The sequence below is a fragment of the Hetaerina americana genome, unplaced genomic scaffold (assembly GCF_022747635.1).
Source record: "Hetaerina americana unplaced genomic scaffold, ioHetAmer1.1.p SCAF_7, whole genome shotgun sequence".
Lineage (NCBI taxonomy): Eukaryota > Metazoa > Arthropoda > Insecta > Odonata > Calopterygidae > Hetaerina > Hetaerina americana.
This window is the reverse complement of record NW_027287316.1, coordinates 21,692,274-22,268,989: the sequence shown is the minus strand read 5'-3', so window position 1 is coordinate 22,268,989 and position 576,716 is coordinate 21,692,274. Positions and strand designations below refer to the sequence as shown.

Sequence of the window (576,716 nt, the reverse complement as noted above, 5' to 3'; positions counted from 1 at the left end):
TCTCTCTCCTTCACCGCCCCTCGGCCCCCTTTTCCCTTCCCCCCACCCCGTCCTCCCCTTGAGCAACCGCCAGCCGCAAGAGGAAATCCACGAGCCATCTTCCTCGCGGAGCGAATCACGGACCTCCGAACGGGGAAAGTCGCGTACTTCCCCGAGGCGGGTGCTTCCTGCTTATCTTGGCTGCGCGCATGGGCGGCTGCGGGAGGGTAAAGGGGGGAGAGAAGGATAGCGACAAGTTATTTCATGTGCGCTCATTCGCCATCCCCTCCCCCCCCCTCGCCCTTCATCGCGAGCGGGGGAGGGCCGCCGACCGTGAGTGTTCGTCCTTTTTCGCGCGTTCGCAAAAGAAAAAGAATCGCCCAAGGTGAAGCTACTTCCCACTCATCCCTACCTTCCCCCTCCCTCTCTCTCTCTCTCCAATCCTTCCTCGTCGATGCGTGGGGACGCGCTAAACGCTGACGACTTCCTTGACCTCATCTTCTCATTCGGTTACGAAAGTAAGTTTTTTAATGCATGCCTACGGCATGAGGTGACAGTAGCCAGAAGGGTAAATCACTTTCCGTGTGCTCGCCTTGTCTGATGAACTGCTGCGTGATTGGAAAGTGCTGCTTTGTGTACCTCTATCGTGGAAATCCATTGGTCCGCATTGTTAAATATTAACTGTTTTCATTTCTGCCCCATATCTTTGGAATCGTGATCTTTATTTGCGATAACTGTCTCAAGCCCATGGACGAGAGGACAGCGCACAAGTTTTCCCTCAGGCGCTGAATTATGCTACCACGTCTGAAGTTCACTTTTTATTCGTATCTTTCTTACATCTACATTTACATAATACCCCGCGAGTCGCCGCAAGGGCGTGTGGCGTGGGTGGTGTTAGGTCACCACTCGTAAAAGAGAACAAAACCACATGCAAAATCAACACATTCATGCAAACCTAAACCCATAGTAGCGTATACATTCATGTAAGCACTCTTTCAACTTACACGCATGGAAATACATGTACTATCAACGAACAAACAATTGCGTTTACTCGTCTGTTTTCCCCTATACAGTCCGGAAAACTGAAATTTTAAACAAATGTTTATTTCACTATGAACATTACCGTCATATAATGCAATTTCCTTTCGGCCAACTAGTTTCGTTTTTGGGGTAGAATTTTCAAGTGCAATCGGCGAAAGATTCCGGGGCTCCTTAATTATTTTTCGGATACACGTTGATTTTCTCGCAAAGCCGATGCATTTTGTTATTTTTGAGTTTTTACGATTGACTTAATTCTTCATGGCCTATTAGACTCTTGATGGTGCGGTTTATTTTTGGGATTTTCTCACGAATACCACACTCAGTCTTAGATTAGCAGTGACGAAGGATAGTTAGTAATTAGATAAGGTGTGTATCCATGGGTTTCTTTCATTTAAAAATTTGAAATAAGTCTAATCATCGGAAACATGGAAACTTACGTAAATAACTTCCTTTCTAGGTCCATTATTTATCTCGAGGCATATTCATTCAGTGTTCATTGACAGTCGTGAGAGAGACAGAGAGGCATGGTAACTCAAAAATCTAAATCGCTCCATCCAGGTGGGTAGTCGTGTTTTTGGTGATTTTCTGCGTCCTGTCTTACAACAACAGAGAAAGATGAGGAGACCCTATGATCGTAACAGAAAATATTCGGAGATGAACGCCACAGTAACAGGAAATTGCTCAGAAGGAACTTATTTTTCATGAAAATATATGAAAGGTCGACCTTTTTTTCGCTACGATGGATAAAAATAATATGAATTTTCGATTTTCGTTTCTTAGTTCTGGTTGATGGTCACGGTTTTGGCGATTAAATAATGGTCACCTACAGACGCGTAATAGAAAATTGCCAGCTGTTTTTCATATTTTCAATGAGTCCTCTGTATTTCCGATTACCTGATTAGGTTTTGGGAACATTTTATTAGACGCTCATACGGAAATCTACTATTTTTGAGCAAGTTGAGCCTACGGAAGCAGAAGGAATCGGAATTCGGTAAATTGAACTCTTTGCGAGACTTAGAGAGGGATGTTGTCTAATTAGCCCTGTTATCGCTTTTCTCCTTGCTCTGCCCTGTTATTATTTCAATAAAATCCGAACATAAATGCTTTATAAACGCGGAAGAATACCTACATCAGCTTCAAGAATATCAAATAAAATTTGCAGAATAATGATCACCCGTCAACTGCTTTCAATCTAAAGGCAGACAATGCGTCAGAGGGAGAAACGAAATCATTTTGGTACAGCAAAGAATGCTCATAGAAGTAACTTTTGAGAATATGCCAAAAATGCCTAATGATTACATTTTTCCCTCCCGCTTGTACGTGGCTGCGTGGTTATGAAAACTCTCGTCGTACGAATCCTAATGACTCTGGGGGTTACTACCCTACAATTGACATATATTTCGAGAAATTATAATATTTGCACCGACTTTACAAACTGATGCACTTATAAGAATAGCAGCAAGTCCAAGAAGGTCAAAATACAAAACACAGCTGTAGATTCATAATTCCTAGAACCTACATTCTAATATGCTATGCAATTTGATAAATACTTTTTGATGATGCGAAGCGATAAATAATATATAATTCTAATGTCGATGCGCATGAATTAATTTTAATGAGGGCTTAACGTGGCATTTTAGGAAAAGGAGATTGTCCAATTCTATAGCCTGATACGTTACCGCCCGATACGCTAACGAATGCCGTTTCCGGGATTCGAATCCGTCCTCAAATATATGCAGTATGTTGTTGTTTTTTGTGTTGAGGTTGACACACGTGAGCCTAAATAACGAACGATCCTTTTCGAGAGGTATGAAGAATTCTCATCTCAATTTCAAACTAAGCAGTCATTAAATTGATTATCGAGGACGGACAACAGAAGACCATTCTTTTGGGCACAATGCTTTCCAGAGGCATGTGCGCAGAGCGTAATATTTTGCTGCCGTGAATGTCTTATTTCAGGAATTTACAGATTTCTTTGGTTGACTCTTCGCAAAAATCATTATTTTTTTTAAACAAATCACCCTAAGAAAAGGAATTTAATATACGTAAGATGATAAGAATATAATTCTTTGCCGCGTATTTTGTTAGCCGCCATCAACTGGTCCCCATTTTCGCGCGTTCTTCGGTCGGAGGGGCACGCATGAGAATTTCATAACCATCCTCGGATGGAGTCAATCCGAGTTGCTAGGGGCTCCAGGGGTGGCGGAAGAAAGGAAGACCACCTCGTTGTCGTTGTACCGCCGTTTGTGTCAAACGCAGGCGGGGAATCGGATGGAGAAATGTCGCCTCCGTGAGGATATCGTCTCATTTCATTTGTCATTGAACTGAGCGGGAGGATGTTCACTCCGTCGCTCCACGCCGATGCGAATCACTGCGGTTTGTTTTCTCGCGCGCCGAGTGAGGAAGGAGAAAAACCCGGCGCAAGGTTTCACGAAATGCGCCATTGGCTTCGCGCGGTCCGGTGTCCTTGCGAAGGACGGACGGTTCCGTGCACGGGCGGTCGGTCTGGAGTGAGCCAATGCCGAGCTTCCGAGTGCCCTTGCAGTCCGGCCGGGGGACTCTGAGGGAGTGGCCCGGGGGTGAGCCGCGAGGGCCAGACCCGGGGGGGATATGCCTCGCCGCGGAGAGCAGCCTTCCCGGACCCAGCCAACCTACGGACAGGCCAAATTTTAAGACGCAGTTGAGTTCTTTTGAGGTCGAAGATAGTCTTCGTATTCTCAAAGGCTTGTTGCATAGGCTGAGGATCCTTCTGCCATCTGCTAACGACTCTCACAGGACTTCCGTGGGAAAGACGAGAAGAGCCGTTATGGGAAAGTCACCGTTTTCTTTCCTTGTGCTGTCATCAATGTTTCGGCCCCATTTATGGTGTCCTAGTCAAGGAATAACAATAAACATTATTTTACGGTACCAAATCAAGGAAATAGGCCAATTTCGAACTAATGTATCTACTCAAAGACTTATTCTCTTGACTTTCTGAATGCTCTTTTTCCTCAGGGGAAAGAGATGATGCGATGGCTAATACGTATTTATTCACTTTCCACCCCAAGAGTCCGGGTTCGAATCCAAGAAGGGTCGAATATTTTTCAGCGGTATCACGATCCCTACTTGGGGTGCTTCGTGGAGAGCACCTAAAGTGGAACCAGCCGTCCGTCGGATGGGACCTTTGGCGCCTTTCGTAAAAAGTAGGCTAATGCCGACGCCGGGTTTCTCTCCGCCCTTCTTTTACTCCTTGAACATCTTTCCCCAGTCGAATTTCTCCCTATACCTAATGGTGTCCATAACCCTAGCTGTCAGTCGCCCCCCCATATAACTACTAGTATCATTGTTCTGCTGTCATTTTACTCATTAGGTTGCTTAGTTATTCAGGTTTTTCTACGCTAGTTTTTGGGAGAGGTTTTAGCGTGTGTAGACAGTGATTTATCAGCGAATTTAATGAAATTTGAGGTCAATTTAAGAGGAAATTTACGTCATTTTTCATCCGGTGGTTTTTGGTTATATTAAGTTTATTTTTAATAGTTCCTTTTACTCAATTGAAAGCAAAAGTTAGGCTTTAATTTAAAAATTCTTTAGATAAAACCAAATGTATCTCGATGGAGTCGACTTATAAATCAAGGCGTTTACGTTTGTGGCCTACAATACCAACACTCAGATATGAGATGCAAAAGTCATAATTAATGAACGCATTGTAAACTTGATTACATGGATTTTGAATTCACAGTTACCATATTTGTGAAAGTAAGAGAGACCTCCGCATGCTAGAGCTTTGGCCACCCTTTATTGTAATCCTTGTGGCAACCCTTTAATGTAAAATCCTATGACTGAATCATAACTGCCAAAACTTCCAGGTACGTTCTCTACATTGAAGTTACGCTTCACTGTAAATTTTCCAGGATTACTTTTCGAATTTCAACTTTTGAGGTCTGCAGAGGAGCTAGCCGAAGTTCAATATGGTGTCACTAAAACGTACATAATTGCGTGATACGTGTAGATTTTTAGGGGATTCCCATGAAGGGAATGTTTACCATCACCCTTTGGCCAACTGCCTCAGAGTTGATATGTTATCCTTCTCTGCAGCCATTATCTCGAAAAAGAATAAGGTCAACTTCTCAACAACTAAGGTCAACGAAAAAGAATATGGTCAATGTTTCCATCAAAACATAGCCCCCCTTGTGATACTCGATGGGACCCTCTGATATCTATTATGCACGTAGATTTGCGTCTTGACGTTGCGATTTGCGTAGATTGACGTATTTTTTTTCTGCGCTTAATATGCTATTTCTACTATCTGACCTAATGGTGTGGTTTGGACAGAGAACCCCCAATTCATTCATATCATGTATCAACATTGACTTATAATGAGCTCGATGAAAGTTTCTAGAAAATATTACATTCCTCTCTTTAGCTAATCGTCATGTAATCGATAGGTTTAGATTGGTGCGATATGCATTGCGAAGTGACGCGAATGACGTTAGCGACTTGAATTGTTTTCATATTCAATCAAGTTACGCCATCAGAACTCATGCAGCGGTCTTGCAGACCTTAATGAACCCAGAGTTCGCTCGCTCTAGGCGACTCTGAATTTCGTCATTTGGGACCTTACTTTCCTCGCTTCATAAAAGACTCGGACTCGGTCTGACGCGTGAAAATGTTTTGTAAGTAAATTCACGTAATTTCCATGCCCTTTTTATGCACTCCATATAATTATTCATATTGATAAACAATTTCCGATTCTTTCATTAAAGACAATGAGGAAGACGGCATAAATTATAGAAGCATTTAACCACCAAAAACCATTTCAAGTGCCATGAAGAGCATTCCACAGAGTGGTCTGTGCTCCTGTTTTCACTGCTCATTGAGTTTGCGCGTCGTGGCAATGAGTTTGAGGCTCCTCGATGCCCGCAGGCCTCTCGAATGGACTGCTGAGGAGGTCAGCATGCAAGAATATTCGCTCGCCATATTCTTCATCTACATCTATTTAATACCCCGTAAGCCATCGCAAGGGCGTGTGGCGGGGGGTGTTAGGACACCGCCCGTAATTTAGAAAGAAAAGAAAAAAAACCGCATGCAAAAGCCACAAATTCATACATCAACAAAAAAAACTTGGCATACATTCATTCAAGAACACTTACACCCCACAAACATGCAAACACTCAAAATACCAACTAATATACACACGCGCCTACAAATATACATAATATTTTTTCAATGTTTAATTTTGTGCCGACTGGTTAATTCAGTGTTTTTTATATTCCTAGAGTGACTTCGGTTTCTTTCTATTATGATTTCTGATTGTTCGGGGAAAGAATGAGTATTTGTATCTATCTGTACTGGCATCTATCTCCCTTAGACTTTCTTGGACTTGGTATTCTTAGACTTGCTTGGTGCAAATCGTTGCATTTGAATGTTTGTATGTCAAGCACATTCGATGGGTCAGGAAATTCACAACGAATCAATACATCGAGAGCTGCAGCAAGCACAGGCGAAACGTGGAGAAATAGAGAATATGTTTAAAAGAAAAGTATGCATGAATAGCAGCAAGCTATTCGTGAATTGGGTCGGAGGAGATATAATTATGTTCGAATTTCTCATTTGCGTAACCCTGGGTGCATGCAAACCCCATGCACAGATATGCCTCGTAGCATAGTCCAGCTCCGCTGAATGTACACTTAACTCTTTCGCTGCTAATCCTCTCTCTCTGTGTTACGCTATCAAACTTTGAACTTCTATTAAAATTATTTCATGTTAAAATAATGAAATTGAAAAATAAACAACTCTGCTTTCCCACATAGAACTTTTTTATTTACGACCTAGGTTTCGTTATGTTACATCTTCAGTCACGCCAGAAACTGTTCTATTTTTTTTTTAAGATGCAGAAACTTTTTTATTTTATTTTTGTAGTTACCTGAATATGCTGTACCATAACAACACCTAGGTCGTAAAAAATAATTTTCTGTGTGGAAAAGCCAAGTTGTTTATTTTTCAATTTCAATGTGAAGATTTTCCACCAAGTCACGCCTGAAACTGTTTTATTTGTTAAAATACATATGAATATTTTTAATTAAATAAACAGTGGATTTATATTAATTTTAATTGGCAAATATTTTTATTTTTTAGGATATTTCATTATTTCGGGAATAATAAAGTTAACGGTGACACAATACCCTCAATGTTCGACGCATGTGAGGAGTAATTTTCCGAGGAGTGAGATTAATAATGCTTAATGCTGGGATAGCGCAAGACCCAGGTCATGGAAGCAAGTATCGATGCGTCCTCGTCTTTAGAAAAAACTCATGTAAATTTATACAATTATTTATTGAAATTAATTAATCATTGAAAATTTTAGCTTTTGTTGTGTTTTGTAGTCTTTTGTGTTGCATGTTCATGTGGTGATGGAGTTTCGCCTTCTTGCTTGTTGTGCCCTGGCTCGCGCGTTGTTGGATGGCTTTCGCGCTGCATCTTGGGGTGCAGTTATTTGTTGGTTTATTATATATGTGTTTTCATGAGTGTTGGATGAAGGGATTTTTGCATAAGTGTGTGCGCCGCTGTGGGTGTAGTTATCCATGTTGTTGTTTTTGCATGTGGTATTGTTCCTCTTTACAGGTGGTGACATAACACCCCCCCACCACACGCCTTTGCAGCGGCTTGCATGGTATTATGTAAATGTAGATGTTGTGATATCAAACTGGTTTTACGTGCATTATAGCTATGATTACAAACCACCAATATGCACTCGAGTTCAAGAATTGTAGGGAGCATTTTCGAGTTTTTTGCGATTAAAAAATGAAATTACGAACATAGTAAAAACTTTAAGTCATTGAAATTCAAATTTATGAAATATTTTGAATTTGAGTTATTTTAATTTACATAATTTAAGCATTTTATTCCAACACAAATAATATTTGCAAAATGCATAATTTAAAAATGAGAATTTCCCCAAATTCATTGAAAATGAGACCTTTTGGACGCAGCCAACTTCAAGGTGAACGGCATGAAGGCTATCCCCACAGATATGATAACTGCTAGTTGCCTTTTCGTCAAGATTTCTAGTTTAACAAGTTTTATAGCAAATGGCCTAACGTTTCTGCTCTATTCGCTGTATTTTATTCATTTCCGATATAATTACACATCGGATTCCTCAGATCGAGGGTCGACATTTTTATTATAGTATCGATGGCGTAAGAGTTGAACGCTGGATGCCCACCGATATGTCGACAGCATCAACCAAGGAAAACCTCACCGAGTTCATAAATGGCCTTGCTGCCATATTCTCCCGTCACGTGTTCAGTGAAAAACAAACAAATCATCGTAAGGCACGACTTCTCAAAAGGATAATGCGGCAGGAGTTTCCCAATATCCCGATGAAGCAAAAATTTCAATGAATACAAGTACATGTCTCGAAGATCAAAAAAAAATTACAATTTTACCGTAAATTTTTAGCTCTGATCCATTGAACCGAATTCAAAATATTCCGAGGCTGCTCGCGACGATCCGGCGATCCAGAATTCGCCTGCGCAGTGCGGAGAAGAACCAGAGACCCCTCAAGTCTGTTTTTCATTTCACGGCATTTCCCCGTCGCTCTCCGTCTCCGCGCGACCTCCTAACGGAAAATCCAGAGGCGAGTGGTTCCTTGCGGTTTATTGCGCTCCTTCGCTCGAGCGCGGGCGGGAGCGCGGGAAGGGAACGTGTGGAGGAAGGTGAAAGGGGGGGGGAGTGAGGGGGTGGCGGAAAAATCTCTCGCCCACGTAGAACGGCACAGCGTTGCATAGGCGCTCGGGTTGCCCTGCGGGCCAAGGAGGGGAGGAGGCTATTGGGGGCGGTTGAGGGTAGCCATGGAATGAGGCCGACAGTGGATTCTGTGTCACCGGTTAGGTCATGGGATTATCCGCAGGGAAAGAAAGAGAAAGGACTTGAATGTTTAGGCTGGCTCTTCTCGATGAAGAAAGTTACGCGTGGAGAGGTACCAGAAACGAAAGTCTTAGGAGGCGGGTCCGCGTGAACTCAAAAACCTTTAAGATACGTACCATTGGATCCATTTAAGAGTGCCATATTTCGTGGAGTTTTTTTATTTTTCTATGCAGTATTGAAATTCAACTCGGGATGAGGTTCATAGCAACGTTGAGTATCCGCTAAGCTTACTCAATGCGCCACAAGTCTTCGGTGCCTCTCAATGAACACGGCCCCAGGTAGTGAATGGTGGAAAGTAGGACAGTTCCTAACGACTGACATTGTTTTTCGTAATACCGAAAGTTTGCCCCAGTTTGAATACGTAGGTGAACTTTTGCCTGAAACTTTCACTTCAAATTGAAAGAGTAAAAAAAAAACACGAGCATTCTGCGAGCACTCTGCATTCATTGTAGCCACCAAATACCAGTGCAGCACGAATGCACTGCAGAAACAAACGCAAATTTCCTATCATTCCTTTTTCTACTTTCCATCCTGTTGAATATTACTCAATTCAGGAAAACAATCCTAATACAAATGAAAAGTATTTAAAAAACTGAGTTTGAGGAATAAGTGTTTACAACAGGAATCCATTAACATACTTAGTTTTTTCTACTCTACAGTGGCTCAAATCTTTAACAACTATGAGTAACATACTACTTTTAAAGGATAATTATTTGTTTAAAATTATCTATGACCGCTTTTAAGGGCCTCTAAAGGTGTGACCATGTTGTCCGTAATATATCGCATGATTTGAAACCTCATAAACCTTTCCTTATCGTATCTTAGTTATTTAGTTATTTTATTACGCTGTAAGCCACCGCTAGGGTGTGTGGCAGGGGGTGAATACACACCAGAGTAATTTTGACCGGAATATGACCCTGACAAGGTCAGACAATGTTATTCTGATCCCTTATCGTTCGTGGAAAAAATGTCATCTTAAATCTATCTGTTCTACACTTAATCTCTCTAATTTCATTCACATGAATGAAATGAATTACATTCCTACCGTAGTAGGAGAGATCGTGTGAATTAAATTAGAGAGATTATGTGATGAACAGATAGATTTAAGATAATTATTATCGGGGTAATAATATATTTTAACATCACATAACATCACTGCTTAAGAGACCTCCTTCCAATCCATGCAAGAGCTTCAATCTGTAATTTAACCTTTGCTCCGTGAGTGATCCTCCCAGCCTACCAGCTCTAATATTTTGGATACCCTACTAAGTTTATCATAACGTTTTACAAATCTAGCTCCTCTACGCTGCACGCGATACAATTCGGCAATCAGGACAACTTCATAAGGATTCCATTGATCTCACATGGAGTATATTCCGTGGATTATCTCTCATCCTAAATGGTATAAAGGATTGAATCATGTGTATGAAATGACGATGTTCTTGACTCACAGAGCTCATTTTCCACAATTATTCCAGTATGAGATGAGCTGAAAGTGGACATTCGTCAAAGTTTCCTCATGTGGATGAAAATTAAATGCTCTCTTAAGGCCACGTTTCCAATGACTCCTCAAACAGAAGGGTAAATTTAACCTCCGGTTAAGGTGGCCGAAACTCAATACTTCAACCGCTAGTTAAGTTCAAAACCGAGAGCTAAACTGCTCAACAAATAACAGACGATGTCAGGTCAGTTACAATGCTCACATTGTCTAATAAGCATCCTTTTTTAGTTCATTTTACTGGATTTGTTGGTAATCTCCACATTAGGTTAACGTTAACATTAGCTAGCGATTGGATTTAATGAGGCATTATAAAACCGGGCCTTAAGAGTTAGCCGGCAATGGAATTCGTTCTTAAGGGAACGCTGACAGAAATAGGGTGGATGGGATTTGTTGTTGTAAGAAACCCAGATATATGACATGTGCAAGTGTGCACCTATACGCACCATATGACTGTTTGTCATTACTCAATTAGTTGAGCAACTGACTCAAACGATCCTCATCACTGCCACGTGGGGAGGATGTATCGGCCGTATTTGTTTACACATTAATTCGGGCCGCGCTGCACAAGAGAAGATAACGGAGCGGAGTCTGGGCCCTATTAACCTACATTGTTTCGTGTCAGCTCAAGTTTCGTTCATTTAGCTTCGTCACTGTGCCCTACAGTTTTGTTTTGGATGTGTTGTAAAGCATTTCATCCGCAACCGTAACAGATGAGGCCACGCCTGATAACTCTATTTAGTTTTTGCCCCCGAGACATATTCATCAGAACTAAAGTAATATTCCAGGTGTTATTCGAGATATCAATGAAACATAAGAGTTGCGTCAACGAAGGTGACTTTTGCATTTGCAAATAAAGCCTCAGCCTTTATAGTACATCCTATGCTAAAACTTGTTTGTTTGACGCGGCCAAATACAAGAGAGTACTCCAATAGACGAGGAAACAACTTTTAGATTAGTGCTTGATTTATCATGCGCTCCCATACCCATATTGAGTGTGTCTATTTAAATTTTCTGGCTTTCCTCACGAACCGAGTTTTCAATAATGCCAATTAGTTTGCCTGTTTGTCATAAAAATCGTCATAACAGGATCAAATTTTGATTTCTCTGACCAACTCCTTATTTGATCGTTGTCGAGTTGTCAATTAATGAAGTTAATATACACGTCCTTACAGTGTCACGACGCTATTGGAAGAATTAGGATGGGAGCCACTAGTTGACTGTAGGCAAATACAGGTTGAATTTACTGCTTAAATTGGAGACAGATTACATATCTGAGGATGTTAAATACATATTACAGGCCCCCACTTATTATGTTAGATCGGGTCACCAGCGTAAAATCAAGGAGACTTATCGTAGATTGGATAGATTTAAAATACCGATTTTCCCCTAGAACAATTAGAATTCGTCAAAGATATGACAGCAATCGCGTAGGAGACAATTGCCATTGGTTGTGTATATATTTGTCCATATCCTGTATGTTTTTCCTGCATGTTATTCCTTATATTTCAATTTCGCCCAAATAAAGACCACTATCTATCTATCTATATTCAATAGACCCATATTCGTAACAGTTTTACAAAATGATTTGAATGTAGTTTTCCTCTTATTGAATAATGTTGCATGAAAGTACTTCCTTACGTGTGATTTGAAGTTTTCGTGTGCATGATCAAATTAATATGTGTGTGGAGGTAACATGATTACGATTGTGTATGTATGGATGCTAATGACCTAACACCCACCGCCACACGCCCTTGCGGCGGCTTGCGGGGTAGTGTGTAGATGTAGATGAAGTAGTTCAGAAAAGCCCAGTCAAAATGAATAGGTAAACGTATAAAAAAAATGACATTGCGGTTATTAATGGTGTCCTAGGAAGTTCTGGTACCCTAGAAATCACACAGCTCCTTTAGTACCCTGCAGCCACCGCTAGGGTGTCTGGCAGGGGGTGAATACACGCCAGACTACTTTTGACCCGAATATGACCCTACCGCGGTCGGAAAATGGTATCGCACGGAAAAATAAAATGTGGATCGCTCTACAATTTCGCACGGGAGAAGCTGAGGGCGCCTTGAAACGTGTCCTCGGGAATCGAACCCGGATCCTCCAGTCAGTAGTCCATCGCTTTACCCACTGGACTACCCCGTCCATTACTTATTGGAATGTCACACATTTTCATGCAAAACTAGGAATCTGTCCAATGAATTCTTTATTCCCTTGACCCTTACACTTCTCTTCTCTGCGACTTTCATGCGCATGTCAGGCTGAAATTTTCTCAGCGAAGTGCGATTTTCCTTCCAAGAATATAATAAAAAACTCATTCAGTTTTTTTCACTTTTTCTCGTAAATGTTTTTTCTACTTAATATTTTATTAATGAACAGTATTGTGAATCAATCTGCAGAAAGAAATATCTGGACAAATGTAGCAATACGTTGATCTAACAATGGTATATCAATAGTCAACATTCAGAATCCTAAATTCTCGATGTTAAAATTTATCTCATATTAGTTTAAGTTTTCAATTATAAAGGATAATAATTTTGGTTGAAGATGGTGGTAGTTTCGTCGTAGTTTCATTGTTTTAAATTGGGAAGAAATGGCTCATGCCAAATATTTATTTTTCCCAATTCTTTTTAATCAGAGATGTAGGGGGTCACTTCGCTGTGTTTCAGTGTTTCTTAAGAAATAATGTCCTCATTACGGCGCTCCCCCCCCCTTTAGCAGCAGGCTGCCGTTGCGTCGCGAAGAACCCCGCAATCGATGCCGCCACAAAGTCTATGAACTTGGACTACTCTTTCTTCAATTTATTTTTCCTCTTCAAATAAATTTGCACTTCCTAAGCAATGGCCGTAGTATTCTGATGATTTCTGCCTTGGGAGCAAATATACCTGTCAAGTACGAGCAGTTTATTGTAGCAAATATATATCTGTCAGTAGCAGGTTCATTGACAACAAAACTCATTCGAGGATGGTTCCCTTTTGGCGAGTCTTTATTTTTATTTTATTTATTTATATACCTTGCAAGTCACCACAAGGCTGCGTGGCAGAGGGTGAATACACACCAGAATAATTTTGACCAGAATATGACTCTACCGCGGTCGAACAATGTTATTGTGATACCCTATCGTTCTTGGAAAAAATACATCTTAGATCTATCTTTTCTACACTTAACCTCTCTAATTTTATTGACACGATCTCTCCTACGGTGGCACGCTCGTGGTAATAATACATTTTCAACATCATTGCTGAATAGACCTCCTTCAACTCATGCAAAGCTTCAATCTGTAATTTAACCTTCGCTCCGTGAGTTTAACCTTCGCTCCGATTCCCTGCCTAGCTACTCTAATATTTTGGATACGCTACTGCGTTTATCATAACGTTTTGCAAATTTAGCTGCACGTGATCCAATGCGGCAATTAATCCAAATTCGCGAGGATCATATATAATAGCAGCATATTCTAAATGAGGCCTAACCAGCGGCAAATAACATTTCTCTTTGACCTTTTCATCACATTTACGAATGTCTTCGTGCATCTTTAAACGATAAATTCTTTGTTTTAAAATTTTAACACCTTCTGAAAACATAAGACGACACGGAGCGTTGAGGTGGGGGGGGGTAATAATCTATGTCTCCACATCCCCCTTCTGCCAGACATGTAGCGATCCGCCTTACATATCACTTATACTCGTATCTTAATCCCGCGGGAATATTCCACACATCAACGGCATTCCATTCCGTATTGCGATTGACACGCTCGATGGGTGTTTCCCAGAGAAAACCCCGTTTCACATTCGTCGGCCGGAGTAAAAAGAGACTTAATGGCATCGTATCCTCCATCCAATCCCTCAGTGCTGAGAATAGGTCATTCCGAGGGAGATGACGCAGGGACTGTGCTACGCACTCGCGTGACCATCTCATCAAATAGGGGCTAATTAGTGGGTGAGGAATCTCACCAACGCTTGCGAAATCCATTACTTCCAATATGTACAACGACTACATTATTACTTAACAGCTAAGAATCCGGTCAGAGGACTAATTGAAATTCTCCTTTCTGGAGTGTCCCTTCTTCGTCGTTAAAATAATAGAAATCCAGCACTCCAGCCGATTAACACCTTACTTCTCTCGAGTTCTACTGGAGCCATTCACGCTTCTGCGCACAGTGCCTGATGATAACCAAATGGTGCACTGTCGTCTTCATTGACAACCTCCCCCCCTCTTATCAAATTCGCCTCCGCCTCCCTTACGCCAATGCCTAAAATGCTCAGCCTTCTTCCTAGTTTTCTCCTTTCTTCATATAATTCTCCCTCTATGGTCGCTTTTAGCTCGTTGCTTAAATTAAATAAATTGGTGGTATTATGAGGGTAAGTGATAATCTCTCAATAAAATGAATTGTTTTTATCGGTAATCCACTGGTCAAGGTTGGATTTGGAGGGAAACACAATAAAAACTCATAACCGTGTAATGACGCGTGTTCTTGCTTTTAATAAGAAAAAACACAAGAGCACATCCTATTCTACAACAAAACCCCTCTTCATATCCGTATACTTTCTTCCTCCCTTCATTCCGTCTAAGACTCCTGTTCTATTCCTGCCCCTTCCTCGTTTGCTTAACATTCCCTCCTACATATATAGCCTTCAACATCCTACTGCCAATCAATATGCTTTTCGACTATACTGTATTTCCTGTTTCCTTATGAGTTCTCCCGATAATCCCCTCTACTCCCCCACAATGCCCAGCACCTCCTCGCTTGTTTTCCTTTCTGTCCACTTTACCTTTTCCATCCTTCTCCAAACCGACGTTTCAATAACCTCCTATCTACGTCTATCCTACTGCTTCAATGACCACGTTTCCGCGCCGTATATAATACGCTCCATATCAAAGTTTTTACGAGTCTTTTCTTAAGATCCTTACTCAAAGTCCCTGTCATCAACTCCCTCCTCCTTGTGAAAGCCTCTTTGCATAACTTAATTCTTCTCCCTATGTCCCTACTTCTTATACCAATTTGGTCCAGAACACTTTCGAGATAGTCAAGTTCTTCCAACTGCTAAAGGTTTTGACCACTTACTTTAACCTTTACCTTAGCCTTCCTCTTTCTGAAAAACCTTAAAACCGTTGTTAGGCATATGAACTTTCGAGGAAATTGAGCATTAACTATAACAAACAACTTCCCATCGCGTCTGTTATTAAATAAGCATACAGTTACACTGGGAATTGCAAGGTAAAACACACCTCGACACCAAATTCCAAAATCAATTGCGTTATGGGTGATATTTCGTACATTGCCCGATTTGAGAGGACTCACATTGCCATTTTTTCATAAATCATTATATATGTACATAATTCCAACTTTGTATCATACTACCTGTCACAAATAAAAGTATCCCCGCCGCAACGAAAAACAAGCGGGTAAAATTCGTGGGTATATAGAACGCAGGTATATAATTGAGGAGGTGGAGGCACTTTCCGAATCGGCGGAGAGCACATTCCGTCTCGAAAACTCATTTGCACGTCTTGGAACCTGGTGACCGTCACCCACGTCCCTCTGAATGTGATTAGGATGATCGCAACTTTGTGATCCTTCCGTCTGATGTCATGGTGACGAGTGTCTTAATTTCGGCTCCCGATTCCGATTTCCGGATGCTTAAATATGCGCATAAATAAGGACCTGGCGGACACCATATCGATAAGACATAAGCAGGCCCAACGTCCGATACAACAGGGGTAGCGAGTGGTCCATGGAAAGCCCGCATCCAACCTCTGTTTCTTTTAGCGGTTGCGACTTCAGCGATAAAAGTTTGCAGCAGTGTCCTTGAGGCGTTTTCCAACGACTGACATCCTGCCTCTCACTGGAGAGATACTTTCTTTCTTTTCCCAGCATTTGACACCTATCCCGGGGAATTCCTTGACTCTGCTATCGCATTAGTCTGTTTTCCGTTGACTGTTAGACTCCTGGCAAGCTGAGAGGCCCTTTTCCAAGCAAACCGAGATCCGCCCCTTAGCTTGCTTCCTTCATTGCTTTGTTCCGGGCGTTGAAGATTCCCGGTGAGGACGCGAGACAAACATCCGACCTCTAACGAAGAAATTTACGGTTTTCCCTACCGCGGTTTGATATCAGTGCTTCGCGTCCTTAGATGCATCACAGAATCTTATTCCGTCATTGTAGGATGCGTCGTCAGGGTTGTATATCCTCCCAAGTCGGAAAGATGATTCAAGCAATAAGTTGCCAGTAAGTAAACACAACACTTAAAATAATTACAAGAGCAAATTATAATAAGCATGAGCGAATTTTTGCTGCCAACATCTTTCAATTTCTTATACAAAAGTAAATTATAAGTCATCCGCGGATTCATTTCTGTCTTAGGATACTAAAGAAAGATTCCCTCTAGCATGGGTACGAGTATATCCATAATTCACAAGTCTAACATTTCAGAAGACATTTTATTACCATGGCCGTCATCACCCATTTTCAGTCCATCAATTGATGTAGTCAAGTGGCTTCGCTCACCCAGCGTCGATCTTTAAATATTCGGAGATCCCTTTAGAAGTGTTCTTCATTTTCCTTGTGGAGATAATGGAGCAGGAGTTTCTCTGTTTCTCCAAAAAGTTCCACAAATTCTCGCGACGTAATAAAATCCACAAGACGCACTTCGCTCCGCTGTACTCCTTCGCATTCGTCTCTCAGCAATCGCATAAGGTGCAAACGCTATCTTGTCATTTGCTCCTCAGTTTCTTCATCCAAATAAATCCGAACGAATACTTACGCTACGAAAAATATTTTGTGCCACCTCTTCTGTAATATTTTCCCCTCTATTTGCATGGGCGAATGCAACACCATCATTTTCATTAGTATCCACAACCACCGTTATTCCAAAAACATCTCCCATGTTCTCAATCATCTCATTCCTAAACATACCACCTCTTATTGTCAGCCATTTGGTAGCTGATTCACAGCCATTGCAATAAGTCCTCCCATAATCAGCAGACAGCATTGAGTGGAGAAACAAGGAGTTGGCACCCATTTGGTATCATAGGACTTTCGTCTTAGTTGCTCGGGAATCAGTTTGCGGACGCCCCTCACGCACCCGCCCCTTGAAACGTCACCCCTTGGGTGGATGTCATTGATGAAGATTTTCAGCCCGTGTCAAATGCGCAACGGACGGTCTCTCCCTATGGCGATCTCGTTATTCACTTATCTGAACGCCTTCCCTCACATGCCCTCTCTACCAAAACATAACCTCAAGTGACCTCTGATCCACTATAAGGTCAGCAAAGCCGTATCAATGGTGGAATATGCCATTTAAATGACATCGAAAACAAATCCAGACGAGATGCCACGACTCAGGTACAAGGGCCAATCTCCAGACTTAACTATGTCATCAATATATTTGCGCTGTCTTCAATTATTACTAGTTAGCTTACAATAACATTTCCTATATTCCACAAAATTACGATATATAAGCCTGATTTTGTACTCTCAATAAAGGTTTATCAACGAGCAAGGTTATCGAACAGATGGCCTAGGTTAAGAAAAGCCCACAAACACGGAATTCGAACCCTCGTGCTCCAGATGAACAGGCAAGGACTCTCTATCCCGCTACTACCGAGGCCGGCATTGTTTTTTATTGGAGGCATGAATTTCCATATCTTGGTCATGGCTAAGATGCACCACATCTGATTGCGCCAATTATGCGCGCCAAAAACAATTACGACATGAACGTGAAATAAGTAACACAATGTACTCGTCGTCCACTATTAGTCGCCTTGTGGGTAGCCGCGATTGGCTATGGGAACGTTCTGCATTCATGAATTGCACGTACATTGTGGCCTACGGTAAGAAGTACTGTACTTTATCCTTACTTATTCAGACCAATATTTGGGTTTCATTGTATGATGTGAGTCGTCCCATTTCTCTGATTAATATGGGATAGGGTATATCACGGATCACGATCAGCTGAAAACAGCAAATAATTAATGATGAACATATACCTGTATTCATACCATTTTGCAAAATGTACACTCAACAGGCCTATCGTAAAAATGTGCAAATTCGAAATTGTGGAACACAAGTACCTACTTGGAGGAAAAAAACATGTATTGGGATGTAGGTGTAGTTTCTAATTGTACGGTAACATGGCAGTGAAGGAAGGTTAACAAATGAACGCGTGCTCTTCCCGAAACAAACTAAACTACAGCGAGAGATGTAAACGGATTTCAGCGAATGTTTCAAATGGATAAGACTGCATTTTGATATCAGTAATGGCTGACGTCATGGAATCCAATCTGAACAGGAGTCATCGACTTTCCCCTGACATTGAATATTGAGAAGGGGAGAGGTGGACCCGATGGAACCCTTAGGGTCAGTTTCTCAAAGCTACAGGTCGATTTAAAATTCCTCTGAAAGCAGTGCTAAAGTTAATGCCAAATTCTCGAATTCGAATTGGTTCTGGGGAAATGTGGCCAAATGACCAGTGGCCTGACTGAAGGCGATCACATTACACCAGGAATGCTGCATCAAGAGTAATTTTTTTCCAATAAGTTAGTTGCCGGTAAATATGTAAAATGATTCAAATCCTGGAGATAATGTTAACCACTGATTAGTGCACTACGGTATCGAAGTGCGAAAAACTTCCCCATCCATGCAAGACTACTACACTACTACACTGCTACTAGTGACAAGAACAACAACAAAATAACGGTTGGATGAAATAATGGCAACATTCCATTGCAGCTTAAAATGGAAACATGTGCTTCCCCCCTTGTGCGGTCGTTTGCAAGTTGCTCTTATCTCTAATCGTTCATTGGGAAAATGACATCTTAATCAATTCAATGGTATCAGATTCAACCTTGTGAAATCGCATCTTGAGGAATTGGAAAAATTTTTGTAGATTTCACCAACTTTCACTAATTTGTAGGTGATACCTACCAATATTTTTTTCATATCCCTCGTGAGATTTTAAATCTGTCGGTTGTACACTTGATCTCTATAATCTTATTTCCATAGTCTCTCCTACCGCAGTACGTTGGGCTAATAACACATTTTCAACATCATCACCGCGGACACTTGCTTCCAATTCACGCTGAAGAAAAACATCGTAAGTCTACCTCCATTCTGTTAGTATTGCCCTGCCTGGACCCTCTAATAATCTTGATACGACACTTATTTTTTATCAAAAAAACGTTTTACAAATTTTAATCCTCTAAGCTGAACGCGATCTAATTAAGCAATTAAACCAACTTCATGAGGATCATATAAACTTATAAATTAGACCTAACGAGCAAAAGATAGCATTGATTTTGAACCATCTCATCACAGTTCCACAATACTCTTCTCGTGAATTATTCTTTTTTCCTAGCTTACCAGCACGTTCTCGTATACAAATGTTCCACCCAGGAGAGTTCGTGAGTGAGGATAAAGCCTAAGCATTTGATCTATTTAAGGCGGGGGGTATCCGGGCACCACCCATAATAAAGAAAGAAAAAAACCGCATGCAAAAGCTACAAATGTATACTATCCACAAACAATACATGGTACACATTCATGCAAGAACACTTGAACCCCACACACATGCAAACACTCCAACTACGAACTGACCAACACATGAACCTACAAATATACCTAATATCTTTGCAATGTTTAATTTTGTTTTTACTCGTTTGCGAAAATCACAAGGACATGTAAACTGACTCGAAGAACGGCACCCCTGAACACACACTGAGGAGGAGGCCGGTGCCTTCTCTTATACCCGTACGCACGGCCCCTGGCTCTGCCCGTCGAGGGTGGGACTATTTTAATGTGGATAGCCGAGGAGGAAGTCACCGACCGTGAGTTTCGACTTTTCACACTATCACACGTTCATGTCGTGATAAGCTCATTTGCCGGGCCCCATGGGAAATTTCCCGGCTGCAAGATGCGCAGTTCCATCCAACTTGCAAGTATTGAGTGCAGAAACAGAATGCGTGCAATGATGTGGAAACTCATTGGTTACTCATTGATTAGAGCAGCCCTGACTCTAACCTCTTCAATGCGAGGGGCCACTTCCTTTTTCCACCCTGATTAGGAGTTCTGAATGCTGACATTATTCGCTATAATCAGCACTCTTAAGCATTCTAAGCATCCCTAAAAATTACCTTACGGAACAATTTGTGCCGATGTTTGATTTCTCCTCTTCTGATGTCGCAAGCATCACGGCTCATCTTAATATATAGTAGGTCGCACTTGTCTCTCCCCAAATTTGAATTAATATTTTGAATCGCCTACTTCACTACTGTTCTGTATCTCACGTCTAAGCGTGGCATGTACGTATTTTCGCCATCTCGGCCATGCGGTTAAGATTCGGGTGTTGGCCGCTCGGTGTCACACGCCCTCACCCCCTTCGATCTCCCTCTCCATACTCGTCCGATGATTTCATCCCTCTTTCGTGCCTGACGCAGTGCACGTAGAGCCTTTAAAGTCAGTGCTGCCGGAGCCGATATTTGAGTAAAGAGGGGAGTGATGGAATTACGTAGTGTAAGAAAGAATGGGATAAGCCGGGTAAAGTGGTTTATCAACTCCTCTGACCGACGCATTACTGAGCTCGAAGTGCTCTCCACACGCACACACACACACACACACACACACTTCCTAGAGTATGGTCCGATTTTTATCATAATTATTACATTGTTTCCATACTTCCGTTTCAATGTAATTTGTATAAACTACAACTATCCAGGCAAACTGTTTTTACATGCATTCTATTTACACAATTTCCCCTCTGGATAGGTTGTATATAAGGATTTTAAAGGAAAAAAAAGACTGAGATTTTAAAATAATTATAAGAAAAGAAAAAATAAATAGAAAAATTTTCGATTTTTAATTTTATTTATTTATTTAGTCCAAAAAACAGTATCACGCCAATTACATTGGACACAAAATAAAGAAAAACAAATGAATACATTCAACAGATTTAGGCGAGATGTTGTCGAAGTTCGTCATTATGAGAAAAACAAATTTAAACATTTCCATAAGTCTATTTGGTAACCCACTAAGCGTTTCGGTTGACAGACCATCATCAGGTACAAGACAAGACATAGATGGTTTTGTACCTGTTGATGGTTCCGCGAACCGAAACGCGTAGTACGTTACCAATAAAATCGTGGAAAGGTGCCTTTTTTTCACAAAATGATATCAATATAAACTTAAGGGAAAACAGGTAACATCACCACACAAAAAATAAAAATAAATCAATAAGTTAAATAGAAACATGGTGAATGGAACAAGCTTCATAACTGGAGAGTGGATCGATTCCTTTCCGTCAAATGTTAGTAGTTTTAAGAACAAGAGTAAGGCTGATATTGGACAAAGAGCTGGGTGATAAATATTAGAGTTACTGTTTGCGATAATGATTTGTAAGTTATTTGGACGGCATGAGGAGTTGTTCTGTGACAAAGAGTGAAGTGTTTGGTGCGTGATTATGGACGGGGCGTGATTTTGGGTAGAGCTCGATTTCGGACGGAGCGTTCGTTGTTTGCATGGTGTGATTCTGGACAATTTGTGATGGTATTGGCTTCATATTTCCATTGATTATCTTAGTATCTTACTTCATTTTGATTTTTGATTTCTGTTTTTCATTTTATTGTTTAAAGTTTGTCTGTGTTACCAGAGATTTGTGCTCCGTCTGACTATCTATCTGCACATGCATTTTAATGATAATAACGAAAGATTCCAGTGTATGTTATGTCTAGTTACTATGAATAATACTGTAAACTATTCAGTAATCTCTTCCATTTCTCCCCATCCTTTGCCTCAGTCGAATTCTGTCTGCTCTTTTCTGCTCATGAGGTTCCATTTATATTCAATATTCTAAGACTCTTCGATCCCATCTCTGATGATAGTATGTCTGAGCAAGGGCAAGGCTAACTGATGTTCAACAATGCATGAGCAAAATTTAAGTTGCCTATATTTACAAAAGGAGAAATAATATAGTGACCATTCATTTACCGATTAATTAGAAAATTATGTCCATTTACGCGTATAAATATTATTTCTATAAACTCACTGCTTTAGCATTTATTTGGGATGGTTTCAGCATTAATCAAGGACAAGGTTAACTTTCAGAAAAAAATACCATCTTTGTAAGGATGTCTCTTTAGCAGTGATGTTGAAAATGTACCATTACCCCCATCTTCTACATCTACATCTACATCAATACCCTGCGAGCCACCAAAATGGTTTGTGGCAGGGGGTGCAGCGCCAGGAGGAAAGGGTAAGGGATGAAGGGGTTAGAGTTTTTGAAATGGATGGGGAAAGGTGGGAGGAACCTGCAAAAAATATATATATTTTCTCGTATAACCATGCGCAGTCCCTACCTTATAGGTTAATACTTATTGTGTCGAGCTAACTCCTTAGAGATTTCGATTAAAAGCACTCTGGTCTCTTATTGTTCTTGGAAAAATGACCATTTAAACCTGTCAGTCTTGCAGTCTATCCCTCTAATCTTACTATATATTCGTGATCCCTTCGCCCGTAATACGTAGGGGTTCGTATTATGTTCTTGATGTCAATGAAAATGGAAAATGACCCACCTTTAAATGTTTTTAATAAGTTTGTATATTGTTGTTTCTATATTGTTTAATCTTACTACGGTAGGAGAGATCATATCAATAAAATTAGAGAGATGAAATGTAAAGCAGATGGATTTAAGATGTCATTTTTTCCACGAACGATGAGGGATCAGAGTAACCTTGTCCGACCGCGGTAGGGTCATAATCGGGTCAAAATTAGTCTGGTGAGCATTCACCCCCGGCCACACACCCTGACGGTGGTTTGCATGGTACTCATATGCTGTCTCTTTGGTGATTTAACCCTTATCCAATCTCTCAACATTACCAAACCAGTGTAGCACACATCATTTTTGCCTGTGTACAATAGTTATATCTAGTTCATATTTTTTCGTTGAATACTCATTTTTCAACCGATTTCATAGTTTCTGATCCTTATCCAGCCCTCAAGGTCTTCGTCCTGGGGTGTCAGTATATACAGGGTTCGTCCGGAAAATAAGTGTACTGAGCTCAGGAAAAAAAATTTATTGCACTTTTACATATCTTAAGCTAATATTCCTCAAAATAGGACCCTTGTGAGTCGATACACTTGTTCCAGCGGCGTTCCCATTCCTGGAACGCTCCCGCGAAGGCATCATCGGGAACCTCTCGAAGACTCGTCGTCGACCTCTTCTATGCCCTCCACGAACATCTTGTGCCACCGAAAGATCATGTTTCTGGACATGGCTTACTCCCCGTAAGCCTGGTTAATCATACCGACAGTTTCGGTAGACGATTTCCCAAGCTTTACCGCAAATTTGATGGAATAACGCTGCTCCAAAAACTTCGGCATCGCGTTCCGTGACGTGGGTCGAGCGTGGAGGTTCGCGTTAACAGAGCTCCTCACTACACCACAGCTCAGAGCCGACTGCCTTATTCAGCGTCGCTTGCCAACATACCCCCCTCCAATCGCAGCCCGTCAGAACGGTGCTGGGCGCGCCTGGAGTGGCGCGCCCAGCTCAGGAGTCAGTACACTTATTTTCCGGACGAACCCTGTACCTCGGAGTGGTAGGGCACGAGCAACTTCCTAACAGCTATAAAGGTATTTCTTCCAAAAAGGACACCTTCTGTTTTGTAGAATGGAAGTGAGTCTGGAACATTACTAGGCATTGGTTTCGCATGTGATACCCTGGAGAAAATCATGTGCCAAAACTGAAAGGTATAAGAGTGGCGTAACTCTCAGTTGAGTGAGGCATGGACATTGCAAAGGCTCATTCATGACTCACAAATGTCAATTCAATGCCTGTTAGTCATTTCGTAAATATATAATTTCGTTAATAAACAAACCTCTCTTGTTCACCGCTAGGATCAACTTGAAATATTCTTGCGTATACTTCGTGTATTAAGCAGACAGCTTCGTTTCTTTGGTCATTCGCTCGGTTGCTTCTTTGAGATTTTCCTCTCTGCTACACTGAGAACCTTGAAGAGTATTTATCGCCCGAGGCGAAGGCTTGCCTTTTGGCCGGCATTCCGGTCGGGCTTGCTCCTGACTTTTCACAATCATTTCCGTACGTATCTTCAACGGCAATGAGACCAGCGGTTGGGCCCTTCGTCTGGCCCTTCGTCCCACGCCAAACATTCGTTAATTCATCCAGATGGCCTTAAGGTTGCGTCTGCTGGATTAACATTATTTTCTTAGCGTTTTGAAATAAAACCACGAAGGTAGAAATAAACGAAGTAACATTTTCTGAACGGATTTAGGAAAATATTGAAATTGCGAGCAATTTCATTGCTGGGTCACGCTCGTCTTTCCTTCGTCTTCGGTGCCCTGAGTGGGAGCCAAATATTTTTTTTTGCTGATGACAATTTTTAAAAGCAAATTTCACACGTGGGTGGGTGGAGGGGTGGAGGTAATAAACAAGAGTATTAATTCTCTTATGTACAAGTTTATTAGTTCTCGTAGCTGTACCTAATTTGGGGAAATACTGATTTCGATTCAAATAAAAGTATTCAACATTTCAATCTGATAGTCAGAGAGCATACATGTTACATGTTTACACGTAACACCAATATTTTTAGATGGTATTCAAAAATACTTGCTCAACAAATGTTTATTGAGTAATTTACTTATTAATTAGGTTATATTGGCTAATTTTAATCTCATATGACTTGTCATATCGATCATACTTACTCTAATATACTCATATTTGACCTGGGCATTCTCAGCTCCACAAAAGCTGTATAATTTTTCGGGTGCCGGATTTTCCTGGGACGCCATAGTTGGGCGACACTGGCCTTAGTATTAGGTGAGCTCTACCCTCACCTACCAAAACCAACCTTCGAGCTGATAGCTGTCCTGTGTGTGTGCGTGTGTCACAAAATTCTTACGGATAGAGATATCGGAAAAAGAGATAGGAACACACAAAAAGGACATGCAAGGCTGGCGGGAGAGGTCGATTGGCGCAGACCTAATGCAGCAAAAAGTTTCCATGGCCAGGTCTTAAAACCTTCGACTTGCCGTACGGATGGTCTACAAATTAAGCTATCGAGTAAACGTAATCACCGCTGAAATACGCGGGGTTTAATGCAACCAAGTGCCCCGATTCATTGGCCAAGAGATGGCGCTCGGGAGCTGTTCAACTACCACCAAAGAAGCGGACGAGCACAAAAGTGGACGGACGGTGACAGTTTCTATCTCCCTTATATTATCTCGGTGGTCGTACTTACCAATATAATTTGCTGCCATAATTATTCCCTCGTTATCGCAAGAAAACTCACGTTTCCTGTACTATTCCAAACGTTTACGAGGTAAGTCGTGCTAGCTGTTCCAAGTCCTCTCATGGTGATTCTAGGGTCTTCCAACCTAAATCTTTAAAATTAATATTCATAAAACACAAATTTGTATCAATATTTCAGCAATAAGTCTGCCAAATCTAAGAAAAGTGAACTTGGTGACTTTTCAAATCTTGGACTCGGTCTCGTCAAATTTGCTTAATAGACTATCGGCTTGACTGGCATCATTTAATAATCGGCGATCACAGCTAGTAGTCGCTTCAGCAACAATTTCGGAGAACGTGAGCAGTTTCAATGATGAGAGACGACTTTGTTTATCATGTACAATAGTAAATTTAAATACAAAAGACATTTGGCATACAATCTTCATTATGTACAATTGTAGTAGTATAAATTGAGAGAAGTACAAATTGAAAATAATTCAAAAGATATAAAAAATTGAATAAACTCCCTCTGGTCGTTCTAATCCAGTCAAATTCTAGCATGACAGTAGGCGACACATCAACAGAGAAAAATATTACAAAATATTGCAAGTAATACTACTATATATTTTGTCAAATCCTATTCCAAAGCAATAGTCCCTTCCATGTAACAACTAATCTCTTATTTTCTTTTTCACTTAAGTTTTTGACTCTAATGCCTTAAATCCTTAGGTGGTTCATTGAAGCTAAGCGGTGCAGTTGCCTTCAATTTTCTAAAACCTTAATTTGTACAATATTTGTTTGTTGTTAAATTCATATTATACTTTAATTCCTGTTTTTGTACGACTTGCATTTTATGTTTTTCATTAAAATAGTTATGGAATGTAAATCCTATCACAGCTTTGGGAACTGAGTTCATTATGGATGTACTTGGAGGTATTGTATTTACAAAAACTGTTCTCCATCCGAGTAGGACATCAAGTATCACTGTGAGAGAAGGCTGGTGTGATAATTTTTTTTTAATCTCGCGGATGAGTACCGCTCTTTCCCTTAGCTGCCCACAGATTGCGTGTCGTCATGTGCAACCGTTTCCTGGAACATACCACTCGCCATAAATGACTTTATATCTGGAAACGGGGAAGTCCTTAGCCATTAGTGTCATTTGCTTTCCTCATTATAATGCGGTAAGTTTCTCCTGCATCAGTTGGAGAGGACAGTTCAAAATACTTAAATCAAGACTTGTTTATGATAAAAAAACCTTATAAAACACAGAAATCTCTAGAATATTTTAGTACTCCTTACATACTCATAAACGGCTAATCAGAGAGAGAGACATGACTGTCTCTATAGATTACGAATGTTGGGCCTCTGTATCCATTTCCACGAGAAGACTTATTTTTCACAACCTAGTTACAACATAGTATTGCTCTCTTTAGCAAATTGGGATCTTTTTGAAAAGGGATATCAATTTTATTTTTGTACATATTTATCAGTGGTTAAAAATGACTTTGTAGCATTAATTAGTAGTCATGGAAAATGTATTGCATTCTTGCATGTCGTATCGGGAATGATATTCGTGGAACAGGCGTATAATCTTGAAAGCAAGGAAACGTGAAATCAAACATTTGGAAGAATCAAATAAAATTCCATTGAGCACAATGCCTCAGCATTACAGTAGTACAACGGTCAGCTTTATTTTAAGTAAAAGTAAAGCAACTCAAATTTTACGATTTCTGTATAGAAATATCTTTCTTTCTAAAGCGAAGAATGGATTCTATTATTATTTACTTCAAGTCACAATGCCTGAAATCGTTGATATACTTACAGGCTTTTCTTTGAAAATACAGCAGAGGACGTTTCAGCATTGAAAAATATGTCGCGCATATAGATAAATTGTTAAATTTTTCTTAGTTGTTTTTTCATTCCACATTTAGATGGAATTTCTGAAACCACATGCTTCGACAGTCAACGGTGCCCGGGATGTTTGACGTGCGAATTTGATGAGAATGTTTACAATATGCTCATGCAGAGTTTAAAGTGTGTGCAAATTTCTTCAATAAATTACTAAAAAAAATTATTGCATTAATTTTGGAACGCACCCTGTACCTGTATACCCATCGTAAGAAGACGTGCACATTGAACGCATGGTAACAATTATTTTCTCAATATGCCGCTTGTTAAACCGGTTATTCTATTGTTCTCGAGGTGCGCTTAGTTTGAGATCTTTACTTATGCTCTTTTTCTCCCCCGGTGTTCTTCCGCTGTCGTATTTTAATCGGATTTTATGAGTAAAAAAAGGTATTCCTGTCTTTTAATTCCTCTTTATTACCACCTTGTATAATAATAAGTTTTATCTTAAGAGAGGATCGCCTATTTCCGTCTTCCAATACGCATCACGATGGGTTAATGTCTTCCATAAAGCAACATGAGGACATTAAATTAAAAAGAGTGAGTATTACTTTCAAAGGTCTGTCGAGGTTACCAAAAGTCATTTCTTTGGCATTAAATACCGGTAAATCCCATACATCAATTAACGTAACCTGCGATTGCGAACCTGGATTAATTGTGGCTTCCTTTTAGATATTGTCGCACGAATAAATAGTATTTCTTTTCTAATGGGTAAGAAGTACTCCGAATGTTTGAAATTTATTCCGGTTTGCTCAGGTACACTGTATTTTAAACATCACCAGGTACGTTGCAACAACTGTCGTCATTTAGAAAAAACACTTACAGTGTTTTATTCTTAGACTCTCTATCATGAAATTTAGCTCCTTGAAATTATATTTTCATTTTAAATCCCAGAAAAACATTTCCCTCGAGTAGAGTTCTCCGGCGTAGCGTTTCCAATAGTCGTAAGAACGTCACCGATCTTTCCTTTTGTGGTACTCAATAAAATTTCTTTTAACTTGTACAGGTTCAGGGTTATTAGTTACATCTTTAGAGAATGTTAACCGAAATTTTTCAGTCATCTCAAAACTTAATCCCGTTATGAACAGTTCAAAAAACTATTGAAAAGGTTTCATGCCACTTTGCATGACCTTTGAATCGGCTCAATGGATCCACGTAAGAGAATGATTTCCAATCAAGGGATATACTGCACTTGAGGGAACGTTTTAAACGTCCATCTTAAATATTAATCAAACTTTTGTGTAGATATCATTAAATCACTCGTTTCCCCTTTGTTCCACAATGTCTTGGCTAGACTGGACCTGAACTTAAATCAGAGAAAGTTTACTAATTCATGGTTTTTTTACTTACTGTTTCATATATATGTTGTCTCTCTTGGTTGAAACACATGCGGGGAATATGTGGACAAGCTAAAAAAAGAATAGGATTTATTAGAAGAATACTTGGTAAATTTGATGAAAAGGTCAAAGAGAAATGTTATCTGTCGCTTGCTAGATCTCATTTATAATATGCTGCGAGTATATGGGATCCTCACTAAATTGGCTTGATTGCCGCATTGGACTGCGTGCATCGTAGAGGAGCTAGATTTGTAAAACGTGGTCATGATAAACTTAGTAGCGTATTCCAAATATTAGAGGAGCTAGGCTGGAAATCACTCACGGAGCGAAGGTTAAATTACTGATTGATGCTCTTGCATAAATTGGAAGGAGGTCTCTTAAGCAGTGATGTATTATTGATGTATTATTGATGTATTATTACCCCTATGGTTCTACGGTAGGATATATCATGTCAATAAAATTAGAGAGAGTAAGCGTAGAACAGATAGATTTAAGGAGTCATTTTTTCCACCAACGATAGGGGGTAATAATAGCATAGTTAGACCGCGGTAGGGTCATGTTCGTGTCAAAATTATTCTGTTATGTATTCACCCTTTGTCAGACATCCTAGTGGTGACTTGCAGGGTATATAAATAAAACATATATTATTGCTTCACCTCGTATATTATTCCTACTGCTTCGTCGATTATAGTCTTGCGTTCAAAGTTTTTAGTATATATTCTCATGAAGTAGGCTTAACTTTGGAACTAGATCGAGTTCAACGAATAGCAGCTAGGTTTGTGAAAAGCTTTAATGAATATGGTAGCAGTGTTACGACACTATTGAAAGAATAAGGGCAGGGGTCACTTATTGACCGTAGACTTAAAAAAAGGTTCAACTTACTGCGTAAAGTTGAGGCAGGTTACTTATCTGAGGCTGTTAAGGATATATTACAGGCCCCTACTTACATGGTAAATTAGATTACCAGCGTAAAATAAGGGAGATAAATAATAGAACGGATAGATTTAAAATGTCGTGTTTTCCACGTACCATTAGAGATCAAAACAGATATGGCCGCAATCGCGTAGGATATAACAAAATTCATAGAATTAGTAGTGTATATATTCGTAGTTATCCTGCATGTCTGTCTTTTAATTTATTTAATAGACCCATCTTTTTAATAGTTCTACAGCATTATTTGAATGTACGTATCCTGTTATTAAATATTTTTGCATGTAAGCACTCACTTTCTTTCGTGTGATTAAAAATTATCAAGTGCATGAACAAACTAAGGTTAGCGCAGAGGTAACAAGACTTGATTTTGCATATGGTTTAATTCTAGTTTAAGGCTTTACCCCCCGTCACACACCCTCGCGGCGGTTTTTGGAGTGTTGTGTAGATGTAGAGATGTAGATGCATACCATTTGCACATAATTTCCCTATGAGAGCGTATTTTATATGACGAATTTTACGTTTGTTGGAATGGTGCATGGTAAGATCGGAATCCCTCGAGTGATAGTTGTTTTCTTAACCATCTTTTGATAATTTTATTCTCGTTTTTCCCTTCTTCATTCGACAAATATGCAAATTTTATTATCTTAATATTTCCCTCAGTCCGGTAATATAGCTCACGTGGTGACGTTTATTATTTGGGTGGTAGTTGTAGACTGGGAAGTGCGGCTACCGTTTCCGTGTCTCTCCCAATCCGTCGCCTGGGCACTTCCGGTGGCAGAGAGGGAAATTCTACCGCCCAGCCTCAAAATTGAAAGCTCAAACACGGTGCACAAGGTTGAGGAAACGGTGCGTATTTTAAACACTGGACAGTTGTTCTCTCCAAAAAGTTTATCATTCGTTCTCAGATTTGGGACAACTCCCATCAGGAAGCCCACCAATAAGCACTGGAAGCTATACTAGTAAATGGTTGTATGTTGTAAATGGTTGTATGTAGTATACTAGTAAACCGTTGAGGTTACATAAGCTGTGCAGTCCGATATCACAATTAGGTAAGTTCAAAGGTCATGACATCCCTGTCCAACTGGACGATAGTAGCAGGCAAATAGATCTACAGCAGCTTGCTTATTGTTCTAGTGCACTCCTGGTACGCGGTCTTGGAGAAAGAAGGAATAATGTTCAGAGGAGTCGGCAAATAGGCCTACATCTTCAGCCCAGTTTGTCCTTGGTCGGTCGAAAAATTCCGATTGCTCTTTCGCCACGTAATCGTGTCTCAACACTCGAAACGTTTTCCACCAATCAAACCGTTAATTCGCCTTGCACACAGTTTCAAGGGTGCATCTGTCTGGTTACGTCAATAGCTGATAAGTGACCTTTTCTACAAAATTAGCGTAAAAAAATCTCTATAGCGTCCCTTCTCTCTTCTTTTTCTACATCGCATTGCAATTACTCACTCAAGGTGTGCTCACCTGTAGTTCCAGCGAGGATGGACTTCAATGCTTCGGTCACTTTTTTTATTTTTTTAATTTATATATACCCTCCAAGCCACCGCCAGGGGTGTGTGGCAGGGGGGCACTTCAACATAGGCTAGCAAATTTAGAAAAAAAAACCCTTCTTCTTGAACTTGCCCATGAAGAAAATGCCGCAGAAAGCAATGTAAAAATATTTTTTATTCTTCAATAGAAAAACTTTCAACCAAAATTCATATTGCACTCAATCATAAATTCATAAATCTGGCGATTTTAAGTTCAAATGTATTAAAAGATTAAATATAAAAAATATCCACATTAAAAGATTTAAAATGTCTTTTTTTTAATAGAAAGGCCAATATTTGAATGTGGCTTAAAGATAATATTGATAGCACGGCATTGAACATACTATTTAAGGCTGATTCTGTTATGAGTTATCAAAACATGAAAATAAGTTGTTTTGAAAACCGCCAATTTGAAAAATGGCCGTTTGTTGGCTGTTTTGTTGGACTTTCACAAAATGTCCCAACTTAAAATCTTTCCAAAAAGGCCAACATATCCACCCATTTCATCAAAATATTAGAGGTCAAGAATCTACTCGAGACCGAAAATGTGTGTCGCCGCCGCTTAGCATTCGCCTTGTCACCAAGTCTTCACGTACATATAGTATGTGTGGGTGGCTTAGTCACTGCTGGTTTCGCATACTTCCTCCCTCCCTTCATTTCGTCCAACATCCATATCCTATTCTTGCCCCTTCCTCATTTGCTCAACGATCTCCTCTCTAACGGAGTCTTCAACATCCCATCACCAATCAAAATGCACTGAGCCCATCTTTCCTGCTTCCTTTGGATTTCTCCCAATAATCCTCCCGTAACATGGCTAGCATTTCCTCGTTTGTTTTCCTCTTGGTCCATTTAAACTCTTCCATCCTTCCCCACAACAGCACTTCAAAAGCGTCCAAACAATGCCTTTCATCCTGCTTCAATAACGCTGGTAGAGAGATTACCAAGAGAAATAGGTAGGCTAAAATTTTTGACGCTGCTGCGCAGGGATGAGGATCACGGTGACTGAGGCGCTTCATCCTGAGGACGATGGGTGACTTAGCCATGAAAACGTTATTCTTCAAAGCAATCAGATGTAAAACCCGAGAATTACTAGTATCGCAATAATAAATCGCGCATATTTGGTCTCATAAACTGTTGTTTTTATTTATTTATTTCAGCACCCTGCAAGCCACCACTAGGGTGTGTCGCAGGGGATGAATACACAACCAGACTAATTATGACCCGAATGTGATGCTAACGTGGTCGGACAGTTTCATATATTTATTTTATTTATTTATATATACCCTGCAAGTCCAGGGTGTCCAGCAGGGGGAGAATACGCATCAGAATAATTTTACCCGAACATAACCCTACCGCGGTCGAACGATGTTATTATGATCCCCTATCGTTCGTGGAAAATATCACATCTTAAATCTATCTGTTCTACACTTAATCTCTTTAATTTTTGTAGCATGATATCTCCTATTGTTTTATTATGGGGGCAATAATACATTTGCAACATCACTGCAAAAGAGACACCCTTGCAATTTATGCAAGAGCTTCTATCTGTAATTTAGCCTTCGCTCCTTGAGTGATTCCGAGCCTGACTGCTCTAATGTTTTGGATACGCTACTAACTTTATCATAACAAGGTTTTACAAATTTAGCTTCTCTTCGCGGCCCGCGATTCGATTCGGATATCAATCCAACTTCGTGTGGATCCCATATACTTACAGCATTTTCTAAATGAGGCCTAACCAACGAAAGATAACATTTCTCGTTGACTATTTCATCAGATTTACCAAGCACTCTTCACATAAATCCTAATTTTTTTTAGCTTGTCCACATATATATGTCCCCGTATGTGTTTCGTCCTGGGAAAATCGTAAGGGAGGCTAACGCCTAGGTATTTATTTGAGTCTACTCATTCCATTTCGGTGTTCCCAATGCAGTAGGTATTTGGGGTGGGAATTGCTCTTCTTCCAAAAATGTATAACTATTCACATTTTATTCTGATCCCTCATCGTCCGTGGAAAAAATTACATCTTAAATCTTCACTGAAGATGCCATTTGTTCGAAACTTCATATCTCTAATTTTGTTGACATGAGATCTCCTACCGTACGATGGGGGTAATAATACATTTTCGAAATCATTGCTAAAGAGACGTCCTTCCAATGTATGCACGATATTTAATCAGTAATTTAACCTTCGCTCCGAGAGTGATTCCCAGCTTTAGAACTGATCGAAGGGCCCCGCCCCCTCCAACGGCTCCATGCTAGACTTGAACAATTCCACGGGAAGAGGTGTTGGTGAGGGAAGTGTGAATGAGTCGAGGCCGGGGCCGCGACACAAAAAAAACGAAAATCGAGATCTTGAAACTCGACGGTAAATTTTTATTGAAATGGCACACACGCAGCGTACGTCTTGTGAGAAATGTCCAAGTGGCGACGCATAGGCGTGAAACATGGGTCGCTAAGTTTCCATGTCTCGAGTTCATTCACACTTTTCCTTCATCCAAAGCGAGACGACGCGACTGGAGGCGGCCCCGGTTCCCCATTCGCTTCACCTCCTCTCCCCCCGGACTACCCTCAGCGCCCTTCCGCTCCTCGACGCAAGACAGACGCGCCAAAGCCACCACCCCATCCCTCCCGCGCGCCCACCCCGCCGACTCAACCCTTCCATTCCGTTTGCAACCCCACTCTATCCCCTCCCAATATCCTCCTCCCCTCATCACCAAAGCTCCACGGCATCTTTCCAATGTCCTTTAAAACCCTATGCTCTTTAATAATGCCTACTTTTCCTGTGCATTTTATGTTCATAAAAGCTCGTATTTATAATGATAGCCTCTAATATATATCATATATTATATATAACATTGTCGGACCACGGTAGGGTCATATTCTGGTCAAAATTAGTCAGGTGTGTATTCACCCCCTGCCACACACCCTAGAGGTGGCTTGCATTATACTAACAATTAATAAAAATCTTATTTCATGGAGGGTGGACGTCGACGAGCGAGTAGCCAATGAAAGTCATTTCCTCTTCCTCCTCACTTTCTAACTAACAGGTAGTGTAGCAGGGGGAGAATAATTTTACCCGAATATCACCCTATCGTGGTCGAACAATGTTATTATGATTCCCTATCGTTCGTGGAAAATATGACATCTTAAATCTATCTGTTCTACACTCAATATCTTTAATTTTAGTAGCATGGTCTCTCCTACCGTAGTGCGATGGGGCTAATAATACATTTTCAACATCACTGCTAAAGAAACGCTCTTCTAATTTATGCAAAAGATTTAATGTGTATTTTAACCTTCGCTCAGAGAGGGATTCCCAGCCCAGCTCCTCTAACAATTTGGATATACCTCAAAAATAGTTTTCATGTCATTACTCAGTAGTAGAAGGATTATATTACACAATACCAAGCTAGTAGATAGGTATATTTTAAATGCTTATATCGTGCATAAGTGCGATTTAATTTCGGGAATGATCCTTTTTATTGCGTACGTTAGTTTATTTCGACCGTTGTGCACCAGCCATATGAAACCATCTACGAAGGGCACGGTCACAATTTAGTGAAATCACCAGTCCTGGACCTGAAAAATCGTGTTTGTACCATTGGTTAAGCGTGGAAGGGGTACACACTTTCAATCGGTAAATATTTTAAATATAACTAGAACCCACTGTCTATTCGGCACATACTTCCACTTCAGCTTCGTTTAAAACACAGGATTGTTGTCGAAAAAGGAAGTTCGCTTAAAAAAATTTGATTGCAGATTTGACGCAAATAAGCCAAAAGGAAAAAGTCGGCAAAACTGCGTAAAAATCGGGGGCATCATTCATGCGAAACGATGGCCGGCCGATGCCTTTGAATACGAGCTAATTTTCTTGCAGCCTAGGAACAAAGTTAACCGAGTCCGGCAAAGATTTTCGAGGCGTTTGAATGGACTAGGCTATGCAACAATTTCAGAGCGTAAAAATCATTCGCCTTGACTGGGACTCGAACCCAGCGCTCCGTTAAAAGTTACTGTTGCGGCATCTCCCGCAGTTTCTTTGGAATTTGGACTAGGCTAGTTCACTGGTTTAACAATTGATGGCATCCTGATGACGACGTTTCACTTGCTCTACTGCAGTGTCTCCTCAGGCCAGACTAGTGTGGAAATTCCATGGTGTGCTAAAGTGTCGCTTTATATTTTGAATTTCGTTGTTCCCCTTCCTTCCATCTATGTTCGTTCGTTCCTTTCGTCCGTTTCTCTGATGTCAGGTTTCTAGTAATTGTGATATTTGTGAATCAAAGCGTGGTAAACAGTAAGAGGGGATAGAGGGGAAGGGATACGAAGTGGGAGTTGAGCAGATTTCGGGCGGCGGTGGGTCGTAGGGTCTTCTGGGTTAGAGTGGCAAAGATTTATGGGAACAGTACAAAAAGGACGTATTTATTTTTTCGTTCATTTCGAGAAGGTGCTCGACGGAATGATGGTTAGAATTAAGGAATATATTACAGTCGATAAGAGTGGGTCGGAGGGATAGCGAACTTATATGAAGCCTGTATATACACGTATCACAGATTATTCAATTGGCTATGGTGAATTAAGGGTAGGAATGGGCATTTTTGAAAGAGGGATGGGACAGGGCTTTCCATTGTCCTTTTCAACGTTTAGGGGTTCCAATCATTGCTTAGCGAATAAAAAAATCAGAGCAGTAATTATACGATGTATATTAATCCAACCAAAAAAACATTTATGAGATTTTGGAGAAAGAGGAAGGCTAAGTAACATTAAAATTGGACATTAGCTGGAGCCGATAGAAGAGTAAATCTATTTTTTAAGTTTTCGACTAAGGTGGTCAGAGTGGTGTGAACAGGAGAAAAAAGAGAGTTACAAGTACGCAAGGCAAGGAAGTTTTCACAAAGAAGAGGGAACTGATGACACGAACGACGTCGAGGAAGGATGCTAAGAGGAGACCCTTGCATAGGGCGTGGTTTTGTATGGTGAAGAAACATGTCCCTTTGCGCAAAACGATTGGCGGAGACTGGGCTGAGTGAGACGTGGGTGTGGAGGAGGTAGGAAAACGTAAAATTGGCTGAAAGGAAAACAAACGAAAGACTTATAAGCATGGTGAGTGTATGGTCAAGAATGGAATAGACAAAATGGCCGGAGAGGGAAAGAATCGAACCATAGTGGGAGAGGAGATCCGATTGTTTGAAGAAATCCAAAGAGGCAGGAAAGATGGATGCAGAGAATTTGTATTGGAGATGGAATGTTGAATCCTTTGAAATGCTGGGGTACGTTAGGTAAGTGAGGCAGAGGAAGGAAAAGAGCGCGCACTTAGGACAACGCGTAGGGAGGCAGAATGTCCAAGTATATATTTGAGCGGCATTAACGAATGGTTATTTATAATTTACGGTTTCTGGTTATTTCCTGGGAAGTGAGGCGTAGTGGTAGAGGGTCTGTGTCCATCCCAAACATACCATAAACGGCATACAACCAATTAATAATCAATATTTCTTGATCGATATTTGCTCATCGTTCAGAAACCCACAGTTACTTCATATTTTTTGTTTCATCTATGCAATATTTCTGAGCGTAAATGGAACATCTTTATACTTACGAGGGTTGAGATTTTTCCAAATTCTGGGTAAGCCTTGTTGTTTCGTTAAGCCATTTTGCGTGGTTTTCTAAAAATTTTTAATTAAAAATTAAAGTTTGCGTGGTGTATTAAAATCCATTAAATAAAAGAGGAAATTAAAGTATTTCTTCTAATTCCTTATGCGTATGAAAATTCACTCTTTAAACATTTTGTAATCCACTAAGGTGACCGAAGTGAAAACCAACAAACATTCTCTTTGCCAGATTTGTTTTTATTTTAAATCCAATGTTTCGTGGATTCACATTTAAATTGTTGATAGCTTTTCGCAGACAATTATTACATGCGTGCCAATAGAATCCCAAGCATAAATTACATATGAGTGACTTCATTTTGAATTAATGCTATGGTCTAAGCCTTCACAATTCATCTCGTGTGAATTATTCCCTCATTATCAAAATCATAATACAGGTAACACAGTGAACGTTTATCTAATTTTTGGAGCAAAGAAAATTACTCTGTTCCCTAAACAAAGCAATCTACCGCTATCATTCTCCCATCCACTTTCCCCGCTGGTTGATTACTTCTTCCTACAGGGCATTTCACCGTTGCGTCAATCTGGTTTTGTAACCTCTGACATCAACACTTCTGCCAATCTTGCACATGGGCTCCCAAGCCTCGCTATGCTATATCTGCGTCACTCAGCTTGACATGACCCTGGGCACCAGAACGACTTTTATTTCGGGTAAAATGAATTCAATGGTTCAATTCGCTAAAATCCTGCATAATTCATGCCAGGAATATCGGATTGAAATTCAAATATTGGATCGAAATTCTTGCGAATGCCAATTTGGTTTTTCAATTTTCAGTAGAACATTGACTTGATGAAGTGAATCTCATTTATTTTGCCCAATAGTGATCTGTAGGATACGGGATAATTTATCTAATGATGAACTTGGTGGACTCACATCCTCCGATGGATTGCAAACACAAGCCGCTAAATCCACATTTCTACTCAACTACGTAAAACAATACTGTTTTTATTTTACTTTCTTATTAAATTTTCCCGCGAATAAAATTAAACCAATGGTGGTCTCAGCAGACCCTTCAAAAGTTAGTGACACCCAAGTACTTGTCTAGCTCCAACATAGTTAATTGGTCCTATTTACTTTGTATGAATTAAGGAACGGGAAGGGTGTACGGGAAGTAGGACAGCCTAGTCGTGACCTATGATGTTATAGGTTGGCATTTTTTTAATCAATATAGCTGGTTGTGAATAGAACCCTGCCAAAAATCATAAGGTCAGACGTTTTCCGCCTAAGTTAGCTCTTCAAAATTTAGATCTTGGAAAACCAAGGGCTCAATAATTTAATTGTGTATTTGGTGCTAATCCCAAAACAGCCTTTTTGCCCTTTAAATTGGATCTTGAAAATTAAACAAAAGAAGACACAACTTCAAACACCGAAGACTTCCATATGGAAGAAAGGATGGTCAGTTGCGTCGAAACTTTGTGTTTGGTGATATCCGTGATTAAAATTCCGGCATATACACGTATGCCTAAAAGTAAAACTTTTGAAACAACTGAGCACAATTTATTAGGAAAAACTTTAATTATAACCAAGGGACACTAAATATATATTCATATAAAAAAATCCATAAACACAGTAATCAACCCGAAGGTCGGTTTAGTAGGTGATGGCAGAGATCACCCAGTACTAAGCTATACGGCGTGTGAAAATTCACACATTAGGGGGGCCAGGTTATGGTTCCCCAGGAAGACCTGGTACCCGAATATCACTTTAGCTTGGGTGGAGCTGCAGGTGCCCAGAGTGCCTTACCCGGGATTCGAACCCAGGACCCTCTGGTCAGGAGCCCAACACTCTACCCACTGGACTACCACGACCCACTTATTCATATATAATAATTGAATTTATTTAATATGAATTTATTTAGTAGCTGTGTCCATCCAAAAACCTACCTTAACCGGTAGATTACCTGATAATAATAAATAATAATAATTGAATATTCACATAGAATAATTGAATATTAATATGGAATAATTGTATTAAAACAACAGATTTAAAACAAATTCAATGAGAAGAGCAATTTATTTTTTTACGCTAGAAAAAAGCATTGGATAAGTTTAAGTAATAAAATGTACTTTGCCTCCATTTCAAGTAAATTATTCACAATCATATAATTTTTCCATAACCCCTATAAAAAGCCTCATTCTGTCAAGAAAGTCACTATATAAATTACAATTTTATTTCTTTCTTTTTTCAAATCGGGATTTCCTAAACATTATTATCAAATTATAATGCATAATAAATATTATTAAGCTTCCACAGCTTTAAATAATTCCAAGATTAATGCATCAATAGAATGGCTGTTCATATGCGTAAGTGTCACTGCGTTTAGAAGGATCAATGAAGTTCTCTTCACAGTATTTCGCCAAATCAGCGAGAAGCAGCTGCTTCCTGCGCAGTTCATCTTCGAGATCGTTCAACTCTCTTCTGCGCGATACCTTAATATGTCTAAAATATCTACTGATCTTATACAATTCCTGCATTCCCTTATCAATTAATCCTAAAATGAACTCTTTTCCGCATTCGAGTGTACCCAGTCTCTTCAAGTGTGCAGTGGCAGTTCTTGTAACGTCTATTGATCTCTGCTTTTCTTCCCTTGCTTGTTGAAGTTCCATCGTTGCCATTTCACACGACAAACTTGCCTTTTGGTGATTCTTTTGAGTGCGATTCAAATCTAGCCTAATATTCTCTCTCATTGAGGCCAGTTTCTGGTAGAACTCAAAATTAAATTCAGCCTGAAGTTTCTCTTTTGCAAATTGAGTTATTTCTCGAACATTTCTAGACTAAATAGAGAAGAATTCACAACTTATAATTAATGTCAACAGATATTAAATAATAAATTTAGAAGAGGTGAACATTTTGAAAATAATCTGTGATACCCCATAATGCTTTTCTTATGAGTGTTAATTTTTGATGGTGGATATAAATATCATGAAATACAACGTCCACTCATAAATTTCTTACTGAAGAGAATGATAAATTGTAGTTCAGTGAAGAAAATTGTCAAAGCCAAAACAACGGGTGGTAGTACCCATATATTGGCCATATGAGGAGCATTTGCAACGTCATAGTCATTTGAGATACAAAACCTCCGTCGATTGGTCTCGTCTCATGTCTTGATTTGCATCGGAGGAAATGTGTTCCTGTTGGGCTGCTTCAGCCTTTCCCTGTTTGCCAATGATGAGGATAACATTCACCACAGCATGCCTTTCGTCCTGTGCCATTACCGGACTATTGAATTCCTACCTTTGATCAGGGCCACATTGTAATGACTGAATACTCATTTTGCGCTTATCTGAGATTTCGAAAGGGAAAAATGAAAACCTTAATTGGTTCATTCAATGATCCTAACCTGTAATAGGGCGAAGCTTTAGCTCACGGCAGCACAAAATTCAAGCTCTGCTTGTCACAAGAATGGAATTAGGCAAATTGATGAAATCTTTATTACTTCATCACTAAATTTAAAGCATCAACTATTACAATGAGTAAATGAAAATAAATATTCTACTTCTCGTGTGGTTCTTCTTCCTATTAACTATCTCCCCACCCTTTCCTCCTCTCATATATATTCTCCCCCAAGGATCGTTTATCGACGTAACTGGTCTTAATGCCAGATATTTCTTTATCACAACGTTCACTTTAATTTTATGACCGAAGTGATAATCCTTTTACCCATTAATTTTATTACTCTTCTTTTCGACATCTATAGCCTAAAGGTTTGAAACTTTGCGCGTTGACTATAAACCAAATACGTCAAATGCGTGCAGCATGGGTCGCTTCTTTGTTTTAAACATTTCTGAAAGATGCACCCAATAGAATCACGACAGACACACCAAAATTTATACTTAACTTTTCAATTTGGTAATATTTCTGCTACGCATACTGTTGCATGCCATAGGACTGCACTAACACGTAAAAATATGAGTGGTTAAAGTACAGAGGGTAATTTATATGCGGAAAAAGAGTTTCAATGGGCTAAGGACCTTGAGTTCGTATCCAGATGTCGCATGAAAAATTTTATGCATTGTTCTGGTTCTTTCCGCCTTGCATTTCTTGCCCGATTATAAGATTATCATTATTCACAATGATTTTGATGCTTCAATCTTATACAGACTTTTACCCTATGCATATTCTTATTGTATCTGATACGTTTTCATGTGTTTGCAAAAACATTTAAGGCGAATTGTGTACTGATTAAATAAGGGCAAGAGCCCTTGAAAATTCTAGAGGACGGCCTTCTCAGCTTAGGTTAATTATTGAATAATAAAATTGATGTATAACTACATCCGGTGGAAAGTGCTTGCGTCATGGGAGAAACTTACGATAATTTTTCTTCTCTCAGATGTCTCCGAAGTCTCCGAGTCAACAAACGAGGCGGTGCTCCACGCACATAATTTAACAACCGGAGCATCACGGAGTTTGAAAGGATCATCATAAGGTTAATTATTACGATTAGCAGTGGTCAACCAGGTTTCAGTAAGTAAACTCCCGGCGCTACACACTCCTATGTTTCTAAACCCCGACTAACATGACACAGAATTCCCTAAAACCCTATCTACATATTCTTATTTAGTTTTGCATACTTTCTACCCCCTTAAATATCGCCCAAAATGTTAATTCTTTACCTCCCTCTGCCTCGCTCCCTCCCCCAATCAATATCAATCACATTCCTCAGCATCCCGTTGCATCTCCGTATTTCCTCCATCCTTGTACCCTGCCTTCTTCCACACACCACCAGCGGCCTTACCATACCTTGAGCATTCTGTACTCATTCCATGCGTATATCATGATTTTTCAGAGTAGTTGTGTTTATGAGATAATGTCCATGCAAAGATCGAAGCTCAGATTTGGTCCAGAATGTGCTCATGCACTGAACACTTTGAAGAACTACCACGTAGACAAACGAAACGTTACTTAGTAGTAAATTGAGATTATAGAATCCTACTGTCGAGGTCAACAGAATATTTCAAGTGATGATTGAGTATTTTCGGATTTCTATATCTGTTTAAACCTTACATTTGGAAATAATTGAGTAGCAGAGTAGTGGCCCAGATGGATAAGCACACTTTACCGGAAGATCTCGGGTTCGAATCCTGAATGGTTCGTTTTCTTTTGTGACTCTAGGAGCCGGGTTGCCCTGTCGTTCCTATTCCCCACCCCGTGCCCCACGAATGATTTTGATCCGCGGAAACCCCCCACTCTTCCTTTTCGCTATCATCTGGATACACAGCAGCTCAATTCCCGCACGGAAGACTGTTTTCCTCGCAAATGCGGTTTCGTCGTAGCGAGTGTATCGTATTTCATGCGCACCCTTCCTTGTTATTGACCGATTAATTATCACTCGCCCGCTGATAATATTTCCTCAGCACAGGATTTCCTCCTTTACGAGGAAAACAAGCCAATGGTGTATTTTTATGGGTATGCTAACCCGCGACTTCTTTTATCTAGAAAAAAAATGCATATCATCGGGCTCGAATGCCATAAAATGGAACATAAGGCTGCGTAGAAGAGATGGTTTTCAAAAAAATCTTTCATATCCTTTTCCTTATCAGCATGAATGAGTTACGAAACATGATACACGCTCTCCCATTTCATCTGAATGGAAATTTTTCTGGTGCAATCACGACATCTACAATGCAATACAAGCAATCACAACACGAACGCCCTTATTGGAGAGGTTAGGTGAATACCCACAGCGTCATTTGAATTCACTCTGGCATGAAGGCCATTTGAATAGGAGCTTACAGTTATTTGCCACTGACTTGCATCCTGTTGCTGTTTAAATAGACCATGAACATGCATGCTGAAATTGATAACTAATTAAAGAAATCTATGTCCATTTAAGCCCCTTCATGCCAACAGGTGAACTCGCAGGTCCACAAAATCAAGTCTATTTCAGATGATGGACGAATCGGGGACACCACTTGTCAGTACAAACACCATGTCTGTCTGCTTTAGCTAAGAGGAAGTCTTGGAGATCAGTCGTAGCGAACGAGCCTTCGCCTGCGCCCAAGCAACCAGGGGTACGCAAGACAGATGCGAAATAGTGGGAATGGGGGGATTCTAGTGATAGGTAGCAGTAACGTCAGACGTGTGATGGTCCCATTACGGGAGAGGGCAGACCATGAGGGCGTGAGCCTGCGCCTGACGGTTTGGTGCATTCCTTGTGGCGTCGTTCCCTTGATGACAAAGGCGGCTGGAGCGGCGGCCGCTGGCACTAAGTGTTCCAGGCTGCGGGTTGTGGCTCATGTTGGCGTCAAAGATTCCGTGGACCGTGGATCTGAAGAGACTGCATTCGTTCATGAAATTGTTCTCGGAAGTGAAGCGGGTGGGTGGTGTCGAGGGGGTTGATGTGACGCTCTCGATCTGCAGCCTTGTCCCGAGGATTGATCGAGGATCTCTGGTATGGAGGCATGTGGAAGGCATCAATCAGAGGTTGCGTGCTTTCTGCAGAGATAATAGGGCGTCCTTCGTCGACTTTCAGCCGGCGATCCAATCGTGTAGGAACCCCCTGAACCGTTCTGGTGTTCACTACACGTCTGAGGCCGCCAGGTGTGTACCGGGTAGGATTTTTGAGCACTGAAGGGCTATTTTAGATTAAAGTGCAGCTCAGCGTGTAGGTTGAATAGTGGAGTGGGTCTAAAATGTCTTTTTGCCAAAATATTTAGCTTTAAATGAAGTGATGATCAGTGCTAGCAATATTTCATTTAACTCGAATCAAATAGCATCAGGCGGAAAATTTAGTAAGGGATAAGTATTCTATTTATGCAGTGAAATCTCCAACTATATAATCGGTGGAGATTTCAATGTTCTATCTATTGATTGGAACACATGTGGTTTTAAATATGCGTGTGAAGACAAAGATATCTGCGACTAGCTATAGAATTCCTCTTCGTGGAACTCTTAGTACAACTTGTCTTCTCACCATTTAGGGGCGATGATATTCCTCATTGGTTAGCAGCGAACATTTCCGAAAAAGTCTTAACTAGAGAAACTATAAAAGGAATTAGTGACCTCAGGGCAGTACATGCGAAGTTTTCGCTTGATGGGACCCGAAATAGAAAGCCTACAGGAAAAATGTGTTTGTTGATAGAAGGGCAATAGAATGGCCTAAATGCGGGCTACAGAGGCAATTAGCATATTTTAAGAAAGATAGTAATCACTGAAATACCGAGGCTTCGTGGAATTACTTCCTTGAGATCACGTATTCAACAGTTAAAAAGTTCATTCCCAGTACAAATATGAAAGATAACTGAACCTATATGGTACAACGTGGATGTTAGGAAAGCAAGACGACGTCAAACGCTTTGTCATGCCACTATGCGCTCAAAAAGACTGCAATTTATGGGTTACATGGTGTCTAATCTGTATTTTGTCACACAATTGCATAAAAGATACGCCTGAGTGGGAATTCAATCAATTCATCGTTTTTTCTGACGCCCCGTTCTGACAACACTGACATCATAATTAATCCTGTCATCAAATCGCCAGGTTTTTATGAATATTCACCGATAAAAGTTAGGCATGAGGAATATTCTTGATATGTCCCTGTCATTAGTTGTGAATTATGTTAGTAATAATTTTTAATGAATAGCTTAGGGCGACAAAATAATAAAGACATTTTATAAAGATATTCAGGTTCGCACTAGATAATATTTTGTATTATAACCCCCATCGTACTAATGTAGGACAGATTATGTTAATAAAATTAGAGAGATAAAGTGTAAAACATAGATTTATGATGACGAACGATAAGGGATCAGAATAACATTGTCCGACCGCGGTGGGGTCATATTCCGGTTAAAATTAATCTGGTGTGCATTAACCCCCTGCCACACACCCTAGAGGTGGCTTTCAGGGTACTAAAATAACTATTTCTTTCAAGCCTTAGGCAATGGAGCAGCCCTCACAAATTGCATGAAAGCTAAAGAAAATACATTACAACTGTTCCTTACTAAATTAGTCAAAAGCTAGTTTTACATGTACTTTACATGGATAATTTTTAATAGAGAATGTCAGTATCAGTTCTATGAGGTGTTGGCATTTCTTTCACAGAAATCAAAATAGATCGAAGTTCCTTGGAACTAATAAAATTCTCTTCCAACGTCTCTTCCTCGCCTTGTGAGCGAATGTGTGACACGCGCTTATAGGGAATTAGAAGGTGGGAGTGAGGAAAGTTCGCACGCAAAGCACGCAGAAAACTAACCGTGGCATTTTGATCTTCTGCTGAGTATCAATTTATTGCTAATGGGCATTGGTCTGCTCAGTGAGTGATTGCCATGGCATTTAATCCATTCCACCAATTGTGATGATGACCTATGGTTCCGCGCGAAGCCTTGCGGTGGAGGGGAGACCACTAACCCCCTCATCAGCTACCATTGAACCGAAGATAAAAATCCCATCTCCGATTTGCAACAAAAAATTGTGTTTGGTTTAATCACGCCAGCTATACGCCGCGTACTATGTTATGACATTTATATATTCGTTTTATACGTCATGGGCCAAAGCGTTTCATCCTGATAACGACTTAGACAACACGCTTGAATAGGCGTGATAATTAATGGAACATGACCTCTTCAAACTTCCGAAGAAGAGAACGCTCATGTATTAAATCTCAAGGGAAAATAAATTACGAAAGGACGAATGATACGTCCTCTGGGAAAAGCCCAATCGTATCCACGCCGCTATTCGCAGATGTATTTTCTTTCATCACTTCGTTCAAAAAGGACGAATCAACTTACGGCTGGACGTTACCGATTTTAGGCAGTAGACAGTTTAGAAATGTTTAAAACTCGAAGTAATATTTCACTTAGAGATTTTCTCTGATGACCTAGTAACCGTACGATGCGTTGTAAACAATGCCGAACTTTAGAACCACTGAGAAATCCAATTATAATTTTAATGATAACTTGTAATTAGACTGCTTTAACATATTTCATTTATCATTGGGCATTATCACAGTGTCTTGTTTTTCGATTTTAGATCTAAAGGCATCTGTACATAGGAAACATTGGTTTGGTGATGTCGGCTAATGAAAGAAATTGGTAGGTACCACCTGCTTTCCGTTACAGCGGTGAGTTGATTTCATTACATTGCAACCAGTGTTTGTTGGCATGCCCAAGTCATCTGCAAGGGATGTGCTCATTTATATTTTTGCTTCTAAATATCACATCAATTTTGAACTTCGTGTTTCTCTGCAGAATCTCTCGGGCATATGAACAGTTCTCAGGCAAACCTAAATAGTCTGCCATTTCTGTTAATAATAACATCTAAACCTTTCATTGCTGTATGTTTTCTTTCAAAGTTATCAATTTCATCCAACCAATCATCATCAAATTTAACTGAGGGATGTTCTGGATCAGTGACCCCATCTGATTTAATGAATAAATTCCTCTTTAGAGTTTCATGAATCTGTACTGGAAACATTGTATATTCCCCTCCTAAAACTCTTCATTGAAAGTGTCAATTGCTATTGACGCAAAAAATTTTCTTTAATGAGGTTGAGGCATTAATTGAATGGAATATAGTTGGCGTAGTCTCAGTCATAATTTCTACTCTAATATTAGTGGTAGACATATTAACACTTATAATAATACTTTCTCCGTCTTCTTGGAAATCGTCTTACTTCACCTTTTCCAAAACAAAATCTTATTTATGCGTACCTACCTCTTAAGAAATTAAGTCTGCATGTAATCTTTTTATTACCACAGTTCGCAATGGAGTACTCTACCATAAAAAACGTCGATTTAAATTTGCTCCATTAAAACCATGCGCATTATTATTTACGGTATATGAGAGGCATAAATTGACGTAGTTTAGCAACACTTTGGTTTTGGTTCTAAAATGGGAAGGATATGAATATTTACTCACATCATTTAAGCATTCGACACTTGATTTAGACAATTAAACTAAGACTGTTAACATTATCTTCCCAGCAGTACGCAGTAGGCTTCGAAGATAAAGAATTCTCTTCTCCGGACCTTGATCCATTTTCCTTCTTCGTTTGTCTTTCGAGGTGTAAACAAAAACCTTTTCCGGTACGGTAATTGATGCCCTAGTGAAACAGGGTATTATACAGGACTTAAGAGGTTTATAAAAGCAGCCAAAATCCACGCTGATCTGATAAAAAGTAAATTTACCCTGGTTTGCCGCCCCAAAAATGAGATATGTAAAAGTATTTCCGTAAAAGAAGCTATTAGAAGTTTTCCTCACGTGGTGTCAAGGAAAACTTTTCTGCATTGGTAATCATTTGCCGAATTTAAAAAATGTCGCAAAATATCATCACCTTATTCAAAGCATAGGCGCAGACATAATTATTGGGACAGAGCGCTGGATATCCACTGATATTGCCAAAGGTGAAATTCTTCCAAAATCCTTTCCCGATTACAGAAATGACAGATCAAATAGAATCACGGGGGCGGTGTCTTTATTGCAGTTAAAAGTTCTTGCGTCAGCAGGGCAGACGTAATTCCAGGTAATGGTTTGGAAAGCATTTGATGCTGAATTAAAAGTCCTGAATCCAAAAGAATGTATACATGCGCATTTTACAGTCCACCGGACGACAAAGAAAATTCAACACTAGAACTAGATCAGAAAATCGAAAATTTCTTGTTCCAATAAATTGATCTCGATGTTATCATCGGCGTATACATCAATGTCCCATCTATTGATTGGAACACATATAGTTTTTTAAAACGGAGGCAAAGACAAAAAATGCGAATCGCTTTGAATTACTTTACGATTAACTCTTTGCATTAACTTGTCATTTAACTAAGTAGGGGCGGTAATATTCTTGATTTGTTAGCAACAAGCATGCCCGCCAAAGTCTTAACTATAGAAACTATAAAAGGAATTAGTGATCAAAGGGGATTAAATGCTAAGTTTTCGCTACGTGGGTTCCGAAAAAAGAAGCCTAAAAGAAAAATTTACTTGTTTAAAGACGTAGTAGTAGTTTTGAGGGGAGGCGACCGACAACTGAGGTCATTTGCGCCACAGGGGATGGACAGGAAATGATGAAGGGTGGAGAGAAACCCGGTGTCGGCATTAGCCTACTCTTAACGAAAGGCGCCAAGGGGTCCGCAGTTTAACGTCCCATCCGACGGACGGCGTACTCACTCAAAGTGCCCTCCATATAACACCTCAAGTAGGGATCGAGATACCTCTGAAAAATATTCAACATCGTTGGGATTTGAACCCGCGCCCTCTGGGTGGGAAGCCAGTAAGTTAGCCCCCGCACCATCTCGATCCCCTTGTGTAAAGAAGGGGGATATAATGATATAAAATGTGTGCTACAGGGTCAATTTACAAATTGTAAGAAAGATATTAATCACAGAAATATTGAGAATACCTGGAATCACTTTCTTGATATCACGAACTCAGCAGTCAACAAGTTCATCGGAGTAAATTTATGAAAAGATAACACGGAACTTATATGGTTCAACGCGGATGTTAGAAAGTCATTACGACATCAAAGGCTATTCCACACCAAGATGAAAAATATTAGGGATGAATTCTCTGGTGACAAAAAGAATGAGATCACTTGTGATTGTAAGATATCCAGGGCGAATGCCAAGAATGAGTTTCGCATAGCATGGAGTGAATTCAAACGGAACATTTTAGCGGAAAATTTGAAAGAGAATCCGAAATCATTTTGGTCGTATGTCAGAATCGTTCGGGGAAATAAGTGAATTCACTCAAAAATGATAAAGGCGAAAGAGTAGCCAGCGGTTTTGAAAACGTTATCTAACTAAATTCCTGTTTTCAAAGTGTCTTCATCAATGTCTCACCGAATGACTCCGATAGCTTACCAAATCCCAAAAGGCCAACCGAATCCCAAAATTTAAATCTCAGGAATAGAACGATTGCTGGAAATTTAAAAGCATTTCACCGTATCTAGAAATCATATTTAAGAAGTCGCTGGTAGAGAACAAGGCTCCCAGAGATTGGAAAACAGCTTACTTTACACCAATATATAAAAACGGAGGCAAAGAGAAACGGAGTAATTCCAGACCTATTTCCCTCACATCCATTTCGTGCAAAATTATGGAACATTTATGTAGTTGCTAGTTCGATCGTGAGACACCTCGATAGTCAGGAGTTATTAATGAAAAATCAGCACGGTTTCCAAAAAGGTAGATCCTGCTAGACACGACTTGCGCTTTTTGATCATGATATTCATACTTCGGGAGAGAGAAATTTTTTAGCGGATGCAGCTTTTTTCATTTTTAGAAACCCTTCGACAAGGCACCTCATGGTGAACTACTCCCAAATCTAGAAGCATGCATGGTACGATCAAAAATTAGTAGGACTGAATTTCTTTGGAGCGAACGGAGCGGTGGAGGGGGGTTGGACCACCTGTGCGTGGTAGTGGGGAGCCTTCCTAAGAGACCTAAATTTTTTCCAGTCGCCTGCGGGAAAGCGGAGATTAACAAGATCGATTTCCGTGAACCTCTATTAAGAAGTGCCGTCGCGATCCATGATGGAGAAAATTTTCGAGCAGCGCTACGCCAGCTGCGTTAAACTCGGGAAAACCGCGCGGAGACCCTCGAAATGATTAAGGACACCTACGGGGATGCTGTCATGAGCCGCTCAGCAGTGTTCGAGTGTCATAAGCTGTTCCGGGAACCGCGCCGCGTCGGTCTCCCGTCAACTTCAAAGATTGATGAAAATGTGGAGAAAGTAAAGGCGCTTCTGAACTCCGACCGGCGTATAAACATTTATCTGATTGTTGATGAGTTAGGGATTTCTTATGGTAGCGTCGGAAAAATTATTACCCAGGATTGGGCCATGGGAGAGGTGTGCGCCAAGTTTGTGCCAAGAGTCCTGACTGATGAACAAGAAGTAAAACGTGTGCAAATTTCCCAGGAAATCATAAACTGTGCCTCAACCCCCCCTCCCCCCCTTTTCAGTCCAGACCTGGCACCGCTGGGCTTTACTCGGCTCAAGCGGGAACTCAAGGGAAACCGATACAGCTCCGTAGAAGACGTCCAAGGGGCCGTGGCGGCATCTCTGAAGGGAATCCTGGAAAGTGAGTTCCAGAAGGCATACGCGCAGTGGAAATCACGTTATACGCATTGTGTCGAAGCACAAGGGTGCTATTCCCAGGACTATTAAGGTTTTGTACCGATTAGTTCATTAAAAAATTTGAATTTTATTCAGTAATACTACTTTTTGATTTTACCTTGTATGGCATAGATAAAAATTTCCGGGGCTGGATTAAAGACTTTTTGACTGGACTGGCACAAAGATTAGTCATAAATGGAGTTCGCTCAGATGCAGTAGAAGTTACTTCAGGTGTTCCCCAGGGAAGTATTATCGGACCTCTTTTATTTTTACTGTACTTTAAAGTCATTGACTCCGTAGTGAATAGTAAGATACGTTTATTTGCCGGAGATGCAGTGGACACAGTAGCTTTGTCAGATGACCTTAATGCTAAACAACGCTCGTGCGACACTTGGCATTTAGAATTAAACTTAAAAGAGTGCGTAGTGATGAATATTTGGAAAAAGAGTAATTCTCTCCAGAATGCCTACTACATCGGGAGCATCGAAATGGAAAGTGTGCAATCGATTAAATACTCAGCCGTTACTCTCACTCACGACCTCTCCTGGCTGAGACAAGTACGAGTCATTTGTGGTGTATATATAAATATGTGGAGAAGCTAAAAAAATTAGGATTAATTAGAAGAGTACTGGGTAAATGTAATGAAAAGGTAAAAGAGAAATGTTATCTGTCGCTGGTTAGGCCTCATTTAGAATATGCTTCCACTTTATGGGATCCTCACGAAGTTGGATTAATTGCCGACCGAATTGGACCGCGTGTAGTGTAGAGGAGCCAGATTTTTAAAACGTTATCATACTAAACTTAGCAATGTATGCAAAATATTAGAGTAGCTATGCTGGGAATCACTCACGGAGCGAAGGTTAAATTACAAATGGAACCTTTTGTAAAAATTGGAAGGACGTCTCTTTAGCAGTGATGTTGAAAATTATCCCCATCGCAGAGTGGTAGCAGGGATCATGTCAAGAAAATTAGAGAGATCAAGTGTATAAGAGATATATTTAAGATGTAATTTTTCCACGAACGATAAGGGATCAGAATAACATTGTCCAACCGCGGCAGGGTCATATTCGGGTAAAAATTAATCTTGTGTGTATTCATACCCTGCCACACACTATTAGCTTGCCGGGGCTAAAATATCGAAACACTTGTCCTTATATTGGCAGCGATATCGTGCCGTGACGTCATCCCATGTATACCCGACGACTTTGTGATTTGACACTGCCAAGAATTTAAAACTTTAGATTAACAATATCTCTAAAGGGACAACGTTGTCATTGAACAAAATTATTGCATGCAATTTTTCCTAATTTTCTTTACATTCAAACGTTTTAAAAATCAGTGAACGTTCGTCATTGTTTGAACGGGTCGCGCACTGCGTAACTGGAGGCTTGCAGTGATGACGTAGGGATGACGTTATTCGAATGCCGTGACGTCATCACCACGGCCCGTGGGCAAACAGGGATTAAGTTCGTAGAAATATAATATTCGCTTGATCAGAGTGAAAACCACTCATTTTTTATAATTTCACGAAGGAGAGCCAACACAAATTTTAACCGCCGATGGTTTTCATTGTAGCCCTCATCGATTTTCATTTAAATTGTCCTCGAAGACTAATTATTTTAATCACTCTCTCGGAAAGATTTAAGAGTTCTTCTGATTTTCGTCCTGATTTTTATACCAACCATTGAATGAACCAAACCACTGATAATTTCCATGTAATTTGGCAATGTTAAATCTTTCATCTATAGGTGAAAAACTAGAAGAATGCATTGGAAGGGAAGAAATGTTGGGAAAGAACGTATTGGAGAGGCTTTTCGATGCACAAAAATCGTTTAGAAAAAAAAGAGCATGTATCCTGATATGTATCTACATACGTATAAAATGTAACCAGTCAAAACATACATGATGTGCATTACTATGCACCCGCATGGTGAGTTTTCCAGGATGGGCTGTATCGCACTTCAAGACCGGCTCAACAAAATGAGTTCATAAATTATAAGTCACTCCGTTTCCTCGAGGGAAATTATCGGAAGCATTTAAGTTAATATATTATCATTTACTTAATAAGCGACCAAGTTTGGATTCCCACCAAGAGGTCCCGGGTTCAAATCCCGGCGGTGTTGAATATTTTTCAGAGGTATCTCGACCCCTACTTGAGGTGCTTTGTGGAGGATACTTTGAGTGAGTACGCCGTCCGTCAGATGGGACGTTAAACTGCGGACCCCTTGGCGCCTTTCGTAAAGAGTAGGCTAATGCCGACGGCGGGTGTCTCTCCACCCTTCATCCTTTCCTGTCCATCCCTTATGGCGCAAATGACCTCAGCTGTCGGTCGCCTCCCCTAAATACTACTACTACCAGCGAACAAGTGTTTTCGCACTGCAAAATTGAAAAGGCGAAATCTTTTCACCCGGGCGTTTCAACATTAACCACTGCGAATTCCGATTGGTTTATCCGAATCGAAATTTTGGCAGGGTCGCGTCACACGAGGGAGAGAGAGAGGGCGAGGCCAAGCACAAAGCGTCATTTCGCGACCGAATTCCCGATAAACCCCTCCTTACGCCGTGCCCCTCCCCCCACTCGTCTGCATCGGCGTATTAATTTCCTTTTGACGGACTCCTGGATTGCCCTCCCCGACCTCGTCCCACCCGTCCCGGCGTCTGAACTGAACCTCTCTGACCTTTCTTCATTAGCCCCGGTGTATGTGTGGTGTCGAAGTTGATTCACGGCGCCAGCGGGAGAGGGTACCCGCCCCGTCGAGTTCTCTCGCCGATCTCGGCGCTACGATAGCCCAGGGAAGCGGAGTATGTCCTGCCTACGTCCTCTCCTCCTCGGAGGCGCACCCTCCCGCCGCCTTCGTCCTCGAGGACATCACCTGCCACTCACCCACCCGACCTTCCACTGCGCAGCTCCAAAACGCGGATTATCCACAGGAGCAGGGTGCATGGGTAAAAACTCCACCCCCCCTCCCTCACCCCCAAGGGCACTCAGTGCACGGCTGGGGAGTGGAATGGAGGAGTTTGGAGTTTTTATTTTTCCAGGACGACGTCTGGAAGAAGCTAGGGTGGGTGGGGGGGTCCTTGAAAGCCGAGGCGCAGGTCAATGCTTCCTTGGCCACCCGCCCTCGCCTCCCCAAACAGCACCGCCCCCTCCCACGCCCCGCACCTGCCCCCTCCCCCGCCTCCGAACCCTTCTCACCTGCTCCTCCTCCCATTCCAAACGCCCTTTCCCCCCGCGAACGGCGCTGAACGCAGGAAGCGATGACCCGGCTCAAGGGCTGGACGGGGAAGGGAAGGGAGGGGGCAATCGCTGGTCGACGCTCCCCCGGATAGCAGACGCCGCCACCGGGTGCCCGCCGGCCAAATATGCGAGAGCCGCCGAACTGCGACGCTCTCAAACCCCCGCCCGCCCCCCTCGGCCCCTCCCCCTACGCCCCTTCCGGAAAAAAAACCCTATTTTGAGATTCCCCTCCGCTCCGAGCGCGCGCGCGCGCACCACGCACACTCACACACACGCACGCGACGGATGTTCACTTCCCGCCTTTCGAAGGATAAGATGGTGGCGGGGTGGCAGGCGAGGAGAGGGTGTTGCTCCTCCCCCCCTCCTCCTTCCTTCCTGTCCTCCTCGCCTGCCCACCAATCTACCTTCCTACCCACGCCCTCTTCATGAGGGCGCTGCGGCAGACGAAGCTGACGTCACACCCGCCGCTTACGTCACAAGGGGCGGGCCGGTGGGGTTTGGGAGGGAGCTAATTCTGGCATTCGGTCCGTCGCGAAATGTTCCCGCGCCATTTATTTGTGCGCGTACAAGGGCGGGGATGACAATGTGCGGAGGATTCCGCCGGAGTGATTAAAACAATGCACCTGCGACGTTCATTTAATCGGGACCGCTTGCCTTAACAGCCCGCCGTGGGATTCGCAAGCAGTGTCGGATCCGCGCGGGTGGAAGGAACCGTCTGTCTGCTCAGGCAGCACTCAGACATGATTCACCCGAGCAGAAGAACAGCGGGTCGCTTTGTGCTCCGTCGACGACGATAATGAAAATTCGCCGGGAACTAAATGCATACGTTTGACAGTACCCTCGTCAGTAATGTTTGATTTTTTCAAGTTTTTATATTGATTACAATCCATAGAAGGGTTGTTTTACATTCACAGTCATTTAATTTTAAAATGGCATTATTCAAATGAAAACAGACAAAGAAATATTTATAGAAATGAGCTCTTACGGCTAGTAATATATAATAAATTTGAAACTCCAATAGCCTAAAGGCTATTGGAGTTTCAAATTTATTATACGAGGGTCATCCGGAAAGTAGTACCCGTTCGTGCCGCATGAAGTGCTGACGACGCGAGTAGCCGCTGGACGAGGTCAGATAGCTTCAGTGGCTTGTCTGCCTTCTCTGAGCCAAGTTGCGTGACGCTAGCATTGCCTGTGTTGTTTCTGTGATTGTTTACAATGTTTAAAAAAATTGAGAACGCCGCCAGTTGTGAAGTGAGGGCAGTGATTAAATTCCTCAATGCAAGAAACGTTCGCCCATGTGATATTCATCGCCAATTAAAGGAGGTGTATGGAGACAATGTAATGGACGAGTCGTCTGTTCGGCGGTGGTGTCGCAACTTCAACATGGGGAGGGGGAACACACACGACGATGAGCGTTCGGGTAGACCGTCTGTCATTACAGACCAACTGGTGAGCTCAGTTGACGAATTCGTGAGGAACGATCGGCGCGTCACAATTGATGACATCTGTGAGCATTTTCCCAATGTTTCTCGAACAATTGTTCATGAAATTGTTAAACACCATCTGCATTATGCAAAAATTTGTGCAAGATGGGTCCCTCGCGTATCTCAATGAGCTGGCGGCGAAGGACTATGCAGCAGGAATACAGAAACTTGTCACACGTTATGACAAATGCCTTAATTTGCTTGGAGATTATGTTGAGAAGTAGTTTAAAGTATCCTCTTTCAAATAAAATTTTTTATGTTTGTTAATATTTACTTTTGTGTCTTTATTTCACGAACGGGTACTACTTTCCGGATGACCCTCGTATAAAGAAATATTTGTTGAGTAAAGAGAGGGTTATTTTTTTATTTACTCTAATGGGAGGAAACAAACTGAATAAGGTGACGAAAAATTGATTTATTTCGGCATTGTTAAATGATTTGGAGGATGGGAAATAGAGATACTAAATTCAATTTTTTTTCATTTCACCATTTGAGACAAATAATTATGAAAAATTTAATATCCACTTCGTTCAAGCATCTTCCGATGAGCTAAGTATGTTTGCTTGCTCGAAAATATAGTATATGCTTTATCCATGGAATTAATAATTGACACTTGATATTTTAGTGCCCTACAAATCCCAGTAATGACAATATTAGTAAAAAGGAACATCGAATATAAATAGGATGCTCGTGTGTTCTTTGTCAATTTTAAGAAGGAATATATGTTAAGAGTAGCATGGGAAGGGCTGGTACTGGGATTAAAAGCGGGAGGCGTGATGAATGAGTCAGTAAGTTTAGCAGATGATCAAGCAAAGGTTAGTCAGCCATCCAAGGGATTCCAACCATTAGCGAGTGCTTTACAGAGACCATGGGAGCAGAATGAGACGAAGATCAATCAGAAGATACGTTAATAAGCAGACCGAACAGAGTTATTCGCAACAGAGAGACAGCGGTGATAAAACGCTAGATTTTTGCAACATGATGTAATACTCACAAAAAAATGTATTAAAGATTGAAAAACAACAAATGAAGATTTTTAAAGTTAGGCATAGAGTTAGAATTAGCACAGCTTCTCGGGGAGAGGACTACGGATCAATTGATAGCATTCTAAATGTGGGCAAAGGGATGGGATCAGCGGGGGAAATATTAACAGAGGCCACAGGATGCTTAGAGGAAACTAACTATACAAACGGTTTAAACGAAAACAATGAGGAAGCAATCGGTTACATGAGGGATGATGAGGAAGCTGAAAGGGGATGGAGGAACGAAAACACGGAAGAATATTGAACAGGGCATCAACAAAGAAGCCCATGCTAGTTTTAATGGGGCGTAGGGGACGTGGATGACAAGGCAAAAAAATGGAGAAGGGATAATACGCGTAAATACAGTGTCAGGGGAAACTAATCGAAATTTGTGGACGCGAATGTGGAAATATATTTAGCAAATGAGAGAAATGGTGAAACGAGACCAATTCTCAGGGAAGGCATGGTAAGCTATGAGTGGAACCAAGAGGGAGGGATTGAAGGGAATGGACGCGCAGGGCATACGTACGCGTGCATACACCAGATGGAATACAATATTGACACGAATAATAGTTAAGTAAATAAATCCATGTATACAAAATAAACAAAAGAGTAAGACAAGGATGCAACCTCTCGCCAGCAATATTCAACGCATACCTGGAAGAGGTAATGTACATATTGTTGTGAATTACAGCTATTAGTGTCGATTTGTTTTGCTCCAGAAAGCTGTAGATTGAAGTAACTCGCGGTATTAAAAAGATTGAGGCTCGAATTTTGATTAAGTTCCTTCATATAATAGGTTAGAACATAATAATTTTCATACTGACCATATGTCCCTCACAGACGATCCATGAAGTGGAAGACCGCGACTCGTGGACGATGGGGCCGCAGTGGAAAAAGTGGACAATTCCTAGACTCTTTTTAGATCGAACAGCAATCATCCAAATGATCCTGAATGAGACTGATCTTAGCTATGGCAGTGCGTGAAAAATTATTCATGAAGAACTGCACATGTCAAAAGTGTCAGCACGCTGAGTTCCACGACTACTCACTCAAGCAAACACGATCCGACCTGTAAAGAGATATGTTGAATCTTCTGGAGCACACCGGAGAGGATCTTTTTGGTCGCCTGGTGACAATGGATGAATCTTGGATCTACGTAACAATATGATCCAGAGACGAAAGAGATGAACAATTAGTTGAAGCACAGCGACCCTACCCCTCCCCCAAGAAGGTCAAGGTGCAGAAGTCTGCACGGAAGGTTCGAGCTGTCTGTTTTTTGGTACTCTTGGAGTTTTCCAAACAGACTACCTGGAGAAGGGTCAGTCCATCACTGGTGTCAATTACTGCACGCTTCCGAACAAATTGGGTGATGCTCTGAAAAAGAAACGGCGCAGTGTGATAACCAAAGGTATCAGTCTTGTTGTTGATAATGCACCTGCTCACTCATCTGGAGGTGCGGTTGAGGAATCCAAGGGATGTGGCCTAAAATGTTACCACATCCACCTCATTCTCCCAATCTCGCCCCAAAAGACTTTTTCTTATTCCCAGAACTCGAAAAGACCACTGCGGCGTCCGAGATTTGATAACATTAAGACGTCATTCAAGAGGTGGAAAGATGGTTTTCGACGCAATCTGCTGAGTTCTACGACTCCGAGCCAATTGGGACCGACTTCGAAAGGTCAAGAAACCCTGACAGAAATGTACAAATCTCTATGGTGACTATGCAGAGAAGTCTCAAGAGTGAAAAATAAAAATTAAGTTTCTATCTTAATGATTTTTTATTTATAATTAAAACTTTACGATATCTCCTCGTATCTTGACATGGAGCCGTGAACTACTAATGCGAATTTTTCTTTCCTATTTTATTGATTGTTGTTTTAGAGTTTTATTGAGAGTAATTTTGTTCTGTGTTCGACTTAGAAGTAATAATCGATTGACATGAGTATTCCTTGTGAAGCACCCAACGTTTTCACCAGTAGATACGAGAAGAACTGTTACCATTCATTCTCCTGAGGAGATTCTTCCTAGCTAACATCCAAATTATAACTTTGTCATAAAATGAAATTGAATCTTTTTCTGCCGTTCTGATCGAGGATCAACATTAACTTGATGAAGTTTTGTTTTAAATGTGTTTCTTATGAAAGTTGCAATTCTTTAACATAACCTAACATTTCTACTTTTAAAAGAAGGCTTATATTTGCTGTTAAAAAAACAAAATAAAATTCCTACTTTTTAGAACTGCACGTATGTTCTCTTGAAAACATCAAAATAAAAAATTAAGTCAATTAATGTTTTAAAGCTGGAATATAGGTATGAATATCTAAAGTCATTTTATTTTAAAATGTGTGATTTTTTTAGAAGTACACCGGACTAATTGTTATTTGATACCCGATTCCAATCTATCCATTATTAATTGATCATTATATTCAGTTAATTTAAAACTGTTTATTTATTTGAATGTGTTCAATCTGTTTACTGTTTCCTAGAATAGATTACTGACATACACAGGCCTGAGTTGTTTGCGTCTACGCAGGAATGAATCCCATGGAAGAACTTAGAGCTTCGAGCAATGATGCAATGACGAAATACAATGATGAAATTTGTTACGAGAAGTTTCTGTCAAACTAATTTGAAATACGTTTTGAAAATTCTCAACTTCAATTTTCCATGCTACATACAGAGGATTATCATTCCCAAGATTTAAATGATGGACAATACAGAGATTTTGAGTCCTGGCAACTACGGGGCTCGGCCCAATCGGCCGTGTGTCGTGCCTGACAGCGGGGGAGGCAAGGCTTCCGCAGTCGTCATTTCACGAAACCCTTGCATGGGAAAGAGGGACCTGATGTAGAGTAGGATGTTGTGTTTTGCTAGGGGTCACAAATTATTTAATTAGTAGTTATGTCCATCCAAAAACTTACCTTAACCGGTAGATTACCTAATAAATATATTACAGAGGACTCGGCGCCGAGATCACCGGGACTTAATCTGACAATTATTAAAAAGTATGACTGAATATTAATTTTTGCATCAAGGGAGAATGAAATTTTTTTTGGAGTTACTGGACGGAAAGGTCATTTAATTTGCGACCATTGCTGGAATCCCAAGAGTACAAAGGGCATAATTCAAATGCTGATTTCCTCGCTCCTCGGTTAACTGAACACGTTGCGGCTTCTGAACGTTAAATGTTCTATATTACGTAATGCCCCCGTCAGCCAAAATTGATGGCAACACATCCTTTGCAACATGTGCAGGCATTTTAGAACATGCATTCCATCTCCGTTGCTCAAACGATAATGCAAAGTGAAGCGCCATCAAATCTTTTGGAAAGTCACCGCGCAGTTACTTTACGCGCCTTTGACTCTGAAGTCTGCTATTTCCGAACTCCAAATTCTTGTCGAAACATGTGAGAGGAGGAATCTGTCCGGTATTTTACTTCTAATATCAAACTGCTTATGCCTCATAACATTCTTGATCAGCATGCGTCATATTTAACTGGGATTCTTCGGCGAAACAACCCATTAATTCATTTGCGAAATGCGACAGAAGTGGTAGAAGCATTAATGATGTAGCGTCCAGAGTCGGCAACAATTTTCAATGTTGACAGAAAATGTCGAAACATTCCAAATCTCAAGTTTCTTTACTAGGGTTTTCTTCTCCCTTAAGAGATCTCATCGAATGCCATCTCGAATCCATACGTAACTACCGGTGGGCCTTAGTTGATGCCGATGTTGGAAGAAGACACTTTGCTTTTTCTCATAGAATCTTTTTATTACGATCTAAGTTTCCTTACAGCGAGACATCTTCAGGACCTGAAAATGTTAATAGGTCTTAATAAAAAAATCTATGTGGAAAAACAAAGTGTTTTATTTCATCGTGAAGGATTTCCATCATGTTATGCCTGAAATTGTGTCATTTATTTAATAGTTGATGCCCCCGAAAATAGAGGTAAGAGACGCATTTCATTCTCTGGAGGCACTGAGGGAGGTTTTGATCAAAGACCACTAGATGTGAGATGTCACTAATATTTTACCATACTAACAAGGTATTTGGTGAATAATGGAAAAACAATGGTTTACTTTCGCTATTTCGTAATGGTGAAGACTGTGGGATAAGTTTAGGAATACCCTGAAGGCAAGGGAGCCTCTTGAAGAAGCTTTGTTGATGTCTATTCCGAGTGGAAATGTGAATAATTTTGAGGAAGGGATCACCGCCAAATACATGTATGCAGAGGTGAGAACTCTTTTGTTGCTTACTTAACCTAAGTAAATCTAGAAAATAAGTGTGCTTATATTATATAGCTTTCTTAGGAGAGCTGCGCTCAAGTGTGAATTTAAAATGAATGTACCTACGGTCGTGAAGCAGCGGAAAACGAAATAGCCGAGACCATTTATTTGAATCCTTGTAAACCCTGGATTGATTCACAGTCTAAAACATCCGAGTGATTGAGTGATTTCCCGTTAACGTAAATCCTTCCTGTTTCGTTTTGTAATTTCTGTGTGATTGACGGGTCAATGATATAAGAGAAATCCTTGTAAACCCCAAAAGTGTGAGGGTGTGTGATACGCAAAGGCCCCTGTTTCCGAGCACATCACGTGCGTACATCCGTTTTATAATTTTGTATTCATCTGTATGATTGACGGGTCACTAGCATAGGAGGAATCCTTGTAAACCCTGAACGAGTGAGTACGGGGATCGGAATGTTGTGGTGGCTGACGTAGAAGCTTCCCACCGATAGGGCCCGGGTACAAATACTGGAAACAGCAAATATTTTTCAGCGGTATCCTGGGGTGCTTGGGGGGAGCACTTTGAGTGAGTACCACAAGTAAGTCAGTGGGACCGGATAATATCTCAATTGACATTCTTAAACTGGGTGGTACCGCAATAGCTTTGTACCTGAGTCATCCATTCCAAGTAACTTTAAATAATGATGCCTTGCCCAATGATTGGAAAAAAGCAAATATTACACTACATTTTCAAATGAGGCGAGCGTATTAGCAGGAGTTCCACAAGGTAGTGTTCTAGGGCCATTACTCTTCCTAATTTACGTAAACGATCTACCAAACAATTTACATTCCCAAATAAGACTCTTTGCTGATGACTGCATTATATACAGACGGATAGAACATGTAAATGACCACGTAATATTACAAAATGACATCGATCGCCTTGGTGACTGGGTTACAAATAATAATATGGGCATTGATATAAGTAAAAGTAAGCATATAAAATTTTCAAATAAAAAGAATGCAGAAAAGGAAATTTACACCCTCTTTGGAGAAAGAATCCCATGTACTAGTCAATGCAAATATTTAGGCATTTATTTAACTAGGAAACTTGGGTGGGGAGTCGAAGTGGATAATTTGACACGGAAGGCATTTAAAGTATTGCATTGGGTGATGAGAAATTTAAAAGGAAGTAGCGTAGCCATAAAAAGAAAAAGCATATAAGGTACTGGTTATCCCTATCCTAGAATACTCCTCCATAGTATGGGATCCATATGAGGTGGGACATATTAAAAAGATAGAAAAAGTTCAAAGAAAGGCAGCAAGATATGTCCTCGGAAGGTACAAAAGAACAGATAGTGTCACGGATATGTTAGATGTACTGAAATGGGAGAGTTTGAAAAATAGAAGAAAAGGAGTAGGTTAGGCGCGATGTATAGAATTGTTAAAAAGGACGAAGCGTGGGAAGATTTATGGCAAGGGATAGAAAAGCCTAGCTTTCAGGGAAAAAACGACCATAGCTTCAAAATAAAAATAAGGACTCAAAAAACGAATAAGAAAAAATACTCTTTTTTTAAATAGAACTATAATTGATTGGAACCAGCTGCCTGGAGGTTTTTTGAGCCCTTTCCATCCAATTTTAGAAGTTTTAAGTTGAAATGTAAAGCTGCCACTGGGTAATAAACTTCATTGTAGTTATGAGAATATTGTTTGTATGTGATTTGGAAGTTTGTTTGTATGTGATGTGGAAGTGTGATTGTATGTAAAAATATTTTGTCTCTTACCTGTTTTTATGTGTTCCTATGTAATTTTCGTTGTAAGAGTTATCTTTGACCTAACTTGACCGTTGCCACCAGGAAATTCGCCTCATTGCAACGTAATTGTGTAAATAAAAAAACTAAGACGAGTGAGTGCGATTCACAAAGGTCTAATACACCGGAGAGATTGAGTGACTGAGAACGTGAACTTGGGCCACTCTTTTTTATTTTTTGATTTTTTATTTTAATTTGTTTGTAATTCCCCCTTTTTTCGGACCCCCGCTTTATACGATACAGTTTCGGGGGCCCAAAGGGTAATTTGTCATAGCTAAAAGGAGAGGGCTCTGGCGCATGGGACAAACTTGCAAGTAGTCATCCCCGTGTCGTCACCCCGCTTCCTCTGGGGTGACGACTCGAGAGAAGGACGACACAGTACACCGAATATTTTTATTGACCGTTTCAATAACATTGTTGATTTAACGTTCGCCTGTTGATAATGGTTAGGAATAATATATCGAGCAATGCGAGTGGAGGTGATGCTTCATGTTCCTTTGGTTATTATTACCACATAATACGCGTGAGTTAACATGATGAATATCTTTTATTTACTTTTATTTGATACAGTCTCCCTATTTCGAGTTAATTTCCTGAATAGAAAACGGCGCTGAGGACACCGTTCCTTTATCCGATAGCCGTTGTACCGAAGTAGATGTTTTCTGTTCACCATTATTGGAATAAGGAACGAAAATTGCAGGTTGGTTGGGAATTTCACGTCAATATCTCAAAGAGCGAGAGGGGACTTGTGAAAAAACTTCGCAAAAAATCGTTATACTCGAATTTTGACAACTACTGCATCGACCAAAAATTCAAAAGAAAAAAATCTAAATCGTTGCCCATCCATAGATCCTTTTTTATGTATCGATTGAATCAATAAGCCCTAGTCCAGGGTCAGTTCAGGTAAGGTTCACATTACACAGTAATTCTGCAGTCAAGAAAACTACGGGATATTATACTCCGAGTTTTTTGTGACGGATGGGGAGAGCTCATGAGAGGCGTTCCCCTTCCAACGCCTTTTTACATTCCCTCCTTTTGACGATTCTCCCCTCTTTCGCCACATCTCGAGCAGAGTGCGTGGAGAGGCGGCCCGGCAGGGGGAGGGATAAAGGGGCCGAGGGGAGGGGGAAAGAGATCCCCAAGGTCAGTGCAGTGAGTGAAGTATTTTTGGATAACTTAACATTTCTTCAGATATGAGATTCAATTGATGTGTTGGAAATGGGGAAGACTCTTGTTTCTTCGTCCATCCCCTCTGGAAACCTGAAGGAGTGCGAGGTCTTTTCGCCTATGGCAACTGGTTGAAATCCGTAAATTGAAGAATTTTTCTTTTCTGCTAGTAACTCCTTGATTCTTTCGTTCTATTGCAAACGATAATTGTTGGTTCTTTCAAATTACTATTCCCATCTTGGGTACTTCATATTTTTAAGAGATGGGTGAGCATACTTCCGCTGCATATACCGTTATGGGAAAAAATAATACATTCGATGCTCTGAAGACGAAGAAAAAAATTAAAATTTATCATAAAAACAAGCAAAAAACGTACGTATATGAAATCTTCTCAGGAAGATTTCAAATTTCTTCTTACAATTTGCGTATTGGGTTTCAATGACAGGAGAAGAGTTAAAACTTTTACACTTATTATGTTTTTTTCTGTACTTTTCACGTAAAAATAGAGGATAGATTTAAATAATATAAATTATAAAAACGTGTGTCATAGAAACCTGTACATTTCTGCGACGTGAGAGTGAATTGCGTTTTTGCTTACTTGTGTTTACTGCATGGAAATGGATGGAACGTGTAAGTACATAAAAGTACAAGTACCTATAAATCATGTAACATCTACAGAACAAAATCATCATTCAGCAATCATTCAAGTGTGTGGTCGTGCATTCTGAAGACTCCGATAAATATATGAGACATGGTTTAATTCGCATAGATTGTACAAAATTATTTTTACCTCAACCTTACTGCACGGGATGAAAGTAATCTTCATTGAAATAACACATTGATGTGTAAGTTGAAGTGATAGACTTGTGTGTCCTGGAATAGGAGTAGAATTTTTTTCTACTTATACTTGCAGTTAGCATATTACCAGCAAATTCTCTCCGACTTTCATATTTTATAGGTCTTCAACTGTCGTGGAATGGTCATTATAGTTTCTATTTTGGTGATTTATGTCCGAGAGGGTGAATAAATGTCATTTTTCGTTGTCGTACTCTTCTAAATCCCAAATTTACCATTGCAAGGAATCAGGGAACTGACAAATATAATAGACAACTCCATGAGAAAATCGTGATTTTAGGGAGAAATCGCATTACAAACCTGATGAGAGACAAGCCATGAAAAGACTATAGAACTAAGAAAAGGCTACTCCCGTTCGATACTAGATACACACTCGTCCGAATTTCCTTCGTTTATATATCCCGCCTAGATTAAAATCGCCGACAAGTCGGCTTCGAAACACTTCATAAGCCCTCACCACTCATTCCTAGTAGTAACGGAGCCGAGTGACATGTGAAGATTTCAATGATCCTATATCCTGCCAAATCTATGTTCGCGAAAGTTTGGCCAATGTGCGAATATCGTAGATAAAACTTCGAAAACGTCCTTTGAACGCAATGAGCAGAAATAGCTCATCGCATTAGTATCTCGAGGGAAGATTTCTGAATGCCGCTACTCAAAACCTCATTTGAATGATGCTATGGAAGATGAAGGTCTTCAAGATATTGCATTTGTCCATGGGGATATGACTTTGGAAATTTACTATATTTCCATTTTGATAACTCCGGCAAAAAAGATGTGTCAGAGGGAGTCAATGTCTTTGTTGGGTGTCGTATAAATAAATAATCAAGCACATCATCTGGCTGTTGGTTCGTTTCATATCGAAGTGTACTGTTATGTTTCCCTCTCGCAGGTGTAAACAGTGGACAGACGTAAATGCTGCCCTGATTTATATCCTGGTCCTCACCCTTATTCCTAATTTAGCATGTGCACTAATATATTCTAACTAGTGCCGATGAAGGGTTCTTACGCTGGTAGCAAATGACCACTCCTCGCGGCAATGACTACCTATTCTCTTTCTCATTTGAGAAAATTTGAATTCCTTGAATCCTACGAAACACTTGGCATGTGTGACCCAACCTGAAGCCATTGTCATCGCTCCCACAATCACATCAATATGACTCTTCATATTGAGTAGATCCAGGCGTGATGTGGTGGAAGTCGGACATACTAATAACTAATCGTAGCACTTTTCCACTGGATACAATTTATTTTACGACGGGGTTTCGATGTATTACCTGATGTAGTACCTGATGATGATGTAATGCAACGAAACCCGGTCGTAAAATAAAGTTTATCAAATGGAGAAGTGCTACGATCAGTTATTCATCATGACTCATCATATATCTGTTATATCAATTTTATTCGGCAATCTATTGTTACAGGTAGATTTTGGATGGACACAAACAAACACCCTAAAAAATATTAAACCGTTCTTCCATAGCGAAAACAGTCTACTTTCTCTTAATTCCATTCCACAGTCCTCTTCTTTCCCTACCCCATACATTATTTCCCAGCGTTTCCCATCTATGTCTTCAACAACTTGTCGCCTTTCAAATGCTCTAAATTCACCTTTCCTACCTCCTATCGATTTCGCCTAGCGTTCCTATCTTTCCTCCACCTTGCCTCGTAACTCCTCGTTTGTTTCCCTTTCCATCCACCTTCCTTTTATCATCTTTCTCCACTCCCATATCTCAAAGGCTTCCAAACGACGCTTATCATCTTGCTTCAATGACCATGTTTCCGCGCCACACAAAACCACTCTTCATATCAAGGTTTCCACCAACCTTTTCGTAACATCCTAACTGAACTGCCCTAATATCAGCTCCCTCCTTGAGGAACCTTCTTTGTCCGAGTTATTTCTTTTCCTTCATGCCCCAACTTCTAAATTGCTTCCCATGCAATACCCTCCGCATATTGAAAAGGACAGATGATAATGGGCATCTCTGTTTGAGAGCCCCTTCCTTACACTGCACATTCCGACTCTCCATCCGCCACACGGACCTAGACAGTCTGAGTCTGGTTGTGTAAAGTCTCATATCCTTCCAATCTAGTCCCATCTCATGTAATACAGTCATTTATTTGAACCTTTTCATCCTATGAAACGCATTTTCGTAATCTACAAAACAGCCAAATATAACCTGATTTTATTCCATGTTCCTCTCTATTAGCATTATATAGTACTTCTCCATAGTATACCTCTCTATTAGTATTATAGAAGTTCCTCTCTATTAGTATATATTACGACTATGACATTTTCCTTTATTTGTTCTTTTACGAGGCTGTAGAACTCAAGCATCCTAGATCTCTCTGTCAGTGACCTCATTACTGCAATGGCTTCTCCCCCTCCTGAACCCAAACTGATCATTTTCTAAGTAATTATTTGCCCTGTTCTCCATCCTCTTTTTGAAGATACAACTTACCACATTAGCTCCGTGCACAATCAAACTCATTGTTCGATTGTCCTCACGTATAGGCGCAGCTACCTTTCGTTCTTTTGGGATGGATGGGAACTAATCCTGATCTGACGAAATCTTTCGACTTAATCCCATATTAATAAATGTTACGAATTGCCCCATTAACATCCTTCCTTTCTGGCTTTCCTAAACCTTCATGTAGTTCCGCAGGAAAGTTGTCTACCCACACGGCCTTATTTTATTTCAGTAATTCTGCGGGGATGTTATCTATCTCCCATGTCTTATATTTATTATTTATTTCAAATTCCGCAATGATCTTACCCTCTCGTAACAAGCATGCTTAGACTTAAGCATTTTGATCTACATCACCTCCTCTTTAAGTGTCTAAACTTCCTTGACTAATAACCTTACCATATAGATCCTCGATGTTTTCTTTCCACATCTCTTGAATCTATCCTGGTAATTAATTATTTCACTGACCTATATTTAATACTGTGCACGTATTTTCCCTTGCCACTCCCTGAAAATGCTTTCATCTCCTTGTACAGTGCGTCCATTTAATCCGTCCTCAATAAACTCTCCATGCACTTGCACTTCTTCCTCCACCGCGCTTCCTTCACCCTTATTTTCCTGCCTCAATTTGTTACTCAAAACTTTGTTCTTCCATAACTCTGTGTTCATATTCTTCCATTTCTCTCTCTAGTCTATCTTCCTCCTAATCAACTCGTCTGTAATCCAGTTTCCTTTTTCTTATATTTCTTCTACTTCACCCGTTTTCCTGTCCGTGCTCATCAATTTTTCCACTGTCTCCCAGTACTCCTGGTTAATGCTTCTTTAATCAGTTTTATAATTCGCTTTGTCTGTTTTATCCTTTTAAAGCAAGCATTACACCTAATCAGCTCTTAGCTCTAGCCTAAATTCGCGTCAGCTCCCGGGAAACTGTGCGAATTAGGTACGCGATTCCTAAATCTGCGCCTTGCTATAATGTAATCTAACTGATATCACTTGAGTCCCTGAACGTTTTCCACCCATACGAATGAATAATGTGATGTTTAAACCACGTGTTTGGTATGAGCCTGACTCCTGCAGAACTCTATTGCCTCCTCCCAGTGACCCTGCGTTTACCCTACCGCATTCCAATCTCCCATGCCTATCAAATGATTCCTTCCAGGAACACCCGCCCTTATTTCCTGTTATTGATCATATACCCAACCTATGTCTCCCGAACTATGATTTCATGCTGGCCTGTGGACTTGAAAAATGAACATGTTCGTTGGTTCAGTTTATACTTCCACTTATCATATTCAATCATTCACCTGCTTTTTGTTTATTACGGTTTTCCCTACCTTTTTCTTTGTTTACATTGCCACTTAATACTAGCTCTCTCGCCCTCTGCTGTATATTAGTCTATATAGCTAACGCTTCAATAATCCCCGCTATACTTCCATCTCACCTCACACACATCCCTAAAATACCTGTTTCCACTCTCCATCTCCCGCGCTCAATTTTCTAATTTCCCTGTTCTCAACATGCCCGTCTCATCATTCTATGTCCCTGTTCTAAGTGGTTCATTCCTCTGATTTATCTTCTCTGTTGCTGCCGCCGATTTCGTTTTTGCAAGGATTTCATGTTAATACTACAGCAGAAGCCTTGCTTCTCCCACTGCCTGGCACTACACGCGGCACAGTGAGCCAAATCCCGGATAATTAATTGAGTTGGTTTCAAGTTGCTTTCCTCAGCAGTTTTTTATACGTGACACTATCACTCAAATGGCCGCCCTATTGTGGCCAGACGCCATAAACAGCCACCTCACTGAGTAACAAATTCTGCGATAACTACATTTCGCCTGGCTTCTACTTTTGAAACTAAAGTGAATGGGTGGCCCTATCGGGAGACATTATCAACCCTCCCGTCAGCATAGCTCTAGGCATTATCATATCGCACCAGCACTTCCACCATGTCAAGTTTGTGGTCCTTGGGGAGGGCTATGGCAAACTACGCAAGGAAAAAAATCACTTGTCAAATGTGTGGAGGAAGGACAATCCACCATTAACATAGAGATCATGCAAAGAAAGAAAAACCTACCTATCCCTAATTTATAATTCCAGGGCATTAAGGATATCACTGTAAACAAAATAAGTAAAAATAAATATCAACTCCTTGAAAAGAGTTTATAGGTGTCAGCATAGATAATTCCAATAGCTACACTAAAAAGAAAGAAAGAAAACAGGCAGAAGGAACAGATTAAGCATATACTACTTTATGATGGTATTCATTTACGATTTTATGTGTGTCGCAACTATTTCTTTCCCTTAATATTATCGGAAAAGTTGCATATTCAACCTGTCCGCTTGAAGAATCAACTCTTACCTTGAAGTTACGCTCTCTTTTTACTTGGTATTATGGAGTTTTGTATGCATGCTGTACATTTCGAGAAAAATAGTGCCTAAAATTTACTTTAGTCATTAAGTTATTTTGAATTTTGAGTGGACCCCACTTTAAATCCTGCTCTAAATTTTTGACTCGCACTGCGGTCTGTCTTCACTGCCTCTCACAGAATTCGATAGCCATGGTATCGAGTGGTGTGGAGACCGCGCGCGGGGCGTTGTAATCTGCGAGGTCGGCGCTGCTCGGCGGCCGCGGTGGTCGAGGCCCCGAGCACGTGGCAGGAGGGCGGACAGAGGCCGCGAGTGGCCCGCAGTGAGCCTCTGGCGGAGGCCTTCCGGTGCGCGCCACCCTTCGGTTGCGTGGGGATGGGCACCCGTCGCCGACACAGGGAGACCTCCACCCCGACGCTCCCCCCCCCCACGGGAAGAAGGCAGAGCGGAAGTGGGAGTCGGGGGCTTGGAGAGGAGGACGGGGGGCGCTTAGCAACAACGACCGGCTTCGAGGAGGTAGACACCCGCTGGTCACGATGACCCGATAAGCACTTTTGTATCCATTCCCATATATCCCATTGGCGAGGGAAACCGCCATGTTGCCTGCATTACGGCATCGACAATGGCAAACTACGTTAGCGTGTATCAATATGCATCCCATTTTTTTCTGCCACGATCCGGGTGAATCACATAGAGTGAGGTGACGCGGAGAATCGTTAAAATATGAATGTCGCTTATTTGAAAACGTTGAAGGTTGCATCTAAGTACTAATTTGGGAACATCGTGAGCGTCAGGCATTGCGACCCGACACGGAATGCAGTAGGTGTTGGGACGTCAATTTCGCTCAAAGATGGGGTTAAAAGCCATTCTGCAATAGGTTTTTCTGTTGAAATGTTGAGAGGTATTTAGGAAATGTCCCCCATGTGCTCGCGTTAACATGAATGAGATGTGTTTATGCGTGCCCAGAAGAAAGGCAAAGTTATTACAAAATCAAAGCGTGAAACCATTTTCACCATTTTACAAGGGCAGTACGTATATTCTTCCGACACATTTCCTGCTCTTTCGCTTTTATCAGCCTAAAGGCAGTTTTATATCCTATTTCTTCTTAATAATTCCATCATTATTAGAAGAATTTAAAATTCGACAAATTCCTCGAAATTCGTTCGCCTCTTCGCGACTGGGACGGAGTCCATCTTGATATCTCCAAAGCACTGAGGAAAAAAACACAGGCGCGCATAGGATTAAATTTCTATCAAAAGATTGCATTTTTAAAAACGATAAAATGTTGCAATATTGCTATTTTTTAATAACTAAATAATCTGAAAACTTACTTTGAATTTATCTGCTATAGTTATTAACGGGAGGCAAGTTCCAATAATATTGGATATTTCCTTGATTCACTTGATAGAGGAAATGAAATGACTTAATCAATACATAAAGACAGCTTAGGTTCAGAACGATAGCACACATTCGTAATGTAGAAAAACAATCACTTTTGTGGAACATTAGTCCTATTTTAATAGGGTCAGTAGCGAGATTAGGTGGACTGGGGCCGACGGCTTCTGGAGAGATTGCTAGAGGGTGACATGATCAGGAGACGACTAGAAGATTTGCAGGAGGGGTCATCATATTCCAATAGGAATGGGCAAGAAGAGCCAGAGAGTCCAAGGCAATGATTCAGATGATAGAGGGAGAACCTTATGACAGAGTGCTGGTTCGGGTGTGCATACCAACGGCCAGGCCTTCAGAAGAGGAAACCAAGAAATGTAAACAGCAACTCGAAGAGGTTCTTGGAGCAATAAAAAGGAAGAACTAAATCGCTATCGGAGACCGGAGCGCCGTGGTCGAAGAGGGCCGGGAGGAAAGGAGGGTACAATAGGACAGTTCAAATTGGTAAAACGATTCGAATCGGGAGAAAAAAAGGATAGAATTCTGTGAGGAGAGAAACATGGCGGTGGGACACTCCCTCTTTGAACAACACCAGAGAAGAAGGTAGGCATGGACGGTAGGCCGGGAGACCAGGCAAGACACGCTACCAAATTAACTGACTAAATCCTTGTCAGAACGAGACACAAGGACAAAGTTAAGCAATATTAAAACTACCCCGGCGCAGATATAAACAACGATCACAACATGGTGTTAATAGACAGCCAACCGCGATTCAAGATGATGAAGAAAAAGATTCAAGAAGATGACGCAGGAACGCAAATGGAACACAAAGATACTGAAAGAAAAGCAAACAAGAGGATAAATAGTTCACCGCAAACGTCGGCAGTAACATAGAAGAAATAAATAACACTAACATAGAAGGACGATGGAAAGAAATAAATAATTTAATGACTGAAGTAGTAGATGAGCATAGATGAGTGTGTAGGCGAAATGTAAGCAGCCATGGATAACAGCTCAAATAATATAACTCAAGCGAGACAAAAAGAAAATAGAATGATCCAAGGAATGAAATTGAGAAAATTCTTTATAAGAAGCTGCGGAACAGAGTCATACGAGAGTACAAGAAGGCCAAGGAAGAGTGAATAGAAATCTGCAGTGGGGAAATACAAAGAAGGGAAATTTATGAGCTGGTGAATTCGGAGAAAGAAAACAGAAGTTCCACAACATTCGAGCCACTAATGGGAAGACACTAATAGAAGATGGAGGCATTGGGAAAATTCTTGGAAGGAATACGTTGAAGTACTCTACCAAAGGTCCAAATCACTTGAAGGAGATTTAATTTTAAAAAATCTTGATGGTAAACAATGATATGGTCTCGGACAAGCACTGAGAAGCACATTAGACAGACCCGTGAAAGAGCTGAAGTAGAGCAAGGCGCCAGGAGTTGACAAAATAAACGGAGAAGTAGTCAATGCACTCGGAGTCAAAGAGAAGAATGCCCTCTTTGGAATACTGGAGAATTTGGCAGGACTAGAAAATATTCTACTTAGAAGAGGGAAAGAAAAGTACAACACCAAAGCATTAAGGCCTAAAAATAAGGTCAAGTAGCGGATGTAATTTACAATTCAGGTTTACCAACGGAGCCCAACAGCAGTGGTAGGAGTAATAGAAATATAACGAACAAAATATAGACGGTTGAGAACGCAGTCAATCTGAGAAAAATATATTGATGACAAATAGCACTAGAATACACAACATATAAAATAAATTATTTAGAAGTAAATTATCTTCGGCTGCGGGATATTGTCCGTAGAAGTATCAGTGGAAAGGACATCAGTGTAAAGTATAGTAGAAAGAATGCTAATGGGGATAGGGATGATGGGGTGGCTAACGCACTGGCTTTCCATCCGGAGGTTCCAGGTTCGAATCCCGGAGGCGGCAGATATTTTACAGTGGTATCCCGGTCCTTACTTGAGGTCCTTCGTGGAGAGCACTATGAGTGAGTGCGTCGTCCGTTGGATGGGACGTTCAGCTGCGTACCCTTTGGCGCCTTTCGTTAAGAGAAGGCTAATATCGACACCGCGTTTCTCTCCACCCTTCCTCCTTTCCCATCCATACCTATTGGCGCCCATCCTCCACTAAAACTGTTGCTACTACTACTATTAAAGAATACCAGTGGAAATAACAATGAATAGTGGTGAAGGTTAGAGAAAATAAAATAGTGAAACGATGGAGTAACAAAGAAAGCACTTCAAAGAGTGAGTGAAGAAAGATGCTGAAGAAAAGCAATCCCGGAAGATTCGGGGAACTAACTGGATACCGACTGAGGCAGAATGGTTTAGGAGTACTGTATTGAAGGAAACATTTAATAGAATGAGACCTCCAGCGGAAGACCAAGTGTGGATAGCAAGACGTAGACTATAGTAGAAGACTTATGCTCAAGGAACTACAGAGGAATGAAGAGATAGGCAGCAGGGGAGAGGTCTTGAGAAACCTGCAACAAACCACTCCTAGGATCGATAGCACGTAATCATGATGACAGTTAAATATTATTTGACATGGCACCAACAATTGATTCCTAAGATCAAATATTAAGGCACGTAGATAAATCTTAGCCCTATGAACTGCATGGTTGAACATGATTGCCGTATGAGTAGTAGCACTACGGCATGTAAATTAGGAACAAAACCAATTACAAGTAGACAAGTTCCATTTTCTAAACCCATACATTTACTATTAATGCCAATTCTATTTGATGCAGCAAAACTACTAATTTATTACTCTTCATAGTTACGTGGCATGCATTGCAAAGATGCTTCATTTGATAGTAAAGGCATTTGCGTAGAAGCAATAACAAAACACTTGGAATCGGGCCAGCAATTTTAACTAATGCAATATTCACTTTTCCATTTCGGGTGTGGAGATACGAAACGGCAACGACAGTTTTTCACTGAAGGGTATACGTGGTCTCAAGATTACGTGAGGATCCACGAAGAATTTCAACAAGTGGTGTGAAAGAGTCAATTACTCATTTGACCAATCGCTGATATTTTTCCCAGGCGTAACTTATTAAAGCCACAATTTATTCCCATAAAATGTCGTGGATATAACTATGACCCTTTTTTTGTTAAAAAAACTGCGGAATTGAATGCCATTCTCGCATCGAACGAAGACCATTAATAATTGATGCGCTCGGCAGAAAAAATTACTCATAGTACGCATATAGCGTGGGTAATTAGTTTTGCCGCGCTTGGGAAGCACGTGTCTTACACTTCCCACTGCTAAGGCAATAAATATCTCCTACAGCCTTGGCCGCCTCGCGTGCTTCCAGCGCAATTCCGCACTTGAACCCTTTCAGGGGTGTCATTATTATTTCTTCGAGTGCGTGTGTAAGATTACCCGATATGAGCGACACATTCATCATTATCTATCATCGTACGGCACGCGCGCTGCATCCACGAGATTGTCAAGAATCTAGTGAGTACTCATCGCATGTGCGCATATAGTTCAGCTGGGGGGTGACATTAAAATCTCTTTCGATGTGGTGACAACATGTAAGAATATTTCATGAAACTTGAGGTATTTTCCAATGGCCCCTGAAGATACCTTGGAGCGGATTGGATACGCAGTAGTAATAGCTATAAGAACATCAAGAGTGCAAATTATTATTGTTCTGATATTTTAGATAGTATTTGCTAAATATTTGCAATTTTGCCGAAAAATATTGTTTTTTACTTTTCATTAGGTTGAGCTTCCTGCTTGAGAATCATAAATAAACCTAGATGCGTGTATTCTATTTTTATTTCCCTTGGAATCTTAATATTAGGTCTATATTTTACTGTGTATGGTATCTAATTTTAAATTTTCCGTTCACTTTCTAAATTCCCACTGGGGGTCTTAATTGTTCCTTTAAATTTAATGTCAGTTGGTAAGGACTTGTACTAGTCACTTATAATAAATCCTTATCACACTTAGTAACACCATATTTACTAATGAAGGAATTGCATAATCAATTAGTGTATGGGCAATTTTCTTATGATACGCGTATTAGGAAATTCAGGTGTGGGGAGCGTACCTAAGCACCGAGAAATTCAGAGGGTTGTGGCATTTAGGTATGTTACTGAAAAAACGCTACATGGGATGTGTTTCCTAGGCTTTCGTACCGCGATGAATTTACTTTCCATCGGGGCTAACCCATGATTTCGACCTGTGGTACTGCAAGGACATAGGAGCAGATACCTAAAATGCTCTAGGTTTAGGTACCGAAGCACTTGTGCATAGAATTCCTACTCTTGTTACTCTTACCCTGCGATCGTAACCTCCATTTCTGGCCTCAATCCCACCAGGGCGGTATGTTTACTAGGTAATACATCCATTGCCATCAATTTTCAAGTTTGTTAAATATAATAATATATCTTAAAGGAGAACAATTATAGCTTCGAGTGCGCGTGTAAGATTCACTTAGCATGCATTCATAATTATCTATCTTAGTACTCCACGCGCGCTCTATCCTCGAGATTGCGAAGACTTAAATTTGCGTTTATGCAATAAATAATATGAGTCTGCGAATGCGGACTCAAGTGAGTACTCCTCGCGTGTGTCCAATGTTCAACTGAGATGCTTAAATAAAATAACGAAATTGTTTACCGCCGGCGAAAACTTCTTCCTAATATTCTGATAAGGCAAAAAAGGTGGAAACGTTGGAGACCATTTCATGAGATTTGCGTTCCAGTTCAATGGCTCTAGACTGTAGCTCTGGGCGAGGTGGAGACGCAGGAGTCGTAGCTGTAAGATGTGACCTAAGTTTAAGGTAAGCCGCCATCACGGTTGGGGAGTAGATTGGAAGTACGCTGGACTTACAAATGTATGATTGACGGAGATAATTTGGGTTAATAACCCCCTCCGTGGTTATTAACCCAAGCCTGACGAAAGTTGCCATGGGGTCGGCAGATGAACGCACTTTACGAAAGACGAGGTACTACACACAACCCCACGATTAGAACCGGGATTGTTGGCGAGAGATCTCAGCACACTTAGCCAAACACCAATGTCATCCATGGGCTAATCAAAATTTGATTTGATAAAGCTAAACAATCAAAATCACAATTACTTATTCAATTGTTCCCAGCCCAACTTTGCGGAAGTTCATGTTCATTAAATGAAGAACACAATGTGTCTTTCCCCTGTTCTTTATTTCCGTACTACTACGTACGTCACAAGTACTTCTTTCCAAGTGGGTTACCAGTTGTCGGTTCAGTCTCATATTTCGAACCACGTGGCCTTCTGTGTTTAGGCTATGGGCTTCTGTTGTCTCAGATCCGAGTATTTCAGTTCTGCATACGTTTACATCGTTCCCTGCAAAGCCTATACGAGGGAATTTGTTAGGGGGTGTTAAGTCACCACCCATAGAGTGATTATTGATTAATAGTTTTTGGAAGCTTCCAAGCAAGTTTCTTAGCGTGCTTTGAGGAAGGATTTCACTTCTGGGAATAGGAAATAGTCTGCTTTTGCCAATTCGAAGCTGTAAGAAGGTTTGGGAACCGTCGCGTCATGTTTCAGAAGGTTTTCACAAGCAAACACTCGACTCTGCTTTTGGTCGTCAGTCAAGACCTTCGGGACGAGTTAAGCGCAGATTTTTCACATCGCCAAATTTTCAATGATAATGGCGTGCACTGTCATGTTATCAATGTCAATACGATCTGCATTCATGCGTACACTTAACCGACGGTCTGAATTCAGCACTTCACGCACACGTTGTCGTCCATTCTTGACGTCGTCGGCCGTCCAGCGCGGGGCTCTTCTTCCAAACTCTGTCGGCCATCTTTGAAGAGCTTGCCACTTAAAAACTGCAGGTTGTGACACGCTTTCATCCTTGAACACTTGGCAAATCATGTCCAATGTCTCCGAACCAGATTTTCCTAGTTCAACACAAAATGTGATGATGTACCGCTGTTCAATCGTCCGCTACATTTTGCGCTTGCACAGAGTCACTGAACAGGGGTCCAACGAACGAACGCTCGCAGGCGATTGGCGCTCGAAGCGCCTGGAAGGCCAGACCCCCCCAACACCGAGCCTGCGCGCTGCGACGTACATTACAGTCAGGGAAAGAGTGCTATCGATACTTCAACACGTACACAACTTGTATACGTGTTGAATAAATGAATATCTAATAAGAGCTTCAGGTGTAAACTCAGGGAAGGGAGGAGAGGTGGGAGGACGGGGGGAGTGGGAGTTGGGCCTTGAGATGTATTCCGGGCGCAGATTCGCGTCGAATCGTTGCGTCTCTTTGTCCAGGATCTGCGGGGGACGGGGAGGGGGGAGGGGGGGAGGGCGGAGGGAGAGGGCCGACGGGGAGAGCGGAGAAGTGCCGAGCAGAGATCTCTGAGATGTGCGGGACATTGGCACAGGTCAAGAACTCGTCGATCTAAGGTCGCTCGAATTATTTTTTTGGGCTATGCTAGGAAGGGTAGAGGTCGGTTGGTGTGGGAAGGGGCGGCGTGGAGGGAAGAGGAGGAACGGAGGGGGGGCAGGAGCCGATTATAATGAGTGCTTTGGTGAAGAGAGACTCATCTCCCCTCGGAATGGACAAGGATCCAGGGCGTTTCAGTCCCGTGAATCAATGCGTACCCACAAAAGGGATCCAGAGGAACTACAATCAGCGCTTGCATAGCCTGCGGGGTCTGGCGAGGTGTGACAAGTCGATATTGTGTCAGTGGAAACCTTTCTCTCCCAAATGATTGGGCAATCCAGGCGCCTCATCGTTTATGATGACCCCCATATCCGCCCAATCACTCGTCGTTATTACGTTGGTTCTACCTATCTAGCTCTAATTTAGCGTGTTCCGGCTGCACAGTGTAGTCTCAATTGGGCAATTTCCGAACATGCATTTGAAGTGTGTATTCGAATCTGTTTGGAGCAGTTAAAATGATGAAATGGCTGAAAAAGGCACTCCGAATTTTTAAAATCATAATTAATCCTTAGTTAATCACCGCGTTCATCATGTTTTTTATAAACAATTAATCCACATTGGTTTACATCATTATGGAACTCCATCTACAACATTTTAAGATAACGATATGTTTTCAGAGGTAATTGATGGCATGTAATTAGACTAAATGCCATTATTTTCACGTCAATTTTTGTTGAAGTTGTTCACTCGATTTCAATATCCATCTGCTTAAATGAAATTACCACGCCGATAATTCGTTTTTTACCCCGTTCTTTTAGTTAATGCCAAGCGCACGGGGAAAGACTATAATTAAAATCTCCTTTGATCTGAGTAATCGAGTAAATTCAGTCAGTGCACAGACAGACAGTGTTCATCTACGAACGTCGCGTTTCCCAAAGTTCCCGCGCACTATGAAAATATGCACTGTTATGCAATTTACAGTTTATTTTCAAAGATCGGTGTGGTGTACGGCAATAGGAGACGTGTTCCATGCTTCAGCCCGCGGAGTTCCCTCTCGCCCTCTGAGCAAACCTCCGTCTTCTTTCCCCTCCTCTCTTTTCTCATGGCAACCGAAACATAATTGGAGATTGAAGAGGTAATACCAAACTGCATGGCATATTTCTCTGCTTACCGTTCAAGGGACCAACCAACCTTCGACCACACCCGCTTTGGTGACGCATAGCGTTGGGCGTTGGCAAAGGAGTGAATTTCTGAAAGGAAAATGATCACGGTGGATATTAAATCCGGCATTTTGGTATTCACACCTCTCTAGAGAAATCCTCTTTCTTTTATTTGATTTGTTCCCATGAATTAATCGTAAATCAATCGGAAGGGATGTATCAATGTGCCCGATCGTCAATCCCACGAACCCCGAGAGATTCCTAGATAGTTCGACGGAGAAAAATGATTCCCCAAAGGTTCCGTCGGGAGTGGCTGTAATTCGGTACGGGAGTCGTTTGAGATCGCGGTGAGGACGTACAATTCGAAATGAAATGACAGAAGAGAATATTTTCTACGGAACTTTAACAAAATACATACAATGAAAGTACTATATACAATTTTTTTTTCTAGCCTATTTCGTATTCTTCCGGTTCCGACCCACTCTCCACTTTCTAACGGTGAAAAATATCAAGATTTTGGAAATGCATTCATTAAAATTTTTTTTCTTTTTCTCCCTTCCAAATTCTAATAGTCAAATAGGCATCCGATCCCGATGGATTTTTTATTATTTTCCTTCCCTGCGACTATGCACGTGGAAGGTTTGTAAGAATTGCTCCCTCAATATTATGAATGCAGAGAATTCTTCAACTGCCATCATTTCCAACGGAGGAATGCAATATTCATATCGCACGGCCCAAATTTCAATTGATGCACACCACATCTGAATGCGCGTTTGACCGGCGCTCGCGGATATTTCACCCTGGATTGGACGCGCGGAATTAAAAATAAGATATTAACACAGTAATCAATCAACCGTAACGAAGGTCTGTCTGGTAGATCATGGTTGAGTTCACCCAGTACTAAGCCCGACGGCGCGCGTGAAATTCACACATCAGGGTAGGCGGGCCAGTTTCTTTCGCTGTGCCGCCTGTGGTTTCCCAGGAAGATCTGGTACCCCCACACTTCACATAGCTTGGGTGAAACTGAGGGTGTCGAGGGATGGGAATGGGAAGTCCGGGAATCGAACCCGGACCCTCCGACCAATAGACCTGCGTTCTACCAAGGCAATACATCTTTCCGTGGGGTACTTTCAAACTCTCCGGGAGGTTAAACGCTTTGCGTACGGTATTTCTGGGCGGTCTAACACATCGTTTTGTTAAATTCCGCGGAACAGAAAACATGGTGGGTCGCCGTTGCGCCCCGCCATTCTCGTCGGCACGCGAGCGACTCCCTTAACCGTCCGCTGTATTCATCGTAGGGGGCGGGGCCGGGAGAGAATCGATCCGGGCTCTGAGCAATCGATTCAGTTAAGTTTCGGAAATCGGTTGCAAAGAATTGACGTCGGGCCGCGGCGTCGGGAGGGGAGGGCCGGAGGGAGGGGATAGGCCTTCGCCGTCAGAGGGGAGAGGGGTCAAAGTGGGAAGGGGGCTTGGAGGCGAGGCGGAGAGGGGGAGAGGAGGCGAGCGGCGCGGTAGCGGTGTGCCGAGCGCGGGGCGCTCTCAGCATCCGGCATCGACCCAGTTAGCGTCGCTCGCAGCCAGCCGCGTGTGTGGAGGGAGCTTTCATTGCCAAAGAGAATTTCGACCGGCGTCCTTGCCTTACGGGAAGGAGTGGAAACGGGGGGGGGGGGGGTTGAGGGGGGACGGCAGCGAAGAAGGGCCGTCGCGTCGTCGGCGGGTAACGGTGAGAGAGGAGGAGAAGGAGAATGTTTTCACGGGGAGCGAGGCGAAGGGGAGGGTGTCCGCGTGTGTCCGTGGCGTGGTGCAGGCACGAAGGGCGCGGCGGGGTACCCACGTGTGTGTAGATGGGGGGAGGGTGCGGGAGGGGTGGGTGGGCGAGGCGGGAAACGCACGGATTGCCGCTCGCGATTCCACGCACGCGTAAAGGAAAATAAAAAGCAAGCGCATCTCCTCACTTGTGAAATGGATGCGTCGTCGAAGATTTTTAGTTCATCCACCCCCCCCCCCACCATCTACCCCAACCATCTCCCCCCTGCACAAACCTATTGCGTATGTGCCCCAATACAGAAAAAATATAACGTTGCAAAATCCAGCAGCCCTGGTGTTCGCTGCTCGCTACGTCTCTGCATTCAATGAACGGTGACGACTGCACGAAGGTGAAAAATGCACGGCGTGGTGCTATGGCCGTCCTCGCGCGGCTTTCGTTTTCGAGTGAGGAAATGCGTGGACTGGGCCGGGATCCATCGAACCAAGACCCTTCATTCCCATAGTCGCCACCCGCACTTCACGGATAGCGAAGGACATACAACAGTCGCTTGAGCGATCCAGTCGACAAGATAAAATGCTCATAGTAACAATAGGGAGACTCTACTGCTCAAGCATCCATTCCTTCATCTCCGTTCCCATGAATGCGGGCGCCTTGGCTTTTGCTCGTCTTCACGTAACTCGCGCTTCGGAACTTAATTTTTGCGCGTCAATATTCGAGTGTACGTGCCAGGTCGATCGTGTCGCCATATGATAATTTCTTCACGTTCACCGTATGCTTCCAACCCGCGGGCCTCCTGCATCAGCCTCGCGTCCTCGTGGTGGCTTGCAGGGGTTAGTGGCAGGAGGTAGGGTTGCTGGGTGGGTTTACATGGCTGTCCCCCTCCTACATATGCTTGCCTTGAAATGTAACCACATGGAGGAGTGATCAGCCTTCAATTCAATCCCTTGAATAACTCATTCTGAAGATGCGGAGCTGCATGTCAGTTACCAAAAGTCTTATGAAAATAACCATAATTCTAATATACTATAATAAATCACATTTCACGTGCAATGCAGATGCATTAAGGGCCGATGAAGAGACATCATCGCTAGAGTATTATGTCTGAAGAAACCATTGATTGCATCTCATCTAAGTCAATACTAACATTAGTAGGAGAGAGAGATGTAAATAAAATTAGAAAGATCAAATGCAGAACAGATAGATTTAAGATGTCATTTTTTCCACGAACGATAGGGGAACAGAATAACATTGTCCGACCGCGGTAGGATCATATTCGTGTCAAAACTAATCTGGTGTGTGATATGGGATCGTAGATTTTCGCGGCGTTCAAATGAAAGACTCTACATTCTCGGGATGTCACCGCGTAGGTTGTTTTTCTGTCAGAAAAACAACCTACGCGGTGACATCCCGAGAATGGAGTATTTAATCTGGTGTGTATTCACCCCCTGCCACACTGCCTAGCCGTGGCTTGCAGGGTACTAAAATAAATAAAAAATATTACAAAATGACTCGGCCGAATCGAAGTGGAGAATTAATGCACTGTACGCACAATGTATTTAATGAATTGTGGTCAATATCAAATGTGGGATACCATAGACAAAATGGGATATGGTCAATCACATACGACGCGCTCACGTAATAGTGATTTAATTATAGCTTGAAATTTCTCCAGCCATTTTATTACAATTCGTATACTGAAAAAATACTTAGAATAATTATGTATGCATCACTTGATAAGCCTAACAGTCGAAATGAGTACCAATTCGTCTTTCCCTAATGAAACATTTTGAAGATATAAATGCAAATATAAATTAGTATTCTGAAAGAATACCTAGTTGGTTAATCATAGAACAATGATAGGAAAAATGTTCGAACATTATATAATCACGATTACGTGGACGCATCGTACGTGCCGGACAATATCCCAAATTGATACTGATCATGGTATTAAATATAGATACTTGTACATTTATAATCCTGATCGATTCAACTTGGTCGTTTTGCCCTGATTTAAATGGAATACAATCTGTGGTTTGTTTCATGACATCCAAATACCTATCGTGGATTCAAAATCGAGCTGGAACCTAAAATTCTCCACGATAACCTTACTTTACGATACATTTTACTATTTATAGATATCGACCCAGAAATTGCCAATTCTTACTTCAGTGAAAATTTGATTTGACTATCATTATGAAAATAGCGAATGAATTACTATTCCTTTAGTTTTGATGCGCTTTTCTGCGAGAGTATATTAGTCTTCTTAGGAAAAGAAGCAAATTCATACCATCAAAAGCAGTGCTTTTTCTCTTTGCATGAATTTATCAGCCGCTAAATACGCGTTGGCGATATGAGGGTGAATGTTACCGAAATTGTGTGCTTTGGAGACTAATGCCATGAGTCTCAGAACTTAGCGCAGTGGCTCTGTAGATAATTAAACCACCTAGGTTTATTGCTAACTATTATTCGTTGGCCCTTGGACAGTCAGTCGCCTGCCTCGCCGTGTGCTCGTCCAGTTCGCACTGTTTCTCCACCTAGCCTCCAGCTGTCAGCCTTGGGGGGTGCCTCCCCTCACTCTGTGGCACTCAAGGTTTCTTGATGTAACTGTGTCACTCACACACAATTGAATGCAACCTAAAATGAGTTAGCTTGATGTTGGCTGCAATCGTCGGTGAACTATCTAATGATGGCGTTTCTAGGTATGAAAATGCGTGTTTGGCACATTCATATTATCTTGGTCTTTCAACTGCTCCGATGGCATGGTCGAGATTTTATTATTTACTAACATTCTTCTGCTATTGCAATAGATTGCAACCCTGGAGCTCAGTCAACAAAATGAAACGAAAAAAACTTTCAATAAAATCAAAATCAATTCATTAAGAAATATATCAGGGAAATATTAAAGAAAAGTGACTAAAATTATATCAATGGTAATATTGCAGAGTTGTACCTTTGTTTCATATACACCACAATTAAATATTTATATTCCGTTTTACGAGTCTGGGAATTTTTTAAACAGTTCTGATTGCCACTCACTATAATTTAATTAGAACATTAATTGATTTTAATTAAATGATAATTTAATCTTATATGGTAACATCCCTTCTCCTTACCCTTTGTAAGCAGTGAACTTTTTATTTGGACGATTTCGAAGTAGCCTGAAGAATGATTTAGAAAAATGTACCACGGTGGTATTACCATAAGATTTAGATTGGCCGACTATGTAGAGATCATGCCACCATTATGTGTGCTGGAATGAATAGCTGGCTAGCTCTTCATACCTCGCCGCTCTGTTCAATTAGGTCATATAATTAAGTGATTAGAGCACTTCCGGATACCCTAATGAATACTTGTAATTCATGGCGATGGATTTTTCAGCATCAGGCGTAGTAGTGCTTTTTTGAGACCTAAAAAAACAATGCAGTTCTGTAAGAAACTCATTATCCACGTTGCCAAACCTGAACCCATCATATAATCCTGGTTCGTGTTTGATTATCCAATCGTAAAGTTGTATTGTGTAAGAGGCTTTCACTCGTTGTACTTCACCAATCTTTAGTTAGATTGATGGTGAAATAACACCTGTGGAAACGATCCACTTCCATTTCAGTCGAATTTTGTCGTTCAATACGGGGAGCTGCACTGAAATTTTAACTCCAGAAACTCAACTCGAAATCGCGATTATTCGCAAAATTTAATTCCAAATATTTCCCTCATCCTCCTTTCTCTTCACTCCTAGCCGCTTGTCCTGTTCCCCAAATGAGAAGAAACACCTCCATGGGAAGCGTTTATCCACATCGAAAGGATGCTTAGGCGAATTGAACTTGTTTTAAATTGCAGCGGCCGTCGTTAGAGTCAAAACAATGAGATTTGTACCACATGTACATTCCACAAAAAGCTAGCAAAATAACATAACTTTTAATTTTGCCACGGGAAATCATGCTAATTAAAAATAAATATGATAGTTCTTTATTGAACAGCCGTCATATGTCTACGACTAAATCATTCGTAAAAGTAAAAGGGCTTATATACGCATGAATTACATTTAACTTGGTGAATACTAAACGATTACCAAACTAGTCGTTACTATGTCACAAGGAAGAACACGTCACTGGTCTTGGGGTTGAATAAGAATTTGCTTCACGCATTTAGTTAATGGAACTGCGCAGTTTATGCGCCAACATACTCACCAAAGAAATTAATTTATACTGCGCATATCTATACATTGGTGCCTTCAACCATGCTTACGTTATTCTGGCGAATATGCGAGAAATATAGTATATACATACGTATGAGCGGAATGTACGCTAACGCCTCGTTTAAAAACATTACAACGCAAACGGCAACCGCAAAATCTTTTTGATGGACCTTTCCGGAATGGACCATCGTTGGCATGCAGGATGGCAAGGGTGGCAGGAGGAGCCTTGAGTGAAGAGTGTCCGACGCACCACGGGGAGGCGGAGGGATGGGGTGGAAAGGCCGCGAGGGGGGGAGGTTTGTTTATGGATGAAAGTGGCGAAAGTTTTTTTTGGGAAAGGTCAGAGGAGGCGAGCTGAGAAACGTTCGCAGAGGAAATGCGGAGGCGATGGCGTGGCGAAGGCGAAATGGGGTCACGACTGTGCAGCGCGGGGGGGGGGGGAGGGGGGGGGAGGAGCCGTTTGCGGAAGCGTGGCATTTCGGAGGGAGGCGATTGGATGCAGTGCGCCGGACACGGCTGGGAAAGAATCTCGGTGGGATCTCGCGGAGGAGGGCTCAGCAGGCTCCCGGGTGCATTGCAAGGAATTGGAGCAACCGATCCGTCCAATATTCTTGGCGTTGCTGTTATTCGGCTTCAAGCAGGTGCTGCCTCGGTGATTCTCCTGTAATCCGAGTGGCGGCATATTGTCGCCCCGTGGTCGACAAATAATTTCATCTTCAGACGTATGTTTCAGAAATACTTACGTACCTGTTTGTGCACGACTCGACAGTTGCATAACGAAAACTATTCCCTTCTCGTTGTGGCTTATCTAGCATTAATTTTCGCCGACGCCGCCGACGAGAAAGTGGAGTAATCTTACCTTAATTTGGGCCACCAGCGGGTCCTCTTCATTTTCAACTATATCCAATATTAATGAAATTAAGAATACAAAGTAACTTTCCACTGTTCTTTATTAGCGTACGACCGGTTTCAACGCTCAAGCGTCATCATCAGGTACATCAGGTCACTCAGGTACTACCTGATGATGACGCTTGAGCGTTGAAACCGGTCGTACGCTAATAAAGAACAGTGGAAAGTTACTTTGTATTCTTAATTTCATTAACATGAATTTCCACAAGGTTGAGCCAGAAACAATTGAATATATCCAATATTGTTAATTCGGTAAAAATGGTCACATGAAGGGGCGATATATAAAAGAATTCATCACTTGATGCAAAAGCGACTCGGGTACGGCACTGCCAAGTGGACGGAAGCACTTAGACCTTTGACGTGCAAATAGGCCAGAGTACCTCTGTATATTTGGTTGATCATTTAATTAGGGATATTTTCCGGGACAAATATTGATAAAAATTTGAAAAATGGGCCCGTTTAGGTGAGTTGAAAACTTAAGTGATGAAAAATATTTTCCGCCACTTTTCAACACTGATCAGTAACTATGGGTCGCCAGCTTCCACCCACAGACTGACTTTTTTTCCATTGCCAGGGTGGGAGAGCTCGGTAGTAGGACATAGGAGTGTACGCGAGTGAATTTTTCGAGGAAGGAATCGTTGTCCTCGACATACGAGGGTGGTCTCAGAAGTACCCGACCCAAATACAAATATTTTGGGAAAAAATGTATTTATTTTTCAACATTATCTGCTTTCTGCTCTATACACTTTTCCCAGCGACGTTCAATAAGTTCGATACCCTTTTTATAATAAGATCTATCTTGCTCCTCAAAATAGCCAGTAACTGCCGACATCACTTCATCACGCTTGGAAAATCTTTGACCACCGAGCCATTTTTCAAGTTTGCGAACAGAAAATAATCCCAGGGGGCTAAATCTGGCGAATAGCGTGCATGAGGTAGTAATTCAAACGTTAATTCATGAATTTTGGCCATTGCAATAACGAATTTGTGAACTGGTGCATTGTCTTGATGAAACAACTCTTTTTTCTTAGCAAAATGCGGCCGCTTTTGCTTGATTTCTTTGCCCAAACGTTGCAATAAGCTCGCATAATAATCGCCATTTTCCTTTTTCAAGATACTCAATGAAAATTATCCCACGCGCATCCCAAAAAACCGACGCCATGACCTTTCCTGCATATGAAACGGTCTTCGCCTTCTTTGGAGACGGTTCTCCCATTTGAATCCATTGTTTTGATTGTTCTTTTTTCTCGGGTGTGAAGTAATGGACCCATGTTTCATCCAGGGTTATGAAAGTGCACAAAAATTCTGCTCAGTTGCTGTGAAACTTTGCTAAACACTCAATAGAAACATCTACACTGCACTGGTTTTGCTCGAGTGGGAGCAAACGCGGCACACGCCTAATGCCCAAATTTTCAGTTAATATGCGATGCACAACACTTCTTGATATGCCTAATATGTCTGCTAGCTCGCTAAATCACTTTCAGTCGACGATCATCCAGTATCACTTTGTGGATTTTCTTCACCGTTTCTGGAGTCGTCACCTCATTTGGTCGACCAATGCGATGCTCGTCTTGATAGCTCGTGTGGCCTCGTTTCAACTCTGCTACCCAATATTTTACTATTTTAAACGAAGGAGTAGACTCACCCAGAGTAGAATCGAGTTCAGCTTTTATATTGGTTTGCTCGGAGTCCTTTCAAATGAAAGAATTGTGTCACATAACGATGACCAATTTTCTCCATTGTTTACAAATTCACTGAAAACGCTCACTATTGATGGCTGCCAAACAAATACTAAACAACGTGGCGTCTTCAAACTTGAAACATATGGTTAATAGATTGCGTACTTTCTAATACAGTGATATTTTTTAAAAAACCACCGCCATATTTAGGTCAGGCCGGGAACTTATGGGACCACCCTTTTAGCGTGGGAGTAGCATTTAGATAGGATTATCTCCTCCCTGTAAGGTCGTTACGCAAAATCAATCAATTTCCCTCCGATATCAACACCAACTCTCGAATACCCCCGCCCCCACGGAGATGCCTGTTTCGTGGTGACATTCATCACGAAGTACGACGTTTTAGTCATGACATGACTGGGTGTTATGGGTGCAACGTACAAGAATTTATGACCCGACTGGTGCCAGGCTCTCCTATCAGTAAAATAACTTTTGAATCAATGTATATCAAGTGGAGGAATTGAGGAATACACATTGCACGGTGCCATTGAGTGACGCATTCAATCTGTCGTTAAGGCCAATGATAGGGGTTTCCAGACAGATTTTGCGGACGCATTGCATCAATATATAGTATACCGATACAGATTCAGCACAGCTTCCGCAATACCCACTGAATATGTATCTAAGTTGTACATGTAAATATCCATTTCCACGTTGTTTGGTTATAAGGATTGAAGCCGTCCAGAGCTATATTTTTGGTTGACAAGCAGCTGTTTTTTTCAGTATTCATTTAAAATGGCTGCTGGGACTTTTGAATATGTACTAATTCAGCAGATTGTACGAGGCGCGAGGCCACAGCTCGTAGAGGCGGAATGTCAAGCGGAAGCATTCCTCCACGATCGGATAGTCATCGAGCCGTCACTCATATGATGAAAAAATATTGCGTTAATAGTCCGTCGAGCCCTATGATAAAATAAGTAATTTTTCAAGTTCATCAATGATCATATGATAAGTATTTCCAGCATCAGCAGGCCTTCCCATCCCGTCCCTTCTGCGAATGCTGCGGAAGGTTATGGCCACCCGGCCACGAGTGTTAAGGACCAAAACTCAATAGTTGAGGGAGAGACAATAGAGTATTTCTCCAAAATTTCAGCATGATTGAGATAAAAACTTGATATGCATTTCAAAGTTTTCAAGGAAAAATAAAATCGTGTTTAATTAATTAGATTGCATTTTACACAATGATAGTTTGAATAATTGAAAATAATTATAAATTTTATTCAAGTGTTGTTCTTTTGCATATCGTACTTTGGAATCAGATTGTTTGAATATTGCATCGTTTGTGATAATGGAGTTATGAGGCGTCATTGACAAAATTTTCAATACGTTTTGAAATTTCTAAAGTTGTTTTCTTATTATTTCATGCTACTCGAGTCTTCAACTGGGTATCAAAATTTTTAGAAAGCTTGAAATATATCGGATTGTGCAGCCAGATCGTTTTTTGAGTTACTCCTACACATTTAACAACTCCAGAGTGTAAAAATCATTCGCCTTGACCGGGATTCGAACCCGGATCCTTCGATGTCCGGCCGAGTGCTTTCCTTGATAGCTTAATTGGCTAATGCACTCGGCCGGACATCGAGGGATCCGGGTTCGAATCTCGGTCAAGGCGAATGATTTTTACACTCTGAAATTGTTGCATTGAAATGCATATTAGCGGATGACTCCGTTAAAAGTTACTGTTGCAGCATCCCCCGTAGTTTCTAGCAATTACTCCTATATATTTCCCGTTTACTATTCTCCTTGACTTGACGCATAACCTTTGTTTTATTAATATTGATTTTCATCCCATACCTGTCGTACTGAATTTCCAATTCACTAAGCAATGCTTGCAGCCCCTTGGCTGACTGACAAATTAAAGCTTGGTCATCAGCAAACCTAACTGATTTTACGAATTCCCCGCCCACGTTCATTCCTACCTCCAGTTCTTCCCATGCCTCTTTGATCATTTCCTCTGCATGCAGGTTGAACAGCAACGGTGATAATGGGCAACCCTGCCTTACACCTCTTCCCAACACTGCCCAACCGGACTCCCCGTTCCCCACTCATACCTGAGCAGTCTGATGCATGTACAGGTTGCGGATTAGCCTCCTTTCCCTCCAATCTATTCCTATTTTCTGCAGAATACTCATTAATTTTTACCAATTCACTCTGTCAAACGCCTTTTCGAAATCTACGAAACAGGCAAATACCTCCTGGTTGTGTTCTATATTCCTCTCGATTAATAATCTCATTGCTGCAATGGCATCACGCGTACCTCTCCCCTTCCTAAACCCAAACTGACCATCCCCTAACTAATCATATTCCTTACTCTCTTTCATTTTGTTCATGATCTTGAGAACAACTTTAGCTGCGTGGGATATCAAACTTATGGCTCTTTCGTCCTCATATGGTGTCGCCTGCAGCATTTTCGGAATAGGAATGGCTGTCCTATTTTAGCTCGTCACGATTTTTCTACTGTTTCTGAATCTTTTATAATCTTCCCAAAAAGTAGGATTTCAGAAGGTCATCAAAATATATATTGGCGATGACTTCATCGTCCGACGTGAATCATACGGTATCCAGGTGAATCAAAAAGGCCAAACCAGCTGCCGCATCGGCCATACGATTCCGTCTATCCTCCATTGAGAGCCAATCCTTGAGAAACCTTTGCTGAGATTTTTGTACACCCGATTTTTCGTGCAAAATTGAAAACACCGTACGTACCGTTAAATATTCCTGTGACCTCAACTATTTCTCAAGCTTTGATTTGTCGATCGCTTTAAACCATATCGTGGAATTTGAGAACCATTTCGGAGGAAGTCAATTCCATTGGAGGTCTCAAACGATGTTTATCATTTGTGGATGTACAGCCTACTAGTAGTTTAAAAACTCACGCAGACGATTGTAAACAGATGCAAACGCAGGAGCACGAACTTCATCCATCTCGGCTTTGATCTCTTTTTTTCAGCTATCAAGCCTTTTCAATAGAAGTGTTTAATCACCCCAAGGAACTCATTTAGGTTTCATTTTTTAAACAAAATAATTTTTTTGTTTCTATCGACCTTGAAAACGAAACGTGATGGATAAAGCTGAAATTTCAACAGCAGTCTAGTGAAAGATGAGGCTTACTGAAAGCAAACCTTTCCCGATGGTACGAGGGCCATCGCTTGGATTTTCTAAGCAATTATCATACCACTCACGTGTTACCCTGAAGGGTAATATTAAAGGCTAGGTATAAATGGTTTTAGCCAAACGCTGAGGTTCATCTGAGGGCCAAAATTTAACGTGTCTATAAACGAATGACAAAAGTTATTTGAACTTTTTACTACATGTATTTCTTTACCTGGCAAAATTTTATCAATGGGGACGTTTGATATTGAGTCACTTTTACTCTGCCGAGAAGAGTGGTTAGGTCCCACGTCGAAGGAACTATTAGGGGCAAAATTATTTATTCAATGATGCGGGAGCGAATATCAAGGAAACGACCCAATTGGCTTCGGAGTCATCTATTTCAAAGGAACGCACTCATACGAATCGTAATTTGCCTTGACCGATGGAAAAAACATTTTTTTTCAAATTCAGAATCGATGAAAATACCGAAATTAACTGCATGTTTCCGCAAAGTTGAATATTAAACGTCAAGTAGGGAAGAAGAATTTCCTCCCTGTCGATGAGGTGGAGGAGGCGCTAGGGGCCGACATAAAATCACTCTAGGCCACAACTAGATGAGGAGACAACTCAAGGGAATTCATCTCCAATGAAGCCGTCAAAGGAAAATCGTCCGAGAATGGGACTAGAACTGGCTGGCTGGAACTGGAGTCATTTGAATGGGTTTAAAGAAACCCAATAAATTTCAATTCGGTCGAATAGACTAAGACGAACTAACACTGAAGCCAAACAATGGCCTTTCTTGGAATGCCTTGTGAAATTGCTTCGACATTTCCAAGATTTTATGAAGCTGTTGTCCGACAAACTTTACTTTGCAACAAAGTTGTCAGCCACTTTTTGAAATGTCTGCTCGGATAATTTAACTGTGGTTTTGAATATCAAGGCTCGATAAACGCCAACAGAGAACAAATAAAAAATTTCCCGCTTTCTTAATCATAATGGAATTTCGAACGCATATCAGAATCGTAATTAATGGACGTCATATTATATAATTCATCTTTACGTCACAAGACTTTATGGCCATACAATACGACATCTCGAACTTTATTGATTGGGTTGACAGACATATTTTCTCCAATGATAAAAAGGGAAATTTCGTATTATCCCCGGCAAAGACTTCGAGAATGGTTCACTGCGGCAGGGAATAGACCAATTCTAACAGCTTCCCTCAGGTCGTTTTCATGGCGCGTATCGCAACTTACCAAAGAAGACGAATGACGACGAGATAAGTGGAATCAAAGAAAGATCATAGGTATCTTTGTATATATCCATTGCATTGGTATCAATATGAGCTAAGTGCATTCCATATTATTTCTCCTTGTTTTTATGGAGCACGATATTTACGTTATGATACTTCTTATAATCAATTCATGGATTTGAAAAGTATATGCATTTTGCGTTCAGTCCAGTTTTTTCATGGCTTGTTGTCATAAATCCAATACTACCGTATGGCGGCAATATCGATGTTTGTAAGCATCCCAAGATGCAACAAAGTTTGGAGCTATATTTCGAAATCACTCTTCTAATCTATCAGTTTTTTTCGCTGGCTATAGTTCTGCATACTGAGGAGCACAAAATTATTTTAGTAGTCCCCCTAATTGATATCGGATAACTGAGTCTTGAGTCATGAACAAGGGGGATGTAATTACCTAAGGGAGAGAAATCTTAACAAGACGGAGGACCAGCATATCTGCATATACACACATCCAAATATTTTACACAATATTGATTTTCGCTTCTTTAACCGCAACATTTCTGGTTGAAAATGGGAAATTATAACCTTATTGCGGGAGTCCAAGGGTTCTTAAGCAACGGTTTAGTTGTATAACCGACAGTAATTCGACCGACATTGCAGTGTAGATCCTTCTAAAACCCAGACAGTCGGTATTAACGTGATGACGGTCGGAGGGAAATTGAAATTTTAGATTTAGAGGTAAGATTAAAAGGTACATTGAAAGTTAGAAGTCGAACATTCCATGTTGCTACTTTCAATAGTAACCATTTCGCCATTATTTCGTCTTCTGTCACGATGCACGCCTGCGCCGGTGAGGGCGTGGCTCTAAGGGTCGGTATCGCTGCGATGTAGGGTACCGTGACTGAGCTTCGGGTTAAGGTTGACGGGAAGGTTGCTCTTCCGCGGGAGGGCCTCACTCTGGGTGGAGTTGCGAAAACTCGTCGCGTCAATGGGGCCGCCCAGATTCGTCCGAATTTAACATGCGTCGGAGTGATCGAGATGCCACCCGGAGTCCAATCCTTTGGCAGGGGAGAGGTGCCGTCCCGGAAGCCGGAGGATTGGAATGTTGTCTCGCGAAGTAGCGGGGGAAAGTTAACGCTGCGGAGAGGGATGGGAGATGCGAAGGCAAACCTCATCCCCGTCTTCAACAGGTATCAGGCGCTATCGGAGGATAGCCCAGCGGTATCTGCAGCCCCTACCTCCGCCCCTGTGAGAGCACCACGCAGAAGAACCCATCAGAGTGGAAAGTGGGGGATTCTAGTGAGAGGCAGCAGTAATGTCAGACGTGTGATGGTCCCATTACGGGAGAGGGCAGACTATGAGGGCGTGAGCCAGCGCCTGGCGGCCTGGTGCATTCCTTGTGGCGGCGTTCCCTTGATGACAAAGGCGGTTAGAGCGGCGGCCGCTGGCACTAAGTGTTCCAGGCTGCGGGTTGTGGCTCATTTTGGCGTCAAAGATGCCGTGGACCGTGGATCTGAAAAGACTGCATTCGTTCATGAAATTGTTCTCGGAAGTGAAACGTGTGGGTGGTGTCGAGGGGGTAGATGTGACGCTCTCGATCTGCAGCCTTGTCCCGAGGATTGATCGAGGATCTCTGGTATGGAGGCGAGTGGATTGCATCAATCAGAGGTTGCGTGCTTTCTGCAGAGATAATGGGGCGTCTTTCGTCGACATTCAGCCGGCGATCCAATCGTGTAGGAACGCCCTGAACCGTTCTGGTGTTCATTACACGTCTGAGGCCACCAGGTGTGCAGCGGGTAGGATACTCGGGTAGGTATTCGAGCACTGCAGGGCTTTTTCAGATTAAAATGTAGGTCAGCGTGTAGACCAAATAATGGGTCTCTGAAGTCTTCTTTGCCAAATTATGTAGCTTTAAATGAAGAGAGATTCAGTGCTAGCAATAGTTCCTTTAACAAGAATCGGATAGCATCGGACGGAATATTTTATAAAGGATTCAATATTAAAAAGAAGACGATCCTCGTACAGTTTCAAAAAACCGTAATGTCAAGGAAGCATTATTTGTATTGGTAGTTAATTGCCGGAGTTTAAAAAACAAAGTCGTAGTATATCATCATCTTATTCAAAGCGCAGGCGCAGATATAATTATTGGGAGAGAAAGCTGGTTAACCACTGTTATTGCCGACGGTGAAATTTTCCCCAAATCCTTTTCCAGTTACAGAAATGACAGAAAAAATAAAATGGGGGGCGGAGTCTTTTTTGCAGTTGAACGTTCATGCGTCAGCAGGGCTGAGGTAATTCCGGGTTTGGAAAGCGTTTGGTGCTCAATTAAAAGTCTTCAATCCAAAAGAATTTATAAATGCGCGTTTTACAGATCGCCAGTCGACAAAGACAATTCAATACCAGAATTAGATCAGCAAATCAAAGGTTATCCCAACACAATGATTATTCGGCGATCACACGGCGTTATAATCGGTGGAGATTGCAATGCCCCATCTATAGACTGGAGAACATCAAGTTTTAAAACGGGAGGTAAAGAAAAAATATCTACTAATCTTTATGGAATTCTTTTAGGTTAAACTCATAGCATCAACTTGTCCTTTCACCAGCAAGGGGGATAATATTCTTAATTTTTTAGCGATGAATATTCCCAAAAAAGTCTTAACTATAGAAACTATAAAAAGGATTGGCGACCACAGGGCAGTAAATGCTAGTTTTCGCTTCATGGGGTCCGAAATTAGAATCCAAAAGTAAAATTTACTTGTTTAAAGAAGGGGACTACAATAGTCTAAAGTGCGTATTACAGAATCATTTTGCTAGTTTTAAGAAAGATAGTAATCACTGAAATACTGAGGATAAGTGGAATCACTTCCTTGAAATCACGCGCTCAGCAGTCAAAAAGTTCATTCCCAGTAAATTTTTAAAGATTGCACGGAACCTATATGGTACAACGCGGATGTCAGTAAGGTATTGCGACGTCAAATACTACGTCATGCCAAGATGAAAAATATTAGGGATGAATTCTCTAGCGACAAAAAGAATGAGATCCCTTGTGATCATAAGATATCCTGGGCGAATGCCAAGAATATATTTCGGAAAGCGTTAAGTGAATTCAAAAGGAAAAGGTTAGTGGAAAATTTGAAAGAGAATCCGACATCATTTTGGTCTTATTGCAGAGTCGTTCAGGGAAGTAAGTCACCTGTCGATTCACTCAAAATTGATAAAAGCGAAAGAGTAACCAGCAGTTTGGAAAAGGCTAATTTATTAATTCCTTCTTTCAAAGCGTCTTCACTAATTTCTAAAAGAAAACCTCCGATAGCTTACAAAATCGTGCCGGTCAACCGATGCCCACAATTGAAATCTCATGTGATGGAATAGAATTTTTGCTGAAAAATATTAAGCCTGATAAATCCTCCGGGCCCGATAAAATACCCGCTCGTATATTTATGGATCTAGAGTCGCTGGTAGATCACAAGGTTCCCGAGAGTGGAAAACGGCTAACGTAACACAAATATTTAAAAACGGAGACAAGGAGGAAACGAGCAGTTTCAAATCTATTCCCCTAACATCCATTTCGTGCAAGGTTATGGAACCATATGGTTCTAGTTTGATCATGAGACACCAAGATAATCAGAAGTTATTAATGAAAAATTAGCACGGTTTCCGAAAAGGTAGATCCTGCGAGATACAACTTGCGCTTTTTGTTCATGATATTCGTATTTTAGGAAAGAGAGTGTACAATAGGACGTGGTTTTTCTAGATTTTAAGAAAGGCTTCGACAAAGTACCACACAGTACTCGCATAGCTAGAAGCATATGGAATAGATAAAAATATCCGGTGTTGGAATAAATACTTCTTGAATTTTCGGGTTCAAAGACTAGTGATATATGGAGTTAGCTCAAATGCAGTAGAAGTTACTCTAGGTGTTCCTCAGGGAAGTGTCATCGAACCTCTTTTGTTCCCACGTTACCTTAACGACACTGACTCCGTAGTCACAAGTAAGATATGTTTATTTGCGGATAATACCGTGTTTTACTGTAATATCTGTGATCCTGAGGACACGGCAGCTTTATCAGATGACCTTAATGCTATACAACGCTGGTGTGACACTTGGAGGGACCTATTTCCCTCACATCCATTTCGTACAAGGGTATGGAACATATATTTGCTAGTTCGATCGTGGGACACCTCGATTATCAGGAGTTATTAATGAAAAATCAACATGGTTTCCGAAAAACAGACCCTGCGAGACACAACTTGCGTTTTTAATATTTTTACTTCAGAAGAGAGCAATGTTCGAGTGGACGGAATTTTCCTAGATTTCAAGAAAGCCTTTGACAAAATAGCGCATAGTTAACTACTCGTAAAGCTAGAACAATAAATACAATTACCCTTAAAAACGTGCGTGGTCTAAAATTTTTGGGAAAAGGGCAATTCCTTCCGAACGTCTACTGCATTAGTAACACCGAAATGGAATATGTAGACCAAATTAAACATCCACGCGTTACCTCACTAACGATTACTTCTGGGTGAAACACAGGAGGGGAATATGTGGACATGCTAACAAAAAATTGGGATTAATTAGAAGAGTACTAGGTAAATGTGATGAAAAAGTCAATAAAAAGTCAGAGAAATATTGTTGCTGGTTAGCCCTCATTCAGAATATGCTGCAAGTATATGAGATCCTCACGAAGTTGGATTAATATCCGAATTAGATCCCGTGCGTCGTAGAGGAGCTAGGCGAAATATTAGAGCAGCTAGGCTGGGTGTCACTCACGGAGCGAAGGTTAAATTACAGATTGAAGCTCTTGAATGAATTGGAATGGAGTCTCTTTAGCAGTGATGATGAAAATGTATTATAACCCCTATCGTACTACGGTAGGAGAGATTATGTCAGTAAAGTTAGAGATAGTAAGCATAGAACAGATAGATTTAGGACGTAATTTATTTCACGAACCATATGGGATCACAATAACATTGCTCGACCGCGGAAGTGTCATGCTCGGGTAAAAATTAGTCTGATGTGTATTCGTTCTTTGACACTTACCCTAGCAGTGGCTTGAATTGTATATATAAATAAATAAATTATCTGGTTTTCTGATTGGTCTGTCAGGAAAATGAGACATAGAAGTCTTGCGAAGACGATAATACGTGTTAAATGGAATATTATTTTGATACATTGCCATAACCGTTTTTGAAAGGTTGGGTACTAACAATAATGGGAAAGATAAAATGGAAGGAAATCAAAACAAACAAAGCTTGAGGGTTGGGGGGGGGGGGAGAGAGAGAGAGAATAGTAGTGCGAAATCGAAAGGAGGCAGGACATGCGTAGTGTTTTGACTGGGAATGGAATTCTGGAGGCTGTTAAAGTGGGGAAAGAACTTTAGGCTAACGGAGTAGGGGGAGGAAAATGATAAGCATGTCGAAAGGAAGGAAGGGATATAGAATAATAGGGAGGTGTTATTTTTCGTCTTGTTAGAACAGGCTATGGAATGTGGCATGCGTCCGTTGAAAACCCACCTTCAACGGTGGACTTCCTTAAAAAAATGGAAAGCTTATTATCAACCACTTCATTCGATTTAAAAAAATGTCAAATTATATTGTTAATTAGTTTAAAGAAAGCTCAGTATATTTTAATCCAAGGTATTTTTATAAAAATTGTATTTGGCGACGTAATACTATCGGCAAAAAACGTGATGAGGTGTTCTTTTCAAATGCAAGCTTAGCATAAATATTTCTCAGGATAACACATTCCGATTTCTCTACTTTAGAAATTCCTTCTTCAACCGCGCAACTGTAAGGTTTTAAAGGCATCACAATTATATTTCAATGTAGAAAGACTAAGATCACTCTTTTACTCCCCTTCCCGCAGGATGTTGTAAAGTTCCCATAGCATTCGAAAATATTTTTACCCCATTTCTCTCTCACATCTGGCATGATTTTCCGAAGCGTTCGTAGGAATAAAATGCCAGCCTCGGTAACGTATGCAAATCACCGTGGGCACAAGATTGCTCCTACTATTATGATTTTTATCATAAATTACGATAAAGTGAATACAATTATTTAAAATTTCTTGAAACTACTTTAACCGTAATAAACGGATGTAGCGCAGTACCCTGGTCCACGTCACACAAAATTAAACCATTTTAAACGGGAAACGTAAGCTTAAGGAATGCAATGAAATACATTTTCAGACACTCAGATCATTTTGACGGTATTTTTTTCGCGTAAAAAAGATTTACGAACTTGAAATGTTTATTTTTTAGATTTCATTTTACTTTTGAAATGTGTAACTATTGTGCATTAACCATATTTTTTCTCATTATTTTTTTTTTTGCTTTTGATTCCATGCGAAAACAATTGGCACGCGACCCAGATTTTGTTCACGAAGAATTTGGAAGGATTTCAACGGTTATGAAAAAAATTCAGTTGTGAGAATGATTGATTTTCTTTAATGTAATTAGGTATTTGAACAACTCCATGAAGGGAGAGCGAATCCCAATAGTCGTCCATTTCCCTTTCTCCTAATGATCATACCCCATGAAATATTTTACGTATATTAATGCAGAAGCATGTGTACAATCCAAGTGTATGTCCTGTTCTGAGTTGCTCAAAGCGATCCTACCTATTTGATGGTTTTAGTCTTGTTCCAATTTTCTATTATGTAAAAGCTACATTGCTATACATTTTTATATATCTAATTCGATCCCCCATTCCTACAGCACACCGATAAACATGACAGCATACCTTTTAAAACTCTATAAAAACCTCAAGTGGAGCCCGCCAACTGCTGTTGTCTATATTTCTCTGTAAATCACTGTATCATTTGAAAATTCTCTTAGGTTGCAGAATTTGGGGTAATTAGGCCATTAATTTATATCAAGTAGAGCAGAGGCGCGATACGACTTCCCTCTGACACTCCTGCACTTATTTGCCGCTGAGGAAATCATTCCATTGACAAATTATTTTTGCTTACTATTAGATAAAAAGTCCCCAATTCAACTGTTCACTTTCTCGTCAATGCTATAATATCTTTGCTTGCGCATCAGTTTATCGTGGGAGACCTTACCGAAGGCGCTCTTGAAATCTAAATATACAGCATCCACGAGGGTATTACATTCCCTCGATTCCCGGCCATCATGAATAAAAAGACCAAGTGTGTGTCGCACGGTCTGCTTTTCCTTAAATCCTTGCTGTTTCCGGCAAAATGTGTTTTTATTCACGAGAGAGGCCGTTACTGTATTGCTAACAATTGTGTTCTAGGATTTTGCTAGAAATCAACGTTGAAGAAAACAGTCCATAATTACTAGGATCTTCTTTATCGACGCCTTGGTGTTTATTTGGGTTGGACTTCCTGTCTCAAGGTACTGAACCGTCTATCCAATCCTAATTAACTTTTTTAGTAAGATGCTATGACTTCAGCAAGTGCCTTTAAGTATTCTAGAGTGGATTCCTTCCAGTCCTGGGGACTTGTTAATGTGTAAATTTTAGGAGCTGTTTTTCTATTATTTCCTGGAATAATTATGCACCGCTAATGGTCTCTTCAAGTGTGTCGGGGTCTTCGTTTTGTCTGCAGCAATATTTTTGCTGTGGATTTTATGTAAGAAATCCATTAAGATATTGACCATGTTCAGCTGTGTCCAACAATTTCGCATTTTTTGCCTTTAAAATTTGAGTAAAATTTTTCTTAGTCACCCTAACGCTGCTCTTTTTCCTTGGTATCACCTTGGTAACTTATTCCCACGCTTGCTTTTCCATTACGCAAAAACCTTCCATGTCTTGCCGCTTCTAATATGAAAGAACAAATGTATTCTCAGGCAGATCTGCGAGTTTCCAATCAGAATATTTCCTTATTTTTTTTCAGTTTCTTCCAAATCCCCATCCGAAGTCTCATGTGAAACAAACGCCGCTTGCGAATTTAGAGAAGGTAGAACTAGAATTTAATGTCACGAGTTTTTCTCCTGTCCATCCGTGTGATTCCGAGCCGTCTCGCGTACCTAAGGTCGCATTAAATTTTTTTTTTCGGATTCATGCGAGTATTTTATTCCTCGCTGAAGTTTCTCAGGTTTAGAGAGATTTTTCTCGGTTTATTTCCCCAATTTGAATTAATATTTCATGGGATAATTTATGAATCCCCCACAAATATATATTCAATCTGGCATCTGAGGAGGACTTTCATCTCTCACATTTGTCTTCGTCAAATTTCCCTGCTATCGTATGATAAACGAGTTCCTTGAGATTTTGATATCGAATTAAGATGCCAAATACGCCTCTTTCCTCGTGTTATCTCCCATGCGAATGGGAGATACGTGCATGTACTTTAGAGGGGCAGAAATGCTTTTTTGGACGCATACGAGGGTATGATAGCGGGCCTCCACACGTGTGCTTCTTTTTTCAGAGAAGCAGCATTAAAAAAAAATATTCTAGTTTATTTTTTGAGTTGGCATCGTCCACGTGTGTCAACGCGTAACTGTACAGGTTTCATTGTGCTTCTCTGACAGACGTCGTAAACTATTTACACATAATTGTAACTCGAGCCGTCCATTAACTATCCTTTGTTTGCATTCGCAAGAGCAAGTCGCGAAATGCATCTGAAGAGAAAAGTGAATCACGGGACGGAGCTCTTTTATGGGCAAAAATGTGTATCCGCGAAGAGAGATAGAGAGGGGTGGGGAGCTCCGGTTCTGCCCCCCCCCCCCACTCCAATGGCGAGCGGCTATTGTTCACGGAGGAATGCGAAGGCTGCGGCGAAGGCGAGACGGGGGCGGGAGAGGCGAGCGGGGGCTCCTGAGAAGATTCTTCAACTCCAACCAAGGTCGTCGTGGTCGCTTTTGGAGTCGGTCGACAGCCCCGCCGGCGTCCCGTCGTCGGCAGGGCATAAACCGAGCGGGCAGAGAGAGAGAGAGAGGTGTGCGACCCCTCCGCTGAACGCCGTCCCCTCCCCGCGCTCCCCCTGGAATTCCATCCAACCTCCGCCTTTTCGATTCCGCCCTTCGCGTCGCAAGTGCTCCTTGCCCAGGAACTTAGGCGGACGGCGCTGCCCTCTACGCAACAAGCTGGGATGCGGTGGCGTTAAGGTGGCGAACCTAGCGTGGCTGGCGGACCGCCGCTTCTCGTATATAGCGGGGACGAGTCCACGCTGGAATCACGAGGCGCGTGGGAACGATGCTGGGTTGGGGGGGGGGGGGGGGCTGGCATTCGCGAGAGCTTTAACCTGTTTATAAATGCTGTTTTAGTCCCTTGCTCCCAAGAGATTTATTCATCCTCTTTGTTGTGTCTGTCATATTTTTAGAATGGCATGGAGTGATGTCATGGAAATGATATCACTCATCTACATCTACTTAATACCCCGCAAGCCACCGCAAAGGCGTGCGGCGGGGGGTGTTAGGACACCACCCGCAATTTAGAAAATAAAAAAAAACCGCATGCAATAACCACAAAATCATCGAACCATCAAATGATAACGAACAGATTTGGTCGTATATGCTTCTCGATTTACATTTTTTCCTATTTCTCAGCGCCATTTCCAATCAAATGGACGCACCATAATAGTGAGAGCTGCGTGTTAAGGGTTTAAATGCTCTTATTTCAACAAGTACCATGTGAGGCTGCAGGCTCCCACGAGGACGTGTGGCGGGGGGTGCTAGTGCCTACCGGAAGAACCTTCACTAAAGAAAGCACAATACGCATTATCTTTTCCCAGACATATATAACCAGGCGGTTAAAAACTTTCCTGAATAACCTGATCTGTACTCGTTCGAACCCGTCAAGCATGAATTGAATTACTTGAGGCACATAAAATTTCAAATCCCTGTTACTATCACAGCGTACATTTGCTGGTAACACTCACCGTATTCAAATCAAACATGTTCCCTCTAATTAAGAATGACACAATGTTATTCATATGATTTAATTGGCTTAATTAAAGTTGAAAGCATGATAGGTAAAGACAATCGGGGTCCGCAGATACTAAGAAGTGAATTCGAGAGAGCCGTGGCAGACCTGATAAACAAGGCACCAGGAATTGACAAAAGAAACGGAGAAAGAACCAAAGCACTCGGAGTCAAAGCGAAGAATGCCCTCCCTCTATGGAATAATCCAAGATAGTTCTACGGAAGCGGAAAGATACCAGAAGACTTCGAGAAAAATATGGTAATTGCAATACCGAAGAAATCAAAAATAGAAAAATGCGAAGAACACAGAACATTGAGCCTGGCGACTCAAGCATCAAAAATCCTTAGTCGGATAATTAGCCGAAGAATAGAAGGAAGGATAGAAGGGAAACCTCTCGGAAAACCAATTCGGATTCAGCAAAAACCAAGGAGCAAGAGAGGCAATTCTCAGCTAAGGAGTACGGGCCGAAAAAATTAGACACGTAAATAAGCCATTAGATGTGGCATTCGTGGACTTGGAGAAGGCCTTCGACAACGTCGAATGGAATAAGATGCTCAAGATACTAGAAGGGCTTGGATTAAACTACAACGACAGAAGAATTATCCATAACCTCTACAAGAATCAGGTTACAACAATGCAAACGGAAAATGGAACAAAAATAGACGCCAAAATAAACAAAAAGGTATGGCAAGGATGCAACCTCTCGCCAGCAATATTCAACGTATACCTGGGAGAGGCAATAAAAGAAACAATAATTGGGCATCAAAGGAGTAACCTTCGCTCCGTGAGTAATTCCCAGCCTGGTTGCTCTAATATTTTGGATACGCTGCTAAGTTTATCATAATTACGTTTTGCCAATCTAGCTCCTCTACGCTGCACGCGATCCAATTCGGCAATCAATCCAACTTCGTGAGGATCCCACATACTTGTAGCATATTCTAAATGAGGCCTAACCAGCGACAGATAACATTTCTCTTTGACTTTTTCATCACATTTACTTAGTACTCTTCTAATAAATCCTGAATTTTTGTTAGCTAACCCATTAAACATTTGTTAGTTACCCAATTGATGACAGGTCATCGGGCGTGCCCGTTTGCCCATTCGTGAGCTTCCCACGCTCTGCGCCGAAGATTGTGTGCGTGCACCATCGCGCCTCCGCTCTTCCCCGGTGCACTCACTGGTGCACTCGGAGGAGAGCCTGCGAACAATTCCATGTGGAATCCCGTTGGCGCGATCCAGAGGAAGCGTAGGGGAGGAAGTGGCGGCGCATGGCGAGGTGAATGGACGGGTTCCTGTGGAGGGGGGCGCGGAGTAGGGTGGGCGTCGGGGAGAGGGGAGGGAGGAGGGACGTTGGGAGAGTCACGGTGGAAGGAAGGTCGGCGGTGGAATGTGCAAGGATGAGGAGGACAGATGAAGGAGTGAAAATGGAGGTGAATGAACGGCACGAGGATGATTGGGGGGGGGGGGGGTGGCGGGAAGCAGTTGGGTCGAACGGATGAGCGGCGTGGACGCGACGTGAAAAAATCGCCCCCCCCCCCCTCCACACCCTCGCCCTTCTCCATTGCTCCTCCCCAACCCGGGTGCCGCTGGGGAAAGGGAAAGGTGGAGGGAAGCCTAACGCAGATGCGCAATAACTGTGATCCACCGGGGTGGACGGACGGTGCTCGCCCCTGACACGGCTCATGCGGACCGCTAAGCGGAACGCCATCCAGACAGACGCCTTTTGTTTCCAAATTGGCCAAATAGTGAACTGTTGATGCTTCGGCGATCGAACTGCGTGTTCTCCCGAAAAATATCAATCTCAGATTTCTTCCGACCGACTGGATGGAAATTTTCCCTACGCGCACCCCCGCAAGGCGTCGTAAGGACGTGTGGTAGGGGGTGGTAAATCACGAGCCATTCTAAATATAATCTTTCTACTCCCTTAATGCACCTGGCACCCCGCGATCCTCCAAAAACCGCGTGGCAAGGGGGCGACTGAACATCAGTCATGCAACATGCCTACACATATTACGAGTATTGTATAAATTACAGATTCATAAGTGATGCGGTGGAACTGTTCCATCATAACAGAGTTACAAGCATAATTACGAGTATTACATGGTCAGCATTACATTCCTATGCCTACAGAGAGAGGACACCGCTGTAGGCAGCGGAGGCGTACGTTCCCCCAATAGAGAGAGTCGAGGGATGGAAGAAGCTTGAAAACAAACAAAGCAGGGCAATATTACGGGAAGAATCAACCCCAGCCGTACTTACCTATAAAGGGGCAAAGGATATGGTGATGAGCTCATCCCTTACCTTTCCCAAAGTGCGAGTCACAGGACTAACATCGGAAGAGATTCCACGGTAGACCTGTCTGAGTTAGTGAGTTTTGCAAGGGTTAAGGCGATTACGAATACCCAAGCAAGTGAGTGATTGGTGGGCCACTGGCGCAGAGGGAAACCACTCGCAAGCCCTGGTTGTGTGAGTTCCTGCGACAAACAAGGATCAATGCTATTTAGTACACCCGGGCTAGAGGTGGGCCGCTGGCGCAGGGAGATATCTCTCTCAAGCCCTGTCTGGGTGAGTGCTTGATAAGGGCGAGGGTCAATACTATCTAGTACACCTTAGCTAGAGTGTTTTTGTTATCATATTTTGGTTGAAACGTTTTCTGTTCTAACCCCCCCCCCATATCATTTTATTTTATTTGAATTATTCATTAATTTTTAATTTATTTTTCCCCTCTATTTCCCTCGCCATATCCTTTGCCCATTTGTAAGAGTACTGATGGGGTTGATTCTACCCATAATATTCATACGGCCGTAGTTACCGTTCGCTTGATACAAAGCAGGGCAAGTAATACTGTAACGAGAATTACATTCTTTAATGGGAGCCCCATGCGGGAAGGTTTTTTGACAACAAAACACACGAGATTGGCGATGGAGCATGCATTTGAGTAAATCTAATTATTATCAGGACGCTGTTGGTGATAAGTGGGATTTTAGCTATCTACAGGGTTCGTCCGGAAAATAAGTGTACTGAACTAAGGAAAAAAAATGTATTACACTTTTACATATCTTAAGCTAATATTCCTCAAAATAGTACCCTTGTGAGTCGATACACTTGTTCCAGCGGCGTTCCCATTCCTGGAACGCTCCCGCGAAGGCATCATCGGGAACCTCTCGAAGACTCGTCGTCGACCTCTTCTCTGCCCTCCACGAACATCTTGTGCCACCGAAAGATCATGTTTCTGGACATGGCTGACTCCCCGTAAGCCTGGTTAATCATACCGACAGTTTCGGTAGACGATTTCCCAAGCTTTACCGCAAATTTGATGGAATAACGCTGCTCCAAAAACTTCGGCATCGCGTTCCGTGACGTGGGTCGAAGCGTGGAGGTTCGCGTTAACAGAGCTCCTCACTACACCACAGCTCAGAGCCGACTGCCTTTTTCAGCGTCGCTTGCCAACATACCCCCCTCCAATCGCAGCCCGTCAGAGCGGTGCTGGGCGCGCCTGGAGCGGCGCGCCCAGCCCAGGAGTCAGTACACTTATTTTCCGGACGAACCCTGTATATCCCAATAGTTACTATCCCGTATTGTCCGTGGGAAGATTGAGTCCTCGAGTCTGCTAGTTCTGGCATCTATTTCCCGAATTTAATATTCATGTTCAAATCGAACAATTTATGTTGGAGTGCGAATAATTTGCGAGCCCTCGGGGTTGAAACATGGGGCTTTGAATTTATTTAGTAGGTTTAAACTAGCATTGTGTCGTCTTTCTTCTAATGATTCCGAAGCATCTCTGTGGCGCTTGTCGCTCTATCATAACAGTTTTTCACAAAACGGGCTGCCCTGCGTTGAATATTATGTATCTGTGCAAACAAAACAGCAAGCAGACGTAATAGCGTTTTTGCGGGAATGTTAGCACACTGGTGTTATTGCATAAATAAAAAACTATGAGTAAAATTTAGAGCCAAAATTCCAGGAGAAAGTTCCCGCTCCTCATCAGGGGAAGAAGACATAATCTTCCCTAGATGACAGCCACCTAAGCCCCTCCAAATGATCACCGTCCTTCACTGACAACAAATTATGCCCGTTTTCTGTTTAAATACCCATTTTTCAATTAATACGTGCACATCTTGAACTGTGTATAGGCATAAGGAAAAGGGATAGAAACACACATAAAAGACAGAGGGTTGGTGAGGAAGGTTGAAGGATGCAGATCATAAGCGTAAAAAGATTTCGTTGGCGGGGACCTCGAACCACGGATCTTCGATTTACCGGGTCAATGCTCGAATCAATTAAGCTATCGAGGTGCTACGTGATGGGGTATATGGCTGATCTGCTGGAAGGAGGGCTCGGGTTCGATTCTATGAACTATAAACACTCAAATCAACCCAAAAGTCGGTTTGAAGGTAGGCGTGTGAAATTCACGCATCACGGTAAGGGGGCAAGATCTTTTTCAGGTACCTCCTATGATTCCGCCCATTACTTTTTCTAACCTTCCTCATTTGCTTAACATCCTTCCTTGAATTGCAAATCTTCAACATTCCATCCCCAATCTAAATATTCTGCATCCTTCTTTTCTGCCTCATTTGGATTTTCCTCGCTCCTCACCCGTCACGCCTACTACTACTTCGTTCGTTTTATTCTGCCAATTACCTTCCTTATCACTCTCCACACCCACATTTCAAAAATCTCCAATGTACTCCTATAATTTTGCTTCAACAACCATGTATCTGAACCAGAAATAACCACGCACCATATCAATGCTTTGACGACCCTTTTCTAAAAAATCCTTCCTCAACGTCTTTTTTGCCTTCACCTTTCTCGAAAAACCTACAACTTCCGTTTAATCAATAATGTTTATCCACCTATGTCAATCAAATGGATTTTCTATTGCGCTTGGCAATGATTGTTTACCCGTAGCTGACTGGCTAACTAAAACCCGAAAGAAGTATAAATTTCTTTGTGATGAAGTACGTAAATGTTTAAGCAGCGCACACGATAACAACACGAAAATAACTTTTTTACGAGGGTCGCTACGAAAGTTTTGAGAGAGATTACTCGTATGTTACAGACTGAGTGGCATGTCCATGTGATAATAGAGATTCCCCTTCTTGCTTTTCATTTCTAATTTCCTCGTTATTGGATAGATTTTTACCAAATCTGTACGTGCATGTGTATGTTGGTTGATGATATATGTGTGAATTTGCATGCGTGTGAGTTAAAAAGGGTTTTGCATGAATATATATATATATATATATATATATATATATATATATATATATATATATATATATATATATATATATATATATATATTCATGCAAAACCCTATATATATATATATATAGAGCTAAACGCACGCTTATGTGGGTGTAGATTTGCATGAATATGTTGGTTTTGCATGAGATTTTATGATCTTTTACTGATGATGACCTAACACCCCCCGCAACACGCCCCTACGTCGGCTTGCAGGGTATAATTTAGATGTACGAGGGTCATCCGGAAAGTAGTACCCGTTCGTGAAATAAAGACACAAAAGTAAATATTAACAAACATAAAAAATTTTATTTGAAAGAGGATACTTTAAACTACTTCTCAACATAATCTCCAAGCAAATTAAGGCATTTGTCATAACGTGTGACAAGTTTCTGTATTCCTGCTGCATAGTCCTTCGCCGCCAGCTCATTGAGATACGCGAGGGACCCATCTTGCACAAATTTTTGCATAATGCAGATGGTGTTTAACAATTTCATGAACAATTGTTCGAGAAACATTGGGAAAATGCTCACAGATGTCATCAATTGTGACGCGCCGATCGTTCCTCACGAATTCGTCAACTGAGCTCACCAGTTGGTCTGTGATGACAGACGGTCTCTCCGAACGCTCATCGTCGTGTGTGTTCCCCCTCCCCATGTTGAAGTTGCGACACCACCGCCGAACAGACGACTCGTCCATTACATTGTCTCCATACACCTCCTTTAATTGGCGATGAATATCACATGGGCGAACGTTTCTTGCATTGAGGAATTTAATCACTGCCCTCACTTCACAACTGGCGGCGTTCTCAATTTTTTTAAACATTGTAAACAATCACAGAAACAACACAGGCAATGCTAGCGTCACGCAACTTGGCTCAGAGAAGGCAGACAAGCCACTGAAGCTATCTGACCTCGTCCAGCGGCTACTCGCGTCGTCAGCACTTCATGCGGCACGAACGGGTACTACTTTCCGGATGACCCTCGTATATGAGATGAGATTACGAATGAATGCAGGAAGTGGTATGAATACGTATGTGACTGGGGAAATTTTTGTCCGGTCGTGGGAGCTTGGGGCTGCTGAACGGTGGGCCCAAAGATTTAGGTTTTGATTCTGGGTGACGCCTCTGGCCACCCTCAGCTTCACCCGAGCTGTGTGATTCGTCGGATCTTTAGGAAAGATCTTCCTATGAATCCATGGGTGTTTCAGGGAAAGGAACTGGTCCCCCTTATTACCATGTCAATGTTGGATAATACTGGCCCTAAAAGAAATAATATTATGTGAGTTCTACCCTCGACCTATCAACCATAAACTATATCTGCTCCATTACTGTTGCGTGATAAATAATTCCGCCAATAATTTGCGCGTTGACGTTGCCCTTTCTTCGATAAAATAAGTGAAAAAGACCCTCTTGAGAGAGCACTGCTTGAGGGACATCACCCAGAATAGGTAGGTGGTAATTCATCTACAATTTATCCCCAGGACACGCATGATTTTTCTGCATGGAAACCAATCGTTCGCGATGCCACGTTTTCCGAGTGTAGGTTCACTTCCCAGTGGGTAAGAAATCATGGAGAAAACGTTCTCACGGAGGTGACGACTTCCAAGGAAATTCCCGTGCATTGGAATTTAGGGTGCGCGACTGATTCGCATTCTGTCACGTGCCGCCGTGGATGCCGAAGGTGCCGCGTCACTCTCCGTCCCGTCCACCTCCCCCTCCCCGCCCGTGCCTTGCGTGAGCCCCCGGGCGCGGCGAGGGGTGAGCAGGGCGACGGAGCGAGAGCTCATTTTGTGCTAGGTGAGTCAGCGCACGCGGCTCCGGGATTGCGGAGATTTGGAATAAAAGAGGAAGAGGAACGAAAAAGGGATCGAGAGGGTGCGGTGGATAACGTACTGGCTTCCCACCAAGAGGCTCCGGGCTCGAATCCCAGGTGCGGCAGATATTTTCCAGTGGTATCCCGATCCCTACTTGAGGTGCTTTGTGGAGAGCACTTTGAGTAAGTACACTGTCCATCGGATGGGAGGTTAAGCTGCGGACCTCTTGGTGTCTTTGGTTTAGTGTAGGCTAAGGCGAGGCCGGGTTTCTCTCTACCCTTCATCCATACCCGTCCATCGCCAATGGCACAAATGACCACAACTGTCGGTCGCCTCCCCTAAAAAACTACTACTACTAGGAGCAAAAAGTAAAGCGTGCAATCGAAGTGATGTCAATAAGCATCAATGAACAGGTGAAATACCTAGATTCAAAGAAACTACAAGAGATTCCGCGAAAGTAACTTTCACCGCAGTCATTTTAATCACGATGCAACAGTTTCAAGGCGTAAAAGAAATCATTCACCTAGACTGGGGATCGAGCTCTGATCCTTCGATATCCGACCGAGTGCTTTGACCGAATAGGCTGCCGAGGCTTTTTCAAAAGGACGTCGAGGGATCCGGGTTCGAATTCCGGTCAAGCCGAATGATTTTTCTAACACTTTTAAATCGTTGCATTGGAATACTACGGCGCTACTCGGACATCAAACCAAGCATCAGAGGATTATGCGGGTCAGCCAAAAATACCCTGTCTTTCACATCTACGTAATACACCGCAAGCCACCGCGGGAGCGTGCAGCGGGGGGTGTTAGGTCACCACCCGTAAAATAGAATAGAACCACATGCAAAACAAAATGATGTAACCTTTACACTAATATTAGTTTGATCATGCACTCGATAAATTTCAATCACACGAAAGAAAGTACTTACATGCAACAATATTCAATAGCAGGATACGTATATTCAAATCATGCTGTAGAACTGTTAAAAAGATAAGTCTATTAAATAAATTAAATAAAATGCAGGATATAGACAAATATTTATACATATATAAATAACCATACACACAGTAATCAACCCGAAGGTCGGTTTGGTAGGTGATGGTAGTTCACCCAGTACTAAGCCCGACGGCGTGTGAAATTCACACATCAGGGTAGGGGGGAAAGGTCCTTTCCCTATGCCCGAAAAATCGCATGGCTTGGGTGTTTATGTGTGAACTATTACCTCACCCGCCTTATCTCTAACTGCTATCGTTGATCTCCCTTTCTTACTTCCCGATAAAAATTTAACTTTGCTGTACAGCGCACCGATTTCACCCTTCCTCTGCAGACTTTCCATATCCTCGCACTGCGTCTTCCACCAGGCTTCTTTTGCTTTATTTGTTGCCCGCATCAATTTATTGTTCAATTCTTTGTACTTCATTTTGCCCAATTCTGTATTTACATTCTTCCATTTTCGCCGCTCATCCATCTTTGTAATCATCTCATCCGTGATCCATGGTTTCCTAGTCCTTTTAGTGTTAACGGTTCCAATAGTGTCTTTTGCGGCTTTAGACAACCCTTTCTTAATGCTTTCCCATTTTTCTTCGATAGTACTTAGCTCTTTACCATCCTCCATGATTTCCTCTACCGCCTGTTTGTATTCCTTCCTTTTAAAACTATTTAATGCTTCTACATTCCATTTTCTGACTCGCCGACCCTACTTTATCTTTTTGAAATGGACACTAGATTTCATAACAACTAAATTGTGGTCAGAGTCCGCATCCGCTCCTGGGAAATTGTGCGAATTTATCACACTGTTCCTAAACCTGTGTCTAACCAGGATATAATCTAGCTGATACCTTTCTGAGTCACCTGGCATTTTCCATGTATACCTGCGTCTTTTGTGGTGTCTAAACCAAGTGCTGGTGATGACTAGCCCGTCTCCTGCAAAACTCTACTGCTTTCTCCCCGCGGTCATTCCTCATGCCTAATCCGTAGTCCCCGACCTCGTCACCATCTCTTCCTTCGCCTACCGTCGCATTCCAATCCCCCATAACTATCAAATGTTTCCCTGCAGGAACACACGCGATTATGTCCTCTAACTGATCGTATATCCTATCGACCTCTTCTTCCTTATGGTTGCTCGGATGCATGTATACCTGAATAATAACTAAGTTCGTCGGTTCTGCTTTTATCTCTACTAGTAGTATTCTATCCATTACCTGCTCTATGTTGACAACGCTTCTTCCTAACCCTTCATTTAATACTATGGCAACCCCTCGTTGGCTCTCGTCCCCGCCGCTGTATATTATTCTGTACTTATCACTCCAGTAATCCCCGCTATCTTTCCATCTCACCTCGCATAGACCTAAAATATCTATATTTCCCCTTTCCATCTCTCGCTTAATATTATCTAATTTCCCTGTCCTCATCATTGTCCTAACATTCCACGTTCCTATTCTAACTAATTTGGTCTTCTTCTCCTGCGTCTCCTGTCCTGCTGCTCCTGGTTTTCCCTTGCAAGGGTTTCGTGGGATGACGACCGCGGAGGCCTTGCCTCCCCCGCTGCCGGGCACGACACACGGCCAATTGGGCTGAGCTCCGTATTTGCCAGGACTCAAAATCTCTGTATTGTCCATCATTTGAATCATGGGAATGATGATTGAGTTGGTTTCCCGTTGCCTTCCTCAATAGTGTTTTTAACGTGACACCATCAATTACTGGCCGCCCCACTGGGGTCAGACGCCATTGCAGCCGCCTCACTGAGGAACAGACGCTGCGTGGACTACCTTTCGTCTGGCTCCTAACCTTGGACCTATCTGGCATGGGTGACCCTACCAGGAGCAATAATTATTACTCCCGGCAGCACAGCTCTAGGGGTCATCGGAACGCACAAGCCCTTCCACCACGTCAAGGTTGTAGTCCGAGGAGGGGGTGTATATATATATATATATATATATATATATATATATATATATATATATATATATGCTTTCGTAGACGTAACACGGAAGTGCCGAATAGTACAATACACAGCAACACACAATATAGAAACACAAAAAAAGAAGACTCACACGTATTTTCTTGATATTTCGACGGAAACAATCCGTCTTCCTCTGAAGATATAAAAGTAATGATTTAATAGATTAAAGATGTTAGATTAAAAGTAATTACTTTTATATCTTCAGAGGAAGACGGATTGTTTCCGTCGAAATATCAAGAAAATACGTGTGAGTCTTCTTTTTTTGTGTTTCTATATTGTGTATATATATATATATATATATATATATATATATATAATTTTATCTACCGGTTAAGGTAGGTTTTTGGATGGACACAGCTTCCAAACAAATATTTTGTGGCCCCTAACAAAACATACATGTAAAATCCAGCATCCTACCCTAAATCAGGTCCCTCTTCATCTCTGAGTATTTCCTTCCTCGCCGAGGTTTACAACAACTGACGCCCTGCCGCGTCTACAGCTTGGAGAGCACTAAGACCGATTTCGCGGCAAAGCATGGCGTTCCCTCCACCGACTCCAAATAGTTCGATCCCACTCCAACCAGTGGTAGCGACGCGGGATATTCAAAAGCATTACTTTTGGAACGCCCCTTGTCGGTAACCTGTTCCACCTTCTCTAGTGTATGACATCCATTTCTAACGCTTAAATTCGCCTTCCTTTTTCTAAAAACTTAATAATTTCTGTTTTTATTTGGACTAAATCTTATCCAGCACCTATCGAACATATTTTGTAATGCGCTCAGCAATGCTTGTAACATCTTTGCTGACTGACCAACTAGGGCTTGATCATTCGCTAATGACTTACACTTATATTTTATGAATCCCCGGGCGAAATTGATTCTAACCTCCAGCATTCGCATTCTTCTTCTGCCATCTCATCCCTGCATACGTTGATGAGCGCTGGTGGTAATGAACAAACCTGCCGTTCCATCCAGCCATTCTATTAACTTTTTATAGTATATTTTATTATTTCTACCCAATTTGCCCCATCAAAAGACTCCTCAAAGTATTCGACACAAGAGCACATTCTGATTTTGCTCCTTTGCTCCTTTCTGCTAGTGACAGCATTACTGCTATGATATCGTGTTTGCATCTCCCCTTCCTGAAATCAAATACGGTGCCCGAAGTTTTCATTTACTCTCCTCTCCGTCCTCTTTCTGATGATCCACTGTACCGCATTTGCTGCGAGGGAAATCAAACTTATTTTTCGATGGTCTTAATATTCGGCTGATTTTTCCCTTTCATGGAATCTGAACTAAGACCAATCGGACGAAATATTTACCGGTGAAATTCCTTTCCTTCATAAATGCTACAAATCCACCCAACAAAACTTTTCCTTCCGCGTTTTCCCTGACCAATAAGTAAAGTTTTGAGAACATTTTCAAACCCCACGACTCATTTTATTTCAGTTCCCGTAGCATCCTTTCGATCTCGCAGTCAAGCATGCCTGGACACAAGATCTCCCCATCTGTCTTATTTATTTATCCCAATCTTCATTTCTTATCTAAGCTTTCTTGGCATATATTTTTAGCGTATAAATCTTCTATCTATTCGTTTCGTCCCTTTTGTATCTTTCCTGGTTCAATTGACAATATTCCTCTTCTTACTTCATGATCATGCTTTCGCCTTTCTGTATGGCGCACCAATTACTCCAATCCTTCTAAACACTCCATGCCCTCGCACTGAGTCTCCCACCATGTTTATTTCGCCCCATTGTTTTCGAGCCTCAATTTAGTTGCTTATTTGCATTTCCTTCTGCCTAGCTCTTTGTTTACATTCCACCATATACTTATCTCGTTCATTTTCCTTATCACTCGTCTGTTATCCACGTCTCCCCGTTCTTTTCCGATTAGCTGTTCATATAATTTCGTTCGCGAATTTTGATAACCTTTTTTTATATCTCCAACCTTTCCCCTGCGGTACCATTCTCCCTGTCCTTCACACATACTCTCTTTACTTGATTCTCTCCACTGTGGGCAATGTTTCCACATTCCATATCCTCATCCATTATCACTGTTTTACACTTATGAATCGGTCGTTAAAATTAATGACTATTATGTAATGATCGGAATCCTCATCCGCTCCAGGGAAACTGTACGCTGTTGATTAAGCTGTTCCTTAAGTTCGCCCCACAATTTTCTAGCAACTGAAAAAAGCGAGAATTAATGAACAGCCCTAGAAATAAGACAAATAGTATGAAAAGTGGTGAAAATAGTGGAAGAAGTGAATGAAAATGAGTGGTGGAAGAAAACAGAAATAATTGAAGTTAAAGTGCTGGAGTGAATTTTGCGAATCCTGTCAAAGCGGGTATTATTTTTGGCCGAAAGAGGCATCTGCTACCGAGAAACGTTTCCATGGGGTCGATGGAAACCAGGGTAACGTGTACATGTGATTCATTCGTCGGTAATGCGAGTCAAGCCACGGCCCAGGCACATATGATATCGCTTTGCCGAATCTACGGCCGCATTATTGCGGTCGAAGGCGACAATCGCCCCCGCCAGGGCTGCCGAATCTCCCCGCCCCCTTGACCACAACTTCGCATCCCCCCCTGTAACTGGTAGCACACACAATCCTACAAGAAAGGATAATGATTTTTACACCCTCTGCCACGCGCCCTTGAGCACAGCTCGGTTGGTTGCGCGGAGGGTGGGGTCCGGGGGAGCGGCGCGGAGGGAGGGAGGAAGGAAGGGGAAGAAGATGAGGGGGGTAGAGGGGGAGCGGCTCCCGTTTCAGGGGAGGGGCAAGGTAGACCAGTCACGAACGGCTCTTGGAATGCTAAGAATGCGACGGGTAATAATTGGGTTTGTGACCGAGCCGTACCAGAGAAGGAGCGGTATTGGAGAAAAACGCGGCGAATTAACTGGCAGGTTCGCGTCTTGAGCCTTGCCACGGCCACACGAAATTGAAGGTTCACTCCGTCAGAGTTGTGTATGATTGTAGCAGTCGCAGTAATCCTTGCTCCGGGCTAATTTCCGGCGCTGTTTCCACAAGGAGCTTCGACGGGTGACCACGGCCGGAGTCTGTCGGCCATTTCGCGAAGGAGGGTGATGGTAACGAACGGAAATTTTCGGCTTGTCATCATCTACGTTCTGCCGACACGAACATAAAAATCACCCAGGCCTGTCGAAGATAAAATCTTGAGGAGTTTGAACAATCCGGTGGTCATACTATTCTAGCTAAGCATATTGATGCCAAATACTTATTAAACAAATGCATTGGTTAAACTTCGCTGGTTAGGACTCGTTTAGAATATGCTGCAAGTAATTGGGATCCTCACGAAGTTGGATTGGTTGCCGAATATGATCGTGTGCAGCGTAGAGAAGCCAGATTTGTAAAACGCTGTTGTGATAAACTTTGTGGCGTATCCAAAATATTAGCGGATCTCGGCTGGGAATCACTAACGGAGCGAAGGTTAAATTACAGGTTGACTCTCTTGCATAAATTGGAAGGAGGTCTCTTTAGCAGTGATGTTGAAAATTTATTATTACCCCCATCGTATTACGATAGGAGAGATCATGCCAGTAAAATTAGAGAGATTAAGTGTAGAAAAGATAGATTTAAGATGTCAATTTTTCCACGAACGATACGGGATTATGATAATATTGTTCGATCGCGGTAGTGTCATGTTTATTGTACGTCAAAATTATTCTGGTGTGTCTTCACCCCCACCCACACACCCTAGCGGTGACTTGCAGGGTGCTAAACTAATAAATAAATATAAATAAATAAAATATAAATAAATAAAAATACATCGCTATCACTTTTACCTTTCATTGGGATGTATATGTTTTTAATACTGTTGGTCTCAAGTTCAGCCTTCGGAGTGTATTTTTTTACTGTGGCTCTTTGATGCCAGTTGTATTTTAGTCGCAGGTCATGCTCATCGCGTTATGCATGCGGCTTATTGTCACCGATGGAATGGATTTAGATGCCTGTCTTGCATTCGCGTCCGTCCCGGAGATTGCATTGCAGCGAGCTATAATCCGAGCAGCCATCCGTCACCGTTTTCTTGCGAGAGCATCGGGTTTTGGGGGGTGGGGAGCGGAATTGATGCATCCAGTCGCCTATGGCAGGTATGAAGCATTTTGCACTCCCTCCTCTCGACACGGACGCCCGTCACTCGAACCGGCGACCTTGTCGTTGGGGAGCCGGCCATCACTCTGCCCACTTGGCAAGGACACCGTGGCTCGACGGCGGCCCGAGGGGAGGGGGCTACGGGTATGGGGGAGCGACGTGGCACAGAGTGGGGCGGGAAGGCCGCCCGCGTGGCCGGACCCCCTTTGCCACCTCCGCAGAGCACTGTTTTTAGGCAGAGAAGGCGACGGCAAGCAACGCCCACGAGTCAGTCGCGCCCCCTGCCAATGTTCCTGTGGGAGGCTGGAAGCGGTAACGGGCGGGCGCCCCGAACCAATTCCCACCGAAATGTGCGCCAATTTACGCGTCCACTTAATTTCCTTCTTGCCGTTTTCAACGTCGCTCCGGATTCATTTCAATTCCTCCGAAGGCAACTTTTTTTCACTCTTTTCCCTGATCTCAGTGAGCTCATGTCGTCTGGAAATGCGCCCGAGTTACTCTTTAGTTAGTCAAAGCGAACTCTCTCAAATTTGCGATAAAATTAAATAATGTTCTCCGTTTTTCGTAAATTGTGTTCATTTCAAGTGAAAGTTTTCTCCAGGCATGGGATATCTCCTACCAGTGGGTTTCTTGGGAAAAGGAAATTAAATGATTCCCACAGTTTTGAATCACTTGACCACAACTACCGAGTGAGTTCGAGCAACATTTTGTTTCGATGTTTGCACATCCGGTGTGACATAATGCATTGCAACGCACACTAGAGTATTATTGACTTACCCCAGGGCATTAACAGCATTCTAGGTGTCGACGTGAATGAATCTCCCGTTCCACTGCTGGAAATTCCGCGGAGTCCTTGAGACTCGAGTCGCTCACCGGATTCGATCCGGCCGAGTGTGGCGGCGACTCCGCGTCGATGCCCTGCCGGGGAGGGTTGTAATCACAGTTGTCTGATGCAGTGCGAATACGCTGTCAAGAACACAGAAATTTTGGAAAAAAATTTTCAAAAGTAGTCTAATCGTGTTCTTTTATTATTATTATTAATTTTTATGCAATTTAAATTACTTCTTTTTATTTATTTACTGTTATGTATTTTTAACACATTTATTTAATTTATTTTTTAATATTTATATTATTATCATTTTTTCCGTTCATCTTCATCTAAATTTATATGTTTACAAATACAGACATAGAGGAGTTCGATTTGTAAAAAGTTGCTATGATAAACTTAGTAGCGTATCCAAAATATTAGAGTAGATAGGCTGGGAATCACTCACGGAGCAAAGATTAAATTATAGATTGAAGCTCTGGAATAAATCGGAAGGACGTCTCGTTTGCAGTGATGTTGAAAATGAATTACTACCCCCATCGTACTACGGTAGTGTCAGTAAAATCATATTATTAAAATTAGAGAGATTAAGTTTAGAACAGATCAATTTAAGATGTTTTTTTCCACGAACGATAGGGGATCATAATAACATTGTCCGACAGTGATAGTGTCATATCCGGGTCAAAATTAGTCTGGTGTGTCTTCACCCTCTGCCACACACCCTAGCGGTGACTTGCAGGGTACACAAATAAAAAAAGTGATTTGTTTTGGAAGGTGTCCAATTTAGAGCGGACTGTCGTCGTAAATGCGAAGATTTCGCCCGCCGGGGAGGATTTAAAACCGAACGGTTTTGAACACTGTCCCTTACGCCACGTTTGCAAACTGTCGAGCTCCCTCCGACCGCAACTTTTGACCTTTCCGAGCGGATCTGAGTGTAAGAGAGTGGGAAGGACGTAGATTTCAATGCGAATTCTTTCTCCGCGGAAGGATTGAGGCTGAGGGCGGTAGCGGATCCGGGTGAGATCGGTGGGGCGTATCGTTTAATTTACCTGAGCCTGTCAACTCGCATCAAACCTCCCCATCGAGTATCCCTGTTTATATTCGAACGGTTGGGGAGGCTTAACTACCCTTCACGGTCACCTATCGGGTGCCGAGGAACGCGTGTGCATTACCCGAAATAACATCGACAATTGTATAACAATGTCACGCGAGCGCGTGCATTGGTTGGCAAGGTTTCCTCTAGCTAGTTCAACTGAGTGGTCAGGCGCAGGACTCTGCCCCCCCACCCCACTGGGACGCCCGTCGAGTGATTCAGCGGAACGTAGGGGAGGAAGGTATGTGGTTCCGTTCGGCAGCTGCCTTGCCTTGCTTGCCGTGGAGACAAAACAAGGGAAAAGAAAAGAGATAACGCAATCCTTTCCATTACCGGGAGCAGCACCAAAAGGAAGCCGTGCACCCTTTCCGAAGACACTAAGTGCGCTTGCTGAAAATTGGAAGGAGATTCAATTTCCTGCGGCATGTGTCACGTACATTCGTTTTTCTTCGTTCCACCGGGATTTCCCCCCCCCCTCTAACCCCCATCATCTCTGCTGAGTGGGAGGCATAGGTGGCATTGACGGGTATTGAAAAAAAAACCGTAAAGCATTTTGTGTCTGGAAAGAAATTTCGATTTAATTTTGTTTTTTTGTTCTCATTTCCTTCCGTGTGCCTCGCAGATTCATGGATGCACGCGTTGGATTTATTTTGGGAAAAAATGAGAGCGAATTCATTAAATTAAAGTGTGCAAGCGCTAAGATCAAAGTTCATTGGCGATGAAAGAGAAGTGGTTTAAATTACGTGGTAACAACAGCTCATCAACCCCATTTTAATGTGTTCTGAATGAATTATGATGGTAATAAATAAATGATTTTAACGAGTTAAAAGGGGAAAACACCTAATGTTTAAACGGATAGAGATGTGTAGTTTTTTGTCAATTATTCCGTCACCCCTTAAGTTCTCGAAATTAATTCGAACAATTATTTTCAAAGGTAATCTACCGGTTAAGGTAGGTTTTTGGATGGACACAACTACCAAACCAACATTTTATTACTCCTAACAAAATACAAAATCCATCATCCTACTCTATATCATGTCCCTCTTCATCTCTGAGTACTTCCTTCGTCCCTTCATCCCGTCCAACATCGCTATCCTTTTCCTTCCCTTTCCTCGTTTGCCTAACATTCTCCCCTCTATTACAATCTTCAACATCCCACTGCCGGTCAATACCCCATTCATCCATTGTTCCTGCCTCCATAGTAAATTCGAACAATATAGGCCAAAAAGTAATGAATGATGTCATTTACTTTAAGTGTAAGATTTTGAGCTCAAACGCAACAAGATTATTTGGTTGGCGTGCGCCCCCCCCCCCCTCCTCAATGGTGTATAGTGTTGATACCCCTTAGGAAAGATCTGAGAGGTCTGAACACATAAAGATGTCCTTGTCCTTCAGCCTTCCTGATTGTGATCCCTCGTAAGCGAATATTGTTCCTATATCTGCCGCACTCTCAGATTTTTTCAAAATAATTTTGAGCGTCTCTTTGAAAAAAATCGTTATTTGCGCAGAGTCCCCACTGTAGACCGGTGATAGAATACCACACATCTATGACTATGGATCACAAATTTAACTTTTGAATGAGTTTAGAAATTGCGCATTATACTGACGCAAGGAACTAGATAATAATTTTCCCGCTTGGATTTCCTGCTGCAGACTACTGCTACAGGCATCATACGCAACCAAATTACATCCATTTGAAAATGATTGCTTTGGAAATATAAGGAAGCAGTTCTACTTTTAGCAGTTAGGGGGATAGTTTTTCATGATAAACATTCGCGCCGTTACATTTTCATCTTTTGAAATATTGTTTGAACAACGCGGCGTAACTACAAATTCAGTGGATTCGGTCTGAAGAAATGGCTGTTTACGCAAAACCTACCAGGCAGAGAATTTGAGCTTTCCATTGGAAAACTTTTCGGTGAAAGAGCTAATAATGGCTTGTTGCAGTTAGCTATTTTCCCTCCCGCTCCATTATATTTGAAGCAATGGATATAACTGTACCTTTTTTTATTTTCTGACGCATGGCATTATCCAGAATGAGAAGGTTGGAAAGCCGGGAAATCATTCCCTAGCCGCATCCGAACACACGAGCAGTCTTTGGAGTGACTTGGGTGGGTCTTTCTCGGGCGTTCTCCGCCACCGTTTTCATATTGACACATCCATTTTTTTGATTCTACCCAATTAACCTTTTCGCACTGAAAATCTCCTATGATCTCCTTCTCTCCCAGTCAGCAATAAAATATGAGATCTATTATTATTATTGTTATTATAAGGTAATCTCCCTTTTAAGGTAGGTTTTTGGATGGATACAACTACCAAATTAATATTTTGTGACTACTAACAAAACACAATCCAGCAACCCAATCTACATCAGGTCCCTCTTCATCTCTGAGTACTTCCTTCCTCCCTTCATCCCGTCCAACATCCTATCCTGTTCCTTCCCCTTCCTCGTTTGACTAATATTCTCCCCTCAATTACAGTCTTCAACATCCCGCTGCCGGTCAACACCCCCTTCAGCCACTTTTCCTGCCTCCATAGGATTGCTCCCAACAAACCCCTCTCTTCGCCCACCATCCCAAGTACTTCCTCGTTTGTTCTCATCTCTGTCCATTTCACCTTCTCCATTCTTCTCTACACCCACATTTCAAAAGCCTCCATCTAATTCTATCCTCCTGCTTCAGTGGCCACGTTTCCGCGCCGTACATAACTGCGCTCCATGTCATAATTTTTACGAGTCTTTTCTTAATATCCTTACTCAACGTCACTGTCATCAACTCCCTCCTCCTTGTGAAAGCCTCTTTGCCTAGCGCAATTCTTCTCCTTACATCCCTACTACTTTGACCGTGTTGGTCCAAAACACTACCAGGATACGTTAACTGTTCTACCTGCTCTAGTTTTCACCCTCCTATTTTAATGTTTAGCTGAGCCTTTTTCTTTCTGGAAAATCGCATAATCTTGGTTTTATTAATATTGATTATCATCCCATTTCTGTCGCAATGATTTTCCAATTCACTCAGCAATGCTTGCAACCCATATATATGTACATATATATATATATATATATATATATATATAATACTTTTGTGAAAGTCTCACGGACGTGAATAATAATATGTAAAAGTTAGCACTAGTGGACAAAGACAAAAATACAGAAACACACAAAAAAGAAAAGAAACCCACTTGGTTTCAAATCTTCGGTGGTTCAAGCCACCTTTCACACAACACAACAGAAAAGCGCAGTAGGACAGCTCTGTCCTTCTCTTCCTTGAGAAAGGTGGGTTTGACCACCGAAAATTTGTATCCGACTGAGCTTCTTTTCTTTTTTGTGTGTGTCCGTATTTTTGTCTTTGTCCACTAGTGCTAACTTTTACATATTATTATTCACGTCCGTGAGACTTTCACAAAAGTATAATGTATATAAATTTTTTTTGGCATATTGTTTAACCTTCGTCAACTCTTCGATAAGAAATTATTTAGTCGATTTGTGCCATAGACCCCACTGCTCGCACTCCAGATTGATCCACATTGATGGAAATGTTCTCATAGGTACGGTAACATTTCGTTCGGTCTACTTTTAATCTAATGGAATATCCTGTCATCTTTTGTGTTTGACCTTTTCCTTAACTCACTTACTATCCTCTACCTTGGCACCGAGAACGCATCTGCTTGCGTTGCTTTCTTAGCTCACTATTCTTACGTCATCAGCGGAGATGTGAGTTTCCACGCAAAATATTTTTGCATTCGTCTTAGCTTCCTCTTCCCAATTTGAAGATGAGTAACTTTTCAGTTTACCGCATGTCTCGCACTCGCGCAAACGTTATTTCCCGACTGAATCTTCCCATCCCCTTCGTCACGCTGAGATTGATTTTTTTCCACAGTTATACTTCATCTCCTTTACTCTCTCCGTATTGTCTGCAGTCTTCAAAATGTTTAACATTTTTAATTCTTCATCATGATGTGCGCCCCAACTTGCTTCTATTTTTCATAAATATTGGGAGTACTCTTCTCCAGAAGGCATAAATCATGAGGCGAAAGGCAAAATAATGGTGGAAGTGACAAAGATTTAGCAGCACCGAGGGCGAATTGGAAATTTTACATGTTTGTTTCTACAACATGCCACAATAAAGCCAAAAACTCACACTAGCCTAATCAACACGAAGGTTGGCCCTAAGCCCTCCCTCTGCGGCGTGTGAAATTCACTCATCAGGGTAAGGTAAGGGGGGGGGGGGCAGTTACTTTCCCTGTGCTGATTATGGATTCCCAGGAATATCTGGTATCCGAAAAATCACATAGCTTGGATGGAGCTGAGAGTTCCTAGCGGCACCACCTGGAATCGAACCAAGGGCCTTCGATCAGTAGCTCAGCACTCTACCCACTGGTTAGCCACGTCCTCAATTCCACAAAAACCGCCCCAAGAACGTGTGGCCGAGGGATGTTGACACATCATTATTTTATGTATAAATGTTCACCTCTACATATAAATATAACTATATTACACAAAACGCAAAAGAATCTTAAACGTACCATAAAAATGTAATCGTTCATTGATCGTTATCTTTCCTGGAAAGAGACCTTTGAAAATAAATAGATTAATCATTGCGGTTTATATCCAGCCTGTTTCCGCGATACTTCCTACAGATTCTGTCTGTGTGTAGCCATTGTGTTTGCACATTAATGTTTAAGCATAATTTTTGCACACGTAATGACGACCGAAGGATGACAAGTATATTATTATTCAACCATTTTTTAACAGTGTATGTCAAGAATAAAAAGGATTTTAAGCCAATAAGCAGTTATGTGCCACTTGAATAGAGATATTGCCATTGTTTGTTTATGCCGATCCGTTCATCTCCACGATCAGATATCGTCATAGGAGATAGGGGAAAAAATAGTGGCTTTGGTGTGACGTAAACATAGTCGTCGCCAATACAAACCTGTATTGCAGTCGCTATGAACCAAATGAAACCAGCTAGAGCGTGAGTGGTCGGGGGCAAATAGTTCAGGCAACGGGAGAGAGAGCTTGTTTGGCAATATTTGCGACAAGTTTCTCCTTAGCAACGGCCTTGCAAAGCGCGATCGAAGATGGAGGGTACGGTGAAAGTAGCAACGCGGCCCCGAAGCCGACGTCAAAGGCCAGCTAAGCGCGTGTTGTGGTGATCGCTTTCTTAATCCTGTATGCGGAACTCTCAACAAAAAAAAACATGCGTAGCTCCGGGCGGAGAGTCAATCGGCTGTTGGTAGTCAAATCTCAACCTCCGACACCGAGCGAGTTTTTGCATTAACTCCGCAGTCGTACTTCTTTAATTTAATCGAGTTTCGGGGTTTCTCTGTTTGTGTTGATACCACTCCATTGAGGTCGTCTGGTGACGCACCAATCCCAGAATGCGTCATGGCAACCTGAGGACCGTCGAATTACAGTATCCGTTATGGCCGGCGTGACGCAACGCACGGGAGACCTCGGCTACGCTTCTTTGATTTAGTCGCCGTTGCCTCGGCGTTACCGCGCCGGCACCTTCTTTAAAGGGCTTGATTTTCACGAGCTGCCGCCCATCTGAGTGTGGATTTCCGTGATGCCGCTTCTCGCAAAAGAGGGAAACCCAGTACCTCCCCTCGGGCTCCTTCCTTCTCGGCCAATAGCGACTTCAATCGCTGTGCAATAACGGTTGGAAAGCAGTGAGTGTCGTCACCCTCGGTATTCGTGTTCAGCGAGGAAATAAATGACGTGTACCACATCCCCAGGATAACCTTTAACAAACACATTTTATTCCGAAGTGATAGCAAATCTATGAGTTTAGGGGAGTTAAAATATAAAATAAATGTATGACTGACGAAGAAATTGAACATGATTTGGTGATGGAAGGAAGTACTCGAGAAGTTCACGCTACTTTTGAGGGTCAGGAACACAAAAGGAGTAAAGTAGGAAGAATTTACAAGGCAGGGCATTTTGTGGTACGGTGTTGGGGCAAATAGCAATAAAAATTTGAAAGAAAACTGAAAACTGTGGAAATGGACCTTTTTGGATATGCATCTGTGACCGGACGAAAATGGACGGAGCGCGAAATGAAGACATTTAAGAGCAAATGGAAGTGACTATAAACACGCAAGATACTTAACATGGGAGGAAATTGAATAGGAATGACTATAAAATTTGTTGTCTCCGGAGTTACTTTATGGAATTTGCATAGCATATTGAAATTAAATGAAATTATTGACTTTGTAATTCCACACACTTAATTAAAAACACAACCCAGGTTTCGACGTTGAACGAAAAACTTTGTAACCTAGGCCTTGTTTTTATATTAAGTATGTGGAATTACAAAGTCAATGATTTCATTTCAATATGGTATGACTATAATAGAAAAAAAAATTAGGTGAACTAGTGAAAATGAAATTGCTCTCCCCACACTTATTACGACATTAAAATAGCGAACTTACGAATGTGTATTCGATACAGTATCTAGACATCACACTTACCCATGATCTATCAAGGGGTAGGCATATTACACGGATATGCAAACGGAGTAACCGAAAATTGGGATTCGTCAAGAGTGCGACGGGTTAATTTGAGGAAAATGCGAGGGAATCTCGTTTGTTAGACCTCACCTGGAATATGCAGCCAGTTCCTGTGATCGTCATGACACAGGTTCAATAAAAGAGTTAGATCGTTTGCAGCGTAGGACAGCAAGATGGCGTCAAAGGATTTTATGACCCAGAGCAGTGTTAAAAATTTTCAAAAGATTTGGGGAGGTATCCCCTCAGAACCCAAAGATTAATTTGTAGGCTGACTATCTTAAGTAAATTTCAGACCAATCAGATTTTTGAAGATGTATGTTGGAGAATATTTAAAAAATCCCAATTTTTTTTATGGAAGACATCATTCATTCAAGATTCAAAAAGACTGTGAAACGGATAGTGGTAAAATGTCTTTTTTTTTCGAAAACAATTACAGACAGTAACAGCTGCTACTCATGTCAACGATAGAAAAAACATATTTATACTGGGTGCGGAGACATAACTTCCTATTTTGAGAGCGTGTTGCGTTTGAAAAAAGGAAATTACGTGGCCACATATAAACCATAAACACAGTAATCAACCCGAAGGTCGGTTTAGTAGGTGATGGTAGAGAATACCCAGTACTAAGCCCTATACGGCGTGTGAAAATTCACACGTAAGGGTAGGGGGGCCAGTTCCTTCCCCTGTGCCGGTTATGGTTTCCCAGGAAGACCTGGTACCCGAAAAATCACATATCTTGAGTGGAGCTGCAGGTGCCCAGAGTGCCTTGCTGGCCACATATAAATATATATATATATAAATAAATATATATATATATATCTATTTATATATTGTTAGGAGTCACAAAATATTTATTTAGTAGCTGTGTCCATCCAAAAACCTGCTTTCACCGGTAGATTACCTTTAAATATATATATATATATATATATATATATATATATATATATATATATATATATATATATATATATATATATATATATATATATATATATGCATATATATCAAGATATCACTAGCGAACAAAAGCAAAAGCACAGAAACACACAGATATGTATATATATATATATATATATATATATATATATATATATATATATATATATATATATATATGTATATATATATACATACATATATATATATATATATATATATACATATATATATATATATATATATGTATATATATACATATATATATATATATATATATATATATATATATATATATATATATATATATATATGTATATATGTATATATATATACATATATATATCTTGATATATAGTGATATCTTGATATATATATATATATATACTACCTTGATCAAAAAGTTCCCGGAATAACCACCGTGTGGCGCTCCCATCGTTCCGATTTGAGTTCTGTTTTTTTTGTTAAATTGGTACATCTGTTGTTGATATTCCCTTTTAAATCTTAGTGTCATAACTTGACATTTGCAAAAGTTACGTAGCCAAGAGTACATCTATCTCTGTGTGTGTTGGCGATTTTTTACAATTGCAGAAATGGATTTAAATTTGCAACAACGAACTTGTATTAAACTTTGCGTAAAAAACGGATTTAGTGGCGCACGGACGTTGGAAATGTTGGAAAAGTGTTTCGGCAACGATTCTCTAAAAAAAACGGTCGTTTACCAGTGGCACGAGCGGTTCAGAAGTGGTCGTGAGTCAATCGAAGATGATGAACGCAGTGGCAGACCATCGACATCGAAAGTCGGTGAAAAAATTGATAAAGTAAAAGAAATGTTGGTCAATAACCGCAAATTAACCATCAGAGAAATAGCGGAGGACTTGAACATTGCCTATGGATCCGCCCAAGACATTGTGGTTAATGATTTGGGTTTCCGTCGTGTAGCAGCAAAGTACCTCAATTTCATGCAAAAAAGAGACCGTGTTGACGTCGCAAAAGACATGATTTGCGAGGCTGAATCCGATCCCACATTCATCAAAAGGATCATTACTGGAGACGAGACGTGGGTTTATGAGTACGACACGCAATCCAGACATCAGGCAAGTGAATGGCGTTCACCAAATGAGCCGAGACCAAAAAAACCACGTCGTTTTCAGTCAAAAAAGAAGGCAATGCTGACGGTTTTCATGGATTACAACGGTGTAGTGCATCATGAATTTTTGCCAGAAGGCCAGACAGTAAACAAAGAGTATTATTTGGGCGTTGTGAGACGTTTGCGTGAAGCAATTCGCCGAAAGAGACCAGAAATGTGGGCAGAAAACTCGTGGATTTTGCACCATGATAACGCACCGTCGCACAGTGCTATCATTATTCGTAATTTTTTGACGAAAAATGCAACAAATACCATCCAACAGCCACCGAATTCACCTGATTTGGCTCCCTGTGACTTCTTTCTGTTCAATCGAGTTAAAAAACCATTACGGGGAACGCGTTTTAGCAGCCGAGAGGAAGTAATGGAAAAATCGCAGGAAGCACTGATGGACATACCGAAAACCGAATATAAAAAATGTTTCGAGGATTGGATCAAGCGCTGGCATAAGTGTGTTGCAGTCGATGGGGATTACTTTGAAGGGGACAATATAGATTTAGATGAATAAACTTGTATTTTTAATTTTCTGAATAAATTCCGGGAAATTTTTGATCAAGGTAGTATATCAAGATATCACTAGCGAACAAAAGCAAAAGCACAGAAACACAAAGAAAAGAAACTCACTCGTATTCCGAATTTTCGGTGGCACTACAACCTTTCTCATGGGAGATAAGGAAGCTCCCTTCAGTTATTTTTTCCTGAAGATGACGGCTGCGCCGCCTAAACGTCAAAACTAGAGATACGAGTGTCCTTTCTCTGTGTTTATGTGTATAAATGTTGTAATCAAAGTTTTAAAAATTTGTGTCGTTGCTGAAGAGTGTTCATTTTCAAAGATATGTGAGTTTACCTGTGTGTGTTCAGGTAGGAATGTGTGTGTTTAGGTAGGCATATGCGAATATATTTTAGCGTTATGAATATGCATGTATGCATCTGTTTATGTATGTGTGTATATAGCAATACTTTTAGGGGAGGCGACCAACAGCTGAAGCCATTTGTGTCATTAGGGATAGGCAGGAAAGGATAAAGGGAGGCGAGAAACCCGACGTTGGCATTAGCCTACTTTTAACGAAAGGCCACAAGGGGTCCGAAGCTATCTGTTCTTGCGATGATGTGGATACACCCCCTGCCACACACCTTTCCGGTGGCTTGAATAGAATTATGTAGATGAAGTTTAGATGGATGAGGGAGCGATGGCTGTGGAAGATATGGCAATGAAGTCCGACGTAGAAATCCTACTCGTCAAACTAAAGCTTCTGAACTCAATGCACATTCCTTTAATTGGATGAATTAGTCACAAATGTGATCAACTTAAAGATTGGATTCCCCAGGAAACTTTTATTTAATTTACTTATATTAATTTTATTTATTTTATAATAACTTCCCCATGGACTAGTTCCTTGACGTGATGAAAGGGCTTGTGCGTTCTGATGATCCCTAAGAACGGAGCTGGCGAGAGCATTGATTATTGCTCCTGGTAAGGTCGCCCATACCAGATAGGCCAAGGGGTTGGAGCCAGACGAAAGGTCCGTGCAGCATCCCTCAGTGAGGCAGTTACAAAAGAAGTGCGACTTTGCACGTCAATAATCCTTCGGAGTTGTTACCACCATCGGCATAGTTTTTGCAAGATCAGAGAAATATCGATTAAAATTGGTCGAAAAAACTTATGAATACCGTTAGTCTTATGCTAAAATTCGAAATGGAAGAGTTAGACTGATGAATATTGAAAAGAAACAACACTGACAAGTTCAACATCGCCGATTTCTCCTCTTTAAAGACATTTTAGAGAGCCGGTTTCACCCGTTTGCAAAATTGCGTCCATAGCTTAATAGCTTCGAAACAACATATGGGCTGAATTCTTAATCAGAACGAAAACTTACGGTCCCCATCAGGAAGAGCATTACGTACCATGATTTCTCGACTTTCGCAAAAATATAAGATCTCACGATCCAAACCACACTTATGTGTAAACCATAATAGAATTCAATGCTACGTGCATTATCGCCATCTCAAACTTAGTTACATTTCAAATTCCAATGGACGCACAGAAACATATGAGCGTAATACCGTAGACCATGGTACGGAGACTCATACCATGGCCTAAAGAGCATGCTAAAGAATGAATTTGTTAGTTTTAAGAAAGATAGAAACCACCGAAATACTGAGGATACGTGGAATCACTTCCTCGAGATCAGGCGCTCAGCGGTCAACCAGTTCATTCCTAGTAAATTGAAAAAAATAACTCGGAATCTAGAGGTTACAAAGCGGATGTTAGAAGGGCGTTACGACGTTAAAGGCTGAGTCACGCCAAAATGAAAAATATTAGGGATGATATCTCTAGTGACAAAAAGAATAACCAAATCGTGCCGGTCAACCGATGCCCACAGTTGAAATTTCATATGAAATATAGAATGTTCGCTGAAAAATATTAAACCTTGATGAAGTTTTCTCAGGTGTTCCACCGGGTCAGGGGTTCCATGTTGGCCGACGTTTCGATGCCCGACTAGCGCATCGTCCTCAGGGAATCATCCCTAAGGACGATGCACGAGTAGGGCATCGAAACGTCGGCCAACATGGAACCCCTGACCCGGTGGAACACCCGAGAAAACTTCATCAAGCATATACGCCGGGAAAGCACCAGATCTTACTTTAATATTAAACCTAATAAATTCTCCGATCCCGATGAAATACCCGCTCATATATGTAAGGATTTAGCTTCGAAAATAGCGCCATATCTAGAAATAATATGTAAGAAGTCGCTGGTAGATCACAAGGTTCCCAGAGATTGGAAAACGGCTAATGTAACCCCAATATGTAAAAACAATGGCAAGGAGGAAGCGAGCAATCACAGACCAATTTCCCTAATATCCTTCGCGTGCAAGGTTATGGAATATATAGTTTCTACTTCGATCGAGAGAAACCTCGATAATCAGGAGTTATTAATGAAAAATTAGCACGATTTCCGAAAAGGTAGATGCTGCGACACACAACTTGCGCTTTTAGTTCATGATATTCTTATTTCGAGGGAGAGCAATGTACAAGAGGACGTGGTTTTTCTAGATTTAAAGAAGGCCACTGACAAACTACCCCATAGTACTCGTAAACTGCTCGCAAAGCTAGTGGGTTGGATTAAAAACGTTTTGAATGGTCGGGTTCAAAGAGTAGTGATAGGTGGAGTTGGCTCAAATGCAGTAGACGTTACTCCAGGCGTTCCCCAGGGAGGTGTCATCGGACATCATTTATTCCCACTTTACGTTATTGACACTGACTCCGTTGTCACTAGTAAGATACGCCTATTTGCCAACGATGTATCACGGTTTACCGTGATATCCGTGATGCTGAAGAGTCAGCAGCTTTGTCAGATGACCTTAATACTATACAACGCGGCTGCGACACGTGGAAATTAGAATTAAACTTAAAAAAGTGCGTAGTGATAAAATTTTAGAAAAAGAACACCGCCCTTCCGAACACCTACTGCATTGGGAACACCGATATGTAGTGTGTAGACTAGGCCTTACTACCTAGGCATGCCTACTTACCTAGGCATTAATTACCTTCACCTAGTCTACACGCTAGAATATGTAGACAAGCTAACAAAAAATTAGGATTTATTAAAAGAGTAATTGGTAAATGTGATGGAAATATCAAAGAGAAATGCTGATGATGATATGATTCCAATTAAACTAAAAAGTTGGTTGATGAAATTGTAGTTCGTTCCTGAGGTCTACGGCGCACACTAGGCATGAGAATCATTACCCACATTGGTCTTATTTGGCGATGTTTTTATTATAACTCTGATGAACCAAAATTGTGGGTGGCGGTAGTCCAGGGTGTTGGACTACTGACCAGAGGGCCCGTGTTCGATTCCAGGGCAAACCTCTCTTAGCATCTGCAACTCCACCCACGCTATGTGATTTTTTTGGGTACCAGATATTCCTGGTAAACCATATGCGGCACAGCGAAAAGCACTGGCCCCCTACTCTGATGTGTGAATTTCTTACGCCGTCGGGGTTAGTCCTAGGGGAACTCTATCATCACCTACCAAACCGACCTTCTGGATGATTACTGTGTTTTTGGTACCTAAATTGCTCTTCAAATATTAATTCAAATTTACTTTAATTTCTACACGGTAGAAAAGCGAGTAGTTTCATAGTTCTGACATCTTTTATGAGAGTTTAAATATTTTTAAATGTACTACAACCACGACTTCATGGAAGGGCTTGTGCGTTCCGTTGACCCCTAGAGCTGTGCTGGCGGGAGTAATGATAATTGCATCGTTTTACAAATCTAGCCTCTCTACGCGGCACGCGATAATATTCGGATATTAATCCAACTTCGTGAGGATACTTACAGCATTTTCTAAATGAGGCCTAACCAACGAAAGATAGCCGGGTTCGATACCCGGGCACGCCCTTGGGAACCTTCAGCTGCGCCCAAGATTTTTCGGGCGCGGGTTCTACCCACAGACAGCAGAGGTTAAGGACTATCCCCCTATCCGGATGTGGGAATTTAGTACGCTGCAGGGTGAACTTTCCCATCGTCTACCAAACCGACATTCGGGTTGATTACTGTTTATGTTTTAATAACATAAATAAAACAGTTTATGGCGTCACTTGGTGGAAATTGTTGCATTGAAATGCACATTAGCGGATGACTCCGTTAAAAGTTACTGTTGCGGCATCTCCCGCAGTTTCTTTGGAAATTCTTCATATTGAACATAAAGTTAAACCACTCGGCTTTTCCACATAAAAAATGTGGAAAAGCCACGTGGTTTAATTTTAAGTTCAATTATCATAATTATTTTGTTATTACATTCACCACAAAACCTGTTAATATTGTATCGGCCTTGTCAAAATATATAGAAAGATCAGTAAAATTATATGACTCAGTTTTACGCTTGCATTTTCTTGCGATATAGATTGGTAGAAGCCTGACTATATACGAGGGTCATCCGGAAAGTAGTACCCGTTCGTGAAATAAAGACACAAAAGTAAATATTAACAAACATAAAAAATTTTATTTGAAAGAGGATACTTTAAACTACTTCTCAACATAATCTCCAAGCAAATTAAGGCATTTGTCATAACGTGTGACAAGTTTCTGTATTCCTGCTGCATAGTCCTTCGCCGCCAGCTCATTGAGATACGCGAGGGACCCATCTTGCACAAATTTTTGCATAATGCAGATGGTGTTTAACAATTTCATGAACAATTGTTCGAGAAACATTGGGAAAATGCTCACAGATGTCATCAATTGTGACGCGCCGATCGTTCCTCACGAATTCGTCAACTGAGCTCACCAGTTGGTCTGTGATGACAGACGGTCTCTCCGAACGCTCATCGTCGTGTGTGTTCCCCCTCCCCATGTTGAAGTTGCGACACCACCGCCGAACAGACGACTCGTCCATTACATTGTCTCCATACACCTCCTTTAATTGGCGATGAATATCACATGGGCGAACGTTTCTTGCATTGAGGAATTTAATCACTGCCCTCACTTCACAACTGGCGGCGTTCTCAATTTTTTTAAACATTGTAAACAATCACAGAAACAACACAGGCAATGCTAGCGTCACGCAACTTGGCTCAGAGAAGGCAGACAAGCCACTGAAGCTATCTGACCTCGTCCAGCGGCTACTCGCGTCGTCAGCACTTCATGCGGCACGAACGGGTACTACTTTCCGGATGACCCTCGTAGCATCTATATTAGGCGCATATATGATCAGGCAATTTCTTAAGCGGTATAAATGAAAAACAAACGTTCGTTTCCCTGATTTCCCATGGCAACAGCCGACACAGCCCTCCCTATATGGATGGCGAACCATGCTGAATTACAGAGGAGGTAGGCATCCAATGGACAATGCCAGAATACTAGGGCTAGGTAACTAATAAAATTTCACGTACCAAATTAGGTAGATTAACAAATAGGGTGCATTCCGAAAGTAATTCAATTATTTTTTTAAGTAATTTATTGAACAGATTTGCACAAACACTTAAACTTCTTCAAAGTGGGCCTCTACAAATTTTTTTCAGTGACTCTGTCACGACCGGTACGCACCCTGGAAGGCGTCTTCGGGGTCCTCTCGCAAGGTCTTCGTCACAGCTGATTGGATGCCATCTTTGGACAAAAAACGCGTCCCTTTCAGGGCTACCTTAATCCGAGGGAACAAAAAAAGTCTGCTGGGACGACGTCAGGGCTATAGGGGGGCTGGGGCAGCGCTGGCACCTGGTGTTTGGCCAGGAACCTGCAGGTTCGTAGCGCGTTGTCGTGATGGAGTTGCCAGGTAGCGGAGATGTTTCTTCTCGTCCTGATGACTCTTTTGCGGAGCCTTCCAGCACATCCACGTAGAGGGCAGCGTCAACTGTCTGTTGTTGAGGAATAAACTCCTTATGGACCACTCCTTTACCGTCGAAAAAGACAATAAGCATTGTTTTCAATTTTGATTTGCTCATTCATGCCTTTTTGTGCTGTTCGTCGTGAGCCTCTTCCCGACCCTCCTTAAAGGCCTTTAACCACCTCGAAAGTTATGAGGAGGACAGAGCAGAGTTTCCGTAAACGTCAAGAATCATTTTGTTAGTCCCCTCAAGAGATTTTTTCAGGTTAGCACTTAAAAACTTAATCGCGTAACGTTGCTCGATTGTCGATTCCATTTTTTTCGTGACACGGTCGTCGGGAAAAGGTTTACAACAACTGACTTCTGCCGCTTTCACTACTTGGGGGGCCCTAAGTTCGGTTTCACGGCAAACCTTGGCGTCCCCCTCAACTATCATCCCACTCCGACCAATAGGAGCGGCGCGGGAAATTCAATTGTATTACTTACGGAACGCACCTTCTTCTTACAGTACTTCCTAAAATAACCGTCATGACATTAGCTATAAAGAAACATGAAATTATTGCCTGGTAAAAAATAAATCGGGCTTCGTTATTTGAAAATAGCGCCAATTATTATCATATATCGGCTTCATAAATACTATACCTCGATGTACCGATACATCAGGCAAAATATACCAGCATATACCCTCCACCTCATAGGCAACCCACAGTCTCGTTGAATACGTGACATAGACGAGATAAGCCATGAGACAGTTACACCCTCCCCCATTTACATTATTCTCCCCTTCCCACCACGCTCTCAGCACCACTTGCATTGTGTTTACACGGCGTGTCTAGACGCACAAGTGTGGTATCTATGGCGCTAGGGAAATGCAAACAAAGGGCTCGATCCTTCCGTATCAGTGCAGAATAGCTTTTAGGGCGTCGCGGCCTTTGGCCCAACGGGATTAACTCGCTAATCCTTCGGAGATGTATCGGAAGAGGAAGATGGAGGCGGTGTTTCCTGAAGTCGTTCAGGTTTTGATGCAAGAGAGAGCAGAAGGGAGACTTTAGGCAATTCGTTGAGGATTCATAACGAGTTAAAGAATAACTGACCCCCAGTGCCAGCGGGTTCGGGTACAAGGTAAGAAATAAAATATATGGAAGACAGAGTTTTATTTTGCCATAAACGGACTCATTAACAAAGGTCATTCCACTTAAAACTCTTCTAACGATCTCCACCGGACCTAAACAATTCCAAAGCACGTCTGCGAAGATAACGCACAGCTACTGTAAAGTGGACAGTGTATGCAGATGGTCAGTCCGCTCTACTGTAAAAGGGAGGGATGTTGACGCACTTGAGTTTCGGCAAATAGAACGAAAGGATATCGCAATTGACGTGGTTGAAGTGCTGATACGAGCGCTTAATCATACCTAGAGACTTACTTATATACCACGTACCCCAGGCGAAATCGATGCTGGCTCATTTCATGATAAATCTTAAAGTACTGATGACTCAGAAGTCACACAGGGACCTAAAAGAAGACGGGGTACCACGAGAGAAGGAGAGTATCTCGGTCAATTGACTGTCGACGCGAAGGTAGAGGATTAAAGACTTTTTGAATGGTCGGGTACTAAGAGTAGCCATAGATGAAGTTAGGTCAAACGCAATAGAAGTTACTTCAGGTGTTCCCCAGGGAAGTGTTATCGGGCCTCTTTTATTCCTCCTTTCTGCAAACGACATTGACCCCGTTGTCTCTAGTAAGATACGTGTATTTGCTGACTATGCAATAATTTACTGTGGTATACATAATCCTGAGGACACTCAATTAAATACTTCGGCTTTATCTTCACTCAAGATCTCTCCTGAGTGAAACACATACGGGAAATATGTGAACAAGCTAACAAAAAATTGGAATTTACTAGAGGAGTACTGAATAAATGTGATGAATAGGTCAAAGAAAAATGTTATCTTTCGTTGGTTAGGACTCATTTAGAATATGCTGCAAGTATATGGGATCCTCATGAAATTGGATCAATTGCCAAATTAGAATGCACGCAGCGTAGAGGAGCTAAATTTGCAAAACGTTGCCATGATAAACTTTGTTGCGTATCAAAAATAGTAGAGCAGCTAGGCTGGGAATCACTCACGGAGCGAAGGTTGAATTGCAGATTGAAGCTCTTGCATAAATTGGAAGGAGGTCTCTTCAGCAGTGATGTTGAAAATGTATTATTACCCCTATCGTACTATGGTAGGAGGGATCATGTCATTAAAATTAGAGAGATCAAGTGTAGAACAGATAGATTCAAGATGTATTTTTTCACGAACGAAATGGATAAGAATACCATAGTCCGAACGCGGTAGGATAATATTTGGGTAAAAATTAGGCTGGTGTGTAATCACCCCCTGCCACACACCCCTGCAGGTGGCTTGCAGGTTACTAAAAAAAAATAAAAACGAAATAAATGATCACCATTGCTGTTTAACTTATATGTGCTTTAAATGATTGAAGAGGTAAGGGAAGAAATGGAGATGTTGGGGTCTGTTTTCTTAGGAGAAACAAAATATTTATTTGGCACTTGTGTCCTTCCAAATAATAAGAAAGAAAAATTACTCTAAAAAGAGTGAAAAGTGGACTAATACGGCGGTATTAATACGATGGCGAGAAGCATTCCTCGCGGGAAAAGCGGGTGGAGAAGGGAGGAGGCGGTGTCCTCGCGAGACGGAGCTATTTGAAGGTCGCCGACTCCAGGACAGCGGCGGCGGCGGCGGCTTTGGGGGAACACGGCGGTGACGACCGGGAGGGAGGGTGGGTGGGTAAGAGTGGGAGGGGGCGGAGAATGCGAAGGAGTGGTGGTTGGCGTGGCGCACGAGGAAGTGAGTGGATGGGGGAGAGGGGAGGGGAAGACGGAGGCGAGACATCAGGGATCACCGACCCCTGCTGCGGCGCCTTCAAATCGATTCATACGCACTCTTTTCCTATCGCTTACTCGGACCGATGGATTGGCGTTCCTTGGAAGGAGGTGGACGCGGAAGCCGACCCTCGTCCCCAAGGGATCCGGCACACGCCTTCTGGACGGGTTACCCCGGCCGGCACCCTTCGCGGTGTTCCGAAACAATCGTCTCGACGGCGCTGACCAAAATATAAAGAGCGGAAGGCGGGAAACTCATCCCTTCACTTCGTATCCTTCACTACGCTTGCGACACTGGGTGTGGCGGCATAAAGGACGCTACACATGACGTCAAGCACGCTCGAAAATTCGGCAACCGACCGTCACGTTCGTCCGCCACCAAGTCGTCGTGCCAAGACTGGTGACCCTCGGAAAACAGCTCATGTCTTGACGCCGCTGGCTTTATATTTACAGCGAACTGCGTAAAACGCGCATTTACAAATGACGCATATTCAGGAGAAACAGGATGTGAAAGTACAGCGTATGTACTGCCACGATGAGCCAGTGACTCGAGGTCCCGGGTTCGATTCCCGGGCAGGCCTCTCTGGGCAACAACAGTTTCACCTGAGCTGTGCGATTTTTCGGTTACCAGTTTTTCCTGGGAAACCATAGGAATGGTAAGGAAAGTATCTGCCCCTCCCTCCCTTCCCTAATGTGTGAATTTCACACGTCGGGCTACTACTGGGGGAACTATATCATCACCTACCAAACCGATATTAGGTTTGATTATTGTATTTATGGTTTTAAAAAAATTATCCTTTTAATCTACTTATTAAAAATTTGTGCATTCACAAAATACAATAAAAATGATAAGCCATGCTTTCTACGATTATTTGTTTCGTATTTCCATGAACGAACGAAACCTTTATCAAAATTTCATAAACCTCAGATCGACCTTCGGATTGATAACTGTGTTCATTCGAAAGAAAATACAGTGTTGCTTCATTTTTTATAGCAGTAAATCAAATATTTACTGCCCCCGTCAAAATGAGGTATGCTGAAATGGCTCATCGAACAACAGATGATAAATAATGGGAAAAATGACAGTATAAATGATATTTAACATATTTTTTATATTCATCTTGATTTTTCTCAAGATATTTTTTCGGTTCACCTATATCTTTGTAGGATCCCTATGTAATTCGCGCCCTGCCCACTTCGGAGGCACGCAGCGTTCCTGAGAGGAATACCGAGACTTCATTTTTATTTTATACATTTTAGTACCCTGCAAGCCACCACGAGGGTGTTTGGTAGGGAAGTGAAATATGCACCGAAATATCATATAGCTTGGGTGGAGCTGCAGGTGCACAGAGAGGCTTGCCCGACGGCTCAAATATATTAAAACGCTCATGGAAATATTAATACACTAATACTCATAAACGCAGAGAAAGGATACTCAAATAACTAGTTGACTTTTCGACGGTCGTGACGGCGATATATCTATGAATATGAGTATAAATGGTTTAATCAAGGTATGTACATGAAAATAATTATATTTATATATAAACATACAAATATTAGTACATATATGTTTTTACATAAATATAATTACATGTTATATATTATTACATTATTAATACATATATAATTATATATGCTTATATTTAAATATAAGTATATAATTTGCTTTGGTTAATCTCAGAAACCTCACATCCATAACTTTTCCACATTTTACGAAGGAGAGCTTGTTGAGTTGTTAATCGTCAAAGTGAAAAATTGTAGCCTCCAATCGACATTTCAACTTCCATCAAAGATTGATTAGTTATTGAATGAATGCCTAGAAAAGAAGTAGAGCTCTTCCATATACATATACAGGACCATTTACTTGTACTATTACTAAATAGGGTAAAAAATGCCGTACTACTGTGATGCACAGGTTCTACTATGGAGAGCTAGCTGTAAACACGGTCAAGGGCTATGTCGCGCGAATTTCTCATATTCTTGTAACATTCACTACGACTCAACATAAAGAAGTACAAACACACGCATGGCAGCGCCGTATATATTCATGCATATATATGTATATGTATATATATATACACAAAAATATACATATTTTATATATATATGTATATACAAATATATATATATATATATATATATATATATATATGGATTATACGGAAACACTCACACGAGCAGTATAATAATGGGACGGCACAACAGAACACAAATAAAATAGTAACATTTAAAAGGACACTCACACGGTAAAATGTTTGAGCTTTCGGCCTTCTTCAAGCAGGACTGAAAATATGCTGGAGAGGGGAAAGGTGTATGGACGGGGAAGGGAGGTGTGGTGCAGGGAATGCTGGGAGGGAAATTTAAGATGGCGGTTAAGGGTGGGAATTTTGAAAGATCGGAAAACTAATACATACGCGGATTCTCGAGTTCTCACCTCTATATTGGTGGCTGAATCGGGCAGGGATTCTAGTATGCTAAGAGCAAACCACTGGTCGAATGAAAGGTTGTGGGAATTGGCGTGAGAAGGGATAGGAAGAGAACAGAGTGAGACAGAATTGCAGGAGTACCGGTGATTGTTCATTCGAATGGATAAGGGGGTAATGCATTCGCCTATGTAAAAGGAAGTGCAATGTTTGCATGGCAAATGATAAATAATGTTTTTTGAGAGGCAATTAGCGTGTGAACGAGGTGAGGGGGCAATGATGGGATATATATATATATATATATATATATACATATATATATATATATATATATATATATATATATATATATATATATGTATATTTATATATATATAATCCATTTATATGTATATTTATATATATATAATCCATGTATATGTATATTTATATATTTGACCACTACTTTATAATATTATAAATATGGATAACTCCTTTTGTCAGTAATGTATGACTTGTTCTTATCTACGCGCGTATTGTTTCTGCATAAGAAGTCAAATATGAGGTTTACATAATTTTGTACGCGGAATGCTGAAGAAATATGAAGGGCACCGTCACATTTCTTCGACACTCCGCGGAAGACGTTTTGGATACATACCCCAGTAGGTAGATAATGTTCTTTCTGATAAAGGCGGATTACTTTTACCCTTAGAAATTGGTGCATTTGTAATGCGTATTAGAGGATGGCTCCGTTAAAGTTACCCTCTCGTCATCTCCCGCAGTACTGTAAATTTGTCTATAGAATGTAATTTTGGCATTGAAAAATATTTTGCAAAAGACTTAAAAGTTGATTAAGATGCTTCGCTAAAATTCATCTTATGTCTTCTGAGTTCATCAGAAGTTCCTATGTGATTTTTCACAAATAGACTCACGCCTACAAAAGGTGCATACCTAAGAAATGCTTTCGCGAATGTGACTCTTTTTATATGTGTTTGGAGCATTACTAAAAGGCCAATGAATGATTTCCGACCTACATTACAATGAACACGTATATTATCGCCCATCCACGTTCAATCCGTATTATAAACCTTGCAAACAAATTGGCGAGATAAAAGTCTTGTCTTTATTGATATAAGGGGAATGTCGAGAGAGAGAGAGAGAGAAGACATTTACAGGAAGTGACCAATCATTGCCTCTTTGAACTGCGGGGATGGGGAACTTCCTTCGACCAGATGATTCATGTGTCTTTCTCCAGGGCTGCCAACCGAAGACGACGGAAGAAGCTGCATTATTCTTCATTGGATCATGTCTCACTGTGATATTTCACGAATGACGTCACACCGCACTAGAGCCATAAAGTTGAGTTTAGCCTAATTACAAGGGCTGTCAAAGGACCAACCTTCGGAGAAAAGATGTTTTCTTAATGAAAATCTCCTATTTCTGGAATATGCCCTTTAGAGGGCAAGCGGAGAAGTCCGAAGAAAGGAATATCAAAATGGATATTGTGCTTGGGGAAATGATACCGGTATTTAATACGTTATATCGAGGAGTAAGTTTTTCAAATGACCTTGAACGGAATGTGTATGTGCAGATAATGACAAATATGGCTCATAAAACGCTAAAATTTTATCTTGCGCTCTTTGTACACATGCAGTAAAAAAACCAAATAAAGGGAACTATCTAGCCATAGTGAGGCCTATATTGGAGTAGGGTTCAATTTTATGGGACTTTCATGACAATCAATTAGAGGAAATAATTGAAAGGGTCCAAAGGACAGCAGCTCGCTTCGTTTTAGGTGGATTCTAGAGGGAAGATAGCGGAGATGACATAATTAGGTAATGGCGATGGGACAGATTGAAGAAGAGATAAATAATTTGGAGGTTAGGGAAAATGTTTGGTTTGTATTTGGGGAAATAAGGAATGGGGACACGTCCAACACAAGCTGGATGTTACAAAGGACGAGGAGAACATAAATATTAGAGCGGTTAGCCTGGGAATCACTCACGGAGCGAAGGTTAATTTACAGATTGAAGCTCTTGCATCAATTGGAAGGAGACCTCTGGAGCTGTGATGTTGAAAATGTATTATTACCCCCATCTTACTGCGGTAGGAGAGATCATGTTAGTAACATTAGGGAGATTAAGTGGTTAGCAGATAGATTTAAGATGTCATTTTTTCCGTGAACGATGAGGGATCATAATAACCATAAAATAAAATTAACATGAAATAATTGTTCGACCGCGGTAGGGTCATGTTCTGGTAAAATTAGTCTGATGTATATTTATCCCCTGCCACACACCCTGGCAGTGTCTTGCAGGGTGTGTGGCATATATGTATGTGTGTGTATGTATGTGTGGATATATGTATATAAATGAAAAAATAAATATGAACTAAATTGCCTCACTCATAGGAGGGACACAAATATGCACTTCTTCCTCAATAGGGTGTTAGCGATTGGAATAAATTACCTTGGGATACTTCTTCAACCTTTTCCTGTAAACTTCAAGAAGAGAATGGCCAAATACCTGGACGAAATTACTTTTTCTTTCTCATGCTTTGATTAAGTTGCCTTATTTCTATGTATTAATTGGTTTAACTGTATCTTACCACCTGGCTGATTGTAAAATTGCCTTGTAATAATAATAATAAATAAATTATCCATCTAGTGTTCTAAATTCAGGTTGAACTCTTTCATCTACGTTGCGTTCTTTATCGCAAATAGTAGTGCCACCTAATCCCGTTGGTACCACCTTCTCCTAAAATTTTCCCTTTTTCATACGATTTGGTATATGTTTTGACAGTTTGGGCTTTGGGGTGGGTCATCTAATTTGCGCATCAATATTACAAATATAATAATAGAGCCTTAATGCCTGATTAGCGTTAACGTTATTCTCTGTTTGATGCCATTTAGGAAAACACTAAATCATTTTTCATTGGGGAAACATTTAAATTTATCACCAGATATCACAGATAGATTAAAGATGCCATATTTTCCACAAACGATAAGGGATCAAAATAAAATTGCCGGACTGCGGTAGGGTCATACTCGGGTCAAAATTAGCCTGGTGTGTGGTCTACCCTACAAGTCATACACCCTAGCGGTGGCTTTCTGCGTACTAAAATATAAGAAATAAATAATAAGAAAATAATGAATACATATAGGACGAAAAATATCATTTATTTTTGGAAAGCTGCCGATCTCGGAATGGTTTTCAATATATTACCCGTGATGTTTTTATTCTGAAAATCATTCGATACATCTGTGAGGAGTGACAAAAATCTGTAAGCCCAGTCCACGTTGTAGGTGATGCATATGTCAGCCGCGAATATTGAATACTCTTGATTAGGTGTACTCTCCTAAAATTTTTAATCATTTGGAAACGGAAGGTGCAAGTTACTCTAACGGAAAGTAGGTCCACTCAATTCAATTAAAACAATTCAGCTGATTAGAAATTTAGTTAAAACATCATCTGCCTCTATTCCATTCATCGCCGGTTTCAGTAGTCAATGCGTTTTTGGTTTGGCGTCGATACAATAATATATATTTTTGATTGAAACTATTAATACATCATTTATTTACATCGGATCAAAAATCAAACGAATAATGTAATTTTTTTAGATCCAGTCATTAAGGAGTAAAAATGTGAACAATAGTTTCTAGTGGTCGATAATGCTAATAAAGATATACTGTTGTACATTGCTTTCACCTTACTCTCTTCTAGCTTCACAGATAGAGATTACATCGCGTTTCCTGACGTCAAAGGGCAAATCTGAATTAATAGGGACTTCTCCGCCGATGTCTGAGCAGTTTTCACGTTCAATGAGCCCACACTTCCATACACAGAGGCGTGCTGGAAGGCGCCAGCCCGATTCCAGTTGTAGTCAATGTCGAAGGAAGGGTAATACGACTGGCATTAATGGGCGCGCGGCCTTGAATTGCAACTATCGTGGATAAACTCTGCGTGGGAAAGCTCTTCAGTGTTCATTAAGAAATAAGAGAGGGAGAGAATGGAGTTCGTGTATCCAATAGAACCAGAAGGAATATTGAACCCCAAATGACCGGCTGATCCGCGTTATACGCGAGAAATAACATTTGGGAGCCCCGCTCCCATCGTTCACACGGCCTCTCAGAAGGATAACGCGGAAAAACTCTGCTTCTTCCCCACGATCTATGGTTTATTCACAATTCAGTGCGCCCGTGTGGAAACGCCATTATTATTCTGCTTACTGAAGATAGGGATCGAATGGATCAATGACGGATCCCCTTAGGAAAGTGACGCAATCGATTTAAAAAAAACTTCCGGAAATTTGTGATTTAAGTATTCTCTCTGACAGCTGGAAAGCAAATCACGAGAGTCGATGAAAAGCAAACTTCAACTGTTCGACTCTACGCTTGGTTTTTATGCATTCGTGTACTTCGACCGGGGGGAGGGGGGGGGGTATGGGGCCGGTCACTTTTATCGCGCATACTACGCAGCGGAAGAAGGTTGAACGTCTCCCAACGCCGTCTCCTCGCAACCTAATTTGTAGAAGGGGGGACCGAAAGCGAGAAGAAAACAAAACAGCGTCATTGTGAGAAAGGGGTTAAAGAACAAAGTATTGTGGGTCATTCCCAGTCAAAATAAAAGCGTTGAGCGAGCGCTTCGACTAATAGATTCGATCGGGGAAATCTAAACCGAATCGATGACCTCTTTGAGATTTCCTTCGTCTCATGAGTCGCGACGAAAGGAGTTGGCTACTTCCTCCTACGGAAAAACTTCCATTCGAGTTGTTTTTGAAAAATCGAAATCTTGTATCTCGTGCCTTATTGATGATTCCTTTTTCACATTCTCGCGTGATGTAATAATTGATTTTGTTTTCGGGCGATGATACGTTGACTCAACTTTATCGTATCCTATACCAGGGTGAATGTTTTTTTCCTTTTTGTTTGTTTGCCTTTGGATGCATAACAAGTGATCACCTCGATTTTTTTCAGTGAATCTCGATCATGAAACATGGAGACTAGATAGATAGACACTTGCACAATTTCTATCGCGGATGCGTATCCAAGTTGACATCGAAAATGAATTCATCGATTATGCACGAAGTTTGGGAACGAATATTTTCTGCGGAATTCTCACAGCGTTGACTTTGAGTGTAGATTGTTATTGACCCCTTACATTGGCTCACCCCGAATTTGCATTTAATCTTTTGGTTTCATCATATTCACCGTGGGTATATTATTAATAGTAGGTATTAAACCGGTTAAGGTAGGTTTTGTATGGATACAATACCCAATTAAATATTTCGTTTCACACCAACAAAAAAGGAACCAACATCCTACCCTACACCAGGCCCATCTTCATCTTTGTATACTTCCTCCCTTCATCCTATCCCAACATTCCTATTTTGCACCTTCCTTGCTTCCCTAAAATTTTCCCCTCTATCAATGTCTTCAACATCCCACTGATGATCAATATGCTTTTCACCCATTATTCCTGCCTCCTTATGATTTCTTCCAGCAATCCCCTCTTTTCCTTCAACACACACAGCACTTCAGCATTTATTTTCCCCTCTGTCTGTCCACTACATCTACTCCATCCTTCTCCGCACCCACTTTTCAAAAACCTCCATTCTACGCCTATCCTCCTTCAGTGACTATGTTTCCGCGCCGTACGTAAATACTGTCCCTGCCAACGTTTTTACGAGCCTATACTTAGCATCCTTACTCAATGTCCCGGTCATCAACTCCCTCCTCCATTGTGAACGCTTCTTTTCCAAGTACAATTATGCTTCTTAGGTCCCAACTAGTTTGACCATTTTGGTACAAATAGTACTTTCGAGATACGTAATCTGTTCCTCCTGTTTAAGTTTTCGTCCTATCTTAATGTTTAGCTTAGCCATTTTCTTTCTGGAACTTCGTTTACCTTTATTTTATTTATATTGATTCTCATCCTATATCTATTACACTGAATGTCCAATTCACTCATAAATGCTTTCATCCCCTTGGCTCACTGACTATCTAGTGGTCATCAGCAAACCTAAATGATTTTACGAATTGCCCCCCGACTTTCATTCCGAACTCCAGTTCTTAGAAATGCTTTCCTGTTGGAACGCACGCGATTATGTTCTCTAACTGATCGTATATTCTATCGACTTCTTCCTCCTTATGATTGCTTAGAGGCTTATGTGTATCTAAACAGTGACCAAGTACGTTGGTTCTGCTTTTACCTCTCGAACTGGTAATATCCTATTCTCTGCTTGCTCTATGTCAACTATGCTTCTTCCTGCCTTTTTATTCAATATTATGGCAACCCCTCGCTGACTTCCGTCTCCTCCGCTGCATATTATTTATAACTATCACTCCAGTAATCCCTAGGATATTATCCAATGCTAAAAATTTTGAGCTGAATGAATATACGTCTAGAATTTGTTGGATCATTATGTACACGTACACGTAAGTACCCGCAAAACTCCAGGCTTCTGAATGGTCCCTCCTCTACTTTGCTTGTCGTAAGTAAGTCAAATTCAGTCACTTCCACTCCTCTGAGCTATTCCATCCTCGTTTATGAATAATGGTTTTTTGACTGCATCAGTAGCCAGTAATTGTTACTAAGAAACCATACGAATTATTGTTCTGTTGTCGTCAGAAGACATCAATATAATATTAATATTAGATAATTTAGCAGTAAAGTTAGCGTTATCGTATGAAAAACATTTTATTATTGCCATTATTGATTACAGAAGTACCCATTTTAAATATATCAAAATCGCCCTTGTGATCGCTGACATTTCTGGAGGCCAGACTTGGATTATTCTTCATTTGATGCATACATCCAGATTTTAAGGCCATACTTCTCAGTCCTGCTAAAAACAGAACCTCATTTCATGTTCTGAACACGTTTACTAAGGCAGAAGGAGAAGGGAAAATGGCTTCGGAACTCACCCGGAGGACATGCAGGTCAGCTAGGGCACTGGACATGTGTATTTATTTACTGCGCATCTAGCTTTCCGCGACGCTTGCTCGGAGGAATTTGGTAGTCAAACATAATGATTAAGTCAGAAAACTGTTTATCAAAGCGAAGTCGATCACATGCATTGAGAATGGTACACTTCTTTCGCAGAGACCCATCTCGAACCTTCGTTGTCTCCACCTCTTCCCCGTGACATTTGTCTTCGGCCTTTTCACTCCCATCTCAGGACTAAGTCCCCCGATATATGAGAATTTATGGATACTTTGGGTCAAATAACCTTGGGAACCAGGTTGGTGCGGTGGCTATGAGGTACTGGCCGCACCCCTCTCTGAGGACCCGTGTTCAAATCCCAGAGGTAGCGGAATATTTTAGATGCATCCCTATCCCTACTTGAAGTGCTATGTGGAGAACACTTCTCTACATCTACATCTACTTAATACCCCGCAAACCGCCGCAAGGGCGTGTGGCAGGGGGTGTTAGGACAGCACCCGTAATTTAGAAAATAAAAAAAAACCGCATGCTAGAACCACAAATTCATACATCCACAAAAAACATGGCATACATTCATGCAAGAACACTTACACCCCACACACATGCAAACACTCAAACTACATCTTACATACACTTGAACCTGAAAGTAAATTGTCTTCACTTCAAGCGGAGTATGCCGTCCGTCGGATAGGACGTTGAACTGTGTGACCCCTTGGCTACTATTGAAAAGAGTACGAGTGAATTTCAGTCCGTGTCCATCTAAAACCTACCTTAAACTGCAGGCCATTAATAATGCTACGAAAATTCCATAAAGAACACACATCGCACTCGGTGGAAACGTAAACACGAACATATACACGTGACCATGGTGTTGGTCGGCCGGCACGTTGCCCGCAGAAATAAATGACTGCGTAATATGGAAAGAGAATGGGCATATATGGGTTGACTGAGCATTGAGCAACCATTGGTGGAGATTTTAGTTGAGCATTCGGTGGGAAATAATGCACCGTAGTTTGCATCATCTGGATTCAGAATGAGGGCAAAAGGAGAGGTATTTTTTCTTCAGAGGCTTAGATTTACTGGTAAATGCATAAATCTGAGCTGTGGGAAAAAGATAGTCACTCAGGGATCCGTCGCACTTGGAAGCAGAGAGTATGTGCTCCAACCATTTAGGTTTTCTTCTGGTTTCATTGAGCAGCCCGTTACCATTTATGATGCTGTTTAGCATGTTATTCATATTCCGTAAACACTTAAACACTTTTAATTCAGCGTAACAAGTCCGCCTACTCAATTGAGCCCAGGGAGCGTCTCCTTATGACCGAAAGGCGCTTCAGATATAGTTCCTGTAGTTCATGCACAAGTGCTTCAGCGTTTAAAAGTCACCTTCAACACCCGCGAGTACTTTCGCGGAAGCAACTCCGTAGGATAAGGCTTGAAACTATTGATCAAGTTTTTGATCAAATTTTCAAGCTATTGAATTTAAAGGTTTTGTTTTGAATTCATTTACCATTTGTGAAATTCCAATTGGTTGTGGAGCTGAACGATGAAACATTAGCCAAAGAGCAATTAAAAATTAAACGGGAAAAAAAGTTAACTTCATTAAAAGACCTAATCCAGATGGCGTGCTATCATTTGACCATGTCCACCTACATTGTTTTAACGAGACATATGCATACATGTACATGTACATCCTGTACATATGCATATTTCATCATTTGTCATAATATAACGGTTTGTAATTACGAAAACAAATTAAATCACATAAAATAATAATCATTGCATGCATGACTGGAAAAGTGTATGATTTTCCATTTCGCAAAATTAACTTACTATGCGTGAGCCATAAATTCTAAATGAATTGGAGCGCGTCTAATATTATCAGATTATCGTTTGAGTTTCTATATATATGACCTGAAATGGAGTTCTACAACATATTTTATGAAACAAATTGAGCAGTTTCAGGCGTGATGTGATGGAATTCGAACATAATGAAGATTTTTTTTTAAATAAGACTAATTTTTTTTAAATTAGATTTTATTGAGTGATATCATTTTAATGGACCAAGGAGTGCGTGAATCCGTTGCAGCAGTCCGGGTAACGGCGGGTGACATCATTTTGCACATTTAGCACGGTTTACGAATTAAGCAGGATTAGCAAAGGGATGACCCCTCATGTTCCATTTGCACGATGAAAAATAATTTTAAAAATATTGTTAATATTAACCTCAGGTATCCATTCAAATGAGATTCTGGGTAGTTTAAATTTGCAAGGGTGATTTGATACAGATTTGTGGCTGACGATGCCGCATGTCAGTGAAGTTTGTTGCACCTTAAATTAAAGTATTTGGAAAAGTTCGAAAGATTTAAACATAGATATTAAATCATTCCACAATGTTAGGCCTTTAATCGTACAGTAAATCTCAAGGGATTTTCTCATTCTGCATAATATTTTTTCAAGATTTTCAAATGATTTTAAACCCCTCCAATTATGAGCAAATTTCCGCGCTGACATAGTTGACGCAAACGTCTTTGCAAAACTCAGACTAAAGACATGGTATAAGTAGGTGGAATACGCGATTTTTAATCATTTTTTGTTTGCTGTAAATGCTTAATCATGTTTCACTTGTTATAAATGATTGCGAGAATCTCCACTTGGAATGGAAGAGAGGTCTGTGGTAGGGAAACCACAGTGGTCAACATGCAATTACCGTTTCGGCTCTGCCAAATTTTATATATTTTCAAGAGGTAGTTATCTCCAAATTGCAACTCATGCTTCTTGTATTTTTAGGGTGACACTAAGACTTGTAATTAATGCTATTTCACCAATCAGCGGTTAGTTCTAATGTGTTGACCTAACACCCCCTGCCACACGCCCTCATAGTGTCTTGCAGGTTGACTCGAATGTAGATGCACGACGGGAGCTTGCATTACACGGGGAATATCATGAGTAGAGGTGGCACAGTTACGTTGTTCAACCATTTAACCATATTGGAGTAATTATTATTGTTTTATTATTATTATTTTATATTATTATCATTATCATTTTCCTTATATTATTAGTATTACCATCATTATTATTATTACTAAAACGCACATGTGCAGATAGACAATGTCGGGTTGCACTCAAGTCCCAAGTATTACAATCAAACTTGTCTTGGAAAAATAAAATGGCATCTCAAATCCAATCAATATCACAAAAGATAATAAATAAAATCAGTGAAAAAAATACACTTAAAGGAAACTTCCAAGCACCAATCTTTAACACAAAAAAAGAAAGTCCCCATCTCAGCAACATCATTCACCCATTCAACGGGAAAAAATCAAATCTAAGCCGTTACATAAAATTTTACACATCAATCAAATTATTATATAAATTGTTTACATCTATTCTTAAAATAAATTATCGTGTTAGGAAAGGGCTCGAATAGTTTTGCAGGCAAACTGTTCCAATCAACAACTGTTTTATAAATAAATAAAAATTTTTTTTATTTGTCCGGCACTTTACTTTAATTTTGTGATCATTCCTCCCTATTAAATTTTGATTTCCTACCTCTTTCCTTAGTTCTGCCCAAGCTTTATCTCCCTTCAGAATGTGGAACATTCCATAAAGTCTGCTTATTTTTCTTCTACTTTGAAAAGGTTCCCAGCCCAGGGTTTTTTAACATTTCAGTCACACTCTCCCTCCTCCTATGCTTCCCCAGTACATATCTTGCAGTCTTTCTTTGTACCTTCTCCAATTTTGTAATGAAATGTCCTTCTTCGTGCGGGTACCATACAAGTGATGAGTTCTCTAAAACTGGTCTTGCCAGGGTCTTATACGCCTCTTACGTCCATATTGACACATTCAGGCCATTCAAGTCGATTCACACGCAGGAAATCTCACTAAAAAGGACTTGAAATGCGTCACGGGGGTCTCATGTACTCATTCGTCCAACAATTTCTATTCCCGTTCGTGGATCTTATAATATTCAAATAAATACGAACGTACTGAATCCTTGAGTTGAGTTGAGAATCAGCGTCCGTTATTTTCAGAAGAGGCGTGATAATTTGAACTCAACAATTTCCCCTCTCACTCATGCTGTATCTTAATTTCCATGCTCTTCGATAGTCCGTGTTATTCACGACTCTTTGATGGCAGGATTTCAATTATCAGTCTCACCTCATTATATTTTCGGCATCTACAATGTATAATCCCTGCGGCCACTTCATTGCTCCTTTAACCCACCTTCCTACACACATATTTGTCGTATTCGAAAACTTCTTTAAGGCTCACATTATTTCATTTATCCTCTGCTTCCATTCTATTTTTGTTTACTCCCAAGTACAACCGACGAATCACCGGAAGGGTTGACTTAAGTGTTTAAAGGCTTTCCATTCGTAAAACTGCTTTTTCGAATAAATTGCAGGTCGCGTCGCTCTGGAAGGTCTCTCCATCTCACAGCAACTCATCTTGTTCCATTCACCTGTTGTTTCATGACCGTCAAATAAAATAGCCTTGTGAAGCATTCAGTCCTATTTTTTTGATGGAAAACCTATTCCTTTCAAACGTGCAAGGTGGAACGGAGGAATTTTTCCCCACGAGTGGCTGATGTCTGTACACTTTAATGCAGTCTCCTTCGCATAACTTCAAAAAGTCTGTGATCTGTGCATCGTTCGGTCAGTTTTTGAAGATTTAGTCATCTACGTAAATCAAATAGGTTATTCCCATAGGCATTGTCAGGGAAAAATTATGTCACATTTCATGCCAACAACATATGCAAACGATTTCACGATCATGCATGTCGTGAGAATTTTGGTTGAATTTAATCGCATAGAAAATGTGTCTCAACGATTCTTAATTAATGATATTTGGGCAGAAGGAAATATCGAATCTAAATGCAATCACGTGCCCATCCGTGGAATGGAAGTGATGTTTACATGTTGAATCAATTAGTTCCAGGGTTAGTCTCAGTATAGGAACTCAAATTAACCGCTCGTGCGCATTTGCTGAGCCAACGAAAGAAAACTAGACTCTCCTTCCTCACGAGAAAGAGAGAGAAAGTTGATTGACGGAGTGCGCGGGGCGGCGCGAATTTAGGATTGCAGAAAGAGGATTTTCGCCGCGGCGGGTGTCGAGTCCAAGAAACGTTTCACGATCTCACGAGCTCCAATCCGGAAGGCCGGTAAATATGACGTTTCTAGTTAAATCCCCCATCTACGATTCGGGCCATGGGTGCAGACCGACTCGCGTAAACGCCATTTCGTTTAAACCCAAGCTTTTATTCATATTTAAAACGATCGGTTCAATCCTGCAAGTTAGAAACGACTATAAGATGGGCATATAGTTTAGGTATGGGCAAATATAGGTATTGTATTTTCCCCCTCGTCTTACTTTCATTTAGGTAAATGTTAAAGGAAATTAAACGGACTGAATTCCGCCGTGTTAACCCTCTAAACGTCTCTCAAGTGAGATATCGCTGCTTGGGAATCTTTCTTCATCCGATCGTGGTACTCTTAACTACACGTATGGAAATACAAGAATATCCGTGGTAATACCCTAATATTTTCTCCAAATATGTTTATTCGCCTTTTATGACATAAATTATTAGACCCTGAAAGCAAATAAACCAAGAAACTACTTCCCTTAATGGATTCCCTGGAACTTTCTCAGCGATAAATACTCAGTTGGTAGGAAAATTTCGCATCGAAACTGAGCGGTTTGACTGTGAGTGGAATATACTTGATACATTGCAAAACTTAAACAAATGTCTCAAATTTAATTGTTGTCGTGATTAGGGTTTCATTGGTTGATGCGTGTTCATTAACTCATGCGCAAATCGTATGAGATTAAAAATTGAGGTGGTTTCCAGTTGCCTTCCTCAATAGTGTTTTTAACGTGGCACCATCGCAAGCCGCCGCAAGGGCGTGTGGCGCGGGGTGTTAGGACACCACCCGTAATGAAGAAAGAAAAAAAAGCCGCATGCAAAAGCCAAAAATTTATACTATCCACAAACAAAACATGGTATACATTCATGCAAGAACACTTACACACCACACACATACAAAAACTCAAACTACCAACTATCATACACATGCACCTGAAAGTATACCTAACATCTTTGCAATGTTTAATTTTGTTCCGAATTGTAAATTCAATGTTTTTAATATTTCTAAAGTGCCTTCGCTTTATTACTTGAATGCTTACTTTCACAGGAAAATGCATTACACTAAGTGACAATGCCACTACGTGATAGCAAAACGAACAGCTATTTTCTGTTCAAATTGAAAATAAATTTTTTATTCTCAATTTCAATATGAAGATTTTCCACCAAGTCACGCCAGAAACTGTGTTATTCAGCTATTTTCTATTTTAAAGCCTATGGCGGCGGAAGCATATTGATCGGCAGTGAGATGTTGAAGACAGTGATAGAGGGGAAAATGTTAGGCAAATGAGGAAAGGGTAGGAATAGGATAGGGATGTTGGATGGGTTGAAGGAAGTTCACAGAGATGAAGAGGGACTCCATGTAGATTAGGTTGCTGGAATGTTTTGTCAGGAAATATTTATTTGGTAGTTGTGTCCAGCCAAAGCTACCTCAACCGGTAGGTTACCTAAATAATTGTTAAAAGTTGATGGCTTTGTAATATATTTTTATGAGACAATCAGTGCTTATACAAATGTTGAAAGTTACTGATGTAAATAAAATTCCTATGCTTTTAAAATCAATCTTCCTCGTCAGGTTTTTATTAATTTTAAAACGCCCTTTACAACGCGGGCAAATATAATTTTCAGAGTGGATGGGGAGGTTCGTCTTCGTTCGAAAGAATATAAAATAATGAACATTCAAACAACTTATTTTTGAACGACCACAGAAGACCACCCAGGCCACCAGTCGGTTCCGCAAGACACGGGCGGCATGGCAGAGGGTAGGGAGCGACACTAACACAGACTATACTACGATAGGAGAAACTACGTCTACAGCAACTGCCTGTCGACAGTGACATCTCGAGAGAGAAGGCCGAAAATCCCTTTCCCTCCTCCACGCTCTTTAACGTTGCTAGAATTCGATCCCTTGGCCACGTGGTCGGCGGGGAGGCTCGCCGACCCTTCCCCTGCCAAGGCCACCGAACCTTGCATCGGCCCCACGTGGCAGCATTCTTACAACGGTTGCGCGCTCTTTTCCTCGGCGCATTCGCGTCGCCGCTGGATGAATCATTCGCCGGAAATCAGTGCATTGCCTGGCACTTATGTTTAAAACATCCCAAGTGTTCGCTCCGATACAAAAATATAAACAATGCGAAGCCCTACCTGCTGATACTTATTTGTCGATGAACATACTGAGTGAAATAATCATTCACTTGCTATTTAATTTCAATTTAATTTTTTTAGAAATGTCAAAGGAGCCAGTCGGATCAGGCAATCCAACATAGCTCAGGGTTAAAAAAAAACGAAAAAATAATACGAAAAAGGCTCAAAATTATGCATCGCTGTGAGGCATACAGAAACCTAATGCCCCCTCCCGCCAGTTTTGCATTTATTGAGAATTGTCTAACAGTAAAATTTAAATAACGATTAAAATTAATTTTTATCCAGTCTCTACATGAATCTTTTCGGTCAAGAGTATTAGCTGCACCCTGAGAGTCGCGAGGAGTGCAATGGAATGCCGTGCGCGGCTGCTAATCCCACGCCGCTTGAAAACTGCGTCGGGCATCCAAATAAGGAGGTGAGGTGTGTCACAGGCGAAACGGAGGGAATGGCGCGTGAGTGGGACATGCCGAGTAGTGCTGCCGCGTCAGCTTCGGGTGCACGGGCAGAAAATCATAGCCTCCGATATGTCCTTCCCCAAAGCCACTCTCCCTCCAAAACGTCGCCTTACCCTGGAAGAGTTTCTCCCCCCACTCCCCCGGCCCTCTACCCGAATTCTCTCATTCCCCGCCGCCAGGCACGACACGAGAGGGAAGCATGGTCTTCTATGCCCATTCATGGCGACCGACAACCACGCCTTGGGGAGTTTGTCGGAGTAGCGAGCACACAAGGGAAGTCCCTCCTTCCCTCCTCAATGCTGCTACTCTCCTAGCCTCACTCCAGGGTTTCAAACCCCCCCCCCTTCTATTCCCCATTCCTTCCCCCATTTCGTTTCAGACAGCAGAGGAAACACCACTCTCCCACCCCTGCGTACACAAGAAATTCGACCGGGTCGTAGGAAAGGAATCTGTGAAGCCTTTCTTGGGGAATTGAGCTAAGGAGAGGGGAGTGAGGTTAGGAGGAAGAGGAAGGAAGGCAAGCTGCTTGCTCGGTCGGCGGCTGGTTGGCCAGAGTAGGCGGGAAAAAAAGCGTCGGCGGCGGCGGGAAGCAGGAGGCGGGAAAGATGATGGCGGGGAAAGGTCGGCGCGGCTGCGGTGCTGGCATCTCGGCTCCAGAGCCAGACTCGCTCACGAGACTCTGATTCATCGCGGCGAGGCGAGGGAGAGGGGCGGGGGCTCTGGGAAGAATGCCCGCCCGCCCGCATTCGACTGGTTCACATTTTCTGATTCACATCCGCGAAGGGACCAAGTGGGAGATGGTTGAAAGAACACACAATTTCTGGCGATTACACACGAGCGTCGGGCGGATTAACTCGTATTTTTTCGAGCACACACTCCATTTATATTAATTTCCGTATCCTTAGTGTCCGCCGCATGATGAAATTTGGGATCCCTTACTATTATCACCCTGGGAACCGTTATAAAGCTTTGCTTAATTTTCTCATTGTGTCCAACTCATTTGCAAATCGATATCATTGCTCGACTCTGTGATTCCACCCCCCTCCAGGGTATTTTCTATGAGCATCTCAATTCTTAATATTGAATCTTGCACGTGTCAAGTGCAGATATTAATTCATCCAGTAAGGATTAAGTGCCGCAATCGAAATCATGTTTTCTACTTCTCTGCATACTAGTATATCGATGAGAAAATGTAAACTTTTGTCACAGTTCGGCGTGCAAAATGGCACCACACCATTGAGTTAGAATTCCCCAAACTCCTTCACAACTTACCTGAGCATAATTATTAATTTGATAAATTAATGATAATTATATGGTTAATAAGATGCGATGGTTGATGATGGTCAATTTGATCATCTGAGTTCATACAAAGTAGATTAAATAATTCTTACTGGACTTGGGTTCGCCGCAAGAAAGGTTCTAAGGGTCCCTATTAATATTAGTGCATTTCAAAAAAATGAACTCCATAAGTGATATCAAATAATTTTCATCCTCCTGTGATCAATACCCATTCATTTTATATACCATTTATTTTGGTACCCTAGGGTGTAACGCAGAGGGTAAACGCACACCAGACTAATTTTTACCCGAATATGACCCTACCTCGGTCGGACTATGTTATTGTGATCCCCTATCGTTCGTGGGAAAAAATGACATCTTAAATCTATCTGTTTTACACTTTTTATATCTAATTTTATTGGCATGATCTCTATAACTACAGGTACGATGGGGGTAATAATAAATTTTCAACATCACTGCTAAAGAGACTCCCAATTAATGCAAGAGATTCAATCTGTCATTTAACCTTCTCCCCATGACTGATTCCCAGCTTAGCTGCTCTAATATTTTGGATACGCTTCTAAGTTTAACACAAGAATTTTTTACAAATCTAGCTCCTCTGCGCTGCACGCGATCCCATTCGGCAATTATTCCAACTTAGTGAGGATCCCAATTACTTGCAGCATATTCTAAAATAGGCCTAACCAACAATAAATAACATTTCTCTTTGAACTTTTCATCATATTTACCTAGTACTCTTCAAATAAATCCAAATTTTTTGACAGCTCGTCCAGATACTCCCCGTAGTTTTTCACCCAGGAGAGGTCGTGAGTGAGGGTAACGCCTAGGTATTTAATTTAATACACTCATTTAATTTCGGCGTTCCCAATGCAGTAGGCGTTCGGGAGGGAAATATTCTTTTTCCAAAAATTTATCATTACGTACTTTTCTAAGTTTAATTCTAATTATGCTTCTAGCTTTGCGAGTAATTAACTATGGAGTATTTTGTCAAAGGTTTTCTTAAAATCTAGAAAAATCGCGTCCACTTGAATATTGCTCTCTACCGAAATAAGAATATCATGAACTAAAAGCGCAAGTTGTCTCTCGCAGGATCTACCCTTTCGGAAACCGTGCTGATTTTTCATTAATAACTTTTGATTATCGAGTTGTCTCACGATCGAACTAGCAACTATATGTCCATAACCTTGTACGAAATGCATGTGAGGGAAATAGGTCTTCAATTAGTCGGTTCCTCCTTGTCTCCGTTTTTAAATATTGGTGTTACATTAGCCATTTTCCAATCTCTGGGAACTTTGTGATCTACCAGCGACTTCTTAAATATGATTGCAATATACGATGCAATGTCCGATGATAGATCCTTAAATATACGAACTATCAATGGGCCCGGAGAATTGATTAGGCTTAGTATTATTCACAAACGTTCTATTCCATTATATGAGATTTCGATTTAAATTTATGGCAGTTATTAAGAATAGAGGTAGAAAACAAATCTTAACAGGTCAAATAAAAGAAATTTCAGTCAAGATTAATTAGCCTCATAATGTCATTAGTGCAGCTACAATTAGGCTTCTTAGATCTTCGGAGAGAAATTTTGAGCAAAGGAATGCCAGTCAGCCAAGGAGTTGCAAGCATTGCTGCGTGAATTGGAAATTCAGTGTGACAGGTATGGGATGATAATCAATATTAATAAAACCAAGGTCATGCGATTTTCCAGAAAGAAAAAGGCTAAGCTTAACATTAAAATAGGAGGGAGAAAACTAGAGCAGGTAGAACATTTTACGTATCCCGGAAGTGTTTTGGACCAACACGGTCAAAGTAGTAAGGACGTAAGGAGAAGAATTGCACTAGGCAAAGAGGCTTTCACAAGGAGGAGGGAGTTGATGACGGGGACTTTGAGTAAGGATGTTAAGAAAAGACTCGTAAAAACTTTGATATGGAGCGTAGCTATGTACGGCGCGGAAACGTGGTCATTGAAGCAGGAGAATAGACGTAGACTGGAGGCTTTTGAAATGTGGGTGTGGAGAAGAATGGAGAAGGTGAAATGGACAGAGAAGAAAACAAATGAGGAAGTACTTGGTATGGTGGGTGAAGAGAGGGGTTTGTTGGGAGAAATCCTATGGAGGCAGGAAAAATGGATGAAGGACCTATTGACTGGCAGTGGGATGCTGAAAACTGAATTGGAGTGGAGAATGTTGGGCAAACAAGGAGAGGGCAGGAACAGGATAGGGATGTTGGCCGGAATGAAGGGAGGAAGGAAGTATAGTACAGAGATAAAATAGGACTTGATGTAGAGTAGGCTGCTGGATGGTGTTTGGTAAAATATTTATTTGGTAGTTGTGTCTATCCGAAACCTACGTTAACCGGTGGAGTACTCAATAATAATAATGTATTTTTAAACATTTATATTTATATATGTCTTGAAAAATTCAAGAAATCGTCCCGACCGGCATATTAACCATTATTTTTGATGTTCTTCTAAGTATAACATCCACGCAGAGATGAGAAGTGGTTGCTTTTTTTTAGTTTTGAAAACTGAAGTACAATTTTAAGCGTACTGCACGACAACTATATGCTCACCTTCCGTCGCAAGTTATGAAGTTCAAGTTACTTCCCTTTCGCATAGCTGGACATTGAGGTGAATGGTACGAGGTGAGAACGAGGAAACATAAAATCCTTTACGGACTATCCCACTTTTATTTTTTCCTTGAATACGTTATTCAAAGGTTTTGTGCAAGTTTCCGCAGGGGAACAAAGAGCGTGCCCTTGCTCGCGAGAGGGCAAAATTCAGCAAGTCCATGTGCACACAGAATCTTATTAGGACTACTCTATTTAAGTGTGGATTTGAATATTTTTAAATTAGTTTTAGCATGATGGAATAAAAACAACGATCGTTTTCAATGGTAATTAGGAAAGCTTTCTTATGGAAGGAAATATGCGATAAGGAGACAATAGCTGGTTTCTAGAGATATTTTTTGTAAAATTCTTAAGTAATGCGAAAAGTCGCTTGCTATATACGCTCTCACTTTCCCTCTCTCTCTCTCTCACACACACACACTGACTCATGTCTTTATGATAGCAAGTCCACTTCTGTACGATATTTCATCATGAGTACAACAAAATCACCGCTGGTCTGTGTGATTTGTATGTCTGTAACCGAATCGGATCCCGATACAATATTTGTCGTCGAAAGCATTTTGTTATCGTATTAATTTGCTTTGCGATTTCCGTTGAAGGAACAGGAAAGATGTAGAGACCTACAGAGACATTATTATTTTTCTAATTTCTGGTATTTGCCATCTCCATTGCATAGCCAATTTTAAAATATTAACTGGAGATTTATTAAGAGAAGTCTGATGTGCAATTAAGGAATTTAATAAAATATCATTTCGGAATCTGATGTATGAAAAAAAATCATTAGTTTTTTATGGGAAAAAACATTACTCTTAGTCTTTTACTTGAACTATAATCCAAATACTCTTTATAATTTCTGCAAACTCTTACCCCCTTATTATTTTCAAAACCCTGAATAATATTAACAAAATAATGTTTCATTCCTTCACATAATGTTAATAGATACGTTTAAATAAACCATTCATTGTTTATTTTATACACATGTAAGTAAAATAAAATCTTCCGAGTAGATGTTGCAAATCATTTAAGATTTTGGAAGCAGGGAATATCGCTCATAGTCCGGGGAGTGATTCAATAAAGTAGTCCTAAAGATCATAAGGATTGGCAATTTTGGTCCCAAAATAAATAAGTATATTGATTTATACACATACGAAAAAACTTGCTTGGAACAAACGCACCATCCATGTCGATACCATAAAAGGCAGCAACATTGAAAAGGCATGCCCCGCGAAGGTGATATTCCGGACGCATTTACCTTTTTCTGTTTATAACAAATTTTAAGGATACACTCTAAATTTATCTAAGTCTATTAAGAGATTAATGCTCATGCTCGAGAAACTTCGTTTCACATGGAATGCACGTAAACAGTAAGCAACCCTTCACATTTTCAACTCACCGAAAAGAGCAATTTCCTTTTTTTCCGGCTTTACAATATTTCCCAATAAACTTTTGGCAAGGTATATTTCATGCATGGCAAGACCGAAGGACTCCCATCACCCATAAAACAATTTCGTTTCATAAATTTGATCCTCTTAAAATTTTACCTCTGGGGTGTCATTTCTCGCTGACATGCCATCCATCCCCGACTCTCCCCTTCGAAACAGGGCCAGGCTTCAATTCATTTTGGAAATAGCACTTAAGAAAGACATAGATAGGGGTAGCGGTGGAGTTTACGTATTTCTGATGTTGCAAGGACGTGCAAGATGCAATGCAAAGACGTGGAGAGTTCACAAGAGAATGGAGAAATAGCTGCGCTGTACAAAGGTGTGAAAGAACAACCAGGAAGTAAAAAGAGGAAAACCGCGATCAGAAACACACATACGCTAGGAATATAAATAATTGAACGAAGTATTATTTCAGGGAGATGAAAAGAATCCATTGAGGATCTATATGGCATGGATATTATGCCCAGGATGTATAGACAGAGAAAATATGAGATACGCAGCCTTAGTTGGGCATATATGTGATCCCACGTGTAATCACACATTATCATACTTGTAATTGCAATGCTGTGAAGCAAGCATGAATATATCAAGCTGCATCTACATAATACGAAAGGCGTGTGGCAGGGGTGTAATTGCATGAGCTTTTCAATACCAATATCCAATTATACACAATTATATATTTGTAGATGTACACATACATTCGTGGATGTACGCATGAGAAAGTATATGCATAAAAATAAAAATATATTTATATTTTATGTATATATATATATATATATATATATATATATATATATATATATATATACATACATATATGCATACGAGGTCTATCCAATAAATACACGAACTGGTGCAATCTGGTGGCCATGACGCGGACTATAGCCTATAACGTTGGACTACTGACCGAAGGGGACCGGGTTCGATTCCCGGGCAAGTCAATGGGCACATGCAGCTCCACCCGAGCTGTGTGATTTTTTGGGTGCCAGATCTTCCTGGGAAACCATAACCGGCACAGGGAAAGGAACTGGCCCCCCTACCCTGATTTGTGAATTTCACACCCCGTCGCGCTTAGTACTGAGTGAACTAACACACTGGGTGAAGCATCACTTTGTTTTGAGTATGAATACTCCGAATGTAAATAAGCCATTCCTTTCATCAAACGCAGAATACGTATAGCCGTGTGTTTAAGTAGCATAAATGAGAAAGCTGAATCAGTATCTAGTCTCACAGACACTGCTTCATCAGAAGGAATATGCTACAGACCTTATATTGCATTTTCAAAGAAGCGCATGCGTGCCTACGTTGAAATATTTCAATTCCTGAGCAACGCAAAAGTTCCTTTCCCTCTTGTGTCTTCCCGCTCGTCAGGAGCGCTTTCTCTCTCTCTCCGTGCTACGCTCGTCCCAGTAGTGCGCCAAGTCATCACAAGATTCCAGCCACTAGCTTATTGTTTGTCTGCTGCCCTCTACTTGATCCCATATTTTATCGACGAGCATTTCTTCCAGCAAATGTCGGACACCTCGATGTCCCATCAGCACCGAGTGCCCCTCTTGCAGACGTATGCCTCTGCAGAAAATGTGAAATGCACGATTCAGTGCATTAAAAGGAACAGCAGCAGTCTGCACATGGCCATGAACCCATTTGTTCCGGGCAGATGATACAAGATCTCCTTTCTTGACTTCTGGCTCCATTTCATTATTTGGCCGCAGCAGTTTTTTCTTCCCTATTGAATTCGCCTCACTCTCTCTAAACAAATCCATCTGCCATTTTGTCGATGTCCCAACATAGTTCCGATGCAGTCCCATCATCTTTCGGAGAGTCCTTCAGCTCCCGGCTCTGGCTGAAACTGAAGGCTAACGTTTCTGTTTTGCCTTCGTAATTAAAAGTAGACCCCATGGTGGATGGAATGGTGATTCCCTTACAGGGCGTAGCAGGTAGATCTGACCAAAATGAGCTTCTTCTACGTACGTTCATTGCTCGCTTCAATATCTCAAAGCTGGCATTAATTATTATCAAAGGCCAGTTGATAGTATACCGAAGTGCAGCAGAATGTAGACAATGAAAATCGCTTCGTGAATGTACGACAGTCCGATAGTATTATGTACATCTACATAATACACCGCAAGCCGCCGCAGGGGCGTGTGGCGGGAGGTGTTCGGTCACCACCAGGAAAATATGATAAAACCACATGCAAAGCTAACGAATTCATTCAAACCTACATTCACAGAGGCGTGTATATTCATCTAAAAACCTATTTGACTTACACGCATGGGATTTTGGTGGAGTGCGGGGTTTCCAGGTGCATCAGGAAATAGAGAAATACGTGCATATGTAGAATGCCTTGTGACCTACCACCCCCTAAATAAATGTGCATCTATAAATTAGATTTGACCACATCCTCCCCATGAGTAAGTGTATACTAAATGTATTATTACCCCCATCGTACTACGGTCGGAGAGATCTTGTCAGTAAAATTAAAGAGACTAAGTGTAGAACTGATAGATTTAAGATATTATTTTTTCCATGAACGATAAGGGATCATATTAACATTGTTCGACCGCGGTAGGATCATGTTCCGGTTCTGGTGTTTATTCGCCCCCTGCCACACACCCTAGCGGTGGATTGCAGGGTATTTTAATAAATAAATAAATAAATTACATCGAAACACTAATTACTTTTACTCAAATGCGTGCCCTTTAACTAACCTCGTGTGTTTTGTTGTGAAAACCGGTTCCGCATGAGACTGCCATTAAACTTCCCTGGGACTCCCCCTGCCACACACCCTGGCGGTGGCTTGCAGGGTATATATATTATTATTATTATTAGGTAATCTACCGGTTAAGGTAGGTTTTTGGATGGGCACAGGTAATAAATAAATTAATATTTTGTGACTCCTAACAAAACAAAACACAAAATCTAGCAACCTACTTTTAACCAAGTCCCTCTTCATCTCTCAGTACTCTCTTCCTCCCTTTATCCCGTCCAACATCCCTATCCTGTTCCTGCCCCGTCCTCGTTTGCCTAACATTCTCCCCTCAATTACAGTCTTCAACATCCCACTGCCGGTCAATACCCCCTTCATCCACTTTTCCTGCCTTATACAAATACATTATTATTATTGAGTACTCCACCGGTTAACGTAGGTTTCGGATGGACACAACTACCAAATAAATATTTTACCAAACACCATCCAGCAGCCTACTCTACATCAAGTCCTATTTTATCTCTGTACTATACTTCCTTCCTCCCTTCATTCCGGCCAACATCCCTATCCTGTTCCTGCCCTCTCCTTGTTTGCCCAACATTCTCCACTCCAATTCAGTTTTCAGCATCCCACTGCCAGTCAATAGGTCCTTCATCCATTTTTCCTGCCTCCATAGGATTTCTCCCAACAAACCCCTCTCTTCACCCACCATACCAAGTACTTCCTCATTTGTTTTCTTCTCTGTCCATTTCACCTTCTCCATTCTTCTCCACACCCACATTTCAAAAGCCTCCAGTCTACGTCTATCCTCCTGTTTCAATGACCACGTTTCCGCGCCGTACGCTCCATATCAAAGTTTTTACGATTGTTTTCTTAACATATATATTGTACAAATATTGTATATATATTGTATTGCAATATATGGTATTGTAATATATTGTATTGTAATATATGGTATTGTAATATATGGTATGTAAATATATATTGTATAAATAATAAAATGAGAAGCAATAAAAAATAATGATCACCCTCGGGGAAAACATCGTAACGAGAACATATTTAATCGTGGAAACTTGTTTGCCATTATTATCCGTTGCGATCACTCACGACTGGCGAAATTTTAAAATACGTGAAATCATGTAAATTAGTGAGTGATATCTCACGCTTTACAGTTAGTCAAGTGGGCGAGCAACGGGCATTGGAGGGAGCTTGAATGAGTGAGTGAGTTCAGAGGCGCGTGACGCAATGAATAAGAGCTTCAAAACGCTTAACACGAATGATGAACCTCAAGTGCAGGGATGGGGTGGGTTGTGGGGGGTGGGGTGGGGCGCGGGCACTGCATCGCACGCCCTCGTGCACCCTCCATCCGGCAGCAGCGGCGGCAGTTGCGCGTGTCAAGGCCACGCCAACGCTCTCCCAAGCCAGCGTATTTCTATCTCCTTACTCGTGGCAGCAATTTGAAGACCTAGAGATTTTGAGTGGGGGAGTAAGCACGGAGTGCGTGGCTGAGAGAGCGGGCACCTTATCAGAAGCTCTGCACATTCTTTGTGGTTTGCAAAATTCTTGGCGATGGCACAACCGCGACGACGTGCCTGCGCGTGGACCGCACTAAAACCTAACCGTCTTGAGGGGGATGGGATGTGGCAGAATTCCAATACCGGCCGGTGTCTATGCTGCTAGCCTTCATTCCTCTACGTACACACTTTTTCTCGGGCACTAGGGACTCGGACGCCATTGGGTCATTGTGCTTGGTGTGTTGTTGGTGCTTTCGGAGTTCTTGGTGCATTGAATGAATGACGTAAGAGCGTTCAAATGTTTGGCGTTCAAATTACGGTTCTGTTGTAGGAAAGCTTACAGTTATTATTTTAAAACATTCATCACCCTCGTTTGAAACGACACCTATGCGAGCGTTTCCGTAGCTTAATGACACACACACTTCTGCCGTGGGGTTTCTAAAGATTATATTTGCACTCAAATATCTGGAAACGGATATCTTATAACAAGAAACTGCGAGAGGTTCCGCGACAGTATCTTTTAACGGAGTCATCCGCTAATATGCGCATTACAATGCAACAATTTCCGTGTGTAAAAATCATTCACCTTGACCGGGATGCCTCCGCAAAATTACTTTTAAATTAGAAGGCCTCGATAGCATAACTGGGTAGAGCCCGCGGCCGGACATTGAGAGATCCGAGTTCGAATCCCGGTCAAGGCGAATGTTTTTTTCACTCTGAAAATTTTGTGTGTTTTAAAAGGGATGTCGTTTAATAAATTATTTCAATTTAAAAATATGTCTGTGATGTTCGTCTTGATAGCTTTACGAGCGTATTTTTTACTGAAAACTTGAGTCTAATAATCTTTTGAGGATTCTTTCTTTTCCTTTCTCTTTATCCCTGGGTAAATATTCTACTGGGATTCCTATTTGACGAATAGCGATCCGATTTCGGTAAACCCGTTCTTGTGAACAGACTTTCGGTTGAGGATCAGTGATGGTATTCGAAATTAATTGAGAGTAGCGGATATATTCAGTGTGATAAATGGTGCCTCGTTGTGTGCATACATTTCCACGTGGAAACTCTTTGTGCAGTTCCTTGGAATAATCAGACAAGTTTGCCAAAATTAGGGTCACAAGTGTCGTGAACTCAAAATAGCCCCCGGCTACCAATACTTCCACGTGAGTTGGAGAGTCTCTTTCTTTTAACTTCGTTCAGCCTTTGTCGGTAGACTGCCTAGAATAATGGCCACACGCTGTTCGATGCTAATTCAGAAATACCCATTTGTAGGTTAAAGAAAACGGCTGATTTTGTTCACTTTTCCAAATATCTGTACTCATCCCTGGGAGAGGAATATACCGGCTCAATATTTTTTTGCATTATCACCAAAGATATTAGTTCGTTATATCACCATGCAGGCAGAAATATCATCATTTTACGTATCATTACGTAAGCTCTTTTCCAGTGCAATGGCCCTTTGAAATTGCTGGAAGAAATCTTTGTTAATTTAGGACCCGTTTCGAAATCTTAGGTCGATAGCTCACATATGTGGGAAGCTCACATCCTTCTGGAAGACATCTAAATCCACACGGTACCCTGCAAGTGCGTGTTGTGTAGTGCATATCCTTGCCCTAAGGTGTGTGGCAGAGGGTGGTAATTTAATACCAAACATTTTGACTTTTAAAATCAACTTTTTCTCATTGATAACTCCCAATAAATATGTTAAAAAGTCAAATAATGCAGACAATGATAACTAGGTAAATGCATTTTCTAAAATATCTAAGTGTGGACTTCTTCTCTAAGCATAAGAGGCGAGCTGCATATAAAAAGTATAAACAATGAACACAAGTTAGATGAAACAATGGCAATATTTTGGATACTTAGAATTTAAAAAAAATTTATCCTCTGGCGCAATCGCTTACAGCTATCCTGATCCATTATCATTCGCAGAAAAAATAAAATCTTAAATATTTATTATCTACACTTAATACGTGTATCTTTGATCTTATTATCGTGATCTCTCCTACCTTATTACGATAATTTATTGCATTTTAGCAGCATCATTGAAGAGACCCCCTTCAAGTTTATGTAAGAGGTTGAATCTGTAATATAACCTTTGCTCCGTGAGTGATTGCCTACATAGTTCCTCTGATAATCAAAACACGCTCCTTAGTTTATCTCAACAAAGTCATACAAATCTAGCTCCATCTAGTACCTCCTCCCTACACGCGAGCTGATTCGGCAATCCATCTAATTTCATGAGGATCCCCTATGTCATAGCAGTATATGCATGAAGCCTGACCAGCGAAATATAGAATTGCTCTTAACCGTCTCGACACGTTTCCCCAATACCTTTCTAATAAATCATAATTTGTTAAAAGCTAGCTTGTTCACCCAGGAGGGTTCTTAGGGAAGCTCATGATTCCTACGAGCAAATTGCGGAGAACCTACGCAATGCAAGCATGGCTAAAGGGAAAGTTTACATTACAATTATGAGGTAATTAAGTTACTCATTGAGCATAATATATTTATGCTGGCAAAGATTATTTATCATCTTACATACGGTGAAGTATATCAACTAATTTACACTATTCTATTTACTCAATTCTTAATCAAACGATTAATAGTTATCGTTTCGAAGTGACATAGTTTCTCAGGGCATCGATGCATTTGATGTTCCATACTAGTCCTGGCCGCTGATAACTTTCCCTCACCACATATGGACCACACTGACTCATCATTGAGGCATGCGACAGAGAGCAATCGAACCCATGCACGTCTTTCGTGCGCGCGAGCACATGAGTCACGTCAGAGAGGAAATCATGCCGGTCGGAAATCCAAATTTAACCTCGGATTCACGCTTAGGGGTGAATGAATCATAGAAACGTATACAATCGTGCTTAAGTGGAGAAGACCCAATGTTAATTATATTCTCCTAAAATTTCGAGTGGGTCGAGTTTTCGAAACCCCTGGTTTATATTTAGAGGCTAAGGAGCCGGCGAGGCCTCTTACAGCGGTATGAGTGCTTCGAAGAATGAATCTGAACTGGCGACTGGTGCTGCGTAAGTTAACACGTTTTCATAACATTGCTGTAATTGAGTTAAGTCAGTGAAAGGTTATCTTGGTGATAGGCCTAATGTCGGCTGGTGTTCTTATCTGCCACGCGCCCTCTTCACGGCTAGCAGGGTATGATGTGGCGGGCAGTATCAGCATCGTGTTCTCCGGAAGGAGTGAAGAAGTACACACTCCTGCCGGGATCGGAGTGCGTTAGTCTCCCTGCTATCAGGTGACGACGACGCTCCATTGGGAGATGAAGTGCTTTCTTTCAGGTGCGCAGTATGTTTCAACTCGTTTTGTTTAAAGAGCCAACAGATAGCCTCGAGGATGGAGGCCAATTCCTCCAGCTTAGAGATCGCATTTAATCAATCATAGGGTTGTCTTCCCTTGTCTCTGTCACACCATTCATTCATTTAAAAACTCAGGGATCTTTGTTCGGAACAGTCGTCCTCGCTTGGGCTATAAAACATGAGGAACAGTTCCGCTCAAGACGATCACATCATCAAATGTTGAAAACATCTCTTGAGACTTCTTAGATGCCCAACGATGCTCAAGAGCGGTGGCACGGTCACTAACCAAGTAAGGTCTTGCATATGAAGGAGAGACACCACTTTCACCCTTTCTAAAACTCTTGTTTCACCACTTGCATATGTTGAGTATTCCACGACGAACGGGAATTTTAATGACGCCGAACCTTCACATTAGCTTCCAGTCATAATGAACCTCCAAAAAATAGGTTTTAGCGCTGAGATTAATAGGTGCCGTTGGCAGTAAATACATTTCCAATTTTCGATGGCAGGGAGTGGCATCCAGCTTAAATCTCATGACAGCTTCCCGAAGAGAATTAAACCTCCGAAGTAGCAATTGGGAAAAAAGTTATTAGTTGCCAGAAATTCTTTTTTACTATTCCCGTCATGTAAAGTTCAGGCTTTGTGGCTCGAAGACTGAGCAATTTGATGGAAATAGTTTTTTCAGAAAGTTATTGAGCAAAGTTATATGTATCGTTCTTTGAACTACGGAATTAAGGGTTGACTAATGGTAACTAGGATGGCTTTGGAGGCGAAGAACCGACGAGTTTGAACTCGGATTTTGACTTTCGGATAATTTTTAAAGAATTCATCCGTTTTCTCTTTCACGCTAAACGTCAAACGAATTAATTTTGCTGGCTACCATCCAAACACTAGCGATTTTTTTATTGATGTTCTCCTTCACACACCCCCTATTGTTTGCGAGGGGTTCATTGATAATTCCTCAGGATTTTTTCATTTAACAGCTGTTGAAATTTGGCCATCCAATTGTCCTGTGTTGTCTTTCACTTATGATACTACTTCTTTGCCTGAAGCTACCACTTGATTCAGTTGACGACTGACCACATGAAAAGTGTAACGTTGACGAGGTAATCCAGCCTTCCCCCACATCGCCAGCATCACTTTGGTGAACAAAACAGTTACAGGTTTAACTTTGTGGAATTCCTTCATTATGAGGGTAAAAAGAGACTTAACATTTCCACCAAAAGGATTTCATATTTCACGACCATGGTTTCGATGCTGCGATGGTGCCCGACCATGGTTACTGGCTCAAATTTGTGAAAGTTTAAATTAATCAAGTGATCATTAAATGAAAAACATAATGTAACACTCCACCGTTCTTAGAAATAGCGGCGGGAGAAAACAAACACATTGAGTTCTACATTTAATAAGGGGGTGTTTGTCTACAATGGTTTGACCTTTATTAAGGGACGGTCGAGGATCATCACTTGGCCTTGGTGGGGGTAGAGTTGGTGCGGAAAGTTATTAAAAATGTTGATGTGCGTTACCTGATGATGATGAGCAGCATCAAAACCATGGTCGTGAAATATTAAATCCTTTTGGTGGAAATGTTAAGTTTCTTTTTACCCTCATCACTTTGGTGGACCAGGACAGAGGACGAGGAAGGGGAGCAGCAGGAGAGGAGGAACGAGGACCAGTTGAAGGCGGTCAATGGATCGTCCGTCGCTTCTGTGGAGTGCTGACGTCAGTGAGGTCCACGAGGCACGGGGCCAACGTCAATGAGCCCATGAGCCAGCATCTCGTCGTCTCCTCGCAATCCTCCTCCTTTCTCCGCGGGGCGGCCTGGACCAGGCGGGCCGCGAATGCAAACGCGGCAGGGAGAGGAAAAGAGAGAAACTCGCGTTCCGCTTGCATTTATTTCTTTCGGATGAAAGAGGCCACGATACTTTTTTCTCTTTCCGTTGGTGCGATGCGCTACAGGCTGTCGAAAGGAAGTTACCAATATATTTTCCCTGTTCCAGCAGAGGACGGTATAATCACTCGTCAGCACTCCCTACCGGGGGTCGAAACTAGCCGAGACAAGGCCATGCTTTCGAGTGAACAAATGATGGGGCAGACTAGTTGCAAACATTCCTTATGAACCGCCTATAATGGGGCACAGTTCCAAGTGACACCCTAAGAGATGCTGGTGACCGCTGGTAGAAAATTTCCCTTGGTCCTTCGATGCGAGGTCTAAATATTTCACTTTGGATCTCATTATTTGGCACTTCTTAGGTTTAAATTTAACTCATGCCTTTCTCAGTCGAAACAAAACATCTATTAGCCTTTCAATGTGCTCTCTACAATACCTTCCAAAAATAATTGCGCCATCTTGGTGCACCAAACGGCAATCCCATTGAGTAACCACAAGCACAAGGCTCAGTAACCTATGGAAAGTACTAGCCCCGTTGCATATTCCGAAACTCGGCATTTGTATTTGGTTGAGTCCGTCACTTGCCGTAAAGACTCTCTTTTCCCGATCCCTTTATTCTACCTCACACTGCCAGTATCCTGACGTCATGACCTATGGCGGAGAAAGGTGTAAGAGAGTGATGGTGAATGGAGGAAGTCGTCCGAGCGAGGGCGCGGGTAAGCGTCTTTGCGAATCACAGAATTACGATGCCTATAGAATGCGCAGAAAATCGCGTCAATCCGTTTGCTTTCAAACAAACATGATCCGCGAACTCCAAGGAGATGATGATTCCTCGATGATATCGTCCCTACGTCCATGGGGCCTCGTTGCACTTCTTCCCGTTTGTGCATAGGCGATCTCCTAGGCGGTTGCTGAATGGTGGGACGCATCACTTGTCGTTAATTGGTGTTTGAAAATATTCGTGCGCCCTTATTCGAAGGATCCACAAGAGCATGCATTGGGAACTAATCTAACGCCTTTTCAAGTTCGGCCTTTTCCAAATCACCGATTGCGGCACAGACTAAATCAAAGAACGAGAATGCAACGTGTAAGTGAGCGATCTCTAAACTAAAAGCCGGATTGTTGGATTACTCCACTTTTTCCCCATTGTGTCCCCAAAAGTGAGGCACGCTCACTTTTGCGTCTTTATAAAGAGTCACAGTCACTGCCGATGGGTTAATGAAACGCATAGGCATCGCGGAACCCTTCACATTATGGGGATTGCGTGCAGGAAACATGCCATACTGCTTTGAAATGTTCGTATTCGAGCTGTTACCCCTAATTTTCCTTCGAGCCCCGCATCCGCGGTCATTAGGTACTCCGCTAATATTTCGTGACAAGGAAGTAGAATGCCGTTCTCTTTCAAACTCACAGCGCTTTAACAATAACGTTTTTCCTCACTTGACAAGAACGGCATAGAGTTTCCGCAAGGGAAATTGCAATTTCGAGAAAAATTACCATCAAACGGATGTGGTTGCAGTAAATCTGCACCCTGGAGACATACATACATTGGTTAGGCGTCACCACCCGCAGCAGCGTTTCCTCGCAAGAATGCAAACACCCCCTTCCATTGTTTCGGAGTTCTGTCCCGACGCGGCCTCCACTTTGCCTTCGGAGTCGCTCTCTCGGCTCTCCACGCCGACTTCTCGCGGTCCCGCGCTATAAGGGGGGTCGCTCCCCTCCGCCAAGGTGAGAGCCTCCAAACTGAGGAATCGGAGATATTGTTGGTTTGTTGGTTCTTTGTGTACGGGAGCAGTATATTAATTATTTTGGAGTTGGATGTCTGAGACTAAGAATGTTACATGGGGTACTGAGATGGAATGAGTGAAAGTGAAAGAAGAATTGAGACTTGAATTAAAAGAGAATACAGTTTCGTCTTAAAGAGTTAAATATAATAAGCCCTATTTAATAAATCTAACGAGCCCAGAGGAGATACATGAAATTTTGGCTTTGGAGGAAAGTACGTTGGTATTTCCTAGGTGGCCCATGGAGAGATACGAGCGCTATATGGAGAGAGGTAGATGGAGAGATTGGAGACATTTTATACTTGGTACGGCCCTTTTACCATGGCCATGGCGGTCCCTTTTACCTTGAGGAAAAATTCGAAATTTGAAGGTGAAGGATTTTTTCGGTTGTGCGTATTCTGCCAGGCGGATGAGGAAGTCGGTAGAGGGAGCATGTGCTGGGTGGGGCGTTGGGTGAGGTAATAGCGGAGAGAGATTCTGGGCCTTCTACGTGGGGAATCGTGGAGTATGGAGGAAATCGATGGTGGCCACGTGTAAATTTGTATTAATAGGTATTGGGTCGCAGTGCAAGAGGCAGAGTAAGTGATGGGAATCGGTCGGATAGTCAATCGGTGCGGAGATTCATTGGGTAAGGGAGCTGGAAACAATAGGGCGTCCGGGATTTCGTGGCTCATTGACAAGCCCACAAAAGGTTGTGGTGAAAATAGAGTTTTCAGAATTAGGTGAATTCGGACGTGGGACATGTGCTTGGGCCACGGGGACGATTTCAATGCTGGTTATTTTTTCTGGATAACTGAGTTTGATGAGGGAATGGTGCAGGTTGTGAATGTAATTCAAGAGGGGAGGGGAGAAATGTTGCGAAATGCGGTGTTCGCGGATGGAGAGGTAGAAACCATTGGAACGTTTTGTGTGAGATGGGTGGCAACTGTTGACGTGTGAGAGTATTGTCGGTTGGTTTAATGAGGACGGATGTGTTGAAGTAATTTTTTCTCAGGTGGACATCGACGTCTAGGAAGGTCATGTTGGGGTCAGATAGAGAAGAGTCAAGTGATTCTGAATATGAGGATTTGAAGGATGAGATGAAGGAAGAAAAGCGTTCCGTGCCGTGAGGGCGGAGAAGGAAGACATACCTCACAAATTCCACCATCAGAAAGAATGGGGGAATTTAAGGGGAAGACGCTATAAGTGTGACCTCAGGGCTACGACCCTTTTTAAAAAAAATATGACAGCTCAGGCTCACGCTGGGTACTTAGAACATACTGTATATTTACTTTAAAATCACTTTGATGGTCACATGTTAAAAGTTGTTGTGCAAAGTTACTCATATTGATTGCTCTTGCGCTTTTAATAGCAGTAAAAGTCCCTTGGCTCTAATGTCAAAATTCCTTCAGATTTGTTCTACGGCACAGTTTTTCACATTTTTCATTCATAAACTCCAGTTCTCACCAATTCATTCATCTAATATTTACATTTCACGAAGATATCTTTAAAATTGACGGTGCTTTATAAGAGATATTTAAATCATTAGTGAATATACAAGTGCGTACTTTTTAATTTGAGGGAAAGTGATAAGGGAGGATATGGTAGAGGAAGGGGAGAGGGAAAACAATTCAGTAAAAATCTATCAAACAACGTGAAAATTTGTATACATTCTACAGGAAGACTGAATTCAAAACGAGGATTAATTTGCCTAATGAATTAGTTATTTAGAAACGAAAAAAGGGAACAAAAATGAACCAAAAGTTCGACAGGCCTCCAAGGATAATAAAACAACGGGCCCACACCATAAATACCTGGAGAAACACTGAAAAATATAGGCCATATGGCAAAAGAACGATTTTTCAAAATAATTAATGAATGATATGGAAAAGGAAAGGTGCCTGAATTTTTAGTAATACTAAAACAGCTACACTCCCCAAGAAAGGTAACACAACAGACTAGTCCAATTGTACAACAATTTCCATTCTTTCACAAACTTCAAAAATTCTTGTGAACATAATGAAATACAGAGTAAAAGTAAAAAAATCGAACAAAATTTAACATATGTTAAATTTGGATTTCGGAAAGGAAGATGAGCCAAAGAAGCAATATTAGCACTACGATAGATTTTAGGGAGGAGGATAGAGATAAATAGAAACACATTTGTAGCCTTTATAGATTTATAAAAGACATTTGGCTGGAGACTACTATTCCAAATATTGACGAAAAACGAACAAGATTGGAAAGATAGAAGAATGATTTTAAATTGGTATAAAAAACAGAAAACCAAAATTGATGTAAATAGATGTGGGAAAATAGAAAAGGATAAAAAGAGGCGTGAGGCACGGTGGCCTCGACGAATAAGTTAAATTCGTAGTTAACTGGGACGTTGAGGAAGGATATTAAGAAAAGACTCGTAAGAACTTTGATATGGAGCGTAGCTATGTACGGCGCGGAAACATGGTCATTGAAGCAGGAGGATAGACGTAGATTGGAGGCTTTTGAAATGTGGGTTTGGAGAATAATGGAGAAGGTGAAATGGACAGAGAAGAAAACAAATGAGGAAGTACTCGGTTTGGTGGGCGAAGAGAGGGTTTTGTTGGGAGAAATCCTGTGGAGGCAGGAAAAATGGATGGAGGGCGTATTGACCGGCAGTGGGGTGTTGAAGACTGTAAGAGAGGGGAGAATGTTAGGCAAACGAGGAAAGGGAAGGAACAGGATAGGGATGTTGGACGGGATGAAGGGAGGAAAGAAGTCCTCAGAGATGATGAGGGACCTGATGTAGAGTAGTTGCTGGATTGTGTTTTGTTTTGTTAGGAGTCACAAAATAATTATTTGGTAGTTGTTCCCATCCAAAAACCTACCTTAACCGGTAGATTACCTAACCTACCTAGCTATTTAATTTATTTGTCGGTAACTATTTAATTAATTCGTCGGGAAAGCAATTACATAAATGAAATAATGGATCAAAGGCATCAAAGTGAATGGAGGAAGAATCCACAGTATCCACTTTGCTGATCATATAGCAATTGTTGCAGACTCTGAAAAGCACATGGATAAGATTCTTAAAATACTATCCGGAGACCTAGAAGATTTGAAATTGAAAAAGAACAGGAAGAATACTGAGATAATGGTAATAGAAAAGAGAAAATAAATTGTCCAGACTAACGTAAAAATAGACAAAACTACCTTGGATCAGGTTGAAAATGTTAGCTACCTGCTGGTATTATTAACAAAAATAATACATGTGAGGCTGAGATTAAGAGAAGAATAGCTTTCACCAAAGAAGCGTTTCAAAAAATGAAGAATTTACTAATTAATAACCATAAAAGCATAGACATCAGAAAAAAGTTCATCGAGACGTTCGTTTGGAGTCAATTGTTACGTGGATATGAGACATGAACAATCAGGAAAGCGGAGAGAAAAAAGCTTGCAGCAATGGAAATGTGGACTTGGAGGAAACTAACAAAAGCAAGCTGGGCAGAAAGAAAAAGTAATGCAAAAAGTGTTATCAGAAGTAAAATGAAATAAATTTCTATTAAGGGCAAAGGAGAGCAACATTAATCGGAGATTTACTATGGCATAACCAATTCCTTCAGATCATATTTGAAGTAAAAGTCTTAGGGAAGAAACCAAGAGGCCGTCCAGAGCTGCTTTCTTCAAGCACATGGAGAATGAGATGGACTTCAGATCATATGCTAGCCTGAAGAAAGCAGCAGTGAATGTAGACGCGTGGCTATTGCGACAAGGCACTCACTGCCTTAAGTGCTTGGTGACGACTTAATCAAGTTATATTTCAAAAGCGTCACATTTAATAGCCCAGAGAATCAAACAGTAAAAAGGAATAATGTCAAAAGTCATGATTCTATTTGTCATAAATGTATTTTCGAATCAATCTATAGACATTTCTGCCAGCCTAAACCCTCAAGTATGTTGTTAAAAAGAGTGATTCTAGAGGAAACAGTTTTGCTCAAAATACGTTAAATAAGATAGACTTCATAAATAATCCTACCAGGAAACACGGCTGTGTTCAGCAGATCAATCGATAGCTTCACCGTTCCCTTTAGTAGGACATTCGGGAACAAATCAGCAGTGTCAAATGATACCGGTCTTATTTTTGGGGGTACAATCCTGTCTTTGACGCTATCTATAAGTTTGAGTGATTTTTTGGTATCATGTCTTGGTTTAAAGGTAATGTATTGTGCCGCAAGTCTACTCAAAGCATCGCAGCGAAGCTGTTGGAGCCCCCACACTGGAGTCGACCGGCCCGATAGGGGAACCGGGTTCGTGTATTTTAATGAGCTCATACAACTTCGGGGGCATTCGATCAAAGGAAAAGTTACTTTTGTGATAAAAGCTCCTTGGACACACGCTGTACATCTCTTACAGCATGGTGAAATATTAAGCTATTTATCTAGTTTACTAAATTACATTCGTGACACACATGAAAAGGCTGGCGAGCTGCTGCACAATAAGTAACATGAGGAGAAAATTATTAAAACAGAAGAAATGAAAAGATCGCTTCACACGGGATTGAAGGATTCGCCGCTCCGCCATTGGAAATGTCACTACCAATCGACTTCCACTTTGACGAATACGTTCGGACCGTGGAAAACTTTGAATCTCCGTGTGTCTCCTGTGTTTAAGAACCGATAGAATCGACGCTCTCGGACACAGCCCAAGCCAGGTGTTTACCTGTTTGTGTACGGTAAAAATAAATATTTCTTTCGTCGCATTCAGATGTGGCTAAATGTAACAGCTGGATTTTAATTTCCAGCATATGGCATTAAATTTTTTTTTAAACAAGTCGTAATCGTTACTCCTCCAACGATCATTTTATCTCTGCCTATTGCTAGTTTTAAAGGGTAAGGTTCTTGGGATTGAGGGAGGTAGAGTGGAGTGATTAAGCTCTCTCCCTCCTCTTTCTAATGAGGAGGAGTATACCGGTGCGAAGGGCGTCCGTCTTCACGGGAGGAGCGAGAGGAACACGTGGGTGAGGCTATTCGCTCTCCGAGTCTCAGGTGCAGGGCCCAAGGTGCTCTTATCACATTGCACCTGTCCCATCCCATACCCCAACTCGTCTTCAATGATTCCCAAACATCTGGAGAGCTTCTGCTTAGGAATCCTCCTCCTTATATTTTGGAGTGAGGCAGTCTAGACGAGGGGCTGGACAACCTTTCGGCGCCTGGAGACAGGTTTATTCCTTTTCACACAGAGCAAGTTTTTTTTTAAATAAAAATCTCTAGAACGATTGTGAATATATTGCTCCTTAACGGTTTACTGTTTCAGCGTTTTTTCAGTGGTATTTTGAAAGTTCAAAAAAGTGATTTTTTTCTCTAATCTGTTTTGGTTAAAATTGTTCGATAAAAATTTTTATCCTCATTCCAATGGTGTTCATTAAAATGTATGAACATCATTTATGCTACGCTTTGATTTTAGTGATTAATCCGATTCTCTCCGAAAATAAATTAAATGTAGACTTATAGTAAGAATAAGCATGTTCTCTCTGTCATGGAATTGTATAGTTACAATTCAATGTGCACACAAGCGAATTATTTCTTTTGCGGGAACCGCAATGGGTTACCTTCCGTTTACCAGGTGAATTCATCAAAGGCAAACGTTCAACTGAATTCTAATTCCTCCGATATGAAGGCAACAAAGTTTCAATTATCTATTTGCCGATATTACGCATTTTTTTCCTTCTCTGAACGGCGATTCATGGAGATTTTTATGGATATCTTCATAAACACTTTCTTTCAAAAAAGTTATAGATCATAGAAACTTCAATTGACGGTAGATTAGTTTCACCAGTGATTATAATTATAATGTTGCTACGTTTGTTGCCGAGAGTAGGCATTTGGTCGTCGAGCTTGAGCAGAATATCTATATTGGAATCCGGGGGTCTGTAAAATGAGCACACGACTAGGCTTCTGCCATTGTAGTCATTTATGTTGCTCCAAACGCTTTCTATGTCATTTTTGTCGCATTCATATCGTTGGCTACTGAGACGTTATTTAACTTATCTCAGTAGAGAAATAATTTTCTCTTTCAATGAACTGGTATTCACATATAACTAGTCCCTCAGCGCCAAGCTCTCCACGGGGCCAGCCAAGCGCTGAAATTGGGTCACTATCGACCTCCACTGACCTAAATTCACGACATGGAAATGGCGCCCAAGGAGCCCGGAGCGTGGGGGTTGCAACGATATGTCAAGTACATGTCATGTGCATAAAATTTTCTATGGCGGTAGTGTTCAGTTCACCCTATCTAATGACTAAGATTATGCAAGTTCTTATAGAGTTAGTTTTGATAGAAGTCCGGATGGGAAATCCAAAATTTTATGCACTATCCGATGATAGTGGCGAATTTCTGACAATAATTTTGGATCAATAGTACAGAAATACCATACATGACCAGAATGTCATTCTTACCAGAAAACTGACATCGTATAGGGTGATTTTGTAAGAATTGTAATAGTATTAAGATAATAGCACCTACCCGCCTTTGTTTTAATGATAACAATTAATATGTTATGAGGAAAAAAACAGCCAAAATTACATTTTTTAAAAATTGGTGCCCTAGAACTCGCTCTAAATAAGTTTAGCGAACATTTCAGGCATTAATAAGAAACTGAGATTGCTTGAAATCTACGCATGTGTATATTCACACGGTGTCTATCTACGAGCTACGGATTAATGCGTGTTAAATTATTTTTTCATCAATGGTTATTGATACATGAACTTAGGCGACACACTGATTCGTGCAGGTTGGTTCTGGCACGGCTCCTCACATCGACGCGAAGCCAGGGCGTGCGGCTATGCGCAATTCGAGTTCCCTGTCGACTGAAGAGGCGAATCAACGTTAACACACCACGGATTTACGGAGATTTGATAATCAAAACAATGAATTCCGCTCAAACAACATCGTCCGAGCCGTGGAAAGAATATTTAGATCGTGACGTCAATGTGACATGCAGCTACGCGAAATTCTCCTCTCGCACCACTAAGGGACTTAAGTCTCATACGCACTATGAGCACGAAAATGCTTCTACATTAACACAATTGTTCCCCTATGTACTTTTAATCATAAAATTACTATTGGTTCATTTATTATCTTACATCTTATTTGATATTTTAACATCCTGCAAGCTACGGCTGGGGTGTGTGGCAGGAGGTGAATACACACCAGATTAGTTTTGACACGAATATGACCCTACCGCGATCGGACAATGTTATTCTGATCCCCTATCGTTCGTGGGAAAAATGAAATCTTAAATCTATCTGTTTTACACTTATTTTCTAATTTTATTGGCATGATCTCTCCTACCGTAGTACGATGGGGGTAATAACACATTTTCGACATCACTACTAAATAGACGTCCTTCCAATTCATGCAAGAGATTTAATATGTAATTTAACCTCCGCTCCGCGAGGGACTCCCAGCCTAGCTGCCCCAATATTTTGGATACGCTACTTAGTTTATCATAACAACGTTTTGAAAATCTAACTCCTCCACACTGCACGCGATCCAATTCGGCAATCAATCCAACTTCGTTGGGATCCCGTATACTTGGGGTATATTCTAAATGAGGCCTTACCAGCATAAGATAACATTTCTCTTTGACTTTTTCATCACATTTGCCCAGTACTCTTCTAATATCTCCTAATTTTTTGTTAGCTTGTTCACATATTCCCCGTATGTGTTTCACCCAGGAAAGGCCGTGATTAAGGATAACGCTTAGGTATTTAATTGAGCCTATACATTCCATTTCGATGTTAACGATGCAGTAGGCGTTCGGGAGGGAATCCTCTTTTTCCAAAAATTCACCACAACGCACACTTTAAGTTCAATTGTAATTGCGAAGTGTCGCACCAGCGTTGTAGAGCACTAAAGTCATCTCATAAAGCTGCCTTTCCTCAGGATCACGGATATCACAGCCAACCACTTTATCGTCGGCAAATAAACGTATCTTACTAGTGATTATTGAGTTTTAAAAATTTTATAAGGAAGATTCTGTGCGATTACTTGGAGGATGACCCAAAGGCATTCATAACACGTTTAACAAATCTAGCTCCTCTTCGCTGCACGCCATCCAATTGGCAATCAATTCAACTTCCTATGTATCCCATACACTAGCAGAATATTACCAATGAGGCCTAACCAGCCAAAGATAACATTTTTCTTTGACCTTTTCATCACATTTACCCAGTACTCTTCCATTATATCCTATTTTTTTCTTAACTTCGCAAGGAGGAGGGAGGATGTCGAACACTTAGACCAACTCATTATTCCAACGTGGATATAACTATGATCGACACGCAGCGCCAGTGCCAGTGCCATCATTAAATAAATTATAGCTGTCGGTAACCCACTTCCTCTTTTTCACGATTCCCGTGGCTGGTTATACAATCCATAGCCCTTCACATTGTGTCAGTATCATCATGCATTTTACCATTCCCACCTGGTGTTTGCACCCCTTGCCACACACCTTTTTGATGGCAAGGTATTTGCGTCGGTGGTGGCCGAGTATTTGCCGATACCTGAGTTGGGCCGAGTAGTCAAAAAATAAGTCTTGTGAAAATGAAGACAATGTATAAACTTGATAGCGTTTATTTAATGATTCATATAAATTGGAAATTAATGTTCTATAATTTACGGCCTCATTTACATCGAAAACAAGAACTACCTCATTGCATAATAGCGAAAGGTAGGTCCGCAAAGGTAGAAGGATGAGTAATATTTTTCGCAAGTCAAACCACTGGGGAGAGGGGCAGATTTACGCGCACTGCTGTTTAACCAAATAGGTCTGCACTTGAAACTGTTAGTTGTGGTTATTTTAATTCCATGCAGTTTTTATATTTTATACCTTTAGCTTTAGGATGATAAAATAGCTAAACATTTCACTGCTTGGTTGCGCTGATTATTCGGTGGAAGACTGTTGACAACTACACTGTTCTCGTATACAGCAAAATATCTGTAGCATAGATCTCTCGGATCTTACATGAATAATCCGATACACCATTATTAATATCGGTAATCTACCGGTTGGGCTAGGTTTTGACGAAACGGTAGCTTGAGTTTCTTCTTTTTTGTCCCTTATTCTCTTCTTTTTCGTATCACAAAATACTCTTTCATTGGGAGAAATTTCCATTTATTTTGAACAAAGTTTTCGACCAACATGTTTTTAAATATGCACGTTTTTGGAAGTTTTTGATGAATATTTTGTTCCCTTCTCCTCCCTCATTCTCCCTTATCCTTTACCCAATCCCCCGGGGTGCTTGCAACCGCTGCCACACACCTTTTTTGTGTTATTTTGTGTCTGGGTGTATTCACCGGGTAGATCGCGGGGAATTTATGTAGACGAAGAACGGTGCAGCGACAATCCCCATAATGTCTGTTTTAACACAGTTTAAAAAGGCCATGAATTAATGCTTAAGAATTGAGAAATCATATGGATGCGACTTAGGTAAAAATGTCAACATTATTTTTTACGGATGTTTCTCTCTCAATAACGATAAAGAAAACGTTGAAAATTATGAAGAAAACGGATCATTCTCTTATTGCTAAAATTCTGGCATCTCCTCTCAAGTGATTTCACGTCATTACTTATTCTCGTTTTGTAGCATTGATAAAAAAATTTCAATTAAAACAATAAACCCTGTATAAGAGAAACGCAGCAATTCCACAGTTAATATTTATTGACGAAGTTGGTTTCGTCACTTTTTGGTATCATCTGGTGGCGACGACATGGTCGTCAATAAATATTAACTGAAGAATTGCGGTGATTCTCTTATCTATGTAGTGAAACTTTTCCACCGAGTAACGGCGAAAACAGCGTCATGCAATAATAAGAGTTCTTAAAATACACACAACGTTGTGGAAGATCTGTATATTGCGTGGCGCCTACTATCGCTGGCGTAACCTCTTTTCGTAATAGGTTTGATTTTTTTGTTGAATTCATGCGCCAGCGAAATATGATACACTATCAAAGTTTACATACATTATCAATATAAAGGCTTGTGTCACATGGCAGGAAGTCACTCCTTCAGTTATTATCTGGAATCATTCAATATTTTCCGAAGTTCTTTTATCAGAAGCGGACTTTCCTGAATGAAAGAGATAGGCGCGGAGTTTGTGCTATTTGCTCATTCTGGAAGTGACGCAAACACGTTTACTTCTGAGAAAGAAGCTTAAGCGTTAACTCCACAGAAATGGGCTATCGTAACTGTTTTATCAATGTTAATATCTTCGCGAGAAATTCGCAAGAAAACGCTCAGAACCTTTTTAGAAAGTGATTGCGCGCCATCAATAGGTTCTAATGAAACCGAGAGTAACTCGCTCGAAATGTTGATCATGAAGAAGGTTATGTCAAAGCTACTTTGAAATTGAAAACCTATGGATGAAAATGAAACCACGTCATCTTTGAATTATTGGGTTACAAAATCAAGATATTCCTCCTCTAATAATTGCTTCGGTGATCGTTGTTGCCAATAAATGTTTTACTTAAGTTTGTTCAACTATCTCTCTTCTTAGCTCAGAAGACGCCTCGTCAGTGTGTGGTGGAGGACATTGTGTCATCAGCCATTAGAGCAATTTCATGCTTCATTTTGACATGCCAAAGGTTGCCTCGTCTAAACAATTTCCTTAGAATTCTGCTCCCAAAAAACTTTTTTTTTTTATATTTGACTACCCTGTAAGCCACCGCTAGGGTGTGTGGCAGGGTACTTTGTGCCTTGAAATCTCTAAAATCTGTGAAGCTTCTCATATTCCTCTCACACATCCCTCAGCAAAAATTGTAACAACGGGCCTCATTGGTCAATGGGAAACGTTTTCATTTTGCAGCTCCGTTTTCAAAAAATTTTCGTTTAAATGAGAACCTGACGTGCTTACTCTTTGGCCAGTTCCTCATTCTGTTCACAATATCTTCGAGTCAACTCGTGACTATGGCCGCGTAATCTTATCGGCCACGGATAGCAGCAGCTCAAGTACGGGAGCACGTGGAGTCAAGAAGAAAACAAAAGAATCTAAGGAATAAAGCCGAGGAAACACTTAACGCCGAATTGCGGAGTACAATCATGCGAAATTTCAAGAAGAATGGAAAGAAAGTTTCAACAAGGTGCATTTGTATGTTAGTTGATAATATATGTATTTGCATGGGTGTTGAAAAAAATGACATCTTAAATCTCTCTAATTTTGTGGACTAGTACGTTGGGGTAATAATACATTTTCAGCATCACAGCTAAAGAGACGCCCTTCCAATTTATGCAAGCGCTTTAAGCATCACATGGATATATTAGGAAAGGAAAAAGGAACACAAACGAGCATAAAACAGAGGTCTTTTATATTTGTTCCTATCCCTTTTGCTTATTTCTATATCCATGGGAATGAATACATGTATATGTTCGCCATTTGTCGGGTTTTCATGTTTGAATTTATATATATGTATATATATATATGATATATATGTATATATATACACATGTACGTAGGAAACGTAAAATGAAGATAGTTTGAGCTTTCGGCCTTTTCATAGACAGTCTAGTCTGACCTGAAGAAGTCCTAAGAGGAAGGCCGTAAGGTTAAACGATCTTCAATGTGAGTGTCCTTTTACGTATGTGTTTGTGAGTGTGTGCTATTTTTTATCTCGATTTCAGCGCTCGTCAACCTTTGGCATTTGGATTCGGGGAGAGCAGCCTCGGCATCCATCGATCCGTGATTGGAAGAGCAAGTGCAATGCATCAGATTTTGTGCGCGCGTGGATGGGATGGTCGCTGGCTCGGTGCACCTCGGTGCAGGGAATCTGAGTCGGGGGGGAAAGGAAGGGGTCGGCCCAGGGCATCCAATATGCTTTCATCTCATCCCCTTCCTCCTCTCCCACTCCCCCCTCCCCGCCGTCCTCGCTGCACCTCAGTGTATTGGTATGGGGGGGGGTCGGGAGCAGGTGCGCCTTGCAGCCGCCCTCAGTGGGCTCCACGAGGCGAGGCGAGGCAGAGCCGTGGGTGCGTGCGTGACCCGAGTCGGGGGCGGCCATCCCTCCTCCAAGGGTAGAGAGGGGGTTGAGGGCCAGGTGCAGCGGCCGGCGACTCGCCGACCTGCCCGTCATCATCCCGCAGCCGGGCTTCCAACACCCCGTCTTCAAAGGGAAGGAAGGGGGGGGGGCGAACGGGGGTTCACATCTTGGCGGGTGGCGCGCGCGTGGCCGCCTTCTCACCCCACCGGTGAGATCCACGTGCTGCTCGCCCTCCCCCGCACGATCGGCATCTTCCAAGGAGGCGAAGGGCGGGGGTTTGGCGGCCATAGGGGGAGTCCCTCTTTTCTTTGGGGGTTGTGCTTCAAGTCTGTGAGAATCCCCGGCCAAGTGTCAGTCTCCGGGGTCGCATCTCCGTGCTAGTTTTATTGGGAATGGAAGGAGAAAAAAGTTCGCGCGTTTCCCTTCGATGGTCTACTCAGGGCCTCCAGACATAGAAGGGGTGGGGGTGCGCGAGGGTACCGAGGAGTCAGCCACTCGTCCCCTCGGCTCGCTTTTCTTTCCCCACGAGGGGGGGGTGTTGGGGAAGGGGACGGTCACGCAGTGAGCACGCGCCATGCACAATCGCCGCGTGCCCCTGGCCCGGAGCGTCTTTCAAGATGCTCGTCTTCCATTTGCTGCACTCCTTGAGATATTACATCACTTGGGACCGAAGAGAGAAGGGATGGGGTTTCCGTCAAAAGACAGGTGCTCGCTCGACATCTGCTCCCCGCTTGAGTCATTGCTGCTGCCGACCCCGCCGTGGTTTTGTATGCGCCTCCGCAGATGCTTCCCCGACTCCTCTTTTTATATTTTTTTTATATTCGGACAGCACTCACCACAGGACACCTTCGAATTTCATGCCGACCTATCTTCCTTCACAAAATCACGTGTTTATGCTGGAGATGTTCTCCTTCCTGCTTCTCCGTATCGATCTTACGCATGCTCAAGTGATTCGTCATATACTCGTAGACGAGATTTATTATTATCGGAATTTAAACTCATACAGCTGTTTAAAAGTTGTGCATTTAAATTGTAAAGTAATAATTTCACTTAAAAAAATCCCCGAAAGTCGGCTTGGTAGGTGATGGTAGAGTTCACCCAGTACTAAGGCCGACGGCGTGGGAAATTCATACAACAGGGTAGCGGGCCCAGTTCCTTTCCCTGTGTCGGTTATGATTTCCCAGTAAGATCTGGTACCCGAAAAATCATATTGCTTGGGTGGAGCTGCAGGTGCCTAGATAGGCTTGCCCGGGAATCAAACCAAGGCCCTCCGGTCAGTAGTCCAACGCTCTACTCCACGACCCGCAATTTAACTTATATGGTTCGTAATTCAGGATTGTGATGATGGCAAGCTACGTAGCATGTTATCATGATTAGCATGGTGTTGCATGGTTCTTTGTTAGAGTGCTGTCACCAAAAATTGACGTGGCTCATCTAGTTGAGTCTCTACCACTTTTAAACTAGGTATGCTTTTTAACCTCGCTTTCCGTAAGCTAGGATAGTTTCTTGTGGTACTTTTCCAGGTATTCGTTGGGATAGATATTTCAGGAACGATATTTCACGGGTAAATCCCTAAACATGAGGTTCCTTTTGTTCCAAAATTGTGCATTTTTTGCACTCACGTTAGTGAGCTATAGTTTCTTTTCTCAGGTTTATTACTCATTTTAGCATTATACACGTATATGGCAAGGAAAGGGAGTGATCCCACAGCCCTGGTGCAGGATTTTCACACGCCGTCGGGCTTAGTATTGGGTGAACTCTACCGCCACCTGCCATACACACCTTGGAGTCCATTACTATTATGAAGGTGCTTTTTTTATAAATATATGATGTTAAAATTTTGATATAATAAATCAATTGGAGGTTAAACGACATTTACTTTAGCATTTGATCACATGGACACATAAAATAGACAGTTCCGTGATCTCTAAACGTTTTACAATTTGCTCTCACAAAAATTCGGTTCCACCATATAACTAGACTAGACTAAAAATACCCCAACTGGAATCCTGGAATTAGTCTACGATATTTTCTTTCCCTCGAAAACGGCCCTCAGAACCAGCGCTGTCCCGCTTAGCTCTTTTAGTATCATCTGAGATTCTCTACATAATTGAAAAAAAGGAGTCATATTGGTCTAATACGAAAGGAAGAAAGGCCTTTGTATCCTTTAGCTCATCTGCACAGATCGTCTGCTAAACCACAAACGCACCTGGCATTTGCTATTCTACGTCGTTCGATGCTTCCTTAGTGGCATACATGATCATCACGGTCGCTCTGAAGGGTAGAATCCTCTTAGTCACTGCTCTGTAGATGGATGCAGTCACACAAGCCCAGTGAAGTGGTGAGATAAGATTAATAAATGTACGAAATTGGTATCAACATTCACGGCCTATCACCATTCACCTGGTCACGGCCCGGCCGATTAAGGGTGGTCTGGCTGAGTGTAGGGCTGACCACACATCACTTAAACATTCTGACTCAAAAAATGAACATAGATGAAGCCAGACAGAACGGCCCATCCTCAAATGGGGGCCCAATTAAAATCGGCAGTTGCCAAACAAATATAATATCTACATAGGGGTCAGGCATGCAATGGATGGAGGCCCAACGGGGATATCTGCTATCATGCCATTTCGCACGTGAGTGAGGCGAGGATGCACTCATTGTGGTGTGGGTTGCATCCTCGACACGCGAACCTCTCGCAACGAAACCTGAGAGATTGCGCCAACCACCTGCGAAAGAAATAAAATCCCCACCAAACGCAGAGGTGCACACCACCGGTCAAATCACCGCCTACAGTGACACCAGCAACGCCACCTGCTGAGAACAACCCTGCGCGTGCAGTGGCGAGTCGTAATGACCACCAGCCGGCCGACTCCAACTTAGAACCGTGGCTGACGAGCACAATAAACTACGATGAGACACAACTCAGGCAGAGAGCTCTCTACCACACACTTTCTCTGTAAGATAGCCAAATATCCCGTATGAATGGCCTTGTTGTTGTCGTCAAAGTGAGATGGTTTGCTCATTGAGCACAGGAAATGTATTGTTAGCCCTTTTCCAATCTCTAGGAACATTGTAATCTACTAACGACTTCTTAAATATGATTTCTAGATACGGTGCAATATCGGAAGTCAGATTCGGAAATATAAGACTTGGTATTTGATCGGGCCCGGAGGATGTATCAGGATATCAATATTTTTCAGCAAAAGTTCTACATTATTCCATGATATGACATATCAATTTTGGGCATCAGTTGACCGGCACGAATTCGTAAGCTATTGTAGGCATTCGGTGAGACATTGGTGAACTCGCTTTGAAAGAATGTTTAGTGAGTTAGCCTTTTCCTAACTGCTGGTTACTCTTTCGCCTTTTTCATTTTTGAGTGAATTAACAGTTGATTTATTTCCTTTATTGTATGTCATTATAATTACAGGTATTATGTATTATTAGTTATTTCTGTTATTTTGTGTTTTGTGCGGTTTTAAATAATTATTCTGACAATATTTTAGTTTATCAACGCTGGTTTTACCTCTTAAACGTTTTGGCTGTTGGCTGAAAATTTTGGTAATGGTGCACATTTCCGCTACCTACCTGTATCTCGCAACGCGAACTGAGTCGCTAAAGAAAAGTAACCTGCGTACCCAAAATTTGAAAAATCTTTTATGTAACGTAGTTAATAAATCACTTTACCTAGCCTTCACTTCTTTCATGTGAATGAAAAGTGAAAAAAATTATAAGTATATTTTATAGAAAAATTTTATGCATTGTGGTATGTTGAAGACTGTATCAGAGGGGAGAATGTTAGGCAAACGAGAAAGGGAAGGAACAGGATAGGGATGTTGGATGGGATGACGTGAGGAAGGAAGTACTCAGAGATGAAGAGGGACCTCATGTAGAGTAGGTTAGTGGATTTTGTTTTTTATGAGTCTTAAAATATTTATTTGGTAGTTATGCCCATCTAAAAATTTACCTTAACCGGTAATAATAATACCTAATAATAATAATAATATAATATTTAAAATATAATTTCATATTTTATATAAATTACTTTTAAATAGTGTAAATTTGTTCTGAAATATTCATCTCCACTGCTCGGTGGCTGTGAATTACTATTTACCCAGCCTATTTGTTAGTCATCGAGGTCAATTTTATGGAAATATTAATGAATGTATGCCGATTTAATATAGATTTTCTTTTTTGAAGGTGTTTTGGTAAGAATGCTTTATTTTTTATAAAAAGAAAGTAAAGATATTTTTATTCGTGCGCCCAAGTTAAGACGGTTTAGGAATCACTATTAAGAATGCATGGAACATTATGAAAGTAATCCGCATGATTTTATTGTGACGCGACTATCCATGGCAGCCCAGTAAAGCCGGCCGAGAAATGTGATGAGGGGTCTGCCCTTCCAACGCAGCCGGTGCATTTTAAGGTCGCAGTCCGGAAGGGCACAAGGCGTTCAAGAAGGGCCGGGAGGAGGTTGCCGACGAACCCCGATTGAGACGCCCAACAACGGCCTGAACCGACGAAAACGTGAATCGTGCGCGCGAAGTTTTGCGTTCCGACTGTCGATTGAGCATCCAGCAAATTGCTGACACCCTATACATGTCCATATTTGCGGTACATGGGATCTGGAAATGCGCAAGGTCTTCGCGAAGTTTGTGCCGAAAGTGTCGCCACACGTCCTTCACCGTTACTACGAGCGACTTTTTCTTGTTTCCCCAACTGAAGAGAGAGCTGAAAGGAAAGCATTGGGAGACCGAGGAAAACATCCAAAAGCATGTTACAACCTTCCTGAGAGACATTACCGTGGTGCCTTCAGGGTGATTTCAGGGCGAGAATTTCATGGTACCTTCTAGGTGTGGCAGACACGTCCCCGCAACAGTATTTTGAAGAATTTTAAGCATTTGTACAAGTACGATCAATAAATCTATTTTTCCAGAGAAATAAATAAAATCATCCGTTTCATTTTAATAATGGACCATGTATTATTTGCCTTGGTAAATGGTATATTATTGTGCCCATTAATTGAGCGTTATCTGCATGAAGTGCTAATTTATAAGTTATAGCGGCATAAAGTAAAAAATCATTCACGAATATATTAAACGGTATTCGGCGCATTATAGATCCTTACCCGCCCATACATTTGGAAAGAATCTTTTGGAACATTTTGGTTGTGCATGGAAGGATATTCTGAATAATGCATGAGAATGTAAAAATTAGGATGAAAGAAATTGAGAATGCATCTGGTAAAATGCATCGACCGAGGAGTGTGACTCCGTTTGGTATCGAGTAGCATCGCCGCGCTCTGAAAACCTTGGCGCGGAGTGGCACGCAGTGACGGAATTTTGGTTGCTCCGGACACCGGATACCGTCTTCAAAAGCATCTTGTCACGCAGTTCTGCTTGGCCAAGATGCCTACCCACTTGGTGCAACCCGCTACATATGCGTCACTCTATCAATGATGGATAGAAGGCGATCGCGAGAAAAACAATTCATGAGGATCTCAGCACAAGCACGGTTGCTAGTTATTGGTCCACGAAGCGCATAAGTACCGAAACCAATTCATGAAACTAGATAACACGAAATATAGGAAAGACCCGTTCCATCTCGTCAACTTTCCAATGTTTAGACATTCCTCTTCCGTTATGGTAAACTAGAAACAGTATTAAGCATGAAAATATTTTTCATTGTTTCAGAAAATGAATTCGCACAAAAAATTACGGAGAATACGAAAATAAATGTTTGGCGAAAGAATTGCCAATCCATTGGCTTCCCAACAAATAATTCTCCCAAAACCTATTTCTGCCCAAACCTCGATAGATATTATTCATCAGTAAAATAATAAGGATGAAACTGGAAACATAATGAATTCTTTTTCAATCGCTAAAACCACAAGACGAATAAATGAGGTGAGATCACTGGTTTACTAGAATATCACATCACAAATAGATATTTTTTAAGTGCGAGATGATATTTGGAACAATACCTCGGTTAACTCAGTTGTCTTACAGAGATAACCGAGGAATGTCCAGCACCATTGTCCAACACAAATTTTGGTAATCACGAAAGATTTGAGTTGGTCCACTACAATTTTGTTTTTTAGGATCCTATTGCACAATAAATGCTGTTTTCGCGGCAACCCACGGGAGGCAATCCAAGCCACAATAAGGAGCGTAAAACTAGGACTAAATAAATATTACGACCTTCATAAAGCATGAAGAGAGCGGTTCAGTCACATCTTCGCATACAAGCTGCCGGGAGAGTGTGCGGCAGAGGGTATTATATATACCATCAACCGAAAGACCAATTTGTGTTTATTTGCGAAAATGCACACTAATTTTCATTGCATTATATCTGATTATATTTTAAATATTCCTTCTAAATGTATTTCACAACACCTTCGGCTCTGTTCTTTTGGTGGCCCACGTGTATATTCAGATGAACTGCAGAACGTTAACGGTCGTAATAGATGGTGTATCATCGGACTCAGTGAGCGTGTGGTGTAACATCGGGTGTCTCACAAGGAAGTGTCATCAGCCCGCTATTGTTCCTTTTATACATTAATGACGGCGAGTCTCAGCTCTCCAGTAAACTTTGTCCATTTGCTGAGTGATGCACACGTAAATATCCAGTCATAGAGATAGAGTATCATTAGCTAATGACCTAAATGCAATGCAAAAGTGGTGCGAGACATGGGAGCAGGAATTTAATTTAAATAAATGTGTTTCGACACATTTTTTTAAGAAGAGCATTAGACCCGAAAACACAATACAAGGATCCAACATAAAACACGTGGAAACGGAAAAATTGTTTAGTGTAACACAAACTAAGGATAAATCCTGAGGAAAACACATTCGTGAAATTTGCAGAAGAGCGAAACGTACGATATATGCTATACCAATGCTCATTATTTTCGCCTGTGATCACATCTATTTTTATATCTAATCGTGCGAAGAAAGAAGTATCTTTTAAATCTCTCCGTTCTACACTCTATCTCCATGGAATTTACTTTTACTCAATTACTTCTGCAAGAAATTGTGGAAAAGTGAGGTTTTTCGGAAATAGAAATTTCAGATTGCAATGAAGTTCATTTTTTCAGGGACAATTAACCATGGTTTTATTGTGGACGTGAATCGTGCCAGGGAGAAAACTATATCTGAATATGTCATTTCTGTCTATTATGAGACTATACATAAGCATTTACTTACACGTTTTACTGCCTCCTCATCATAAACTTTCCCACGTGGATGAGTGGCATGAAAACTACAATGGCTGTGATAATACAACAGTAAAATATGGAAAATAAGGAGGGTTTACGGAGTAATTTACGAGGAACTACATCCCTCACCAGGGATCACTCCTCTCACACAAGTATCCAGCAAAACCACACCCAGTAGTTGCTTAAGGTGATTTAAATTACGCGCCAGTGACAACCAAAGATAGCCCTAATGATGCCTCACCAAGGTGTTCCCGAACACAGGATTTAAATCCCCGTAAATCACTCTACAATTTACCTTTCTTTTCCACGTTTAGTTTTAATATTATTATGACCATTGGGGTTTATTACCTATTTATTAATTCATTTAAGGCCGCGGAACTCTAAAAATAATATAGTGATAACCCATATTGACTTTTTTTAGTTTAATTATTATCCCATGAAACAATCTTATCTTTTCAACTCACAGACAATGAGTACGGAATTAGCTTACGTAGATTAATCTTTGGGTAGTATTTAGAGTTCTTTATACTAGTAGCTCGTCTGACCTGCGGAGAGAAATACGAGTATGGCACACTTAGATACCGTAGTGAATGTAGCTGTTGTAAAAAATATTTCCATTACTTGAATTATATAACATATTTTTCCGCAATTTACCTTTAGCTTTGATGTTGCATGCCAGGTGTAGAATGCCATTTCCTACCACATACCTAGCGGTGGCGGGCAGACTAGAGGTTACATGTACAATTATGTCATCCCTATCATTTTTACCGGATCCTCGAAACTCCGATACGATATAGTACATCTACATCTACTTAAATGACCCGCAAGCCGCCGCAAAGGCGTGTGACGGGGGGTGTTAGGGCACCACCCGTAGTTAAGAAAAGAAATAAACCGCATGCAAAGGCCACAAATTTATACGGTCCACCAAAAAAACATGGTATGCATTCATGCTAAACCTTAGTAGAGCCGGTTGGCATGTTAGCTTGGGATTATGTGACACGATGAAATCCGAATGATCGCATAAAATACTCAATTTTTAATATTTTACCGGAAGCTTCAACTATGCACTGAGATGCTGTTTCGTCGCCGTGGGGAAGCCCCGGTCTTAGTTTCCGTTGCCTTGCGAATCGTTTGTATGACTCGGGCGTCCCATCTCCCGACCCGACGGGGTCCGACGCCCCCGGAGCCCCAACACGCCCGCCGCCGGATAGCAACCGGAGCTCCAGAAGGGGCGGCTGCCGAGTCGCTGTGCATTGGGACACCTCCCGCCCCCTTCCTGCACCCCCTCCCCTACCACTTGCACGCACTATTATTGGGCGCGCCTTTAGAGCGCTTGCACCTTTCACGGCCCAAGCCTTTCAAAGTCCCCCAGCGGTCCCTCATCCTTGTTGCGCTCTGACCTGTTCCCCCGCCACCAGATCGTAAGGTTTCGAGCCTTTCAAAATTTCAATAAGCTTTTCGGGTAAAACTAACCCTCGGCCGGGTTCGACTCTAAATAAACAAGGCAACCCTCCGGAACGTCCGCTTTTGCATGTGAAAATTGGCAATTCCATACTGCATGGCGTAAGTATTAATTTTTAATGTTAAAACTTGCGTTTCCGTTGAGGACGAAAACATTTGTGGAGATCGCGAGGCTTGCCGAAGCTTAAGAAACTTGTTGGTGCCCATGCAGTTTGGGACATACATTCTGAATGTGAACGCATCTGGTTAATGCATCTCCAAACATTGACGAAAATTTTAAACGGTTCATTTTAATATTACAATTAAAAGACGATCCTGTATAATTTGAAAGTAAGAATGCAAATACGTGCATTCCTACGACTCCTATTAGAAATTCCCTGTTATATATAGCGTAAATGACGTATCTTTCTCGAATCCATATCATACTTGGCTGAATTTAAAAAAGTATTCTAAAACCAACGTAATATTATTTCTTCTGTTAAAGTACGGATAAATTGTTCGAAATCAAAATATGATGAAAATTTGACTGAAATATTTTTTCTTATTTATCTAAAGCTCGATTAAATGTACAACTTTTTCAATTGACCTCTCTCTCCGTACAACTACCGAAAGCTGATTAATCTGACGAATTGATTTGCAATACGCGAATCACGCTTCAACGTACCGCAAGTATTTGAATGCGTACCTGGTAGGAGCCCTTTTAAATTTGGTTTCAATCGGCTGTATAATGCATTTTAGAGGGCGTATTTATTAATAATGGCGTAATTTCTTGTGAATAGAGAAGGAAAATGAGACGGATATCGACAGCAACGACAGACGTATGCTAAAGGGTGACTTTTGGGGATTGGAAATTAGAAAAGTTAAATCGACTCAAATGCACATTTGGTTTAGACCAACTAGGATAGGAACTGTGTTAAGGATACGTCCACCATTGGATTATGCGCTTTGAATGGGAGCTCGATATTGCATCTGCATTCGTTTAATACTTGGATTCTCAGGCCCTCCAGGTGTCTGCCATCGTCGAACTTTAATTTTGTCGGAAATATTCTGCTCTCGGAGCGCAATGCTGTTGAGTTGGTTGACGGCAACCGGTTGGTTTTGCCCCGATTGGACAACAAAGACTTCGGCACCGAAGGCACTGGAACTGGGGGAGAGGATATCTTTTGTTCAAGCAAAGGACGAATATACGCTCGAGAGGTAGGGGGTGGATTTGCAAGGCCCTGGGTCACCTGAAACTTGGTCTAGCTACCTGAACAGACAATGAGGGCCCGTGGAACCCCAAGTCACCCTCTGGATCTGCACTTCATAGGAATTGCCCACAGCTCTTCAAGCCGATATGGGAACGGGAAGAGTAACTCCAACTGTAGGAGTGGTAACTGGAGAGTTGCTCCAATGGAAGTTAAAACTACCGTTGATATTTTTCGCTCCCCTACATAACACAGGATTAAAAATTAGCTCGCATTTGATCAACTGCCATACTGATATTATACTAGTGTACATCTACATAATACCCCGCAAGCCGCCGCAAGGGTGTGTGGCGGGGGCTGTTAGATTACCAACCGTAAAAAGGAACAATACCACATGCAAAACAACAATATGGAAAATTACACCCACAGCAGCGCACACACTCATGCAAAAGTGTATGCGTACTGCTAATGGTTACACCTACATTTACATAAATACCCCGCGATCCACCATAAAGATGTGTGGCAGGGGACACAAGCGCCAGGTGTGAAGGGCAACGGTTAAGGGAGAGGAAGGGTGTTTAAAGGGAAAAAGCATTCACCCAAAATCCCTGAAAAGGCGCGCACGGTGGTGAAAAGCCGTATGCATGGCAGCGGAAAACTTAGTTTTAAACAATTGTTCATTTTACCCACTATGGAAGTTCTCGGGTATATGAAATTAAATACAGCATCCTTGTATTGGGGGATAAAAAGGAAATTCGTATGACCTTCATTTGTAGGTCTTCATTTTTACGACACACCGGCACCATACCAAGACGGGTCATGCAGAACTGGAAAACAAGAAGGGGAAAATTCTATCCACCCATGGCCATGCAATTTATGGTCCCCCACCCATAACGCCAATATGCATAGGTTAATAAATAAATATAAGCGCAAGTATATGTTAATACATATTCTTATTATTTGGTGGGTGAGGAGAAGGGTTTGTTTGGAGAAAACCTAAGGAGGCAGGAAAAATGGATGAATGGCGTATTGATCGGCAGTGGGATATTGAAGACTGTAATAGAGGGGAGAATGTTGGGCAAACGAGGAAAGGGAAGGAACAGGATAGGGATGTTGGACGGGATGAAGGGAGGACGGAAGAACACAGAGATGAGGGGCTTGATGAAGAGTAGGTTGTTCGATTGTGTTTTATCAGGAGTCACAAAATATTTATTTGGTAGTTGAGCCAATGCAAAACCTACCTTAACCGGTATATTACTTAATAATATATTAATAAGTATATATTGAGTACTACTTTTTCTCCTGAGGAAGACAGTGCTAAATTCCGTCCAAATTATTGAGAAATAACATGTGAGTTTTCTTTGTTCTTATATTGTTTGTTGCTGTCCAAGTTTTTTATTCAACACTTCCGTGTTACTTCGACGAAATCATATGTTTATGTGTGTGTGTGTATACTAGTATATATATATAATAGAAAGATCCAAGCACAGTAATCAACCCGAAGGTCGGTTTGATTGGTGGTGGTTCACCCAGTTCTAATACCGACGGCGTGTGAAATTCACACATCAGGGTTGGGGAGCCAGTTCCCTGTGCCGGTTATGCTTTCCAAGGAAGATCTGGAAATGTTCTCCTCCCTGCTTCTCCATATCGATCTTACGCATCCTCAAGTGATTCGTCATATACTCGTAGACGAGATTTATTCTTAATGGAATTTAAAGTCATACAGCTGTTTAAAAGTTGTGCGTTTTACTTTTAAAGTAATAATTTTACTTATAAATACAGTTAACAACCCGAGATTTAGGTTGATATGTGATGGTGGAGCTCACCCAGTACTAATCCAACGGCGTGTGAAATCCACGTATCAGAGTAGGGGGGCCAGATCCTTCCCCGATAACTATGTATGTCAGCGTAATTTCCAAAACCTAGGATCAATTGTCATAACTCGCCCTTTTCCCATTTTTATAGAGGCAAAGAGACAATGAATGCCTTTTGCTTTCATTCTCTCGAGCTGCACTGATTGTGCTTTGCAGCCATTGCCCATTGAAGCAACAACTTTGTCCTTTAATAGACGGGCGGATGCTGATCGTGGGAGCACGCATAGTTCTGTGAACACGGGGGTGTCTGTGTCAGCGTTGCTACCCTGGAAACCGCTTGTTGCTTACCTGGATTTTTCAAAGGAGCGGAAGGGGATGTACCCCTTCGAGGGCTAACCCAAGATTTCTTTATGCTCCTCTGCCCTCCACCTCCTCTCACTGCAGCCTCGAAACCTCCAAGCCTGACTGTCATCCGGAAATGGAACACTCGGCCATATTGACATAAAATGGTCCGAAGGTGTAGGAGGCAGGGCAGTGAAACATTAGACTGCCATTCTTTCGCAATGGCAACAAAAACGTTACAGTATTAAATCTTAAGGGTACATTTCCACGTAAAATTCTGTCCAACATACCAATAAAATAACTTCGACGATTAAAGGTGAAAGGAGTCGAAATTTCATCTTTTTGACGGCACGTTCATTAAAATATTTTCAAATATTTACTTTAATATTAATACTGCTAGGCCTCTAGTCGGGAATGGCTTTGATTGGAAACACATACCTTATGTATCCCACAAAACTATAAAAAACCTTATTTTTTACGTTTTGAAAGAGAAATATAACATTTCAGTGCATACGGTTGAGAATAAACGGCACCATTAGTTCAATGAGAATATTTATATGCTGCGAAATTGTTAAAATATAACGTCATGGTCACATTTTCATGGTTTGTATTAATTTTTTGATCCCTTACTTATCTCTTCTGGAGGCCAAATCAAATTAACGAGTTATACCGCAGAGTGAACTTGGTTTTGTTGAATAAAATTGATTTATCGAAACATGTTCTACTCCAACTACGGAGCATCGGAGCTACTTGTACATCCAATGAAATTCATCGCATGAAATATATTCCAGAGCAATATTGATTCAAACTGCCCACTATTATCAGTGACAGCCAATGCATTTCTATTTCCGTTTCCTCTGCGGACGGCAAACATGCGCCAAATAAATTTCCCTTAAAGGGAGGACATAGAGTTTTACATATACTCCGCAATGCGCAACCTTGGGAATCTTTACTGAGTGAACGGTTTCAAGTTGTATTTTGTGGAAGTTATCCATCACGGAAAACATAAGAAATGTCTTCTATCTGAACTCCGCGAAATATTTTTTTTAATACACATATGATTGTTACGAATAATGTATTTATTGAACCCATGCCGTGAAATTCACGAAATAATCGCATGTTCAGGTACCTGTACTCCTAATGCCCTCCGTGAGCGGATTATTGTTCCTTTCTTCAGGCATTATTGTCCAAGCAGGGTCGCGATCACGTGACGTGAAAAGCGCACGTGGCTGAACAGGACTTGACTATCCTGTGGGTTCCTGAGACTTAGAAACAGAAACATTGGAATCTCAATTTAATGCAATGATTTAAAGTCCCAAACTCAGTTTAGTCACGATACCACAACGCCTGTCTTAAATGCTTCCGGTAAGGTAGGAATCATGGCTCCTTTCCAATTCAAGGCCCAGTTTTCTAATGCCCCGTTAAATCCAGTCTTTATTTAATGCGAACGTTAACTTAACGTGGAGATTACAAACAAATCCAATTTCATAAAAAAATTAGAATGCTCATCAAAATTAGAATGCTCATCAAAATTAGAATGCTCAATTTGAACAATATAACTGGTGTAACATCGTGTGTCAGTTACTGAGCTCTTTAACGGGCGCTTTTGAACTTACCTTGCGGATATAATACTGAGTTTTGCTTTCAAAGATAGGTTAAATTCAACCTTCAGTTTATCGAGCCGGAATAAAACCTGGCCTAAGAAATGATGATGCTCTACAAAGGGATTAGAATTTGTGGTCTTTGGCCTTTACATCGGAATATTAACACTGATGACAATGGGGACGATTACAAACACCGAAGCCCTAGGTGGCGAAAAATCCACCCTGGCGGGAATCGAACCCGTGAGCCATAGATTAACAGACGAGGGCGTTACCCCGACGCCACCGATGCCGGAGTGAGACCTGGAGAACTGAGCGTTTCGAAATGGGACAGAAGGTCGATGGGAAAAGCAAATTACGATGCGGGCGAATGTAAGCAGTGAAATGACACCCTGAGGTATATGGGTCGTTCAATAAGTACTTACGGAAAGACTATTTTAAAAAATTATTTTGGGTAGATTTTTTTTATTTTTCAATACAATCTCCTTTTAGCTCGATGCACATTTCCCAACGTTTCTCCAAATTTTTCCAACCTCACAAAAAGTAGGATTTCAGGAGGGCCTCAAAATAGGCGTCTGTGCTGACGATTGCTTCCTCGTTCGACGTGAATGGTTTTACGCCGATCCATTTTCCAAGTTTGGGAATAAAAAATGGTCACTGGGGTCCAAATCTAGAGTATACGGTGGTCGTTGTACTAACTTGAACTTTAATTCCATAATTTTCGCCATCGAAACAGCATGTGTGTACCCCTGAATTGTCTTAATGGAGGAGTATTTTTTTTCTTTACCAAATGACGACTTTTTCTTGATTTATTCGCTCATCCGGGGTAATGACGACGCATTACGTACTCTCAATTTATCGTTTGTCCTTTTTACAAATAAAATAGGCTAATGAATCCGCGTGAATTTCCAAAAAACCGTGGCCGACACTTTACCGGCCGCTCTCACCGTCTTCGCCTTCTTCGAAGCCGAATGGTCTTTACCCCACTGTTTGAACTTTTCCATAGCTTCGTCCAGACACGTCATTTGGTAGCCTAAATCGCTTAATTTAGGGAGTACGCCATTTTGAAGGGTGTCCAAACTTGTTAGGCAGAGAGAGGGCGCAAATTTAGGCAAATTTTTGCCCGAATCCTAAATCCGCCATATTGTACCCGATAATTCCAAGTGCTAGAAGCGAGACAACTAGCAGAAGAATAATGCGGGACTGCATTGTATGTATTGATCACTATAAAATTGGTTTTTTCTTCGAGAGAGTTGTTGAGACTTTTGGAGAAGTTCAATCATGTAAACCTCTTTGTTTCGAACGCGCGTACCTATTACTCTCTTAGGTGCTCCCCCTTTTACTGTTGTCGAATAGTGCGCGGGGAAAACGAATACTTGAATCTCTCCGTTCGATGGTCTAATTCACTTATGTTACGACAATTGTCGACCCTGCCAGTGAAATTAGGGGGCCCAATTACTTCTTCAATGTTGGATGCAAAACCGCGCGCCTTATATTTTTGTAATAAGTTTAATCTAGGCCCGAGTCTTCGCTTATCTAAAGGCTTCCACCTCAGATTCTTTATCAAGTGTGTGACGCTTTTTGTTCTTTTGAGCGAATTTTTCAAGAACCTAGCGGCCTTTTTCTGTACCCTATTCAATTCTGTAATTATTTTTTTTACACTCGCCGCGTACTCTATGTGATGTCTTACTAAAGAAGAGAAGCACGCCTTCTTCACTTTTTCATCGCTACACCTACTAACTTTGACGTTTGACTAATGTCAGCTTTTTTAGCGCCCCTCTGCAAATAGTGCACACAGAGGGAATCTGTATGTTTTTGTTTATGTTTAGAGGGAATCTGGAATCTCTGCGAATCCGAAATGCTAAGCTGTGGCTTTATTAATTATTATAAATTAAACGTTGCGTAGTCATAAGGCATATTCGTAGGAGCATGTGTATGAAATTTGATAATATATGTTTTTTCATGTGTGTTAGTTGTAAAGAAATGTTTACGATTTTTTGCGAGTGGATTGGCATGAATTTGTGGATTCTGCATGCGGTTTTATTCTTAAATGCGGGTGGTGACCTAACACCCTCTGCCACACGACCTTGTAGTAGCTTGCGGGGTACTGTGTGGATGAAGATGTACATGCAAGAAGATTCTCATTTTTAGACACGTCGAAAGGACGAAATGAAGGGGAAGGGTGGGGATGTGGGCCACTAATGATCGATTTTCCCACGTCCATACAGTACAGAGGGACATTTTGGGGACACTGATACTTTTGATACTGGTTGTCTTTGAGATAATATATTGGGGTTCGGTGAAAGAAGGGACTATTAAGTTTCAATATCGACCCAATGAAGTCTTTAAATAAAATACTTCAAATGGCAGGAGATCTAGTTTCGTCCCAGGAGATACCGAAGGAGTTCATAAAGGCTTGGAAGGCTGAACTCCGCTATGGTCATGATGCACGTACACATATCCACTTCTAAAGATCCCAGCCACAGATGCCTTGTGGAACTTAATCTCTAAAACACCCCGCTTCTTTTACAAGTAGATTACAAAACAAAATACTTCAGAATTCATTGATGCTGAGTAGTCATTAATCCTTTTTCTTTGTGATTCACGTCCCTATGAATATACCACGGAATTGAAGAAGGGTATATTGTAGTGTGAAGTATCAGACTGTGTCTTGTATGGCGAGACTCGGAAGTGTGGCAGTGTCCAGTATCTTTCCATCAAAAATCTATCTTAAACGGCAGACTATCAAATAATCATTATTATTAATAAGTAATCAATCGGTTAAGATAGGCTTTTGGATGGACACGACTACCAAATAAATATTTTGTGACTCCTAACAAAACACAAAATCCAGCAACCTAATCTACATCAGGTCCCTCACCATCTCTGTGTACTTTCTTCCTCCCTTCATCCCGTCCAACATCCCTATCCTGTTCCTTCCCCTTCCTCGTTTGACTAATATTCTCCCCTCAATTACAGTCTTCAACATCCCGCTGCCGGTCAACACCCCCTTCAGCCACTTTCCCTGCCTCCATAGGATTTCTCCCAACAAACCCCTCTCTTCGCCCACCATACCAAGTACTTCCTCATTTGTTTTCTTCTCTGTCCATTTCACCTTCTCCATTCTTCTCCACACCCACATTTCAAAAGCCTCCAATTTACGTCTATCCTCCTACCTCGGAGACCCTTGAACTCATTAAACAGGCTAATGGAGATGATGCCTTAAGCCGCACAAGAGTTTTTGAGTGGCACAAAAAGTTTAAAGAATGCCAAGAGCTCGTCGAAGACGAGCACCGCGTCGGACGCCCGACGACCGCTCGAACCGATGCTCAGGTGGCCGAAGTGGAAATTTTGACTCTGACAGGCGTTTAACCATCGCCCTTATCAGTGAGAAAACCGGCCTTTCAGTCGGAGCTGTCCACACCATTGTAACAGAGGATCTTGCGATGAGGAAAGTTCGCGCGAAGCTTGTGCCGAAAGTCTTGAGCCAGGAACAAAAACTGTCGCGGGTGGAAATTTCAAAAGAAATTTTGGACTGCGTCCAGGAAGATAAAGATTTTCTCGACAAAGTTATTACCTCAAAGGATAGCTCAAAAGGAGCTCAAAGGATATGGGTCCGACTCCGTCGAGGCGGTTCAAGTGGCGACGACAAAGGCTCTCAACAGTATTCCAGAAACCGACTTCCAGCGGGCTTTTGACGAGTGGCAGACGCACCGAACTAAGTGTATCGATGCAGGAGGAATGTATTTTGAATATTATTAAGTAATTTTAATGATAACAGCAACATACAAAAATTCAAAATTTATATGATTTATATTCCCATCGCTACTTTTGAATACCTACAGTACCGCAAGGATAGAATTATCTCCTGAAAGGTGCATTGTGTTCTCTAAATTAATGCCATTGGTTCCAAATTTTACCATAATTTGAACTTCCCTTGTAGGAAATCGATAAATGAAATAAACTTTTTTCTGATGTATCAGTAAACCCACCTCCTAAGTCATTTTCTAGATCCGTTCATGCATACGCCCACCGGTGAGAGAAAAACCGTGCACTCTCGCAAGTATCGCAATTTCGAGCCGGTTGGCATCTGCGGTGCGTGCCTCCTCGATGCCCATGAGTGAGCCCCGCTCGAGCCCCGCCAGGTGCAACAGTTCTTCGAGAGAAGGCAATCCTCGCCGCCCACCTGTCCCCTCTCAGTCAGAGCGGACCACGGGCGAAGTTTAATCGCCCTCTGGAGCGTCGTTGGCGGGCGTAAGACGCGATGACTATTGAAGCGTCTGCAGGATCGTGGGCTTTTCGTGGGGCGTTGACGCGGAAGGGAGTGGGGCATTGAAATAATTGAGGAGGCTTGAGGGGCTAACTCGCACCCAGCAAAGGGGCGGTCAATGCTCCTGAAATCAGGGGCTGCGTAGTTCTTGGCGATGAGTAATGCGACGCGAATGCTAAACATTTTATTAGTTTCGCCCGGAGACGGAATGGATATAATATTAGACGAATTTAAAATAGAAATGGTGAAATCGGTGATTCAAAATACACTTGATTGCATTTATGAACAGGATTCATTTCTCTGAATCGGGAGAACTATTTATGTTCATGGTGCTCACGATCCATTAAACCCCTGGGACAAATGATGTAATTTTGCCGGCATGATTGGTCTAGAATATAAATCATAAACATATATGCGATAACCAACAAACCAAATGTTATACCATTTTTGAGGAAGAGGAAGACTAAGCGAAATATTAAAGTAGGAATTCATAACATAGAAGCGGTGCAAGAATTGAATTCCTCCCTAAAATCCCAGCTCCTCCCCCAGCATACTTAGCATTTCCGCGTTTGTTTTCCTCTCCGTCCATTACATTTTCTCCATCCGTCTCCACGCCCACCGCTCCAAGGTCCCAAATCTACGCCTATTATCCTGCTCCAATAAAAATTTTTCCAATTCATACACAAAAATTCTCCATATCAAAGTGGTAGCGAACATTTTGTTAGCATCTTTAATCCAACGCTCTGTCATTAATTCCCTCTTCCTTGCGAAAGATACTGTAATCATTTGGGTCTAAAATACTTCCGAGATATTTAAACTGTTCCACCTTAAGTTTATGAATATTTATGCACACATACACACGCAATACATAATTTTCTAATACATTCCAATTTTTATTTGCTTGCCCGAAGATTTTACCGATATTTGTGCCCAAAGTTAAGTCATTAGTTATAGTAACACCAAAGTACCTGTATTTCATCGTATCAACTACTTCTAGGTCAACTCCAACCATTTTTTTAACAAATACCGTTGATATTTTAAAGAAATTTACCACCGAACATTTATTATGGTTTATTGACACTCCCCATTCTGAACATCATTTCGAAATGCAATCTAAATCCTGCGCTAGAATAAAACGATCCTCATCCCCAGATATCTCCCGATAAATCACCGTGTCATCCGCGAACATCCTAATCTTACTTTTCACTTATCGGTTCAAATCGTTAACTAAAATCAAGGAAAGAAACGGCCCGATTACACTTCCCTGAGGTACCCCCGCCGTTGCTCGAACGCTGTCGGAAGTAGCGCCATCAAGGACTACCCTCTGTTGCCGCTCTGAAAGAAAGTCTTCAACCCAATATATTGCGCTCTTGTTTATAGCTGCAAACATTAATTTATGAATTAGTTTTCCCCGGGTAACCTTATCAAATGCCTTTTGAAAATTCAAAACGCTCGCATCAACTTGCCTGCCGAATCCGATAGAAGTAAGGTGTGTGTCAATGATACAAATTTCGTTTCGCATTTGCGGGTTTTTCTGAATCGGGACTTTTCACTCTGTGAGGGATTTGTTAAATATTTCGCCCTTCCGTAAATAGTGCGCATATGTTTTTCCCAAGTAAGATCTGATGCAATGGTGGCCCCTAAGTATTTTACTTCATCCGCGAAGCTCATCTGAATACCTCGGAGTTGAATATGGCTGCGTAGATTTTCGCGGCGGTGGCTTGAAGAATTCTGCATGTCCGGGTTTTCACCGCGTTGTTGTTTGAAGCCGACAACAGTTTCGCCGAAGTTTCATCCGGCGTCTTCAGGTCTTCGACCATCCGGCGAGCCATCTTCGACCTGAAGACGCCGGATGAAACTTCGGCGAAACTGTTGTCGGCTTCAAACAACAACGCGGTGAAAACCCGGACATGCAGAATTCTTCCTCGGAGTTGAAGGTTGAAGTTCGTAAAGTTTGGTCGACGTTTCATCCGGCGTCTTCGACCTGAAGACGCCGGATGAAACTTCGGCGAAACTGTTGTCGGCTTCAAACAACAACGCGGTGAAAACCCGGACATGCAGAATTCTTCCTCGGAGTTGAAGTTTGAAGTTCGTAAAGTTTGGTCGTGTTTTCTATTTTTTAAGAAATGCATGACGGTGTAGTTTTTTGGTATGTGGTTACAGCCCACACTCAGCACACCGGTTTGAATATTGTTAAAGTCAGTTTTAGTGATAATTGCGTCATTCGCTTTTCCTGTAGGCCACAGTGCCATCGGCAAATATGATAGTCTTAAGCTCCTTTTTATTTTACAGGTGACATCAATAATTTATAGAGGAAATAGAAGTGGCCCTATGACGTTACCCCGTCGGACCTCGGATGCTACTTTTTTAAAATTAGAGTTAGACCCATTTACATAATATCCCCCAAGCCGCTGCAAGGGCGTGTGGTGGTGAGTGTTAGGTCACCATCCGTAAAAGAGGATACAACCGCATACGAAATCAATATATTTATTCTAACATACACACATAGTGGCATATACATTCATGTAAAAACGTTATTAACGTACACGTATGCATATACGTATACTATTAATAAACAAACACATACCTTGGAATGTTGTAAAAATGTATCCAATAACGTACAAACATGAAAGGAGGCGAAATACCACTAACACATGGACATGCAACATACAATGGTCTCCGCCTCCAAGGACATACGATATCTCATACCCCACCTCCAGGTAGGGTATGAGATATGTCCAGGTATGTCCAGATACCTCCAGGTAGGGTATGAGACACAAGGCTGCAGACAGCGGGAGGGTCCCCACCACAGAGAGAGACGAGGGATGGAAGGGGAAACTGAGAGTAATGCTTACTCTGTTTTGTTTGTTTTTAAGTCACTCAAACGAGGTACATTCTTTACTAGCATGCATACGGTCATGCGGGAAGGGTTGGGACAATAAAACACACAAGGCACTACAGTAGGAGAGATCATGTCATCTATTATCAACTTTTATTTGCGGTCTGTAAGGAAGTCCCGAATTCAGTTCATAATTTTGTCATTTGTTCTGTATCATTATTTTAGATATTTTAGTACCCTGCAAGCCACGGCAAGGGTGTGTGGCAGGGGGTCAATACAGACCAGACTACTTTTGACCCGAATCCCTACCGCGTTCGGACAATGTTATCCTGATCACTTATTATTTGTGGAAAAAATGATATGTTAAATCTATCTGTTCTATCTCTTTCATTTTATTGACATGATCTCTCCTACTGTTGTACGATGGGGGTAACAATACACGTTCAATATCACTGCTCTCATAAGGAGGAGGGAATAGATGACAGGGACGTTGGGTAAGGATGCTAAGAAAAGGCTCATTAAAACTTTGATGTGGAGCTTAGTTGTGTATGGTGCGGAAGCATAGTCATTGAAGCAGGATGATAGGCGTAGATTGGAGGCTCTTGAAATGTAAGTGTGGAGAAGGATTGAGAAGGTGAAATGGACGGAAAGGAAAACAAACGAGTGGATGCTGGGTTGGTGGGGGAGGATTGTTGAGAGAGATCATGTCGCGTGGGCATAGTAGAGTTGGGTTCGTGGAATCAAAGAGTGGCTTTCATTGCTATACATTTATTGGACTTACTACACAAGGAGCCCGGCCCGGAAGGAAAGAGGAAGCGTAGAGACAACGGCAGGTTCGGCCTCCGCAAGAGAGTTCCACAACCTTTAGTGTCTCCGGGGAGGGAGCAGCGTAGAGTCAGCAGCAGGTTCGGCCTCCGCAAGAGAGTTCCACAACCTTTAATGTCGCCAGTCACTGCCCTGCTTTGCTTGGGGCGCTCGGGGTTTATATATGAATTCCCGGGTACAAAGACCGAGCGCCGAACTCCGTATCATTAGCGGTAGGGGAGAGAGCAGGTTAACCTCGGTAGTGGGTGACTGTGTCCAGCCACCGTTCGCCAAATTTGCTATCGCGAATTCGGCGAAAAGGACACTAGCTCGCATGAGTCCTTCTAGATGTCCGAGCATCATGTCCCCGCGACATTGTGTATTGAGACTGCCATCCACTTGGCTTTTCCGAAACATCAGAACTAGCATCATGTCCCCGCGACAATCATAATGAGCGAGGAAATATGGATGGAAGGCATTGGGATGTTGAAGACTATGATGGATGGGAGAATGTGAAGCAAACGAGGAAAGCTTAGGAATAAAATAGGGCTGTTGGACGGGATAAAAGGAGGAAGGAAGTATACGGAGATGAATAGGGACTTGTTGTAGAGTAAGATGATGGCTTGAGTTTTGCTAAGAGGGACAAGAGAATTATTTGATTGTTTATTGTCCATCGAAAACCTATCTAAATCGGTAGGATACCTATAAAATCAATACATACACACGCACATACACGCCATATACCTATTAGGTAGTGTGGATGTTCCACCGACGTAGATCCCACCAACTCTACTTTCACCCATTCAAGCTGTTTTTCTCCTATTTTAAAAATTTATATATGACCTCTTGACGGATTTGTTTACAAATGAAACTGCCTGACTCCTCGAAAGTTTAGCGAAGGAAAGTAAAAAAAAATTGGGCGTTTATAAATTTACAATTAAAATAAGAGCATGGGTTCCCGGGAAGATAACGTTTTCGGGTGCAAATATGCTTGAAGTGGAAAATAAAAATTGAAATTACCTCAAATGGGAGCAATAATATTCTTCGCTAATTAGCGACAAACCTAACAGATATTGTCATAAATATGGAAAGTGTAGAAGGTGCCATTAAGGTATCTCGATCCCTACTTGAGGTGCTTTGTGGAGGGCACTTTGAGAGAGTACGCCGTCCGTCGGATGGGACGTTAAACTGCGGACCCCTTGGCGCCTTTCGTAAAGAGTAGGCTAATGCCGACGCCGGGTTTCTCTCCACCCTTCATCCTTTCCTGTCCATCTCCTATGGCGCAAATGACCTTAGCTGTCGGTCGCCTCCCCTCAAAACTACTACTACTAGGTGCCATTAATGAACTTAAAGTAATTGGCCTATATAGATTAGTAAACCTTCCCTAACTTTGGTCAGGAATGCAAAGCCATAAACGAAAAATTTGGATAAAAAACGGGGATTATTATTGATTTAAATACATACTATAGATCTCAGTCGTTTAAACTAAGTAATTTAGCTAACACTGAAATGCTGAGGATATGTGGAATCATATCCTCGACATTACGCGCTTACGATCAACGTGTTAACTCCAACTAAATTTGTGAAGAAGAGTACGGAACTTAGATTACATTTTGGCTCTCTCCCAAGGATGTATTGGGGAAATAAGTCTACTGTTAGCATCCCTTAATGGTAGGATGGACCTTTCGAGGTCCTGCCGAGTTCTGGTCACCCCTCTAATATTTAAGAAGTGTCCATATTTAGAGCCGGGAGTTAATTTATTCCCGACCGAAGGAGAAACATGGCTTAAGCAACAGTGAATCCGTCAGCACAGAAATCACGTGCAAATGTTAAGTTACGTGAATGTTTATTTATTTGAAACTGTTGGTAAATACACGCGATCCGGTATGCTACGAATCGAAAGGTATATTTTGGATATCATCTACATCTACACGATACCCCGCAAGCCACCGTGAGTACATTCCACGCGGGGGGTGGCAAACAATAAAAACAATACAAATAAGAAAAAAACCAACAAAACAAAAACTAGACGCAAAACAAACAAAAAACATTATATCGCACACTCACAAACAAATTCTTACAAAATTTATTTTAACTTTTACACGAAGAAGTACATATGCAAGCAACTAATATAGTACGCAAGGATATGCGCCTATGAATGCACTAGGTGTCTAAGCGGCGTTTAATTCGTCCTCGCTGGTTAGCATTCATCTCTATTTCTTACCATTATGATTCCTGATTGTCCGGGATACGAATATTTATGTTTGAAAGAACGTATATTTATGTTTGTCTGAACTGGAATCTATCTCCCTTATCTTATCTTTGTGGTCTGACCTACCTAAATAGTGTGGGGCCATAATAATTCCCTTGGTGATATTGCTAAAATCGTTTGTTCCGAACCATCTCACGCGGATCCCAGCCTAATTCACCCTACCATACTCGTCTTTTTATTATACTCGTGACAGTTTTCGACGGATCTGGTGGATTTTCTCTGGAATTTATCTAACGCTTTTTGCCAAAATTTCTTTCAAGGATCCCAACATACTTACAGCATATTACGAATGAGGCCTAACTACGGTGAAATAATACCTCTCTCTTACTGTCTCATCACAGTTACCCACCACTCTTTTCATAAAGGTGTTTCTTTACGGTGGATTCGCATATTATCATGGTATGTGCTTCCAATGAATGGCGTGGTGTTATGCCTAATCCCAAAATATTGAACTTGATCTGCCGTAGTCAAAGCTGAACCCTCTATTGTATACTTAATGTCCTGCTAATCACTTATTTTGCTTCAAAATTTCAACACTGCGCATTTGCATGTGTTCAGTTCTAATTCCCATTCCTTGTACCAATTCGATATTTTGTCTAAATCGCTAGAGAGTAGCCCACAATCTGCGGGTGTCCTTATATCCCATTATACCACCTTGTCGTTAGCAATAATCTAAGGTTGCTACTAACGCGTGAGCTTAAGTCATCACTGTACGCGTGTATTAGGAATCGAAGCGACCCTATTACACTTCCATGGGGGACGCCCGAAGTTACATTTATTTCTGGTGTGCAGAACTCATCGATGACTACTATTTGTTATTAGGTATTTCGTCTGAACCCTCGGCATTCCTGAATTTGATACTATGGAGCTGATTTTCTCTTCCCTTTTCGGAGACTGTAATGTCACTCGTGTGCTCTCTGAATCTGGAAAAATCAATTAAAATATTTTTCACGTTATTCGTTACAGTTTCGCCATGTTCCCCCTCCCAAGATTGTACAGTTGGTCGTCTGGTAAGTATTTCTTCTACATAAGACCAGATGTTATTCTGAAGATATTCCCATGGTACGTCAATTTTTAAGGAGTCTAAGGCTTTTTGAATGATGCCGTTTTGTTTTAATATAACATTATTTTAGTTTCCGCTCATATTCATAAAAATTACGTTATTACTCTTTAATTCTTTCAAAAATTCTGAATGCAACCTCCTTTGCCTTTTCAAGAACGCTCTGCCCCCTCCGTTGTTCCATCTAGGGTCCTTAATTCCACATTTAAGATTGAAAAGAACGTATATCTTCATTTCTTCTCTTAAACAAGTAAGATTTTAGAAAAACCTCCAAAACTTCTAAGTCGGCGGTCTTTTTCTCTTCAATCGTTGTTAATCGTTTAAATGTTTTGTCGAAGTCCGTTAAAAATTAATTAATGAATAAGTATCCTATACCCATTTCTTTGTTGACTTTCGTGAACGGAGTTTTTATCCCAACATTAATAGTTTTATGATCGCTGATGCTGTCCATTGTTTCAATATTTCTGATATTCTCGGGCTTAGGCGCCGCAAAAATAAATAAGTATGCAGCGAACTCATGTTGCTGATCAACTACACAGTCTAAAGAGTGCTTTTTCAATATATGGAGGAATTCTTCTTGGTTTTTGGCAGATATTTCTGCGCATTACGAGGCCGAATAATTGACGGTAGGTTAATATCACCAGCGATTATAATTATGCTGTTGCTACGCTTGTTGCCGAGAGTGGATATTTGTTCGTCGAGCTTATGTAGAATATTTACATTGGAATCTGGGGGTTGGTTATATGAGCACCTCTGTCGTCGTAGTCCTTAGGTTACACCAATCGCTTTCTACGTCATTTATAACGTTGGCTACTGAAGCGTGAATTTACAGCAATGAACATTCCCCCAAGTCTATTAGGCCTGTCCTTTCTGTAGCTCGTGATAACTTTTGGAAACACCTCGCTGTGTGCTATATCTTCCGTGAGCCAACTCTCCTTTCAAACTACTAAGCCTGCCTTTGCAGTAAAAATCATATTTTCAATATGCAATCTTTAGTTTCTAATGCTACGGCAATTTAATGCTATAATTTTTATTTGGTCTATCACCCTTTTTTTGAATGTGTTCTAGATATTCACAAAGTCATTTCACGAAGATTCATCGCAAAAATTGACACTGCTTTTGCATTCACTCGCATTAAAACTATTAAATAACATACTATGACACTCATTGAAGTCTTTTTTCAAAAGCGTATATCTCAGCGAAAGGTATTTATTGAAAGCTCTATACACTGTCCACCACGCTTAACTCTTTGCGTGTGTCCGTTTACCCCACGCGCTACCTTCTGCGATGCTTTCATTGTATAATGTATCTCCGAGCGATTGAGAGGGACTCAAACACGAGAAAGTCCGTGAAATCCAATCTAATTCAACCAAAAATTTCCCAATCTATAATGTAACCCTTTTATTTGGTTCCAAATCGTTCTACCAGGGGTCAACTAGTGGAATAACACAAATATTTAAATTTACAGAAGCTTTAAGTTATCCAAGTTCATTGAGTTTTATTAACAAAAATAACACGACATTTAATATTACGCACTCTTGTTTAAATGTAACGTTTTAAACAATGAGCTATTAAGTTCTCGTCCCATAACCAGTAAATTTTCAATTGTTCTTCAGACGCCATCAACCTCGGAAGAAAGCCTATGTCAAGAGAGCGTTTGGAAATCAGAAATGCAATTTTTATATGAAAGGGTACAGGAATTCAAATATTTACGGTTGGAATGATGTCATCGAGTTGTCTGTCTCCTTATCTTCTACAAATCTCTCTCGCTATTTCTCATGACCCACCGCTTACGTCGCTCTTACGAACAACATGTTTTCGCCATTCAAAGGCAAGCCTATGACTAAGTTTTCGCCGTCATTTGTTGGGCCACAGAGGGGAGGATGCGTGGACGTTTCGTAATCCCTCCACATCCCATCGTGCGGGAGAAAACTGATCACACGTGCTGACGAATTCCTTTTGTTGGAAAACTAGGCATTCCGAACATCGAGGCATACATTGGCTCAGGAACAGCAACTACTGTTGCTGCTTCCGAGGGAATGTATTCCTCCATCTTTTCCTTCGGGTGTGGCCGACCGAATTTTATACTTTCACTCGACCCCAATATACTTTCTCAGCGAAGATAAAACAACGCGCCGGGCTCGAAATGCAAACAATAACAGGACATTAAAAGTCAGTCAAAGGATCACGAGACACGGTCAGGTTAGGTAATCCTTCCACATTCAACACGAACAATGCTCTTGTTTTCATTTCGTCCAATTCTGTGATATTTGTTTTACATTTTCACGGCAACAACTTTTCCATTCCTGGTTATGCCTAAAAGTGAAAATGTGGTCGAATATATAATGGTGGAGAGCACGGAAATGATTTTGCTCTCGCATGTGGGCTAGTGTCGGAGAGAAAACTCATAAGGTATGAAAACAACGAAAGACCGGGGGGGACGGTGAAAGACCGTGTTGATCGAAGAAAGTCTTGTTTGACACCCACTGTAGTTTGAAGTTTAGCGACAAATCATTGGTGCTGCATGCGGGAGTCATTCATGGGTTTTACTGCTTACCGACTGCTGAGCGAATCACGATCTTCTTTGGACTTCGCGGGAAGAGTCATGAGTCACTCCAATGGCGGTGCCGTGGAGACCACTCACTCTTATCAGTGATGCCTTTGCCTCCGCCAAGTTGCATGCGTCAAAAAATCCATACCCAAAACGATTTCCCAAATCATCCTTCGGAGGAAATTGTGGAAATATGCATTTACCGCCTTGCTACGAAACAAAATAATATCTGCGAAACATTAGTTATTCAAAGAAACCATCAAGTCCCTACAAAGAAGACAGCGCGTAGTTAAGAAAACGATGCTACATAATTTGTCATTTATTAAAAATCGAGGAAAAAGAATATGATTGACCTTAGGTAGAGGGTCGATTACGTGTCTCGTAAATCAAATCACCCGCCTCAACGCAACGCCTGAGCTAACAGCTCCAATTCAATTACACGATGCAACACTCAGATTTAGGGAGTGTTGCAGTGCCGCTAACATAGCCCTGGTGCGGCATTAGGGAGTGGTTGGCGAATAGAACGAAACTTAGAGATGAAGTCAAATAAGGAACTTAATTAACATTAAGACAGACCCCTGTCACATGGCCTCAATACACTGTCAGTGTTTGGGCGATGGCCTCAGGAACCCTCTTACCCAGAAAGGTGCTTCACTCGATTGGTCCATCGTTGCGTTGCGACCAGATGAGAGGCCGCCGCGGGGTTTGGGGAGGGATCAGGAGTCCGGTTGAGGGGATGGCGGGAATCCTACGAAGGGATCAACCAGGAATAGGTCGTGCGCCCCGCGAAATGGTCTCCGGGAAGGATCGGCGCTCTGCTTAAGTTAGAATGGGAGGGAAGAGTTTCCGAAAACTTTCCAAGCGAAGACGCTTATATGCGTGCTCGTACCATGATCGTCTGGAAAGCGGAACACTTTCTCGCCTGTTGCAGCGCGAATAGCCGCCGCTCAATCTCGCCTTCAGCTGTTTGTCTGCTCACCGTGCGTGAAGTTTCTCAACGCTGTTATTTTGTTGTTTCTGTTTATCAATACTTCAGAAAATTGGAAACTTGTGATGGTAGGCCTGTGACCCGATTTCTCGTACGTAAGATTCGCCGTGAATTAATGGAAGTTTACGGAGACAACATTACTGAAAAGTCGTACTTTCGGCGCTGGGACATCTTTTCAGAGGGAGAGAATGTCCACGATGACGATCCCGCTCTCCTCCACAACAATTCCACATCTAATACAGCTGGGAGAAACCAGCAGGTTATCCAAACAATCAGGCGGAAAATTTCAGCCAACCACGCAATAGTCCTGACTTGTCTCCTTCAGATTTTCGTATGCTAAGAAAAATGAAGGACATTTTGGCAGGAACGAAATTTCGAGTGATGAAGAACTCAAACAAGGGAGGACCACTTCTATCAATGTACAGGCGGCTGAGGAATGTGAGGCCGGAATACAAAAACTCTTAACATGTTATGACAACTGCACACATTGCATGATGACTACATAGAGAAGTCATTCAAGGCTTTTATTTAACGTACAAATCGGTTTCTATTTTCCGGGCGACCCTCGCGTAAGTTGCGTGCGCCGTCGGTCGGTCCTGATGACCCGCCCACGTGGCTCGAGCCTGGGGGCAGGGGTGTGTGTGCGTCTCGGGACGGAAGCGAGTCGCCTCGAGGGTCTTAGGCCTGGGTGAATCATCTATCCTGACAAAAGGATCGCCGTGGCAACTACGACCACGGTCGACTAAAGAGAGGAACAAAACATAACACCACCCACTCCCTGATTTGCTATGACTTCATAAGCGGCACCAAACCACTGATAAGCGCTGTCATAGCAATGAAAAATTTCGATTTCCAATTTAAATGCAGTTGAATTCAGTTCAACCGGTTCGTGAAAAAGAGGAATAACGGTGAAACTTGCCATTGAAAAACAATGGACCAAGTTTGGCATGAATAATTATGTTATCAGGTTAGATGCATAGATGTTGAATATGGATAATACAGGCGTGTCAAATCGAAATTTCAGCAAAATGGTACTGTTTTTTCGACTTCACACGCCGAATTGAAAATTTGGAAAACGAATCTCGACGTTTAGCAGCAATCACTCTTCTAATATATAGATATTCCATGCATCGGTAAATGCAAAACGTCCTGTCTTACGTCATTCTAAAAATGGAAGTTAATAGTTACCAGATCAATCGCATGATCTTTCGATCGACTTCACGAAACGAGATTTGGTTAAATAAACCAAAAATGTGTTGGGTCAAGGTTTTGTGGAAGAAAACAAATTCTCTTGGATGTATTTAAGTAACATTTAATGAGTCTCATTTTGAGAATTATCACACACATGGTTTAAATCACTTCATCAGAATACACCAGGCAGATCAACTGTATTTATATTGGAAAAATCAAACTGCAACAACTAATGCGAGTCTTCACTGCAATTTTTAATTTTTATAAAAAAATACAACTCCAGTCTTCAGCTGAATATGTACAGATTATGGACACCATCTATAATGACCAGAGACACGGAGATACCGGCCCCTAAATACTCTAGCCATACACGAGTTGCATTGAATGTGCCCAGGAGCCTTATCTCAGGCTACCACCAACAAAAATAAGTTAAAGAAACTATAATCACAATACAAAATGACAGGAACTTAAGTTATCGTTCACATGCAGGAATTACGACAGACACTGATGAGAAAGGTGGCCTAAATTGACATACAAAAGGGAGACAACATTTCACATATTTCCCCTTCAATAATGCAAGGTAGCCATAGTGGTAGAGCACCCCAGTCTTGGTATATTGTGCATAATTGGTGCTTCAAATTTCCCACTGATATTAGGAAATGGTCACAATAATACTACTATCCATGTCATGTAAACAGCAACACTGACAAATATACAAGTTGCAATCATGTGCCTTCCACACCAAAGCAGTTCAAAAGAAATTAATAAATAAAACAGTTGAGAAATAACTTTGGAAATGTACAACAGCTGACATGGCTCAGTATACCATAGATTAAAGGGCAAATGTTATCCATTACTTCCCCAGCTATCACAACTATTCCCCGTCCCAATAACATTTAACAATGCCATACAAGACACTGATTGGCTTCTACACATGCTGTGGTATTCAGTACACATTGCAGTTAATTTTAAATTGCAAATGTACCAAGATGAGAATCAAATAAGATTGTACACATATCAACATAAACCAGGATAATGACAAGAACATGAACAGATATATAACTTTTAGAAACAAACATTCATATGGTGAAGGTCAAAACATAAGTCCCAAATCCCACTGTCCAATATGTACTTCACCAAAATGAACAAATTCATGTTTAATATGCTGCTAAGTGCCACCAACTGCAATGGGCAACTGTTTACAATCAGCTTCAAAATGCATGCCAAAATCGAGAACTAAAAACATAGATGTATGTCATTTTAGGCCCCTTAATGCTTCCAAGTGAACTCGCAGGTCCACATAATCAAGTCTATCCCAGATGGTGGACGACTCTGGACCACCACTTGTCAGTACAAACAATGTCTGTCTGCTTTAACTAAGAGTAAGTCTTGGAGATCAGTCGTAGCAAACGTGCCTTCGCCTTGTGCCCAAGCAACCATGGGGACGCAAAGACAGATGGCAAAGCTCTAGCACTCCTCAGCTTCTCAATGCTGCATTCCTCCAGTCCGTTTCCAACAGGGCAAGGGCACAGGCAGAGGACAAGGTCCAGCCTCGTCTCCCTTTACCTCTCTTCCGGCTACTTCCAAATAAATAACACGCATACACACTTTACACACTTGCATACACTTGTGTCCCAGTCAACACCCCGGGTCGCGGTGGGGAGTGCACAGGGCTTCGGAAGTGTCTTCCCATGTCACGACCATCGTGAATACTGATACCCGCCGTCCCTGAGATATCCTCTCTCAGCGGACAGAAGGTGAGCCGGGTGCCGGGCATCGCCATGCGGCAGCCGCGGTTCCACCCTACTCGGGGCGATACGGAGGAGAGACGCCGTGGGCGCTGACACGGCGCGGCAGAAATCATAAGTTCTCCCTCAGCGACGAGGAAGCGTGGTCGCGGGCGAAGGGGGTTGCCCGGCGGGAGACCATGGGGCTGCAGGACGACGAGGAGGACACTGAGGAGGAGGAGGATGATGTGGACGACGAGGGTTTGGGAGAGGCGAGGGGCAAGTCGTGGGGGGCGGAAGGTGCGTGGGGCATGGCGGGGGAGGCGGACGGTTCGGAGGCCTCTTCGGGCAGCTCGCAGGTGAGCCACGGGTGGCAGAGGATCTCGTCCAGGGTGGGCCGGTCGCCAGGGCGTATCGACAGGCACCTCCTTATCAGGTCTCTGCATTCTGCAATAAACGGTGGGCTCGTGAGTGATTGATTTGATGCCTAGGTTTGCACAATTGGAGTTTATTTGTGTCAAACGATAATTCTAGACTAATAGAAATTCGTTTACGGCTCACCTGGGGATAACCTGGTGCGGAAATGAATCTCAGCTCGGACTATCTCACGGTCCTCTTCAAATGGTATGTCACCACACACCATCCCGTACAGTAAAACACCCAGGGACCAAACTGCCGCGCTCCTTCCGTCGTATCTACTGTAACTTATCCACTCGGGAGGGGCATAAACACGAGTCCCTGTGGAAGAAGAGAAACAATGTGTTTATTAAAAAACATTACATAATAACAAAACAAACTTAAGTATTTTATCTGGCAAAATGCACAACATAAACATGATAAATATGAACTGAACCGATGATTTAAGAATTACAACTATGACATTGGGCACTGAAGGCAGTGTCTCGTTCCCGGCAGCGGTGAAAGGAACATGTCCGTGGTCGTAATTGCACGAAATCCTTTCGAAACCGAGGATAAACCATTGGAAAAGAAGACCCAGAATATGATCGAAACTGTTATGATTGGCAAACGTAATATAAGTACGATGATGATGAGACCCGCACAACCTGTTTCTTATGTTTGATAGACCTATCAATTATCAATGCCCTATCAATTATATAAAAAATGCAAATATAAAACAACGTTAAGGGCACACAAGTACAGTATCGCTATATTTCAGCCAAGCTATTACGGCGACGGGAGAGATGACTGCATTGAATTTATTGTGTTGTTTATTGAACTAAAATATCAACACAACAATAAATTATCACTCCTCTAAACATTATCCATTTACTCTGAAATAGTAAAGATCATATGAAGTGCCACTGTGGACCAGAAAGCATTTGCAAGACACGGGGCACACCAAATCCCAGTCACAGAGCTTAATCAATTTCCTCTCTAGGATGGCATATTTGAATAGAGAAAACTTCCCAAAAAAAATGGGGCTGCTGAAACTATCTCAGCAATCACGAAGTAAATAAGTGAACTCCTTCGTAGCCATGAATACGCTCATCTTACGGCGTGATGACCGTCCACGTGTCAAGGTGGCGTTCCGTGCTTCGTCACAATTAATGCACTTACTTAACTCGTTGGTGCAGCTATACGGAGCTGGGTACCATTTTCTTATATCTGAAGCTCTAATGCACTCCGGCGTCCTGGTCCAATAACAAACAATGATTGAATTTTGTTATCCCTACATTAAAAATTTAAGGGAACTGCTAAATCAAAATTAGATTTTGAACTTTAGAAAATCGCGGAAAAAAGTTCCGTTCCTGCTTACACTACCGACTCTCACGAGGTGATTCCCGTTTACAAAATTCAAACTAGCACAATTTGGCTGTAATATTACATGAATTAAGTCTTCTAATTCGGCGCGGCGCTTGTTCACGTGTCAACTCTTAGGTTTGCGTATCAATTGCATTTTCGCATTTCAGTTTTCACAACCTATCAACGGCGATAACGGCCAACAGAAACTTTTTATTTTTATCATATTTGGCCACTATTTTAAAAGTGTTCGGCCCCGTTGTGCGGCATTGGGATATTAAGGGAGCGGCTTAAGGGGGGCTATTCGGCGTCAGTACGTCTCTTCCAAGTCCCAAAGATCGATCGGAAGTTGGAAGGAAGAGGTTTTACTTTACTCGCTCGAGTCTGAGGCATCCGCCGCTTCAGGAGGGGAATGGAGGGGAAGAAACTGGGGTGAAGTGTGTGTGCAAGGGATGCCTTGCCGCGGTGGTGTTAGTGAAGGTGCAAGAGGAGAGGGGTGGTTGGAAGTGGGGGGGGGGGGGGAGACGGTCGTCTCACGAGCGGAAAACGGGTCACGCAGACCCCTCATGTCAGACATCCCCTTTCGCCAAGCCCCGAGCTCGCCGATCAATAATATCCCGCCCGCGCGTCTAGCCGTCTGGCCCCACTCCTAGACTCACCCCCCACCCTCCCACACCGTGGCACATGATGTGCCGTGGCATCCACAACTTGGGACAGAAGCAGGGAAGGGTTAGTTCTGCGCGCATTCATTTGTCACATAAACCGCCTAGCACGACATAACAACAATCCAGCCATTAGCCAACCACAACAAAACGTAAAAACAAACTCACCGTCAAAATCTGTATAGAGGCCGTCTCTCAGGAACGTGCCGGAGCCAAAGTCAATCAGCTTCAGGGAGTTTGTCTTCAGATCCACCAAAATGTTTTCGTCCTGACACAACAAATGGCAAAATTAGATTAAAACATGCTCCGAACGGATATATGTCCATTGCAAATACCAATTCATGTTTCCCTCTGCAAACTAGAGCACTCAAGTTTACAGGGCAAGTAAATCAGTCAAAATATTTACCTTAATATCCCTGTGGATGACTCCAGCCTTGTGGCACTGCGTAACAGTCTCCACAACTTGGGTGAAGAAGGCGCGGGCCACGCTCTCTTGCAATGTTCCCTTCTCAGTAATGAAATCAAAGAGATCCTTCACAGATTCTGGTCTTTCCATGACGATAATGGAAGAGTTCTGGCGCTCGTAGTAATCCAACAGCTTGATTACTCCCGGTATATGGGCCACCTTCCGTAACAGGCAAACCTCCATGGGCACAAGCTGATTTCCGACCTTAATGGAAAAGTCTCAGTGAATCACCATTCCCAATAACATTCAGGTGGAATCTAAACAACGAAAGGGTGATGGAAAGCCTCCTTACCACTGTCCAATCAGACACCTTGTACTTGTTCACCTTCTTGATGGCGACCTGAAAAAAGAAATAATAAACCGTCAATAAATTTCCCAAAAAATACAAAAATGTGACCTAATTTCGAAGACTAGCTCAACGAAATTGCATGAATTACACATAGCATTAAATACAAACTAATGTTTTTCTCAGATGCCTGTGGACATTGCATGTTAAACTGAAGCAGTCTGGTCGAACACTATCACTAGTTTCCTAACGGAAACATTAGTAATTTATGCATACATATCTTGAAACTACGATCAATATTATACGCGTTTAATGAATTAAAAATAAAACAGCACCGTCTCCACTGTTTCTTAATATTCAGCTGTCAACTCTCACTCCCTTAGGAGTAAATTAGCTAATGGCATATTTCCTTCCCGAATGAATTGCAACCTATCAACGTTCAGGGAGATTTGAACGGATGAATACAAAACCGAATGGGCGCCGGAATATCACAACTTAATCGATTCAGTTACCTGACCCATTGGGATTCCGTCTAAACGATACCTTTGACTCCGCTGCTTAAAAAGCTACTGAAAATTCCATTGATCTGATTAAAATTGAACTTCCCATGAAGTGCAGACAGTGCAACAAAGATAAATTTCTAGTTTGTCCATCAAAGTTTGCTATCTAAGGGAGTGATTGTGAAAATTCAGAACATTATAATCGGAAATTATTGTAAACAGCGTTGAGGCAGATTGCAGACTCGAATTGGTTGCTTTCAACACAGCCCATGAATAACCGCGCAAAAATGCACTTCATGAAGGGGTGGCCCAACGGTGGTCACATTTCGAGCTTCCGGTAATAGTCAATCGTAACACCAATCACCAGTAGATCATGCACGTCAGTCAAAAAATGACCATAATACTGTAATTTTTACGTAAAATATCATTACACGTACAAATAAATTCTAGGCAAATACTTAGGACATCACGTTGCAATGAACACAACGGCAACACCATTAGCACAAAATCAATCTATTGAAATAACATGGCGTACAGAGAGAAAAACCATAAATGTATCTTAAACTTACCGAAAGTCCATCTCTTTGTCGTATCCCAGCATAAACAATACCGTAGCCTCCTTTACCAAGGACATTGCCCTCACGGTACGCGCACTCGAAAGGTTCACGGTGCTGAGGCATGGCTGAAATGAAAAAAACAACTTCAGGAAATGGTTTTCTAGTCACATACTCATGTTCATAACCCATAATGCATCACTAATGTAGTCGCTGCTCAAATCGTCTGCAACCATGGATCACTTGAACACGCGCGATGCAGTGGAAACTCGCCTAATATTTCTCTATCCCGATGAATGTCGCGCCATGGGGTTATTTCTATCGATAATTCGATTCTACTGGGGACCTTCCTGTGTAGTATTTTTAAAGGAGCCGTGGAATAGTAGGCTCATCAATCATTGTAACAGCTGATTTCTTTAAAAACACTACGGAAGTTTTAACCGGATGTTGACAACCGGTTTTTAACTTCAGTGTTTCGCCTTAGTCCATGGCGGAACCGCGTACTTTCGCTGTCCCAGCCGACAATCCTACTAAGGTGGGGTCCATCAGCACTAGAAGCCCACAGTAGATGTACTCAATTTCTAAGACGGTCCACTCCTGGCTGAAGGAAACCTCCGCATTCACGAACGGTTGCCCTTCGCCTCATTATTGTACGCTATCTCACCACTCCCCCACTTGAATATCCCTCCGCTTGGCGGGCTTAAGTCACCTCGGCCAGCCGACAGGTATAGGCATTAAATAATATATTTCATCGTGATAATAATCTCATATATGCTAATAATGCATACCTAATTATATTACAGATGTGAAAAATCATCGTGCTCTGATTTAGTGAGGATATTCTCATTATATATGAGGTACTATTTTCTTTGCATGCGGAAGGAGACTTAGTACATTTACTAGGCGTAGTGGATTCGTCAAATGTTTTGATGAGAATTCTCATACTAGTCCCGCCAAAACGTGGTAAAGGAGTGGTCACATTTCTAGCACATGTTCTCATGTCTAGAGCAATTTTGAACCTTAAATGAATGTAACTCAACAGAGTTAACGACTGATTAGCTTGGTTTTGATTGACTAACGTCACCCGTAACCATAAAGGCATGCATTTAAAAAAACTTCATGGCGAAGTATACACAATGACAGACAATAATAATATCAAATTGTGGATGCAAATATTACGGTATGTCAAACTAAAAGATAAGATATCGGAGACTCGAGAAAAATAGATACAAGTAGTCGTTTTTCCCAAGACAATCGGGAAGCATGACTACAAGGAACTTCAAAAAGAGTTAACAGATTTGATGCACTAGTCAGGGCAGGATATATCAGCAGAGACATAAGGTACGTTCGTAGTGGCACGTGTATTTTCCGTACATTGAAAATTTTTCGGCAGTGGGAATTAAATCAAGTTTTCGCTTTGAAACATATGCCACCGTGGGCGTAGAATTGTATGAATTTGTATGTTTGGCATTAGTATTATTCTTTCTTACGGGTGGTGACATAACGCCACACGCCCTCTCCACAGCCATACAATAACCGCAGGCCGTCGCAAAGACGTGTGTCATTAGGTGTTAGTTCACCAGCCATTCCATACATATTCCCTCAATTTCCTCATGCACCTGGCACCTCACGAACCGAACGACCATGGTGGAGGGCGACCAAAAACAAGAAGTGCAACTAGCATACATATATTACGAGTATGAGATAGTTTTACGTTGCTATTCCTAAGCCTACAAGAGGACAAGAAACACTATTTCAAGAGGGCAGTTACATATTCAATCCAGACACAATATAAGTAACCATTCTACGAATTGTGGACCGACAATTCACAAATACAATACTCTATGTACGTTCGCCTACGCCCCACTTAACACAAGGACGCACGGCGAGGGGGCGTTAGGACGCCAGCCTTTTTGCCAGTGTTTTCAGGGCATTTAATCTGGTTATCCCAACTTTAAAAAGCGCGTACCTAATTTTTCTCTACTGTATCCCTGCTTATGCTGCTGTCGCGTCAATTATAGTCCCGAGTCTTCCCATATCTGAAGGCTTTAACTCTAGTTACTGTTTCTAATGTGTGATTTGCTTTGTGTCCTTTCATTCAAGTTGTTCACGAACCTCGCGGGCTTTATTGTCACAATAAGCTCGCCTCTTTGGGCAACCAATGACCGTAGGCACTATTTAATTCGTAAATATTGAGCACTTGAACACGAATTGTCACTAACACCTCCTAAACCGTTCAGTACAAACAAGCGCGATGGAGTGGAAACTCACCTAATCTTTCTTTATCCTGTTGAAAGTTGCCACTGGGGTTATTTCTATCAATGAGGCTAGGCACCTTCCTCCGTAACATTTTAACAGGAGCCGTCGAGATGCACAAACAACACTGTAACAACTGATCACAATATTTAACACAACTGAACAGTTCCAACCATAAGATGACTGGCGGTAACGCTGCGTCTCCTTATATATACAGCACTCTCTCGCCCCTCTTCCATTGGAATATCCCTCCGCTTGGCGGGTTAACGTCACATCGAACAACCGTCAAATATTTGCATTAAATAACGCCTTTCTTCGTTATAGTAACCTTTATTAGACTAATAACTCATATAAAATTATAATATTCACGATAAAACTCATCATCCTCTGACTTAGTAAGGACATGCTTATATTACGTTAGGTACTATTTTCTTTGAATGCGGAAGATGATTCATTGTACATTTACTGGGAGAAGTGGATACACCAAATGTTTTGATAAGAAAAATCATTTCTGTCCCGCCAAAACGAACCAATGAGGAGTTACTACAGCAAGGAAACGGGATAAAAAAAATACTCTGGGAATTTTGAGCCGCGAATGAAACTAGAATCTACTTCGTAACGTTCACAACAAAGTTTCTGATAAAAATTTATGAATTCGGAAAAAATTATAAAGAACGCTACTGCCAAATAAAAATTGTTTGTATGTGTACTAGCTAAAATAAGAAATTCACAACATTATCTATTATCTCGAAGAAAAGTTTGGGGATTAATTTTCAAAATTTTCCACATACCGCAAGCATGGTAAATATTTACAAATTAATAAAGTTTATAGAGGTTCTGTAGACGAAAATATGCATATGACTAAGGATTTCGTTCCTCTCAATAAATCCTCCTCTCGGCATTGGGCGCAAATGTTGTCGCAATCTCCAACAACTTGCGTTTTATTCGCCACTGGTACATTATATAGGGAAGCAACCATTTGGCCTACGCTGGAAAATCCCCTTCAAGCAGACGTACTGAAAGAGCCGTTGAGCTCTATTGCGACATCTGTGGAGGAGTCTTGGAACTATATGGAATCACCAAATGTGTATTGTATTTCAATGATGATAGCATTCAAGTCAGGATATTTTAGTTCGGCTCTATGCAGGAAATAACTATCTATACAAATGGAATTACCTAGTCTTCGCCGTAAACTGCAGTGGAAGTTAGACCTCATTTTAATTATGCCGCAAGTATTTGTGATCCTTGGTAGAAAATTTGGCAAAAAGATTTAAATAAAATCCAGAGAAAATCCGCCAGATTCGTTAAAAATTGTTATGATAAGAACACGAGCGTGATAGGTCTCTGAGGGGATTTAGGCTGGGAGCCACTTGAAAAAGGAAGAGAACAAGCAAGAATAAGACTTTTAGAAAGGTTCAGAACAAACGAGTTTTACGATGACACTAAAGGAATTATAATGGCCCCGCACTACTTTGATAGAGTAGACAGCAAAGATAAAATAAGGGAGATAGATTCCAGTACGGATAGATTCAAATACTCATTCTTTCCCCGAACAATCAGAAATCATAATAGTAAGAAACCGAAGTCACTTTAGAAATATTAAAAACATTTAACGTACAAGTCGGGACAAAATTGAATATTGCAAAGATATCAGATGTATTTGTAGGTGCGTGTGTACCATGTTTTGTTTGCGGATAGTGTACATTTGTGACTTTTGCATGCGGTTTTTTCTTCTTTCTTAATTACGGGTGGTGTCCTAACTCCCCCCGCCACGCATCTTTGCGGTGGCTTGCGGGATATTAAGTAGATGTAGATTTGGAAGTCACTTATTTCCATCTACATAAATAATTTTTTTCTGGCCCAGGAAATTAAAGCTAAACTTATAAGGACACTCACTATCTCTTAAAGTGTCAGGAGAGGTGTAGTGGCGACTTATTAGGGAGAGGAACATTAGTGTGAAAGGTAATTTACTTTATTGTGATAGAGAATTTTTTCTCTGAATTTAAAAGTTCCACGATCTTCAAATATCGGGGATTAAATAATTCACCTGAAAGAATTTTTTTTTATATCCTCCCACTACATTTCTATTGTGATTCCTCAAATCTCTTAAGATTTGATTTGACGCACACCAATTCTAACCCACAAAAGAATACGACATCACTGAGAAATTGATAAAATATTCACAATGAAAAACCGAAAAGGTTTGACGTGTACCATGTTTTGTTTGTGAAATGTATAAATTTGTGGCTTTTGCATGGGTTTTTTCTTAATTACGGGTGCTGCCCTAGAGTTCGAGGACTATTAGTTATTAGGACCATTAGTTAATCATCAAACATCAATTAGTTTATACGAAGAGAATGAATGAACTCCTCCCATATTTCCGCAGCCAGGAATGGAAGAACTCCATCCATATTTCCAATATCTATGACTGGCAAACAATACCCCACAACACGCATGGGGCATATGGTGTTTTGCGGGGGTATTGCGTATAACTTAGTTTGAACATCACCCATTCACGTAGCATGTAATAGGTTCGCCGTTTCCCGTCGTTACCCTGTATTTCTCCTAAATACATCTACATGAATTACTTGTTGGAGCAAAATGACTTTAGATCATCCTCATGATGTTCGCGTTGAGTTTTACTTTTGCACATGTGTAGGGAAATTTGCAAGATGTTCTTTGTTCCACCATGGTATTCTTTTAGTTTTTGTTTACATGCATTCATGAAAAATACGTCAATACTTTTTTAACGCATTTTAAATTCTGAATACAGCCTTCTTGCTTCATGAACGTCGCTCTAACTTCTTCGTTGAACCACCGAGGTCCCTGATATCTTCGCGACTTCTATGCCCGTATACATGAAAAACATTGAACTAATGGACGGAATCAGTGACCATAAGGCTATTTTTGTAGAGTTAAAAACTAAGTTCGTCAAAATAAACAAAGAAAAGCGTAAAATATACCTATGCACAAGGCAAATTTTAACGGACTACGAGAATATTTAAAAATAGAATCACCAGAATACAAGACAAAAACACTGACAACCAATACGGAGAATACTTGGAAATATTTCTTCTATATTTTACGCGAAGGAATGAAGACGTACATCCCATCCAAACTTAAATGCGACAGTAAGGAACCGAGATGGTACAACGGGGAGGTAAGATCGGCATTGAGAAGGCAAAGAAAGCTACAGACAAATTTCAAAAAGAGTTTAAAAAGTAACGATATAGTTTATGTGAATACATCCAAAAAACTAAAAGATTGTAGTAGTAGGCCGAAAAATATTATGCGCACAGCACTACACTCTTTTAAATCTAAAATGCTTAGCAAATATCTTGAGGATAATCCAAAGTCATTCTGGCCCTATGGTAGGGAAATACAGGGTAACGTCAAAAACGTCCAACTGAACATTCTTTGAAGACAGAAAACGGCGAACTGATTACAGATAGCGTGAAAAAGGCAATATGATGGACAATTTTTCCCAGAGCGTCTACAAAAAAAACACAAACGAACCAAACGATCCTCCACATCCGCCCGAGGAACACATGAGCGATTTAACACTGACCAAGCAGGGAATAGCACATCTGCTCCGCAGCATCAAAGAAAACAAAGCACGAGGTCCGGAAGAAATACCTGCTAGAATATTCAAGGAATTAGCTGAAGATATTGCCCCGTTTTTAGGCATTGTTTTTCTCAAATCGATACAAGAGGGCTAGGTACCTAGCGACTGGATACTAGCCTTATCTTCAGGGGCGGCGATAGGGATAAACAAACCAATTACCGACCCATTTGTTTAACATTGAGCTTTTGTAAAATATTAGAACACATTATCATCAGTAACATTATGAGATTTCTTGATAGTAGGTGGATATAATGGCACAAACAGCACGGATTTAGAAAGGTCAGACCTTGGTAAACACAATTCGGTCGTTTCATTCACTATATACCTGTACCTATAGGTGATATAGAGAAACGTATATAGTGATATGGAGAAATAGAAGGGCATGTGGCGGGGGGGGGTGTTAGGTCACCACCCGTAAAAGGGAACGAAGCTACATGCGATATCAACACATCCGTGCAATCCTATACTCATAGTGCCATATACATTCATGCAAAAACCCTTTCAACCAACACGCATGCAAATACATATACTATCAATTGACGAACAAGTTCGCCTTGCGGTTTTAATTGCCATGAATTATTGGGTTTCGCATGCGGTTTTATTCTGACAATGGGCGATGAGCTAACACCCTCCGCCACACGCCCTTGCGGCGGATTGCGGGGTACTACGTTTATAGATGTAGAAGTCGTCCCTCACAAGTAGTTCCCGCGCGCATTCCTTCGCTTTGTACGGAAGATCACATCCTACCACGTGGGCCACGCAGGAATTCCCATCGTCTAGCCACAGCCCCTAAGTTTACGCTGGGGTCTAGCTGGGAAGGGGGCTGCCACTTGGCGAGCCACCGAAACCGTGAGAAGAGGGGCCGCGCAGGGAGCAGAACTCGCAAATGGCCGCCTCGAAGCAAGGTCGGATTTTGGCGGGAAAAGCGAAGACACGTGGCGGCAGGTGGGACGGATGTAGACGCCTACGGACGAAGAAGCGTGAGAGATAGCGACGGCGAAGCATGCGAGTGGAAAGTAACCCAGGGCTTAGGAGGGGATTCTCTCCCTTCTCCCCCCGCGGACCCCTTGTCCGCGTTCCAGCCGAGCCCCAGGAAGCGCCCCTCGGAGCTGGAAAGGCTAGAGGGGAGGCCGCATTCCTCACCGGCGGCCACTTCCTCCGGGCAAGGAGAGGGATTCTTTCCGAGCATACCCCCCGATCAACCTTCCATCCGGTCACCGCCCGCTCGCGGCCCTACCTCAGCTACCCCCCCAGCAGCAGCCGGAGCCAACGGGCCCGTCAAACCCTTCCCGCGTACCACGACTTCTCCCCCTTTCGCCCGCGAAGCGACGCGACGTCTCGTTGGAGTTCCTCCAAAAATGAGGGAATGACGGGGGGGGGGGTCGTGGGTGGGGTAATGGAAGGGGAAGGCATGTGTCAGCTAGCTCTCCCCTCGAGTGATTAACAAAAGAAGGAAAAGAGATGCGTGCCTGATCTCTTCGCATTCCTCCTCTCTTGGAGAACGAGGCGGGATGCTGGACGGGTAGAGAGAGAGGCATTTGTGGAGAGGGGAGTTGCGGCGGAAGAGGCGGATGACTCGAATGCCGAGGACGATGACACGGCCGTCGGCGGCGGCTGGCCGAGGGAGGGCCGGGCGATGCCGCTGCAAGGGACCGACCGCTCTAGATACGAAAAACCCAAGGACAGGTGAAGGCCGGTTGAAATTCTTTCGCAAGGAAGAGGGGGGGGGGGTTGAAGGGTGGGAAGCGAGTCTCGATTTCCTGCAGATGGAATGGATATTTTGTTTGACTTTGAATCGATTTTTTGCTCGTGTGGTGATGCTTAGGCCTTTATTTGTGCAAGCAATGATTATCTACATCTACATAATACCCCGCAAGAGCGTGTGGCGGGGGGTGTTAGGTCACCAACCTTCAAGGGAACAAAACCACATACAAAAACAGCAGCATAACCACAATCTGTTCTAAATTTATGTCTCTCGTTTTACGGACATGATATCTTCTACCGGGAGAACCCCAGTAATTGCAGACCCATATCTCCCACTTCTACTTGTTGCAAAATTTTAGAGAACATAACTGTCAGTGCAACAATGAGATACCTTGATAACATTAACTTTTTATGTAACAATCAACACGGATTCAGGAAAACCCGCTCATGCGAGACCCAATTAGGATTCATCTACATCTACATAATACTCCGCAAGCCGCCGCAAGAGCGTGTGGCCGCGGATGTTAGGCCACCACCCGTAAAAAAGAACAATACCACATACAAAAACAGCAGCATGAATAACTACACCCACAGCATCCCTCACACTCATGCAAAAATCCCTTCATCCAACACTCATGCAAACACATATACCATAAACCAAAAAACAACTGCAACCCAGGATACAGCACCAAAACCATCCAACAACACGCAAGCCCGGACACAACAAGCAAGAAGGCGACACTCCACTACCACATGAACGAACATGCAACACAAAACGCTCTCTACCCCCCCCCCCCAAGGAGACTGTGAAAGGCAGGGAATGCGACCCAACGTTGCAGTTAGGAGGCGGGCCCCCCTGCGGAGAGGGAAAAGGGATTGATGGGGAGACTTAAAAACAGATGAACAGAACACTAATGAGGTCATTCGGAAAGAATCGGTATTGACAACAAAACACACGAAGTTAGTGAAAGAGCATGCAATTGAGTGCAACTAATTATTCCATGGACGCCGAGGGTGGCAAGTGGAATTTTTGCTATCTATAACCCTGCAGTTGCTATCCCGTATTGTCCGTGGGAAGAAGGAGTCCTTGAGTCGGCTAGTTCTGGCATCTATTTCCCGAATTTTATATGCATGATCCAAGCGACCAATGTATGTAGGAGTACGAATAATTTGCGAGACCTCGGTGCTGAAACATGCGGATCTAAATTTATTTAATAATTTCAATCTTGCATTGAATCGTCCCTCTTCTAATGATTCTCACCCCAACTTCATATGTATTTCAGTGACGTTTTTCGTTTTATCGTAACAGTAGTTAACGAAACCGGCTGCCCGACGGTGAACCTTCTTAATTTCCCGAATGAGGCCTTTTTCACTCGGATCCCATACGCTACATGCATATTCTAAATGAGGCCTTTTGTCGACAATGCGTCTAATAAATCCCAATTTTTTATATGCTTGGCCGCAGACTTTACGTATATGAGTCCCCCAAGTTGTCTTTTGTGAATGTAACACTTAGGTATTTTACCGCATCAGCTACTTCGAGGTCAACTCCAGCTAATTGGTAAACAAATCCCGTCGATCTTTTAAAGAAATTTACCACCGAACATTAATTATAATCTAATGAAAATCCCCTGCTAGAACACCATTTAGCAATTCAATCTAAATCCTGTGCAAGAATTAAACGATCCTCATCCCCAGATATCTCGTCGTCGATATGGTGACGATATAGTTACACCCATGTATCGGTCGACCGGCACGATTTCGTAAGCTATCGGGGGTTTTCTGTGAAGTATTAGGGAAGACGTTTGTAGAAAGGAATTTAAGAAGTTAGCATTTTCCAAACTGCTGGTTACGATTTCGCATTTAGCATTTTTGAGTGAATTGGCAGTTGACTCGTTTCCCAGAACTTCTCTGACATATGACCAAAATGCTTGTTGATTCTCTTTCAAATTATCCGCTATACTTTTCCTATTGAATTCACTTAACGCTTTCCGAAATTCATTCTTGGCATCCGCCCTAGATACCTTGTAATGATAAATGATCTCATTCTTTTTGTCGCTAGAGATATCATACCTAATATTTTTCATCTTGGCAAGACATAGCCTTTAACGTCGCAATGCCCTTCTAAGATCCGCGTTAGAACATCTAGGCCTCCTGTTATACTTTATAAATTAACTGGGAATGAACTAGTTGACTGCTGAGTCCGTGATCACAATGAATTGATTCCACGTATCCTCAGTGTTTCAGTGATTACTATATTTCTTAAAACTTGCAAATTGATTCTGTAACACGCACTTTAGGTCATTGTAGTCCCCGTCTTCAACAAATCAAGAATGTTATCGGCCCTAGGTGGTGAAATGACAAGTTGATGCAAGGAGTTCAACGTAAAAGGATTTAGTAGTGATTTGCAGATATCTTTGTCTTTACATCCGTTTTAAAATTATATGTGCTCCATTCAATAGATTGGTATTTACCTGTACGTGTTTGGATTGGTATATCAATACATTGATATATACGCCGATGATAACATCGCGATCAATTTATTGGGATAAGAAATTTTTAATATGCTGATCTAATCCTGGTATTGAATTTTCTTTGTCGACTGGCGGTCTGTAAAACGCGCAACATACAACATACATTCTTTTGAATTGAGGACTTTTAATTTAGCCCCAAACGCTTTCCAAACCATTACTCGGAATTACCTAAGCCCTGCTGACGCAAGAACGTTTAACTGCAATAAATTAAGTCAAGAAAGGTGGTATCTCGGGTTGAAGAATTTGCTGCTTCGAGTTAATCCACTCTCAGACGGTGGCTAAATGTCTGGGCTCCGAGACTTATGCACTACATCTACATACATATGTTCATGATATTCTTATTTCGGGAGAGAGCAATGATCCAGTGGACGCCGTTTTTCTATATTTTAAGAAACCCTTCGACAAAGTACCTCATAGTAGACTACTCACACACCTAGAAGCATCTGCATCTATTTAATACCCCACAAGCCGCCGCAAGGGCGTGTGGCGAGGGATGTTAGGGCACCACGCGAAATGAAGAAAAAAACCGCACGCAAAAGTCCCAAATTTATACAATCCACAAACAAAACATGACATATACACTCATGCCAAACTCTTATACCCCACACACATGCTAACACACAAAATACCAACTTACATTTACATCCACTTATTAATATACTTGATGTCTTTGCAATGTTTAATTTTGTTCCGACACGTAAATTAAATGTTGGGTAATGTTTCTAAAATGACTTCGGTTTCCGATTATTAAGATTAAGATCTTCGGATGCACATATGTTCTACAGGAGCATTGACAGGCAGATTTTTGCATGAGTGTGTGCGCTGCTGTGGGTGTAATTTTCCATGTTGTTTTTATGCATTTGGTATTGTTCCTTTTTACGGGTGGTGACCTAACACCCCCCGCCACACGCCCTTGCGGCGGCTTGCGGGGTATTATGTAGAGGTATGTATACGCCACTGCGGGTGTAGGTTTCGACATCGACATTAAAACCTCGCGATTCACCAAAAAGGTGCGCGGCAGGGGGTGCAAGCCACAGGTGGGAAGGGTGAGTGATAAGGGAGGATATGGGAGAGGACGGGACAAATATTCTTCAAAGAACTATCAAATAATGTGCAAACTTGTATACATACACGCTGGAGGAAGACCCAATTCAAAATAAAGGTCTTGGTGGGTTTCCCTTATCAGGAAAATGAAAATTCCTCCGGGTGGAAAAAAAATCCGAACTATTGGTTGGATATCTAGGTGCACAAAAACGGCGAGTTCGAAAACAAATAAATACAAAAGCATTAGATCTACAGGTTACTGTCTACTATAAAACACCAACCATTCGGCCCGGGGACGCGTGACAGGAAAGGATGCGACCGTTTTACTGTCGATCCTCATCAAAGTGAAATACATTGAAACTTTAATTTCTGAGTGAAACATGTGCTGCCATCTGCGTTCAAAAAAGAGAATTGTTTTCCGAAACAGTTTTATCTTCCGATCTCAAATGCTTCCAGGAAAGTATATCCAAAACGGGCCCAGGAACTATCACTTTCGGACTTTAGAACTCTCTACTTGGTACCGTCTTGGCGTGATATTTCCCCAAAAAATCAAATTAATTAATTTTCAGTTTTCCATATTATTTCATTAGGATTATTATAGAATAGGAATATTATAAATTACAGAAACATATGTACCAGGAAGAGAAAGGCTAAGTTAAACGTTAAAAAAGGAGTATATAAACTAAAGCCGGTTGAACAATTGGGGAGGAGAGCGTTTTATGTTGCATGTTCATGTGATGATGGAGTTTCACCTTTTTTACTTTTCATGTTCTGGCTTGCGTTGGTGGATGGATTTCATGCTGCATCCTGGGGTGCAATTGTTTGTTCAATGAAATGTGTACGCCACTGAGGATGTAGTTTTGCATGTATGTGTTGATCTTGCATGTGGTTTTGTTTCTTTTTACGGGTGGTGACTGGTGACCTAACACCCCCCGCCACACGCCCTTACGGTGGCTTGCGGGGTATTAAGTAGATATAGATGTATCTTGGAAAAAGTTTGGACCAAAATGATCGAAGTAGAAGGGATATAAGGAGAAGAATTGCGTTAGGCAAAGAGTCTTTCACAAGGAGGAGAGAACTGTTGAGAGGGACATTGAGTAAGGATGTTAAGGAAAGGCTCGCTAAAACTTTGATATGGAGTGTAGTTAAAAATTGAGCGGAAACATGGCCACTGAAGCAGGATGATAGGCGTAGATTGGAGGCTTTTGAAATGTGGACTCGGAGAAGAATTGAGAAGGTGAAGTGGACAGAGAAGAAAGTTAACGAAGAGGTATGGTGGGCGAGGAGAGGGGATTGCTGTGAGAAATCATAAGGAGGCAGGAAAAATGGATGAAGGGCGTACTGATCAGCCGTGGGATATTGAAGTCTGTGATAGAGGGGAGAAGGTTAGGCAAACGAGGAAAGGTGAGGAATAGCATAAGGGTGATTGACGGGATGAAGAAAGTATACGGAGATGAAGACGGACTTCGTTGTAGGGTTAGATGTTGGGTATTGTTTTTTTTGGAGAACGACAAGAGAATTATTTGGTCGTTGTGTCCATTCGACACCTACCTTAAGCGATAAGTTTCTGCCGAGAGTGATAATAATATTCATGTATGTTTCTTGCGATATGAAATCAAGTGTCGACACATTATTTTCAAAATAATACGATTACTACGCGAGAAGAAGCAGCCATTATGTCAGAATTGTCAATTATGTCTAACTATTAGACACATGCTGATGAAATGCCTAAAATATGAAGCACATAAATTCAAAATATTTGGAAATTCATCCATGTCTTATGTCATCATAAGCATCGAGTCAACTTTGTCTCGGTAAGCAAATCTTTTATTATTACATTATAACCTTTTCCATTGTAAAATATTTTAGATACAGTATATATATATATATATATATATATATATATATATATATATATATATATATATTTTTTTTTTTTTTTTAAAGGTAATCTACCGGTTAAGGTAGGTTTTTCGATGGACACAACTACCAAACAAATATTTTGTGGCTACTAACAAAACACAACCCTAAATTCTACTCTACACCAGGTCCCTCTTCATCTCTGAGTACTTTCTTCCGCCCTTCATCCCGTCCAACATCCCTATCCTGTTCCTTCCCTTTCCTCTTTTGCCCAACATTCTACCCTCTATCACAGTCTTCAACATCCCACTGCCGGTCAACACCCCCTTCATCCACTTTTCCTGCCTCCATAGGATTGCTCCCAACAAACCCCTCTCTTCGCCCACCATACCAAGTACTTCCTCATTTGTTTTCTTCTCTGTCCATTTCACCTTCTCCATTCTTCTCCACACCCACATTTCAAAAGCCTCCAGTCTACGTCTATCCTCCTGCTTCAATGACCACGTTTCCGCGCCGTACATAGCTACGCTCCATATCAAAGTTTTTACGAGTCTTTTCTTAACATCCTTACTCAAAGACCCCGTCATCAACTCCCTCCTCCTCGTGAAAGCCTCTTTGCCTAGCGCAATTCTTCTCCTTACGTCCCTACTACTTTGACCGTGTTGGTCCAAAACACTACCGAGATACGTAAACTGTTCTACCTGCTCTAGTTTTTGCCCTCCTATTTTAATGTTAAGCTTGCCCTTTTTCTTTCTAGAAAATCGCATAACCTTTGTTTTATTAATGTTGATTCTCATCCCATACCTGTCGCACTGAATTTCCAATTGACTCAGCAATGCCTGCAGCCCCTTGGCTGACTGACAAACTAAAGCTTGGTCATCAGCAAACCTAACTGATTTTACGAATTCCCCGCCCACTTTCATTCCTACCTCTAGTTCTTCCCATGCCTCTTTGATCATTTCCTCTGCATACAGGTTGAACAGCAACGGTGATAATGGGCAACCCTGCCTCACACCCCTTCCTAACACTGCCCATCCTGACTCCCCGTTTCCCACCCGCACCCGAGCAGTCTGAGACTTGTACAGGTTGCGGATTAGCCTCCTTTCCCTCCAATCTATTCCTATTTTCTGCAGAATACTCATTAGTTTTTCCCAATTCACTCTATCAAACGCTTTTTCGAAATCTACGAAACAGGCAAATACCTCCTGGTTGTGTTCTATATTCCTCTCGATTAATAATCTCATTACTGCAATGGCATCACGCGTACCTCTCCCCTTCCTAAACCCAAACTGATCATCCCCTAAGTAACCATTTGCCCTACTCTCTATCCTTTTGTTTATGATCCTGAGAACAACTTTAGCTGCGTGGGATATCAAACTAATGAATAATTCTTAGTAAATCAACGGTCGGTGTACCTTGAATTATTTAGCCCTACCTATCGCTAAAGATTGAAATAGTAAAATATATAGCATGGGTAAAGTGGCTATTTTGTGTTATGTAAGTTAGGACTTAACAGCACAATTTTGTGTAGGGCGATGTCCCATGAGAACCTACTGTAGCACTTAAAGACAACTGCTAATAATCCATAATTTAAGAGAAAAATTAAAATGGCAAAAAACAAAATGGGAAAACAACAAAAAAGGATAAGGATAATTCAATGAGCTTGGAAATATAATTGAAGCGAATTGGGAAGGAAAAGTTCCTCAAGGGAGACACGAGGAATAAAACGTAGACAAAATAGAGAAGGAGTTATGAAAGAAATTGCTAGCATAGGAATGTGACGAATGAATGTAAGCAGTCCTTCAGCATTTGCACTTGCATTGATGTGTTGATTTAGCATATGGTTTTGTTTTCTTCTACAGGTAGTGACCGAACACCCCCCGCCACTTGCCCTTGCGGCGGCTTGCGGGGTATTATGTAGATATAGATGTACCCTCACTGATGACCTCTCCTGGGTGAAACACATCCGAGGAATATGTGGACAAGCTAACGAAATATTACGATTTTGTTGAAGAGTATTGGGTAAATGTGATGAAAAGGTAAAACAGAAATGTTTTCTTTCGCTTGCTGGGCCTCATTTAGAATATGCTACAAGTATACATAATTCTTATGAATTTGGAATAATTTTCGAAATTGGATCGCGTGCTTCGAGCTTTGAGAGTAGTTTACTATGAGGTACTTTGTGGAAGTATGTCTTAAAATCTAGAAAAACCGCGTCCACCGGAACATTTCTCTATCCCAAAAATACAATATCATGGACAAAAAACGCATTTTTATGTAGATGTGGTGCAAAAGCAACGGAACCCAGACATTTGGTCACCGTCTGAGGGCGGAATAACTCGAAGCAGCAAATTCTTCAAACCGAGACAGCACCTTTCTGGACTCAATTTGCCATGCGGTGAACACGCTAGGGTCATTGCACTGCTCGCCGTGCGAGCATTATGCATTTCGGTCCCTCGGAGAGAACCCTAAGCCGGGTATCTTAATCTTCCATGAGTCAAAAATTTACATCTACACCATACCCCGCAAGTCATCGCAAGGATTTGTGGCAGGGAGTGGTAGATCAACAGCCATTCTACATACACTCCCTCTATTTCTTCACCTACTCCCCTCCTGGATAAAGGGGACACGGCGAGGGACGTTAGGACGCCAGATTTGAATTTACACATATTGTGTATTTACAGATGTAATGTTTTTGGGAATTTAATCTTGTAAACCCCTATTTTCAACTATAACTAACTATTATTTTCTTAGGTGTTCCCCTTTTATTGTAGTCGCGAATAGTGCTCGGGAAAAACGAATACTTGAATCTATACTTGAAGCCACACGCCCTTGCGGCGGCTTGCGGGGTATTAAGTAGTTGTAAATGTAGATGTATCCGTTCGACAGTCTCTATAATTTTGTTGCCACTGTCGGCCCTGCCAATGTAATTAAGGGGCCTAATTATATCTCCAATGTTGAATGCAAAACCAAACGCTTTATATCTTTGGAATTAGTTTAATCTGGCCCTTAGTATTCGCATACCTAAAGGTTCCAACCCCCAATTCTGTATTAAATGTGTGACGCTTTGTGCCCTTTGGTACGAGTTTTTCACGAACCTAGCGGCCTTTCTCTGTGCCCTATTCAATTCTGTAATTAATGTCTTTTTAAAAGGATCTCAAACGCTCGCCCCGCACTCAATGTGAGGCCTTACTAATGATAAATAGCGCGTTTCATTCACCTTTCCGTCGCTACACCTTCCAACTCAACGTTTGACGAATACGAATGCTTCTTTAGCGCTCCTCCGCAAATCGTGCGTACATAATGGCGACCCCCAAGTATTTTACATCATCCACGACGCTCATCCGAACACCTGAATGTGTGAGTTTGTAAGGTTTCGTTGTGTTTTCTATTGTTTAAGGAATGCCAGACGGTATATTTTTTCGTATTTAATTCCAGCCCCCATTTTTCACATAATTTTTGAATTTTGTTTAAGTTAGTTTAGAGTGATTCACGATCTCCGTTATTCGCTATTTCCCTGCAGAATAAAGTGTCGTCGGAAAATAGTCTTATGCTGCTTTTTTTTCTGGTGATATCATTAATGTATATAAGATAGGTTAACCTCTAGTAGTGGTCCCATGACGCTCCCCTGTGGGACGCCGGATGTTACCTTCACATAATTAGAGCTTGAGCCATCTATCACTACCCTATGTTTGCAGTCAGTAAGGAAATCCCGAATTTAGTTTATTACTTTGTAATTTATTCCATACTATTGCAACTTGCGAATCAATTTAGCGTGCGGGACTTTATCAAAGGTGTTTTTTTTTAATCCAAGAATATCGCATCTTCTTGTTTCTCTCTCTCCCCCCCGATTTTAGAACGCCGTGTATAAAGAGTCTCAACTGAGTTTCACATGATCTCTCCTTTCTGAATCCGTGCTGTCTGTTGGATAATAGGCCGTGAGTGACGAGGAATGTAATTAAGTTATGTTACTAAGAATAATGTGTTCCATGTCATTGCAGGATAAGGAGGTTAAGGTTATTAGTCGGTAATTACCGGGGTCTTGTTTATTTCCACTTTTAAAATGAGGTGTGATTTTGGGTATTTTCCAATTCAGGGGAAGAACACCTTTTGAAATCGATTTGTTCAATATATATTAAAAAACGGCGCAATTGCAGTGGCGAGCTCTTTCAGTACCCTTGCGGTTATATCCTCTAATCCCGGGGTTTTATTACTTTTAATGTGTAGGCGTTGTTTCGTGATTCCTTTGCGCGTAATTTTAATGTCATCCATCTTTGCAATAGGTGTGATGTGGCTTCACTGGGTATCTCTCAGTCATTAGTGCACACGCGTTGAAATACTATTTTAAACAGTTATATTAACAATCATAAAAATATTTAAAACATTCGCTTTTTGGGAGCTGTCTGTATGTATATTACCATTGCTGTCTTTGAGTGACTTCAGCGGTTGGAAGTTTAGTATCGTCCACCGTCCGAATGGTTAAGGGTCTAATTCTAAAAGTAATTGCATGGAATATTTTGAAATTCAATAAGGAACTTTGCATCACTTCCTTTGTTTTCCTGCAATATGTCAAATATTTTTTCGTACACTATCAGAACTCGTTCGTTGGCCGTTTATCAAAATTTTATTTGTATTGTGCATTTTCTTTGTCGTCTTAAAACCCTTCTAACCTCACTGTTGTGCTATCGTGGTTCGTTGCTATAATTTTTTCTTTGGCAGGGATATATATGTCTCAATACCATGTCTAATTAATTCCAAGAAATGGTTCCATTTAGCCTCAGTCCCAGCGTTGTGCGTTTTCGTATTGTATAATTGTAGGCTTTTTCTGAGATATGCGGCAAAATCGTCTCTTTAGCAGTGATGTTGAAAATGTTGTAATACTTCCATCGTACGACGGCAGGAGAGATAATATTAGCAAAACTAGAGAGATAAACTGTAGAACAGATAGATTTACGATGTCATTTTTTCTACAAACAATAGGGGATCATAATACCAAGATTAGACCGCACTAGGGTCATATTCGGGTAAAATTAATCTGGTGTGTATTCACCCCCTGCCACACACCCTGGCGGTGGCTTGCAGGTTACATATAATTGAAATAAATACATAATTAAAATGTTGATTTTTCATGCGATTTTATCCTCATTTACGGGTGGTGACCTAACACGCCCCGTTACACGCCCTTGTTGCGGCTTGCGGTGTTTTATGTAGATGTAGAACGCTTTGAATGCGCCTTTATCAATAGCAGCCGGCGACGCCGTGAAACCTGATCGTGGAAGAACACAATGGAAAAAAAGTCTGAACAGAGCAAACATCAAGACACTCGACTCCTCGAAACTATTTCGATCATAGAGTGCCCGCGGGTCATCTTCCTCTACGTGAGCCACGCGTCTGACGCCACCACATTTTTTATCTAGGATTCAGACTCAAAAACACCATCTCTTTCATAATTGATGAATACCCAAATCATTAAAGACATTCAACATGTTGTATTGGTATTTCAACGTGTGGTTATGTTTTTCCATGAAATACTCGCGAAGGCTGCAAGACGAGAAAACGAGGAATTCGTAGAGGTCGAGAGTGAAGCGATGGTGTGGGGCCGGAGGGGCGCACGGAGAAGAGGGGCGAGCGTCGACGACCTTCAGTGGCCGCGTTGCCAACTTAAGCTTTCTCCTGACGAGCGGTTTTCCCCGGCCTTCCGTCACAAATGACTCGGCATTATTGCGACCCATTGATTACTCACACAGCGGTGTGGTCCTCATCCCCAAAGTTATTTTGCACATACTTTTTTAACAGCCCCCCCCGCATATAACATGATAACTTGATGGCATAAAAATATAACGTGATAACATTACAATATCCGACGACTCCCTGCAAGCGTTTTTTTCTCTTGGGTAAAATCCGTCAGAGCAGAAGCGTGCGCACCTCACCGCAGTCTTGAAGAGGGCGAAATAATACGGAAAGATGCGAGAATAATAAGAGGAGGAAATGGAGTGTAAAAATATCCATTCGAAAATGTTAGGGGGAATGCGGGGGCGAGGTGTTGATATTGGTGCGGCCGGGGGAAGTGGGAGGGGGTGGTGTTTCTCCGGTTCGACATAGCTCGAAGTTACCAGACACCGCGGCATTGCAGGCGCGGGCAACGACATTAAATTTCGATGACGGGCCGTCTTCCCCCTCCCTTCACAATCCTTCCCCCCCTCTCCTTCCCAACTATCGAGCGACATCTATTGGCGACGATTCATCGCTCTTCGTCGCGCCTTACCCGGCGTTTGCGACCATTGGACGCGGTACTTTTAATCTCGATTTAAAGCACCTCTTCGGCAGTTAAATATTTTTGAGAAGTCGGGGTTATTTTCTCACGGCCAAGGATAGCAGGGGACATTGTCCGCGGCGAGCCGCCGGCGTGGAAAAATCTGGCCAAGGGGTGAGGCACGGGGGGAGTGCGCAGCGAATAGAGTGCGGCGGGGATGTTGTAGAGGCAAGGGGAGCTGGACGGCAAGGCGGTCCGGGGGTTGTTTCAGGGCCGGGGGGGCGGAGACGGAACCGGGAGGAGCGAGGGGCGGGGGGGAGAAGGTTGGCGGGAAACTCGCAGCGGCGTGGCGCGAGAGAGGAGCGTGTGTAATGGCCGGTCGAGCGGGAGAAAGGGAATAGGGAGGCTTTCGCAGCGGTCGTCGTGGTGTGTGCTTCGGCGTGGGGAACTATGGGCGGCAAAAGCGTACGCGGCCGCGCGCGCGCCAATCGATTTTGTTTACGTCCACACTGCTGAATGAGAAGTTTTATTTGAAATTTTCGGGAGGGGAAGAGGAGAGAGTTAGGTGATTCGTATGAATACTATCTTCGCCATTGCGTCTCCCTGACTTTCCGGGTTTTTGTTTTACTAGCGGGAAAGGGGATATGTTGTTAAACCCTGGCCGTCAAGGTCGCGCGGTCAAAAAATATAAAGATATAAATAAATTTCTATTATATATGTATATGTGTGTGTATATGTGTGTGTATATGTGTGTGTATATGTGTGTGTATATGTGTGTGTATATGTGTGTGTATATGTGTGTGTATATGTGTGTGTATATGTGTGTGTATATGTGTGTGTATATGTGTATATATATATATATATATATATATATATATATATATATATATATATATATATATATATATATATATATATATATATATGTGCGTGGGTCGCGGTAGTCAAGTGGGTAGAGCGTTGGACTGCTGACCGGAGGGTCCCGGGTTCGATTCCCGGGCAAGGCACTCTGGGCACCTACAGCTCCACCCAAGCTGAAGTGATTTTTTCGGGTACCAGGTCTTCCTGGGGAACCATAACCGGCACAGGGAAAGGAACTGGCCCTCCTACCCTGATGTGTGAATTTACACACGCCGTATAGAGCTTAGTACTGGGTGAACTCTACCATCACCTACTAAACCGACCTTCGGGTTGATTACTGTGTTTATGGTTTATGGTTTATATATATATATATATATATATATATATATATATATATATATATATATATATTTATATATTTATATATATATATATATATTTATATATATATATATATATGTATAATTGTGAGTGTCCTTTCTTTGTGTCTCTATATTCTAAAAATCTACATCTGTGTTTTTATATATTTGTGCGTCGCCGAAGAGCTTTCCATTTCGAAGATATTATATATATATATATATATATATATATATATTTATATATATATATATATATATATATATATATATATTTATGTGTGTGTGTTTTTACGTTATAGAAGTGGTCCGTTATTATTGCATACACATAAGCCTAGTAAGGTGACCAATAACAATGAGTGATAGAGTTAGCTCAATTGCAGTAGCAGTTACTTCGGGTATTCCCCAGAGAAGTGTCATGGAACCTCTTTTATTCCTACTTTACGTTAACGACATTGACTCCGTAGTCACCAGTAAGATACTTTCATTTACCGACGAGGGCGATCGAGATGGTGCGGGGGCTAACGTACTGGCTTCCCACACTGAGGGCGCGGGTTCAAATCCCAGCGGTGTTGAATATTTTTCAGAGGTATCTCGATCCCTACTTGAGGTGCTTTGTGGAGGGCACTTTGAGTGAGTACGCCGTCCGTCGGATGGGACGTTAAGCTGCGGACCCCTTGGCGCCTTTCGTAAAGAGTACGCGAACGCCGACGCCGGGTTTCTCTCCACCCTTCATCCTTTCCTGTCCATCCCCTATGGCGCAAATGACTTCAGCTGTCGGTCGCCTCCCCTAAAAACTACTACTACTATTTGCCGACGATGGAATGGTTTACCGTGATATTCGTGATCCTTAGGACACAGCAGCTTTATCAAATGACCTTAATGCCATACAATGCTGGAGCGACACATGGCAATTAGAATTAAACTTAAAAAAAGTTCGTGGTGATACATTTTTGGAAGAAGATCAATTCCCTCCCGAACGCCTGTTGCTCCGGTATCACCGAAATTAAATGTGTGGACTCAATTCCCTATGCGTTTTCCTCACTCACTAACTCTCCTGGGTGAAACACACACGGAGGATAAGTGGACAAGCTAACAAGGAATTGGGATTAATTAGAAGAGTACTGGGTAAATGTGATGAAAAGGTCAATACGAAATGTTATCCTACGCTGGTTAGGCCTCATTCAGAATATGCTGCCAGTGTATGGGATCCTCGCAAAGTGGGATTGTTAGATTTATTGCGGATTTGTATCGAGTGCAACGTAGAGGAGCTACATTTGCAAAACTTTGCTATGATAAACTTAGTAGCGTATCCAAAATATAAGAGCAAATAGGCCGGGTATCACTCACGGAGTGAAGATTAAATGACAGATTGAAACTCTTGAATAAATTGGAATGATGTCTCATGTTCGGGTAAAAATTAGTATGATGTGTGTTCACCCCCTGCCACACACTCTAGCGGTTGTTTTCATAGTTCATAAATAAATTTCTAGCAGGTATAATAAATAAATTTGACATGCGGTGAACCCGCTAGGGTCATCAACAAGCGAGCGTTATGCATTTTGGGCCCTCAGATAGAACGGCCGACCAAGTCGAACTGGTCAACCGATTCCGAAAATTGAAATCTCATATAATGAAATAGAACGTTTGCTGAAAAATATTTAAAAAATAAGTGCTGCGAGCCGGATGAAATACGCGCACGTATGGCTCGTTGGCTTAAGGATCTAGCTTTGGAAATTGCGTCGTATCTAGAAATAATATTTAAGAAGTCGCTGGTAGATCACAAGGTTCCAAGAGATTGGAAAGCGGCCAACGGAACACCAATATTTAAAGACGGAGACAGGAAGGAGCCGAGCAATCACGGACCTATCTCCCTCACATCCGTTTCGATCAAGGTTATGGTACATACGTAGATTTGCCATTTCGATCGTGAGAAACCTCGATAGTCAGGCGTTATTAGTGAAAAATCAGCACGGTTTCCAAAAAGGTAGATCCTGTGAGAGAAAACTTGCGCTCTTTGTCCATGGGATTCTTATTTCGGGAGAGAGCAATGTTCCAGTGGACGCGTTTTTTCCAGACTTTAAGAAAGCCTTAGTAGCGTATGGCATAGATAAATACATCCGGGGTTGGATTAAAGACCTTTTGAATGGTCGGGAGCAAAGAATAGTGATAGATGGAGATAGCACAAATGCAGTAGAAGTTACTATAGGTTTTTCCCCTGAAAAGTGCCATCGGGCCTCTTTTATTCCTGCTCTACGCCAACGACATTAACCCCGTAGTCAAGATTTACGTACTTTTATCTTCCGAAGTGGTTTACCGTGATATGCGTGATCCTGAGGACACAGCAGCTATATCAAATGACCTTAATGCTATTCAATGCTGGTACGACACATGGCAATTAGAATTAAACATAAAAAAAGTTCGCGGTGATACATTTTTGGAAAAATGGACTCAATCCCCTATGCGTTATCCTCATTCACAAACTCTCCCGGGTGAAACACATACGTAGAATATGTGAACAAGCTTAAAAAAAACAAGATTCATTGGAAGAATTCTGAGCCAATGTGATGAAAAGGTCAATAGGAAATGTTATCCTACGCTGGTTAGGCCTCATTTAAAATATGCTGCAAGTATATGGGATCCTCAAGAAGTTGGATTCATTGTGGAATAGGATCGCGTGCAGCGTAGAGGAGCTAGGTTTGAAAATATTGCTATGATCAACCTGGTAGCGTATCCAAAATATTAGAGCAGCTGAGCTGGGAATCACTCGCGGAGCGAAGTTTCAATTACAAATTGAAGCTCTTGAATCTACATCTACTAAATTCCCCGCAAGCCGCCGCAAGGGCGTGGGGTGGGGGTGTTAGGACACCGCCCGTAATTTAGGAAAGAAAAAAAACAGCATGCAAAAACCACAAATTCATGCATCCACGAAAAACATGGCATACATTCTTGCAAGAACATTTACACCCCACACACATGCAAACACTCAAACTACCAACTAACATACACATGAACCTACAAGTATACCTAACATCTACATCTACATAATACCCCGCAGCCGCCGCAAGGGCGTGTGGCGGGGGGTGTTAGGTCACCAACCGTAAAAAGGAAAAATACCACATGCAAAAAAAACAACACGGAAAATTACACCCACAGCAGCGCACACACACTCATGCATGTATCTATCTGTGCTGGAATCTATCTCCCTTAGTTTATCTTTGTGGTCTGATCTACCTAAGTAGTGTGGGGCCATTATAATTCCTTCAGTGTCATAGTTAAACTCGTATGTTCTGAACCTTTCTAAAAGTCTAAGCCTCGCTTGTTCACTCCGTTCTTCAAGTGGTTCCCAGCCTATATCCCCGAAGGGATCTGTCACACTTGTGTTCTTATCATAACAATTTTTAACGAATCCAATGGATTTTTTCTGGACTTTATCTAATTCTTTTTGCCAAATTTTCTCCCAAGGATCCCAAATACTTGCAGCATATTCCAAATGAGGTCTAACTAGGGCCAAATAACACCTCTCTTTAACTTTTTCATTACATTTACCCACCACCCGTGTTATGAAGCCGAGATATTCGCGGATGACACGGTGATCTATCGGGAGATATCTGGGGATGAGGATCGTTTTATTCTAGCGCAGGATTTAGATTGCATTACTAAATGGTGTTCTAACTGGGGATTGACTCTAAATTATAATAAATGTTCAGTGGTAAATTTCTTTAAAAGATCAACGGGATTTGCTTACAAATTAGCTGGAGGTGACCTAGCAGTAGTTGATACGGTAAAATACCTAGGTGTCACATTCACAAAAGACTTAACTTGGGGGACTCACATACGTAAAGTCTGCGGTCAAGCATATAAAAAATTGGGATTCATTAGACGCATTGTCGGCAAAAGTGACTCGAAGGTCAAGGAACGTTGTTACCACGCTCTTGTAAGGCCTCATTTAGAATACGCATGCAGCGTGTGGGATCCGAGTGAAAAAGGTCTCATTCGGGAAATTGAGAAGGTTCAACGCCGGGCAGCCCGTTTTGTAAAACATTCTTACGATAAAACGCAAAGCGTCACCGAAATGCTCATGGATTTGGGGTGGGAATCATTGGCAGAGAGACGATTCAATGCAAGATTGAAATTATTAAATGAATTCACATCTGCATGTTTCACCACCGAGGTCTCGCAAATTATTCGTACTCCTACATACATTAGTCGCTTGGATCATGCATATAAAATTCGGGAAATAGATGCCAGAACTAGCCGACTCAAGGACTCCTTCTTCCCACGGACAATACGGGATAGCAACTGCAGGGTTATAGATAGCAAAAATTCCACTTGCCACCCTCAGCGTCTAAAAAAATAATTAGTTGTATTTAAATGAATGCTCTTCCACTAACCTTATGTGTTTTGCTATAATAACCCATTCTTTCCGAATGACCTCATTCGTGTTCTGCTTAAGTTTAATGGTCGCCGGCTGAACGCTCTGGAGGAGTTGGAAATTTGGGAATCCCTTTAGTCCGGTAATCTTGAGGTGGTCAACGATATCCTTTATCTCTCGCATTCCCCTCTCCCTAAATTCTTGAATACCTTCCCACACCACCCCCTCCCCCACCAAGGCAGTGACAGGAACCGACCCTCCGTTATTGAGGGTCAACCGTTGCAAACAACATCCCCCTTTGTACCTTCTGCATCCAATAGTTCTCCCTCACCTTCCCTTCACCCACCAATGATTGCTACACTACCACCCCTCTCCCTAACTTCCCCTACCTGGCTTCTGGCTATATAAGTTGGAAAAATTTTGTTGTATTGTACCTGATGATAATGCGCAGCATCGAAACCATGGTCGTGTTGTATTAAAAGTGTGTGTAGCTTTTAAGATTTCAGTCTATCCACGAACGATAATGGATTACAATAACATAGTCCGACCGCATTAGGGTCATGCTCGCGTTAAAATTAGTCTGGTGTGTACACACCCCCTGCCACACAGCCTAGCATTGGCTTAATTAAATAAAAATGATTGAAAATACACATTTCGGGGCGTCAGGATGCGAGACTTGGAGAGTATTTTTATGGAATTAATCTTGTATACCCCTGTGGTCCACAGCACATACCTATTATTTTCTTAGGTGTTCACCCTCTTATTGTTGCCGGGAATGGTGATTGGGAAAAACGAATATTTGAATCTATAAGTTTTCCATTCTGTCTAATCATATGATATTTGTTCGCCCTGCTAATGTAATTAGGGGGCCTAATTACATCTCCAATGTCGGAATAAGAAACCACACGATTTATATCGTTGTAATAAGTTTAATTTAGCCCTGAGTCACCTTCGAGTGTTTGTAAGCTAGTAAAGTTTGGTCGTGTTTTCTATTGATTAAGAAATGCATGACGGTACATTTCTTCGTATTTGATTCCAAGGCCCATTCTTCAACCCTGTTTTAAATTTTTTTAAGTAAGTTTTTGGTGATTCACGAACTGCGTCATTCACCATTTCCCGGTAGATTATAGTGTCGTCGGCAATGAACCATATTGAACTTTTTATTTTACATCTACATAATACCCCGCAAGCCGCCGCAAGGGCGTGTGGCGGGGGGTGTTAGGTCACCATTTTACAGGTGATTTCATGTCCCTCCGATGGACTTCAACTTTGAAGTGGTTGAAAATGAGGCTTCTGCGTTGCGATGACCCCTAGAGCAGTGCTGGCGGCATCAATGATAATTGTTCCTGGTTTGGTCACCCATGCCCTATAGGTCGAAGGTTAGGAGCCAGACCAAAGGTAGTTTACGAAACGTCTGTTCGTCAGTGAGGCGGCTTCAAAGACGACTGACCCCAGTGGGGCGTCCATTGAGTGATGGTGTCTACATCAACATCTACATGAATACCCTGCGAGCCACCAAAAATGTGTATGGCATGGGGTGCAGCACAAGGAGTAAAGGGTAAGGGATGAGGGGGTTAGGGTTTTTCAAATGGATGGGGAAAAGTGGGGGGAACCAGCAAAAAAATATATAAATATACTCGTATAACCATGCGCAGTCCCTACCTTGTAGGTTAATACTTATTGTGTCGAGCTAACTCCTGGGGAATTTCGATTACAAGCATTCTGGTCTCTTATTTTTCTTGGAAAAAATGACCATTTAAACCTGTCAGTCTTGTAGTCTATATCTCTAATCTTATATCCGTGATCCTTCCGCCCGTAATACGTTGGGGTTCGTATTATGTCCTTGATTTCATCGGAAAAGGACCCATCTTTAAATAATTTTAATACTTTTAATCTATATTGTAAACACCGCTGTGTAAGGAAATCCTACCCTAAAGTTTCTGGCAAAGTAGTTACGCTACTGCGTTGGTCAAAACAATGTTTGACTAATATAGCCCCGCTCCGCTGAACTCGATCTAATCCCGAAATCAAATTTATCTCTTGAGGATCCCATATGCTGGCAGCATACTCTAGGTGGGGCCTGACTAGGGCAAGAAAACATTGTTCCTTTACGTTCTCGTCGCATTTACCCAGCACTCTATTTAAAAATTCCAACTTTTTATTAGCACGACCGCATATTTCTCGTATATGATTTCCCCAGGACAGATCGTGAGTAATTGTTACACCCAAGTATTTAAAGGAATCTACCCTCGCGATTTCTGTTTGTTTCACTTTGTAACTAAATGGGAGGGAATGACTCTTTTCCCAAAAATGTATTACTACACATTTCTCCAAGTTTAATTCCAATTGCCATGTATCGTACCAAGTCTGAATTGCATGTTAGGTGGTTAGCTAAAGCGACTGACGCGACTCGTTAGCTAACGTGTCACGTTAAAAACACTATTGAGTAAGGCTACGGGAGACCACCTCTATTATCATTCCCAAGGATTTTATGATGGTCGGTTTTGAGAATATGAGGATAGAATATTACCATTAGACATAAAAGCAGAACCGAAGAACTTGGTCATTGTTCAGGTATACGAGTACATAAGCAATGATAAGGCGAAAGAAGTAGATAGGATATACACTCAGTTTGATCACATAATTGCGTGTGTTCCTGCAGGGAAACATTTGATAGTGATGGGGGATTGGAATGCGACGATAGGCGACGGAAGAGATGGTGATGAGCTAGGAACCTACGGTTTACGTACGTGGAATGACCAAGGGGAGAAAACAATTGTGTTCTGTAGAAGACAAGGGCTAGTTATCACCAACATTCACCACAAAAGGCTTAGGTAAACATGGAAAATGCCAGGTGACTCAGAAAGGCATCAGTTAGATTATATTATAGTTAGACACAGGCTTAGGACCTGCGTGTTTAATGCGGACATATTCCCGTGAGCGGATGCAGACTCTGACCACAATGTAGTTCTACTTCTACTTCTACTTAATACCCCGCAAGCCGCCGCAAGGGCGTGTGGCGGGGGGTGCTAGGACACCACCCGTAATTTAGAAAAGAAAAAGAAAAAAAACCGCATGCAATAACGACAAAATCATATATATATATAAAAAACATGGCATACATTCATGCATGAACACTTACACCCCACACACATGCAAACACTCAAACTACCAACTAACATACACATGCACCTGAAAGTATACCTAACATCTCTATAGTGTTTAATTTTGTTCCGACTTGTAAATTCAACGTTTTTAATATTTCTAAAGTGACTTCGGTTTCTTGCTATTATGATTTCTGATTGCTCGGGGAAAGAATGAGTATTTGTACCTATCTGTCTTGGAATCTATCTCCCTTAGTTTATCTTTGTGGTCTGATCTACCTAAGTAGTGTGGGGCCATTATAATTCCTTCAGTGTCATAGTTAAACTCGTTTGTTCTGAACCTTTCTAAAAGTCTAAGCCTCGCTTGTTCTCTCCGCACTTCAAGTGGTTCCCAGCCTAAATCCCCTAAGAGACCTGTCACACTTGTGTTTTTATCTTAACAATTTTTAACGAATCTAGCGGATTTTCTCTGGACTTTATCTAATTCTTTTTGCCAGATTTTCTCCCACGGATCCCAAATACTTGCGGCATATTCCAAATGAGGTCTAACTAGAGCAAAATAACACCTCTCTTTAACTTTTTCATTATTCAGTAGTTGTTATGAAGTGTAGCGTCCGTTTCAAAACGATAAGGCAGGGGTGGCGAGTTAGGAAATGGAATGTAGAAGCATTAAATGGACTGATAAGGAAGGAGTACCCACAGGCGGCAGAGGAATCAATGGCGGATGGTAAAGAGCTGAATACAATCGAAGAAAAATGGGAATATACCAAGAAAGCATAAACGAAAGCCGAAAAAGAAACTACAGGAACCGTTAATGGGAAAAAACTTTCATTCCTTCGTCCAGTTTTACCCATGCTTCTATAATCATTTCCTCCACATGCAAGTTAAACAGCATTGGTGATAAAGGACAACCCTGCCTTACACCTCTTCCTAACACTGTCCATCCTGACTCTCCGTTCCCCACTCGCACTTGAGCATTCCGAGACATGTACAGGGTGCGGATTAGCCTCCTTTCCCTCCAATCTATTCCTATTTTCTGTAATATACTCATTAGTTCTTCCCAATTAACTCTATCAAACGCTTTTTCGAAATCTACGAAACAGGAAAATACGTCCTTATTGTATTCTATATTCCTCTCGATCAATAATCTCATTACTGCAATGGCATCACGCGTGCCAGTCCCCTTCCTAAACCCAAACTGATCATCCCCTAAGTAAACATTTGCCCCACTCTCTATCCTTTTGTTTATGATCCTGAGAACAGCTTAACTGCGTGGGATATCAAACTTATATATATATATATATATATATATATATATATATATATATATATATATATATATATATATATATATATAAGGAGAGTGTTTGTTTGTATGTATGTAATTTGTTTACTTTTTTGCTGTCATAGAAACAGCATTTTTCCAAATATGCCAGCAGGATACTTTTGCAAGAACACTATTGTATTCAGAATTGCCGAGATATTATACGTGGAATACATCAAGGAAAGTCTTTTGTAGAAGAAAAATGGGCAACTTTGATCCTGAGAATAATATTTATTCATGTGGCGCATTGGGCCGAGTCTACACAGTCCATCCTAACAACGCCGAATGTTATTTTTTAAGAATGTTTCTACATACCATTAGAGGACCTCGCTCATTTGCAGAATTAAGAACGGTAAACGGAGAAATATGTGAGACATTCAGAGAAGCTTGCCAGAATTTAGGGATGCTAGAAGGAGATCAACACTGGGATGACTCATTGCGAGAGGCCAGTTTGATTTCTCTTCCAGGACAAATCCGAATTTTGTTTGCCATCATAATAACCTCCTGTAATCCATCTAACCCAAAAACAATATGGGAAAAATATAAAGAATCAGCGAGTGAGGATATACTGGCTAAAGTTCGAAGTGAAAATCCTACATTGGATATTACGTTAAACTCCGACATTTTTAATAAAACTTTGATTATTTTGGAGGAAAAGTGTATCACCATGGTTAACAAGACTTTAGTGGAACTCGGTCTTTTTGCACCTGTACAAGATCAACAGGGTGTATTTTATCCAGATTATATACGTGAAACTAGCTACAATGTCTTAGACTTAGAAGCATACATCGCGGATAAAAAGCCACTTCTTAATGAAGATCAGAAATTCGCGTACGAAACAATAATGGATCAAGTAGATAAACAAGAAGGAGGTATCATTTTTCTTGATGCTGCTGGTGGCACGGGAAAAACATTTTTAATTAATTTAGTTCTCGCTGAAATCAGGGTTCATGGAGAAATTGCTCTAGCCGTTGCATCTTCAGGTATTGCAGCGACATTAATGGAAGGAGAAAGAACAGCCCACTCTGCCCTTAAGTTGCCACTTAATATTTCCCGACAAGAAAATCCCACATGTCATATAAATAAAACAAGCGGCCAGGCACAAGTTCTTATAGAATGTAAATTGATAGTATGGGATGAGTGTACGATGGCTCATAAAAAATCTCTTGAGGCCCTCAACGCAACACTTCAAGATCTTAGAGGAAACTGCAGTTTAATGGGAGGAGCTCTGGTACTCCTGTGTGGAGACTTCCGTCAAACTCTGCCTGTCATTCCAAAATCGACTCCAGCCGATGAAATTTATGCATGTTTAAAACATTCTGTTTTATGGAATCATGTCCAAGAAATTAGCCTTAAACAAAACATGCGAATCCTCTTAAGAGATGGGAATGCTCAAAATTTTGCAAATAAACTTTTGGAGATTGGAGAAGATAGATTAGTTATTGAAGCATCTGGTATGATAAAATTGTCATCAGATTTATGTGTAAGATTTATGTGTATCGGTGAAAACTGTCCGCGATATGATACAAGCAGTCTATCCTAACGTTAATCAAAATTATAAAAATTTAGAATGGTTGCGAGAAAGAGCCATTCTTGCTCCTAAGAACGATGATGTTAATGAAATTGACAAGGAGATACTAGCCATGCCGCCAGGAGACGTGATTGAATATAAATCCGTTGATACCGCAGTGGATGCTGACGAAGCCGTCAATTATCCAACGGAATTCCTAAATTCACTTGATCCAGCTGGATTGCCACAACATCGCCTTATACTTAAAGTAGAATCTCCAATCATTTTATTGCGAAATTTAGATCCACCAAAACTCTGCAATGGGACACGATTGTGTGTGACAAAATTAATGAAAAATATAATCCAGGCAGTCATTTTAACTGGAAAAGGAAAAGGTGAAATAATTTTTATTCCACGGATACCTCTAAACCCAACTGATCTTCCCTTCAACTTTAAAAGATTACAGTTTCCAGTCCGGCTAGCTTTTTCAATTACCATTAATAAATCACAGGGACAGTCTTTAAAGTTTTGTGGTGTTGATCTAAGATCGCCATGTTTTAGCCACGGGCAACTTTATGTTGCTTGCTCCAGAGTAGGTTCGCCAAAAAATTTATATATTCTTTCTCCTGGATATGAAACAAAAAATGTAGTTTATAAACAGGTGTTAAATAAAAAAGATTCTTAAATTTGTATGAAGTAGTGTATTATTGTACTTTATAATTTGTTGTTTTTATTTATGTAGTATATTTATATTATTGTTTCTCCCTAACCCGTGCAAAGCCGGGTATTCAGCTAGTATATATATATAATACCTTATAGTCTCCTCGGGGGGTAGTGTTTTGTGGTGCATGTTCATGTGGTATTTGAGTTTCACATTCTTGCTTGTTGTGTCCTGGCTTGCGTGTTGTTGGATGGCTTCGTGTTGCATCCTGGGGTGCAGTTATTTGTTGATTTATAGCATATGTGTTTGCATGAGTATTGGATGAAGGGATTTTTGTATGAGTGTGTGCGCTACTGTGGGTGTAATTTTCCATGTTGTTGTTTTGCATGTGGTATTGTTCCTTTTTATGGTTGGTGACCTAACACCCACCGCCACACGCCCTTGCGGCGGCTTGCGGGGCATTAAGTATATATATATATATATATATATAAAGTATATATACTATATATATATATATATATATATATATATATATATATATATATATATATATTTTTTTTTTTTTAAGGTATTCTACCGGTTAAGGTAGGTTTTATATATAAATATATATATATATATATATATATATATATTTTATATATATATTATATATATATATATTATATATATATATATATATATATATATATATATATATATATATATATATATATATATATATATATATATATATATATATATATAGGGTCGCGGAAGTCCAGTGGGTAGAGCTTTGGACTGCTGACCGGAGGGTCCCGGGTTCGATTCCCGGGCAAGGTACTCTGGGCACCTGCAGCTCCACCCAAGCTTAAGTGATTTTTCGGGTACCAGGTCCTCCTGGGAGACCATAACCGGCACAGGGAAAGGAACTGGCCCCCCTACCCTGATGTGTGAATTTCACACGCCGTCGGGCTTAGTACTGGGTGATCTCTACCATCACCTACTAAACCGACCTTCGGGTTGATTACTGTGTTTATGGTTATATATATTTATATATATACCAAGCTTTAGTTTGTCAGTCAGCCAAGGGGTTGCAAGCATTGCTGAGTGAATTGGAAATTCAGTGCGACAGGTATGGGATGAAAATCAATTTTAATAAAACAAAAGCTATGCGATGTTATAAAAAGAAAAAGGCTAAGCTAAACATTAAAATAGGAGGGCAAAAACTAGAGCAGGTAGAACAGTTTCCGTATCTCGGTAGTGTTTTGGACCAACACGGTCAAAGTAGTAGGGACGTAAGGAGAAGAATTGCGTTAGGCAAAGAGGCTTTCACAAGGAGGAGGGAGTTGATGACAGGGGTGTTGAGTAAGGATGTTAAGAAAATACTCGTAAAAACTTTGATATGGAGCGTAGTTCTGGGCGGCGCGGAAACGTGGTCATTGAAGCTGGAGGATAGACGAAGACTGGAGGCTTTTGAAATGTGGGTGTGGAGAAGAATGGAGAAGGTGAAATGGACAGAGAAGAAAACAAACGAGGAAGTACTTGGTATGTTGGGCGAAGACAGGGGTTTGTTGGGAGAAATCCTATGGAGGCAGGAAAAGTGGATGATGGGTGTATTGGCCGGCAGTGGGATGTTGAAGACTGTGATAGAGGGTAGACTGTTGGGCAAAAGAGGAAAGGGAAGGAACAGGATAGGGATGTTGGACGGGATGAAGGGAGGAAGAAAGTACTCAGAGATGAAGAGGGATCTGTTGTAGAGTAGGACGTTGTTTTTTTCCTGGGGGTCACAAATTGATGAAATAGTAATTTTGTCCATCCAAAAACCTAACTTAACCGGTAGATTACCTAATAATAATAATAAATAATATATATTATATATATATACATATATATATGCCCAATGAACACATGTAGAAATATAACTTCCTCGCTTCAGCTTTCAGGATAATTTCTTGAGGTACGATGTAGGAAAAGATTATGGTTTAGCCCCCGTGGCACCCATTGAGAAATCCCTATTTGACACAAGCCATCCAATTCCCAGGCAAATTTCATTCATTGAATTCCATGACCAAGGGTTTAGAGTAAGTGCCCCAATACTACCTTCTATTAGCCCCACCCCTGTAGCGGGCCCAAGGCGTCGATGTGCGCGCGGAAGAGAGAACTCTCCGCGAAAGATATGGATTGGTATGAAGGCATCGCCTTCTCAATCCGCGCCCCACTTACACTTTGCCCCCCTTGAACCCCTCACTCGCTCTCCAGTCCCCTCTCTTCGCCTTACCCTGCAGGCCCGCGGGCGGTTCAGTAGATCGCTTGCTGGGCAGTGGTAAGAGGGAACGGCTCCCTCGCCACATCCGCAGCCACCCCGCACCTGACGGCGAGCCCCCCAGACCACGCACCATGACCAACTCGACGCTGGGCACCGCACCGAGGATGAGGACCTCGATGGCATCCTGGATTTTGAGGCGGCCACGCCTCTACCTACAGGATGCCATCCGCTCCACCCCGCCTGACGGAGCTGGCCCACACGCCGCATGCCGCCACTACCAGCATCCCCACCAACCGCCTCCTCCACCCCACCCCAACCCCCCATGGCAGACGCCGGCGTTTCGCGAGAGCACGCCCAGACGAGTCGTATCGATCCGTTTCCCCGGTGGAGGCCCTACATTCCCCACGACTACTCCGTATCCAGCCCGGCCCGACGATGGCCACTACGCTCGCCGCCTCCTCCCCTTCCTCCCCCCACACCCGCGGGCTCGTGCAACCCCGGAACACTCACCCATTCCGTCCAACCTACTTGACCCCAAGCTCCAATACCCACGGTTCTGTTTCGGGCGTGACGTATTGTTGGACTCTTCTCTCTTGTACGCCTAGTAGCGAGCGTACTCCGTGCTTTCCCGTGAACTCCTCTCTCGCGGGGTGAAAATAAGCACAAGGCCGGTCGCGCTGGACGACTTGGTTCCGCGGAGGCAAACGGAAAGGGTACGCGCCAAATGTACGTCTGCGTGGTACACCTGCGAGTCACTGTCCAACTTCTGATGACTCTGCACCAGGCAATCAACACAAAAATCAAGGGAATCATTAAAGTAGGTGTTTTAGGGGAGGCGACCGACAGTTAAGGTCATTTGAGTCATTAGGAATGGACAGAGAAGAATGAGGGGTGGAGGGAAACCCGACATGGCATTAGCCCACTATTAACGAAAGGTGCCAAGGGGATCACAGTTAAATGTCTAATCTGACGGACCAACGGCGTGCTTACTCTGAGTGCTCTCCTCAAAGCATCTCAAGTAGGGATCGGGTTACCACTGAAAAATATCTGCCGTCTCCGGGATTCGAACCAGGGCCCTTCTGTCAATTCGGGTGTTCCACAGGGAAGTGTTATCGGAACTCTTTTATTTGTAATTTACGTCAACAATAATGACTTCGTAGCCACTAGTAAGATACGTTTATTTGCCGACGATGCAGTGGTTTATCGAGACATCCGTGATCAAGAGGGTACAGCAGCTTTATCAGATGACCTTAATGCTGTACAACGCTGTTGCGACACTTGGCAATAAGAATTAAACATAGAAAAGTGCATTGTGATACATTTTTGGAAAAAGAGCAATTAACTTCCGAACGCCTATTGCATCGGGTCTGGTGTGAATTGAGCCCCTGCCACATACCCTAGTGGTGGATTGCAGGGTACATAAATAAAATATAAAAAAAAAATGCCATATTTTCCTAGCACCAATAGGAATCAAAATAGATATGATCACAGGCGCGGAGGGGATAATTAGTATGGTAGTGTATGTATCTAATCGATATTCTGCTTATTTTACTTAATAGATCTATATTTTTAACCGTTCCTCTGGTTGATTTAAATACATATAACCTTTTACTTAATATTGTTGCATTTAAGTGCCTTCTTTCTTGCGATTAACTTTATTATATTGCATGATCAAACTAATATTTGTGTAAATGCATGCATGAATTTTAATAGACCCATTTTTCTAACATTGTTCCAGCTTAGTTATAATAATGACCCGTTGCTGAATGTATTTACTTGTAAGTAGCTTCTTGCGTGGTGACTAACTTCGTTCGATTTCATGGTTGAACTAATATCCATGTAGACGTCGATGTAATGATTAAATATGCATGACCAGTGGCCTAACACTCCCCGCAACACGCCCATGCGACGGCTTGCGGGGTATCCTGTGGATGTAGATGGACACTACTTACGTATTTGAACGATTCCAAGCGGGCTTGACAGCAAGTTGATCCTTGGAAAAATTTCCATTGCAAAGGTTATCATTTGTTGCTGTTCTTAGTCTGCAAGCAGTTTACCTTCATTTTATAATGTAGTTTATGGTTCATTGAAAATAATTCTATCAGAATATAATACTAATGAAAATATACGAGCGATAAGATTGCGTGCGAGGTTTGGCATCCCTGCCACAGGGAATTTAAAGGAACACAAAAGTGGAGCGTATCATTTACAACAGCCACTATCTTAGCGGAAGAATCGGAAATAGAACAAATGAATGTTCCCTGATGAACAACTGTATTAAAATTTGACCAAACGCACAAAAATATTCAAAGTTCCAAAAATTATAATCAAAATCAGTCTTCCTAGATTACCTCAGTATGGCTATTAATTTAATGAATCACTTCATGGTACTATATATATATATATATATATATATATATATATATATATATATATATATATATATATATATATATATATATATATATATATATATGTATATATATATATATATGTATGTATGTAATATATATGTATATATATATATGACGTGGTGGAAGGGCTTGTGCGTTCCGATGACCCCTAGAGCTGTGCTGGCGGGAGTAATAAAAATTGCTCCTGGTAGGGTCACCCATGCCAGATAGGTCGAAGGTTAGGAGCCAGACGAAAGGTAGTCCACGCAGCGTCTGTTCCTCAGGCGGCTGCAATGGCGTCTGACCCCAGTGGGGCGGCCAGTAAGTGATGGTGTCACGTTCAAAACACTATTGAGGAAGGCAACGGGAAACCACCTCAATTATCATTCCCTAGAAAAATATGATGGACAATAGAGATATTTTGAGTCCTGGCAACCACGGGGCTCGGCCCAATCGGCCGTGTGTCGTGCCCGGCAGCGGGGGAGGCAAGGATTCCGCGGTCGTCATCCCACGAAACCCTTGCAAGGGAAAACCAGCAGCAGCAGGACAGAAGACGCAGGAGAAGAGGACCACATTAGTTAGAATAGGAACGTGGAATGTTAGGACAATGATGAGGACAGGGAAATTGGAGAATGTTAAGCGAGAGATGGAAAGGGGAAATATAGATATTTTAGGTCTATGCGAGGTGAGATGGAAAGATAGCGGGGATTACTGGAGTGATAAGTATAGAATAATATACAGCGGTGGGGACGAGAGTCAACGAGGGGTTGCCATAGTATTAAATGAAGAGGTAGGAAGAAGCGTAGTCAACATAGAGCAGGTAACGGATAGAATAATACTAGTGGAAATATAAGCAGAACCGACGAAATTAGTTATTATTCAGGTATACATGCCACCGGGCAACCATAAGAAAGAAGAGGTCGATAGGATATACGATCAGTTAGAGGACATGATCGCGTGTGTTCTTGCAGGGAAACATTTGATAGTGATGGGGGATTGGAATGCGACGGTAGGCGAAGGAAGAGATGGTGATGAGGTGGGGGACTACGGTTTAGGCACGAGGAATGACCGCGGGGAGAAAGCAGTTGAGTTCTGCAGGAGACAGGGGTTAGTCATCACCAACACTTGGTTTAGACACCACAAAAGACGCAGGTATGCATGGAAAATGCCAGGTGACTCAGGAAGATATCAGCTAGATTATATCCTGGTTAGACACAGGTTTAGGAACAGTGTGATAAATTCCCACAGCTTCCCGGGAGCGGATGAGGACTCAGACCACAATTTAGTTGTTATGAAATGTAGCGTACGTTTCAAAAAGATAAGGCAGGGGCGACTAGTTAGAAAATGGAATGTAGAAGCATTAAATGGGTTGAAAAGGAAGGAATACAAACAGGCGGTAGAGAAAATCTTGGAGGACGGTAAAGAGCTAAGTACTATCGGAGAAAAATGGGAATGTATCAAAAAAGGATTGTCTAAAGCCGCAAAAGACACTATTGGAAACGTTAACGCTAAAAGGACTAGGAAACCATGGACCACGGATGAGATGATTACAAAGATGGATGAGCGGCGAATATGGAAGAATATAAATACAGAATTAGGCAAAATGAAGTACAAAGAATTGAACAATAAATTGAGGCGGGCTACAAATAAAGCAAAGGAAGCATGGTGGAAGACGCAGTGCGAGGATATGGAAAGTCTGCAGAGGAAGGGTGAAATCGGTACGCTGTACAGCAAAGTTAAATCGTTATCGGGAAGTAAGAAAGGAAGAGCTATGCTAACAGTTAGAGATAAGGCGGGTAAGGTAATAGTTGACGCAGGAAAGATCCAAGAGAGATGGAAGGAGTATATAGAAGAACTGTATAGTAAAGAACTCAGACCAACAAAGTTAGACATTGAAAAAGAAAATGACGTAGAGGAAGACAGCTTAGGTCCAGGCATACTAGACAATGAGATAGAAAGGGCATTAAAGGAGATGAAACTAAATAAGGCCGTGGGGGTAGATAACATTCCCGTGGAACTTTTAAAATGCTTCGGAAAATGTGGGAGGAAGAGGCTATATGGGCTGATCCGTAGCATTTATGAGGAGGGAATCTGGCCGGAAGACTTTGTGAGATCAATTTTAGTTCCTATTCCGAAAAAGGTAAAGGCCACGTCATGTGAGGACTATAGGACAATTAGTTTGATATCCCACGCAGCTAAAGTTGTTCTCAGGATCATAAACAAAAGGATAGAGAGTAGGGCAAATGATTACTTAGGGGATGATCAGTTTGGGTTTAGGAAGGGGAGAGGTACGCGTGATGCCATTGCAGTATTGAGATTATTAATCGAGAGGAATATTGAGCACAACCAGGAGGTATTTGCCTGTTTCGTAGATTTCGAAAAAGCGTTTGATAGAGTGAATTGGGAAAAACTAATGAGTATATTGCAGAAGATAGGAATAGATTGGAGGGAAAGGAGGCTAATCCGCAACCTGTACATGTCTCAGACTGCTCGGGTGCGGGTGGGAAACGGGGAGTCAGGATGGGCAGTGTTAGGAAGGGGTGTAAGGCAGGGTTGCCCATTATCACCGTTGCTGTTCAACCTGTACGCAGAGGAAATGATCAAAGAGGCATGGGAAGAACTGGAGGTAGGAATGAAAGTGGGCGGGGAATTCGTAAAATCAGTTAGGTTTGCTGATGACCAAGCTTTAGTTGGTCAGTCAGCCAAGGGGCTGCAGGCATTGCTGAGTCAATTGGAAATTCAGTGCGACAGGTATGGGATGAGAATCAATATTAATAAAACAAAGGTTATGCGATTTTCTAGAAAGAAAAAGGCCAAGCTTAACATTAAAATGGGAGGGCAAACACTAGAGCAGGTAGAACAGTTTACGTATCTCGGTAGTGTTTTGGACCAACACGGTCAAAGTAGTAGGGACGTAAGGAGAAGAATTGCGCTAGGCAAAGAGGCTTTCACAAGGAGGAGGGAGTTGATGACAGGGACTTTGAGTAAGGATGTTAAGAAAAGACTCGTAAAAACTTTGATATGGAGCGTAGCTATGTACGGTGCGGAAACGTGGTCATTGAAGCAGGAGGATAGACGTAGATTGGAGGCTTTTGAAATGTGGGTGTGGAGAAGAATATAGAAGGTGAAATGGACAGAGAAGAAAACAAATGAGGAAGTACTTGGTATGGTGGGCGAAGAGAGGGGTTTGTTGGGAGCAATCCTATGGAGGCAGGAAAACTGGATGAAGGGGGTGTTGACCGGCAGTGGGATGTTGAAGACTGTGATAGAGGGTAGAATGTTGGGTAAAAGAGGAAAGGGAAGGAACAGGATAGGGATGTTGGACGGGATGAAGGGAGGAAGAAAGTACTCAGAGATGAAGAGGGACCTGATATAGAGTAGGATGATGGATTTTGTGTTTTGTTAGGAGTAATAAAATATTTGTTTGGTAGTTGTATCCATCCAAAAACCTACCTTAACCGGTAGATTAACTTAAAAAAAATATATATATATATGTATATATATATATGTATATATATATATATATATATATATATATATATATATATGTATATATATTATTTATTTTTTTTAAGTTAATCTACCGGTTAAGGTAGGTCCCTGGATGGACACAACCACCAAACAAACCTATCAGGTACCTCTTCATCTCTGAGTACTTTCTAATAATATCTAAAGAGCCCCCGTCACATATTTGGAAAAGCTTGAAGTACCTTGGTGTCGGAAAAACTAAAAATCAACACTCCCTACCTGCTGACATTTCTCCAGACGACCTAAACCGTTTATTCACAACCCCACCGACGGAAATCGACTTTAATGCAAAAAATGAATACATATACAGTTTGCAAAATTCTGAACCAACTCCAGTTTCTGCTGGAAGCTCATTCAAAATTTCTCCCGTCACACAAGTGGAAGTCCTCCAGGCCCTCAAAAAAATCAAGTCCTCCTCAGATGGAGCTGACGGAATTTCAGCTATTCTCATACAAAAGTTACTTCCCATTGTACTTCCTGTTTTAACTCATATCTTTAATTGGTCTATTTTAACTGAAACATATCCCTCCCTCTGGAAACGTGCCCTCGTCCGTCCCATCCCCAAAAAATCCACACCCACTAACATTGCTGAATACAGACCAATCAGCATCTTGCCTCCTTTATCAAAAGCATTCGAGAGACTCATTCACGAACAAATTTCAAAGTTTCTGAATGAAAATAACTTACTTGATCCTCTACAATCTGGCTTTCGGTCCTCTCACAGCACAGCTACCGCTCTCATTAAAATAACAGATGACATCCGACTATCCATGGATCGCAAAGAGGTGACAATAATGACTCTCCTAGACTTTACCAAAGCCTTCGACTCTATTGACAAAGATATTCTCTTAGCAAAACTTCAAAACCTGAATTTTTCTTCCTCGTCTTTACTGTGGATTCGCTCATACCTAAGTAACCGATTTCAAAGTGTCACTACACCTAATTCATCCTCTAACTGGCTTCAAATATACAGGGGTGTTCCTCAAGGATCCATTCTTGGACCTTTGCTTTTTTCCCTGTATATAAACGATATTAGTAAATGCATTTTAAATTGCAATCATCACCTTTATGCCGATGATTTACAAATATATCACCATTCCCGCCTTCAAGACCTACCTACAATTATAAACGAAATTAATGCAGATCTGGCTGCTTTGTCACTATGGGGAATAAAACATTTATTGAAAATAAACCCAATCAAAAGTCAGTCCATCATAATTGGATACCATCATAAAATACATTCTAAAATAAGTATTGATAAACTACCACCACTAAAATTGCAAGGATCTATCATACCATACCTAAGGACAGTAAACAATTTAGGCTTAACCATAAATGAAACATTATCTTGGACTGATCATGCAATTGCTATCTGCAGAAAAATTAACTCATCCCTGCATTCACTGAAAAGGTTAAAGCACATTGCTCCCCCCTCCTTAAAGATGCTTCTTGTGTCCACTCTTCTCATACCCCACTTTGATTACTGTGATGTAGTATACCAAGACCTTTCAGGCGAACTAAAAACCAAACTCCAGAAGACCCATAATTCCTGTGTGCGGTTCATATGTGATCTTAGGAAGTACGATCATATTTCCGACTCATTTAATAGAATATCCTGGTTAAAGCTAGAAGGCCGCAGGCATTTACATATTCTTTCATTTCTCTACGGAATACTTTCAAAGCACACACCTAAATATCTATACAAAAACTTCCTCTTCATCAACTCAATCGACAACAGAAATACCAGGGGTAATAATAAACTTCTTGTCCCACACCATCGCACGGAAATCTATCACAAATCTTTTCATGTTACAGCATGCCGTCTGTGGAACTCTCTCCCAGATGACATAAAAAACTCTTCATCAACAACAACATTTAGAAGAGCACTTCACAAGTTCATTTTCCTCAGGTACTTAACTTAACCAGTATCCCTCCGTCATTCCACTCAGCTGTTATACAGATCACTGTGTCTACTTTGTTTTTTACCCTGCTTTTTGTTTTGTCATCTCAAGCGGTAGGAGTTTGCATAATTATTTTTAGAAATATCACGCTTCTCATTACTCCGCATGTGTTGTCAATGTATTTAATTTCTCCAATTCAATTTCAGTAACTTAATAATATGTATACTCTGTAAAAATGATTGTTACAATGTACATGTATCTTTCCTCTAATTAATGGGGTTTCCGCAGGTTTTCCACACCCCCCTTCTCTTCGTGGGTGTTTTTCCTGCGTGGGTTTTTACTAGTTGAACAATGCCACGCTCTCCCTAGCTTTTCCCACAAACCTCATTCTTTGCTTAGACTTTCCTCATTTTATTGTACTCTATCTTCACTGTCATTTAATTTGAGTATTTGAAGGAGTATTCTTAATTTATATATGTATATGTATGTATGTATGGGTGTGTATGTGCGTACTTATGTATGTATTTATGCATGTGTATGAATGCATGTATGTATGTTTTATGTGTGTATATGTATGTGTGTGTGGATATGTATGTATATGTGTATGTATGTGTATGCATATAGGTATATATGTGTGTGTATGTGTATGTATGTGTATGTGTGTGTCTATATATATGTATATACTTTTTTCTTTTCGATGTGCAAATTTGGATTAATGAATTTATGTCTATCTCTATGTGTTTATGTTTAGATTTGAATGTAACTGTAAGTTTAAATGGCTAATATAATATGTATATGACGATGGGTTAAATGGAAGAAGGGACCATTTGGTCTCAATTTCGCCCAAATAAAGACCACTATCTATCTATCTATCTATCTATCTATCTATCTACTTTCTTCCTCCCTTCATCCCGTCCAACATCCCTATCCTGTTCCTTCCCTTTCCTCTTTTGCCCAACATTCTACCCTCTATCACAGTCTTCAACATCCCACTGCCGGTCAACACCCCCTTCATCCACTTTTCCTGCCTCCAAAGGATTGCTCCCAACAAACCCCTCTCTTCGCCCACCATACCAAGTACTTCCTCATTTTTTTTCTTCTCTGTCCATTTCACCTTCTCCATTCTTCTCCACACCCACATTTCAAAAGCCTCCAATCTACGTCTATCCTCCTGCTTCAATGACCACGTTTCCGCACCGTACATAGCTACGCTCCATATCAAAGTTTTTACGAGTCTTTTCTTAACATCCTTACTCAAAGTCCCTGTCATCAACTCCCTCCTCCTTGTGAAAGCCTCTTTGCCTAGCGCAATTCTTCGCCTTACGTCCCTACTACTTTGACCGTTTTGGTCCAAAACACTACCGAGATACGTAAACTGTTCTACCTGCTCTAGTTTTTGCCCTCCTATTTTAATGTTAAGCTTGGCCTTTTTCTTTCTAGAAAATCGCATAACCTTTGTTTTACTAATATTGATTCTCATCCCATACCTGTCGCACTGAATTTCCAATTGACTCAGCAATGCTTGCAGCCCCTTGGCTAACTGACAAACTAAAGCTTGGTCATCAGCAAACCTGACTGATTTTACGAATTCCCCGCCCACTTTCATTCCTGCCTCGAATTCTTCCCATGGCTCTTTGATATATATATATATATATATATATATATATATATATATATATATATATATATATATATATATATATATATAAGAGCTAAGAACTATCAAAGAAAAATGGGAAAGTTTCAAGAAAGGGTTGCCTAAAGCCGCAAAAGACACTATTGGAACCGTTAACACTAAAAGGACTAGGAAACCACGGATCACGGATGAGATGATTACAAAGATGGATGATTGGCGAAAATGGAAGAATGTAAATACAGAATTAGGCAAAATGAATTACAAAGAATCAAACAATAAATTGAGGCGGGCAACAAATAAAGCAAAAGAAGCATGGTGGAAGACGCATTGCGAGGATATGGAAAGTCTGCAGAGGAAGGGTGAAATCGGTGCGCTGCACAGCAAAGTTAAATCTTTATCGGGAAGTAAGAAAGGGAGATCAACGATAGCAGATATAAGACGGGTAAGGTAATAGTTGACGCAGGATATATCCAAGAGAGATGGAAGGAATATATATAAGAACTGTATAGTAAGGAGCTTAGACCAACAAAGTTAGACATAGAAAAGGAACATGACGTAGAGGAAGATCCAGAGAAGAGGTCCAGGCATACTAGACAATGAGATAGAAAGCGCATTAAGGGAGATGAAACTAAATAAGGCCGCGGGGGTGGATAACATTCCCGCGGAACTATTAAAATGTTTAGGAACACGTGCGAGGAAGAGGCTATATGGGCTGATTCGTAGTATTTATGAGGAAGGTATCTGGCCGGAAGACTTTGTGAGATCAGTTTTAGTTCCTATTCCGAAAAAGGTAAAGGCTGCATCTTGTGAGGGCTACAGGATGATAAGTTTGATATCCCACGCAGCTAAAGTGGTTCTCAGGATCATAAACAAAAGGATAGAGAGTAGGGCAAATGATTACTTAGGGGATGATCAGTTTGGGTTTAGGAAGGGGAGAGGCACGCGTGATGCCATTGCAGTAATGAGATTATTAATCGAGTGGAATATAGAACACAACCAGGAGGTATTTGCCTGTTTCGTAGATTTCGAAAAAGCGTTTGATAGAGTGAATAGGGAAAAACTAATGAGTATACCTGTATTGCAGAAAATAGGAATAGATTGGTGGGAAAGGAGGCTGATCCGAGACCTGTACATGTTTCAGACTCCTCAGGTTCGAGTGGGGAACGGGGAGTCCGGTTGGGTAGTGTTAGGTAGAGGTGTAAGGCAGGGTTGCCCATTATCACCGTTGCTGTTCAACCTGTATACAGAGGAAATGATTAAAGAGGCATTGGAAGAACTGGAGGTAGGAATGAAGGTGGGCGGGGAATTCGTAAAATCAGTTAGGTTTGCTGATGACCAAGCTTTAGTTTGTCAGTCAGCCAAGGGGTTGCAAGCATTGCTGAGGGAATTTGAAATTCAGTGCGACAGGTATGTAATGAGAATCAATATTAATAAAATAAAGGTTATGCGATTTTCTAGAAAGAGATAGCCTAAGCAAAGCATTTAAATAGAGCAGGTAGAACAGTTTACGTATCTCGGAAGTGTTTTGGACCAACACGGTCAAAGTAGTAGGGACGTAAGGAGAAGAATTGCGCTAGGCAAGGAGGCTTTTCCAAGGAGGAGGGAGTTGATGACGGGGACGTTGAGTAAGGATGTTAAGAAAAGACTCGTAAAAACTTTGATAGGGAGCGTAGCTATGTACGGTGCGGAAACGTGGTCATTGAAGCAGGAGGATAGACGTTAACTGGAGGCTTTTAAAATGTGTGTGTGGAGAAGTATGGAGAAGGTGAAATGGACCGAGAAGAAAACAAATGAGGAAGTACTTGGTATGGTGGGCGAAGAGAGGGGTTTGTTGGGAGAAATCCTATGGAGGCAGGAAAAGTGGCTAAAGGGGGTATTGACCGGCAGCGGGATGTTGAAGACTGTAATTGAGGGGAGAATGTTCAGACAAACACCGGTAATAAATGAATAGTCAAAAATTGTGAATAAAAAAGAAGTCATTAAGTATTTATAAAATTGATCTGCACTCGAGAGGATTTAACTCCCGAAAACATTGATGATCGTCTTCACTGAAATACGTGCATAAATCAGTTCTTATCCAGTTACGAAAGACTTCCCTCGATGGTTGTTTCAACTGCTTCCTTCTTCTTGCTTGTATGATACAGAAATTCCATGTTAGAATTTTGGAATATCTCAGCTGTGTGATTTTTCACGTTCTAGGTCTTCCAGGGGCACCACAGGTGGCTGAAAGCATAAGAGACTGGCCTGTCCACCCATCCAGATGCTGGAATGTTACGCTCCTAGGACTTGAAACAAAGTGTAGGTAACCTCTACCCTTACCTATCAAATTAATGTTTGAGTTAATTACTAGGACAGTTTGAATTTTTTAATGATGTCTTGTATCCAACAGAAATGACATTGAGGTTTCATAGCCTGCGTTGCTCATTTAAACACGGTTGAATGAAGTGAGAACGACAATGATATGGGCGAACATGATTAAGAATAGAACCAATTCGATTAATGAATATTAATTTTACCCGCAGCAAAAATTCTCAGGAGAACTGAAAAGAAGGGGAGAATGAACATCAGCCACTTGGTGGTTGGTACGATACCCCACCACCATGCAAAGACAGATAATTCACAACTAGAAAACTAAGAGGGGCACATTCAAATAAGCCATGGCCATGTTAACTTAAGCCCCCCACCTCTGACGCCGCAGGTAGAGAAACAAGTGTGACAGATCTCGTAAGGGATTTAGGGAAATGGCCCCACACTACTTGGGTAGATCAGACCACAAAGATAAACTAAGGGAGATAGATTCCAAGACAGATAGGTACAAATACTCATTCTTTCCCCGAACAATCAGTAATCATAATAGCAAGAAACCGAAGTCACTTTAGAAATATTAAAAACGTTGAATTTACAAGTCGGAACAAAATTAAACACTATAGAGATGTTAGGTATACTTTCAGGTGCATGTGTATGTTAGTTGGTAGTTTGAGTGTTTGCATGTGTGTGGGGTGTAAGTGTTCATGCATGAATGTATGCCATGTTTTTTTTATATATGATTTTGTCGTTATTGCATGCGGTTTTTTTTTCTTTTCTAAATTATGGGTGGTGTCCTAGCACCCCCCGCCACACGCCCTTGCGGCGGCTTGCGGGGTATTAAGTAGATGTAGATGTAGATGTAGGCTGGGAACCACATGAAGTGCGGAGAGAACAAGCGAGGCTTAGACTTTTAGAAAGGTTCAGAACAAACGAGTTTAACTATGACACTGAAGAAATTATAATGGCCCCACACTACTTAGGTAGATCAGACCACAAAGATAAACTAAGGGAGATAGATTCCAGGACAGATAGGTACAAATACTCATTCTTTCCCCGAACAATCTGAAATCATAATAGCAAAAAACCGAAGTACTTTAGAAATATTGAAAACATTGAATTTAAAAGTCGGAGCAAAGTTAAACACTGCAAAGCTGTTAGGTATACCTTCAGGTGCATGTGTATGTAAGATGTAGTTTGAGTGTTAGCATGTGTGTGGGGTGTAAGTGTTCATGCACGAATGTATGCCATGTTTTTTTTGTGGATGTATGATTTTGTGGTTTTTGCATGCGGTTTTTTATCTTTTCTAAATTATGGGTGGTGTCCTAACACCCCCCGCCACACGCCCTTGCGGCGGCTTGCGGGGTATTAAGTAGATGTAGATGTAGAGAAACTGCGGCTTGTGGCTGTTTGGAGCGGGCCGCGCGAGGCCAGACCACGCGGGGTGGGGGTCGGAGGGCGGGAGCTTGAAAGTGAGTTTAGTGAGTGTTTTCACGTGTACTCCGTTGGATGTATTTCAGCTCTATACATTAATTCGGGTATAGATTTGCCAACAAATTTTAAATTTTATATTTTCAAATCAAATGAGATAAAGTAATGTTCCTGTAAAAATCAATTACACAAGAAATAAGAAGTATAACTTTTGCTTGCGAGCTTGATAGTTCGGGTAATCATTCTGTTACAGTACTGTTTTAAATAATTTAAAATATGAAAGGAGCGTGGTATGCTCAGAAATACCTGTCTTTTCCCTTGCTCACCCTTTCCCTTACTCACAGAAATACCTGTCTTTTCCCTTGCTTTATTTTTGTCCCTTCCTCACGGGACAAAAATAAAGTTAAATGGGAGAGAGATTGTCTTCTGCCAGGATTACACTAAGGAATGTTGATACTTATTATTGCGTTACTTTTACAAGCTTCTCTGTTTACTCCCTCACGGGTTTGGTTTTGAAAGAATTCTTCATCTGCTGGACATCGAGGAAGTTCTTCATAATCAGCGAAAAGTTAGCGAACGAAAGAATATCCCAACGTTTCTAAACACAATTTAAAATACGTCCCTTGGGAGATAAAATCTTCAGATGAAAACATACTTGAAATGTACTCATTATAATTTCATTCTTGAGTGGGTGAGACAGCGAGGCAGGAAATGTGAAGAAATTTCAGCTGTCAGTTCAGATTATTATTTCATTGTAGTGAAACTAGTCGACAATAATAAATTATTTCCTGTGGAAACGCAGTCTTTGATTCTTTTTTAGTGATTTTTGGAAGGCATTTTATCCGTCTCTTTATCCTTAAAAGAAAAACAATTAGGATTTGACTACATCGCTCCGTCAACGAAAAACCGCTCTATGCACAGAATCGTAAGACCGCCTCCACGAGCCGCTAAATACAGGTAAGATAACCTGTATAGTATATGTACACCACCAAAAGCAACTCTCTGTTGCTTAGAGGAATGTAGAAGAAGAAAATGTTGTTATTTAGGCGGGTTTTATTTTTGAAAGTGTAAATCTTCATCATCAAACACTAAAGGCAGTGCCTTGTCGCAATTGTCGCGGTGCCTTTCTATTCACTGCTGCTTCCTTCTGGCTAGCATTTGATCTGAAGTCCATCTCATACTTCATGTTCTCGAGGGAAGCAGCTCTGGACGTCCTCTTAGTTTCTTCTCTACAACATTTCCTTCAAATATTTTCTTAAGGAATTTGTTACGCCTTGGTAAATGTCGGGTTATTTTTGCTCTTCTTTGTCATATTGTTCTTAAGAGCGATCTCTTTTCTTTCACACTTCTCTAACACTTTTCATTACTTTTTCTTTCTACCCAGCTTGTTTTTGTGAGTTTCCTTTTAGCCCACGTTTCCATTGCCTCGAGTTTTTTTCTCTCCACTTTTCCTGATTGTCCATGTCTCACATCAATATACAATACACTCCACACGCAAGTTTTGATGAACTGATTTTTTGGTGTCTATGCTTTTATGGTTATTAATTAGTAAATTCTTAGAGTTTTGAAACGCTTGTGTAACCAAGCCTATCCTCCTCTAAATCTCAGCCTCACATGTATTTTCGTTGTTAATGATACTCCGCAGCTAGCAAAAATTCTCAACCTGATCCAAGGTACTGTTGTCTATTTTGATGTCAGTTTGGACAATGTATTTTCTTTTTTCTGTTGCCATTATCTTGGTTTTCTTATTGTTTATATTCAATTTCACATCTCCAAGCCAATAATCCTCTGGATAGTATTTTGAGTAACTTATTCATGTACTTTTCAGGGTATGCAATTATTGGTATGCCATCAGCTAAGCTTCTCTTCGATTGTGTAAATCAGGAATCACAATGCTAAGAAATCGAAGTCATAATAGCTATAGTAAAGACAATCGAATCACTAGCGAATACCATTTTAAAAGCTGCGTAGACATCTGGTACATTCTTAGGTGCATGTGAGTATGCATTAGTAGTAATAATAGTGGCTAGGTATTTGCACGTGTGTAAGTTTAAATTGGTTTTGCATAATATATTCGTATGTGTGGGTAAAATGCATTAATGCAATGAAAATAAAAATATTTCTTCAGATCAGTGATATTTCTCATCCCGAAAAAGGGGAAAGGCATGTGTGTTCTGCCAGGATATGAAAATTAGGAAGTGTCAAATTGGTACGCTTTGCAGAAAGGTGAAAGAAATTTCAGGAAGTAAGAAGAGAAAATCTAAGCAAAAAAATCAAAAATGAATCAGGAATATTATACATTGAACCAGGAAATTTACAATGGAGATGGAAGAATGATACTTCCAGCACTGTGAAAGTACTGTGTATTTTGGGGTGGTGACCATGAGTCGCATGTCTATATGATGGTAGAATTTTCCCTTCTTACTTTTCAATTCTAATCTGCTACGTTATCAGATAAATTTTTAATATTTTTGTATGTGCATGTTCATTTGTATTTTAAGTTAATAGCATAATAATTTGCATGCGTATAAGGTCATTGGATTGATTAATACGACTCTGTGGGTGTAGGCTTACATAAATTTGTTGGCATGTGGTTTTGTTCTATTTTTGCCGAATTGCCTTAGTTGGAAAATAAAATCGGAAACCCCAGAAGAAGGGTATCTTTTTCTCTAGAAGGAGGCCGTCAAGTGTTTTAGGAAAATATTGGGAAATATAATAAATATAATATATAATAAATATAATATATAATAAATATAATATATAATAAATATAATATATAATAAATATAATATATAATAAATATAATATATAATAAATATAATATATAATAAATATAATATATAATAAATATAATATATAATAAATATAATATATAATAAATGGGAAAATATTAATTATTACGAAAACTCACATTGGTGGAATTGAAACTATATGGAAATATTTATTAGGTTCAATTAGACACTGAATAAATAATTTATTCCTAGAAAACAAAACACGAAAGCAAAAGACCACAATGGAACAACGGTGAGGTTAGAAGAGCTTTAAGGATACAGAGGAAGTTGTATTCGAAACACAAATACACTTAAAACCGGTGTAGGGGTACCTTTTGAAAAGTCACTGGTAAAATATTTTTTGTATGGTTGGTGTAGAGGTGGAAATGTCCGTCCTCTTCATTCTCTCTTGCTCGAATTTGTTTGCTGAGGGTATACTATTTGAAGATTCGGTGAGTCGCCGAAATTTGGGAGTCCCCGTCATTGGTCGTCGACGTTGGGGTCCGCCTTAGTTTTGTAAGAAAACTTCCCAAGCGCTCTCTCATCGCTGAGTCACGCGGCTAATAGGTCGTCTGACCGCTAATGCGCGTCTGACGCACGCTGGCCACCAGTATAACCCTCCCGGAGGAGGGGAAGAGCGGGTCCCTGATGAGCCTACGGCCGCTGGACAGGGTCATGGTGTGTGTATAATAGGTTGGTCAAGAGGGACAGAATGAAAAAACGAAGAATCGTTTTTCCTCCGATGACAGGGACCACAGGATTCGAGCCAAAATAAATTTCTCTAATCTACAGCTACATAATAACCCGAATTCCACTGCAGGGGCGTGTGGCGGGGGGTGTTAGGACACCTCCCGTAATTTAGAAAGAAGAAAAAAAACCGCATGCAAAAGCCACAACTTCATATATCCACAAAAAAACATGGCATGCATTCATGCAAGAACACTTACACCCCACACACATGCAAGCACTCAAACTACATCTAACATCTCAAACTACCAACTAACATACACATGCACGTAAAAGTATACCTAACATCTTTGCAATCTCTAATTTTTTTCCGACTTATAAATTCAATGTTTTCAATATTTCTGAAGGGACTTCGGTTTCTTACTATTATGATTTCTGATTGTTCGGGGAAAGAATGAGTATTTGTATCTATCTATACTGGAATCTATCTCCTTTATTTTATCTTTGTGGTCTGATCTACCTAAGTAGTGTGGGGCCATTATTGTTCCTTTAGTGTCATCGTTAAACTCGTTTGTTCTGAACCTTGAAAGGGTAGATTTTGCGAGACCCAACTGACACTTTTCGTTCATGATATTTTGGTCCCGGGAGAAGATGGAAAAACATAGAATCGATTTCGGCTTAAAATATTTTTTCATCGAATATAAAAAGTTATCATCATACATCTACATCTACCATATACTCAGTGATCTACATGTGGTAGAGGATGTACGTATCAATGCCAAGCAGTAGAGTAAGCGATATCTAAAATCTATTTGAGGAATTTTGGAGTTTTTCCTGGGGGGGGGGGAAGGAATGTTATGCATAAATATCCATTTATTCATAAATGTAAATACGTATATAGATACACTACACTCACAAATCTACATGTATATTTACGTCATTTGAGTAAAGTAGAAAATTTTTCTTGTAATAATAATGAAGAATGGGGATATGGTATGGTATGGTGCAGAGCATATTTCTACTCATGGGGCCGGGATTCGATTCTCGAGCACACCTCTCCGTACACATTCAGCTTCACTTGAACCGAATGTGACAGGCCTTTTAGGGGAATTAAGCTGGGTGCCACTTGAGAGACGAAGAGAACAAGCGAGACTCAGACTCATCTACATCTACAGGTACATAATACATACATAATACATAACCTGTACATAATACCCCGCAAGCCGCCGCAAGGGCGTGTGGCGGGGAAAGATAGACTTTTAGAAAGGTTCAGAACAAAAGCGTTTAACAATGACAAAAAAGGAATTATTATGGCCCCACACTACTTAGGATGGTAAAATGACAAAGATAACTTAAGGGAGAGAGATTCCAGTACAAATAGTTGCAACTATTCGTTCTTTCCCTGGACAAAGGAATCGTAATAGTAAGGCATCAGAGTCATAGGGTATGTTAGTTGATAGTATATGTATTTACTTGCGTGTAAGTAGTAAGATGTAAGTAGTAAGATGTAACTTAAAAAGGTTTTTACATGAATATTGCATTCGCCTCTTTGGGCGTGAATTGGCATGAACTTGTTCGTTTGTCATGTGATTTAATTCTCTTTCAGCGGGTGGTAACTTAACACCCCCCGCCACACGCCCTTCGTAGCGGCTTGCTGGGTATTATGTGGATATATAGCTGATGTTCGGCCATTTTTAGGTACAATTACATTTGTTTCTTTTCATTGCATGGGCGAATATATTTTTGAAAAGAGGGGCTTACCAAAGATTTACAGACACATATATTTAAGAGGAAAATGGAAGGACATTTAATACATGGCTATATGAAATGGACGGTTCTATTTTATACTTCTCACAGGCTGGTTTTTTTCCGAGAGATGGATACGCGTGCGTGAAAATATAAGAGGAGAGAGCTTAGAGGAAGAGAACCTCGAAAATGATTTGGTGCGCTAATAATGTCAGCCCCGCCGGATGGACCCTAATCAGATTCCCACATCTGCAAGGGCGTCCGCTCCCCGCCCCCGAATCAAAATGCACCCAAAGGTGGGGGGGGGGGCAATGGCGCGCATCCGCCCACTCGGGAGGATGCCCCAGAACGGTTGCCGCGCTCTCCGCACCCACAGCCCCTCTCCCGGCCCGCTTGCCTTTTCCTCCTCCTATATTTCCCGCCCTGCCATCCCCCCCATCCCCGCACAAACCCCCTGCCACAAACGACGCCACCCCCACACCCCGTTTGCCTACTCCATGAAGACGCACATTACCGTTCTCTCGGGATAACGTAGCCACGCCCCTCGTCACTACCGATTGGCCTCGCCTTTGCCTGCGTCATACCTACGTCATTCCTGCCTACGTCTGTGTCGGCGTCTATGTGGTCTGCGTCGCTGGGATGTGGTGGACGTCCGCCGTCTGCGGAGGCGGCGTCTGCAGGGGTGTGGGCGGCCGCCTACTGCGGTGATTGACTTTTTTTCGGTGGTGCAGTCCGGGCGAGGGGACTGGGGGTGCCTGCGGCGTCTCCCCCGCGGGGCGTGGATTGAGTGGGCGAAGGAAACGCATTCGGGGAATTGATGGCGTGGGGATCGAGGGGATATTTTCTTGAGAAGGCAGCATCCAGATGTGACATGGGACTGGGAGGGAAATGGCTCTCGACCTTTTCCCATGGAACAGCCGTGGGAGGGACGATATATGGAAGTCTTCTCAGCCCTGCGAATATGATTCTCTTTTATTTTCCGGAATGAAAATGAGATTATAATTTCCAATGTGTCTAAGATCATGAGAAATCGAATTACTTGTGATAAAAAAATTTATTGAAAACGGGTTTGGTAAGTTATAATTTTTTTGGCATTGCCTTGCCTAACTTAACTGTCGCATTAGCATATTGAAAATCGTCAATGATTTACTGATTGGCATGGTTTCACTTGGTTTAATACAAATTCAGAGGACTGCAGGAGATGCGGCGACAGTACCATTTACGGAATCATCCGCTAATTTGCATTGAAATGCAACAATTTTAGTGTAAAAATCATTCGCCCGGAGAATGGGGTTTAATACACTTATCTAATCATTTGAAATACATTCCGAAACTATCTAAGATTATTTAGAATGAGTTTTCTAACTAATTGAATATTAAAGACTTAAAAGACTGGAGTCCTAACAACCCCCGCTACACCCCCATATGGCGGTCGCCGGGGAATCCTGTAGACCCTCTGCAAAACATGGCATTTATTTTACAGGAGGATAGATAGAATTAGTGACAGCGTAAAGTCCACCCACGCACGCCCAACAAGGAAGTAAGCCTAATAGTCACATTGCTGTCCACGCGTGTGAGCGAAAAATGGCACAGGAAAACACGACATTTTGCGTCCAGTTAATGCATTGAAAAGGCGAAAGGGCAAGAGAGAAAACGAAGGAAATTTAATTCCGGCTGGCATTTAAAAAGAGAATGGATTGAACTACAGCGGCCTAATTACTAGCATCTGTGACACATAAATTATGTGATTTTTGGTACGGATGCAAAAAAAACTGCAAACTAATTACTCCCTCTCCTTCCTGTAAATTCCAGTAAGAATGGTTTTTAATTTGCCTTGCCTTGTTTCACAGTTTAGTCATCCGAATGCTGAACCATTTCAAACTGCATATTCCTGCAGAGGAAAAGGTCGATAGACTCGCTACATACCAAACGTATCGATACTAAGGATTGAACATGCTACGTTGGGGCCCCTTACAAATTACATCAAATTGATGCGGAAGACATAGTTCCCTTGAGCAAACTTATAAAGCATTGTTATCTTTTGTGTGTTTTTATTTCCTCTCTGCCGTCACGATTTCCTGATTCATGGAATACGGAAATCAACCCTCAACATTTTTGGTATATCTACATGCATGGGTAAAAGCATCATCCCTTATCGTCATGAAATACATAGAATCCCTCTATTTACTTTATATACAGTTACATGTCAAAAAGGGAGAAGAGATTTGATAAATAAACTCCCTTCTCTGGTTATCCCGAGGCTGTATTGGATAGAAATGCTGCCGGTTTACGTTTCCACACGCTCCCGGAAAATAGAACGTTCCTACACGACGCACGTAATTCAAATTGAGGACAGATGAGATTCCGCGCCGACACAGGAAGAAAGAGACTAATGTTTCATCTATTTTATATGTTTAAAAAGGACCCAGGTAAAGGTGCAATATCATTCAAATTTGGAGCGTCGTAGCGTAGGGCTCACGCTTACGTAGGGACGACTATTTATATTAATGTATTATCTACATCTACATCTACATAATACCCCGCAAGCCGCCGCAAGGGCGTGTGGCGGGGGGTGTTAGGTCACCAACCGTAAAAAGGAAAAATACCACATGCAAAAAAACAACACGGAAAATTACACCCACAGCAGCGCACACACTCATGCAAAAATCCCTTCATCCAATACTCATGCAAACACATAAACCGCAAAACAACTAAAAAACTGCACCCCATGATGCAGCACGAAAGACATCCTACAACACGGAAGCCAGGACACAACAAGCAAGAAATTGAAATATCACTACCACATGAAAATGCACCACGAAACACTCTACCCCCAAAGAGTCTCTAAATGGCAGGGAATGCGACCCAACGTTGCAGGTAGCAGGAATTTGCCCCCGCGGAGAGGGACGAGGGATTGAAAGGGGAACTTAAAAACAGATGAACAGAACATGAATGAAGTCATTCGGAAAGAATGGGTTATTATAGCAAAACACATAAGGTTAGTGGAAGAGCATGCATTTAAGTAGAACTAATTATTTTTTAGACGCCGAGGGTGGCAAGTGGAATTTTTGCTATCTATAACCCTGCAGTTGCTATCCCGTATTGTCCGTGGGAAGAAGGAGTCCTTGAGTCGGCTAGTTCTGGCATCTATTTCCCGAATTTTATATGCATGATCCAAGCGACCAATGTATGTAGGAGTACGAATAATTTGCGAGACCTCGGTGCTGAAACATGCGGATCTAAATTTATTTAATAATTTCAATCTTGCATTGAATCGTCTCTCAGCCAATGATTCCCACCCCAAATCCATGAGCATTTCGGTGACGCTTTGCGTTTTATCGTAGGAATGTTTTACAAAACAACTAAGGCTGCCCGGCGTTGAACCTTCTCAATTTCCCGAATGAGACCTTTTTCACTCGGATCCCACACGCTGCATGCGTATTCTAAATGAGGCCTTACAAGAGCGTGGTAACAACGTTCCTTGACCTTCGAGTCACTTTTGCCGACAATGCGTCTAATGAATCCCAATTTTTTATATGCTTGACCGCAGACTTTACGTATGTGAGTCCCCCAAGTTAAGTCTTTTGTGAATGTGACACCTAGGTATTTTACCGTATCAACTACTGCTAGGTCACCTCCAGCTAATTTGTAAGCAAATTCCGTTGATCTTTTAAAGAAATTTACCACCGAACATTTATTATAATTTAGAGTCAATCCCCAGTTCGAACACCATTTAGTAATGCACTCTAAATCCTGCTCTAGAATAAAACGATCCTCTTCCCCAGATATCTCCCGATAGATCACCGTGTCATCCGCGAACATCCTAATTTTACTTTTCACTATTATATATATATAATATATAAATTATTATAAATTATAATATATTAATTATTATAAATATATATATATATATATATATATTTATTTATATATATATATATATATATATTTAGTTTACATATCTCGGAAGCGTTTTGGACCAACACGGTCAAAGTAGTAGGGACGTAAGGAGAAGAATTGCGTTAGGCAAAGAGGCTTTTACAAGGAGAAGGAAGTTGATGAGAGGGACGTTGAGTAAGGATGTTAAGAAAAGACTCGTAAAAACTTTGATATGGAGCGTAGTTCTGGGCGGCGCGGAAACGTTGTCATTGAAGCAGGAAGATAGACGTAGACTGGAGTCTTTTGAAATGTGGGTGTGGAGAAGAATGGAGAAGGTGAAATGGACAGAGAAGGAAACAAATGAGGAAGTACCAGGTATGGTGGGCGAGGACAGGGGATTGTTGGGAGAAATCCAAATTGGCAGGAAAATTGGATGAAAGCAATTTGATCGGTAGTTGGCTGTTTAATACTGTGATAGAGGAGAGAATGTTAGGCAGACGAGGAAGGGGAAGGAACAGGATAGGGATGTTGGATGGAATGAAGGGAGGAAGGAAGTACTCAGAGATGAAGAGGGACCTGATATAGAGTAGGATGCTGGATTTTGTGTTTTGTTAGGAGTCACACAATATTTATTTGAGAGCTGTGTCCATCCAAAAACCTACCTTAACTGGTAGATTACCTAATAATAATAATATATATACTAACACGCACGCATTCATAGATGAAACGCCGAGCACCGACCGCACAAATTCCTGTTTCCACAACATTGAAACATAGACAAATGAAGACTTTTTCACAAGTTTCAAAGGTCATATGCCGTCGGTGCTCGCTCCTCCCCGTCGATAACCAAGCGGGGGCGTAGGCCGGGCGGGATTCCAGGGCACTCGGCCCCAAATCTCTGCAGAGACGTTGGCGTGGGCGGGGTAGTGCGTGATTAGGTCATAGGTCACTGGAATTCCTGGAATCGATCGCGTTGGCGTCGCTCGGGGAAGAGAGGAGGGAGGATGGGACAGGGGGTTTGGTGGGGAAGTTAACAATTGGAATTACTCAAGTTAATCTAGGACGTCAATGAGTGGAGTGCTGGGGGCGAAGAAGCGAGTCTACGCGGGGTGTGCACGAGCAGCGGGGGTGGGGGTAGCTAGATGGGGGTTAAGTCATGAATCCACAGGACCGCCGTGAGCCGCCCACGTGCAAGGAAGCGATACCATACTCCCATTGAGTGTCGAACGGCGCTTGAATGCCCCACGAATGATTGTTTCCCCCGTGTTCCGCATGAAAGGGGTCAATCAATTGCGACGTCACCCTCCCGGGTCTGGGATAGGGGTTAAGGGGGGGGGGAGGCGGATGTAGGTGGGTCACGTGGGGTTGGAGCGGGACGCACGCTACACCCGAGGAACGTGGCGATCAATGGAGAAGGAAGTTTGATTTCCAGGGCGACCCCTTAGAAATGCGCTTGCTCGCCCCAAAATTACAATTTTTTTCCCCGGATCTTCAAGCATCTCTCTTTTTACTTTTGTGGAGGAGGCGGGTGGGAGAGGGAGGGGAGGGGAAAGTCGTCGCCTGTGTTCGGGCGCGGACCATATGCTGCAGCTCCCTCTTGGAATTCTTGACGTTAAATTTAAATAAAACTGCATTCGGTATTTATTTAATCAAATGTCGAGGAAATACGAACGCGGACGAATTCTGAAAGAGCACTGCAATCACCCCGTTTCCTGGGTGTCGTCGTTGACGAAGGGGGATTATGGATGCGAATTCATGTATCCTTTACCGTGTTCAAACTCGAAGTCCTTATGGAGATGTGCTATGAACTTCAATAATCACCCACTTGCATCGAAATGGAATTGCATCGACAGTTTTGCGATATTCAATTTTCTTAGCACGACCTTCCTTCGACTAAAGTCCTCCTCAATGCATTACAGGTAGTGTGTTTTATTATTTTTTAACCCTCCGATTCAGTGGTCCCTATTTATACCGCCGTCACCTGGGCGGGGGGACCTGGGGGAAGTCCATTAGTAGGGTGGATGGAACAAAGAGTACGGATCCGTGGCGTGGGAGTATGCTGACATCGCTTGCTCTCGATAAATACAGTTTACTGGGTTGTAGTAGTGCTGTCTGGCCTCGGCCCTCGAGAGCGCTGAGATCGGGACCTCAGCGCCCTCTTTCCCCTGCGGACTTGGTCGAGATGTACGAATCCTAAGAGATGCCCTTTAAACATTAATGCGTCAACGAATCGATCCCCGATTTGAGATACCCCCTGCCACATACTTTTTTGGTGGCTCGCAAAGTGTTTATGTAGTTGCAGGTATAAGTCTGTATTTCGGGTCGTTTTAAGCTGAATTAAAAATTGAAGGATAGTCTTTAGACTCAAGAGAGGTGGTTAGGTTAATGCTAAGTATTTAATTGAGTCTCTCTCTCCATCTTCCTGTATTTTGTATGTAGTATACGTTTGAGAGGGAACTAAACCTATTCCATTGAGGCGTGTGGCGGGGGGTGTTACGTCACCACTCGTAAAAGAGAATTAAACCACATGCAAAACCAACAAATTCATGCCAATCTACACCCACAGAGGCGAATGCGATACCCATGCAAAAACCTTTTTAATTTACACGCATGCAAATACATATGCTATCAACTTTCATACACATGCACCTACGAATATATCTTGCGTCTACGCAGCGTTTAATCTTGTCCTGAATTGCAAATCGAATGTCTGATTCCGGCGTCTCGTCCCCCCCCCTCCCGCCAGCTCCGGCCCCTCAGAGTCACCTCAGTCACCTGGGTCGATAAGGAAGATCGGCTCCAATGGGGAGTAATACGCGCGCTGTTCGGAGTCGTTCACATATGACGTCACACTGCCGTCACTCATTTCAAATCCTGCTTCCCCAATCGCCTCGATCCACTACACACACGAGCGGACCCGAACTTCCAAATGACGTCACACTGCCGTCACCATTTTCAAAGCCCGCTTCTCCAATCGTCCGGATCCGCCACACACACGAGAGGGCTCCCAACTTCCAAATGACGTCACGCTGCCGTCACCCATTTCTCTACCCACGCAAGAATATTTCAGGACCCCTTTGCTTCAGCGTTTCGTCGCGTACTATCCATGATTATAGTAGCTGCGCCCCACGTCACTTTCCTTACCGATGGCTTACAGGGTGTCATGCAGATGTAGATATCAAAGTTTCCCCAATTGATTTTCGTCTACATCTACTACTCACTACCGCAAGGGCGTGCGGCGGGGGTTGGGATATTAGGTCATCACCGTTGAACAGAATGCAACCACATGCATAGCAAGCAAAACAAACCAATTTCGATACACAGAGTCGTAAATACAAGGCTTGTATAAAAGATATCGGGAAAAACTTTCGGAAAAATTGATTTAGTTCAGATATTGCTGCAATACTCGCAATATGCATGCACACAAATACACAGTAAGCACCCAAATTTCTAATCCGCTTATGGAAAAATACTAATAGATGGGAATGGGACGAATAGATGGGACGACATTGGGAATAGATGGAAAGAATACATTGAAGTACTCTATCAAGCTCCCAAACCACTTGAAGATGGCTTAATTAAAGATGAAAGCATGATAGGTAAAGGCGATCGGGGTCCGCAGATATCAGAAAGCGATTTCGAGAGAGCCGTGGCAGACCTGAGAAACAACAAGGTAGCAGGAGTTGACAAAATAAACAGAGAAAAAACCAAGGCACTCGGGGTCAAAGTGAAAGCGATTCTTCTATGGAATAATCAATGATAGCTACGACAGCGGTAAGATACCAGAATACTTCGAGAAAAGTATAATGGTTGCAATACCAAAGAAACCCAAAACAGATGAAGAACACAGACCATCGAGCCTGGTGACTCAAGTACCAAAAATCCTTACTCGGGTAATTAGCTGACGAGTAGAAGGAAGGGTAGAAGAAAATCACGCGAAAAACCAATTCGGATTCAGGAAAACCGAGGAGCAAGGGGGGCAATTCTCAGCTTGAGAGTCCTGGCCGAAAAAATGAGCCACGTAAACAAGCATTCACAGAAATTAAAGATCCAATTGCACTCAATTCGTACTTCTCAATAATTGTCCTTCCCATCATATCATATTGCTCCCCCATTTGGTCCACCTGATCCCCAACTAATCTTAAATCCCTCGATTGCATCTCTCACTTCTTTGCCAAAATAGTCAAACACCAAGTCCCACATTTCCGCAATATGTCCTCAAATGCTGTTCTGTCTTCTTTATCCATTTCTAGTCCCCAAAGCTGCAGACTTAAAGCTGATTTAAAACTCCTCCACAACACCCTAAACTCGGCTACAGATGGCCCTGAACTGCTATCTTTCTTCAACTTCAGGATACCAACCCGATCCACCTGCACCCACTCCCTACTCCATCTGCCTATTCCTAGAATATCTCTCACCAAGCGCTCGAGTGTTATCGAGGCGAAATAACACCAAAGCTTGAGTGTTATTTCGCCTCTCCTCCCTTCTAAATTCACTCCCTCACACTGTCGACCCCTTTAACTTATCATGCAACAACTTCACCACCCAAGCTTTATCCCACCTTTCAGTAAATTAAAATTTTACCCGGTCCATGCTTGGTCCTCGTTGTTATTGTTATGCTGTTATGGTATTTTGTCCTCTTTCATGTTTGTTATATTTTTCACTGTAAAATGGCGCTACTGCTGTATGTGAATAATGTTTTAAAATAAATAAATATGTGAAATTCGTTGACTTGGAGAAGGCCTTCGACAACGTCGAATGGAACAAGATGTTGAAAATACTAGAAGCGCTTAGATAGGACTGAAACGAAAGAAGAATTATCCATAACCTCTATAGGAATCAGATTAGAACAATGCAAACGTAAAATGTAAGAAAAGTAGCAGTCAAAATAAACAAAGGAATAAGACAAGGATGCAACCTCTCGCGAGCAATATGCAACGTATACCTGGAAGAGGCAATAAAAGAATAAAACACGAGAATTGGGTATCAAAGGAGTTAAGGTAAATGGAGAAGAAATCAACATGCTCCGGTTTGCAGATGACATCGCAGTGGTGACGGAAACGCGAGAGGACCTGTAAGCAACTGCTAGGATCAAGTACTGGGGGAGTATAATATGAACATCAACAAGACGCCCACAAAAAAAGCCCCCAAAATTTCAGAGTTTAAGAGGACGCCTCGATGGCTTAACTGGCGCTTAACTGGCTAAAGCATTCGACCGGACATTGAAGGTTCCGGGTTCGGATCCCGGTCAAATCGAATAATTTTTAACACTCTGAAATCGTTGCATTGATCAACAAGATGAAAACTAAAATCCTTGTGTGCGGAAGAGAGAAGCTGGATGCAGATATCGTCATTCGAGGGGTGAAACTAGAGCAAGTGGAAACCTTCATCTAACTGGGCAGCAGCATAACGTGGAATGGAAGAAGTTCGACCAACATAAAGCGGATAATAGCCAAATTTAAGATCGCATTCATGAAGAATAGGCGATTTTGTAGGGGGAAAAAGGCTAAGCTAAACATTAAAATGGGAGGGTAAAAACTAGAGCAGGTAGAACAGTTTACGTATCTCGGAACTGTTTTGGACCAACACGTTCAAAGTAGTAGGGACGTAAGGAGAAGAATTGCGCTAGGCAAAGAGGCTTTCACAAGGAGGAGGGAGTTGATGAGAGGGACGTTGAGTAAGGGTATTAAGAAAAGACTCGTAAAAACTTTGATATGGAGCGTAGTTCTGGGCGGCACGGAAACGTGGTCATTGAAGCAGGAAGATAGACGTAGACTGGAGGCTTTGTAAATGTGGGTGTGGAGAAGAATGGAGAAGGTGAAATGGACAGAGAAGAAAACAAATGAGGAAGTACTTGGTATGGTGGACGAAGAGAGGGGTTTGTTGGGAGAAATCCTATGGAGGCAGGAAAAGTGGATGAAGGGGGTGTTGACCGGCAGTGGGATGTTGAAGACTTTGATAGAGGAGAGAATGTTAGGCAAACGAGGAAAGGGCAGGAATAGGATAGGGATATTGGACGGGATGAAGGGAGGACGGAAGAACACAGAGATGAGGAGGGATGTGGGATTGTGTTTTGTTAGGAGATACTTATTTGGTGGTAATGTCCATCCAAACTACCTAAATCGGTAAATTACCTAAAAAGAATTGCATACATGTGGAGTTTTCATTTAAATTAGTACAGTTTTTTGTAAAAGTCCTTTTATATATAATGCAATCATTCCCATTCTTTTTTTAATTCCATGGGGTTTAATTTATGGGGAAAAATACTTTATGCATCCCCAGTTATCATTTTGCACTCTACTTTATTTTCCAACCGGTCTTTTTTTATTTAAAGGTATATTTATTATCCTAGACTTGTTTTATCTATTGCTAAGCGTGTTGGTGTTAATCTTCTATCCTTAAGATAACATTTGCACATTCGTACTTTCGTGATATCTTAAATCTATTTGAGGAGTTCTGGAGAGTTGATTTCTGGCGGGGGTGGGGGGATTTTCTGCATTTTTCTGCTTTTTATGCATACATATCCGTATATGCATAAATTTAAATACGTATATAGAGACATTACACCCACAAGTATACATTTCTAATTACGTCATTTGAGTAAAGTAGAAAATTTTGCTTTTTTATAAAAAGGAAGAATGGATATATGGTAGTATAGAGGTAGAGTGTATTACTACTGATCGGGGGCCTGGGTTCCATTCACGGGCATCTCTCTGCCCCCCCCCCCCCCCCAGCTTCACTTGAATGGAGTATGACAGGGCTTTTAGGGAAATCAGGCTGGAAGCCGCTTGAGATGCGAAGACTCTGGAGGCTTAAGACTTTTAGAAAGGGTCAGATAAATTCTTTCTTGGTTTTCTTGATTTTTTACGATTTCAACCACGGAGTGAAAAATTAAGTTTAGGATATTCAATTGTTCCCGGCTCAACCTTGTGGAAATTCATTTTAATTAAATTAAGAATACAAATTATCTTTCCACTGTCCTTGCAATAAAGGACAGTGGAAAGATACTTTGTATTCTTAATTTAATTAAGATTAGGATGTTCGCGGATGACGAGGGGCAGAGACTATGAGTTGCATATCCATGTGATAATGGAATTTCCCCCTATTGCTTTTCAATTTTGCATGACCTGTCTTGTCATAGTGGAGGCCTGTCATTTAAATGGCCATGAATCTTTTTTATTACCTCTTTTCGTTTTTAAAATTACTAATTTATTAGGTAAATCTGACAATGTTTTGAATTTCGTCTTCCTCGGGTATGTATTAAAATTTGCACGTTATTTCATTGATTTTTTCCATATGTTTTCCCTTTCCTCTCCCATATCACACACCCCTCACATACCCTTCCCACCTGGTGCTTGCACCCCCTGCCACACATCTTTTTGGTGGATCGCGGGATATTTAGGTCGATGTCAAAGATACGACGATTTTTCTCACCTAGAGCTACATCTACACATTACTCCGCAAGCCGTGGCAAGGACGTGTGGCAGGGGGTGGTAGATCACCAGCCATTCTTCACATATACGATATTGCCTTTATTTCCTCATGCACCAGGCTCTCCGCGAACCACCAAAAACAGCGTGAAGCGGGGTGACCGAGCACCAATCATACAACATGCTTACACATATTGCGAATATACATGGTTAGCAGCTATTCCTATGCCTAAACAAAGAGGACACGAAAAAACATTGCAAGAGAGCGGGCACACATTTTATTCAGACACTTATTACCGGTTAGTATTCTATGCATTCCGGAGGAACAATTCACGGATACAATAGACTTAACAAACATTCACCTACACTCCATCCGGCACATGGGTGCACGGCCGGAGGCATCAGGACGCCAGACTTGGAGAAAGTTTTGTGGGAGTTGATCTTGCATGCCAGTATTTTCGACAGCGCGTACCTACGAGGGTCATCCGGAAAGTAGTACCCGTTAGTGAAATAAAGACACAAAAGTAAATATCAACAAACATAAAAAATTTTATTTGAAAGAGGATACTTTAAACTACTTCTCAACATAATCTCCAAGCAAATTAAGGCATTTGTCATAACGTGTGACAAGTTTCTGTATTCCTGCTGCATAGTCCTTCGCCGCCAGCTCATTGAGATACGCGAGGGACCCATCTTGCACAAATTTTTGCATAATGCAGATGGTGTTTAACAATTTCATGAACAATTGTTCGAGAAACATTGGGAAAATGCTCACAGATGTCATCAATTGTGACGCGCCGATCGTTCCTCACGAATTCGTCAACTGAGCTCACCAGTTGGTCTGTAATGACAGACGGTCTCCCCGAACGCTCATCGTCGTGTGTGTTCCCCCTCCCCATGTTGAAGTTGCGACACCACCGCCGAACAGACGACTCGTCCATTACATTGTCTCCATACACCTCCTTTAATTGGCGATGAATATCACATGGGCGAACGTTTCTTGCATTGAGGAATTTAATCACTGCCCTCACTTCACAACTGGCGGCGTTCTCAATTTTTTTAAACATTGTAAACAATCACAGAAACAACACAGGCAATGCTAGCGTCACGCAACTTGGCTCAGAGAAGGCAGACAAGCCACTGAAGCTATCTGACCTCGTCCAGCGGCTACTCGCGTCGTCAGCACTTCATGCGGCACGAACGGGTACTACTTTCCGGATGACCCTCGTATTATTTTCTTAGGCGTTCCCCTTTTATTGTTGTCACGAATAGTGCGCGGGAAAAACGAATACTTGAACCTATCAATTCGACAGTCTCTCAAATGTTGGTATAATTGTCGGCCCTGTCAATGTAATTAAGGGGCCTAAATATATATCTCCGATGTCGGATGCGAAGCCACACGTTTCATATCGTTGCAATAAGTTTAATCTAACTCTAAGTCTTCGCAAATCTAAAGGTTCCTACCCCAGATTCTGTATTAAATGTGTGACGCTTTGAGTCCTTTGGTAGGAGTTTTTCACGAACCTAGCAGCTTTTCTCTATACCCTATTCAATTCTGCAATTAATGTTTTTTTGAAAAGGATCCCAAACACTCGCCGCATACTCAATGTTAGGCCTTACTTAAGATAAATAACACGTTTACTTCACTTTTTCGTCACTACACCTTCCGACACGTTTGACCATGCCAGCTTTTTTAGCGCTCCTCCACGAATCATACGTAATGTTCTCCCCAAGAAAGATCCGATGCTCTGGTGACCCGCAAGTATTTTACATCATCCACGACGCTCATCCGAACGCCTCCAAGTGTTTAAGTTGGTGAAGTTTGATCGTGTATTCTATTGTTTGATAAATACATGAAGGTAAATTTTTTCGTATTTAATTGAACCCTCCATTCTTCACACCCTTTTTGAATGTCGTTTAAGTCAGTTTTTATTGATCCACGATTTGTATCTTCCGCTATTTCCTGTAAAACACAGTGTCACCGGCAAAGAGTCTTATGCTGCTTTTTATTTGGTTCATGTTATCATTAATGTGTATAAGAAATAGTAGTGGTTCTATGACGCTACCTTGTGGGACGTAAGATGTTACTTACACATAATTAGAGCTTGAGCCATCTATCACTACCTTTTGTTTGCGGTCAGTAAGGAAATCCCGAATCTAGTTTATTACGTTGTCATTTATTCTGTACCATTACAATTTGTGAATTAATTTAGCATGTGGAACATTATCAAAGGCCTTTTTAAAATCCAAGAATATCGCATTTACGTGTTTCATTCGTACCCCCTATTGTGGAACGTCGTGTATAAAAAGTCCCTTCTGCGTTTCACATGTTCTCTGCTTCCTGAATCCGTGTTGTCTGTTGGATAAAAGGTTGTAAGTGACGAGGAATGTCATTAGGTTGCGTTACTAAGAATAATATGTTCCCAGGAAATCAAAGGAGATGGAGGTTAAGGTTATTGGCTGGTAATCAAAGGCACGAAGTGCTCTAGGCTGCAGGTCGTGGCCCATGTGGGCACCAACGACGTCACGGACCGTGGATCCGAGGAGGTCCTCCGTTCCCTTAGGGAACTGAGCTCCGAGGTGAAGCGCGTCCAGGGCGTCGAGGGGGTTCGGCTGGGACTAACGGTCTGCAGTATCGTTCCGAGGGAGGATCGCGGGTCTCTGGTTTGGAGCCGAGTGGAAGGCATAAACCAGAGACTATCGAGATTCTGCTCGGACATGGGAGCCTCCTTCGTCGACCTGAGGCCAACCCTCCGATCTTGCAGGACTCCCCTTAACCGATCTGGGGCCAATTACACGGCTGAAGCGGCGAGTAAGGTAGCGGATAGGATACTCGACCACTGTAGGCCTTTTTTAGGATAGAGGGCAGGTCACTTAGTGGGTCGGTAACATCTGGGAATAGCGCGTATAATATTATTAATAAAAATACAAAAGTCACCGACAACACTGGCATTGATTTAGAAAGACATGTGACACGCACTTCCCCACAAAGGCGTCCTAAATTACAGTCAGTCACAAATAAGGACATTTTTTTTAAGGTAATCTACCGGTTAAGGTAGGTTTTTGGATGGACACAACTACCAAACAAATATTTTATTACTCCTAACAAAACACAAAATCCATCATCCTACTCTATATCAGGTCCCTCTTCATCTCTGAGTACTTTCTTCCTCCCTTCATCCCGTCCAACATCCCTATCCTGTTCCTTCCCTTTCCTCTTTTGCCCAACATTCTACCCTCTATCACAGTCTTCAACATCCCACTGCCGGTCAATACCCCCTTCATCCACTTTTCCTGCCTCCACAGGATTTCTCCCAACAAACCCCTCTCTTCTCCCACCATACCAAGTACTTCCTCATTTGTTTTCTTCTCTGTCCATTTCACCTTCTCCATTCTTCTCCACACCCACATTTCAAAAGCCTCCAATCTACGTCTATCCTCCTGCTTCAATGACCACGTTTCCGCACCGTACATAGCTACGCTCCATATCAAAGTTTTTACGAGTCTTTTCATAAGGACATTATTCAAAATAAATATAATTTAATTATACTTGTTATAAATTGCAGAAGCCTCAGGAACAAATCAGCGAATCTAGAACACATAATCCGAACTCATTCCGCTGATATAGTATTAGGCACAGGGAGTTGGCTGTGCAATGACATCAACGACCAAGAAATTTTCCCAATAGATTTCAAAGTTTACCGACACGATAGGGATACAAGACCCGGAGGAGGGGTTTTCGTGGCAGTTAAAAGTCATTTTGAAAGCAGGAAATTTTCATTTGAAAATAATAACATAGAAAGTGTTTGGTGCACCTTAATACGGACCAATCAACCCAACATAAATTTATGCTCTTTCTACAGACCTCCAGACTCAGATTGGAAACCACTTCATACCCTCAACGATCAAATTTACAATTTTACACGTAAATATAATAACAGCATAAACATAATTGGTGGCGACTTTAACCTCACTAGTATAGATTGGGACATCAATATCGTTAAATCTGGGACCCGCGATCGCGAATCTTGCAATTCCATGATTAAATTGGTTCAAAGAAACTCCCTCCATCAAGCAGTACGCATGCCCACCCGTGGAAAGAACATATTGGATCTATTTCTTACAAACACGCCTGAACGTATTATTAGTGTATCAACTGATGAGGGCTTGAGTGACCATAAAGCAGTTAATGTCCACTTCGACATTGAAATAAAAAAGATTGTTAAACCAAAAAGAAAAATTTATAATTACCATATAGCAGACTTTGAAACTTTTGCCAATCAATTAAACTCTTCACTACCCGAGTTCAAAACCCGCTTAAGACATGTGAACGTGGAAGAAACTTGGACAGAATTTGTCAATATCATGCAAAAAGGAATCGTAGATTTCATACCTATAAAATACGTTAAAGGAAATCGCGACCCCAGGTTGTACAATAAAGACGTTAGAAAAGCCCTTCGAAAGCAGACAATGCTACACTCTAGGGTAAAGAGGGCAGGCGTGAACACACCATCACCTGAGAATAAACAATTATGGGACACATATCGATCCTCTAAAATTGAAACCAAAACACAATTACGTAGCGCTTTACTGGACTTTAAACGCAAAGTACTTTGCGAGCACTTCGACAGTGACCCCAAAGCTTTCTGGTCATATGTTAGGGAAGTAAATGGGAGTAAACAAACCGTGGCTTGCTTAAGGGATTGTAGCAATATAATTCGTACAGACGGTGAGGGTAAAGCTAACATCCTAAATTCATTCTTCCAAAGCGTTTTCTCGAATGATGTTGCCACCGCATATCTCCAAGAAACAATAGATACTCCACCCATGGAAAAAATAGCAGTGGACCAACAAGGAATTCCAAAATTGCTTAACGAGATTAAACCCAACAAATCCCCGGGTCCCGAAAATATACCAGCTAGGGTGATAAAACGTTTAGCTCCAAACATTGCCCCGTACCTTGAATTTATATTTAACAAATCCCTCACAGAGTGCAAAGTACCTAAGATTTGGAAAACCGCGCAAATAACGCCTATTTTTAAAAGTGGTGACAGGGAGGATCCCAGTAATTACAGACCTATATCTCTCACATCTATCTGCTGCAAAATCTTAGAGCACATAATTGTCAGTTCAATAATGAGACACCTTGACAATATTAACTTTTTAAGTGACAATCAACAGGGATTCAGGAAAACCCGCTCCTGCGAAACCCAGTTAGGATTATTTACACATGATTTACTTGTATCTGATGAGAGAGGTAGGCAAGTGGATGCGATCTTCTTAGATTTTTAAAAGGCATTTGATAAGGTTCCATATGGTAAACTCATTCATAAATTAATGGTCGCGGGTATAAACAAGGGCGCCATAAGTTGGGTTAAAGATTTTCTTTCAGAGCGGGAACAGAGGGTAGTTCTTGATGGCGCTAGTTCCGACAGCGTTCGAGTCACGTCGGGTGTACCTCAGTGAAGTGTAATCGGGCCGTTGCTTTTCTTGATTTTTGTTAACGATTTGAACCGCGAAGTGAAAAGTAAAATTAGGATGTTCGCGGATGACACGGTGATCTATCGGGAGATATCTGGGGATGAGGATCGTTTTATTCTAGCGCAGGATTTAGAGTGCATTACTAAATGGTGTTTTAACTGGGGATTGACACTAAATTATAATAAATGTTCGGTGGTAAATTTCTTTAAAAGATCAACGGGATTTGCTTACAAATTAGCTGGAGGTGACCTTGCTGTAGTTGATGCGGTAAAATACCTAGGTGTCACATTCACAACAGACTTAACTTGGGGGACTCTCATACGTAAAGTCTGCGGTCAAGCATATAAAAAATTGGGATTCATTAGACGCATTGTCGGCAAAAGTGACTCGAAGGTCAAGGAACGTTGTTACCACGCTCTTGTAAGGCCTCATTTAGAATACGCATGCAGCGTGTGGGATCCGAGTGAAAAAGGTCTCATTCGGGAAATTGAGAAGGTTCAACGCCGGGCAGCCCGTTTTGTAAAACATTCCTACGATAAAACGCAAAGCGTCACCGAAATGCTCATGGATTTGGGGTGGGAGTCATTGGCAGAGAGACGATTCAATGCAAGATTGAAATTATTAAATAAATTTAGATCCGCATGTTTCAGCACCGAGGTCTCGCAAATCATTCGTACTCCTACATACATTGGTCGCTTGGATCATGCATATAAAATTCGGGAAATAGATGCCAGAAATAGCCGACTCAAGGACTCCTTCTTCCCACGGACAATACGGGATAGCAACTGCAGGGTTATAGATAGCAAAAATTCCACTTGCCACCCTCAGCGTCTAAAAAATAATTAGTTGTATTTAAATGCATGCTCTTCCACTAACCTTATGTGTTTTGTTATAATAACTCATTCTTTCCGAATGACCTCATTCGTGCTCTTTTCATCTGTTTTTAAGTTTCCCTTTCAGTCCCTCGTCCCTCTCCGCGGTGGGAAATTCCTGCTACCTGCAACGTTGGGTCGCATTCCCTGCCTTTTACAGACTCTTTGGGGGGTAGAGTGTTTTGTGGTGCATTTCCATGTGGTAGTGATGTTTAACATTCTTGCTTGTTGTGTCCTGGCTTGCGTATTGTAGGATGGCTTTCGTGCTGCATCCTGGGGTGCAGTTTTTAGTTGTTTTGCGGTATGTGTTTGCATGAGTGTTGGATGAAGGGATTTTTGCATGAGTGTGTGCGCTGCTGTGGGTGTAATTTTCCGTGTTGTTCTTTTGCATGTGGTATTTTTCCTTTTTTCGGTTGGTGACCTAACACCCCCCGCCACACGCCCTTGCGGCGGCTTGCGGGGTATTATGTAGATGTAGATGTAATTACCGGGGTCTTGTTTATTTCCGCTTTTATAAATCGGTGTGCTTTTGGCTATTTTCCAATCCAGGGGAAGAAAACCTTTTGAAATCGATTTTTTAAATATAAATTAAAAAACGGCGCAATTACGGTCGCGAGCTCTTTCAGTACCCTTACGGGTATATCCTCTGGTCGCGGGTTTTTATTACTTTCGGTGTGTGGGCGTTGTTTCGTGTTCCCTTTGTGCGTAATTCTAATGTAATACATCTTTGCGATAGATGTGACGCGGCCTTCACTGGGTATCTTTCAGTCATTAGCGAACACTCTTTGAAAGAAATTATTTAATACATTCGCTTTTCGGGCGCTGTCCGTATGTAATATCACCATTGCTACCTTTGACGGACTCTATGGTTGGACGTTTTCCCTGCAATTCCCCAGCATAGGGTCAGAATACTTTAGGGTCATTCTCCAAGTAATCGCACAGAACCTTTCATCTGCATCTACATAATACCCCGCGAATCGCCGCAAGGGTCCGTGACCAGGTTTGCTACGTCACCACCCGTAAAAGAGAACAAAACCACATGTAAAATAAACACATTTATGCACACCTACTCCCACTGTGGCGTAAACATTCATGCAACACTTTCAACTTTCACGCATGTAAATACATATACTATCAACTAACAAACAATTGCACCAAAAATGCAGTAAAAATTCATCTAATAACGTGTAAGCTAGAATTTGAAAAGAAAGAAGGCGAAATTCCACTACCACATGGTCGTGCAACACACAATGGTTTCCGCCCCAAGGACACAGGTCGGGAATGTGACACAACTCTGCAGGTAGCGGGAGGTTTCCCCACCCCCACAGAGAGAGATGAGGCATATAAGGGGGAACTTAAAAACAAACAACCAGAGTAAGCAAAACCTTTCTTTCAAAATGTATTGGGGCGCTTTGCATTATTATTTTTACTTCCCTACGATGGGTTCAATATTTTTGTCGTGCACTTTCAGAATTCGTTCGTTGGCCGTTTTTCGAAGTTTTATTTGTATTTCGAGTGCATTTCCTTTGCCGTCTAAAACCCTTCTAACCTCACTGTTGTACCATCGTGGTTCCATACTATAGATTTTCTTTGGAAGGGATAGTTCTCTATACCGTGTCTAATTAATTCCAAGTAATGGTCCCATGTAGCCTCAGTCCCAGTGTAGTGCGTTTACGTAATGTGTAATGGTAGGCTTTTTCTAAGATACGCGGCAAAATCCTTGAAGTTACGTTTCTCGTCTGGGTTAACGGCATTGTTTACCGAAAAACATAATTCTATTGCAATTGCTAAGTGATCACTTATTCCTTCCGTCACATAAGAATTTAGGACAATTTGGGGATAGTTTATTAAGCAAAGATCTAGAATGTTGTTGCCCCTGGTTGGTGTTCTTATTATTTGCCTAATTGTGTTGGTGGTGAGCATATTAAGGGTAGCATCGCATGGATCGCGGTTTCTCGCAGCGGAATTAACGCAGTACTTATCCCAGTCTATTGAAGGAGGAGTCAATTCACCCCAACTTTAATATCGCTTGTCGTGCTCTTGCAAATAAATTGTGTTATTCGATTATTTAAAGCCTCTATCGTATCCGAAGTACGCCACGCACCGCAGATCCGAGGAAATTCTGCGTTCTTTCGAGAAACTGAATTCGGTGGTGAAGCGGTTCGGGGCGGAGTTTTAAGTCCCTGTAAATTTAAGCATTTGCTCAACTGTCCCGCGATTTGACCGTGGTGGCATGGTTTGGAGTCAAATTGAAGGGGTTAATAATAGATTATACACTTATGTCGGGGAATTGGAGTGGACTTCATAGAATTGCGGCCTGTCTTGAGAGTAAGCCAGAATTTACTTAATAAGCGTCTTTTACAGAAATATTGCGACAAGAATCACGGCATATGTAATGAAATATTAGACTTAACACTTGAGCATGAGCAGGTAATTATACCTCTTAGAGTAGATAACATAAGAAAAGGAAAATACAATTAATTGATTAAGAATATACCTATTTCCGTAGGGACAATAAGCTGCCAAAGTTTGAAAAACAAAGTATCCAAATTTTACCATGTGATTAGAAGTTCCGAAGCCGATAAAATTATAGGAACTGAGAGCTACAGAATATATACTATACAGAACGATGGCCACAGAATAGCTCCTATCTTGTAAATAATATTTGATAAATCCCTAATTGATCGCGCAGTGCCCAAAGACTATAAATATCCATGAAATATCTCGATTCTCAGAATTCACCTTCGTAAAACCAACACAAATTCCGAAAGGTCAGATCTTGCGAGACTAAACTCGCACTTTTCATTGATGATATTTTGGTTTCGGGAGAAAATAACGTTCAGGTCGATGCTGTATTTCTGAATTTTAAAAAGGCATTCAGCAAAGTCCCGCATAAGAAGATGCTCCAAAAGCTAGGAAGCTACGAGATTGATACATGTATGATAGACTTGATTAATAACTTTTTAACAGGGCGTGAGCAAAGGATCGTAATAGACGGAGCATCATCGGACACAGTAAGCGTAACATCGGGCGTGCCACAAGAAAGTGTTATCGGTCCACTATTGTTATTTTACCCATGAATGACATCGGGTGTCAGGTTTCTTGTCAACTTCGTCTATTTGCTGACAATGCCGTGTTCCCAGTCATGAAGATTAAGTATCATTAGCTAACGACCTGAATGTAATTCAAAAGTGGTGCGAGGCATGGCAGCTAAAATGAAATTTGAAATGTAATATGCAACTGGGTTTTGAACAGTTATATCGTTCGCCAAATCTTGGCAAAAGAAGTCGCCGTTTCACTACGTAAGCCCACAAAGTAATACAACCAACAAAAATGAAAAAGCGCCAATTGTAGGATAAGTATTGAATGGATACTAATATTAACTTATAAATATAAAACATTTAGCGAGATAAGTAAACATTAATGTAAATGAACTACACACGACACAAAGCATACCTTAAAACAATTACTGGCAAGGATTAATGACCGAAAAATTTCCCTGGGGTAAAATGCCATGTAAATAGATAAAAGGTTTGAAATTATTGAAATGTTATACTATCTGATCTAATAGTTAAAGCAAAATATAAAAAAGGGATAATCTACTGAGTTAAATATTACCCGATGAGAGAAAATGAATACGAAACTAGTACAAAAAATCGCCCAAGCTTCCAAATTAAAAGACAGAAATGGAAAACTTTAATAAAAGATTGCCGCATGAATGCAGGTGTGAACTCTAGATTACGCAAAAATCATTATGTGGTGTTGTAACCACACACATGTTTCCACAAGCTATCTCAAATATCAAAATATTTACATTTGGACGTAATCTGTTAATTTCTTATTCTTAGCTACATAGATGGCCGTACTACTGCGTAGTGTTCAAACTCAAGGTGGCTTATCTTTAAGCTCCTAACATTTAGGCGCCTAAATCCATGTCCCTAATTCCTAACGAGTCTGGACGCAGCTTAAGATCTGGGTCTGTCGGTGTTTTGGGGTGAAAAGGAATGCTGACGGGTTAGGACTTCCGCCGCGGGCAGTGGGCGGAGGGAAGTCACACGTGGTCGACGCGGAGCATTTGACATTGAAAGAGAGAGAGCAGAGTCCGTGGGCGAAATTGCATCCCCCTCTTCACCCCCCCCCCGGCGATCTGTGACGGGGCGAGTGTGCCCGAGCTTGCGTTCGTGGATGCAGGAAGGGAATTCGATATTAGCGCGCGGCATCATGGGAAAGATGCTCTAAATGTCAAAGGCAGCTACTGCTGCTCGGTGGTTACTTCTAGCAGAAAAGGGAGAGAAGAAAGACTGGGGCTGAGGATGCTTGGAAATTCCACGATTTACATTTTCAGTTTTTCCGAAAATGTAATCGTGGAATTTTCGGTCGATCCGTCGAAGCGGGTCACGCGGCGACCTCAAGGGGTCTTAAATGATTTCTTGTCTCCGCGTGATTGCTCTAGAAATCTCTCCTAATGAGCCGTGCTAAAGGAATGGAGATTGCTGACAGAAATCAATAAGAGCATCTCCAGCTATTCATTTATATCATTAGACTCTCAATCTAACCTCGCCCGTGGTCTTGGTGAAGTTAAAATATTTTTCGACGACATTAATAACTTAAACTCACACGTTACTAGCAATCTTAGACTATTTACTGACGATACGGTGGTATACAGGGAAATAATGTCCCCATCAGATTTCGAGCTACTTACTAGAAACTTTGGCGCAATATCGGATCGGTGCAAAGAATGAGGATTGGTACTAGGCAACACATACATAGGCAAATGCGCTGTTTTGAAAGTTTGGAGCACAGGAAGTGACGAGCAGAACATAAATTATGAAATAGAGGGGGTTCGTCTCATCTCATTTGTATAAAAAAACCATAAAAACAGTGATCAACCCGAAGGTCGGTTTGGTGATGGTAGAGTTCACCCAGTACTAAGCCCTAAACGGCGTGTGAAATTCACACATCAGGGTAGGGGGGCCAGTTCCTTTCCTTGTGCCGGTTATGGTTTCCCAGGAAGACCTGGTACTCGAAAAATCACATACAGGTAGCTTGGGTGGAGCTGCAGGTGCCCAGAATCGAACTCAGGACCCTCCGGTCAGTAGTCCAACGCTCTACCTCCTGGACTACCGCGAACCTCTCCGTTATATAATACCACGCAAAGCCGCTGCTGGGGGTGTGGCAGGGGAAGTTAGGTCACCTCCCGGAAAAGAGAATAAAACCACCTGCAAAACCAACAAATACATGCAAACTGCACAGGACGTATCTATTCATGCAAAAACCTCTTTAAGCTACTCACATGCAAATACATATACTATCAACTAACATACACATTCCACCTGCAATTGTAGTAAAAAAGTATCGAATAACGTGGCTTAGGTATCGGCCCGGCAAGTCGAAAGATCCATGATTCAGATCCCGCTCAAGGAAATATTTTTCCACTAGTGATCTACTCGATTCCACCTTTGCCACCTCTCCTGTGTTTGCCTTTATTGGGTTCCTATCTCTTTTCCTTATGTCTGTATCTATTTGAATGAGAATTTGTTTGCTATTTGGTCGCAGGTTTTTGTTTGAAAAAATGTATATTTTTCTTCAATAAATAAACAAGGTGTGATCAAGAAAAGACCGGACTAATTTTATTCTGTGCTAACCGTTCAACGGATCGAAACGAGACACAGTGCGCCATCTAGCGACACATCTGACGACTAAAACGAGATGTGTTATGTTTGTTTACGTCGAGTCATTACCCAACAGCAGCGGTACGTGCCTTCACCTGTTCGTCGCCGCGTGCAACGGCATCACTGAAGAATCTAGAGGAACAGCGTGTGTGCCTTAAATTTTATTTCAAACTTGGAAAAAGTGCTACGGAGGCATTTGGAATGATTCAGCAAGCCTTTGCTAATGATGCTATGAGTCGAGTTTAAATCGGGCAGAACCTCGATAGATTAAAATTCGGGAACCAGCCACTTCGACGAACCGCAACCATGTCAAGTTGGTGAACCATTTGGTGCGGGAAAATCGCCGTTAACTATTAGGGAGACAGCCGAGGAATCGAATATTAGTTTTGGATCCTGTCACACCATTTTGACAGACATTTTGGGCATGACGCGCGTCGCATCAAAATTCGTCCCGCGGGTGCTGACTGATGAGCAGAGACAAAAATGTGTGGACATTTGTCAGGAACTCCTGGATTGAGCCAATGCCGACCCAGAGTTTCTTAAAACCATCTTAACCGGTGACGAAACCTGGGTTTAAGGTTCTGATGTTGACACAAAGGCCCAATCTACTCAGTGGAAAGGTCCTCATTCTCCGCGACCAAAGAAAGCTTGCATGTCCCGGTCCAATGTGAAGCTCATGCTGGGGTGTTTCTTCGATTGGCAAGGGCTGATTCATTGCGAATACGCCCCTCAAGGTCAAACCGCCAACAATGATTTCTACTTAAAGGTTATGAAGAGGCTGAGGGTCGCAGAGAGCCGAAAGAGGCCGGACAAGTGGAGAAACAGTGCATTGCGTTTCCACCACGGTAACGCGCCGGCTCACACGGCGCTGATCGTGACAGAGTTTTTGCCAGAACCGGAACTTCCGTGATCCCGCAGCCTCCCTACTCTCCAGACGTGGTTCCATCAGACCTTTTTTTGTTTTCGAAGTTAAAATCAACTTTGAAAGGGCGCCGATTCCGACGCCAATGATAAATACTCCTGGTAGGGTAACACATCCCAGATAGTTCGGAGGTTAGGAGCCAGACCAAAGGTAGTTCACACGGCATTTGTTTCTCAGTGAGGTGGCTGCAAAGGCATCTGACCCCAGCAGTGCAGCCAGAGAGTAATGGTGTCACGTCAAAAACTCTATTGAAGAAGGCATAGGAAACCACCTCAAATTATTGCCAAGATTTTTATGGTGGACAGTGTAGAGGAAATCTGTCCTGGTGACCATAGGACTCGGCCCAATCGGCTTTTGTTTTGCCTGGCATTTGGGAGAGGCAAGGCGGTCGTTATCTCATGAACCGGTAACAAATAAGCCATAACATGAACAAAGTAATACCGACAGCAGCGTAAAATAAATATTATCGAAAAATAATTTTTAAATAAAATCTATAAAAAATTTCCATTTCTATTTTAGTGAAATATTAAACATTTCCTTCTTTCATTTGATTAATTCCTGTTTCCAGAAAATTTTCACAAAATTTTGAGAATTCTCAGTCCATAACATATTCTTCATGCTTCACCACAATACAGAGGAATAATACTACTAATTTTAATTTACAATTAATTGCGGTTTTGAGTTTGGTTTAAACACTATGCCTAAAAATTGGGTTAATTACACAAAATATAAAGCAATAGAATTTACAAAAAAAGGCTCCACTCATTTGGAAAACAGCAAACAGACATAGAATGGGTGGCACAACCCTCAGGGATAATGTAAATTGTCCATTTAAAATAGTCTCCATTCAAATAGATATGTGTAGCCAGCCTCGACTTAATTCAACATTCTTTGTCTTGCTCATATTTGTAAAATTAAGCCTCTATGATGGTAGTTTTACAATGAATGACCATAAAGGGTCTGTTGATTCTTTGCAGGGCTTGATATTTTGATACAAACTGGGAAATCCTTAGCAATATGCTGTGCTTGAATGAATGGCAACCTTTTCACAATGCCAGGAATCTACTGATAGAAATAATCCTATCTTGTGAATAAGTCTAGTACTTGCTGTTAAGCCCACCAGTGATTGGAAATATTTTCCCTAGCTTTGTTCAGTATAATATGCATTATTTATTTTCCATTTTACTAGAAAGAAGACATGTACATGAACAGCAACCTTGTCGCAATATATCTGGCATATCCTCAAGTCATAATGTTGAAAAGATTATTTTTTTGAATAATATAATATGAAAGTTGCTTATCTTAATGAAATGCTTTAGAATATTCAAGCCTATTGCTAAATAGTTATTTTATTTGGATATCCAACTCTATGATTACAAGAAAGATCTCAAAAACAAATCTCCCAATGCTCACCCTATTACCATCACTGTTGCCACCAGGCCCAATTGTATCCATTACAATGTAATTATTAATGGCTTAAAATGTTAGGTATGGTGCACCTTTAATGTAAATGATGTAGTCATTTGTTTTTATGTGCCATGGTGCAAAATTGAATGGGCTACCATTAAGAATAGACAAATCTTCACCTCTATTTTTATTTAGCAATTTTTTCAATAGCATCTTGAATACTAATTCTGGTGTATTATCACATCGAATGATGATACATTGCATTAGACCAGTCAGTGTTTGCAATTGGCCAGTGTATCGCTATAATTATGGAATGAATGTTAACCTTAATTATGCATTCTGTATATGATGGCAATAAATCTTAATAAGACTCTTGAGAGAGTGCATACTAAATGAAAACCTAAATGACTTGTGTAAAAATCATGACTTTTTAGGCTTAAAAAAATCACAAGGAATAAAGGAAAATTCAATAAATGGAAAGAAGCCATAGATGTATATTTATTATAGATTCAAAATCAAGAGATTTCATGCCTGTATTTCATTATCTATTTATTTTTGGATGCTTTGTCAAAATACTTTGTGACTGCTGGAGAATTGATGAATGAGTATATGGTAGACAAAGGTTCTAAAGAGTATCTCAGTTCTGCAATAGCTATGGCAGAATATGCAGATGAGCAATGGATTCTGATTTCAAAATATATTGACTCAACGTCATTTTCCAAAAAGGTTTCAGATGCCAGGCAGATGATCTCTGACTACAAGGGTACTAATATCATCGGATAAGAAACGGTCATTAGCTATATTGCCAAGACAGGCTAAAATAGATGAGAGGGAGCGAAAGCAATGTGAAGCAGACAAAGCTCCTTATTTGGAGATTGCACTAAATTATTACACAAGGTATTTAAAATTTACCCCTGACATTGACATAACCTTCGTGTTTACTTTGTATCTTTATTCTTAGAGATTGGTTCAGCAGATGAACTTATATCAGAAGAGGTGGAAAGTATCCAATCTTATAAATTACTAAATGTTGTTCCACAACTATTGCCAAGAATAGTAGAGTCAATAGGTAATTGCTCCACAATCCTGAAAAGTATTACCATTCTTTTAGCAATCTTTTTGACAGTTACTCAGTGATATTTTCAAATTTTATTCCATTCCATTCCACCCCTAAGTTGCAGGAAAATGTGCCATTAGTCATCCCCACCCTGGGCTGCCAAATATACTGGCACATGCATACTCATTAAAAGACCTTGATTGGGCAAAAGGCAGTAATGCCTTTGTGACAAAAATTTAGCTTGGTGCCATGCTGAAGCCCTGGCGATGCTTGGACATTGAGTCATGAAGACAAATTCTGAAAATGCCAAGGTAATTCTACATGTAATTAATTAAAACATACATGAATCAAAGGTAGATTTAAAAATAAATTGATTTATTTTAACTGATTTTTGTGACATTAATATGTTTGCAACAAGAGATACACAGGGGGATTTGGAAAGAAGACTGGTACTGATTTTGTTATTGTTGTAAATTTCTCTAAGAATTACCTTTGGGGACCACATGCAATGAAATAGGTTGTGCACACAGAGAGTTTCATCTCCCCTATGATGGGACATTTTGGGGATGCATGTATGATATGGACTTTTTGTAATAAGAGGGAGTTCAGGCAATTAAATAAAATAGGAGAGTCATGAAACCATGGCAAGAGTTTATTCAAGGAATCAGGTTCATTATAAAAGAAATATTTTAAAAGAATTGAAAAATCATTTAAAAGGAAGCAGTTCTATGATATCTTACCTGAGGCAGACAACATGTGCCGTGATTTTCATTCCATTTGGAAGAATGTAGGGTAATTTAGGTCCAAAAAGTGTTTTCTGATGTAAAAATAGCCTGCATATGCTCTAGCTCATTATTGTTATATCTAATAATCCATTTTAAGAAAACCAGATAGCTGTATAAAAATGATAGCTGAGTTAAGGAACATACCAAGTTTGACCAAGCATGTGAAGGAACAATCTTAATATCTATCTGTCATATTTTAAATTACATTTAAATCAATGTGGTAAATGTTAAATTTTTAATTGATTTAGTGCACTAGACTGAATTTTCATCACAGCATAAACATTGGGTTAATGTATAATTGAAATTATTTCATATGTATTAAGATAACGCTAGAGATGATAACAAATTTTTCAGCATTCATATTTTCAACTTAGTTGGATCTTATTACAAATAAAAATTTGTATTCTAATTTAAAAGTACACAAGTAACTATATCATTGATATCAAGTCTTGAAGAGCAATGACTATTTCTTTCCTCGAACAAATCATTCTGAAATTTCAAATTGGTATTAAAACACATTGAAGTTTTATGTGTGATCTCCTTTTACCCTTATGCTCATATCATGTCACCGGAAGGCATACATTAAATGATAATTTGAGTCTATTACATGCTTATTCACTCTAGGAAACATTGTCTACTCATTAAGACAAAACTGTAGAAAATAAATTTGAAAATGGACATTGTATAAATAATTCAGTTCTTTTAGATGCCCTGTAAATTAAACTCCAAGCATATTGTCAAGCAAATAGCATTAAATGTCTGAATTGCATTATCCAAATTTTTATTTTATTAACTACATTAACTATACTCATTTGAAGCATGTGTGTGCATGTGGATAGTGTACATTTGTGCTAGTTTGCAATTCAATGTTTGTGTTTTTGTTATGAATATTTTCATGTGCATAAAGAGGTTTGGAATACACTTCTGTTGTTCTCTCAGTCTATTTTTCATTTTCAATATTCCTTTGAATTTATTTTTTCTTTAAACAGTATAGCTAAATCATTGTGTTGGTGATGGATGGTCCATCATGGGGATTCAATGAAGGACCCAGTTTCCACCATGTAGGAACATTTTCTACTGTGCACAAATGCCTATAAATTGCACTTTTGCACTATGCATTGTGCTTTTGGCAATCCTTTCCATGCACATTCTATAGCAAACAGAATGTCTCCCCTCCAAAATTAGGTTGTATATGCAATTCTCAAATCTTGTTAAGAGTCAATCAGATTTCCATTAAGTACTCTCTCCACTATTTCTTCAGATTTGTGGTGTTCTTATTTTTATAGTATCTTCCTTGTGGAGGAGAATGGTTATCTATCCCCTAATCATCAAATGAGGTCCACTCCTTTGAAGACATATTTCCTCAATTTCATAGAGCCCCAGTATTACCTCCAGATATCTCTGCTATATTCTAATATTATTGTGGAATATATGGCCTTTTTTGGGTTTTACAGTGTTGACAATTATGTAGAAGGATATTATTATCTCAGGAATGGCTGCCATTAGTGAGTGTTTAAATTATACTAGTGGATTGCTGCACTATCACTGGCTGCTTTCCTAAATCATCCCAGCGAATATCCCAAAAATCGAATTTGGTCCTCCTTGCTCCTTCTGCTCCTGTATAGGTCCTCAATGGTATTTTCCAAATGTTGGTAGTTCTGGTTCTGTTGAATACATTGAAGAGGAGAGTTGCCACTTTGGTGGTTAGTATTTCAGAGAAACAGGAGTGAAAGGCAAAGCATCCAGAGTGAGTAAAAATGGATAAATTGTTTCTTTCACAATAATTATTGGACGATCTTCCTTCTTCATGATATGTCTTTTGTTGCCTTGCATTTTCTCATTTTGCTGTAATGGTAACATTGGGAACTCTATATATGTTGGAGAAAACAACCTGCAGAGGCAAAGGTTTTTGTTCTTTCCTTCTCTCTTAAACCTCAAGTGTGTTATTTTAGCTGTGATTCTCTGAGCTAACAGCTGTCTACTTAATGTCTTTGGTGTTTGATGTTTTTGGCATCAAAAACTTAATTGATAACATTTCTCACATGCACCTTCTCCCTAGTGGTATTATGGTATTTTTCCATTCAGAGAAACAATATTTTAGTATTCAAATTCCCCTCTTCCTTGATAACATAGCCATATTATAGAGGAATAAATCTTTGCATGGACAGAACATATTTCCAATGTAACCAAATATACTAACAAATATAAGGTACAGTGATGGACAATCCCTCATTATGCTTTGTTGCCAATATTTTACTTTACTATTTGGAAATGAATATTGGTAAATGTCTGATAATTTTTCCTAAAATTCATTTGGTTTGTAATTGACATTTTTGCCATTTATGGCATAAGGAAGTTGACATTCAGGAAGTCATTGAAAAGTTAAATAACATACACTAATCAAATTAATTCATCTACATAGTTGAACATGACCAGACATTGGCATTTCTAGACAAACTAGCCTTAAGAAACAGCAAAACAGTCAACTCTGACATTTATAGGATACAAGCGCTCACCAAAAACCAACTCACACAGCCCATATCTACAAAAGATAACAGAATTCAATTCTTTAATAAACTGTACGCTCAAAGTCCCTCTCAGAGAAATATAATGAAACAAAAAATTCATATTGAACACAGAGCTATGCTAAATGGATATGAACCTAAAATTATATATAAATTGGTCATTAAGTGATGGTGTCACGTTAAAACACCATTGAGGAAGGCAGCGGGAAACCACCTCAATTATCATTCCCAAGAAAAATATGATGGACAATAGAGATATTTTGAGTCCTGGCAACCACGGGGCTCGGCCCAATCGGCCGTGTGTCGTGCCCGGCAGCGGGGGAGGCAAGGCTTCCGCGGTCGTCATCCCACGAAACCCTTGCAAGGGAAAACCAGCAGCAGCAGGACAGAAGATGCAGGAGAAGAGGACCACATTAGTTAGAATAGGAACGTGGAATGTTAGGACAATGATGAGGACAGGGAAATTAGAGAATGTTAAGCGAGAGATGGAAAGGGGAAATATAGATATTTTAGGTCTATGCGAGGTGAGATGGAAAGATAGCGGGGATTACTGCAGTGATAAATAAGTATAGTATAATATACAGCGGTGGAGACGAGAGCCATAGTATTAAATGAAGAGGTAGGAAGAAGCGTAGTCAACATAGAGCAGGTATTGGATAGAATACTACTAGTAGAGATAAAAACCGACGAACTTGGTTATTATTCAGGTATACATGCCACCGAGTAACCATAAAGAAAAAGAGGTCGATAGGATATACAGGGTCGCACCCAAAAGTGGTAGGACTGATTTTTTTCAAGAATTTTATTGACGATATACTTACAACGACTTAATAATCTTCAAAGTATGCTCCTAGAGCTACTACACACTTAGTATAACGTTGTTCCCATTCCCCGTACGCCCGCTGGAAATTTTCTTTGGGGATACCGTTGATGATCCTCGTCGAAGCCTCTTGAACGGCCTTTATCGAGTCAAAACATCGTCCCTTTATCTGTCTTTTCATCAGAGGGAAGAAGAAGAAGTCCGGTGGTGCCAGATCGGGAGAATAGGGAGGGTGCGGCAACGTGGAAACGCCGTATTTGGCCAGGAGCTGTCTGACAACAAGTGCGCCATGGCAGAATTTTTGGCACCATCTTGGCGCACACCTTGCGCATGGCCAAATCCTGTGAAATAATGCGTTGGACGTTGGATGCAGACAGACCCAACTGGTCTGCAATTTCTTCACTGGTTAAGCGTCGGTCTGTGTTCAGCAGTGTCCTCACTCTGTCCACATTCGTGTCGGTTCTTGCCGTCGACGGCCGTCGGGAGCGATGGTCGTCTTCAACGAGCTCCCTACCCTCTTTAAACAACTTGTGCCACTCAAATACTGTGGAACGGCTTAAGGCAGTGTCCCCATAAGCCTGCTTGATCATATCGAGGGTCTCAGTTGCCGTCTTCCCGAGTTTCGCACAAAACTTCACGGAATAACGTTGCTCTAAATTCAGATGCATTTTGTTTTTCGACGCGGACAAAAACTTTGCTTCGCTAAAAACGGTGTCCTCACTCAACGACAGCCCGCAGGCGACAGAGAATGGTGTCGGTCTGTTGCTAAGAGCCCCCTCCACCTTAACCTGCCATGCAGACCCCCCTCCACGGCTCCGTTCGCGCCAGAGAAAATCAGTCCTACCACTTTTGGGTACAACCCTGTACGACCAGTTAGAGGACATAATTGCGTGTGTTCCTGCAGGGAAACATTTGATAGTGATGGGGGATTGGAATGCGACAGTAGGCGAAGGAAGAGATGGTGATGAGGTGGGGGACTACGGTTTAGGCACGAGGAATGACCGCGGGGAGAAAGCAGTTGAGTTCTGCAGGAGACAGGGCTTAGTCATCACCAACACTTGGTTTAGACACCACAAAAGATGCAGGTATACATGGAAAATGCCAGGTGACTCAGAAAGGTATCAGCTAGATTATATCCTGGTTAGACACAGATTTAGGAACAGTGTGATAAATTCCCACAGCTTCCCGGGAGCGGATGCGGACTCTGACCACAATTTAGTTGTTATGAAATGTAGTGTCCGTTTCAAAAAGAAAAGGCAGGGGTGGCGGGTTAGAAAATGGAATGTAGAAGCATTAAATGGTTTGAAAAGAAAGGAATACAAACAGGTGGTAGAGGAAATCATGGAGAATGATAAAGAGCTAAGAATTATCGAAGAAAAGTGGGAAAGGATCAAGAAAGGGTTGTCTAAAGCCACAAAAGACACTTTTGGAACCGTTATCGCTAAAATGACTAGGAAAAAATGGATCACGGATGAGATGATTACAAAGATGGATGAGCGGCGAAATTGGAAGAATGTAAATACAGAATTAGGCAAAATGAAGCAGGCAACAAATAAAGCAAAAGAAGCATGGTAGAAGACGCAGTGCGAGGATATGGAAAGTCTGCAGAGAAAGGGTGAAATCAGTGCGCCGTACAGCAAAGTTAAATCTTTATCGGGAAGTAAGAAAAGGAGATCAACGATTGCAGTTAGAGATAACACGGGTAAGGCAACAGTTGATGCAGGAAATATCCAAGAGAGATGGAAAGAATATGTAGAAGAACTGTATACTAAAGAGCTTAGACCAACAAAGCTAGACATTGAAAAGGAACCTGACGTAGAGGAAGACAGCTTAGGTCCAGGCAGACTAGGCAATGAGATAGAAAGGGCATTAATGGAGATGAAACTAAATAAGGCCATGGGGGTGGATAACATTCCCATGGATCTCTTAAAATGCTTAGGAAAATGTGGGAGAAAGAGGCTATATGGGCTGATCCATAGTATTTATGAGGAGGGAATCTGGCTGGAAGACTTTGTGAGATCAGTTTTAGTTCCTATTCCAAAAAAGGTAAAGGCCACATCATGTGAGGACTATAGGACAATTAGTTTGATATCCCACGCAGCTAAAGTTGTTCTCAGAATCATAAACAAAAGGATAGAGAGTAGGGAAAATGATTACTTAGGGGATGATCAGTTTGGGTTTAGGAAGGGGAGAGGTACGCGTGATGCCATTGCAGTAATGAGATTATTAATCGAAAGGAATATAGAACACAACCAGGAGTATTTGCCTGTTTCGTAGATTTCGAAAAAGCGTTTGATAGAGTGAATTGGGAAAAACTAATGAGTATATTGAAGAAAATGGGAATAGATTGGAGGGAAAGGAGGCTAATCCACAACCTTTACATGTCTCAGACTGCTCAGGTGCAGGTTGGGAACGGGGAGTTCGGATGGGCAGTGTTAGGAAGAGGTATGAGGCAGGGTTGCCCATTATCACCGCTGCTGTTCAACCTGAATGCAGAGGAAATGATTAAAGAGGCATGGGAAGAACTGGAGGTAGGAATGATGGTGGGTGGGGAATTCGTAAAATCAGTTAGGTTTGCTGATGACCAAGCTTTAGTTTGTCAGTCAGCCAAGGGGCTGCAAGCATCTCTATAGAAGCAAGCAAGCAAGCAAGCAAGCACCTCTACAGAAGACTCTCCATAAAATACCGGAATGCGTCATTGAACATCTTCTTCAACAGCCGCTGTATCTCCCTTGGAGTTTTCCCGAAGTACATCAACCTTCAGTGTAAGAAAACCCAATCCTCGGCAGGAAAGTTCGCTATAGGAGTAGCCAAGAAAGCCTGGCTTAAAAGGGAGTTACACGAATGGTATGTTAAACGAGACGCTATATCCCATTATCTACTACTTTTATACGTGGAATTGTCCCATAAACTTCATTGGATCGAGTGGCTATACTTTGATAATGAGGTCCGTCAGAAGTGCAGTGAGATTTCCTTTCAAAAAAGAGCGAAAATGAACCGTAAGCTTGATTTACTACGGAGAAATAAGGAGTCCAGTTCAAAATCAACAAGTTCTAAGTGTGACCATAAGTTTGGGCCTCGAATCGTTAACCTTTCCGGACATTCCTTTTCTAATAGTGAGATTTCTTTGCTAGAAAAAGGCCTTAAGTACGTACCTAAAATTCCAATTTCTGTTAAAAACATTAAAAACCTGGCTGTTGACCTTGAAGTTGCCCTTCAGAAAGAAAATATCGCGGTTAAACAAGTTGTTTCCCAGGAGCTCCTTAAATTCTCAAAACTTGGAGTAAAAAAGATGAAGTATTCTACCGAGTACGAGGCCTTAAAGTCCATTAAACATTCAGTGACAGAGAAAAATTTGATCATCCAGAAAGCAGACAAAGGGAGCGCAGTGGTTGTATTAGAACGAAATACCTACATCACGAAATGCGAAGACTTCATCAGGGACAATAACATTGAAGTACTTCGTTCAGACCCAACCCCCAAGTTTCAACAAGAAATTAAGAAAGTGATTAAATCTTGTAACACGTTATTCAAAAGTTGTGAAATGTTGAAACTAGTGCAAATGAATCCCTCAGCACCACGGTTTTTCGGGCTACCTAAAGTTCATAAAAATGGGATTCCGATCAGGCCTGTAGTATCAAATATGTCAGCTCCCAACCACATACTAGCGAAAAGGCTTAATGTACTCTTCAGGGAGGTTTCCAAATTTTCCACGGAATATGGTGTAGTGAATTCCTTGGACCTTGTGAACAAACTTATGAAAAAGGTCATCCCGAAAAAGTGCATGCTTGTTTCCTTTGATGTACGCAACCTTTTCACCAACGTGCCACCCATGGAAGCGGTGAACCTTGCCGAAGACATCCTCATCCGGAAATCCATCCCAGTTCCAGTTATAAGTGAACTTTGTGCATTACTTAAGACGTGTGTTTCCCAAAATTATTTCATTTTTAATGGTACCTATTTCCAACAACCCAATGGTTTAGCCATGGGCTCGCCCTTGTCCCCACTCCTGGCCGATATGTATATGGACAATTTTGAAAAAGTTTTGTTCTCCTCAGCCTACCCTCTCATTAATAATGTATTTTGTTGGTTAAGATATGTAGACGATGTCTTCTGTGTGTGGACAGGTTCTGATAGGCAACTAGATCAGTTTCTAGCACATCTAAATTCTATCAATTCTAATGTACAATTCACGTGTGAAAAAGAGGAAAAAGGTTCCCTGAATTTCCTCGACCTATCCATTTCTAAAGACAAAGATGGGTTACAGTATTCCATTTTTAGGAAAGAAATGTATACAGACCAATTAATTAATTCCTCTTCAAGGCATTGCTTCACCCAAAAGCTTTCGGCATTTCATGCAATGATCCACCGTTTGACCGCTATCCCTATGTCAAAATTCAATGTAAATAAGGAACTTAATGTAATTAAAACGTTAGCAGTAAACAATGGGTATTCAGAAGATCTAATAAATAAACTTTACCGGAATAAACTTACAAAAATAGCCTTAAGCCACATTTACAACCCCGAACATGTAAAAGATCCCACTGCCAAATGGCGGAGAATACTATATCTTGGGACTATTTCTCAAAAAGTAATTAAAAGTTTACCTAAAGAAAAAATTAAATGTGCCTTTTACAGTCGTTCATGCCTTAAGAACCTGATCTCTCACACTAAAGACAAAGTCCCCGAAAACGAGAGGAGTGGAGTGTATGAGTTAAAGTGCTCGGATTGTAGCACAAAGTATATTGGACAAACAGGACGGAAATTTAAAGAAAGGATTAAAGAACACCAAACATGTGTAAAAAATAAGAACATAACATCCCTCTTTGCAAAACACCTCATCGAAAGTGATCACAAAAGTGACTTTGTGACAAAAATTATTCATTTTGAAGAAAAAGGTCAAAGGCTCGATGCTTTGGAGCAGTTAGAAATTTTGAAATGTGTCCGTTGGAAAGATGATCTTGCCAACGAAATTTTGTATCCCTCCCACTCCCCACTCCTAGACCTACCACTCTTCTAAATCAAAAATGTAATTCTCTTTTCTTCCCAGCTACATTGTAACCTTTTTACCCCTCCGACCTCCCTCTCTGACCAACCCCCCCCTCCTATGATCAGAAGGTATATATAGCCAGCGTGCTTCTATGAGGACCACCTGATGATGACGTTCAACGTCGAAACCTGGGTCGTGTGTTTTTAAATAAAGTGTGTGGAATTACAAAGTCAATTATTTCATTACATTTCAATATGTTATGCAAATTCCACAAAGTTACGCCTGAGACAACAAATTGCTTAGTGAATTGGAAATTCAGTGCAACAGGTATGGGATGAGAATCAACATTAATAAAACAAAGGTTATGCGATTTTCTAGAAAGAAATGGGCTAAGCTTAACATTACAATAGACGGGCAAAAACTAGAGCAGGTAGAACAGTTTACGTATCTCGGTAGTGTTTGAACCAACACGGTCAAAGTAGTAGTGATGTAAGGAGAAGAATTGCGCTAGGCAAAGAGGCCTTCACTAGGAGGAGGGAATTGATGACAGGGACGGAGAGTAAGGATATTAAGAAAAGACTGGTAAAAACTTTGATATGGAGCGATGCTATGTACGGTGCGGAAACGTGGTCATCTAAGCAAGAGGATAGACGTAGACTGGAGGCTTTTGAAATGTGGGTGTGGAGAAAATGGAGAAGGTAAAATGGACAGAGAAGAAAACAAGCGAAGAAGTACTTCATATGGTGGGCGAAGAGAGGGGTTTGCTGGGAGCAATCCTATGGAGGCAGGAAAGGTGGCTGAAGGGGGTATTGTCCAGCAGCGGGATGTTGAAGACTGTAATTGAGGAAGGAATGTTAGGCAAACGAGGACAGGGAAGGAACAGGATAGGGATCTTGGATGGGATGAAGGGGGGAAGAAAGCACTCAGAGCTGAAGAGGGACCTGATGTAGAGTGGGATGTTGAGTTTTGCTAGCGGCGACAAATTATTTAATTAGTAATTACGTCCATCCAAAAACCTACCTTAACCGGTAGATTACATAATTATAATAAAATTGGTCATTAACCAAAATAAATAATTGCAAATAAATGTATGGCACGAACACCATTGAACAATAACCTCAAAGAAAAATTTCTTTCCATTCTCTGAATCCATACTCACTAGAGGGATCTACAACTTCTTCAATCAAGTGGACACTAATTAAGTTTCAGAAATCCAAACACCAAATGAAACTTACTAGCTAATCCAAAATATAAAACACCCTAAAATAAAAATCGTGAATTCATTTGGTGAAGTGCAGCACATGTTACACATCATATATTAAACAGACATAGTGTAATGCCAATACCAGGTTCAAGGAACAATTGGCACAGTATGATAAAGGTTATTTTGAAACATTGCCCATTGCAAATTACATTTATGAGACTCCCTACCCTGTTCCTCTCCAAGGTATCTGTGTCTCCAATTAGGTACACTCAAAATTTCAAACTGGGCACCACCGAGAGCTGGTGCATACTTTTGGACAGAGACAAAATTATGAATAATGAAACAGGAAACATCAAAAGTCCAATATTTATCTTAGCCCCATGTTTAATATTCCCCACGGGCAATATAATACAATAAAGAACAAATCCCTTCCACTTCTCCTCCCATTGATACCTCTCCTCCTCCTTCTGATGCCAATGATGGTCACCTAGTTGACTGAACTATCAGTGTAGAGTTCTTAAAAAATAAAATTGGCTAAAGGCTTGACACCTGATGCACTCACAGCTAATAGTTCACATCCTCTTTATTTCAAACTAATGCATGTTATCACTCCAAAGGGACAAAGGAAATTAGAAACAAACCATTCATTGTACTAAATTGTCTTCAAGTAGATTTCCTCTAATTTCTCACCCTTATAAAACTTCATTCAATTTGAATCACCTCTCTTGAGTTTCTTTTGGTAATTTGTCATGCTCCATATCTTATCCCTGTGCCCCTATGCAATTATTCCTTCATTTTCTCTTCATATTCAGTGACTTCCACAGCCAACATGGAAATTCTGATTGAAGCTTCCTATCAGAGCTACAATGGCTATCCTCATATAGAGGGAATGAAAAAATATAGGAGAAACCGAGGCATTTTTCACCTTTTTGTGTAAATTCACTGATTGTATGCTGTGGACTCATTCCTTGAGAGAGGTTGTACTTTAAAAAGTCATTAAATTTGCCTAATCCCAGTTTCTATGTATTTTTTGTGGTATGCTGCTGAGCTGGTTTCAACCCAAAAATTGTGTGCCTGTGAGTTTCCCTATTTGAAAGTCTTAGATGACTTTTCATTTCAGAGAGGTTCATAGACCGCTGCATGTTATCACATTGTACATGGTCATGGTATTGGAGATATCACAGCAATTTCAATGAGTGCAAAATATTCAAAATTTAGGCAGTTTTCTTACTCAGGGTCTCTCATCATTGAGTTTTTTATCATATCCACAAACTACTCACCATCCCTAATGTCACTTTTTCTGCCTCATCCGCAGTCCACCCACCTCTGAAAATATGTATAAAGCTCCCAGGTACAATTTCAGGATTAAACCATTATCTCACGCAGTCGTAAGTTGATAGTTTGCTTACAAGCTGTTTCCTCAGTATTTTTTACTATTCAAAATTGTGGACATCTCCTTCAGATAATTGATACAGCTAATAATTTAAGCCAGAACAATTCTCCAGAATCCCGCAAGGTGTATCCTTCCTCTTTTGTTGACTTATATTCCTGGTGAATAGAAAACAGATGAACTTTAAGAGTAGACGATACTTTTCTCATATGCAAGACTGCCAGGGATTGCATTCCACGAATTACTGCTTGTAAAATGAATTGTAAAAGTATTAACTTTTAACACAATAAGGAAACTGATAGCTATGATTTTATTTTTGAATAGAAATATCCATGGATGAGAATGTTTTGCAGACTATTTTGAGAGATCTCACTCAGGTACAAGTGCCCACTGTAGAGCTGGTCATATCACCAACTAGAGAGTATAATAGTATCATAATTAAATTAATGGGAAATCAATAAAGTAGAATAAAATCTAATGCAAGACTAACAAAAGCATGCCAATTCACACCCACATAGATGCATATATTCATGCAAAACTTATTTTTCTAACACACATGTAAATCAATGAACTAGCAACTAACATATACTTGAACATGCGCCCACGGATGTACCAAATATCTACCCAGCGTTTCATATTGTCCTCACATTTAATTCAAATGTCATTACTATTATTATAATGGCTTTGACTTCTTGCTATTATGATTCCTGATTGTCCGAGGAAAGAATGAATATTTGTATATATTTTAACTGGGTCTATCTCCCATGTTTTGTCTTTGTAATATAAACTGCCCATATAGTGTGGGGCCATAACAATTCCTGTTGTGCATTGATGAGTATATTGGAAGGTTAAGGACGTCTAATCCGCCAAATCTACATCACTCAGACTGCTCGGGTGAGTGTCATAGATGGAGAGATGGGATGGACAGTGTTAAGTTACATGTAAGAGATCAAATCCATATATCTTGAGAATGAATCTGACTGGCTATTATTTTATTTTATCAATATAAAATCTCTTCGGGGTAGGCTGGAAGCAGAGAGATCTCAATAACTTCAGTCTTCTTAAATTGAGGTTAGCTCAAATTGTGTCTTTGAATTACTTAGATACCTTTATTTTATTACATAATGGTAAAAGTGGTAAAAACATTACTGGGTAAGCTTTAATTAAAGTATAATAATTCATTTCGGTTCCCTATTTTGTGTTTTGAAATATACTTTACTTTCCTTTTCAAGATCACTTCACATAATAATTATTTTGTGACAATTCTTAAATAATTATTCCTCAGGACTTTGATTGTCGTTTATTTCTCTCATTTGTCAAATCCGTTCTCTTTGGAAGCCTTATCAGTGCACGTGGTGACATTTCAGGCTCCCATCACGTGATAAGAAATTCAATTTTCAATAATAAGGTTTATATGTAGAAGGGAGAGACTCCGGATTTTAGATATGCTTAGGTGAAGAATGGCCAGTAAAGGACGGGAACCACTCGCAGGTAAGGTAAGTTAATATCGGGGATTACACAACCCAATCCTCATAATTTAAAACACGTGAAAATGAAATATTCAATCTTTCCAACCGCTGAAAATCTGAAATCTCCTAGAATGTAAATGGATATGGCAAAAAATACACATCAAAGCTTCAATAAGCAAACGTGCGAAAGTATTGATATCAGTTGGGCCATGGTAAGAAGAGTGTAGGCGATCACATTCAACGGTCACGCGAGTCTGATTGAAAACTCTCGTTAGCCGAACCCAAGATGACATGCTACGATGTTGGTGGGGAAATAAGGAATTTGGATGCAATGTAAGACAAATTGGAAGAAACGACTGCGCAACGGACGATAGTGGGTACATTAAAAGAATTTTTCCGCTGAATTCCGCAATCGTTCCTTTTCCCGTGAAAATGCTAACATTAACGCGACAACAAAATCTTGACGCACATAAAAAAAGATAAGACCAACGATTTCGAAGAACCGAGATAAAGAATGTCTGGAAAGATAAATTAGCTTATGATATCTCCTTTATCCTACACTGAAGGAGGTTACCCGATAAAAAAGAAAAGGTAAACAAGATATTTGCGGAGTCGTCTTATAATAGACCTATCCGTTCGAAAAAAACTCCGAAACTTTATTTTTTTTTTAAATTTCCAAATCGGTTGAGTGCTATGATCGAAAACATTTCTTCGTAAAAGGATCATATTATTTTTTCGACTTAGAGAATTGAGAGTACCCTATCAAATTAAATACCCTACCTACCCTATTAAATACGCATTAACACAAAATAAATTATCTATGTATCATATTATTCAGAAAATAAATTATCAATCAACAATGATGTTCACAAATACACCAAACACACCAACACATCAAACAAATCTTCAGCAATCGAAAGGTTACAATGGCCACCGTGTTTTGGGACCAAAAGTTGCGTTACTTGTTCAATTCATGAAACCGGGGAGAACGATCGATTAATGCAGCTGTTTATTGTGAAACGTTACGACATTTGCAGGGAGCCAGTCAAAACAAAAGAAGAGACATGCTGACTTCTGGAATTGATCTGAAATCTATAACATGATCTGACTCTGATCTATGACAACGCCCGTCCTCACAGTGCTGGTGCGGCCCAACGGTTATCGACCATTTTCAATGGGACATTTCCGATCACCTGCCGTTCACTCCCGACCTAGCGCCGAGTGACTTCCACTTTTTCCCTGAGCTGATGAAGTGCCTCGGAGGACTGCGCTTTCAAACCACCGAGGAACTTCAGCACAACGCCAAGACACATATAAATTCATCGGCGGTAACATGCTATGAAGAGGGTATTGTAAAACTTGTCCGCAGGTACGACAAATGGCCCTGACCATTCACTAAGATAGAGTAGTATTAGCTAACGAGGTAAATGCAATCAAAAAGTGGTGGGAGCACCCATATAGGATTGAGTTTGAAAAAAATGCATTTTGTTCAATTTTTGGAGGATGACTATTTCACCCGAAAACACACAAAACAGAGAACCAGCACAACAGACGTAGAATCGGTTAAATACTTGGGTGTAACGATAACTAAGGTTATGCGCTATGAAAAACACATTCGTGAAATTTGTGGAATTGCAAATACAAAGTTAGGATGCATAAAAAGGACGCATGGGAATTGTAATTAGAGGGTCAAGGAGCTTTGTTATTTCACGTTACTTTGACCCCACCTTGAGTATGCTGAAGGCGAATGGGATCCCCATGAGGTAGGCTTAGTTTTGGAACTAGATTGAGCAGCCAGGTTTGTGTAAAGTTTCTATAAACAAGGTAGCAGTGTTACGACAGTATTGGAAGATGGGAGCCACTAGCTGACTTTAGGCTTAAATACAGGATAAATTTACTGTGCAAATTTTAGGCAGGTTACTTATCTGAGGATTTTAAAGACATACAGGGTCGCACCCAAAAGTGGTAGGACTGATTTTTTTACAAGAATTTTATTGACGATATACTTACATCGACTTAATAATCTTCAAAGTATGCTCCTTGAGCTGGTACACACTTAGTATAACGTTGCTCCCATTCCCCGTAGGCCCGCTGGAAATTTTCTTTGGGGATGCCGTTGATGACCCTCGTCGAAGCCTCTTGAACGGCCTTTATCGAGTCAAAACGTCGTCCCTTGAGCTGTCTTTTCATCAGGGGGAAGAAGAAGTCCGGTAGTGCCAGATCGGGAGAATAGGGCGGGTGCGGCAACGTGGCAACGCCGTAGTTGGCCAGGAGATGTCTGACGACGAGCGCGCCATGGCACGGCGCATTGTCATGATGAAGCACCCAGCAGTTTGCGATGGCCGGTCGGACTCTTTTCAAACGTTCTCGGAGGCGGGTGAGCACCTGCACGTAAAAGTTCACATTCACAGTCTCCCCTGGTGGTCTGTGTTCAGCAATGTCCTCACTCTGTCCACATTCGTGTCGGTTCTTGCCGTCGACGGCCGTCCGGAGCGATGGTCGTCTTCAACGAGCTCCCTACCCTCTTTAAACAACTTGTGCCACTCAAATACTGTGGAACGGCTTAAGGCAGTGTCCCCATAAGCCTGCTTGATCATATCGAGGGTCTCAGTTTCCGTCTTCCCGAGTTTCGCACAAAACTTCACGGAATAACGTTGCTCTAAATTCAGATGCATTTTGTTTTTCGACGCGGACAAAAAACTTGCTTCACTAAAAACGGTGTCCTCACTCAACGACAGCCCGCAGGCGACTGAGATTGGTGTTGGTCTGTTGATAAGAGCCCCCTCCACCTTGCCCTGCCACGCAGACCCCCCATCCACCGCTCCGTTCGCGCCAGAGAAAATCAGTCCTACCACTTTTGGGTGCGACCCTATATTACAGGCCCAGACAAACTATTGTATATCAGATTACCAACGTAAAATCAGGGAGATTTATTTTAGAACGGATAGGTTTAAAATGTCATTTTTTCCTCGTACGATTAGAGATCAAAATATATACGACCGCAGGTGTGAAGGAGAAAATTATAATTGATAGTGTATATATTTTGTCGATACCATGCATGTTATTTTTTAAATATTTCTACGGAATCATTTGAATATACGCATCTCGTTGTTGAATACTGTTGCATAAAAGCACTTTCTTTTGCATGATTCGTATGATCAAATTAATATTTGTGAAAAGGGGAAAGGGGACAACCGAACACCAATCATTCAACAGACCTACATATATTTCGAGAATTACATGGTTAGCAGCTATCCCTATGTCTACACAAAGAGGACAAGAAAACACATCAAAAGGGGACAGGCGCAGATGCAATTAAAACACATATTACCGGATAGTATTCTACACATTCCGGACGGATATTTCATCTCATGATAGGATCCGAACATTGTCATCATATTCGTGTCCATCCGGTGTTATTCCTCTTTCCTATTACTGATGTTCTGGGGATAAATAATTGGATTATTTTTCCGTTTTTTTGCTCAATAATGTTTTTAATTTGACGCCATCAGTCAATTGCCCGCCCCACATGGGTCAGACGCCATTGCATCCGCCTCACTGAGGAAACTACGTTGTTTGGGCTAACTTTCGTCAGGCTCCAAATCTTCGACCTATCTGACAAATGTGAGCTTACTAGGAACAATTACGTGTATCATGGCTTCCACTGGTACAGCTCTAGCGGTTACCTGAACTCACAAGCTGGCTGTATTCCACCTTATCTAGTTTTCATTCAACCTGGGGAGTGATAAATATGGTTGGAAAACAATCGCTGGTCAAATAAATATGGGGATGAAAGTAAATGAGTGAAATATCAACTAGTGCTGGGATGTAGATGACTGAGATAAGAGTGAATATTGCTGTCATGCGAAAAAGAAGATAGCAAGTCTTTGCATGATCTGAAAACAGGGTAGTGAGTATTCTGTAAATTAAAAAAAAGTGCGTATTAGTAGGTAACAATAGATTTTAGATAGGATGAGTCGGCATAAAAAGCCAATATAAAAATTAATTAATATTCAACATACGCCCAAAAAGCTTGTACTCGTACAAGGTATGATCAAAAAAGAGAGGACTGATTTTATAACTTGTTAATTTCGACGGATACAGCTTGATCGAACTTGTCGCCCTTCAAGTACATGCCTTGGCTGACGAAACACCTTTGCCAACGTTTCTTCCAGCTCTAGAACCCTGCCTGGTAAACCACCTCAGGGATCTTCTTCAGGTCCGCCGTACAATTAATTTTAATGTCCGCAATACAGTAGAGTCGAATCGGCGCCCTTTCAGAGTTGATTTTAACTTCGGAAACAAAAAAAGGTCTGATGGAGCCACGTCTGGAGAGTAGGGAGGCTGCGGGATCACGGAAGTTCCGGTTCTCGCAAAAACTCTGTCACGATCAGCGCCGTGTGAGCCGGCGCGTTACCGTGGTGGAAACGCAATGCACTGTTTCTCCACTTGTCCGGCCTCTTTCGGCTCTCTGCGACCCTCAGCCTCTTCATAACCTTTAAGTAGAAATCTTTGTTGGCGGTTTGACCTTGAGGGGCGTATTCGTAATGAATCAGCCCTTGCCAATCGAAGAAACACACCATAATGAGCTTCACATTGGACCGGGACATGCGAGCTTTCTTTGGTCGCGGAGAATGAGGACCTTTCCACTGAGTAGATTGGGCCTTTGTGTCAACATCAGAACCTTAAACCCAGGTTTCGTCACCGGTTACGATGGTTTTAAGAAACTCTGGGCCGGCATTGGCTCGGCCCAGGAGTTCCTGACAAATGTCCACACGTATTTGTCTCTGTTCATCAGTCAGCACCCGCGGGACGAATTTTGATGCGACGCGCGTCATGCCCAAAATGTCTGTCAAAATTGTGTGACAGGATCCAAAACTAATGTTCGATTCCTCGGCTCTCTCCTTAACAGTTAACGGCGATTTTCCGCCCCAAATGGTTCACCAATTTGATATGGTAGCGGTTCGTCGAAGTGGAAGGCCGCCCCTTTCGCGAATCTTAATCTGTCGAGGTTCTGCTCGATTTAAAACGACTGTACCACTCAAAACACTGGCCTCGACTCATAGCATCAGTAGCAAATGCTTGCTGAATCATTCCAAATGTCTCCGTAGCACTTTTGCCATGTTTGAAACAAAATTTCACGCACCCACGCTGTTACTCTAGGTCCTTCATTGCTGCCGTTGCACGCGGCGACGAACAGGTTAAAACACGTACCGCTGCTGTTGCGTAACGACTCGACGTAAACAAACGTAACAACTCTCGTTTTAGTCGTCAGATATGCTACTAGATGGCGCACTGTGTCTCGTTTCGATCCGTTGAACTGTTTGCGCAGAGTAAAATTAGTCCGGTCTTTTTTTCATCACACCTTGTATTTTACAGTCTACATTCCCTCTGACAGTGATGGAGAATTATTGATTACGAGTACGACTTTTAATTTTCACATTTTAGGGAACGAGGTTACCTGAAATTCAGGGAGCATTTCACCCGTCTTATTTATACTCTTTCGAGGACAAGATGAGAGTAGGGGAAGAGATAAGGGAATTGGAGGATGGGTATGAAAGTCAAGAGTAATGGGAGAAGAGGGTCTGATTGATAAAAGATACATTTTAATCTCTTGGAAGTTTGGAGAGGCACATAGTTGGATTCATAAGGGTGATAGTTGATCTCAGTTCACCACTGTCAGTCTTCCAGGTGAGAAGGAAGTAGCAGACGTCCATACTCATTGAACACGACACGGAGGACGTCACAACGTCTCCTAGAACTGCCCAGGTAAATTAACCTGTCTTGGACGGACATTGATGCAGAAATATAATTTTCTAGCAGACTCCGAAACTGCGTCTTATATTCGTGTTTTGATTTTTTGAGCGGGTGCTAAATTTGATTTTTCCATCGACCTATGTTGCCTTTTGCTGTCGTAACTGGCCATTATTGAACGGAAATATGTAATTAAGCTTATTCTTCCTACCATATTTGATGAATTTTAAATAATAAAATTTAATTCACAGTTTTATCTCCAAAGGAAAAGCCCTGAATCTCAGTAAGCTATCTTCCATGCAATTTATTGGGACTATATGAGTTAAATGTTGCTATATGGTCAAAAACATTAGATAAGGCAGGAATGTCATTCACTTATAATAGAATTACCTATGATGTCATTTGGTTTAGGAGGGAAAAAATGCTGTATTACTTTCCTATCCCCATAGGTGTCCTTGAGAGAAAGATGAAGGCACATTCGATCAGCTGCCTCCTCGGCATCTTCGTCGTCCTGTCCGTCGAAGTCATCCAGGGAAGAGGATATGTCGTCGTAGAAAGCCGTGCTGGTAATTACCTCCAATAGATATGAAAATTGCACCACAACGTCCTCCGGGTTTAAAATAACTACCTCCTTTAATATTAATGCTTAGAAAACTCTTTTTCTCATCAAGTAAAAAAACGTCATAATCGTACAGATAATTTAATTACTACTCGAATGAAACATTAACGGTAAAATACAAAAAACCTGTATCAAACAACGAGCAAACAAACTTTAGTACATTAGTTACAACATTTTTATTCAGAACAAAAGCCCCATTATTACCTCTTGGTAGGTGATAATAGAGTTCCCGAACACCCAGTACAAAGCCCGACGGCGTGTGAAATTCAAACATCAGGGTTCCTTTTCATGTGCCCGTTATGGTTTCCCAGGAAGATCTGGTACCCGAAAAATCACATAGCTTTGGTGGAGCTGCAGGTGCCCAGAGACTTGCCCGGAAATCGAACCCGGGCCCCTCCGGTCAGCAGTCCAACGCTCTACCCCTGGCTTACCGCGACCCACCCAACATAAGTGGGTGTCGGAAATAAAAAAATAGCAATTTTGTGATTCCACTGAAAATTGACCTGAAGATGACGTTGAACGTCGAAACCCGGGTCGTATCGCAACAAATTTTCAGTGGAATCATAAAGTTATAATTTTTTCATTTCCAATTTTCAGTGGAATTTCAAAAAAAATTACTATTTTTTTCATTTCCAATGTAAATCGATTTCATAAAGTTACGCGGGAAACCATCAAAAATATGTATGTGTGTATGTACTGGCTGGTACTGGACTGTGAACTGGCCCTCCAACCCTGATTGTGAATTTCGGGCTTAGTACGGGGTGAACCCTTCCATCACCTACCAAACCGAAATTCAGGTTGATCACTGTGTTTATGGCATTTTTTTATTATTTATCTCGTATATCATATACGATATACTTCCCGATAGTGATTTTACCTTGCTGTCTAGCGCACTATTTTCACCCGTCCTCTGCAAACTTCCCATATCCTCGCTCGGCGACTTCCACCATGCTATTTTGCTTTATTTTTTGCCCGTGTCAAATAATTATTTAACTCTTTGTGCTTCCTTTGGACTCGGTCCAACCGGCCGTGTGTCTTGCCCAGCAGTGGGAGATGCCAGACCTCCACGGTCCACATCTCGCGAAACCGTTGCAAAAGAAAAATGATAGCAGCAGGACAAAAGGCGTAGAAGAAGAAGACCAATTTAGTTAGAATAGGAACTTGTATTGTTATGACATGAAATGTAGAGATTACTAAGCGAGAGATGAAAGTAAAAATTCCAATAATATAGATCTATGCGAGGTGAGATGGAAGGATAGTGGGGTTTACTGGAGGGATATTTATAGAATAATATACAACGGCGTGGACTAAAGCCAACGAAAGGTTACCATGATATTGAATAAAGAGGTAGGAAGAAGCGAAATCAAAAAAGAACAAGCAACGGATAGAATATTACTAGTAGAGATAAAAGCAGAACCGTCGAACTTGGTCATTGTTCAGGTACACATTCCACCGAGCAACCATAAGGAAGAAGAGGTCGATAGGATATACGATCAGTTAGAGGACATAATCGCGTGTGTTGCTGCAGGAAAATATTTGATAGCGATGGGTGATTGGAATGCGACGGTAGACGAAGGGAGAGATGGTGATGGGGTGGGGGACTACGGTTTAGGCACGAGGAATGACTGCGGGGAGAAAGCAGTTGAGTTCTGCAGAAGACAGGGGTTAGTCATCACCAACACTTGGTTTAGACACCACAAAAGACGCAGGTATACATGGAAAACTACAGGTGACTCAGGAAGATAACAGCTAGATTATATCCTTGTTAGGCACAGGTTTAGGAACCGTGTGATAAATTCGTACAGCTTCCCGGGAGCGGATGCGGACTCAGACCACAATTTAGTTGTTATGAAATGTAGCGTCCGTTTCAAAAAGATAGCGGGTTAGAAAATGGAACGTAGAAGCATTGAAAAGGAAGGAATACAAACAGGTGGTAGAGGAAATCATGGAGGATGGTAAAGGGCTTAGTACTATCGAAGAAAAATGGGAAAGTATCAAGAAAGGACTGTCTAAACCCGCAAAAGACACTATTGGAATAGTTAACGCGAAAAGGACTAGGAAACCATGGATCACGGATGAGATGATTACAAAGGTGGATGAGAGAATAAAATGGAAGAATGTAAGGTTAAATCACAAACGGGAAGCAAGAAGAAAAGATCTATGCTAACAGTTAGCGATGAGTCGGGTAAGATATTAGTTGAAATAGAAAAGATCCAAGAGAGATGGAAGTAATGCATAGAAGAACTGTATGGTAAAGAATTGAGGCCAACAAGGTGAGATATAGACAGTGAACAGAACGTAGAGGAAGATAGTATATCTCCAGGCTTACTCGACGATGAGATAGAAAGGGCATCAAGGGAGATGAAATAAAGAAGGCCGTGGGGATAGACAGCATTCCTGCGAAACTACTGACATCTTTAGGAAAATGTGGGATGAAGAGCCTATATGGCCGGAAGGCATTGTTAGATCGGTGTTAGTAATTTTTATTCCGAAAATAGGGAAGGCTATATCGTGTGAGGAATACAGAACAATAAGTTTCATATCCCACGCAGCTTAAGTTGTTCTCAGGATCATAAACAAAAGGATAGAGAGTAGGGCAAATGATTACTTAGGGGATGATCAGTTTGGGTTCAGGAAGGGGAGAGGTACGCGTGATGCCATTGCAGTAATGAGATCACTAATTGAAAGGAATATAGAATACAACTAGGATGTAATTGCCTGTTTCGTAGATTTAGAAAAGCTATTTAATATATTGCAGAAAGAAGGCATAGATTAGAGGGAAAAGAGGCTAATCCGCAACCTGTACATGTCTCAGACTGCTCAGGTGCAAGTGAGGGACGGGGAGTCGGGATGGGCAATATTAAGAAGATGTGTAAGGCAAGGTTGCCCATTATCACCGTTATTGTTAAATGTATTTGTGGAGGAAATGATTAAAGAGGTATGGGAAGAACTGGAGGTAGGAATGAAAGTGGGCGGGGAATTCATAAAATCAATTAGGTTTGCTAATGACCAAGCTCTAGTTTATCAGCCAGCCAAGGGGTTGCAAGCATTGCTGGGTGAATTGGAGCCTCATTGCAATAGATATGGGATGAGAATCAATATTAATAAATCAAAGTTTATGCGATTTTCTAGAAAGAAAAAGGCTAAACTAAACGTTAAAAAATCCGGGCAAAAACTAGAGCAGGTAGAACAGTTTACGGATCTCGGAAGTGTTTTGGACGAACACGGTCAAAGTAGTAGGGACGTAAGGAGAAGAATTGCGCTAGGCAAAGAGGCTTTCACAAGGAGGAGGGAGTTGATGACAGGGACGTTGAGTAAGGACGTTAAGAAAAGACTCGTAAAAACTTTAATTTGGAGCCTAGCTATGTACGGCGCGGAAACGTGGTCATTTAAGTAGAGGATAGACGTAGACTGGAGGCTTTTGAAATGTGGGTGTGTAGAAGAATGGAGAAGGTGAAATGGACAGAGAAGAAAACAAATGAGGAAGTACTAGGTATGGTGGGCGAAGAGAGGGGTTTGCTGGGAGAAATCCTATGGAGGCAGGAAAAGTGGATGAAGAGGTTATTGACCGGCAGTGGGATGTTGAAGACTGTAATTGAGGGGAGAATATTGGGCAAACGAGGAAAGGGTAGGAGCAGGATAGGGATGTTGGACGGGATGAAGGGAGGAAGAAAGTACTCAGAGCTGAAGAGGGACCTGATGTAGAGTAGTATGTTGTGTTTTGCTAGGGCTCACAAATTATTTAATTAGTAATTATGTCCATCCAAAAACCTAACTTAACCGGCAGATTACCTAATAATAATTATAATAATATACACTTGGACTTGGACAGCCACAAACATTATAAGAACATATAAAAAGAACACTCACACGTTATTTTTTAATGATTTCAAAGGAATTTAGCTCCGTTTTCCTCAGAAGAAAATTCAGAAGCACTCCTGATGATATGTGCCCTTTTTAAAATATTGAAAGCTGACGGAGGCTGGAAAGAACTGAACGAGAGTGTAAATAAGCCATGTTATCTCGGCAGGAATGATCACCCGCTTAAAATCAAATACATGCCTCAAAAGACAAACACCGCCAAGTTTTCGTTCCTAAATATGGGAATCAAAGAGTGGAACCAGCTGCCTGATGAGCTCTTTAAGCCCTTACCCAAAAGCACTAAATCATTTAGGCGTGAATGTAAAAGGTATATATGATGGGATTGTTCAATGCAATACGGCAGAAGGTGTATGGCTGTATCACAATGTATTGTTTTTTCTTATTTTTTTATTTTGTAAGTCTACTATATGACTAAATGACACTATGATATGTTTTAAAACTGACTACTGCATAGTTTATAGCTCTTGTTATATCATGTCATTGCCACCTGGCTTATCGCCTAACAGCAATGTATCCTAAATAAAAAAATATGTGGAAGTAACATTCACCCTTAATATGTATGCGCATGTTCTGAGATCGTTTCATTCATCCAGTGTATTTCGAGAAGCGGAAATAAGGAGACGTGTTCTCGTGCATGTCAACGCGAGTTAAACAGCGTGCTGTTATCGAATTTTTAACTACTGAAAAAATGACTCCTCCTGAGATTCATCGTCGTTTATAGGGTGTTAATGAAGACGCTGCTGTTGATAGGTCTATTGTAAATCGATAGGTAGTAAACGTTCGTGGTTGCGAGCCTGGAAAAGCCATAATATTTGATTAAACAGGCAGCAGCCCTCTTTTGACTGTGTTTTGAGATGTCCACCTAGTTTATCTGACCGATTTTCTGGAACGAGGAAACAATTAGGATCTTCTCAGTATAAACAGACTCTAAAATACCTCCAAGGTCGAGTTTGTCGTGTTAAAGGCAGCCTTGCGCCAATAATGTTGCCACATGAAAACCCTCGTCCACACAACTCGCGCGCTACAAGAGAGGCTCTGCGAAACTGTAATTTTAACCGAATCCACACCCTCCTTATTCCATCGAAATGCAACTATTTTTCCTCAATTCAAGAAACACTTCAAGGGTAATCATTAAACATCGGCCGATAAGTTGAAGGCAACTGTAAAGTCCTGGATTTGAGAAAAGTCGGAATAGGTTTTGAAGAACCTTTGGGTTGCAATTGATAAAGTCATAAATGTTTTTGTGAAATTATGCAGTTTTTAAAAATGGCTTTGATACAATCACTGTCAGATAAGTGTTAAAAACTTACTTGATATCAATATAAATGTTTTTATTGTTAGAAGCCTATCCTCCGATTTCCGCGAGTGCGAAGGCAATGGTAAATGCAACACCGATCTTCAAACTGTATGCGAACCTTATCCCAAGACGTGCAAATGTGATCAATGGTATACCAACAAAGATGGAACCTGTGTTCAGCGTGAGTTCCCATTAGAAGAAAATATTTCTGACCACAAAATGAGATGATTTAGCAATTTGTATATCAATACTGGGATATATATATATATATATATATATATATATATATATATATATATATATATATATATATATATATATATATATCGCTTATTTAACGAAAAATAGTACACAAACACTTTTCACGCTCAAAAATGCGTAAAATAACGAACTAATGAATAAATTTATGACTGATATAGTATTTTCGTCCGATATAGTTTTCATCATTGTTTATGACTTATGACTCTATGTATTTTAACCCAAATTAAATTTACCATTTTCCTTTATTTTGTTCTCGATTGGGTTATTTAGGATTTGAATCTAAAGAAACTTGAGCAACAATTGATACAGTAATAAATGTTTTTAAGAAAAATCAAATTTTTTTAAAATGGCTTTGATACCTTCACAGATGAATGACTGTAAAAAATTAACCTCATATCATTATTATTTTTTATTTTTAGAAACCTATCCTCCGGATTCCCCGTGCGACAGCAATGGTAAATGTAGCGCCGATCTTCACACGGTCTGTGATTCGACTACAAATACGTGCAAATGTGATAAATGGTTTACCAACAAAGATGGAACCTGCGTTAAGGGTGAGTTCCCAATAAAAGAAAATATATCTCACCCCAAAAATACGTATTTAGCAATTTGCATATCAATGCCGGGATTGATATATATCAGTTTTTGAATTAAAAATTATAAACTAAACTTCGTTGTGTTCATAGTAGGTCAGAGTAGCGCATGATATTGTAAAATTAATGAAGTAAAATACTTAAAATACATCACTTATTAATAACAAATTATTAGCTAGGCTTTATAACTTTCAAAAATATGTAAAATAGTGTGTAATAGAATAAACCTACGGCATATGTAGTAATTTCGTCCAAATAAATTTATTTTTTTCGTATTTGCATAAAAAATATTTATTAATTTGTTTGTCTCCCCGCTGGTACCAATTGTCATTGAAATCACAATTATTTTTTTATTGATAGTTATATATAAAAATGAATATTGTTGAAAATTTGGTTTACAACGATACATTAATTAATGTTGTATTAAAATGTACAGTTTTGATCCGAACATAGTTGAATGAGTGTTAAAAATGAATTTAAATCATTGCAAATTTTTTTATTTTTAGAAACCTATCCTCCGGATTCCCCGTGCGACGGCAATGGTAAATGTAGCGCCGATCTTCACACGGTCTGCGATTCGACTTCAAAGACGTGCAAATGTGATAAATGGTTTACCAACAAAGATGGAACCTGCATTCAGGGTGAGTTCCCAATAAATGAAAGTATTTCTGACCCCGAAAAAATGCGATTTAGCAATTTGCATATCAATACGTGGATAGATATATAACACATGTTTAACGAAAGATGATATACTAACATTGTTCACGGTTAAAAACGTGTAAATTATTGAAAATATTTCTGTATCCAAATTAGGTAATTTAGCAAAATGCATATCAATACCGGGAGAGATATATTATAACTTTTATTCAACGAAAAATTATGAACTAAGATTCATAGCATTCAAAAATGTGTAAAATATTAAACTAATGAGTGAACTTATGACTGATATAGTATTTTTCCGCAAATTTAATTTTTCAATTTTCCTATTTAACTGAATAATATTCTGGGTAATAGAGGGGAGAATGTTAGGCAAACGAGGAAAGGGCAGGATCAGGATAGGGATGTTGTACGGGATGAAGGGAGGAAGGAAGTACTCAGAGATGAAGAGGAACCTGATGTAAAGTTAGTTGCTGGATTGCGTTTTTTTTGTTAGGAGTCACAAAATATTTATTTGGTAGTTATGTCTATCCAAAAACCTATCTTAAACGGTAGATTACCTTATAATAACCCAATGTTAACAACTCATTTTTTTAGGAGGCAATCAGTAAAAAAACTATTGAATTATTCTACAACGAAGTCGTCAATATTTATTGAATAAATGCAAACCATTAAGTGCGCTTACTATTTAGATTAATTAAAAAACAATATTTTACGAGTTACTTTTGAAAACTACGTTAAGTATTATTACCGCTAGTTTTGAATACGAAAAACTGAATCGCGTAGGGTCACCATATTTACTCAATAAGGAAAAGGGACAATGCTTTCAATACATCAATACATCAATACTGGGATATATATATATATATATATATATATATATATATATATATATATATATATATATATATATATATATATATATATATATATATCGCTTATTTAACGAAAAATAGTACACAAACACTTTTCACGCTCAAAAATGCGTAAAATAACGAACTAATGAATAAATTTATGACTGATATAGTATTTTCGTCCGATATAGTTTTCATCATTGTTTATGACTTATGACTCTATGTATTTTAACCCAAATTAAATTTACCATTTTCCTTTATTTTGTTCTCGATTGGGTTATTTAGGATTTGAATCTAAAGAAACTTGAGCAACAATTGATACAGTAATAAATGTTTTTAAGAAAAATCAAATTTTTTTAAAATGGCTTTGATACCTTCACAGATGAATGACTGTAAAAAATTAACCTCATATCATTATTATTTTTTATTTTTAGAAACCTATCCTCCGGATTCCCCGTGCGACAGCAATGGTAAATGTAGCGCCGATCTTCACACGGTCTGTGATTCGACTACAAATACGTGCAAATGTGATAAATGGTTTACCAACAAAGATGGAACCTGCGTTAAGGGTGAGTTCCCAATAAAAGAAAATATATCTCACCCCAAAAATACGTATTTAGCAATTTGCATATCAATGCCGGGATTGATATATATCAGTTTTTGAATTAAAAATTATAAACTAAACTTCGTTGTGTTCATAGTAGGTCAGAGTAGCGCATGATATTGTAAAATTAATGAAGTAAAATACTTAAAATACATCACTTATTAATAACAAATTATTAGCTAGGCTTTATAACTTTCAAAAATATGTAAAATAGTGTGTAATAGAATAAACCTACGGCATATGTAGTAATTTCGTCCAAATAAATTTATTTTTTTCGTATTTGCATAAAAAATATTTATTAATTTGTTTGTCTCCCCGCTGGTACCAATTGTCATTGAAATCACAATTATTTTTTTATTGATAGTTATATATAAAAATGAATATTGTTGAAAATTTGGTTTACAACGATACATTAATTAATGTTGTATTAAAATGTACAGTTTTGATCCGAACATAGTTGAATGAGTGTTAAAAATGAATTTAAATCATTGCAAATTTTTTTATTTTTAGAAACCTATCCTCCGGATTCCCCGTGCGACGGCAATGGTAAATGTAGCGCCGATCTTCACACGGTCTGCGATTCGACTTCAAAGACGTGCAAATGTGATAAATGGTTTACCAACAAAGATGGAACCTGCATTCAGGGTGAGTTCCCAATAAATGAAAGTATTTCTGACCCCGAAAAAATGCGATTTAGCAATTTGCATATCAATACGTGGATAGATATATAACACATGTTTAACGAAAGATGATATACTAACATTGTTCACGGTTAAAAACGTGTAAATTATTGAAAATATTTCTGTATCCAAATTAGGTAATTTAGCAAAATGCATATCAATACCGGGAGAGATATATTATAACTTTTATTCAACGAAAAATTATGAACTAAGATTCATAGCATTCAAAAATGTGTAAAATATTAAACTAATGAGTGAACTTATGACTGATATAGTATTTTTCCGCAAATTTAATTTTTCAATTTTCCTATTTAACTGAATAATATTCTGGGTAATAGAGGGGAGAATGTTAGGCAAACGAGGAAAGGGCAGGATCAGGATAGGGATGTTGTACGGGATGAAGGGAGGAAGGAAGTACTCAGAGATGAAGAGGAACCTGATGTAAAGTTAGTTGCTGGATTGCGTTTTTTTTGTTAGGAGTCACAAAATATTTATTTGGTAGTTATGTCTATCCAAAAACCTATCTTAAACGGTAGATTACCTTATAATAACCCAATGTTAACAACTCATTTTTTTAGGAGGCAATCAGTAAAAAAACTATTGAATTATTCTACAACGAAGTCGTCAATATTTATTGAATAAATGCAAACCATTAAGTGCGCTTACTATTTAGATTAATTAAAAAACAATATTTTACGAGTTACTTTTGAAAACTACGTTAAGTATTATTACCGCTAGTTTTGAATACGAAAAACTGAATCGCGTAGGGTCACCATATTTACTCAATAAGGAAAAGGGACAATGCTTTCAATACATCAATACATCAATACTGGGATATATATATATATATATATATATATATATATATATATATATATATATATATATATATATATATATATCGCTTATTTAACGAAAAATAGTACACAAACACTTTTCACGCTCAAAAATGCGTAAAATAACGAACTAATGAATAAATTTATGACTGATATAGTATTTTCGTCCGATATAGTTTTCATCATTGTTTATGACTTATGACTCTATGTATTTTAACCCAAATTAAATTTACCATTTTCCTTTATTTTGTTCTCGATTGGGTTATTTAGGATTTGAATCTAAAGAAACTTGAGCAACAATTGATACAGTAATAAATGTTTTTAAGAAAAATCAAATTTTTTTAAAATGGCTTTGATACCTTCACAGATGAATGACTGTAAAAAATTAACCTCATATCATTATTATTTTTTATTTTTAGAAACCTATCCTCCGGATTCCCCGTGCGACAGCAATGGTAAATGTAGCGCCGATCTTCACACGGTCTGTGATTCGACTACAAATACGTGCAAATGTGATAAATGGTTTACCAACAAAGATGGAACCTGCGTTAAGGGTGAGTTCCCAATAAAAGAAAATATATCTCACCCCAAAAATACGTATTTAGCAATTTGCATATCAATGCCGGGATTGATATATATCAGTTTTTGAATTAAAAATTATAAACTAAACTTCGTTGTGTTCATAGTAGGTCAGAGTAGCGCATGATATTGTAAAATTAATGAAGTAAAATACTTAAAATACATCACTTATTAATAACAAATTATTAGCTAGGCTTTATAACTGTCAAAAAGATGTAAAATAGTGTGTAATAGAATAAACCTACGGCATATGTAGTAATTTCGTCCAAATAAATTTATTTTTTTCGTATTTGCATAAAAAATATTTATTAATTTGTTTGTCTCCCCGCTGGTACCAATTGTCATTGAAATCACAATTATTTTTTTATTGATAGTTATATATAAAAATGAATATTGTTGAAAATTTGGTTTACAACGATACATTAATTAATGTTGTATTAAAATGTACAGTTTTGATCCGAACATAGTTGAATGAGTGTTAAAAATGAATTTAAATCATTGCAAATTTTTTTATTTTTAGAAACCTATCCTCCGGATTCCCCGTGCGACGGCAATGGTAAATGTAGCGCCGATCTTCACACGGTCTGCGATTCGACTTCAAAGACGTGCAAATGTGATAAATGGTTTACCAACAAAGATGGAACCTGCATTCAGGGTGAGTTCCCAATAAATGAAAGTATTTCTGACCCCGAAAAAATGCGATTTAGCAATTTGCATATCATTACGTGGATAGATATATAACACATGTTTAACGAAAGATGATATACTAACATTGTTCACGGTTAAAAACGTGTAAATTATTGAAAATATTTCTGTATCCAAATTAGGTAATTTAGCAAAATGCATATCAATACCGGGAGAGATATATTATAACTTTTATTCAACGAAAAATTATGAACTAAGATTCATAGCATTCAAAAATGTGTAAAATATTAAACTAATGAGTGAACTTATGACTGATATAGTATTTTTCCGCAAATTTAATTTTTCAATTTTCCTATTTAACTGAATAATATTCTGGGTAATAGAGGGGAGAATGTTAGGCAAACGAGGAAAGGGCAGGATCAGGATAGGGATGTTGTACGGGATGAAGGGAGGAAGGAAGTACTCAGAGATGAAGAGGAACCTGATGTAAAGTTAGTTGCTGGATTGCGTTTTTTTTGTTAGGAGTCACAAAATATTTATTTGGTAGTTATGTCTATCCAAAAACCTATCTTAAACGGTAGATTACCTTATAATAACCCAATGTTAACAACTCATTTTTTTAGGAGGCAATCAGTAAAAAAACTATTGAATTATTCTACAACGAAGTCGTCAATATTTATTGAATAAATGCAAACCATTAAGTGCGCTTACTATTTAGATTAATTAAAAAACAATATTTTACGAGTTACTTTTGAAAACTACGTTAAGTATTATTACCGCTAGTTTTGAATACGAAAAACTGAATCGCGTAGGGTCACCATATTTACTCAATAAGGAAAAGGGACAATGCTTTCAAAAGTACTTCATCTTCAGAAGTACATTGTAAACTCCATTAGGCTGAAAAAACATTTACACAAATCAGGAAAAATGTGGATATAAAGGCGTTTTTCAATGAAGAGAACGTCTTATTGATGTGACTCCAAAATAAAAATACTATTATTCAGTTTTGGCGTCCATGGAAATGCTAAGCATTTTGCATCCTATCGGAAAAATAAGTCTTAATTATCTTCTTCTGATCCCTTGTTGCATTCGTCCGTTTATTACTATTACAATGAATAGAGAATACATAATTTACCTATAAATTCCTTTCCATTAATGCATGTAAAGAACAGGTTAAAATACAAAATATTTTTTAATGATGTGATTAGATATATCGCTCTCATAAGCTTTGATAATGTTAGAAACAATTACTAAATGAAAAAATCTTTGCCAATCTGGCTCAAATTGAGTATGTTAGACAAACTCTTGCAAAAGATTGTGCTTCAGGTACTTTTCAAGTATAAAACTTAAATTTATCGTTGTTGCACAGAATATTCAGAACATTCCATTCCTAATCAATGCATAATTTCATACCATTATTTCTTTTATTTTTATTAATACCTTTAACTAGCCTTAGTGTTGTTAAAAATTTACTATAAGCATTAAAATTCACCTATCCATTCGTCTACCTAAAGGTATGTCGAAAGCAACTATTGGTTGCATTCGATTAATTATTTGACGATATTTTTTACAAACTATATTCAAATACCATTCAACAGATACCTTTCTTAGTCACTTAGCATTTTCCATGGATACCTACGTCTTTTGTGGTTCCCAAGCCAATTGTTAGTGATGGTAACTCCGTGTCTCGGAGAGAACTTAATGCTTTTTCCCACGGTCATTCATCTACATGTGTTTCCCTTCTCTTTCTCTCATTTCATATTCTTTAATTTTTCTGTTATCAGCCTAGTCCTAACATTACAAGTCCCTATTCTAACTCATTCGGTCTTCTTCTTCTGGGTCTTCCGTGCTTTTGTTATCGGTTTCGTATTTCAATGATTTCGTGAAATGAAGACCGCGGAATCCTTGCCTCTCCCACTGCCGGGCACGATATATGGCCGATTGAGACGAGTCCGTAGTTGCCAGGACTCTTATTCCTCTTTACTGTTCATTACATAATTTACTTTGAGGTAGAATCGATTCCTTTGGGTAAATGTTTATGACAAAGTGAAATTGATTGAAATCCGTACAATATTATGTATTGTTCAAAAATATAATGAATTTCACAATCTTTTATACAGATATAGATGACTTGGAGATAGAAATTTATTGGTTGGTTATATTTTTTTATTTCTAGTTTCTGGCCCTCCCGGATCCCCGTGCTCCAGCGAAGGCACATGCGACAATGCAATGCATACGGAGTGCGACTCATCGACAAATACTTGCAAATGTGCCGATTGGTACATAGCTGAGGAAGATAGTTGCGTCCAATGTGAGTTTTCATCAAATGAAATTAAATGGCAATAAAAACATGCTAAGTGAAGCGTATTTGACATGAATATTGGGGTTGACATTGATAACAAATGTGCCAGTGCAGAACAACTATGATACAATGGAATACTTCCAAATATTTGGCGTCAAATTGACTAAGCCTAAATGACAAACATTCTACTTTCTCATTCATTAATACCTACGTATTTGGGGAAATAATTGGATACATTAAATCGAATACATTTGAAATAACTGGTCCACATATCATAAACTTTGAAAAAATATTAGCACGGATTCTATACTGCCGTATCAATGATATTCATGTTTACAGTACTGAAAAGCTTCGCAAACGTCAAACTGAAAAATGAAATATATTACATTTAGCCAATTTTACATCCTCTCTCCTGTTAATTAAAATTTAAATAAAAACATTACCACATTAATGCATAGACATTGATACCAGTTCTAGTGTTTTATATTTCTTGTTTGTTTAATGTAAATTAATGCTGTTATCCCACCCTGGACTACAACCTTGACGTGGTGGAAGGGCTTGTGCGTTCCGACGACCCCTAGAGCTGTGCTGGCGGGAGTAATGATAAGTGCTCCTGGTATGGTCACCCATTCCCGATAGGTCGAAGATTAGGAGCCAAACGAAAGGTAATACACGCAGCGTCTGTTCCTCAGTGAAGCGGCCGCAAAGGCGTCTGACCCCAGTGGGGTTGCTATTGAGTGTTGGCATCACATTAAAAACACTATTCAGGAAGGCAACGGGAGACAACCTAAACATTATTGCCAAGACATTTATTATGGACAGTATAGTGAATATAAGTCCTGTCAACTGTGGGACTCAGCCCAATCGGCTGTGTCGTGACCGGGAGCGGAAGAGGCAAGGCTTCCGCGGTCGTCTTCTCACGAAATCCTTGCGAAGGGAAAGCGACTGTAGCAGCAAAGAATATGACCGAATAATTTCGAATGGGAACTTGGAATGTAAGAACGATGTTCATGACAGGATAATTAGAGAATATAAGGTGAGAGATTGAGAAGGGAGATAGAGAAGTTTTAGGTTTGTGTGAAAGTAATGGAAGGAAATCGATAATTACTGGAGTGATAGAAAGAGAGTAATATTCAGTGGAGGGAAGGAGATCCATCGAATGGTGGCGATTAATTTAAAGAAAAGGGTAGGAACAAGCGTACTAAACAGAGCAAGCTAGTGGCAAGCAAGACTAACGAATTTTGTAGTGACAGGGATCCCCAACTAACTGTGAAGTAAAATAAAAGTGGACCGAGGAAACCATTGGTCAAATGGGTCCAAAAATTAAAAAAAAATAGTAGTCACTACAAAAAAAAGCGATGCGACACTGCTAGATCAGAAGACCGATAGATTTATGTTGGCAGAAGTAAAAGCGGAACCAACGAACTTCGTCATTGTTCAGGTATACACGCTACCAAACAATCATAAGAAGGCAGAAATCGATAGGGTACACGATCAGTTGGAGGACATCATGGCGTACGTTCCTGCAGGGAAACATTTGATAGTGATGGGGGATTGGAATGCGACGGCAGGCGATGGAAGAGATGTTGATGAGGTGGGGGACTATGGTTTTGGTACGAGGAATGACCGCGGAGAGAAAGAAATGGAGACAGGAGACAGGGGTTAAACATAACAAGCATGGAGGTTTAGAGAGGTATCAATTTGAATTTATTATGATTAGGCGCATATTTAGGAACAGCGTCATAAATTCATACAGTTTCCCAGGACCGCATGCGGTCTCGGATCACAACGTCGTAGTTAAAAAGATTAAACGGGAAATACGGTTTAGAAAATAGAATATGGAAGTATTAACAGGAACGACAAAAAAGGATTATAAGCAGGCTTTAGAGAAAATTATGGATGAGGACAGGGAGCTGGGTACTAAAGAGGAAAAAATCTGAAAATTCAAACAGGGATATCGAAAGCCGCAGTAGAACTATAGGAACTGCAAATAGGAAAAGGACAATGAATTCGTGGATTTCGGACGAGATGAGAACGAACGAAAGGAGGGAGATAGACGGGAGAAGGAAATGGAAGAATGTAAGGACAGAGTTAGGAGGAAGTATCAAGATCTACATAATGAAATGAACCGGTTAATATTTTCTAAAACAGCGTGGTAGAAGACGCAGATGGAGTATCTGGAAAGTTTTGAGATGAAGACTGACATTGGAGAGCTATACGTAAAGGTTAAAACCCTGTCAAGAGTTAAGACGGCAAAATATTTGCAAACAATCATAGATTAGGCAAGAAAAATATTATTTGAAACAGAATCGATCCAAGATTGATAAAAGGAACTTAGGGTGGAACTGTATGGTGAATAACTTAGGCCAACGAGATTAAACATGCATGAAGAGGAAGTAGAAAGAGAACATGACGATAATAGCTTAGGCCCAGGCTGACTTGATGGAAAAATAAAAAAGGCATTACGGAAACTGAATTCAAATTAGCCCTTGGGTGTGGACGAAAATCTAGCGTAACTACTGAACGTTTAGGGAAATGTGGAAGGAAGAATTTTTACGGTATAAGGATGGAATTTGGCCGGTAGACTTCGTCAGATCAGTGCTAGTTCCTAAACCAAAAACAAGGAATGGCAGCCATATTTGAGTACTACCGACAATAAATTCAGCCGAGCACACAGTAATGAGATCTCTAAGAGAGAGGAACATAGAATGCAATCAGGATTTATATGTCTTTTCCGTAGATCGTCGTTGGAGTTTACATACTAGAGCAAGTGGAAACGTTTACCAAAGTTGGAAGTGTTCTGGACCAAAATGGTCAAAGTAGTAGGTACGGGTATAAGTTGAAAAATTTCGTCAGGCAGAGAAGCTTTTACAAGGAGGAGGATATTGAGGAGAGGGAATGATGATGTTGAAAAAAGGCTCATCAATTGAGCATGATTTTGAATAGTGGGGAAAATTGATCATTGAAGCTGGATGATATGCGTAGATTGAGGGCCTTCGAAATGCGGGTAAAGGTGAAAAGAATAATTTGGCCTGAAAAGGAAACAAATGTTTTATTTTTTTTATTTTAGATTTACGTTGCAATTAGGCGATTTTCCTGGTGGCAATGGTCAAGTTTGGTCGAAGATAACTCTTACAACGAAAATTACATACATACACGCACTATCAAAACACATAAGAGACAAAATATTCTTCCATACAATAACACTTCCACATCGCATACAAACAAACTACCACATCACATACAAAAAGCCGTCCACAACACATACAAACAATATTTTAATAACTACAATGAAGTTTATTACCCAGTGGCCGCTATACATTTATACTTAAAACTTCTAAAACTGGATGGAAAGGGCTCAAACAAACCTCCAGGCAGCTGGTTCCAATCAATTATAGTTCTATTTAAAAAAGAGTATTTTTTCTCATTTGTTTTTTGCATCCTTATTTTTATTTTGAAACTATGGTCGTTTTTTCCCTTAAAGTTAGGCTTTTCTATCCCTTGCTATAAATCTTCCCACACTTCGTCCTTTTTAACAATTCTATACATCGCGCCTAACCTACTCCTTTTTCTTCTATTTTTCAAACTCTCCCATTTCAGTACATCTAACATTTCTGTGACACTATCTGTTCTTTTGTACCTTCCGAGGACATATCTTGCTGCCTTTATTTGAACTTTTTCTCTCTTTTTAATATGTCCCACCTCATATGGATCCCATACTATGGAGGAGTATTCTAGGATAGGGATAACTAGTACCTTATATGCTTTTTCTTTTTGTGGCTACGCTACTTCCTTTTAAATTTCTCATTACCCAACGCAATACTTTAAATGCCTTCCATGTTAAATTATCTACTTGGACTCCCCACCCAAGATCCCTAGTGAAATAAATGCCTAAATATTTGCATTGACTGGTACATGGGATTCTTTCTCCAGAGAGGGTGTAAATGAGGAAGTGCTAGGCATAGTGGGGATTGGAGAGGATTGTTGGGATAAATCATTAGGAGAAAGAAAAAATGGATGCATAGCATACCAAGTTTCCCATATTTTGGTACTATGTATTTATTTTGCCTTTTGAACTAGTCCTGGTATTTTTATAAACTTACATTTATTGTTTTTATTGGTAATTTACTGGTAAGGTGGACACAAACTACTCAATTCTCTTGTCTCGCCTAACAAAACACAATTCAACATCCTATTATACAGCAAGGCCCAATTCATCCCTATATACTACCTTCCTCCCTTCATTTTGTCTAACATTCCTATCCTCTTCCTGACCTTCCCTCCTTAACCTAACAATGTCCCCTAATTCAAAGTCTTCAAAATCCACTGCCGATCAATATGCTTTTCATCCATTTTTCCTGCCTCCTTATGATTTCTCACAATAATCCTTTCTCTCCCCTAACTGGTAGATAACTCATAATAAGAAAATACCTCAACAGTATTATCCAATCAATACAATACATTATTCAGAGGGTTTTTAATGGAAACATTTGATTAGGGACTTGAACATATCACTGCCAATCAATACGCCCTTCATCCACTTTTCCTGCCTCCATAGGATTGCTCCCAACAAACCCCTCTCTTCGCCCACCATATTAAATACTTCCTCATTTGTTTTCTCTTGGTCCATTTCACCTCCATTCTTCTCCACACAAACATTTCAAAAGCCTCCAGTCTACGTCCATCCTCCTGTTTCAATGGCCACGTTTCCGCGCCGTGCATAGCTACGCTTCATATCAAAGTTTTTACGAGTCTTTTCTTAACATCGTTACTCAACGTCCCCATCATCAACTCCCTCCTCCTTGTGAAAGCCTCTTTTCCTAGCACAATTCATCTCCTTACGTCCTTACTACTTTGACCGTGTTGGTCCAAAACACTACCGAGATACGTAAACTGTTCTACCTGCTCAAGTTTTTGCCCTCCTATTTTAATGTTAAGCTTGGCCTTTTTCTTTCTGGAAAATTGCATGATCTTTGTTTTATTTATATTGATTCTCATCCATATATCTGTCGCAATGTATTTCCAATTCACTCAGCAATGCCTACAACCCCTTGGCTGACTGACAAACTAAAGCTTGGTCACCAGCAAACCTAACTGATTTTACGAATTCCCCACCGACTTTCACTCCTACCTCCAGGTCTTCCCATGCCTCTTTAATCATTTCCTCCACATATAGGTTGAACAGCAACGGTGATAATGGGCAATCCTGCCTTACATCTTTTCCTAACACTGCCCATCCGGACTCCCCGTTCCCCACTCGCACCTGAGCAGTCTGAGACATGTACAGGTGCGGATTAGCCTCCTTTCCCTCCAATCTATTCCTATTTTCTGCAATATATTCATAAGTTTTTCCCAATTCACTCTATCAAAGCTTTTCAAAATCTACAAAACAGGCAAATTCTTCCTGATTGTATTATATATTCCTCTTGATTAGTAATCACATTAATGCAATGGCATCACACGTACCTCTCCCCTTCCTAAACCCAAACTGATCATCCCCTAAGTAATCGTTGGCCCCACTTTCTATCCTTTTGTTAATGATCCTGAGAACAACTTTGGCTGCGTGGGATATAAAACTTATTGTCCTGTAGTCCTCACATGATGTAGCCTTTACCTTTTTCAAAATAGGAAATGACACTGATCTCAGTCTTCCGGCCAGATTCCCTCCTCATAGACACTACGAAACAATCCATATAGCCTATTCCTCCCATATTTTCCTAAACCTTTCAGTAGTTCCGCTGGAATGTTATCCACCCCCACGGCCTTATTTAGATTCATCTCTCTTACTGCCCTTCCTACCTTATCCTCGAGTATGCCTGGACCTAAGGTTTTTCGAAATCTACGAAACAGGCAAATACTTCCTACTGGTCTAAGTTCTTTGCTATACAGTTCTTCTATATATTCCTTCCATCTCTCTTGGATCTTTCCTGTGACAACTATTTTCTTACCCGCCTTATCTCTAACTGCTATCGTTGATCTCCCTTTCTTACTTCCGGATAAAGATATAACTTTGCTATACAGCGCACCAATTTCACCCGCCCTCTGCAAACTTTTCATATCCTCACACTGGGTCTTCCACCATGCTTGCCTTGCTTTATTTGTTGCCCGCTTCAATTTATTGTTTAACTCTTTGTACTTCATTTTGCCTAACTCTGTGTTAACATTCTTCCATTTTCTCCTCTCAACCATCCTTGTAATCATCTCATCCGTGATCCATGGTTTCCTAGTCCTTTTCGCGTTAATGGTTCCAATTGTGTGTGTTGCATCTTTAGATAACTCTTTCTTGATACATTCCCAATTTTCTTCGATGGCACGGAGGTCTTTACCATTGTCCATGATTTCCTCAACAGTCTGTTGGTACTCCTTCCTTTTCAATCCATTAAATGCTTCTACGTTCCATTTCCTAACCCGCCACCCCTGCCTTATCTTTTTGAAATGGACGCTACATTTCATAGCAACTAAATTGTGGTCAGAGTCCGCATCCACTCCCAGGAAGCTGTGGGAATTTATCACACTTTTCCTAAACCTGTTTCTAACCAGAATATAATCTAGCTCATACCTTTCTGAGTCACCTGAGATTTTCCATGTTTACCTGCGCCTTTTGTGGTGTCCAAACCAAGTGTTGGTGATGACTAACCCCTGTCTCCTGCAGAACTCAACTGCTTTCTCCCCACGGTAATTCCTCGTACCTAAACTGTAGTCCCCGACCTCGTCACCATCTCTTCCTTCGCCTACCGTCGCATTCCAATCCCCCATCACTATCAAATGTTTCCCTGCAGGAACACACGCGATTATGTCCTCTAACTGGTTGTATATCAATCAACCCCTTCTTCTTTATGGTTACTTGGTGGCACATATACCTGAATAATAACCAAGTTCGTCGGTTCTGCTTTTATCTCCACTAGTAGTATTCTATCCGTTACCTGCTCTATGTTGACTACGCTTCTTTCTCCCTCTTCATTTAATACTATGGCAACCCCTCATTGGCTCTCGTCCCCACCGCTGTATATTATTCTATACTTATCACTCCAGTAATCCCCGCTATCTTTCCATCTCACCTCGCATAGACCTAAAATATCTATTTTTCCCCTTTCCATCTCTCTCTTAACATTCTCCAATTTCCCTGTCCTCATTATTGTCCTAATATTCCACGTTCCTATTCTAACTAATGTGGTCTTCTTCTTCTTCGTCTTCCGTCCTGGTGCTGCTGGTTTTCCCTTGCAAGGGTTTCGTGTGATGACGACCGCGGAAGCCTTGCCTCCCCCGCTGCCGGGCACGACACACGGCCGATTGGGCCGAGATCTGTAGTTGCCAGGACTCATATTCCCTATATTGTCCACCCTTATATTCTTGGAAATAATAATTGAGGTGGTTTCCCGTTGCCTTCCTCAATAGTGTTTTTAACGTGACACCATCACTCACTGGCCGCCCCACTGGGGTCAGACGCCATTGCAGCCGCCTCACTGAGGAACAGACGCTGCGTGGACTACCTTTTGTCTGACTCCTAACCTTCGACCTATCTGGCATGGGTGACCCTACCAGGAGTAATTAATATTATTCCCGCCACCACAACTTTAGGGATCATCAGAACGCACAAGCCCTTCCACCACGTCGAGGTAATAGTCCATGGGAGGGAATTGACATATTGCATGATAAAAGATATTGCTGAATAAGCTGAGCTTTTATGTTACAGCAATTTCTGCATATTTGGCTTCCATGCTTCACCATCAGATTTCTCCCAACAGATTTCTTTTGTGCACCTAATTGCATGGCATAAAAATTACATTTAAAAGACTAAAAATAATTCAGATTCATTTTACAATATATTTATTAACCATTTAGAAATGAATGTAACCTATATTATCAACTCAATATCAAGAAATAATTTGCACGATTCACCGAGAGAATGTGGTAAATTTGAGGGAGGGCAGTAACATTGCAGCCAATGGCAAAAATTCATAGATGTAGCCTGGCGTTCTTGAACGCATATTAATAAATATAAAAGTGAAAACTTTTATTTTTAATTTGCTATTCCCTGGCTATCCTAAATGAATTATGAATTTGGTTTCTACCTAAATTCTGTTATTTTCAATTTTCTAGTCCCTGGTTTCCCAGGGTCTGACTGCTCAACTGATAACAAATGCAGCGAAGGCCTACACACAGAATGTGATGACACAACGAAAAAGTGCAGATGTACTCATGAATATTACTACAATGGAATCTCATGTGTTGAAAGTGAGTCACCAAAATAATGAGTTTAATTCCTAAGAAGGTTTTTCACAATTTCTGCAAATGTAATATAAGTGCTCCATGTATTCCAGCCAGCATCAAGAGATATCATCTAACCTTAGGATCCAATCCATTTTAAAAAATTTTTAAGATACAAGTTTCTACATTACTAAGGAGAGTATCTATTCTAATATTCCAGGACTATACATGTTTTACGTTAATTAAAGCTTAAAAAGAAATCATATGTTGGTATAAAGTTAATCTCATATCCATTCATTTGGTAGTCATTAGAATGACCAATTATACTAACAATCAATGGCAATATTAAGAATAGATCTCATTACTTCATTTCCATGTATCCATACCATATTCACCTTCATCATTTATCTCATTTTCTCCTTTTTCTCCAAGCTGATGTCATGGAAGCCCTCAAGTTGATTGTATCCTCACTTAGCAATGGGGATATTCGGGCCCGGAGAAATAACCTATCACTACCTAAGTCCTCCCTTATATTTCTTTCACAGCATTGGATAAGGCATGTGTCATCAAGTCCCACCCCTTTGTCAACCCACTTGGATTCATCAGAATTCTTCATTTTATTTCCATAAAACCCACGCCATCCTCCGCCAAAAGGTCCTAAAAAGTGGAAAACTTCTACATATGACTCCATTAAAAGTCACTGTTGAGGCGTCTCCCACAGTTTCTTTGGAATTTATGCTGATGACTTTTCTCCAACATTTTGAGTATGAGAACCTTCCTATGCATTGAAAATCTATTTCCATCTTTTTCATCGTAGATTAAATTAATATATTTAATTTCCATCATGAATTGGTCATCCTAAATTTAATATTAACATTTTTACATTGACTAATGAATTATATAAGTCATAATTTTAAGCATTGTCTGTGTTTCTAGGAAAACAAATCAACCACAATTATTAGGCTGACTTGTAGGGGTTGGTACCTGATTACATGACCCAAAAATTATATTTAAGAAAATAGGCTCTTTAATAATAAATAATCATGCTCTTTTCCACAACATATCCATTGACCATTACCAACAGTAAGACAACAAATATCTTCAACTAAAACTTAAGAAAATTAATTTTGAAAGATTCATGGGCACAATTAGGTAAATTTTTAGGGAATGAAGTATCATCACTACCAATTGTGAAAAGTAATAAATGTTAACTAGAATTGAGCCAGAATTATTTGGCTTACCTTAGAGATCTTCATGATATAATAATATCTAAACACATATTTTTAATGAACTAGTCCCTGGTTACCCTGGGTCTGACTGCTCAACTGATGGCAAATGCAGCCAAGACCTACACACTGAATGTGACGACACAACGAAAAAGTGCAGATGTTCTGATGAATATTACTACAATGGAGACTCTTGTGTTGAAAGTTAGTTTGTTTTTAATTTATACATGATTTCGTATTACATATTTAATTATATATGCTTTACATTTATTTTATACGCCGAACAGAAGCATTTAGCTGGTGCATCAAAATTTTCATTGCCGAATTTGATAACCAATTCTGTTTGAATAATGCTACCAATAATTGAAGCAAAATTCCCTTTTGAGATGGTAAACTCATCTTGTTGTATTTTTCATTATCATAATTGATTTGTTTTGTTTAGGTGAAATTCAGAACCTGTTCTGCCTTCTTGTAAAAGACAACAGACGTATTTGTTCACCATGCATGACTGAAACTTTTTCTTTTGTATATTTTTCCCTTCAATGTTATTTTCTCCATTCCAATCCATACCAGCTAATTGAAAACCTACCATGTACTCTTATTCTCATGCGGCAATGATGTAGTTCCCAAGTTATAGGAAACTGGAATCTATGCATTATATTTCTCAATGGTCTTATCTTTACAGATCTAAATTATATTCTCATCATTAATACAGACTAGCTTGTATTAGTTAACTTACCCAAAAAAGTACTACATTTCATATTTCAAATACGAACCCCATTATTTGCAAAAAAACACTTTTTAAAAAGCTTCTCTGTTCTACTTCTTTTAATGCATTACTTCTAATCAATATGGCTATTATATCATCCCTATGTAAATTATGTAAACATTAAATTGGTTAGCTTTTATTGGAATTCTACTAGTTAAGAGACGTTGTTTTGGATATAGACTATCGAACGATCCAATGATATATTCATTGCCTCCACTATCATAATATTAATTTTTATGTTAGAGTAGCCACTGATTTTATTTTCATAAATCAAAAAAGACAAAGAGATAATAAAACATTCTTATGGTGTTCAGAGATAAATAATTTTGGGAGATTCATAAAGAGTTGTAGATAATTTTTGGGGTGGAGGCATTATGTTTGTCAATTCTAGAAAATAAAAAAAATCGAGTCAGCCTTGAATCAATCTCAGACGATTAAATAAAACACAATAACAATATGCCAAAATTTCATCACTACCTTAATACCATTATTTTCAATTTTCTAGTCCCTGGTTTCCCAGGATTTGACTGCTCAACCGATAACAAATGCAGTGAAATTCAACACACAGAATGTGATGGTACAACCAAAAAGTGCAGATGTGTTGATGAATATTACTACAATGGAAACTTATGTGTGCAAAGTGAGTTATGAAAATTTCAAATTCTAAGAAAGTTTTGCACATGTTGAACACATGTAACATAAATGATCCATGTATTCCTGCGTGATTCACCTGCATCAAGAGATACCATTACAATTTAGGAGCTAATCCTAATATAAAATTTTCCAAGATGCAAGTTTCCACATAACCAAGGAGAGCATCATTCTTGATCTTCCAGGACTAATAATCTTGTATGTTAATTTAAGCATAAACCCAAAGCAATTGCTGAAATAGACTTAATCACATTATTTGTGCATGTGGGAGACATTAGCATGACCAAGCTCCCTTGCCGTCTCCTATATCTTACATTTACACCATAACATGAGGTGAGTGTTACTAACTGCCAACTCTTTGTAAACCAATTAGGAACTATCAAATTTTTTCATTTTATATCCATAAAACTGTATAATATAGCCTTCCTATTTCTTGAAAATCTCAACACCTAAGTTTTTACCATTACCCATCTCATATTTATCATACCATAATTAATATTAGTCATTATCTTAACCATTGTCTGTATCAGTAATTAACACATGATCATTACAAATATAAGACTAGCTTCAAGAGTTCACCACCTAATTAAATGACATAAAAGTGATTCTTAAAAAAATATAAATGATTCTTACTCATATTAAAATAATTATTTTATATGTTTCAATGAGAGAATGAAATATGCTTTGTGGAAGGACGACAAATCATTCTGCCAATTGCCAAGAAAAATTCTGTAAATAATAATTTTTTTCATTGCCCAGAATTAAATTAGAACTATATGACTTATTTTTTGGTAGGATGATTAACATCATACGACAAACCTTTAGCTAAGCTTTTAATTTTATTTTTTATATTTCAGTCCCTGGTTTCCCTGGAACCAACTGCATAACCAAATGCAGTGAAAGTCTGAACACAGTATGTGACAACACGACCAAAAAATGCAGATGTGTTGATGGATATTACTATGATGGAATGTTATGTGTGGAAAGTGAGTTTATAATTGAAATATATACTCTAGTAATACAGTAAATAGCGAGTAAACATAGATCAACTGAATGATAGATTATTATTAGAAGAAATAAAAGTCAAGCCAACGAATTATGCTGTCCTTTTCTGCATGCCAGCAATCAATCAAAGGGATGAAGATGTTGACAGGACTTACAATTAATAGAAGAAAATGATGGGAAGGGGACCTGGAAAGAAACCTTGGAGAGTGATGTGGGATTGGAAGGCAATGGTAGGAACATGAAGGAACTGATGGTAGTAAGGAGATACCAGTGGGAAGAAAGCAATAGACTTCCCCAGGGAACAGGGATGTTCAGGGATTAAGGAATAAATATGTTACAATTTATAATGAATGAGCAAAGATTTAGGGATAATATGATTCATACCCACATGCTTGTATAATTATGAATACACTTATGCTTAAGTATTAAATGTATTTGAACAATAACTGATGTGGGAAAATAGTTGGGCTAGAAAAGCATGGTAGAAGACCAATTGTGAGGATATTAAATACAAAGTATGGATTCAGAAGCTAAAGCAGGTGGAACAGTTTACATATCTTGGAAGCATCTAAGACCAAAATGGGGGCATAAGAAAAAAATTGCATCAAGCAAAGAGGCTTTCACAAGGGGTAGTGCCTTGATGAGAGAGATGCGTAAGAAAAGACTTTAAAACTTTGATATTAAGAATGGTTTTTGATAGAGTGGAAAAAGGTTGTTAAAAGAAAATTGTAGTAGTTAGGAGACCTTAGAAGAGGTGGGTTGAAGAATGTGAGAAAGGCTGACTGAAATCAGGAGAAAGATAAACAAATGAGGAAATGCTAGGCATGGTGGGGAAGGAAAGGGAGTTGTTGGGAGAAGTCCAAAAGAGGCAGGAAGGATGTATGCACAACAATTTGATTGGCAATGGAATGTTGAAAACTGTAATAGAGGGAAGGTCGCTGGGGAAACGAGGAAAGGGAGAGAATGTGATATGCATGTCGGATGGAAAAATGAGAGGAAAGAAGTATGTAGAGTTGAAGAAGGATGTATTGTAGTGTCTGATGTCAAACTGTGTTTAGTCAGGAGAGGCTGAAAATGCATGCAAATACTCATTAGCATTGTATAGTCTGAGTCTATTCAAAACTTAACATTACAGGTAGGGTTCTACCAATAATAATAAGTTGTTTGCTATGTCATATATCAATATACATACCATAATTAATTTATTCATTGATCAGAAGCAGTCAGGTGGGAAAAGGCAATCACCTCTTGCTTTGTAGATAAAATGCATTCCACTCCTGAAACTCCTGCACCCAAGTGCCTGCATACTTTTAATTTCTCAAATTAAATTGACAAATCTGAAAAATGATTATTTTAATCTGTCACTAGTCAGAATTATAATCACATGCATGAAATAAATTTCATTAAGTAAATAAAAGTTCCCCTACCATGGGGAACCTACCACAACTTTGATGAGGTGGAAGGTCCTGTGCATTTTGATGACACCTAAAACTCTCCTGGCAGGAAGAATGATAACTGCTCAAGAAAGGGGTTGCTCATTCCAAATAGTGCAAACTACCTTTCATCAGGCTCCTAAACTTTTACTTATCCCTCTGGGAGGCGGCTAGAAAGGCATCTGACCACATTGAGAGATGGTGTCACGTTGAAACACTATTGAGGAATGTAATTAATTAATTATTTTTTTTTAATTTTGATTTAATACTCGTACATAGGGGACACCCTGTGGTTTTTCCCCTTTTTTCATAACAGTTTTTTTTTTCAAATGTCTCTTTGTGCTTAAGTTTTCCTGTTGTCATCTCCCTCCTTGAACTCCCTCCAGTCACCGCCATCCGCTGCCTATCTCCAAACACCGCACTCCCTCAAATCACGGCCCTCCGCTGTCTCCCTCCGGTCTCCGCCCTCCGCCGTCTCCCACTGCTGCCGCCCGCCTGTCGCCGCCCTCCGCTGCCTCCCTCCATTCACTGCCATCCGCTGTCTCCCTCCGGTCTCCACCCTCCGCCGCCGCCCGCCAGGTTTATTGGCTGGCCTGACGATCTCGGCTAGCTCCTTGTGCTTGCAGTGTCTCAGACAGAACAAAATGAGTTTGTTCCACAAGTCGCTTGCCTCTGTCATCTCCAGCTGTAGCCTTACCCTCCATGCTTCGTATATTACACACTCGCTCACTCGGTGTTTGTGTCCTCTTTTAGGCACTCAGCACACAAGCCTGATTCAGCGATCCCTATTTTACTTTTATAACCCTCACACTCCCCGTGACCACTTAGGATTTGTCCGGTATTTTTCGTATACTGCAGTTTAACTGCTTTCCTCGCATTTAGATTTGGAAAGAGTTCGTAGGTGTGGCGGCCTTTATCCGAGCTCACCCATTCCTCATTCCATCTCTCTTCAGAAATGTTTCTGAGAAGTTTCTTTAGTTTCGCAAGCGAGGTGCAATCTTCTGAGGTAATTCTTTGTCCATAATACACAGTCTCACCGGTTGTTTTATAGTCGTCCCTTGCCCGTTTTTCCCCAACAATGTACTTCAGGGGCGGTTCCCCTGCAATAACCGACAGGGCTTCAGTGCTAACGGTGGAGTAGCAGTTTGTGAGGGCTAGCAAGCACGCCCTCTGCGCCTCCTGCAGTTTTCTTTGAACTCTACTGTTTTCGGCCCTGTGGCCCCACACCCTGCTACCATACGTGATTACTGGTTTAACCACACCATTATACACACGACGGAGCGACTGGCTACCAAACATAGTCCTGACATGTCGCCGTATCGCATGGAAGATCTTTTTTACTTTTATTGCCGTGTGGTGGGCGTGAGCCGTGAATGTTAACTTCTCGTCCAAGTATACTCCTAAGTATTTAAAGTAAGGACTTCTTTTAATTTGTTTACCGTCCATCCTGATCGTTGGATTCCTGGCCAGGGCACTCCGGAAGACCACGTATTCTGTTTTCTCCTTGGAAAGAGTCAATTTGTTGGCTCTCGCCCACTCTTCCACGAGTGTCATCGAGGCCAAAGCCTTGCATTCTAACTCCCTTCTGGTGTCTCCACCCACAAGTACTGCCGCATCATCAGCGTACGCCACAATGTCGCATCCGTCTGGAAATGTCTTTCTCAACAGAGAGTTTATAATTAGGTTCCAGACCAGTGGGCCCAGGACTGAGCCCTGGGGACATCCTTTGGTTGACACTTTTCGAACAGCCGTGGTGTTCGTCTGGTAATGCACCGTTCTGTCTTTAAAATAGCTTTTTATTACACGAATTAAATATTTCGGTACCTGTAAGTGTTTCAGTTCTTCTATTGCTGCCGGCCACCAAACTGAATCAAAGGCACCTTTTATATCAATGAAGATACCCACCACATATTTTGAATCATTGTTTACTATAAAATTTTAACTTCCAGGATCGCATCCTCTGCCCCTCTCCCTCTCCTAAACCCAAACTGTCGATCATGGTAGAGGTTATCTACTGCACTTTCTAGTCTATTTTTGAGCATGCGCTCCAGGACCTTGCCAAACTCAGGTAATAAGGTTATGGGGCGAAAAGACCTATGGTCAGATATATCTCTGTCCTTACTTTTAAGTATGGCCTTAAGTAAGCCGATTTTCCATAGCTTAGGAAAGTATCCAAAGAAGAGACAGTCGTTACAGATGCAGATCACTGTTTATGATATCCGACATTTTTTGGATCACAATTCCCGGAATACCATCATCACCCGGCGATTTGTTCCTACCGATTTGGTCGATTGCTACATCCACTTCGCTTAGGGAGAAAGGTTCGATGTACTCAGCAGTACATTCTTCCTCCGACCGCCTCCTTACTACGTGTTGTGCTTCATTGTCCTCCTCGTCGTCATCCGGTAGAAGTGTGTTTAGCATATTTTGCATATGCGTTCGAAGGACTGTTGTGGTTCCACAATCGGTGATGTTTGTTCCAAGGATCACGGGTGTTTTAAGTTTTTCTGAAAATAAGCGGTAAACAAAGCCCCAGCAATTTCCCCCAAGGTTTTCTTGGGAAAATCTGTCCCAGCTGGCCCGTTTAGCTGCAATTATCTCGTATTTATATGTGTTTAGTTTTGCCCTAAATCTCCTTCGGTGAATCTCCCTCTCGTCCTGTCTACTGCGGTCCACCCGCTTTTTAAGGACCCTTAGTTCCTTTTTCATTTTATTTAGGGTCTCATTCCACCACGGAGTCTTGCGTACGTTCCTCTTCATGACTGGAATGCTGCTCTTGATTGCCTTCCTCATACACTTGGTAAGTTCATTTACTCGTTCTTCCAGAGCCTCCTCCCCGGGGATCCAGGGAGATCCGTTCTCAGCTTCTGTTTTGTTTTTGGCATACTCGGAGCAGCATTTCTCCCAGTTTGCTCGTTTAAGAGCAAACCTCGGGGCTAATTCTTTTGTTTTAATTGGTGCGAATATGTCAAACGTTATAAGCTGGTGGTCACTGTTAATTAACCCCTCGTGAACCCGCCAGTTTCTTGCATCTCGGAGGGCGCAGTTGCTGACAATAGACAAGTCGATGTTAGAACTCCCCCTGGGTCCCATGAAGGTCGATGGCTGTCCCGGTTCATTTAGAATGTAGATATCTTGATTTAGGACTAAGTTTTCTATTTCTTTCGGAGCAGCATTTCTCCCAGTTTGCTCGTTTAAGAGCAAACCTCGGGGCTAATTCTTTTGTTTTAATTGGTGCGAATATGTCAAACGTTATAAGCTGGTGGTCACTGTTAATTAACCCCTCGTGAACCCGCCAGTTTCTTGCATCTCGGAGGGCGCAGTTGCTGACAATGGACAAGTCGATGTTAGAACTCCCCCTGGGTCCCATGAAGGTCGATGGCTGTCCCGGTTCATTTAGAATGTAGAGATCTTGATTTAGGACTAAGTTTTCTATTTCTTTCCCACGATCGTCTGTAGCTTTACTAAACCATAGGTAATTTTTAGCATTTGCGTCAACTCCTATTACTATTTTCCTATTCTTAAACGTATCCACTATGGCTGAGATCTGATCGATATACTCCGAGATTTCTTCGTTGGGAGGAAAGTACGCACTAATTACGATCAGGGATTTTCCCCCAGTACATATTTCGGCTACTACTACATGTTCTGTAGTCAGTGACGATATTTCGATAATGTCTAAATCTTGGTTATATACAATTATGGCCGCATATGGTCTATTCCGTTTTGGAGCTGGTAAAATTCTAGTCTGCAGTCCTTGGCCTGGAATTTTCCATAGATCGTTTCTGCCTGGACGGAAACAGTATGGTTCTTGAACCAGTAATAGATCTAGGCCTTTTTCCTCGGAAATGACTCGAACGTCGTCCGTAGCAATCTTGGCATACTGTAAATTGATTTGTCCCGTTTTGATTTCCTTCCTTGATTCTTTATCCATAATCAATTCGTCTTTCGTAGGTTGATAGTTTCCGTTTGTAGGTTGGGCAGTTCGGGTCATCAGCCTGGTGGTTGCAGTTTTCTTCTTTGCTCTGCACGCAATTCACGCATTTCGGTTCCCCCTCATGCTTACAATCCCGATGGCTATGTTCGCCTGCGCAGATGCTACAAGTTTCTTCTTTTCTGCAATCCTTGGACAGATGTCCATGGCCCTGGCACTTGAAACACCGAGTGATACGTACATAATCGCTAACCCGGTAACTTTCGAAGTCGACGTATACCCTGCCGCTGTTATAAAGTACCCTTCTAGCGTCTGCGTCCACCTCCACAACCCAGTTCCGCCTTGGGGAGTCTTTCTTACCAAATGGGAAAACTGCCCTGACCTCGCATCCCTCTGGAAGCCCATTCTGCGATTTTATTGCCTCAATTAACTCCGCATCGCGAACCGAACTACGCACACCAGATATGCACATTCTTGGCTTCCGTTTTTCCGGTACTTTGAGAACCAGTTTGGTTTTCTTAAAGTCCTCCGATTGCTCTATTTTCTTGGCCAGGTCGGGCGAATTAGACTCAATACACACGCCTTTGTTTGCAATTCGCACGAGTCTGTCAACCTTTATTCCCAGCTTTCTGGGATGCACGAATTTGGTCAGTGTGTTCTTGGTATCGTCACTGGTTTCCTCTGTGGAGTCCTCTCCGGGATAGATGAGTACAGAGAAAGTTTTAGCGGGATGAAGCGGGGCCGGAGCACAAGATTCCGATTGAACCACTTTGGCGTAGGACCTCTGTGTGGGTGCTGCTTCGGGGAAGGCGGACCTTAAGCTTTCCTTTACTGTTGCCGATAATTCCCCTTTAATTTCATTGATAACTTCATCCCGGATGCGTAATTCCGTGTACGCACGCTCTACACGTGAAAAGATATTTTTTAGATCTTTTAGTTCATCTAGTATCTTTTTCGCTTTTTTCGAGTTAAGTTTTTCCGAGTCTAGGTTTTTTATTATACTCATAAATGTCGCGTCGAACGCGTCACTGTATTCCGTTTTTCCCCCTTCCTTTGCCATTGCTATCTAAGTCAGTGACATGGGGACGATGTAAAATAAGGACAACACGCAGCGGCCAGAAGGCCTGGGACGCCGGGCAGAAGGCCAATGTTTACCTGGATAACGTTCCGAATATCCTTACGGTATAGTCCACGCACGGAGGACACTAGCCCCAGCGAGCGGGGACGGCCGCGGCTAGGGCGACGGCAAAAGCCGGTTGTTGCCACGTGGCGATCAGTGAGTTTTCACTTAATTCTTTTAATCACTTCTAATGCCAATATTTCCACACGAACAGTACCGTGAGCATAGAAAAAGGATAACGTAATTACAGTAATCGCCAAACCTGGAGAAAACCTTGCAGTTCCGGAGATTCCGGCACTTCCTGTTTCAACCACGTGTCGAAACTCGGTCGACTTTCTTCGATACTCTTCAAATTTTACAAAATAACTGAATTCACAACAACATGTTGCATTTTCAATCCTGGAGCGCTAACACAAAAACTCTCGGAGTTATCAACGGAAAAACGGTTTTAGGGGGGATTTTTTTTCTCCGCCATTTTGTCACACAGGGGGTTCAAACTTGGGTGGGATGGGCTCCAGGGGTACACTAGCACATCCACTTTTTTTTGGGAATTGTTCCTCAAACCACTTCGCCAAAATCACAGTTTGCTAATTTCACAAAATCACGCCACTCGCCGTTCACCGGTGATTCAGCACGAGAGCCGCCGGCCAGGACGCCGGGAGACGCCGGGCAAAAGCAGCGATACCATTGAGGAATGTAAAGGGAAACCACCACATTTATTATTCCCTAGACTATTATGATGGACAGTATGAGGAATATCAGTCTTAGCAACTATGGGACTCAGCCAAATTGACCATGGCCAAATCGGCCAAGTTGTTCCTGGCAGCGGGAGAGGCAAGGATTCCACAGTCGTCATTTCATGAAACCCTTGCAAAGGAAAACAGACTGAAGAAGAAGACTGAGTTAGTTATAACAGGAACTTGGAATGTTTGGACAATTTTGAAGACAGGTAAATTAGAATATATAAAGTGAGAGATGGAAAGAGGAAGCATAGACAATTTAGGTCTATGCAAGGTGAGATGGAAGGATAACAGGGTTTCCTGGAGTGATAGTGATAGAGTAATTTACAATGAAGGAGATGAGAGACAACAAGGGGTTGCAATAATATTAAATAAATAAAAAATCACTTAGTTTAGACACCATAAAAGGTATATAATTACATGGAAAATACCAGGTGAATCAGAAAAGTATCAGTGAGATAATATTATGATTAGACATAGCATTAGGAACTGCATGATTAATACACAGTTTCCCGGGAACAGATGCGGACTCTGACCAAAATTTAGTGCTGATAAAGTGTAGTGTCCATTTCAAAAAGATAAGGCAGGGAAAGTGGGTTAGGAAATGGAATGTAGAAGCATTAACTGGATAGACAAGGAAGTTGTATCAACAAGATGTAGAAATAATAATAAATGCTGGTAAAGAGATGAGTAGTATTGAAGAAAAATGAGAATGTATCAAGAAAGGGATATCAAAAGCTGCAAAAGAAACTATAGAAACCGTTAACTCAAAAAGGCCTAGGAAACCATGGATCACGGATGTGACGATTACAAAGATGGATGAGAGAAGAAAAAGGAAGAATATAAACATAGAGTTCAAAAAGGCAAAAGGCGTTCATAGAGGCAAAAGGAGATATAAAAAGTTAAATAATAAATTGAGTCTGGCAACAAATAAGGCAAAAGAACCATGGTGGAAGACATAGTATGAGGATATGGAAAATTTCCAGAGAAAGAGTGTAATTGGTTTGCTATACAAGAAGATTAAAATACTTTCAGGAAGTAAAATGGGAAGATCTGTGCTCACAGTTGGAGATGACTTGGGCCAGATAATAGTTGGCACAGAAAAGCTCCAAGAGAGATGGAAGGTATATATAGAAGAACTGTATGGTAAAGAGCTTAGGCCAAGAAGTTTAGATGTAGAAAGAGAACATGGCATAGATGAAGATAGCTTAGATCCAGGCATACTCAACGAAGAGATAGAAAGAGCATTAAGAGAGTTGAAATCTAATGAGGCCGTGGAGGTGGACAACATTCCTACAGGACTTCTGAAATGTTTAGAAAAATGTAGGAGAAAGAGTCTAAATGGACTGATTTGTTTTATCTGTGAGGAAGGAATCTGGTTGGAAGACTTCGTGAAATCAGTGTTAGTTCCTATTCAAAATAAGGTAAAGGCTACATCATGCGAGGACAGTATAAAATAAGTTTGGTTTCCCCACACATTTAAAGTGGTTCTCAGGATCATCAACCAAAGAATGCAGAGCACGAAAAATGATAACTTAGGGGATGATCAGTTTGGGATCAGGAAGGGGAGGGGCATGCATGATGCCTATGCAGTAATGAGGGCACTAATAAAGAGGAACATGGAATACAATCAGGATATATTTGCCTATTTCATGGATTTCAAAATGTATTTGAGTGAGTGCATTGGGACAAGCTAAAGTATATACTTGTATTGCAGAAATAGGAATAAATTCAAAATATATAAGACTAATCTGCAACCTGTATATGTCTCAGACTACTCAGATGTGTGTGGGTGATGGAAAGTCCAGATGGACAGCATTAGGAAGAAGCATATCAGTTATCACCTGTGCTCTTAAATGTATAAGTGAATGAAATAAATAAAGACACATGGAAAGAACTGGAGATAGGAGTGAAAGTTGGTTGGGAATCCATGACATAAATTAGGTTTACTGATGATCAAGCTTTATTTTTTATGTCAGTGAAAGGAGTTCAAGCATTGCTGAGTACATTGGAAGTTCACTAGATATGGGATGAGAATAAATGTAAATAAATTAAAGATTATGCAATATTCCGGAGAGAGAAAGACTAAGTTAAACATTGAAATGGGAGAGAAAACACTAGAACAGGTGAAACAGTTTATGTTATTCGAAAGTGTATCGGACTAAAATAGTCAAAGTAGCAGGGGCATAAAGAGAAGAATTGCATGAGGCAAATAAGCTTTCACCAGGAGGAGAGAATTAATGACAGGGGTGTTGAGTAAGGATGTTAAGAAATGGCTCGTTAAAACTTTGACATGGAGCTCAGTCATTTAAGGTATAGAAAATTAGTCATTGAAGCAGGATGAAAGGCATTCATTGGAGGCTTTTGAGATGCTTGCTGTTTGAGTGTGGGAAAGGTTGGCCAATGTGAAATGGACAGAAAGAAAACCAAATAAGAAAGTGCTGGGTTTGCTGAGGGAGAAGCAATTCTTGGTAAAAATCCAAAGGAGACAGGAAAAAGTTTTGGGAAGCATATTGATTGACAGTGGGATGTTGAAGACTGATAGAGGCAAGCAAGGAAGGGGCAGGAATAGCATAGGGATGTTGGGCAGAATGAAGGGAGGAAAGAAGTATATGAAGGCTTATACAGAGAAGAATGTTGGGTTGTGTTGTGTTAAGAGAAGCAAGAAAGTTAATTGTTCATTTGCGTCCATCCAAAACCTGCCTTGACCAATAAATTACTTATAAATAAAATAATAAGTTATTCTAAAGACATTACCTCAATGCTAATTATATTTGAAATTTCTAGATCCTGGGATGCCTGGATCTGACTGCTCAACCGATGAAAAATGCAGCGAAGAATTACACACAGTTTGTGATTCTATGTCCAAAACATGCAAATGTACCCATGGATATATCTATTATGAAAACAAATGTGTGCTAAGTGAGTTTTTAAAATTAAAATTATTATCATCATCATAAATCTGTACATTGAGTATGTCATAAAACTGTGTTTCACAATCCTTCCTGTGCCTTCTGCAGTAGTTTCAAAAATATAAATTTACAAACTATATTCAGATTAACATCAGCGATTATTCAACAGATTTTGCACAGATTTATATTTACTCCAACTTAAAAAGAGTATCGTACTCTTTTACATCAGGAATTTCACACTCTTTTTAATTAATTATATATTTTATTACACTATGACCTGATGGAAGGGCTTCTGTGTTTTGGTGACCACTAGAGATGTACTGAGATGGGGCAATGCTATTTTATCTCATCAGTTCCCTTCCCATACTTCATGAATCTTCTATTCCTCAGTAAGGCAGCCAAAAAGGCATCTGACCCTAGAGTGGTGGTCATTGGAGTGAATGTGTCACATAAAAATATTATTGAGGAGGGCAATGAGAAACCAGGGCAATTATTTGCTGCAAGCATAGAGATGAGTAATGATGCTAAGGAAAGACTTATTTGAACAGAAGGTATGGAGTATAGTTTTGGATGGTGTGGAAAAATGATTGTTGAAACATAAATTGGCATAGATAGGAGGCTTTAGAAATAGTGGATTAAAGAATGATCAAAAGGCTGACTGAAACCAGCAGGAAAGAGAACATATGAGGAAGTCCTAGGCATGGTGGGAGTGGAGGGGGGATTGTTGGGAGAAATTATAAGGTGGCAGGAAAGATGATTGCAGAACTTTTGAATTGGGAATGGCATGTCAAAGACTGTAATAGAGGGGAAAACATTGGTTAAACAATGCGAGGAGGCAGGGCATATGCTGTATTGGAGAGGGGCTTAAGGTAGTCTGGTTACATATGGATGTTAGGTCTGGTAATGTGGGGGAGGCAAGGGAATTATCATTGCACCATTTTGTGGACTGTATTAATCCAAAACCAACTCTAATGTAATAGCTGGTTACCATTAATAATGATAATATTTTATTATATATGCAACTCTGATGATTACAAAGATGGATGAGCGGCGAAAATGGAAGAATAAAAATACAGAATTAGGCAAAATGAAGTACAAGGAATTGAATAATAAATTGAGGCGGGCAACAAATAAGGCAAAAGACGCATGGTGGAAGACGCAGTGCGAGGATATGGAAAGTCTCCAGAGGAAGGGTGAAATCGGTGCGCTGTACAGCAAAGTTAAATCGTTATCGGGAAGTAAGAAAGGAAGAGCTATGCTAACAGTTAGAGATAAGGCAGGTAAGGTAATAGTTGACGCAGGAAAGATCCAAGAGAGATGGAAGGAGTATATAGAAGAACTGTATAGTAAAGAACTCAGACCAACAAAGTTAGACATTGAAAAAGAATATGACGTAGAGGAAGACAGCTTAGGTTTAGGCATACTAGACAATGAGATAGAAAGGGCATTAAGGGAGATGAAACTAAATAAGGCCCCTAAGTAACAAATGATTACTTAGGGGATGATCAGTTTGGGTTTAGGAAGGGGAGAGGTACGTGTGATGCCATTGCAGTAATGAGATTATTAATCGAGAGGAATATAGAACACAACCAGGAACACAACCTTCTTTGCCTGTTTCGTAGATTTCGAAAAAGCGTTTGATAGAGTGAATTGGGAAAAACTAATGAGTATATTGCAGAAAATAGGAATAGATTGGAGGGAAAGGAGGCTAATCCGCAACCTGTACATGTCTCAGACTGCCCAGGTGCGGGTGGGAAACGGGGAGTCAGGATGGGCAGTGTTAGGAAGGGGTGTAAGGCAGGGTTGCCCATTATCACCGTTGCTGTTCAACCTGTATGCAGAGGAAATGATCAAAGAGGCATGGGAAGAACTAGAGGTAGGAATGAAAGTGGGCGGGGAATTCGTAAAATCAGTTAGGTTTGCTGATGACCAAGCTTTAGTTTGTCAGTCAGCCAAGGGGCTGCAAGCATTGCTGAGTGAATTGGAAATTCAGTGCGACAGGTATGGGATGAGAATCAACATTATGAAAACAAAGGTTATGCGATTTTCTAGAAAGAAAAAGGGCAAGCTTAACATTAAAATAGGAGGGCAAAAACTAGAGCAGGTAGAACAGTTTACGTATCTCGGTAGTGTTTTGGACCAACACGGTCAAAGTAGTAGGGACGTAAGGAAAGGAATTGCGCTAGGCAAAGAGGCTTTCACAAGGAGGAGGGAGTTGATGACGGGGACTTTGAGTAAGGATGTTAAGAAAAGACTCGTAAAAACTTTGATATGGAGTGTAGCTATGTACGGCGCGGAAACGTGGTCATTGAAGCAGGAGGATAGACGTAGATTGGAGGCTTTTGAAATGTGGGTGTGGAGAAGAATGGAGAAGGTGAAATGGACAGAGAAGAAAACAAATGAGGAAGTACTTGGTATGGTGGGCGAAGAGAGGGGTTTGTTGGGAGCAATCATATGGAGGCAGGAAAAGTGGATGAAGGGGGTGTTGACCGGCAGTGGGATGTTGAAGACTGTGATAGAGGGTAGAATGTTGGGCAAAAGAGGAAAGGGAAGGAACAGGATAGGGATGTTGGACGGGATGAAGGGCGGAAGAAAGTACTCAGAGATGAAGAGGGACCTGGTGTAGAGTAGAATTTAGGGTTGTGTTTTGTTAGTAGTCACAAAATATTTGTTTGGTAATTGTGTCCATCGAAAAACCTACCTTAACCGGTAGATTACCTTAAAAAAAAAAAAAATGCAACTCTGATATTTTCATATCCATATAAAGCAGTTCTGTAAGTGTATTTCATCATATTGGTCTGTCTGTGCAACATATTCCTATTACTTATCTAATGAAAAATTATACCTGAATACACTCGCTAAAACTAGACCTATTATGATTGAATATATCAGTTAATACAATAGCAAATTTCACAATGATCAAAATTTGCTCTGGAATCTTTCTCGTAAAGAAAAACTCTAATTAACAGTTAATAATATCTTTCCTATATACATTAATGTAATAAATGATAATGCATTCCATGGCAAAAGAAACAGGTAATTAAGTACAAGGTTTATTCAAAGAACATTATACATACATACACACACACACACACACACACACACACACACACACACACACATACATATATATATATATATATATATATATATATATATATATATATATATATATATATATATATATATATATATATATATATATATATATAATGATTATGCATCACCCCAAGAACTATATGAGTGCTAAATATTCTGCCAAAGATGTAAAATATATTATAATACTAGGCCTGTCCCATAAATTCATGAACTGAGGCCATAGAAACTTTATTTTGTCAATATGATGCCTTTGAAGTCCATACCTGCATTTCATAAACCCCTAATCTTTGCCTATCATCCTCCTTCATTGACCATGTTTCCATACGTAACTATCCTCCATATCAAAGTTTTAACAATTCCTTTCTGGACATTCTTACTCAACATCACTGTCAAACTCAATCCTGGTGTAAGCTTCTTTGCCTAATGCTTTTCTTCTCCTTAAACCACTACTACTTTGACCATTTTGGTCCAATACACTAATGAGATACGTAAACTGTTCCACCTGCCCTAGTTTTTGCCCTGAAAGAGTTTCTGACCCAAATACATACAGTCAGCCCTTAACTTCATGTGGCAATCTTGATCAACCTCCCTCAACACACTTCCTAAAGAGCTGAATTGTTCCACCTGTTCTCGTATACATGTATTCAAACATGAATGATTGTCATAGTCTTTTCGATTCTCGATAGTCTTATTAGCTTTCTTATGAGTAATCATTAACCGATACTTATTACACTGACTCTGCCACATGCTGAGTAATAATTGTTACTCTTTGGCTGGCTGTTTTATAAACACTTGATCATCCACAAATTTAGCTGGGTTGAAGAGTCCTATACCAACTCACATAAACATAAAACAATATTGCATAAAACAAAAAAATTCAGATTCACTTCCTCAGTGTCTTAATCAATCATAAAATACATGCTAAGAATAATTCAAAATAAACAAAAATAATTTGCCTGGATTCATAATGAGTATTAGATAAATTTTAGGGTGGAATGCATTCATGTTGTCAATAGCAAAAAATAATAAATGCAAGCTATAAGCCAGAATAATGCAATTAGGCTGAAAAAATTTCACTATAAAAAAATTAAAGTTTCTCTAAAATATTTGACAAAATATTGTTCTTTTAATTTTTTAGGTGCTGATTTTCCAAATCTGACTCCTCGACTAATTGCAAATGCAGCTAAAGTCTACTCACGGAAGGCAACATCTTTACTAAAACGAGCAAACTTGCAGATGGATAAATACCATTCTAACCTGCATAAAAATTGAGTTATCAATATTACAATTTTAGATGTAAGCAACATTCAGTACATGCTATTTTTTTCATGGTTTTCCTACTGTACTTCTGCAGTAATAAATAATTAATCATTGTCTGAACTATTCCGTTCCAACCAATTTTCTGCAATGTTAACTCTTCCTAAACTTCAGAGGAGTATCAATCTCTTTAAGTCCAGGACTTTATGCACAGTAATTAACTAATTACACATTTAATTGAGCATGCATGCTATTTCATTAAACCTTCAATCAAAATTGTCCTTAGGAATTTCAGGAAAATTACATAAATTCTATACCAGTATATCAATCTTTCAGAACCTCAGTCACTCCCTCTTTGAAGTTCTCCAAGCACAAGTCTTTGTTCCTTCCCCTTGCTTGATTAAGACTTCTTCTTCTGTCTTTCTTATATTTTGTTCATATTATCTTCATTCTTTGTCATCCCAAAAATCCTAATCTTAGGTTATTCTTTTGTAAAAATGACAGTTTCGGAGCCATTGAAAACTATGCCCTGTTAGAATTTTTACTGGACTTTTTTTACACCATTATGTAAGGTCAGTGTCACCAACTTATGGCTTTTTGTGTTTCCTTAACTAATGGAATTCCTTATTTTTTTCCCTATTTTCTCTGCCCAGCCTCCTCCAAAACACTTTCTAAAAAGCTCCATTTATTATAGACCTCTTCTGGCCTAGTCACAAACACAGGTATGTACTTTACTACTTCTATTACTGGTGTATTAGATTGTATTGACCCTCGCCGGTCTCAAGCACTCACACACACACACAGCTTTTGAGACTGTCAATAAAATAAAAGCAAATTAATCATGCACTCTCTATTTTGGATATACTATCAGACACACACAGAGGACTTACGAGAGATTTCTCCCTACACCAGCAGCCCACCAATCACATGTGATTAAATAAATAAACCACGCACTCTTTAGCTTGGATATACTAAATAGTATTGACGGACAAGAGTCAATGCTATCCAGTACACCTCAGCTACAGTGTATTTTGTCATTGTACATTGGTTAATCGTTTTTCAGGTTTAACTTTGTGGAATTCCTTCATGATGAGGGTAAAAAAGAAACTTCTGCTTCTGCTGCGCATCATCGAAACCATGGTCGTGAAATATTAAATCTTTATTGTGAAAGTGTAAAGTTTCTTTTTTACCCTCATCAATACAGTTTATGATAATGAGTTCGAAATACTATAATTTCTCTGAGAAGTATCCTTTGCATTTCATCACTTTGACATGCGAGGGTAGAAATGACCTCTATATAAGATAAAAATATCCGGGGTAAGGGGACCGGTTCATTTCCCCACCCAGAATTCAGCTTCACACAAAGTTCTGATTACCAATTATTCAACCAATTATTCAAGTGACATAAGTGAGAAATAAAAATGAAGGCACTCTTACTCTAATGTGGCGATACAGAGCCAGGCCAAGCTGAGAGCGAGGTGGTAACCCACGCAGCCAAATAAAGTGAGAGAGAGACAATGTTAATAACAAAGATGAGAGACAGTTAATGTGGCCAAATTGAACCACTTTAGCTGCAGCGTGTAGAGCATATGCAAACTTCATTTGTTCTTTGCAATCTAAGCAAAACAAGAAGCAGATAGAGAAGTAGTGAAATTTTAATTAATGGAAACTTTAATTGCTACAATAGCTCTTGATATCATAAAAAATCAATAACTAAAGTGAACATTTGCAACATATTTGTTCACATTGGTGCATTAATGCAGATGATGTAACCAGGTTCTACCACAGAAGTTCCAAATATTTTGTATTCATTTGGTATTAATTACTTGTAATGACCTGCATATAAGACTTTTCTTCTCCCAAAGGCTTTCTCCCATTTCAAGACAATTCAAGGCATAAAATATCCCCAGTCCCCATTATTTGATGTGATTATAACCAATGAAGTTGCCCTGGAGAGAATTAAAGTTGATAATGAGTCAGCTAGAGCTTGACAGTTTAACATGGTCTTTCTAACAACAAAAATCCATTATAAAAAACTGGATGCATCATTATACTCAATGAAAAATATAAATTATGAAAATAATTAAATACACATAGAGCTAGTTTGTCAAAGTATGGTATAAAAATGGAACTCTCAGTAAATATATTTATTATATAATTTGCATGCTCCAACTTTGATACCAAGTCATTCCAATTTGAAATTTAAAAAATGAGAAGTAGTTGGCATGATGAAAACATCTACATTGGACTTATTCAAGGCCTGTAAAACACAGTCATTGCAAATGTGAAAAAATAATGAACCCCAAATATTAAATTAATTTCAAATAAAATATCTCCATAAACACACCCGAAGAAAGAAATGAAATGATACTCTATTTACAACAAAAATCAAATAGCATCATCACTATAAATTTAGACAGGTAGTCAATGGGACATCCATAACGTTTCATAAGTATTAATAAAAATTCCCCAAAACCCCCCTTCTTGCCAATCTCTTGTATTCACTGTATATCCTACATTGTCAAAGATTGTGCATCTGGTTAAAATTAATGTGAACCATGGGCTTTGCTTTTAATTATTTATTCGTTAGCCAATAATGGACCCAAAACAAAATTTCGGGGAGATAAACCATTCACATGTTACCCGGATGCCAAATAGTTTCTGTAGCAACTAATATTTTAAAAGTATAAAAGAAATAAAAAGATTTTTCTCAAAAATCCAATTTAAATATCATACCACATTGTAAATTATCCTTTTTATCCCACAATATATTCTCTGTTTCATTCAACAAAAAATCTAGTGTCATGTATAAGATCACTCAACTGCTAGCAAAAATATGCCAACTAACAATTTTCTAATTTAGGGGAATCAATTGTTCACCTGTGCAACTAATTTTAATACTTTTCCAAAAAAATGTAGATTTTGAGAAGAGCAGTCTTATACCCATGTCAATACATTGTCTGTACAACTGAAGAATATTTTAATTAATATCTTCCATTTACAAAAGAATAAACATGCATTATTATACATGGATGCATATACCTTAATTTTTAATAAAAATGTAAATATTCAAATGCACTATTGATTACATATTATACTTTTATATTTACTAAAAATATAGCATTCATTAAATGCTTACTTGTTCATTCTGCACATTGACATAAATAAATAATTCTTTGAATAAAAAGAAAACTTTGGAAGCATTCCGCCTTCACGAATACATTGAGTGGTAAACATACTTCTTCACAAAATTTCTCTTTATAATATATCATCAAATGAAAGGATGGCCTTGCTATGGAATGGACTTTAGTTGAACCAACGCACACAAAAGTATCCAAAAACTGAACCAAAGCCAATCTCACCACCACAGACTCTTGAACTGCCTTTTATTATTAATACAATTTAGGGAATTGCATGGACTATTGTGATTCATTACGACAGAATAGGAGCCAAAGAAATATTATTTCATCCACAACTGACTAGACCATTATTATTAATTGAATTCGAAAGGAGCTTACTTGTAGCCGAGTGCTTGGTTTCTGTATGAAAGACGGCAAAGGTGCATGTTGCAGCCCTCTGGCACTAAGTCCCTACGCACCATTTTCAAAATCGCGCTCGCATGATTAATGTACTGCACTTGTATAATAAATGTACAATATTTTTAAAAAACAAATAAATGGTATTAATATTTTCAAGTTAATAAAGTAAAACTATAACCATTCAAGGGCAAAGTAACGAGTAAATAAATCCTGTTTTATACCAGGCATGCAGAACAAATACAGGTATATTCAGACTTTCTTACATTTGAGGGTAAAAAATGACAGAAACTTTACACTTCCACTCACTTTTAATTTCCTACGACCATGGTTTTGATGCTGCGCAGATGCGCCCCTCTCGTACCTCACGATGATTTTATTGTTATTTCAGGGGGTAATACCAGTTAATTCCTATTCCTCTCACAGATAAGATTAAAAATAGCAGGATAGCAGATTTTTGTTTTCAAACTGGATACAAAAGCCCGATGGATTTCGTTATCAGTATGGGGACAGGTGATGCTACTGGAAGATTCACACTAGGGACACATTCAGGTGTTCACAGCAGCCATATGTGGGTTTTGCGACAATATTGAAAAAAATGCCCATGAAACTGTTCTCAATAATTTTTAAAGGTTTAACTTTACTGACTTGTCACCTAGTTACCGCATCAACAAAGGTTACTGATCCGCATTGCAGACCAAAATGCATGATTATATCGCCAATACCTCTCGTACCTCACGATGATTTTATTGTTATTTCAAGGGGTAATACCAGTTAATTCCTATTCCTCTCATACATAGGATTAAAAATAGCAGGATAGCAGATTTTGGTTTTCAAATTTGTTTTGGTTACCAATGCCCGACGGATTTCGTCAGCAGCATGGGGGCAGGTGTCTACCGGAAGATGTCTACTAACGAGCGGAAACAATTACATAGAAGAAAGGAAACTTAATTGACTCTGGGGCATGGTTTTATAAATGGTTTTGAGACACTCAGAGCAATGGAGGTAACTATTGAAATCCATAATAAAAAAAGGGATAACCTCATCGAAAGTAGTTTTAGACGAACCTCATGAAGATGGTCAAGGTTCAAAAGGCAACAATTACGGATGAAGAGATTATTTAAGTTCAATTCTTAATGTAGTCACAGGTCTTATTTTTCAATACTCTTTGGCAGATTGTTTTGCATAACTGGCACTGAGTGACGAGGTCCTTTCTTCAATTGAGTGAATGGTTGATGTCTCAGGTGCACTTCCTCCTTTCCACGTCGTGTCACGTGAATGTGAACAGTGGAATTAGATGAAAACAAACATACCAATCTTTGTTACCATGGTAGGGAAGAAATGATGGATGTGCGCGCTTGCCAGAATCGTTATTATGCCATGCACTTATGTAATAAATTCAAAGAAAACTATAAAAATATTCAGGTTCATACCACTTACTGAGGAAGTATAGTAGCCAACACATTTATTTTACCGAGTTCCTGATGAAATTTTCCTTACAGCAATTTATCGCCCATTTAATTGGAACATGCAAATTATTTTACGGGTCCCAAGGCATTAGCATCATCATTGGGCTCATTAACTTACATGTGTGCCACGGCATATATTTGTATAGTCATGCACCAACAATGAGACCCAAGTCTGGATCCATTGAATCGATGGCTGGTTTAATAACGCGCGCGCATTTCTGGAGGGGCACGCAATTACATTGTCGGTTGGTGGTCTTTGAGGCAGCTGTACGTATACTCAAGGTTTCGGCGAGGAAGGGAGCAGTTTAATGCAGGACTCCAGTTCGCTCCAGTGCAAAGCCATACGAAGATACGTGAAATGCGCACTTTCGGAATTGAAATGGGCTAACAATTCCCTCCGCCTCCTTTACTATCGTCCCAATTCGAATTCATTCTCTCTTGTGCGAAGTCTCCCGCTCAATAAACCCCCTAGCCTCCCCCGCCTCCTCCCCAGGTTCCCCCCCATACTTGCCGACGGGCATGTGGTCTCGTCAGTTGGCTTTGAGAGACAGGATGAGACAACCGATCGAAGCGAATGGACTTACCGCTATCCTGGAGTTCGTGGAACCCGCGAGGGCATAACGTAGAACTACTCTGGAGAAGACTAAGAAGTCGAAATTACGGACAGCTCTATATCATTGGTGAGTGGCGATTTCATGCAAACGTAGAGTGTTGGATTAGGCTTCCTCATCAACGTGTTCAGTGTATCAAGTTTCTAATTGTCTGGTTTCGATTATCTTTATTTTAGGGTAATTTTCCAAAATTGACGGCTGCGTGTTGGTAGGTATTTAGTGAGCCAACGAAAACTATTTTGAAATGTGCTTTCTCTTGCTGGCATCCATTTATACATACGTACACTGAAAAAAGGGTTGAAGTAAATCCGATCTTCAGCTTGGCTCAATTTTCGTTGGTTACTGTCATGGGATGTATTAATGAAGGTCACGTAAATGTCATCACTGCGGATCGGAATGTTGCGGTGGGTAACGCACTGGCTTCCCACCCAGAGGGTTCTAGTTTGAATCCTAGAGACGGTACACATTTTTCAGTGGTGTCTCGATCCCTACGATGAAGGTACTTTGTGGAGAGCACTTTGAGTGAGTATACCGTCCGTCGTCTGGGACGTTAAACCGCGGACCCCTTGGCGCCTTTAGTCAGGTTTCTCTTCCCCTTCCTCATCCACCCCTAATGGCACTAATGACCTCTGCTTTCAGCCACCTCCCCTAAAATTACAAATGTTATCGATCAACGGCAATACTGAGGTTGCAATCACAGCCGCGGTAGCTTCCAATTCTTGTGTGCACACCCATTGAAATTTCGATTTGCGACGCCCAATTCTTCGTCGTTATAGATGCTCCAAAATTTATAATCTGATTAGCTTGTGGATTCAACCTGAATTTTGTCCTTAATTCCTTCGTACGCGACAGTGGCACCCTAATTAGTATCGCGCTCGCCATCCAAACACAGAGGCTGTGCGCTCAAATCTAGCGTCGGGTTTTGCGAGCGACTCGAATGTATTTCCCAGGAATCCTCGTACGGGAAACAAAGAAACCGTCCCGGCGCGTTGGAGCTCGGTGAAATTAGCCACCAATACCTTAATTTTGTCAGTCTTAAAAGAATACTCTTTTGAAATTGATTTATCTGCAGATATGCTTCAGATGAGTTCACTCATAGGCTGATTATTTCAAGCTTCCCCCGTGACTTCATCTCAGACCTTTCGCAGGAAAATCACTGGAAAAAACTTCCACCTGCTGCCGAGAGGAGAAAATATGGGTAAAATAAAGGTTGCTCTGGCTCTACTGAGACAATTTGCGAAATATTTTAACTCACTTCCCAAGTATTATAAGTAAGATGATGAATTATTTATATTTGGTCTTAGCAAGTAGAAATGGTGTGAACGTTGACACTGTAATAGTCGAGAATAAAAGATAAATATGTACTTACCACAAAACTTAACATTTGCGACAACTGGTTTCAATGCAAAGTCGTAATCCGTGGGTTCCTTAAGATGACGCCCGTGTTGAAACTAGATGTTGCAAATAAAAGTTTTGTGGGAAATACATCGCATTCTCCTTTCCTTGAAAATTAAATTTCAATGCAATAAAGCCTGATTTTGAGTGTGTTAAAGGGGAGAACGTTAGTCGTGACAGGTGACTGTAGGAATATACAGGGGATGTTGGGTGAAATGAAGGGAGGTGGAATGAATGTAGAAGGGAAGGATTTATTGTAGTGTGTGGTTTGAGGTATTCTTATTTGACAAGGTTGAGAAGTGAAATGGCTGTATTTTAGTGTCTTTCCAATACCAACTTTAAAACTTTTATTTACCGATGGACTAATATATTATTTAAAGTTAGTTTTATTATTTAGTAATATTAGTAAATAGTATGTTTTACCTTTTATTGTGAAATAGTTCCCCTAATTAGAAATCATTCCACAATGATTTCTAATTGAACAAAATTTTAAATTTTCTTGCTTCTACAATGCTGGACCGATTTCTGATGGTTGCGAAAGATTTTGAGAGATCACTTCTTAAATATGTAGTATCTGCCAAATCAAGTGAATTTATACAGATTTTTTTGTATTCATGTCTCTAAGAAATATATGTTTTATGACAACTAAAGTGCAACTGCAGATTCAAATTAGCTTTTTTTGGACAGTAGAATGTTGTTGAAAACATCACATCTTTGGAAAAACAATCCAAAAATCAAACAAAGAAGCCCGATTTGTCCCAATCATCCCAACGATGCAGGATTGTTGATATCTTATTATTTATTCAATCAAGTCATTTTTTAAAGTTCATCATCAAATTAACATAATCTTATGATGGAAATTTATAATGCAATTATTTCTTCTGGGAGGTCTGGTAGTCAAGGGTTAAGATAATTCAGTTTAACTCTGGAAGGCCAGGTCTGATTCCTGGTGACTTAGGAGCTTCCAAGCTTCACCATAATTGTTTATTTTTAGGATGCTCACCATGCAAACCACTGGCAGCCCAAGGTAATGAATTGTCTCAACTCCATTCCTTAATTTTGGCATGATGCTCTGATATGGCAAACACCTTTGCAACCGAGTGCGAGGTATTCTGTCAAACTTCTTGATCCCCCATGCCTTAGGCCTTTGTGAGGTGAGCTGCACTTTCATTTTTATAAAAATCAACCTTTGTGCCGATCAATGTGTTCTCTCTTGTTTAATCATTTGTTTAGTTTGATTTTCATATTTGACTCTTTAAGTATTGTGGTTTTTTGTGGTACCATAGTACATAATAAGCTTATGCTGACTGGGATGTTATTTTCACCTAGGTTATCCAACAACATTATTTTACTCCTAGTTTGGCTTTGATATACCTCGCCTAGTAATAAGCTGAACTTTGTGTAACATTCACTGATCGACAGAGTAGTAATGGGGGCCAGTTCCCTTTCTTGCACCACTTTGTGGTTTCCCATTAAGATCTGGTACCTGAAAATTCTCAAGGCATGGATGAAGGGCTGAGGGTCTCAAGAGGCATTACTCTGAAACAAATCCAGGCCCCCTACTTAGTTTGTGGGTAATATAATCTAAAATAAGTTAAGTTAAACCAAATTAAAATAATTTCAGTGAAATCAGAATTAGCTTGAATTCCTCAACTTATTTTGACAAAATTATTTTTACCTACACTAAATGTCATGTCATGTCATTACCTTGAATAATTTTTCTAGGATATAAATAAATCATTATAAAAGCTAGTGAAAATTTAAATTACTCTAAATAATGTGAAAATGTCATTTTAAAGTTGCTCTTATCATTCTTTCTTCTTTTATTTGTATTGAAAAATTATTTTAATAAGAATCACCTTTTGCAAGATGGATTAATCAATAATATGTCAATTTTGGCCTAGATCCTTCTTATAAAATGCATTTTGACAAAATGTCAATAGATAAATAAATTAAATCACTAAAGGTTACTCAACTAAGTAAAGTTTTAACACTTTCATTTCAGGTGAAACCATCAAAGTCTCAGCATATTTATGTACTAGTTTTGCAACAAGCCGCAAGTCCTTGCATTTAATAGTACAATATTGCAAGAGGATATTGATTTCAGTCTCAATAAGAAATAATTTATACTTTCAATACCAAGGTTTTAAGTATACATGATTAATAAACTGTTCCGTTGAATATTGATGTTAATAATCTGTATTCTGAACTGCACGCTTTGATGTACACTATTTGGTTCCTGCATAAGTCTCCAGAGGTATTAAAACTCATGTACAAGGTGATCCCAGATGTACCTGACCTAACAAAGAAAACATGCATATTTTGTAAACAAATATTTTTTTTTCAACATAATCTCCTTGCTGCTCAGTTCACTTTTCCTAGTGAAGTTCAAACATTTTGATACCCTTTTTATAATATATGGGTCGCCATAGTCCAGGGGGTAGAGAGTTCGACTACTGACCGGAGGGTCACGGGGGCGATTCCTGGGCAAGTCTCAGGGGACCTGCCGCTCCACCCAAGCTAGGTTTTTTAACCGGCACAGGGTAGGAAACTGGCCCCCCTCTCCTGGTGTGTGAATTTCAACGGCCTCCGGGCTTAATACTAGGTGAACTCTACCATCACCTACCATACCGACCTTTGGGTTAATCACTGATTTTAGGGTTTTTACAATAAGAACTGTCTTGATCTTCAAAATAGCCATTAACTGCAGACATCACTTCTTCATGGTTGAAAATCTTTGACCACCGAGCCATTTTTTCAAGTTTGTGAACAGAAAATAATATGAGGGGTCTTGCAAATCTGGCAAATAGGGTGCATGAGGTAGAAATCCAAAGTATAGTCCATGAATTTTGACCATTGCAGTAATGGATTTGTGAGCTGGTGCATTGTTTTGATAAAACAACACATTTTTCTTAGCCAAATGCAGCTGCTTTTGCTTAATTTATTTACTCAAACGTTGCAATAAGTCTGCATAATACTTGCCATTGATGGTTTTTCTTTTTCATGATAGTCAAAGAAAATCATCCTGTGAGCATCCCGCAAAACCGTCACCATGACCTTGCCTGCAGATGAAATGGTTCTCACTTTCTTTGGAGCCAGTTATTCCTTTTGAATCAATTGTTTTGATTGTTCTTTTGTCTTGGGTGTTAAGTATTAGACCCATGTTTCCTCCGTGGTTATGAAACTGCAAAAAAATTGTGCTTTGTTGCTGTGAAACTTTGCTAAGAACTCAGTTGAAACATTTTAACAACAATGGTTTTCCTCGAGTGTGAGCACCCATCTTGCACACAGCTTTGTCATGTCCAAATTTTCGGTCAATATGCAATGTACGATACTTTGTGAAATGCCTACTATGTCTGCTAGATTGTGCATTTTCAGTCGACTATAATTCAGTAACACTGTGGATTATCTTCACTGTTTCTAGAGTGATCACCGCATTTGGTCAACCAATGCGATGCTTGTCTTGACAGCTTGTACGGCCTCGTTGACCCTCTGCTACCCAATATTTGACTGTTGTAAACAAAGGAGCAGACTCACCCAGAGTAGAATCCAGGTCAGCTTTTATATTGGTTGGGCTGAGGCCTTTCAAATATGAGTATTGTATCACATAACGATGACTGATTTTCTCCATTTTCACAAATTCACTGAAAACATTCATTATTGATGGTTGCCAAACAAATACTAAACAACGTGGCATCTTGAAACTTGAAACATATGCTTCATAATTTGCATCCTTTCCAATACAGTGATATTTTATGAGCAACCACCACCATCTCTAGGTCAGACCGGGTACTTATGGGATCACCCTTGTATCATTCTACTTTTTTCTCCAGGGGAATCATGTGTGCTGGGGATCATCTGAATGCATGTTATACAAAGTTATCTTCAACCATACAGGCCCTTGTTAACAATATTTAAATTTTCTTACCATTTCTCCTATGCAATATATGTTTGCCATGTGTGTCTTAATCATAAAAAATATCCCCATCTTTCATGCAAATAGCAATATTCACTTATATTCAACTAGAAATCATAACATCCAGAAAAGTTATCAGAAATCAGCAATTTTATATAAAACCAAAGGGTGTAATAATTTATCATGCAAATACCAAACTCATTGAAAATGAGTGATAAATTATTTGGTTTCAAATTGAAACTTTGGAAATACTTCCTAATGAGGTGTTATTTTTCATTGAATACATTTTTAATTAACCAATAATTTTAATGCTTATCTTTGCATTTCCAGGGTCTCCATCCAAGTTGGTAGTCTTTTGGTGATGACAGTTTTGCTGGCCATCTAACCCATATCTTCAGGTCAAAGGTATTTTTCAAAGCCATCTTATCCAAGACCAATAAATATCAATATGGCTGATGGATATCCATTGAATTGTGCATGGAGAAGAAATATCCAATCAGAGGGATAGTACTTTACTTCCAGTCCTATATAAAGTGGACAAGAAAGCTTTGAAAACTCCTGTGAAGAGTTGCTTCGGAGGAAATCCTCGCAGCACAGGCCAGACCGCCCTTCTCCACAATACGGAGACTTAATGAAATGGCCCCCACCACAGTCCCCCAAAAGCCTTATGTCAACTTTAACTACAGCAGCCCCAACTCACTCAGTTTGGAAGGGCAGCCTACTAACTTAGGACTCGGCTAGAACCACACTGTCGCTGCGTTTGCCATGGTCAAATGCACCCACGCTCATTGAAATCACTCCCACCCCTCTTATTATTTGCTCTCCCTCATGCGAAGCAATCAGATAGGTAAACAGGCCAACGTGAAAGGACTTCCACCCCAACAATTTATCCCCCCCACCCTCTTCACTCATTTTACCATTCCAATGCACTCATCGGCCAGATCATCTAGAGTGGGGATGAGTTGTTCCCCTCTTTCAGTCTTGTCTTTCAATCTCTCATCCTAACCATCCTCCCTCACATCCCCTCAGTGTCCCAGGTGGGCGTCATATTCTATCATTACACTGGTTTGCTCTCCGCCATTTCCCGCCCCCACATTTCCCAGCTCTTCATTCCCTCTATTCCTCCATCTTGCCTTCTTGCCTCCATAGCTTTCTTCTCTTCCTGACAGCCTTCCTTTTCTCAATCAGGGCATGAGTGTAGCTCTGTGGAATATTCTGCTCGTGGCCACAGAGGGAGGACGAGGAGTGAGGAAAGATTGAGCTTCTCCAGTGGGTCAATGGAATTACTGGATGCTGCGCTGCATATTCCAGGTGGGCTTGAATGAGTTTCACCAACTCTTGCCATCAATTTATATCTTAATAATTGATCCAAAGGGATATTTTGCAAGATGGCGATTATTGCTCAGTTCGTATCCCATGTGAAACTCTAGAATCCAGTGAATGGGAACATTCAAATCATATATCTATCTTATAATATCGTTTTCCTCAATTTATGAATGCCAAATAATACTCCTATTTTAATTTCACAATTCTCCATATATATTGACCAGGATTTCATTCCGGGGACCACTTAACAGAATGTAAAATTTTGGTTTTCTAGACTACCACGTCGCATCATTCTATTAGGAACATTAATATAATACGTACATCAAATTTTGGAGTAGTTACTTGGCAAGGAAAGATCCAGGTAGATAAGATGCTTATTCTTATCTCTTTTCATGTTCTGGAGTTAAAATTTATTCTAAGTGAAGATAATGACCCGTAGTCGAGCTATATTTGTTAATTAAAACTGATGCCACGAGATTATGACCTGGTAAAATATTTGTAACTTATAGCAATCTATACATAATACCAAATGTTCTAGAATGATTTTGCATTCTCAGTTCCTAACCAAATAACATGAATTCAACGAAGGAGATCAGGTTGGTGCTGCAGCTAGTGTATCAGCTTTCCATGCTGAGGGCCTGGGTTTGAATCACAGTGGTGGTAAAACTTTTAAAAGACATCCTGATCCCTATCTGGGTGCCATATGCTATGATGGAGTAGTCCATCCATTAAATGGGGTATTAAAATGCGTGACCCCTTGTCTTCTTTCCCTTATGGTAGACTAATGCTGACAATGGTGTCCTCTCCCCACCCCCATTCCCAGATTGATATTCTAGGGTTTTTATCTTTAACTTCTACCTGAAACATTGGTCAGGGAGATGAACTTTCTCTCTAATCCTTATGTTTGCTTTTCTTCAAATGATCAATGAGGCTTAAAATGAGATATTTCAGATATTTCTATCAGGTCTGAGATGTATCACATCCAGTGAGCTCATCTGTGCTAGTTGTTCAGCTTCTTTTTTCACGAGAACTCTGTCAGCCCAAATGTATGTACTGAGTGGGAGCTTGCACCATGGTGTGTACCATTCGAACATCCTTTAATTACTGTGTACAAAGTATTTTCAAATAATCATGCCATCTTCAGGTACATATGAGCACGCATAAACAAATGTGCCCACTACTACAGGAATGCATACAAATATGGATTCACGCACAAAATATAATTGGGAGAAGTCCAGTACTCCAATGCAACTAAGTATTTGGTGCAATGGATTAGTGTTGTGCCATCAGTGGGTACAACTCTAGTCTATTTTTAAAAGTACTTCGGACTAAGCAAAAATCAATGGCTATAATTAGAACATCCTCCTCTGTCTGCAAAATCAAAAGACTTCAACTAGTCCTCAATTCAATTACTGGGAGATATCTCCTATAAGATCTCCAATCACTTTGCCACTTCACTCAAAGCAGCCTTTACCCAGCCCTTAATCTCCTCAAATGCATAACTAATGGCAACAGTTAACAGCAATCACCTCCAAATGAGGCATTTATACTAAATTAAAATGCATTAGTTCAGCATCTGTCATGTCATCTTGGGAAAGATTTTATGGAAATAACTTAAATGAACAAATCATAGACTGTGATTTATCAAAATTGAATGAATTTTCATATTGTTTCATTTCATAGTAATTGAAAATAGTTTTACTGACAAACAATGTAATCAGCATGTAGGTGTTTCTCAAATTAATGATAAATTATGAAAATGAGTGATAAATTGTGGCTTCAAGTTGAAACTCTGGAATTTCCTTAAAATGAAGTGTTATTTTTCATTGAATAAATTTTTAAATAACCAATAATTTTAATGCTTATCTTTGCATTTCCAGGTTCTCCATCCGCATTGGTTGTCTTTTGGTGATGGCAGTTTTGCTGGCCATCTTACCCATGTCTTCAGGTCAAGGTATTTTTCAAAGCCATCTTGTCCAAGACCAATAAATATCAATATGGCTGATGGATATCCATTGAACAGTGCATGGAGAAGGACTATTCAATCAGAGCACAGTACTTTATTATTAACCTTATATTAAAACTGTCGTCACCAAAAGACAGCCAACACGAATAGATAACCCAGAAATGTAAAGGTAAGTAATTCAACGCCGTGGAAATCTTCGGACGAAGTAATTGTGATGCAAAGTTTTTATTGCATACTTTTAATATTTTATTACATACATACGTACAGGTATATGTACACTTTTTTAAGTATGTTCATTGTGCTGAAATGTATTTTGTAAATTTCTTTCTTAGAAGACTCCTATTCATACTTGATATGCATTTTTTGTGGACGATAAAAGTATTATTTGAGAACTCATTCCTTTAGTTACTGTATGTGCCATTTCTTTGCTTCATTCGTTTCTGTTTTTGAGGTAATTTGTGATTTCACCAAATGGTTAAAAAAATGTCTCCTATGAATGATGTTCATCGGTGATTGAGACATTCTGGTTTTGATGTTTGCTAGTGGTTTTCCTCCAGTCATAAGTCACTTCTGTCAAATTTTGATGTTTACTGGATGCCAGGTATTCCACCACACAAGTTTAACACCTACTTTCAATTTCATCCAAAGTATCAACTCTTTCCCTTCATTCTGCCCTTTAATCAAAAATGCCTTTAAATTATAAGCATTATTTTCTTAAATCAATGGACATCTGTTGATCCACCCTTAAAACATAAAACTAACTTACTTCCTTCTACCTCACATACCAGGCGTTCTCCCTTCTATCACACACATTTAATTTTTATTTCCTGTCAATATGCCCTGCAATAATTCCCACTTCCTTCAAATTATTGCCAACAAAAATTTCTCCCCCCTCCCCTACCATGCTGCAAACTTGTTTCAATTTCATTCCCATTTGATTTTTTTCACATTTCATAAGCTTCCAACATATGCTTATCCACTGGCATGAGCAACTGTTTTAAGTGATGGTATAACAACACCATTTGTTTAAATAAGCACTACTTTCTTCTGTTTGAGGATAAAGCAATGCAAATTTTATGATTGATAATTCCCTTGTTTACCCTCGCTGTTTTTCCACCTCTCTTGCCTTGGACTCACCCCACATACACTCTTCTACATAACCTAATTCTCAGATGCCAATCCTTTCATTCCTTGGTTCATATTTGGTCACCTTTTTAGGATATATAGCTCATGTGGAAGCAGTTACCAGCAGCAGCAACCACTGTTAAGCAGTGGTTGGATTTCCTTTAGAAAAAACTATGAAATTATCAATAAGCCTGTAAAAACATGTTGTGAACTTAGCCCCTGTGATTTTCCGTTAAATAAACATATTTGATACAGTAAAATATAAGTTGTTCAATGCTCCATTGTACCTGACCTCCCTTTTATTGAAAGGCAAGAGATTCCGTTGTTATTTTAACTTAATCTTTTAATTTCCACATTCATATAACAGTATTGAAATATATTTTCAAATCTTTGAAATATGAATTCTTTTAAAAAATCATTTGATCAATATGCACATACATGTTAATGCATTTTAGATTCAGATTTCTTACATAGTATTTAAGAGTGATGATTGGAAGTTGTCCATTTCAGCAAGCCATTCTTAACCATTGTTAATCACAGGTATATTCATTTGAAGGTGTTCTACCCATTAGTTTTAGACAAATTAATAAAATGTTGAAATCGAGTGAAGTAGCATCAGTTGATAATGAAATTATTTCCAAGGAATTGTCATGCATCTGTTTCACTAAAATACCATTTGTATGAAATTTTAATTAAAATAAAATTTTATTTTATTAAATACAATTTCCATTGAAGTTAAAGCTTAATATCTCCGATATTTCAATATGGTTATATGTATCGATTTAAAGTGTTTCTATTTTTTTTATTTTAAAGGTGAACCAATCTTTCAATCTTAACCAGTAAAGATTTCTTTAGCCCTTTTGAAGGTACCCATATGTACATTTTTGCTTAAAACATGCTAAAAGTAGTTAAAAAAACCAACTTAAAATTCCTGATCATATTTCAATTGTTTTCCCTCAGGGCTTCCATTGGATGCTTATGCTACGTGAGGAGGATGCTTATGCTAGGAGAGGAACATCCATGGCAATCAAGATTGATCAGCAAGCTTTCTCACCAAAGGAAACAGGGAACGAAGGTGTAATTTTCCTCGCCATTCCCAAGTTGGACAGTGCTGTCAGTATCTAAAGAGGTGCACTTCAAGTGGGTGTCAGCCGTAAATGAGGCCTCGGAATAAACTGGAACTCCTCCACAGCTAACTTCGTGGATAATGGCTGAGGGTATTTCAGTAAAATTTTTTGGTTAAAAAAGGACATTTGGAATACTTATGTAATTTCTAATACAGATGTATCTCAACAAATGTATTTATGAGTAATAAAGATGAACGAAAAAATGTGGTCTAATTTTTAAATATTTCCCTTTCTGAAACTTTTGTATAGCAAATTTTGCCTATAATGCAGTTTGAGAATAGAAAAGAGAAATAAAGGAATTAATTTAAAAAAATAATCCTTTAACTGAGGTGAACACTTCATAACAATGTTTATTTGAATTGCTACCAACTGTAAATGAATTTATTCTAATAATGGTAGTCTGAATATATTTACACCCGCTGCCATACATTCAGCAATGTCCGTTATTTGATAAGTTATGAATTAAAACAGATTTATGAGTATAACTTGAATGGAATGTTGGTATTCCCTGAAAATACATATTCGAAACAAATTGTTAACAAATTGATTGTTTAAAAGGCTATAAACCATGAAAAAGGCATTATTTCAATTAATTATCAGCATGAAATAGTTAAGTAGTAGCCTTACTATGTGTAAAAGTCTTATGTGTAGCATATGTAAAATATGAACAAAATGCCTTAATCCCTACGTTGGTAGCCGAAAATGTTGCTAAATTATAATAATTTTATCCTATCCTGCATAGCAATATTGTGTGCACTCTGAAAAAATGTTCTTTGGTTTTTAAGGTCTAATTCGTGATCAAAATAAACGTATGAGCTACATTTGCTCGCACCGGGTCAAATGCTCCACCATGCACCGAACTCAATAATTAGAGTTAATATGTCATGCGAAAAAGCATGGTATTGAATGTTTTCCAAGAACGGCTCTCGCTTCAAAAAAGAGTAGCTCCATCGACGGTCAACCGCTCACGAGCCGTCTCGGAGTACCATGAGGTGTCCTGGTGAGGTGCTAACTCCCCCGAGAAAATATTTACAAGTCCCGAGTACACCCAGCGAAAAATATTCTAAGTCCAGAGCCCCTCGCCAGGCGAGAGAGGCGTCGAGGCAGGCATATGCCTTGGATTCGTCAGGTGAGAGAGCCTTGCTGAGCTCGAGTTGATTTTGAGAAAAAAATCGGCTAAGTCCGTAGTTTTGCAGGAAAAATAATGGTTTTGAACCAACCTTTTCCAAGAAACCCAGTAGCCTGGGGGATAAGAGGCGGATTGCGGCGGCAAGACTATAGAGTATGTTACCACTATTTACTTTTACAGCCAAAATTTTTTTTTTTTTCAAAATATTTTGGATTCGCTAATATGCACAAAATTATCACCAGAGATTTTGACGGTAGGTTCAGGATGCCGCGGGAGAACAGGAAAACAATTAAATATTGAATATTTTTGTGGAAAGGGCTGCCATTTTTTGCCGGCCGGGCAGCGGGGCGCCGGAAAAAATGGCAGCCCTTTCCACAAAAATATTCAATATTTAATTGTTTTCCTGTTCTCCCGCGGCATCCTGAACCTACCGTCAAAATCTCTGATGACAATTAACGGAAAATTAATGAACAAAAAATTAATTGACAGATTGGTTAAATATTCAGCTAACAGATGGCGCAGGCCTTCACTAACATCAACCACCTCAAATGCCAGCACATCCTAATACAACCTCTTCCCACTAGAGATGACAACGATATTCAATTTCGAAATTCAATTTTTATATGGCCATGCCTAATACATTTGAGGAATTCGGATTTGGTTTTATGGGATTCGTCCGAACTTGGGTCACGGTTGAAATACCCGGTGACACACCCCTCCGATTCCTTCTAGCGCATTCTTATAGAATTTGCTGGAACTTCATAATATATTTAAATATTAGCGAGGTAATATTTAAACATTATCGAGTTAAATATTAGATAATGCTCAAATTAAAAATGAGGCGGCAACCCTAATTGGTTTCATATCTTCTGGTTCATAAGCGGTAATTTATGTAATTTTTTATTTCAATGAAATCTGCCAGTTGTGAAGTACGCGTATGGAAGAGTTATGTTTGATCCAAAAACCTTAAATATTAGTTGATAGCATTTTCCTAAACTTCCTCAAGAGCTTGATCTCAACAGTTTCAATGATGCAGTCGATCTATGCAATTCCATCCATTGCACTGGTTGCCACATCCATATTACTCTTTATTACTGCAGTCATCGTATTTTAAATTTTAATCATACTTAAGAATTGATGGAGGAATATATTCAAAACATTATTTATTTCAAAATTATGGAATACAGAAGTGTCAAATAAATAAGGTTAATTTCTCCTTAAACATTTGAGCGAACAAAACTCTGAGTTTGACAAAATCCATATCCCTGATGTTTCAGGGATAATCGTACCACATGTCCAATTAAGTTTCTTGGGTTTTCACACATTCAAATTAAGTACATATAAAATGTTAAAATATTTTGTCCTCACAAAAAGTTGAAGGAATAATTTACTCTCTTACACCATGGCGTGGAAAAACTATTACGCTTGCTTTCAATTGTCCCAAAAAATTAACTTAACAAACTAATATCCATAACTCACTCCGTACGTCATATCTTAAATTATTTATATTTACCTATCAATTGAATTCATATTACAAACCTAATAAAAATTCATTTGCTTAGGAATAAGGAATTTAGATTGGAATTAATTTCTCAACTGCATACTATTAACCCAATAACTGGGAAGTACTACGAATTTTGGGATAGGAGAACGGATTGCTGGGAATAATTTAGGCAGGAAAGATGGATGCAGACCTTTTGAACAGCAATGGGTTGCTGAAAATCGCGAGGGGGGGTTAATGTTATGCGAGGAAGGGTTAGTTATAGTGGAGGCATATTAAACTGAATAGGTTAAGGAGGTATGCATAAATTGAAGAGGGGTCTATTGTAGTGCTGGATATTGGGTTGTTTAGTTAGGTTATGCAAGGAAGTTGTCTCTGTGCTGTTTGACAGTGGGTTTTCATCATAAACCTACCTTTACTGGTAGATTGCTATTGTAAGAATTATTATTAGACCTATGTTATAGAACAGTAAACTGTAGCAATCAAATGAAAATAGGATACAAAAGAATTTGAAATAAAAAGATTATAATCTAGTAGTGGGATTGATTTGCATGGAATCTGACATCAAAACAGGAATTATGAATCAGGTACTTGTTGATAAAAACAGTTTATTATTATAAGGTAATCAACAGGTTAAGGTAGGCCTTCCCCGCTTCCGGGCATGCTTCTGGGCATAACACATGGCAGATTGGGCCGAGCCCCAAAGTTGCCAAGACTCATTCTCTGTAGTGCGCATTTTTATCTTGGAAATCATAATTGAGGTGGTTTCCTCATTGCCTTCCTCAATAGTGTTTTTAACGTGACACTATTACTTACTGGCCGCCCTATTGGGGTCAGATGCCTTTGCAGCTGCCTCACTGAGGAACAGATGCTGCATGGACTACCTTTCGTCTGGCTCCTAACCTTTGACCTATCTGGCATGGGTGACCCTACCAGGAGCAATTATTATTCCTCCCGCTAGTACAGCTCTAGGTGCATTGGAACACAGAAGCCCTTCCACCACATCAAGGTTGTAGTCCATGGGATGGCAAAACTGCTTACGAACAGTAATTTATTGGACCAGATTTACCTGCAAATTACAGAGCTAGATAAAATCTTATACCAATGGAAGGTTTTGAATTTTAATTTAATGGGAATTCTTTTGCCAAAACAAAAAATGTGACTTAAAGTAGGAGTGGATAATGCTAGATGATAATGCTAGATTACTTCAAAATGTAATCAATGCTCTTCATATTTATCTGCACCTCTCCATCTAGATTCATTTATCCAAGTATCCATTCAATTATTCAATTATCAATGAGTTTGAAGATTAAGAATTTGGAACTTGGCAAATTAAAGTGGAAAGAGAATAGAAAAAGCCTTCAGAAGGATTGGAGAACATTAACCTTAATACCACGTAACTGTTAAGTGGAAGAAACATTTGAAATAAAGATAAAATGAAAGAAGCCACCTATATATGGGCGAGTGATTTGGGTTCAAAAGACAATTTTGAAGGGCCCTCAACAGATTCTTCACTATAATTACTATATTGCAGTAAACTCATTGGTGTTTGTTTACTGTTTTTTACAGCTAGAATAATTTAACATATTATATCACACTTAAATTTAAACAGCTGAAATTCTTATTTTCAACCAAAGGCACCTACCTACCTTTCTGATCATTTGGTATGTCAGCTGCAGCTGGTTTCTGGCAGTTAAAAAAATGGATGGCTGCCTCTTAAATATTTTTTAAAATCTTTCATTACTCCACAAATGGATAGGAAAAGTGTTTATTTAAATGCTTCATGTTAAAGATGAGATTACATCAAATAGGGATACATCTATTTATTATAAAAACAACAGAATAATCAAGCCATGTTATGAAAAACCACTAAATACTTGGATGCTAGGCATCACTGTGATAAAAAACAAAAAATCAATCAATCCAAACACCTGTTTGGTTAGTGAAAGTAGAGTTCACTCAATACTAAACTCTAGTAGTAGAGAGTAGGGAGATCAGTACCCTGTGCTGGTTATGGTTTCTTAGGAAAATCTGGTACCCAAAAAAAAACACCTTGGTTGGAGCTGAGAGTGCCCTTAAGAGGCATGACCAAATCAAACGCAGGCCCTCCATTCAGCAGTCCAGCCCTACTCCTGGACTACCATGACTCCCAATGATATGTTCATTTGATTTCTTCCTTTACCATCATAGCAGGGCGAATTTTTGACACTTATCAAAAACGTTGGAAGCAGGCCGACACTAAGTCAGTTTCTGTAAACAACACCATTTATTATGGTTAAAAACAAAATTTAGCATTACAAATGTGCACATTTGAAAAAACTATTCCATTCAAAATTCTTCATAGACCGTTACTGACTGATTGATTATATGTATGATTCGTCAGTTAACCAGATCTCCATGGAAAACCAGAGCTGTCTCAAGAAATGGAACTAGCCCTATCTTATTATCCTGTTGTGTAAATTTCACATGGTACAAATAATATTTATTAATTTAAATATATCTCCCTTATCATACCAGCCCTCAAGTAGAATTGCATTGTTTTGATTTCAAATCAATGAGGCAGTTTCTCACACAGAAAGTAGAAATTATAGAGTCTGAATGGAAAGATACAGTTTTCAACCCCCTGCAGGTCCATCTTCATTTCAATTATTATTGTCTATTATCATTTTCGAATATACATTTGAGAATCTCTCCTTTTTCGTACTTGGGACCAATTAGGTTGGATATGGCACTAAGATTAACAGATGAAACTTAGCATTACCACAGTTACCATATTCGCCATTCATCAGGTAGGAAAAATCAACCATTTCAATGAAATTTATATCCTCCTGGAGACATAACATGAGGAAGCAACCCAAGGTTCACATGAAATAATCTGTCATCCCTTGGTTGAAGCTCTTGTCACTGAACAATAGGGAGGGTCTCACCATATATGTATGTCTGTATCTTGGTTAATCTCATGTTCTAGTCGGCCATTTTTTTTTTTAATTTCCATTTTTTACATAACTTTTGTAAGTAATGTTTTGTATTTATTGAATGTTTGCAGGTTATTCAAGTGAAGTAATTTTAATTATAAAATAATGATAATAGAACTATCATGACGTGCATTTTCTCAACAAGGATGAAGAAAAATTTAATTGAGCACTTTCAACAGTGGTTATCAAGTTATAAACAATCATATATTTGGATTTATTTAATGAATAGTGAGATTCACTTCCTTCAAAAATTCACCACCATTTTCATGAATGTGTGTCACCACATGTGACCACCATAATTGCTTGCTTTTACCTCTGTTATACTGCAACAATCAGGATTCAGATGCAGCTGTAGGACAAGTCAAAAATGACATCACTATTACAAAGCTACAACTGCAATGAATTTCAAAATCAGACCTTATTTAAGTTTAACTCTGATCAAAAATTTTTTTTTAAATCACTAAAAATACCCTCTTACCCGTGTAGGTCGACCCTTTTATTTATTTCATTTAAATTTTCATTTAATGGCCTACTTAGTGGAAATTTATGAGTATCTGTTATGAAAATATATCATGATCATATGCATTCCTTCCAGTAATCCAATGAATGTGACACCAAACAGCACCAATCCACTGTCTATTACCAATGTTCTCTCAAATCGTGGTGATGGTGGGCTTAGAGAAGACAGGAAATGTAATAGAAGGGAGAAATGGAAGGAATGGAGAATAATAACTGGTGATAGAGAAGGTACCCTGCCAACTGCATCCCATTTGGTCCCTCCAAAGTCCCATGATAAGTCTTCCATCTCCCTTCTCCATTCAGCCTTATACCAAAATAACTTGTGCCATGCCCATCAGTTCCTAAGCTAGTCAAATTAAACAATGCTTCAGTGCTAAAACATTTTAGAACACTTTTGGAGGATATATCCAAGGCAAGTGTCATTGGGAGTGACAAAGAACTCTTCTCTCTTAGAAGTGACAGAAAATTTGCAATTGGGATTGTCTTGATGGGTTTAATCTAATATTTTAAATTATGATATTATTCAAACCATGATGCTGATTGAAATCCAAATTGCTTAAAAATCATTATCTTTGGTGTATTTCACCTGATAATCCAACATAAAACCCATCAAAGCCCCATTTGGGGTCACAATCCATGGGTCAATGAGACTCCATGTCTATAGCCATAACTGACTGGTAACTCAATGATCCCTTTGGGTAAGTAAGATTGAATAATTCTCTCAACTCAGGTAAAGCAATGATTTTCACTCCAGGCAAGTCTGCATAAATGTCAGGAAGAATGGAGTTTGTTAATAGTAGTGCAATTTCAAAAGTAGTAAGCAATAATTAATAATTGCTTTCAATGCAGACATGCAAGTTCCAGGAAACATGTTTTGAAAGACAAAACATCTTGTTCATTATAGAGTGTCTTTTAGTGAGATTCTGCAGTGGGTGAACCGACTCTCTTGGACAAATATGACCGAGCAAAACAAGGTAATGAAAAATAGGCAAGTACAGAGAAAAAAGCAAAGATTTGAAAGAAAGATGTGGAGAGAGAGGGCTTGGACAGATACTGAGGTAAGAAAATAGGTAACAAAGGGGTTTAAGGAGTTTATTGTAGTGAGTAATTGTGAGAGTACTGGGAAATGATGACTTAGTTATCCTGGGCTTTGGACTATCTGGTCTGAAAGCAGTTTTGCAATTAATCCAAATAATTTTAAATTAAAAACATCCCAGGAGGCATTTGCAAGGTGAAATGTTAATGCAGCAAGTCTTACATTGTCCTTTCATCCAGAACTCAACTGTCACTTGCAATAACACAATCGAGATGTTGAAAAAACAAGAAATTCTTTTTGTTGGTGATTGCATGATATGTGCAGAGTGGCCTTTGCTCAACATGTAATTAGGAGAGGCAAAATTATTGGCCATTGAGAGCTCGTTCTAACTTGAACTTATCATAGAAGCCACAGAAATCATACAAATAAGCTGAGAGTATCAACAGAGGATGCCCACCAACTCATGGAAGTGAACATTCAAATGGCCAAAACTAAAGTAAACCAGAGATACCATCTTCACATCACTATGGATCCATGACGGCCATTGAATTTAAAATATACTCTTGATTATTTTAAAATTTTTCTAAAAATAAGTCACCCTAACCAGCTCCTTTATTCCTTAGAATAAGTGCCCCAACCATCCTTGGAACTCATTGGATAGAAAACACCCTAACACTACAATCCCTCAATCAACATAAGGTTCGTTGTGCTTTTTAAAATAAGTTAATAGACTAAGACAGTATCACACCTGTGTTCTAGCTTAAATTTATGCCAAGGTTTAAAGAAAACTTCATTTCACAGAGCACAGTAGACGACTCGCATCCACCCAGTCAAGGGGACATACAAGATTGATTTGGAAAAAGTTTTTCTTCGGTTGAAAAATTCATTTGAGAAAGAAAAAAGAAAACTCAAATCAAAATTTGAATAATAAAATGAAATGTTTTCAATTTATTGAAGAAAAAATAGTCATCTTTGGCTTGAGACATGCCACTAACTACATTTAACGCTCACTACTTCTTTCAGAAGCACTGCAAGGATCTTGAAGTCAAATATCTCCTAATTTTTATGGAAGGGATAAAGATTTAAAATAGCTTACATCACTGCTTGCAGTGTTAATCTTGCTCTCTTCCTTGTCCCCTCTTCTGCCTCAGCAAACCTCATGTGGTCGAGCACACATCAGAGCATGGTTTCTTTCAATTGAGAGCACACAAATGGTGACACCAAAGTTATGCTGATGATGAATAGATGTTACAGACACCTAAACACAGTTTCCTCCAAAGTGGAGTCCATTCTAGGCTTAAGATAAGAGTTTAGGTCCATCAATATTATTTCTAGGTAGGAAGTACCAATTTAGAAAAGTACAACAATAGGAGGGGTGGCAGCATGGGGGAGTTAGCGATTAAAAAAGAATCATTCAACCACATTAACAGTTTGGAGGTCAAGGGAATGAAGAATATATTCCACAATAAGTTACGGAACTAGGAAGGTTTTGTTAAAAAATCTGTGTTGGTGGATCTGTGTGGTTGAACCATTATTACTTCCACTTTTTCAGTACATTGCATCGGAACTTGATGGCAGATGATTAAATGAATTTGGTCAAGATAAAAATAAGACTAAATTACAATAGAAAATTAAGATTTTCGAATGCAGATTAATGTGATGGGTATGATCAGAGAGTTTAATTTTTTCTCTAAAAAATTCAATAGAAATATGAAAGTAATTTACCATTAAAACTTTTAAATTTTAGAAAAAACTACATGCTGATTACCTTGTTTGTCAGTAACACTATTTTCAATTACTATGAAAGGCAGCATTATAAAAATTCATTCAATATTGATTTCACAGTGATTTTTTTCATTAAAATTACTTCCGGGAAATCTTTCCCAGGATGACTACCAAATACTTAGGTACGAATAGGTACTGAACTTCTACCAATTATATTTTGTGCGTTAATCCATATTTGTACGAATTCCTGTAGTAGTAGGCACATTTGTTCATGTGTGCTCACATGTACCTGAAGATGGGATAATTATTTGAAAATACTTTGTACACAGTAATTAAAGGATGTTGGAATGGTACACACCATGGTGCAAGCTCCCACTCAGTACATACATTTGGGCTGACAGAGTTCTCGTGAAAAAGAAGCTCGGCAACTAGCACAGATGAGCTCACTGGATGTGATTCATCTCCAACCTGATAGAAATATCTGAAATATCTCATTTTTAGCCTCGTTGATCATTTGAAGAAAAGCAAACATAAGGATTAGAGAGAAAGTTCATCTCCATGACCAATGTTTCAGGTAGAAGCTAAAGATAAAAACCCTAGAATTTGGGAATCTGGGAATGGGGGTAGGGAGAGGACACCATTGTCAGCATTAGTCTACTATAAGGGAAAGAAGACAAGGGGTCACGCATTTTAATACCCCATTTAATGGATGGACTACTCCATCATAGCATATGGCACCCAGATAGGGATCAGGATGTCTTTTAAAAGTTTTACCACCACTGTGACTCAAACCCAGGCCCTCAGCATGGAAAGCTGATACACTAGCTGCAGCACCAACCTGATCTCCTTCGTTGAATTCATGTTATTTGGTTAGGAACTGAGAATGCAAAATCATTCTAGAACATTTGGTATTATGTATAGATTGCTATAAGTTACAAATATTTTACCAGGTCATAATCTCATGGCATCAGTTTTAAATAACAAATATAGCTCGACTACGGGTCATTATCTTCACTTAGAATAAATTTTAACTCCAGAACATGAAAAGAGATAAGAATAAGCATCTTATCTACCTGGATCTTTCCTTGCCAAGTAACTACTCCAAAATTTGATGTACGTATTATATTGATGTTCCTAATAGAATGATGCGACGTGGTAGTCTAGAAAACCAAAATTTTACATTCTGTTAAGTGGTCCCCGGAATGAAATCCTGGTCAATATATATGGAGAATTGTGAAATTAAAATAGGAGTATTATTTGGCATTCATAAATTGAGGAAAACGATATTATAAGATAGATATATGATTTGAATGTTCCCATTCACTGGATTCTAGAGTTTCACATGGGATACGAACTGAGCAATCATCGCCATCTTACAAAATATCCCTTTGGATCAATTATTAAGATATAAATTGATGGCAAGAGTCACTGAAACTCATTCAAGCCCACCTGGAATATGCAGAGCAGCATCAAGTAATTCCATTGACCCACTGGAGAAGCTCAATCTTTCCTCGCTCCTCGTCCTCCCTCTGTGGCCACGAGCAGAATATTCCACAGAGCTATACTCATGCCCTGATTGAGAAAAGGAACGCTGTCAGGAAGAGAAGAAAGCTATGGAGGCAAGAAGGCAAGATGGAGGAATGGAGGGAATGAAGAGCTGGGAAATGTGGTGGCGGGAAATGGCGGAGAGCAAAGCAGTGTAATGAGAGAATATGACGCCCACCTGGGACACTGAGGGGATGTGAAGGAGAGGGTTAGGATGAGAGATTGAAAGACAAGACTGAAAGAGGGGAACAACTCATCCCCACTCTAGATGATCTGGCTGATGAGTGCATTGGAATGGTGAAATGAGTGAAGGGGGAGGGGGGTATAAATTGTTGGGGTGGAAGTCCTTTCACGTTGGCCTATGTTAAACTGGGATGGCTTGGCATGAAGGGGAGGAAATAATGGGAGTGGAGGGAGTGAATTCAATGAGTGCAGGTGCATTTGACTATGGAAAATGCAGCAACAGTGTGGTTCTAGCCAAGTCCCAAGTTAGCAGGCTGCCCTTCCAAACTGAGTGAGTTGGGCCTGCTGTAGTTAAAGTTGACATAAGGCTTTTGGGGGACGGTGGTGGGGGCCATTTCCTTAAGTCTCCGTATTGTGGAGAAGGGCGGGTGGCTGTGCCGTGAGGATTTCCTCCGAAGCAACTCTTCAAAGGAGTTTTCAAAGCTTTCTTGTCCACTTTATATAGGACTGGAAGTAAAGTACTATCCCTCTGATTGGATATTTCTTCTCCATGCACAATTCAATGGATATCCATCAGCCATATTGATAATTCTTGGTCTTGGACAAGATGGCTTTGAAAAATACCTTGACCTGAAGACATGGTTTAGATGGCCAGCAAAACTGTCATCACCAAAAGACAACCAACTTGGATGGAGACCCTGGAAATGCAAAGATAAGCATTAAAATTATTGGTTATTTAAAAATGTATTCAATGAAAAATAACACTTCATTAGGAAGTATTTCCAAAGTTTCAATTTGAAACCAAATAATTTATCACTCATTTTCAATAAGTTTGGTATTTGCATGATAAATTATTACACCCATTAGGTTTTATATGAAATTGCTGATTTCTGATAACTTTTCTGGATTTTATGATTTCTAGTTGAATATAAGTGAATTTTGCTATTTGCATGAAAGATGGGGATATTTTTTATGATTAAGACACACATGGCAAATGTATATTGCATAGGAGAAATGGTAAGAAAATTTAAATATTGTGAACAAGGGCCTGTATGGTTGAAGATAACTTTGTATAACATGCATTCAGATGATCCCCAGAACACATGATTCCCCTGGAGAAAAAAGTAGAATGATACAAGGGTGATCCCATAAGTATCCGGTCTGACCTAGAGATGGTGGTGGTTGCTCAAAAAATATCACTGTATTGGAAAGGATGCAAATTATGAAGCATATGTTTCAAGTTTCAAGATGCCACGTTGTTTAGTATTTGTTTGGCAACCATCAATAATGAACGTTTCCAGTGAATTTGTGAAAATGGAGAAAATCAGTCATCTTTATGTGATACAATACTTTTATTTGAAAGGCCTCAGCCCAACCAATATAAAAGCTGACCTGGATTCTACTCTGGGTGAGTCTGCTCCTTTGTTTACAACAGTCAAATATTGGGTAGCAGAGGGTCAACGAGGCCGTACAAGCTGTCAAGACGAGCATCGCATTGGTTGACCAAATGCGGTGATCACTCTAGAAACAGTGAACATAACCCACAGTGTTACTGAATGATAGTCGACTGAAAATTCACAATCTAGCAGACATAGTAAGCATTTCACAAAGTATCGTACATCATATATTGACCAAAAATTTGGTCATAAGAAAGCTGTGTGCAAGATGGGTGCTCACACTCGAGGAAAACCATTGTTGTTAGAATGTTTCAATTGAGTTCTTAGCAAAGTTTCACAGCAAAAAAGCACAATTTTTTTGCAGTTTCATAACCATGGAGGAAACATGGGTCCAATACTTAACACCCAAGACAAAAGAACAATCAAAATAATTGATTCAAAAGGAATAACTGGCTCCAAAAAAAGTGAGAACCATTTCATCTGCAGGCAAGGTCATGGCTACGGTTTTGCGGGATGCTCACAGGATGATTTTCTTTGACTATCAAGAAAAAGAAAAACCATCAATGGCGAGTATTATGAAGACTTATTGCAACGTTTCAGTAAATAAATTAAGCAAAAGCAGCTGCATTTGGCTAAGAAAAATGTGTTGTTTTAACAAAAAAATGCAACAGCTTACAAATCTATCACTGCAATGGTCAAAATTCATTGACTAAAGTTTGAATTTCTACCTCATGCACCCTATTTGCCAGATTTAGACCCCTCGTATTATTTTCTGTTCTCAAACTTGAAAAAATGGCTCGGTGGTCAAAGATTTCCAACCATGAAGAGGTGATGTCTGCAGTTAATGGCTATTTTGAAGAGCAAGACAGTTCTTATTGTAAAAACCCTAAAATCAGTAATTAAACCAAAGGTCGGTATGATAGGATGGTAGAGTTCACCTAGGATTAAGCCCGGCGGCATGTGAAATTCACACACCAGGGGAGGGGGGCCAGGTTCCTACCCTGTGCTGATTAAAAATCACATAGCTTGGGTGGAGCTGCAGGTCCCCCGAGACTTGCCCAGGAATTGCCCCCGGGACCCTTCGGTCAGAATCAACTTTAAAAAGATTCTTATTGAAATAATTTTTCAATACAAAGAAAAGAAGAGAGAATGATAAGAGCAACTTTAAAATGACACTTTCACATTATTTAGAGTAATTTAAATTTTCACTAGCTTTTATAATGATTTATTTATCTCCTAGAAAAATTGATATAGGCCTTGACATAACATTTAGTGTGGGTAAAAATAATTTTGTCAAAACAAGTTCAATTGAAGCTAATTCTGATTTTACTGAAATTATTTTAATTTGGTTTAACTTAACTTATTTTAGATTATATTACCCACAAACTAAGTAGGGGGCCTGGATTTGTTTCAGAGTAATGCCCATTGAGACCCTCAGCCCTTCATCCATGCCTTGATAATTTTCAGGTGCCAGATCTTACTGGGAAACCACAAAGTGGTGCAAGAAAGGGAACTGGCCCCCATTACTACTCTGTTGATCAGTGAATGTTACACAAAGTTCAGCTTATTACTAGGCGAGGTATATCAAAGCCAAACTAGGAGTTAATTAATGTTGTTGGATAACCTAGGTGAAAATAACATCCCAGTCCGCATAAGCTTATTATGTACTACGGTACCACAAAAATCCACAATACTTAAAGAGTCAAATATGAAAATCAAACTAAACAAATGATTAAACAAGAGAGAACACATTGATCAGCACTAAGGTTGATTTTTATAAAAATGAAAGTGCAGCTCACCTCACTAAGGCCTAAGGCATGGGGGATCAAGAAGTTGGACAGAATACCTCGCACACGGTTGCAAAGGTGTTTGCCATATTAGAGCATCATGCCAAAATTAAGGAATGGAGTTGAGGCAATTCATTACCTTGGGCTGCCAGTGGTTTGCATGGTGAACATCCTAAAAATAAACAATTATGGTGAAGCTTGGAAGCTCCTAAGTCACCAGGAATCAGGCCTGGCCTTCCAGAGTGAAACTGAATTATCTTAACCCTTGACTACCAGACCTCCCAGAAGAAATAATTGCATTATAAATTTCCATCATAAGATTATGTTAAATTGATGATGAACTTTAAAAAATGACTTGATTGAATAAATAATAAGATATCAACAATCCTGCATCATTGGGATGATTGGGACAAATCGGGCTTCTTTGTTTGATTTTTGGATTGTTTTTCCAAAGATGTGATGTTTTCAACAATATTCAACTGTCAAAAAAAAGCTAATTTGAATCTGCAGTTGCACTTTAGGTGTCATAAAACATATATTTCTTAGAGACATGATACAAAAAAATCTGTATAAATTCACTTGATTTGGCAGATACTAGATATTTAAGAAGTGATCTCTCAAAATCTTTCGCACCATCAGAAATCGGCCCAGCATTGTAGAAGCAAGAAAATTTAAAATTTTGTTCAATTAGAAATCATTGTGGAATGATTTCTAATTAGGGGAACTATTTCACAATAAATGGTAAAACATACTATTTACTAATATTAATAAATAATAAAACTAATTTTAAATAATATATTAGTCCATCGGTAAATAAAAGTTTTAAAGTTGGTATTGGAAAGACACTAAAATATAGCCATTTCACTTCTCAACCTTGTCAAATAAGAATACCTCAAACCACACGCTACAATAAATCCTTCCCTTCTACATTCATTCCACCTCCCTTCATTTCACCCAACATCCCCTGTATATTCCTACAGTCACCTGTCACGACTAACGTTCTCCCCTTTAATACACTCAAAATCAGGCTTTATTGCGTTGAAATTTAATTTTCAATGAAAGGTGAATGCGCTGTATTTCCCACAAAACTTTTATTTGCAACATCTAGTTTCAACACGGGCGTCAACTTAAATAACCCACGGATTACGACTTTGCATTGAAACTAGTTGTCGCAAATGTTAAGTTTGGTGGTAAGTACATATTTATCTTTTATTCTCGACTCTATTACGGTGTCAAAGTTTACACCACCAAGTGTTTTGGAAAATACATAGTTATGTTTTATTCTCGGCTCTTTTAGTGTCAACGTTTACACCATTTCTATTTGCTAAGACAAGATATGAGTACTTCATCGTCGTACTTAAAATACTTGGGAATATAGTGAAAATATTCGGCAAATTGTTTCAGTAGAGCCAGAGCAATCTTAATTTATAAGATTTTACCCATATTATCACTCTCGGCAGCAGGTAAACATTTTTTCCGGCGATTTTCCTGCAAAAGGTCTGAGATTAAATGACGAGGGAATCTTGACATATTTCAGCCCAGGAGTGACTTCATCTGAAGCGTATCTGCAGAGAAATCAATTTCAAAAGAGTATTATTTTAAGACTGATAAAATTAAGGAATTGGTGGCTAATTTCACCGAACTCCAACGCGCCGGGACGGTTTCTGTACTTTCCTTATACGGATTCCTGGGAAATACATTCCAGTCGCTCGCAAAACCCGACGCTAGATTTCAGCGCACAGCCTCTGCGTTTGGATGGCGAGCGCGATACTAATCAGGGTGCCACTGTCGCGTACGAAGGAATTAAGGACAAAATTCAGGTTGAATCCACAAGCTAATCAGATTATAAATTTTGGAGCATCTATAACGACGAAGAATTGGATGTCGCAAATCGAAATTTCAATGTGTGTGCACACAAAAATTGGAAGCTACCGCGGCTGTGATTGCAACCTCAGTATTGTCGTTGATCGATAACATTTGTAATTTTAGGGGAGGTGGCTGAAATCAGAGGTCATGAGTGCCATTAGGGGTGGATGAGGAAGGGGAAGAGAAACCTGACGTAAGGCGCCAAGGGGTCCGCGGTTTAACGTCCCAAACGACGGACGGTATACTCACTCAAAGTGCTCTCCACAAAGTACCTTCATCGTAGGGATCGAGACACCACTGAAAAATGTGTACCGTCTCTAGGATTCAAACTAGAACCCTCTGGGTGGGAAGCCAGTGCGTTACCCACCGCAACATTCCGATCCGCAGTGATGACATTTACGTGACCTTCATTAATACATCCCATGACAATGACCAACGAAAATTGAGCCAAGCTGAAGATCGGATTTACTTCAACCCTTTTTTCAGCGTACGTATGTATAAACGGATGCCAGCAAGAGAAAGCACATTTCAAAATAGTTTTCGTTGGCTCACTAAATACCTACCAACACGCAGCCGTCAATTTTGGAAAATTACCCTGTAATAAAGATAATCGAAACCGGACAATTAGAAACTTGACACACTGAACACGTTGATGATCTAACACTATGTTTGCACGTGTGCTTGTTTAAAATCGCCACTCACCAATGAAAATAGCTGCCCGTGATTTCGTGTGCTATTTCCTCTCCAGAGTTCTGCGTTATGCCCTTGCGGGTTCCACGAACTCCGGGATAGCGGTAAGACCATCCGCTTCGATCGACTGGCTCATCCCGTCTCTCAAAGCCAACTGGCGAGACCACATGCCCGTCGGCAAGTAGGGGGGGGGGGGAGTTAAGGGGGATTTATTGAGTGGGAGACTTCGCACAAGAGAGAGTGAATTCGAATTGGGACGATGGAAAAGGAGGCGGAGGGAGTTGTTAGCCCTTTTCAATTCCGAAAGTGCGCATTTCACGTATCTTCGTATGGCTTTGCACTGGAGCGAACTGGAGTCCTGCAGTTAACCGCTCCCTTCCTCGCCGAAACCTTGAGTGCCGAGTGTACGTACAGCTGCGTCAAAGACCACCAACCGACAATGTAATTGCGTGCCCCTCCAGAAATGCGCGCGCGTTATTAAACGAGCCATCGATTCAGTGGATCCAGACTTGGGTCAGACGTGGGACACATGTAAGTTAATGAGCCCAATGATGATGCTAATGCCTTGGGAACCGTAAAATAATTTACAAGTTCCCATTAAATTGGCGATAAATTGCTGTATGGAAAATTTCATCAGGAGCTTGGTAAAATAAATGTGTTAGCTACTACTATTCCTCAGTAAGTGGTATGAACCTGAATATTTTTATAGTTTTCTTTGAGTTTATTACATAAGTGCATGGCATAATAATGATTCTAGCAAGCGCGCACATCCATCATTTCTTCCCTACCATGGTAACAAAGTATGTAGCCAGATCTAACTTATAATATATAAAGCCGTAATCACAACTTACTCTATCTGCAGGCATTCGCTTACCCCATAATTATTGCCTAGTTTACGATCCAGGGCCCACTATCGTCGTGAATGTGAACAGTGGAATTAGATGAAAACAAACATACCAATCTTTGTTACTACGGTAGGGAAGAAATGATGGATGTGCGCGCTTGCTAGAATCATTATTCTCTAGAATCAGGTCGGGTACAAAGACTAGTCATAGCTGGACTTAGCTCAAAGGCAGTAGAAGTTATCTCAGGTCCTCCCCAGGGAAATGTTATCGGACCTATTTTGTTCCTACGTTACGTTATAGACATTGAATCCGTAGTCATTAGTAATACGTTTTTTTGTCGATGATGCAGTGGTTTACCGTGATATCCGTGTCGGCATTAACCTTAAAACGAAAGGCGCCAATGGGGTCCGCAGTTTAACGTCCCATAAGCGGACGGCGTACTCAGTCTAAGTGCTCTCCACAAGGCACGGTAGGGATTGGGATGGTATCCCAACCCCTAACGTGAAAAATTAGAAAATATCTGCCGTCTGTCAAGATTCGAAACCGGGCTCTCTTGGTTGGAAGCCAGTACGTTAGCCACCGCACCATCCCGATGCCCGAAACATCTCATGTTAGCCAAAGTAAAATACTAAGTCCTACAGTGAAATCAAAAAAGGCAATCATGCAGCAATGAAATTCCAAGGGTACAAATTTTGTGCATAAAGTATCAGGAAAAAGTTTTCCTAGCATGACTGTACGTCGCAGAGGGTTCGCAACACGCAGGATCGGTGGTGGTGGGTTCCTTCTGGCTTCAACACGCGCCAATTGCCTGCGAGTGTTTGTTTAGGCAAGATCTTGATTTTAGAGGACCCCTGTGGAGTGACTCGGTACCAGCGCAAAATGCAGCAAACGATTAACAGATATGGCGTGCGCCATCAAATTTTGTGTTGGGCAAGGGAAATCGGGTACGGAGACGTTGGGCATGATTTGCCAAATGTTTAAGGATAAAAGCATGTCACAAAACTCAGTTTTTGAGGCACAAAGCTCTTCAAAGTGTCGAGGACGAGCCACATTCCAGACGGCCGTCGACGTCAAGCACCGATGTAAAACGTGCAACGTGTGCGTGAAGTCCTGAATTCAGACCGTTGGTTAAGTTTGCGCATGATCTCAAATCGTATTGGCATTGATAATATGACAGTGCACACCATTATCACTGAAATTTTGTCGATGCGAAAGATCTGCGCTTAACTCGCTCCAAAGGTTTGACGGACGATCAAAGTCAAGAGTCGAGTGTCTGCTTACGAAGACCTTCTGAAACGCCATCGCAACGATCCCCCAAGCCCCTTACAGTCCCGACTAGAAACCATAGACTATTTTCGATTCCCAAAAATGAAATCCTCCCGCGAAGGACAACACCATGTCACCTTAAGTGCCGTCAAAGAAGCTTGCACGGGCACCTTTAAGGACCTTCCGGAATCCGCCTACCAGGGAGCCTTTGAGTCGTAGAAAGGTCGCAGGAAAAATTGTGTCGACGCTCAAGGGATGTACTTTGAGGCATTGTAACAATATCTCAAACAAATCTATTATGCCGATACTTTTTATACAAACCATTTAGACAGAATGGTGCTGCCAGCACTTCTCACAATGAAGTGTGCCAATGTACTGATACACTGGGGCTGAAATAAATTTAAATGAGAAATCTGGCTGCGAGGTTCCTGGGCACCTAAGACAGAATCATCTCAAGAGCAACACCAGGTTAACCAAGCGGGCCTCAAAGGACTTCATGATTTTCTCAAGAAGATATAATGGACAAAATGATTGTCTAGAGTGAAGAACATTCAGCTTAGTGTAAACGATGACATAAATCAACTTGAAAGCAATCGTGTCATTCCAAGTACGATTTATTTTCATTAATAAATAAAACATTTTCTAGATTACAAGAACATTTATACATTTTCCGTTATTAGTTACATCATCAAGAGCCATACTGACTTTGCATGGTTTGTGAAACTGGAATTAAATGCTTGGAATATAAATCAAGCGATTGGATAAGTACTCACATATTATTTCAAAACATCTATGCTCTGGAAATTGATTTGTTTTTGACATGCATATTTCAACAAGCTCCCATTAAAACTGTATTTTGACTATATTAACATAAATCACACTTAGAATAATCCACCTGAAAGAAAAACGTTTCTATGGTTCATGTATTAATATAATATTTCCTTCAAAGAACACAAAATGCTGAATGAAAGCCAATGATATCTCTATTATTCAACTAATGCCAATGATATGCATTCACTCATTTTCAAATATTGACTTCCGCTGTAATGCGTAAAACACTGGGTTACATGGCCATTTTACCATAGAGGACATTTATTTTAAAGTTTCATATCATTTGATAGCATAAGCAAAGACATCTTGTGGGTACTCATTAAATGGAATACCTAGTTTTTTTTAGAAACACTTAAAAATGCTGGTAAATGTGTGTTCAGAATCAGCATAATACATTATTCACTGGCTAGGTGCAATGGTCACTGTTAATGACAAAGTTTCCATAAAAATTAAACTTTGAATAAAATTTATACATAATTATACATGCAGAATAGAGTAGGCAATGACAAACCATTTGGTTTCAATGTAAGTGGCCTCCTTTAACATTTCCATAAAGCTCATGACTGATGCATGCTTATCGGTTCAACAAATATCGTTTGATTTTTATCATGTGGCACATGTAACTGCTCAGGAACTTGCACTGTACAAAACAATGAGTACATAACTACACAAAATCAATGCACAGTGAGCCAGCAGATTGGAAAGAAAACAATTACTTTATGGTGAGATACACCATACTGAATTATTTCCACTTCATATATGTACTCAAAACTTCACACCAATGATTGATAAAAATTACACAAAAAAGCTTAACACACCATAATATAAACACTACACTTACTGTGATGTTAGAAGTTAGTGATTTTACAAAATTAAAAGTATAATATACAAAAGTAGAAAATAACTATGAAGTGAATTTAGCTTTGGAATTCTGAGAAAGTACACAATTTATATAAATTCAAACTTATCCTCACTCCGAGTTCATTTTGATTGCTAATTGTAACAGGTGCATTAAACACTAATTTTATCACCTCTGTCCAAGGCAGTTTTTCTTCACACCCTCTGAATAACACACCCTTCAAACAATGAATTTCATTTCCAATTTTAGTCACTTGATGCCATTCCAGGCTATGGCAGTTACCAAAAAACTCATCATTTCTCCAAAATAGAATGCCACACACAATCATCACAATTTTACAATGGCAACCGATTTCTCTTCCTTCCGGTACTTTCAATGGCGATTTTTTATAGATCCAAACATTTGCACAAGACTCTATCATGCCATTTTTCTGGCCTGCAATAACGACTTAAATCCTCTGACATCATATTCTGAAATACTCTCATCCAATCAAATAAAAGGTTTCGTCATTATTGCACAACGTAGCACCATTTTTAATTCGGCAGATGTATATATTAATCCATCAGCCATTCCTTCACACAGGTCCACCAAACAATATATTTTATGTATATGTATATATATACATACATAATATAGGCATTAACATACATATTCTTTTGTATCCTGTATCACTCCCTCTTTCCATTTCACTCGTCTTGCAAAATGAAAAAAAATTAAAAACCCACAATTTGAAGCCATTTAGGAGTCCTCAGATTTCAGTGCGTGTCCCCAGCCCTGCTCAGCCTAAAACAGGCTGAAACAACAACTTCATTGGGGCCCTCTGCTGGGAGCCGTCGACAGGTGTGTGCTCTCGCTCCGCTTTGGTGGTGGAGGAGGGGGCCTCTTCCTCAGTGAACCACCCTGGGCACTGCTCCTCGAGCGCGGTGGGTCCCCGCTCCCGTCCGCCGGCATCCACGACGACGACTCCCCACTGATACCGTAGTGCTCTCGCACCCAGTTGCTCACATTCGTCTCCCGGTAGTCGGCGACGGGCGGCGGAGGGTCCCGAAACCCCAGGACCTCGTGCGGCGTAGTCGTGTGGTCCCACTTACACTTCTGCGCAACCTGCCACTTCCGCCGCATCACCCGCTGTAGGTCGCTGAGAAACTCGTGCGCCGGCGGGTCCGAGGCCGCCAGGGCCGAGGGGGCGTAGTGCCCCGCGGGGGTAGTCAGGCGGGTGCCGTCGCTCCGCTTAGGTGGCGAGGGGGCCCCGGTGGGCGGGACCGTCGCGGGCCTCCCAGGGGCGTGCGGCGGGACGGGGGGAGAGTGCGGTGAGGACGGGGAGGGCGGCAGAGGGCCGTGGGTCGGGGAGAGGGATGCGTTCCGGCCCGCCTCTTGGTCGCCGAAGGAGATCCTCCTCGGCGCCCGCCTCACCGTGTTCGAGCCGACCATGCACGAGGTCAGCGGCGGGGTTGAGGGCAGCGGGGGGAGGTCGACGGGAGGGGGTGGCAGGGGGGTGTCATCCTCTATGGTGCTCCCGGCGAGCAGCTCGGGGGGCGGCGGAGGCAGCACAGGGTCCACAAGGCTCAGGGTGCTCTGGAAGATCTCCGGTGGGGGCGGGAGGGGGAGGCTCTCGGGATCGTCCTCTGGGGTGGGGCTCCTCTCGACCGGCCTCTGTATCGGCTGCGGCGGCCGGGGCCTCGAGACGAGGGGACGGGACTCGAGGGTGGACGAGGCGGACCGGCTGGAATACCTCGACGAGAGACGGGAGAGGGTGGAGGGCGTGCGGGTGAGGGTGCAAGTGCCGTCGTCTGAGGAGGAGCGGTCGTTAACGCCGCCCGAGGTGGCGATCGACGCATCCTCGCCCACCTCCTTCAGCTGGCGCGTCATGGAGGTCAGAGGCAGCTTCGGCTGAAGCGAGGGCTTCCTCTTTATGGTGCCCATACCGGGGAAATCACTCTCGAAGGCGGGAGTGCAGCTGCCACCACCAGTCCCGCTGCTGCCTGCGCTCCCGGCGTCGCTACCGCAACCGCTGGAACCCGAGCTGGAGGCACGGCTCTGTTCAATGGGGTGGTTGCGTCTCCTCAAGGTTACCTGCCCGCTGATATCCTCGGAGGGGGCGAAGTCATCCTCCGGTGTACGCCCTGGCGAGGGCGTTGGGGTCCCTGCGTTCCCGCTGCCGAGGGCCACGGAGCTGATGGAGCAACTCCTGGCGTGCGCTAATGCATCCAGGTCTTCCTGCGCCAACTCGTCAACTAGGATGCGGTAGTTGTCCAGAATTCTTCGACCGTGCTGAAGAAAGAATGATCGTAAATTTGAAACACATTCCAACTGCATGTAATGAATGTTGTTGACTATTTCAATAATTTCAAAGAGTAAAACATCATTTGCCTCGACCGGTATGATCATGATCGCTGTGGCATCTCCCTAGTTTCTTGGAATGTAGTTATTTACCATATACTGCAATTTTGAAACACCAGAAATCATCCACCTTGAACATTATCTTTGGCAAAAGCCATCTCAAACACAGACCAAATTCAATGAATATCCATTTATAATTTTATTTATTTATTCTGCATTCGTCCAAAAACAGCACTTCGGCCTTTACATTGGACTTTGAAAAATGATATAATAATTTACACAATAACATACACCCAAGCCCGGGGTGGAGGAAAACCCATCCTATTGGGAATCGAACCCACGACCTCTGGGTCACAGGTTTGATTCCTGAAAAATTCCAGCTAGCTTATTTTTTCATGCCAATTGCAACATCTCACATTGAACACAAAAATTATGCAAGAATCATCTCTTCAAATACCTGAAAATTTTTACTTTAAGGGGCAATGTTTGTGAACCACACTAATAATTTGAATGAAAACTGGTAGGAATACACTCCAAAATATAATTCATGAATCACCTTGATTTTGGCTTTATACCATAGCCAATACTTATATCATATATATAACCAATAGTATACACAAAAAATGATTTATTTCATTTCCTATAGGACTAGGTTCTTTGTTTCACGTTAATTTTGATTGTGCAAAAACATTTGTTATGAACTATTTCTCATATCAATAACTAAACTTTTCAATTCATACAAAATATATTTAACAGAGACAATGTCATCTCTTTTCATCATGTTAAAATATCGTTGATTTTTTATCAATTGGAGAATATTTGACTGATAATTTTTTAAGTGAAAGAAAGTTTGTATTTTATCGCTTCTATCTTGTACCAGAATCTGAAGAAAATTAACCTCTTTCAGCCTTAAAAGGCACAATATTCTTGTGTACAAGTAATAGATTCAATTATAGGATTAGATCCTAAAAATCACTTTCAAAACTTACCTTAGCAATGCGAATGCCAGTAATCCATCGTGCCAAGGTAGGTCCATCTTCAGCGCACAGGAACTTAATGTATTTGGTAGATTTTGGCTGTTGCAAGCGTGGATGTTTGATGGCAAAGCAATACTCTGTGGGGGCTTTGTACTTCTTTTTCCAGCCAAGTCCCCAGTATGCCTGAGAGTTTGAAATAATAGGAAACTTTGTTAGATAGTTAACATTTTTCATTACATTTAATCATAAATTCTACTTTCCAGTCATGGCTAATTGTAGTTTAAAATTAACCAAATGATATTTTCAGGCACATGGCAATCTCAACACATTTTCAATTTCGATAAATAATTAATAAATCTCGCAGAGAATTCCATGGAATTTTTTATACACTGCACAAAAGAACCTCCCATAAAAGAAATTCTAAAAAATTTAAGATTGCCCTCCCATGCTGCATTTTTCAATAAAAACATAAACTTGTGTGAGTTCTAAGTTATGGCCACAAATGAAAGAAATTCGCACTGCCCTAATTAAACAATTAAAACTCACACACCCCCACACAAAATTAACCAAACACATAAATCTGTGTTCATTTCACTTCAACCGGTTGGGTCCTTTAAGAATTACGGACAGAATCAAAATTGAAACATTGGAACTGCATACATACCTCATTCACATCAAAGGTGGCCAGACAGACGAGCTGGTGAGAAGGAGGGCGATGGCTCAAGGAAGACGAGGATGCCTTCTCTTTTGGCCAGTAGTAGAGTCCAGAAGCACGGAGGACAAAGTGGTACCTTTTCCAACCCTTTTTGCTCTCTGCTTTCAGCCACAGAGGACCCTCCATGTCTGGAACGCAAGGCGCACCTCCATTGCCTGAGAAAAATTCCTAGGGGAGGGAATGGGGACATTTTCCACATAAGTAGGCACAAATTAGGGTTAACTATCCTAACTTATGAAAATATTAAAAATAACCACTATGATTCCAAAATTCTAACATGTGCAAACAAAATCCTTGCATGTGCAATGCTACTCATTTAAAAAAAATTCTTAGCACAAGAAGAAAACTGAGAATTAATTAACAGCTTTGTGACAGACCGTTAACGGATTGTGAGCATCAAATGGATGCTTATTAAATATTAAAATAGCAAGTACTTTAATAGTAAAGGAGATAAACCAAATAACCTCGGTTGTCTTTTTTGCTTAAGGGAACGAAACTTGTGAATCACATTTCAATCAGCCAACACAACAAAAATCATGCAATCAGCAAATATATGTACACTTGCATTCAATTACTGAAGTTAACTACAGTTGAATACAGAATAGGGAAAGAAACCGAGATGTCCATATCGGGTACAGAGCCAAAAAAATACGAGGCATGAAAACATAAAACAGCATCTCTCACCTCAATCAGAGCAGCTCTGCTGTCATCATCAAATTCACGCCCATGGTCAGAAGATGCCTGTGGCAGGAGGAATTCCTCAGGACGAGAGAACAGTTTGAGGTACTTGTCAGCACGCTCAACAAACTGGATTTGATTTTTCGAGTCGTTGGTCCACATCATTAAGTTTTCCACCAGTGGCTCATGGTCTTCGTAGACACGTTCTGCAAAAGCAAAAATATCAAAACATTAGCACCCAAAAACTTTCATGCATCAACGAGGACTGTAATACATATGAATCAGCTAAACTGAATTTAATTATGCATAACTTTATGAAAGTTATTCAATTCTTTGCTATTTCTCATTTCTAACTATCAACTTTAAAAAATACTCTTCCCATCCAATTTTTTTACAGATATGATTTTTTGGAGAATTTCCTACTGGACGGGGACTCAAAGAGTGCAATTGTTTCTTTCGCACAACACGAAAGCTCGCTCATTATATGCATTACTATCAATATGCTCAGCAAAGTGAAAGTGAACTTCTGAAATGGTGCACAAGAGAAAGCTATAATCTGTATAATAGGAAAGTGAAATGATGAATACATTAACATTATGAAATAATGATATCATAACCAGCACTAACAAAAATCGACCTGTATTAGGAAATGGGTACAATTGATAAGCAACGTTGTGAAACTATATGCTAGTGATTGGCAAATCTAGCCACAATTTCAACACAATACTGTATAAGAGGCATAAACAAGACATTTTTCCCCACAAATCATAACAAATTATTGTAAATTATTTTTGGCTGTGACCATTGAACAAAACTCCGCCAGTTACTCCAATAAATTCTTTTGGCCATATGAGTAATAGGACCGAATGAATTTATATCTGATTTCTAATTAAGGTACAAGGTTTAAAATTGGATGGGTCGTTGACTATGAACTACATTGTGGAAACTTTAAAAACACCATAGGAGGTAGAAAATGAAAATACATTTTTGAGTACTTTGCTGCTTGAAGTAGGCTTGACAACTGACTCTAAATGAACAAATTAGTACCATTCTATAGTTTTTAATTTTAGTTGACCTATTTTTGTCAAGTATGATGCTCTAAATTTTTCAGTTCACCTATCTACATCCACACTTTAATATAAGGCACTTAATATTCTTGGGTAAGAGGGAGAAATGTAAGGAAAAAATGACAGCTTACCCATGTGGAGGTGTGGCAGATATTCAACAAGTGCCCATTTTGGCTCCATCCTGACATGGTTCTTGTCAGCGAGTAGCCTCGCAACTTGCCCAGCACCCATCCTCTCATCCACCAGCAGGGACTTAGCAGAGCCATCCGAAGAGAAGGCCTTGATGAAAAGTTTTCGTACACTGGCCTCCCTCATTTTCTCCAGAGCTAAGCGTATCTTCTCTGTTTTGGCACGACTTGCCTCATCTACATCATCACCTGCCAAACCATGACTACGTCTGTCAATAATGCTATCCTGAAAGTCAAAGGAATAAATGAATTAGCCTTTCACTTCATCATTCTGACAATATTTGATTTAGAAAATGTTTCACTTTAGCAAAGAAATTTGAGAAGTATTGCTCTTAAAGGGGAATACAAGGATATCTCATTTATGTGTTATGTGCACTTAGCAATCTTGTTCATGATTCACATTATATTACTTCTTCAGTTTACACATTAGTCTACTATTTTCTCTACATACCTTAGTCGCTCCCTCTATCCCTATCAAGATAACACAGAAAATACCTTGGTCTTAACAGGAGTATCAACACATGAAATAGGATGCCTACTTTGTTTTAACCCTTGGCTAACTCTCCATCAGTTTTCTGAGATCACCTATGCTGGTGAATTACACATAGTCGAGTGTTTTTTCATGTTTTCTGGTTCTCAGCTCTTTTTGGTTTGTTTGCAGAGTGAGATTGCACTTTCTGCTTTGCTTTAAACATCCATTATCCATGAATTATTAGGTTTTTGAAGTCTTGAGAAAATCTAGGAAGACCTTAAAGTTTGTACCATCACCCCATGAATTCTTCTCATCCCCAGTTTCCCACTCCTCACCCGGCATCTTGGCCGTTAAGGAGATCTTCATTATTTTTTTGAAAAAATAGCTTCGGTCACAACGTTCTACTATTACACATGTCTTGCTCTCTTTTAAGTCCCTTCATTCTTCATTTTTCTATTTGATTGAGATCTACTAATATGAATCTGTATTCCACCAGCATAAGTGCAGGCCATTGTCTCACGGTGGACACTGGACCTCATTGTGGATATGAACTTATGTTTCTCTCTCTCTCTCTCATATTTTATTTCTATTTATCAATATTCCTTCACCCTTTTCTATTTGTTTATCTTGATTTTTCAAACCCTTTCCAGGATAACCAGCAAAGATTGTGGCCACCTGTATTTGTCTCCTCAATGTTTCCTTCCCCTTATGCTCCCACCAATGAAAGAAAACTACCATGTACTAATATGAGTGAAACCCATCATGTATACTTGTTCACATGAATTGCACATTTGCTTGTATTTATGACAATTGAACTTGCCCGTAACTATTCATTAATGAAGAATATGTATGTACATTTAATTGCTTCATTATTTGTTCTTCTTATTTTTTTTAATCTTTCTTATTCACACACACACAAACAATATTTGGGCAGGGGGCAATAAAACACCTCAGAGTACCAGCTGTCCTCAAACATCGGTGCTACTTTAGGGTTCTCCACCCAAAAGAATTTTATCACTAGCAGATGATGCAATTTTTAAAAATAAAGCATGAAATTTCCACAGTAATAATTGCATTCAAATTACATTTAAGGAATAGAGGTGCTGGAATTGGCTGAACCATAGGTCGCTCTCCATTTTTCATCAGCTAAATGAAAGGAGAACAGAGCATATGAGACATAGGAGAAAAGAATTGGTGATGACTTACTGTTTGTGGTTGCATTCCTCCACCAGTGCGTGGTTTGTGGCCTGAAGATGAGGAGGATGATGACGAAATAACATCAACCACCCTTCCTCCACCTCCACTTCCTCCACTGGATGCCGAACTCTCACTTGACAGCATTGATAGGTTGTCCGAGAATGCTGAATCATTGTCAGGACTCTCCGTTCGGGCCACTGCTAAAATATGAGCAGAGAGGATTTGAGAGCATGAAGACAATTGCATTTTATTCACAACGAGAAAGGGCCAGTATCAACTATATAACTAAGGGTCAGTATATCAACTATTATAATTATGTTATTGTATGCATCTAAAATGTGAAATGTCACATACTATGAACCTTGTAAACTTTCATTTCAATCACAAACACCTTCTTATGAATAATAATCTTTAGATGTTTTGTAGCGGCATACATTATTTGCACTGCACAATATCACAACCAGTAATGAAGGAGAACATTTTTCATGAGCTACAAAAAAGTTTCAAAAATTATATATATTAAAAATATCTTCTCCTGTGGACCTGTCTAATGATTAATTTCTCACAGCATCACATGACATACATCTGATGATCTTATATTATATATTTCACACTTGAGTCGCAAGTTCAGCAAAAAAATATTTTCCAGAAATCTCATTTCATTTTTTACTTACAGTATCAAGTCAATGAAAGAAAAAATGTATGGGTTCAATATAGAAAATCGATACAAAATATATTATGAGGTGTATCACATAGGAATTCATACTAATAATTAATCAATGTAGAAAATTTTACTCTTCAAACTCTCACTTCATCTTTCCCTGCTTAAGTATGGACAAAGCACAAAAAAATATTTTTACCCGGAGTATTATTTTTTTCAAGGCAACCGAGGAGAATTCATGACTAAGGAAAAAAAATAAACCCATAATAAAGGCTAATGGGCCAAGTACCTCAATCTGTTCACTCAAATGTTATAAAAGTTGGTATCCACGTCTGGCAAGGGTATATAACTGGGGATAACTGGCATATAACTGGGTATATAACTGACTATAACTGGGTATATAATACTATAATATATAACTGGGTATATAACTGACATAACTGGGGATTTGGCCCTCAGGAACCCTGACAACAAGCTACAAAGGGCTCATTATGATCCCTTAGTACCTGGACTACTTTAGCCACATGACAAAAAGCGTAAAATATTTACATGTAGATACATATCAAATTTATGTAGGTGTGTGGCACCAGGAAGGAAACCCATCTTTGTCATACAAAAGTTCATTTTTAAAAGTAATATGCATTTCCCTCAATCCAGTTAACTTTTATGTATACTCTCCCATCTTACCCTAAATGGAATGACTCAAGCAAACTAATATGGTGCCATGCATGGAGTTAGGCATACATATAACAAATAATTCCATAATTTAAAGTTTACGGACACATGCAAATTTGTCAAATATCCTTTTACATTTGTTCAGCATGATGCAGAAGCCCAGACAAAAATTGTGCGATGCCAATTCTGTTCATTATTTCACCTTCCTATCTTACTGTATCTGACTTCTTTCAAACTAAATGTAAGACTCCATGTATATACACTGTAACAGAGGGGAGATTATAAATTACAGATTTAGGAGTGATGTGGTGGAACTGTTCAACGATAACAGAGATGAAAAACTCTTCAAATATTCCACTTAATAAAGATTTATTTGCTCTTTTTTGAAAACAACAAGCAAATGAGCTCCAAAAGTGTCTACGGAAAGGAGATGAAACTTCAGCGGTCGCAAAACACATAATTGACTTTCTGACTGAGGAGGGATAGACAAATAAGTACTCTCCATACTCCCCCATCTATTCATCTTCCTCCACAAGCCTTCAATCTCAACCCCCCACTTTTACTTATGTTCTCCCACCCTCAAGAGCTTTGGTTTTCCCCATTCACGGCTCCCCTAACCCCTCCCAGCACGTGGAGACACCCTGGTATCCCCACCTCCTATATTTAATATATATACTGGACTCTGTAAATTGACAGCTTCACTTGAAAATGATGTAGTACATCGAAACTAGTCAAAAATAAATCTTTATTGCAAGAAAATTGCAAGAGTTTTTTGTCTTTGTTATAAGAGGAGAGAATGTGGGGGAAAATAGGAAGGGGCAGGAATAGGATACAGATGTTGGATGGAATCAAGGAAGGAAGGAAGTACATGGAGATGAAGAGGGACCTTGTTTTTGAGTAAGAAGCAAGTGAGTTGTTTTTTTGTTAGGAGAGGCAAGTAAATATATTGGGGTAAAATTGTATGGACTGTGCCCATACCAAACCTAACTTAACTGGTAGGATACTATTAATAATAATAGTACATATTAAGGTATTAATAGACTTTTATATTTAGACTATTTATAGGCCGGAACATCTCACTTAAAAATCTTACCTGCATCACTTCTGGACAACCCCTCCATTTCTTGAGAGTTTTCGGACCTCATCCTTGTGCCATCTGAGCTCGACCGAGAATGTGTGTGATGGTGTTGTGAGTTTTGGCGCCCAGTCCCTATGCCTCCGCCACCTCCAGGGGCACCGTGCTGTGAGCGACCCAAGGACTCCAGACCTGTATTCACAAGACAGGACACTTGTAAATATTCACCATTTGGCACTTCAATTGGGGAGATCTATGGTTTTAACAGGTAAAATGTGTTCTGATGTCTAAATTCCTACACCTGAGAAATTGTTAGGGATATATTTTTGCCTATCATTGGCTGATAATTAGTGCACACAATTACAGCGCTTCAGTGATATTAAGGAATGGATTTTCTCAATTTTTGTCACAATAACTATGTGGCACAGCAAAATGAATAGGTCTCAAATAAGTCTTTTCAGACCTCAAATACTCCAAATAAATGATCATGAGTAAATTTAATTAATTTTGGTTATCATTAATAAATATTAAGTATATCAGCAATTGGGCATTACAGAAGAAATGAATGATTCAACATTTTTGTTTTCTGTAAAAATATTTATACCCATATTTAGTCGTCTTTTAGTAACACTTCAGAATTTTTACATAAGTAACCGTTATGAAAGTTTGCATGAAGAGAGAAAATACTGAAATATTAAATGGTCCATTGTCAGCGGTATGATGCAATGTAATGCTCACTCTTTCTGTTGTGCAGAGTTAATGATCAAATTGTTTTTTGAGGATGAACACCTGTTTGACTTTAATGCTTCAACTGACTGCAAAAACTACCGTTTTTCTAAATACGTATCAAAAAAACGCACTTCGGTGTAGTTAGTGTATAAAAAGTCTGATGTGAAAAAGGTAATAGTGGAGTGTTGCCTCAGAAATTAAATTGCAGGTAAAATGTATAAAAAAAATACAATTCTAAAATAGATGAAAATATATAACATAATAAAAAAAATAAACACGGCAATCAATCCTAAGGTCAGTTTGGTAGGTGATGTACTAAGCCTGACTGCATGTGAAATTCACACACAATGGTAGGGGAGCCAGTTCCTTTCCCTTGAGTCGGTTATGGTTTCCCAGGAAGATCTGGTACCCGAAAAATTAAATAGCTTGAATGGACCTGCAGGTTCCCAGAGAGGCTTGCCCGGGAATCGAACCCGGGCCCTCCAGTCAGTAGTCCAAGGCTCTACCCCCTGGTCTACCATGACCCATATCAACCCAAAGAGCTAATAAAGAATGACCCAACAAAATGTTTTGCAAATCACACAAAATAAATTTAAGATAAAAATATGTATACCTAACACCTGCCAACAAAAATTAAATGAAATTAAACAAACAAAAATAAAGAAAGCTCACTCTTTTTCCTATGCACAACAGATGGTCTAGTGATGATACCATTTGTGTTTCCTTGGTAATGTGACTGCTGCTGTGAATTATGGTCACAGGAATTACTTGTGTGATTCTGTTGTCCTCGGTTTGTAGAAATGATGGGCACAACATCTTCATCCTGTCTCGCAATAGCTCTGTCATACTGACTTTCGAGGGCACACAATTCACCAAGGATAGCATCGAGGTCCACATCCTGGGAGTCTATGATAAGAAAGAGAACAAAATTAGCACTGTTTTAGCATGAAAAAGGCTTACAAAAATAGAAGAATACATATTTTTTCCAAATCTAGCCAATTAGATTTTTAAAAAAATTGTCCATCACGGATTTATGTTTAGAATGCAAGTGAATTTAAGCATGCCAGGTGGTTGAGGATTAAATATTCGTTAGATGAGACTATGAACATCCAATGATGATTCCAAAATCATTGAAATCAAAAATTTCACCAAGATAACTCCAGCTTTTGTGAATAAAAAAAGCTATAAACAAAGGTATCAACCTAAAGGTCAGTTTGTCAGACGAGGACAGAGTTAACCCACAATATCTATGTTCCCTGAAATTGAACCTGGGACCCATGTTCAGGAGTCCAATGCTCTACCCCTGGACTACCACTGCCCCTTTTGTGCATATTGTTCCCCAATAAATAATGCTAATTAAGAAACAATGAATCGTAAAACACAACCTTAAACTTTATCTCAATATTATTTGTGATATTTATCATAAAGAATGATCAATAAGCACTGAAGAAGCATCCTAGAAAAAGATTTTATTGAATTATGTATGTCCAACTGAGGCAATCTACTATTTGCTTATAACTATGACCTATAATAACAATGTTTTAACTCTCACAGACCAATCAAAAGATATTGCCTTTTCTCTTGGATATTGTGAAAGATGAAAAAGTAATAATTATACATGCATATTTTTACGATACACACTTATGATACACACATTATTTGGTAGGTTCTAGTTTTAAAATGACCAAAAAGGTAGTTTGCACTTCAGAATCACAAATTCAGAAATTGTATGCATTAGAACCACACAATGTGGTGGAGGGTGTGTCAAAGGGAGACAAGAGATTCCAGGGAAACGTGATGCCACATTTAAAGCACTCGACCCAACTTTCTGAGAAAAATAGTTGAGTGAGTGGAGTGCTTTTTTTTTTAACGGAAATTGTTTCCTAGAATGATCAAGCATGGCAGTTGGAGAGGGGGGGGGGAAGAGAGAAAAATGTTGGTACACAATAGCCAAGAACTAAATGGATGGATGACTCTGAATGACACAATTTCCTTGTTTGCTTGAACTTCTCAAACTGAAGAATTGTTTCAGTGTCACTTCCACTCCTCTTACACTCCGGTATCACCTTCATTGATACTCTATATTGTCTTTTCTTTTTGCTGGCTTTTTTATGGTCACTTCACTATCACTCCCATTTTCTTTTTTGGAGCTTCTATGAAACGGTAATATGTGAACTCGTGTGCCAAAAAAAAGAACATTTAAATCATTTACATATTTGTCAATTTGAAAAATCTCATTAGCTCAAAATGGAAAATGGCAAGGAACTGAATGAAAGCTGAGAAAAGTCTAATTTCCGTTTTAACACAGGTAGTACTTACATATATTTTTACTGTGAAAATGAAAAGGCTATATTACGCAAGGTTTAAATCAATAATAAATAAACATATAGTAAAAATTAAAAATGTTTAAAAAATCAACAGAAATTACGAGGGTCATCCGGAAAGTAGTACCCGTTCGTGAAATAAAGACACAAAAGTAAATATTAACAAACATAAAAAATTTTATTTGAAAGAGGATACTTTAAACTACTTCTCAACATAATCTCCAAGCAAATTAAGGCATTTGTCATAACGTGTGACAAGTTTCTGTATTCCTGCTGCATAGTCCTTCGCCGCCAGCTCATTGAGATACGCGAGGGACCCATCTTGCACAAATTTTTGCATAATGCAGATGGTGTTTAACAATTTCATGAACAATTGTTCGAGAAACATTGGGAAAATGCTCACAGATGTCATCAATTGTGACGCGCCGATCGTTCCTCACGAATTCGTCAACTGAGCTCACCAGTTGGTCTGTGATGACAGACGGTCTCTCCGAACGCTCATCGTCGTGTGTGTTCCCCCTCCCCATGTTGAAGTTGCGACACCACCGCCGAACAGACGACTCGTCCATTACATTGTCTCCATACACCTCCTTTAATTGGCGATGAATATCACATGGGCGAACGTTTCTTGCATTGAGGAATTTAATCACTGCCCTCACTTCACAACTGGCGGCGTTCTCAATTTTTTTAAACATTGTAAACAATCACAGAAACAACACAGGCAATGCTAGCGTCACGCAACTTGGCTCAGAGAAGGCAGACAAGCCACTGAAGCTATCTGACCTCGTCCAGCGGCTACTCGCGTCGTCAGCACTTCATGCGGCACGAACGGGTACTACTTTCCGGATGACCCTCGTAGTAGTAGTAGTACTAACAGGACCAGATAATAAATAATGCTGAAAGAAATATCTGAACTGTGTGGAGGAGGAAGAGAAGTCATCTCCATCCGTAGACATTTTTCAAAAGGATAAATATTTGTCATTCATTTGCAGGGTGAAATTCTAAAAGCACTGGTGTATTCATTTGAAAAGCTAATCACTCATTCTATCATAAAGAAATCTTACAGCACAAGGAAAGGATTTATCACTTCACTCATGGTCTCAGATTACTTAATTACCCCAACCACCTTAATTTTTAACCATAAAGTGTTTCATTGTATAATATCAGTTTTTTGACAAAAATAGAATTGCAGGCCTTGAGAAAAGAAGACAATACACTCCTCAGCAAAAAACTGAAGTCTTGACGAAAGAGGTAACATGTACTTTGGATTCTTACTTCTATTTGGATCATCTCGTATCTTTAATGCATTTAGATTTTAAATAGAACGAAAACATAAAGAGCATTTAAAATTGGTGCATTTATCCAAAATATTAATGCGGAGTCCACAAATGTTTATGACATCCATTCCCCTAACGATTAAAAACAAGCACGCCACCACCTGTCATGGTCAACAAAGGTAGTAAATCAACTCCGTTTGCTGATGACGTGGCGCGCCAAACTAGTTATGGATGCAAATCCAGGGAAGTGCCACGCGTGAGGAAACGGGGGACGGACCCCCCCGGGTGACTCACCTTCCAGGTTTGCCATGGAGAAGCGGTAAGAGTCTATCCTCGGGGCTCTTAGCGGGTCACAACTTCCAGGGGACTCAGCGCCCGCCGGAGACCTTGCAGCGGTACGGTTGACTCGCCTGCGCACCTTCGGCTGCTGCTGGGTTTGTTGCTGTCGGGAGCCTGCATCTCCCAGGCCCTGCGATGGGAGAAAGAGGAAAGAATGAATATACGATTAGATCGTTGGTTCCCGAAGCGGCGAGAAGCGAATCCCCGCGGAGGAGTGGAACTCCAGTCCAAGGACGTTAGAAAGCGAAAAAGATGGAACTAGTTCCAATTTCACACCAAAAACATCAACAAGGAACTTGGTTTGACAGGTGGAGGTTGGGGCTTAACCCGTAGCTTGAACTTCGTGTACTTGGGAGGGCGCAGCTTCCTTTCTCAGTGCCGTATGGGATTTCCCAATCTCCCCTCACAGATAATCCCATAACTTTGCTCCAGTTGAGAGTATCCGGAGGCATCACCGGGATTTGAACCCTTGATCCTTCAGTCATAGACTCTACTCACCACGGGCCCGCCACAGCATATTTACAAGAATATAAAATTCCATTACAGATGGCGGGAAAGATTGATGCAGAGAATTGGGACTGGCGATGGGATGTTGAAGACTGATCCAGGGGATAAGCAAACGAGTAAGGGGCAGGAATAGGAGATGGATGTTAGACAGAATGAAGGGAGGAAGGAAGTACATGGAGATGAAGAGGGGCTTATTGTAGAACATGATGTTGGGTTGTCTTTGTCAGGAGAGAAAAGGGCATTGTCGCTGCACCGTTTGGAAGCTTGTGTCCATTCCAAACCTACCTTAACCGGTATATTAACTAAATTTCAATAGCTAACAACACTTTCACAACATGATTTCACTGGCAGTGATGCGCAAAATTGAATGATACCTACTGAGTGCAGGAATTTATCACTAGTCTATGTTATCACTGGACTATTCGTAATTGACACTCATTATTTGAGACGATTAATTCAATCTTATGATTGATTCACATCACTAAAGTTACCAAATACTAGGGTGTCATTTTCAGAAATATATGCATTTTCAATGGTCCTGTGTACCATTGGCTCGATTTTATTAATCTCTATGAGTATTCATTTCAAAGAAAACTTCAAAGCAAAAATGCAAGGGGACTGAGCAGTTTAGGAAAGTAACACTTTTCTTTTCGAGCAGAGGTGTCAGCGAGAGGAAATACAGTGCGGGGCATCCACCATACCACGGCAATGTTTGAGAGAATTCGAATTCAGCGTCGAGGCGCGGGAAATAGAAGAATGAGACAGAATGCGGAAACTTGATTTCCCCGAGGTCAATTTACTTTATTATGGAAGGTCACAGGCTGGTAAATAAACGTTCCAACCAACCGGAAAGGGCGTTTTATGTACAAGCTTCGAGACGAAGGTTATACGGACTGCACATGGCAATGTTGCTTTCTAGAGGGACATTTATACTGAAGCGATTCGTGAAACTGTCTGTAATGGTCACCAGTGCGCTGGTCACCAGTTCCAATACAAGTCTTTTGCGGCAGTTGAGTTTTATCACTTACTGTCCACAAAAATTACTTTATTGATCCTCTTAAATAATTTCACAACATATCAATTAACTTTTGGAATTATTTTAAAGGGAATACATACACATATATACAAATGAAGAAAGAGCAGGAAATATATAATAATATAAAATAGATACAATATAATATGATAGTTAGGATAGGGATGTTGGACGGGATTAAGGGAGGGAGGAAGTACACATAGATGAAGAGGGACATGTTATAGAGTAGGATGTTGGGTTGGGTTGTGCAAAATATTTATTTGGTAGCTGTATCCATCCAAAACCTACCTTAACCGGTAGGTTTAATAATAATAATAATATACACATATATGTAGTATATGTATAATATATAAAAACTTTGATTTAATTTATACACAGAAACACAGAGGAAGGACATTCACATACGATATCTAGTTGAGGTTCCGACGGCACGGAAGTAATCATCAGAACCTTGTGAGCATCAGAGGATTCTGATTATGACGGCCGTCGAAACCTAAACTAGATATGCGAGTGTCCTTCCTCTGTGTTTCTGTATACAAAGGTTTCAATCAAAGTTTTTTATATATTTGTGGCGTCGCTGAAGAGCGTTCTTTTTCGAAAATACATATGTACGTGTGTGTGCATATATATATATATATATATATATATATATATATATATATACATTCAAACACGAAATCCCGCCAAACGGCGAATAAATACTCATATATACAGAAACATATATAAGGAAAAGGGATAGGAACACGTATAAAGGACGAACACAATAGAGGTGGGGAAGGCGGAATCGAACGGATCACAAGAGTAAAAATATCTCCTCAACCGGGACTCGAACACCGGATCTTTCCACTTGCCGGGCGGATGCTCTTAACCACTTGAGCTATCGAGGATATGTAATTTACCCTGAGATCCGTGGGTCTTATATGTCGCCAAGCGCCCCGATTCTTTAGCCAAGAGATGGCGTCAGGGGGCTGTTTCACCCACCAAAGGAGAAATAGACAATACACAAGAGGAAAGGACAGTGGTTAGAATTCATACAACATCATACAGGAAAAGAACAGTGCGTTTCGTGGCACGCATAGCCAGAAGAAAGAGATGAGCCACATTGGCCAAATACACATTCAAACACGAAATCCCGCCAAACGGCGAATAAATACTCATATATACAGAAACATATATAAGGAAAAGGGATAGGAACACGTATAAAGGACGAACACATTTGGCGGGATTTCGTGTTTGAATGTGTATTTGGCCAATGTGGCTCATCTCTTTCTTCTGGCTATGCGTGCCACGAAACGCACTGTTCTTTTCCTGTATGATGTTGTATGAATTCTAACCACTGTCCTTTCCTCTTGTGTATTGTCTATTTCTCCTTTGGTGGGTGAAACAGCCCCCTGACGCCATCTCTTGGCTAAAGAATCGGGGCGCTTGGCGACATATAAGACCCACGGATCTCAGGGTAAATTACATATCCTCGATAGCTCAAGTGGTTAAGAGCATCCGCCCGGCAAGTGGAAAGATCCGGTGTTCGAGTCCCGGTTGAGGAGATATTTTTACTCTTGTGATCCGTTCGATTCCGCCTTCCCCACCTCTATTGTGTTCGTCCTTTATACGTGTTCCTATCCCTTTTCCTTATATATGTTTCTGTATATATGAGTATATATATATATATATATATATATATATATATATATATATATATATATATATATATATATATATATATATATACGCCTATGTAAAATGGAGTGCATTCTTTATATTATAATGTTTTTCGAGAGGCAATTAGATCTGATAATCAGACATTCTTTACATCAGGGACGGCTGCAAATACGGGAAATATGAGGAAATTTGTCATGGGGGGCGCCAAAGGGTTGGCGGATCTCAGAAGGCTCTTGAGATTAGCGGGTCACCTGTATGTGAGAGAGGGGCATTGGGGCAGCAAGGATGAGGTAGCGTCATTGTCGGGTAAAGTAGGATATGAGCTTTTCTGGGTAACTGCGTTTGTGGAGTGCATGGTTTATATTGTGGAGGTATTTGTTGAGGCTGGCTGTGGTGTCGCAAATCTGGTTGTCCGCGGATAGAGAGAGGGTTTGGTGAACTTTTCCAGGTGAGAAGTTTGGAGAGAACTTTTGGTGTGCGAAGGGTGACAGCTGGGCTATTGCTCTTCAAAAGTACGATAAAACACGGAAATAAGTATTCCGCAAGAATAATTCTAAATAGAAGACATATTTCATTAGGAATAAATTATTTGGCTGGTCCTAGTCGAAAATTCTCCAGTTTTAGAGCGTCCGGATTTCATTTTGAGGTTTATTCACCTCAATAATTTTTACACAACGATGATGCCCATATTTACAAATAATATGTATAAACTAGATTTTTCAATATCTGCCCCTAATCTTCAACTATTGACGATAAGTTCCTTGAAGCAGGAAAAAACTATTTTTATCAGGATGATATACCTAATTGACCAGAGCCTATGTGCGTGGGCTACACGGAAAGCGATACAGAATTTTCATCCATGGGGAACCTTCACGAAAAACTTGATAATGACTACCCTCCAATCAGATCGGAAGAAGAGACAAGTAGCTATTTTTACCTCACTTAACTAGAAAAAATTGATAAATTCATAGCTTAATGCAAAAATAAATTTCAAAATATCCACAAATTTAAATCTCCGGATTACTAATCTTTAAAATCAAATGCCTCAAATAATCATTTGCGCGCGTCAATTTTATTCAGGAAGAAACCAAGTTAAGGGCTTTCATGGGTGCTTAAATTTAGAGGGACAGCCTATTGCGACCAATATAGTATAATACTCTATTATGCAAGATAATGTCTTTTTTACCCTTTAACAAAATTTGCCTGGTGCCAATTCAATCACGTTATATCGACGATAAAAAGTTTCGAGATTACGTTTTCAAGAACCTTTTGGTTACAAACGAAACCTTATTAACCACCTCAATTGCCATGAAATGCGAAAAAGGAAGCTATTCACAAAATTAGCGACATTTCCACTTTGTGGAAAATGAACATGATAAATATCTAAAGAATTCGCCCGCGGCGATTTGAATTAATGGAACGCTTTGAGAGATCATGGGTCTCAAGGCATTAGCCGGGAACGGAAACAATAAGGGAGGAATAGCAATTAGCGTTTCAAGTAAATAATTACTCAAAAGGAAAAGGCCCAAATTCTTGAATAAGGCCGACTTCAAAGGAGCATCCGGTCGGTATATTCGTCGCAGGCATGAAACTTTACTATTTACGAGGAACTATCACCAAGACAAGAAAACAACAGACGTAACAAACTCAAAAGCAAGTGAAACTGACGAATATATGGCTAAACGACGTTCTAGAAGGCTATGCAAGAAAAATGTGATTAGCAATTGAGGTGAGACGCTCTCAAGAAAGGAAAATGTTGTGGATGACTCACCTAGAACTTTCGTGTACAGAGGTTGCAAATAAATGGATCCTAAATAAAACGCTCGAACTACAGAATTTATAATGATATAGGCTGTCTGTAACATTACTGTCACAAATGGCCTTAATATACTTCTTACATGCATTGAAATGCGATTCGACTAAAGCTCATGTCCATTTTATATCATTAAGAAATATCAAGAAGAAAATATTATATTTCCGCGCAAGCAGTGATTGACACCCGTCAGTGCTTCACCCCTCTCAGCATACAACTGAAACTGGTTTATAAAAGAACTGCATGTACAGTTAACCGCATTCCAGCTTCAGCGGGAATTGTAAGTAAAATTTCCACCCAGGAGTCAGAACCTAAAAACGAGTCAGACGCGTGTTAGATGCCTGATTTCGACTCAAGTATAACTACACAATCAAGAAAAGCCATTGACAAAATGCTCTGAAAATGCCTCAGATGGACATCTACTCCCCTTCACCACCATCCGTTTCTCCAACTGAAAGATATAAAATTCACACTAAAAGACAAAAGAAACTTTTACCGTTATACGACGAAAACATTTTTATACGCAGATGAGCTCTAATGAGCATCCTCTTGTTTGGCAGAAAACTGTAGAAAACCAAGAGGCAATCACTCCACAGTATGTAATAACTCAGCACGTTCGCCATGGTAACCTATACCAGCAATTTGTATGAAACGAAGGCTTAATTAAATCATACGATACTCAAATGAATCGCCAGATGTGGTGGGTTTGTCTCTTTCCAGCGTTAATCTCCTTGCAAGCGTTTATCTGGTTTATTTTCCTTGTTAACGATGCTCAAATAACGAACTGAGAGAAATTATGTACATGCTATATTACACGTGCAAACCATCAGCAACTGAGATGATGACATGAACATTGAAACGCAGCCCCTCTTTAATAATGAGACCAAATGATTACATGATGATCACGACCACAGGCAAAGTCGGCTGGATAATTTGTAATCTGCATAAAAATATCCTGACAATAAACAATATTTATTTCCGTCCGGTAGAAGTTACGGCATTATCTTCAATGAATAACTGCATATGGCATAATAATGGCTCCTATCTTATAAAACCATTTAACAAGATTCCGCTTATTTTCTGTCTACATTGATGGATATCCTACGAGCTATGATATTAACAGAGTAATGGGTCCTCTTCTATTAAATTTAGTAAAAAATTTCAAAATACGAACATTTCCTGATACCTTTGGCACTAGCCTTAAAAAACATGAACGAAATCGTAAAACATGTTACATTCTTGCGCTATAAAAATTATAAGCTCTTTCATACTAGCTAAGCTCAGCATTATTCACGAGTTCATCAGACGGTGACTCAAACACATCGAACACATCAAACACTGAATCAAAATGGAAGCACACGATTTGGTTTGGACACTATTAAAAAATAGTGTTTAGCGGGGATTGTACAACTCCAGTGAGAGCTCCTCGTGTTGGGAGGTCTCCAAGTTAAGTATTCGCGAAAGAAACCAAGGATCAAGCGGGGAGGTGAGCATCCTCAGCTGCCGGGAGAAACCATACAGAGCTCACCGCAACGATTTTCGGGAGTCCCGAGACTTAAAAAGCTTTAAGGCTTCATCTCGCTCTGGTTCCATGGAGTAAGGATGTTCTCGGGACAGTCTCTTATGTTTCTAACCAATTGGTCACCACCACATACCCTTAGCAAAGAAAAAACAAAACTGATGGACGGATAATCACGGTGTGGGCGAGAAGATAGTCAACCGTGACTCCAGAAAGGGCAGTAGTAGATCGCATTTGGTGCGCACAAAAAAAACATTTTTCTCCCCTCCCTTTTACTTTTATTCCCATGAAGACCATTGCACCTTAACTCCCGGGTTCCCTAAAACGATTTGATAGTGACACTGCGGTTCCAGACGGCATCTGCTTCGCCGACTTCGTCTACACGAAATTAAAATTGCGACGAAGGCGATCACGGGAGAATTTATTATGCGGAGGAGGCGCCGCAAGGTCGGCATGTTTACCAATCGCTCGTCCAGAATTCGTGCCGCGAATTTCAAACGCGCCGTATCGCTTCCTACGAACTACCACGCGATGCTTGGAAGCATACACATTTCGAAAGGAATATATCTTTTCCTAAAGAGCCCATGAATTCGTCTGGGCGTAATTTCGATCTGAAAAAAAAACACTCGGGAAACCGAAGGATTTAATGATAAGCTGGTCGACGAGGAAAAAAACCACAACGTACGTCGCCGACGCGAATGAAGAGGGAAATGGAGGGAGGTGCATCATATTAAAGCGGCACAAATATTGAATCATATTAAGTCGCAGATTCGTGAATTTGGCTAAGTATCCCAGGATCTTGTTTGCATGTCGACAAGTGCTCGAAGGTTCACTCCAATCTTAAGTGAGGCGAGTTTCTCTCGGAGGGGGTCGTCATTTCTGCTATTAGACAGTCAACTTGCTATAACAGTTCCAAAAAATACATAAAACCGACCTAAGACGACTATTCACGAAGAAATTAAGGAGAAAAACAATTTTAAATAAAGCAAAACACTAATATATTACTAATACTAATATTCAAAACGATTCAACGTGGGATATCAACGCGAGTTATGCGTCGTCATCTTGTCGTAAATTTAAAAAAAATGAAGAATTTCCACTAAATGCTAATGAGATAGATTGAAACAGGATCGAGGTGCTCAAAATTTATGAAGAATCGTTAAGGTTAACTTTCAGTATTCACTTCTGTCCATAAAACTTCGGTAGAACCAAGAGATAATAGTTTTTTATCTTCGCTAATATTTTCTAGGTATGACACCAATATTCAACACCGTAACTTGTAACCGTTATTCACGTGACGACAAAAACATATGCCTAATTACCTTCTCACAGAAAGTAACAAAACAGGCTAGTCATTAAATTCATTTCCATGCTCGCGCCAGACTTGCGAAACATGACGATAACCTACCACTGGCAATGTGCCAAGGAGCTGCCTTGATTACATGTTAAACAACCTCAGAAGCAATAAAAAAACGCATTCCGACGATTGTCGCAACTGCAGGATCCTAGGAGATAAAAAAAATAACCCCGCCGGGGGTCTTCGCCGATGCCCCACGGTACTGCGCTCGGAATGATCTCTTCTTCTTTAAAGGAATGCTTCACTCGAGGAGGGATTAATCTCGCCGACCTAACCAAACGGACATAAAACGTCAACGGAAAATACCAACACGACAGGAAATATTATTTCCACACTTATCAAAAAAAAAGCCGTGAAAAGTTTTTTTTTCCTTCCCTTTCCTCTTTCCTTCTCCTCTCCAAAAGGAAGGAGATGCCCAAGGTCTAAATACCTCCCCAGAAGCAAATTCTCTTTGATTTGTTCATTCGAAAGGGTTATTTTTCATCATATTAAAATGACGGACGTCCATGAAAACACCGCGACAAAAAGCAATCGACATTTTTTATCCTTTTCTTCTTTCGACTCATTTGGGACGTTTTCACGCTCTTCTCCACCCACGGTTGAAATCTTGGCTACAACACTGAAAAAATCAAGACTGAAAACAACGAGGAATAAAAAGGGCATGATTTGGGGACTTGGGTGGACGTTAACTCGTGTGAATAACAATAGCATTATGGAATTCTTGTGTCAACTGGATTTTGTATCGTCCGGGCAGAGACCAGTTGAGCGTCATTTCTTAAAGTTTCAAAATAGATAAAAGTTTTCGCATGCATCCACGCACTTCAGAAGTTTTCAAAGATGACATTCACCTATCGATATTGTACACACGGCCGTAATAGCCCAAATACTCCACAACCACCTGGGTGCAACGAGAGATGGCACGACAAATCTTCAGCACTAACACGAGTTTCAGCCCCGCAGCGACGGAACTTAGCCTTTTCTCTCAATTAATGTTTTACTTTCAGCGCACTACTTTGGTCGGAGGCAAACGAAAGAAATGGATAAATTCCTTCTGAATCTTTGACGCCATGTGATTTTTCGTTCTCCCATAAATATCAACCACTCATGGTGGTATAAAAATCCTAATCGTGCCACCACATGAATAAGCATTTTAAAACGCCGAAACATGTACCACCTGAATGCATCCATATCGTGTATTCACGTCGAGTTCATTTCATCCGAATACGAATTATGACATGTACTCTAATCCGAATCGCTTCAGTCGAGCCGACAATTTACGTAGATTTAAACTACTCGCTCAGGAATAGAATATAGGCTACCTTCACGGTCGAGTTTGGAAGCAACGGCACTTACGATGGGTCATATTTTCTAAAACACTTAAGATGAGAATTTCCCCCAGACTTCCAACGGTTTGGCACAACATAGAGGCTACACTGGATAAAGAGCATCAGCATTTAATGTGTTGATGTTCCGAATCTGAAACACGACCGACATCAATAAAAATTAGGGTTCGTATTTTTGCTTTTCGTTCGGTTTAACTACGCGTCAATCGAAAAGACAAGATGGCACATATTCGAGATCAAAAATCAAACTTACTCCAAAACTCGAAGGAGTTATCCTTTCCGATCGAGCGAGAAGGAATTCTCAACAGCAGCCAGAGAGCTCAGATGGAAGGCGGACGGAGGTGTTCGAGCAGGAATGCAGTCTCTTGCCGAGCGGAGTCACGAGAGCAGGACGGTCAACATTCAATGATGACACACGCGCACACACAATGGCAGCCCCATTGCCCACAGCCTCACGCTGAGGGGGAAACACAGACACACACGCTATAACAAGGCTGACAATCACTGACACTCGAAAAGCATTCCGTCACCCTCTGGGAAGACAATCGGCGGGAGGTCCTCACAGAAAAGACGGATCGGGGTGGATTGGTAGGGGGTGGGAGAAAGAGAGAGGGGGAGAATGGAAGATGCACACCCAATTGTACCGCACTAGCACTAATACAAATAAACGCGGTGCGTTCCAGAGGAGACCATATTCCCTGAAAGCGCCGTGCGGCAAGACGAAGATGACCTCATGGAGAAAGGAAAAGGGCGGAGGGTGAGGGGCTAGATATTACAGTTCGCCGAACGCCGCACCAGAAGTCTGGCGGAAGTGCCGTCGACGCCGAAGGGTGGGGGGCCGGCCGTGGTGATCGGGAAGGCGGGCGGGAGCCGAGCGTTGAGGGAGGGAGAGAGAAAGAGGCCCTTCTTCCCTCGGGTCGTCTTGGGGGGAAGCGAAGCACGTCGGCCAACGCCGGTCACAGTGCGGTGACTCGGTCGCCACCGCCGAAAAGATCACAGAGGGCTCCCTCGAGAAGCCGACGCACGGGATCTTCTCGGGTCGAAGAAACCAGAGCACCCGAATGAAGGCAGGAATTACACCTCGGGAGCACTTGGAAACACCACGTCACTTCGACGGGAATATTCAATGGGTGGCAGGCAGACCAGAATGAGAACACGGCACCGTAAGGTGAGGGCGACGTACGATGTTGACGATAGCGGAGGGGCGAGGACAAGGCGAAATAAGATTAATTGGCACGGGGAAACGACGAACACAGGTCAACACAATGTGAACGACTTTTGAAACAAGGATTACACAAGACCACAAGCGGAGAGATCACTGGCTTATTGAAAAAACGAGATATTTCCGCGGGCGTAACGCACGTAACATCAACAACAACAGCAGCGGTGATGAATATCCTTCGTTGCGGCGTTCACCAACTTTCCTACCCTTCAGACAAGTCCTGTCGGTCCCTAGCAAGAGCACGGGTCCGATACGAACTGAGCGATCTTCCCTAAGCGAATGAAACAGTTGAACAGACGCCGTACACTGGAGGTGGCATGCATGACGGGTCGGCCGGGGGAAAGGCGGGCGGGGGAGGAGGAGGAGGGTTGCCTCGCGGGAAGGGACGGGTGAGTAGGGTGGGTGCGAGACGGAGAGGAGGTGCTCTGGAGGGGAGGGAGAGGCCACGGCAGAGGGGAAGAGAAGAAGAGGGGAATTGAAAGAGGAATGGGCGGAGGGGGCCCGAGCGGGGGAGGGAGGGAGAGGATGACGGACTGTTCTGAGAAGGGGGAGTGCGGGTGGGGGAGAGGGCTGCGCTCGGCGGCCGAGGAGTCTGTGCAGCGTACGTCACGGGAGAAGACGAGCCCCTCCGGGGATACTTATTTTTTTAAAGGGTTTTTGAATGAAGGGGCGGGGGGTGGGGGTGAAAGGGTGAGTCGCCTAGGGAGGAGTGGGAGATGGTGAAAGGGAAGCGGAGTGAAATTGCAAGAACGAGACGCGCGGCAAGGTCTCGCGAGATGCACTTTTCTTGGTCGCTCACGGAAAACAAATGAGGCTCTCCCGCGCACCGGCGCTCTTGCGGCACAAAAACGCATCCTTGCCGCGTAGGAGTAAAATTGAAGCATTGAAATGATTTACGTGAATTTAATTATTCAACCAAACTTATATTTAATCTAGTACCTTCGAAATTCACATGGGACATTGGAAATTGGGGTGACAATTGTGTCCATGGAAACAGCTCTCCGTGGGATCGGGTCCCGAAAACTTGGGCAGAACAATGCAACAAATTCAGAGTGTAAAAATCATTCGCCTTGACCGGGATTAGAACCCTGATCCCTCGATGTCCGAGTGCTTTAGTCAGTTAAAATCCGACATTTTAGGGGCTTTAAAGAAACAACATGTGACGAAATACCGTGCATACAAAGCCACAAGCATTCGTAGTCGTACGCGATGGGCCACACTCCACGACGTTAAAGCTAACTTTAAACACTAGGGGTGTTTTGCCTTTGACAAATTCCAAGAAACTGCGGGAGATGCCACGACTGTAACTTTTAACGGAGTCATCCGCTAAATGATCCGGGAGATCCTGGTTCGAATCCCGGTCAAGGAGACTGATTTTTACCATCTGAAATCGGTGAGTTGTAATGCACATTTAGCGAATGACTCCTCCGTTAAAAGTTGCTGTCGCGGCATCTCCCGCAGTTTCTTGAACTTTGGCAGAGTGGCGGAGTTAACAACGGGTTGAGGGGATTAATTGGTGAAATAATTGTAATACTCCACGAGTTGAAGGATTCGTTCAATCTAAGAAATAAATTGAAATTATTTCAACCATTAATGATTTCTAATTCAACCAAATCACGCCAGGGACTTAAGTTAATTTTGAAACCCCCAACAAAATTTTTAATCGCGCCCCCTACCTTCCCATGTTTTAAAGTATTTACTCGTATTATATCCCACCTAAAGGTCGGGATAGGTCACGCCCACAATATCTGGCAATGCCACTCTGTGGTAATTACATTGAGGGACCCGCGAATATACTAAAACATATCTGATTTAGGCATGACGTGGCCATTTTAAAATCTCGAGAACTGAAACTTCCCTAAATCTTGATCTAATCAAAGATTATATTTTGCTCCCCCAGAATTCTCCTTTTTTTTAATGCCCGCGGAAGAAAATTTTCCAACATGACTGGTCCAGGGGCTCGTGAAAAAGATAAAACCCAGAGAACTTCAATCGCGAGTAGGAAAAGAGAAAAGAATGCAACCAAAAGTGAAAGTGAAGGCAAACTCGCGTTCGCCTGCTCCGCTGAGGGTTTGCTTATTCTTTCCCTGCTCCATTGAAATTCTCAAAAAAAAATGAAATTTAAATCAAGCCTCCTTGAAGCAGAGATTCCACCGACTTGACGACTTTTCACCGCGTTGTTCGTATTCGTTCGGCACAAGCATGCCCTTCAAACACCAGCCTTAAACAAGATTGTATATAAATAACGGGAATCCTTTTATTCGGCTCGTACATGGGTACCAGGAATTATTTTTTTTCTCGTTCCCAGAAAACCGCCCTCTTTTAATGAAGCCATATGCTCTCCATCGAAAACGTCACTTTATCTAAATTTGTCGCCCAAACGTGCTCCAAACGAGGACAGCGATAAAGTCCACGTCCTCTTTCCTCTGGGTCATTGGTGCGTCTCTTAATTGCTGTGCGGAGATGCTATGCTTCAATGAAGGAATTAAATATATTCTCTCCAACGAAATGTCCTCCCGCCCGGCAACACTACCGCGACGCCAAAAACTGCTAGATTGACGGGTCGGATGCGATGATTGTCGTGGAGAATGTTGGGGTGAGATGAGGGGCGGGCTCTCGAAAATCCCAAAACAGAATAGAGTGGAGGTTAGGTAGGATTCAGAACTATTTACCTCAGTTTAAAAACCATTATTCAATATTTTAGGAAACCATTCCAGGGAATTTACTAGCTAGATGAATCAACGCTATTCCGGCTTTTATTGGCACCATAATCTTGCATGGAAACGTTAAAATGCAACTTTAAAAAAGATGCTTAAATTAACTAGAAAAATATGTGAACGTAGGTTTGCGAACACATTACTGGTTATTTAGTTCACAAAATATGCAATGGACCTAAAATCTATCTGTTCTACACTAAATTTGTCTAATTTTATTCACATGATCTTGACTACCGTAATGCGATCGGGATAATAATAAAAATTTTCAACATCATTGCTAAAGAGACATCCTTCCACTTCAAGTAAGAGTTATTTTATCTGTAATTTAACTTTCGCTCCGTGAGTGATTCCCAGCCTAGCTGTTCTGATATTTTAAATACGCTAATAAGTTTATCATAACAAAATTTTACAAATATAGCTCCTCTCCGCTGCAAGTTATCCGATTCGGTAATAAATCCAACTTCATAAGAATCCCATACGCTATCAGCATATTCTAACTGAGGCCTAACTAGGGAAAGATAACATTTAAAAGTTACGACGTATCATTTCATGACGATGGGTTACATGGGAGATCGTGATCTAGCCATTAATTCTATACCCTTCAGTACGTTAACCGTATATATCTGCCAAGATGATCGCTCATGTTCCACGGGTAGTTCCGAGAGGGTATTCAGGAGGGAATTTCTAGAGGTTAAAGACATGGAATGGACATGAAAATCGTTTGTGCCTATTTCCATTTGTTTCCATATTCCATGGGTTGGAAATCATGACGGGTTCCTAAGATTTCCGCTTACGGCCATGGAAATATTACCAGCAGGGCAGGAATGACTATCGTAACATGTCTAATTTCGTATTACCATCATGACGGCCAGCTCATCAACATTGTTGCTTCTTTCGTCGCCAATTATTATGAACACCAGGGCGTGGGAAGTACTTCTTACCCCAACGCATGTTCGGATTTGGATTACAGTCGGGATAGGCATCAGAAAATAATCCTCCAACTATTGATGCGGAACCCGGAAATACAGAAAAAAGTTCGCAAATGTGTTTTGCGTTTTCCTTACGCAAATAAGGATTCTATCGACTGGAAAATTTTTCAAAGCACGGTGGATGAAATACCATTTTTGAGTATGGCTACCGCCACACAGCCGCGTTTTCACCCACTTCACAATGGAATGGAACGAATTTTTTTTCTCCTCACGAGAGATTAAATTTTCACAAAGTGGAGGGGGGACATCACCTCTTCCCAATGAGGAGATATTCCCTGGTTAGCTGGGTTAGTCATCGCTCAATACTCACTCGACTGTTTCATCTCTCGCTCGATTATGACTTCCCGTTCGATTCGAAGGCCAGTCCCACGCACCCGATCTCTCGTCAATGTCAATTCCAAAAATGAGAGCTTAATGACATTCCAGCCCAGGCAAGAATGCATTAGCGGGAAGAGAAAGGAGATGGGGGTTGCTCTAAAAATATTCATGACTCGATCCAATTGATCGCAGAAGCGTAAAAATTTTTGATGACATCGAACATCATCATAAATTTCGACTGTCGTAAAGGAAATGGAGCCGGTCAGTGTGGCATTTGAATTTGATTGGATGCCCTTAACGGATGGAGGCGTAGTAAAAGGACGAGGAGCGACAATTCTGGTCTCTTTTCAAGATTGACTTGACCTGTCTTCCAAAATCGGAGTAAAAGCGGGACCAATAAGGATGGGTAATACCGTTTTGGTTCGAACGAATGAACGTTTTGGTTCGCCTAGCCCCGCACAATTGAGGAAATCACTTTCAATTACGAAGGTAAATAAGCTTAAATGTACTCCTGATTCCAACATCATGGCATGCGCTCGATTATCAACTTGGCTTTCCCGCGCCGTCTTTCAGTAAAAAAAAACTCCCCGACATCGAATTAACACTTTGTTCACTTATACATATGTTTTGATTTGCCTTTCCGCTACGATCGTTTCACAACAGTTGATTATGACATCTGGTGATTTTTCTGTTTCATCCAGAGGAAAATCTGAAAGCGGTGGAGACCGTTCCACATTCTTCGGACGATTTCGCAGAAATAGGCAAAGGCGGCCGATGGGAGGCATTTTCGTTTAAGTAGCCATTAATTACTAAATGACCGTGCATGGTGAAGTCCGCCCGACATGGCGAGACGGGACAACGAGCGTCACCCATGTTTTTTTATTTGTGCGTCTTGCCGTTTCGAAAGCATAAAATGAACTGCCACTAATGATACACCATGATCAAATATGTGCGTGCACCAGGGGCGAGCTCCAATTCCGACCGCTAAAGTGTGATACGTATTTCTTTGGGTCGATTTAATTTTTGGCTTGCGGAGACTCCGTTAATCTCGAGAAGGCCTTGCCATATATGGAAAAGGCCCAGCAAAGAGCCGACGAGCAGTGAATACCAGTAGAGAGAGAGAGAAAGACAGAAAAAACCGAACGTGAGAAAGGCAGGAAGAGAAACTCCCGTCAAGGACTTTTTACTTCAGAGTAGCGGCGTCGGTAAAGTGGGCGCTATACGTTACATAAAATGTATATATACTCTCGTATGTATTTCCCTGCGGCGTTATGGAATGGAGCCATGGGGTATCTCACTCGGATAATCGGGTAACTGGAACGGTCTTATCGATTCCAGCCGTTGGAACCCGTCGCTCGCCATGGAGTGGGACGTCGGTTCGAGGCTTCGTGCCACCCGAAACACCAAGGTTGGGTATCCGGGCTCCGCCACTGTCTCCATCGAAAAAGCGCTGCATCTGCCGGCGTAACGAGAACACCGTCGGTTGCCATGGCAGCGAATGAACCGAAGGTTGGTGGAAAAACAACAGTTTACCAGGGCTAAACGACGAAAACAAGTCGAGAAGCAACTTCTCGCTCTTGCAATTGCATTAAATGCACATAATTCCGGCGTCAAGTGACGACGGAATCGCCCCAGTCATCTCCAATGATACCACTCGTCTTCAAATTTCCCGTTATTCCCCTCCTGGCCTCCTTCTCGTCCCTTGTGCTGGTCACACTAGTCCATGCGACGTTGGACGTAGAATCATTCGTGATTTCTCACCGATTCAACCAGCGGTTACTTTATTTAAATCGCGGAATCAAAAGAAAAATTCTAAAACTAAACACATGAGTCTAAAACCAAATGTTCCGCAAAAAGTTCGGACCGTGCGTTATGACCAATGCACTCTAGTTAACTGACGGTAAACCAAAAACAACTGAAGCCATCTAGCGCCATTCTGCGAATTAAATTTTCGTAAAAAATCACACCGGAAAAATAAATCTGTGTGGCTCACTTGACACGACTGCGTGATTTATTTTTTTTCCTTCGGCAATTTACGTGACGAATATCATGATGGGGGGCCAGTGCCTTGCAATCCGAAACCAACAAATAACGTATAGGTGGTCATCTATCAGCATAATTAAGTCAAGGATAGAAAATTAGTCAACAGGGAAAATGAATAGCTATATCAAATAATTTATTCGTACATGAATAAAAAAAACAGTCGACGTATCATTAAGCATTTCTTTTTGATCTTTAGCGATGGATTTAGAGGTTTCAGAGCTCGATAACACACTCACTTTTCGCAGATTTTAACGACAAACAAACAAAGATGCACAATTTACTATATATCAAACTTCAAGAAGTTCTATGATTGGGATCGCGCATGCATGGCTGTTGACCGACCCAACACCCCCAGCCAAATGCCCTTGCAGGGTATTTTTTATTTATTTTAGTACTCTACCACCCATCGCTAGGGTGTGTGGCAGGGGTGAATACGCACCGGGCTAATTTTGACTTGATAATAACCCTACCGCGGTCGGACAATGTTACTCTGATCCCTTATCGTTTGTGGAGTAAATGACATCTTAAATCCATCTGTTTTACACTTGATCTCTGAATTTTACTGGCATGATCTCTTCTACCAGAGCGCGATCGTAATAATAATTCATTTTCAACATCACCGCGAAAAGAACGTCTTTCCAATTTATGCAAGAGCCTCTATCTGTAATTTAACCTTCGCTCCGTGACTGATTCCCAACTTAGCTGCTCTAATATATTGGATACGCTACTAAGATTACCATAACAACGTTTTACAAATCTAGCTCCTCTACGATGCACGCGATCCAACTTCATTGATTAATCTGGGGTATTATGTAGGTGTACGAGACGTAACCCACCTGGGATATTTTATGAGGAGACCATTAGGCTTTTTAAAGCACTTGTATATGTATACATATTTAAAAAGACCATAAACTCAGTAATCAACCCGAAGGTTTGGTAGTTGATGGTAGAGTTCACCCAGTATTAAGACCGACGGCGTTTGAAATTCACACATCTGGTTATGGGGGCCAGCTCCTTTCCCTGAACAGGTTATGATTTCTCAGGAAGATCTGGTACCGGAAAAATCACCTAGCTTAGGTGAAGCAGCAGGTGCCTAGAGAGGATTGTCCGGGAATCGAACCCGGGTCCCGGCTGGGTCCGGGAATCGAACCAGTAGTCCAACGCTCTACCCCTGGACAACCGCGACCCACACACTAGATGTATGTATGTAACCAAACGATGAGTCTGACTCTTGTTTTCTGAATACTTCCGCATTTCCATGGAAACAGCTGACTATTGAGGGCGAGGTAAACGAATGGAATCCGCCCAAACCCAGTCGAAACATTATTACGCTTCTCCACAAACATGGATTTCTCGCCGCGTAATAGAAATGAAAGGCACGAACTCTTTCCGCTCTGCTGGCGATGAGTCAGCCACCTTCCAAGAGAACTTACTACGAGTGAAAAATCTAGGCTCGTCGACGTCACAGCGGCAACCGGATGATGACGTGGCCGCGGCGGGATGGAGGGAGGGGGCGGCGAGCGACTTTCGCCCGCCCTGAGCGATCGCGGTGACTTATCGCGCTGCTGTTCAGTTCGTTCGACCAGGGGAGTGAGATGGAGGCGACCGGCCCGAGAATGGAAGGAAGCGACGAAGAATAAACGGAAGTTACATATTCTTACCTTTTTTCATTTTTCCGAGAAATCAATTCCCAATCTCCTGTTGTGGAAATTTCCCAAGTACCACGTTTGGGGAAGGGGGAGGAACCAACCTTTTCCTCTCTTCGAAAGAGTTCTTCTATCCCCTCTGCTACCGCCACCCTCATAATGTTGAGCCGACAGAGTAAATATTATGTGATGGAAATATTCCTTCGTTCGCCTTTTTTTTTCTCCCCAACGTGGCGCACTACTCATCGTGATCCGTCATTTTAAACAACCGGAAGTCAACACAATCCACGGATGAATTTCGCGGATATCAAAGCCGATAAGGAAGAAGCCTCTTCGGCGCTTCCCCTGAACTGACATTGCCTTGGTTAAGAAATCTGAAGCACATAAGTAAGAATTCCATCTTCATCTGATAAATTGTAATTTTCAGCGTACTACTATCGTCTGATAGTTTGATGGGACTGATAGATTGTCTACTATGACCGATACAAGAAACTGGTGTTCACAGTCGTAGGCGTAGTTGTTAGAATCTTTTGTGATACCTAATTATCACGCTATCCCTGAGCTTATAAAAAGCGAGATTTTTTTAGCAACAGAAGTCCGACATGGATCTATTACACAGAAAAACTAGTTTAGACACAAAAACACCTGGCAGTGAAATTCCCTAGAAATATTTCGCGTAATTCGCTGGAATTTCGTATCACCATTTTCCCTAGAATATTTATTTTGGGAAAGAATTCCCGAGAACGATATTTCCCGGAAAAGTATTTCCCTGCGAAATCCTTTCGCCTATACACCATTTTTCTAGATATAAATATCATGAAGTCCAGCTAGCGTGTTTGCTATTATATGATTGAAAAAAAAAACAAAATAATCAACCCGAAAGCTGCTTTTATAGTCTACAGCTAGAGCCTTCCTAATGCTAAATTCACAGGCGATTGACAATCACACTTCGGGGAAGGGGGATTGAGTTCCTTTCTCTGTGTCCCTTGTGGTTTCCGTGGAAGATCTGACACTAGAAACAATATAACGCAGCTGAGGGTAGCTGAGAGTTCTCGGAGACGACAAACGGAATTGTACCTCAGGTGCCCAGTGCTTTAACCAACGGGGTACCACGCCAATTGTATGATTAAAGTCTAAAAACAAAGTTGCTATCGTCCAGCCATGGCAATGACTGGAATTCAATAAATTACTATGTGCTGTCATTTCTTTCCCATTCACGGAGAAATGTGTATCGCGTTAGGGTTACGGGAAAGTTCATAAAAAGTATCTTTAGCGAGTAAAAAACACGACAAAACATGACGACTCTGAATATCGCAATTAATATAACTTCACGCACAAATCGTTTAGGCTCCCTTCATTTTCTTTTTAATTTTAACTTCTGTGATTCAACTCATGATGATGGCAATAGGGTACATTTTCGTATCATCTAACGAGAACTTGCAACTCTGACCCTCCCTCATTATGTAGAAAATTCAGGAGACTGCGAAAAAATGAGTTCCGAAAATTGAACATGACGTTCATTTCGCTCCCAAATCCTTAGTACAGGATTAACTCGCCGTTTTCCGCACGCCATTTCTCTTCGTAAAGGGCGTTGCCTTGGCGCAATGAAGGCTTTCCTTGGAGTTACTGGGGTCGAGAAGACTTTAACAGTGACGTGCTAAAAATGGCGGATCGGTTCGGGCATCCAGCGAAGATAAAGAGACATTAAATTCATTAACACGCCAGAGCAGGATCAATATAATACACACTGTGCTGACTGCATCTCACTTCTTGGAATTATTAAGAATAATTAGCTTTGTTAAAATTTATGGAAAAAAATATTGTTTTAAACAAGTCGAGTTTCAACAGGGTAAGAGAACACAAAAGCTCGATCAAGTCTACATTAGTAACATTTTTTCTTCGAGTATAGCTGGAAAGGTTATTTTTTTATTATTTACATATACCCTGAAAGCCACCGCTGGAGTGTGTGGCAGGGGGTGAATACACACCAGAATAATTTTACCCGAACAATTTCGCCCAAACACCTTTATTCATTCCTAATGCCATAAAACTCGGTAAAATTTGCCAATCGAGTGAAAAAAGTGAATAAGATCGTCGTTCCTTTTGGAGCGAACGCGAATGATTTCGTATAATGAGCGCTCCTCAGGGGAGTGGGAATATTTTACGAGGGTGGTGAAATTCGGATTCACGCGTCGAATCTGAAAGGCCTCCTCCTCACCAAAGTCGTTTCAACAACGGAGTGAAGATGAATGTCATCGAATCGAAAATCCATACCTCGATATAATCCGCAACGTGGCCTTTAAGACTTAAAAGGGCACAGGACACACACACACACGTATTTACCCCGTTTTCCCAAACTGAGATTAGAAAATGAAAAAGTACATTCGCTGCGACTTCACCGATCTCGAACACCGAATCTCGATACCCCGTTTAAATGTCGCGTTTCGAAGGCAAGACAGGGATCGTGCAAATCTTAAGGATAACAGTCAGTCGGGGATCGAGATGGTGCGGGGGCTATCGTACTGGCTTCCCACCCTGAGGGCTCCGGTTCAAATCCCGGCGGTGTTGAATATTTGTCAGAGGTATCTCAATCCCTGTTTGAGGTGCTTTGTGGATGGCCTTTGAGTGAGTACGCCGTCCGTCGGATGGGACGTTAAACTGCGGACCCCTTGGCGCCTTTCGTAAAGATTAGGCTAATGCCTACGCCGGGTTTCTCTCCACCCTTCATCCTTTCCTGTCCATCCCCTATGGCGCAAATGACCTTAGCGGTCGGTCGCCTCCCCTCAAAACTACTACTACCCAACAGTAAGTCAACTCCTTCTTTTTCGCAAAAACAATTGTCTTTAAGCACCACCTTTTTACGGCTGAAACGGTAGTAAATAGTCTTGCACGTGCCCTTCATCATGTTCCATAATTTCGCCCTATTCGTTACCTCAATTCATTTCGAACTAAAATTCTTGCAGCGTTTTACCCCAAAACGTGAAATGAAACGACTTAAAAATACTCATTAGTAACGCAAACTTGAAAACTTGCTTGAAACGTTATTTGAAAAAGTATGGCCCAGCATAGAGATTAGGGTGGAATTGCAATGTTTTTCTTTCCTACGCCTCATGAATGAATTCCATTACGTAACGACATCCACCATTCCACAGCATAAAATTACTTTTTCATTCAATGCACACTCAAAATGCCAACAAAAACTTGCCAATTATTCATAAAATAACAACATAAATCAATCATTATCAAATACCGCACACGAAATTAATAAACCATTGCGAAACTGGGAGGATCAAAAATTAATAACTGAAAGCGCAGGGAAGGAAGATGGGCAGGTTTAAAATGTTTTCATCAGTTTTTTTTATTAATCCGAACATTGAACATTCACACAGAAATTGAATTCGACATGCCTTTTCTGAATACACATTTGATATCAACTCTAATCCATCATTTGGCAGGTGATGCATGCATAAAAATTCTAAAATTCAAAGAGAAACTGAAGATGCAGTGAAAATTCATCAGCATAACGAAGCTTAAATAATTTAATTCACACAATCCGATATACTTTAAGTTCACACAACGCAGAATCGTGCAAGGGGTCAAACTGCTGAACAAAAAACAACATCTCAACCGGAAATTTGATTGACGGGACTCGTGCTCAATCGATTGAAGTGGCTTTTCAATCGCGAGGTCGCTAAACCGCTTCTTCCTATTCTATCCTCACTCCAACGTATTCTCATCCGCCTTCATCATGTTCCGAGAACTACCTCAGCCACTTTCATTTTCCTCAGGCTACTTTCCTTTCGTAATAAAAACATTTTTTTTTACGTCTTGGCAAATGCTGCGAGAGGGATAAGACTGTTGACACCATTTACTTATTTCACGTAGGTTAGTGGGTGATTATCGAGTTGTGCAAGTAATAAAGTAATAACATTAAATATCGCTATTGGGGCATGATTGAGACTACTCGTAGATAGCCCCTTCTCAGACCTAACCCTCGTCACTTACATGTATAAATATGTAAACAGTCGGCACAATAAGGCGTGTGGAAATTTTTAATATGATTGTAAGGGAAATGCGAAATAAAATAAAGAAATAATGGTCCAGGGAGGGGATCACAGAGTTAGCATATCATCTATCAAAGAGCTTAGGAGTATAGCACTTCACCGGAGGAATTATCCAAATCGAAATCTCACCATGCAGTGGACAGAGCACCACTCCAACCCTGCCTCGAATGACAAAACATTCAAGGGCCAGATTTAGCGGAACCGCATTCGTTAAAGGAAAGTGCAACTAAAGCGTATCGACACAAAGCTGGTAATTTATTTTCCTTTGCAATAGATCAGCATGGTAGAATTTTAATCGAAACCTAAACAGAACAAAAACTGAAGTAAGTACATACACACAAGCAGGTTTTGGTATAGACCTTGTACAATGTCTGTCCCAAAGGTAGTACGACTTATTTTTCCCCAGATAGACGGGTGGCAATTTCTCTGGCTAGGTTCGAGGGAGGGGAGTCTCAGGAAAGGCTGAAGGCCGGTTACAGTTGGCTTCCAGCATTTTCGGAGTGCGGAATGTTCGTTTGCGAAACCTCTATAACGTGACCTCGTTAGGCTCTGTCATGGACTGGTTATTGGAACAGTGTTACGGCATCAAAATTTGCGTGAATCCGGGAAAAAAACTCATTGCATGCTCGAGGTCATAATACCATGGGTATATCGGATGTTTTTAGTGGCACAAGTTGTTTCGGGAGGGTAGAGAAGAAGTTGTAGACTCCGAACGTTCAAGACGCCCTTGACGAACAAAAGGAAACACACAAAGATCTGCCAAGGGCTGCACGGCCATGCCTCAGCCATCCTACAGCCCTAAAGTTACCCCAGCAGACTTCTTCCTCTTCCCCCGCTTCAAATCCGAGCTGAAAGGACGTCACCACAGCTCGGTAGAATCGTTAAAACAGGCCGTGACGAGGGAGCTTAGCAGCACTCCTGGGGCGCAGCCTTCCAGAAGGCGTCCGAGGCGTAGAAAACCCCCTGGCAGCGGTGTGTGGACGCACCAGAATTCTAATTCGAAGAATTTTGAGCGAATGAATTAATTCTGGCAAAGTAATTCTTTTTAATCGACTAGGTCGAACTACTTTTGGGACTGACCTTGTAGTGCGCGCAGTGGGCAAAGAGACGAGCCTATGAAGTTTACGTAAAAGAAGAAGGAAACTAATTAGACAAAACCAGAGGCACAATGCGTTTACTCGAGGCCTTAGGTTTAGTTTTTACTCAGGGAAACATAGAGGAGAAGAGTTTCGGAGTAAAGCAATACTTTTAATTACGAGAAACGAAAGGTAATATAAGGAAATAAAAAGATTAATATTAAAAGTAACAGAATAGTTTGGAGAAATGTTCACCAACCAATCCCTTGGATTCCATGACCCGTGATAATGTTTAGAAAAAAATCAAACTCATTAAGGCGCTGAAGGAGTATACAGGTATGCTGAAGGAGTATACAGGTATGCTGAAGGCATATACCAGAATGAAACCTTTTCATAAAAAAATATTTATTCTTTATGGTTAGAAATTTAGCACCGTATGACCTGCATTAATGTCATATCGTTCATTCGTTTTCGCTTTCACAAAAAGCGTCGCTGAAAAGACCGGAACGGGAATCTTCTCGCGGGGATGGAAGAATGAATCGTTGAGTTCGATCCGAACTTGGCGTGCGCGCGAACGGACCGACGAGCGAAAATCAGAGAGACGAAAAGTGAGGACCACTTTTGTCATCGGATTCTTGACGACTGATCGGGGGCAGCATTGCACTTCCATTCGCACAGTTTCATCCCACGGCAAAGCGAGGCGACCGTACGCGCACAGAGGGATTTGAAGATCCTAGACGGTGAGGGGGATAGATAGGGGAGGGAAGCAAAGGGGCGTGGAAAGGGAGAAGTGAGTGTGGGTCACGAGATAAGACCGGATGTATTAATAATATGATAAAAAGAAGCGACCCAGAGGGAGCGAGGAGTGAGGGATAAAGGCTTGGCGAATGGAGATAGTGACCTTTTTTTTTAAAGCGAAGGGGAAGGAAGGAAAGGGGTATTAGGAGAGAGACTGTGGCTAGGGGGAGAGGGCTAGCGGTGGGGTGGGGGCTGTCCAAATGCCCAGCGGAAGTAGGGAGGCAAGCGGTGCAAACGGAAAAGAGAGAAGATACAAGGGCGAACTCAAATGTGTAAAGCAAAAGTTTTGGGCCGGAAGGCAGGGTCCTGACATACGAGCTCACAGGGGTTTTTATTTCATAATTTATTGGGCTTGAGAGGGCAGTCGCGAAGGATTTGTTCCAGGGTTATAGTGTCCTCTCCATCCACTCCGAGTGTACAAACGCGATCCCTGTATGGTGGCGTTCATTCATGGTAAAACCCATGCCGAAAAAGACGTGGGACAAGTTGGCTAAACTTGGGGCCGATGAACCAGTGGTCACGGATTCCAATCCAAATACCTCTCTGAACATCAGCACCAGCGTTGGGATACCAAAGCCGCGAGTTTTCTGGAAATCCGAACTTCCTGGTAAACTGAGCGCGGAACACGAATTCGGAAATGTCACGGGGTAAAAATCAAACGCCTCGACCCGGATTCGAACCCACATCCCTCGATATCAGGCAGAAAACTTGGGCCGAATAAGCTACCATAGCGTCCTCTCACGCCATGGATTTCTAAGGACTGTAACGGAACAAAGTACCATGAAGAATAAACATACTAATAGCATTTAGGGGGCCGAGAGCTAAGGTCATATGCACCATTAGGGATGGACAGGAAAGGATGAAGGGGAGAGAGAAACTCGGCGTCGGCATTAACCTATTCTTAACGAAAGGCGCCAAGGGGTCCGCAGCTTAAAGTCCCATTCAACGGACAGCGTACTCACTCAAAGTGCCCTCCATGTATGTACACACATAAAATGACACAAAGTAATCGTAATCCCGGAATCATGGGAAGTCACGGTGGACGAGGACGCCTCAGTAGCAACAGGATAAAGCATTCGGCCGGCGATCGAGAGGTCCGAGTTTGAATCCTGGTCAAGTCAAGGTAACTTGGAAGATGAGATTTTAGGTATCTCAACCCTTAGAGGAGGTATTACGGTAAGTGAGATCACGTCAATAAAATGAGCGAGATTACGTGTAGAACAGATAGATTTAAGATGTCATTTTCCCCACGAAAGACGAGGGATCACAATAAAGTTGTCCGGACGAACTAGAAGGAAAAAGTGTTCGGGTCTAAACTAGCCTGGTGTGTAATCAGCCTCTGCCACCCACCCTAGCGGTGACTTGCAGGGAACTAAAAAAAATACAAAATACAAGACGAATGGAGATAGCGAATTCATTGCTACAGTTTGAACATTTTTGAATTTGTGGGCACACCAGTGGGTATGACTTCTTGGCTAAGGCCATCTACTGATGGGACATTTAGCGCAGTTTATTTGAATTTTCAGGTGTCACATTGGAAATTAATTGGTCCCGAGTGTACGCCGCGAGTTAAAATGAACGTTGAGTTGATGACAGCGACGTCATTCAAAAACGAAAAAATTGGAACAAGTACATTCGTTCACCGATCCATGGAAATTTGCCTTCTTACTTTTCAAATTCTAGTGAGTAAGTTATTGGATACATTTTTACTACTTTCTAAGGTTCATGTGCTTGTTAGTTGATAGTATACAAATGTATTTGCATGCGTACAAATTAAAAAGGTTTTTGTATGAATGTATACGCCAATATGGGTGTAATTTGCATCAATATGTTGATTTTGAATGTGGTTTTGTTCTCTTTTACGGATGGTGACCTAACACCCCCCGCCACACACCCTTGCGGCGGCTTTCAAGGTGTTATTTAGGTGTAGAATAAGTGTCTGAATTGCATGTGTGCCTCTTCTCTTTTAATGCATTTTCTTGTTCTCTTTGTGTAGGCATGTTGCATGAATGGTGTTCGGTCACCCCCTTTCCACAAGGTTTTTGGTTGATTTCGGGGTACCAGGTGCATGAGGAAATAGAGGGAATATATGCAGTATGGCTGGTGACCTACCACCCCCTGTCAAACGTCCTTAAAAATGCTTGCGGGGTATTATGTAGATGTAACCCAGAAGAGTGGAATGGAAGAAGTACAATGGACATACGGCATGGAATGGTGAGGAGAGCAACGAAGTCGACGTTTAAAATAGACTTCGGCGAGATACGAGCATTGACACGGTTTCTTTCAAATGCCTTTTCAATCTCGCCCCCGGTATGAAAGACGATTTCCGAAATAAATTAGCATGGGATTCCAATTGCTCAGTCCGATACGGTTATTTCTCCTTGGCGAACTCTTTATGTCAAGGAAACCACAATTAGCCAACACAACGATGCGCGTGCTGACATCAGAAGGAAAACCTCAATTTCTCCGTAAGTTAAAACTCCCGCTCGCGACGACCCCAACGTCAGCGTTAGGGCGGAAAGGAGTGAAATCAATCACCACGTCCGCTACCGAATTTCCACCGTCCGAAACGCTTACCAGAGTGACTGGCAATGTGACGCGAATCTGTGACTGCGATGACGCAAGAATGCCATCCGCCGTGCCAACTCGTGTCCACCCCGCCCCTAAAAACAATTGCCCTTCCCCTTCCATCGCTCATCTTACCAGTTTTTTTGTAAAGAATTTTATCTGTGTTTGAAGCCTAAATATGTTCTTCCTTCTCTGGTACCAGATTTGGAGATTTCACGACTCCCGGCCTTCTTAGTGATTACTGCTTTAGCAATGTGGGCGTGGGCGGTTGGTGAAAAACCACAGAAGAGGGCGCGGAGAGTCCACTCGTGATAGTAAGGTGCTCGTCATGCCCTGCAGGAAGAGGAAAGGTGGCGAGCGAGAGGCACATGTCAGAATACTGACTCTGATGGTTTGAAAGAACGCCAAAAGAATGAGATACTGAAATCTGAAATTCTAAGATTATTATTTGAGAAATATCTCACATTCATAATCATTTGCAGTCTTCCAATGAAATGTAAACTAAGTTTTGAACGCTCCCCCGATTATAACTGATGGGGCTACCTTAATAATCTGGACTCGTTCAGTCTGATAGAAACAAAATTATCAGAATTAAGGAGTACGACAAGTGCATTTCAATGAGCCACCCCGAAAAATAAGTCATTGAAGAGCAAAGCCCCACCTGGGACCATCGGATTCCCCCGACGACGCTAAACTTATAAGAACAGCAAATGGCTACTGTCGACAAACGAGGCTACATAAATCCGCCTGGCGGGAAAAAACTGCAACCGAGACACAGGATCAACCAAGCGTTGAAGCCGGTGCTGCGGAAAATAAAGACATCAAGGAGAAAGAGAGGGGAACACGTGAGCAACAGCCAAGGAGTGGCCTAAATCCAAGCAGAGGACGTACGGCAAAAATGATAACCCGGTATCAACGCCCTGAGGATGGTGACGGAGTTAGTCATCGAAACGTCGGCAACTAAAACATTGATCCGCCTGAATGCCCGCAAAGACTAGTGCAATAGTGCGTCGGGAAAACAAAATTACCAAGAAGTGTTTCACAACCAGAATACTACTAAGCAACGTCGTGGACTGTGAAAGCACTTACTCTCCGTGGACTACAACCTAGAAGTGGTGGAACAGTTGGCGAGTTCCGATGACCATGGGAGCTGTACTGACTGAAGCAATGATTATTGTCCATGATGATGGATCGATTCCACGCCTGATAGCTCGAAAGATAAAGATAAGTCAGGCGAATTGTAGTCTATGCAGGGCCTGCGCATTCACCGACTACCCCAGATGAATAGCCACGTAAGATGGTGGTGTAAAAATTAAAGTACTGAAAAGAATGGCAACGAAAAATCACCTGAATCATTTTTCCTATTAGATAATGTCAAAAAGAAATAAATGGATACATAATTACGCCGCAAATTTAAAAATTATAGAACAACTGAGGAAATCGGTTGTTCGATCGAATGATTTAGAACTTGTTCACTTTTTGTCCAAGTTCCAAATGATTCCACGCTTCTATTCCGATAAATTCGGCAGTGCATGAATAATGGCGCACTAGTGCCTAAACGCGCAGGGCCCAAACAAGGGGTTTTAACGTGTAGCAGTTAATGAATCCAACTTTTCTCTCACCAAACAGTTAATTCCATGTGAGCTCAGAACGGAATGGATGGTTGCGACAATGCTTTCCACTCAAACGGATGGATGATACGACATTCGGAACCATTTCTGGGTGCCGAAACAATGAATTGGAGGAGACGCCTAAACCATCCAAGACTTCCTTGATCCGCGAAGGAGTGAGAGATGGAGTGTGTGAGGGAGCAGAACGCATCTCTCCTCTCTTCACCCTCCCCGGGAGGAGGACTGAGGAACTGGCAGACAAAATCTGGGCAAACCGGATGAGGAATGAAGAGACGCACGCGTATGTACACACATATGTACATTGAGAGAGATAGAGAAAGATAAGGAAAGACTGGAAAGAAATGAATAAGACAAGGCAAACCAAAGAAGGGAAAGGGGAGTGGGTGTTGGCTTGGGGAGTGGGAGAGAAAATGAAGGAGGGGATATGCGTTGGACGGAGTAAGTTTCGCGTGAGAGGAGAGTGGGGTGGGAGGAGAAGAAGTAGTTTGGGGCGAGGATCCCGAGGGTTTTATTTTCATTTTAGAGAGACGAAAAGGAAGGAGGGCGGCTGCGTTGGAAAGAGTAATGCGTATGTGCATAGCAAGAACTGGAGAGATAGAGAGAGATATGAGAGAGCGAGAGAGAGATGAGGGCAAATACCAGGAGAGGAGGGAGAAACTCGCAGAGAGAGAAGGGAGAAGAGTGTGGGATGGGAATGAAACAAACATCAAAAAAAGGGTATAAGGGTAGGAGGTGGAGAAAGATGATGAATAAACGGCAATATAAGGAAGCAAAAGAAAAGGGAGGCACGAATGGAGACAATGAGAGAGAGAGAGAGAGAAAGGGAGGAAAAAAGAGAGGGTGGAAGGGTTTGGCATACGAGGTGATGCTTTTTACAGAAAAAAATAAAGGTACCCCTTGGGCGTGGAGGAGGGAAACGGAGACAGGAGTGGTGAAGGAGAAGGGTGAGGATAGGCAAGGGGTGTGTGCGAGGGAAAAATCCTTTTGAATTAAGTACAGTCACTGCGTAAATAAGACCGAACGAAAGTTTTGGCGTCCGCGGGAGGGGGAAGAGAATATCCTTCCATTATTTTCACCCGAATGGAGACTTCGACGAGAAATCAAAAAAAAAGAAGAAATTAGGCAGGGGAAGAAAAAAATATATATATACTTTCCCACTACGATTGGTCGGAATGTCAAAAAAAAATCACTCAATCGATGGGATTTTTCGTTCCTTACCGATTTTTAATGAAAAATTCTATTAAAAGTTTTCGGGAAAGTTTGTCGAGAAAGAGAAAATAAAAGGAGCGAGGAAAAGAACGTGGAAAATATATTGAGAGAGCGATAGATCACAGTCCCGTCTCCTCTCGAAGACTTTTCGCCTTCGCTCGCTCATAAACTTCGATACCACGAAAAGAATTAGAAGCGAGTGCGAATGGCTGGAGCACCGAGCTGATGAACGAAAACGAAAAAAGAAACGAGGAAAAAAATGAGAAAATCTCGCAGAGGAGAGATTGAATTTAAAAAAAAGGGTCTCGGAAAAAAGTGGCAGCTTCTTTGGGAAGGAATAAAAATTAATAAACCACCTCCCATTTTTTCCATCCCTTGAGTCAACGTTCGTGAAGTGGTGGAAAGAGGCTGAGAAGAGGGGGGAGAGGGAGGCGGGACTCGAGAGAGGGTGGGGAAAGATAGAGAGAGAGAGAGTTAAGTGCGCATTAAATACGCGGAAACGGAGGAGGCGAAGGAAATGAAGATCAAACAGCGTGACTCGGCACGGGATGAATAAAGCAAAAAGGAGCAGAGGGGGTGGAGGACGGAAGGAGGAACGGCGAAGACGCATGGCCGAAACGTGAAAGGGGAGAATCATAATGACGAAATGCCGGGAGAAGAGAGAGGGAGAAGCGGAGAGGAGGATTCGGCGTGGGGGAAACGCACTCGAGAAAGTCTCAAGAAAAAAAAAGTGGAGGGATGCGAAAAGATAAACACCGGCTAAGGAGGAGAGCGCCGGCATAGGGGATGTGCAGCACCTTAGGGTGTCTCCTGGGATCAAGACAGTGCAACCTCGATTCCTCGAGGGTCTTGATTGCGAGCTCTGAAATCGACCCGGCGCCTTCGAAGCCACTCTATTATTCGTTAACTTGGCTAGCGTTGATTTGTGAGTCTTAACGGATGATCATGGAGGAGGATGAAAACAATAAAGAGGAACTAAGAGGAAGGCAAACGAATCGTTAAAAAAAAGTCGGGGAAGGGACGGCGGTTAATTTATTTAAAAGATCAACGGGATTTGTTCACCAATTAGCTGGAGTTGACCTAGAAGTAGTTGATACGGTAAAATACCTAGGTGTTACATTCACTTAAGACAACTTGGGGGACTCACATGCGTAAAGTCTGCAGTCAAGCATATAAAAAATTGGGATTCATTAGACGCATTGTCGGCAAAAGTGACTCGAAGGTCAAGGAACGTTGTTACTACTTCTTGTAAGGCTTCATTTAGAATACGCATTTAGCGAATGGGATCCGAGTGAAAAAAGCCTCATTCGGGGAATTGAGAAGGTACAACGCCGGGCAGCCCGTTTTGTTAACAATTCTTACAATAAAACGAAAACTTGGACAAAAAGAAACGTTTCCCAGGAAGATCTGGTATCCGAAAAATCACATAGCTTGGGTGGAGCTGCAGGTGCCCAAGGTGACTTGCCCGGGAATCAAACCCGGGCCCTCCGGTCAGTAGTCCAACGCTCTACCCCCTGGAGCGTTGGGCTTGGAGAGCGCAATAGAACACAAAAATATATATGCGACGCGAATGCAGTGATGCCATGTGCGAAAATTTAATATTGTGCATGCTTACACCTTGAAGCAAAATGACGTGCAGTGGTTTGAAGAAGAAGTTTATTTTTTTTCGTGCTGTTATAACTACTAGGACGTGCTTCGCTGTTTCTCTGAAGACCCCACTTGTTCTCAAGAAATTCTGATCGCAAGAAACACGGTAGTCTTAACTAAGATTTCCTATGAGGTGAACAGATTTTCCTTACGGTTCGAAAACTGAAAACTGTCACCCTAATGCCGAGAGTGTCGATTCGCAAGGCCATAAAAACTGGTCATCCCATAGGAAAGGCCTATTAGAACCCATTGAGGGTAAGCGGAAGGAGTCTATTTTTCCCCCATTGGACGCGCCGAGATTTATGATGGAGTGATGAAGCAATGGTGTCCATGAACAGAAGCCCAGAGCTAAACATGCGCACATAGATCGCAATGCCATTTCAAAGCTGAGAATCTTCCGAAGGCCTTCCGACCGTCGATGATTGTGAGGGCTTTCCCCTTCGGTTGTGATTGGAAGGGATGAATGAAACAACGTCCACAGACTGCTCCCTCCCTCCCTGCTTCACTCCCAATCACCCCGCTTACATTCGGATTCCCCGGTGAATGGGCGGCGGCGAATGGCAAACGCGGTACGAAGAAGAGACTGCCTCCGAGATAAGATTGCGGAGTAATGGACGGAGCTGGGGCCGAATAAAGAAGATTAAAAGCGGCGAAAATAGCTTCCGGATGGGATGATACAGGACACGGAAGAGGGAGACATAAAATGGAGTATACCGATCGAAAAGTGGTCCGGGGGAGGGGGACCTAGAATGGTATCTGACTGTGGAGAAGAGAGAGTTCAGTTCAATTCACTGTTCATCCGATGAGGGAGACTCCGTGTTCGAATTACTCTTAACAGTTATCTGGGTGGTATTCTTAACGACTTCCATGTTTGCAACCCTATGAGGCCCACCCTAAGGGTCGAAATCCCTGAATTCGACCATATGCGAAAAAATCATCACTCGCACAGTTTAGGGCGTGATATATTTATTTTACTTATTTATCGACTTAATTTGGCGAGGTTGAGACTAATAGTCCCATCCTCTACCTAACCCTTACATTACAGACATTACATTGAAGACAATTTCATACAACCAAATCCTAGATGGAGGAAAATAGGCGGGTATCAAACCCGCGACCTCTGGGTTTGTAGGCGACGACGTTACCGCGCCACCACCGATAGAAGAATTCGAGCATTGTAAAGACCAAATGAGAGCACATCCACCTTGACCTGAAGATGATGCAGTACATTGAAACCGGTCGTGTGATTAACGTTATAAACCGTCAGAAACCAATTGTGTAATAAATCAAGAAAAAATCCGTAAACACAGTAATCAACCCTTAAGGTCGGTTTGGTAGGTACTGCTAGAGTTCACCTAGTACTAAGCCCTTTACGGCGTGTGAAATTCACGTATCAGGGTTCCTTTCCCGGCGCCGGTTATGGTTTCCCGGGAATACCTGGTACCTGAAAAATAACAAGAACTTGGGTGGGTGGAGCTGAGGGTGCCCAGAGAGGCTTGCCCGGGAATCTAACCCCTGCCCTCCAGTCAGTAGTCCAACGCTCTACCCCATGGACTACCGCGACCTTATAATAAATCATTACTAATGTTATCGCTTGGTTATTGATATGCGGAAAACGCTAAACAATGAACTCTTTGAAAGTATTCATGAAGAAAAATCGCCAACAGAAACATATTGCATGAACTTCAATGTATAACCCCCATCTCTTCGTCTTAATTTTATAATAAATGAGCTCTTTGCTGTTTGGGAGGAGATTTTGATTTTATGAGTTCACAGTCCCAAAGTTTCCATCTTACCATCTAGCCTAATTACCTAATACTACGGCAGAACATCCACGATAGAGGGGGATTTGACTCGGAGACCTATAATTTTCCGAGTTGTCGGTGAATCACCGGCATGAATGCTCAACGGAATCCGTTTCCATTAGGAACCGGGATCGAATCGGACAGGGATCGTCGTTTCCTTGCTCCTATTCGCGAGAGGGCACGAGGGGCCACGCGCAATCCCACCAAGATTCTTGATTTTCCGTCAGTGATTCACCGGCTCAAACCCGCTCCACTAACCCATTTCGAAATCCCCTGCGAAACTAGGCAAATGGTGCATTTTTTTTAACATCAGTCAACATGCTTAGGGTAGGTTTTAGATGGACCCTGGCACCGCAAAATAGTCTACTCCTAAGCCTTAACACCTCCCGAGGAGGAGAGGAGAGATCCTACTAATCATTTTCCTCTTAATCAAAGTTTTTACCAAAGAGTCCCGTTTTGTACGTCGAAGTTTTGGATATCTTAAGTGAAATCCCTTAGAGAAAAACACAAACGGGGTCGGAATATAGAATTTTGTTACCCAGCCGCAAAAGCGATCCGAAAGGCAAGTCGATCCGGAAACGAACCTTGAATGTTGCCATGTCAATGAGATTCCACGCTATAAACAACAACGTGCGATGGAAATTCCATTTTTCCATGTTTTAATAAGCAAAGGGTGAGCACTGGAGTGAGTAATTTCCCGTAATAATAAGAAATGACCCTAGAGCACCACTAAACCAATAGGAGACACTTAAATTGGTCAGTTTCTTGACCCTGCTAATCGAGATGTAAAATTTCTTTCCCTTTAACCAATCATTAGTTTATTCAACGTTTGAGCGTCATCACTGATCGACAAACGCAATCCTATTTGCTGGTAACCAATGCAAAAACAAGAGAATTTTGAGAATCGCTTTACGACGGCAGTGGACGGGTAAACTGACACATTTTACGTGGATAAGTTTTGAGTCAGAGCATAAGCAAGTACATCATTTAACAACAACATTACGAAGACACGATATTCCCTCGAGTATTTATCGAGCGGAAGAGGAACAATTTGCAAATGTATATCTGCATTCAAGGATAATGCCAGGGAATGATATGTACGGACCACCGCTCGAAAAAGAATGTCGGCGAGCCTCGTAAAATTACCGTTTAAGTTCATCGGATTTGAAAGTAGGCCAGAAAAGGTTAACACGATCGAGAAAGTTCAATTCAAAACTGCATAAATCCAGTCGAACATTGAGACTTGACGTGGTACGTAATTCATAGAGCGTTGAGTGAGGTTATCCTCGAGGCCTCAGCGGAAAAGGAACGGATACAACAGCCCCCTTGGTCCGTGAACATCTCGCATGCAGGAACCCGGCGGATATCGATGCATCCATTTCACATCTGCGCAGGTTCATTCTCCTTCGCATCTCTGTTTACCGAAATATATTCGTTTCGATCTCAGTTAGTTAGTAATTGTATTGAGTCGAGGTCCGGAAGCAAAGAAATACCGATTCGACTGTGCGGAAGCTGGGACTGCAAAGCACTTTATGGCACAGCCAACACGATCCGTCCTCCCTGTTAACTCTGGTTGTGGAACTCAAGCCAAGGAGCCACAAGACAAAAACAAAATAGAACACAAAAACAGTGCGAAATATTCATCCTGAGAGAAAAATTAACGAGCAGAACTAGTATTACTTTAAATTTTTTCACATTTTTGGAAGAATATGATTCTCTGGTATGAACGTAATCAAATTGAAACTTGTGTAAAAAACTAACGTTTATAAAAAATAAAATAACGAACTACTTCTGATTATTAGTCGACAACCCATTCTTACGAAGATAAATATATATTATTTATATATTTTTGTACCCTGAAAGCCACCGCTAGGGTGTGTGGCAGGGCGTGAATAATTTTGACGCGAATATTTTTACCCCCACCGCGCTCGGACAACGTTATTCTGATCCCTTACCGCCCGTGGAAAAAATGACATCCCAAATCTATTGGTTCTACATTTAATCTCTTTAATTTTACTGGCATGACTTAATTTTACTCCTACCGTAGTACGATGGGGGTAATAATACATTTTCAACATCATTGCTAAAGAGACATCCTTCCGGTGCGTGCAAGAGGTTTAATCTCTAATTTAACCTTCGCTGCGTGAGTGATTCCCAGCCTAGCTGCTCTAATATTTTGGATGCGCTACTATATTTATCATAACAACGTTTTAAAAAATCTAGCCCCTCTACGCTGTGAGTGTAGAAAATACGAGGCTTCCGGAGAAGCGAATGCAAGTGCACAATCATAATTGAGAGCCGAATACGAAATGATCATTGGCGTTCTAAAGCATTCAAATAGCCACACGTGGATTCATCACAATAAAATGCACATATTTAGAAACATTTGACCAATTATCGCGTGGCATGAGGAACACACTTGACGACGAAAATTCAAGGAGACCTACTGTTTTCCGATGCAAATCTTCGCGGGAACACCTCGTCTAAAATGTGGGCATACAGGCCTGTAATAAGCGACCAAGTAGACCGGAACCTGGCCACGTTCAGACGTATTGCAAAACCAATGAATTTGGGCGGTGGCTGATGGCCGACGCATCGATGAGACCCAATAAGAAATTCATTCCTTTCGTGTGGCGGGTAAACCCATCTGCCCTTGCAGGTTAAGGTTTCACGCCCGCCGACCTCGATTTCGGTAGGAAATTCAATACACCCGCATAGAGTCGCATTTGTGTGCTGTCGACCCGGAAATGTTCTCCGCGGCAGGGGTGTGAGTGGGTGGGGGAAGGGCGGGGTGGAAGTTTTAGGGGGAGGTGGAGGGATGGCTTTGTTCCCGTGAGATTAATCGCATGATGCCGGACTGAAACCGAACAGCGGGAATAATTACAGCACGGCGGATCCATCTATCTATCCGGCGAAGGAATAAAAATTTTCGAATCTTCGAAAAGGAATCGGAGAGACCTTTTTTTGTTAATGCCGACGATATAATTACCCTCGGAATGCGCTTTCAAAAAAAAAACTCCGCTATTTTTTCGTGCAGTAATTTTCGTGATCGCAAATCTTTTTTTTCCAATCGAGAGATTTAATGAGGCTGATTACGCGGACTATTAAAATGCCATGCAATGTATTGATGTGACCTGGGTTTAATTCTGCGGAGAGACTATGTACTGTATGAATTATGCATACGAAAAAGAGTTTCTGTTTCCGGGTAAACCTTCCAGCGACGGAGTGCAATCCACTCGTCCGTTACCGATCAGAGCCCGGATTAAGCTTCGGAAGGCAAGAGCTCGGGCCGGATCGTTGTGGAAAATGGGCCAGTCCATTACACTTAATTAATGAATCGGTGCACAGGAATAAGATCCAATAAACGAAAGTAGTATACGAACACATTGCCATTTCTCAATATTAGATGACAGAGAAATCTGGAAGAAACGACGACACCACTTGAAGAGTAGGCCTCAAAGTGCTGGGCTAAGCCTCATCGAGGACCCGAGAGGCCTTTCCGTGTTTGTATTTATTTTTTGCGAGAAGGCCAACAATCCGCATGTTTGCTTGAAATATATCAAATTGTGTAGTACATGAACAAACATAAATAAATTCCGAGGCATATGAATACAACTATCCTCACTCAGGGGTATTTCCTTCAGGGGCAAATCGGAAGAAGATTTCCTTCCAAATGAGGCAATATTAATAATTTTTGGGAGGACGAATTCCTGAAATACTTCAGTAAAACGGATGGTACGTCATCTCCTCTCACCCTCGGTCACACATGTGTGAGCGAGGGTGAGAGGAGATGATTTGAGAGACAAGCAAAGAGAACAGCTCAGTGGAAAAGGAATACACGAATATGCAGCTCATTTGCCGACAGAGGCAAACCGATGCATCTCCTTGGACGATTGACCTATGCATGAGTCAAGGGTTAAAATCCAGCGTTTGCACCATGCAATGCATTATTCACTCAGAAAATGCGAGGAAACCGAAGAACACTGCCTCCCGTTTCGAAACAACAACATCCGCAAATATTCCCTTGAATCGCAGCGGTTTTCTATCAAAAGGCACACGAAGCACAGGCCTACGAGTTAACTTTAGTTTATTAACTGAAAATATCAGATAAAAATTAAAGACATCATGCTTGGGAGAGAAAAAAACCTTCCTTTGGAAGCCGAATTGGTTCTTTGTGGAGTGGAAAAAACAATAAAATTACAAAAAGATATGATATATATATATATATATATATATATATATATATATATATATATATATATATATATATATATATATATATATATATATATATATACATATCGTATACGTATCGTAATATATATATATTATTTAGGCTTTGAGGCCTTCTTCAGGTCAGCCTGAAAAAGGCCTCAGAGAAGGCCGAAAGCTATAACTATCTGAAATGTGAGTCCTTTTACGAGTACGTGTTATCTATGCTATTCAAATGTTGTATTGTTCTCGTGAGTGTTTACACAGTGTCTACACGTGTGTATATATGTATATCGATTATGCATAAGCACTCACGAGAGCATTATAACATTTGGACGGCACAATAGAACACAAAATAAAAGAGATAACAAAAACGTAATAGGATACTTACATTTTAGATTGTGTTGAACTTTCGGCCTTTTTCAGGTTAGAGTCTGACCTGAAGAAGGCCGAAAGTTGAATTGCTCTCGTGAGAGCAATAACTTTCAAGAGAAAGAATCTAAAATGTGCGAAAGCTAGTCGTTCCCCACGAGCCACGAAGAGCACAAGTATGAAAAAAATTATCCCGGCCAAAGCAATCAGGGTCATAACGAAAGAAAACGGCTTCATGTACCCTCGTTAGTACAGTGGAAAAAAATTTATAATTATCCCCTTCTAAAACAAATATTTATCCAAACTAGATATATAACTCGTACAGCCTTCCGACATCACCACGCTGCGGCCTTTTATCTCTCAAAGGCTGGGTTGGACCCGAGGAACTCAGGGCATGCCAGGCTATGGAATTCGTGACGCGCAACGTTTCGCAACAACTGCTCCGTCGAGATACGCTTTCCTCGGAGCATCTGACGCCAGCGTTAAATACGCTTGTCTGATGCACGACCATTAAAAGCACTGCAGCTCTGTCCGAGTGAATTTCGTCGAGAGGCGCCTGTCTCCAGCGAAATTGCCTCCTTGAGAAATAAATGTTTTCGTTATAATGGTGACTGCTCCCCCTGACTCATGACAATCATAACGGGATTCCAGCCACCGACTGAAACTTATGCTTTTGTACTGAACCGAACATGTAAAGGTAAGAGCCTTCCATTTATGCCGAATGCCATTAAGGTTCGCGACATTCCATGAAAACCGACGATAAGCGTTACCATCCGTCAAATTAACTTTACGGGGTTATCTTTACGAAAATCAAAAAAATTATCTTAATATAATTTCTTTGGAATTTCATTTCTTAAGTTTATTTTTGGCTCTAAAAATGTGCCGAATGATTTATTTCCATTAGAATTGAGTTAACACTCGCTGTGCACGAGAAAACCCATTAATATGCATTTTACTAATGAGTACAACTACTAAGATACAAGCCGGGAATAAGTCTTTTCTTTATTGGAAACTAATGATTATAAGTTAATTAACAGTGAAAGTACCATATGCAAATGCTATTTCATCTGTGTAACGTGCACGACGAATTATGAACTCCATTAAAAGCCTTGCTACTTTTATAAGTACATGTGGAATAGCAGCAATGGTTTAAATTAATACAACATGTATATTCCGGGTAAATATGTCAATAATGTCTCTTTTCTACGGTGCTCCCAGTCCATTTGGCCGTAGTTAATCTATTTCTTATCCTCTCTAAATAACTATTGAGCTTGCATCAAAACCTTTAGCCTGTATTCTCATGACTAGTTTCCCAAAACCCAAACACGGCACGCATTGAAGCATAAAGGTGCATCACAAAATCGTTCTCAGAAATGCCGAAGTAAAATTTAGTTTCAAGCATCACTATTATTTTTAGAGAAAATGATTAGTTCACCAGAATATATAGTATTTTTATTCTTAGCACAGATATTTTTTCAACACCTTCCCAGGTCTCGACAAATACAAAATTATTACGAGGTGGACGTTGAAAAATGACACACTTTTCCTGGAGTATGAGTACACACTTCCCGCGCCTACAACCCACGGCCGCCTACTCGCGAAAACAAATCACGGATGCCAAGGGAGGTGACTAACGCGAGCTGAAATAGATGATGCACCTAAGTCGGGCGCTAAAGGAAGCGCCAGCTGGAGGTGTAGATACGGATAGCTCCGCGGACGCTGATGGGGAGTTGGGAGATATCGATGATTGAAGAGAACGGAAAATGGGCGGCGGGAGAGTTGGAATCAGACGGAGGGACATTCACGGGGGCGTGGTGAAGCGCAAGGCACCCCGCGATATATGGCGACGAAGGGAGGACGAAGAGAGAGAGAGAGATGAAGGGGATCGTCGATGTTGACGAAAGCGCGGCAGGCACGCAAGGCGAAGAGACGGAGTTGAGGGAGAGGAGAGGAGGATATCTCCGAGTGATAAAAAAAAGGATATGTACGAGCTGACGTTTCACTCTTACACCGGAAAAAAAGGAAGCTTACCGGTGGGCGGCGTAGTGGATGTAGTAACGCTGTGCGCTGCGGTAGTGGTGGACGCACGTGAAACGTGCCAGACGAGTTACGCGTGCGCGGAGTTCAGTCACGAGTCGGAAAAAAATGTTAAAATTGGGGGAGCTGCGGTGGGGGAAAAGATTGGGGTGCGCATGGAAGAGGGGTTTGAAGGAGGGTGAGGGATCGGGGGGGGAAAAAGGAGAGTGCAAGAGAGGCACTAATGAGGAGGGCACCGACCGAGAGAGAGAGAGGGAAGGGCTTGCATTGGGAGAAGGGCGAGCGAAGGAAGGATATGATATGCGCACACAGGGATTTTTTTTGGCAAAGAACCCTACCAAAGCAAGATTTATTTACAACAGCATGCGGCACGATGCGGAGAGGGTTAAGGAACCCCACGTTTCGGGGGAGGGGGAACGGGAATGTTAATACTGCCAAACGACGGACTTACTTCTCTATCAATGCACATGGAAATACGAGAATAAATTGGCCGAAAAGTTGAGAATTCGTTTGTCTAATTTTGGATAAAACAATATTACGGGAAATGGAAAATAATAAACATTGTTTACGCACACGTCTAGGCATCATTCACTCTCTCGTTCAAAACAATTATCTCGTGTGAAAGCGCATCGTCGCGTGTATATATATATATATTATATATATATAATATATATATATATATATATATATATATATATATATATATATATATATAATACACAGTAACACACAATATAGAAACACAAAAAAAGAACACACGTATTTTCTTGATATTTCGACGGAAACAATCCGTCTTCATCTGAAGATATAGAAGTAATGTTATAATTATTACTTCTATATCTTCAGAGGAAGACGGATTGTTTCCGTCGAAATATCAAGAAAATACGTGTGAGTGTTCTTTTTTTGTGTTTCTCTATTGTATTATTCGGCATTTCCGTGTTACGTCTACGAAAGCATATATATATATATATATATATATATATATATATATATATATATATATATATAAAGAGAGAGAGAGAGAAAGTTCAGTTTATTGCATATCTACGCTCGATTTGAGAAGAATAATCGAATTTACAAACATACAAATGAGCCAGACAACGGTGACTTGGAGAGGAACGCACGGTTTAAGGACATCTGCAGGTCTACACCACAAATTAATCACGCAGATTCTGTGCAAAGAACATCCGCTAACGCTTAAGGGATATTTTTATCGATTGATTGGTTTGGTGGAAATGGGGACGCCATCCGGAGTGGAGTAGATTTCTGCCATGGCAACAATCACGCAATTTATTTGCTTATGCCAAACAAATGAGCGTCCGGATTCAAAAGAATTTTACGTCGGACACAAAAACGTGAATCTCGGGGAATAAAAAAATCGGGAGCTAGCTACACATAATGCCGACGCACAATGACTAGTAGCTCGAAGACAAGAGAGTGGCGCTTTTATTTCGCCTGCATTGGGTCACACTTGACAACGATGATTGATTAATTTTGCGTTGCCCCTTGTTTTTTTAACTCGTGCTGAAGATATAATAATGCCCTCACGCATTATCTACAAACAGTTTCTCGGCTGACGTAAATGCCTCGCGAATGTAGCACAAAACGATCAGCCTCCTCCGAAAGAAGGTGATTTAGCAAGAGTCAAAAGCGTCTTTTTTTTCACAACACAAACAATGAATGCGTAGAAAACCCGATTCCGTTTCACTGATGAAATTTTCCTCGGTCACCGAACAAAAACGGATCGACAACAAAGCGAGTGGGGGTTAAAAAAAAAGGTCCTTCGTAGGATTTCGGAACACAGATAGACGCCAAACGTTTACAGTCACAGAGTACGGCCATGAGAATCGCATGATAAGCTACGCGGGAAAGAGACGGGCGAAAAAGCACGCAGCACGTGAGCGATTTATATATTTATATGCATGCATGCATGCATTCGTCGGAGAGAGCGAAATAAAAAATAAAAGAATTGAAGGGAAGGGGAAAAGGAGAGAGAATGGTGGAGAAAGGGCGGCAGGTAGGCACATTCGGGAGCTTAGAAAAAAATCGAAAAGAACTTTTTCGTTTTTCTTTTCTTTTTTTCACTCGGGAGTACAAACGTTTGACTGTACTCCCACGCCAACTCCACCTTCCACGGAACTTCTCCCACCCCACACCCAATCCCTTTTCCCGAACCCTTTCTCCGCTTGCGTACCCTCTCGTACCGCGCCAAACCCCTTCCTCCACCCTCGCGGCCCCTCGAGCAGACACCTCGATGAAAAAAATCTCTCTTCCCTAACCCCCGCTTTTCTCTCTCTCCGCCTATCAACCCCTTTCCCCCGACTGCGAAAAATTTCTCTCCCACCTACCTGCCTCTCGCCATCTCCCAAATCCTTCCCCACATCCCTCCATCATTGCCCTCCCCGCCTTCTCCCACCCCCTCCCGCGGACCCCACCAAAAAAAGCAGCTTCCTCCGAGGGAAAGGAAAAACCCATCGCGTACGCGCGCACACACGCACGCTATCCCACGCCTAGCGACAAATCCTCCCCCCCCCCTCTCCCCGTACGCTCCCTCTAACTTCGCTATGCATGAGCATTCTTCCCTTTGCATTTTCCCCCGGCGGGTACACCCCGCCTCAACGTTTCCAACGCCCTCGGCGTTTTCGACCGACCCTGGCGAGACGCCACCATGGGAGGGTATGGGGGATCCGGGGGGAGGGGGGTCCGAAGTGGGAAGGAGGGAGAGAAAGAGGGTGGATGGACGGATGCGGATCCCAGCATGGAACCCCGGGAGAGACGGACCCCGGCAGGACGCCGAGGTAGGCCCCGGCGTCGGAGACCGCCGGAGCCGATGGGAAGGGAGCGAGGAGGTCGGGGCGGGGAATGCAATTGGAAAAAACCTGTAAACCGCGGCAAAGGGGCATTACCCGCGGGCGGAGTGAGCCGTGAGCGAAAAATAAAGTTACGTTTGACTCCTTCATAGGCAATATGCCAGCAAAATGGTAGGTTTCGGAAAATTTCGAAGATTTCCACATTCGTAGTAGAAGTACTCTCTTTCGGCCCCACTCAGTTGATACATTTTCCTGATGTCACGCACCCAGCACCCAATAGGACACGAAACGTTGAGAGAACAAAATAAATAAACATAGATAAGCCGAAAAACATAGCACAATTGTAACGTTTAACGCTTCCCCAAGGATTCCGATAGTTTCCCCACAGTATTTCCGTCTTCAGTTAATCTTATTTTACGTAAATCTGCATTCACGCCGTCCCGATATCATATTCCCTAACTTCCTCTTCCCCGCGTAGCTAGCACTCTCTCTTCAATTAAGAGCCTTCAGCGCCTTAATACCTCTCAATATACATCCAACCCACTTTTCTTCCTCCTTCAAGCTTCTCAAGCAATTTCCTCTCTCATTCAAAATTTCCTCGTCACTCCCTTCCTCCCTTCCCAACTTATTACCTCCATTCTTCTCGGCGTCCGAATCTCATAAACCTGTAATCTACGCTCAACCTCTAGCATCAGGTTACAAATTTGTTTGCAATGTTCATGTTTTTATAAAAAAAAATATGAGGACATCAACAAAAAAACGCGTGCGCAGTTACTATCGAGCGAGGATGAATGGTGGCAATCAAGGAAGTTGGTGACCTACCTAAGATTCATTGCTTGTTAGGAACACGGGATGGTAATTATGGTGGGTATGGATTACCGTGATTTCCTTCTTTTCTTCATGCGCATAGCTCGCGGAATGGAATTATTCGGAGAATTGATTGAACTGGATAATATAATACGTAAACAATTGATTACTCCTTATATTTTAAATCTACGGGACATAAAGGGGAACAGAATTTACCCTTTAACTCCCTTTCCATCCGCCCATGAGAAGAAAGAGATCAGAAGAGAGCCTGAATTATTCATTATCTTAGCTCGCTATAAAGGCAACGAACACATTGTGTTTCCGATGATGATGCTCTTTCGTTTCCGTACCTCAGAAGCCACTTTATTACTGCAAACTGTTCTTTCATTAAGACAAATACAGAAAACTAATTTGTAAGCAATGAAAAACCACTTATCAACCGCAAGGTCGGTTAGTTGAGTGAGGGTACAGTTCACCTAGTACTAAGCCCAATGTCGTGTGAAATTCACACATCAGGGTAATATTAGGGCCAGTTCCTTTTCTTGAGTAACTTGTGGTTTCCCAGGAAGTTTCCTGGCACCCAAAAAATCTCTAAATTCCAGCGAAACCGAGGGTGCCCAGACAGGCGACCCCAGGAAACAAGCCTGGGCCATCCGGTCAGTAGTCCAACCCTTTACCCACTGGTCTACCACATCTCTTAAGCGATTAAATGTAAACAGAATTCATGATAATTGTCCAGCAACCGACTTCACCATATTTCTTCCTCATGAAATCTGCATCCATACTGACTGCCATGATCGAGAAATAAGTCCTGAAATCAATATTTTCAGCAGGATGGTTTTCCAAGGAGCGAAACCTATTCTCAAAGGACCGTCTTTACCACACAGGGTAGCTCGAGCTAAACTTTAAATATTACGTAGGAGTATTTTTCACATTGATTATGAATTGTCAATTATCGACTTTGTGTAATAAAAGCAAATTCAAATGAGACTTGGCAGGTACAACATTTTACGTTTTGCAATGACACGACCATCACTGCACTACATTTCATCACTCCAATACGTATTCCAGCAACATCTTCTTTTAATAGAGGCAGATAGTCAGAGAGAACTGGGATGAATCGAGAAAAGGATTTTTCATAGCATTTCTCTCAAGGAAAGATATCGACGGTGCTTTACCCAAGAACTTGTCAATAACACTTGATCACTGTTCAAAACTTGAAAATTTTACAGGCAAAGCAAAAAATATTTAACGTCGCATAGTACACTCGATATTCTGTAAAGAACAAATTAATTCGTATCCTATTTTAATGATTTCTTATTTATTTGACAACGTTCACAACTGCTCTCAGCGACCCACGGCAAAGTCACACCGGGAGCACACGACCACGAAAAATTGTGGGACCCGTTGTTTTAAAGGGATGAGATAACGTTAAAGAGTGTGCCCGTCTACGCTAGACCACCGCGATACCCCGTTCCCCCTCGGATCATAAGCTGGTGCTCCATTCGCCCTTCACTGTACGACTCCTCTCTGACCTTCTACAAAACCCTTTCCATCCGTCCCCCATCGACTATTGCTTCCCCGACAATCTCTCTCCTTCTTTGCCCTCCGCCAACATCCAAGCACAAAAAAACTGTATGCGAAAAAAAACCCTTTCCGTCCGTCATACACTCCCGCCTCCCTATCGGTAGGTGATAGGGCTCCCCTACCTCTCAGACCCTTACCCCTCCGGGGGTGGTTTCTCGGCGAGTGGTGAGTCGGGAATTTGAGTTCGGGGTCGAGTGAGTGGGTGGGGGATATGAGGAAAAACTGGCGAGGAGAGGGTCTGGGTTAGGGGGGGGGAGAAATGTTGGGATAGGGAAGAGGGAGATAGGGGTGGGATGCAAGTGAGTATATTAAAGGGGGAAGGACTACACATTAAAGTGTACTACCTAGGGTAGTGGGGTAGCAACGCGATTGCCGCGGCTTTAAGAATTTGAATGAAAAAAAATTTTAGCGCGCGACCGAATGAAAGAATTGGATTATTGTGTATCGTGGATCTCATTTTTATGGAACAACTTCTACAAGAGCTCACTAGCACTAGGAATTATATCAACATTATTCTTAAAACGTTCATTTATCATCGTTACCGAGTTTTCTGTAACCACCACAAAACATGAACTTACGAATCACTGATTGCATTCCACGATCATCCATCTCATTTTCTGTATTCATAATATCACTCAATGTTATCATCATCACACTCCTTCGGCATCAACGTCGCGGAATAGTGAGTTCACGATCAACATGAGGTAATATTATTCGTACACTAATACTTACGCGTTGAAAAGTATCTATAAAGTCATTAGCTTCTGGGAATGAAAAACGTATTTCCCCTGGAAAGATGGCCGAAAAATCCTCCATTCTTGACGAGAAATGCAGCAAAGTTCTAAGAAGAGGCACTGCTAAGGAATATTTTGGGAGGACGGAGACAAGGGATGAAGGCTAACATTTCCAAGTAACGGCATGGCGACGAGTACGGACGTAGGCCAGAGGTTTTTCATTACGCGCGGAGACGCGACCCGCGAGAACAAAAATTAAAACGAAAGACAACAGAGCAGCGTTATTAAAACGTGGGAATTCAGGCCGCCGTGGCGAAAGACAAACCAGACCCCTCGTTCCATTTCGATATAAAAAAAATAAAGGAAAATTCATCGAGAAATGAATTGAGCGGAGCCGAAGCTGAAAGAATGTACGTAAATTGTACTGGTGGAGTAAAAATTAAAGCAGGGTTTTTGTTCGGTCCAGGCCGAGGGAACAGCATTATCAAAATGATAATAAATACGTTTTCTTTACAAGAGAGATATTCTGGGCGAAGATCTCACAGTAATGATCCCGATGACTTCAAGCATTATTATCATGACCTCAAACTCTAAATATAAATCTGAGAAAGAGTATACCGATATTCAATAAAGGCAAAGGGCAGGGATAAGTACAGTAACGGCGCTTGAGTGATGATTTGGGAATTCCTCAAATATACTACGCAAAGGTAAACGTATTATCCCAAGGGTTTATTAACATTACTATTACCTTGGATTATGAAACAAATCCGATACAACAAATGATTCATTTCAATGTCCTAAACATTAAACACCAAGGATAGCAATGTCCCTACTACGTCAATGCGTTGCATCAAAAGTTACTTTAAGTTTGCAGCTGCATTTTCCTTTAGGCACTGCGGTGAAATATTTATGGTAATGAGAAACTTGTATCCTGAAAAGTTTCAACAGTTAAACATATAAATACATAAAATCCATTGTAATGAATTATTTAATTAACATTATTACACGAAGATACTGAATCGATAAAAAAGTATAGAAAAGCGTTTAAAATTTGAACATGTTGGCGACAAAAACTAGTTCATGCTGAGTGGTAACAGCGCCAAATAGCACAAGCGAATTAAGTATTCCTAATTGATGAGAATTAATACAGGCAATTATTCCATATATTGCTCTTTTATTGTGGGCAAATGCTTTATTAAATTATCTCTTTACTGTCGACTCGGGTCTGCTGAAGCTTAAATGAAGATATTGGGAAAACGACACGACATACAAGGTATATCTAACAATAGTGTTAGCGCGGAAGAGGTGATGCTTAGGTAGATGCCAACCGATACGATCAGGGTAATCCGGTTGCGGTTTCAGGTAGAATCTTTTAGGTCGTTACGAAAGCAGAGCAATAAATGCCTTAAATATTAATCAGGAGTAAACGTCATGACGTGGGGGGGGGGGACACAACGCCGGTTTCCATAATCACAGAAAACGATGTAATTATTTATTTGCAGAATATCTTGGACGATCACAACTTTGGGAAGGTTGTCGTACATCGCGAGCCTGTTTATCTCGAGTAGTTGATTATAAAGAGGAGAACAGGCGTACAATCAGCATCGAGCCATGGCTTTTAAAATGCCGCAATCTCCTGTAACGGCAGACACTCTAGCCCAGGAGTGATGGAGTCAAGTTCCAACTTGGGCTCGCGGAGCTTGATGGGGTATATTAACTGTACCGCTGATGGCTACTTTCAACTGCGACACCCCAAAGCGTAAGATTAAAGGAAGGCCATCGGGATGGAGGAAATGGATGAGGGGGGAGGAGAGACCAGGTGGGAGGGGGAGGTTAGGTGAGTGAGGGGTGGGAGAAATGGGGGGAAGGGTCGAGTATCAAAGTAACTCCATTCACCATTCCGTCGGCCCTCCCCCAAGCCTCACCTCCACCCCCACCCTCCCGGAGGTTTTTCATCCATTCCGAGCCGCCAACCCCCGTTCCCGCCCCCGCACTTCCCGTCATGCACGCGGCCCCAGCATCCCAGCCACGTCTGCAGCATCGATCTATAAGTCGTCGGCGGCGGGAGCGGAACAATGACATGAGAGGGGCGGGGTGGGGGGCGAGGGAGGGGGGAAATGCCGGGGGGAGGGAGGAGGGGGAGGGAGGGAAGGGGTTTGAGTGAAGGTGATACGTGCAAACAGAGATACAGGAGGAGGGAGTGGGAGACGGGGGAGCGACTTGTGTTGTGGGCAACGGGGAAGACGCGCCACACCGATGTGGATGCACCAGAATTGCAGATAGTGCTTGGCTTTGGTGGTGGAACGCCACCTAAACTCACCCTCAACAGGGTCGGGACAAGTGGACTCAAACCTTTAAGGCCTACGTGTGATCATCAAGATTTCATTTCAAGTTCCAAGAAACTGCGGGAGATGCCGCAACAGTAACTTTTAACGGAGTCATCCGCTAATATGCATTTCAATGCAACAATTTCATTGCTAAAGCACTCGGCCGGACATCGAAGCATCCGGGTTGGAATCCAGGCCAAGGCGAATGATTTTTACGCTCCGAAATTGTTGCATTAAAATTTAATTTCAATTTAATAAAAGGCACAAAATAAAACTGCGACTGGATGACACGTATTCCTACTTGAGAAAACTAAATGCATGTCAATATCTCCACGCACCCACTCCCAGAGTGCATTACTTAAGTATGTATACTAGAAGAAGATGAGGAGATTGCGGAAAAAGTAACGACATTTGAATGCCAAGCCAAAACAATTACGGGCAACAAGAACGTCTAAACTGGAAACAAAAAAAGGTAAACCGATTAGAGACAAAGGAATAGCCAAAGGTACAATGCAAAGGTAATGTAGCGAGTATCTAAGGAGGGGCACAAAAATATAAATTTAAGCAACAATTCACAAGATTAATCACAACATAACGTACAAGAGCCAGATAATTAGCCACTTAATACAAAACAACAATTGCGGAGACTGCAGAGAAGAATTTAGTCAGAAAAATCGGAAGAGAAACAGAGAGAGAAGAGATTGAAATGAAAATATAGATAAAACAAAATGAAAATATAGAGATGTATAGAGAGAGGGATGTAAATTAAAAGCAATCGGAGAGTGTGTTAAAAACAGAAGAGAAGGGAGCAGCCATAGAGAAAGGCGTGACAATAACAGAGGTTTAAAAACATGCAGAAGTGGTGCACTAAGCAGGAAAAGAAGGATAAAAAGGCCACGGAAGAGTTACTATGAAACAGCTCATTATTTGATCGGAAAAATTAAGTATAGATTGAAAACCTGAGCGGAAGAGCGAAAAAGAGAAGTTATCAAACTAGAGCAGAGAATGAAAACTGCCCAAAAATAAAATATCACCTCATATTCCGGCATGATAACATCACTAATTACCTTAATGGCAGCTGATGCATGGATATACCGACATCGAATGCCGTTCGTGCTGGAAGTGGTTGGTGGGTTATAAAATTCACTTAAATTGTACCTAACAGAATTACTCGTACACATGTACGCCTCTACTCAAAGTGCGGAGGAGAGGGGACGTAGAGTGGCAGATAATCAACGCGATTCCAAAGGGTATCCGAGTATTGTCGGATGGTGGACGAAGAAAAACAGCCAGCAGAACGCCACGGGGCCAACGAACTTCACAAACAGTGGGCACGCCATGAAGCGTCTCCGCTTGAGGGGGATTTATATTGGGGTGGGTCATGCCCACGAATCTTCACTATCGGACTCTTCACGCTCGCCATGTGTTTTTGCACGCGACAGGAGATGAATAATCTTTTCAGTCCGTCTGCTTTGAGGAACGACAGTTTACTCGTAGGTCAAAATGGACAGAACTGTGGAAGAGCTACGATGGAAGGGTGAATGAAGAGAATCGGTCATTGACACCCAATTATTTATGCGTAATAGGCTGGCTTCCGTACACACCCCACCCCCTGTCACACGCCTCCGAGGTGGTGAGCGGGTCATGTAGACGTAGACGATGAAAACCAAGGGAGATGGTGCGGGGGCTAGCGCACTGGCTTCCCACCCAGAGGGCCCGGGTTCAAATCCCGGCGGTGTTGAATATTTTTCAGAGGTATCTCGATCCCTACTTGAGGTGCTTTGTGGAGTGCACTTTGAGTGAGTACGCCGTCCGTCGGATGGGACGTTAAACTGCGGACCCCTTGGCGCCTTTCGTAAAGAGTAGGCTAATGCCGACGCCGGGTTTCTCTCCACCCTTCATCCTTTCCTATCCATCCCCTATGGCGCAAATGACCTCAGCTGTCGGTCGCCTCCCCTCAAAACTACTACTACTACCAAGGGATTGGGTAGGGAAGAGGACCTCTCGGAGAGGAACTTTTGGATTACTTACACACGATGACGAAAATTCAGATTTACGCACGTACAGATCGAATGTCGTCTATCACTTTGTGCCGCACTTGAGTCACTTACACTCAAGAAATCTCGTTCTCTTTTCCTTTTATCCCCTCCCCTATTCTATTATGAACTCGGTCCGTCCGCTAAAACACGCGGCCCGTCTCTTTGGCGATGCATAGATGTACGAGTACTCGGGCGGGAACTGGGCGACAAAGGGAATGCAATAATCGTTAGATCGCCTCCTCCGATACCAAAGGGATCCCACCACCTCCGGGAAGTTTCAAGTACCGCGAATTCTATATTTAGGCTTCCCATCCGATGCGAAGCCACGTCCAGGACGGGAGTTATTTTTTTTATAATTTCCTCTTTTATTCCTCTCGCCCTTTCTTTCTCCTTTTCTCTCTCTCTCGCTCACAAACAAACGCACACAAACACGCGCGCGCGGACGAGACGAGAGACTGTGGAGTGCACTCGCGGATACATACACATACACACCCCGGTTCAAGTACCGTAAACACTTGGGTGTCTAGCACGTAATTTCGTTTTTCTTTTTTTACGTGCCCCCCCCCTCCGCCATGTTTATTTTTGCGGCGTCCACTGCGCCTCGCTCTTGTTACTCCTCCCTCCTCCACCCCCCTCTCCAATCTTCCGTGCGAGGTCGGAGTGGCGGATGGGGAGGGAGTGGGGGGGAGAGTGATTGAAGTGCGGAGAGAGGCCCAATTGAAGCCCTTCCGTCTTGTCAATTTGTATGCACGTAATTCGGGATGGATTTTAAACGCGCGATTCGCGATCATTAGTACGATCCTTCCATCGCTCCTGCCGCCGCGTGCGTTCATCTCCCGGGGTGAACGAATTTGGACGTGGATTAAATGCGAGCTTAAATGGAGTCATGTGAAATGCAGGAGCACGGTGGTGAAGTCATTTCGGGAGCGGTCTACCCGGTCGCAAGGGGTCAACGGGTTATGTCTTCAAAAGAATGTTGCTATAGTAATTGAAGTCAAGAGAACTCCTAATAGCAGTAGGGGAGGCGACCGACAACTGAGGTCATTTACGCCATTAGGGATGGACAGGAAAGGAAGAAGGGTCAAGAGAAACCCGGCGTCGGCATTAGGCTGCTCTTAACGAAAGGCGCCAAGGACTCCGCAGCTTAACGTCCCATCCGACGGACGACGTACTCACTCAAAGTGTCCTCCAAAAATCACCTCAGGTAGGAATCGGGATACGACTGAAAAATACCTGCCGCAGCCGGGATACGGAACCAAGCCCTCTGGGTGGGAACCCATTACGTTAGCAACAGCACTATCCCGATCCCCGAGAACTCCTCTTTCATCTAACATTAATAGATATTAGAAAAACTCGAGTATCCGGGAAAGTTGCCGTCTACCAAATATTTTATATGAGGGTCAAAAATAATTTGTATTTCTGCGTAATCCATCATTGCCAGATGCTTTAAAATTTGACTCGGTACGGGAGCAGCCTATTGTAACAAAAACCAGGTGCTCGTTGTGGATTCACCATTTTTTCCCAAGTTGATTCCACTCAAACCAATTTTTAACAAATTGTTTGCAAACAACAAAACAACAGATGTAAAAATCAACGCGGACGCGAGTCGTCTTCCAAATGTAAACAAAACATTTCGTTCGTTACGTGACATCGGTTCCCAAAGCTTTCGAATGTGTGCATAATGCTCCAAATATTATATCGTTATCGACGCCAATTTTGCACGAGACGGAAAGTTGACGGATGAATTCATAGCGAGCCAATTAATATGGACGAGGTGGAATTAGTAAGGCTCTTCACAACAAAAAGTCTCTAACCATAATTATTAAATACCCATAATCAAAGAGCAAATTAAAATGTATTGATTTCATACAGTCAAGCAGGGGTGAATATTTCATTGAACTGAGGCTGATTAAGGCAAATTGTATTACTGACATTTTTACAACGATAAAAAAATTGACACACAGAGAATGGCTAATCTAAGGTTTAAAAATTCAATTCCAAAACACAGTCATCCCTTTCGAAAATGAAACATAATATATTAATGACTAGCTCATTGTAAAAAAATACGTAATGACGCAAAAATTATTCTTTCAACATAGGTTGCCATGCAGAGGAAATTACTGTCCAAAGTAACGCAAGGCTGTTCAGGTGGAGAATTTTTCCTGGACTCTCGAACGTATGAAGACCGGCAGTTCCGAAAAGCTAGGTATTTCTCATCTCCGGGAACGTCACGTAAATGCCAAACACAGCTTATCTTGTTCTACAAGATCCGATTATTCAGCTCATTATACTTTCCACCGACCGCTTTCATGCTGCACTAAACGCCAATTATTTTCTTTCCTCTTCTGAGCTTACCCAACCCTCATACTCTCATTTACCTATCTCACTAAACTCACTATCTCATCTTTCTCTTAAAATCCAAGCCTCGAAAATCATAGAGAAAATGTGTCACGATATTCTTCCCTCAAGTAATCACGTTTCTGAACCGTACTTCACCAAGATAACGAAGCACCACATTTTATTCACAAGCACCAGGGCGTCATTTTCAACGCTATTGCGTCATTTCGTAGGGTATGAAAGAGTGTAGAATGGCGGAACGTTGTTCTATCACTTAGCGTTATTGGCCTGTCGCGAATACGACGAAATTAGCGAAATATGTCATCATCATCATATCGCACAAAACGGTAAATTTTCCACGACTCATTTTCCTGAAACATCAAATAAACCTGACAGACTATGGGCTCATGAGACCAATAAGTTTAACAGCTACGAGCAATGGAACGATTTTCATATATTCCTCCACGTTCGACACAGGATTACACACACACCCCTTTCAATTTCAACGAGAAAGAATCGCTGTAAATATTTCATGCGTATTTATTAATCCGTCCCTCCGCGTCAGGAATTATCTTCCTACGGCATTCACGCGGTTCTCAATTAAAAAAAACGTTTGAATTTGATGATAAAATATACACGCTGTCGAACACGAAAGAATTACGAAGCGGTGTTGGGTCATTCAAGGGAAGCGTGTGAAAACCCTGTGTGTGTTGACAGCAGAGTGTCAGGACGTGTGACTGTCAAAGGGTGAAGTCGTGAAATTGGTACAGGACGGCCGTCACAGCCGGGTCCGCGTGCAAAACAAAACCACACACGCAAATACACATTGTATGCACACGACCCGTGAGGAGGACGTTAACCTCCTTGCTTAGCATTTATGTTTGTGCGTGCGTGGACGGACGTGAGCGTTTTTGATTGGTCCACCAATCGATTTAAATCTTCCCGGAAAACAAGTTACGTCGCCATGTTTTTTTTTCGTGTCTGGTGACAAAACCGACGACCTGCTTCCTCAATATCGCCGATATGATATTCCGATCAACTGACTTATTTTTTTTCATTGACAACATTTAACAAAGGGGACGTTTCACGTGCGGCATAACAATGCGGACTGTGAGAATTGATAAGTGGAATGAGGAGAGTTGTCAATATCTATGAGTCGTCGGTAATCCGCCCCGAAATATTTAAATGAGTCGAATTGACTTGAAGAGGTCCTTTATTACAACCTGACTTATACTGGACGATTTTTTCCGCTGCGGAAGTCTGCGCAAATTTTAGGATCGCCAAAATCCTTCCAATGCATTGATTTTATTAGCTGTCGTTTTTACGCAGGTTTCCGATTCGCATAGCCGTTTGAGCGAAAAGGTGCACTTTTTGAAAGAGAAAGGAGCGACAGGAAATGCAAGATATGTAAATCGCTGGTTTGAAACAGATTTAAGGCACTTAAAGTTATGACATCATGGATCTAGCAAGCAACCGAGTAAAAACAAAAATAAACATGCAGGGCGTAAGAGAGCGTAAGAAGAAATCACAAATTTTGAAAAATGAGGATTTGGCAACTAGTGAAAGACTTCAATATGAATTCTCCCTGACGAAAAAAAAAATTATAATTTAATTTACTCGTAAATTACGAAAGCTGGAAACATTATTTCCGCTGTAACGCGGGGAAAGTAAAAAAAAATCAACTTCCCTCATATACTCTCTTACTAATGAGAAGTACTTGGAATGGGGGAGAGAGGAAGTACGAAGAGGGCGCTGACTAGACTAAGTAGAAAACCAATTAGCACATTCTGAGGTGCAATAGTTTGCTGAAGAAAAAAAATACGGAAAGGAAGAAACGTGGAAAAAACCCAAGGATGTATGCATTGCAAGAGAGGAGTTACGGAGGCCATCGGTGCAAGGAGTTTCAAAAATGACGAAGGCATTGAGAGATAAGGACGTCTTAGGAGGGCTGCTTTAGAACAATCTGAAAGAACGACTGCGATGATACATTTGAAAAATCTTCCAAAAAAAGAACGAACGATCGTGAAGAATAAATTCGGAAAATCGCACACGGAGAGATAGGCAGATAATCAGCAGACAAAAAAGCACGCGTACTTGGATACGCACGAAGCAGTTGACGTATTCCCATTGGTGCTGGACCATAAGAGTAGCGTCCAGGCGTAATCGATGGGATCCTTAACAACGAGGGAGAAAGTTTCGAGGTGTTGTGCATTCTCTCGAGCCCTCCCGGTACTCCAACTCGCTGTATAGCTGCTCAGGGTGGGGAAATGAAAGGTGGCAACACGCTCTGCCGTCTCGAAATTTCAGAGACTCACGGATTCAATTGGGCGTGAAAACGATGGCTACCAACGAGAGGAGGTGGTTGACGGGAGATGGGACGCTAATGTTTCCGCTATTATCACTTTGGAAACCGTGTCCCACGCGACTCCCCGCGAGCACACATGCATTCTCGCGTGCGTACACGAGTGAACCATGATGGGTACCTCGTTCCCTATGAGGTAAAAATATCATGAGACTTAAAGAGGATGGTTTCATAGTGACGCTGACCTTTCGTCGATCAATAAAATGCCAACATTCAAATCTCAAAGTGACACATTTCTGTAATATGAACAACATACAAGTTTGGGGATATTGAAATGTAGGGTAAAGAGGCGTGAACATTATATGTTCGCCAATATTTTCAATATTAAATGAAATAATATTCCTAAAACTGAATGGGCAAATGGCGTAATTCCTCACAAGAGTAAACAGGTACGTCATGTTTTGTCATCCCAGACTTTTGCAAAATATATGTGTTTTACATTTTAACTATCATGCTATTTTAAAATCCCTTAACCATGCCTTAATAATATTCATACTGATTAATGGCTTTTCTTTAAGTCTTATACATTAAATTTTCAATCTCTAGTCCGGCAGGTACAGTTCTATACTTTACCATGAGGAGTAATATAAATATAAACATTATCTCTTTTGTTTTTCAACTGGTTTTCACATCAGTCTTTTCCGCAACTACCTATGCTTTTTTTCATTATAACGTTAAGTGGTTGTGAACATTCCTTTTTTCCTTACCTTTCTCCCGTGTGTTCAGTTCTGTGATTCGGTTTTATCGTGACGAAGTGTCACACTGGAATGCTCACAGAAACATTTCCACCGCTTGACCATGTCGCCGGTTCTGAAAGTTCCCTTCGATGCAATGAGTTTAACGCCGAGGCATCGAAATAAATCGAGAGCGTCGACGTTCGATACTCAACGATACAAAACTTCGTGCTCGAAAGGCTAGTGTCATTAACGATACGAAGAAATAAACGAAATCCAGCCCTCCTCAAGTTTCCCAGATGCATAACACAATCGGGATCTAGTTTAAAAATTCCCGACTCATACGCATGGAGCAAAAACTTGTCCATCGTTTTTCCCAAATTCCAATCTCAAGGACTTAGGCTCAAGGGTAAAATCAGCGTTAAGAGGAGAAATGTGACACAATCGGACACCATTCCATTGGATGCCTATAGAAAGAAAATTTTCACCATTTTCTCTCCTTGGTCAAAGAGTTCGATTTCCACTTTTTTGATAGACCTTCATTTCGATTTCATTAGAACAAACTACGTGCTCAGCGATCCCAGTTCGACACCGTTTGCCTATATATTTCGGACAAGAGATGAAAGTTGGATGACGAGTTGTAAGTCACAGGAAGAAGCATCGGTTAACGTAAAAAAGAAAGGGTCGTTTTCGGGATATTTGTCACCACAGACGAGAGGGAATGAGTAGGGGGGGATTCCCTCCATCCATCCATCTCCATCCACGATGGAGATGGATGGATGGAGTAGTGAAGACTCAAACCCTCCTAAAGGGAAGGAAAATTCGAATGTGTTGGAGGGAGATAGAACCGAAAGGGGGGGGGGAATCCAGAGAGATATGATCGCATGGGAGGAACGATACACATTTTTTTGCCCGGGCGGCATTGCCGTGCAAGTAGTTCGGTGCCCTATGGAGGTAGCGGCTGTTTTGGATTTGCAGATTGAAACCTCGGCAAGGTCCCAGGTTAACGGACACAGGAAATTTGGCCCCCCGATATTGAATTTAAGGAGAGGAGGACCCTAGCGTATATCTTCTCTAGATATTCCTATAGTATTTCATTCCAAGACTCGTCATTTCTCTAGAAACCAATGGAGTTTCATGGAACCAAGACGACTTCCTAAAAACTTGATCAGTTACTATTCAGTCACATTTAAGTAATTAAAGAATCATGGTTTAACGTGTGCGACTCCTAAATATACCTATTTTACTGACACTGACTTCTGATTGAACATTACTAAAATATCAGATTGGCCAGTATTTCTTGAATCATCATATCAAAGAGGTCAACGTAATTGTCCATTAATATATAATTCAGGTATATTTTTTTGAGGCGCTTAGTCCACCGTGTTACACGTTGGTTTTTGACGGCCTTGAATACCACTACAAACCTTCGAAGACTTCTGCAACATTTTTCCTCATAGCTCTAATAGCTTTTTCGTATCCCAAAACCGTTTTCTCCTCCTCTATGTTTCTACTACTCGAGAGGCTTGTATTCCCTTTCTCTGTCTGTCTCCCTCATACACCGAAAATTCTCTTTTCTGAAACATTTCTCGCTTTCTTCCTATCAGTTACTCACTCCTGTCTACTGTGCGTATCGAATTAAATATTAACCGCCGAGGAAAGCACTGAATAAAACATGGCGCTCAAACACAAGAGTGGCAGAGCTTTGACTACTTCAACTCCATCAAGAGTCGAGCCTGACAACTGATGTAGACGTAAATAATATATTTATTGACGACGGTGTTCTCAAATTCTCAGAATTTTGCGGCGTTCTTCGGAATTCCCGCAAGCCTTTCAACGTTCTCCACATTTCGCAGTCTTGTAGTAACGCAGGTTAGGTCGCAAATTGAAGGTGTTGCCTATTGGGGAGGGAGGGGTGAGAGGGGTCAAACGAGGGAGGGGGTGGATGAGAGGTTTCGAGATATGTGTGAAAGGGAACCGGGAGAGAGGGGGGGCAGAGTGTAGGACGGGAGGGACGCGGAGGGCGGGAGGGGAGGGACTGAAGTATGGAATTATGGGAAGGAGGGAGGGGAGGGAGGGAAGGGGCGTGGAAGTCTGAATGGGATGTGGTGGCGGAGGATGTTCAAGGGTCTGAAAAAGGGTGGGGGCTAAGATAAGGAGACAACGGGGAGAGATAAGTGTGGGTGGGGCACGAACGGTGAGGGGGAATGGGGATAGAAGAGGGAGGGGCTGTGGAGTAGATGGAGACAAGGGAGACGAAGCAGGGAGGGGGGATGAGGGAGAGGGAGGGAGAGGAGGATATGGGAGAAGAGGAGACACCAGGATGAATGAATGAGAGTACTCAGGGAGATGAGAGCGTAAGGAGTTGGTGAAAGTCTTTTAAGTATGAAATGTGAGAGGCACGATGGCTCTTGAAGGGAAGGAGCCAGGAGATACGGCGAAATGGAGGAGGTGTGACGGCGAAAGAGACGGAGAGAGAGAGGCCGGGGACTTCATTAGATTATATTGATGATGGGAGCGGACATTTTTAGATGCGAAAGTGAGATTTTCGCATAAATTGGCAGAGAGCAAGGGGCGTCACTCAGCGCCTAACGCTAAAACAGTTCCATCTACTCTAAAGTTAAGAGAACATGGACTCCTTTCAGCTTGCATAGAAATTATTATCGTTTTTTTTCTTTTCGCTGGTTTCAACAAGGCGGGAAAACCGAGGAATATCTTGACGCTCAAATTTCGCCGCCCATGTTGACAAGGCTCGAACCATTCTCAGGAGTCGTTCGGTAAGCCGTTTACGAACGAAGAGGTTTAAGTTCGAGACGACGACCTGCAGCGATGAAAGAGTAATCTCTAAGAAGACGACTCTTCCCGAAATCGTTTTGGAGTTAAATATAAAGTCGACGTTCAGGAAAGCGGAAAATTTTCGGTGAAAACTCTTAACGAACTATTTGAAACGTGAACTGGAATCTAGTAATGTGCTGCTGATGGGTCATTAAGTACAAAATCCTGCTTATCACTTCACTTAAGGAATAAATGGAAGTCATGATTGGAAGGCATCGGATATTCGACGTTGGTATGTTATGACTAATAAAATATTTAGAGATCATTCATCGTAACTTAGCCCTTGACTTGGAGGGAGGGACACGGCAAAATTCAAAATCTTCCATCACGCATCAGCTAACTTATTTTTACATTCTCGGGAGATTTGTATTTTTTAAATTTATGATCGTTTCTGGAAGCCAGGTACACGCTAAGTATTCGTTTGCCATCATCCTTCCAGTAGAGTCAAAACATAAGTGGTTGCAAAACACATAGGCATGCACGTAATAGTATTGCGGTTTTGGATTATTCTGCTAGCCCGCTACCCACCAAACAAACCCGCCTGGTAAAGCAATTAATGGGAGGAGAGTATTCATACGTCAAAAACAATAAATTGTAAATGCAATTTCTTCCTTTTAATTTCTAAGGAGAATTTAGCATAAGTCAGGGTAGTCATTAATTTTTAAGGATTCCGAATCCCGAATTTACCAGCGAAATTTTATCAAACTGTATTCCCGATTTTTCTCCCGAGTCGGGAATATGATTAAGTATTTTTTGTTGATTATATCTAATTGAATTCTCCCATCAATAACATCAATGAATTCGAGACGAAAATATAGTTTCGGTTCTAGAGCTTGCACAGACCTTGACCTTCCTCAAACTGATTCCACAAACAAAAAAATAATGTTGCTGTCATCGGAAATTCCTTTATTTCCCCAACAACATTCCAATTCCTTTAGCGAATTCTCGATTTTTTATTATTAGATAATTTTTTATTGTTTTTACCGGTTAAGGGTAGGTTTTGGATGGAAGAAAATACCAAATAATATTTTGTTTCTCCTAACGAAACACAACCTAGCAACCTACTCTGCATCAAATCTCGCTTCATCTCAGGGCACATCCTTCCCCCTTCATCCCGTCCAAAATCCCTATCCTATTCCTGCCCCTCCCTTCTTGGCCTGACATTCTCTCCTCTATTACAATCTTCAACATCCCACTACCGATCAATACGCCCTTCAACCATTTTTTCTGCCCCCTCATGATTTCTCCCAACAATCCCGTCTGCTCACCCACCATTCATAGCACTTCCTCATTTGTTTTCCTCTCGGTCAACTTCACCTTCTCCATTCTCCAAACCCACATTTCAAAAGTCTCCAGTCTACGTCTACCATCCAGCTTTAGTGGCCATGTTTCCGCGCCGTGCATAGGTACGCTCCATATCAAAGTTTTGGCGAGTCTTTTCTTAACATCCTTACTCAACGTCCCTGTCATCAACTCCCTCCTCCTTGTGAAAGCCTCATTGCCTAGCGTAATTCTACTCCTTACGTCCCTAGTACTCTCCCCACTCCCCGTACTTTGGCCATGTTGGTCGAAAACACTTCCGAGATACGTAAACTATTCAACCTGCTCTAGCCCTCCTATTTTAATGTTAAGCTTAGCCTTTCTCTTTCTGGAAAACAGTTGGTGTGTGTGACGGGGTTTATTCAATTAGCAGGGTTTTAAAATTGCTCCGGGCCGAAGTTTCAGTTTTCCTTTAACTGGTTATCCCTGCTTAACAACGTTCTCCCATGGCGGCTACGAACGACTCCAAACAGTATTATCAACTTCATTATCCGTGGCTAATCTTCGATTTAATTTAATGGAGAAACGATTTTCAAAACGATAAGATAAATTTCTTCGCTCTTAATGGCGACACGTCAGTCGTTGAATAAGAAAATGTAACGTTAAAGCAATGGCATTTCCTTTGAAAAAAATGGGTCTCCCTGTTTTTATTATTGGAATCAAGTTGAATTGGAACATCAGCTCGGATGAATTCGACCACTGATTCCTCCCGCTCGGTTATGTCACCCGTGCAGACACCACGCCGGCGGCGCAAACAAGAGCATCATGCGTCGCCTGGGGAAGCACCACATCGTGCGCAAAACGTTCTCCTACCGCGCACCACGGGCGCAGTCCTTCGATTGCAAACGTCTCGACGTGCGCATCTTCATAGCGCGGTGTGAATGCGGAGCATTCCGCAGGTGACCTTTTTGGCACCATATCCTCTCTTGGATAAGGGGCCGCCAATAGATTGCGCTGAAAACTTTCATTTCCCCCCCCCCCCGAATAAAACCTATAATCGCTGCCGTAGATTCCCTGCCTAATATTATTTTTCGCAGGCAACGTGGGCCAGCGCCGTTATCAGAAGACCTCCCATTTTCGCGATGAGGTCGCCACAATGGTCGGCGGGACGTCATGCGATTATGCCCGCGAAGAATGACAGATAGGTTTGCATTGAAAAAAAATCAATAAATACAAAAAGCCACGGAAAGTACGTTTTTTCGCTCGTGGCATGGCTACGAAAAAATATATGGATGTGAGAAATGACACAGGTCATGATTCTATTGATTTTCGGGCGACGCTCCCGAAATAACAGGGTACGTTTTATTTCAAATATAGGACAAGAATCACTTGATTTCGTGTGTGCACTCTTTAGAGACGATCGATAGGAATTAGAATAAGCATCCAGGGTATTTTCGTTTAAGAGACTCCGGTTTATGAGCCTGCAAAAGCTACCTAGAGATTTTATTTTAAGAATAATCCCTCCGGAGAACATTTCGCCGCCTTCGGTCTTCATCTCGTGAACTTTTCAAAGCGATTCTCGATGAATATGATCGCTTATCTCGGGTAATTTCATTTGATAGGCTCTTATCGCACTGCATCGTACCATTTGATATCAAAATATATACAAAAAGGATAATTAGAATCGTCAGGGTACATATTTTGTCGATATGCTGCAGGTATCTTAAATATACCACTTTTTATTTAATTGTTCCCGTATGATTTGAGCATTGTCCCGTAAGTAAATATTTTTGCATCTAAGTAGCTTCTTCCGTGATGAATAACCCTTTTTCGAGTGCACGATCGATCGAACTAATATCTCTGAAAAGATGTGATGATTGTGCGTAGATAGCCGGTGACCTAACACCCTCTGCCATACGCACGTGCGGCGGTTTACGGGATATTATGTTGATGTATCAATCGCAGACAAGAAAGGGTATAAAAAACTAGCCAAATATCCCACAGAGGGAGGCAATACATTCAAAATAAATGTCCCAGTAACTGCAAGTCTTACGCTCCTTCTACCCGAATGGAACACGATTAACCTCACCAAGAGCTCTGAGGAAGATGGATGAGTTGGACATCGAAATGCCGACTATGAAAAATCTGATCCGGTGAGGGTACTCCGATCTGATAACACGCCGGGGAAAACAAACGATAATCCTGATTTACGTTCCGCGAGAGTGACCGGGAGGGTCGCGATTAGGCGGACTGACGAAACCAAAGGCAGGATCATACGAACGCCGATCACCAGACGTCTACGGAGCCCAAAATTCGAGCGCAAACAAGTCATCTTTCGCTTGCGAATTCTTCCTCGTGAGGAGAGCTTCCGTTGACGGGCGGACGGCGATGAACGTCAAAAATTAACTTCCAATTACAGCTCGAACCTCCGCGAGTTGGACGACATCTCTCGCCGTCAAACCAGATGTTTCAGAACGTTTTATCTCACGATCTCAGGTTGAAGGTAAAGAGGAAACCACGCTAAAACACGAACTAGGGTGTGGTAACCTTCACCTTCGTCTCATTCAAACTCTTCCATGAACCTCCACCCTTCCTCTCGCGTCATGACACAATTTCGCGATTCTTCACCAAGTGACGACGAGATAAGCAGTTAAGTGAAGCAACGGAGTTCTATTTTCATTTGTACGTCAAGGCATGAAGCAAGTCCCGGCGTGTCGAAATGCTCGCGGGTCCCCGGCAGAGGTTTACAACCTTGAAAGTTCATGGCAAACCGCCTTAAAGCAGAGCTTTCCTGGCCTCGTAAAGAGGAGCAGGAATGGGGTTGACACTCTTGCTTTCACCGCCCGCCGGTTCACATTACATGCTCTGGAATCTCTCATAATCTAGAAGAACAATATCCGACTGGCTCACACTAGAGACAAGGTCCTTCTGCTATAAAAATGAAATGAAGCAACGATGTCGTCATGGTTACCGTATAACAGACGCACACGGTGACGCACGCCATATTGGCATTAAATATTACCAAGATAAAATCCAATATATGAAGACCGTCGTTCCTTAAACTGACGATAGATTGAAACTCGAATAACCAGTCCAATTTTCTGAGTCACGGATAAAAGGTACAGAGAATCATTTACTCGACCTAGGATACCGCAACCCGGAGATGATAACAATAATAATAAAGATCAATTATGTTGCTTTGTTACGGAAGGTGGAATTTTGTAAAAATGAAATTTTCATAGAATAATAATGGAAGGAATTGGTATGATTTGCAGTAATTCAAGAAATATGGAGATCATTGCGAAAGGCACGGAGTGAATTTGACTGGAAATATTTTATTGCGTAGGCATTCCTCTGCCTGTGTAAGTTGATTTTGCAGGAAATACGTAGTTCGCCATCTTTTCGGGAGTCAACTTCTGGTGGAAGCTATCTCTACAGAGTCAATGCCTCGAACATCATAAAAACCCGATTATAACTGCAGAATGACAATTTTACTACTTCACAAAACGTATATTCAATGATCTCTACGCATGGAGCAGGGAGGAGAATGGAAAACTTGAAATTGACGCAAGGAAAATCCGATCAAGTATTTCTGAGCACGGTACGGGAAGAGGGAAGATTGCTGTGATAAATTCGACGGAGGAAAGACAGAGAATGGACGAGGTAATGAAAGGCAATTGGAAGTTGAAGACTGTGACAGAAGATATAGTTCTAGCTGATCGATGTAGAAACTACATCGCCCCGAAGAAATATTAAGGGCAATTCAAAAAGTTGCTCGATTAAACGTTGCTCTGAGTTTCTAAGACTGAATACTAAAGTCTGAATGATATTGGATTTTTTATTTTATTTAGTTACACAATTACGTTGCAATTAGGCAAATTTCCTGGTGGCAACGGTCAGGTTAGGTCAAAGATAACTACTAACAACGAAAATTACATACGAACACATAAAAACAGATAAGAGACAAAATATTTTTACATAATGACACTTCCACATCAAATACAAAATGCCGTCCACATCACATACAAACAATATTTTGAAAACTACCCCAGGGATGAACCCCAGAGTGCGAAAAATGCATAATGCAGTGAAATTAAAAGTTCTGACGATATAACAAATTAATTCGTGCCCAGAGAGAAGTACATGCCCTTTTTTATTTCCTTAGAACTAATCAAAAGCAATTATGAAATTTAAGGAACTCAAATTTAACTTTCATGGAAGCATATGGACTAAAAAAATAACTGAATAAACCAACACAGAAAGATATAAATATATATTTACGGCGAATTTAGTATTACTGTATAATAACGTAGTCTCTCCGTATATCGCCACTCGTGTGATAACAATAATGAGTCATGTTTTGAAATTTTTCAAAGTTGGTGCCATTTTGAATCTCCTTCCTACCGAGTTTTGGGATCAAGGACACTTGATTCTTCCTTGACCGAACATAATTTTACCCGCCTTCATTTTCGGTCATCTGGGATTGCTGTCGGTTATCGACGTAACAGAAACCCTGACCTTCGGGCTCCCGGGCCGTCGTGTTAATACCCTGTATTTCGACCTTCCGCAACGATATGAATTTTACACCGATGCTTTCCGACTCAACATAAATCCCTTGACACAGCTGAGGGCCTTGGAAACGCAGACATGAGCAGACGCACGCATAGTAAATACATACCGTAGAGTGTCGCATGCACCCGCCAATCAAGCAGCAATCGCCCGGCCTCACATCTCTCATTCACGGAGAGCTACGAGCTCCAGCTCGTACTACGCACGGTGAGCGCGGATCGAACGTGGTGGGGGGATCGAGATGGTGCGGGGGCTAACGTACTGGCTTCCCACCTTGAGGGCGCGGGTTCAAATCCCGGCGGTGTTGAATATTTTTCAGAGGTATCTCGATCCCTACTTGAGGTGCTTTGTGGAGGGCACTTTGAGTGAGTACGCCGTCCGTCGGATGGGACGTTAAACTGCGGACCCCTTGGCGCCTTTCGTAAAGAGTAGGCTAATGCCGACGCCGGGTTTCTCTCCACCCTTCATCCTTTCCTATCCATCCCCTATGGCGCAAATGACCTTAGCTGTCGGTCGCCTCCCCTCAAAACTACTACTACTCGAACGTGGTGGCCGCCGTGAAAGCAAGCTCGTCACCCACTGCCGGAATAGTACGCACGCGGGCACTTGCGCTATCTGGGCACCCGGAAACACTTGCTCCGGGCGGAATATGGGCCCCACCTTTCATTAATTCAATAAAAAACACACCTAGCCCGCCCCTCCCCTGTCCCTCTTCCTGCCAAGTCGACACCCCGTTCCTTCCCCGCCTGGGGTGGCGCCGGACCGCGGGGAAGAAAGGGGCGGCCGCCCCGGGTGGTGGGACAGTTCCCGCGCGGGTATCGATGAAGGCGCCACACACCCCACCCTATTCCCTGTCCCTTATTCCCTCGCCTCTCCTTCCCTCCCTCTCTCTCTCTCTCTCACCCACGACGGGGTCATTGGACCGAAGTGGCGCCGGCGGAATAGGTGAGGTGCTTCCTCCCTCCCCCTCTCCCGTCTAGCCCATTCTGCACCGCTCTATCTCCCCACCAGTCCCCCCTTCCTTCCTGACTACGCCCCTGCGTCACTTCTCTCCCTCGCCCCTTCCGAAAAATCTCGCCGCCCTCCCGAAAACCGCCGGTGATATCTTTCCCTCATTTCCTTACAGTTCCATTCCATTACACATCTCCCTTCCGTGTTCACCAAGCTCGACCACGGTGCAATATCTCTCGCCCCCCCCCATCACCACCCGGCGTAAAAGAATAGGCGGAGGCGGTGACTAAAATTAAAGGGTAACAATGCACCACGGCCTAGGGGGGGTTAACGACCCTTTGCTCTGTCGAAAGGAGTTCGACTTGTAAGAGCCATTCAGCGGCTCTGTTCCCATATAATTGAAATTACATATATATGGGAACAGAGCCTACATATATATGGGAACAGAGCCGCCATATATATGTATGAAAAAAAAAAAAAAATATATATATATATATATATATATATAGATTATATGTATATATATATAAATGGGTTGCGGCAGTCCAGGGGTAGAGCGTTGGACCACTGGCCGGAGGGCCCGGGTTCGATTCCCGGGGAAGCATCTCTGGGCACCTGAGGCTCCACCCAAGCTATATGATTTTTCGGGTACCAGATCTTTCGGGGAAACCATAACTGGCACAGGGAAAGGAACTGGCCCCCCTACCCTGATGTGTGAATTTCACAGGCCGAATAGGGCTTAGTGCTGGGTCTACAATGACTCTACAATGACCTACCAAACCGACCTTCGGGTTGATTACTGTGTTTATGGTTTGTATATATACTATATACGATACTCAGGTGTTTTCGAATTTTCGGTGGTCAAGCCACCTTCCCCAATGAGGAGAAGGAAGGAACTGTTTCTAAAGACATTCCAAAGTTTTCATTTGAAATTCCAATTTCTATGACAGTTTTACCAATTGATTCTTACAGACTGATTTCCCATGGACATATTTTTCTCGGTTCATTGAACGATCTATTCTAATGCAACAAGAGCTTGTCCGTATATTTCTCTAAAATCTTATCTTTTTAGAAGGTTTACCATTTTTAATGGTCTTCATTTTTTTTCATCCGGGTTGGTCATTATTTTACTAAGGCATTATTTTCGGAAAACGTTTTTCTGCTCAAGAAACGATTACACTCGATGAAAATTCTGGGAATTCCACACACCAAGTTATTTTTCTTTAAAGCCGGCATAAGTTTGCTGGTCTGCACCTTAAAGAAAAAAAAATCTTTTGCCAACTGAGGGAATTCGATCATCGGCGCGGCGAAAAAATATCGACGGCTAATATGATAAATTGCCCACGAGTGCATCTATTAATTTTTGCTAATGTTCAACCCTCGGCGCCAATTGAACGGAAGGCTTACTTTTTGCGTTCTACTTTCCAAAGAAACGTTAACAAATGAGTGTCCGGAGTTGGCGCATAATTAATCTTTACCAAGAAAAAATTAAAAGTCCACTTTTAAGATAACTCGACCATTCCACGGAGTACCAAACTCGAGAATATTTCCAAATTTACAAATTTGAAAATCCACACACGTGGCCCTGCGCACCATTATCATAGGTCGCCTTCAATGTACCTTTTTTAATCTGGGATATTAAAACGAAAGTTTTTTTGCTCGTTATGATCATTTCTTTTGAAAATGAAATGACACCAAGTAAATACCAAACCTGTGCTCATGAGATGAGCAGCCGAGCCAATTCTTTCCCTTGAATCAAAACTAAGCTCCCCCTTTATCGAAACTAGTAAATAGAGAACGTACCACTTTTGTTCTCTGATTTATTTGTCAACATATTTATAAGCAGGGATGGGAAAAAATCTCAAGATCTCATTGTCTCAAGGTTGGTTTGATGTGTGAGTTGAGTTCGCCTAGTATTAAAACCCAAAACGGTCCGTGAAAGTCACACATTAAAGGAAGGGCGTGGCGGGCAAAGCAGTCGAACAATCAACCAACCTAGCCACTATTTCGCCGTGAGGATCGGGAAGCTAAGAGGAGGGCCCACTCTGTCATGTAAGGGAATCGATCCGAGTGCCCGAAGGGCGGTAAACCAAGACAAAAAGATTTCAGTGCTATTCAAGTTCGCCGATGGCATAACAACCAGGCAAGATAGCAGTTTTCTTATGGGGTAACGTCCGATTGGGAACACCGAAATCGGAAAACAATGAATATTAGCGGATATGAGTGCATGTAGGCTTAATAAAGTCCTACTGACATTAGCAATGATAATTGACGGCTTTTCGGGGCAATAATATGCAGAATAACGTATTAACAATAGGTTTTCAGTTCCTATTTGAAACAGGAGTTGTTGTCAATATACATAGTACTAGTTACTATACACACGATAATATAATTAGAAGGTATTTAAGATAATTTCTTTATTATTACGAGTGAAAGACACTAACAACTGTTCCCCTACATTTTGTAAGTTGCATTGTAATTGAACTAAGTCATAGTAGTTTTGAGGGGAGGCGACCGACAGCTAAGGTCATTTGCGCCATAGGGGAAGGACAGGAAAGGATGAAGGGTGGAGAGAAACCCGGCGTCGGCATTAGCCTACTCTTTACGAAAGGCGCCAAGGGGTCCGCGGTTTAACGTCCCATCCGACGGACGGCGTACTCACTCAAAGTGCCCTCCACAAAGCACCTCAAGTAGGGATCGAGATACCTCTGAAAAATATTCAACACCGCCGGGATTTGAACCCGCGCCCACAGGGTGGGAAGCCAGTACGTTAGCCCCCGCACCATCTCGATCCCCTAATTGAACTAAGTAAATGTTCATTTGGAAAGCTATACCTTGGTGGCTTATCATCGAGGACACGTGGTAGACTGGGAGACGTGGTAGACCTATTCTGCAAAACATATCAAATGTTCCCTGATATCAAACATCGATATTATCACCGTTTAACAAAAGCACAAAAAGGGTCGAACTTTAATTGCATCGCAGTATTGTCATAACGATTACTTCAAATATATTAATTACCAGCGGCGACATTCAGCCCAAACGAAATAATTATTCAATTCTTTGATTAACTGATGGTGACCCAAAAATATTTACTTCACTACTCGCTGAGCGAAAGAATTGTCATAAATATACGTTTGACTCAGAGCACGTCATCAGCTATGGCTGAATTGAGGTATCCCTTTAAGCTTGAAGAAATCGAATAATGAATCGCTATGAAACGCTATAGGTCTTCGCGGAATATTGGGGTAAAACGCGACAAATTTACATCACTTCCAAATGTCCAAAACTGCATAATTGGTGCACTCATGCGCCACAGCTTGCGGCACAGCGTGAGCGAAAACGCCTGGCAGCGGAACTTTGGAATTGATAACGATTCGCTAGACTCGGTTAGCGGGTCGCTGAACTAAGCGAGGTGCTGCGGGGAAGGGGAAACGTCTCCTCTCTCCCCCTTCCACCCACCTCGAAGAGTTGAAACTATCGCCAAAATCTGCGTCAGGGGATCGGCTTGCGCACTCCCCGCGAAGGAAAAATAAAGGAAGTCAGTTTTCGAGAGTGACACTTTACCCGAACAAGACACGGTAGCGGCTAACCGAGCTAGACATGGTAGAGGCTTGACGTCATCGGTTCACGGATTCCAAGAGACGCGATTCCCGGGCGGAACTGCGTCAATGAAGACGAAGCAAAATAACTTAAAGGGAAATTGCAAAAGCGTTGTCTAGGCTCTGATAATATGCAAGGACAAACTTACAAGTAGAGAGGAATAAGAACCATTGTGGGCCAAGTTTCACTTTGATGACTGATAAATATCGAGGGGAGAAACTTGATTAAAAAATCGATTCAATGAAGCAGCCATGGTATTAGAGATTGTAACATTCATTGTAAATTTGATGATTAAGGTACCTCATATCATCAGTTAAATGCACATATGCGTTTAATGTACTAGACAATATTGAAAAACTATAACTTTGGAATCCCACAGTACTTTAACGACGCTCAACGTCATCATCAGGTTACCTTTGATGATGACGCTGAAAACCGAAATCCGAGTCGTGCCCAAATAAAATATTTCCGCCATTTGCTATGGATTTCGATGATTTTGAAAGAAAATCAATAACTATCAGACACGTGACTGTGGGTAAAACTTAATCGGTGAAAAATTTTAAAAAATATCATTTCGCCACCATAATTAAGAATACACCTGTTTCGGCAAAATTCGAAAGTTTCATTCATTCAGGGGAATAATTGGAAAATTTTGCATGCATTACAGGACAAAGTTGATTCACAAAGTTGCGAAATCGGAAATAAAGATGGGACGATGGCAAAATTTACAACCTGAACCAGGAATTGCCGAGAACAATTTCTTCATAGGGCTAAACCCGGCCGAACGGATATGTGAGGGCAGAGAGTGAGGGGGAGTTCCATTTCATTTTTATTCCAAAACAAAAAAACCGAAGGGCCGCCGCTGCCTCTTTCATTCCAACGGGCCTCGCCTGAACTCGTTAACTTAATAGGGAACAGGGTCGGGAGTGAAAGAAATGGAATAAATGTCACTCTCTGGGGAAAGTGAAGTTAATTTCTAACAATAATGCAGGCATGATGTACATTTTGACCTTTGAAGATCCTCAGTATCATGTCATCCATACCATTCATTCTTCAGTATGATGCCAACGCCTGCGATCCTCCGGTCGTCTCCCGAGTATGTAACTCGATATCCATTGCTCCAGCAGTCGTCTGCTCCCGCTAACTCCCAGGATGTCTATACCCAGCCTCTCCATTTCTACCTTGGAGTTCTCCAGCTTTTCGCTCACCCCTAAGGCTCTTACATTCCATGTCCCTATCCCGCACCCCTAAGGATCTTACATTCCATGTCCCTATCCTGTACCCCTAAGGATCTTACATCCCATGTCCCTATCCTGTACCCCTAAGGATCTTACATTCCATGTCCCAATCCTGCACTCCTAAGGATCTTACATTCCATGTCCCTATCCTGCACTCCTAAGGATCTTACATTCCATGTATTTCCTGACCGATGTACCCTTCCTAGTAATTCACACTAGGAGATCCGATTGGGGGACTAATTTACCTACGGAATATTTCACCGGGAAGGATGCCATTATGTTATAAATAGGCTGTATCTCCTCCGGAGACTAATTCGGTAGTATCCCGTTGCCTTCCGCTTCGCAGTACTTCGGCCGACTCCAGGAATTTCACTCTCGCCCGAAACTGTGGCTGTTGACGCCGAACCGATTTCCTTGATCTGCGCCATCAATGCCTTCTACTGAGAGCTACTTCCTCTCAGTGGTGGGGTCATTTTGTGTTGCGAGCAAAAGTTGTGAACCGCTGGTAAATATTTTCCGACAAAAATTACGAAACATATTCTCCGTGCTAAGAAACTCCGAGCTAGTCTAGAACCTACGCCCCTCAGTGTGAGATTAGAGCACGCTACTACTGATCCACTACAATACCATGCATGCAATTAAAGCTAAAAGGAAACAATTAGAACAGAATAAAAAAAACGAACAAAGGACACTATTCTCGGGAATATGTATTTCGGTGGCAAAAAATCGCGTTCTCACGCGGAACATCTAGAATCGCCTTCCTAACTTTTCGCGGATGAGGACAGTTACGCCATTGACGTATTGTCAAAAAAAATATATATATATATTTATATATATATATATATATATATATATATATATATATATATGTCAATGCATAGTGTGTTTTCGCATGACCGCCTGAAACATTAAAGGTGAAATTCAAAATCACATGGGGGCACATATAAAACGTGTAAAAATATAAAAGGGACAGTCTTGTTTTAAAATCGTTCGCTGGGCCCACTAAGCATTTACTTTATAATTACAAGGACAAAGGTAGGTGATATACGAGAGCTCGTATAAGGGCACTCATATGTACACACATATATTAATAAATAAAAATAAATAAACACATTTGTTGTCATATATTTTTAATTCATGCATACTGAGGAAGGAAGTATGCGGAATTGAAGAGGGGCTTAGTGTTGGTTCAGATGTCAGATTGTGCTTTATTAGCAAGCAGGGAATTAATTGCTGTGGTATCGTTGCGTAGCCTGTGCCCATCCCAAAACCCACCTTATTCTGTAGAATGTCAAATAATAATTCATATATATGTATCCATATTTTTTGTGATTGCATATATGTTCTACGTTAACACCCAATATTAATTTAAGTTTTTAATTTTCTACACTCCGAATAAATTTAAACACAAACACTTCATTCCTTCGATCCTTTTTTTCCCTGCTTGAGCAACCCGGGAGTAAGTTTAAAGTCCAGACCGGAAACTCGTGTAAAATACTTCCGGGTTTGAAAACCTATCCCTTGACAAAATGTCCTATTCCTCTATCCCCTTTCCGCCCGCAATCAAAGGTTGCATCATTTGAATATTCCCAGGCACCGCGCGGCGGGGAGAGCTGCATGTTTCGTGGTGGAATAATAGATTTTTCTCCACGCGAAGCGGGCAAACAGGGCTCTCGCGGATGAGGCTTCCATTGGGGGGGGGGGGGAGAGGGTTCACGTCGAAAACCCTTTCCCCTCGCAAAAGGCGCCCACTCCGCCTGGGCGCCGTCTGCGACGACGACCTCGGGCGACCTTGACCCCTGGGCCCTCCTCCTCATTCCCCTCCAGGCCACCGTCACCCTTTTACGGCCGGATGGATGGGATGTGCGGAGGAAAAAGTGCGGGGGAGGTAGAGGTGCGAGTTGAGGGTCGTTCGGCTTACATTATCCCTTCCTAGCTCCTCTCTCGCCCAGGGTCGGTGACGAAGGAAGGGCTTTGCGAAATTCTCGCGGGAAGGGGAGTCGAAAGGACGGGAGATGGTAAGGGAGGGGGTGGCGGAGGGGGGTTATGGTGGTTGAGGTAGGCGAGGAAAACCGAGGGCCCTACCTCGGGACTAGAGTGGAGGGGGAATTGGCGGAGGTGGAGGGCCTGGGAAAGGAGTGAGGGAGGGAAGGAGGGAGAGAGATGAGAAAGGGTTGTCCTTTATTCATCGCCAGCATTTTGCGAGAGGGATTTTGAAGGGTATAGACCGAGAAGTTGTCGAACCCTTCTTCGTTACCAAAATAGCTTCCGCATACCGTCAACGGAATCCGGAGTTGCTTTAACCAATCTTAACGCTCTAATGTGTTCATCTTCTTACGTAAATCGTACCTAGGTACTTGGTGTGATCATGAATATAAAATTAGACAAGCAAGTAAATTAAAAAGGTTTTTGCATGAATATATATGCCTATGTAGGCGTAGGTTTGAACGCATATGTTGGTTTGCATGTAGTTTTACTCTATTTTACGGATGCTGGCCTAACATCTCCCGCCACACGCCCCTTTGGCGGCTTGCGGGGTATTGTGCAGGCGTAGACAAGTGGGTATCAGAGTAATTAAAAGGACAGGCTTAAAATGCCATTTCCCCAAAGGAATAGCGACCATAATAGTTGCCAGCCAAGTCGCGCAAGACATAAGTACTACACCTGGTTTCCTACCTTATCGGAATCTATCAAATTCTTACTGTATAAACACAGCAATCAACCCGAAGGTCGGTTTGGTAGGTCTGAAGCCCAGCAGCGTCTGAAATTCACACATTATTGGAGAGAGGCGAGTTCCTTTCCCCGTACCGGTTATGGTTTCCCAGGAAGATCTGGTACCCAGAAAATCACATACCTTGGCTGGAGCATCAGGTGCCCAAAGAGGCTTGCCCGGGAATCGCACCCGGGCTCTTCGGTCATTAGTCTCTACCCCCTGGACTACCGCGACCCACAAGTATATGTATATACATATACATAAATACATATACGCAAACTCACACATTCACACACAGTTTCTAGTATTTATTTTATACATATCAAGAAATGAATTTAAAGGTGTTTGAAACTATTCCATCACAGGAATTATAAAGCTTCTTAGTTTCTTCCCAACTCTATTTATTTGTTAAATGGTTCGTGCATATTTTGCATGAAATCCTCCCAGCCACAGAGCCTATTGGTAGCTTTCAATGAACCACGTAAATAAGTGGATGCTAACATAGTCATCTTCTGGTGCAGTTTACTAGTTCTCGCACGAATGTAGACAAACTGTTTATGACTAAACGCCAGAGAAGGATGAAACTTGCAATTAAAATTAATCATAAAGAAAACGATTTCAAAATTTTAGAGGAAATGCCTGCGTGCACGAAAGAGGGCGCATGAGTTTTTTTAATTGCCAAATTTTTTCATCAATAGGAATTTCTCGATTTATCTTTACCTTGAAGTGAATGCAACTATTATTTTTCTCACTTTGATAGAATGACGATTCAAATTAGTCGCTAGCATCAAGATGAAAATAAATAGCAAGTATTTCATTCGCAGTTAATCGATTCCAGGGCCGTATTGTACACAACTGCTCGCCCTCACAAAGAAGAATGACAGACATTTTGGAAAATAGTTGAAGAGAACTTACGACAAACTCAGAACATGAGGTGAAATTAGGTGCGTTGCAATAAAACAGCTACCGGTGCACAAAGCGCCCGTCAGCCAGAAGGTCAACAGTTCACAGTCCCACTTTGGGAGTGAATTTTTTACTTTCGGGACATCTGTGTGTTCGACTCCTGAGAAACAAAATGATAACCAAATGTTGTCCATGATTATATAGATCATTTATTATGGATCAGGTTCTATGCCATTATGGATACTAAGAACCTCCACGAAGAAAAGTCTGACTCTGCTAATTTTAATTCACTATTGGTTCATCATAACCTCAGGTTACAGTTGCTGACAAAGGGCCCTAAAAAAGTCTCCCAAAGTCTCCCTAAAAAAAAACTCGTCCCTTGTTTAAGCAAACGATGAATTTTTAGAGAAAACGGAACCAAAGGACCATCGTAAGTTTGTGCATGATTTCAATCGGAAGTGCGAGTACCTTATATTCACTAACCCTTTGAGAATTTGAGCACATTCTGTGAAACCCATTTCGTCTCGGGAACGATGGATTTCTATCTATACCGATGAGGTTAACCACTTACGCCTTTTGTCAGATGCCCATTCGCATGATTGATAACCTACGCTGAATGAGATTCGATCGAAGAGAACATATTAACATCCTTCAACTTAATACCTTTAATGACCACGGAAAATAAATAATCATTTGGTACTGATGAGCAGGCGAATAGCGAAGGAACACTCCCGAAGAGACATTAGCGACTCCCCAGCCTCTCCCCTGACGCGGCACAGAGGCGATAACCGAAGTTAAAAGTGTACTGGGAGTGATACAGATGACGAAAACAGGATGCCATGTCGCCAAGGCGGGGAGGAATCCCGCGGACTGCAAGATAAGGGCAACGTGTTACTCACTGCCACCATGCTTAACTTGGGTTTCGCCGGCCAACCTCCGCTGGATGGAACCTGGTACGAACACACACATGATATATCATTAACCATACAGACACCACGACGGGAAAAGAAGGCACAGTGGGAATAAATTACGGAAAGAAATAAAACAGGAAGAGAGAATCATCCGCTCCCTTCGAAAAATTCGACTGATTAAAAGGGCGAGACGAGATGGCATTTCGGCTTGGGTAGGATCCGGGGAAGAGAGGGGTTCTGGGACGAAGAAAAAAGGTTTTGGTGACTCCCCTGAAAATTATGCATATACGAAGGCGATGGCGGAAAAAAATGTTGAAGAAACGGGCGAAAAAATAAAGAGCGCAGTGCAGAAAAAAAAACGACGACTACACGGGAAATTCCACTTCCTTTGAGTTCCTTCGGATCTCGGATTTATTATATATTTTTTCTCCTCTTTGGGACGAAGCCAATACATATATTTTTAAGAAAGGGCACACTCGTTCCTCCGGCCTTCCTCCCAACCCACTCCCTCGGAAGGGAAAAAATGATAATAGCGACATCCGCATCGACTACGAGGTGGCCATGCCCCGCAAGTTTCTTTTATCTATTTTTTGAATTTTTTTTTAACTCTTCCCTCCTTCCTTTTATTTCCAGCATTTTCCTCCGGAGATGGGTCTGCATTCTTCCGGATAAGTGGAATGCACTCGAGGACCGATTTACGGCCGTGGGGCGACGATGGTGGAGGATGGGGGTCGTCGATTGTTACGGCGCATACTTTCGCATCTAATCAAGAAGCCGCGGACCGGGGGAGGAGGGAAGGACGGAGTTTTTCTTCCCCAACGAGTTATTTTCGGAGAGCGGCAACGGGGCCGGGGTCTCCCGCTGAAAATGCAATATGTAAAAATGGAACGTCCGACGAGATTTTGCAACCTAAGGGTTTCCGAAAAAAAATTAAAAGAAGACCGAAGCATGCATGCATGTGCCAGTCGTTTCGAGATGCTCATCTCGACTCTTACCGTTGAACGTCGGACTTGACGCGAGGAGAACTCGCTCGGAGTACCTGCGGCTCTACCTTAAAGAAACTTGGCTTCATTAGGCGGACAGGGGGGGGGTCATGCTCGAATGAAATTGCGAAGCCGAGTTCTTATTTTTCGTTAGTCGGACACCTCACGTGGCGTCTTACGCAGATAGTCATTCATTAACTACGGTAAAAAAATCCGGCAAATATCACATTTGGCGTTAATACGATACAGATATCTGCATTGTTCTTCGTAATTAAATTCCGTACTTAAAGGCCTTGGACTCGAGGATCACACTAATATGCAGGTTAAAAAGTAAGTGCATCAATGGAGGCTATGTAATTCGATGCCTACAGGGAGAAATATTCCGCTATGGACACTCTAGGGCCCGCTTTTCAAACTACGAGTTGATTAATTAGTTCTCAGACTGTAATGCACAACTTTCGAATTCGCACAATGTATATCGTAAGTAGGTAAACAAGTCATGCGACATTTACTACCATCAGTAGAATCTAAAGTATTTGCAAAGTGACATTCGTCTTTGAATCATGGCCACGTACTTACAATTAATATAACTTCACAACTTCCTCAACTTTGAAACCAAAGAGGAAAAAGTGGCATATCTGGCTACAAACATTTACAGAATAAAGATGAGTCATATCTAAATAATACCCGCACATTAGAAACTATGGTTAAGGAAGTGAGAGATTTTTAGTTGCTATTTCAGTTCCGAGGACTGTCTTAACATCGGGGCCGAAAATTAGCACAGGCAAAGTGATGGCCGCGCATGTGCGCCACATGGGATTCGAACCGGTAACCTTCACATTAAGCGAAAGAGTTGAGTCCCCCGCCGACTGAACGTGTCGACTGCTACTCATCAATGAAATCCAAAGTAACAAATGGAATAATAATTACGGCACTTCTCTGCGGGAATCCCTCGGAGAATCAGACCCAGAGATTTCCGCCCACGGAGAGGAAACGCTGCACAAATCAAGATCCTCAGGAGGGAAAGGTATTTGCTGCGAACGACATGTTTTGAAGACTTGAATTTATGCGCTAGGTGTGCATGGGATTGAAAGGCCGGGTGATGAGGGTGGAGATTCTCCCTGGAGGGTCACCTAATCGCACTCCCCAGCATATTCGCCGACGTACATGGAGGTTCAAGATGAACAACGCTCTGGGCGGCCGTCAAGCAGCAAAACCGTCAACAATGTGGCTCGTGTTCGACAATTGTTGGGGTCTGAGCGTCGATTGAGTATCAAGATGGTTGCCAATGAACTGAACTTGTCGTCTCTGTTGTGTTTCGCATGGTTACTGAAGATTTAGCGATGAGGAAAGTGTGCGCCAGGCTCGTGTCCAAGGTGTTTGCCACAACGCGCTACGAGTCCGCGAGTTCCTGGCCAAACACCAGGTGCCAACGTTGCCCTTGCGAGAGGTCCCCGAAGATGCCTTCCAGGGCGCATACCGGTGATGACAGAGTCACTGGAAAAAATGGTTTGTGGCCCAAGGACAGTACTTTGAAGAATGTTAAGAGTTTGTGCAAATCTTTCCAATAAATTACTTTAAAAAAATTGCATTACTTTTGCAACGCACCTTGTAACTGAATACCCACAGCAAGCATGTAGCAGCAAGAAATGTGCAGTGCGAGAGCTAGGTGACGAAAACTGGTGCAGGACATGGTGCTATTTGGCGCACCATGGTGAAAGAGTTGACTGGGTGTTTTGTAAAACGCATTGAAGAGTGAATGAGGAATAGACTCTTGCGGCAATGGAACGTGAGCCCTCTTTTCCCCTATTCTCATCCTTAACGTTATCGGCTGTAACATATTCTTTCACTCGCCAAATATTGAGGTCATTTACATAAATCAGTTTTAATCCGATACCTTTTGTTTGAGAGCGAAATGGTGTGTCAAGAGAAAAAAGTAAAACATAGCACGTCAAGGAAAGAAATTTCCTGATACAGATAATGTCCTAAAGAAAAGTACCAAGATACTACATGTTTTAGCAGAAAATCTAAAAAAATAAATTTATTTTCATTCTAAGAATTGATAAAATAGAGTTTTTTCTTATCCAATCAAAATGCTGGGATAAGGCTTCAGAGAATTGGATAGAAAAATAAATTACAGGACGTTCAGCATAGATATGAATTGCTATGCTACTATAGTCATTTGCCTTTCGCTTGTGCAGTATTTGATAATACATTGTGTATATTTGCACGCATAAGTAAATTAGTATTTAATGCAACAAAAAATGCACTACATCAAACCACTAGATATTGCAGATTGACTTCCTCTATTGGCGACCAGGTTGCAATGTATTTTACTCTAACAGCAAAGAGGCGGGGTGGGATGGTAAAGAGAATAGGCATATTGGGAGGAATGAAAGGAGGAAGGAAGTAAGCTGATTTAAAGAAGGGATAATTGCAATGCAGTATGTCAGGTTGCGTCTTGTTAAGCGAGACTAATTGGCGTTGGTTCACACTGCCTGCCTCACACGAAAGGCTGCCATTAAAAGTACTGACGGTAAAATTGTGTGAGGGTTCAGAGATAAGATACGGCGCCCAAAAACTGTGGTACGAGGATTTCTGTCGGACAATTACCAGAAAGTATCTCCAGAAGAAACTAATTCTCTCTCTATCTCTATCCTCCTCTCCCTCCACGATACACAATGGATCAGGGAGATATTAAACGTGAAGAGGAAAAAAAGCAGAGAACAAAAATCTTGCTCCCGAGGATCGAAGTTGACAGTGAAGAATGGCCGCTTCGTTCATACGCGAGGGATCATTACACACGTGGGGAGTATGGCATAATCTCGGTCACTAGGATGGACATTGAACCTCGATAAAAGAAATAAAACGGTGGAAAAGAGAGAGAGAGAGAAAGGGGTTGAAGGAAAATTCCCGCCTCGCGATCGTGACGCACGACATCGCTCTCACTGCGACCCGTCGACAGAGCCACTACACACCTCTTCATGAATCTTTGGCGTATTTTCCTCTCTCACCCCCCCCTCCCTCCCACAACACACTCTTTATCCCTCTTTCACTCCCACCACATGTTTATTATTTTTTCTCCTCCTCACTCATCCACTTCCAACAGCGACTCCATCATTCACGATTGCAAGAGACTTAACTCGCGCTTCGCCCGCAGAGTACTCGGACAGGTGGCGCCGTCACGACCGCTCGGCGGCGGGAGGATGAGGAACTAACTACTCGCGCGTTGGGATCGATATTATTTTTCCCTTGATTTCTGGCATAGTATTTCTTTCTTTTTATTTCTTCATTTACAATCTTCACCCTTCCCCCTAAGCCTTCCCGGTATGACGAAAAAAAAGGAGTTTGATTGAAGATGGAAAATACTCGAGAGGGAGCGCGCGTAAACATACCTACTCGCAAGTGCATCTCTGCTCTCGCAGTCGACATGCCTGAATTTTTCATTCACCACAACGGCAGCGGAATATCGACTGAAATAATGCGCCGTGCCCAGCATGGTCCCCGGGATTTTTACACTACTACGTCGGTTGTAGCGGTTAAAGGGAGCGCTGACGGAACCAGCAACCATCTTCTTCACCTCTGGTGAGCTGGGACGGTAATTCATGCTGATTAATTAATTCATCTCCCCACAAAATGAAACCCGAGAAAGATAACTGTTTCCATCATTCCCATTTCTCTACCGTAAAACGGAAATCTCATGAGCACCCACTTAAAGCCTCAAAGATTGTCCACCCGCCGATGATTCACTTCCACAACAAAGAGAACGGCTGCATCATTCATACGGGTAATCGAAATTGAATAAATTCCCTCCCCAATAGGAAGCTTAACTAGCGAGCGTGTTAAAAACACCTTGATAACTATTCACTGAAACAATTCGCAGCAATATTGACATTATTAAAAGAAAATTTAATTTTTATTCGAGGATATAATCTCGCGATAAGAGGCTATTTCGTTCAACAATTTATTTTCAGTTGGGATAGTCTCACCATCGCTTACTTCTCCTTTATATGCATTTATATTTATCGAGTAGGTCCATTCTGTGATTGTGCCGCGTTAATTATCTATATTACTGAGAGCGACAGGGCAGAGGCGAAGCCTGCGCTTGCGTCACATGTCTCGGGCTAAGTGAAACTAATAACCAAATGTAACGTATCTCCTGACGGCCATCACGGTACCGGCAGAATGCGGGCGCCTGAATGAGCAAGGCAGATAGCAAACGGCAAAGTGCCATTCGTAAGGGATGTGACACAGCAGCAACTCACACCCGGTGGGCATAGGAATACTGGTGAGACACGTTTTATCTTGTGACAGCAGACTGCTAGGGTCTGCCATATCGTCCAGGCGAATAATAGTGGGCCTAAAGCGAGAATCAAGAGGCGCCTGTTGCCTATATTTGCGCTGCATACAACGCTAGTGAAAATGTAATTTTGTTTCCGAATGATGGCTCTTGACTACACGACATGATCGGACTAAAAGGCAGGCACATGAGGAAAAACAGAAGCTATTTCGTTCGATTGAAATCGAACGAAGAGATCCATTGTAGACACGCAGGAAAATGATTAAGTGGAAGACGAGGTTTCTAATCTTTAAACGTAAACAGCATCTACGCATCTGTGATTATGCATTCGGCACATCTCTAAATGATGTACGCACACTCTTCCCACAGAGAAAGGGAAACAAAATAAAAAATATGGGACGATTTCCAAATTTACTGCGACGCTCCGAGAAAAGTATCTTCGAAGCAAACTTCGCCACAAAAAAAATTCGCAATCGATTAGATGGCGATATGAGACTTCGGAACTATTACACCATCGTTCTCTTTCTTACCTAGCGAGCGATTGGAACTTCCTCAACTAAAACACTGACGGAACTAAGTCTGCAAATTATTTACTCATATTACCACGACCATCGCTAAATCAACCCATGTAGAGAGGGACCCTAAGACTAGGAAAATATGCATCAGCAGATAAAAAAGAAGCATTGGAAGAAAAGCATAATGCAGAACGACTAATCATTAAAATCGTTGGAGCACTGAGATATTACATTTTTAAGTGCATAAAGACCAACTTGGGCCTTTAAGTATGGAGAGACTTCTTCAATTGATGTTAATAAACACTCGATTCAGAATTAATGAAACTCATTTGATGCCTACTTTCACCGGAAGACGCCACACTCTTCCTGAAGTAGAGACTGAATTTGCCAAAAATTATTTCTCAATCTCAGGATAGAAAATAATTGCACACCGTTTTGATTATTTTTTGATGATATATACGAAATTTGGATTATCTGAAGAGTATTGCCTAGATGCGTATTATTAATCAACGCGATACTCAAGTTTTATCCGATTTAAGGCTATGTACCAAGACTAGACGTACAGGAGGACAGACAAGGCTTCAAGAACCAACATTTACAAGTTGGAGGATACATATCGATGCGCTCCAAAACAAGTTAATACCTTATCTAAGAATATTAATGTTTCTATAACATTGGAAAACGAACTTTGCTGTGACAGTTTTGTAGATGTTATTAAAAAAACTCTCAATACAATCGAGTGAATGAAAATAATTTGATGTTGGATGAAATTCAGACATATTACTCTGGTTATACCCACACGTTTTTATATTTAATTCGCGAAACTTTTCAAAGGCGTGCGCTATCCTCTTTGGTGAATACACGTGGTTGGTCAAAGCTAAACCCTTAAGAGTCTGTCAACTTCTCAAAGTGAATATCGAAAAACTGTTGGGCTGCCCGATACGTTTATATATTGGTATCCATTCTGGCGGCGAGCCACATCACCAGATTGTGTCTGGGTTGTTTGCCCTCGCCAGATTTTACGAGCTTCAAAGCTCTTTTTAAGTTCAAGTTTTGTTCACAGGCAACTTTACATGCAACACTGCTTGAGGAAACGAGTCAGAAAGAGAGGAAACTTCATCGCGGGGGAAGTGATATTTTTTTCCGACGGTAATGGCAAAGGGGAAAGGAACCCTTTATATAGGGGCTGGAGCCACCCGGGTCGGGAGTTTTCACGCAACGGCGAATATCTTAGTGGGGCTCGACGTCTTCTTGCGAGTGCAAGACCAGCCTCTACACCAGTCTCTTCCCATCCTCGAAGGAAAGTTCCTTTACTGAACGTTCGCAAAGGGCAAATGCAAATAGAAGTAGACAGCCCGTCTGCTTCTACCTCCGCCGAGGTGAATTAAGATGAAAATATTTCGTGACTTCTGATAGTAGTTGCACCCTCTTCGATAAAATTATTTTGACGAAGAAACTGCATGTTTATTTTCTCAAATAAATTACAACATAGGTCAAGTCACCGTTAGGGAGATAAAAATTCCAGAAGGCGGTTGCGGACCGGCAATAATTCAGATCTGCGCACGAATGCGCCCGTGAATGAAATATTTTGTTTTTTAAAAGTACTCCCATGACTCCTCCAAGTATGCATGTACTTACTTTAATCACATTTTCTGAGACATTCACTCAATCGGCCTTCGCGCTAAACGATTTCCTTACCTCAAGTCTTAAAATTATTTTTTTCATAAGAAAATTTTCAGCACAATGCAATAATGCCAATTTATTGTATCGTGGATAAAAATTAATCATACGACTAGATTTTCCAAGTTCAAATTGGACATAATGGGCATGCACCGATCCAGACATTCTTCTTTTAATACCACACTTCAATTCACATTTCGGTTGTACGAGAATCAATTCTCCTTTCGTGGAATTCCAGGGAGACATTGTGGAAGAATGTACATCAAGAAAGAATTTAAGTTATTTCCCAAATAATACCGCGTAAAATGAACGCGTGAGGATGGACAGAGGTGCATCTACTTGACGGACAGTGGCGCGATTCAACCCCATCCGTTCCCTGAGATACGATTGATTCCGAGAGGGTGGTTAAAAATGGAGCCTTGCACCTTCTGACTGCCGGAGATGAAACTGAAATATGAGGGTATTCCATCGCCCTCCCCATCAGTTGATCCATAAGGTTGGCTCAATATTTAATGATTTAAAAACCGGTCAATAGCAGGAACCGACTGCATCAATCCGGCACTCTTCCACGGCTAATATTTGAAGGGATAATCCTTACGCACATTTATGGAGGAAGTTTAAGTGTTCGTTTTAATTCAATGGAATGAGTGAGTAATATACATGCAAATTTGAAAAATTAATCCAGCTTAAAGAAGGAGACTTAAATGCAGATTTACCAAGGTGAGATTTACAAATGAGAGATGATCTAAAGATAATTATAAAAATAAACTACAAATGTACGTTAACCGTTAGCTCTGAAAAGAATAAACACGGCTGTTGCAACAACAAGGAAAGCGTAAAGTAAATAAAAAAAGAAAATAAATCGTCATTCATGTTGAACGCCGAACGGCGTTTAATCTACGAAAAATTTAAATATTGACACAAGTGGATGTAAAGCTGCTTGTAAAATGTATTTCTATCGTTATAATATCACAGCTTCTCCGTTACCCCCTAACAGCTTAGTAACTCAATTTTATGGTGCACGTGAGGTACGGATCATCCACTACCATACAACCTGTCTATGGCTTGCAGATGGCCTTGTAAAATACACGCTGATTCATGATCTTTTCACGTTCTCGCGTAAAAGTTCTTTCAGAAGAGCACATCGAAATCTTTAAGAGTCACAATTCAAATGAAAAGCTCTCTATGTCATCCCTCGTTCTCTAAAGCGTGAAAGTATCGCGAAAGGGATGCAGATAATATTCCCCGCCCGTTCCCCCACAAAGAATTCAAAATGAAACACCGTTTTCCGATGAAAAGAAGTAACGCTTCGGCCATAATCACCACCCGTAGTTGTAAGAAAGAAAAATATACTCTCCGCGGATTTTTTTTCTCAAGTTTCGCTATTTCCGAGGTTAGCGAGGGAAATTGCTCTGCTCCTCGAGGTACAGATAGGATGATGACCTTTGACCGTGTCGTTTTCCGCGGACCCCCCGAAGAAATCCACCCGTCGGTCGTTTCGACGAACTCAAATCACTCTCTTCGCTATCAGATCGAACTGGGGCAAGAGTCGATGGAATCCGAAGGCATTACCATCAATACTGAAACGTTGGGTGAGGGGGAGGGATGCAAGGGGACGCCGTTTCCTTTTCTCGAGACTCCGCCACGGAAATCTGGGCGTTTCCAATACGTCCCTGCCCTTAAATTCACTCTCCGCCCTTCCAAATAATAAAAAATAATCAATTCCGATGAAATAATTATGAGCATGCGAGGGAGTTACCGACTCTTCCCCACATCCAGCCCCCCACTCACCCACCAGGCTTTTTTTAACCCAGATATTCCGCAGAATAAATATTGAACGGGTCCCACGGGATACGTCGTGAATTATTCGCCGACCGAAAAAACCTATTTGGCCCCGGGGGGGGGGGAGGGGGAGAGGAGGTCAGAAGGCGAGAGAGAGGGAGTAACGTGAGCCCCCGGACGGCAATACTGGGAGCGTCGCTGGGGATGTTTTGACATAGACGATACATCGAAATCGAAAATCCCCGAAGAAACACCACTAACACTTCTCTGATAACTGATGAGAACAACATCAAGCCTAAGCCTCAAGCCATCAATACTCATTCTTTCCCCGAACAATCAGAAATCATAATAGTAATAAAGCGAAGTCACTTTAGAAATATTAAAAACATTGAATTTACAAGTCGGGACAAAATTAAACATTACAAAGATGTTAGGTATACTTTCAGGTGCATGTGTATGTTAGTTGGTAGTTTGAGTATTTGCATGTGTGTGGGGTGCAAGTGTTCTTGCATGAATGTATGCCATGTTTTTTTGTGGATGCATGAATTTTTGGTTTTTGCATACGGTTTTTTTCCTTTTCTAAATTACTTGTGGTGTCCTAACACCCCACGCTACACGCCCTTGCGGCGGCTTGCGGGGTATTAAGTTGATGTAGATGTAGATGAAGCCTCCGTAATGAAACATGCACGCAGGACACCGAGTGGAAATTATAAAACATACGATAATACATTAGTATCTGAGTATTTATTTGAATTATCGGGTGCCCTCGGGTAACTCGATTACTTCAGTGCTCTTGAGTACTCGCCCAAGGGCTCGGTTAACTGAAGGACATGTAAACCTATGCGAAAGAATTCTCGCATGTCAAACGAGAGTAAATGGAAAGCGTTGGCGTGGATGGTTCCTCTCTCGGCACTCGCGTTTGCACATGATTGAACGGTATAAGGTGTCTAACAGTCACTCGAGTCGTTATTGAATGTAAGCGTAGAGTTCGAGATGCTTCATTATTCATTAGAGTATGTTTGGAATCCGGACATATGCTCGTTTGCTGCGTTCAAATGGATACAACAAGAACACGGGTACTCATCTGGGTTCTTCAGAGTAATCCGAGTATTCGCAATACTTAGGTAATCGAGTAATCACGGGTACCAGAGCATTATAACGAGTACTTACCTATGTATTCTCTCAGATGATCATACCTTCACCCAAGTGCTGGTATATTCATTCGGGTACTAGAATACCACTTAATGAATACATTCGGCAAACTCATAATCAGTACAAATGTTCATGGGCGTATCCCTTGCGAGACTGCACTGCAAGAACCCCATTGCATTCGTCCCATCTTGCGTTCGTGGAGTATTAGGTGAAACTTGGATGCTCCAACGCATTTAAAACGGTAATGAAAACCTATTTCCTTCAATTGAATCACATAACATATCACATGACATAATTGTCAGACCCCTAATGTTTTATCTATAAGTCTATAATTTTTATGGTGAATATTCGGCGTGAAATCACTTCCATGCCGCACTAGTCTTGCCGGACAGTGTGTATATATAAATATAGAAGCCAATAGCAAACGCGTGAAAATGACGAACTGGTGTACAGTGATGGTTAAGATGAGGAGGACGTTGAAAATAAGACAGGAAAATGTGAACGGAAGGGAGGGGGAAATGAAAGCGGTTGTAGCACAGTTGCTAAAGAAACAGCGAAAAAATCAAGTTTAGATTAGATTTTAAATAATTACCACGCCACTACCAAGATGGATTATATTCCAAGATAAAATATAATTAAATGTTACCGAAGACACACAGCCAAAAGGAGCTTAATTTCGGAAAAGTGGCAAGGGGCTGTAAACCCGAAACGGGCTAGAAATCAACTGATAATTATGAATTTCTCTTCGCAAACTATTTGCTATAATTTTTATTAGGTCACCGAGAATATTTACGACGTCTATAACGTGAAATCCTGGACTTCCAAAGATTTCAAGGAAGCCGTGATTTTCGGGCGTGGTAAGGTGAAATCAAATTTTTTTCTTCTTTGAACTGAATGGGTTTCATTTTACCCGTAGATTATTAACCCCATCAAAAGCTAATTAAAGTAACGAATTTTCCATTTTATTAAACGTCCACAGTTGATCAACAAATCTCCTCTCTGATAGGAAAAACATGCTTGGCAGCTTCGGCGAATTCCTTCACTTATTATCTCATAACCTTAAAAGTTGTCGAGACGCATCAATTATAGCGGATTGTTCACTGATCACAAAATTCTTGGCGCATGGAATTATTTCAGTTTCTTGCCACGATGAAACTAAAAGTAATATATATATCTCAAAATTCAATATTTTCGCAGCGGCAAAAGTAACAGTATTCCTGAAAATCGAAGTACACATACATCCACACAATACCCTGCAAGGTGCCGCAAGGGCGTTCGGCGGACTGGTGTCGAAGATTCGTCATCTCTAGTTACTGTAGGGCATCTACCGCAGTTTCTTTGGAATTTATAAAGACCATATTTTCGCATCACTCTACATCTACATGCCATCCTGCAAACCACCACTACGGTGTGTAGCTGGGAATGATTCCACGTCATTTATGCAACAAAATTATTTTTTCCCATAATTATTAATGTAATAAATCGACGTTGCTTCAAATTGCGAACTGCCCTGAATTAAACATGGCGAAAAGCCACATTCAGTCACGACAAAATCAGGGATTGGGTGGTAAAATTAATCACAAATAATAGAAAAATAACAATAAATGAATACGATCCATACGATACATTTTGATAAGTTTTATGATTAAGACGCACCCATCGAGTACACGGTATAGCGAAGTGAAAGCGCCAGACACACTGGGCGTCTCCCGCCAAAAATTTCTCCAACGTCCGCAACCAAGGGGGAGAGAGGAGGAGGAGGTAAAGGGTAGTGAGAGGAGAAAAGACGGAAGGAATGGGGCGGAGTGAAGGTGTAAGGATTGAAAGGGCGAAGGAATTGCATTGTCCGAGAGTGGCGACACAGGTGGGGTCGTTCTCGTCCCGGTGGGAGGAAGGGATATTAAGAGAGAGGGACGTCGTTAAGACAGGGACGGAGACGGCCTAGAACGTGCGCGCTCAAATTATGTCGCGACGTACGTCGGGTTCGTCCGCCAGCCGAAATTCCATCGCCCCCGCACTCACCGACCGGGAGGCACGAACTTAAAAAGAGAGTGGATCCCGTTCGGTTTGCCGATGCAAAAAAGGCACGGCTAAGGGCTGAAATGGCGGTAGGTAATAGGTAAGATAGGTAAAAGGGGGGAAGGGGTAGGGGCACCAATGGAGGATATGCGGTTGCGCGTATAGCTACACACCGCCCACATAACGCAAACTTGCGAACCCATCCGAATTCCTGGGATACCTGAACGCCTCCTCCCGTCTCCCGCTCTCCCCAGGTGGTGGACAAAGCCGAGGTCACGTGCTTATCGCAACCTCAAGCAATGGCGATACATTTTCCACTGCGAATATACATCTCTGGAGTCCAAAGGGTAGGGTCACGTTCGGTTGCTGTCCCAGGTTCAAGCCCGGAGCATTACTTTGAACGGCTCCTCTTAAGCACAACCCGTGGGATTACCAGGTTTCGGAAGATCTGACCGGAGGGCCCGGGGTCAATTCCCGGGAAGGCCTCTCAGTTTCATCCAAGCTTAGTGATTTTCCTGGTACCAGAACTTCCTGGGATACCATAACCAGCACACGGAAAGGATCTGCCGGGAAGGGTGCCTTACTTTACCTAAATGTGTGAATTTCACATGCGATGTATAGAATTGTTAAAAAGGACGAAGCGTGGGAAGATTTATGGCAAGGGATAGAAAAGCCTAACTTTAAGGGAAAAAACGACCATAGTTTCAAAATAAAAATAAGGACGCAAAAAAATAAGAAAATACTCTTTTTTTAAATAGAACTATTATTGATTGGAACCAGCTGCCTGGAGGTTTGTTTGATCCCTTTCCATCCAATTTTAGAAGTTTTAAGTATAAATGTAAAGCAGCCACTGGGTGATAAACTTCATTGCAGTTATTAAAATATTGTTTGTAAGTGATGTGGACGGCATTTTGTATGTGATGTGGAAGTTTGCTTGTTTGTGATGAGGAAGTGCCATTGTATGTAACAATATTTTTTCTCCTATATGTTTTTCTAGTGCGTGTATGTATGTATTTTTCGCTGTAAGAGTGATCATTGACCAAACTTGACCGTTGCCACCAGTAAAATCGCCTGATTGCAACGTAATTTTTAAATAAATAAATAAATGCCGTAATACTAGGTGGACTTTACCACCACCTACCAAACTTTCGGGTTGAATCCAGTGTTTATGGTTATTTATCTACATACATTTAAATAAATAAATCTGATCATGACGGCCCTACCGTCCAAACGTCAAAACTATATACATGTACGTGAGTGTCCTTTCTTGGTGTGTGAATGTCTAAATCAATCTGTGTGCTTATATTTATATACATAAATACATATGCCATAAACACAGGAATCAACCTGAAAGTCGGTTTGGTAGGTGATGGTAGAATTCACCCAGTACTTAGCTCGACGGCGTGGGAAATGCACACATCAGGGTAGGGGGGCCGGTTCCTCTCCCTGTGCCGGTTAATGTTTCCCAGGAAGATTCGGTACCCGAAATATCACATAGCTTGGGTGAAGCTGCAGGTGTCCAGAGAGGCTTCCCCGGGAATCTAACCCAGGCCCTTCGGTCAGTAGTCCAACGCTCTATCCCTGGGCTACCGCGACCTACACTAGTATATTTCCGTGCATATGTATATATATATATATATATATATATATATATATATATATATATATATATATATATATATATATATACAGGGTTCGTCCGGAAAATAAGTGTACTGAGCTCAGGAAAAAAAAATGTATTACACTTTTACATATCTTAAGCTAATATTCCTCAAAATAGGACCCTTGTGAGTCGATACACTTGTTCCAGCGGCGTTCCCATTCCTGGAACGCTCCCGCGAAGGCATCATCGGGAACCTCTCGAAGACTCGTCGTCGACCTCTTCTCTGCCCTCCACGAACATCTTGTGCCACCGAAAGATCATGTTTCTGGACATGGCTGACTCCCCGTAAGCCTGGTTAATCATACCGACAGTTTCGGTAGACGATTTCCCAAGCTTTACCGCAAATTTGATGGAATAACGCTGCTTCGGCATCGCGTTCCGTGACGTGGGTCGAGCGTGGAGGTTCGCGTTAACAGAGCTCCTCACTACACCACAGCTCAGAGCCGACTGCCTTTTTCAGCGTCGCTTGCCAACATACCCCCCTCCAATCGCAGCCCGTCAGAGCGGTGGTGGGCGCGCCTGGAGCGGCGGGAAAAAATCAGTACACTTATTTTCCGGACGAACCTTTTTGTACTTTTTGTATACTTTTGAACCTTTTGTATACTTTTTATTTAAAGTTAATAATTGACATATATATGTGTGCATAAATAAATACATGCATATATATATATATATATATATATATATATATATACATATACATAACACTTTTTGAAAGTCTCACGGACGTGAATAATAATGTATAACACTTAGCACTAGTGGACACAGACAAAAACACAGAAACAGAAAAAAATAGTGAGTCTCTTTTTTTGTGTGTTTCTGTGTTTTTGTCTGTGTCCACTAGTGCTAAGTGTTATACATTATATATATATATATATATATATATATATATATATATATATATATATATATATATATACATATATATATATACATATATATGCATTATGCATGTATTTATAAATACATACATGCATTTATATGTATATATATACACATATACATGCATGTATTTATTTATACACACATATATGTCAATTATTAACTTTAAAAAATATATACAATTATTGAATACATTGACTGCGGAGAAATGCTGTAGGGTAACTAGCTTCAAAGCCGTCATTACTTACGAAAATGATAAATATTAAAAAAAAATTAAAACGTGATTCCGGAGACACTTGAATAAACCGTAAAAAACGGGTATAACACGCAACGCAGTAAATCCCAAAGGACCATCATAGGAGGAAAATTAAGAGGGACCACGTGAGAAAGAAAGACCGAGCGACGGACAAATAACAAAGGCAAACAAAGTCGAGAGGAAAAGTTGACGGCGAGGACTTCAGAGAATTATCCTGTGCCCATGAAGGATAGAGGATCGCGGATAGCAATCTTCGAACTGAATGCCGATGACTGTGATCCGACCGAGTTGTGCAGGACGACCAATTTTTGAGCCCCCGTCCGACCCCAGCACCCCAAAAACCCCTTCGGCCAAAGAGCAGCCACTCCGGACACACCAAACAATAAACTACGCGCACAAGCATACGAAAATTTATCTCCCGCATAAGCCAAGATCAGAGAGAGAGAAGGTGGTAGACCCATCGTGAAACAAACAGATAAGGCTGCGGCATTAAATGAAGCCGAGGAAGGAATTAAGAGGAAACGAAGAGGAGGGGAAATATTTCGAAAAGGGAGACGTGGAGTTGGCAAGGGAGGAGGGTGAGGAATAATTGGCGGGAGGGAGGCAGTCGAGCGCCCGGGAGGAGGGCGGGAGAAGTTTGGCCCACGCGAAAGTTTGGGGCGAGGTTAGAGGATGGTAAGGGCACGACTTTTGCGAGGGTTGATGGGGAATACAGTCGAGGGTGGCTGGAGGGTTTGGAGAGAGAGGAATGAGGGGGGTGGATTTGAAGGGAGTTATCGGGGGAAGAGGGGTTCGTGGGGATTTGGAAAAGGTCCCGGATGACTGACACTCCGGGGAGGAATGGAGACAAAGCCTTAGGCATGAGGGGAGTGGGGGGCGAGATCTGGAGAGAGGGTGGGGGAGAGAGTTGGTGACGACAGCGAGGGAAATGGAGACTTGTTCAAACAACTGGTGGAGCATTTTGGAGAGGACGGTAGGAATTAGTGCCCTGTGGCATTGGTACCCTCGACAAATTGCAGCGGGCGCGCGTCGCTCTACTACACCGGGGTTTCTCTCAGATTCTTGACAGACCACTACACTCCCTTTTCCTTTTTGCGAGTCTCTGGTCCCTCCCACGGCGTGATATGTAGTGACACATTTCATTAGACCCGTGGCGATGATACGCCCTGAACCACCCTGTAAATATTCGGAGAGTATACATATCACAAAGACCACTGCTATACTCACGATCTGGAGGGTAAACCGTCTAACGGGACAAAACTCTTATGTTAGGGATACCGAACGGGGGAGGTTTGGCTTTCATGCAGTTTCGCAAACAGAAATGAAGCCATCGTCCAGTGGGGGCTTGATTGACAGACCGAAACGGAACGTTACTCCACGGAAAAGAGCCGTTATCTTACGTATGTTGCAAGGAGAGAAATGCGAAAGCACCTTAAGTACTTGCGATAACATATCTCCATCATGTTGTTTTTTCGGATAATATTTAGTTTGAATTTCCGAACGCATATTGTTTCAATTCATACCCCTTTATCGAAAAAATAAAGAAAAAAACCCTCACGTCCGCAACAATACCTTCACTCTTTTTTTGGATAATATATCAGTTTGAATTTACTAACATTTTCAACGATTCGATATCTGAAATAGCCACATGGCGCCATGGGAAATAACAAATACCAGCAATCACTAAAAAAAATTAAAAAGCGACCAACTCTTAATTATGGCCCAAATAAAATTATTATAGCCATATGAGGATAGAAAGCAGAAATGTCACAACACTAAAGAATTGGTATCGTACGCCACAGTAGAAATATATGGCTTAAATTTAGTGCACAGATACAGAACTCTTTTATTTCAAAAAGGAACCCTTAAAGTTCAGGTTGGGGCATTGAACTCGGCGACCCAGTTATTTAATGAAGTGTCTATAGTACAGATAGGATAAAATACGCCAAAAAGAGGATTTGGGGAAATCCCAAAAGCCGCGACAACACCAAAATTACATTAAATCGGTGATGATTGCGAGAATTCGTGATTTCCATGGAGCCAGACGAAAGAATTAGGGTCGGGTTTGGATCGATAAAGGTATAACTAACATCGTGAATTAAGAAACTAAAAAAAATAAAGTTAACTCTTAACCGCTAGCGTCAATGGATCGAGAAAAATTGGCAACCATACAATTAGAGAGTCACATGATAAAAAATTTATCACTAATACTTTATTCGTTAGCTAAAGAGGCAATTTCAAATCAGCCCCATTTTCGATGGTAAATTCTTCATTAATTGAGCAGTGATGGAAAATATTTCGTCGCTTAAGGGCAGGCGGTGTCAACCTCCGCTGAATGGATAATCGCAGGGAATAAACGCAGAAGTTCCGACAGCTAAAACGGGGTTTCGCGCACTCGCGAGGATTAAAAATTTTCATAAGCGAAATCAAGTAGAGGCTTGACTTTGCAAAAAATAAAAAAGGCGAATGTTCCGCGATGGAAATTTGGATGCTGTAATTCTCCCAAAGGCCAGGACACAATAAACTACCGAGACCGACTCGGAGTTTGATAACTTTTGTTTATGTTCTTTAAATATCACATTCTCCTCGTATCATTTCCATTAGAATAATGAAAACCCGAAGAGAATTTGTGGAGTAATGCTAAGTTAGAAAAACGAGACGCGAATGAACGTCAAATCATCGTACACGAGAGAGCGAGGAAGAGTGAGAGAGAGAAATGATTTAGAAAAATCCCCAAGCGATATCTGAAAAGCACACGGCGGAGCGTAAGCAGCGATGAAAAAAAATACTCTTGAATTCGAAAAAATACGCAAGCACACACGCAGACAAAATCTCACAAAGGAGCATTCCGCTCGGTTATAAAAAAAAGAAACTAGCAGATGTTGCACGCGAAAATTCAGCTCAATTCATTCGCTTACAGTTCAATATTTTTCTTGTATACCGAATGGTATGGCGACGTCAAGTGGCAATCGAGGAAAGCTGCTGCAATATTAGGATATATTCCTCCATTTCATTTTTTCTTCCTACCACCGAAATGGTAATTTGAATTCGGATTTTTGATCGCAAACAGGAGGCCGGGTCAGAACGATATTACTCTTTTGGGTGCTTTAAATTTGTTTCTTATTGGGGAAATCACTTCCAGGCGACCCAGACACTACTAAAAAAAACGAAAAAAACTATTGTCACTTTTTTTACGTTTCAGTCCTGATTTTCACTTACAGAAGTACCATTCGAGTACGTTAAGCATTCTATTCTCCCATATTTATTGGCTCTCAAGAAGATCACTGAAATTGGAATGGAAATTTTTTCGTGGGAAGAAGTTCCTTCACGTTTAAGGAAATACTATAAAATCGTTATTTTTTTATCACCTCATTGCATATGCCAATCACTTCCTCGGCATTAACAATTCATCAATTCGTTATTCGTGAGGTGGTTTTGTTAGTGAGTGGGACAATTAACTCCCCACCCAGTCTTCTTCAACATCTTTCGACTGGAGACGCTTAAAATGGAAGACTTTTTGGCGTCGGCCCTACTCGATGATAAAGTCCTCGGATGTCAACATGGTTCGGGAAATTTTTTTATTCATAAGGTTTTGGGAAAATCTCTGTTGCGTAAAGCGATCCACGAAATATAGTAGTTTTTCCCGGCATCTGGAGTTTTTTTTTAATTTCAACCAACTTCAAAATAATTTCATTCTCTCCGTCGTTGCCGCAAATTCGCAAGCAGACAGATTCTTAGAAATCCCCAAAAATGTGAATTTGAAAACTCGGGGTCGCCGTTAATAGACAGCGGTATTGAGAATCGAATAATATTTAGAATCACTCTGTGCTCACGGCATCCACTATCAAGAATCGACTTCAAGAACCCGAAAAAATTGAATTGACTTGAAACTAGAATTTGATTAATCGTCTCGGCGCAACATTATTTATACAATATGTATACATGTATGCGCACAAGAGTTGAACATGGACTCACATATATTCTAGTTTATGTACACTCTAACAATTCTGCATGCATGGCTGGTACCAAAACACCCCCTTCCACACGCTCTAACGACGGCTTGCAGGGTATTGTCTAGATGTAGATGATACCAACACTTCATTGGGTTTGCTGAGATTATAATCCATTTGCATGATCGATTTTCTCAACGAGAAATTTGTGGCGAAATCCCGTGTAGTTACAGCACTGAGGGATGAGTTGCTAGATTAAAAACCATTGGGAAGAGTTCATACAAGGTTCATCTTCTTTTACTGATAAAGAGACTCATGCAAAACTATCCAGCCGTAACGTTTCCCTCCAAAGCCGAGTGAAAGAATCGAGAGTTCACTTCTTGCTAATAAAACCGCGTCAACCCCGACGAAAAAAGCGCTTGGGCTTGTGCGAACAGCCGCGACCCATTACAAAGAAACACAGAAGAGAGCCAACATCATCGCAGTCGTATTCCGGGATTTTTCTCTCTCTCATAAAGAAATGTCCAAATGGAAGGCCGCAGATCGTGTCGGAAAACCAACTGAACGCCACCAAACACTCAAACGAATTGAGGGATTCATCAAACGAATAACAAGGAAATAATCGAATGGAAAAGCCAAAAAGAGGTGTCATTCCGCGGAGTTTGGACCTCACCTTGAATGCGCGTCGAGTGCTTCGAGACCCCGCGAAGAAGAACCTGATCTCAGAATCAAACATGATAAAGGGTCGCAAATATTTCGGTGTGCGTGTGTACGAGTGTTTTTATATATGAGCTAATATTCAATTGTATATTCAATATTCACATATATTAGTGTATACAATTGTAATTGTATAATTGTGTATTATTATATAATTATAATTGTAATATAATTAATAATTACAATTAATGTAATTATAATTATACAATTATAATTGATATAATTATATAATTGTGTATTATTGTATATTGTACATTCAATTGCAAGTATGAGCTAATATTTGCGCACGTGCGACAGGTGACCTCCACCACCAGACCTTTCAGTGGCTTGCAGGGTACTGTGTAGTCCTGGGTGACAGAATGCGTGACAAAAACAGGATTAAACGTCGCGTAAGATCAACCCGAGTTTAATTCGAACATCTCGAAAATAAATTTGCGCAGAATGCCGATAATTACCAATTTCCCTAATTACTACAGGCCGTTGACTTAACACCCCCTCCCACAAGTCCTCGAGGAGACTTATGTTGCAACGCGAAATCGGCGAAACGAGAACCGCAAGTGAATTTGTAGAATAAAATCTTTATCTATTTATCGACTTAATTGGGCGAGGTTGCGACCTATAATCCCTTCTCCCACCTAATCCTTACATTACAGACATTACATTGAAGACAATCACATGCAACCATTTTTTAGGGTGACTAAGAGGATATCGTGTTCCCTCCCACCAATTCCCCCACGCGTTGGTCCCCCACGGGATAACTGACTGGGGCTGACGTTTTGTTTAAGCCCGTAATTCGCGATCATTGCCAAACCAGGTCCGCGGCGGCGTTGGCGGTCGTGCGCCCAAGGCTGAACAGATCCCGTATGTACTGCGCGTGCAACGATTCGGCAAAGTCACAACTCGACGCGCGGTTTCCTCCCCGCGCACAGACTATACTATAAGAGTCCTTGAGCGGGAATTGATACTCAACGGAACGTGCAGAATCAGACTTAAAGAGCTTCCCCGTGCACTCATTAGAGTGCTTCAGGTGCACAGACGTCTTTCAAATAATTTTTTTAAAAATCATACGAGATGAATGAGGAAACAAGAAATAATCCTTGGAGCCGCATAGCATTGGTACCGCAGCGATACCAGAGAGTTGTGTTCAGGGAAGATTGACTGCATATTACGCCTTGAGAACTTAAAAATTAACGCGAAAGGTGGTTCGTGTTCATCTATGGAGCCTAAGTAGCCCTGTGTCACCCAATTACGGGCGAGAACGAGCTCTTAAGCTCCATAACGGATGAATGATCCTTGTAATTATGTCGGACACTCCAGTTCCACGAGTGACGAAAACATACAATACCTACTGCTATAACACGCACGAGATCAAGAGTATTCAGCATGGAGTCGATGTTTGGGAACATTCGTTCACTTAAGAAAGTTTTATTATTTAATTTAGCAGACGAGAAAAGATATAAATCTCCCATCAACCCATCGAGATGTTTACACATTATGTTTTCATCTCATTGCTACCATTACGACTTCAGTCGTTTCAACAGACGTACCGGCGTAGACGGGTTGCGAGCTTGTAAAAGGCAAGCATACGCTCTGTTCGGTTAAAGCTCGAACATTTGCGGGGATGTTAACCACACACCGATAGCTGTGTACGCTACGGCTTAAGTTGAGTTCTTACGTTTTTAGAATCATTATGAATCAGCCCTAATCGTTCACCGCGAACTAAGTCTTACGATGTGTGTAATTCACGGTAACGGAGCCGGTTCCATTTCCTTGACCCACAACAAATAAGGTTCCCTCTTGAGTACTATTAACCGGAAATATCATCAGTTCGAATTAAGGTGCGGTTCTCTAAAGTCATCACCGGGATTCGAACCCTATATCCTTCGATAAGCGGACAAACGCTCGGACCACTGTACCACCACGAGACCCATTCATTCACTGCACTGAGGAATATTATTGAATATGGTTTATAAAACACATGGGAAATTTCAAAAAGGTTGTTGACATTAGAGACACCCATTAATGCACGATAACGAGGTCGCTGCTCAATGGTCAGAATGGTTTGCCACTGACCGGAGAGTCCAGGGTTCAAATACCGAGTGATGGTTCAGGTAAACCCCGCCTAATGTTCACGCAATGAGAATTTTTGGTAGATTGAACAGAATTTATTTTATTTTCTTCTATCTTTCCCAAGAAATGTAAATCGCAAGTGGAAAAAATTATGGAATCTCTAAAAAAAATCTTCATTTTTCACCGACCAAGTTTCATAATAAAAACAAATTCATTGCAAGAAAAATTAAGGGCTAAAAGATGAAGAATGCAGCTAAAGAAATCTCATATCATCGACGCGAATAGGAAACGGTTAATCCCCGCTGATCCATCTACGTCTGCCGGAGTTTATTCAGCTAATTCTTATTTCGAAAAACGAAGACCTTTATATAATGGCTGCCACGAAAGATACAAACGGTGCACGCCACTATGTGCCACAACGCCATTAATACACTTCGCGCAATCCGCCATAAGCCTAAATCTGGTTGAGGACAAAATTATACGGCTGTCCAATTTTATTACTACTTTTCCCTTTCGTATTCTTTTACGGACTGAAGGATTTCATGGTCATGCTGTTCTTATCGCCCATGAAATCGAGACTCACCGTCAAGGATACCAGTTTCTGGAAATGTCCAACTTCCGAGAGTGACACTTACCTGTAAAGAAAAATAATTCTTTTAGTACATGAGAAAACGTAATTAAAAATTATATACTTAAACAGATGCACACATATACGTGTGATTGTGTGTGTATATATATACATGTATATATCCATATATATGTGTATAGATATATGCATGCATATACATACATACATACAATGCATGTTAACCATTCTAACTTTATCTGTATCATTAAACTAATACATGATGAAAATTCAATCTTTTTTCTCACAAACGATAAGTGATCGAAATAACTGTAAACGACCACGCAAGGGCGAAATAAAGTATTTTCCTATTTTCATTCCAAGTGGCCTAGTATGTCATAATTGCTTCAGCTAAACTTTTACCATTGTCCTCCTTGTTACAAACAGCTCCTCTCTTATGTGTAGAGAAGTGTATTATACTTAGTTATTGAACGGCGTAATTGGGTGAGATTGAGACTATAGATCCTTCTTCCACCTAACCCATACACATATCATTGAAGACAATTACATACATCTAGGTGGAGGAAGACCCACCTAGGTGGGAATCGAACCCGCGACCTCCGGTTTGGCAGGGGAGGACGTTACCCCGCCACCACCGGGGCCGAACTTACTTAGATACCGCAGTGCATGTATATGCAGTTATCAATATCTACGAGATAAAAATAAACACTCTAAGCATATGATACAAAAATTTTTAAAAGTCAACGCTCCTATTCAACCCCTTCAATTTTGCAAGACAATCCATTGGATCAACTCCATCACAAATTATGATCAAGGTTTAAATCATCCCGGTCATGGAGTATTAACAGAATATTGGATTAGCCTCTCGGGTGATACTACATAACAATAGTTTGACTACGAGAAAATCACTAGCATATACACCTGAGCTACCTTTAACGGCCTTAATGAAATGCAACATAACTCGAAATCTATTGACGCATAAAAGTTTTCAGCTCGATAATAGACAAATAGTTCGGTTTACTCATGAGAGTGGGAGTAGGTAATTATACACCCTGTCACACGCCGGGGGTAATTTGAAAATGGGGGAGGGCACTTTTATCTGGGCCGAAGACAAGCATGGGAGCGATACGACGGGGATAATTGCCCTCGAGCGCCTCCAAGTGGTCCGTCCTTGTACTTCGGAGAAAGCCATAAGAAACGAAGATTTTGTGGAGAGGGAAGAAGAGGGGGGAATTTGATTGGGGGAGGGGAGTTTGAGTGGTGAAAGAGGGGATAAGTCAAGTGGAGTGAAAGGTGAAGATGCAAGGGAAGATGAAAAGGAAAGAACCGAAGGACGAGGGAAAACAAAAGCGCGATGAAAACGGCTGACGAAGCTGGGTTGCGGCTTCTTTCACCCGAATTCCCCGCTACTTAAGCCGAGGAAAAAGAAAGGACAAATAAAGGACAAATGAAGGGAGTTCAGCGAATAACTCACAGCACAGCCAGAGCGATATGAATAACTCGGGGACTCGAAAGATAGAAACATTCAGTTTACAGTAAATTTCGACCATCATTTCTGACACACGACTTTATAAGGCAAATAAAGCTAATAGACAACTGGCAGGGTTTTAAGCCTAGATTAAACAAAAACTGGAGTTCACTCGCAGAACGGAATGATATTTATTTTTTTTGGAGAAATTCAATCCCGAAAAATATGTCGCAAAAACAGAATTACATGATTTTGTCTCGGGATACAAAATGTAGTCTACATAGAGGGTATGTTCTTATGAACAGCTGAGCATAACAGAATAACATTTACGAGAATAAAGATACACACTTACTTATATGTACGTACATTTATAAAATATTATGTGGAAAGTAGAGGTAATGAGTGGGACATATGAGTAAAAAAGATTCTTGAAAATGGAGGACCTTTTTTTAGTGGAAGGTAATTGTTTTTGTGAAACACAACGTCACATTCTGGAAACTTTTAAGGGGGCATGCACAATATGAACCAATAATAAATATTTCAAATTTATTTACTTTTGATCACGGCTAATTCGAATGTTACTTCATATTTTTGTGAGGTAGATACGTTTTAGATAAAAATCCTTGAAATTTATTTTGATGAGGAAGATTAAGACTCTTTCCAGCTAGTTAAGCCAATGTCACGAGTTACCACTGTGGAATTGTACTTGTAAATTACAAATGCACATAGATTGATAATTATTTACGAGGGTCATCCGGAAAGTAGTACCCGTTCGTGAAATAAAGACACAAAAGTAAATATTAACAAACATAAAAAATTTTATTTGAAAGAGGATACTTTAAACTACTTCTCAACATAATCTCCAAGCAAATTAAGGCATTTGTCATAACGTGTGACAAGTTTCTGTATTCCTGCTGCATAGTCCTTCGCCGCCAGCTCATTGAGATACGCGAGGGACCCATCTTGCACAAATTTTTGCATAATGCAGATGGTGTTTAACAATTTCATGAACAATTGTTCGAGAAACATTGGGAAAATGCTCACAGATGTCATCAATTGTGACGCGCCGATCGTTCCTCACGAATTCGTCAACTGAGCTCACCAGTTGGTCTGTAATGACAGACGGTCTCCCCGAACGCTCATCGTCGTGTGTGTTCCCCCTCCCCATGTTGAAGTTGCGACACCACCGCCGAACAGACGACTCGTCCATTACATTGTCTCCATACACCTCCTTTAATTGGCGATGAATATCACATGGGCGAACGTTTCTTGCATTGAGGAATTTAATCACTGCCCTCACTTCACAACTGGCGGCGTTCTCAATTTTTTTAAACATTGTAAACAATCACAGAAACAACACAGGCAATGCTAGCGTCACGCAACTTGGCTCAGAGAAGGCAGACAAGCCACTGAAGCTATCTGACCTCGCCCAGCGGCTACTCGCGTCGTCAGCACTTCATGCGGCACGAACGGGTACTACTTTCCGGATGACCCTCGTAGTTATCCTCTAACGTACCTTTTGACATACACCTAAAGCATATGACCTTCTTTGGTCCGCACAAATTATTATTCAACGTCGTGACCCCAGAAAGTAATATTTAACCATTTATACGGTACTATTGTCAAGGATTTAGACATATCCTCGTATAATAACCCGATGCACAATATCGTTCACATAAGAGCGGAGGTTCGAAAACTCTGATAGACCAACTGATAACGGAGCGAAAGAATAGCTCTGAAAGAGGAGAATAGGATAACTTCTTTAAGTTTTAAATTGATCTTAAATTAAATAAATATCTCCACCATGATATTGTGCTGATATCTCGGATTATGGCGCGAGAAATACATGTAATTCTCAAAGCATAAGAATATCATACGAGAAACTCGGGGATAAAAAAGGCGTACAAAAATATTGGGAGTCGAAAGATTCGTGTTCGCATGGCGTGAAATTTCTAGCGACTAATAATGCAAAAAACGTTCCGACGGAGTTGACGCGTAGGAGCGGTGCTGGGGTGGGGGGCAGCGGTAGGTTGGGGGTTGAATGCGGGGGTGTGTTGCGAGGCTGAAAGCTCACGCTGAGCTCATTTATTTTTTGTCTCTTTGAAACCCCTTCCACTACCCCTTCCCTCCCCCGCCCGTGATTCGTAGAAGCGTCTCATCGGCTGCCGCCGCGACGATCTCTGCGGGTGGTTGGCCCCAGTAGGTTTTGCAATGTTGCCAACTCGGAATTGGCGCGGGACCAACCCTCTCGGAGAAGGTGCTAGGGATGAACTTTTAAGTGGAGGTAAATTGTTCCTAATGCGGTGCTAAATGGAGAAGCCCCTTCCATTTCCTCAATCAACCTCGAGTGATGTGACGGGGATTTGTGATACAATGACATCATGCATGATAAAAAAAGTTTTCCTACTAAAAACAAACTCGCTGCATTAACTTGCTGTGAAACGATTTTTCAAACACATGGAAGAGTCAAATAAGTTTCGAAGAACAGAGCGGGGGGCATAATATCCCCCTGCAAACTAAAAGAGCTAAAATAACTTCGTTGCGATGAATAATTTGCTAATTGGCGAAACAACGAGGAGAGAAGAGTGACGCAGAGTGTGCTTGAATATCAATTCTTGATTTATCATTGCGTTACTTGTCGGAGGGAAGCACATTTGGGCCACCATTTGGTGGCCATTCGTACGAGGTGACGACATGCAGAAGACAGTTGCTGACACCAAGGCCGTGTGATACTCTTAAACGCCATACGCTCAACGATTCTTTCGTCCCCGCTACCGCAGTCTCTCCCATTCTTCGACGTTCCCGCATTGAGAAAATCACAAATTTTGAATAGGTCAGTTCCGCCCTTTTTCGCGGATAAATCACAGCTCTCAGTGAAGCCCGCATGTATCAAACAGCTAGGATAAGGTATAGCTTAGGTGCATGAAATATCCAAACCAACATTTGCCTCGATGTCTGCGGCACATCGTTCGAGACTAAAGAATTATTTTACTTCCTTAAACTAATGACGGTCGTTCAATCCATAATCATTCTCAAGTGTACAAGACATAGTACTACGTTTTCAATGATGTTTTATCTTGCCCTGGATTTTACTGATGGATACAAACAAAATGCCATGAGTGAAACCCAGTTGCTTTTCCACCGCACTTCTTTTCCGTATTGTATATTCTCAGAAAGCACATCTCTACCAGTGATGTGAAGATGTCATCCTTAAGGCTTGGAGTTTGTCATGAGAAGAAGACCTTTTAAGTTTTTGAGCTTGAAAAAGCTTTTTTCAAGGTAAATATGCTGTGATTAACATGGAGACGGAATTTTGCGCAAGGAAATGAAACATGGACATCTAAATGCATCAAGAAAAGTAGAAATAACTCTTGTGTTTGCGTAAATATTTCCCACTGGTTTCATCCAAATATCTTATCATAAGCTGACGGACGTACCGTAACTAATAATGCCCTTTACTGGAATCGAAAGTCACAACGCGATGCACACTTTTATCAGTCGTGACCACTTAAGAATTCCACTGATTCACACCTCTCACTAGTGTGGACAAAACGCTTACGATAGTTAACACGACGGCTCAAATTGAAATTTCATTGGCAGAAGTCTTTTATAGTTTATCCTCTTTCCTATCGCAAGCCAGACACTTGCAAAGTCCATGGCGACCATGTAATTAAGCTCACAGAGAATTCCAGCAGCAATATTGAACTACTAACATTATCACAACGATTACTGTGTCCATGAAAGAGATAGCGGCGGCATAAAATTACCACCTGACCAAGTACACGGTTAAATAAAATTTAATATGAAACTTTATTAAAACTTACACGACCAGCGAGGGTAAAGGATTTAAAACGAGTAAATTTTACGCTGGGAAAACGATAAATTTGATACGGGCAAAGAGACATTGTTACAATTTCAAGAAACTGAATTTCACAGAGATAAAATTCTTATGCACGCATACATACGTAATTTTTCAAGACTCTCAAAGAGAAACGTACACGTAACGACACCTGCATGAGCCATTAAAATCTAGCCGGAGTTCGTGCTCGCGCTTACCACCTTTATCACTTGCATGCATGCTCCACTTGCCGAATAAAGGTGAGAACAATGAAGGTTAATAACGAGAGAGAGAGAGAGAGAGAGAGAGAGAGAGAATAAGGGAAAGGGAGAGATTGCAAAGGAAAGATCGAGAGAGAAAGAGACCTGGAAACACATGTGGGAAGTTCTCAAAGGGCCTATTATTCCGTACCACGTAGTTCAACTACTTCTGCGATTAAACTTTTCGTTGTTCCCCCTTCTCCAATGGATCAAAATTACCCAATATCCGCGAAGAATCCAAAGCTGAGCTCGGCGTATTTCGACGGGGGCGGGTTTACAGTGCTCGGAGGAAACTTTCTGGCCTCACCCGATTTGAAACGTATTCATAAAGAGGCAACGCAAAACTTTTGTTCTCCTCCTATCTCATTAAAGCGATACAGCACAACGGAGTCGTCGTTGTTTCATTATGAATGATATGAACTCGCAGTTTAACCGTCCCTGAAAATCTCGACGGCTGCCTATTGAAAACGATTGCTCCTCATTAAGATCTAGCCGTATATCCTGTGAATTTATTCTCTTGCGGCCAGAATAACGAAGAATTATCGTTTCCATCAATTCATCCGACCAGATATCATTAGCTCTTTTCATGAACCAGATTGTCATCACGCGAAAGAACATTCGACAGAGAACTGAAACCATCCTGAACTGAATGAAAACGTTGAAAAAAAACTCAAGTTTTGTGATACTGTCACCTTTCTAAAAAGTTTAAATTCAGCACAATGCATCCGAGTAATGCCGAAATATTCATTTTTACTCACTGCGTGGGCGTGCAACTGAAAGACCTCAGCACTCACGACGCGACGCGAGAATCTGACAATGATCCGAAGGCCTAAATTAAATTTCGCACTAAGGAATACTCTGGAGGTGGATCAACCCGACAGACAAAAATTAGCAAAAAGATAAACCAAACTTGCTCCTTCACTAAATGAGATTTTTCAATTACAAATTTTTAATTACCTGCTGCAAACCTTTACAATAAAAAACATAAACAAATGAATCACGAATTTTGCTTCAATACTCCATCATCTACACCAGGTCTAAACACCTGGTGGTGATAAAACCATTGATACGTGGGTTGTAATTGATTCATTTATGCGACAAAATTCTGCAATAAGTAAAACAAAATTGCAGCTACATACCAGGTCGTGAGAGAATATACACTGAACAGGGAAGAACGGGAGGTTCAATCAGCAAGCTGAATTTATGTAATGAGCAATTAATGTAACGAATACGATGAGAGCACATCGCACATCTATAGACCGTGAAAATTCAAGCTCGAGAATGTGGAGCAAACCGATGCGTCGTTTCCAATTTATTCTCGCTCACTCCACTGCCTCGAAATGTTTGAACTACTGTACAGAATACTTAACATGGAGGAATCAGCATTCGAAAGTTATGAAACGACTCAGTCATTACGGAAATCACTTACGCGGTACGCAAAAACAATCATGTGGATTATGACGACCGATTGATAAGAGACTTGGACCTTGGTAAAGTAGACCAAAGAAGAATAGAAGCAAGCCTTGGAAACGCGGAGCTGAAGGCGGAAGTTGAATTTATTATAATGGACAGATAAAATGGGTCATAGAAAAGCACCCATTCAAAAGAATAGAATGAAAAAAGGCCTACAAGAGCACAACAAGGAAAAGAAAAATCAGATTCATTGGGCACCACTTGAGACACAATAGATATGTTGGGAAATTAAGAGAATGGCAGGCTCCACGAGGAAGACGAAAGGATGAGGTAGGGAAAGGGTTGGAATTGGATAAGAAAGAATTGAGAGCGGCTGCCTCGACCAATCTTGAGGTTGAAATAAGCAATAATGAGAAATGGAATCCGAATAAATAGTCTTGAGTACCTTCTATAATATTACCACGGAGAAAGTGAAACTCATTATTACTCCGGTGTGATGATAAGCTAAAAAAGCTGTCATTCGTCAAACTTCGAAAAAAGTCGGAAAGTATAGTGACAAAGTAGTGAAATAAACGTGCTATTTTTCTTTAGCAAGGCCTCACACATAGTGGGCGGCGAGCGTCTCGGATCAATTAAAAAAAACATTAATTAGAGCATTGACTAGGGTACAGAGAAAGGCCGCTAGGTTCGTGAAAAACTCGTAACAAAGGACACAGAGTGGCAAACACTTTATGCAGAATCTCGGGTGGGAACCTTTAGATATGCGAAGACGCAGGACTAGATTAAACTAGTTACGTATACATAAATCGTGTGGTTTTGCATCCGACATAGGAGATATTATTAGGACCCCTAATTACATTGGTAGGGTCGATAATTGTCACAAAATTAGTGAGTTGGCTTTTCGAAGTGATAGATTCAAGTATTCGTTTGTACCGCGCACTATTCGTGACAACAATAAAAGAGGGAACACCTAAGAAAATAATAGGTACGCACCATTGAAAATAGGGGTATACAAGATTTAATTCCCACAAAAAGCTCTCCAAGTCTGGCGTCCTAACGCCCTTGTGACAAGTGGGGTGTAGGAGAATGTATATAAAGTCTGTTGTATTTGTGATTTGTCGAACCGGGATGCGTAGAATACTAACCGGCAATAAGTGTCAGAATTGCATGTTTGCCTGCTCTCTTTCAATTTTTTTGTTCCAGTCCTCTTTTTTTAGGCATGGGAATGTAGCTGCTAACCATGCAATACTCATAATATATAGAGGCATGTTGCATGATTGGTATTCGGTCGCCCCTTTTCCACGCAGTTTTGATGGATCGCGGGGTGCCAGGTGCATGAGGGAATGAATATACGAGTATAACTGTTTGTACTCGTAGAAGGCCTAGTGACCAACCCTACCCTGCCACACGTCCTTTGCGACGGCTTGCGGGGTAATATGTAGATGTAGATAGGAAAATCATACACTCCCCATATTCAATGACAAAAAAGCGGCTACTCTAATCTAATTTTCTTGGGATTTAAATATCATTTCCTCCTTGGCTGCTTCGTACAGCAATTGCTATACTTATTTAAGGATACGTAGAGTTTATTCGATTACCTTCCATTACTGTGCAATCATTTTTCGAGATGACAAAAACCATATATAGCTTCATCATCCTGCTTGTGACCACTATACATTTGATCTGAGTATGATATTACAGGACAAAGAAATACGTTTATATTTCCCTCTTCACCAGCAAAAGTCCTCGGAGCGACGCAAATGTGTTTGCCATACGCTCTCCACGGTGAGGGAGGAGGAGTGAAGCTTCAAAGCCCTCCTTACAGTCACATTTCGAGCCACTCGAGCAAAGAGACGCATGCAACTTACACCACCTCGAGTGTGGGAGTGAGCACCTACCATTCTGAGATTCCATTCATACAGGCGCGTAAAACGGTTGGTCGCGCGGGTTTGGCCGTCGACGTGAAACTACAAGGCCTTCTTTCAAAGGTCTCGGAACACCGCTGCTAAGAAGTTTAAAAATACCCTCAAATGGCATATCTCATTGTACGTGAATCCTTTTCGTATGGGTTGTGAGTACGTTCGACGCAGTTCCTCCGCCACACTCATTCCTGCATTGCACTTTCCCTTGCGAAGATATTTCCGATTGGTCCGCCTCGCACACGATAAATATTCTCCAAAGACTCACTATTAATGGAATTAAAATACAGATTGGTTTTGACAATTATGATCAACAATAATCGAAAATGAATTCAACATTTGGTTTCACTTTTACAGGATTTTCACACATTTTTTTGCATAAATACACGTGTGGCAGTATGGATACCGCTGTCGGTTTTATAACGCGGCAGGGTGAAATCTAACTTCAACATCAGTTATCTATAAATTATAGGGATAGTTTATGATGGTCCTTATCGACCGTCATGCATTGCCACTTCCTCTTGTCGGACCTGCATTATATCCTATTCCAACTCTTTATGTTTTCTATCGTCTGATCGTCAAATTCCGACCAACTATTCTTTCCCTTCGTCTTCTCCGGTCACCCAACATTTCCCTTATATCACGGCATTTAAACATTAATGACACTACCCTCCTCTTTCCTCCATCCACTTTTTCCAACTCCTCCGTACTTCAGCTAACAGCAAATTTAGAATATGATCATCAGTCTCCCCCTCCGATCAACATATTTTCTTCATTCTCCTCAAAACATTCATCTCAAAGTTTCTAATGGACTCATTCTCTGGCCTCGAGAACAAGGTTTCGGATGCATATAGCGCTACGCTCCATATCGACTTCTTCACCAATATTTTCTCACTGTATTTACTTGGGGTGCCAGTCATCAGTTTCCATTGCGAATGATTCTTTTGCCAACGCAATCCGTCTCCTAATGCGGAAATAAAGGGAATAACAAGTGTTTTCATTTCCCAGACGTGATATTACACGTTTTTACAAAGCGAATCTCAAAATGAGTCACTCGTATATTATTTTCCGGACACCTTCACCTTCGGGGACACGAGAAACATCCCCCACCCCCTCTCCGTCCGCTTCTATTATTGCGTCCACCTCCCTCGAGGCCGAACCTTCAGTCGGAGCGGAACGTTATTCTTAAAAAAAGGGGGGTGAAAGAGTGTGAGTCTCCAGGAGGCGTCCTCGCTTCGCCCTGCCCGCCGTCCACGCGAATATCCCTCCCACGGGAGGTGAGAGGGTGGGGAGCCGGGGAGAGAGAGAAAGGAAGGAGGTGAGATGGAACAGCTCGGGGGACGATGAAACCCTTTCGGGGGAGAGGGCACATTCACACCCTGGCCCCCGTCCAAATGTAAGGGTGAAAAACAAGGCGGAGGACATAAGGAGGATATTCCCACTGAATCACCCTCTCTCCCGAGGATTGACTATGGGGAGAAGGGTGGCCCGCCTGTGTATACGTGAAAGAAGGGCGTGAAATCTCGATCGGATACCTCTTCAACCTCTTCGCGGTTTGATTCCCTATTCGCTTTTGAAAGAGCCACGCGCGACTATGTGGAAGTCCTTGATGTCTGAAATGGAAAAGAACCTCGTAGTTTTCCACAAATTCATAAGGCTGCGGCAAGACGTGTTTCTCCACACAAGAAGTGGCAACCTCGTGAGCGGAGTGTCGCAGTCAAATAAGATTTAAGGAAAATCACAAGGTTTTGAGTATTTCCGCCTTTGACTGCGGAGATGGGTTCGTGTGGGCGTCGAATGCGTCCGTGTGTATCAAATGCACTGCCTCGGACTGCCGCCTGTGAGTAAGATAGTGCTGAGGGCTACTTTTGTTTCACTTCCAGTTGACTTTCCCAAGAAAGATTTCTTATGCCGAACGGATGAGTCCAGGAGACATAGCACTCGAAGAACGCGGTACTATCAGCAAGGCCTTCTGCGGGGACTGCTGGTATGTTTTGGATAAGAGAAAATCACGTAACGGGAAACACTGACCAATTCAACAACGATTGTGAATTGGCGTCGAATAGGGAAACAATCAGAAAAAGATTTAGAACCTTCCCAAAACGTTTTAGAGGAGGGAAATATTTTATTATTTGAGCAAAATGTCGGGCATAGGTAGTCCGAAGTGCTAAGCCGTCCATATTACGCATCTTGACATCCCCAGCTAAATTACAAGCGGAAGAAACAAGACTAACAGAAGCTCTAATGTGGTAGTGAAGAACAAGAGAATTGCGCTAGCAGTCGAGTTTTTTTGCCGGTTGAACGTTAAAGCCATACATTGAAACAAATCAGCCGTTCATAATTGCGGTGGATATAACCAATGCTCAAGCAAAAAGAACGTTGACCATTGCACATACATTTTCTCATGTCGCGGCCAGATCAACACTCATTTGCCACATCTGTGGATGGACTGAAAGATGATTTGCCATTTATGACCTGAACTCTACCTTCCGCCCACATCAGGGTTGTTTTTGAAGTCACATCTCTTGAAAATAGTCCTCCAAATCTCCTTCCGTGTTCTCCCTTCCCAAAACACTTCCATTTTGGCACCCGAACCTCATCACGTCTCCTTAATTTTTCTCCCTCACACCGCCACACCCCAGAGCCTATTCCAGCCTGAAAAAATAATAAGCCCCTCCGCCCCCGCCCAGGCGCCGGGACGACAGCGGCAGGATGTTACTGCGCGGCAATCCCTCCCTAGATGACGCTCCGATGACTCCCTGGGGATCCCGATGGCAACACGCCGGGATGAGGTCACCTTACTCGCCAGGGTGGAATTGGGGCGGGGGCTCTCATTGGTCGGACGGTGGGAGGGGGGCCCCTCTCGCACACCCTTGACGTCCATCCGTCCAAACACACCACGGGTGGGGGAGGGAGGAGAAATGGGTGGTGGAAATGGGTGCTGTAGGGGGTCCGGAAAAATTAATTAATTAACTCCGACGAAACTTGGGCCCCGACTGGGGAGACGAAACACGAATCCCCAGGTTTCTCTCCTCTCGTGCAGGGGAGAGACACGAGAGATGAAAACGATTTCGGAAACATCGATGCCTGACGATACGGTGATTTTTCGACGTATTGCATATGTTTCGCCCGTGCTGCTGGGACTGGGAATTGGATGGTATCAATATGCCAATCGTAGAAAAAGCATTGGTTAATATCGGTACGAGGCGATACGGTGATTTTTCGTCGTCGTCCTCTGGTCCGCACAGGTCAGACCGATACAGGTTATTGGGTGAGACCAATACGACAGGCTGGTGCCGAATAAGTGACACCCCTTAAATCCACCATCATAATACCAAATCATTGGATACCATACCCGAGCTTTGGGAGCACGTCCTGTGCTAATCTTACCAGAATGATGATTAAGTTATCTATTTTGAATGCATACCTGACGAATATACATTATGAAGGAGACAAACGACCTCATATTACGAAACTCTGTAAGTTTCCCTGAAAAATTAATTTTTTCATAAGTTTAAAAGTTCGTGATTAAAAAATATACGCGAGGGCAATATGATAAATGAAAACTGGATAATTTTTATCCCGCAATTTCATGAATACAGGAGGTCTTACTCACATATGTACAAATATATAATTTCCACATATGTATAGCCGCCATAGCATGCAATGGACATATTCCAGATCTTCGATCATTCCTTGATACCTCTAGAAAAACCACGACTTAAACTGCTACAAAGTTCTCAGGCGTAACTATTAGGTCATCCTGTTACGGAAGGAAGGCCCTTGTCCCTTGTCCCCTTCCCTTGTCCAAACTTCACTGCTGGAGTTCATTGTGCTCCAGCATACTGCACTTCGATTCGTCGATGAATTCCATCGTGTTTGATCCCGTAACTACTCAATAAACGAATGACAGAGCGCTGTTCCTCTGCGGTGCATGTGAAAATAAGAGCCGTCATGTTCACACTACTCGCATTGTTGCGCCGTATTGCTGCTTTCTGGCATCGCGGTACCACATGTGGACCTCTCTTCAAATCACTGTTGCGAGATAGCAGTATCATGATGCTTCCAAACTTTTGCAAATTTTTAAAATTTTAACTTGACTCAGCATCGTAACATATATATAATTGACTATTCAACGTAAAGTATATAATAATCTCTTAACGACCAATATTTTTTCATCGATTAACATTTTCATAACTATTTATCATTACTTACTGGAAGGAAAAGGGCCTTTTTATACATATCTTATAGTTCGGGCCCACTGCGAATGTAAATCTAGCCCTCACTGAGTGAGATATTCTCGGATTCTCTTGATAAAGCAACACAGAACCCAGAGAAACAAAAACAAGATGAAAAAAAAATTTCACACCGAGAGGTAACACTGTGAAAACCTCCTGACTGGTTCTCGCCATCATCATCGTCAAAATGCAACGCCGTATTTGTTGATAACCAAGCGATTGCGTCCATAGCAAACAGCCCATAAACTCTTCGCGTGGTTATAAATCTCAAATGAATTGGGCCAACCTTCAGTGCACTGCAGCCCCATCGACATTCATCTATTATTTTTCAATCGGCGAGCGGAACAGCGCCCCTTCGTCAGTCACCGCCACGCCCTCGGTGGCGAGAAATCTAAACAAGGCGGGGGGTGTTTTTAACGGCCGTCGTGCGTGCGGCGCATGGCAAAAGAGGCAATGGCACGGGAGGATGAGCAATATTGAGATGCATGGACAGCATATCGACTACGATAAGCGTAATTTCATTGTGCTCTTAACCGTTTCATATACCGACACACCACATCATGAATATCGAGCTAATGAGGATAATATACTCGTATGTCTATATGAAGGCGTGAAGATTATTAGAGATTTTTATAATTAAGGGCAGCGTCCTATGGTTGTGAAATGTGAGGCGAGATCATGGTTATTCATAAAGTGCGTTATCGTTAACGTTATTTACGCGGATGTATTACGAATACTTTATCAAAAAATCTTCATTTTTATCTGTCCATAGCTTGTCACAGTGCACAACTCTGTCGCTACCACGAATCATTGCAGCTGGGTCGTGAGATACGGGATGGTACCCTGACCCAAGGAGAATAATCCCACTATGGAGAGAGATAACGATACTGCTCTAAAGATCGCACACCTGGTCTTTGAGGGGATTGGATGAGCGTGGATTGGAAGCTTTTAAGATGCGAAATAAAAAACAATAACTTGATCAGAGGGGAAATTTCTAAAGTCATAGTCAATTTGAAGTACAATACAATATCTAGCTAATGGGAGTTTGAAATTTTTGGGAAAATCAATAAGTTTAAATTAACACACTAAATATATCTCATTGAATTTATTTTGTTAGTAATACTCTATCGCCTTAAGCTTGGTTTTTCTATGAACCCAGGCAAAAAACACTGCTACTGCCCTAACCTAATGTGAGTAAAAATTTCACTGAAACCCCATATTATTAGCAATTAATAATTGAAGTATCGAAGTTACATCCTATTTAACTTATATACGCTTATAAGAATGCTATAGGACGAAATTCGAAGAAAAAAGAAAATATAGGAGGAGGAAATATAATATGATATTTGGATGCAGAAGGTCTTGACAGAAGGGAGAAATACTGGCAAGCGGAAAGAAGAAAGTAGGATTAGAAAGTGAATAGGAATTTTAGAAGCAGGTAGAAGGTAAAAATAATTGAAGAAGGAAATGGTATAGAGCAAACATAGGTAAGTCAACGCGCTAGATCGTAAATAATAATTGTTACCGACCATCCTGAAAAACCTTTATATGGTCGAGTATCTTTCAATGATGAAGTTTTGGATGAGTTATCCAGATTATTGAGATCAATTAGCCATTAAAGAGATTAGCACGCGGAAAGGTCGGGAGGAAGAGATCACATCGCCACATGCTGTCTAATTGCATACTGATAAAATTGGTACAGGCGCTGTTGCCGCTGTATAATATGAGATGTCGCCATTTTAACAGCAAAGCCAACGAAGTGAGACATAGTCGAAAACACCCCGTTGCCCTATCGTGGAGATGTTGGGAAGAATGAGATGGGAAATAGGTAGAAAGGACTTTGACTTCTACGTCGCGCTAGATTACATCTACTGCCACTGCCGTTCAGACTTCATGTCAATTTTTTCTTTGTACTCCTCCCTTATGGACGAGGGGAGGTCCACATCGAACCACGTACTTGGGGTTAGAGTTTTATCAGTTAGACGTTGCATGCTGATAGCTGGTGGGGAAAAATCGACGATAAATTTTAGCGGCAAAACTATCACGTATCTAGTTATGATTCTCCCTTATCTTTGGGATTCCGCGCGCGTAAAATTTTCGGGAAAAACTGGCTTTAGTTCCAAGCGCAACCAGTAAAGGTTAAACAACGCCGCTGCAGTCGCTAGTTCGCATTTACAGTAAGACCTTCTTAAATAATTTATGCAAAATATTCATTAAAAAAAATATCGCCCGTGCAGTACTTCGACGCGATGCGTCGCCCATTTCGACAGCAGAATAATTTCTCTGTTTTTTTTAAAACAATACAATCCATGTGAAAATTGGACGATGAAGCAATATTTTTTTTTAATTTTTAACAAAAATTCCGTCCATGTCATATTTCGACGCTAACAGGATGCTGACAACAATATTTCCCATGCCATATTTAGACCATGTCCATCGACACCTCTATATGTACCGTATAGTAAGACAGGCTGGTGCCCTTGAGTAGATTCACTTCTTGTTGGCCGCCTTGGTGCAGGGCACCAGTTGCTCTCCGAGTTGGTGCGTCCCTGATAAAAAGAGAAAACTACTCCCGAAGCCAGGGGGGGAAGAAATAGACCGGAATCTATCCGGAAAGGAATCAATCACCCTTTCGAGCCTTCTCCCACAAACGCACTTCCGGTCTGGGACTCTCAGCGCACGGCCACCATTGCCGCTGTCTTGGGAAAGAGTGAGAGAAAGAAAAAAAATGTATAAACGTATGATGTAGACACGGAGCCGCCCTTCGAATCGCGGGGCCACACCGGATGGAAGAAAGAGATCGGATGACTGCTGCTGTTCTATTAACCTGGACAGTCCTACGGTCGAGACGGGGAGGTCGCCAGCGACGGAGAACGAGGAATTACTACGCGGGAGATCTTCCGGCTCTGTAAGGTTCGTTTCAGCCAAGACCAACTGTGCATTCCCGAAACCAATGAGATTAAAAATCCCCATACTGTACAACTCATTTTCTCGTTTACACGAATGAACATGGCAGCGACTGCAAATTCAACTGAAAACGAATCGTCATTAACAGACACGGGATAGGATCAGCGAAAACAGGAATCAACGGTTTTGTGACGTCATTGATAGCGAATGCAGGGGGTTTTGATGCATGCGATACGACACCTTCATACAAAAATTTAAAAGTATTCGCCGAGTGCCTCCACGAAATTGGCCAAGATCCATTGTTGTGAGGCAAAAAAGAGCACCGTTACGTCTTTTTCAACGAAGAAACTGGGACGCTCGAGTTATCTCCGCATAAAATATTTCTGCGAGGAAAAAATATGAAAACAGTACCATTTTTCGCAGAGTGTCGCATTGACTGGGGCAAATACTTGGATAAGTAATCGTAAATTTTCGAAGAGGGTAAAATATGAAGTTGGCACATTATTGGAGCCAAACAGAGGAGGAAGCTGCATCCCGTCGAATAGAAGATGGGATTTTGTATTTTTGGCCTTAGAACGACCATGACACTTCAAAAACTACCATAGTATCTGAAGAAGCAGGGGCATAACTGGGGCAGCTTCCCCATGAGTAACTAATTATAGCGCACAATTATGATTCATCTATGAACAAACATGAAACCGATATCCAATGAAAAATGTTATTCCTTTAATCTCTAATATATTTTTAATTGTTTATTATTTTTACTCAGGCGTAAATTATTATATTATTAAGGTGCAAATTAATCAGGAATGAGCTTTCATGAAAATTTAATGTGATATTAATATGTAATCATAAATGCATTAAAGTATAAGCTTATTTGTTTCACTGCCTGAGGCAAAGTCAACAAAATCAAAAGGTTCAGCCATCACTTAGCGGAACTTTTCGGTTCCCATGATAAAAATGAACTTACTGTAATTTTTCACTAATTGATTTCGTAGGGGCACGACGCGTTTCACGTAACATAGATAATGCAGCAGCGCAGTTAAACGAGTGCCTCTATACAATTACACTGTGGAATATCTGTTGCATTTCCGCGATACTAGAATATCATATCGGCTGAAACTTAACCCCCGGAAGAAAATTACCACCTAAATAAGGGGAAACATTGGTAATGAGTGGAAAATTACGAAGTTATTTTCCAATGTGGACAGTATTGTGGAAAAATGACCGCATACCAAACGTTGCAGAGAGATTTTACTGAGCATGGGAGAGCTCGTACATTTTATACTTCGGGGGACTATTAGTGCTACTCATCTACGTGAGAAGAGTTGGGTCACATGATTTTTTTCCAAAATGACAATATTTCGTCCGACCTTATCTATGCCGTAATTATAACAACTACTGTCGTCGTCTTAGTGACCGATCCTTCATCATTAAATAATAGCGCAAGAGAATCGCATGAAATAAATAATGATAATACATTATCTGCGAAAAGCAAGGGAGTACGATATAGGCGCAGATGCAACCCTATGTCGTGGGCGGACGAAAGATCCCTTCGTAGACAGACGAGGAGAACAGAGTGGGCGTGTTTGAACGAAAATGGAACAAGCATAGGTACACGGTGTGCCTGCGAGTTAACGAAAAAAAATAAGGATAAAGGATGGGGTGAAAGAGAAAAGCTGTAAGAGCGAACGTCGCGTTAGAGCACACCCCGCCCTCGTACTGAAGAGTAAAGGTGCAGAGGGGCGGGGGGGGGGTGGTCGCGGTGACCCTAGACAGACTGACAAAGGTCGCCTGTCGAATCCGCACAGTCGGACGGACGCGTGGGGTAATGTGCGAGAGCGGAGAGACGAGTGGGGAGGGGAATGAACCCCCTCTCGACTTCCCATTCCTCGGGTGGGCGTGGCACTCGGGTGTTGAAGAAGATCAAATGCGGAGAAGGGTCAGCAAAGGGGGTGCCGGGTTATAGAGTGGGGAGAGGGTGTTTTTGGTGGGGGAACCCGTAGTTAGGTGACGTGTGTGCACGCGGGAGTATGTTGTGTTTTGAAGTGGAGGGGAAAGGTGCACGGCGGAGCGGAGGGCGAGGGGAACTCGGATTTTGGGATTGGTGAACTTCACGGCAGCTGCTACCGAAGCGCGGACCGGAGAGAATGGGAAGGAACGTAATTGCGCCTCCGCGAGAAAGGAATCGGCCCGGAGTGTGCGCGGGGGGGAGTGGGGTGGGAGTTGTATGTGTGTAAGCATATCCGCGTTGCATGCTCCTCTCTCTCTCTCATTCCCAGCCTCCTCCCTGAAGCTCGCGAACGGGAGTGGCACCCTCCCCCAGGACTCACCTGGGTATTCGGAAGGTGAACTGGTCCCGCAATTCACGAGAAAGTAATAAAGTACGGCGGGGTGCAATGGTGGCCGGGAGGGGGGGAATACCTTGATGGGAGAGGTTCTACGGTTCGATCCGAGAGGCGGGAGGGCGTTAGTTCGCGGGGTCCAGTCGTGATCACGAGGGCGGGGGGTGGGAAAGCCTCCCGATCGCAGGTTCGGACGGCGTTATCTTCCCGGAAGGGTAATCGCGGGCGGTTGATGTTGTAGGAGGGATGTTCAGGCCTCATTTCGAGAAAGGTCGTAGAAATGTCCTGGTGTCCCTAGGAATACGCGATCCCACTCTAGGCGATTCGCCATTACGCAAATTCAAATGATGCTCGTAATGTAAACTTAGAGCAGGTGGGACCGGATTAATTAGCGAAGTACCTAGACAATAGAAAAACTAGATAATTTGTGGTTTTCGCAATAACTATACGTACTGGACGGTTTCAAATGGGAGTGGCTGTGCTGCAAACCCATATCTCCAGTCCACGTCTTGAATACCATTATTATCGATCGCGAGATAAAATTCAGACGATTTTAATCTCCGTGGATATATTTTTGGGATAACTATCTCTCTCTATCTCTCGTTAAATATATTTAACAACTTCCCTATCCTCGAAATCACAGTTCGGGGGACATTTAAGAGGCTGAATATAAATATACAAACATAAAAGCTCGTATATTTGGAAAAGCATGATTTAATGGGAATGAGGACAGAAACTTCTTTCGCAATTTTATTCAACTTCGGAACGAATATCAACTTAATATTGTCATTTTTATCAAAGGCTACAAAGGAGAAAATTTTTTCTTGAATTTCGGCAGACTCTATTCCAGTGCATGCAATTGGATTATCACGGTGGAAACTTCTCTGTTTCGTCAGAAAGTTTATCAAAGACAAAAAAATATGAAATAACCCATTACGAATTATTTACCGAAACGATAAAAGTGAGGGAAAAGTTTTATTCATAGAATTTTAAGGCAGGTATTTGATCTCTCATGAACAGGATCTTCCTTTAGTTAAATAATTGAGAACATATTCCGTAACAAGAAACGACGAAAAATCCTTTGAAATGCCACCCGAGAGTATTTATACCAATTAGAGATATTTTGGAGTCCGAAACTTTTATATAGAGCATTCAATTCCACTACTCAGTCATTATATTATGGTTTGATTTCATGTAATCAGATTTGTTGAGATATTCTTAGGATGGTCTTTGAAAACAATTTAACGCATTTGCGGGAAAAGAAAAAAATTCCGGTGAAATATCAAAACTAAACTCCTACTTCCCTAAACCACTGCCTTCTTTGAGCCTTGATGATTTATATTCCACTTATTGCTGATGAAATTCCTATTATTTTGTCCCTCTTCATTGCTCAACTAGTATACTCCCGTTCCACCAATACCCGACGAACTATGCCGCACTATCTCCTCAGGCCATATTTCTGTCTTTCTCACATTTTCTAATCAACTTCCTTTCATCCTCCAACCATATCTAACACTTCCTCATTGATTCTTATTCGGCATGTTTCATTCAACCTCGTCCAAACCCACTTCTCAAAGCAGTCTACGTAATGGTATTCGCACATTTTCTTTCCTGAAAGCCCAAGTTTCACAGCCAGACAACACTTAGCTCCATTTCAGTCTCCACTCCTTTCCTTAAACCTTAAATCGAAGGCCTCAACACCAGTACTCTCCTCCTCATAAATACTCTTTCCCCTTATGCCATAGTCCATTTTCACCTGAAGTGTATACCTCCTAAATGAGATAATCATCTCGATCGCTCTTAAATTAATAGGCACACCGAAAATTTAATTTTATTCAGCTTTGCTTTCTCCTGGTCACCTTCCACCGATTCTTCTCAAATCTCCGACTGCTTCAGCAGTAGTAATCTATTGATGAAAAATGAATTCTAATTGTTTTTTGTCAAACACTCAAATTTGGAAACACCTCCAGGTGGAAATGCATTTGGGTGTTGGAAATTTTGACCGAATGGATCGAATTTGAATATTTCCGGTCTCCTCGGAAAAATTTTGTAGACGCTCCTGTTCTCCGGGATGCCTATTACCAACCGACAAACGAATCGACGATGGCGCCCGACAAACCATTTGATACCTCAAACCACTGACTAAAAGGTCATTCAAAGAATTTCCTACTCTGGTGTACGGAAGAGTGAGTGTGGTAAGGGTTAAGGGTCTCCAGGGGACCGGTGGAAAAAAAAATCATTAATCTAATCTCACTTTTTGTCCGGACGATCTCAAGCATTCTGAGAGGCGAGTTGTATTAAAAAAAACGCTTCGCACTGCCATAAATAAAGCGAAGCAATCGAAATTTAAAATCTCTCTCCGTTGCGATCACGACCTGTAGATCGATCGTTAGCGCCCAATGCCTTTCTCTCTCTATCCCTCGTTTCGTTCCACCCCTCGAAAGGACCCCGGGTGACCGAGGGAGCGAGGGACGGAACCTTAATCACGCGGGAGCTTCCTCGCGAACCGACAATGGCGGGGGCAGGGCCATTGTCCCGGGCCGCGACCGACTATGAAAGGGGAGCAGAGAAAGGTCAGGATGCGTGAGTGAGAGGGAGGGGAGAGAAGAGAGAGGGGGTTCTGTGCACCCCCCCCCTGTGGTGCGTGAGGAGTGTGGGCCGGGTTTAAGCGTGGTAGACCTTTTGCTCCGGACTACTAGGTCGATGCATGCAGGTCCTCCTCCCTCTCTCTTTCCCTCCCCGTCCGTTTGACGCAGAAATAGGGCGTATGAGGGAAATCGAGGAGAAATAACGAGCAAGGTGGGGGATGGACAATCGCGAGAGAAAGCAGAGATTACACCAGGGGTAGTTCCCCCCCCTCCACGCATAGTTAAAGGGGCTCGAGCCAGTCGAAAACTCTCTCGGACCAAATAATGGGGGCCCGTAAATGAAAGGAAAACGAAATCACCCGCAAGGGGGAGTTGATGCGAGAAAAAGTCATTACCCCCCACCCACTCCAGGGTTGGGATTGAAATTCGGCCCCCAATTTACGATCGGATTTTTTTGGAAAATAATCATTTCCTGACCACTGATTAATCAAAGTCTGGGATAATAATTAATATTATTAGCCGATTCGATTTGAAATCGATCGTCCGTGCACATTTGTAACGCGGTTCTCGCGAATATTTTCGAAGTTTTGTAATATTTGGCGTAAACTTATGCGTTAAAACATTTTTGAATACAATAAGCTATTATCTTTAAGAGCACATAAATGAGTCGGGCAAGGAGAAAAATCAGAATCCCAAATCAGTATAATCGCACAACAGCAAAACTACATTCAGGAGCCTTGAGATAGCCCAACGTACATGGATGGCCCTTGAACGGTAATTTTCGCCGCTTCTCCAAAAAATAGTCAGGGAACTTTTCAATTATTATTGCTATCAAACATATTAAACACATCGACAATAGATAACAACAAGCAATTCCGATATTTCCAACGTGATCCTCGAGCCAAATGCCCATCCTTTACTTATTCACACAATTCACTTGCCTAACATTCTCCTCTCCGTGATAATTTTCAACGTTCCATCGCCAATCAAAATGCTCTGCATAAACCATCCCCCTTCGGATTACACCCAACAATAAGAACGATAATATGTCCGAAAACAAATCAAGGCGAATCGAATCGATTAGAAGCGAGTCGGCCATTCGATAAACGGTCGATCTGCGTCGACACTGCGTCCGAATCGAAGGCATCCGCCTAATTCACACAGTCACACTGTCCATCCCCATACGGATGTGATGGCAAAGGGGAGCTAAACCCAAGGCGGAGGGAAGATGGACAAAGCAGGGGAGACGGGGTGGTTGGCGGAGGAAGAGTAGGGACCGGGAACTGGGGTAGTGAGAGAGAGGTGGCAAATTGGTGTACTCCGAAGCAGCTGTGCCTTTTCTCTAACTCTCTGCCACTCCCCCCCCTACCCTCTGCCCCTCGCCCTACATCGCCAAGGTCCCCCCTCCATCATCCCGACCAAACAACGGACTTCCATACGGACCCAGTCCGGGGGTTTATTTCTACGGCACCTCTGGGGAATGGAATGGTGGGGAGACAGACTACTCCCACGCGGGGGTGATGAGTGACGCAAGGGGCGGGAATGTGGGCAAAGGAGGGGGAAGGAGCTGTCGACCGGGAAGATACGACCCTCCCACGGCACGCGTGCGATTAGTGTTACTCCCGCACGAGACGGGAACCATTCACGCGTAATGGATGGCCGACGCTGAAAGAAGAAAATTTAGACGATAATGGCCCGATGCTCATTTTCTTTTTTTCTTTTGACTTTTTCATTTGCGGTTGTGTCAAACCGCAGCTTGCATTAATACTTTCAATCATTGGCGCAGTTTTCCAGTTTCAAACACGATTTCGAGTATCTAGTAGAGAGAAACCCGGCGTCGACATTAGCCTACTCTCATCGAAAGTGGCCCAAGGGTCTGCAGTTTCACATCCCACCCGACTTCGCACTCCCTCTAAGGCTCTTCACAAAACACTTAAATTAGGGATCTGAGGGACTGAAAAATATCCGTCGCATCTAGGATTCAAACCCGGACCCTTTCGGTGGGAAGCTAGTACGTTAGCCACCGCGACATCCCGATCCCCTAAACGGGCTGCGAAGAAAGGCGCAGCAGTTTGCCCATACATTCTGACATACTAAATATCTTAACCTCAGATTATCTAAAGATTAGCGGTTGGATTATCCTATTCGAAGATTGGTTATTAGCCACTCTCAACAGAAATCCAATATCCTGCCAATCTCTTTGATTTCATCAAATTTCCCTACAACGACGTAACACTACACCATCTCATGGTCCCTAGGATTCATTCTTGGCCTTCCTTTTGCTTTCCCGATCTGGTGATTTCTGTACCAGTTCTCAAAAAGTTTTAGTTTTCACAAGGGCTCATTGAATGGGATTGCACACTTGAGATTGGGGGCTTGGATGTTGACATTCAGATGAAGACGCACACGGAAACGAGACGCGACGCATTCCATGGCGTCTCGACACGACGGCGTAACGGGCGTCTCCAGTCGGTACTCCCCAGTCACACCACACGACTCCGAGACGAAGAGAAGGGTACGCGGAGTTAAGAGGGATCGACGGAGAGTGAGGAGGTCGACGGAAAGAGGGGTGTGTGTGTGTATCGTATATGGGTCGGCCCTCAGTGAGGAGGGGATACGTTGGGAGGGGATGAGGAAGGGAGACGGGGGCGGAAGTTACTGTACGCGAGAAGGGAGAGGAGGAAAGAAGGGCGGGCGCAAAGAGGGGGGGGGTTTGGTAGCCGTCACTCAACATCTGTCTTCCTCCCGAACATCCATCCCCACGCCACAACCACCGTTCGCCTAGCACCCCCCCTAACCCCTCCCCCCCCGGGGTCGTTAATCCCGCCGAAAAGGGACCCTTCCACTACGTGCGCATACTATGGCTGCGTCAGAATAAGCCGTCAGACTTCCCAGTCTCAGCCGAAATGAACCCTCTTCTCTCCGCCATCTTGAATAACTATTCGGAAGAATGGTATAGATTCGCGATTGTGGTCCTCCTATCGTGGTTGTGCCACCACGTGCCATTGTCAATGGTCATAATGCGTTGATGTTATGACACAGCAGGGCTATTCATCCATCTCCATTTCATTACGGCGAGATAAGAAAGGAGAAAGTTTTACTCGTAATGCCCGAAACGTCATTCCGATCACGGTGCAAATGGAGAGTAATGGCTACGGACCCGTGTGGAGGGAGGATATGGAGAGGTGGTAGGGGAAAGTCAGGAACGCATCAAAACGAAGGAGATTGGAGAGGAACTTGGGGGAAATTAAGGGAGTGGGTTTAGAAGGCGCTCAGGGAATTAGGACGGGATTGATGAAGACGTGAACCATCACAAAAATAACCAGATTCAAGGATATCGAGAACACTGAATTTAACGCCGAGGAGAAATAGTTGATGACATGATAACATCTCCTAAAATAAAAATAGTGGAGTAGTAGCCTATCGGGTTTTGGTTAACTAATCGGATAGTTCCAGGTTCCATTTCGAGTAATATTTCTTGTCACCCACAGGTAAATCAAAACTGTGTGCTTGTCTGGACAAGGAAACTATCTGGGGAAAATGAAGGCAGCTCGGGGAAGGGGAAAGGGTGGTTTCTAACATGAGCCTTATTAGTGCCAAAACTCCGTATCTTTAAAGATGAGAGTGACGTCTTTGGGTTTTTGCACGAAGAAATCTACGATTCTCCCTCACTAACAACGAAATAGCCACAGGAGAACCTCAATGCCAAACTCATCAAGGATAACGAAATCTCAAACGGTGCATGAGGGAAAACAGATGGGTCCAGGAGAACTCTGATAATACAGGCAGAAGTCCAGCGTGAATTCACTCCCAAGTGGGGCGAATTCAAGGAGAACGCTGAACAATATTTGTACTTGTGCAGTTCAATATTTATGCACAGAGCCGGCGGGATTTCCGGCGACAGATGTCAGCGTGCGTTGAAAATCACCTTGTGGGGGGGGGGGAGGAGAACTGGTACATCCCGCAAATCCATCCTTTCGAGACTGCGCAGCCGGAGAGAAGCACATGTTCACCTACCCTTTCGCCCCCGCCTATCCGCCCGACCTAGCGAACCCTTTCCTCCTCGCGCCTCCGTGGAGAGGCCAGTACCCCCTCACCCACCCCGCAGTCGGATCTTCCGGCCAACCCCCGAAACGGGTCCTCTGGCCACCCACTTCCTCTTCCATCCGGCCAAGAAGGTTCGGGGGGGTTGTGGGGAGGAGAAGAGTAGGGGAAATGGGGGGGGGAATAAAAAAAGGGATACCGAGTGGGGAGAGCGAGAGAGAGAAAAAGGAGGAAGCCAGTTCGCGGCGGCCGAGGCCATTATAGTAGGTGGCGGTGGCACATGCCTTATTTACCGACTAGACACGCGCCCGTTACCGTACCGCACCCCTCTTCCTCCCGCCGACACCCCGACGACGGCGGGCGGATGAGGAGAGAGACGGGGGAGGGGAAGGGTTGGTGTGGGGACACCAAGGGGGGCCAACCTCGTGGAGAAATCCCGAACGTAACTTTCGGGGGCACGAACGCCTAGCCATAGACTTGGGGGAGAAACACGTCGATTCCACCATTTTCCGGAAACGAAAACCGAAGTGGGGTGCGACATTTTAAACTGTCTGATTGGCGGAAGCCCTTTGATGCCAGTTGGAGAAGGTTTTTTTCCGAAGCGGAGCGATTTGAACATTTTGGGATGTTCAGAAAAAAAATAATGTTGCCTTCGTCACTTCAAATACCCCGTAAAAAAACATTGTCGACGTAATTCACAGTCATTGAAGAAGGTAAGATTAAAATTAATGTTACCGATTAGTTCTGAGGCCAAGAGGCGTGACTGTCAATTTCTGGAAATGAATACTGTGAAGAAATGACTTTATGTCCATTCCCACTAACATCTCTTTATTTCACGGCCCGATTACGAACTTTGTCACCATATTTTAACTCGTATTATTTTCACCTACGCTCCTTTTTTATTGGTTGTTCTCATGAAGGGAGGAAAGAAGTACGCGGAAATGAAGAGAAACGGACTTACTGTGTTATCCGAAGTCAGGTTTTGTTTTTTGTTAGGAGAGATAAGTAAATCTATTGTTGTACCATTGTGTAGAGGGGATATAATCATCCAAAACCTACTTTAAACGATAAAATACCAGTAATCCCAATGATTAATACAATAATGTTCCAAAACTTGGTTGGGTAAAAGGCTAGAGGTTGCAACAAAATGTTTAGGGCGTTTGCGTGCGGTATGACACATGACATTTTGTAAAACACTTGGACAAAGTAAAATAAAAACAGGAAAAATATAGCAGACGAGCGATTAGTGTGCGCAATTTATTTTTCGTTTTTATTTCCTGTTTCAACCGCTTCGTACACAGTTCGTAGACACTCGCGAGGACGGCCAGTATACCCAAACATAAAGCGGCCATGGACTCGACTTAGCAAGTCTGCCGACGAGCACGACTTCCTCGAGACTGAAAAATAAGGAGTTCGAAAGAAGAAACACCAAACTTTTCCTGAACTTGAGCCGTTTTCAGCGCCAGGGCCAACAAGTTCCCTCACTCGGAAGTAACACGTAGACGGGAAATCGTACTCGCCAATAAAAAATAAATAAAATGCATTCTCAGAAAAAAATAGATTATTCAAAATGGCATCATTTTTTTAAGCCGTCAAAAACAGCACCAAATGTAAAGAGTTTTACATCTACCAATGAACATTAGAACTCAATCTAATTCGAAAGACAAACACAAACGTTGCGAAACGATTTTCTCTGTCCATCTGCTCACTAAATACCGCGTTTTAGAACTCCTAACATCTTTTCCTATGTAAAAAACGTAGATTGATAATTACTGCACTTACATATTTGATGATAGTAAACACCGATTTTGATATAATTTCATGATACCAATCATGAGAAAAGTTGGGAGTCTACGTGCCCCGGTAATGAGTTGATTAGAGAGAAGAATAAATGATATACATGCTAAGAGCCTTAAGATATTTAAAATATTTCAAAAATACGGATCATTAAATGTTATTTGCAGTAAACATTAACGATCCACAGAAGGATGTGATAAAAGAAGAGAATATAAGATAAGCGGGGAAGGAGAAGGTAGATAATTTGCATTTTGAAGCAAATGAAGGAGGTCCTGGGCTATTTACCGACAGTCCACGGGTATCTTACTTGGTGATTACACCCCTTGCCACACACCTATTTGCTGGATAGCTGGGTGTTTATGTAGGCGTACACAATTGAAGAAAGCAATAGGTGCTCATATTTTTTTCAGAGATTTATGTAGACGGTGCTTTATTCTGGAACGACATTTCAAACTTTCATGTTCAAGAAAGAAACCGGCATAACTATTATCGAGACGAGGTTTGAAACCGGTAACTTTAGAGGAGACAGCCGATACGCTACCCACCTGGCTAACCCCGGCCGGTACTTGCGTCGGAGTTCACTTAATTAGCGCACAGTGTATACACACATTGCCATGTGTTTCCACTTCACGGAACTTGTATGGAGGGTCTTCATTGAGCTTAATTAGGCGTAACTTCACAGCTGTCGCACGACGAATGAAGGGGAGAAAGTTGGCCGAAAATTCGCCGAACATCGTGTGTGCAACGAGGTACAGGCAATCTTCGATAAAATGCCTCATGGGAGCACGAGAAAGATCAATAATCTTCCGAGGTTTCCTTACGCGAAAAGGTAATCGTAAAGATTAACAAAAAATGAGATTTTTAGACGTAAGAGACCGAACGACCAACGCGTGTCTCTGGGAGGGGGGGGGCAGACAGAGAAAGCTGTCTCACTGAAGGAAAGGAGAAATAACTTCAACTATATTGAAATGAAATAATTGACCTTGTAATTTCACACACTTCATTTAAAAACAAGACCCAGGTTTCGACGTTGAACGTCATCATCAGGTGGTCCTAATAGAAGAGAATAGGTCCTCATAGGCGAGGACCACCTAATGATGACGTCCTACGTCGAAACCTGGGTTGTGTTTTTAAATGAAGTGTGTGGAATTACAAAGTCAATTATTTCATTTCAGTATGTTATGCAAATTTGATTAAGTTTCGCCGGAGACAACAAATTTCAAAAGTTCAACCATGCCTCGTAAGACAGTTTAATACTCTTGATGAGAGGAGATCGCGAATAGTTTGCGTCTCTTTTTGCGTTTTACTCTATGAACAGAGAAAAAACGATGCCAACAGACAAAGCCAATTAGCCGCATAATGCGAAACCCTGGTGCTCGTGCAATTATAATTCCCTTCGTTGAACGAAATTTAAAGGGTCTAATAGGATTAGATTTCCAATTATGTTATTTCTTGCTCAAATCCTCCGGAGTGTAGTTTAAAATTGGCCGTATTCAGGCAAAGAGAGGGAGAGCAGGTGATATCACCGTTGCGCTAACCTTTCATTCTGGAAGAAAAATATAAGGGGATTTACGGAAGGAACATGTGAAAAGTTTTCCATGTCGTCACGGCCTCATATCTCAAAGGAACGTGTCAATTTAGAAGCTGTGAACATAGCATGCTCATGCATCCTACTAATGAATCTAATCAGTTCGGGCATTGGCACGCCTACAATAATGAATAGTGAGCACTTGATTTTGAACACTTTCATTTTCAAATTTGTTGCCTCCGGCGTAACATTATGGAATTTGCATAAGATATTGAAATGAAATTATTGGCGCTGTAATTCCACACACTTTATTTTAAAAACACGACCCAGGTTTCGGCGTGGAGCATTGAACCTAATGATGACGTTCAACGTCGAAACCTGGGTCGTGTTTTTACATAAAGAGTGTGAAATTACAAAGTCAATAATTTCATTTCAATACTTTAATTTTAAATCCAACTTTTAATTTAGGTGTAGGCATTGTTAATGGATCCCTGGCTTAGCCGATTACAAAACCTATTTTACAGCCTACAACACTATTAACGCCATACTTTCAAACCCATGTCGAACGTTTCATTCTTTTCGACACGAAAAGAAAGGCTCTTTCCCCACTGACGAAGTACTGAAGAGCATAGTTCATCTACCGCTACGTGGGCAACCGTGAACATTAGATGCACAGCGTTTATGAACAAACTGGCAACGAGGAGGAATAGTAGGCACGGCAAAGATGATTATCGAGTGGAAAGATCGTCACTGAAAAAAATACCTAGGGTGGAAATGGAAATGAGTTACTAGAAGAGCAATCACCATGGACGCAAAGTCTAGTCGATGTCTCCTCGTGCGAAAAATATTCCGATGCCCTAATCTCTATGGCACGAGGAGAATCATCTCTCCTTGAGGCGCACCTGGGAGTATTGGCACAATCCCACGTCACCCTCGCACGAGAAGCCAATTTTAAGGATTGAGAGAGATGCACGAGTATGGCAGAAAAATCGCAGTGTCTCCGGAGTTAGCAGCAGCCGAGATGAGCTGGAGGACAGAAAAGTCACAGGATGCAACCGAACGACGAGCGTGCAACGGCAAAAAAAGAAAGAAAGAATCTCGATTACTCCGTCCTCGGAAGGCGTGAGAAGAATTAATCTTCGGATGTGCACCCCGGGGAGAGAGACGAGACGCTCGCAATGCTGGAGTTCTCCCGAGCACGAAGCCAATCGCAGCAGGGAAAGAGGGAGACGCTCGGAAATCGTACGGAAAAAAAGGGGGATGAACATTTCCCGGTCCTCCAAAACGTCTCGAGAGGGAGAGGAGAGGTAGAGGGAATAGTGTGTATGTGTGCCTGGGCGAATATTTCGCGAGATGGGAAATATGGGATTAAAAAAAAAATAATAAAACATTGGGAGGATCCAAAGGGAAGAGAACGCGCACCCCGATTCTTCGATTATTCCTTTTTCGTCCCCATTCTGTTCCATGCCCTTTACCCCCCCCCCCCCTCCGTCCCGTCACGTTCTTCAAGACGAGGTCGTGATTCGAGAGAGTCGAGCTGGGAAGGTTTGGGGAGCGAGACGGAGAGGGTGAAACAGACGGGACGTGGAGGGGCAGAGAACAACACACACTCCCACACATATGGCACCATTCTCCGCGGATCCTTCGTTTTTATGACTACTCCGTCATCGTCTCCTGCGAAACTCGTGATCCCCGACTCGATGCTTTCGTCCATTTCACCCGCGACGAACCAAACAAACTTCGGCAGAGCTTTAGAGAGGACTTTTTCGACTGAAAAAATGTTAGTGCACAAACAAATGCCCATTCGGCTCCCACTACAACTACAAACCTACCAGCAGAGGACAGATAAAGTTGGGGTGAGTTAGGAAATAAGCCGTGACAAAGAAAAGATTAAGTTTTTCTTCCATATGTGCCGCTGACGCGAATTGCGACTGAAAAAAACCTTACAACTAAGTGTTCCGCAGAGTATTTCACATTTCGCACCCATAAACTGAGGTCGTTAATTAAGTCTTATCCAGCGAAAATAAATCGCAAGGCTACGGCTACCCCTTTGGTTTGCTAGCATGGAAGCCAAAGTCTCGCAAAATATCCAATATTGGGTCTAAAGAGAATTAAGCTGTCAGCACTTATAGGTGACATTTCCATCAATATAGTATGTTTTCCTGCCCTCACACCGCTGTCTCTGCATGCTTGTTGACCCATTATCCGCACGACTACGCTGACCCGGAAACACTACGGGGGATAACGGCTCTCATCATCTACGTCATCATGCATGAAATTTACGCATTTATAAAAAGTTGAAAAAAAAACGCTCGAGAACGAATGTGGTATATTTGACTTGGTTACTGAGTTATGTAAACGTGATGATTCTTGATGCAAGAACATTAACTTACAGGTTCGAACGCATTCATTTCGCCATGCTGCCCTCCGTCAAATGCAATTTCATTCATTTGTACTCGTGAAAACCGCCGCGCAGGCGGAAGAAGAAGGGACGATAGGTCTTTCGCGAACAAGTTGCTGCCAAGAGTGGTGGACGGTTACCGTAGGGATAACGCTGCTGTGTACGGAGGATTCCCAGTGGGGTGGGTGGGAGACCTACTCTCCCATGGGCGACCGCTTGAACCACCTCCACCGCGCGACAACCAGTACGGAGTGGCGATGGAAAAGATAGACAAAGTACGGGAGATAGAAAAAAAACATTGAAATGTACATCCTGTCCACGTTCATGTAAGCTCTGATCGTGCGGTTTCACGTTTGTCGCCGAACGAGTGTTTTGAACACTCGAGAGATGGATGGGTGTCGAAAAGGAGGAAGTGCATGCAGACGATCTTGTGGATTGCAGGGGGGGGGGAGAGGATAGAGTGGGGGGGGATGGAGGGGGAGGGGATAGAGGGGGAGGGGATAGAGGAGGAGAGGATAGAGGGGGAGTGGATAGAGGGAGAGGGGACGAGGCGTGTTATGTCAGACGACGCGTAGGCTTGTGGGAGACACCTTTCTCCGCATTTGTCGTTTCCATTACAGTCAACTCTTGGTCAGCCGTGGTTACGAGTGGGCTAAATACCGATTATAATACATGAATAGCAAATATGACAAATGAGAAAGAAAGAAACATTCCAAGTCAGAACAACAGAATAATATTCTCGCGATTTCGCCCAACAAAAATAATACCTTAGAAATGTTTAATGCTGGGGTCTGGAGGAATATCGAAAACAAAGTTTATTTCAATGAAAAATCTTATTCTATGATTTCTTCACAAAATGTACATCCACGAATCGCTTTGGGGGTCGGGGGATAATTCACTCGCGAATTACTGAAAGATGGATATTTTTGTCTCAACGGAGCACTGACGGAGTAGCTATTGATATGGGGGTAAAAAAAGTCTAAAATCTACCCCGAAATCGTTCGCGTCAAAATTAGTGATCAGTCGGTTAACGCTGAAAGCGTCTTTCCAATCGAATTAATCCCATTCAAGGTACAGTTGCAATGAATGTTCACTCGATAATGATACTCAATGGAATCGTTAACAGCCCTTTTACACCAAGAAAGCCCGGTCAAAGTCCAATTAAACTACTAGAGAGATAACTCACAAGCAGAGTTCGTTATTTATAATATACCTGGTCAATGTAAATTAACTTTTTGGAAATTACCTTAAGGTGATTATTTCCCATGCGCTGTGAATCTAACTTGACCAATTAATGGCCAAAAAAGGTGCTCGTGAAGTCTAAAATATTCCACGTTCCCGCTTAGGCAAAACTTTTCTTTCGTTAAAATACCGCTCGATATAAAAACAAACCTAAAGCATAAAACGCCTGGGATAATTTGAGGACGCACATTAACGCTATCGCTACGTAGCATACGCACCACACCGCATCCGACTTCACAGCGTAATTTCCATAATTTATACTAAGTTCTCCGGGGTAAGCCGTGGATTTATAAGGGGAACGTAATCACGCTAATGTCCCTGATGCCATTACGGTATATATGTATATATTTACATAAAATATATACGCGGACTGACTCACGAATTCCGACCCCATCTATCTCGATATTAATCGCGGGAGACAACTTCATCGCCTTCTCGGTGGTGCACGCGGAATCACCCCCTAAATTAACCCCTATTCCACCCATGGACCTTCTCCGGGCAGCGACCAAATCCTTCCCCTCCCCAAAGTGAGCCATTCGGAAAACATTAGGCGGATTAAAAAGAAAAACGACCCCCTGCACTAAAATAAAGTAGGTAAGGGGGAGAAAGGGAAGTAAAAGGGGAGGGGAAGAGAAGTCGTGATTTTTTCGGATTTCCTCGACGCTAACAAAAATTAAAATTTCTCGAGGAACCCCTATTTTACCCTTCGAGAGACAGGGAGGGAGGGGGCCGGGTGACCTTTACTGAATTTCAAAAATGAAAACCCGACGTTCTCCCTCTCACAAGAGTAGGAGCGATTACCAGGCTTATAAATCACTTGCTGATCAAATGCGTGATGGCCCGTGGACATTTAAGTTTCGAGAAACATTAAACATTTAAACATCGAGGCAAAAGTTTTCACCGTCAGCATGTGAAGGGTGATATTGAATATGAATTGAATTAAAATACGAATGAGATCATATGTATGTATACATACAAAATACATAATACATATTGTATTTACTCTTCTCGGGGAGACAACTCGTGCTGTCGATTCGTCAAGTAAGTGTGTGCCATATTTTGTTTTCTATGGTTATTATCCTTGTCTAATATAACAATATATATATATTTTTTAAGGTAATCTACCGGTTAAGGTAGGTTTTTGGATGGACACAACTACCAAACAAATATTTTATTACTCCTAACGAAACACAAAATCCATCATCCTACTCTATATCAGGTCCCTCTTCATCTCTGAGTACTTTCTTCCTCCCTTCATCCCGTCCAACATCCCTATCCTGTTCCTTCCCTTTCCTCTTTTGCCCAACATTCTACCCTCTATCACAGTCTTCAACATCCCACTGCCGGTCAACACCCCCTTCATCCACTTTTCCTGCCTCCATAGGATTGCTCCCAACAAACCCCTCTCTTCGCCCACCATACCAAGTACTTCCTCATTTGTTTTCTTCTCTGTCCATTTCACCTTCTCCATTCTTCTCCACACCCACATTTCAAAAGCCTCCAATCTACGTCTATCCTCCTGCTTCAATGACCACGTTTCCGCACCGTACATAGCTACGCTCCATATCAAAGTTTTTACGAGTCTTTTCTTAACATCCTTACTCAAAGTCCCTGTCATCAACTCCCTCCTCCTTGTGAAAGCCTCTTTGCCTAGCGCAATTCTTCTCCTTACGTCCCTACTACTTTGACCATGTTGGTCCAAGACATTACCGAGATACGTAAACTGTTCTACCTGCTCTAGTTTTTGCCCTCCTATTTTAATGTTAAGCTTGGCCTTTTTCTTTCTAGAAAATCGCATAACCTTTGTTTTATTAATGTTGATTCTCATCCCATACCTGTCGCACTGAATTTCCAATTCACTCAGCAATGCTTGCAGCCCCTTGGCTGACTGACAAACTAAAGCTTGAAACAATATATATATATATATATATATATATATATATATATATATATATATATATATATATATATACACACACATATATATATATATATATATACACACACATATGGATACAGAGTAATCAACCCGAAGGTCGGTTTGATAGGTGATGATAGAGTTCACCCAGTACCAGGCACGCCGGCGAGTGAAATTCACGCATTATGGTAGAGGGCTAGGTCCTTTCCATGTACCGGTTATACCCAGGAAGATCTGGTTTTCCCAGGAAGATCTGGTAACCGAAAAATCACATAGCTTAGACATACATACATATATGTATAATTATATAAACACAAATTAACACATATTTTACCTCAAACACTATGCAGCAGTAATACAATTTTCATCTTCAAAGACTTCTATCTAAAAAATCACAGGTGACACAACTTAAAACCATGGCGCGCGACTTCGGAACCACCTGCCTACTCGTTCCTGCGAGGAAAAAAAACCCAAAACCAACCAGCCCTGAATATTTTTTCCCTCGATGCACACCCAACACCCACGACCTGAAAAAAATTTAAAAGGATAAAAGAGACAGGAATGACGACCAACCCCTTAACCTAAACTCCCCACACACGAACGATTTCACCCCGGGTAAGAAACCGATCACTCAGCTAGCTTCCTTTCCTCATTTTTCCCCGCCCTTTTTTTACTCTCGGGAGCTTAATCCGCTTGGCAACACCTTGGGTGGGTGGACTGCACGGGAAAAAAACATGAAGAAAAAGGGGGAGTAGGCAGAAAAAAAAGAGGTTATGTAGGTAACGAGAACACTTTAGCGAGCACCGAGGTGGTGTATTTACACGGAAAGGGGCCTCAGGAGAGCTCTGCGTGCGTGCAACCGGAGGACGGGAGACGTGGTTTCAACGGTGGGAGAGAGGTTGGAAGAAGAGGGAGATATAGTTTTCGGGCCCTTGGGGAGGGCGTTCCGAGGTATAAGGAGGGGTGTGTGCGCCAGTGGTCGCGGCGACCGTGTTGCTCCCGTGTCAGGCTGCGGTGGTGGGCGGGCGCGTGGAGAGGGGAAGGGGGGGTACGATAGTGAGGCGTCTTGACCGGCTTGCAATGGTCCCCCTCTCAGATGACTCAAAAAAAATGAGTCACTCACGTTAGTCGCATGCACCTGGATGTAATTTTCGCATCTTTACGTTCCCACGCACACACACAAACATAAATATATATGCGTGTGTGTGTGAAAAAAAAATGTATGTATGTGTATATATGCGTGTATATATGTGTGTATATATAAACATTGATTAAAACATTATATATACATATGTAGAAAATATATAATGTCATATATATGAATATAATATATATTCAGATGGCTTGATTTTTTACACTTGCTTTCTTTCCAAAGCGAAGTAATTGTCAAATTTGCAAATGTAACAAAACCTATGTGATTCCTTCATATTGGGTTGAGGTAAAGCCGGTGCTTGGGACAGCGTAAGAGCCCTCTTCAACAACAAAACACATTTTCCGGTAATTAATAAAGAAATAATCGCCTTTTTAACCAAAAAATTCCATGATTTCCATTAAGGTACTTCTTCGATTCCTCCCCGTAATACTGACCCCGTGTTTTGTATTTTCCGAAACTGTGGAGCTCTCAAAAACGTAGGACTGGTGGATGTCATGGAAAAACCTGGATGATTGGTGTTTCCTAGTCATACTTCTTTAGATCCAGTTGTGCGATAAGCCTCGCGAGCAAACCGATTACGAACGAATGATCATTACAAACCGTATCGGGAAACTGAACACGAGGAGGGGAAATGAGTACTAATACTGGTTCGTTGCTTGTGAGTCATATGCCAAATTATGAGACATGAAAATCGACCCTTTCTTAAAGTTATCACTTAATTAACGGTTCTGTCCATGTACGAGCAGGAAATGGACGATTAATCGCTACCAGATTGAGGAGATCGGTGGACCATTAGCAGCAAAGGCGTATATACTTGAGCAGTGCCGTCAAAACCGAATGGATCCATCTCGGGAAGGGCTTGTTAGCGGGAGTCGCACGGAGGATTGGGGGGGGGGGGGAAAGAGGCTTAGCACTAGAAAAACGACGGTAGAGGGAGTTGATTAATTATTTTTCTCCGAAAAAAAGAGGGGTCTGTTAGTGAAGAGGGGTCGCTCACGTTTCCAGGGGGGAGGGAGGAGGAGAGAGTTGCCTGCTGCTTGGCGGGAGGGGCTGAGGGAGGATTGGGGGTTGAAGTATGACCGGGGGGGGTGGGGGTTGAGGATCTATGGAAAGAGGGTAGAAGGGGCTGTGAGCGAGGGAGAGGAAGAGTGGGTTTCGGGAGGACGACGCGCGGTGACTGTGCACGTCTCGAAAACCACAGATGCGCGTGACCGAGGGCTGAGCTGGCTACGCGGAAGGGATGAAGGGGGTTCGGGTTAGGCCGGAGGGGAGAGAGTGGGGATGCGATACGAGGGCCGTCGGAAGAGGGTCCCGGGAGGAGGGGGGCGGGTGGTAGGGTTGCCGCCGGCGCGAGTCAAGTGTACGCCTGGAGGGTTGGGTGGGGGGGGGGATTGTGAGGTTTGAGGGGTTGGCGGCATCGTGTCTCGCATTTTCACCTGCGAAGGGAGAAGCGTGTGCGTGCGAGAGTTTTTTTTGTAAATCTATTGTCACCCTCCTCCCCGGTATTTATGTGGGTCACTTATTTGCCAAAGCGTGAAAACGACCGACGGATTTCGAATTGAAAAATTCAAGCGAGCACTCCAGAGAGAAATGACACAATGTGCCACTTCCGTCACGATGTGGTGGAAAGATTCCGTATCAAGTAATGAATCAAATTTCCAAACTAGCACACAAGTAGCAGGTTATAAAATTCCTTTAATGATTTACTCTTGTAAGTAGGTAATAATAATAAGCCTAGATGGTTCCTGCGTTTCGGAAATAGGAATTAATTAAATACGGTATTTTCCTTTTTCAGCAAATAATAGGATCACAGACAATTTGTGATTTTATTAATGAATATATATATATATATATATATATATATATATATATATATATATATATATATATAAGTGGGTCGCGGTAGTCCAGGGGGTAGAGCGTTGGACTACTTACCGGAGGGTCCCGGGTTCGATTCCCGGGCAAGTCTCCGGGCACCTGCAGCTCCACCCAAGCTATGTGATTTTTCGGGTACCAGATCATCCTGGGAAACCATAATCGGCACAGGGAAACGAACTGGCCCTACCATGATGTGTGAATTTCACACGCCGTCGGGCTTAGTACCGGGTGAACTCTACCATCACCTACCAAACCGACCTTCGGGTTAATTACTGTGTTTATGGTTTTATATATATAAAATAAATTCTACCTTTCAAAGGAACGAATCGGATCGCATTTATTTTTAACAGAAATATATACATAATTTATCCAGTTTTAGAGTTGTATATATTGGCTCTTAGGTGAGTATAACAGCATATTTATCATTTAGTCAATAAAAATGGTAATGCTCCACATTTTTTCCCAAATTTACATTGATTATCAATAGCAGCCTTGGAAAACATCATAATGGTTTTAAAATAATATTTATGTCTTATAAATTTTCTTTCACCACTGAAGTTATATTAAAATTCCAGGGTATGGCTAATTATATTTAGAGAATTTAGAGCTAATCGTAAATTATACAATGGAATTTCGGAGAATGGGTAAAATACACCTCATAAGTGACACGGAATGACAATGACCTGAAGAGATCTCAGCAATCCGGAATGATTTCGATGCGCGAAACTGATCTACTAGATCCACGCAGAATTAATTGAATGTATTACTCAAGTACAAAAAATCAATCACCAATTCCCAAGCATCTGTAACTGGTTTCCACGTACAGCCTTCGGAGGTGATCGCTTCCTGAGTTTCCTCTCTTTATACACTAATTCCATAATTACAATTATGTGCAAAAAATGACAGTGAAATGTAACCTAAGTTAACGAAAACTAATTATGATATCCATCAGGTTAACAGGACAGAAAAGGATCCCGAAATGATTAAACACATGTTGATAACAGTGCTCTGAAGGCTATTTAAACATTTTCATACCCCTAGGGAGAGAGAGTATGTATTGACTCACAAAAAGGCGCGACCAATCCAAAGGTAATGGTTACACGAAAGAGATCGATCAATTTACGTGGGAAGGCGGCTTCACACACAGAGTGGCTCCACTCCCGTGCTCACTCTGCCTACCTCCCCTGCATTAATGGACAGAGGAAGGCACATTTTATGAGCACCTCCCCTTTGAGGTTACGAAACAGTTTCGCTACTCCCGGATCCCTGCCTTCCGATGAATGGAAACACACCGGCCTGCTGCTTTCTCCGATGCAATTTCCCTTCCCGATACGACGACAACCGCAATCCACCAGACAGCTACCCGCGCACTTGGGATATGAGTATAATTTTACCAGAGGTGGCAGAGACTCCGTGGACCAAGGCTTTGGCTCAACTTCGCGAAACAAATGAACCGAGCTCTCCTTACTCGTGGAATGCACTACATCTTCGCTACCCGCAGGGCTCGTTGAATTGCTGCATCGATCTACCATCATCGCTGGAAGTGAATTCCGATCAAAGGATCGTTCGAGACCAGCTCCCGCAGCAACGAAATTCCAGTATTCCCCATTCTCCTTCCTCCAATTATTTCCTATTTTATGGCGATCCATCTATAAACATATATATATATATATATATATATATATATTATATATATATATATATGATTACTTCTATATCTTCAGATGAAGACGGATTGTTTCCGTCGAAATATCAAGAAATAACATGTGAGTGTTCTTTTTTTGTGTTTCTATATTGTACTATTCGGCACTTCCGTGTTACGTCTACGAAAGCATGCATATATATATATATATATATATATATATATATATATATATATATATATATATATATGTATATGTGTATATATATATATATGTATATGTGTGTATATATATATATATATATATATGTATATGTGTATATATATATACATATATATATATATATATATATATATATATATATATATATATATATATATATATATATATATATATATACATACACGCCAGGAAATCCTGACCAGTCAGTTTTTTCCTTCTTTGCCTTGCGAAAGGTGGTTTGACCACCAAAAATTCGGAAACGTGTCATTTTCTAGTGAGTTTTTGTGTGTGTCTGTGTTTTTGTTCGCTCGTGATATCTTGATGTATACATTGCAAAAAGGAAGGAATGGTAGTATAATGGGTAGAGCGCAGGGTTACTGACCGCAGGGACCGCGAACGATTCCGCGACGCTTCTGGGCACCCTCCGCTTAAAACGAGCTGTGTGATTTTTTGGGTACCGGATCTTCTTGGGAACCACTAAGCGGAACAGGAAAAGAAACTGTCATTCCCCACCCTGATGCTTGGATTACACACCCTCTATGGGGCTTAGTATTGTGTGGGCTTTGCCATTGCCTATCTAACCAACCTTTGGATTGAAAACTGGAAGAAATGGATGTCTGGAGAGGGCGTGTTTTTCAACTATATCACCAATAAGGCGCCAACTTTCTCTCAACACATCAAAACTAATATAATTTTTTTCTAATTAAAATTCTTTCTTTGTACGTAAATACGTTCCATGCTTAAAAGAAAAAAAACGAATGATTTCTTCCTCTAGAGAGATTCTAATTTTTAATGTTTAAGATAACCATTTAACGCCGTTCATAAAGGTAAACGAGTCGCCTCCATCGATAGCAGACAAGGAAATTAAAAACATCCATGCAGTCGAGAACAACAATCCTACTCTTATTATATGCGAAAACGATTCACATAATTGACTCTTACTCTCGGTATGAAGAGTGTTCTTAATCAATACATCATGATGAGGTACGCACCTGAAGTAGCCCACCAAGGGGCTGAATACGTCGCGTTTTAGTCAGGACGACCGGAACATATTAAGGGGGCATGAGTACTACCAAGTTTGCAGAGGTTTTGAAATATGACCGATTATATGATTCGACGCATCTTACTCAAACTAGTTGCAGTGTTCCGAGTATAACAGAAAGCGTAGTGTAGATAGTGGTATTTAGTAGAAACTACCATGCCGAGAGACGGAGGATGGGAAGGATGAACTCCAGTCGTGCCTCTGTCGCTTAGCGCGTGTTAAAGAGAGGGAAGGGGGACTTTGAGAGTGGCATGGAGGGTGCGTCAAAGGGTTGTTGTAATGGTCGGAGGGATAAGGAAAGAGAGGGATGTTGGCGGAGGACGATATGTGCGTAAGGGGGAAGGGTCCAGTGAGGGGTGTGAGGTTAGCGGGGTGGAATGAGTCACGGGGCTGTGGGCTGGTGCGGGGAGAGAGCGCGTGTTTTGGGGGAATGCCGACGGAAGCGTGCGACGGGGGAGGGAGTGTGTGTACGGCGGGGATGGTGAGGGGTCGGTGGGGGTTCAACGGGGTGGAGAGGGGGAAGGGATAGAGATGCGATGCGGTGCGAAGGCACGTTCCATTTCCTGCATGGGCTTTTGACGCCGCGATGAATATGGAAACCGGGCCGGAGCCACGGGCGGAGTGCCACCGAAGCAAAAATTCGATCGGCAATATGTGCAGGGAGGGGTCTCAAAAGTGCGGATCGGGGGAAGAATCGGGGAGTCTTCAAAGGTTGTGGGGGATGTTTTTACCCGCCAGGACGTTGAATGTGTTCCGGGTGTGGAAAGTAAATTTTTAAAAATATATGCAATGGCACTTTTCCTCCTTTTTTAACGGTTTACCGCATCCTGTCTCCAATGTTTTGCCCGACGAAGGCATCGTACCAGTAAATAAATTTTAGACATTTCATAATTTGATTTCCTCTTACTTGTAGGATCACATCTATTATTTCCCGTTCGCTTAGATGATACTTCAGGAATTCAGCGAAAGCTGAAAGTTAATTACACAGAAAAGGCACAAGGAGGAAATGGAATTGATTAACTACGAGGGAATGGAGAGTTTACCTAACGCATTTTTATCCCAGGATGATTATAATGGTGTAGAAATAATTTCAGAAAAAAATTCAACACCAATTATTTCTAGTAAAATTTCATTGTTATTATTATTTTATCGTTTGATGCAGGGTTTCTTGATGGTCGTAGACTATACAACGGTAGAACGATACAATTATTTGTCTATCTAATAGCTTTGCCGATCATAGCTGCCTCGGGGTGAATAAATGAGGTGGTTTCCTTTTCCCTCACTCAATAGCGTCTTTAATGTGACATCATCACTCAAATGGCCACCCTACAGGGGTCAGACACCTTTTACATTGCCTCACTGCGGCACAGACCCTGCGTGGACTTCCTTTCGTCTGGCTTCTACCCTTCGACCTATCGGCATGGGTGACGGTACCAGAAGCAATTAATCATTGCAGCGCTGCTCTCGGGGGCCATCGGAATGCGCAGCCCTTCCTTCTCGTACAAGTAGTTTCTCGCCCATGGCTAGCCAATGTATGAACATAATAATTCAACACAAAATAAACATCGTCTTCATAGCTAATTCGACATTTTTTTTAAGGTCAGAAAAAAGCATTAGCTGAGGTAGAGAGAAATTCTTTTGGGACTTTTCCTGTTTCCAAAGTGTGTAGATAGACCAACAGAAAAAACTCCTTCCTTTGGAGCAGGACAGGCACCGTATCATTACGACTTTTAGTCATCCCGAGTGAGAGATATAACATGCGGTATAATTATCATATTCAACGATAAAATAATTGAAATGGCAGAGTCAAATTGATAAAAAGGGTAAATTTAATTCGAAAGAAACCATTGACAGTAGCTCAGGAAGCTATCTATGACGCACACAACGGAAAACATGAAATCGAAGGCACCCGAAGAGATCAATACGGAGACCAGGATTAAGACGAGGGACGAAGCTGCGATCCAGCAATCACTCGATAGATGATCGATCGTCTAACGTAAATTTAAGATCGATTTCATTTATATTACTTCGTTCGGAATCAGTCGGAATTACCATGTCTCGAACTTGAAAAATTGCTTGAAAACAGTTCTAATCGTTCGAGAGCCTGGAGGCAGATATAATGTTTTTAACCACGCTCGACAAATCCCATGACAGTTTGAAGAGAGGGGGAAATCAGGATTGGTTATGCGAAGAATTAGATTTAAGAAATAGAAGAGGGATGTCTTTTATACAGATGGTGTTTCTGTCAGGTGAAAAGAGAAATGGATATTGATGAAATAGTGGAAGGACGATTGTAGATTCTGAGAATTGGATGTGAAAGTTGAAGCTGAAGATCAGTAGGAAAGGTAAAAGATGCGAAATTAGGAAGTTCTGGAAACGAATAGGGAATAGGTAACTCTTTCGGACACGACAAGGAACGAGAGAGGCGAACCGGATGGGAGAAGTGCCCATAGGTGCGATATTGAGGGTGTGGACGAAGGAGAGACGAAAAGGCAGGGAGGAAGAATCAAGACGAGGAATGCAGTTCGGTGAAATGAAGTGAACGACAGAGACGAAAGACGGCCGAGGAAAACAGAGCGGCAAATGGATGCCGAACCTACTTGAGAAACAGACGACCTATGATGACGGTGCAAAGAGTAAGAGGGGATTTTGACGTCACGGAGTCCAATTGGGAGACTTCACCGAGTCTGATTCAGCAATGCGAAGGAAAGGGTGGGGGGAGCGCGTGACTCCTGGGGGGCTGCTGTAGAGCCCCCCGCGTGTACCGGGAGGGGGCAAGAGTGGTGGTGAGAACGGGAGAGAGAAGAGGGATGTGTCGGCGGGGATGGGGCCGGATGGGGGATGGGATAAAAGCGCCGACGGCGACGGAGGAGAGGGTCGTGCGGGGGGAAAGGGGGGCTGGAGGGGTCACAAGGGAAGAGGTGAGATGTGCGTGATTCGGACGCCAAGGAGGGGGGGGAGCCGGGGGTGGCGGAGACCCTGGGGGTCATGGGGTTGGACCGAGAATGGGGAAGGGTGGTTCAACGCGGACGCGTCGAGTTAATGGATGGACGCACACGCAGGGGTTGTGCCCTGCGGGAGGGAACGGGAGGAGGGGTGCACTTAATCTGGGAGGGATTTCGGAGGGGGGGGAGAGGTGGGCCAAGGGGTTGGACTAAAGGCACGGGGATGCCAATGGAATCCTGGCCGGCTAGACTAGAGGGGCGGATCCAATGGTTCGCATGGGGGTGGAAGGGTTTGGAAACGGCGTCGGGATAAGGGGGGGATGGTTCCACGGGGTGGCCTAACGACTAGGGATAGCCTTCGGACGATCCCGGAATTACAGCCACGCCTGCCAAGGGCGGAAACGTAGGGAATCTCCGCCGCGATTCACGCTTTTCGTCTTCGACTAGTTCAAACAATGGACATTGAGATTTTTTTAATGAAAACATAAAAGTCAGAACTGAGCTCAGGGTAAAATATCCTTTTCCAATTAAACTTACAGGGAAAAAGAAAAAGTATTTCCAAAGAAAAGACTGCACAATCACGGTCATCTTTTTTGTTTAAACAGTGCCAAACGGAAAGGACAACCACGCCTCTTTTCAAAGCATAAATTTCCGCTCGCAGTATAAAAACGAGACAACGAACAAGCAATTACTGACACCAAGGGACGGAATGAATTCCGTGAGGACGCAAACAGAAGGAAACAACATACGAGGGTCATCCGGAAAGTAGTACCCGTTCGTGCCGCATGAAGTGCTGACGACGCGAGTAGCCGCTGGACGAGGTCAGATAGCTTCAGTGGCTTGTCTGCCTTCTCTGAGCCAAGTTGCGTGACGCTAGCATTGCCTGTGTTGTTTCTGTGATTGTTTACAATGTTTAAAAAAATTGAGAACGCCGCCAGTTGTGAAGTGAGGGCAGTGATTAAATTCCTCAATGCAAGAAACGTTCGCCCATGTGATATTCATCGCCAATTAAAGGAGGTGTATGGAGACAATGTAATGGACGAGTCGTCTGTTCGGCGGTGGTGTCGCAACTTCAACATGGGGAGGGGGAACACACACGACGATGAGCGTTCGGGGAGACCGTCTGTCATTACAGACCAACTGGTGAGCTCAGTTGACGAATTCGTGAGGAACGATCGGCGCGTCACAATTGATGACATCTGTGAGCATTTTCCCAATGTTTCTCGAACAATTGTTCATGAAATTGTTAAACACCATCTGCATTATGCAAAAATTTGTGCAAGATGGGTCCCTCGCGTATCTCAATGAGCTGGCGGCGAAGGACTATGCAGCAGGAATACAGAAACTTGTCACACGTTATGACAAATGCCTTAATTTGCTTGGAGATTATGTTGAGAAGTAGTTTAAAGTATCCTCTTTCAAATAAAATTTTTTATGTTTGTTAATATTTACTTTTGTGTCTTTATTTCACGAACGGGTACTACTTTCCGGATGACCCTCGTATCATGAGTGATATCAGCATAAAAATTCACATGAAAAATTAATAAGGAATCGAGAAATATACATTATTACATAAATGGAATTTGTTTTGCATGAGAACGATAGGAGGGATTATGTTAATAGACTTCGGGTTGAAAAAATAACAAAACCATTATAAGATGTTTAATCGATGACTTATCTAATAGAACTTCTTGTAGTTATGCTCGTGTTTACGCTTTAAACGCCAGGGGCCTTACCTACCAGTGAGGCAAACGTAACCATAAGAGGCCCCACCAAGAAACGAACGTAATACTGGAAATTTAAGCCCTTAACTTTGGGTGGCTGGATATGAGTTTCAACAGCCATTCAAACCAAACTGGACCACTTTTTTCAGCTTTATTCTTATAGCTTTAAGAGCTACCTTCATGCAGTTCTATTCAAGGGAACAGCTCCATTCATTCTGGGAATGATTGCTACATTCTGAGACTTTATCTCACATGTTAACGTTTGCTTTTTGATCGCGTAGAATTATTGATTAAAAAAAAACCCTCGAAGTAAAATTTTGAATTCAACGGCAAGTTAATTTTGAACAAAAAAATGAAGTTCATATAGGCATGAAATTAGGGGAAACTCTGGTAGGGGAAACTCTTAATACGCTCATAGCTATAAAACTCCTTCCACGTCGCTTTTCACCATCGTGCAAATACGTAAATTATTCCCAAATAAGTACATGAATGGGAATTAACTGCAAAACTGAATGACTGATTGATAAATACCAACAAATGTAACAATTAATATAAATGGTTCACTGTATCCTTTAGAATATGAATACGTAGGCCGTAAAAATTCTCTCTAGAGGAGGAATGCTATATCAAGAGCACCCGGTGGGATAACTGCCGCAGGCTGCAGAGATTTTCTGCGTCCTGCCGAGTGGATGTGGTAAACGACGCCCCCTTGCACTTCAGGCAGCAATGAAACATGAAACTTCCAGCCATTATCCTTCTTCTCGGCCATTAAGTTAGAGCTCCATACGAAGTTATATAAGTAACAGTCAGGGAGAAATGTGGAAACGGTCGCAACCGGGGACATAAATCGTTTAGGCGCCCCCCCCTCGAGAAAGACATGATTCGTGCAGGCCCTAGTCCAACGGCGGTGGATCTATCCACACACCCAAAAAAAAAGGGTTTAGGACCGAAATTCTCTCGAATAAGGGAGATAAAACTGCCGGCACAAAAAGCTAAGGAATGGAACGGAATACTATATTCTCTCGGGAAACTGAGGGACTCACCAGCTGCAATTTGTTGTGTAGTTATCCATCAGGAATTTTACAACTTCTATTCGTATCTCCGTGCCGATCAGGCAATGTTTTCAACATTTTGTCGATGTTCCTTTAAAATACCTTTCGTGGGGGCCGTATGTAAGAAACATGGTGAACTTGTCAGGGCTGTCTTCATAATTTACTTCTTCCGAGGTTAAGGATATTCCAAACCGTATTTAGTTCTTCCGCTCCGCCTTAAGATAATTATAATGAGTGGGCTCATGTTCTCTCCAGCATAAATATCCTCAAGAGTATTCGGATATTGAGTAACTCATGAAACGCCGTTCCTTTATGCATAATTGATCAAGTTCATTAAAGCTTGAGTTCCTACGTTTACTATGATTGAAGGCCGGTTTCCTAGCCATACAACCCTGCTCCACGTCCCCGTTGAGACTCGAGCGATCGATATGATGTAGATGCATTGCAGATGGAATGTCAGATAAGATAACGGTTAGATAAAACCTGCTGCAATGCTTCATTTTTGTGGGAGATAACTTCATTGGTAAACCACGCAAACTTATCATTAGGGCAGAGGAAAGGGGCGGATGAAGACCAGTGGACCACGTGAATTTAGAATACCTGTATAATTTACCTAACCATAATTTCAGTCAACATGCCCGTCATTCTCAATTTTTTATAAATTTTTAAAAACATATATAGTCATAGGGCTATCAATCTAGAGTAATTCACAAATTTTCAGCGATGCCTCATAATCACAGAGCCCACTTCGATGGACTGAATTAGTATCCAATAGGAGGGAGCAGTTTATCACAGTGCCTGCAAATCGTATCTTTTAACTGGCTCTTTGATCGAAGAATACAGCGACGGCATATGGATTTGGCTCATTTTCGTTAACGAAAATGAAAATTTAGCTTCTCATCAACGGCAGATAATCGCTATAGTTTTTTTCACACAAATCGGTAGGTAAACACAAATTTGGCAAAAACGGGCGTAATTGCGCTGAAACTTAACGCTTCAAGGCTTAATAACGACGCCCGCTTGTCAATAAAATCATCCCTTTCTCTCGAAAAATTTTTTTAGTTACCTAGGTCCCAAGGAATTCTACCTCCGTGAAAGGATTGACATTCGTACCGACACGAGAAAAGAATAAAGAGAAGCGGGAAAAATATCATCATTCACTGCAGAGACAACGCCATTCTTGGAAACATCGGCATCAAACGACAGACGACCTCTTAATTTGCGGTCGCCTCGCTAAGCCCGTGGAGACGCGCTCGGGCAGGATTTTTCTTTTACTAAGAGCACCGACGCAGGAGAAGAGAAGGGACGTGACAAGGCGCGAGATGGCGGGCCAGGGTGAGGCTGGACGGGAGAGCATCTCGAAAGTCCTTGTCTGAATGAAGGTGGGGATGTCGTCAAGGGAGAACAAAAAATATAAACGGAAAAAAGATAATAAAATATTTACAAATTACGTAAACTTGCACCAACTCTCATTAAATAAATGAGGGCAATGGTATGAAAACGAAGAAATTGCCATTAAAAATTGAGCATACGACGTAGCAGTCAAAAATGACATAAGTTCAAGGGGGACGATCAAAAACTATCCTCGAGATAGACGAAGGGCGATGAAGAATTACAGCTTACTTGAAGCAACCGAAGCAGAAGAAAGCCAATCAAAATAAGGCGTTGAGGACGCAAACCATCTAGGAAATTCGCATTGGGTAAGCGGTTAATCAGTCAAAAAGAAACAATAATTCAGAATTTAATTGAAAATATACTAAGATAAGAACTATTTAAAAAAAACATTATTCCCTGGTGTTACTTCAAGAAGAGAGAAAATGTGGGAAAAAGAGCGGAAGAGAGTTTCCTAAGGAACTCAAGAAGAAATCCATCTAGGGAGGAAATGCGAATGACTTAATTCTGAGGGAATGGGGGATATTAAAAGAAAAACCCGCGGCTGCCGAATTTCAACTCTAGAACGTGATATCAATGTTTATGGCAATCGTGAAAATATGATAGCGATATGGAAACAGAAGACAGCGGCGACAGAGGGCAGCGAAGTGCGACGGACCGCATGCGAACCCCAACAGGAAACTCGCGCTCACTGGCGAAGATAGCCGGCAAAAAACCTCAAGATTCGTGGCGCCTATCTAAATAAATGAATACATTTAGAGATAAAAAATGAGATAGAATGTAAAAGAAAGGATATTTCTCAACAGTGTAACTGACGCTGACATTCAAAGTGGGATTTTGCATATATTACAGGAGGTATATTAAGTATCGCCGGAAAAATGACTAAGATTAAGAAATGTTACAGCGACAGGAAAAATATTTCACTGATTACAGTAAAAATTGGCAAAAAATGACTGCATATATTAAGTCTAAACCTTTCAGTGTGCATGCCTCATTGTATCGACAAGTTCACAGCAGCAGATATCACCTGCGTAACGAATATCACTTCTCCTCAGAACATGTCACGCAGGAAAACCATGAATTATTCTCATCTCCCTCAACAAATATACTTCGATATCTTTCTATTAGTAATACATGTAAATCGTCAAATAATTACTCCGCGATAAGGAAAGAAACGATATGCCTCGAGCAAAAAAATGCTGCCGCGATATGTTTCTAATTTACTTCTCTCGTAATATTACTACTACCAAAATTGATTAAATGAAAATTTTAGTATCACAATTTAAGCTGATGCTAGATGTTCATGAACCAGACGAATGGAATGATGGGTCTGATTCGATAGGTGCATTTCCATGATTTTTATACTATAGCTATGTAATAAAAGAAAAACTTAAGTTTCCATATTTCCATCCATTACCAGATAAATATTTTTGCTCTATTTTTTGCGTAAATAAAAAATGAATGGGCAATTTTCAGTTTGCCAAATGTTTTAAGAAAATGTTTGACAAAAGTATAATTTCGCTTAGGATCATTATAGTTAGGTATAAAAAAATATTTTCATCAATATTACATCTGTTTAATCATTCGCAGATTCTTCGGATTGAATGCACATTCAAGACCCAATGCAATGTAAGAGTGATCTCTCACGTGATACCATTATGCTGTACTGAAAAGACTTTATTCAATAGAAATACGAGTCTCAACAAGAGGAAAATATTTATTATGCAGCAAATTTGATCGATCACGTGGCTCTAATTCTACTCCATATGAACTGCTGAGAGTGGATATTGTCTGGTTATTAACTGGTGTGATTGGAATAGTTTATATAATAATTCTGTTAGGAGAACATTAATAGTACATTCTATTGCTGGTAAAACGACCATAGAGCATTAACTCATTTTACCCAGGGAATGGCAGCACGAGCTCGTAAGCTCTAGTCCTGCCTTCTCTTCTTGATAAACCGAAGACAAAACTCCTTGAATCTCGTAGGTAGCAAACCACTGCCGCACTCCTTCTCAATACTGATCGACATTTCATTATAATGAATCATATGTTAATTTAAGCACTTCCATTTGAATAACTAAGTCATGATGATTTGGCGAAGATACACGAAAAATATTTTTACTTAAACTCTAATGTTTTGAAAATAAATTTTCCAATAATGTTAATTTTTAATAATGAAAATCTCCAATGAAATTAAATAAAAAAGATGGTCAAAGTCCCGTGGGAACAACTGAACTAGCGGAGGTAATTGCACGAAAACATTCACCTCAACGCCTCGCCTTCAAACGTTTTTACATGGTTTGTATAAAACGTATCGGGATACTTTTATGAAAAACAGGTTTATTTAAGATATTTCTGAATTGTATCAAAATCCTTCCCAAGTACATCCCTTGAGCGTCGAAACACATTTCCCAGCGGATTTTCCACGACTCGAATGCTCTCTGGTAGGCGGATTCCTAAAGGCCCTTTAAGGAACGCGTGCAAGTTTCTTCGGAAGAACTTATGATTCCATGGTGGTGTTCTTTGAGGAAGGATTTCACTTTTGGAAATACTCAGCTGGTGCCAAGTCGGGACTGTAAAAGGTTTGGGGAATCGTCGCGATGCCGTCGCAGAAGGTCTTCGAATGCTGAAAGTCGGCTCTGCTCTGGGTCATCCTTCAACAAGACCTTCGGGACGAGTTTAGCGCAGATCTTTCGTATCGCCAAAATTTTCAGTGATAATGGTGCGCACCGTCATCGAATCAGTGCAAATCCGATCTGTGATCGTGGGCATACTCAACCGACGGTCTGAATTCAGCACCTCACGCACACTTCAGGAAAAAATTGCTCCCGATACTTTTTATACAAACCTTGTACGCCGCGGCATGAAAATGAAGTGATAGTGGGAGGGAAGCGACACGGAATATTTTGGTTGAGGAGGAGTGCGCGGGGAAGCGACGAAGAAAAGACGGCAGAGGCGGAGGTGTAAGGTGTCGGCGGTGTAGGGTGGCGAGTAGGGGGCGTGGGCGAAGTGAGGGGAGATAAGGAGATCTCTGGGGGGGTAGGGTAGAAAAGGGGGAAGTGGAGGGATGGCTGAGAGGAGGGAGGAGGCGAGTTCTCAGGCTTCAGGGCGGGCGAGAGGGTGCCGGCCGAGGACTTTTGGGAAGGAGATTTCTTGGAGTCGGAGGGGGTGTGAGAACGCAGAGAGAGAAAAAGAGAAGTGGGGTGGATGAGAGGTGGGAATAAAGGCTGCGTGGAGGGCGTGTCTCCCATTCTTCGGCGGAAGGGTTTGGGAGTGGAGGGGGTGTATGATGAGGTAAGCGGAATTGGAGACACCTCCAGAATTATGGGAGAAGAACGAAACATAGCAGTACTCAGGATGTCACCAGGTAGCGTGCATACCTTGAGGGACAGAGGTGGCAGCATGACGATAGCACTCGAGACGAACAGCAAGAATTTAGTTTAAAAAAATGAGTGTTTTTATTTTCAAAGTTTTGTGAACTCACGTCATTCAAAGTTCTCATGGCACTTTGAAAAACAACTTATAAAGAAATGACGGAATCGAAATTTATTTTTTGGAACCATAGCAATACTTCAGAGAGAGAAAATTTTTGATCGATTCCCCATAATTAAAACCCGATTTCATTAGCTATTTTTAGTTCCACATAAAAAATACAATTTGTTTCAACAATGTGAAAAATTAAAATATACAATTGTGCTTTTCCCTACATTAAAAGCACGAATAACGTCCGACCACAATATTAATAAATAGTGGGGGACTTAATAAACATGTCTGATAGCCGATAATCTTGGCAGAATTACAATTCTGGGGAAAGAAATTTGCAGTATATCGGAAACGGGTCCAAAATATGAAACATAGCCCATTAAAACCGACGCTCGGGAATCATTATTGGGATTATTTCTGAATCAAAATAAAAAAATACCATTTTTCACGGTGGAAAATTCAGCCTGGAATGGTCCCCTCACGAAATAAATACTTCCCGCTTCGCCCCTACACTTCTCGTCCGGCATAGCCCATGAAAGTTTTCCTTCCCGCGCAGAAAAAGCGCCACTCGTAATAATTATGAATAAATAATGAAATTCGAGTGGAAAGGAAATTTATGAGCTTAAATAATGAATTATATTTCTTTGCTTCCCGAGTCCAAAAACAAACATCATTCCTGCAGATTTAATGGCTTTCTGTCAATGTGCACATGAAGGGAAGACAAATTTTTTTTTGGGCTCACTTATTCGGATTCGTTCGAGATGATTGTTTCGCTTAACCTTTATTCAACAGGCAAAACTGCTGACATATGATTCCAAAAATAAACCCTGAGCTAATCCGCAGTTATCTGATGCATGTAATCGAGGGTAATGCTGGAATCGTACGCGTGCCAAGTCTTCCTCCTTTCCACAACAGTAAATCATTACCCCACTTCGCTTTTAAGTCACCTTGTGTAGAGGTATAAACAACCATGCTGAGTAGGTACCCAAGGCTTTGAGAGTACCTAGCATGATCTTACACTGCATTTTACGAGCATGAAACGCAACGATTTATGATATGAAGTTGAACTTTAATCTGATACGCCATTCTTGACATTTTTAACGACAAGAAAACCTAGGAAAATATATGCAATCATACATAATAGACCCGCTCAGTGCCTACCTCCACAAAATGATAAACAGGACGTGAGTGAAGACCGAGACCGACAAGGGGGTTCTGCTTAAGACGGATTATTATTATTAGGAATCTAAGGTAAGTTTTGGATGGATACAAATACCAAATAAATATTTAGTTTCTGATAACAAAACACAACCCAACATCCTACTCTACAACAAGCCCCCCTTCGTAACAAGAAAATATTAACCATACCCTAAGTATTAAGACAGACTTCTTAGATGAAGTAAAACTGAGCCTTGAGTTAGGGATTGCCTTGCGTCGGATAGTATACCTTGGCAAATTCGGAGGAGTGCAAAAGGGCAGTGGAAGAACTGATGGGAACAGAAAGCTGGAGTAAATTGATCATTGGAAACGTTCACTGAAGACGACAAAGACGACTGCTCACGCGACATGAGCATTAAGTGTGCTATTATTCTAGTGGGTAGAATGACGAATGAACGCGATGCCCCCAACCATCTGGATATTTAACGAGCTAAAACCATTAAAACCGCGAGAATATTAGAAGGCAGGGTGATGAAAGGGAGGGAAGTGCGATATTTTCCCCCGAATCGGATCCTCCTTCCGTTGTCTTACCATCCCCGCAGTACCCCTCCGCCAGCTCCCAAACTCCCCCGGGCGTGGAGGGAGGGGGGGTGGGCCGGGAAGAGGGAGAGGCGCCTCGGGAGCATGGGACTTGGAGAGCGGGGCCGGCACACCTTCCCTCCCCGACCGGCGTCCCTTAGTCAACCCGACCGCCTTTCTCCCTCCCTCCCCGGAGATCCACTCCGCCCTATTCAATAAAGGGGTGGGGGAAGGGACCGGTAATGGGGGCGTGGGTGGTTTGGTTGTGGAGGAAACAAAGGGATGATTTGGGGGGATCCGGGGGAGAGTTTGTGGGGAAATGGAGAACCGTGGAAGCAGAGGCGCCTGAAACCTGGAGGTAGGGAGACATTTTTTTGGGAGGAGGCGGGGTGGAAGGGGAAGGAAATAGACAAAATCAGAAGTGACGCGGTAATTCTTCGGTTGCGTTGGGAAATCGAATGTTTACTAGCGGACGAAAGTTTGGCAGAATCAAAGTCGATCACCCGAAAACGCACGGATTCATTCACAATTTTGACGAAAAATCCATCGATTTCCAAAAAACGTAAGACAATTTTCGGTCAAATTTTCGCGGAAAATTTTTAAATAGAGCAAGTAGTTTTGAGAAAACGTGAATTGAGTACAGCCATCAATATTATCATACGTTCAATTATGTCAAATCTATTGAAAACCAGTGGTGCGCCGGATGTGGCGATAAAAAAATTTTATGCCGGCTTGTAATAATAGTGGCAACGGATTCCGGGCTCTATGCGCGACGTAGAGTAATTGAAGCACAAGAGATCACTGGGTATGATAATGCAAACATCAGAAAGGCTTTCACATTTTTACAATTTTCAATAAGCCAGTGACTGGCTTCTTGAGTACTGGAAATGTTAGTATACATATTATGGCATCAATATTTATCAATTCAATCACTAGCCTCCATTCGCCACCTAATATTTCTGGCAAACGTTTAATCGCCATATTCCGAAAACTTCGCGCGTGTGTACGTTCTCCTCGTATTCCAATCCAGAGGGCGCTGGTTCGATTCTCGCCAAATTGGGGTTTTCCATTCATCTAAGGGTGTTTTTAATGTTATTTCAAAGTTCAAAAACCGATGCAAAGGGCAAAAAACAAGGCTGTTTTCTGATTGGTACCATTTAAATAATAATTATATCTAATTATTATTATTGCAATCTACCAGTTAAGGTAAGCTTTGGATGGACATAGGCTACACAACAGTACAACGATAATTCCCTTGCCTATCATAACCTAATCTCAGGTTGCGTATAAATATATAAATATATATAAATATATGTATATATATAATATATACACATATATGTGTATATATATATATATATATATATATGTATATATATATATATATATATATATATATATATATATATATATATATATATATATACATACATACATGCACACACAGGCGCCCATTCTCTCCGATACAACCCTTTTCTGAGGCGAGATGAATGGACGGAGAGATAGAAGATGAATTCCAGCGAGGGGGATTTAACCTGAATAGTTCCTTTGTGTTTGACTGATATAGCGGTGAGGTAAAAACCTTCCCTGACAACACAGCGACAACCGAATTCCGAACAATATAATAGAATGGAATCATGTTTTTTGAAGACCAAACCGTCGAGGTAGTCAATGACTATGGAGTTTTCGCCCTTAAGTTATCGTGAACAAAAATGTACGGCATCACTATTGTCGACGACGAATTCATCGCGCATTGATATTGACAAAACAAATACAAGTAAAGCAGAGCATCATAAAAAAAGAAGATTATAAAATTTACGATCGCCATCATAGCTACAGGTACCTGGGATAACAAAACTTCGGAAATCTTTTCGAATAATTATCCTTCGAGGACGATAGGAGCGCCGCGAGTACCAGGAAGACGGAAATCCTTTTTGCGAAAAATGGGTTAGCACACGGGTGCTTGGGGGGAGGGCAAAAACAAAGGCGCAGCAGCGTAGGGAAGCGTCGAGTGGTGCCCGGGGTTGGGAAAGGAGATGGGAAAGAGGTTAGAGACGGCTGAAAGCACGTGGAAGAGGAGGGGTGAAATGAATTAAGGGGAAGGATAGGCTGAGGGGGAAGAGGGGAGGGGGGGCGTGTCCCGGTGGGAGAGGCCGGAATGAAAGGGTAGGGTGGCGATGGGAGGTCCCGCGGGGGTGAACAATGAAGTGAGAGGGAGGGTGCTTTTTTATTCGGGTGTGGAGATGGGGAAGGGTGGGGACGCGCAGGAGGACAACACCGGAGGGGTGAAATTTCGGGAGGGCATAGAACACATGCGCAATGTAGCGGAAGAGGGGACGATAAGTAGTGTACGGAGGGTAAAAAAATAACGGGGGCAAATCCTCCGCCCCTTCACCCCCGCGACAAAGGCGGCAGGAAAGAGAAGAGAATGACGGCCGGGGCATTACGAATAAAATAAGCGCGCGTGCGGCGATATTGCATTGGACGTTATTACATGGGCACTCGAAAGAAATGCCCCTTGATGGGCAGAAGGGAAAGATGGGGGGGGGGGGTGCGACACAACGAGTCTCTGGATCCCCACAATGAGAAGATAGCATATCCGGAATGCGACATATTTTGCTTGGAAAGGGGAGGGAATCGATCCTCATTCCTGGGTGAGCATTTTGAATTTTTTCGCCGGAGAGAATGAGTTTTATAATGCGTTACATAAATACTCCGCATAGACGAGACTTCCATTTTTAGGGGCGAAGTTTTTGTGCTCAAGGGCGGAAATTGAAGGAATTAATTTTCTTCCAAGAACCAATAATCTTTCACGTTCTCATGTCGACGAGTGCGGACGTTAAAGGAGAAGATGTATATGTTAATAACACTGCGCCAGCAGCGACAAATATATCGAACTAAATTTTGATTGGATATATTTGGAATGATATATCGTTAACGGTGATATTTTTTAGACGAGCTCGCACTAAATGTTCTGGACTCCCTTTAAAATAGAACTCGTATATAAGGTAAGGGATCACGACAGAATCATTCTCTCTAATTTTGTTTGATTTTTGAAATGCGAACTGGAAACACGTGCCGGCAAAATTAAAAAAATATATATATAATTTCCACAATGCAAAGTTATTAGCTTAAATCAATGATTCATAGGGCAACTTGAGAATAGATACTCAGAAGAAGCATCTATCACTGAGAAGAACACCCTATTCGGTTATTCCCTAATATTGTGTATTCGGAGAGGATATTGGTATCCGACATTGTGGTCGAGTGAACAAGATTTTCCCAAAAATTTTAATCACTGGATGTTTGAAACCGCCATCCTTTTACAATTAAAAACGACCGAGGGAGGAAATAAACTCTTTGATGTATCTTTCATACGTCGAACCAAACGTACACCCAAATAACAAAAATAAATAAATCCCTTTGAGGCCGCCCGCTTCAAACATTTCTCAGTGGGAATCGTTCCGAGGTTCACACAAAAGGAGGAACGAGCGAAGATGATAAATACACCTAGGTTACGCCTATTGTATGAACAAAAAAAAACAAATATTACCCCCACCTCCACCGGAAAGAATATAATAAAGTCGATTCCGGGACGGAATTAAAGCGGCGACGTCGGTGATTATCCTTCGAGCGTCTAATTTCTGAGCATCTTCCTTTTGTGTACATTCCCCGGAATTTGTTTGCTTTACTGATTAAAAAGAAGAACAAACCCTTTGGTGGGAGGGATTGGGGGGGGGGGTGGGATAGGAATAGGCAATCTGGGGGAAGGGGAGGAAGGGGCCGAGGGGAGGAAGGAGTCCTGGGTGTCATCCGAAAGGGATTCCGGGAGGGCGAGGAAGGTGAATTAATAATGGTGAACAGCGGACAAAAGAATATGATTCGATGGGCAAAGAGGGGAGAGAGGAGGCGGGAAAAACCCACTTGGGGTGAGGGAGGACACCATCCCACAAACCCCCAAAAAAACCTCCCATAAGCACCCCTTTCAATAGAGTTCGTTCCATGATATTTTTTTCCTCTCGCTTGTTTTTAAAGAAGGTACGTCGAGTGTATGCCTAGAACAAGACCACGCCCTCTCTCGGGGCTTTTTTTTTTTAAAAAAAAGAAAGAAATGTGAACACTTGGTGGGGATTAAGAGACAAAAGTTTTGAGTTGGAGACAAGGGGACTTTTTTTTATTTCGTCAAGACTTTCTCTCTCTCTCTTTTTAAGGGTCCACATGGAAATGTTAATGCGTTGGAGATGTGATGATAAATGAATCCAGTTTAAGAGTCGGTTAGGCGTTCCCGAGAGGTATCGGGGCGAGTGGGGGTGTGGAGTTGGGGGAGGCGGGCCGAGGCCGCGCGTCGAAAACGCCATCAATAAAGGGATGCGCGCGTGTCATCCTGCGCGAGTACACGGACTCCATAATCGGATCCGTGCCCCACCGCGGTACAAAAGGGGGGGCGTGGGACGGGGGGACGCGGTGAGGAAAACGGGGATAAGTAACCTCAAGAGCCTCCCTTATTAAGAAATCTCCGGCCAAGCAATCTCGGAGAAAACGCCAGGGTGACAAACAAGTCATCTCCGGGCGAGACTTGATAAATCTCGACCTTTGTACACGCATCATATATATCTAGGGATTTTGGTTATAAAACATTCCCGATAGATTGTGACTTGACACTCTTTTATCCTCGGCTGAGAAATGTTGTGAAGTTCAAATCACCCACCGGGCGCACTCATGACGCGGAAAGATAAAAATTGGATGAAAAATGTTGCATCCCGAGAGGCAAAACGGAGAGAGATTTTTTTTAAATAAAAAGAGTTCTTCATTCTTTGTTTTTTCTTTCGGGACGATAGGATCCGAATTAAGTTACAGGCAAAAAAATAAACAAGTTTTTTTTTTACTTGTAACAAATAAATTGATAAAGATCGATTTCGCAAAATCCTTAGCTGAAGACGATGGAACATGATTCCCCCAAACTTTGAAAGGAAATCTACAGGTAATACATTTTTCTATGGAGTTTTTGGGACAACTGCGAACTGAAAGTAATGAAAAAATTAACAAAGAGCTAGGCCGACAACAAACGATGGATACTAGCAACTGATATTCTATAACATTGTTGTCAAAACTAAAAAACAGACATTTCCAGTAAAGTGAAAAATATAATGCGCCAGTCTTACCACGAAGTTTGAAAGCCACATCAACGCATTCGACTTGATTTATCCATTCTTCGGACAGAAGGCGTGTTTTCCATCATTCAAAGAAGACGATGGCTTTGACAAAAAGTCACAACGTACTTCTTCATGTTGCACGCTTGATTCGACCATGTTCATCGATTATTATCCAATTCTTTACAAACAGAATATCATAATATGAGACTGTACGTATATGAAATGATATGTCCGCGCGGTGGGTACTCTCAGATTTCTATGCTAACCAATTCCCACCGACCACACGGCTGAACCACCCGCGTCCGCCCGTCTAAAATTATTCCGCTGGGGGCTTCCACGGGACCGAAGTGGCAGTCAAATGTTTCGCTCGGAGATGTTTCGCCGGCGTGAATGACACGGGGCATTAACCGAGGCGCCACGCTGCCGCCAAGCTTTCAAACCACGGCGCTTCCGAGGGACGAGAGTCCCGTGAACACGACAGCAGCTGAGTCCGGATTGAGACTAATTCCCCGACCCCCTTCTTGTGGACGCTGACGCCGCGGCTGAGGTTATAAGGAGTACGGGACGGCTCAGAAGGGAATATTGTCTCGAAAAAAAATGGGGCCATCATTCACTCAAACCTTTCAGCGACGCGGCGGGCGACGCTCATCCCTCCGCTTCAATGTGGGGCGCTTTTAATACATGTATTCGGGGCCCCACGACACAAAAATGGCCTTCATCGTCGCCACCCTCGCGCGCAGTTAAGTTCTCATCAGTGTGAGAGAGAGAGAGAGGGGGAAAGGGAGAGAAAACTCCGATCGGGCGAGTAATAAATAAGGAAAACCTCAACTACGAGATTGAAGAAAAACATAAAAATAATAAACGAAAAATAAGGTGAGGGAAGTTGAGGAAAGAGAAGAGAAAAAAAAGTTTTTTTTACATTTCGGTAAAAAAAGAACCAACTTTCATCCCCCTGACAATTTTTTTATTACCATGCGCTCATGCACGTGAGAGAGTAATAAAATCCGTAAAACTGCTCTCCGAATCTTTCGGGTCTCAGAAAATAGAGGAGGGGGAAAAAGAGTTATAGAGGCAATGCTCTAAACAAATGCCGTCGGAAATAGAAGGCGGAGAGGGTGGATAGGGGGTGGGGGAAAGTCCTCCTCCCCCACTCACCATCCCCAGCACGGGTGGCGGCCGTTGCTAGGCAATTTCTTAAGCGGTCAACGAACTCGAGACGAATGAGCCCATTCGTTTTCTCGGTATAAACTTGCGGGGGTGTTGAAAGGGGCTTCTTAAAAGGCAAGGGCACTTTCCCTAAGGGGTGCGTTTTATTTGGTTTCCACGCCCAAATTCGAAGAGGAGAAAACGACTATTAATTCCATTTCCCTCTCCCCTCGGGTAGTTTAGGAGCGAGCGATGACTCCGGTGACGGGGAAAGATGCTCCCTGACGCCTGATTCGCGACAAAAGGCGATGGACTGGCGAGAACTAAATTACCTTCCTCCAGAGTGGGGGTATCCCGGGCAATGAGGCTTGTATCTTAGCGAAATACGGCGACATAATGCCATTCGGGGATTTACGTCTCCCTTCCGGTATATTTGGGGCGGATGGACCGGAGCCACCTGCCCGCTAACCCACGGGCATTCCTCGCACCCGTGCTCATAATTCACGTTCTCCGTTCATTAACTCCCACCTACCAAATTTCGAAGGTGCGAGGAACAGGAATCGTTTTTGGAATATGCCATTTCATTTTGAAATGTGACTGTCTCTCCTCAATTTGGGACGAGTTCTTGATCTAAATTAAAAATCAGTCCTTTGTTATTCCTGCTTCGCATCTGAGTTTATGAGATGTCGACTATATCAACAGAAAATTGAGTATGAACCCGAGAATGTTCGGATCAACATGATACCGGATTTAATAAAATCGCTTCCGTTTTATCTTCAACCGAGCCATTCCGTTTTCAGCGTTAATATATTATTTTTTAAATCACTAAAAATTAAAAACATCGAAAATGAAAAGCATTTGGATTTTAGGTTACAGAAAATTCGAGGTACAAAATACAAATTACCGATATAAAAAGTATCGGTAACAATTTTTTCCTGACGTGTGCGAAGTGCTGAATTTAGACCGTCAGTTAAGTGTGAGTATGATCGCATAATCGCGTATTGGCATTGATAATATGACAGTGCACACCATTATCACTGAAATTTCAGCGATGCGAAAGATCTGCGCTAAGCTCATCCTGAAGGTCATGATGGACGAACAAGAGCAGAGTCGTTAGCTTACGAAGGCTTTCTGCAACGACATCGCGACGATTCCCCAACCCTCTCACAGCCCCGACTCGGCACCAGCAGACCATTCCCTGTACCCAACAGTGAAATCCTCCCTCAAACAACACCATCGTGGGTCCCTAAGTGCAGTCAAAGAATCTTACTAGCATGCTCTTAAGGACCTTCCGGAATCCGCCAACCAGGGAGCCTTCGAGTCGTGGAATAGCCGCTGGCAAAAATGTGTCAACGCTTTAGGGATATGCTTTCATGAATTTTGAGGCACTGTGGATGTATCTGAAATAAATCTATTTTTCCTAAAATTTTCCCGACACTTTTTATGCAAACAATGCGAATATGCGAAGCCATTAATCAGCACTTACAACAAATTTCGCGTTGCTATCAATTCATACGAAGCTCGCTGTTCGGAAATCGAAAGGGCATATGCCAAAATAAATGACTGTATAATTAAAGCAACCCTCGATGATAATTTTTCGTGGTGGTAATGCGGGGCGGTGAGATGTTGAGGTCATATGTGCTATTAGGGATAGGTAAGTAATTTGGTATGGGTTATCACTGTCGTGGAATGGGGAACTCTTAGTCAACCAAGGCAATGGGTGAATAAGTTAAACGTCCCATCTAACGGACGGCGTACTCCACTTGAACTGCTCTCAAAATAGCACCCCAAGTAGTAATGGAGATGCATCAGAAAAAGTCTACCACCGATTGGATTAGAACCCCTGACCCTATTGAGTGTTGGCCAGTACATTAGCCGTCGCACCAAACCGATCCCCGCTCTTAGAGAATTTCCCGGACCCAGTTCGACCTGAATTATCCGCACACGTTAATATTAGCCCCGGTGCGTATATCCAGAGAGCTGTTTCCATGAGAAAGATTACATGTGACTGCTTTTACGTGCTCATCTTTGAGGGGTTATAAGAAAAACTTGAATTAATTTGGTAATTTGGCGAAGGGCCGAGAGAATAAATTCAATATACGTGTGTTGCACCCCTTTAGATGTATCAAACTCGGAAAACCTCCGGGCTGGGGAAGGTACCAGGTCCCTAGTGATTCATCTCCCGACGCCAAAGGGAGTTAACCAGAATTTATTAAGCAATTTAGTTTTATGATCAACACAAAAATAATTGAGAAAAAAACGGGAAGCGTGATGAAGTATTTGATAACTTTCGGCCTTAAGTGAAAAAAATTCCTCTAGAAGATTGAGATAATTAGTGAGATATACTAATTGCAGGATTAGTATTTGGCAGTACGGACCTAATTATAAGAATGTTTTTTTAAGTGCTCTGCCGATTAGGGTCATGTCAAGACATTAGGGGAAACCGTTTGGTAACTTACCCATTAGGATAATTTTACCTGAACGTCTAGCGATGATATCAACCAAACTATCACGCATGTGATATGCACACGCACAACGAATTCGTATCGTTTCAGACAAGTTTCATTCCCTCTGAAAATTTTTTTTTTCAAGTTTCCAAACATTCACATGGATGAATTAATTCTAAAATTAGGAATCAAAATGCGTTCACTAAGAATGGCCGCTTGAAAGCTAGTTCCGTGAAATATTCTAGAAAGCACAAACCTTGTTCAGCGGCGACTGGAACCTAATTGATTAACTCAGTTCGCAAAGGGCTCAATCCAATATAAGAACAATTATGAGGAGCAAAAAATGCAACGGTCAACTGGAAAATACCCATTAAATCTAGATTACTAATTTTCATTTCCATTGGTTGAGATTTATTGGGTCCTTACATACTGTAAAATTAGCTTCCCACAATCAAGAATCAGGACTCGTTTTTACACAAATTCGGACGACGCGGAAACGAAAGGGTAACGGGAAAACCGCCTCCCGTTAAGTTCCCGGTTTTATGAAGAAAATTTGTGTGTGTGTGTGTGTGTATGTCACCCTGGCTACTGAGCAAGAGATTCCCGCAGAGATGCGCGAAATTCATTTCCCAGTATCGACCGTGGATAAAAAATAAATATCGACGAGGTGATATACTGGGGGCTTCGCGATAATGATCGGGAATATCGAGCAATCGCCCATTCATTTATGTCAAATTTTGACAATATCTCCGATATTGTCAATGTCAAGGCCATATACTACAGAAACTCCATTGCTATCATTTGGAAGGTTGCCCTCAGATCACTCTCTTCAATGCGCATATTCGGAATACCATCAGCATTGTCTTCATATTACATCACATCGTCCATTTCATTCCACAGACAATATCGTCCATAACGCATATCGACTACATTAACTGTATAGTTCATATCGCTGCATCAAACTATCGACACTCAATATGTCGGTTGCTTAAAATTATCCATATCGACGTCATCTATTGTTAAAAAAATAAAGACAATGTTGACGCATTGGCATACCGTACAACCGTCTCCCAGGTGACCCACAAGGTCACTATTTTCTACAAAACCTTAAGACTAAATCCACCGAGTTAAAATCTCAAAACACTGTTCCTGATTAAATTGAACCTTCAGGCACATGACATAAATGTTTTTTTTTAACAAGAACCAAATTATCTGGAAATCCTTACACACAAATGCTATCCTAGGTGTCGATGTTCGTCGACGTTTGCATTCGAGAATCAGCGAAGTTTTCCCCAAACAGTTCAGCATACATTCAGGCAGCGGTGAATAAATATATTTTTCGAATATCCTAAAGAAAAGAATTCTCATATTGATGGGAATTATCTTAATTATCTTCATCTACCTCCCTGAATTTGATCTTGAAGAATACGTCAGAAGTTTAACACTCCCCATGGACTTCTTAATTTTTTTGCGCACTATTAATGCAGTCTATCATCTATACACTATTATATATACATACAAGGAGTTTATTCTTTTGCTTCGTACTTCCCCTTTATACCAACGAAAAACAATGCCTAAACTTTTATTTCCAGTTCTCCGCTTACCTAACACTTTCCCTTCTTCTACAGGGCTCACCATCTCAATATCTCCTCCATCCACCTCTTCTACCTCTTTCGAATTTCCTCCGACGACTTTCCCATGCCATATGAAATACGCCTTCATGTCTTCCACCACATCCAGCTTATTTCCTTCATCCTTATCCGTACAAACATCTCAAAAGTCTCCTCTCTCGTCCTCTTCTCTCGAAGACCCAAGTTTTGGAACAACAAAACCCTACGCTCCGCGTTCAAGTCCTCACTAATCTGTTTTTTACGTATTTACTTTGTGCCCCGGTATTATCTACCTTCGTTCTTTCAAAAATCTCCTTTTCCCAAATACATTTCTTCCCCTAATACCTTTACTACAAAACATTCCTCTGAAACTAAATCCAAATACTATGTATTCCTTCCTTCCTCAACTCCCAAAGAGTTGACCGAATGAATTGCTGGATGATTGCATCCCTATTCACCCATTAATTTTTCTTTCACATACCCATCGCCTGCGTGGCGATACCGAACATGCCGTGAATAAAATAATTTGAAAGCAATTTATCAAGCCATGCAATTGCAAATCGCACCCGAGACAACACTAAGGTTGGACGGTGGCGTCAGATTTCGGGTACTTCACTGTAAAATATGGTATGAACCGGGTTTAGTAAAGCGTAAAATATTTCTTACAAGTCTAATGTCAGTGCAGAGGCAATATAATCATTAACTTCAGTTGGGCTACATCAGGAATTACTTTCAACCTCGTCCACGAGTTCACTTTGCACTAGTATAAATCATCAAACTCGCGCAGTTCAACATTCTACTTCAAAATTTTGAACATCAAGCCACTCAAAATAAATTGTTGCTGAAAACAATTACTTGTTAGACCCCGGGCTAATGGCCCCATTGACTTCACGGCGACTTGTCCCGCGAAGCTAATCTACTTTCCCCCTGGTCTCCAAACGGCGTTCGAGGGCTGGAGCGATTTCCTCCACACACCCCGTAAATCCCCGCACCGTGGAACAACCCCACTCCCCCGACCCTCGACGCAGCCCTTGACTCCCCCACCCCCCGGGGACTTCTTCCACGCCGGAGGGGAAAGGAAACTTTGACCTTCCGTCTACTCCGCGCTGGCCTCACGCCGACTAAAGAGTTCAAGGCTTCCTTCCGGTCCATTCTATTTGGGGAAGTTTCATTTCTAGGTGTTTGGGGGGAGAGGTAGGGAAGAGCGTGGTTGGGGAGAGCACCCAAGCCAGGGGAGACGCAACCCCGTCAGCGAGGAGCGAGAGAACGGGAGGGGGCGGCGTGGGGATGGGATCGCGGGGGCGGCGGGGGAGTGCGGAGGACAGAGTGTTACCGGGAGGGAGGGAGGCGGAGGGGGTGCTAGAGATGAAGGAAGACGGGGAGATCTTTAACGGACACCTAAGTCTTCCGAAAACAGACCAAAGCGGGGAGGGTCTTAATAAATATATATATATACATTTATACATACATATATCTACATACATATGTTTATGTGTGGAGAGGATTTTCGAAGAGGAAATAGGAACTAGAGGTGGTAGGAGGAGGCCTGGAGAGGAACGCGGACCAGATATCTCCCGCGGGAGTTAGGGGAGCTAAGGGGTGCCGTATGTTAATAGGAATACGCCGCCAATGAACGATGCCACGCCCCTTGTTGCAGTGGGTAGAGACGAGAGGGGGAGCACGAGATTCCCTTAGGACCAGGGGTCACCAACCCGCGCCTCAGGCGAGTTCATGTTTATCCAAAGCTTCCCATCAACGCCGTAGATACAGCATCACGTGCTTGACTGCAGAAGTACCAATCATACAAACTGGCCTCACTAAAATAATATGAAGGAATTCCGCCGCTTCTCAGACAACCAAATGGGTCTCTTCGCAACGGCAAAATTTGATGTAATTTTCACCGACCAATCGTCCACTTTCGACCAATACAGTGTCATCATGGGTAAGCAATTTGGTCGATGACGTTGCGGCTGCTGATGGATATTGGTTCATTTAGTATGAATAATTCCGTGAAAATTATAACCCGATCTCCATTATGAGGAGTGATCGACACAGAGCGTCTACAAATGACGCGCAACGTTGCACATCAACAATGAAAATTCGGCCATTCCCTGGAGAAACATATTTCGCATTCAGTAATCCTTACATATTTTGGAATCCTCACTAAACACAATATTTAAAGCACAAAAACCACAAGTATTGCCAAAGCAATAATGTTTACTAACTTATTACTTCAAGATACTAAATCGTCAAGACAAATTCATGATGCATTAATAATTTAAACGCAAAATTAATCATGAAAATTTGAGATAGAGAAAAGTTTTTTCGCTTAACAAATACCTATTTGGGAATATCAACGCAAGACTATATAAAAACCAACGTTTTTTTTCAGGGATCGGCAACGTTGAATTTAATTTATTCGTTGAGAACGTTGCTCATACCAGTCAAACCACGGCGATTAGAAACACTCGCACTAATGAATCCATGGTGAAGACATCAACGGAATTGAAGTAAAATAAATCTAAATACGGCACAGAGGTAATTATTATTAAAACCAGGACATTCAATCTTTATAATAAAAGAAATACTTTCGCTGAATTCCAACCCGGAAACCCTGAATTGACAGATTAATTCAATTCAAACTATTTTTGATTAATGTAAATATCGAAATTATAACAACAAACCGAGCTCTTTAACATTCGTACGTTTTGGATATTACGCTGCAGGAACATCACCCGGCTGTATTCCATTCTCGGCATTCCTTTGACCCACGGAAGTTCTAAGCGACCTGAATCCATTCCCAAGGAAAACGCAGCGATTCTCCAAAATAGCGTCCACAGGGAAGAGAAGATCCCGGAGACCTTCGTTGTATCATTTCCCGGGCTTTTCCATCGATTTCTCTCGTTAAATATAATTCCATGGGACGTTGAAAACGCTTGTGAGGGTCTCGGTTGTTTGGAGGAAACTCAATTTACCAACCAGCCGGAGTGGGGGAACTAACTCGTTGCCCCGGAGAGATGGATAAAGGGCGTTTGCGAGGAGTTTTTGAGAAGGACGGCCTCGCGCCACTCACCCAGTCGACGACGCCCTCATCCTCCTCATCTTCCTCCTCCGACTCCGCCGTCGCGGCCTCCTCCACCGCCGCATCCTCTTCCTCCTCCTCTTCCTCCACTCTCTTCGACGCCGCGTAGATGGACTCCTCACCCTCCCGGCAAAGTTCAACCCTCCTCCACCAGGGGACACCACCTCCCCCTCCGCCTCCACCCAAGCGGGGCATCTCGGTGTCGTTCACGTAAACAAATATCAAACGTGGTAAAAAAATCCTTCCTTCCGTTACCCCAAAACTCAGGTGGGGTAGATGGTGGGAGGAGGAAACGGCGCAGGGAAACCTTTTATCTTCCCCTAATTCCGACGAGGGCACGAAGAGTCGCCCGATGGAAGTATGAGGAAATCACGTCCCTCTCAAACTCGGTATATCTTCTTCGGGGAGATGTCAAATCTTTCTGGGGAGGAGTTTTTCTTCGGTTCCTCGGGGGTGGGGTAGTGGTGGTGGTGGTGATGACGGAACTAGGCTTCGCTTCCTCGGTAGATGGAAGGGTGGCACGCCCTCTCAGACCTGCTCGTGTGGGTGAGGAAGTGATGATAGAACCGCTCAAAGTAACTCCGTCCACTCTTTCCGGGGAGACCGAAACGAGAGATGACACGGGAAGTCCCGGAGGAAGAAGGGAATGTGAGGATGGGGTGGGATCGAGTCCTTACCCAGTGGTAGTGGGCGCGGAGTCGTTGGGAGTCTTGCGCACAAAAGCGGCCTCTTCTTTATCTCCTCTCTCCTCCCCCTCAAAATCCGCCAAAGGATCCTCCGGTCCGCACCGAAGGCACTCTGATAAATATTATAAACTTCTTTTTTTCCGGGGAGAACAACAAGTTTACTTCGGCGTCGCCTCGATGAACCACCACACACAAACAACCCTTCGTCCGCCTCAGCTCGGTGCGCTGCACATTGTCCCGCTTCGCCCCTTCGCTCTTTTGTTTATCGGAGATATATATCGCTTCCCACCCACACACGCACACGGGGGAGGGGAGGGCGATGATAATCGGTAGACGGAGAGTTTTCCTAAATTTAAACCTTCATCCACTTCACAACATAACTTCCGAGAACAGTGCCCCAAAAGCACAAGACACGTACCAGTCTTCCTGGTTATTCGCAGAAGTCTCCTCGGAGATTTTGTTTTTTTTTATTTAAATTATTACTGGTGTTTATTTTTCGTTTTCGTTCGTTCGTTGGACAACTGGGAGTTTATTCCTCAGGGGAGTAATACAATATATTAATTAGCCACTCCACAGAAAGAAACGTTAGGGCACGAAATTCAGCACCGCCAATACAGAATTAGACGGTGAGCTCTCTCTTTGAGAACGTGCGTGATCCAAATAAAAAGGTCCTGCCTCCCACGACGACTACGGAGAACAGTGCAACAGCAACAGGAAAACAGTCGGGAATCGAAGAGGGAAAGTCACAGATGGGAAACAAATATTCCGTTTCAGGATCGAATGTGTGATTCACTTCTCCACTAGTTTCTTCTCCAACCGCTTGACCGCTTGGCTTCTTGTTTGGGCGTTCCCACAAACAGCCGATTTATTTGGAGCAAAAACAACGGAAGCTAGTCCCTTCTCTCAGTGAGGAGCGTCCAAAGCTCTGCCCCAAGACCCTTATTTCCCTACTTCCCTAATGCAAACATGCATGGTGAACAGAGACCTCAAACTCGTTGGTTATACTTCTCCGCAAGAACACTTCCTTTTCTTTCCGCGCGAACCCTGAGGAGGGAGGGGTCCCACCTACCCTTTCACTCTATCACCACGGATTCCCTTCTCGTTCCGAAAATCTTCGGAGAAAAGAAAACACAAACCCGACGAATATAAAAGCCTCGTCTATATCCTCCTTTCCCACGGAGACAAATCCAGATCGATTCGACGCGGGTAAGGGGGGGGGGATGAAGAGGGGTTTATTTGCTGTCGCACGGAAAGACAAACTCGCGGATTCGGAGGAGGATAAAATGAAAGATGATGGGGAGCGTGGTGTGTGGGAGGGGGTTGGTGTGCGGTATGGGAAGCATAACTCCTGGATCGACCGGAGTGGGATGGGGGAAAACAACTCCCGAAGAACAGCGACCCCGAAGCAAAAACCACGCACTCGGGATTTCCTTCCTTTGATGCCAATTGGGAGGATGAAAATGCAAAAACTACGTCGATATTGACTTCAAAAACCATCCAACCAAACCCATCTCCCCGAAATGCAATCCTTTTTCATAAAAATCTTTCCGTACAACATGGGCACTGAAAATACAGCCCATTTTTTTCGGTTGATATTTTATTATGTTCCGATGCGGAAGGGACCTCCAACCCTCCGGAAACTTCCCGTCCTTACTTCACTCGTTGTTTTGATCGGAACGATTGGCACTCGACACGCAAGCCCTTCTCCTTTTACCACTCCTCCCAACCCTTTTACACGCCTTATCCCCGTCCGCTTCCTGCTCGCTCCGACGCCCGAGCTAGCATTTAGGGCTTATAATTCCACGCAATACGACTGAAACAACCGTACTGCTCCGACGAAATGAGTTACGCGCTCCAACCCCGCATAACCCTCCCGACTCCCAAACAAAAAATGGAGTGAAAAATATCCCCCCCCCCTCCCCAGGTGAGCGAGCCTACGTTTTATCTTTATGCGTTTCCGTCAGTCCCGTCTCCCTCTCTCCTTCGCTTGATCTCCCCGGAGAAATTTGCCACCCCCCCCCACCCAAACCCCGCCTCGATACAACCCCCGGAACGCACACAAAGTTCCCACCACAATATCTACCTCATCCACCTTCCTACACACCCCCTTACCTTCCACTCCACTCCTAGCGTATTCTCCCTCCGGTTTCGGAATGATTTAGCTCCGCCGTACCCTGCGGTGGGACGGGGGTGGATGAGGGGTCGTGTGGGAAGGGTTGGTTTTCCGAGGGGGTGGTTGAGAGAATAACACAGACGGACACGCTCGCGCACGGAGCCCTGGTACACTCCTCCGGAAGGTAAACTGCGAAGTCGACCCCTTTCGATTCCCTCCTTCTCCCTGCCCCCCTCTCGTTTACGAAAAAGCAGCGAAGGATTCTGGCACACCACAAACAAACCGAAAGCGAGTTTTCCTCCGTCCGTATTGTGTGGGGGGAAGGCAAACTGGGGGGGGGGGGAGAGAGAGAAAGAGAAGGAACGTGCGCTTTCCGCCACTCAGCTATCTCTCAACGAAGGACCGAGGGACAGCCGAGACGGGATTTCTTCTCTACCGGGCTCTCTCTTGTGGTGCACGGCACGTACGGGATCGGTAAGCAACCAGGATGACTTATTTTTTCCCCCTTTCGGAGGGAGGAGAAGCGGGGAAAACGGAGATGCGATCGGCAAACGGAGAACAGTGTCCCCCACCCGCCCCAGACCCGATTCCTTTTCCTCCCGCGGCACGATCCCGCTTCCCAGCACGTGCGGTGATGCTCACTTCTTCCCCCCCCCACACACACCCCTCTCCCTTCTCGGCGGAGAACAATCGTGGAGACGTATCCTTCGGAAGAATTTCAATCGACCTCTTCTTTTATCGGAGGAATCTCCCCCATCCACCACCTCCTTTCTATCCGTCTCCCTCCACACGCGAGATGAGAGGAAAACAGTTCTAAGTCCACCCGACGGACGCCTCTCCGGCCGGGATACGAGCCGTGTGTCCAGACGAGATCGTTAGGCGCCCGGAGTGGCGACGGGAGATGGAAACAGTCCCGCCCACCGCAGCTGCTTCGGCCACGATCCGATCAACTCGAACGGACTGTCCGCGATCCACACACACACACGCACGCGCGCGATAGGACGAACACTCGTAGGTGGGGAGGAGGGTAGTGTGAGGGAACCGTACTTCGGATTGAGTACTCAATCGGGCGTCACAAGGGACATGGGCACTTCGGGAGGACCGGGACCGAAGGACCCTCGGCGACCTCGGCGGGAAAATAGAACACACCCCACTCACGGCGAACCTCCGACCACCAACGCCACCAATCGAACGCCCGGCAGGTGAAAAAAAAATATATATATTCGTTGACACCGCAGACGGGGGAGGTGACGATGGTTATCCCGCGGGCACCGACGAGGAATCACTTTTGATCCTCATCCACCGACTTGGTCCAAGCGGCGTCGGAGAGAGTCCCTGGATGAGACGAGAGCCCCTCTCTTCCGAATCCCCTTCGGCTCGATAAAAAAAAACCTCCAGGGGTGCAAATTTCTGAGTGAGTCGACTTGACGCGACGGATTCCACCGACGCGATGGCTATCTCGTGGATCCCGTCCGAATGGAGGTCTCTGTCCTCCAGATCTGAAGCCCTGTAGCCGAGCGCGGCGAGGGGAAGGACGAGAGGCGCCAACAAGTTGGAGTGGGGGTAGGAGTAGGAGAGAAATGTGGGAGGGACGAAGAGAAGCAAGCGGAGAAGTGGGGTAGATGGGGAGGGTGGTGGAGTTTTCACGAGGAGGCCACCGCACTCGATATTATCGCGTCGTAACCGGTGACTCAAAATGTTTGACTTTTCCTCCCCCGGAACGAGACTGCTCCTCACACCTCTTGGGATTCTTCTCCTGGGTCGACGAAAAAGAACAGCGAGCCCGTTGGCACGGAGTGCCGTCGACAACACCACACTCGGACCGGATGCGAAGAGCTATAACACCCTCCAGCAGCGGCGACGCGCCGGGATCCGACACACGACGCGGGGGATGGTGAACGGAATCGATCAGCGGCAGCGTGCTTTGAGGGCGGCGGCAAATACGAAAACAAACGAATGATTGAGGGCCCGGCAGGTAGGCCGGCTCAATCGAACACGAACGGTTCGGAAGACTAGTGCAAACCACAGGACCCACGTCACAAAGGACTGTCGGGCGTTTCGTTATTATTAATATTTAAAAAATAACTGGCAAAACCTTGGGGTAGGAACCACCCGGAAGGTCGATGAATATATTTGTACTCTTCCGCGGGCGGCGAAGGGGAAACGTGTGAGCTTGTGCGGCGAGCAAGCTCGATGAGGACGTTGGCTTGGGCTAACGAAGAGAACAGCGCACGAGAGAGAGAAGGGAGGGTGTGTGAAAGGTCGAAGAAGACCCCCGCGCGTGTGGGTTCGGAGGACGGAGAGCGCGATCCCACGACGCGTTCGTTCTTGTTGGTGCCGCCAGACTGAAGAGTTGGAGCGAGAGAGGAGGAGGACGATTGGTACGAGACGCGTGTTATATGGTTAAGTGGGATGTGAGCGGGAGAAAAAGAGAGAGAGAAGGAGAGGGGAAGTGAAATGGGAAAGGGGGAGAAAGGGTGGGTGGGGGCGTAGGACTCGGGGGCTAGGGCAAGAGAAGGGAGGAGAGGGGAGGGGTGGGGTCGGCGAGGGAATGGTGGGAGGGGGCGGAGGGGGACATTTGGATGTGTCGTGGGGGAGGGGGAGAGTAAAAGGGTAAGGGCAAAAAAACGGGGGAGAGGGAGGGGAAGTGAGGGGAAGGGAGGGGATGGATCGGACCTCCGCTCCCCGGAGTCGGGAGGGGAGAAAATAAACTTCCCTCCCTCCCTGTCCCAAGTTAAGGGTCGGAGTGTGGGGAAGAAAGGGTAATGGGAGGGGTCGTCGGGGTGAGGGAGGAAGAGAGAGTGAGAGGAAAGGGTGAAGGGGGGAGGAGTTTAGCTGGCTTCCCCTCCCTCATCGACTCCACCCACGGACCAAATGTGCAGGGGCCCTGCTCCTCTCCTATGTTCTCACTCCTCCTCCGCCCTCCTCACACACTCTCTCTCTCTCCGTATTCTTCCGCTCTTTCCCCGCTCATCCACTTCCTCCCTCGCCTCTCCTCATTCTAAGTTTGGAGAGAAGGAGACGGCGGTTACTTAAAAACGTAACCGTGCGTGGATTCAGTAATGGCATCCGTAACGTAAAAGAGCGCAGGTCGATTCGATACTTTCGAGAAGTACGCACTCTCGTACTTCCGTTCACTCCAGCCAGGCCATCGTGCGTGTGTAGTGGTTGACTTTAGGGGATCACGGAAAACTGCTGCATGTCACCGTAAACTTCCAAAACACTTCTACATGAAATATACACGCGTAAACTCCATCTTTTCCTTCGGTTCCCATTAATTTCCGCCGCCTTCATGCCTTCCAAAACACTCTTCTACTCACCTATCTGTCGGCTGCCATGAGTCTTCAACATAATATGACTCTCGATGCATCTTCCTCCCACATTCCCGTCTTCTTTCAATACTCCGCGCACACTTCCGATATTACCTCCACCTATCCAGCACGTAAGTTGCCTCCATCTCTATCCAGCATACTGACTCCATTCTCCTCTTTATCCTCATCTCAAGAGACCACTCTATCCAAATCCGCTCTTCTCAAAGACCAACTAATTGCGTCCGCTGCGCCCCAAAACCGTCTAACCATTTTCTTTAGAATTCTAATCAGATATTTGGAAATGTTTTACTGAAAATTTTAGGTTTTAAAGGATCATGTAGTATAGTAACCATTTTATAGTATTAAGATACGCAGGTATACGTAAAAAATATTAGTATAACGTCAATAAAGCCTTTGAAATGTTTTTTTTTTTACTGGGAGGAAAAATATAACACTAAAACCCTTGGGGTCTCAGGTTGGAACCCCACTTCGAGAGTTTGCCGAGCTGTGAAGCCATATCCATTTTTATTAAAGCAGTTTAACGGTGCTATGCAATCGAATTTATATGGGAGCCTAGAGGTCAAACAGTCCTATCAATGTTTCCGGCATGTTAGGCACAAGGTTATCGTTTAACAGGTCTCCAATTTTTTTAACTTAGCAGAATGTAAAAACTGGGGTTTTATGCGTGTGTCACTTGACCATTGGCTTGGTCAACAGTGAAGTATTTGGCTATTCGTTTCACAAGCCTTTAAATGTAAGCTTTAGCTGCATACGTTTTGCTAGTTCACTTGCTACAACTGCGCACTGGGAAAGCGAATATTTTCCGAATAATAACTTGAAAAGTATTAAGTTACTGCTATTATTATTATTAGGTAATCTACCGGTTAAGGTAGGTTTTTGGATGGACATAATTACTGATTAAATAATTTGTGACCCCTAGCTAAACACAACATCCTACTCTACATCAGGTCCCTCTTCAGCTCTGAGTACTTTCTTCCACCCTTCATCCCGTCCAACATCCCTATCCTGTTCCTTCCCTTTCCTCGTTGGCCTAACATTCTCCCCTCAATTACAGGCTTCAACATCCCGCTGCCGGTCAATACCCCCCTAATCCAACCAGAACATTATTCTTACATTACAGGGATGCGTGGTTACTCTTAACACATAGGTATGCACCGAAGTAAATGCCAAATGAATTTTACACAATCGACAGCAATTCAAATATTCCACTCCAAAACGACCATGCTAATTTAAAAGAGGAAACCAAAAGTGAGTTCCCAAAGGACTCCAATATGATGTGTGGGGTGGATAAAATATTTGTTACGTTATTCATTAACATTTGTTAATAGTAAATTGCATTAGGGCATTAAAAATTATTGTTGATAAAACGATTTAAAATAAAATGCGTACATGAGATATTTGAATCGCCTGGTAATAATTGTGCTCCACCACTCCGTAATCTCTGTAAACACAAGGTGCTCTCACCTATTCTATCATTAAATCATGACGCGCATTAATGTACCACACACATGGCTCTAATACGGAAGGTGAGACAGAAATTTGGTCTCGGGTCATTTAGTTACGACAGAGAAACGAACGTTTAGTGTGGCACATGGAACATTGGAAGTTGTGCGGAGTCTCAATAAGTTTCACCAGAGCCCCGGGAAGAGGCATAAAGTTTGGGAAACACCCTCGGAAGAAAATATATAGACTTATCTCACTTCCCAACGAAACCATTACTTTGCCCAACATTTTCTATCTCCTGAGTTCGAGCAAGTCTTGAACGAGCTTCTGCGTCACATTTATGATGCAAGTTCCACAGTCTTGATTTAAAAGCTGAGTCCTTTCACGGCAAGAAAGTGACACGGCGCGTATAGGCCCTGTTTTCATCTTTAAAATGGGTTCTTCTCCTGATGTCTCTTTCAATCTCCGAAATGATCAATCTGTGTACTCCACTCGAGATAAAAACTATATTGCAGCTGGTATTTCATGGCGTATACTAATTAATTTTCACATTTTAGGACTAATGGAGACACTGAACACCTTACATGGACTGTATAATAAATAACCAGTATTTTATATCGCTTCTCATTCACATATTAACTTGTTATTGACGGGGAAATCTTTCGGGTCCACTCCCTACAGAAGTAAATCCCGTTTAATTTATTCAATGCACCGAAGTTATTGCAGAGTACAGTGATACACTTCAAACAGCAACGGTATTTTTCAATTGCATATATCGCCTTCTCCTATCAATAACATTGATATATACCCGGGGGCGGGGTTAGACCAGGAGTAGCGTGCCTGCCTATGGAACCGAAGATCGCTGGTTCAATCCCCGTGAATGGTTTTTCGGAACGAGACAACCACACATTTACAAAATAAAAACAATAAGGTGTTTCGGAACGAGGAAATTAGAAAACTACACCCCTGACCCCATGGTGAAAGGCAACAGTTTCACCATTAGGCACTGGTGGCGCAGACCGAGTGGATCGCAAGGCATCAGCTGCGAGAGAGAGTCAACTTACGGTATCGGCCGCAATAGTGCGATGTGGAAGGCAACGGGTAACCACCAAATTATTGTCCCTACAATATGCAGCCTTGTATTCAAGTCTAGTAGAATAAAGGAGCTACAGTAAACCAATCCTAGGATTGAAATACTAAAGATGATATACTCGAGACTTACCTTACACACAAAATCTTTCACCTGTTCGTCTAACAGTTCCAACCAACCAAGTCCATGCTAGTCATACCGTGTGTGTTTTGCACATCTAATGCCACCGAGAAAGATATCACCAGTCTAATATGCCTCACATACCAGACTGACAGGAAGTGAACTCTGATGCCTAAACGAGCATCCATACGAAAAATTTGACCACAAAAAATTAAAACTAATTATTTTCAGGAAGTGAGCACACAAAGTAAAATTCTCCTTCCTTCGATTAGCATTTGTGACGTATTTCACTGAAAATCCATTAGATAATAATGAATATTTTGTTTGTATTAAGTAAGTCGTTTTTTTAGCCTAGCTAAGGAGGATTAACCAAAACGTTGGATTAATGTTTAACATTATTGTATTAATTTGTATTTCATTGAACTGAATAGTTGAACCGCATCCTAACAATCATTTTCCCCATTACATATTTATAGATAGATTTTTAGGTGTATTTTCATTCTGTTAACAGCGATCAATTATTTGGAGTGAGATCAAAAGTAAATCGTAGTGATTTTTTTCCTAATACAATTCTTCAATATTAATTGATTTTTTTTTATTTTAATCCTTTCGAATTTCCAAATATTATGCTGCC

At 41.4% G+C, this 576,716-nt stretch overlaps 3 protein-coding genes and 1 long non-coding RNA gene across 10 annotated transcripts; 2 read left to right on the top strand and 2 right to left on the bottom strand.

Moving 5' to 3' along the window:
• Positions 1-209,761: 209,761 nt before the first annotated feature.
• On the bottom strand, positions 209,762-218,059 carry LOC139696187 (serine/threonine-protein kinase pim-1-like). The gene is made up of 7 exons (XM_071594827.1): positions 217,884-218,059; positions 215,628-215,740; positions 214,565-214,612; positions 214,213-214,476; positions 213,975-214,074; positions 211,945-212,121; positions 209,762-211,830 (listed from the first exon to the last, which is right to left on the bottom strand). Exons 1-7 carry the CDS (start codon positions 217,960-217,962, stop codon positions 211,517-211,519), a joined length of 1,095 nt encoding a protein of 364 aa, XP_071450928.1. The 5' UTR covers positions 217,963-218,059; the 3' UTR covers positions 209,762-211,516.
• A 75,934-nt stretch (positions 218,060-293,993) lies between these two features.
• On the top strand, positions 293,994-339,207 carry LOC139696566 (cell death abnormality protein 1-like). The gene is made up of 13 exons (XM_071595370.1): positions 293,994-294,147; positions 294,346-294,453; positions 320,537-320,671; positions 321,976-322,110; positions 322,656-322,790; positions 324,081-324,215; positions 324,761-324,895; positions 327,062-327,196; positions 335,288-335,422; positions 336,691-336,825; positions 337,896-338,030; positions 338,899-339,027; positions 339,164-339,207. The coding sequence occupies exons 1-13, from the start codon at positions 293,994-293,996 to the stop codon at positions 339,205-339,207; spliced, it is 1,650 nt and encodes a 549-aa protein (XP_071451471.1).
• Positions 339,208-360,065: 20,858 nt separating this feature from the next.
• On the top strand, positions 360,066-370,199 carry LOC139696393 (uncharacterized). Of its 3 annotated transcripts, XR_011702617.1 has the most exons (6): positions 360,066-360,355; positions 361,547-361,706; positions 361,882-362,122; positions 364,799-364,873; positions 365,657-365,779; positions 369,846-370,199. It is a non-coding gene; the product is annotated as an uncharacterized lncRNA (long non-coding RNA). The 3 variants fall into 3 exon arrangements; XR_011702615.1 differs by having other exon boundaries at positions 364,799-365,779; XR_011702616.1 differs by lacking the exon at positions 361,882-362,122 and having other exon boundaries at positions 364,799-365,779.
• An 18,886-nt stretch (positions 370,200-389,085) lies between these two features.
• Positions 389,086-567,765, bottom strand: pico (ras-associated and pleckstrin homology domains-containing protein pico). Of its 5 annotated transcripts, none has more exons than XM_071594881.1 (10): positions 567,290-567,765; positions 404,836-405,010; positions 401,613-401,846; positions 400,230-400,403; positions 397,810-398,000; positions 396,075-396,357; positions 394,883-395,082; positions 394,148-394,366; positions 393,496-393,666; positions 389,086-392,437 (listed from the first exon to the last, which is right to left on the bottom strand). In XM_071594881.1, the coding sequence occupies exons 1-10, from the start codon at positions 567,491-567,493 to the stop codon at positions 390,974-390,976; spliced, it is 3,315 nt and encodes a 1,104-aa protein (XP_071450982.1). In that variant the 5' UTR covers positions 567,494-567,765; the 3' UTR covers positions 389,086-390,973. The 5 variants fall into 5 exon arrangements, with proteins under 5 accessions (XP_071450982.1, XP_071450983.1, XP_071450984.1 ...); XM_071594882.1 differs by having other exon boundaries at positions 397,810-397,997; XM_071594883.1 differs by having other exon boundaries at positions 401,652-401,846.
• Positions 567,766-576,716: the final 8,951 nt, after the last annotated feature.

Excerpts from the sequence above, each read along its gene's own strand:
- LOC139696187 (XM_071594827.1), bottom strand. The coding sequence starts at position 217,962 with ATGTTACGGAGGAAGGTGCCTAGCCTCATTGATAGAAATAACCCCAGT. Across the intron at positions 215,741-217,883 it reads ACAGGATAAAGAAAGATTAG|CCATGCCTCAGCACCGTGAA; the intron begins GTGAGTTTCCAC and ends TTTTCATTTCAG. Across the intron at positions 211,831-211,944 it reads CCGCACCAGGTTATCCCCAG|AATGCAGAGACCTGATAAGG; the intron begins GTGAGCCGTAAA and ends CGTTTATTGCAG.
- LOC139696566 (XM_071595370.1), top strand. The coding sequence starts at position 293,994 with ATGGTAGACAAAGGTTCTAAAGAGTATCTCAGTTCTGCAATAGCTATG. Across the intron at positions 324,216-324,760 it reads AGATGGAACCTGCGTTAAGG|AAACCTATCCTCCGGATTCC; the intron begins GTGAGTTCCCAA and ends TTTTATTTTTAG. Across the intron at positions 338,031-338,898 it reads TGGAAACTTATGTGTGCAAA|TCCCTGGTTTCCCTGGAACC; the intron begins GTGAGTTATGAA and ends TTTATATTTCAG.
- pico (XM_071594881.1), bottom strand. The coding sequence starts at position 567,493 with ATGCCCCGCTTGGGTGGAGGCGGAGGGGGAGGTGGTGTCCCCTGGTGG. Across the intron at positions 401,847-404,835 it reads CTCCATGGCAAACCTGGAAG|ACTCCCAGGATGTGGACCTC; the intron begins GTGAGTCACCCG and ends TTCTTATCATAG. Across the intron at positions 395,083-396,074 it reads TCTGCCACACCTCCACATGG|AACGTGTCTACGAAGACCAT; the intron begins GTAAGCTGTCAT and ends TTGCTTTTGCAG.